Here is a 576,716-nt window from a genome sequence, read left to right on the forward strand (position 1 = left end):
TCGACAAGAAAAACATTCATTTGGACGCTTTATTTATTGACCACACCGCTACATATTCCTGTTTTACGAATACCAGAGGCGTACTCACATCTCTTACACTTGCTTTTTAGGCTAAATGATTAAATAAAAAATATTACACAATTTACAGTCTTAAAATTATATGCAATACTAACTAATTCCTGAGATTGTATTAGTAACTTTCTACAAAAATAAATAAAAACAAACTTCAAGAACAGCATTTATTTCCCATTTTACAACTGTTTGTTAAATTAATATATACAAAAGTCATATAAACAAAATAAGCTGCAAATCAATTACAAGAACCGTTGTTAAAGCCTGAAGGTCTTCAAAAAGTATTTCACAGCAATTAATTACATGACTAGCACCCAAAAATACCGACGAATTTACCGAAATAAATAAAAACTTTACAATGCATTCAATACATATATATAAATGTATAAAAAAAACCCTATGAAAAATACCTGAGAAATAAACCGTTCCTTTTATGTGTTTTTCGAATTTTTTTGTAGTTTTTTCTCAATTTATTAAAGTTCTTTTCCTCTGTTTGCAACCGGGAAAAGACAAGTTGCAATCATTTTTTTGGGCACAACGTCCGCCGATCATTTGCTGGTTTGTAACGGCGGACGTTGTATTTTTTTGTGGCATTTTTTGTTATTTGTTATGAGGGAAAAATTATCTGCAGCAAGACATAAGGTCTTAAGACATTTCAAAAACGTATCGAATGACTCAATTAAACAATAATTATAGTTTGTCGCCGCTTTCAATCGGGTTGTTGTTTCATGTAAACACTTCACAAATTATCGATTTTTTTTCGTGTTTTCTTTTATATAAACATCAATTGAGAAATATATAAAAAGTATCAAAAATGTAGACGCGTCCAACCGTCTTGAAAGCGTCGGCGCCAAACCTGGAAAGACGCAGTTCTGAAGGAATTAAAACTTGATGTACACACAAATTAAATCGTAATGAAATGCCTTTTGTCTGCTTAAAAACTCACGCGCTAATAAGTTGTTAACATAGTATGGTTATAGTAAGAGTGGTGGACTTGAGCGCGACAACGCTAAGCCGTGCTTTCGGTGGTCGTGTTTTGCACTGGCTGACTCTCCTGAAAAAGAAACAAAATAAATCATCATCAACACGACTGCATTCATCGACGAACAACACACAAAGCATCCCAGCTCCACCCTTCGACGCGAACACTTCAAATTGTGCTCGATTCTTTTAAGCCTGAGTCAAAATCAATTACAAGCACATTAAACAATACGGTTAATGCTCATCTAAATGTTACGATGCAGGCGACAACACTTAGTATGGAGTTAGTCTACGCTACCAGAAGTCCTACTTACTTCAGTCTTTACCGGTCCGGCTACTTCTGAAGGCTGCAAAGAGAGAGAAAGATTGTAGGAAAGAGTGCACAGGAATTAACTAAATACGAGCAGAAGATAACAGTCGTAACAGCTACACATCAACTAGCGCAATAAACTAAAGGGGCGACTAAGTTCAACTATTATATCAAGTTTCTTACAGTCAATTTTTATCTTTCGTGCCTAACGAGAATTCAAATTTCTTTATCGCAACTTTTACATGTTTATTAAATTTATTAGATCGTTTTAAAAAAGTCCCCATTTTCCTACATAAAAATAGTATGAAAATATTGAACATAGTTCACGACGTTATTTTCAACCCACAGTTCTGATTCGTAAATATGAGATTCAATTTAAAAGTTGTACGACTTATTAGGAATAGTTTATAAAAAAATTTCATGACATGGAGCAACCAGTATTCTTCTATTCTTAAATATCAAATTAGTTCAAAAAGTAAATTGAACCCACGTTTTTATTTAGTACAAAACATTGTCATTCCGCCCTAAGCATACTTTGTTTCGTCCGGTATGTCTGTACAACCCCATATCCGGAAAATTGATGAATTTATAACAATTTGGAAAAAAATCGTCATCCAAACTACACTGCACCAAAAAATTGTCGCAATTCATCGAATTTCGAAAATATTGTTTGTTTCATGATAAGAAAAGATATCTACACAAACGTAAACGCCCTATAGTCCAATTTTTACCCTTTTGAGGTGACGTCACGATTTCCTTCCTCGCTTTCTCTTTATTGAAACGACAGAAACAGAAAAAAAAACAAAAAAAAGGCACGTTTATTTATTGATGGTTACTTTGAGGTTATTTTATGCTCCTGTCAATTTGACAATTTTTAATTTCTTTCACTTATTACACTGATTACAAACATAACCTTTCGAAGCAATTGTCAACAAATTTGACACCTTTATAGTTATTTATGATCAATTCAAATTTGTTCCTGATCCTAGCTCAAACATACGTAGTTACTAGATAATGACGTCATCGTAAAAGGGTAAAAATTGGACTATAACATAATACTGACATAATATTAACACAAACGCTGTTCAAAAATCAAAAAACCATTGTGGTGCAAGTGACTTATCTGTCGCTGTGATATGTAATAGGAAATGTCATGAAAAATGTGCACCACAATGGTTTTTTGATTTTTGAACAGCGTTTAATAATATAATATAATCAGTTTTAATCACATTTTAAAATTGTTGAATTTTTGTAAAATTTTCCTTGGATGCTAAAATATTTGTCAAAAATGACATACTTTGCGACTTGATAACGATGCATAAATGTCACGTTTTTTTGACGGTTGTAGAAAAAAATGTTTTTCTATTCAGAATAACGTACAGTTGCGGTCGTTGAAAACTCAGACAGGAAAGATTCAAATACTCTGTATAAATTCCGAAATTTTGAGAAACGTCACTTTCAATCCCATTTACAAAGCCGAAAGTTTGGCGTTGTCAAAGTGTCTGAGTTTTCAACGGCCGCAACTGTACAAACCTCAACAAGCAATATTTAACTAAAATTAATTAACGAAAATTACGTTTTAAGCGACTTCTTGAGTATGATCTGGTGTATCGTTTCAGGAAAATGTCAAAAAAAAAAATTATGTAATTAAATTTAATAAATGTCAGGAAACAAGAGCGATGTTGATTTTTAAATTTAAATGTTTCGGTATTGCCAACACAAAAAAAGTCCCTAATGCCAATTATTAAAACAAGTGCTTTAACTATTATTTAACAAATATCTGCAGCTTTTATTTAACAAATATCTGCAGAAGTCGACACAAAAATTTTTGTGTATCACACATCCAGAAACGGTTTTGCGAGTACTCACATTTGCAAGCCTGCAAATTTTCTCGCACTCGCAAACGTGCCGTTTCTGGACTAGTGATACAATTGATATTTTTGTATTAAGGGCGTGAAGGAGGCGATTTTGGCCCGCAGCGGAATTATAAGCACGAGGCGCGAAGGGCCAAGGGATTATAAGACGCCAAAGGGCCAAAATCGCCGTTCACGCCCGAAATGCAAACATTATTTTTTGTAAAATCATAAATCATTTAAATCCACATTAAAGCTTTGAAAAAATAAATGACATGATTTTTTCTGAAAAATCAAGAGTAATGTTGTTGGTTGCCAATGTGATGCAACAAATAAAATATCTATTAAAATTAATTGTCGTTTTTTTAGGCCTTAGGGCGCAAATAGTATATTAAAGAACGAGTTTTATAAGGGTTGATTTGGCGCACGAGTCCCAAGTGTAGAAAACGACCCGTAGGGGAGTTTTGTATGGGACGAGTGCGCCAATGCCCTTATAAAACGAGTTTTTTATGTTATTTTTTAGAATTTGCACCCTTGTTTTAATTTTTAAATAAAAAAATTAAATTATCAAATTCTAGGGAATTTTGTATTAATTGGTAATTCCAGGTAACGGATGCAACTACATCTGCAACATATGTTAAAAAGTAGAGTTTTAACATTAATATTGGAAGTTTTTTTGTGTAAATGACAATAATACACTGAAATATTGATAAAAATTTTCTTAGAGATCTATTAAACTACGAGTGCTTTAAGAGATAGCCATAAACGACTCCAAATCGAATACAATAATAGACCTATTAGAGACGCAGATTCTAAAAAGGCATTATTTACACCCTCAAATTACTGTATAAATTACTTCATTTTGATACGATTTTACAAAAATAACTACTTCGTTAGTTAATAGCGTTGTGTGGTGTTTCGATGTTCGTGCAAAGTGCACTCGACTGTCAACAATCTATCAGTGGATATATACCACATGTCTCTATTATTATTGCCGATACCAGAATTAAGCCAAAATTTTATCTTTAGCACCCGAAAAAAAAAGAGAATCCTTGTTGGTAGCGTCGACTACCACACTTTTACTGAATAAACAACATATTGGTTCTTTTGGGTTGAAATCATGGCAGACATTAAAAGACCTACATTCAAGTTTTAGTTTTTTCTCAAAAATGGTACAATTTCCCGATTTAAAAAAAATCTCACTAAATTTATCAACTAGTCAGTCATGCTTATCACGCCTACACCCAACATACTTCAAAGTGCTCCACCAAGTAAACATGACCTCGGATAATCCAACATTTAACAAAACAAAATTTTTTTTGACATCTACAAATAAGTCTACCTTGCTGTAGTTGTTTCCGGACTCGGACTGGGAGTTTCCGCCACGCGGACGTGGTGGTCCGCGTCTACGATAGCGGGAACGTTGTTGTCCACGGGGTCCATCCTGACCAACCTGTTCTCCAGCCTGGCCCTGGCTGTCTTGAGAATGTGGTCGTCTTCCGCCGCCCCTTCCGCCACGGAAGTTCCTGCGGAAGAATCTCCTCGGTGGCCCGCGCCCTCTTGACGCATCTCCGTTTTGATCCTGATCGCCTGGCGGCGGTCCACGGTACGGTCCTCTGTAGTAGCTGCCGACGTAGCCGCCGCGCCCGCGCCTCGGCCTACTATTCTCCCAAAACTTGTCAGTCGAAACACGAACTGTCACAACGTCGACTCTGCTTACCTGTAACGGCGCGGTGGTCCGTTGCCGCCGCCGCCTCCTTCGCCTCCCGACGCGGTGCCGTCTTTACCACCTTCGCCCTCGCTCTGGCTCTCACGTGGGGGTCCACGTCGAGGCCCTCTGGGTCCGCCGCGTCCTCCGCGCGTGTAATACCACTGACGGTAGCCTCGACGACGGTCGGCCGCGTAGGGCGAACCGCGGACTGGTTCGCCGTTCGGACCGGTCACATTCGCCGCTTCGTTACCCTTCTCGCCGACGACGACGCTGAACTCCACGATTTCACCGTCGCCAACCGAACGGACGGCTTTCTTAGGGTTGTTCTTGATGATGGCCGACTGAAACAGAAGAAAGCATTAACCACGTGTACACAAAACAACAAGAAATATCTTATTCAAGAATTTTCAAAAATTATTTAAAAAAAAGTATTGTCTAAATCAACAAATTAATTGTGGTCAAAAATCTGTACAAAAATGTAATTTAAATTATGTATCTGTTTTAATTTATCTGTTAAGTACATAGTTGGAAAAACTTTACAATCAACAACGCCAAGGAAGCAATTATTTTATTATCTGGAGCCCACGCTGCCAACTTAAATAAACCGTCTTATCTTATATCAATTTTTCATTTAAGACGACAAAATGGATGTAAACCCTTCAATCGTTTTCTTCAAGATTCACACAACAAGAAATAACAGCAATAAAAAAAAGGCGGAAAAAGTTGCGACATAAGTTACGGTGTAATAAAGAGTCGTCAAATACTCGTAAAAGTTACTGAAATTATCTCGGAACTACCAAAAACATAAATTGAACTACGTAGAAAGATAATATTGAAGTTCAGATATTACAGTTGCGTCGGTTTTTGGGTATTAAAATATTTTTTCTACAGGATAAAAAAATGAGGTTGCGTGAATAAATAATGTGCGATCAGACATAATTGAAATCAAACTACATAATTAAAAATTCATTACTGACATAATTAATTCGATCTTGATAAATTTTATACAAGGAGAAATAACATTATACTTATTATTTCAAATACATTTTGAAATTTGCCCAAGGTCATTTTAGAAGATAATCAAAACGCTCCCACCATGAAAAAATACATGTGTACTATTGCGGGCAAAAAAAGTGTACATCAACGTCATTGTCTTGACTTTTAATGTGAAATAACCCTTACCTGATTCTAACCCTACTTTGAATTGATTGACGTTGTCATAGTTGATCTCGAAAAAAAATAAAAAATCATAATATACAAAATAAGGTTTGATGCAAGAAGTAACTCAATAAAATTTGGCACACGTAACCGGTTAATCATTAGGGCCATATTTTTTATTGTAATTTTTCCCTACTAATAAGCTATGAATATACATAATTGATCGGTCGTGAATAATAGGGCAATGGGTTTTGTCGGAACTAAAGGGGTCATTCACGAAACTCAGATAATTTGCAAATCGTTAACGAAACGGCAAATACAATGCTTCAACAATATCAGTTCTCATGGTTTTGAATTTGCAATGTCTTATCGGGTCTTAGCAAGTTTCGTGAATGACCCCCTAAGTAAGATACTTGGATACCTTACAATCAGCTAGCTCGGTTCACATTTATGAATAAGAAGTTTCAAGAAGGTAAATGATACCTTTTGTTATTTTGTTACAAATTGTAGTAGTTTATTTAACGAGTTTGTGTGTAAATTGGGCCTTTTTGGCATGAGTGGGTCAGTTTAAAACGCGAGTGAAACTAGCGTTTTAAAGACCCACGAGTGCCAAAACAGGCCCAATTTACACACGAACGAGTTGAATACAACGTTTTTTTGTTCGACGAGCCCCTGAAAGGCTCCGAATCACTTAAAATCTTTAAAATTAGCTTGCCGTTTCCTTTTCACAAGTTGTGACATCTATCAAAATTCGTTCACAATTTCAAATTTTTTAATGAAAATATGTATTTCGTTTTAATTCGATATCCGCTAGATTAATTTACATAATTTGTATCTGAAAGTCCTTTCCAAACATTTAGGAAAAATTTGGTGTCATTGAAATAATGAAACCGGTTTTTCAAATAAATAGAATTTGATATTAAACTGCAAACTTTAGCTATGATTTATTATTAAATTGGGCAGTCGCTTCCACAAAAGAGGTTGACATGAGTTATTTATGGTACCCTTTATCTTTATGGACTTACGAATTCTTAAAAGTTCTCAACAGATGTTTGTTGGCTGTTTACCAACAATGAGGTATTTATTTATGACACTATGGTCATTTTTCGCTGTTAATGTTAAAATTGGAATAATTCAAAAACTAATAATTTTTTTTTGATGCGAATTTCGTAAATGTTCTTTGAATTAATTGTGAATTATCAGCGTGTACGAAAAAACTTTTTTTTTTGCTCAAAATCAATTAGGTATGTATGTATTAACATTTCATGGTTCTGAATGAAGTAATACGGGAAAATTTATTGCACACATTTGAAACCTTATATCAATGGAATCTAATCCTGACGTTTTTACTAACTTTTTAATTGCGTTTATCGTGCGGGAGGTAAAACTCGACTCAACCTGTGCAGTCAAGCTAAATAACCCAGACTTGAATTTTGTTTCTGAGCGATTGTGGAGGAGCCACATCAAATTTTTTCATTCAAAAACAAATAAGAAATCACTTACGTCATACTTCTAATAATTATTGGCTATCTAAAACTACGGCAAAAATAAATTAATATCTTTTCAATCCTTGATTTAACGCCGTTTCTCACGTTTTTCTTGACAAAAACAAATTAATTTCACACAAATTAATTACAGCTGTCTTAGTTTCATTTCAGGATCATTTCAAATCGTAAATCGACTTTTTAATTCATCTAATCTAATCTCCGTTTTTTTTTTACAACGAATGTTGTCGTTTATTTTTCAACACATTTGCAACATAAAAACTTGAACTTGCTATAAACCGTTTTTATGACAAGATTAACTCCCATAATCTACACATTTCATGTTAAATGTAATTGCGGTCATAAACTTTGCATTCCTAATAAAATTTCTTTCTACGGCAATTAAAAACTGCATTTACAAATCAACATTTACGACGAAGAAATACATTGTAACAGCTCCACAAAAACCGAATTCGTCAACTGTTGTTTTTGTTTACAAGAGAAATTTTCAAACCGCATTATCTGTAGATAATTATTACAATAATTGAACCTCATAAATAACAAATAATTGTTTTCAATGAACAGAACAAGATCGTCTGATAGCTCTTATCACGTTAAGAAAACAGACGCCAGGAACGACGTGTTGATCGTGCTGTTCCCCAAAATTCAATTGGATCCGAACATTCGACGATTTGGAACACTTTATTGAAATTCGGAGGTACAGTTCTGTAGCACACCAATGACTCAATCATCTCTTTGGAAAACAGAGATGGATCTATGGAGCGTGCATTGTTCAACAATTAATAATTGTTGCGATTGAGCAACAATTACTCAAGCGACGTGCATACAAAATATTTGACCTTCTGATTTGAATAGAACGTAAAAAAATTTCGATGATAGCTTGTACACAAAATCGCAAAAATATTTGTTCGGCGATAAAAAAGGCGATTATCGATATTTGCAAAGCTGTTAAATTGCAGTTTTTGCTACCGATAAGACTGAAAATCAATCTACGACTTACTTGGTGCACGAACACATCCTCCTTGGTGTCATTTCGATTGATGAAGCCATAACCGCTCTTAACATTGAACCATTTCACAGTTCCAGTGACTTTACTGGCTGCAACAAGAAAAATGTCAGTTTCAATGTTTTTTCAGGTTTTTTGTTTCCGCAACGTCAACTTAACACGCGCTTTTTCTCAAAAAAAATTTAAACTTTTTTTCACAAAAGTGGATGCCGTGTTACCCACGCTGTAGACCTATTTAAAGGATTTTTCGTTTCGAAAGCAGGAAATCGTGAGAATCCGCTAAAAATAAAGCGTGACGTGGGGCGCGCGACAAAAACGCTACGAAGCCGGGTCGTTCCCACGTGATTGCTACATTTATAAATAAAATGATCGGAACGGTTGATATTCCGCGATCGCGGCCCCATCCTCGTTCTTTGCGTTCCACTCGGAGGATTTTACCGCGTCCTCTCACAATGGCGGCCCCGTCGCGCCAACCGCTTTTGCTCCAAAGGAGGCCCTGTCGCGAACAAAAGCCGACGCGACGGACTGCGTTCCCGTCAAAAACCCTCGAAATACGACATATTCGCCAGGAAATGCCCTTTGCCGGCGTACTTCTTCCCGAATCCTGCCATGTGCTCGGCCAAGGGAAGATGGACGCCGGCCCACACGCAAATCGCAAACACAATTACTCACCGATCACTTCCTTCTGTTTGTTGGCTTTCGGCGGTTCCGCTGCCTGTTGTTGTTGCTGTGGTTCAGCTTCAGCCATGATGGTAAAAGGGCCGGTTGGCTGATGTTAAACTCCTCTTTCCACGATGTTCTTCCTTCCTCCTTCCTGCCTTTCACAGTTGTTGAAGATCTTGCCGATGTTCAATTTTTTTCAACATTAAATAAACTCGGTGTTGCAATTTAAGACACGCCTCGAACGTCTCTCTCCGTCAGACACATTGAACCCATAAACAACGTACGTCTACACTCGACTAAAAACGCACCAATCGAGGCGCTTGCGCACAGCGGTTTTTATTGGTTAGTAATCAAACTATTGTTTTTTCATTATTAATAACACCACTAGAGGGCCGTAACTATGTACATCGTAAAAGCAGTGGCGTAACAACGAGAGGGGCCAAAAAAACACAACTAACACAAACAATTTATTACTTTAATATTAATTTTAATAATAACTTCAATATTAATAAAAATATTATTTAAGACTCTTAACTGCACTCTCCAGAAACTTCGACATTACAGGATACACTGGATCGTAATTGACTGAATTTTTTTGTCTCACTAGATTTTCATATTTTTGCAGTGCCCCAGCGATTAGATCCAACCTGTCCGATTCTGAAGGGTGCTCGTCCAACCACACCGACAACTTCGGAAGAGACCAAGCCGTGTTCTGATGAGGACTGGCCAAATCACTTCCAGCATATGAAAAAAGTAACAACAAAATTGTACTGTGGGGCACTGAGCTCTCCGATGCTTGACTGGCGACTATTTCTTCCGGTGTTAGAGTTACCAGAGATGCCATAGACCTCAACAGACGATACGGACGTCCCAGGTCGCTCAAGTGGGGACAAATTACTTTGAGGGAATGTTCTAGGTGGAGATAGTCGGAATGCAAGCGAATTCTGCCCCCTTGTGACAAAGGACGCAACAGCGAAGAATGTCGGACCAGGAGTTCGATGCACCGGACGGCAATCTCGCTACACCTACGGAAAAATATATCACAAGTGAATCTCCTACTTGTAACGACTCACTTAGCCAACAGAACTTCTTTATTATTGAAATTCGACAAGTAGGTGTGGTAGACTCGCGTGATGAATTGCGTCAATTCCCGCATGTAGGGGCTACAAGGAACCGTGTTTTTGTTTGGCGGGATTTGGAGCTTCGCCCAGTCCGTTTCAAGGTGAATGGTGACTATTATCGTCTCGACTGTGGAGTTTATCGACACTGAAAAATGCCACGTGGAGTTCAAATTCTGGCTAAACTGATTCGCTTACCAACGATGGGCTGAATTATTGCTCCCACCAGGTTGACAAGAACTTGGAGGCTGTCGTTAATAATGTTGGCGCCCGACTGTGGCAGACTGTCCTTCATGTTTGACAACATCCTCTGGATTTGTACTTGGAAGTAATACAAAGAATTCGCATATTGGACGTTTCTCTGTTGACCTGAGTTAGCATTTCCGCCTAAAAATGTAAAGGAGTATTATTGTATCTTCGCGTTTATTAATACAATACCAATGACTTGAGCCGCTTCAGGTCCGGTTTCTATTTGTTGTTCTGTTTTAAGCGCGTACATTTTCACAGATTTAGAGACGTTCTTGCATATTTTTTCGCTCAAGTTCTCTTCAACTAGAGCAACACTGAGTTCACTACAAATTAAAAAATATACGAATTAATCTTCAATAAAACCTTTTGTTCTTGTTTTTATCCTAAATATTACTTTAATTGACACCATCCAACTTACTGATTTTACATTTATTTTATTCCCAACAGATTACCTTGTAATTGTCCTAATTAGGGAATCGATTTGGTCGTGAGAAGGAATTTCGACTTCACCACTAAACATCGACTGAGCTGGATCGAGCAATCGCGTTAGCGAGCTGGACAAGTAAGAATTCTCGCATTTCTCGAGCACTTGCCGACTGCAACAACTTCCCAAGTAGTACAAAGCCGAAACCAAAACTGAGAAACTTACTCAAAAACAAACTGACCGCATTTTAATTTCTCAAACATTTCATAAAAACATTTTAACAATTTTGGATAATCTTCCTCTAGCATTTGTTGAACCGCTGAAGCACAGTTTTTGATCTCGCTCTGTATCAGCTGGCCCAACTTTGTCCAAAATTTAGACGCTATGTCGCTGTCGATGTTTTGGACGGTTAAGTTATTCACCGTGGTTTGCAAAAATTTCATCTAAAATTACAAATGAGAATATTTTCTTTCAAGTTTATGCATGTGAGGTACTTGTTTGCAGTTTTGATAAATTTCTTCAGCAAACGCTTTTTCGATTTCAATCCACATTTTATTTCTAAAACCTTGCGAAGACGTTAGCGTTATCCGGCCAGGTCCTTTGCTCACTTTGGCTCCACTTGACACGTTGCTCGAGTCAAAGGCGGTTTTCAGGCATTCACGACACTCACTCAGACTATTTTCAATTGTATTTTGTAATGTGGCATTTATGGTGCCCAGATTGATGAAAATCTGCGAAAATATCATCGTCACATTTTTTAATAGAAATAAATGAGACTTGTGTAAAAAAAATGAAGACAAATTAATGATATCTATTGCTAAAAATTGATGTAAATATAAAAAGTACAATTTTATCAGAAATGATTGAAGGAATAAAAAATATAGTTTCATCTTCTTTTTCCACAATAATTCTTCAGAGTTTAAATTAAATGAAAACTCATTATAAATAAAATATCTAACTGCTATACCTGCAATGCTGTAGTTGTTTGGGCAACATTTTCATTAACAATCCCTTGATTCAGTGACCCAGTGGCTAATTTCACCACTTTCTGTTGCTGGGCCCTTATATTCCTCAATTCTGAAGTCACTGCATCAATGTCTTTCAAATCAGAATCAGAAGCAAGTTGTTCTAAAAAAATTCCATCAAAAACTAATCTTCACAGTTAAATTATTTGATTACCCAATTCATGTAAAATGGTTGCTTTCTGAACAGGGTCATTAGTATTTGCTAGTCTTTTACTTAACTGCTGGATGCGATTAACTTGTCTTAAAATATGACTAGCTAGGTGTAAACGCCCCAAAACTTTGGTGTGAGTCTCCAATGCATTATAAGGGCCTGTTATCTGTCAAAAAAGTATTAATCAGTGTATAAGGTACAGTTTAGCATAAATACTTGGTTTCTGAGCCTTTCAGCATTAGCAAACAAGTTCTGGACATGTCCATTCATAATATTTAAAACATTCTCCAATTTAGTTGCATGGTTGCCTTGTCTTAACAGATCATCATGTTTCTCTAAAACTTGTTTCTGCAACTCACGACTGATCAATTCTATTCCTTCGCCGAGTTTTTTCACTTGCTCGGTAATCGTCAATGCTTGCGGCAAGGGGTTTCTCGAACCAGATTTCAAAAAACACTTGTAAAATTCTGCAGGAATTGAAATAACTTATGACATTCAAAATTAGGAAATATAATTACCGTCATTTTCAATCTGTTCGATTAAATCAGGTTCCAAATTATTACTGTCCATTATTTATTATATTGCAAAGGTGTAATAAACATTTAAAACGTCAAAGTGCCACCGAGCGATGTGTACGGATGAACTAAATTGAAATGAACCTACTTCCAACACCTGGTCCTGGTAGTTTGTGTGTCCCAAAATTGTAGTTCATCATATAAAAACACAAATTTTATCTTTGAAATGTTCATAATTTCGCTGTAAAGTGTTGTAATGGTAATTATTCATCGTCATATGATCCAATTATAAATGTATTTATTTACATTTAATTTTAGAATTAACCAATTTAATTGTTTAATTTGTTGACCAATAATTTTTTTGGTGTTACTTTGACCTGTTTTCAGGCTATGAAAATAGTCGTGGGCATATTTCGATTCCCTACATGGGGTAAATTTTATACGTCGCATAATTTACTGGAATCGTTTGAGCCCTTTTCGTCAAAGTCGAGATTATATGCAGCCCAAGTTAAAAAACCTGAGAACCAAGCTCCCGTGTATAAAGGGACTGACCACGAGTATAAAACGACAAAGAAGGCATCAGTACAAACACTCGAACACCTATTAAACATTAAAACTTTGAACGCAATTGCAATTGTATCAACAAATAAAGTCTTTCAAAAAACTTCCAGTGCCACCTTTAAAGCCAATTATGCATTGTATGTACAAAAGTCTATCAGTCACGACACAATAGTTAAATATCCTGAAATACTGACGGTAACAGATTCAGAAAAGAAATTACAAGAGCTGCAAAAGCTTCCTTATGATATCAACACTGTGGCAGTTCTGCTTATGATCCCTTTACATATTTTGATAAAATTTGTAACGAGTGAATTAGAAGGAGGTAAAGCGCGAAGCAAAATAAGTGTGATGTCTTCACTGTTGCAAGTAATGTTTTATTTTGTACCTTTTAATGTTATTAATGGGCGATTGTAGATAGATGATGAAAAGTCTTGTAAATGCATTGCTGAGAAAACCTTCCTGTGCTCATTTTCGGTTGATAAAATGGAAAAAAATATAAAAACACTGACCGAGTTTGGGGTAAACCCACAAGATATTTGCAACGACTTATGGGTTTTAAAATACAGCGAGGAAACGATAAAAAATCGTTTAAGCATAGCCCGGGAACACAATATTGATACTGTGAAGACGTGGATGGTAAGGGCGCAAGAGGAACACTTCCAAAAGTAAGTTTAAATTGAGCGTTACCACGGTGTATTCTTGAACACTTAATAAAAATTCTTCTAGTTACATCCAGCGGCGTTCTGACAACAAGTCCATTCTGGGCAACGGCTCGTTAGCGGAATATCTCGCGGAAAGACTGGAGTGTAGTGTCGAAATCGCAAATTACATAATTCTCAAGCAACCAGCATTACAAAACAAGAGTCTTAAGAAATTGAAATTGTTGATTGATTTTTTGTATGCTGAAGGCTTTAAATCTGTTCATATTTGGCGGGTTCCCAAGATTTTGGTCCACAGTGTAGAAACCACGAGGAAGCGACTTCAACAATTAGAACAGAAGGGTATAAAAATTGACAGTCTGTCCATACTGACAAAGAGTCAAAATCAGTTCACGCAATGCTATGAAGCCTTAATTAAAAGTAAGACTAAATTAAAAAGTAAAACCTAACCAACTAGTTTTATTGAGTCTCTTTAGCTTTTATTTTATTTGTTTGGGTATTAAAGTATGCAAACAGTATGACTGCAGATAAACGCGTTTGGAGTTCTTGCTGGTTTAAATCGTGAGCCCATTCAATTCGACCCCAGTGACCTGTTTGATATTCTTCTTCTAACCTTGACAATAAGACAGCTTCTTCAGGTGTGACAAAGCGTTCGATGCACGCTAAAGTTAGTATTACAGATTTAAGAGTGTCTACACCATACACAAAACCTAAAATACCAATTTCAAAAAAAAAAAACATGTCTACACTTATTATTTACCACTTATGGTTGCAAAATTGTAGGACAGTAGGTGTTTACCTAAAGTTGCCTTGTCTTGTTGGCTAACAGGAGGTAGATCCATTTGTCTAGATTTAACTAAGCTTACATTGAAGCGTTTATTGAACCAGGCTATAACAGGATCCCATTCTTTTTCTTGCAATGTCAGCAAGTCTTCTTGCTCCTATTTTCATAAATATTACAAAACTTAAACCAATTACTCAATGAATTACTTACATTAGCTTGGAAAAGAACAGTGTCAGTATCTAAGTAATTTATTATATAATTTACCATATCATATTTTGTTAAATTATTGGGATTATCGATTACTGTATTACATAAAGTAGTCTAGAAAGAATGAAATGATCACTTAAAGAACCAAGTGACTCTTAAACTACACCTACTAAGTGCATTTTACTCCGTGTGATGTTTCCTTTTTGCGAGTTCCATTCTGTAGCAACTGCTAGGGCCAAAGGTTCACTCTCTACAATGAACGGATTTCCTTTTGGAGTTTTTAATTTTCTTTGATCCAACGTGACTTCGAATTTTCCTTCACCACGTAAAATTCCCGTGTTCTTATAAAACCGCTTTCGACTAGCTGCAACCATAGGCAGGTTACATAAATGGTGTTGATTTTTTAAATAGGTTTGCTTACCGTAACATCGTACGAAGTTGCTCACATTTGTTAAAACTGCATGTTTATGTAATGAATGCATTGAATTTGTGAAAAAATAATTCAAAAATATTTTTGACATTGTAGGTTACCTTAAACGTAACCTCAAAATTTAATTTAGTAACATTAGAAGTGCTGCCAACCACAATTACAACTCTTCAGATTTCAAATATTTCCGTAAAATGCAAATTTTCTCCAGATTCAACGTTTATCAATTTGAGGTAATAAGAAATGATTCAATTTCTGTTATACAAAACATTTCTTTGAACTAGGAAAAAGACTCGAAAAAACAACATTGAAAGATTGAAATTTGGCGAAAAACACATTTTCCAGTTAAATAAAATAATATCGAGAAATGTTAAGTCTTCAACGTTGACTGTAATTATTTTGATTTTATAAACATTCAATTTATCATGGTGTGGAGATCATTTTGAATTTAAATAAACATTACCCGAAATAAAAGAAATCCCTTAATCTTTTTTTACAAGAAAGCCGATTCAAAAACGTTATTCTATTTATCAATTCACGCCAAAATGTCCAAACATTAACACGCTAATGAATTGCTTTGGTAAATATTTTTGGCTATTAATACAGTAGTTTAAAGTTTGATTTCAACAAAGCTTAATTTGTGCTAATAAAAAAATTTTTGAAATGACATGTTGATTATGATTTGATACAAACTTCTATCCTCTATTGACCAGAACACTTTGTTTTTTTTAAGGTTTCGACCTGTTTTTAAAGCATATTAAAAACCCTCTGTCTCATGAGGCTGTTCAGCACAACAGTTAAAATGTTAAGAATTCTGTTCTGTTTTTTAAGGTAGAAGGCATGCTATACAAACTCATGTAGATAACGATTTTAAAAGAAAATTACTAGTAAGGCCCCTTCAGAACACTTTGTTTTTTAAGCATTTTGACTTTGTTTTCAAAGGTATGTTTAAAAAAGCAAAACTATATTGTAGAGTGGGTAGTTTTAAGTAACGACGACCCTTCTTGTAAGGGCCTGTTAGAGGCGGACGCCAGTTGTAGGTTCGACTCGAATTCTTTTTCCTTTTTCTTTGTCAAGCCTCACACAGCAAAGCGCACGTCTCAGCCATCGCCATCGCTATTGCGATCAGGTTATTGATTTATCGAAGAGGATTTCTTCTCATTATCGGTTTCTTGGAGTGTGAGTGGAGTGTGATTTACTTTAATTGTATATAATCTCCATTTAGAAATTACGTAATTTGTTACAGGGGGTTGAGTGAAATGGCGACCGCCAATATACATTCAAAATATATTATAAAATGTCCCAGAAACGTGGACCCTGACCAAGTTAATACTGAAAATTTTAAGGAATTCATTCCGCCAAATATTCGAGCAACGCAAGTTAAAGGTCTGACTTTGAAAAGTTTCCTTGTCATTGGGAAATTACTTATCAATTTCTTGAAGGTTAGATCTTCAACATTTATTAATTTAAAACAAAAGGATCTAATATTCCATGTGTTTGTAGGTAATGAAGAGGATTACCAAGATAATAAAAAAAGACATGAACTTAGAAAGCAAATCGAAAAATATAAACCCCGCAATACCATCATTTTAACAGAAAAGGCTGCTTGTGAACAAGCTGAACACTTTTGGATATTTGAATACCAAATAATGTGTGATTGTATCCTCCAACCTCCAACCGGTTTTTTAGATCCGGAGACGTAACTCAACAGTCAACAAGGATATTTTTATAAATATGTTGAGTTCATATAAGATTGTATATGGTTAATTTTCTTTAAGATTGTATATGGTTAATTTTCTTTATTAAAATTTTGTTCAATATCTCAGTTCCATATCCCCACCCCGTTTATCAGCAAACCAACCGGCAAGGCTGTGGTTATGTTGTAAACGTGAAGCCTGTGTTCTGATTCTGAACAATACCGGCCTGATGTAATTCTCGAATCCAAGCTTGTCGTTCCGATCTTTGTTTTTGAATACGGGCTCTCTCATCCCTTTCTGAAGGTATTTTATGGTAACTTTTATCATGGTTTCGCATAGCGTTGTTGGCACAGCCAACAACTCCATAAAACGAAGGCACTACACATGAGAACAAATTTTTAGTTAACAAGTGCACAACTCCATATCTCTGGTGTACACACACTAATTACACTTTTTGACATTACAATTTTTTCGAATATACTTTTCATTCAGCGAAGCCCGATAGAAACTTCAAAACAAAGGTTTGCAACATAACCTTGCCGGTTTGTTTATCCTAATAGCTGAGAACTGTGGTGGGGACATGGAAGTCAGCTATGGGTTGATTTCTACAGAATCATTAAATTTGAACGGTTGTGCTGAACAGACCCATATAGCACAAACTAGGACAGAATCCTTGAAATATCTACTTTTTAAACCTACGTTTAATTTTGGTTTTTAAAAGGGGAATTTGTTTGGTCGAATTCGTATTCATATGTGGTGAAATGGCCCAATAGAAAAACAGGTCAAAAAGCAAATTTTAACTTTTACCAAAGTCACTGAAAAACGGGGCCTTACTAGTAGTATATTTGGCTTAATAAAATTAAATAACAGTTTTTATAATAGCATTATCGGTATAATTATACCGATTCCTCAAGTGTCACATTCTTAACGTGTATTATGGAAAAATACTTTGGTTTGGTAGAGGAAGTTAATGACAATATTCCTCGATTTTTTTTGGGTTTAGGTTTTTCAAGATAAATTTCTTAAAAATAATTTGAAAAACATCGCTACGTTTCCAGATCCGCAGTGTATTTATCCCAATTACGTAAATATTAAAAAGAATTTTTCGAAAAGTGGGGATTAACTGACGAATTTTCGTACGAAACATTATGTCCATTTTTATTCTTCACTTCATACCTAACACAAAAAATATAAGATTTAAACAAAAATATATATAAACAGACAAATTTTACAAGTTTTAATTAGATCAAAGCACAAAACGGATTGACTCCAGTAAAAATGCAAAATTTACATGTTAAAAACATATCGATTTATTTCTGTCATAGATATAATGAAGAATTAAGAATTTGTTGGTGCCACTCTAGCTCTGTTTCCCTGGACAAAGTTTTATCGAGTTCGACTGTTCAGTATCGGCACAATTAGCGAATCTGTAACCTTATATATATTTTCTTTAAATATGATGAAAATATTTACAATAATGTTCAAAAAACAAGTGAACTTGGAAAATAAATATGAGAAACAAATCAGATGAAATAAAAAAAAAACTAGAAAATAAGAAAAACAAATTATTTAATAATGCGTCTTGTAGCGCAGAGAGTTGAAAGGATCGCTTTATTTTAATAATTTAAAGTTATTTAAATTTTCATTATAGTTTTGCTTCGAAGGATAACCGTTATCCACTCACAATATTCCACCAGAACAAAACAAAACAAAGAGTAGTTCAAGCAACATAGGTGTAAACTTTCCTGTCTTCGGGCGTCCGCGCTAGATACTCCCGTTCGATCAATCCTTCTATTCGTTTCTTGATGATGACGGGCGACGGTAAAAATCGACTCTTCAACTGTTCAGTCACTTCCGTTACCAAAATGTTGTGAGGCATTCTCTTCCTCGACTTCATTATTCTAACGATAGCTGCTTCTATTTCGTGCTTCCTGTCCTCGTCTACTTTGTTTCTAGTTTCACGTCTCTCCGGTTCACTCTCACCCTTCGCCGCGACCGTTTGAATCTTAACTCGATGCAATTTCGAGGTGAAAGAGTCGTTGACGTAAAACTCGTGATTTGACTCGATTTCCTTTGTTCTCGGATTCTTTATCAGAATCCTCTGCGTCGCCTTACCCATCGCCAACGACTGCAGCGCCCTTATCAGGTCCCTCTCGGGTATGTCCGACTCGTTCAAAATCTCCTCGTATGTCAACTTCTCGTGGTTGTTGAACAACATCAGGACCACCATCTGGTAGGTCGACACTTGAATTATGTGCTTCCTGGGACCTGTCCTCGGCGAGATGGAGCTGGTGGACGAACATGCTCCCTCCTTGTCCGGGTCCTCCTTTTTCGGACCGAAAAATATGGCGTTGAGATCGGCGTTGCCCAACTGGGGTTGTAACGTCAATTGCCTTCCGCTGTGTTTGGCTAAATAAAACCTGACGGCAAAGTTTCATCAGCCCGATGAAAACTGATCGCGTCGAGCGATACTCACCTACTAAAACATTCGAAGGCAGCTAGTGGAATAGCGGGAATGTGGCACTTGGGAGTGGCGCTCTGCGTAGGCCAGAACCCGGTTGTCAAAACTCGCATGAACAGGTCCACCCCGCATAAGCTTGACTACAACACGATACCACAAAATGAGGGTTTTAACGTTGGAAATTGTAAACGGGTGTTCTCCCGTTCTTGGAATAAACTGACATTGAGAAAAACTCGCTAAGAAACTGTACAAATGTGTTTGTTATCGTCGAAACACTAGGCTCAAGATAAAATACAAACAAAAAGCGTTGTTACACTTATTATTCATTTAACTTAAATCTGCCGTCATTCGTTAATTGCTTCAAAGACATCATTCTTGTTGAATTTTTTTTCTAAAAAAATGTATTTCCATAATAGTGGAAATTTTAAACCGTAGCGAAAAAAAGTAATGCAGCTAATAGTAGGACGCACATTTTGTGGAACTATAGATAATTTTTAAATTCATTTTTAAGTTACTCAAGACTATTTTCACGTAATTGTATTTTGCCATTATAACAATCTATATAATTTTGTGCACAAAGACTACTTACTATAATTTGACGAGATTTATGCCGTTTTCTCTTTTATATGGTCACAGGCAAAAAGTTAGAATTAGTAATGTACGTTTTCTGATAATTTACTGCCTATTTTCAACTTTATGTGACAAACAATATTAACAAAGCGATACATGAAAAGAAATGATTTGTAATTTGCTTTTTATCCAGAAAAACTGATAAGCTATAATTTTGGACAAGTACAGTTTACCGATTATTGTTGCCTCGCACATTTACGGATTCACGAGCCGCCGCTGATCTTAAATATTCTTGAAGAAGCCGTTAAGCAAATATTCAGAAAAATAAACATTTCAAAGCAAGTTCTATAAATGAAAAACGTAAAACAAAGCTGGAACCGATTTGTCGAAAATTTTTCATTAATGACCAACTTTTCTAGATCCTGACTGACAAAGAGGAAAATGCACTATTTTATGAAATATCACTAAATTTGACAAAGTTTAAGGCTATTAACCCGTTAAAAAACTTGTACCGGTTAATGTAATAAAAATTATGAGCAAAAATCTTGACGATTTAGAAACAGGTTTAAAAATGTGGAGGTTTGAAATTGTCTTGTTCTAGAACCTTGACCATTTTGAAAATTGTTTGGTTTGAAACAATACAAACACCTACCTACAGTTTTTAGTTTTGAGTGATACAATTTTTATTGAAACAAACATCAAATTATGTATTAATTATAATTTATTGCTGTCCAACGGTGGAAATTAGAATGTAATGTTGGTAATTTGTGGATCGATTAATTCCGATTACTTGTGAATTTGTTGATCACGTTGCAAGTTTTCAAAAATACGTAATTGTCCCGTTTTAAATGCAACTTTTGGGCTTTCATATTTAAGCATTCATTTCGATAAAAAAATAAATTTAGAGACTTTAAAAATGTGGGTTACCAACTTTAACAATAAATCAAGACTGTACGTTTGGCAGGGTGACTTTCTAGCACTTTCTGCTTATATGGTTGGCAGCTTCGACCTTTGTCGCACGAATATTCAACTAAAATTTATGTTTGCGAGTTGCAGCAATTACATTTACATTTTTTAATTAGGTGTTGTTGCCTTTTATACACAATTTATTTCGATTTAATGTTCATGCGATTTCATTTGACGTTTGTGAAATTTGATACTTTCACAGATTTGTTACCAAAACACCACCAACACCGCTCAATTTTGTAAAATTGAAAATGAAAGTGGACGGATAAGAATCACCCTAGGTGTAGCGACAAAGGATAAAGTGATACGGGGAAATGTTTGGGTTTAAGTGAAATTGCGGGAAAATATTTTTCAGTTGCAACATAATGGTGATGTATTTGCTTCTTGTTATTTGCTACCGTATTCTTTGTGAAATATCCAAGCAAAGTTCAAACTCTAAATGATGGATGGCCTTAACAAAGTTCACAACTGTTGAAAATTTCTTAACGGCACAACGTCGTGTTGTTAATTCACCTTACCCAACTGCGTCACGAGATTAATTATAACATAATCTTTTACAGTTTTGCTAATCAAAAAGCAAATAAAAACATTTTTGAACTATGCTCTGTCAAATTGTTCAAACACATTTGTACACATCCCTTGTGAAGAAAAATTTCCCATCCAATTCATACACATTTCGAAAACTTTTGGAATTCATTCTGTACCCGAAGCTATCAAGACATTGGTCATTAAAAATTCAGAAGTTGACTAACTCGTCTTCTAAAATTAGTGCAATTGTCAATTAAATGTAAAATTACCTTAACGCATCACTTCCTCAACAAAATCGAAACAAACAAAAACTCAAACCTGCTCCAACATTATCAGCTTTAGAAAAATCGTTACCTCAGTTTTGGTGATATGATCCTTGAACTCATCCATGATCGTATTTGAAACTGTCATATCTTTGAACATGCCCTCGAGCTTTGAAGTGAACTGACAACCACATTCAGTCTAAAAAAAGAATTATTCACAAGTACGTTCCACAAGGACATAAAAGATATAGATACTCCACAGAAAGTTGCAAAATTCTCAAGAATGTAAAGTGATTTAGTTCCGTTGCAAAAAACACTCTCGAAGAGTATCTATACCTTTCACATTACGTATAAAAAAGCATCTGTACCGTGAACAATGAAACAGATTCGTGAGAATTTTGCAGATACAATACAAGACTGTAGAGTAACACAAGAACGCACAAATTTAGGACGAGTCGTCGTCGTGTTCGATTACTTTATTTTCCAAAATGTCCTCAAATTTAAATTTTCCATAAACCTGCGTTTAAAAATTATATTAGAAACAAGACTTAATTTAAAAACAACACACGCGACCGTTAAAAAAATTCGAAGAAACCAAATTGGGAAATAATTCGAAAAACCTTCTCATAATATTTATTATTATTGTTCTAATTTGTCTAAAAATTAAATTTACGTGTAGGTAATCATCTGCAACAGTAATTTTGATTTTTAAACGACTACTTGTAGATAACCATCTACAATTTGTAAGAGTAGTTATCAATAAGAGTAGCTTTGGTTTTTAGACAACTTAGACAAACATACACTAACGCAAACTTGGATTCGATTTCTCTACATGTTCTAGAGGAATACGCAAAAGTTAAATAAAAATTTTGAATAATGTTAAATAAATATGTATATTGAAACAGAAATGCTATTTTTTAATAATAATTAATGATAATGGCAGACCGCAGACATTCACGATTATCGACTTATTGTGAAAACCGATATTTATTATTAAGTTGATAAACGAGGTTTAGTGTGCTGCTGCATCATTGTATCGTCACTGCAAATACAACTGCCCTCTGACATCATTGTATTTATTAGTGTAACGATTTGTAACGCAATTTTATTGTACACCAGCCAAAACTACAAATCATTTTCGCTAAATAAATAAAACTGCCAATTTGCTCCAATTTTATGAACCATCAAATCTTTACGTATCTACGTTCAAAGTGTACGGGGAACAATGTTATATTTTAATTGAATCGATACTTTTCACCACAATACTCCAAAACGATCGATTCCGTTTCAGCGTCGATAATCGTGCCTGCCTGTTACTGTAGTTTAAAAGTTCTTTGAAAATTCGAAATAATTGCATTAGTTTAATTAGCCGAACGATTCCAAGGTTACTGATAAACGCTATCAGAAACAAAACCTTCACTTCGATTTCTGAGGAAGTTAAACGGCTTACAATGGAAACGTATAATTGAATCATTGTTTACTACAAATAATGCGTGACAAACAAACTTGCAAACGCTAAAACGTGTTAATGCAAGGATAATTTAGTTTTAGGAAAAAAAAAAACAGTTTCTCCGCAGACCTACCTTTAGCTTTGAAATCATATTTTTCTCCCAATCGTCACTGACTGATTTGTTCAGGAGCAGCCTCTTCGCCAAATGCTGCTTGTAATAACGTTCGAATACGTCTTTCTCTTGTAAGAATCTAAATAACACCATCGACTTGTCCAGGACCAGCTCGATCTCCTGTTCTGACATCTGGAACAGACCCGGATGTTGTAAACTGTGAAGAGGGACGACAAATCGAGACTCACCCCTTTGACGCCCTTTTTCAATTTATCGTCTATGAAGAGGGAGAGGTATTCGGGCGACTTGGGGTTGAGGTTGAGGAAATGTTCGAAATCTGAGGCGATCATCTGCTTGAAGATCTTGTCGTTGTTGAACGAATTCTTCAAGAAGTGATCGAAACGGTCCTTCAGATCTAGTAACGACTGGACGAACGTGATGGCGTTGGTGGATGGCTGATGTTCCTCTTCTTGCACCAGAGCCTTGCCTTGCTCCCTCAAATACTGGCTGACGCAGTCGGCCATCGTCTTGAGCCCGTCGGCCACCCGACCGAACAGCTTGTACATGCAGGCCAGGTCGTCGGTCTTCTGGTGCTTCAGCATGTGCACCACGCCCGAGTTCTCCATCTCCACTATCGTCTTCATGTGCTTCTTGATCAGCTCCTCTTCGACGACTTCGACGATTCGAGATTCGGTCGACTCGTCGAGGTAGTGTTTCGCCCTGTCCGATTCCTCGTTGATTCTGGCCTCTACTTTATTTATGTACACGGACGCGCTATTTTCGGCCAGAAACTTCTGACTTTCTACTTTGTAAAATTCGGCGGACTGCTGGAGGAAGGGCCTCTCGAAGTCCTCCTCGTAGACGGCGCGCGAATTTATGCCGAGGACCATCAACATCTGGCAGGCATTCTTTATCGAGATTCTGTCCACTTTTTCGCCTCTCCGTTCCCGCATCACCATGTCCAGGAGTGTCTCGCGGAGGTGGTCCCGGATGCACCCGTACCGCACAACCTTGCCGGACAAATCGTTTGAGACGTGACCTACCCGTTTACCGTATCTTACCTGATCTCTGAAAATAATCAAGCCCAAATTGTACACGTTGTCCACGTCGTTCTGCTGCACGTAGACACGGTCCATGTACATCAGGATGTCGCGAATCATCACCATCGACGTCTGATGGTCGTTCCAGGCTTGATTCAGTGTCATCAGGAAGCAGTTGTGTAGAGCCCGAAGGACATCTTCGCGGACCTGGACACACCAAAAGTGAACGATTAATTACGGAATCGTAGGTTTTGTGCAGGCCATTCGTCATTCTTTTCTAGCGTCCACACGCTCGTATTATTGCAGTTTTTTCCCGATCAAAATCACATTCAATTAATTTAATAGCGTGCACTTGTAAAATTGTATTCGGTTCATTTGGAGAATACAATTTACAAATAAAAAATTATCAGGGTCAGGAGCAAAACAATACGATCAAAAATTATCCCATTCCTTGGTATTTTTTTCTTTCAATTTTTGTAACGCTAATGTAATGAAAATGAAAAAATGTAAACATTCGAATAATCTTCACATAAGTCGGGTAAAATTTGATCTAAAAAGCAATATAATAAACAAATTATGCAACCCTATTTTATTGTTATACAGAGTGCCTCTCAAAAATCGCCGCAAACCACTTCGTTATTAATTTTACGATTTCAGTAGGTACAGTCGACGGTCAAATAAAACTGGGACAAAAATGACAATCACATAAGTCAAAATTTACAAATTTGCATCGCTTAATTACGGCTTTATCACAAATAGGTTAACTGTGGTATGACATATTATACAGACACTGACAAATATATTGACAATTCAATGGTCTGATTTACATAAACTCGGTACAGGTTGCAAAGACACATTTGTCATTTGCAACAGCACTTTTATGGCATTAGTCATTTGAAATTACTTTAAAACTGTACTTATTTGGAAAATATTCAACCCAAACTATGATTTTCTGGTCCCTTTGTGCCTTTATTTGGTTCAGAAATATGAAAAAAATGCTGTTGCAAATGACAAGTGTGTCTTTGCAACCTGTACCGAGTTTAGATTAAATTTTAAGTGTCCCAGTTTTATTTGTCCACCGACCGTACATTAAAAAAAATCTACAAATTTCTACTAGAGGCCTTAACTTCAAGGTCAAGCAAAAATAATTTTTTTAAGAGCTAAAGTCTTGTAGATATCAATTTCCTGAATCCAAAAAAGTCTAACAACCTGACTTTGCTGAAATATTCAATAGCAAAAATATTTATTGATATTTATCTAGGTAGGTACAGTTACGGAATTAAAATTTCGGGCAGTATTGTCAATGTCATGATATAAGCTCTATAACAACCTTTACGTTAATAACCTAATTTTTTACTCTTGTCATGTTTTTGTCTTTTTGGCATTCAAAAATTGTCATTTGTGAAATCTCAAAATTCAAAATTGATTGGGTGACTGACACAGAAAAGTTTAATTTTTGAATGTCAGGCATGATGACAGTAGAAGGTGCTTTACAAAGATTTTGTTGAAGTGACAGAAAAATAGTGCCCGAAATTTTAATTCCGCAACTGTACTTACATACACTGAATAAAAGTTAACTAGTTTTTTGTTTAATGAAATTTAATTATGTACAGTAAATAACGGAGTTATGGCTTACGGGGTTTATTGGGAGACAACCCGTACATCCGCTTTGTCAATGCTAGTGGCTCAGAATATTTCAACTTTGGAAGAAACCAACGAAGTCCACTTTGAGAAGGTCCTCGAACTTAAATCATCTTTGCGTGCCGATTGGAGAAATTTCCACCTAATACCAACATTCACTTTTCGGCATCACTGATAACAGAATCTAATCAAACAGTGGTCCTGTGATATGACAACAGAAAAATGTACACTTCCAACGGCTGTTCAAGGCCGAACTGTTACGCGTGGTCATTCTTGACTTTGATTCTACCAGTTGCAGTGATTTGTTGAAGTGTGGAATGAGCGTTTTAATGAATTAAAAATTAAATTTTCAATGAATTAATCAAAACTGAGAGAAATAATTCCAGAAGAACATACAGTTTTTGTGGTGAATCCAGTTTTATCCAAAACAAAATGTCTTTTCAGAAGGTTTCCTAATGGAAAAGAAAAATTCTCCTCGGCACGTTTTTACTCTTTATTTTTCTATTTGAATTATTTATAATGACCACATCACAAAATATTATTTTTTTGTCTTGAAATATTAACCTTTTGCAGTTTAAAACAGTGAAAAATATTTTATTAAATACACAAAAATCTCTGCAACTTTAGTGCACTGGAACCGATATTAATAAAAAAAATAATTCTCTGGCCTTGCGATTTTCTTATGACCTTCTTCACCCACTTTCGTTCGAGTAAAACTATTTTCCACATTTTCATTCAAACTTGAAGAGTTTACAGTACTCTCATAAACCAGCCACGAGTTGATTTCATAAACAATCTGTCAAATTTATGCGTCCACGTTGGAGACTCGCCTCGTTTTCCTTTTTGCAAAATTTCGTCAGCTCATCAAGTGTCAATATTTTCCTTATGTGCTTAAATTTCAACGCTCATTTTGTACATTCCACTAGCTTCGAGCAAAATTATTTTTGCCTTATTCTAATTTCTCGAATTAATCACCGGATCTGTCACGAAACGCAAGATAGTTCCCTCCACCGCTATGTACTTGCATCACGTGGGCCCACGATAAATGTTTTGACATACCACGTGTCAACTAAACACGCACCTCTAAATTGTTCACGATGATTTATCAATCCTTTTACATAAAAAATTCAAAATATTTTCCCGGCTAGGATGAGTTCGTCGAAACTGGAACGGGTGCCGACCTTTTCGGGTATTTCTGTCGATTGTACCTACATTACCGAGTCAATGTCAGAGTAATTGTTGCCTCAATAGCAAATTTTCGTTTATATTTAACCCGAGATTGACCCTTAAACAACTCTAAATATCTGGAATAATTCAACACTTCAACCGTTCTGACTTCACCGTTAAGTAATTAATCAAATATTTATGGTAGCAATTGACAAAGGTTGTTTTTGGAATACAGATGAAACAATTATTGATCCAAAAACACCACTTTACTTTATTCTTTACCCACAACAAATTCTCATTCAATAAAACACCAAACTCAGATGATGGAGATCTCAGAAAAATAGTCAAACAAAATAAATGGATCAAATTAAAATTATAAACTTTTGGGTTCCCTTTAATTTACAAATTAATTTTTAAAGTCATTGCTTTGGAGATTTTTGTGACTTAAGCGCCCAGCGTGACGTATAGGTAATGTTGTATAATCTTTAAAATATAGTAAAAACATTAGGACTTTGTTATGTAAGATAAGGATCAATCACATTTTTTTATTTTAAGAACATTAAAAAATCTAACAAACTCACTTGCTTTCAGATAATGAAAACCAAATTTATAAACAACTTTAAATATATATTGTGAAATCTTATTACTTAATTTCTGATGGAAAAAACAACATTAAGTCGGTAATCATCGACAACAAATAAATCAAAAACAAATTCATCGGCCCATCTCAAAATACTGTTGTGTTGTCAATTAATAAAATCAGCTAATGAAATAACATTTAAAACTTCAAAGGTCTAGCTTTCTGTTCAACGAACAGGCGCATAAATTGTTGTCAACATCGTTTTTTCTTCAACTTGTTTTAACGACATAAGCAGCACTCCTGAAATTACACTTAGCCGCCATTTTTACTTAGCCTTTAATTCGTTTACATCCGCTAAATAAATGAAACTATTAATCAGATCTTGTTTATGCGAATAAAAATAGAAAATGTTATTTTTTCCAACTGAAAGGTGCAAAAAACTACGTTCTGCAATATCTCCAAGATTGCGATTTATAACACCACAATAAAATATAATATGATAAGAGAGGAAAAATTCGACCGCGAAAAAATCCCACCTCATCCACTTTTAGAAAATTATAAATTCCGGCTTTCTATTTTCGGCGAACAAAACTGTTTGCATTATGTCCAAATTGCTTAATTCAGGTCGCGGATTATGACACAGATCAAAAGACAATTTAGAATTTCATTTGGAAACACTCTCAACAAGAACAAGAACAAATTCAAAACAAACAAATTGTGCGCGGCGAAGCTGCGAAACGGACAGCGCAAACAGTAAATGTATTTCGTGTAAATGTGGGGGCCCAGTTTACATCACTTTTGATGAACAGTAACATAAATATGTTGGCACAACAAATATTAATTATGGTGGCAGCAGCTTTGCAAAAACAAAACGAGATGTATTAAAAAAGCAAATTAAACGTGGTGTAAATATTTAACGATTAACTTGGCGAAATTACTGTTTAAAATCTGTCACATAGACCAAAATAGGGGACAGAGAAGTGGTGTCCTCGGTGACGTTAATACGCAGTCTGGGCAAGGTCAAGGCTATTTTTTTCAGCTTGCAATGGGACAATTTCCAATCAACCGAACATATTGCAAATTATGTCTACGGTAATTATATTTTATTTACAGTGGAATAAAGTGCAAATCACCTACACCTGCCGATAAAATGTCGGCGAGACCTGTAAACATACACATACAAGACAATTCTAGTAAAGATGATTAAAAATAAAATCCTCGATGGTTTGCTACCACTAGCTTGTAATACAAAATTGTTGGGTACCAACATAGAGGTAGATCTGCCCAACAAAGACAATACCGATCAACTTATTAAAAATACCACATCACGCATTGTTGAAGTTCCATTATCTGTTGTTTTGTAATTTATTTAATCAGCATTCTCATAACAAAATTTACTTGACTGTAACTCTAACCTGACAATGTGGCATCAGCGTTATTGCTGATAATCCAATCAGTGTGCATTATATTTGGTCTCGAGATAAATATCTGAATCAGTCAAGAACCTGTTGTTTGCCAAACATTTTAAAGAGCTCCGAGTCGAATTGGCAGAATGACTGGCTTCCCTCTTACCTTTGATTCTAAATGATGAGTAACAACCTCCTTGAGTCCGGTGTACAACTTCTCTCCATGTTTATGGAGAACCATGGTGTACGCGTTCCGATACAACTCCTCGAAACTCAAACCTGAATTGTTCTTTTTCTGTATTTCCTGTATGGCGTTTTTCAATAGGGCCCATATGCTCTCCACGTACTTCTCGTCCATAGTCATCTACAACGGAATTGAGTCGTTTCAGTTTCGACAACATGTAACCCCACAAATACAGTTTTGAATGTGATGTCCCCGGGAGGTTCATTTGGTCTACAAAACTGGCTGTTTTTCATTTCTGTTAATTGGAACACATAAATTTTGCCAAATTTCAAAATTGGTTATGAAAGAAAACGGAGAAGAAATGACAAGTATGACAATGTGATGTTTTTTTATTTGCGATTTTCGAATTGTGTTTGGGGCATGATGGAAGGGCGAACGCAAAGCGGTAACAATTTTTGAGGTAAGAGAAACGCGAGGGTCGTATTTATTGGTGGGGTTTGGTAAAGTGCGAATTTTATGTTTTCGCAATTGGATGACATAAATCGTAGACAAGGTGGCTTTGATTGGTGGTTAAAGAAATTTGAAATTAGATTTGTAAAATATCCGGATCGTATTAGAACGTTTGTTTTTATGCAAATTTGGTGGCGAACGTGCGTATTGTGATGATTTGTGTTATTTTTGTATCGTTTTCGATGGTCATTGATGATAATTATCGCGTGAAGCATATCGGTTTGACATTTGTAGAGGACAATGCACTTGGTTGGTGGGTAATCTTTCGGGACTTACTGGGAAGGCTCGAATCCTCATTTTGCCTTCCTTCTTGCTGAGTGAGGAATTCTTCATAGCTGACATTTTCGTAACTCTTGACCACAAAAAAACACCACGCACCAAATTCGGCAATCACACAAATCACTCCAAGCAGGGATCAAAAAAGGTCGTTTTTTTCGGCGTCGAGTCCTTCTTTTTGTAACAACAACCACTCATCTTTAACAATAACACTAAACAACATAAACTGTTCTTGTTTTTCGAACTTCGGGAACGATGTAATGTTAGAAAAACGATCACACTGGCGAAAGTCAATCACACGAGACGGATTTTAATTGGCGGAAAATCTCGCCGATTTGGAGTACGATTGTCTTTTCGCATTAAACGCGAATTTAACTGTTTTGATGCACAAACTTCACATCGCCATTGTCAACGTCGTGGAAAACGAAGAGAAAGTTTCATTTGCTTGCCAGTATTCAGCATTCAGCTGATTCGTTTTTTATTAATTTGGTGGCAGAGCTGCCAACTTGACACTCGACAAAAATGAATCTCCCTGAAATCTGAAATGGAAACGTCAAATGGAGCATGTGCCGATGGCACGTCAATCCTGTCAATTCCTCACTTTATTTGGTTAGTATTTAAATAATTACTCGAATTTAGACATCAGGACCGCAGAATCGCAAAGCGGTCCATCACTTGACGTTTAAAAATTACTAAAACTAATTTTATTCAGCTGAGATACGCCGCGAGGTGACCTAAAACCCAAAATAACCACTGATAATGCCGATATTTTACACCTCCCATTAAAGCCATTTTATGGGAAAATTATGTTGGAATTTTTTATCTGATCAAATTCATTTCTAAACCAAATACATAAAAAAAACTACTATTGTTGAAACCGCACTTAAAGGAAATAAATTAATTTTCCTGCCGACTCCACTGGTGGTGTGGGTAGACTAAATTTGAATTTTTTTTATACCAACAAATGATCTGCTATATAGGCAACACCTTATGTAAAGCTATTTTGTAAGATCAAACAATATCATTCTTGAGTATTCTTCAAACATGATTTCTAATGATTAATGTCAAAAACTGAATATACAATTTTTTAAAGCTGCATCTTATCAAAAACAGGCAACACCCTCCTCAACTGGTAGATCTTAAAACCAAATTTATTTCACACAATGGAAGTAGGCATTTATTTCAAAAATATTCAAGTTCTAAACCTGGGCAACTAGTTCACACATTCCAATGTACTATTTTATAAAAATAATGTCACTTTCTTCCACATAAACTTGTAAAAATCAACTTCTCTAATACATTTTCTTGGTTTTTTTTGGAGTAGTTATTTTGTTAACACACATTCAGTAAAACAAAAAAAACTTCAAATGAGGAATCTCAAGTACATTTAATGTTGCTACCTTCTTCTTTCCCCTTTTTGAGTCTTACGTTTCTCCTTTTTCTCCTCTCTCAGCTGCCGCTGCTTCTCTCTATCCTCTTTATCTTTTTCCTTCTTTTTCTGGCTGTCCAGTTTAGCTTGCTCACGCTTCACTTTTTCAGCATGCAATACAGACTGAACATTTGTGTTTTTCTCAATATTATTTTCTTTGTGGTCACCTGCTTGATTCCCAGTTTCTGCTTCATCTTCGTCATCAGTCATTTGAGAATATTGTGACAAAATTGCTTCACGAATTTTTTTCTCTTCTTCAGTGTAGTTTTTCTGTTTGGTGGTAGCAAGAGATTGGGACTCTAATAATTTCACAAGTTTTGTGTCTACATCCTCACTTGAGGATTTGCTTGGGGGAGGCTCTTTTAGTTTGTGAAATTGCCACTGCTCCAGGATTTCGTTACAAATTTTATTTATCTCTTCTTCCTAAAAAGGAGAAAAATGAAAATTCCATCCTCTGAAGGGAAGGGGGCACTCACATTTTGAATTATTTCTGAAAGTATCCCTTGTAAAGCTTCAAATTTTTCTTCGGGAGTCTCGTCACTGTCTAAAATACCTTGTATGTACGAACCGAAAACACTTTCGTCAGTATTTAATTCTTCCAGAGTTCGACTTAACCATGAAGAAAAATCCTCCATTGCGGTGGCCATTTTCATTTGAAAACTTAGGGAAGTTTTTCATTTCACTCATTTCACTCTACGTTGGCCAACCTGTTTGTATCTGGTTTGTTTGTTGCCAATGCGCCGCTGTCACTCTGTCCTCTGTCAGTTTCTGTTTAATGTCATTTTATTCCAATCGGTCAATTTATTACCTCATCTTCTGATGGTTTTTATCGTAAAATTGGTTATTATGTATTTATTTATGACTAATAATTGAACTATGTCAATCGGTTTCGTTGATACGCGTGAAAAATATAGTTCTGTGATATTCCGTAGTTAGTGATGCTTTTTTAACACTTCGGTTACGTTAAATTTTCCAGAAAAAAGTGTTAATTTGTTGTTTTAAAAATGTCGAACCTCCGCAGTGATTTGGACTCTTCGCTGGATCAATCTTACGTGCAAAAAATGCAGTTTATGTCACTAAATGGGACCGATGGAGACCCGCGGTATGGCCGGATAATGGGAAAAGCAGAGCCGGCTGTGCCCCCATATCACCAGAAGCAAAAATCGATTGGAGCGATTGAGAGTTTTACGAGTGAAGGCCCCGCTCAAACAAAGCAAAACGATTACACGTTGTATGAGAGGAACAATATCATTGCAAGTTCAAAGTATGCCACTCCAAAACAAGTAGAGACTTTGATCAGTCAAAAACCTGTTGAAGAGAGCGACATTTACGTCCAGTGCGCCAAACCTCAAGTGGCCCCAAATTCAAGTCCTACACATTCATTGAGTGGTTCGTCACAACATTCGAGCAGCCCTAGAGCTAGTATGGCGGCTAATGCTACACCGGTGTATGAAAATATTGACTATTATTCAGGAAGAAACTTCCAAACCCCTTATTATCACTCTGGAGATGGAAATTTCCGCAAGGCGCAACCTCAAGTGCCTGCAGGCAACAGAAACGCCAACAGGGATGGTGAGGCCTTGCCCGTTTACGAAAATCTCCAAACGTTGGGGCATAAGTCTAGCGGGGCCACCCCGGGGCCTCAAGTGCCTTCAAATCAAGCGCCCCCGCCTTATCCTACCCAAACCTATCAGCAGTCCTTCCCACAAATGCAGAAACTGGGAATAAGTAAAGCTCCGTATTATCACGCCAATTACAACAAGGGCTTCACTCAGCAACAATTAGATGAAATCAACAGCAGCGACTACGTGTGCATGACCGGGAACATTTCCCACACCCTCAGCACGAACGTTCCCTTTCAAACGTCCTCCGCCAAAAATTACAATCGAGAACCGGCGACCGGGATAGCGTCCACGCCATCGGTTCTGCCCAAGAGTCCAGTTGCTAAAGAGAAAATTGACGTGCGGCCGCCGCCGGTGCCGAGTCCGACGCCCAGCGCGTGCAGCACTTCGAGTGGCAGCAAGATGAAAATTAGTGGAAAGACTCTGTTACCGTATAATGTGACCCCACCGAGGCCGAGGGGGCCCACTGAAGCCGAGAGGAAGATCGAAGAGATGACCAGACAAATTGAGGAGGAAATGGAAAAACATGAAGAGGAAGGAGAATATTTCGGTAATTTTCTTTTTGTTTTATTTTATCTGTTGGAAAAGGTTGTTGCAAGAAATTTGAGTATGCATCAAGGATATTATTTTGTTCTATTTTATTATAAACTGAAGAAGAGATGACAAGAAGTTGATTTACTCCAGTCCAAAATGTCTATTTTTTCTTTTGGCTTTTTAGGAGTCATTTTTGCAATTGGGACGTGAAGTAAAATATTTGGAAACTACCGAGTCCTTGCAAAATCCTTTAACTGTAATTGTTTGTAAATTTTAATTATAAATCAGCATGTTCGAATACGACATTTTGATTCGGAACGTTTCAAGAGTGATTTTTTAAATTTGAAGATAAAATAAAATTTTTAGAGAGCACCTAACGCCTCAAAATTGCCGTTTCGATCATTATCAAGCTCAATGGCTTTTGATTATTTACAGTACATTGTGACACTTCAACTTTGATTCTTGGGAGTTTGTATAAAATTTAAAAAGTTTAAATTAATTAGGAAAACCGTTGCACCGATATGACCAAACGGTTGATTCAATTTGACTTACACTTGGCGCACTTAGACTGAGTAATTTACGTTAATCATTATGTTTGTGGGTCATGGAAAATAAGACTGATTGTAAAAAACGGAATTTAAACGACCGACTGATACGATACGGTTGGGTAGGCGTGGGAAATAGTTGAAAAGATTTAAATTGTAATTGTCAATGAATTTCATATCAGAATTAACTAACAAGCTTTAAAAAGGGTTACAAAAGAATCTCATGATTATGGTCCCAGGGTTAAGACTCTCTTGCATTGGACAGCACCAATGAAATCGTCAAACTCTGTTGTTTATTGTCGTCTATACTCCGTTAATAACAACTTATCACTGTTAAGAACCTTCTTAAAATATTTATTGCAGCCCTACTGCATTGCATTGCTTTCATCAAGTGTTTGACCTAGTGGAATTAGAATTAAAAAATAAGGTTGCAACTGTTCGCAATTTTTTTTTTTTAATCGGACAACTAGTGAAACCGCAGATTGTAGTTAAATATTTTAATTTACAGTTTTCTGGTTTTTTACGTTTCATATTCTTGAAAATGATTATATGTATGTAATATGAAAGAAACTGCTGCATTTTTTTACCCACTACCTTACTTATTTTTAAAAGATTATGTGGGAAGACCCGTACGTATTTTTGGGCGTCATAATAGTAATCACATGCTTTAAAAATAATTGTTTGTGGTTTACCCACGTCGTTAGTAAGATTATTAGCTTTGAAAGTGTTGATTTTGATTTTGCCTAGATAACTAATTAGAACTTTGAGACTAATGCGCGATATGTATTCGTAAATTTATGTTTTAAAGCACAAATTGGATTAATTAAGTTAATAAACGGCCAACGGATTTGTAATTAAACCCGTTTTTCTTCTTTCATTAGAGGTATAGCAGAATTGCGAACGTTCAACGGAAGTTTACGTTTTATGTACTTGAAAATTATAAAAGTAAAGGAGTTGGAATCTTTGAATGTTGTGTACGTACTACAAAACGAAAACCTCGTAATTACGTTACATTAAATTTTACTCGTACGTATTTTCTAATGTAAGGGTAAAATCATTGGAAATAAGTGAAATTTTGAATGATTATTTCCTTCATGTGTTTAGCAACCAATTGCGTGACAAATATTGACCAATCAAAACGAGAAAACAAAAAATAACGCGATAAAATTTCTCTAAAATGCACATGTGCAATAATCTGATAAAAAATATCGGTACCAGATTTTTTTTTTTATTATTTTGAATAAAAAGGATTGGAAGTAATGCGTTTGGTTTCATTCTATTCAGGAAATAATCAGCCGTATACCCCTCGTGCAAAATTTTAATATCGGCAATTTTTTTGCTAATGAACTCACATCCATAAATTATTCGGTCAGAAGACCAATTATTATCAAATAAAAGCCCTCGACTTCGTCTCGTGCTCTTATTTGCTAATAATCGGTCTTCTGACCTCATTTATGGATGTTTTCGTTCATTAGCAAAAAAATTTCCGATAAAAAATTTCATTTATGTGATGTAACACATACCTATCTTATTTTAATCGAAACTTTATAAAAAATTAACGAATTAATAACATTTGACAAAATGTAAAATTTTGTTATAGTCTTGGAAATGTTGTCTTTAGCTATCATTAGTTCTTTGCCGCCTGTACTTTGACCAAAAAATAAATAAAAGCTAATAACAAGTGCAAGTGCAAGGCATTTAACCGAAACAGAATAAAAAAAATAAAAAGGTCAAACGCGAAATGTTAAAAAGATGTTCAAAATGACGGCGATGTGGACAGTGAATTCACAAAGAAATACTCTTCTCAAAAATATTAAAATTGACTTCTCGTGCCATTTAAAAAAAATAAAGTTAGCCCTGCATTTTCAAAATAAATGATTTTAGAAAATTGAAAAAAATTTCAGATGATATAATTTAAACACTTCTAACTGTGTGTCAAATTTCAACAAACTCTGCTAAACCGTTCTGAAAATATTTAGCTGCATCCATACTTTTTAGCGATCCTGTATGTATAAAAAGAATTATTTATAATTACTGAAAACTACATAACGAATGTTCACATTAATTTGTTGTCAAACATTTTACATGATTGTTTCAACGATTTCTGAAATACGTACTAATGGTCGTCCAACGATTCCTGTTCCACTAAATATTTGACAACTAAGGAAGCTACGCCATACGTCATCGGAAACAAAAGCCAGCACCAGGCTTTTGACCACACACTTTTTTGAAAGCACGTTATTTTAATGGTGGAAGAATTTTTTGCAGAGACACAAAAATATGAAATTATTTCTTCTGTAATTATTTTATGTACTATCGGATAGCAAAAAAAAAAACTGGTACAGTATGTTTATGTTACTATAGACACTTCCAAAACTCATTCAGTTTGCAAGTGTCTACAGCAACATACTCTACCAGTTTTGATTTATAAGACTGGTGCCCAAAACAAACAATTTTTTCATTTTCCAAAATCGGCTGAACAAAGAAAAAAGTGGATAGAAGTATTAGTTACTTCTGGGATACCTCCTTCAAAATTACAAAATTATTTTACAAGTTCTCAAAAAAACTAGATTTCAGATCTGCCGTGCCATACCCATCAGTTGTTCGTTCCAAATTCACAGTGTCACAAAATAACAGTTTCTCCAGACAAGTCGAAGATTTAATGACTATGGAAACTACACAAGTTGTGATTCCTGATCCTGAAGTTGTCCCACAACATTCATTAAAAAATTCAGTCCCAGAGAAAAAAAAATCTATTACACAGATCATGATAAGCGAAAAACAATTTCAAAATTAAAAACTTGATAAAAAATCATAAAAACAATGGAATAAAGTGTTTGGATAATTGTTGGTTTCTTTGTTTTTTTTTTTTTTTTTTTTTTTACAAATAAAACCTTACGAACGTAGTCAATGTTAAAGGTTTCAATGAAATGTAGGTTTATGTGGGTACAGTGGATGGACAAATAAAACTGGGTCAAAAATGACAATCACATAAGTCAAAATTTACAAATTTGCATCGTTTAATTACGGCTTTATCACAAATAGGTTAACTTTATTATATATACAGGGTGTCCCAAAAATGGCGTACTAACGGTGCACTACGGTGTAGAAGAGACTACCGTAAACGTCAGAAAAATGTTTAAAAAATTATATTGGACTTAATTGCTGATTTAGCGGTCCTTGAAAGTGGCACTTAACAGGAAAATTATTTTGAAATAGATGTATTAAATTGTCATGACAGCTACCTCTAATCGTACATATTATCACAAAGTACAAAATTACTCACTACCAATATCTAATCCTGCACAATAGTGAATTTAGAAGCTTTGGAAATAGAAAAAAATATTTTAAATCCACTACGGTAACATTGCAAGGTAATGATGTACGAGTACATCTTTGTTTACATTGTATTACCGTTAATAATAAAAATAATAATAATTTATTTTTTTGTCTGAAAAATGTTTTCCATATTTTTTTCGTGTACATTTAAACATCCTAGATACGGTAGTAAGTAGTTAGTACGCCATTTTTGGGACACCTGTATATATAGACACTGACAAATATGTTGACAATTCAGTAGTCTGATTTACATAGATTAAATTGTAAGTGTCTCAGTTTTATTTATCCATCGACCGTACATACTTGTACAGCGTGATCAACAATGACTGAGTCTGTCGGCAATGGAACAGTTGAAAAATATTGGTGTTTTTCTGTTTCGTAATTGGCACTGACCGGATGTTTTAACTTGACACGACATTAAAAAAAATTAGGTTATGTCGGGTATGTTTATGCTAGAGGTAAACGCCGTAAAATGGAATGTCTAGGCAAATTTAAATTTTCGCTAAATAGATTGAAAAAATAAATTCTAAGGAAACCAATTTTTGTCAGTGCTTCAAAAGGCAAATTATGTCTCTAGTTCGACGATTAATAACTTTCTTATTGCCAATTTGCTGCATTTCTGTCGAAATCACGAACGTCTTTGAGAAATTTGACACTGACAATACAAATTTGTAACATTTCTCAGTCTTTTGTTTCCGCCATCAAATATGAAAATATCTCTATTACAAAAATAACCCTTTGATGGTAAACGTCACATTCGCCTGTCAACTCTGTCAAAGCTGACAACCGGAAATGCGTTTAAATTACAGTGGTACCAAAATCATTCAAATTTTCATTGTCACCAACAGTTTTAGTCATTCTTGATCACGTTGTATTAAAAGAGTATTTTGTAGAGCATGTACGTTCGTTTAGGTACATTGAAGTGGACTTTGGAACACAACGATTTTTTGTAATGAAACACAGTTGCAGTTTAAACAATGAAGAAATCATTAATTTTTTCGGGGTTGAATACATTTTGTCGTTTTAAAGCCATCACATATGATTGCAGACGTCCAGCGTATCTATTTTAGAAAAGTACCATCAGTGGACATTAAAAGCTGGAACATCCAAAAATTTTTCATTGTGTATCAAACTTTCGCTTTGTCACAATTTGTCAAATTAACTATTGTCACATTGACATCACTCTCTTGTAAAATTAAAATAATAAATATTCTTTTTTTTTTTGCTACCTACCTGTTTTGACCACCAAAAAACTGATTCTGTGAATAATTACTGTAATAACCCAGATATCGCCAGTCTTCCGCCAAAATTTAAATATTTGAAAATTCAAACTAAACCCGCGAAATTTAACAAAGTGGCCATGGCGTGATCGTCATCGAAGCGGTAAAACCCCTACGTTGTGTGTTTTGTACGTACAAAATGGCGGCAGACTAGCTCGGGATGCAAATGGCGGACTTGCAGGGTGGACAAGCTTCGAAATAAAAATGCATAAATCGATGGGAGGACGCCTGTATTTATTTTATGCACACATGAATAAATACATCCTCGTTTTCATCTACAGTGTTATTTAATCCGGGACAAGATCACTTAATAAATTGAACAATTTAGCGGTTCGACTTTACATGACACAACAAAAAATACATAGAAAACACAATACATTTGTCTACCGGCCTTTTGAGGAGGGTAGAAAGAAATAGTTCCCTTTCTTTTTGTTTTTTTTTCGGAGCGAAACTATACAACAAATAAAATAACAACGGTTGCTCAGAACCTAAACTCGTAATACAAGAACAAAGCGGCACCGTGAAACAAATGATAGTTATGTTATTACGAATAGACACTGTAAAGGGGATGAGTAAAACCCCCAAAAATCACCCACAAACGATGGCGGACCGTAATCTTTTCCATCTTTAAATTTAAACAACAGGTTACAGAACATTGCGCAACAAGACTCTAGATTGCAATGACAGACACTCTAATTCCGTAATTGAATATTACAGACCTCTGACTCTCAGCTCTTCAAGATAGCACGCGGTATCCGATCGCGAAGTTAACCTCGTTCTCGCCCCCAGTCTCCTAATTTCTACCCTAGTGACGTCGGGTCGTCCAAGTCGCTGCGACACCTAACTCGTTATGGGTGCAGTGCCCCAGCTTGTGTCCTCCGAATCGCCACTGTAGTGACCACAGCTGATGAAACAGAGGCCTTCCACCGAAGGCCGTCGAGAAACTCTGCGGCCAGGATCACACGTCATGAAGGGATCCCCGAGTGACTGCGTGGGTCCCCCCACGTACGGCTCCTTTGGCAGGCTCCCGTTTTTCATTGCAACGTGGATAAACTGCCCCCGCGTAGACAACTCTAACTTCCGCCAAACAAGTGCCCCGTTTTTCCTTGTGGCAAATGAATGGTCGTTCCCCAAATGGACCCCCGTTTTCCCTAATTAAATCGCTGACGCAATGTGATCGGTTAACTGTTCCTACCTTCCTAGCCCTACCCTGAAAATGGACTCGTCCAAAATGATTTTTTTAACTGTTCGCCCATAAATAACTCTGATTTTAAAGCCTGGACGCAAACAACGGATTCCCACGGTTCACCCCTTACTCCCTCTAACTTTGAAAATGGACTCGTCCCACGAATTTTAACTACCTAATTACTTTATTGCGACGTTCCCTCAAGAATTTACCCACTCTATTAATTCCTACTTCACCCGAGCTTATCGGAATAACAAAACGAAATAACATACCTGCTAACATTACTTGTTGTCGGTAAGATCATACTACCTGAATTACAACGCGCAAACTGTCGGCGACACACGAGGTGCGCACCTGTAATCGACCAACACGTGTCTCCTTCGCGATTGGTGAGTGTTTACGGAGCACGGCCCTGATTACATTGACAATACACAAAAAAAATGCACGACTCGAGATTCGTAACCGCAATAACTACATTTTCCACTAAAACAATAACAATGAAAACGTAGGTTCAACAAACACCACCCTTCCCTTCCGAGGGCTGAGAGTCTAGTACCTAGTACCGCGTCTTTCATGTACCATGTAATGTACCATGTAATGTACCAACCGTACGCAATCTAATGTACCAACAGTGCACAACAAAAGAACCAAATAATTCCTGTTGCGTTTGTTTCGGCGGCGGCAATTTGAATTCAAACTGGGGTATTACATTGCCAACTATTTAATTGGGAAAACAAACAATATCATTCAATATCAAACAAACTGAACTTTAACTTGATGGTTTTGATAAATAAACGTCATTCACCCCGTTGTAATTTTTGACTTTATACAATCGTCATCTTGTCCCAGCTTTTAATGTCCACCGATGGTACATATATTTACGGAAATAAATGAGAATTTAGAAAATAAGGTATTTAATACGATACATTGAATATGTTTGAAGCTTTCTCACAAATCGCGTTTTTACTCAATTCAGGGTTATCACCTTTCAACTCTTCGTAGTACCGAATCAGGGCCATTTTTTCACTCTCTGTGCACTACGAAGGCACCTTTTCAAATTTTGTGCGTTAATTTTTCAACGCAAACGCAAATGACATGCGCAATGACATCGCCGATGACCTTGCACGGCTCGACCTTGCCAACCTATATTGTGAAATGCACTTCCAATTGCTCATACCAACTTGACAACACTTTGACAGCTGATTTAAAAAAAAATGGACTATATGTTCTTATGGGTGACAGTAATAAATTTCAAATTTTAATTTGCAGACGTCAATCATAATGACAATAAAGGTCCCGCAATTTTTGTGAAATGACAGGAAAAGGGTGGACGAAATTTTTTGGCCGGAATAGTACAGGGTTATTCTAAATGATTGCAGTCGAAGTAGGCGTGAAAACTGAATGTAAAATTTATGGTTGCCGCTCCATATAAAAAAAACATCAAAATGATGTGAATAAGTGAGTATTATCCGTTCACGATTGTTTCAAATTCGGACTGTCTATGAAAATCTGACATTTTAGTTGGCAATATTGTGATTTGGCACAATAAATCTATTTTAGGTTATAATTGAATTACACTGAATCAATTAGGGAATTGACAACAAGACGAATATTTAATAACGAAACGTCATATGACAGGACCTGACGCCAATCTAACAAAAAAATATCGTGGCCTCCAGAGTGTTTAAAACCATCGTGAACGGTATACTATTGGGAATTCAAATTAGTTTTCCCGCCTGTCGATAATCTAGGTAACTGTCGATTCGTGACGTCAGCTTGGGGATAACTCACGATTGTTAGGTGCTTTTCTGAACATTTTTACGTGGTGTTATAATTGTGCATTCAAGACATTTTTTAAATTATTGTTTAAGTTTATGTTTGTAAGTGAATTTATTTAATCCCGTGGGATAAATGATACTTATCCCACTAATTTTGAGTGGGATAAGAACTTCATTACCTCACTCAGTGGGATAAATGAGTTTCATTACCGCACTCAGTGGGATAAATGAGTTTCATTACCTCTCAGTGGGATAAGTAAATTCTTATCCCACTGAGTGCGGTAATGACACTCATTTATTTCACTGGCGAAAATCAATAGATAAGATTTATTTTTTTTAATTTGTTGCGATCTTAGATAAAATTTTGTACATAACACGTGGGCTAAAGCATATTACAGGAAACTCGTGTGATTACAGATGAACTCGGGCTAACGCCCTCGTCATCTGCAATCTTCACACTCGACTCCTGTAATATTGCTTTTATTCCACTAATTATGTAAATAACTATTCCCATTTTTAATGTAATTTCCCACAACTTTCTTCGATCTTGCACTTGAAATTGTCCAAATCTATCTTTTGTGTTTATGTTTTGTCCCAAATTAGGAAAGGTATGATACATGAGATCAGGATTTTTCTTACGCATAGATTTACATGCATACACGCAACAATTTTGGTTGCTGTTACTAATCCGCTTCTTCCAGATAACATTACTTCAGGGTATATCGACGTCCATGACTAATAATTAATATATTCCTTAATATATTTAGCAATTATTCGGCAATAAGCCAATTTGCTCTTAAATGATGACTACCTACAGGCTCTCAAAGACCTCAATAAGTATAAAACACGTGTAAAGTCGAAAACGAACTTGATAAAACCCACTAAAAGCACACTGAGCCGGTGACGAGACTCCCACAGCTGACGTCACACGTAGTGGTTCGCGGCCAGGCCGCTAGAGAGCGAATTCTTAGCTAGAATTCCCAATTGCGGGCAAAAAAAGTTGGACATCAACGTCATTGTCTTGACTTTTAATGTGAAATAACCCTTATCTGAATCTAACCCTGCTTTGAATTGATTGACGTTGTCATTAAGTATTGTACTGTCGCGAGCAATAAATTTTGGTCGTCAATGTCATTTCAAAATTTGGTTAGTCACAGATTTAAAAAATTTCCCAGCCTAATTATGCCCATGTCAACAAAGTGCCAAAAAAAATGAGAAAAAAAATGACAATCAATGTCATACAACATAATGATAGGTTATGATATTTACGACTGTCTTACAATGGAGCATTTTAGATTGCGTCAAAGAATGACCTTGACGACCAAAATTTATTGCTCGCGACTGTAGGTTGTAGGGAATGATTGTAAGTAAGCACATAGTGAATATTTATTTAATGCAAAGTCCCAATCAAAATCTACCTTTATCAAAAGAAGAGGGTATTTGGAAAAGGAAAATAGGAGTATAAAATACATTTTTAAACTGTCAGCTAGAATAGTATCAAAAAAATTACAATAAAGCTTGAACTACATCGAATTTTTCAAAACTGACAGAAATGATAAATTACGATTCGAAATGCCGCTTTGTTTAAATACAGTGTTGTGGGAACTACATATTTAAATAATTAAGAGAAACGGAAGAGGGGATAGATGAAATCTTTCCTTCGACTCCTCCAATAACAAATTGAAAGTTAAAACAGTTCTTTTTGAAAATACATAAGTGATTGGTTGCAAAAAAAAACCGAGAACTGTCAGAATAAAGTGGACACATTTTTACAATGTTTCCATATTTTTAAAAATTATTTGACAGGTATTGTCAAGTAGACAATTAATTGACAAATGGACAAACCAAATTTACATTAGGAAAATGTTCGTTTCCCGTTTTTTTTTTGCAACCAACTACACCTTAGACAGTTTTACAATTCAAAGATTTGTGTAGTGTAATTGTGTATCAGATTACAATTTGATTTGACTTGACGGTTGATCTACAAAAAGTTAGGTTGTGTTTTTTGTACTTGTCACTGTCACTATATGTTCAATTAAATGATTCTGAGTTTTTGGAAACTGTCGGTAAACTTTCATTTGTATTTGGTTCCCTAAAACGAACATGGATTTGCGATTGTAAATTAAAACGTTTAATTCTCAAATTTATACCCATGAATAAACTAAAATAAATGTAAACAGATTTTTTTTTAATTTTTGACACTTGTTTCCTAAGCGATGGATTTCGCAAAAATATCGAATTACACATTGAAATTTACTTTGACCCATTTTATTTTGGTCAACGACTATAATATTGCGGACACGGAATCTTGGACGATTTGTCATTCGATTGACATCAAAATGTAAAACTGGCTTTAGGTGCAACTAACCTCACTTCCGATTTTTGCAATTTTTATCATGCCAAAAATAAACTTTCAAATGTCAGATAGTTTCAAACGTCAATCATAATGACAACATTTTTTGAATTGACATAAATTTGACGTATAAAATTCTGTGTCCGGAACTGTACGAAAATTTAATCGCAATTTTTAAATTTAAATGCAGCTGAGAGAAGTTCATTTTTATTTTCAGTGTATAATTATTTATTTACATTAGTCTTAATTTCGCACTTATCACAACTATACAGTTTAACAACGTCTGTTCACAGATGATTTTTCTTATGCTGTTTTAGGTAGCCTTTCCATTTCGTTTTAAATTAGCATTTATCGCAATTATACCACTGGATGGCATCTGCTGGGAGATGAATTGCCTTATGTTGTTTAAGGTGTCTGTTATGTTTCGTTTTGTATTTGCATTTATCATAACTATACCACTGGACAGCATCTGCTGAGAGATGAATTTTATTATGCTTTGTTAGGTAGCATTTCCATTTCGTTTTAAATTCGCATTTATCGCAATTATACCACTGGATGGCATCTGCTGGGAGATGAATTGCCTTATGTTGTTTAAGGTGGCTGTTATATTTCGTTTTGTATTTGCATTTATCACAGCTATACCACTGGACAGCATCTGCTGAGAGATGAATTTTCTTATGTAGTTTAAGGTTCCAGTTAGACTTCGTTTTGTGTTGGCATTTATCACAATTATACCACTGAATAGCATCTGCTGAGAGATGAAGTTTCTTATGCCGTTTTAGGTAGCCTTCCCGTTTCGCCTTAAATTCGCATTTATCACAATTATACCACTGAATGGCATCTGCTGAGAGATGAATTTTCTTATGCTGTTTTAGGAAGAAGTTCCTTTTTGTTTTAAATTCGCATTTATCGCAATTATACCACTGGATGGCATCTGCTGGGAGATGAATTGCCGTATGTTGTTTAAGGTATCTGTTATGTTTCGTTTTGTATTTGCATTTATCACAACTATCCCACTGGACAGCATCTGCTGAGAGATGAATTTTATTATGCTTTGTTAGGTAGCCTTTCCATTTCGTTTTAAATTCGCATTTATCACAGCTATACCACTGGACAACATCTGCTGAGAGATGAATTTTATTATGCTTTGTTAGGTTGCATTTCCATTTCGTTTTGAATTTGCATTTATCACAGCTATACCACTGGACAGCATCTGCTTGGAGATGAATTTTCTTATGCTGTTTTAGGGATTTCTTCCATTTCGTTTTAAATTCGCATTTATCGCAATTATACCACTGGATGGCATCTGTTGAGTGTTGAAGTTTCTTATGATTGCGGAGACTGAAATTCCGGTGAGATGGGTGCTTCGCACTGTCGTGTTTTTTCAGAACTCTTGCCTCTTTTGTCTTAAAGGAACAACACTCGGATCGGTGCCACTCTTCATCACTACAAGACACTGTATGTACGTTCTCACATTCTTCTTCTGTATCAAAACATAAACTTTCCAAGTGTTTGATCCACAGTAAAACAGAAGATGTTTCAAACGAGCACTTTTGACAAATGTAGCTTTTCACTATAATGTCCTTTTTTGGTTGGTCTTGCACACAATCAGTGTCCTTTCTGTGATATTCCCTGAAATGTTGCTTTAAAATTACAACAAGATCGGTTTCAAAATTGCAGTCCTTGCAGTGGTACTTTTCCAGATCGTTTCTTTCGCATCTGGATGATTCGAGTGGCAACCGGTGACGTTTCACGTGATTCACCATGTAGAAAGATGTTTTGGTCACGTAAGGACATCTCTTGCAATTATGACATCTCTTTCCGTGGCCACATTTCGGAATATTCTTGGTAAATTCCAAATTTTGCATTTTGATTTTATAATCTGAAAAATTCATTTCATGTCAATACAAAAAAACTAATCAAAATATTGCAAAAAATACAAGTCTTGTCTTATATACTTGTAAATTTTGATTTGCTCAATCCACTGTATGTACAGTTGGTTGCAAAAAATAAACGGGAAAAGAAAATTTTCCTAATGTAAATTTGGTTTTGTTCATTTGTCAATTAATTGTCTATTTGACAATACCTACCAAATAATGTTTAAAAGTGTCATTGAATTTTGACTTGTAAATTTTGATTTGCTCAATCTACTGTCCTGTTTCCAACGATAGATTCAACCATTTCAAATAACATGGAAACAAAAAAGTTTCCGAGACAACATCATAATAAGTACTATAGGGACTTTGAGGTAAGGCTTTAACATTGGCAATGTTCGCTCGCAGAGTCAACATTGTTCCGGGAGTGTTGGACACAATCCATACATTGCCATCATCGAATGAATCGAAATAATCGCTTTGTATAATCGAATGATCATTCGGATTGTGCGATTATGAATGGTTCGCATGTGCAGTTGCTTTGAATAACGAATGTACGAATGACATTCGGGTGGGCGATTATGAATGATACGCAAATTTCCATTTTCACATCAAGTTCTTTTTTAGAATGTTAAAGCAAAAATATAAAATAATCGTTTTGTTTGTATATTTAATCAATTACATATTTCATTATAAATTATACCTGCCAAACAAATCGAAATGAAAATTCTAACTATACATTAGTGAAGTAAATGAAACTAAAGTTAGTAAGTATATTAAATAGAGTTGGCTCCATCCTGGTTCCTAGGGGAGTTTTTCGATTGATAATTGGCTGCACTTGTATTGTCAAAATGAGCAATATTTGTGTTGAAATAAAATTGTTAATTATAAAAATGTTTCTACAGTGAAAAATAAATTATAAATATTATGTTAACTATTAAGATTGGCTTGCATTTACTTCACAAAGTCTGTGGCAACCAGGCTGCCAATGCAAATTTAACTTTCAAAAACTCCGCTAGGAACCAGGATCGAGCCTACTTTCTCTTATATACCACTCTAATCTATGCTAACCTTAGGACTACTGTGGAAAAAAATAAAATCACTAGATTAAAACGATGGGAACCGACTGACCGAACCACCGAAGGAATATCTCGTAAATCGAGTGGTCGGGTCAGTGGGTTATTTATTCAAATCGGATAAAAAATAAGTAAGATACACCATCAAAGCTTTTTCCTCACTCACCCGGTATAACCTTACTTAAAAGTTTTGTTTTTTCATTTCATTTGACAATAAATTATTATCGGTGCGGTTGAATCAAGGACATTTCCATGGCTAACTCAATGACAAATGTTCTTGATCTCACAATGCTACAGCGGCACAGACACGATTTTAGGTAATTATAACGTGCACTATTTTTGTTTTATTTTTCAAAATCTTGTGATATTTTATATCGGATTTTCATTTAAATTTATCCCCAAAGTTGGCGTTGAAGAATCGATTGTGAACGTACCACTGGTCAGTCTGCACAGTAAAAACAAACAACGCAAAAAGTGAGGTTAGATGGAAACAGCTGGTCCGTGATCTGTATCAATGATACAGGGTGATCCAAATTTTTTTTTAAATGCTCTAGCAACTTTATTTCTTGTCCGATTTCAATAAGCGATATATCAAATGAAAAGGCGTTTAAGGGACTATGAACTGCCATATAATATTTATTTTTTAAAGAAGCAGTTTAAGTGGGGTGATATTTAACTTTCTTATTTTAAATTGTGACATATGTTTTTCATTACTTATTTTTAAAGTCACTATTTTTCTAAACATTGCTGTATAAAAATATTATTTGTTTTTTGAAAAGTTTTGAAGAAATAAAAATGTTTAATAAATAATAATTGAGACATTTTAATGAAAAAGCGAATAAAATCAAGTTGCTTGTCAGCTAGAGCATTTGTTACGCAAAGAATTTGCCAAGACACGCTGTTTCCGTACCTCGAATGAAGTTTAGATCTGACATGTAGCATGTCGGTCATTTCTTCAAAGGTATTCATTTCTACTCACGATTAGCTCTAGCTGACAGGTCTCACAAAGCAACTTGATTTTATTCGCTTTTTCATTAAAATGTCTCAATTATTGTATATTAAAGATTTTTATTTCTTCAAAACTTTTCAAAAAACAAATAATATTTTTATACAGCAATGTTTAGAAAAATAGTGACTTTAAAAATAAGTAATGAAAACATATGTCACAATTTAAAATAAGAAATTTAAATATCACCCCACTTAAACTGCTTCTTTAAAAAATAAATATTATATGGCAGTTCATAGTCCCTTAAATGCCTTTTCATTTGATATATCGCTTATTGAAATAGGACAAGAAATAAAGTTGCTAGATCATTTAAAAAAAAATTGGATCACCTGTATAATAGTACTACTATACTACGTTCTAGATAGAGCGTTGGTGGGGTTTGCTGTACGCAAGATTGATATAGACATGTGAGAAAGAGGGAAAGAGCCGATGAATAGTAAGTTAGATAAAGAAGAGTAGCATAAAGACGACGTGACATAGGGCAGGTTTGCATTTAAAAGCATTGGAATGTATTGAATTTTATTAATTCATGACAGAAATAAACCATTTTTCATTATACCTGAATCATAATCTACGTTTTTGGCACTAAAATGAGTGCGAAAAAGGGCCTTAAAAAATTCTGTCTTTTGCTATACTAAGGACAACGTAACATTTTATCTGCCCCGCCCATTTCATTTTCTTAGTTACCAATCAAATAGGTTGTTAAAAGATGATCTGATTTACACAGTAAAAATTTCTAACATTCGAATTGTCTTAATGACATTTTATTTTTTAGAACCTAAAACAATAATTGTGGACTTGACAGCAAAATTCTAACCTTAACTTTTTTACGTGGCAAATGTGATGAAAAGTTGTACAGATTGAATCTGGCTTTGATTCTGATTGGTCAATTTTAGTGGGCGGAGCAGATAAAAAGTTATAACGGCAATACTATATATATAACAATAATCTAAAAACTAATTTAAAAAAAAAAAAAACATGAATAATTTATAGGTAGAAATTGGAAAACAATAACCACAAAAAACCACACAATAACATTGACTGACACACCAAAACGCGTTTCATTCCCCACAACAGCTGATTTACTATAGCTATCTCTTTTGCATGTTCATATCAGTATCTCCTTCTCTACATCCCATATAGTAGATAGGTATATATTATTAAATCATTGTCTGTAATCTGTGATGCGTTCACAGTCAACTTTTCAACGCCTACTTTGAGGATAAATTTAAAGGAACATCCGATACAACGCAAGTACGTACTTACCATTCATTCTATCACAACAGAAAATGCGTCTTTAACAGTCGCAGTGTATTCGGTATTCGTCGTATTCGTAACAAGAGTCAAAGACCAAAGAGTATAGGTTATAGGAATATAGGATAGAGGGCGAGAATGCATTTAGCGCACAGCCAAAGCACTGGCACAGCTGCGCCGGCGTGTGATCAGAAATTGCGGCGGCCCCAGATATCAGGTTCAAACGTGCAAAATAATAGTTCTTTTCGATATAAGAACGCTGTCACATCATTTGTCAGGTCAGGTGTAGTCGGCGTTTTGATTTTCAATATTTAAAATTCGCGCTTAAACAGTTAGGGGCGGAGCGTGCTTTGGCTATGCGCTAAATGCATTCTCGCGGATAGCCGGGGGCAGTGTTGCCAGATGATATTTTTAGGTATCCCTAGATTGAACCATTAAAAATCCCTAGATGACCTTGACTTAAAAAAATGTCTGCTGCTGACTCTGCTGTCATCTGTCAACTTTGTGTCATGTCACTCATGTCTTAAGTTGTACTTTTATTGCAAATTTGACTCTTAAAATGATTTATTATCGGTACATGTACGCTTGATTTTAAAAAAATAGCGTACAGCTAATATTTCCCCATGTAATGTTAGCTTGTTTCTATGGTTCAATTAAAGTGACAAAAGCCCGAATCATCACTAAACTTGATAGAAGGAAGTTAACGGATGAAATTCATGTTGCTAAACTCTGTCCACTCATAGATTGCTTGACATAAATGTAACTAAAAATGTTCACTCTACGCCACAACAAATAGATCCGGCGCGAAATTTTAAAAAATGGAAAGAGCAGGTTTACATGTGATGTTTTATTATTATTCTGCATGTTTGCACTTAGGAAAGACGAAAGAAAACTTCAGTACAGTAGGAGTAATATATTAGGTTTTATTAATACAGGGTATTTCACGAGTAATAATGGGCCCGACGGAATAAAAAATGCAACCCACAATACATTTTCGAATTTCCGAAAAAGCTGGCTACTGAAATTAAAATATCCAGCTTTTTTCGGAAATGGCTAAACACAAGCAAGAGATTATTTAATATGTACTATTGCGGGCAAAAAAAGTGGGACATCAACGTCATTGTCTTGACTTTTAATGTGAAATAACCCTTATCTGATTCTAACCCTACTTTGAATTGATTGACGTTGTCATTAAGTATTGTAGGTTGTAAGGGAATGATTGTAAGTAAGCACGTAGTGAATATTTATTTAATGCAAAGTTCCAATCAAAATCTACCTTTATCAAAAGAAGAGGGCATTTGGAAAAGTAAAATAGGAGTATAAAATAAATTTTTAAACTGTCAGCTGGAATAGTGTCAAAAAAAATGACAATAAAGCTTGAACTACATCGAATTTTTCAAAACTGACAGTAATTTGATGTCCCACTTTTTTTGCCCGCAATAGTACTCCTATTTAATGCATGAACAAAAATTACCTCTGTATCATTTTCGATGTTTGTACATAATTAGATTCTTGAGGCACGCACTCACTCACAAATTTAAAAAAATCAACAAAAAATCTCAACGGAACAGATCAAAACAGCAACACGATCAAAACTAATAACTTTTAAAACCAGAGAATCGCAAAACAAAGCTCTAAAGATGAAAAATCGCAAATCTAAATGCTTAAACCACTTTGACAGAACTGACAATTTCAAATTTGAAATGTCATATAATTTATTTTTCGCGTGGGTTTCATAACAACCAATGAGAATCAGTGGCGCGAATGCTTCAAGATATTACCAACACAATCTATGATACTTTCTTAATATTTTAATGTTATGGTTTGGGGATTTTGTTATCTAAGGATATTTAAAAAAATGCATTCTATCAGTGGACGTGGTCTAGAAACAGTTTAAAGCGGGCCATTTACATTAGGAAAATATTACAAAAATCGCTCTTAGCACTTGTACGCAATTTTTTTTGAAATCAAGTGTACGTAGACGAATAATAAATGTTTGCGTGCACCCTTCACTAATATATATTTTTGAAGTGGGGCTTTTTCCTTAATACTTACTTTATTGATACAAATAAAATTTCATTTCATAATGTGATTTGGTCTTTCCGTGAAACGTGATCTTCCAACTTTGCCCCATGGCGGCTTTTATTATCGGTAACTTTCATTTTCTTAAAAAACAATTTTCAAAGTGTTGTCATGTTGATATGAGCCACTAGTTATTTGATGATTATTAGGTTGGGATGTTGGCAACGTAAAATTGTATGTCAGCCATTTTGATGTGAATGAAGGCGTTTGCGCTACCGAAGCCGCAATTAAATTTAAATAAAAAGTAAAATGAGTTTCCGAAAGCAAAAACGATCTACGTTGAAATCTTCAAATAGTTATCAATAGGAGAAAAAACCTATTTATTGACTGCAAAATGATACACCATCTTAAAACTTAAAAAAAATTGAAATTCGATTTTTACAGTTCTAAATAGGAATTTACGCAGTAAGTACAAAAAGTGCGACTTTTTTGTTGACGAATGGAAAGTTTGACGGCGTGAGCGTGAGCTGTAGGCGAGTGCAGCAATCCCATGAGTGAACAACGACACTTTATCCATGGAGTCCCTACAATTTTTTTCTACGACTATCAGCAAACAATCAAGGTAATTGTTCACTTTAACTACTTCTGGAATTTTCGCGTTTTTTCTGGCTAGACAGCCTCAGGGCGTCCTCCTAGATCGTGTCCCACCATTCAAACCTTGTGCAAATGCCTTTTTTTCTCTTGTTGTGTTTCAAGGTCGCGTCAAGGTCGCGCCAAGTCTTAGTAGAACCATTGTTGGAACTAAAGGTTAAGGGAAATTTTCATTTGCACAAGGTTTGAGTGGTGGGAAACGATGTAGGAGGACGCCCTGAGGCTGTCTAGCCAAAAAAAAACGGGAAAATTCCAGAAGTAGTTAAAGTGAACAATGACCACAATCAACATCAAAACGCAAATCTAAAATGTGCCGTTTCTAAAGTCAATATCGCGAGACAACTTTAATTATTTCTAATGCATCCTTATGATTGAGCTATTTCGGTGCAGGTACATATTTTGCATAACGCCATAGTGAAATAATGACACGCTAGGGTAGTTTTTTTCACGCTTATTATCTTCTTTCACTATTACCATAAAGAAATGTTTTATGCATTAAAAATAGTTAAATACAGTACAGTTTTTTTGACATTCTTAGAAAAAATAGTTTTTCCAAACCTAGGACATTATTATTAAAGCCATAATAAATTAGTGCTATGCCAATAAAAAATGATTTAGTATTCGTAAACTCGTTATAGGCTTCAATATAGTTATTTTTGTACAGTGTGGAATAAAATGATTTACATCTAGTTACTTTTGCATTACCCTTGTAAAAATACGAAATGCCGCTCTACGAAAAAAAGAAAGCCTAACCTCAAAATATATATCCAAATTCCAAATGTGATTTATTGCGAAGGGATGATATGAATGCAAAGTTGAGATTGAAATTAAAACGGAGCTAACAAAAGCAAGTCGCAGCTAGTGTTGAAACTGGCCACCAACGTTTGTTAATTCAATTTAGTAAATTGTAACAATTGTCAATTCGATTGATGACATTTATTGACAGAACTAATAGTTCGGCACTTCGAAAAAAAAAGTAGAGCGGTACAGAAAAATTTACACGTGCAAAAATTCCAAAGGTAACTAGATGTAAATCATTTTATTCCACACTGATTAAGTGCGCAAAATGATTGTTTTTTGTTGGGGCATGAAAATGAATTTTTGGTCGAGACCGTCAGGTCGAGACTTCAAACTCATTCGAATGCGCCAACAAAACAATCATCTTTCGCACGAAATACAAACACTATTTTTTTACAACCGCATTTTAATATTTTTGAATTTTTAAATTTTTGTAAAATTTTCCTTGGATGCTAAAATATTTGTCAAAAATGACATACTTTGCGACTTGATAACGATGCATAAATGTCACGTTTTTTTGACGGTTGTAGAAAAAAGCTTTGGTTTTTTACTTGGGGTCCGAGAGATAGTGGTTTAAAGTCCACAGGTAGAAACCATTTCGCCAATACATTTTAGTACGCCTATGTACCTCTCGTTGAAACGCACTCTACCAAGATTCGTCCAGTAAATAGTCGACGTTTTAAAGTTTTGTATGATTGATGGAATAGGAAGAGATCACGATGAACCATTTCTACATAGTACCTACTATGGCGGACAATAAATTTAGGCCGGCAAATTTCTGACATTTCAAAAAAGTCAATGCAAGCGCCCATTTATTGTCATTATGACTGATGTGTCAGTTTGTCAAACTGAAGGTTTTCAAGCTGTTTGGCGTTTCCTTCGCCCTTTTCGTAACTTACAGATCATGACGCACTAGCATAACTGATTTGCAGAAGCACTTCTCTCTGGTGCACGCATCTTTTCCCAATTTTAATTTTGATTATCGCTGCCACGATGACAAGAATGACAAAAATCTAAAATGGGGTTAGTTGAACATAATGCCAGCTTCACATTTTGATGTCAAGGCAATGACAGGCCGGCCTAAATTTATTGTCCGCCATAGTACGTTGTTGGCCTCGTGGGAAGGCACTTTCAAACGAAATAAGACTATTTTTAGTCGGTACTAGGCACCTAGGTACTAAATTTAAGTTTAGGAGAAACAACTGTGAACGTTTCCAAATTGGAAGTAAATCAGAAACCACAAACAAAAAATAATATTTGTGAGGGTAGCAATTTAAAAATAATGTTTTGAATAGCTCCCAACCGTATTACATCGTACATTTGAAAAGTTTTTAAAAAATCAGACGTTGTTTTCTCAAACAGAATCTTATACAATATGATCAACGAAAAGAGAGATAAGAGGAGGCTTTAGGAAACAAAGTTTCAACGAACCGCACGTAACTTAATAAAATGTCACCTGTCATTGACATTTACTTGAAATTTATTTGAACAAGGATTTTCACTCGAGAACAGAAAATATTTATGATAGAAAGCTCTTTTTTGAAATGAGAACGAAGAAAATGGTGACTGAATTTACCATACACATCGTTATTTGTTGGAGTTTCGACAAAACCTCTTCGTCGTAGCTGTCGTTATAGTTGAAGCTACGCCGTACGTTTTCAAAAGTTTTATTTTCCATTATCATCACTTATCTGTTTTTTATTGATCATATTGTCTAAGCTAGATTTTAAATCCATTGCAAAAAAATGTTGATGGCTCTTTTAGAACTTTTAAATAGAAAATATAAAAAAAATAATTTTTTTTTGGTATATATGTATTTACTTCCCGTTTGTACTATGGCGGACAATAAATTTAGGCCGGCAAATTTCTGACATTTCAAAAAAGTCAATGCAAGCGACCATTTATTGTCATTATGACTGATGTGTCAGTTGGTCAAACTGAAGGTTTTCAAGCTGTTTGGCGTTTCCTTCGCCCTTTTCGTAACTTACAGATCATGACGCACTACCATAACTGATTTATAGTAGCACTTCTCCCTGGTGCACGCTTCTTTTCCTAATTTTAATTTTGATTATCGCTGTCACGATGACAAGAATGACAAAAATCGAAAATGGGGTTAGTTGCACATAATGCCGGCTTCACATTTTGATGTCAAGGCAATGACAGGCCGGCCTAAATTTATTGTCCGCCATAGTACTATTAGGGACAAAATACTTTGGTCATCAATTTTCTGTCACTTGAAAAAAAAAAATGTAAACCAAGCATTAACGTTAAGTCAACATCGATGACAATTTCGAATTATTGACTTTTCTCTTGTCAGAAATATGGCACCTTCCACCGTTCAAAAATTTATGTCACTCAAATGACTTTGACGACCAACGTAATTTGTCCCCAGTAGTACAACATAATTTTATGAGCGAGTTTACTCTATGCTATATCTACCGTGCGATCAACAATTATTTAGATCTAAGAAGGCGTTGAGATTTTCGGCTTGTGTCTGAAATGGATGGAAGTAAAGAGCGATCAAATTAATTTGTAATCGAGTTATCGATGAATCCGAAATCGTATGTCGTTACTTGAACTATGAACTTCACGCTTCAATAAACACAGGTTAGATCTCGACATTTCAATCGCGAAGACATACATACGGATTCAAATCCATGGATTACTCGATTACAAATTAATTTGATCGCTCGATATTTCGGGTTGCATATACCTGTTTCAATTTTAATTTTGAAATTTTTGCCGAAACTCAGCCAAACAGGCAACAGCGCTCTATTTGCGTTAAAATTTGATTCATACTCACAGTTGTTTCACGTTTATTACCTGAGTTAGCAAAGATACGAAAAATCTGACAGTCAAAGTCATAGCCGCCCTTTATCTAACTAATTGTTGATCGCACCGTATAAAATAAACAGTGTAAGTAAACATAGCTCGAAATTCAGCATCTCAAATATTGAACCTGACAATGTCAATAATATGACAAAGAAACAATGTTATCCATCACACAGCTACCGAAAAATTTATTTAGTCACATGTATGTTATTTACCTATATAATTATCTTTTGGTATGTATTGTTACATCGAGATTATTGAGATGAGAAATTAATGTAATCATTTTATAAAAATAACACTAGTTTACAAATAATTATTTTTTTTATATACCTTTTATCAAAACCTTGTTTTTATGTTTAGTTGCCTTCTATAAATGATAGTCAAAATTTTTTTATCACCTCACAGTTTTTTGCTAAAAAATATAATATTTCTGCTTCTCTGCACGGATACCTGCGAATTAAAGTCCATTGTTTTAAGACATCTGGTATCAGAAAGTGTCCTAAATTGTACAATATGTATAAATAGTAGATCGTGTAAATTAGCTTCTGATCGTTTTTGTTGCGTTTGTGGAAAATTTATATTTGCAAAAAAAAGAAGACCTATATTAGATGCACTGAAATCAGGATATCTGCATTAATTTGGTTTTGCAATAACAAATCAAGAGAAGAAATGGGTTTAACACGTTTTTGGTGAAAGCTGCAGGATAACTCTAACATCATGGGTATCTGGAGAAAAAAAAATTCTTCGATTTGGAGTTCCAGTATTTTGGCGAGAGCCCGTGAATCAGGAAAACGACTGTTATTTATGCATGACACGGACTTTAGGTATAAATTCCAAAAACAAACATAAAATTCTTTGTCCTGATGTTCTGTCTGTCACAAAGTCGATTCTACATTCAGAAATCCTACTCCATCCTGTTTGTCTTTGAGAGAAAAAAAACATAACTAATATCGGGAAATTGTCCCGCAATTATTGCAAAATTATCACTAGATGGGTGTAAATATGTCTCTTAAAATACATTTCCTTCACTCGCATTTGGACTTGTTTCCTAAAAACTTAGGTAGCACGAGTGTCGAGCAGGGCGAGCGGTTTCATCACGATGTGAAATTTTTTGGAAATCGGCACAAAGGCTTTTGGGATGAAAGTGTGTTAGGGGATTACTGTTGGTCTGTTATAAGGGAAACGGATGCGGAAAATTATAAGAAACAAAGAAAAATAGGTCATTTTTGATTTTGTTGATTTAGGAATTACTCTTGTATTATTATTGCTAATGATTAAATAGTTCTTTAACCTGACGTGATAGAATTTTTTGAATATTTTTTCTGAACTCAGTGCCCCAAAATCTACAAGAAATTACAATTTTCAGCTAAGGTATACAGGGTGATTTACGAGGAATAATGAGCCCGACGGAATAGAAAATGCAACCCGCAATTCATCAGGAGAAAAACCCGGACATTTACCGCTTCGATGTCCGGCTTTTTGTTGCAATGTATTGTGGGTTGCATTTTCTATTCCGTCGGGCTCATTATTCCTCGTAAATCACCCTGTATAAACCAGTGTAATCAATGTTTTAAGATGAAAATTCGTTTAGGTATTATTGTTATACTCTGACCGGCACAAAAAACGACTCACTTTGAATTTTAAGTAATTCATTGTCTTAGATTTTTTTTTTGGTATCATGTTGTATTGGTAGGTGCTATTTAAGTTAATCTTTGCCAAAGAATATCTGACAAACAAAACATTAAACACAGGAAATAAGATTTTAATGAAAAATGATAAAAGTTATTTTTTAGAAAAAAATTTTATGTTATAAAAAATTGTCAAAATTTGAACAGTATGTATGTTGAATTAGTATCTCGTATTGTCAAATTCAAAGTTTTAACACGTAAAACAACCGACAAAAACACAACATGGAAGTAGCGCAAAGTTTTCAATAATTTATTTAAACAAAACAATTCGGTTGCCATGGTGACCATAGCACTCCCGATCTTTGAAAATATCCCAATTTAACCATTATAAAAAAAATAAGCACAAATATAATTTCGAGATTATTTATTAAAGAAATCATAATGAGTCGCTTTTTGTGCCGGTGAGTGTAGTTTATTAACTGCGGATTAAAAGATATCGGTTGAAAATAGGGGCCTCCAAAATATTTTTTTTTGTTACAAAAACTTTCTCGAGCTTTCAACGCAGCCTGTGCAAACAGCACTTATCATCAGAGACGCCGTTATATTAATTTTTTGCATATCGTAATGAAAGTGGCACTTTTTTACACGCAAAATCGTAGTGAAAGTAGCACTTTTTTACACGAAAAATCGTAGTGAAAGTAGTACTTTTTTGCATCATTTTATTCCATCTCCTTGGAGATGATTATCAAAGCATACCTATTTTTTTTTTGTGTAATTTTTCATAAATCCTTTTAGACCAAATTTCTCAACTTTTTTCGATATGCAAAAAAAATTGTGTGTACAACACATTATGAAAGTCTCTTTTATTCACTTATTTGCTTGATTAATCAATTAATCAATCTGCAAATTCGTGAAAAAAAGTATGACTTTCATAACTAGTTGTACAAATAACTATTTATTAAAGACAAAATTTGTATCTGTGTGCATCTCTTGGACGTTTATAAATGAAAAACGACTGAACACATTTTGATAGGGTTTTCACTAATATTTAGAGTGTTTCTTTAATTGTGGTTTTAGCAAACAAACAATTGCACCCCTTTGCAAGGGAGCTGAGTAGTGACGAAACAGATGAAACAAGTCGAAGAATTTCTGTAGGTAGAGAATGTTATTCCATTAATCTAAAATTTCTTTTTGGATATTGTAATCAGAGAAAGTTTTTCTAAACATTTACAGTATATTTTAGGGATCGTTATCTCGCTGATAAAAGAACCGTAATGCGGAGGACAAGTTTTCAATATTTGGTATCTGATAATTCTAAATTCGACTCGTTTGACCCCACATCACCTGCCACATTCCACACTCCGATTTTAAATCTAATTTCATTACTTTTGTTTGTGTGAAACTGTCAAACGTAGTTTCTTGGTAGCTACATGTTTTTTTTTAATATACTATTCTTTGCTTGAAGTCTTTCCATTTAATTGTTTGTTGTACACAGTGCTCAGAAAATTTTAATTGTCTTGTAGTTTCATTATGTGATACGGTCGTAGTATGTCAGGTACAAATATTTACTTTTCTTTCAACGTCTAATTGCTTTTTCCATGCAATCTTCCACTGCATGAAATAAACACAAAGCAAGAATTGAAACAGTTCGTACACAACTTGTAATAAATCTCCCTTAAAAGACGTCGACATTAAATATTTTTATTATTTATTGCAGCTATTCAGATTTTGCAAAAATTCTGTCATAAGAACACGTCATGTTCAAAATGCTATTAACCTACAATTGTGTAATATAACTTACTTATCACACTTGTGTTATTACACAACTCGACCACGACTTCGTTGTGCAAACTTCACATCCTTGCGATAATATTGTGTATATCCCACTTGTTGCGTAAATAACTATTAATACATTTACCTATTTATATTTTAAACTATTAATCGCCGATTTTCATGACTCATTTCTTGCAACGAACCGCCTCACCACCTTCAACGCTCGTCTGAACTGTTTTTCTCTTTTTCAGGTATTTGCCACACTTGTGGCGAAAAAGTAACAGGCGCCGGACAAGCTTGCCAAGCGATGGGCAACTTGTACCACACGAACTGCTTCATATGTTGTTCGTGCGGTCGCGCCCTTCGCGGCAAAGCTTTTTATAACGTCCACGGAAGAGTATACTGCGAAGAAGATTACTTGGTAATGACTAAACAAGACAGCAATCAAACCGAAAATCCAATAATTAATGTTTTGCAGTATTCAGGATTTCAACAAACTGCGGAAAAGTGCGCCATCTGTGGCCATTTAATCATGGAAATGGTTAGTCACATTCACAGTGATAAACAACCTTCTTATGTTTGTCTTTATTGTTTCCAGATCTTGCAAGCCATGGGCAAGTCCTACCATCCGGGCTGTTTCCGTTGTTGCATTTGTAACGAGTGCTTAGACGGTGTGCCTTTTACGGTGGACGTCGACAATAAAATCTACTGTGTCAACGATTACCACAGGATGTTCGCACCCAAATGCGCAGCTTGTGGCAAAGGTAAGAAAAAAAAGAAATACCGTGCGATTAAAAAAAAGTCAAAGTGGGCAAAAGCGTACATCTTAACTTCTTTATTTGCCTAATATCATATAACAATGTTGATGAATTTATTTTTGTTCGGTCTTCCGCTGCCTGTTTATCTTTCAATGCTTCCGTTTTCTCTCAGTAATAAGTTTTGCTTACAACTTGGCAAACGTCGTCGTCATAAGTATGGTCGGCTGCTTGGGCCGGAGAAGAAATTCTTCAGGCAACTAAATTAAATTGGAGAACATATGCGAAATTTAGTCTACAGTCCAACTTGACTATTGTTTTTTGGGTCTCGTAAATAAAACTTCAGAAGTTGTCGATAACGTTAATGTATGTGTTTGTTAAATTTCACTTGTTTGTTGTAGGTATAACGCCAGTCGAAGGTACCGAAGAAACCGTCCGAGTCGTCTCCATGGACAAAGACTTCCACGTCGACTGTTACATTTGCGAGGAGTGCGGAATGCAGCTGACCGACGAACCCGACAAGCGCTGCTACCCTCTGGAAGGACGACTGATGTGTCGCAGTTGCCACATCGAGAGATTGCAACACACCCCAAGACAGATGCACCCTGTCGCGGCCACATATCAGTATACGGGCTAAGCGCAGGGTCTAGGGCAGCTTAAGTTAGGTCGTAGGCCGAGCCACGTCAGACAATTTTAATTACTTTGCTTTTACATCAAAATCGTAGTATTTTAATGTGCCAGAAATTCACAATGTGGGAGAGAGGCAAGAGTAGATCGTGAAGGTTCACGGAAGATTTGCTCATAATTTTCAATGCTTTTAGTGTGTAGTTTAATCTTGTTATTATTGATAGAATCATCGTTTAACAAGTTAGGAGGAGCGCTAAAAGTTGTTAGGGATGTAGGACATTGTTATGTAAGTTTAAACCGTAATTTTATGGCCTAAATGCTTATACATTGTGATTGTATTATTTGGCATTCTTTTGTCTTATTTGTTGACAGTTACAACGAAGTCTGTAGGTTTGACCGAGACACGTCAATTTAGCCCAACCCTTCGCTTAATTATTTCTGACCTAATTTTTCCGAAATGTGTAGATATAAACAAGTTTTGTAACAAGAATTCATTCAAGATTTTGTTAAAATGAAGACTCCTAGCTTTTGATACTTCCTGATGTTATTTTGTATTAATAGGTGAGATCTTATGTGATAATCATATTGTCGTGGATATATTTTATTAAATCACAGAGTAAAACCGTAGTGAAGATAGATAAATTGGATGTTGAGGGTAGATTGAATTCTACGTGTCTAGAACAAATGCAGTGGAATTAAATGTTTAGGTGTTAAATGTGTTTACAAACTTGTTCCTATTGTGCATTTTATTGACGATTCTACGTATAGATTAGCCCAAAACGACGTCAGCCCAAAATTTTCAGGCTATTAAATTTTTTTAATGTATTTGCTGTGATATGTTTCTAATGACAGGACAAGCTTAAGGATAATTTTCATTCCATGTTTTTATGCTTTTACATTAAAATAAACATATAAATATTATTTCACGTTTTTAATACAGTTTTTGCTACTTTCTACAATCCCAGTCTGCCTGCAGTCAATAAATTTGACCACGTGACTGATGGCATTGGTGCATTACGACTATAGATAGATGACTAACATTCAGAATAAATATTTTTGTATTCTGGGCGTGAAGGAGGCGATTTTGGCCCGCGGCGGAATTATAAGACGCCAAAGGGCCAAAATCACCGTTCACGCCCGAAATGCAAACATTATTTTTTGTAAAATCATTTAAATCCACCTTATAGCTTTGAAAAAATAAATGACATGATTCGTTCTCAAAAATCAAGAGTTATGTTGTTGGTTGCCAATGTGGTGCAACAAATAAAATAGCTCTTAAAATTAATTGTTGTTCTTTTAGGCCTTAGGGTGCAAAAAGCATTATTTACACCCGCAAATTACTGTATAAATGACTTCATTTTGATACGATTTTACAAAAACTACTTTTTAGGATTGACTTTTTTTATAGTTCAAAAACAAACTAATAAATCTTTGGTAAAAAGTCGTTTAAAAAATTGTTAAAAACTTACAAAGAGAATAACTTGGGCAGCAAGGGTAGAAAGAATAACTGACATAGATATTGAATATATAATTTCTATTTCTTTTTGCTTAATAAAAAACTTGTGGATTCGTTATAAAATATGTACAATTTATTTAAACAATCCCTTGTAGGGAACTACGAAGGCTGCCTTGCATGATAGGATACGTAAAACCTCAACATAAAATAAAGTCCATTCGTTTTAATAAACAATTGTCAAAATGTTGTCAAGGTGGTAGACTTGCCAAAATGTCAAACCTAGTTATTTCATAAATCAATATTGGCATCTCTGAGTGTCAGCCAAATTTCGTCCATTTGACATGCGCAAGACTTGTTTAATATAAAATTCAAAATTGGCGAAGAATTTAAAGTTGAAGAATGGCTTCACGTAAAAGAGGTACGGGTCAGTCGCTTCTTCAACGTGAAAAGATGGCAGTAGTTCGATACTGCAAAGAATTGGAGACGGAAAAACCATGAATGTCGATGAAAGAAATTTGCGAGAAAGCTGCTCATATTTTTGAAGTAACCTATTTCCTAGTTTTTTTCATTTTCCTAATATTAAACTAGTTTTTGTCTTTTATCTTTCAATCCACATTTTATTTTGCCGTTCACATTTCCCGATTTATTGAATTTCAAGTAAATATTCCGTACAAACCTTCATTTCTTCTTGCTAAGTTTGAAGACGCAACTCACTTTTCAGAATCATTAAACATCATAACATTGCTTTTGATGGGCAAGGTCTTAACAGATATCATTTTTCTGTAGGTACTTGCGTACGGGTCGCGGGATATGATTTGTGTAATTGCGATAGAAAAACGTGAAAGTGCAACATATACATAACCTCAATAAATATCTAGTGTAAAAACCATTATACATCTGGTCCATAAATACGATATTCTGGGGAATCTGGGGTGGTACAGTCCGGTCTTATAAGAATTTTTGACATTGACAATTGTTTATTAAAACGAATGGACTTTAAATGAAATGATTTAAAACAAGTGAGCTTCGCTCCCAAATAAAAGTACAAGCTTTTAGTATCTTATTCACTATGTATGTATAACATTAGATTAATTCTTATCTTTAGGTTTCTTTACTTTTTTATTTACTTCTACAACACTCTCCTTGCTTTTAATCTTCTCTCCTAACTCCTTGATTTGTTTAATACCTTTATCAAAGTCTTCTATTATATTTTCTTTCTTATCCTTCAGTTTCTCTGACTGCATTTTTAAACCTTCCCTGGTCTCACGGACAGTCTCCAACAAGTTGTCCTTCTGCTCAAGGTACATTTCCTTGAGCCTCTCTTTACTGGGAACCGGCTTGATGTAGCCCCACTTCCTCAAGTAGTTGATTGAAATTGTGGTTCCCCCCAAAGTGACTGTGTACCTTGCAGGAGTTGCTATTTTGTACAGAGCATAAGCAAGTGCAAGGTATCCCATACTGGAGTCCTTGAGAGGGTTTGTGATTCGTTCACTGATATTCCACGATTCCAAAAGCGCGACAATGTCGACACCACTAAAACAAAATGTTTTAAAATCATAACTGACACAAGTATCTGCAGTACCTTTTGGCCAAGTAGTAAAATCCGCCGAACCACGCCGCTGACGTGACCAAGTGTACTGGAACGAGCACGTACCAGTAGGACTTGTACATTTCCTTGAACCTCTGAAACAGTGATGCCTTCTTTTGGGGCTCATCTTTCTTCTCGTTGGAAAAGAATTGGACTTGGCTACTTCTACAGTAGTGAAGTGGTTTGACGTGATTCGTTTGGAATAAAGCGTTGTTGTTGCTGTTTAAGCTGATGACAAATATACTCGTACATCTGGCGTGTGTGGTAATGTGTGTTAAATCCTTTAATCTGATCAAATTCCGGCTCAAAAGCCTTCTAGCTAGGACGTTCGCCATGTGAATTTGTAAATATAACCTCAAAATTGATAGCGGAAAATTTTCAAGTGCAGTAGGGCTCCGCACGGTTCAATTCCTTAAATAAGGCCATAAAATGACTATTTTTATCGCGAACTGACTCCGTGGGGTCGCGTTTAAGCACTCACCTACTTATTTACACATTATTTTTATCAGAATGCCTGCCGCTTGTGACGTGACCATATTCACGGATCGCAATCGGTTTCCAAATGACATACTTTAGCGTTAACAAAAACAATTTAATTTTAGAATTAGCACAATGCTAATTTAACGCGGCGTATTACTCTATTCTACAAGGGGATATTATTTTGCGGTAATTATTTGATAGACAACGCGCCAAACTTTGAAATTGCTCATGTTGACAAACGGAGCGGCTCCAATGTCCCCAGATCAAGTGTCAAAAATGTTAGATGTTGACATTTACGTCGATACAGTTAGTTGTAGAAGTGTTTGTGTTTTTAATAGCTGTAAAACGTTCCAAATGGGTTTTTTGACAATTATGCTGTGAACATCTCGGAGGTGGCCGCCGAGAGATAGGGACATCGAGTTTGGCTTTTGACCCGAGCGTTCAGAAAAAGACCGAAGGTAAATTTCGAAATCATGTGATTGTGAAATTGGTTGGAAGTGTAATTTGTTTGTAGATAGACTCCGTGTGGGGTTGGGCGTCTCCGCCCTTGCGCCTCCAACTGGCCTCCCACATTCGGGGCACTTGCAGAATGGGGGAGATGGCAGTTGGAGATCGCCCTCCGTCTCCGGCGAGGCTCTCCCACACCTCCGACAAACACCCAAAGAGCACACTGACTGAATTAAACTTGCTGCGGCGTCACCGAGAGCTCTGCGACGTCGTCCTCAACGTCGGCACGAGGAAGATCTTCGCGCACCGAGTCATTTTAAGCGCGTGCAGCCCCTACTTCCGGGCCATGTTCACGGGAGAACTGGCTGAATCCAGGCAAACTGAAGTCACAATAAGGGACATCGACGAAATCGCCATGGACTTATTAATAGACTTTTGCTACACCTCCCACATCATTGTGGAAGAGTCAAACGTTCAAATGTTACTACCTGCAGCTTGTCTCTTGCAACTGACTGAAATCCAAGACATCTGCTGCGAATTTCTTAAACGTCAATTAGACCCTTCCAATTGTCTCGGAATCAGGGCATTCGCCGACACCCACTCATGCCGCGAACTGCTGAGAATCGCTGACAAATTCACGCAGCACAATTTTCAAGAGGTCATGGAAAGTGAGGAATTTTTGTTACTGCCAGTTGGACAATTAGTTGATATTATTTCGAGTGACGAGTTGAATGTTCGCACCGAAGAACAAGTCTTTAACGCTGTTATGTCGTGGGTGAAATACAACGTGACCGAACGGAGGCAGCATCTGCATCAGGTTTTGCAACACGTCAGACTACCTCTGTTGAGTCCCAAATTTCTAGTAGGGACGGTGGGTTCCGATCTTTTGGTCCGGTCCGACGAGTCCTGTCGAGACTTGGTTGATGAGGCCAAAAATTATCTGTTGTTGCCACAAGAGAGACCTCTGATGCAGGGACCCAGGACTAGACCGCGCAAACCCACCAGAAGAGGAGAGGTTTTATTTGCAGTCGGAGGGTGGTGTAGCGGGGACGCTATTGCCTCCGTGGAGAAGTTCGACCCGCAAACGATGGAGTGGAAGATGGTGGCTCCGATGAGCAAGCGAAGGTGTGGTGTTGGAGTTGCCGTGTTAAACGATTTGCTGTATGCAGTTGGAGGACATGACGGGCAAAGCTATCTTAACAGTATAGAGAGGTAATATATGTTTTTTTATTTCTGCTGAAACTTTTGCAATTTATTTAAACTGTGTAGGTACTTTGTTTAATTTTGAAATGTCCTGTACCCATTGTACATTCAGATCATAAACATGCAATATAATGATTATTATTATTAACACAACTGTCATGTGATCATTATTACATAAAAAAAAAAGTAATTACTATGTGGAGTGTCGGAGTGATAAGGAATACCGAATCACTCATTTTTATTTATAGATTTAATGTGGCCAGACACAAACAATTTACATTTAAAATGTCGTTTCAAAAGTACATACTGATTAGAAAAAAAAATAGACATAATATGGTGATAATATTTGCTTGTAATTTTAACCATAACAGTTAGCGTGTTCACGGGAGTCACGTGTCAACATTTTTTACAAAAAAAAAAAAACAGCAAAGATTATTATACAGGGTCATTATAAATGATTGTACCATCGTAGTAGGCGTTGGCGAGCGTTGGTGGCTAAATTGAATGTGCCGCAAGCTTGATAACATGAGTGAGACTAGCATCGCCGATAGGTGGCGCTACTGACGGTAGTGGAAATCTGTCTACTAGTTTGTCTAACGTTGCGAAGCAGGCGGCACATCCAAAATTTGTATGGGTTTTCAACGCCAACTGCGATGGAACAATCATTTATAATGACCCTGTATTATTAATTGAAAAATTCAGCAGAAACGAAATTTATGTCAGTTTTAAAAAAATCGATGTAGTTCAAGCTTTATTGTCATTTTTTTTACACTATTAGTGACAGTTTAAAAATGTATTTTATATACTCGAAATGTTTTGGATATGGATTGTCAAACTCAAGGTCGCTTAAAACTTACGATTGAACTGTACATTAGTGAGATCTGTCATAAATTCCAATAACCTTATTGGCGCGCCTAGTTACTTTTGCTGGTAGTGCCAACTTAACGACAAGTCCCCAATCCACATCCATAACGTTCCGACTGTACATACTTCTAGTTTCCTTTTCCAAATGCCCTCTTCTTTTGATAAAGGTAGATTTTGATTGGGACTTTGCATTAAATAAATATTCACTACGTGCTTACTTGCAATCATTCCCTAAAACCTACAATACTTAATGACAACGTCAATCAATTCAAAATAGGGATAGAATTAGATGAGGGTAATTTCACATTAAAAGTCAAGATAATGACGTTGATGTCCCACTTTTTTTGCCCGCAATAATACAGTGTCATTAGAAATGATTGTCCCATCGCAGTTGGCGTTGAAAACCCACACTCAGTCATTGTTGATCACGCTGTATTACAAATTGCAATGTTACAAATTGCAATGAATGAGATTTTTTCTACTCTTTGTACGGTTGGCTTTAAAAAAAAAAAAACGAGAACTGTCAGAAAAAGTTCTGTCAGATTTTATTAAATTTTTATAGTTGGAAACGGTCTTTTAGAATTTAGGTTAAAAAACTGCACTTATGTGTCAGAAATACAACTGTCAAACAGACACAAATTGACATAAATCGACAAATTAAATTTCCAATTCACATTAGGTCAAATTTCATTTCCCGTTTTTTTTTAAGCCAACTGTACAATATTTTATACAGCAAGCAGCAAAGAGTAATGGTAATACATATTTTATTTCGCTTAAACTTTTCGGAAAAAACTCGAACATTTTCTGATAATCCTCCCTTTTTTTCGCCCGTTCCCACTTGCCACCTTATTTTCACTTTTAAAAATCAATTTCTCAGAAACTACCAATGCGGAAGGTCTCACAAACTGTATCTGCAAATTTGGTTTTTGTCTGAAATTTGTACCCGTTGCTCCGGAAGGATCACTTGAATAGAAACCGTTGTCGTCGCAAATTTTCGAATTCGTCAAAGCCTTCAAATCACTCACTGCCTTTTTATTTTTACTGCCTTTGTTCCGAACCCGCTTTGTGCGTTCTCTTTGTAATAGACCCTCAAAACTTTAGACTAATTTTGAATGGTGAATATGTTTACTCATTGAATATTTTAACAAGTGCACTATACTTGAGCCAACCAACAGATATAGTAATAAAACCGCCCCCTAGTGCCCGCGTATTTTAAATAGCAGCTTCCAATTGGCTTATTCAAAACGTGCGCAGATTTTCGAAAGCCTGATGTACAACCGCGGCCATCCAAAAGTGAACGATAGCTTGCGAACATTTTCGAATTTTTCGTTAGATTAAATCAGGCTGTATTCATTAGCGTTCGTGCAGCAGGCGTTACTATTTTAATAATAAAAAGTTGTAATAAATATTTTTTAATAAAAATGAGGTTGAGAAGTAATTAATACATTATTAACGTGAAAGTAAACTTTAGTAAAGAAACCTTTCCAACACCTATTCGTATTGACCTTGCAAGCCTGTTTTTTTTCCAACACCTCTTTATATTGAAGATGCAAGTCTTATTGCAATGTAATTCTCTCGCCACAGAAGCCAACGACCAATTTTCTTCTAGCTTTGCAATAGCCCTAGCTATCTGAATCGGAATGAGATGTGGCATTTACAAAAAAAATAGTTTAAATAATTTTTTTAACGCTAGTGTCAAACTTTGACATTTTAGGACGCCTATGATTTAAAGTAAAAATCAAACTATTAAAAAAAACCGTTCACTTTTGGATGGCCGCGATAGTACATCCACAAAAATTACTTGACGGCATCCGGCATCTCATTCGTTTTAACCTCGCTTCGGGAGTTTGACCACGTGTTTATGTTTGTTTGTTTGTTTTCCTTGGCATTTTTCGATTTGTATTACAAAATAGTTTTTTTTCAAGACATAAGAATGACAAATGGCAAAGAACCTGCTTCATTGTGAAACAGGCTTTGGCGTATATCGTTCTACGCAACTAGGCCACATCCCCTTTTTTTATTACTATATCTGTTGGTTGGCCCAAGTATAGATGGAATTGAAAGAACAATAACTCACTTTGCTTTTGGAAATATAGTGATCCCAGAACTCTTAACGTTTTATGATAGGCAATATCGTTATGAAGTTAAAAGGCTTAACAAAGAAGCAGGTAATGGGCGTAAATAAACAGACATGTAAGGGTCGGTCTTTAGCCTGGGGCTCTGGATGTAGAGAGAGGGCAGACCGTACCACTAGGAGGTGTCAAATACTAATCCCCTCGTTACTAGTATTGCCTATCACAAAACGTTAGAGTTCTGGGATCACTAGACAATGTCTTTCAATTTTACCAATCTGTTATGAATTTAATACATATTTTATAATTCAGGCTCATATTTCTTGACATGTATTTAATGTAGACTGAACGTGCCGTTATTATTTTTAGATACGACCCCCAAACGGACCAGTGGTCGTGCGACGTCGCCCCGACAACTTCTTGCCGCACAAGCGTAGGCGTCGCCGTTCTGGACAACCTCCTCTATGCCGTGGGAGGACAAGACGGCGTCCAGTGTCTAAACCACGTAGAAAGATACGATCCCAAAGAGAATAAATGGACCAAAGTGGCCCCCATGACTACTAGACGTTTAGGAGTAGCTGTGGCCGTGTTAGGTGGATATCTGTACGCGATCGGGGGCTCCGACGGACAGTCCCCCTTAAATACAGTCGAACGATACGACCCGAGACACAACAAGTGGGCGCTGGTCAGCCCCATGTCTACCAGACGAAAACATTTAGGCTGTGCTGTCTTCAATAATTTAATCTACGCTGTTGGGGGCAGGGACGACTGCATGGAGCTGTCGAGTGCGGAGCGCTACAACCCTCACACCAACACGTGGAGTCCCATCGTGGCAATGACTTCCAGGCGAAGCGGGGTAAGAAAAAGTACCACCATTCAAGTGTAGGTGTTGACTTGACATCTGTCAATAGTTATTTGCCAAAATGGCGGTCAGGAAGTAACCTAAAATGTTTTTGTTTTATCTTTTGAAATGTAATTTGTGTCAATTTTGAATCGTTTTTTTTAATTATTGATTTTTGTAGGTTGGATTGGCTGTGGTGAATGGTCAGTTGTACGCCGTGGGAGGTTTCGACGGTACAGCTTATTTAAAAACAATCGAGTTTTACGACACCGAGCAGAATCAATGGAGATTGTGCGGCTCGATGAACTACAGGCGGTTGGGAGGCGGCGTCGGGGTGATGAGAGCCCCACAAACGGAAAATCGGATATGGTAGTTAATACTTAAAGAGAAGGCTTACTGTATGTCGTTGCCTTTTACTTATAATTTCGTATAGTTTATTTTCAAGATAAAAGATAACCTATTACAGTAAGGCGGTGTAAATATACAAGAGTGTAAGATCTAGAATTGTGATTTCTATTAATTTTTCAAGTCCTATTTGGAAAGTTATTATCCTATCGTTTGTAGGAATTTTTTTTATATTAATTTATCTAGATTGATTTTTTATGAATCTGTTATGTTTTCCCAGAGTGAAAAATTTGTAACCCACATTTATACTATCACGAGTTCGCTCTGAGAAAATACAATTTTTACCAAATATGTATAAACAAAAATAAAATCAAATGAGTCACGTTTTACTAATAAAGAAATATTTATACATATTATATGCAAAACACACATGTTACTAGACTTTAGAGGTACATTCTGTGAAAGTCTCCCAACGTTCCCTGTTGTACCAACAAAGAAATTTTATGGTGGCAACAAATAATTTTTTTCATTTTCTACGTGGAGATTTGTGCAGAATTTATCTAAATTTATTGCAGTGTTACGTGTATACATGGACTTGATCTAATATGCTACTCTGTTGTACATAGTGATATATTTTTATTAAATAATTTATTTTTATTTTTAAGTTAAAAGAAATACTCAATTTAACGGCAGATGTGTGGAAATTTTGTTGGACAAGTGGATTCGGGGTCGCGTTTTCACAGAGCTAAAGTGGGATGCACCTGTTAGAGAACTTTTCATGAGTAGAGGGCAATGCAATTGTTAATTAAAAACATCTTAGTTAATTATCAAATTCGTGTTAAATGTTGAATCTCAAGGTGATGTTGATTCTTAAGTTTTATTATTTGCAACAATTTTTCAACCCTTTGAAAAATTTATTGTGAAATATTGCCTACAAGACTAACTGTAACGATTATTTTGTTGACAGCTTCATTTATATTTTACAAACGAATAAACTGTTACGAAGTACAGCTAACTCATTATTTGTGGAATGACGAAATAATAGATTTTAATGTAATGGTAACTACTACCCCGTAAAAGTGAGGTTTGTTTGTACGTAGCACACTCGTGCATTTGCTTAAATTGTAGAATTTATTCAGATACGAAATATAGAAAAAAAATATTTTGTTAAAATATGCTTGAAATTTAATTGTTAATAAATACGTCATGGAATAAAACTAAAAAACTTTGATTAAAAAAGTCCCTAGAATCAAAAACGTAAAGTCCCTAAGTTCTTTCCGGCTGTCTATTTAGTGAGCGGCTGCACGTGAAATTTGTGTTAATTAAAAAAACCTCTCTTTGAATTACTTTTCCCGTAAGTAAAACGAAAAATTTACGTCTAAGTTTACGCAAAAACACGTGTTTTTTATAATCATCATTTTTCATAAAGATGCCAGTGCGGCACTCGCCCAATGACCTTACGGACGATATTCACTGAATTTCTTCGGCTGTTCCCATAGATTCATGTTTAGTCGAGCGTACAATTCGAAAGTTATTAAAAAACAGTGAAATCAACTAATCTGTTAAATTGTCAACACATCGTTCACTTCAGTTTTTCGCGGTAGGTTAACCAACATGCCATCCGACGCCAAAAAACGCGAACAACAACGTAAGAAAGGGGCTGCGAAGGCACGTCAAGCAGGCAAGAAAAATCCAAGCAAAGCCGACGAGCAGAATTCGTCCCAGAACGGGGACTCGACATCGCAGAATGGCTCAATCGAGTTGAGTGCTGAGGAAGCGCTCTGCGCCAAGCTAGAAGCCGATGCACGGTTGAACGCCGAAGCTAGAGCCTGCACCGGGTCTTTGGCCGTCCACCCCAAGTCGCGAGATATTAAAATTGCTAATTTCTCCATCACTTTCCACGGATGTGAGATGTTGCAAGATGCGATGCTCGAGTTGAACTGTGGGAGAAGGTATGGCTTGTTGGGGCTCAACGGGAGCGGTAAGTTGATTTTTTCACGTAAGAAAATTTAAATGCAGGTTGAGTGTTTGTTGACAGGAAAGTCGACTATTTTGGCAGTATTAGGCAACAGGGAGGTTCCGATACCTGAACATATTGATATTTTTCATTTGACTAGGGAGATGCCGGCGTCTGATAAAACGGCATTGCAGTGTGTTATGGAAGTTGATGAGGAGAGGGTGAGGTTAGAGAAATTAGCTGAGGGGTTGGTGGCATGTGAGGATGATGGTAAGTTGTATGTTGAAATATTTTTACAACATAAAAGAAAGCATAGCATCGAGACCGGATTTATGTATTTCTATCAAGTAATGATAATTCCTTTTTTATATTATCCTTTATTTTGCTATAACTTTAACACGACATACACGTCAGAACTATGAACTTTATAAGTTTACAAAGAAAACATAGGTATATTATTGTTACTAAAGAAAAATTATTTTAATACAAACTAACTTTGATGGGTTCTTATGTGTGTGCCGCAAGCCTCATAACATGAGTGAGACTCGTACTCGTATCGCCGATAGGTGGCGATACTGGCGGTAGTGGAAATCTGTCTACTAGTTTGTCTAACGTTGCGAGGTTGGCGGCACATCCAAAATTTGTGTGGGCTTTCAACGCTAACTACGACAATCTTTTATAATAACCCTGTATTATACGTATTTGTTACAATACATACTTTGGAATTTTTATTCGGAAAGCGAGTGAAATTTAAAAAAAAATCTTATTACTCATCTTCAATTTATTATAATATTCGGTATTTTTAAATTGTTTTCAAGATTTAAAACCAACCGAAATTGTATTAATGAATAATAGAGACGGTTAAAGAATTACATAAATGTTTTTTGTTCTACTTTTTATCGATATTTACCAGTTGACAGCATCTTAATGTACACTTTCACTTTCTTTAGGTAAATCTTGCCACAAGAGAAATTATCAGTTTCAATACCTACAGATGAGAAGAAATTTTATTCAAAAATGTATTACAGAAGAATTACAGAATTATAGTAAAATTAGAATAAATTCATATAAAGTCCCTTTTTTATTTTTAAATTTCAGAAGAAATTCACAATATAACGTTTTTTATCAGAATTCGAGCGATTTAGTAAAACACCTATTGTGTAATCCTCCAGTTTCCTTCTTTCAGTACTTAAAATTTTTATTGAGTTTTTCTGGCATATTTAGTATAGTTTGTCCAGTGAGAGATTGGTTGACATAAAAATTATCGCATCATCTCAGAAGGTTTTTACTCTATTCTGAGATAAAAATCTTTAATTTTTTTTGGGGGTGTGCTGGAACACAGTTGTGCGGAGTGTAGTAAACGCCAAACTAGTACGGCGCGGCACTGGACTCGGTAAAGTGGACCGCCGTAGAGGTTAAGTCAAAACGAAACATGACATCACGTGGTTTGCGCAGAAGACGAATGTAGGTAGATCAGTTGAATCCAGCTTACGTATATGACAGTGGCGGAGTCAAAAATTTTCTTTTGTTTACGCTATAGAGGGTGTTAGGGGAATGTTCTGAAGATGCAGATAGTTTTTATTATTCTATTAGAGGTTCTACAACAAAAGTAGATGACCTCGGTGTAGAATTTCTTTCATTAGATGAAGAAAATTGAATGTTGGTTAAGTTTTTGCCCCTAAACTGAGGACTGTATGATACGCCCCTGTCAGCGGTAAATTGGAGAGCGCGCATCCTAAGCTCCGCCCTGTCATGTTTCGTTTTGACTTTAGCTCTGCGGTGACACAGATTACTCATATAAGCAGATAGTGCACTTGACCAGCAATGCATTGATTGTAGCGGTTCAAGATTCTTGCCGCAGTAGCTTTCGTTTGGTTCGCGCGAATTTAAAATGTGACCCCATCGACGCGGAATTCTAAAATTGTAAATAAAGCAATTCTATTGATGTTATGTCCATAAAAATGATACAGAAAATAAAACCAGAATAAAATATTAACGTAATATATTTTTCAGAAAGAAAAAATAATAAAAAAGGAATACAATTCAAACAAATCAATTATTCTAAATAAAACAATCAAAATGGAAACAGGCTAACCCATACAGACTTAATTGTGGCATGAAATAAGTTTAAATTTTGTTGTAGTGAATTTAAACCACAGTTTTATTTATACCAATTAATTGTAAGTTATTATTAGGCTTGGGTTCTAAAGATATTATGTTGAATTTTTTTAATAAACAATTGTCAAAACGTCTTGTTGGTATGAGCCAAACTGTGATTTTCATGATAATACGATTGGTCACATTGAGTGTCAACATTTTTGTATGTAACTGAGCCTGCGCCCCAACGAGCGAGAGTTTATTTCAAATTCGAAAAGGTTTCTCCTGATTTCTCATTAAATTTGTTTTGAAAATGAATTCACGGAAGAAAGGTACGGGAAGTGAAGTGAACATAACCTTAACCATGATTTGGTGTCAAATTGTTATACAGCTGGTCCATATGTCCAAATTTTAGGGTGGTACAGTATGGTTTTTTACTTCATTTTGACACTGACAATTGTTTATTAAAAAAATTTCACTATAGTCAATTATAACTATTATATTAAGATTGAATATTTTTATTAAATAACATTTTTAATTTACAATGCGAAAATTTCCGATAATAATGCGGAACCTGGAATAGTTATTTACATAATTAGTGGGATAAAAGCAATATTACAGGACTCGAGTGTGAAGATTGCAGATGACGAGGGCCTTAGCCCGAGATCATCTGTAACACACGAGTTTCCTGTAATATGCTTTAGCCCACGTGTTATGTACAACATTTTATCTACGGCTGCGAATTATTAATTAAAAAAATCAATTTTTGGCAAAAACGTCAAATTTGACATTTACAAAAATATATTTTGATAATTGTTAAATGTCAGTTTCAATCGTTTTAATTCAAAATCAAAGCAACAAGATTGAAACAATTTGCTCAATACCAGGACAACCAGCTAATTCTGTTTGTAAACAACGCGTTGTTTTAAATTTTTCATAATTGAGAACCGGGTCGTTTACGCCTTATCGTGGCTCTTGGAAGTGAAGTGACTTCGAAAAATGTACATTGGGGTTACCCCGACGTCAAGTGAGAAAAGTACCAGAACCTGGAATGGAAACGTGTGTGATCCTGTTTGGAGGACGACCTGGAGTGCAAGAGACGAGCGTCTCTGGAGATGTCACTGCAGTTTGCGTCGTTTTTCCAGTATGACGTGTATTACAAAGTGGTCTCTTGTACGAGTAACCCAAAAGAGAGTAGTAGATGATATCATTAAAAGTGGAAGTAAGTCTTTTTGTACCAAGTCCAGAGATTGAAGACCGAAACGAAGTCGATACCGGCTACTGGGCCACTGGGCGAACAAAATGCAAGGACTGTGTTATGTATTTACAATAAGTACTTACATGACCTACCTAGCTTTTCTTTTGTATTGTTGTATTTCAATAAATTTTGTCTGTTTGCTTCTAAATAAAAATGCGTTACGTAGTGAAACCAGTGCTGTAATGAACTACATTACGCAACCCAAATGACTGTAAATGAGTGTGGTAATAACGACTTATCCAAGCAGCCGTAGCACAAAGTCACAAATGCGATACATTCAATAACTTTCTGTTTTTAAGTGTTGGGCAATTTATGTTGCAGTTGTAATATTTTAATGCATAATAAATTCTCATGTGGACATACAGTTTTAGAGAATAATCTAAGGGAAAATTCTTCTTTATCATATTTATTTACAAAACCAACTAAACAGGTTTTTAAATTCGTGCGAACCAAAACAGAGACTTGCGCACTGAAACTGGAAACAATTCGAGGTCCGAGTGCACTATCTGTTTATATGAGTAATCTGTGGCGCTGAATTACTTCGAAATCCCGCATTTTGTCCGCGCTCTGGTTATGATTTATGAGGCTTGCGGCACATTCAACTACGTCACCAACGCCTACTGAGATGGGAAAATAATTTATAATAACCCTGCACTTCTGTTTCCTCTCATTATAACAAAAAAAAATTGTCTAATATTGTATAATACTGTAATTATTAAAGTGTTTTTCATTAGATAACAGAGTTCATCACCCACTACCCTGATTATGCCTATGTCAACGAAGTATCAAAAAATTTTGAATTGTTAGAGGTAAAAAAAAGTGACAGTTAATCTCACACAACATAATGATAGGTTATTATATTTACGACCGTTTTACAATGGAGCATTTTCCATTGCGTCAAAGCATGATTTTGATGACCAGTTTTTCTGCTCGCGACAGTATTAATCAATTTCTCTTCATACAGTGTGCCCAGGAAAGTGGTGGCGGCAACTTTTACGCTGCGTACTAATAGGTGGCACTATTCAAATGAAATACGTGTTGCAACGTTGTTTACTATTTATTACTTTTTCATAGGATAGAAGCATATCGATTTTTTTTTTTTTAACTTTCCCAAACGTCATTATTTGTCATTATTTCTTTCCAAGCTGTTTACCCCCGGATTTAAGCCTGGAGCAAAGAATAGCTATTGTTACATAGCATGGTCATCATAATGGTGGACAATTTGAACATTTTAAATACAGGGTCATTATAAATGATTGTCCCATCGCAGTTGGCGTTCAGAGTCTCGCAATTTTGAAAATTGTCAAATAAAAAAATCAAATGCACGCATATGAAATGTCATACAAAAGACAACTCTACCCCACTCACACAGTTGCCACATAAATTTTCGTCCATAGTTGCCATACTTATCCACAATCATTTTGAATCACCCAATATATTGAGAAGAGTAGGGCAAACACTGATAAGTGACAGCTTTTTTTTATCCAAAATTTGGTTAATTTAATGTCAACAGTACAGAGTGTCTATAAAAGAACATATATCAAGAGTCCTGTGGAACTCGAATATATTTGATTTTTGCCGCTTTGTCGCATATTGTGGTACCAAATAGAAAAACAGAGATTATGTAACTTCATTAATGACAGGTTCTTTGATTTTTACAATAAAAGCAATTAAACTCCTTCGTGAGGCAGCAATCCATACTCCAACCTCTATAGGATGCAATCGGGTTTTTTTTCTAACAATTTTCTGACAAGTGGAGAGTGGTCTGAAGTGATAACTTCCTGAGGGATTTTTTTTTAGTTTTGTTCCATTCGTTGGCGTAAATCTTCAACAATTTCGTCATACACTGGCGGTCTTCCTACAGTTTTACCTTTTTCAATACCTCTAGTTGCCACAAATCTATCCACAATCCTTCTAACATTTGGAATTAAATTTGCTTCCACATGTTATAATTTGGAAATTTACCGAAAAATTCTTCCTTGCAAGCGTTTATCAGAATAAACCCACTCTCCATTCTGCAGGGTACCATTTCGGTAATATGACATTACAATGAAGGTGTTTTGCTCTAGCGATGAAACCATTGTGGTTCACTGAAAAGATTGCTTATTACTTACTGTAAACGTACGAAAATAAATGATGTCGTACCTTCCTAATTCGTAACTTGTTTTTGATATTCAGAGTTCACACTTATGCGGAAAAACGTTTTAGTTTTGATAAAGACTGTTGAAGAAAATCACAAGCAAGACGACCTAAACGCCGAACTCACAATTGACGCTAACATTTAATTAATAATTTGACATTTGTCATTTGACATCTAATTTGCCGGCTTCAACGGCTTGACATAGTTCGGTCAAAAAAAATATAGAGCCGTACAGTTCCACAGGACTCTTGATATATGTTCTTTTATAGACACTTTGTATATTAAAACAGGAGTTTTATAATAGTATATTAAAAAACAAGTTTCATAAGACCAGTCTTGAAGCACGAATTCAAGTTTAAAAAACGAGTGGCGTAGCCACGAGTTATTTTAAAGAATGAGTGCTTCGAGGTCTTATGAAACGAGTTTTTTTTATAATTTGTAATTTGCCATTTTCAAGCCGTTTTTAAACAAAAATGTTTACTTTAGTCGATTTAGGGATTTTTGTGGCGGTTGGTAATGTCTTAATTTTAATCTAATCTTAATTTTGATCTAGTCGCCGTTTGTTTTATCCAAATTCTCTCACAAAACACGAATATGGAAGATAATCAAGATAATCTTGCATGTACTATCGCGGCCAAAATACTTTGGTCGTCAATGTGACATAAATGACATTCAATTGTAAAGCAAACTTTAGGATGTTTAACCTTATTTTTTACTACTGAATAATTTGAAATTGTCATGTATATTGACATTAATACTTGATTTACATTTGAAGTGTCAAAAAGTGACGACCAAAGTATTTTGGCCGCGATAGTACGCCCCTTGAAATACGTGAAATTACTAATAATACGGTCAAATTTTTCCACTGGACACTTCCTGTTCTTGACACATTTTCTAATTTAAACTGATACGCATGACAAAATAATTCCGTATCAAGATTTGCCAACCTAAAAATTTTCCTAAAATGTTCCGTGAATTAATGGCTATAATGACATCGGAGATGATGACGTCGCGTTCGTTAATATGTCTATTAGACTTATTAGAGAATCAAAATGGAGGCAAATTACAAAAATAGCTTATTAACGCATTCAAAACGCGTTAACAGCTTTGTTAAAACAGCAAATTAGAAAAACTCAGTAACCTCACTTAATGTTTTAAGGGACACCTATTTGACAATTAATAGTTATTTATTGTATAAGTGTTTTAGATAGCATTTTATCCACGCAAGAATGTTTAAACGCGAGTGCGAACGCACGAGCGTTTAATATTCTATTACAGCTCATTCGGATAGATGTGCGATTTATGGTTGGGATGCGCATTCGTTTCGGTTAGATTTTGTGGTGGGGAACACAGAGCAGCGAGCAGCCCCAGCTCTTGCCGCGGTCACTTCGTGCCTACAGTACAATAGGAGACAAAAAAAAAAGAGTCATGTTCTAATTTTATAAAAAATAATGTTACACTTTTATTCAACCGGCTAATGTCAATAAAGTAAAAAAAACAGCATTTCGTGCGTTCAACAGAGCCAAAGCAAACTTGTGGCTTGGAGTGTACTTTCGCACAACTACCGAACCTATCGCTGTCTCACAGCTTCTGTTAGCGCTCTCCTTTTTGCCCACCTGCGCATCCCACATCGCAGTTCTATCCGAATGAGCTGTAATACTTTAACAGATTTATCCCCAAAACAACTTACTCCACTCAGTTTTGTAAAATTTGTTCTAGGGAGTGAACGGATAGTAATGTATCCTAGTATAGTTGTTTAATTTTTTTGTTCACAAACCGATTAAATAATAGTAATTTATTTAACGAGTTCGTGTGTAAATTGGGCTTTTTTTGGCTCACTCATGCCAAAAAAAAACCCAATTTACACAAGAACGAGTTGAATACAACGTTTTTTTGTTCGACGAGCCCCTTAAAGGCTCCAAATCGCTTAAAATCTTTTAAATTAGCTTGACGTTTCGTTTTGACAAGTGGTGGTTTATCAAAATCCGTTCACACAGGAGAAAATTCTCAAATTCTGACAGTCGAACAAAAAATATCTTTTTAACAGTTGGCGATAGATAATTTATATCGAGCGATCAAATTAATTTGTAATCGAGTCATCGATGGATTTGAATCCGTATGTCTTTTCCGATTGATATGTCGAGATCTAACCTGTATTTCAAGCTGTGTTTATTGGAACGTGGAGTTCAAGTAACGACATACGATTTCGGATTCATCGATAACTCGATTACAAATTAATTTGATCGCTCTTTATAACTTCTACGTCCATATTACGGTTGGCTTAAAAAAAAAACGGGAACTGTCAGAAAAAGTTCTATCAGATTTTATTAAATTTTTATAGTTTGAAACGGCCTATTAAAATTTAGGTTAAAAAACTGCACTTATTATCCGTTCACGATTGTTTCAAATTCGGACTGTCTATGAAAATCTGACATTTTAGTTGGTAATATTGTGATCTGGCATAATAAATCTATTTTAGGTTATAATTGAATTACACTGAATCAATTAGCGAATTAACAACAAGACGAATATTTAATAACGAAACGTCATATGACAGGACCTGACGCCAATCTAACAAAAAAATATCATGTCCTCCTGCGTGTTTAAAATAATCGTGAACGGCATATAACGGGTGTTTTTTTTAAATTTGGCGTCGAAGTAGGCGTTGAACGGTCGATTGTGAATGCACTATACAGGTTACGGATCACGGATCAGCTGTTTAAATGTTACGCTTTTACACGAGTGGTGCGATCTCCATCGACTCTCCAACGCCTACTTCGACGCCAAATTTAAAAATACACCCTTTACTATCCGTTTATTAAACTCCCGCACTGTCAGTGTCAAAATTTTGAATTTTCTTTGGAGTGTACCTATGGTGACATACCTTTTCAGTTGCCTGTACACAAAATCTAGTTATAAGAACGTCAACAACAAAAGTGTGGTTATATTAATGGAGTTAATTCTCCTCTTTCCAAACAATAATTAACAATATTCTGCTTCTCTCTGGCCGTTAACAGTATTCTTTTACATTCCATATCTTCTTCTTGTGCAGCCACTTCGTGTAAGTAATATTTTGAATGAAAGAAACAGAATTTATTAAACTTAACTTCAAATTTGAAATTTCTAATTTTTGCACCAACGTTAACGTAAAAATTACTAGTCTCTGAACGACCGTGCGGCAACTTGCAAACACTTTGACAGTGCGGGAGTTTAGTAAATGGACAATATGTGTCAAAAATACTACTGTCAAACAGACACAAATTTACATAAATTGACAAATTAAATTTCCAATTCACATTAGGTCAAATTTCATTCCCCGTTTTTTTAAGCCAACTGTATTACGAAATCTTAATTAAAATACAGGGTGAGCAACAATAACTGTTACAGTTGGCAAAACAAAATTTTACATTAAATTTTAAAGACTGAATTGTACCTATTTCGGTTTGTTTTATTGACAATATTGACACCTGGTATACATTTCAAATTTAAACGTCTTGGTTTTTGTAATCTTTTATTAATAAAATGGTTTTCTCGTTGGAACATGACATAAAAGTCACCAAAAATCACCAGAATTTATTGCCAACTCAATCAGTACTTGTTGCTCACACGGTAGTAGTTTATTTAACGAGTTTGTGTGTAAATTGGGCGTTTTAAAGACCCACGAGTGCCAAAAACGGCTCAATTTACACACGAACGAGTTGAATACAATGTTTTTTTGTTCGACGAGCCCCTTAAAGGCTCCAAATCTCTTAAGATCTTTAAAATTAGCTTGACGTTTCGTTTTGACAAGTGGTGACATTTATCAAAATCCGTTTCCACAGGAGAAAATTGTCAAATTCTGACAGTGTCGAACAAAATAGTATATTATGATACAAGTTTATAAGGAAGCCTTTAAAGCACGCGCGACGAGTTTAAGAGCACGACGCGTAGCGGAGTGCTTTTAACGTCGCAAGTGCTTTAAAGGTCCTTATAAACGTGTATCATACGCTATTTTTTATTATACCTGCACTACAATCTGAAAATTATAACAAAAAAAGTAAACTGAAATACCTTTTCAGAGGTAATCTGTGTCATTAATCGTTGATATAGAAATGATCAATTGTTGTTGTTTCGTTGCTATCATAAATCGTGTATCAATGTCTATTTAGCATTGTTCAAAATGTAGGTGCATTTGTTGTTATAGTTTTCCCATTTATAATTTGGTTTTACTACCAGCCCTGTTGTCAGGGAGTTAAATACCCCGACAATAGGCAACTACCGCCATAAATCCTAGGACTGTAAAAGAAGGTCTGTTGTCTGACCAGATTACAATATGTTCACTATTGCCAAAACCACAACCCCAGCCCCTAATAATTGCAATTGCACTGCCATAAAACCACATTATAAATGGGAAAACTATACCTAAGCAACCCTTAAAGCTTTAGTGTTTTAAGGCCCTTTTTCGCACGCATTTTAGTGTCAAAAACAGGGATTATGATTCAGGTATAATAAAAACTTATTTATACAGATATTGATGTTTTTTTTTTTGTTTTTTTTTTTTTTTTGTAAATGTAGGGTCTGAATAGAATAGTGTAAACTGTAAACTACCAATTTCCTTACACTTAATTTTATATTTTGCACTTGTAGAATCCCAAGAACAGCTCATGGACATCTACGAGCGCCTGGAAGAAATTTCAGCCGACACTGCCGAAGCCCGCGCAGCCAACATCCTTCACGGTCTCGGCTTCACCAGCGACATGCAAAACAAGAAGACCAAGGACTTCAGCGGTGGTTGGAGGATGAGGATAGCCCTAGCGCGCGCCCTCTACGTCAAACCACACTTGTTACTTCTCGACGAACCCACAAATCATCTAGATCTTGACGCATGCGTGTGGCTGGAAGACGAACTCAAACAGTAGGTTTTAAAATGTGATGAAATTCGTTTTCAATATTTTGACCCATCGCAGCTACAAGAGGATCCTGGTTTTGATTTCTCACTCTCAAGATTTCCTGAACGGTGTCTGCACGAACATCATTCACGTCAACAAGAAACGTCTCAAATATTACACAGGCAACTACGACGCTTTCGTTCGGACTCGCATGGAATTGTTAGAAAATCAAATGAAACAATACAATTGGGAACAGGATCAGATTAATCATATGAAGGTAAAACTGAGTAAAATTATTAATTGAGAAACAGTTGTAGCTTTGATGCGGAGTGCATTTCTAAACGCAAAATAGAAAAGATATTCAAGTAAATAATGACCTATAATATTGCGAATCATCCAGATATTTTTAAAGTGTAAAACAGAACATTTCTATTTGAAAATGACGTTAGTCCTTATTGATCAATTTAGAAGTATAATATCTATTAGGTAACTAGGGCTCATAAAACAATCGTATTTTATGATTTGTGTATTGGTTTAGCCGTTACTTCTTGTATTAATTTTTTTAATGTCTAAAAGATCTAGAGCTACAGACAGATGTAAATCAACTGAAATTTATATTGTATTGAAAAACTAATTCAACTTGCTGTAGAGCCTTTCTCGTGAAACTGAAATACATTCTCGATTTATAACTTTCTCTTTCTTTCAGAAATTCTTCGTGTTTTTATATGAAATCTCCGGGGACGCTACGATGGCAAATTTATAAATTGATATAAATTCAGAAAGGCCGAAACGACAAATTTCAATGAATTGTAAAAATCGTGGAAAAGAAATTGAATTTAAACGACCGGCACTGAATAAATTTCTGATAGCAAAGAAATAATACCATTTTTATTTAGTCAAATGAGAGATTGAATGTTATAAAATGGCGTTTCCTTTTCAGAACTACATTGCGAGATTTGGTCACGGTTCGGCTAAACTAGCCAGACAGGCTCAATCCAAAGAAAAAACTCTAGCCAAAATGGTCGCATCCGGTCTAACCGAAAAAGTAGTTAGCGATAAAATCGTCACGTTCTATTTCCCAAGTTGTGGAACCATCCCACCACCTGTCATTATGGTGCAGAACGTTAGTTTCCGGTATACCGACACCGGCCCGTGGATTTACAGAAATCTGGAATTCGGCATCGATCTCGACACGAGACTGGCCCTCGTGGGGCCTAACGGTGCCGGAAAAAGTACTCTATTAAAACTTCTCTATGGTGATGTAAGTACCGCATGCAGATGCGAAGGGTTTTGTGTCAGCAATGATTTTTGACATCTTCCAGTTGGTGCCCACCGAAGGCATGATCAGGAAGAACTCCCACTTGAGGATCGCCAGATACCATCAACACCTACACGAGCTTCTAGACCTGGACTTGTCGCCTCTCGAGTACATGATGAAGTCGTTCCCGGAAGTGAAAGAGAAAGAGGAAATGAGGAAGATCATCGGCAGGTACGGTTTGACCGGACGCCAACAAGTCTGTCCCATTCGACAGTTGTCAGATGGGCAGAGATGCCGAGTCGTGTTCGCCTGGTTGGCGTGGCAGGCTCCTCACTTGCTCCTCTTCGACGAACCCACGAATCATTTGGACATGGAAACCATCGACGCTCTAGCCGAAGCCATCAACGATTTCGAAGGTGGAATGGTCCTAGTTAGTCACGACTTTAGACTAATCAGTCAGGTTGGGTCGAGTCGAATTTTGTTTCGCAGACGTTTCAAAGATGTGTTTTAGGTCGCCAACGAGATTTGGGTGTGCGAAAAGGAGACCTGCACAAAGTGGAACGGTACTATCCTCGAGTATAAGGATCATTTGAAATCTAAGATCTTGAAGGATAGCGTGAAACAAAAATAATTGTCCAGTCATTTCTAGAAGTTTTTTAACGTAATAGTAAATTATTTTTATTATAGAAACACTGGAGTTCACATGATCTTGTACAGGTTTTAGATGAAATTAATTTATTGTTTAGATAATTACATCGAGAGTTGATTCTTTTTCGCAAGTCGCATTTACTAACATTTCCTTTATTAATGGAAGAATTAAAGTGATCATCAATGGGTACACTGTGTCACCACTTTTGGCGTATTTAAAAGGCAATTAAAACAGTTTGATCCTGATTTGTTGTTTTATTTGCCACTGAAGGTTTTCGATTAGGTTAGCGCACTGATACGACAAACAAACATGTCGATAAACTTTATTTTTTATGCTTGTAAAATACGTAAGTAACTCAATTATATTCTACTCTAGAATAACAGATAATACCAACAATGTATGTATACTTTTAGGGTTTGCGTAAAGTGTTTGCATTTTGTAGAGCGCCCTCTTTATAACATGTTTGTACAAATTAGTCTATGTCACTAGATCTTAACGAAAATTGAGGGATCAAAGTTACACTTTCATTTTTGGAACTAATCAGCTCAGTCATTATCCTTCAAGGACCGTGATCCCCAATTTTCATTTGCTTGTCCTAAAGGCTAGTATTGTAATTAGAGTTGAGCACACTTTGGATCTTGCTTGAAGCTTCCTGGGTCACAGCCGCGTCCCTCAAGACCTGCGGATCCAATGTTCCCATTAATCACCACAAGTGTCCATACATACCACCATGTGCCCATCCATTTCCGCCAGCGATTTATCAATCCACGTAAAAGACTTGTCCCTCTGGCCACATTCATACTTGGCAATCAGAGCAAGGTGGCTTACTGCCAAAGACAAAGCAGCAGCTCTTGCTTCTAGGAGTCTGGGGTCTAGTGGAGGGTACATGCTGCGAACCATGTCATCCACCCTACTGGAAATTCTCTTGGCACTCTAAAAGCATTTGGTTTAGATTAATAACCATCACTTTGTGTATCTGTTACCTCAACTATCAAACAGAGACCACTGCCGGAGGCTTGAGTTGTGCCCATAGCTAGGGCTGTCAAGCGCTCAGTCAGAAATCTGCAAGTTTTCAGGATTGACAAGCAATGTGGAATTAAGCCTGTTGCATCATCAATCCACTGTTCATCGGCTAAGATTTGTTCAAGGTTTGGGTTGAGTTGGACCTCGCCCAGTTCAAGTTCAGCCTTCTCTGGCTCTATCAACATTACTTCAGGGCTACAAAAAGGTGATAATTGAGGGAATATTTGTGTGGAGAGAATGTACCGAGACATCTCATTCTGGCTGTCCAAGTATGTGGACTTGTAGTAGAGTCTTTGTCTCCGACAAATTATGATGAGGACCACAAAGGCACTCACAAAAATCACAGACAACACCCCGAAGGCGATCACCGCGACCATTTCGGTGTATTCTGGTGCCATGCTGTTAAATCGTCAACATGAAAATATCTCGAGGCACTAATTGAAAGTGTAAATAAACGCTGAAATAAATAATTTGCTTACGTATTTAATTTCTTATGCGCTCTTTACATATTGCCGCAATTATTTCGCCACAAAATCAAAAGTTAATAACAATGTGTTGACCTGTTGCTTGTAACTTTAGAAGTTTGTTGTTCATCTGGTTGGAACATACTTTTGGCAAATTTACGAATGATTCCAATGTGAAATAAGTGGTTTATATCAAACTTTACTTCTAAAGTGGGAGGTTTTCCATAAGCGGTCAAGCGTTAAATCGCCGTGTAATTACATATCCGTTGTCTAATAAAACGAATTAAAAAGTCATTAGAAAGACTTATGCCTATTCAGACATGTGTGAATTGAATTGATAGTCAATAAAATTGTAATGAGGAGATGAAACTAGTTTGGGTCCTTTTTCAAAAATATTTTTAATCATTTCCGGTTCCGTTAAACTTGTCTCTCTCTCTCTCTCTGTCTCTCAACCACACTCTCAACTGTCAGTTGTCATATGTCAATTATGTAAAAAAACAAAGATTTGATTTAAAAGTGTTAACACGTGAAAATGTCTCGACAAAAGCAGGAATCTAGCGAGATTCCTTCGAGAAGGAAGGAAGGAACGGAAATAATGCCAGGTTACACTTCAATGGACCAATTCACAAAGGTTTACTGTCTCAATTTTTTGAGGTTATGATTACTGCATGTACTCATTTCAGGACGGCTTTAAAGTATTAATGGAAGCTATAAGGCATTCGAACGCTTTACCGTCAGGCCGCGACTGGAGCTTCTACAACGTATCTGAATCGTTCACAAAAATTATGACTGACGAAGGCAACACCGTCTTGCATCTGATGAATCAAGTAATGCGAGGCAATGATCTTGACAGTAACATTAGAAACAGAGTGTTAGATGAAAAAGTGGAATTGGTGATTGAAGCCAATGATATGATCCTTGAAAAAGTGGCAAATCACATAGATGAGATGAATGGGATTCGGAGATTTGCCACTGCTCCTGTTGAAATACAGACTGTCAGTGCACAGCTTCCAATTAATGGGTCCTGGAATAGAGCCACGACTGCCAGTGGAAGTGTTAACTCACCAGTTACTCAAGTAAGTTGATTGTGCACAAAATTTTCAGTTGCTAAATTTTGTACCTTGCAGGGGGCTGCAAGTAGGTGTGTTAGATTAATAGCAGCTAAGAACATTGTAAGACCGCAGAAGTTCTTCAAGGATAAGATTGACAACAGTACTAATTATCCTTGGTGCCCGAGGATTACAGACAAGCCAAATTCTCTCAAGCCTTTGGCTATATTTTTAGAGGAATATGAGGATAGGCAAGAGTAAGTTATTCAGTATAGGGGAATTATTTTATTTAAATTGTTTCTGGGGGACATTGGTTCTGTCTAAAAATACAACTAAAGGGTAAATATAGAAATCTAGCGTTTTATTGAACCAGAGATATTTTTTGGACTAGTAGTAATAAGAATGCTTGTAATAACACTGTGCCATCGAAAAAAAAAATTGAATAATCCATGACTGCCATAACTATCATGGTTGAGTTGGCAGCACCAGTTTAAATATTGCTGTATTTAAATCAGGGCTACCATCTGAATCATGATAATCGTGGCTTACACACTTTTACTTTTTTTTCATCACAGTATATATAATTAATAGAGAAAATCTATAAAATAACAAATTTAATTTACATCACTACAAGGTAAACCATTTTTTCTAGATATTCTCATCCCTATGAATTTGAGTTAGATCGTTTTGCCCCAACACCTGAACAGTTGCTCGAGGAAACGCCTGTAAAACCAAAAGAACTGTCAGAGACGCCCTTGATAGAGATAGATAAACCAGAACAACTGGACGAACTGGTAGAAACTTTGAGAGGTTGCAAAGTGTTTGGTGTCGATTTAGAACACCATTCTTACAGATCCTTTATGGGAATCACTTGTCTCATGCAAATATCAACAGAAGATAAAGATTATCTCATAGACGCGCTGGCATTGCGGGATAAACTCTGGATATTAAACGAGGTTTTTACCAAGAACACTATCGTGAAGGTATTTCACGGATCCGACAACGACATCGAGTGGTTGCAAAGAGATTTGTCGATTTACGTGGTGAACATGTTCGACACGCATCAAGCGGCAAGAATGTTGCAGTATTCGGGACTATCTCTCTCATTTCTGATGAGAAGATTCTGCAACATTCTTCCAAATAAAGAATTCCAATTGGCGGATTGGAGGATACGCCCTCTACCGGAAGAATTGAAGATGTACGCGAGGCAGGACACGCACTACCTCATCTACATATATCAGATGCTGAAGAAGGAGTTGTTGACGAAGGCGAACAAGTTGGACAATCTCGTGAGGGCAGTGATTGAGCGCAGCACTGAAATTTGCAAACAAGTAAACATTTCTAATGTGATTTAATACAGATTTAATTTGTTTGTTTAATGTGGCAGAGATACTTTAAACCGGTTTTGACCGAGCATAGCCATTTGGATGCTTTGAGGAAGTGCAGGAAGATGTTTGACAATCGCCAGTTGTACGCTCTGAAGAATATTTATAGTTGGCGGGACAACATAGCCAGACAAGAAGATGAGAGTTTGCCGTAAGTGTTCTGTTTTAACATTTGGACGGTTTGTTGTAACTTTTCTTGCAGTTACGTTTTACCCACTCATATGATGTTGCAAATTGCTGAAACTCTGCCGCGAGAAATGCAAGGAATCTTAGCCTGCTGCAACCCTATTCCACCCCTAGTCAGATCTAATCTGTTGGAACTGCACAAAATAGTGCTGAAAGCTCGCGAGCAACCTTTGGAGAGGGTAAATGAAATACGCGTGGAAGCATTCAGATCACGGATTTTGTTTGTTGTAGGTCCATCTGAAAACTACGTCGGATCGCGGTGTTTTGAAGGAAATCGTCAAAATCAACGTAAACAGTGTTCTGCATTGTCCACACGATCAGTCAAAAGCGAACGAGTTTCGCAACGATTTGCCAACGTTATTGAATAACTACGAGTTGAAGGCAGAAACTAAGAATATCGCAAATGTTAATTTGTCTATTGAAAAATCAACGTCGTATTCAGTATTTGACGATTCACTTGATTCTGATAGTTTTAACGAACGAGAAACCTTCAAGAAAGTACGCGGATTTAATTATTTTAGTCCGTACCAACGGTACAAGTTGGTGAATCCTTACGTCGTGGCCGAGGAGGAGGCAGCGGCGGAAGCGGTGAAGGAAGAGGCGAAAAGTACTGAAGAGGAGCAAGTTACAGTGCATGTACAGGAGCAGGTTACAGTGCAAGAACTGAAACAAGTTCAGGAGAGAACGGAAGAAGAACAGAGAACAGATGAACAACGAATAGCTTCAGTGCGGGACCATTTTATGCAGTTGTCCAAAAGGTTCAGTGAAGAGCTTCAGATTCAGAAAGAAAAGGAAGAAGAAGTGGAACGGCAACGATTGGAGCAAGAACGATTGTTGAGTGAGGGTTCTCGAAAGAGGAAAAGAGAAGAGAACGAGAACGGCAGTTTTGAGTTCGAGTTGCCGGCGGCAGATAATTTCCTGAATCCCATACCGGTTGTAGGTTACAGTTCAGATCGGTGGAGTCAGAAGTTTAAGAATAAAGCAAGGAAACGGAATTTTTCGGAAATTAACGGTGTTAATTATGATAATCGAGAGCAGCAATCAATAGGAACACCAAAGAGTAAAAAGAAAAAGAAGAATAATCAGAAGCAGCAACAGCAGCAAAATCAACAACAACAACAACAACCACAACAACAACGAAATCAGCAACAGCAAAGTACGAAAAATAAACGTAAATTCCATAATTTAAGGCAACCACAACACGACCAAAGTGGTGGTGGGTTGCGAGGATCGGAAAGTGTGCCTACCGGACCCGGACAGAATCAGCAGAAGAAGAGACACAGGCTTAACAAGTGGAACCAGAACAAGAATTTCGTTCCGTACGATTACGCTTCCGTCGATTTTAGGCAATTCCAAGGAGGCGCCGGAAGTGCTGGAGGGGCTGCCCCGATCAATAGTAATGCCAAGGCTAAGGTGAGTCGAGGTTTTTAATTTTTTTTTCTTCTGTTTGGTCTGTAGCTTCAAAAATGAGAATTATTGATTTGGTGTTGCCATCATGAAAATGAAATTTAAAGAAATCATTTTAAAGCAGTTTGAATTCTCTTTACAATATCATTATTTTATCACAAGCCATTTGCCGCTATGCGATCATAAAATCTACAATCTCGTGGTAATTACTCGTACATACATATTACTCGTACATAAATCAACCCATATACTCATAGGATAAAATGATTTTTAGGTCTAAAATCAATCAGTCGAAAATTTAAAATAAATGAATCATTGAATTTTATTTATTTATTAAAATTAGGTGTAATTAACGAATTACACCTGAAAGTATTATGTATTAAAAATTGAAATAAGATAAGTATGTTTAAAGTATCATTAAAATGTACACGATAAACTGGTACTTTGAAGGAAAATACCCCGCTTGAAAGTATGATAAAAGTTATAGGCTGTGGTTATAGGACAGAGTTATTTACGCCAAAGGATGATTCTTAAATAGTGTTGACTTCTGGGCTGAATATAATATCAGAAATGTTCTGTCACCCTTAGTTTTTGAGAAACAGCCACCTCAATTTGGGAATTGAAGTACCTATTACTATGAGAACCCTTTTAATCAAAACTATTTACAGACTTTTCTTATCTTCTTTTTTATTCCATCAATCTGTTGTTTTTATAACAACGGCTCGCTACAATAAATATCATAAATATAAATTTAATATTACAACAGAATAATGCAAAAAAACGTAAGAAAAAAATTAATATTCATTCTTATTGTTATTCATTGCTTCTAGATGATGGCGGGGTGATCAGGATATCTTGGCCATCTTATGAATAATTATCGCTTGTGTCACTACAAAAAAGTATAACTATTAGTATACAATAATATAAAATGCAAAATATAAGTCACCCCCAGAAAGAATCAATAACCTATTATCCACTCGCTAGCGCTTTGCTGAAACTTCTTATTTTTGTGCACATCTTCTATACTTGTATAAATAACTATCAAAAACAGACTAGAACGTTTTATTATTTTATTATGTCTCGTATAAGAGCCAAGACCAATTTTCAACATTACGCTTTTGAAGCGAAAATATCTGGTGGTTTTTTTATTAATTTATGTATTTTTTTAATGGCATCAGTCATTTCTTTCTTCTTATTATCCTTTTATTATTTATAAATTATAAATATTCAAACTCTGTTCGACCATAAGACTTCCTTGATTGTTATCGCTATTCAGGTATAGTTCTAGGCTGGCATCCATCGCCAGGCTTTTGCACTGTTCACACTTTTTACGTTATTACTTATTACGCTATTTTTTATTCTTCACGTCAGATTTTGAATTTACCTTCAGCTCTGGGCTGACTTTGCCAGACATTTACTGTAAGGTAGATAAATACATCGACTCTTGAAGGTTTTTATAAAAATAAATGGATACTGGATCCCGCTTGAAGCATACACAGCACTACTCAGTTCCTTTCGGAGACGACGCTTCGCTGAATATTGATTTCGTTAAAGCATATGAAGAAGAATATCATCATATTATACAACACGTTATGCAAGTCTCTTTTTTTTCACTCATTTGCTTGATTAACTCGGGCTACGCCCACGTTAATCAAACTGCGAAATCATAAAAAAAAAGTCTGACTTTCATAACACTAGTTATACAAATAACTATTGTCCTATATAGGATTTATTCTTTCGAATGAATGGATTGCGTTTGACCCGATTTCATCTGTTTTAATTACTGAGTATTCACCTCATAAAAATTAGGCCAATGAAAATACTCAATCAAATTACACGATAATTTTTCACGGCAACAAATTATCGATGATTTTTTCGATTTTATAGCATTTATTTGAAGAAAACACATATTAGTAACAGTATTAATTAAATATGAATTGATATCTTGATTGCAATGTTAATTTGGCCTAAATTTAAGTTAGTTGCAGCGATCATTCGGTAAATACTCATATCGAATTGCCCTTGTGATTGAGAAATTCCAGATAATTTTGTTAGTGACCCACTCGTGTCTGCTGTTAAATTTTTTACAACAGCAGACACTCTTGATCGCCAACACAAAATTATCGGGAATTTCTCAATCACTCAATTATACCTGATATGTATTTAAAATTTTCTGATGATTGATTAAGACCTAAGAATCATTTTGCCCTATACAGTGAGTTTTTTTTAAGACTGGCCATAGGGTTTTACATGCTAATTTTTCAACCCCCTGTTAACTTTTGTTCCGATAAAAATATTCAAACCATTTTTGGAACAAAGTTGGAAGACTTTTAAAACTATCGGATAGATTACAATTTAATATCCCAAACTGTCGAAAAAGTTATGAAAAAAATATTTTTTAGGGCGCCGAAATAATAGTACGTCGAGCGGCCGCCAGAGTAGCGCCATTGTCAGCTCCACCAGCACCTGACGATCTCCACTTTTGGACGCTTTCGGCGCGCTAAAAAATATTTTTTTCACAGTTTGGGATATTGAATTGTAATCTATCCGATAGTTTAAAAAAATTAGCATGTAAAACCCTATGGCCAGTCTTAAAAAAAACTCACTGTATGTATAGAATTATTTAAGTGGTGAGCTAAAACCCAAACATTTTGGTATGGTCGTAAAGAGAATTTAAAATGCTTTACAACCTGATCACTCTGGCCAGGCTGCTGAATTTGTCACTATTATTTTTAAGACTTATTTTTTTATTTTCCAGAGTTTTTGATGTAAACCAAAAAACACATTCATTTTGCGAATTGACTTTTTGTTTGTATATAAAGACATTTTTTTCACCGTTTAATTATCCTAAAAGACCTAAAGATCACATATTTTGTGTTACATTTTATTTAAAATTTCAGAATCGAAAGAGAAACTTAAAGAGAGGGGCCAAATCTGCAACGTTTAATAACAATGCTAATCGTGGAGGAAACCAAGGAAGAAATTATTAAAAATTTTAACTTTTTTATTTTCTTGTTTATGTAAATATATACTTTATTTTCTCAACAAGATTCTAACTAGTTATTGCTGAACAAATAAACCTTACAAAAAGGTTTTAACCGTTCTTAATATGTCATACTTGTCCCTTCCGCAACGTCCTTTGAAATCATCCAGAGACAAATCCACGACGGCAATGCTTCCCAAGGATTTGACCTTCGCGTAGCTCGCCCTGTACCCAGCATTATCTTTGTCTTCGTAACCGACCCAAAGTCCGCCGTTGTTATTCGACGATTCTGAAAGCGCAAGTTCCTTTACGTTTGGAGTGGTCGGCGATGCTCTTGACTTGGAAGGTCTTCGGGATTTTGGCGTTTTGCGGATCGTTGAGTATAAATTACAGATTTCGGGGTAGGTAGCTCAGAAGTCCGGCGATTTTGGTAGGTATTCGCACCTGGTGCGGCAGGACCATCGACGGTGACAGGAGTAGTGCCGTTGATGTCGGATTCGTCGGTCATAGCCCAGGCGCGACCGTAGGTTGACCATCCCAAGACAATTTTGTTGCTAGGGGCTCCATTAGACAACCTAACTACTAGTAAGGCGCCTTCAGAACACTTCGTTTTTTAAGCATTTTATCCTGTTTTAAGGTATATTTAAAAATTAACATTTTTCAAAGATTTTGCCCTAATTCTAAAGGTGCAGTGACCCTCGAAGCAAGTAGGCTAGAGTTAGGAAGTTGGTAGGGAATTCAATTGTTATTGTTGGGTTTTGTAAATAGTTAATTTTAGTTGTTTCATTTTTGTTTGGTTTTGTTCGGTTTAGTTTTAGAGCATAGTTTAAGTTAGTTTTACAAATTCAATTCAAAAATAGTTGCACCCTCTTTCATTGGTTATTGCACGTTAACCGATTCACAATGTCGTGCAAAATCGGGGTTGACGAAACCGACCCCACCGGTGAGGGACATTTTTGGATTGGAAGAAAGAGAGACTTCGAATTTGACCGTCTTAGTGAAAACACCTAGTTTCGCAACCATCGTCTCGTGTCGTGAAACCCACTTAATTGAAGTGGCACCGAGGTCCAAAATTATCGTTGAATTCCACCCATGCCAATCGGTCCATGGTCTCTTCGCGGTCCGCAAAAAACTTCTAAATTATGACTGAAAAAAAAAAGATTGGTAGGTATCTACAGTTTCAAAAATTTTGAGATATTTTTAATAAAATCGCATAAAATGAGAATTTAAGCGTTGTTGCCAGATTGTGTTCGTGTAAAGTAGGAAAAATTATATAATTGTTCACATCGAAATGGATAAAACTCTTCATGCGTTCACCAAACTTAGTAAGTACATATTATATTTTAGTAAGTTAATATTTTTTTACCCATTATAAATAATATTATCCGCAGGATTTTGCAGGATATGAAACTGACAACAGTGCAGAGGGAATCATTTGAGCATTGACAGCTTCATATACTGGTACGGTGCGATCAATTAAAAAATAAATCGAGTATGCTATAGCATAGGCTCCAAAGCAAACTCGATTTATTTTTTAAATGATCGCTCGGTATTATGTACTGTGATTTTGCTAAAAACAAGAATTCTTTGACATATTCACAGGTTTCTCTTTGTCTACAATTTATACTCTTCTGGGTGAAGTACACTCAACTGGACATGTCAGCCCAAGCCCAGCAAAAAAGGCGAAGCATGAAGAAAGAATAGAATAGAATGCACGGGTTGCATAAAATTGCGCCCGTTTCCTTGTCCCTCACCGCTTCAATTTACCGCGCCCATAAGCTAGCTTATGTCCCCTCCCTATTATTCTATACTCCTTGGTCCACTCATAGATTGCTTGACATAAATGTTACTAAAAATGTTCACTCTACGCTACAACAAATAGATCCGGCGCGAAATTTAAAAAATGGAAAGAGCAGGTTTAAGTACACGTGATGTTTTATTATTATTCTGCATGTTTGCACTTGGGAAAGACGAAAGACGAAAGAAAACTTCAGTACAGTGTAGTGACCCAGTTTAAAATTTAAATTTAAATTTCCGGTACCGCCACAACAGCGCGCCAAATGTGAAGGTACTAGCGGCTAGACTAGGAACTGCGAGCGGAAATATAGCGGGGGATGAAACGGGCTCGCGCGGGCGGTTGAAGGGGGTAGGTCACTTTTGTTTAGTTTTTCGAAACGAACACACCTTGCGAAGAGCGATCCAAGTTTCTCAAATTTGTAAGTTAAACCTGAACAATCACACTACCGTTCCGAGTAGATATTTTGTGTCCCCGTGAGGAATTTAACGTTTTTAATTCACCTGGGTAATTTATCCCACTTTCGTTGCCTGTTTTTTTGTGTTTTGTTTTTTTTTGGGACCAGGACCACGTGGTAAGGGTATGTTGTAGATTTCATTTTGTTGCATGCTGTTTCTTTAAGAGGCGTCCATTTGTTAATTTTAAGCGTTATCCCTAAATTGCTCCCGGGAGGTTCATTTTTGACAATCTGTTAATTTCGAAGATTAGTAGCCGTCGTCCGGACCGCGTGCGTCCATTTTGTTTTTCTTTCACTAACATTTTCTAACGGCACTCGACCCGCCATATTTTTGTTTAGTATTGCCAGCGAGTATTGTATTCCTTTTTAAAGCGCTTTTATTTTTATCGTTATTTAACTTCGCGTTTTGTTCTCTTTTATTTCCTCATTGTTTAATGTTGCGTTTTGTTTTGCTTATGTTATCCTTGTTTAATGTTGCGTTTTGTTTTGCTTATTTTATCATTGTTTCATGTTGCGCTTTGTTTTGCTGGATTTTCTCATCATTTAATGTTACGCTTTGTTCGATAGAATTAAACTCTGGTTATTCCTTCGTGCTGTTGCTAGATTTCGGAAAAGTTAAAGTAAAATGTTGTAAGTGCGCCCCTGTGGGAGCTAGGTGACAATCAGGAAGTCGTGGGGTTGTTTAGTAAATTTCTGTGGAAGCTACGGTTATTTAGAGCCGTTAGCGGGGACGGACCTTAGTCTTTGCGGGAGCGGCGTCGGGATGTTTTCGTGAAGCTTCCGTCGACGGTTATAGAGACTTTGGGGTTTTGTCCGGAAACGGTTGGTTGGGGACGGCGGACCTAGGTCTTTGCGGCTGCGGTCTAGGAATGCTACTCGTACGACCCCGAAACGCTCTGTCACTCTTGCTGCGTCGGTGAAATAGTCTGACGTTCACTAATACCCCGAATATCTATAAACGTCGCTTGATTTCAAGATGATTCAGATTATTCTTCTGAGTCCCCTCGCAGCCGAAAGTTTGTTACCTGCAGCTCTAAGCTCCCGAAGGCGTACCTTGACCGCGTAGTTCCGAGTTAAACATTGTTTTTGTCATTAATCGAATTGTAAAATATGAGTAATACCTGGGATACGGTTTTTGAAGAGGGTTTTTCATCCGTCCCTGTCTGTAATAACTGCCTTATAATTTGTTTACTTGTTTTGCAAGCTTTAAACTGTCATTTTGTCTGTCATGTGCCCGTTTTTCTGTTATTTTAAATATTGTTGCATTCATCTTGTCGTTTATCTTTGTGATGTACTCAACTAGTTAATTTCTTGTACTTCGTTAAACTTAATTTCTGTCCTTTGTATTCGTTTCAATTTCTTTTTCATCAAAGTTATTACAGACATTTTTAATAAAAGGTATTTTGCGTCCCTCACATGTGTGTTTTATTTGCGGCACTCTTCCAACTGGAACCCTCACCGTTTGCATTCCGAACCTTTTCCGCCAAAAGAAAATCACAACGTAGGGCTCCTCCGATTTGATGACGATCACGACCACATTTGTTACCGTTTTGCGCAGGTTCAAATTTGGCGGAAAAAGTAATGTATTCAAATCATTACAACAGTAGGAGTAATATATTAAGTTTTATTAATACAGGGTATTTCACGAGTAATAATGTGCCCGACGGAATAAAAAATGCAACCCACAATACATTTTCGAATTTCCGAAAAAGTTAGCTACTGAAATTAAAATATCCAGCTTTTTTCGGAAATGGCTAAACACAAGCAAGAGATTATTTAATATGTACTCCTATTTAATGCATGAACAAAAATTACCTCTGTATCATTTTCGATGTTTGTAATTAGATTCTTGAGGCACGCACTCACTTCACAAATTTAAAAAAATCAACAAAAAATCGCAACGGAACAGATCAAAACAGCAACACGATCAAAACTAATAACTTTTAAAACCAATAAGAGAATCGCAAAACAAAGCTCTAAAGATGAAAAATCGCAAATCTAAATGCTTAAACCACTTTGACAGAACTGACAATTTCAAATTTGAAATGTCATATAATTTATTTTTCGCGTTTTATAACAACCAATGAGAATCAGTGGCGCGAATGCTTCAAAATATTACCAACACAATCTATGATATGTTATGGTTTGGGGATTTTGTTATCTAAGGATATTTAAAAAAATGCATTCTATCAGTGGACGTAGTCTATAAATACATCTGTGTGTATACACGTCAAGTGTATATCGATACAGTTGGCCATGGTCGAACCATGGCATAATCGAGTGACAATAATCGAATGATTCGATTATTCTAGATCATTCGAGTACTCGATTATCACTCGTGTGGATGAGTGATGAATGATCACTCGTATAAATGAGTAATGCATAATCACTCGTTCAAATGAGTGATGAGCGATCACTCAGTCCTGGAAACAGTGTTGTGAATGTTGTGATCTCTGATTTGTACTGATCACTAGATATGAAAATTTTCCGGTAATTGTTCACTTTAACTACTTCTGGAATTTTCGCGTTTTTTCTGGCTAGACAGCCTCAGGGCGTCCTCCTAGACCGTTTCCCACCATTCAAACCTTGTGCAAATGCTTTTTTTTCTCTCTTATTGTGTTTCAAGGTCGCGCCAATGTCTAATGGTCTAATGTCTAATCACTGTCTAATTCTCAACTTGGCAGGCTTTTATAATCAACGCAGGCGACGGCGACGGGTCGAACTGAATAGTTACGAGCCACAAACACCAGAGCTCGTCACTTACACTTATATTTCTGCTATTCTGCTTCGCGTCTTTCGTCTATCCTATACCCACGAATACTCCTATACCTACTCTTTGTTACGAATATGATGAGATGAATACGAATTAGTAATCCGTGACATACAGAATACACTGCGACTGTTAAAGACGCATTTCCTGTTGTGATAGAATAAATGGTAAGTATTATACGTACTTGCCTTGTATCGGATGTTCATTTAAATTTATCCTCGAAGTAGGCGTTGAAGAGTTGATTGTGAAACATCACGGATCAGCTGTTTAAATCTAACCTCACTTGTTTTGCGTTGTTTGTGTTCTTACTGTGCAGACTGACGAGTGGTAGACACAGAACACAAACCTGTGGTAGAGCTAAAGTCAAAACGAAACATGACATCACGTGGTTTGCGCAGAAGACGAATGTAGATCATGGTAGATCAGTTGAATCCAGCTTACGTATATGACAGTGGCGGCGTCAAAAATTTTCTTTTGTTTACGCTATAGAGCAGGGATGAGCAACTTTTTTTTACAACGGACCAGCATCAAATTTAAAAATGTTGTGCGGGCCGCATTTAAGAAACATGATGAACTCAAATTATATCTTTATTAACAAAATAAATCTAGTATAAAAATTACCGAAATAAAATACTCAATGAGAAATTTGGCATTGCTTCTTGGTCATCAATTGGTCTATATTTGCAGATATAGACGACACAGCAACTCGCACCCAGCTTTCTAACCGTACATCATCGATTATCGCTTTTAATTATTTTCATTGCGGAAAACAATTGTTCGCAAACATAGGTATATGCCATTCACGATGTTTTGGCATAAGGGGAGGCCATGGAAAAAGTGCATTTAAGTTGGCAGTAAAGCTGTCTGTTGAATTAGGTTATGTTTTTCTAAGTTTGAGGTTATAAACTGCATCATTGTCTAGTGCATTGTTGTCAGTTTTACTAGTTTGCAATAGAACAATACTCACATATTTTTAATCCAATTTAACAAAACAGGAAACTAACTTGAACAAACTACAGAATAGTAAGGGCCGGGACCGAAAGACAAAGTGACTCCTGTCAATTTATGCACCACTTAGATAACCCATTTATACAGTATCTTAACCAACCAATTAGTAACTTCTCAATGAATTTTTCATGTTAACCAAAACGTTCCTAGAACTAGATTGTATAAAATCTTGTACCTACTTATTAAGCCTTACGTTATTCGAATCTTTCTGCAAAATATTTACACGCCCAACAAAACTATTCAACTATTCAATTATTCAACCGTAATTCATTAGAAAATTCTGAATCATCATTACCTGCATGAAAATCCCAATCAAATTCCGAGTCAGATTCTCCTAATGAAATTATTATTAAAGGAAGAACGTTTTCAAATGAAAGATTTCCCATTAATTTTGTCCAATCTTCCAAAATAAGTTCTTTACAATATCTACAAAAATGTTGGCAAATTTCAGGAGTACATTTCAAAATAGACTCAAGCCACTCATTCACAACTCTATGGCGAAGTTATAATAGGTCTTACAAAACCCCTGTGCCATTTCAATTGGGTCGTTGTTTCTTCCTTCACTATCCGTGCTACATATTTATCTCGTACTCACCTACGATTCAATTTATACATAAAAAGAACTTGACTTCACTGCAACTTACTGAAAACATGTTCTGCAGTCTAATATAAACACCATCAATACGTTTTAATGTCGCTTAATTATGATTACGGTAAATTCGGCAACATGTTACGTTCATTTTGATAGGTCCGCATGTCAGGCACTTTAGTGACAGCAGAGATGACAGAAATCAAACATGTATCCAACTTTAAAAAATGAAATCATAGCCTCCCCTTATGCCAAAACATCGTGAATGGCATATACTTCCAAAAAGTGTCATTATGATCAAACGTTACAAACAAAATACAGATCAAGAAAAAGAAATATATGTACGACTTAGTTCTCCCTAGTTCCGCTTTATAAGCTACATCACATTCTCCCTGCCGTCACAACTGTTCTTAACTATTTTTCTCCATTGTTCTCTATCCTGTGACGCTTTCTTCCAGTCCGTTGGGCCTATAAGGCCCATACACAATGGCGTTAACGTTACGTCGATGTTAAACCGTTAATGTTAACGTTAAATCTAGAAATTCAAAATTACATGTATTTCATTGTGGACCGTTCACAATGACGTTATGATGAAAATTAATGTTGCATGATATAGTTAGCGTTAACGTTAGTTCTAGAAATGTTCTGGATTCTTAACGTTACATTCTAACATTAGCCAACGGAAATAATTTATAAAAAGTACTGAAATACATGTAATTAGATCTAACGTTAACATTAACGTTTTAACATCGACGTAACGTTAACGCCATTGTGAAAGGGCTGTATTTGCTTTGCCTAATCGTGGGGATTTTCCTAAACTAATGTATTTTTGGTAGAAATTATGTGTCAACATTTTGAAATTTATTTCTTAAATCCGTGTCGTTTTGTAAATCTATTAATTCCATTTATAACTCATCCGGAACTGTTTCCACGTCTATATTAAATGGGGAAGAAAAAATGTTTAAACTACGAACGGTTTTTTCTGATCTAAATATTTTAAATCGCGATTCAAATTCCATTATTAATTTTTGTAAATGCTGGGCATATTTTCAGGTTTCTGAAGGGTTTTCTTTTTTTAGGTGTGCAAAATGTGACATGTTGTTTGACAACATATGTTTGTTCCAAATTTTAATTTGCTTTCAAAAGCATTAATTTTATCAAACATGTTATGAATGAACTGGTCTCTTCCTTGAAGTTCCATGTTTAAAGCCCGTATTCACCAACGCCAGTTAAAGTTAACTGTAGGTTAAAATATACGAAAACATTGTTATAACAATAGGTAACTAAAGTAACGAAGTATTTTAACCTATTATCTATTCATTTTGATTGTGACCACTCCCTAGTAACTTTTCAGTTGCTAGGTTATTTATAGGGAATTTTAGATAACACTAAATCCAGTCGCAGTTGGCAACTCTCGGAGGCGCCATTTTGACAGAAACGTCACGCTCACAGAAGACAGAATGGAGCACGACTTGCGCAAACGTTTTTCGACGTACACTGTGCGCATATCTATAAAATTGAGTTTTGGTACAAAATTTTAGAATTCAAAAAGAAAATGCCACGTCGTCTTCTCAAAGTTGGGACCAAACGGTTAATATTCACTTGTTTCGAGACATTTATTGAAGCCAACGGGAAAACAACTCACAAAGACGAACATCACCAATAAAGTTAACTCTATTTGTGCTTTTTTGTTGTACATTTTGGCTAGTAAGTGTTGTAGTTTGATACCTTCTGCCTTTTCATCCCCTGTAAATCATTTTTTTGAACTTTCTGTCTGATTAGTTTTTATCTGAAAATACTTATTTGTATTAATCAATGCTAATTGATTAGTAATCCCCAGGCATTTTTCGCGTTTGTCTTACTGCCAAATGACCATTTCGTTCGTTCTTCATTAATATCGAGAATTGCATGAGGTGATTTCGAAGTTTTTACGTTAAATAATCTGTACCTGGATATAACCTCACTTTTCAACAGACGTAATCACAGAATCAGACAGACGTTTTTAGTTTCTCCTACTTCAAAGATTGACTTCCGTTATTAATATTGATAAATACATTAAAATCATAGCTTTACTACCGTGGTCAAGTTTTGACAATTCTGACATTTTCACATCATGTTACACCACACAAATATTTAGTGTAAAACGTATGCAGCACACAGCTAAACAGCGCCTACTATGTTTTTCGTTGTGGTCACAATCAAAGTGAATAGATATTACAGTTAACGTTAACTGGCGTTGGTGAATACGGCCGTAAGTCATTCAAATGCTGAGTTATATCGACGAGAAAGGCAAAATCACACATCCATTCTTTATCTTTGAAATGGGGAAATCGATATTCTTTCATTTCCACAAACAATTGAATATCATTTTTTAAGTTATATACTCTTTTTAACATAGCACCTCTACTCAACCAACGCACTTCTGTGTTGTAAATTACATCACCATATTCACTTCCCAAATCTTTTAAAAACTCATTAAATTGGCGGTAATTTGCTCGAGATTTGAGAAAATTCATAAGTTTTATTACATTAGGCATATTTAAAATTTTTGCGCAAAGATTCTGTTGGTGAATTATGCAAATGTTAACAAAAGTTTCAAAAGTCAAAATGTAAAATCTTTAAAGGGCCTCATGAGAAAGTGTGGCGGGCCGCGGGTTGCTCATCCCTGCTATAGAGGGTGTTGGAGGAATGTTGTGAAGAGTGAAGATAGTTTTTATTATTATATTAGAGGTTTAACAACAAAAGTAGATGACCTCGGTGTAGAATTTCTTTCATCAGGTGAAGAAAATTGAGTTTTGGTTAAGTTTTGCCCCTAAACTGACGACTGTATGATACGCCCCTTCTCAGCGAGCGCGCATCCTAAGCTCCGCCCTGTCATGTTTCGTTTTGACTTTAGCTCTACGTTCACAATCGACTCTTATGCCGGGAACCCACTACTAAACGTCAAATATTAGATGGCCGCTGAGATTCGGATGCGCAATGGTAACGGTAGGAGTGGGGACGTCACTTGTTCGAGCGTTGCAGCAGTGGAAACACTGGTACACTCTAAACCAATGGTGGCATTCAGCAGAAAAAGCGCTACCGCTACGCTACAATGTAGCAGCTCAGTGCTCTGCTGTTTTGTATTTTTGTACTGTCAGTTGTCAGTTGATCTTAACCTAAATATTTTGACATTATTGAACGTGGTAAACGTGGTACTCAGTGGTGTTTTGAATTTCCCTGTTCTGGTAGTCCATTTCCCTCTCTTTTACCTCTTAATAGCTCAACGGCTCAACATGTTCACAAAGTAGCACAAAATTTTTACGCTACATAAAATGGCATCCGCTCCCAACATGTTGAGTGGTAGCGGTTGTTGGGGCATGCGTTCAACAGAAATTTACTCAACAGCTTTTTCTGCTGAATGCACACAATGCTTTTAAAAGCAAAGTACTATTACGATCATAAAATTTTGGACATCAAACTTCTGTCACATTAAAAAAATTACTCTAAATCATGCTTTATTGAAACTGTCACATGAAAGATGAAATTGTTGTCAATTTGACACCGGTTTAAAATATAATTTTTTTAATATGCGAGTACATTTGGTTATTTGTTTTATATTTTTTATGAATTAAAACCTCGTTCTATTCCATTTGTCTGATTTTTACAACTTTCGGAATATTTTCTCGGTAAATCTGATATTCACATTTTCAAAATTGACACAATTAAAATTGAGGTTATTAATACATAAGGGTCGTTTTAGAATGTATGACAGCACGATGACATTAGTGTCCAAAATTTTTTGATCGCAATAGTACGAAACAAATTTTTAACTGGCCAATTATTATTTAATAAAAATTGCAGATCACAAATGCGTTGAAGACCCGCAATACGTAAATACAGATTACAGGATTAAAATCTCGTCGACAACGCGGAGTTAGAACAAGTCGATTTCTGTATCTGAGTGTACTTTTCAGAATTTTACCCACTTTACCGCTTCACCTTGTCGCATCTCTGTTCCACATCTTGCATCGCACTCCCTCTTCTGCGCATCCTTAGCGGCCATCTAAGATTTGACGAGCAGTATATCTCTTGCTCCACGCCACACTACGCTATGCAACGTAGATTGACGTGGGTTCGCATTGCCGAATGAATAGGCACACTATGAACACGCCACGTTACGAGTACGTCTTGTGACGGATATCATTTTGTACTTTAATATCAAATTCCATTTATTTCAAAAACCGGTGATGTTTTCATGATTTCAATAACACCAAATTTTTCCTAAATATTTGAAAACACTCTTAGTGAAAAATTATGTAAATTAATGTAGTGGTTATTGAATTAAAACGAAATATTAACCCGTTTCATTAAAAAATTTGAAATTTTTACAGAATGTTCTACAGTGATACATAATAATTCCTGAATTTTTTGAGAATTTTAAATCGTTAGAAGTGGGTGCTTTCGATCGAGCGGTAAAACTTGACTTCCTGTATCAAAATCTCTACTGCGGGGCTGAAGAAGCAAGGAGGGGGGACAACACGCTTCAACACGCTTACTAAAAAGTCTGGACGGTTGGATCGAGCAAACGTCGTCCCACGTCGTGTGGCGTGTTGTCGGATAGCATGGAACAAATGAGTACCTACGCAGTGCATTCAAATCTTTGTTAAATTTCTGCACAGATTTCCGTCGCGTAGCGTAGTGTAGCTTAGTGTGGCGTGGCGTGGAGTGGCGTGGAGCAAGTGGGTTCTCGGCATTCTCTTCATCGCCAACTTTGAGGATAAATTTAAATGAACATCCGATATTTATGTATAAAATATCACAAGATTTTGAAAAATAAAACAAAAATAGTGCACGTTATAATTACCGAAAATCGTGTCTGTGCCGCTGTAGCATTGTGAGATCAAGAACATTTGTCATCGAGTTAGCCATGGAAATGTCCTTGATTCAACCGCACCGATAATAATTTATTGTCAAATGAAATGAAAAAACAAAACTTTTAAGTAAGGTTATACCGGGTGAGTGAGGAAAAAGCTTTGATGGTGTATCTTACTTATTTTTTATCCGATTTGAATAAATAACCCACTGACCCGACCACTCGATTTACGAGATATTCATTCGGTGGTTCGGTCAGTCGGTCATTCGGTTCTCATCGTATGGTTTTGATCTAATGATTTTATTTTTTTCCACATTACATAGTCCTAAGGTTTGCATAGATTAGAGTGGTATCTAAGAGAAAGTAGGCTTGATTCTGGTTCCTAGGCGAGTTTTTTTGTGTGAAATATTACATTGGCAGCCTGGTTGCCACAGACTTTGTGAAGTAGATGCAAGCCAATCTAAATAGTTAACATAATATTTATAATTTATTTTTCACTCTAGAAACATTTTGATAATTAACAATTTTATTTAAACACAAATAGTGCCATTTTTGACAATACAAGTGCAGCCAATTATCAATCGAAAAACGCCCCTAGGAACCAGGATGGAGCTAACTCTATTTAATATACTAACTTTAGTTTCATTTACTTCACTAATGTATAATTAGAATTTTCATTTCGATTTGTTCAGCAGGTATAATTTATAATGAAATATGTAATTGATTAAATACAGTTGGTTGCAAAAAAAAACGGCAAACATCAGAATAAAATTGTCACATTTTTACAATTTTTTCATAGTGTGAAACCTTCTTACGAGAGATAGGTTAGAATTATGGTCAAAATTCAATGACATTTTTTAAAATTATTTGACAGGTATTGTCAAGTAGAGAATTAATTGACAAATGGACAAAACCAAATTTACGTTAGGAAAAATTTCGTTTCCCGTTTTTTTTTTGCAATCAACTGTACATACAGTGGATTGAGCAAATCAAAATTTACAAGTAGATAAGACAAGACTTGTATTTTTTGCAATGTTTTGATAATTTTTTTGTATTGACATGAAATGAAATTTTCAGATTATAAAATCAAAATGCAAAATTTGGAATTTACCGAGAATATCCCGAAAGGTGGCCACGGAAAGAGATGTCATAATTGCAAGAGATGTTCTTACGTGACCAAAGCACCTTTCTACATGGCGAATCATGTGAAACGACACCGGTTGCCACTCGAATCATCCAGATGCGAAAGAAACGATCTGGAAAAGTACAACTGCAAGGACTGCAATTTTGAAACCGATCTTGTTGTAATTTTAAAGCAACATTTCAGGGAATATCACAGAAAGGACACTGATTGTGTGCAAGACCAACCAAAAAAGGACATTATAGTGAAAAGTTACATTTGTCAAAAGTGCTCGTTTGAAACATATTCTGTTTTACTGTGGATCAAACACTTGGAAAGTTCATGTTTTGATACAGAAGAAGAATGTGAGAACGTACATACAGTGTCTTGTAGTGATGAAGAGTGGCACCGATCCGAGTGTTGTTCCTTTAAGACAAAAGAGGCAAGAGTTTTGAAAAAACACCAGAGTGCGAGGTACCCGTCTCACCGGAATTTCAGTCTCCGCAATCATAAGATACTTCAACACTCTACAGATACCGTGCGGTGGTATAATTGCGATAAATGCGAATTTAAAACGAAATGGAACTTCTCCCTAAAACAGCATAAGAAAATTCATTTCTCAACAGATGCGGTCCAGTGGTATAGCTGTGATAAATGCAAATACAAAACGAAATGGAAAGGCTCCCTAACAAAGCATAATAAAATTCATCTCTCAGCGGATGCTGTCCGGTGGTACAGCTGTGATAAATGCAAATACAAAACTAAAGATAACAGCCACCGTAAACAGCATAAGGCAATTCATCTCCCAGCAGATGCCATCCAGTGGTATAATTGCGATAAATGCGAATTTAAAACGAAACGAAACAACACCTTAAAACAGCATAAGAAAATTCATCTCTCAGCAGATGCTGTCCAGTGGTATAGCTGTGACAAATGCAAATACAAAACGAAATGGAAGAACTCCCTAACAAAGCATAAGAAAATTCATCTCTCAGCAGATGCTGTCCAGTGGCATAGCTGTGATAAATGCAAATACAAAACGAAATATAACAGCCACCTTAAACAACATAAGGCAATTCATCTCCCAGCAGATGCCATCCAGTGGTATAATTGCGATAAATGCGAATTTAAAACGAAAGAGAAAGGATACATAAAACCGCATAAGAAAAATCATCTGTTCGCAGATGCTGTTCAGTGGTATAGCTGTAATAAATGCGAATTTAAAACGAAATGGAAGAACTCCCTAAACCAGCATAAGAAAATTCATCATCTCTCAGCGGATGCTGTCCAGTGGTATAGTTGTGATAAATGCGAATTTAAAACGAAATATAACAGAAACCTTAAGCAACATAAGGCAATTCATCACTCAGCAGATGCCATTCAGTGGTATAATTGCGATAAATGCGAATTTAAAACTAAATGGAACATCTCCCTAAAACAGCATAAGAAACTTCATCTCTCAGCAGATGCTGTTTACTGGTATAATTGTGATAAATGCGAACATAAAACGAAATCTAACCGGCACCTTAAACAACATAAGGCAATTCATCACTCAGCAGATGCCATCCAATGGTACAATTGTGATAAATGCGAATTTAAAACGAAATGGAACGACTCCTTAAGGCGACATAAGAAAAATCATGTTAAATGGTATAGCTGTGATAAGTGCGAAATTAAGACTAAACGGAACAAATGTGCGGTAGGTAATTTACATCAGTTGGAACCTAGTTGTGCTGTAAAATACACCTACCTACCGCAGTCTAATAATAATAAATAATTATGTATATACTGAAAATAAAAATGAACTTCTCTCAGGTGCATTTAAATTTAAAAATTGCGATTAAATTTTCGTACAGTTGCGGACACAGAATTTTAGACGTTAACTTCATGACCAACTTCATTAAACTATGTTTAATGAAGTTGGCGATGGTTAACTTTAAAGTCGCTAACTTCATGACCAACTTCATTAAACTATTATGTTATGGCCATCCCAAATGTCGAAAAAAAGTAAACCAAATGACAAGTCGATAATGGACATGGCCAACTTCATCTAGCTTCCGCTGCGCTCCATACGGCGGAAGCTAGATGAAGTTGGCCATGATGATGGAGATGAAGTGGCGATATCTAGTGAAATTTAGAATAACCACACATTTAAAAAGTGAAATATTAGGTTATGTTATATGCCATTGCGTTGTCAAAAACTGTCAGTTTATACTTTTAAGACACTATGGCAGGAACATGAAAAAATTACTTACCTTAAGAGTTTCAAGGTACCTAAGACAATGATCCATACGCTATAAATTGTGGTGAACTTTCAGATTAGCGCGTTTAATCTTTTAAGTGGTGTGTCATTTTGTCCATTTTTACTAATAAAACTGCATTGTAGAAAGAATGTATAACTGTCCTACGATGAAGGAGAAATGCGTCGTCTTGAAGCACTCACGTTGAGCCAGCAATAAAAATAAACTGCGTACCCTCATTACCGCAAGTGCCGTCATCCTCTTAACTTTTAAATAAAGATGGATTTATACCGAAAAGAAGCCCGGCCTGTTGGGCCCGGTGTACCTGGAAACCATCGAGAAAGAGCAAGAAAAACATCTGTCATTTAAACCATAAATTCATCTTCATTGTAAAGCTAAGTGGAGGTGGCACTTGCGGTAATGAGGGTGCGCAGTTTATTTTTATTGCTGGCTCAACCTGAGTTAGAAAGACTATAACGATGAAAATTTAAAATTGACAAGTGACGCACAGTTGATTGTTTTTCGCTCGCTCCGTTAAAAACTCGACTCCCTTGATTTTAGCTTGCCGTGTCGCTGATCTGCGGACGATTTTCGCTTGTGCTGCGAACGATTTTAGCTTGTGCTGCGAACGATTTTACCGTGTCGCATGAAACTAATTCACTGCCCGGGAATAAAATGTATGTGGCGCGCCTAAAGAAGTTTTCACTTCAAAAAATCTGTTTGCATTTATGTATTGTAGTTTATTCATGTGTATAAATTTGAGAATAAAACGTTTTCATTTACAATCGCAAATCCATGTTCGTTTTCCTACTTTAGAGAACCAGTTTACCGACAGTTTTCAAAAACTCACAATCATTTAATTGAACATACAGCCACTCCATGATAACGGACGAGACACTTTGCAAAATGTTTCTACATATTTACGTAATTTCAGAAGACTTTTAATTGATCTTATACCAATTTAGATCTTTATTTGAAGTCATTCGCAAAGTTACGTGTGCGCAAATCAGCAACATGCGAATGGTATTGTGAACGGTCGCTTAGCGATATGCGCACACGCAACTTTCCGAATGCCTTCAAATAAAGCCCCCCAGTAATTATGTTGGTAAATTATACGGCTCTATTAGTATATTAAAGAACGAGTTTTATAAGGGTTGATTTGGCGCACGCGTAGAGGAATATGGAGGGAGCACTGCCTATGCTGGCAATGTAAAGGAAGCGGCACGTCGCGAGACCTGTGCGGAGACCTTTTATGACGCCTTTTAAAATGACCGCTAGCAATTCGTGAAATTTCGTGACGAGGGTCGTTGGGCATCAGATGCTTCATAGGCGTCGGTGTTCCGTCATTTTACTGGATTTGGTTTTTTACACGTGAATCGGTTGGTAAATGGTCTGTAGTGACCCAGTTTAAAAATTTAATAATTCCCGGTACCGCCACGAGAGCGCGCCAAATGTGAAGGTACTAGCGGCTAGACTAGGAACTAAGTAATGGGGTTGGCAATCCTGGGGGGTTGGCAACTCTGAGAGTGGAAATATAGCGGGGGTGAAGCGGGCTCTCGCGCGTGTGGTTGAAGGGGGTAGGTCACTTTTGTTTGGTTTTTCGAAACGAACACACCGTGCGAAGAGCGATCCATATTTCCAAATTTGTAAGTTAAATCTGAATCAATTACGCTACCGTCCCGAGTATATATTTTGTGTGCCCGTGAGGAATCCGACGTTTTTTTAATCCACCCGGGTAATTTATCCCACGTTCGTTGTCTCTTTGTTTTTTTTTTTGGACCAAGGCCCTATTCCACCAACGACTTTGCAGCTTTATACTATGCACTTTACACTTTGCCAAACAACTTTGCGTTCCACCAACAACAATATATTTTGCAAAGGAAAAGTAAATTGGCTTTGCAAATACATAAAAATTTACACTTTTTTGCATAGTGGTTAAGAATATTGGTGGAACGTAAAAGGTTTGCACTTTTCAATATCGGCAAAGTGAAAAGTGCAAAGTGCAAAGTTTCAAAAAATGTTGGTGGAATGGGGCCCAGGACCACGTGGTAAGGGTATGTTGTAGAGTATAATTTTGTTGCATGCTGTTTCTTTCGAGAAGCGCCTATTTGTTAATTTTAAGCGTTATCCCTAAGTTTTTTTCCCGGGAGGTTCAATTTTCAAGCAATCCGTTAATTTCGAAAATTAGTAGCCGTCGTCCGAACCGCGTGCGTCCATTTTGTTTTTGTCTTTCGCTAACATGTCCTAACAGCACTTGATCCGCCATTTTTCGTTTAGCATTGCAAGCAATTATCGTATTCGTTATTTATGTTGCTGACTGATATTTGTGCCATTTGAAGCGGTTTTATTTTATCGTTGTTTCACTTTGCGCTTTGTTCTCTTTTATTTGATCATTGTTTAACTTCGCGCTTGGTCTTCTTGTATTTGATCATTGTTTCATGTTGCGCTTTGTCCCCTTTTATTTGATCATTGTTTAATGTTGCGCTTTGTTCTCTTTTATTTGATCATTGTTTAATGTCGCGTTTTGATTCGTTGAATTTATCATTGTCTAATGTTACGCTTTGTTCGATTGAATTAAACTCGGGTTTTTCTATTTGTTGTTGCTAAGCACCGTTTCCGATGAGTTAAAGTTAAAATGTTGTAAGTGCGATCCCATGGGGGCTAGGTGACATTCAGGAGGTCGGGGGGTTGTTTAGTCAAATTTCTGTGGGGGCGACGGTTATGTAGAGCGGTTAGCGGAGGCGGACCTAAGTCTTCGCTTATGCGGCTCCGGGATGTTGACGTGAAGCCCTCGTCGAGGTTATAGGGACTTCGGGGTCTTGTCGGGAAACGGTTGGATCTAAATCTTTGCTTATGCGGTTTAGTGATGCTAACTTGACACTACATTAGAAAAAAAATTAGGTTATGTCGGGTATGCTTATGCTATTACAAAAATGACCCTTCGATGGTAAACGTCAAATTCTCCTGTCAACTCTGTCAAAGCTGACAACCGGAAATGCATTTAGATTACAGTGGTACCAAAATCATTCAAATTTTCATTATTACCAACAGATTTAGTCATTCTGGATCACGTGTAAACTAGGTTAATTTTTCACCAATTTCACCGATCAAAAAGAGAAATATCTTTTAAAAAAATAGTAACTGTAATACCCCAGTTTGAATTCAAATTGCCGCCGCCGAAACAAACGCAAGAGGAACTGTTTGGTTGTTCTGTTGTTCACTGTTGGTAGATTTGGATTGCGTACGGTTGGTACACAAAAGACGCGGTACTCGATTTTCGGCTCTCGAAGTGAACGGTGTTGTTTGTTGAACGGTCGTTTTCATTGTTATTGTTTTAGTTGAAAATGTAGTTATTGCGGTTACGAATCTCGAGTCGGGTATTTTCTTGTGTATTGTCAAAGTAATCAGGGCCGTGTTCCCTAAACATTCGCCAATCGCGAAGTAGATTACAGGTGCGCACCTCGTGTGTCGTCGACAGTTTGCGCGTTGTAATTCAGGTAAGATGATCTTACAGACAACAAGTAGTGTTTAGCAGGTATGTTATTTCATTTTGTTATTCCGATAAGCTCGGGTGAAGTAGGAATTGATAGACTGGGTAAATTATTGAGGGGACGTCGCAATAAGGTTGTCAGGTAGTTAAAATCCGTGGGACGAGTCCAGGCTTTAAAATCAGAGTTATTTAGTGGCGAACAGTTAGAAATACTTTGGGCGAGTCCATTTTCCGGGTAGGGCTAGAAGGGTAGAAACGGTTAACCGATCACATTGCGTCAGCGATTTAAATAGAGAAAAAGGGAGTCCATTTTGGGAACGGCCTTCCATTTGCCACAAGGAAAAACGTGGTACGTGTTTGGCTGAAATTAGGAGTGTAGACGCGGGGTCAGTTCATCCACGTTGCAATGAAAAACGAGAGCACATCAAAAGGGCCGACGTGAGATTGCCCACGTGGGACCCACGAGGCTTTTTCATGACGTGTGACCTTGGCCATGTAGTTTCTCGACCGCCCCCGATGGAAGGCCTCTGTTTCATCCGGTGTGGGACCCACAGGGGCGAATCGGAGGACACAAGTTGAGGGCACTGCACCCATAACGAGTTAGGTGTCGCAGGGACTTAGACGACCCGACGTCAGTAGGGTAGAAATTAGGAGACTGGGGGGCGAGAACTAGGTTAACTCCGCGATCGGAGACCGCGGCTATCTTGAAGAGCTGAGAGTCAGAGGAGCGTAATATTCATTTAGGGAATTAAATTATCTGAGGTAACATATTGTGTAACTTTAGAGATTGAAAAGATTGTGGTGCGCCATCGTTCGTCATCCCATTTACAGTGTCTGTAGTATCATGTCATTTGTTTCACGGTGCCGCTTTGTTCTTGTATTACAAATTTAGGTTCTGAGCACCCGTTGTTATTTTATTTGTTGTATAGTTTGGTTCCGACAAAAAGAAAAAAAAGTAAACAAAAGGAAAGGTAACTCTTACTTTCTACACTCCTCAAGAGGTGGATAGACAAATTTATTGTGTTTTCTATGTATTTCTTGTTGTCATGTAAAGTCGCACCGCTGAATGTTTAATGTATCATGTGATCGGGTGTGATATCAATCAGCACTGTAGATGAAAACGAGAATGTATTTATTCATGTCTGCATAAAATAAATACAGGCGTCCTCCCACCGATTTATGCATTTTTATTTCGAAATTTGTCCACCCTGCAGGTCCGCCATTTGCATCCCGAGCTAGTCTGCCGCCATTTTGTTCAAAACACACAACGTAGGGGTCCTAATGCTTCGATGACGATCACGAAATGGCCGCTTTGTTAAATGTCGCGGGTTTAGTTTGAATGTTCAAATATTTAAATTTTGGCGGAAGACTGGCGATATCTGGGTTATTACATAACATATCCTGATTGTCATTGTGGTGTTTTTGGGTTCTTCATTGAAACATACACATTACTAAAGCTCGGAACTTTAGGCACTAAAAATTGTTAAAATAGGCAGGTTCTTAGGTTCTCAAAAAACACAAAATAGGTTTTTAATAGGTTTTAAAAAGTAAAACAATGTGAGCTCGTATGTTATAAAAACAATGTAGCCTTAATAGTAATTTATGGAGATATGTTTTATTTTGCACAAGATATTGCAGTAATAAAAAATAAATTGTAATATCCTATAAACAATTAGGTACAAAAACAAATCCTCGTAGAAATAAACACAAACATTGTGAGTTAAATGGGCATAATTGCTAGTGTAAAATGTAAATGGAAATTAAAGCAAAAAATTATAACTTAATCATCATATTTAATGTTGCAATAAACTAACATAATTTTTTCGGTAATTGTTCACTTTAACTACTTCTGGAATTTGCGCGTTTTTTCTGGCTAGACAGCCTCAGGGCGTCCTCCTAGATTGTTTCCCACCATTTAAACCTCTTGCAAATGCCTTTTTTTCTTTCTTGTTGTGTTTCAAGGTCGCGCCAATGTCGCACCATTGTCTTAGTATAACTAAAGGGTAAGGAAAATTCATTTGCACAAGGTTTGAGTGGTGGTTAACGATGTAGGAGGACGCTCTGAAGCTGTTTAGCCAGAAAAAATGCGAAAATTCCAGAAGTAGTTAAAGTGAACAATGACAATTTTTTCTAATTTTTCCGGTGTAAGGCTGTGTCGTCTGTCGGATTGTACCATTTTATATGCCGAAAAAGAACGTTCAACGTCTAATGACGTTAGAAAAAGGCACCTATAAATCAATTAGAAAGATACATTAATTTAGAACAGACACGTGCAGCACCTACAGTTACCGTTAACCGTTCCTAGTTTTTGAGGTTATATTAGTATTTGTGAAGGACTTGCGCAGAAACACAGACATGTTCCGAAATATCATAAAATATGCTAACAATTTTTTAAATTAAAATAGGTGCTAAAACAGCGCATTAGGCTCCATTAGGCGTCTTTTAGGCAATAAAAATTTTAAATAGCAAAATAGGCGTAATAGGATTTTAAAAATTAGTGTTAAACAATAGAGAATCTTATAAAACGGATTTATTTGAATGTCTTTTTAATCTGCCTAAGTGCCTACAAAGAAGAAAAAAGGTGATTACCTAAAGTTCCGAGCTTTACACATTACTTGGAGACTTTACTAACTTTTACATTTTACACATAACACAACGGAGTGGATCGTGCCAGAGTTCACCGGTGAATTTCTACTCCCTGTTTCTCCGCGAGAGGACGCAGGTCACCTTTTTATCCTACAGATAACTGCAGGCACCGATACCACAGTCATCAACAGACATTTTGGTTAATTTGTCTCTTCGCACGGACCCTGATATTGCCACGATTAAAATAACCTAAAAAGGAACTTGAAACTTACAATAAATAAATTCCAATAAATAGGTAAGCCAGTACAACATTATCCGACACGGTTTTCACATTCTTCTTGTTACACCAGTCTCAAAGTCACTGTAACATTTTTAATACTACCGTTTAGATTTCCAGGTATCAAATTAGCCACTGGACAATTTATAATGTTTTTTAACTCTGGATGAGTACACGGAACTGAAACATCATAATTTTCTTCCGATATTTCTACAATCTTTTTCAAAACGAATTGTTTTGTTTATGTCGTTTCTATAGCAACATGGCGACATGTATGCCAACTTTATTTTTATTGACAGTGAAGGAAATTTTACGTGTTCATTTTATAATTACAAATTTTCAGTTGCTCAGTTGTTCAGGCTGCGAAGTCCTTTGACGTCCTCGAGATCGTCTTGCCTCGGCCGCAAGCTACCTCGGCGACAATTTTTCTCTCGGTTCGTCAAAGTACGATTTCGCAGCCTTGATATACACTGACCGGCAAAAAAAAAAACCGGCCACCCTGAACTTTTTTTAAAGTGTGGTAAAATCGTAGAATCTGATGGGCCAATAAGGGGGTTAACCATATTATTTTTTGTTATCAATGTTTTAAGATGTTAAATATACTCTAACACCCTTTGTTTTTTATTTCAATCGCCAAGATTCTCCTTCAACATTAGAATGTTCTCACTGCAAATTTTTCAGCAATTTTTTACACTTCATTTGTTGACAATTGTTGAAACTAAAAATCAAATAGGCTTATGTCAAATGTTTTGGAAGTAAGTTTGACGTTGCGGACGTTGCGTTGATTGAAGATGGACGTAGTTAGCGTTATGTGTCAGGTAGCTGGGAATAGGTACCCGCACTACCATTCAAGATGTCTGGAGACGGTTTCTGGAAACCGGTACATATTTACACGAGACGAGCAGGATCTGGAAGAAAAAAAGCTACAACTCCAGTTGATGACCGGTTTATTGTGTTAAAACACTCTAAGAGACCGCACATCAACAGCAGTAAAAATGAAACACGACTTGCAAATGGTTCGTGGGGTTGAAGTAAGGGAGAGGACCATCAGGAGGCGACTTGTGGCAAATGGTTTGACATCGCGGAGACCAACCATAGGTCCACGATTGCTACCTAGACATCGAAGAGCGCGTCTTGAATTTGCTCAAACACATCAAAATTGGAATCTTGAACAATGGAGTAATGGTCTCTTTACCGATGAGTCGCGCTTTTGTCTAAGATCACCTAATGGTAGAGAGAGGGTGTGGAGAAGACGAAATGAACGATATGCAGACTGTACCATCTCGGAAAGAGTATCTTTTAATGGAGGGTCAGTTATGGTGTGGGCAGGCATTTCGACAAATGCTCATACCGCTTTAATATTTGTGGAAAATGGAGCTGTGAACGCACACAGATATGTACAGAACATTCTCCAAGAAGCTGTTGTCCCATTTTCTCATTTTATTGGTGATGGATTTGTGTTAATGCACGACAATGCCAGACCACATGTGGCAAATAATTATCTGGATGAGATTGGGATCAGAAGATTTAATTGGCCAGCATGCAGTCCCGATCTTAATCCCATTGAGCATCTTTGGGATCAACTTCAACAACGTCCTGTCCTACCAGAAAATCTTCAAGGTCTACGATTGACCCTTGAAGAAAAATTTGAACAAATCCCGCAGATTAATCTTTCAAATTTAAACAATTCAATGCCAAGACGGTTAAATAAGGTGATTAGGGCCAGAGGAGGACACACAAGATATTATCTATCATTAAAAAGTTCCATAAAAATGGGAATCTTGATTTTTCAAAGTTTAAAAAAAATCTGATTTTTATTCTTTTTGTTACTTTTTCAAATTAAATTTATTTTATTCACAATTACCTTATAATTGAAGTTTTATCCACACTTATGAACCGTATAAAGTAACACTTTATCTACTAGTGGAATAATGAAATCACTTTATTCCACTAGTGGAATAATAAAAAAATACAATCTTAAATCAATCGCATTCTATTTATTATTAATATTGACATTAACATTTACATTAATAGACATTTCGTTTTTTGTTTTATCATATTTCACTTCGTTTCCATTAATAAGAAGCTTGTAGTTGTTATCGGTTCCAGAACGAATAGTAGTTGTAGGAACAATGGACGTCTCTAGTAAGGAACGACTAGTACCAGGAGAACCTTGGATTTTCCTTGAGACATCAAGCTTATTAGATACAGAATCTTCGATATAAGTTTCTGCTATGGCGGAGCTCCTCCATCCACCATGTCGTTTAATTGTTGTAAGATTAGCACCTCCATTGGCCAGTAAAGTTGTTGAAGTGTGCCTCATACAATGGCCGGTATAAGCTTCTGCGTTCGCCCGATTCAAAAACGAAGCAATAACTGGCAATAACTTTTTCATAATGTTCCCTGGACTTCGCAGGCAATAACTGGCGAGTTGCTTCTTCAGCTTCCTCAAGAATTGTCTCAGGAGCAGGATCACTTTCTTCCATTTTCACCAACTTGCACAGCGTTTTGTACAAATAGAGTCGATAAACAATCAAAAATAAATAGCGACTATTCAACACCTCCCATGTTTTTTAGTTAATTTCAATGATTTTTGAGGTGACATCCGCTGTCAGAGTGTAATGTCAAATCATTTTTTGATGACATGAGATGAAATTTTGGCGATTCTGATTTTAAATCGCTGTAATTGTGGATAAAACGTTATATTGCATTTGTGTTTTAGTCGCATTTTATCCACTTAAGGGCCGGTTTTTCAATCGATGATTAATTTTTGATTAAGGTTTAATTTGTAATTAACACAATGTTACCGTTTTTCAACCTATGATTAACAAAAAAGTTCATGTTAATTCTTGATTAACTTAATCATACGATGTTCTGTGAATTAATCGGAATTTAATGATTAACATCAAAAGTGACATTGCCGATTTATTGAAAATTTATTATTAAAATAGTAAAACTATGAGCAAAGAATAATGATTGATGATGTTTATGACGTTAATGCTTATAGTAGTAATGAAGAGCCACGAAGGCTAAAAACTATACGCTTTAGGCCCAATCACTTCGAAGAATGGGACCAAAAAGATTTTTTTAGTCGCTTTCGTTTGTCTTCGTGAACAGTAGAAAGATTGTTAGAAGAAATAGGAGCTATTTCCTATCAAACTAACCGATGAATGTTGTGGAGTAGTCTGCATCAATTTCAGGGGTTAAAATACCAGCAAAATTTTTATTTCAGAAATGACTGTCTATCGCCTCAAAATCAGTTGCTTTTTAGTCTGCGATTTTATGCAATAGGAGCGTGGCTGGAGACTTGTGGTGTACACAAGTAGAGCTCTAGCGGCGTTGCGTCCAAATTATATTAAAATCCCCCCAAACCGAAATGAAATTAACGAATGTAAACAAAAGTTTTTTATAGTACTTCTAGAAATAAGTGAGAACAGAGTCAATTGCTTTATGGATGTAATTATCCTTGGTAAAATGGTTAGAGATTGATACCCAACTGTTAGGGCACAATAAAAGCAATTGACTCTGTTCTCACTTATTTCTCTTTAACATAGCAAGATTTCCTAATTGTATTATAGGGGCATAGACTGTAGAAATACAATTAGTAGGTGGAGAAAATGCGGACATTAGGATGAACCAAAATTACAAATTTGGGTCATTGTTTACTTTACCTATTATTTGTGGAATTTTCGCGTTTTTTTCTGGCTAGACAGCCGCAGGGCGTTCTCCTACATCGTTTTCCACCACTCAAACCTCGTGCAAATGAATTTTCCTTGCCCTTTAGACATTGATCAATGATCATTGATGCGACCTTGAAACACAACAAGAGAGAAAAACAAGGGCATTTGCACAAGGTTTGAGTGGTGGGAAATGATGTAGGAGGACGCCCTAAGGGTGTCCACAAGTAGCTAAAGTAAACAATTACCTAAATTTGAAATTGTTACAAATCATAACCCACCAAGTTGTCAAATTTGACAGAAAAGTTAATGCCAACGTAACAAACTTTCAGTTAATTTTTAATTAGCTAATCACAATTGAATTTTGGTTTGAAAAACGCTATCCATGATTAATTTGAAATTAATCAAGAAGTAATGATTAGCTAATCAAAATGTTAATCATCGATTGAAAAACCGGCCCTAAGAATATTAAACGCTCGTGCGTTCGCACTCGCGGTTAAAAATTCTTGCGTGGATAAAATGCTATCTAAAACACTTATACAATAAATAACTATTCTTGTGTTTAACTTATTTTTTATTGGGTAAGTTGAGCATCCTGAATCAATAATGAATGGTTTTTTAAATTAATACTAATTTCTAATTAAAGTAATGAGTATGTAAGCATTTATTAACGATTAAATAGAAAACCGTTCGGGTGGCCGGTTTTTTTGCCGGTCAGTGTAGATGAACCGAGTTGCAATGTGGTAGGTATATTTTCCAATCAATAATAGCTAAGGTACTGTAACTTTTCGGCTTCCTTGACTTTTCCTCGATGATTTTTTTCTCCCTCATTTGGTGTATTGTTGGTTGCCGCATTCCCTCGGATGTTATTTTGCGGAAAAAATACGAAACAAAAATAATGAGAAAAGAAGTATTTATGGATCCTACGTTGTGTTTTATTGTTCATTTTGTTTAATTAGGTTCTAACGAGAGGCCGTACCTTCGGAAGGTTTTTCCAAATTGAATTAAAACGATTTAGCACACTTCACTTAAATTTTATTTAACAAATAATCGAGTGTGGTGGTGTTTGGTCACAACAAATGATAGAAATAAATAAATGAATTTAATAACAGAAGTTGGTGGAAAATTGACCCAATGAAATTTGACTCTCGGCCCACGAATTGAGATCTGACTCAGGAATTAATTACTAAGCTGGGCAAATATATGAGTTTATGGCGCGAACAGCATTATACGAGTTTGAGATGCGAACTATGTGATCCGATTTAGATTACAATTATTTCCCCAATTAAATTTAACCCGACGCGATGCCCTGGAATCTCATAGATCACCCCGGTCTACTCCGGTGGTCGAAAATAAAAGGGAAAAAAGGTTCTAACAGGGCCAAAGGGTACCTCTCTTCACGTGTCAGCTGGCCTAGTTTGGTCGCTGGCCCCCTTGGGGGTGACGCGGCTAATTTTGTGCTCTTACGCCGGACCACAGCTTATTGAGTGCGACGGACACTGGCGGTAGCTTCCCGAACTCGAGAATCCAAAACATAAATAATGAATGGAAATGTTTTATAATAATTGCATACTGGTTCCCCTTGACAAGAGCACGTTTCCCCAATCGGTAAATGCAAGAAAATCACATACTTCGCGATAAAGAAATTAATATAAGATTCTAAAGAGTCACGTGGTCATCAAAAGCTCAAAGAAAATAATATAATCTTTACTTTAGAACGATAAAGAACTAAATGCTGTTTGACTAATTAAATCGCGACTACAAATAATGTACAAGAATTAGAGAAATAATTTACCTTATGAATGTAAAGCACGTGGTCACAAAATGGCTGCTGGAAGTACTGAACGTACCTCCGGCTACTTTGGAGATCAAACCCCGAGTGAATCAAAAAAGCCCTCTTTCCCGTCCCGCAATCGGTTTTATCATTTCTGGCGCACCCCACTTTCGCAACCCCTACTTGACCAAAGTGACCAATCAGCTCGGTTCTACTTTACGCCGACCGCGACACCCTTTCGATATCTCTAGAACTTTTAAAATTACAGTTTCCGTTTTCCACCATTAATTTAAATGTTTAAATTTAGACTTTTGTTAGGACCAGACCGTATGTACATAATTTGTTGTTGAATTAGAACTCTGAAAAAGAACACTAAATTACTGACTCTATACAATAATAAACCTCAACATCAAGAAACAAACACAATTAAAAATGGAACAAATAGAATTAAACAGGAACACTGAATTACCGACTATATACAGTAATAAAAATCAGCACCAAGAATTAAACAGAATTAAAATGAAACAAACAGAATTAAAATAGACCAAATTAACCTTATTTTGAAACTTAAATTGGGCTTGAAACGCTGTTACGTAAATGACATGTCATGCAACTAAATTCCGTTGACCTGCTACTTCTAAAAATTGTTCTACATTGGTTTGATTCCCCAAAACCGTTCTAATTAATAATTACTTCGTAAATTTCATTCTCTCTCTCTCACTCACACGTCTGATTTCTACGACTACCTGGCTTTACCGTTACCCGGTCCTCTGTGTTTTCTACCGATTCCCTTTCTACTTTGCTTTGTTACTTTTCTAACTAAAAGTGCAAACGATTCTAGTTATTTTCTACGATAAAGCGCTCTGGTTTTAATTTGCAATTCTCGCCCTTTAATTTCAAATATGCCACAAATTTGAGAATGCTAAAAAAGAGTAAATTAACCTAATGAACATTAATTTTGTTGTTCTCTCAATTTGAAACCTGCTAACATCAAATTCATTAATTCAATTATCCCCTGATTTTAACTGGACTCCCCAAATTGTCGAACGAGTAAATTTTGCAATGTTTCTTTTCCCATAAAAACTGTTATCTTTGTGTTGTGTTCGGACAGGACGTGTACCTGCATTTTCAAAGAAAGGTTGGCAGATTTCACTTGAGGAATGTGGTGCCGACACGGCTTCAATAAAATTTACAACTGACCAGCATTTCCGTCGCAAATGAACGGTATTTAAAATATTTCCTTGAAATTATTTTAAAATTAAAATTCTTAATTTATCGAACCTATTCGGACCGTTACAGTACTTACAACAAAAAATATATTTGTAGCCATCTACGAGTGCTAGCAAAAAAAATTGGAGCTCATATACACCCAATAAATTAAGAACACCAATGAGTAAAAAACTCAGACCTTTTGTTTCAAACCCAGTTGTTGCAGCAAAAGAGCAGTATTATAAGAGAAAAACTAAACTAGTCGAGGAAGAGTTACGGAAGAAAAAGAGGAAAGAAGAGTTTGAATTAGGGTACGTTTATGTTGGAGCTACGATGAGCGATAAAAGCGGCGACAAGAGCGAACTGCCATGGTTTTCAAATGGCAATTCGCTCTTCTCGCCGCTTTTATGGCTTATCGTAGCTCCAACATAAACGTACCCTTAGATGTTGCAAGGAAAGCAGAGTTGCACGCCAAACAGCTGCTCTTATTAGATTTGCAAATTGAAAAACTAAAAAATAATTCGTAATAATTGAAGTATAATCTGTTTCAAAATCAAAAATCCACCACCTGTTGAATTATGTTGGCAGAAAAAAAGAAATCCCTAGAATAAGTTTAATTTTTTGGGTTGGCCCAACCTCCCGCCAAAATTTGACATTGAACCGTTGAGTTTATTTACGAAACACAAAATAATTATTATGTACAAAAAGGTTTCAGCTACCATATCATACTTTTTGAGTGAAATAATAAAATGAGAATAAAAAACACGATGAACTACGACCAAAACGACTGTCCAACAGTTTTCTCTTATAACCCCACTTTTTTCTGACACTTGCAGACACACTAAAAACAAAAGTCGGCGACGTTGTCGGATGTATTTTCGACGTAGAATGCACTGTTGGTGGATTTGTGATTTTGAAACAGATTATACCTAATGTTTTTGTATTTTTTACAATAAATGTAAGCGGGCAAAATGGTTATTAATCAATAATTGTCTGGTCTGTCGTCCTAATAGGTGTTCACTATTCTGTTGTGGTGCAAATACCTCCTCTTCCTCATCAATATCTTCTTCCAACCATTCTTCATTTTCTTCAATGGCTAAATTGTGAATGACTGCCGTTGAAATTATCACAGCGAATACTGTATTCAACTTCAACCTCATACCCAACTATAAAATGGGAAAACGCCTTTTCCATACCCCACATTGTCGTTCAACTACATTTCTGGTTCTAATTAGTGATTCGTTATATAGATTCTCAGCTGGCGTACGTGTTTGCTGGAGCTTAATCATTAAATAGGGTTTGATTGTATATCCACTATCTCCCACCAAGATATAAAGTAGTCTAATATGTGTAATGTTCTAACTCAGATTATTATGCCTAGTTTTTTTGGTCATTTTCCTATGTTCTATGCATTTTTTTTCAACAAAAACCCGTATTTCTACCAAAACATCAAAAACAACGTTGAATTTGACTTTTTACCCTGATTTTTAACCCTAAGTTCTAACTCAGATTTTCCCAAATCATCATTTTTTTTAGGAAAATGAGTCGATATTCAAGTTTTAGTCGTTTAAGTTTGTTGAGTTTGAAAAACAGCCCATTGAGGTATGTTCAAAAACACAAAAAATAGGGAAAATGACACAGCAATTTTGTATGGCCTTTTTAAAAATGTGAGCCAGACTTTTTTGCCAAAAATAAGGAAAACTAATCCTTTTTTTATGATTTCTTAAAAAATGTGAGCGAGACGTAACAGCTGAATCTGTGGTTTTTGTTGAAAAAAAAGCATAGAACATAGGAAAATGACCAAAAAAACTAGGCATAATAATCTGAGTTAGAACGTTACACATATTAGACTACTAAAATTGAAAATCAATTAATTTTCCAGCTATATATAAAAACTACACCTGTTTATTGTTAATGTCTGTTTTTAAGATATATTTAAAAATTAACATTTTTCAAATAATTACATCTTATAAGTATGTATTATTATTACCTTATTTTATTTATTTTTAAATGCTCTATTATTCTGACGACTGGACTACATCAAACAAATAATCGTATTCTAACGCCAATGGATCATTGTATTTAACTATTTTATAATTAATTTTATAAACTTTCTAATAAATGTTTCTTTATTTGTCTGATATTCGCCGAGCCGACCGCTAAATTTTCAACACCTACGGTGATGAAAGTCATTATATCACTAACAAAAAATTTTGATAAATAAATGGATAATAATCAATCCAAGTCTTGTACAAAATGTAAAACTGAAAAGACTTTAGAAAATTATTATAGGAATAAGAATCATTCCGATGGGCATCATGCAACTTGTAAAGAATGTTGGAGTTATAAAAAAAAATCTGCACCAAGAGAAATACAAGATTCAAGTATTTGTAGTAAATGTAATATTGAAAAAAGTAATAATTATTTTCAAACTAGAAAATTTAAATGTGGTAAACAAACTATATGTAAAGAGTGTTATACCAAGGTTTGTACAAAAAAACTGAAAAGACTTTAGAAAATTATTTTTTTAATAATAAACTTAATGATGCACATCAATCGATATGTAAGAAGTGCTGGGCAGAATATTTTACAAATAATGAAAAAAGACCATGTCCTAAATGTAAAAGACCAATAAGACGCAGACATATGGACGCACATCTTAAATTGGAATGGCACTCACTGATTAACTAAAATTTTTTTAACAAAAAATTTGTTAATAAAATTACATATAAAAAAAAAACTATATAAATGGAAGCTCAACTTAGAAGTTTGAAACGCAGACATACTGGGTGGTCCCGATATAACCTGCCAGAAGAAATAGTACTAGGTGACGATGAGTAGAACTCATACACAAAAAATGTTTCTAATAAAAGTCTTTTCGTTTTCGAGATAAAAATAATTGAAAATTTGGTCAAAATTTGCTGTACGCTAATGAGTTAATCGGTTTTAAAAAGGTAATTCTGGTTACTTGGCTGCAATTTCTTTAGCAACGGTACCTGTAACACCTATGACATTTGTCAAGTTTAATTTTGAATTTGCGAATCCTTTAAAAAGTTATGAAATTCACAAAACAAGAATACGCCGATTTGCATTTACTCTATGGCGAAACACGTGGTAATTCAAGACCGGCAAGGCGACCATACGACGAGCGTTTTCCTGAAGGAGTCCTTCCGTCCCGTTGTATAATTGTCCGTTTACTCTAAGGTTATATTGGGGCCGTAGAATTATCCCATTGTGTAAAAGTTGATTTGTCTACAATAGAAAACATTTTGTGATTGTAAACAGCAGGTAAACCCGGCTGGTTGTTTCGTTCAGAGTGGGACTGAGGCAAATTTGTCGAAATATAAACTCCAATTTATAAATTTTCGTTTTTAGAAATTATGTTGAAAAATAAGCTATGAAGGTCTAGTCACAAGGGGGTGTTCTAATCCTATTTAGGAGACCCGTGAATTAACCAGAGTACCATATACTTCGGTTCAGAAAATAATAAAACTAAACATTCTCCCTTAAACCGGACCTTGTACATCCACCCAACAGCTTTAAAAATTTGATTTATTGCAGGGGCGTGTGGCTTCTGCAACCCACACAAAAGGGCAGCTTATTAGGAGGTAACTACTTTTACGGCCTCAATATAGCCTTAGAGTAAACGGACAATTATACAGTTGTGGAGCTACATGTGCATTTATGTGAGGTTGGTTCTGACTGATTCCAATACGATGGCGTCCCCGATCTTCCATTTAACCCCTCAGGATTTTAATTTTTGGGGCCACACGAAAGATTTGGTATACGAAGTTGAAATAAATACAAAAGGCCAATTCTAGAAACGCGTAACAGACGCCGCAAACCAGATTCGTAAAAACCCAAAAATGCTGAATTCTCTTTATGAAAATTGGTACCGACGTACTCAAATGTGCTTAAATGCCAACGGAAGGCACACAGAACATTTATTATAAAATAATTTTTCTAGTCTAGTTTACCTTTCATTAGTTAGTAGATATTCTCAGTTAGAGTTGAAAGTACGAATATGTAAAGCGTAAATAAATTTATTCAATACATCAATACATTATTTTGGACCTAATGAAAAGGGTTTTTTTTGGACTTGTTAGATCTTTGTTCCCATATATAAGTATTCATAATCTAAAATACGATTCAAAATTATTTCCAAGATGATTTTAAAATTGAGAAACATTTATGAAAAAAATAAAAAGAAGGATATAAATATAATTCCAAATACAAAAGAAAATTATATAACCTTCTCAGTCAAAGTAGTTGTTGATCTGTATAAACCCTGGAACGGTACCCATCAAAAAAACTCCATAAACGGTACCCTGGAGTACAAATGTACCCCAATCACAGATTACTTATACCAGATCGGACACTCGAGAGAGATGTTAAGAAATTTAAAAAAGATAGAATATTAACCAATTTAAAAGTCCCGTAGGCATGCGCAGCACTGCCGCTTGTCCCAAAATAATATACGAGTACATCGTGCATGTTCGGATCATGTGCTATGTGAAAATCCGTAGCGAGGAAAGCCGTCGGCGTCTGACGACAATTTCGATCTATCCTTGATTTATCGCAGTATTCGCACTTTTGTTTAGCATAATATCTGTAAGAAAATCTTCGACTAATGCAACACAATTCGTCGTCAAGTCGACGTGGATGTCCACGTGGAAGATGATGCGAAAACACCTCACCCCTTCCGGCCCAAGTGGTGGAAAACACGGTGGTGTGATAGTTGTTATGACCATAAATAATGGTCATCTCCCTGGCCTGGCAACATTTTTGTGTACGTGGCCACGGGGGTGAAATATTGGGAATGGGGGTAGTATATAAGTTTAAAATGTTAAGGAGGGAGGACTCTTTCTCTCGCTATTGTCTAAGCATATTTTGATTAAAAAATATTTTTAAACCTGTCTTTTAACACTCCGACGCGACGTTTCGAATAAACCTGCGGAATTAGACTTCAGGATTTTTTTTCCATTTTTTTATTTTAAATCTGCGACCATTGCAACACTGTATCGCTGACATATTGTTCAATATGGCAACAGCAGCAGTAACCCGTTTAAAGGGCCGCGCTAGTGAAGGTCATTGACGGCGAATGCAATTCATCAAAGGTTCCGACAAGAGTGTCCGATCTGGTATAAGTAATCTATGCCCCAATTATAAAAAAATTATATTTTCCAACTGAAATTAGATTTATTAAAATATTTAACAAGGGAGAGTGAAATATCATCCTTAATTAACACAACAAAAATTATATGTATATAATTTGAAAAAATCAGTAATTTGGGCACACCTTTTTGTGGTGTTGTATACAGTTAAACTGATTGCTGGTGGTGCACCGAGTCCCAGTTTTTCGGTTTTGGTCCTGGGACAAAGTGTGCACCAATCAGAAGATTGTTGAGCAGGAGTTGGGGCTTCCTCAGGTAAGTAGTTCAGTTTTAGAATTCGTCTGATAATTTCGCGAAGGTGAGGCGGCAAATTCGACGTATCAAGACTCGCAGTCATGTGAGTGTGATTAGATCTATCGACAATGTTTTAGGGAAGACCTTCTATGTATTTGGGAACTCTTCCTTTCCTGGTGTATTAGGATTAGAGAACAGCACCATATGGATCTAATTTCAACGGTGTCAAGCAAGTTATAAAAATTCGAAAAGTCTAGCGCTTTCTTTTTCTTACGCGATTATTATCGTTAGAAAAATTTGCCATGCTAAATAATACAAATTGGTTAGCTATACATTGAAATGTGCTACCATAAAAATGAAATTTAGCACAAATGTCCTAGTGTTCAACAATTTTATACCACTCTTATTTTGGTACCCTGGGGTACATATGTACCCCAGAATACCTGAGCAAAAAAAAGAGAGTGTGTCGTAAAGACGCACGATAGAAATGAAACTTTTGTATTACAGGGAAATCAGAATATTGTAAATTATCACTGATAGGTGCAAGAGGAGGTGGCTGAGCCGACTTGCTAGTTGCTGGTTCATTGTCTTTAGAGCACGTATTCTGCTCCTTTCTCTACTACCTATCTCGTTCAATTTCAGATCTATTTTTTCTTTTTTTCAAATTCTGAACTATCATTTCACTCGCACGTTTTCTTTTCACATTCTGAACTGTCACTTCACTCGTACGTTTTCTCTCACGCCACGCTCTTGTTCTTTCTGCGCCTGACTTAGGCATATTCGCAACAAAATTGTATATTTTACTAAACAATATCGAAATGCGTAACTCATTGTTCATTTTTAAGCCTCCAAATTAAAAGAGAGGACATTATCGATAAATGCCGTGAGTGTGACAAAGACAGAAGTATACACAATTTTAAGGGATATTTGTATCGTGTCAAACAGATTAACTTACATTGAAGTGAGATGGAAATATTAGCGCAACCGTTGTGCGAGACACTGCTCCCACTCGACCCGACAGTGTTTACCCCCACCACTTTTCGTCACACAAAAACGTTGCCGATCAGAAATTCAAAACCCTCCCATAAAAAGTTTCACTTCAAAAACAACACCTGCTAGGATGACAACTATGCGTTATAAATTTAAATTTGTTTATGTAGTGAAAATATGAGGAGTTTCAAATAGCTGCTGCCATTAATTAAAACGTAGCACAACTTTAAAAAAAATCGTGGGGTACTCCAGTACCCCGGGTACCGTTCCAGGGTAAACAAAGAAACAATTATTCAAAATGCATCAAATGTAAAACCGAATATAAAAATAAAGTAACGCTTAAGGTATAAAATTATATGGCCCTTTAAAAGTATTTGACCGGAGATAAACGTCCCTTTTGTCGCAATTGCAGTAGGCGGTCAGCCCAACCATAAATCATGCTTCAAGCAATTCTCTGTTGTGAATTCCAGAGCCGGCCTCAAAACAAATGCATACCGATGAAATTATATTTATTTATTAAATATTACAATACTATTACAAATCATCTTTACTGTTTTCAAGACACAAAGTACTAAAGGGAATTTCGTTACCATCGCAAAATCTACAATAAACATCAAAAACATGTTCTATCACAAATTTTTAATCCCTGCCCTGAACCAAGGAAAAGGGATGCAGCTGCACGAGCCGAGACAACCATCTCAACGCCAATATTGCAAGGGCGTAGCAATGATTTTTTGCTGGGGTGGGCCAGATTTTAAACCACAGACAAATGATAGATAGATATTGCAGATGTATCTTGTTTTTAATGTGTTTTACTTTTATTCTGGGGTGGGCCAGAAGGATTCTGGGGTGGGCCGGGCCCACCTGGCCCCCCCCTTTGCTACGCCCTTGCAATATTGGTTTCCATTATTCGGATAATTTTAGTGCTGCCATATAATCTTATACCTTAAGCGTTACTTTAAAATTGTAACAAAATGTGAAAAATATAATTCAAAAACAAACATCAAACGAAAGGGTGACATGAATAATGAACTGGAATTGAGATTTATAGATACGTACCTACATACATGCCGTTCACGATTATTTTAAATACGCAGGAGGCCGCGATATTTTTTTGTTAGATTGGCGTCAGGTCCTGTCATATGACGTTTCGTTTTTAAATATTCGCATTGTTGTCAATTCCGTCATTAATTTAGTTAATAAGAATTTACCCAGAACTGCCCTACAAATATGTATGTTTCATTTCAATTACTATCCCACCTCCACCCGGCGGCACGGCAATTTTGCCGGAGTACATACACTATTACGGATATTACTATCAAGTAATAGTGCAGTGCTTATCAACATAATTACCGGCGTCTTGCCTCCGCATTTTGACTTTGTTGTGTATTATGTTCTGTGTCAATGTTAAGGAACTTCCTCACGATGTGACATGAGTATAATAATATACCTTTTTGAATTTCAACTACCAATGTGTTATCTAAATCCAGAATTTTTAAATTTTTAAAAAGAGATTGCGGTACTATTCCCGTTGCTGAAATTACAAGTGGTAAAATCGAAATTTTTTCTAAACACCAAAGATTTCTCATAGCAACGGACAGCTCTAAATATTTATTAATTTTTGTGTTATATGTCTGTGTTATATTATGTGAATTTGGAACAGCTATATCTAAAAGATATGCTTGCTTTTGTTGTTTATTTAAAATTATAATGTCTGGTCTGTTATGCTTAATATGAATGTCAGTTAAAATTGTTCTATCAAAATATAACTTGTAACTGTCATTTTCCAAACAACTTTCTGGTGTATAACTATAATGTGGTTGTGTATTCTTTAATAAATTGAATTTAACAGCTAAATTCATGTGTATAATTTTAGCGAATATATCGTGTCGTTTTTTATATTCGCTTTGAGCCAAAACGGTGCAAGAAGAAATAATGTGTTCAATTGTTTCCCCTTCAGTTCCGCAAATCCTACATTTATCAATTATCGATTGTAAACCGCATATGTGTTTTTTATAATTTCTTGTATTTATAACACGATCTTGTATTGCAAATATAAAACCCTCCGTCTCAGGGTGAATATTTGATTTCTTAAGCCATGCATGAGATGCCTGAATATTAATTTCTGGTTGTTCCAGTTCTTTAAAGTATCTCCCATGTAAAGACTTCTGTTTTATATTTGCTATTGTGTCAGGTATATTTGGCTTAACAATGTCTGAAATTATATTATCACTTAAATTTAAAGGTGTGTAGCCTTTATCGGCTGAAACCAAAGCATTGAAAAAGGTGTTATCACGAGCTCTATTGAGGAAATAATTTTTTAGTGAAGCAATTTGATTTTTTAGCGGTATTTCTAGATTTGAAAAACCCCTACCACCGTTTTCGCGTGGTAAATTAAATCTTTCAATAGCAGATTTAGGATGGTGTTTACTAAATTTTGTAAAAAGAACTCTAATTTTAATGTTTATGTTCTGTAAATTAGTTTTGGACCATTTTATAACACCGAAAGAATAGGTCAGTAATGGAACAGCATATGTATTAACTGCTTTAATTAAATTATTACCGTTTAATTTTGATTTTAAAATAGATTTAATTCTTAAATAAAATTGTTTTTCTAAATTTTCTTTTATAATTATAATAATTACAATTTTACGATTATTGTTCCTAATGCGTTCAATTATTTAAAAAATGTAACAACTTGGGAGCAGTGTTCGGTTGAATTATAACCTAAAATATCTTTATTAAGACAAATCACAATCCTGCCAACTAAAATGTCAGATTTTCATAGATGGTCCGAATTTGAAATAATCGTGAATGGTTTATATAGGTTTATGGACTCAAATTTGGATACTCTGGTTAAAAATTTATTGGGAATCAAAAAAGAAATGTATTGTTCAAAATGTCAATCTAGAAAATTAATTTCAAATCATCAACTGCTTTCTATAGATGAAAAGGATAAAATAAAATTGATTTCAAAATGTAAAAATTGTCATAATCAATTATCTGATTACGTAGACTATTCAAAATTTGAAACTACACAAAAAAGATTTAATAAACAAGACTGGCATCTAGTTTTACCAAAAGGAGTATATCCATATGAATGGGTAGACTGGTACAAAAAAATGTTTGCAAGTTACTTACTTACCAGATTTCAAATATTGGTATTCAAATTTAAATGGAAAGGCAATAAGCATATCTGAATATCTGCTAAAAAGGTATATAAACATTTTAAATTTGAAAAGTTTATTGATTATCATAATCTATGTTTAAAAATTCATACAAGTTCTCTTACAAGACGTGTGGATCAACTTTAGAAGAATGTGTTTTAAAAATTATCGATTAGATCCAGTTTATTATATATCTGCCCCCCACTTGGCAGATTCGGCTTCTTTAAAAATTACTGGTCAAAAATTAGGATTAATAACAGAACAAAAATTATATGAAATATATGAATTTGGAATTGGAGGAGGACAATCGATGATTCCACATAGATATGCGTTAGCAAATAGGTAATTGTTACTTTTATGATGAAAAATTGGGTAAAACAGTTAAACTATCAAAAGAAGAAGCAGAACGTGAAGGAATATATAACTGTAAGAAACAGTTGAGTTATATAATGTACCTGAATTGTAATAATAAGTAATAATTTGTACGGAAAGGCCTTAAGCGAACCACTTCCTATTGGTGGTTTTAAATATAAAAATGAAAATAATTCCAACATTGAAAAAATTAAAAAATTGAAATATGATGGTAAACATGGATATACTTACATTTATACCTAGTTGATTTAGAAATTCCAAAATTGCATAAAAACTTGAAAGACTATCCCCTGTTACCTAAACACTATAAACCAAATCTAGAAGAGCTATCTTCTTATCAAAAAGAGTTAATTTCAATGAAAATTGGAAAGAACCCAACAGATACTAAACTCATATCTACGTTGAAACGCAAAGAAAATTATATAATTGATTAGGTATAGGATGTTGCAAGAATGTATAAAACAAAGAGTTATTTTGAAAAAAATTAAAAAGGTAATTTCATTTAAACAAAAAGCTTGGTTGAAACCGTATATTGATTTAAATACTAAATTGAGACAAGCAGCTACAAACGAATTTGAAAAAAAAATTTTCAAACTTATGAACAACTCTGTATATGGTAAACAAATGGAAAATGTAAGAAATAGATGTCAAGTATCATTATTTAATAAATATGAACAATTTGAAAGATGCAAAGAGTTTGAAAGTAGAGATGTAATAGATAAGGAAAACGTACTAGTATATAAAAATAAATCAAAAATAAAATTAAACAAACCAATATATGGTGGCTTTGTTGTATTGGAATTGTCAAAATTAATAATGATCAAGTTCTATTACAACTATTTGAAACCAAAGTATGGAAAGAATATTAAATTAATATTAAATTATTAATGACTGATACAGATTCGTTTCTTGTTTATATTAAAACTGAAGATATAAAAAATGATATTGAATTGTTTGATATATCTGATTATAAAATGGATTGGATGCCTCAAAAAAATAAAAAGGTACCAGGACTATTTAAAGATGAATTTCTAGGTATACCAATTAGAGAATATGCTGGTTTAAGATCTAAAATGTACGCATTTAGATATGATGAAATGGAAACTAATTATTGCAGAGAAATCAAATCGTTTAAAACTGAAATGAAAGAAAAGAAAGTTTGTAAAAGAATAAAAAAACAGAATATTGAAAAAATTAGATTTGAAATGTATAAAGATTGTTTATTCAACAATAAAGAGACGAGAGAATCAGTTTGTAACATAATTTCAAAAAAATTAAAATTATATTCAGTTGTGATAGATAAAGTAGCTCTATCTCCATATGATGACAAGAGATATTTAGTAAATCAAATAAAAACGTTACCTTATGGTTATTACAAGATAGATAAACCGTTCAAAAATTATTAAAGTTAATTTTTTAAGTTGTAGTGATTTGAATACATTACTTTTTCCGCCAAATATTTGAACCTGCGCAAAACGGTAACAAATGTGGTCGTGATCGTCATCGAATCGGAGGAGCCCTACGTTGTGATTTTCTTTTGGCGGAAAAAGGTTCGGAATGCAAACGGTGAGGGTTCCAGTTGGAAGAGTGCCGCAAATAAAACACACATGTGAGGGACGCAAAATACCTTTTATTAAAAATGCCTGTAATAACTTTGATCGAAAAAAAAAATTGAAACGAATACAAAGGACAGAAATTAAGTTTAACGAAGTACAAGAAATTAATCACAAAGATAAACGACAAGATGAATGCAACAATATTTACAATAACAGAAAACGGGTACATAACAGACAAAATGACAGATTAAAGCTTGCAAACAAGTGAACAAATTATGGTGCAGTTATTACAGACAGGCACGGATGAAAAACCCTCTTCAAAAACCGTATCCCAGGTATTACTCATAGTTTACAATTCAATTAATGACAAAACAATGTTTGATTTGGAACTACGCGGTCAAGGTACGTCGACGGAAGCTTAGGGCTGGAGGTAACAAACTTTCGGCCGCGAGGGGACTCAGAAGAATAATCTGAATCGGCTTCAGACCAGCGACGTTTCTAGATACTCAGGTTAGTAATGAACGTCGGGCTATTTCACCGACCAAGAAAGAGTGACAGAGCGCCTCGGGGTTGTACGATGAGCTTCCCAAGCCGCTTCGAGCAGAGCTTGCTCCGCCTTCCCCAACCAACCGTTTACCGACAAAAACCTAAGATCTCTAGAACCGCGACGGAGGTTTCACGTCAGCATCCCAGAGCCGCATCGAGCAGGACTTAGGTCCGCCTCCGCTAACGGCCGTAACTTAACCGTGGCCTCCCCAGAAATTTACTAGACAAACCCCACGACTTCCTGATTGAAACCTAACTCCCATGGTGGCGCACTTACAACATTTTACTTTAACTCTTCCGAAATCTAGCGGTGCTTAACAACAACATAAAGAAAACCCGAGTTTAATTCAATCGAACAACGCGTAACATTAAACGATGCGAAAATTCAACAAAACAAAGCGCAACATTAAACAATGATCAAATAAACAAAACAAAACGCAACATTAAACAAGAATAACATAAGCAAAAACAAACCGCAACATTAAACAATGACGAAATAAAAGAGAACAAAACGTGAAGTTAAATAACGATAAAATAGAACCACTTTAAATGGCACAAACATCAGTAAACAACATAAATCACGAATACAATAATCGCTGGTAATGTTAAACAAAAAGAAAATGGCGGGTCGAGTGCCGTTAGAAAATGTTAGTGAAGAAAAAAACAAAATGGACGCACGCGGTTCGGACGACGGCTCCGAATTTTCGAAATTACCAGATTGTTAAAAAGAATGAACCTCCCGGAAGAAAGATAACGCTTAAAATTAACGAATGGGCGCTTCTTAAAGCAACAGCATGCAACAAAATGCAATCTACAACATACCCTTACCACGTGGTCCTGGTCCCAAAAACAAAACACAAAAAAACCAACGAACGTGGAAGAAACTACCCAGGTGAATGAAAAACGTCGAATTCCTCACGGGGACACAAATATCTACTCGGGACGGTAGTGAAATTGAGTCAGATTTAACTTACAAATTTGAGAAACTGGATCGCTCTTCGCAAGGTGTGTTCGTTTCGAAAAACCAAACAAAAGTGACCTACCCCCTTCAACCACCCGCGCGAGAGAGCTTCAACCCCCGCTATATTTCCGCTTGCAGTTCCTAGTCTAGCCGCTAGTACCTTCACATATGGCGCGCTGTTGTGGCGGTACCGGAAATTTAAATTTAAATTTTAAACTGGGTCACTACAAAGTTACTAATAGGTATATTTTTCTAATTTTTCATGCCATATATTTTTGAAATGTCTTTTTTTATATTGTGTTGGTACATCCATAAAACATATATTGCAAGTAAATTTATCATTTTGTCTTTTTTTACAGTCATAACATATGTACCCAATTCCATATTTCTAATTTTTACTTTTAACAAAATTTGAATGACATTTTATTGTTTTACATTTTACATTTTCTTAATAACGACTCATTATTCGGAGATGTTTGTTCATGATCAATCTGACAATCTTTATTCTCCATTTATTGGAAAGATATTATTTCATAATAAATGACTCATAATACCAAAAGGGAACAATCAGCTAAACAAAAGATAAACATAATACTTAAAAAAGATTACACGTTAACAGAGTCTAGTATTCCATCAGTTAAGAATTTAAATAATATGCGATCAAGACAATTAGCATTAAATTTTTTAGCACAAAAAGGAGACCCTACTTCTAAAAACATTACCTTAAAAGAATTTGCTAAAAAGAATAAAATTGATGAAAACACAATTAGGAATCAAATAAAATTTCTCACTGGTGAAACAATAATTAAACATAACAAAAAATCAAACAACATAGAACAATATAACAAAAAACAGAAGCAAATTAAATTTAAACACAAAGCAAACACATCTCAATCAGATTACAAAGCCTCCCCTAGTGCTCAACATGCTGCTGGGAGTATAGTCCTACAGAAACTCTAGTGGAATTCGACTTTGTTTGTAAATTTACCAACAACAACCGAAGAATAAGATTTTATTATCAAGTAATAACCTTTGTCATAAATACAACTACCACTACCTGTAACATCTCTGCTTGAAGCGAACATTGCGAACCCCAAACTGACAACCCTCATTAGCATTTATTAGTGGGATTATTGCTGTAGCATAAAATTCTATTTTTCAAGTGACAAACATAAATTTACGACCAAAGTCGGGTTCCACTAGGGTTTCTGTAGGACTATACAAAAGATGAAGACTGGCAGGGCCAGCCCAGAGGCAAAGCCGAAGAAGAATTTGATAAAATTTTTGATAAGACTATGAATTCCTTGACTCTGTCAACTCGTGAACCGTAGGCGAATTCCCTATCTAATAAATAATGGCACTAATTGATGTTGCAGACAAAAATTATTCAAAATAGAATTAAAAAAAGACTGCATTGAGTTTAATAATTTAATAATATTACAAAAATTAATAAATATTTAGAACTAACTCTCCGTTGCTATGAGAAGTCTTTGGTGTTTAGAAAAAATTTCGATTTTGCCACTTATAATTTCAGCAGGAATAGTACCGCAATCTCTTTTTAAAAATTTAAAAATTTTGGACTTAGAGAACACATTGGTGGTTGAAATTCAAAAAGGTATATTATTATACTCAGGTCATATCGTGAGGAAATTCCTGAACATTGACACAGAACATAAAACACAAAAAAGTCAAAATGTGGAGGCGAGACGCCGGTAATTATGTTGATAAGCACTGCACTATTACTTGATAGTATTATCCGTAATAGTGTATGTACTCCGACAAAATTGCCGTGCCGCCGGGTGGTGGACGGTAAATTATTTTAATTAAAAAGAATCTTTTTTAATTCTCACAACTAGAACAAGATGGTGAGAATGTTGTCATCATCATTGCACATGGAAAACTTACTGCTGAAGAAAGACATAGCCAAATTGGAAATTATTGGAAGCCACCGCAGAGAACAAATTATTAAAAATACAAATCGTAAGTTAGTATGATATTGATTGTTGTTGGTAATTTAATGGAAATTTCCACCATCTTTTAGAACGAGCAAAACTGGGACCTACTTAAAGTACACCAGCAGCTACATGTAAGAACTTTCACGGTACTTTTTCGTAACCGACATTAAATTCCCAACCAGGGAAAAAGTTTGAGGAGAAATTGAAACTTTTTATATAGCAGAAAAGAGTCACTTAACGACTGGGGGTTTAACGAAGAACTTTTTCTCGAAAGTTTAACTAAATTTTACAGTAGCCTGAACGCAAATGCTCATCCGGAATTCAACTTTCAAGATTGCGTAGATATACTCGTACCAGTCAACATGTTTAGTAGAAAGGAATTTCAACTGATAGGCTTCCTATGGGAGAATTGGCCCCTATCCCTAAAGAAATTGAAAATTCGGTACGCTCAAACCGGACCGGTTAGCATCGAGACACGAAAAAAATTAATTTTAATTTTATGCGCACACAGGCTATTAATTTTTTGAGTTTTTGCTTTTTTTAGAAATATAAATATTTTTATTTTATTTATTATATTAGGATAATTGTTAATTTGTAGAGAATAGAAATTTTATTTTTAGTTTGCCATTTATTTCAGTTTCGAAACTTAAAGAACCCAATTCATTTAATAAAATTTTCAGTTGTTGCAAAAAACCTAAATTGTGACAATGAATATTGAATTGCCCACATATCGTCCTGAGTTAATTTATCAATATCACCTTTATAATAGGCGTACATAATTGAATTATTATTTGCAGAATGTTCAATACCTAATGTGTGTACGATCTCGTGTAATAATACTGTATAAAAATTAGTTTGACCATCAGGCGTATTGCTTGATTCACCAAAATATCAATTTTCTGATTTATCAAAATGAATTCCTAAACATTCATCATTATTTGGAAAGAAGCCATGTGCTAAAACATTACCTTTTCCATCAAAACTGCTAGAACATATTCCTTTTCAGTTCACATTAGGTCAAATTTCATTTCCCGTTTTTTTTTAAGCCAACTGTACATACAAATATTAATAAAATTATAAAATGAATAGCTCAGAAGAAATTATATTTATTGTGGAAGACTCCGACAACAGTTATGAGCAGGAAAATGACAGTAAGTAAATGTTTTTAATTTATAATGCATAAATGTATAAATGTTCCAAAAAAAGTTTTTTCTAATTTTGACATATAAAGTGACACTTTTCAAAATTAATTGACGTTTGGAAACGTCACACTTTTCGTAACTGGTTACGAAAAGTAAAATCTTTCCTAACTGGTTAGGAAAAATTTATTGTATCACCAGTTAAAAAAAAAAAATCAAGAAAATAGCTATTTATGTAACCAGTTAGGAAATGCGTTATTTTGTGTAACGAGTGGAATATTTGCGGGACGAGCGCAGCGAGATCCCGCAAAATCACACGAGTTACACAAAATTGCATTTCCTAACGTGTTACATACAAGATTTTTTCTAATTTTGACAAAAAAAAGTTTCTTCAAACGTTAAACGAAGTAATGAATTTCATTAATAATAAATTATTATTGTGTTAAAATATCAAGTAGGTAAGTAGGCACGGTTATTTTGCTTAAAAACAAAAAATATGACAGTGTCAAATTGATGATACAATAAATTTTTCCTAACCAGTTAGGAAAGATTTTACTTTTCGTAACCAGTTACGAAAAGTGTAACGTTTCCCAACGTCAATTAATTTTGAAAAGTGTCACTTTATATGTCAAAATTAGGAAAAATATAGTGTTTAATTAATTTTTGTAAATATTTATAACGCAATTCTTACAATTACTTATGTTAACTCCTGATGATGAAAGGGAAGTGGTAGTAGAATTCGCCGATATCTGAGAAACGCAATTTGATGTTTCCCCAAGGATATCGGTGGCAATCTTTTTCTTATTTTCTAATGAATCCTCCACGTAACCTTCTGCTACTGAGTTGGACTTCCAGCCCCCATGTCTTTTTATTTTCATTATATCAGCTCCAGAGTCCGCCAGCCAAGTGGCCGAAGTTCTTCTGAAGCAGTGGCCAGTAAATAAGACACAATCTGGTAATCCAATATGTTTGGCAATCATCTTTGGTAGATTACCAATAGTGTTAATTCCAACGGGTTGAATGCTACATTTTCCATTATTATATTTAACAAAAAATCGGTTGTGTTTAACATTCGGTGGACGTAAATTAATGTATTTCTTGATTATATCCAGAAAATTTACTCCGTCAATATTTCCCTTTGTAATTACAAACTCACGTATAACTTTTGTTTTTGTATTCGGAATATTAACTCGAAAATATGACTGATTGTCCACAATATCTTCGACATGGAGAAAGGTTAACTCAGATTTACGACATGCACCAGCTATTCCAACCTTAAAAGATAGGTAGTAATAATAAGTATGTAAACAGTTAATTGTGCGATTCGAGTTTACCTTTGCCATTAAAAATGTCTTATCATCAGCCTCAATTAAAAACTTGGCGATATTCTGTTTCGACAAGACGTTGGACTTTTTAGCGTGGTAACCGTCTGACTGCCGCTTTAAAAATGCCACTAAATTAGTATATTTCTTAATATCAATATTCCTCTTTAGAGATAGTTCGCTTCGCAGCATGGAATAAAGAGTCCACAGTGTGGAAGCTTTTAGAGTCTTCTTTCCCTCAAAATACGCCAGCAAAATTTTTTCGTTGATGTGCTTTATGTTTTTTCCTTCACACCATTTTTCCAATTTCTCGTAAGCTAAATCATATTTGGCTTTTGACTTATTCGGGATTACGGACGATATCGCACTTTGTGCGGCCTCTTCTACATCACTTGGTATATCATCTGAATCTGAAGACATTTTGGATGTTTCCAGTAAAACTCAGTACACGCTCAGTACAATTATACACAAAACAAATTTGACACTGTCATATTTTTTGTTTTTTAGCAAAATAACCGTGTCTACTTACCTACTTGATATTTTAACACAATAATAATTTATTATTAATGAAATTCATTACTTCGTTTAACGTTTGAAGAAACTTTTTTTTTGTCAAAATTAGAAAAAATCTTGTATGTAACACGTTAGGAAATGCAATTTTGTGTAACTCGTGTGATTTTGCGGGATCTCGCTGCGCTCGTCCCGCAAATATTCCACTCGTTACACAAAATAACGCATTTCCTAACTGGTTACATAAATAGCTAGTTTACCTATATATGATGAAAACTGAAAAAGATACTCCTTACCTACAATTTTATTGGATATAGGATATATGTTACACTTGCAATAGCCAATTTAAAAAATTGACAAATGTTATTCTCAGAAATTATTTTAGGTAGTGAGTTACATCATGTTGATGAAAATAATGTAAGGATGGAAACATCTGAACAAGAAAAGCAGCAGGACTTCTCCCAAAAAGCAACATTTCTGCTATTAGAATTATATTTAGAACGAGCAGACAATTTTAGAAATAAAGTTGTAAAGAAGAAAACACTAGAGAAATATCAAACGAAATGAAGTAAAATTGCTATACTTTCAGTGAAAATGATGTAGAAAGAAAATTTCGTAACCTGAAAAGACATTACTTAAATATAAAATATAATAACACAAAAACAGGGAGAGATCATATTAGTTGGCCGTTTTTCAATATAAATTTTTAGCCTTCATGTAAGTCAACATCATCAAAAATGGAGAGAAAAACTCAATTAGCAACCTGTTCAACTTTCTGTTAGTAAAAAAGAATCAACAGTTAGTTATATTATGTTTCATATTTTAAACAATATTAATTTGAATGTTATAGATTATGAATTTAAAAATAAAAGATTGATTATGACGATTTTTAAAATTTCCATGCCAGGTTGGTCTTCTATTTTTATGATTCAATGCTAGATATTTCTTCATTTGTTTGATGTAGACTTGGAAAACTAATTGATTTTTAATTTTAGTAGTCTAATATGTGTAATGTTCTAACTCAGATCATTAAAAACCACTGATTCAGCTGTTACGTCTGACTCACAATTTTTAAGAAATTATAAAAAAAGGGTTAGTTTTCCTTATTTTTGGCAAAAAAGTCTGGCTCACATTTTTAAAAAGGCCATAAAAAATAGGGTAGTTTCCATAAAAAAAAAATGCTGTTTCAATAGATAAAAAATAGGTCATTTTCCCTATTTTTTGTGTTTTTGAACATACCTCAATGGGCTGTTTTTCAAACTCAACAAACTTCAACGACTAAAACTTGAAAATCGACTCATTTTCCTAAAAAAATTGATGATTTGGGAAAATCTGAGTTAGAACTTAGGGTTAAAAATCAGGGTAAAAAGTTAAATTCAACGTTGTTTTGATGTTTTGGTAGAAATACGGGTTTTTGTTGAAAAAAAAAAATGCATAGAACATAGGAAAATGACCAAAAAAACTAGGCATAATAATCTGAGTTAGAACATTACACATATTAGACTACTATTGAAAATGGTTTGATCGTGAGCTGAGCCTGGACATTACGCCACAATAACAATAATTTTAAGATTACTATTCTATCAGAAACAGTTTGCACATTAACACCAAAAAATTGCTTTTTGATTCGAAAAATGTCTGCATCATCACCTCCAGGAGAGTTAATTTTTATCAGCGTGCAATCGATAGCCCCTATAACACGGGAAAAGCTAGCTGTACGATAAAACTCTTCTGCAGCCTGTGCCATTTCTTGATTATTTTGATATATCGTGGTCTCAGTGAGGCTATAGCGTATGACACCTTCTTGATGATTCTGCATGCGGAGGCCACTGAAACACCAGCAAAATCCCCTACTGCTTTTTGCATACATCCTAATGCATAAAAATGCAGAGTTAGTAACAACTGATTCAAAGGCTGAATACTCCCACCTCTGTAACAAATAAAAATTGTTAAGTTTTTCACAAAAGTTACGAGATGAGTACTTGCCTATTGGTGGGTAAAATTAGCAAGTGTTCGTTTGATGTAATAAAACCATCACAGTTGCTTTTGTAATCCGAAATCTGTCGAAGAAATCGAGATCATCATAATGTTCAAAATGATTTTTCCTCTGCAGATTTTCGTTCGTCTCACAAACAAAAATTCTTCATCTTCTAATGATGATGAACTTGACGAATTATTTATCACGTCCATACTTTTTATCACAGAACAACTCTTTTTATAAATATTAACCACAAATTTTACCTCACACTGCAGACTGCACATCCAAGATGGGTGTGCTTAAAGTTCCTTTAAATTATTTAAAGGCACTACAATGTCACTTTAAGTTAAAGGTACGTTAAAGCGCCATTAAAATAAAGTCTACGATTATGAAACTATTTCTCATACTTAAAGGGACTTTAAAAATTTAAAGACACTTTAATTTTATTATGAAATTGGCCCTTAGTCTTAATTTCGCACTTATAACAGCTATACCATTTAACATCTGTTCACAAATGATTTTTCTTATGTCGCCTTAAGTTGTCCTTCCATTTCGTTTTAAATTCGCATTTATCACAATTGTACCATTGGATGGCATCTGCTGAGTGATGAATTGCCTTATGTTGTTTAAGGTGCCTGTTAGATTTCGTTTTGTGTTCGCATTTATCACAATTATACCACTGAACAGTATCTGCTGAGACATGAATTGCCTTATGTTGGTTAAGGTGGCTGTTATATTTCGTTTTGTATTTGCATTTATCACAGCTATACCACTGGACAGCATCTGCTGAAAGATGAATTTTCTTATGCTGTTTCAGGGAGTTCTTCCATTTCGTTTTAAATTCGCATTTATTACAGCTATACCACTGAACAGCATCTGCGAACAGATGATTTCTCTTATGCTGTTTTAGGGAGATGTTCCATTTCGTTTTAAATTCGCATTTATCGCAATTATACCACTGGACAGCATCTGCTGACAGATGAATTGCCTTATGTTGTTTAAGGTGGCTGTTATATTTCGTTTTGTATTTGCATTTATCACAGCTATACCACTGGACAGCATCTGCTGAGAGATGAATTGCCTTATGTTGTTTAAGGTGGCTGTTATATTTCGTTATGTATTTGCATTTATCACAGCTATACCACAGGACAGCATCTGCTGAGAGATGAATTTTCTTATGCTGTTTTAGAGAGTTCTTCCATTTCGTTTTAAATTCGCATTTATTACAGCTATACCACTGAACAGCATCTGCGAACAGATGATTTTTCTTATGCGGTTTTAGGTATCCTTTCTGTTTCGTTTTAAATTCGCATTTATCGCAATTATACCACTGGATGGCATCTGCTGGGAGATGAATTGCCTTATGTTGTTTAAGGTGCCTGTTATATTTCGTTTTGTATTTGCATTTATCACAGCTATACCACCGGACAGCATCTGCTGAGACATGAATTTTCTTATGCTTTGTTAGGGAGTTCTTCCATTTCGTTTTAAATTCGCATTTATTACAGCTATACCACTGAACACCATCTGCAAACAGATTATTTTGCTTATACCACTGTATGGCATCTGCTGTATGATGAATCGCCTTATGTTGTTTAAGGTGCCTGTTATATTTCGTTTTGTATTTGCATTTATCACAGCTATACCACTGAAGAACATTTGCTGATAGATGTTTTTTCTCATGCTGTTTTAGGTAGCCTTTCCATTTCGTTTTAAATTCGCATTTATCGCAATTATACCACTGGATGGCATCTGCTGGGAGATGAATTGCCTTATGTTGTTTAAGGTGGCCGTTATATTTCGTTTTGTATTTGCATTTATCACAGCTATACCACTGGACAGCATCTGCTGAGAGATGAATTTTCTTATGCAGTTTTAAGGAGTCGTTTCGTTTCGTTTTAAATTCGCATTTATCGCAATTATACCACTGGATGGCATCTGCTGAGAGATGAACTTTATTATGCTTTGCTAGGTAGCCTTTCCATTTCGTTTTGTATTTGCATTTATCACAGCTATACCACTGTACAGCATCTGCTGAGAGATGAATTTTCTTATGCTGTTTTAGGGAGAAGTTCCATTTCGTTTTAAATTCGCATTTATCGCAATTATACCACTGTACGGCATCTGTTGAGCGTTGAAGTTTCTTATGATTGCGGAGATTGCAATTCCGGTGAGATGGGTGCTTCGCAGTCTGGTGTTTTTTCAAAACTCTTGCCTCTTTTGTCTTAAAGGAACAACACTCGGATCGGTGCCACTCTTCACTACAAGACACTGTGTGTACGTTCTCACATTCTTCTTCTGTATCAAAACATGAACTTTCCAAGTGTTTGATCCACAGTAAAACAGAATATGTTTCAAACGAGCACTTTTGACAAATGTAGCTTTTCACTATAATGTCCTTTTTTGGTTGGTCTTGCACACAATCAGTGTCCTTTCTGTGATATTCCCTGAAATGTTGCTTTAAAATTACAACAAGATCGGTTTCAAAATTGCAGTCCTTGCAGTAGTACTTTTCCAAATCGTTTCTTTCGCATCTGGACGATTCGAGTGGCAACCGGTGACGTTTCACGTGATTCACCATGTAGAAAGGTGCTTTGGTCACGTAAGGACATCTCTTGCAATTATGACATCTCTTTCCGTGGCCACATTTCGGGATATTCTCGGTAAATTCCAAATTTTGCATTTTGATTTTATAATCTGAAAATTTCATTTCATTTCAATACAAAAAACTAATCAAAATATTGCAAAAAATACTAGTCTTGTCTTATCTACTTGTAAATTTTGATTTGCTCAATCTACTGTACTGTTTCCAACGATAGATTCAACCATTTCAAACAACATCGAAACAAAAAAGTTTCCGAGACAACATCATAATAAGTAGGTACTATAGGGACTTTGAGGTAACGCTTTAACATTGGCAATGTTCGCTCGCAGAGTCGACATTGTTCCGGGAGTGTTGGGCATAATCGAATGAATCGAAGTAATGGACCGTATGATTTCCCTTTCATTAAAGTTAAAGAACGTCGTTAAACTGGTTTGTCTCTGTCTAACATAGTGCTTGGCATAATACTCTCACTTTTTTTAATCAATTATTTAGCTAATGGAAGACATGACATAACTAATGGTAAATCATACGGCCCAATCGCTTTGTATACTCAGTACGGTGATAGTTTGTAGGTTTTTAAATTCTAGTTCCAAAACATAAAGCAGTAAAAAATACTAAACTCTCCATCTCAATTGTTTCACGTTATGTAGAAAACCGTTGTATCCCTGCAGATTAATTCCCGCCACACTATTCTCTGGGTCTGTCTTCTGTCAAAAAACGTACAATCTATCAGAGTACGGAGTATACAGGTGTCTCAAAATTCGCGAATTCCAAATTCAGAGCGTTGTAGGGGATAACTTCAGTAGTCCAAATATGAAAATAAAAAAAATCGGGACTCCCCCCACAAAGATACATTGGTCTGAAGGTGCACTCTTTGAAGTGCGTTTTCTTCAAATACAGGCTGAAAAGTGCAGTGTTTATTGTTATTTATGGTGTAGATAATTGTGGAAAACAATAACGTAAAACAATTTTTTGAAGAATAGCTTTACTTTGGAGTTAAAAAATCTTAGATTTTTGTAATTTTTCTTAAAAATGGAACGGCAACGTAGCTAGAACAGTATTTTGTCACTGTGGATATGAAGGCTGCTATGTACTCGTATTGAACAAAATTAAAGTGCTTATATCTTCTTCAGGAAGAGCGATTTTTTTTTCTAAGTACATATTTTTCGAGCTCCACTGGATCCTTCCCTACGACGGTCTGAATTCGGAATTCGCGAATTTTGAGACACCTGTATAATCGAATGATCATTCGGATTATCCGATTATGAATGATTCGCATGCCATGCGCAGTTCCTTTGAATACCTAACGAAAATACGAATGACATTCGGATGGGCGATCATGAATGATACGCAAATTTCCATTTTCACATCAAGTTCTCTTTTAGAATGTTAAAGCAAAAATATAAAATAATCGTGTTGTTTGTGTACAGTTGGTTGCAAAAAAAAACGGGAAACGAAAATTTTCCTAATGTAAATTTGGTTTTGTCCATTTGTCAATTAATTGTCTACTTGACAATACCTGTCAAATAATTTTAAAAAATGTCATTGAATTTTGACCATAATTCTAACCTATCTCTCGTAAGAAGGTTTCACACTATGAAAAAATTGTAAAAATGTGACAATTTTATTCTGACAGTTCCCGTTTTTTTTTTGCAACCAACTGTATTTAATCAATTACATATTTCATTATAAATTATACCTGCCAAACAAATCGAAATGAAAATTCTAACTATACATTAGTTTAAAGCTCAAAGCATATAGAATATGGCGTGCGGATTAACAATTTATTAGCGTTCATACACCTATTATAGGTGTTACAGGTCGACCAGAACAGCTTGGCGAGTGACGCAGTGGACTGAAATCCCTCCCACTAGCGGAGCGCACTTGTCTGTTGGGTCTGGAATCATCAGGATCATGTACAAACGGGCTAAAATCAGCGCTTCAAGCTAAGAGTAAGGAATAGTTCCTTACTCTTTGCTTCAAGTGAACAGCATGTCCGGGCTGTTTTGAGCAGATTTGCTTCGTTGAGTGTACCGTACCTACAACCATAGCCATATCCTTGTCTTACAGAGACTCGCTCGTTTCCTCTTGTACGCATCTCACTCGCCAAGCTATTCTGGTCAAGCTGTATTTTTATTTAACCCGTGGTTTTTATTATACGAGTACAAATGTTAATAGGTTTCAACTGTATCAGTTTTCCGTCGTCTATTTTGAGGTTAATTCTATGTGATAGGTTTGCGTGGGAACTAAGATTAATCAACTTGTAAAGGTAAAATTGTAAACGCATGCGCGAACAGAATAAGTCTTAACGCTTAAGGATAAAGATAACCAACTTTACTAGCTATCCTTTACACCTTACTCCTTATTCTGTTTTCTCGAACGGATACATTCGTTAAGCGTTATTCTTAAGCGGTATTCCTTATTCTTCATCTAGGAACCAACCATTCCATAAATGAAACTAAAGCCAGTATATTAAATAGAGTTGGCTCCATCCTGGTTCTTAGGGGCGTTTTTAGATTGATAATTGGCTGCACTTGTATTTTCAAAATTGGCACTATTTGTGTTTAAATATAATTGTTAATTATCAAAATGTTTCTAGAGTGAAAAAAAAATTATAAACACCGGGTGATTTTAAATGATTGTGACTTTTTTTCTTAAGTTGTGAACATTTTTCATAAATTATTTTGGCAAACTTGATACCTTAATCAACACATTGGCGTAAGTACTGTAGTTTCAATTTGGTTGTAGGTCGTAAAATTTTATGGTACTTTAAGTTAAAGATCTTGCGGGGCTTATAAATCCTAGTTTACCACTAGCAGGTAATATTTTAAGCAGGGTTGTATTGTACATTTGGTATATTTGCATTGTACGGCAAACGGCACGCGCCGCTACCCAACCTTTTCAAACCCAACCATTGTGCCCGTTAATCGCTCATAATATCCAATAAAATTTTACGACCTACAACCAAATTGAAACTACAGTACGTACGTCATTTTGACATTTTATATATTAATAAATTGTGTAAAATGGGCGAGGACGCCTGTGGTTTTTGTCAACTATCACATTAAAAAGCAGAATAACCAACAATATATTACCAACCTATGAAAAAAAGTCACAATCATTTAAAATCACCCGGTATTATGTTAACTAAAGTCTATTTTTTCCTGGGAGGCGGATGCGCGCGCCATTTACGAAATCTTGCAACGAAATGCGACCTCCCTATTGGTTACTGGAACAAAATAACCAATAGGGAGGTCGCATTTTGTTGCAGGATTTCGTAAATGGCGCGCGCATCCGCCTACCAGGAAAAAATTCACTTTAGGTATTTAGATTGGCTTGCATCAGGCTATGCGCACTTCGGGTCGACGTACAGACTATGCTTATGGGTTTGCATTTACTTCACAAAGTCTGTGGCAACCAGGCTGCCAATGCAAATTTGCTCTCAAAAACTCCCCCAGGGAACCAGGATCGAGCCCACAGACAATTAAACTATAAATAATTTTTCATGGTTTATGTGTAAAAGCCATTTTCTGGAAATCAAAACAAAATTGTTGGATGCAGCAATCAATTTGATCATTTATTAAAAAAAAAAAAACTGCAGGACGTAAGAGAATTAAAAAAAAATCGTCAAAGACATGTTACTTACGAAGAAAATGGGAATTTTCAGAATATTTAATTTTAGTTTTGGTTCCAGTTTTTAATTTAATTCATTTATTGTTAATTTTTCTTATAATTAATAAAACGTTGTGCATTTTAAAGACATTTTACATTTGAAATTAATATTAAATGAGGACAAAATTATTAAGTTAAACAACTCCATCAAGCATGCTTATAAAATTAGTTCGGCCAAGTGCTCGAGCCGCGCTGGAATCGTGTTTCCAAAAATTTGGTAGCAATGCGACGTCTTACTATAGTTTAATTGTCTGTGATCGAACCATGGAGGTAGTATAGTTAATACTACCTCCATGGATCGAACCTATTTTCTCTTATACAGGGTGATCCAAATTTTTTTTAAAAGCTCTAGCAACTTTATTTCTTGTCCGATTTCAATAAGCGATACATCAAATGAAAAGGCGTTTAAGGGATTATGAACTGCCATATAAAATTTATTTTTTAAAGAAGCAGTTTAAGTGGGGTGATATTTAACTTTCTTATTTTAAATTGTGACATGTTTTTCATTACTTATTTTTAAAGTCACTATTTTTCTAAACATTGCTGTATAAAAATATTATTTGTTTTTTGAAAAGTTATGAAGAAATAAAAATGTTTCATAAATAATAATTGAGACATTTTTATCAAAAAGCGAATAAAATCAAGTTGCTTTCTACAGCATTTGTTACGCAAAGAATTTGACAAGTTGTTTAAATTGTATTTCCTCGTAATCGTGAATAAAAATGAATACCTTTGAAGAAATGACCGACATGCTACAAGCGTATTTTGAGTGTGAAAAAAGTGCACAGGCCGCTGAATTATCAAATTCTTTGTGTAACAAATGCTCTAGCTGACAGGTCTCACAAAGCAACTTGATTTTAATCGCTTTTTCATTAAAATGTCATTTTTATTTCTTAATTTTTTTTCAAAAAACAAATAATATTTTTGTACAGCAATGTTTAGAAAAATAGTGACTTTAAAAATAAGTAATGAAAAACATATGTCACTATTTAAAATAAGAAAGTTAAATATCACCCCACTTAACCTGCTTCTTTAAAAAATAAATATTATATGGCAGTTCATGATCCCTTAAACGCCTTTTCATTTGATATACCGCTTGTTAAAATCGGACAAGAAATAAAGTTGCTAGAGCATTTAAAAATAAAATTGGATCACCCTGTATACTATTGCGATCATTAAATTTTGGACATCATTTTTCTGTCACATAAAAAAAAAATTACTCTAAATCATGCTTTATTGAAATTGTCACACATAAATGATAAAATTGTTGTCAAATGTATCTACAATTTGTCAATATGAGCGATGACAATATTAAGTTTATAGTTTTTATTTATTTATTTTGTATTTTTTATTAATTAAAACCTCGTTCTATTCCATTTGTCTGATTTTTAAAACTTCTTGAATGTTTTGTCAGTAAATCTGACATTCACATTTTAATTGACACAGTCAAAATTAAGGTTATTAATACATAAAGCTCGTTTTAGAATGTATGACACCACGATAACATTAGTGTCCAAAATTTATTGATCGCAACTGTACCACTCTAATCTATGTTAACCTTAGGACTAATGTGGAAACAAAAATCATTAGATTAAAACGATGAGAACCGAATGACCAAACCACCGAATGAATATCTCGTAAATCGAATGGTCGGGTCAATGGGTCATTTATTCAAATCGGATAAAAAATAAGTAAAATACAGCATCAAAGCTTTTTCTAACCCGGTATAACCTTACTTAAAAGTTGTGTTTTTTCATTTCATTTGACAATAAATTGTCGGTGCGATTGAATCAAGGACATTTCCATGGCTAACTCGATGACAAATGTTCTTGATCTCACAATGCTACAGTGGCACAGACACAGACACAGACTTTTGGTAATTATAACGTGCTCTATTTTTGTTTTACCGGGTGATCAAGAAGGACTGTTTATGTTGCCAATACAATTAAGAAAATGTTTTTATTCGGTTATTTACAACACTGCAACCGGATATGTTTTGTGGGTTTATTTGACAGATACCTGACGTAGTATTAATAACGACAAAATGGTAGGTTATGAGAGTAAAAATTAACGGCAAAAAGAAATCAAAGTTGGAATTCGGAAATAATCCGCCGCACACTAGTTGCGTCCCGCGGTCAAACAGACCCCTAAAATCCTATACTAGTTGCATCCCGGTTGACCATTTTCCTACCTGCGGATTAAAATAAATGAATCCCACTCGTCCTATTCCCTACAGTATCGGTAAGATGTTTAGTGATAAGGAGTGATTGGTTGAAATTTTATGAGTTACATTATTTTTGCCATCTCAAGATAATTTTGATTAGATTTACCTTTAGAAGGTTCAAATCATTTGACTATCTCGTTGAATGGTACATAGCTGAAGATTCCCACTCTCCACCTGATATGTGGGCTGAAAACAGTTCAAGTTCCCAATGCATGTGAAAGATTTCACTCGAAAGTCAATGCATCTTTTTATTGTGGGCATCCAAATATATTTCAATTTATAGAAAGAAGTATTGAAGAATTTTCAAATAGACAGTTACATACAAATTAAGAAGTGCATCATTTCCAAAAAAAGTTTACCGAAAAGCTTCTATTGATAAAAAGAAATTTATAGAAAATCAAATTAATAAATTAAAGACAAATGAAATTAGCCCATTCCAATTTGTGAAAAGGGTTGAATATACTCGTAACTGTTTGCCACATGTAAATTTAAAATTTGTAATTATGTGTATGGTTTGGGAACGAGAAATTGGAACTTTAGCTTCTTCACTTGCAATGGGTTTAGGGTAGGTTGTAAAGATTATAATAATGAAGATTTACGATAGTTTTTGCCTGCCGACGTGCTAGTCTATATGTATAGTATACCTGCTAGTTATTAAAAAGGGATGCCGAATATCAGCAAAATGCAGATTGTTTGTACCTCCTGGAATGAAGTGCTTAATCGTAAATCTTCCTTATTGTAATCTTTACAACCTACCCTAAACCCATTGCAAGTAAAGAAGCTAAAGTTCCAATTTCTCGTTTCCAAACTATATCAATAAACTTTTATTAAGTGTATTAGGTGTATTTTGTTAATTTCATGTTGTTGGTTGTAATTAGTAAGCAGCCTTCCTGGAAGGTCTCCGGGACGCAACTAGTATACAAGCCGTTAAGCGACCCGGATTAAAATCTAACCGCGGGACGCAACTAGTATGCGACCATAATAATCTAAAAATTAACTAAAGGAATTTCTCGAAGTGCTCCCCATTTTGCTCTAAACATAAATTAACTCTTCTCTCGAACGATTCACCAGCATGTTTAATTTAATTTGAAATGTCAAATTTGACTTGTCACTGATGCAGCTGTCAGTGTGAACTGTGAAGCCGTCAACAACCGAAAGTTACTCCAGTTGTACCATTTAAAAATAAAATTCGGCACTACCAACTTAAACAGTAAACCAGTCATTGTGTCATTAATAAATGACAATTATTAAAAATCACTTTGAAGTTTTTCTTGTGACATCAAAAAAGCACTGAAATGGCATTATCGAGTCAAAAATTGGGTTATATTCAATAAAGGCCAGTTCACACATATTTGTCAGATAAATGTCAGTCGTGGCCAAGATTCCTTGTCCGGAATAGTATTGTATTCTCAATTTGGTTGTAGGTCGTAAAATTTTATTGCATATTATGAGCGATTAACGGGCACAATGGTTGGGTTTGAAAAGGTTGAGAAGCGGCGCGTGCCGTTTGCCGTACAATGCAAATATACAAAATGTACAATACAACCCTGCTTAAAATATTACCTGCTAGTGGTAAACTAGGATTTATAAGCCCCGCAAGATCTTTAACTTAAAGTACCATAAAATTTTACGACCTACAACCAAATTGAAACTAGTATACTATAAAATTCAGTATTACCAACTTAAATAGTCATCCTTGATCACCCCGTATTTTTCAAAATCTTGTGATATTTTATACATAAATATCGGATGTTCATTTAAATTTATCCTCAAAGTTGGCAATGAAGAGTAAGAGTCGATAGTGAACGTACCACTCGTCAGTCTGCACAGTAATATCCTGTGGTAATATCTATTCACTTTGATTGTGACCACAACGAAAAACATAGTAGGCGCTGTTTAGCTGTGTGCTGCATACGTTTTACACTAAATATTTGTGTGGTGTGAACATGATGTGAAAATATCAGAATTGTCAAAACTTGACCATGGTAGTAAAGCAATGATTTTAATGTATTTATCAGTATTAATAACGGAAATCAATATTTGAAGTTGGAGAAACTAAAAACGTCTGTCTAATTCTGTGATCACGTCTGTTGAAAAGTGGGGTTATATCCAGGTACAGATTATTTAACGTAAAAACTTTGAAATCACCTCATGCAATTCTCGATATTAATGAAGAACGAAGGAAATGGTCATTTGGCAGTAAGACAAACGCGAAAAATGCCTGGGGATTACCTACTAAAAGTAATCAGAACTTTCAATTAGCATTGATTAATACAAATATTTTCAGATAAAAACTAATCAGACATTTTAAGTCTAGTTTTCCCGCGCTGTCAAAAGCATGTTTTTGACGCTAAGTGTGATCCAAGTAGGGAATTAATTGTTCAATTATTTGTGACTGTTTAAAAATACTTTTATCTGAAGCTTTACCGCCATAGGACGGACTAGTATATGCTATAAAACCAGCAGGAGTAACAGCAGTCATGAACTTATAGTTGACTCAAGTTGCAAAAAACCATTTGTCATTTGCAACAGCATTTTTTCAATATTTTTAAACCAAATAAAGGCACAAAAAGCCCAGAAAATCATAGTTTGGATTGAACATTTTCCATATAAGTACAGTTTTAAAGTTATTTCAAATGACTAATGCCATAAAAGTGCTGTTGCAAATGCAAAATGGTTTTTTGCAACTTGAGTCAACTTTAAGTGTATGATTTTTTTTGTAGTGTGAATATAACTTTATTTTACAACAGAGTTCTTTGGTACTTGGACCTTAATTTCAGCGCAATCTAAAACAATTCGCACATTTTGGTACTTTTGAACACATAAAGGTATGTTCTTTAACACATCTTGTTTAGGTGGCAGATACACAAAATTGACCAAAATATCTGAAAGGTTGGCACACTAATACCTCCAAAGAAAACTCCCAATGCAGAGTAGGTCATATCTAATTTAAATTTTAAAAATACTAAAAGAATTCGATTTTTCACTGATACTCTTTGACATCTTGAATCTTTTTTACTTAAAGGAAATAACTTCATCAACAAAAACAATAAACTAAACGATGAAAGTCCTGTCAAAATATTTAAAGCCTTTTCTGTTTGGATAAAGTCGGAAATAGAGGACCAACTCGTATTAACTTGAACCTCAACATTTTTCAATTCCTTATGATTATCTGTTTGAGTACCAGCATCAACAAATATTTTTTCAAATTTTGGAGTTTCTTCTGATATGTCTACCTCAACTGCAAACTCTTGTCTGTAAATATTACCTAGCTCTAGTAGCACTTCTGCTCCATCAATGTCACTAAATGTATTATCACTTTTTTGTTGCACGTTAGAAGTACCAGGAAGTTGATTAACCTAAAATTTGATTTAATTTCAATTTTTTGGTAATGTTTTTCTGTGTAAAAAACTTGCATTTGATTGTCTTCTTTTTATTAGCCATTCTATTCTTTTATTTTTCTCTTCTTGTTTATAATTAATTGACTTAGTAATAATGCTCGATACTGGCAAATTTGTACTTGGAATCACATTCTTCTTTAAATATCTTTTCTTGTAACCCCCTTAAAATAATTATAATTAATATAATAACTAATAACTTTGTTAGTTATTTTTACACAATCAATGTAAACAAATGTATACCTAGGTACACACATACCTTGAATGGAACAAAACACTTACAGTCACTAGGAGTAATAAAATCTTGTTCTACAAAATGTCTGGAACATACTCGCATGTTTCTTGTAACCCTTTTTTCCATTTTTAGTTTTATTTCCCACATTTTCTTCCTGTAAACTGTTGACACTATTCCAAATTCATCAACATGTTCAATTTTTTGAGAATCACTGGGGAAATGATGAAATGTTAATTCAGGGTTATTCTTGTACATAGAGTTGCACCCAGCCACACAGCAATTAGCTCTACTAGTCATTTTAACTTGCAAATTAATTAATTACTGCCGAGTAGTTAACAAAAACACTGTAACCTCCTACACATACACAACTTCACCGGATCACCGGTTGTCCCACTTGTACATCACGTGACGTAAGTGCGGGTAGTGTTCACCAGAGGGCGTAGTGCTTAGCATTAAAAGTCAATAGATTATAGTTAGAAAAAAAAACACAAACAACGCAAAACAAATGAGGTTAGATTTAAACAGCTGATCCGTGATGCTTCACAATCAACTCTTAAACGCCTACTTTGGCGATAAATTCTATCTATCACAACAGGAAATGCGTCTTTAACAGTCGCACTTTATTCGGTATTCGTCACGGATTACTAATTCGAATTCGTATTCATCGTATTGCGTATTCGTAACAAAGAATAGGTATAGGGTGGTATAGGATAGACGCATGATAGACGAGACGGAACGCAGACGCGATGACGCGAAGCAGAACTAAAGTCCATTCAAAAATCAAAAAACCACCAACGTCGCATTTTCCTCGATAATTACTATCCGCAACGCTGTCTAGTGTAAAATTTGGTGAGACTTGTCATTTTGAGGTTAAATGTTTATTAAGTGTCTTGTTTTTCTGGGCATGTTTAAGTAAAAATAATAAGAATCAATAAATAAATGAAACGTGCTGCTAATAAAACAATATGAACGAAATTCAAAGCAATTGAATTTTATTTTGAATGTCATAATTTATAGTTACCAACATAGTATGAAAAAATATCTATCTAGTGTCTTTTAAATTTTACCAACCTAAAGCAACAGGTGGTGGTTTTTTGATTTTTGAATGGACTTTATGTAAACTCTGTCCACTCATAGATTGCTTGACATAAATGTTACTAAAAATGTTTACTCTACGCTACAACAAATAGATGCGGCGCGAAATTTTAAAAAATGGAAAGAGCAGGTTTACACGTGATGTTTTATTATTATTCTGCATGTTTGCACTTAGGAAAGACGAAAGACGAAAGAAAACTTCAGTACAGTAGGAGTAATATATTAGGTTTTATTAATACAAGGTATTTCACGAGAATTAATGTGCCCCACGGAATAAAATAAAATTTCCGAAAAAGCTGGCTACTGAAATTAAAATATCCAGCTTTTTTCGGAAATGGCTAAACACAAGTAAGAGATTATTTAATATGTACTCCTATTTAATGCATGAACAAAAATTACCTCTGTATCATTTTCGATGTTTGTAATCAGATTCTTGAGGCACGCACTCACTTCACAAATTTAAAAAAATCAACAAAAAATCGCAACGGAACAGATCAAAACAGCAACACAATCAAAACTAATAACTTTTAAAACCAGAGAATCACAAAACAAAGCTCTAAAGATGTAAAATCGCAAATCTAAATGCTTAAACCACTTTGACAGAACTGACAATTTCAAATTTGAAATGTCATATCATTTATTTTTCGCGTGGGTTTCATAACAACCAATGAGAATCAGTGGCGCGAATGCTTCAAGATATTACCAACACAATCTATGATACTTTCTTAATATTTTAATGTTATGGTTTGGGGATTTTGTTATCTAAGGATATTTAAAAAAATGCATTCTATCAGTGGACGTAGTCTATAAAGTATAAACTATAAGTGTAGTGTAAGCATGGAGTGTAAGTGACAATGACGACCTCTGGTGTTTGTGGCTCGTAACGATTCAGTTCGACCCACGGCTTCCTAGATTAATAAGAGTCACAGACTAAAGATATACTCAATTTCATATAAATGTAGTGTTGTGAGGTCCGGTAATTGACTTAGTCAATGACCCATTTGACCGGTCAATAATTGTCAATGACTTGACGTATTTGACCAGTCATTTTTAAAATTTAAATTTCCCGCTTATAATGTTGAAGATTATATGATATGACGACTGTTTGACTGATGAGATGAGGTTATGTTGGGTTGTCTAATTTCATTTACGTAGCTGCTGACAATGAAGAAATCGATTATGACAATAAATAAGTAAATTATGACAATGAAACATCTAAAACTTTAATAAACATTAAGCGATTTATCTATTAGGAAGAATTGGTTTTTGTTTTTCAATCGTTTTTGTGTCTTCTTAACATGGCATACAACATATTTTTACTCTCATAAAATACTTATTATACCTACTTTTTTAAATTCTAAACGAATGTTGAAGTAAGTATTTTAAAAGAAACTAGAAACACATACACAGTTGTGTTGAACGTTTTAAAGCGTTTTAAATTAACAAAAAGTTCAAATTCAAGCAAATACAGGGTGTTTCTGAAATACGTGTGTTTAACCAGTGAAATAACTCGCCAATTTATGAAACTTTTCTCTATAACATTTTGTAAAATTCGTAAAAGCATTCCAAGATTTTTTGCCCCACAATTTTTACCAAACGAGTCGTTTTATCCGATTAACTATTCTATTTTTTGTAACCATGAGAATCTAAATTTTGATTATTTATTTTTTGCTGTAACAATGGAAGTTTTTAACAAAGCTCTGTTTCTATCACAACAGAAAATTTTCGCTCTTACCCATAGGCGGGTATACACTTTGATGGTTAATTTATTCCAAATTTTAACAATTTGTAAAAATGTTATAGAGAAAAGTTCCATGATTTGGCGCGTTCTTCCCCTGGTTAAAATTAACACACGTATTTCAGAAACACCCTGCTGTATGTTAAAGAAAAAACAAATATAACTTCTATAACTTCAAACAATTCAAACTTAACCTCACTTACACAATTTTAGAACAATAATTTATCGATCAATAAATCTTATAAAAAATGGAATTAAGAACCATTATTTGGTATTAAAATAATCCTTGATATTGAAAGAATCATTTTGTGATGTTTAACTAGTTCCTACTTTTTGACCAATAATGACTGGTAATTGACCGATCAAGGACCGGTCAACTTTGACCAAAAATAAATGACCGGTCATTTATCCATCACTATATAAATGTGCATCTAAGCAAGCCATGAAAATCTGATTTTCTGTTGGTATTAAAGCCAGAGTTAGTGACTTTGACTTTCAAAGTTGCTTGCCCGATTCGACTAATTTTTCAGTTTTGTCCGTTTTAACATTGCTGATTTCAAAAGCGCGTTTTTACTGATTAAATTAAAGTAAATCTTATTTGTTACTGTCTTTGTATTTTTACCAAGTAAAGATTTATTGGACATGACCTTCATAAATGTGACTTTTGCAATGTAACTAAATTAAAGGTGCACATGCACAACTCACCTGTGACTTGATGAACATTTATATGAAATCGACTATATATATTGGGTATATAGACAGCCCACTCCTGCCAATAACAACATAAGTGGGTTTAGTTCTACCTTCCATCGCTTTTCGCGTGGTCGCTAGCGTCGCCAAGGTTCTGTAAAACCGCGCCAAATTTGATTTTTGTTTGAATGTTTGTTTTGTATGCAAATCTACAGTTTTACTCCGATTGTGATGAAATTTTGCACACTTGACCTTCAAAATAAGGGTAAAATTACTTTAAGCGGCGAGTAAAAGCTAGTATCAAAATAAAATAAAGAAAACAAAGAAATGTAGACAATAATTAGTATCGTTATAAAAACGTATTACAAATACAAGATACATATACAATTAGGTAATATGAAAATATCGGTCTCGTCGGTACACATTTTAAATCGGATTTACCTCTACTTCAATCCGTCAGTTAAACGGCAATGGACAGGTCGGGACTCGGATAATGGTCAGTTAGGACTATCTGGAGATTTGGATTGTTCATCGAAGTGTATATGACAAACCCGATAATATTTTTGCAGCCAGAATTTTAACCATCAGCTCTTCTCTGGCGATAGCAACTGCACTGCAAGGCACCATTTTCTATACATTTATAAAAAAGAAAATTTGCAGCTCTTATTACACATATTATTTTAGTTGTTTTATATCACAACTATGATTTTAACCTCACAATTTACCAAATGTGTAACTAACATCCTAGATAAAGAAGTGACCCAGTTTAAAATTTTAATTTAATTCCCGGTACAGCCACGAGAGCGCGCCAAATGTGAAGGCACTAGCGGCTAGATTAGGAACTAAGGGATGGGGTTTGCAATCCTGGGGAGTTGGCAACTCTGAGGGAGAGCGGAAATATAGCGGGCGTAAAACGGGCTCTCGCGCGGGTGGTTGAAGGGGGGTAGAGCACTTTTGTTTGGTTTTTCGAAACGAACACACCGTGCGAAGAGCGAGCGATATTCCAAAATTTGTAAGTTAAATCTGAATCAATTACGCTACCGTCCCGAGTAGATATTTTGGGTCCCCGTGAGGAATCCTACGTTTTAATTCACCCCGGGGAATCGGTCCCACGTGGGTTTTCTTTTTGTGTTTTTTTTTGGGACCAGGACCACGTGGTAAGGGTATGTTGTAAATATCATTTTGTTGCATGCTGTTTCTTTCGAGAAGCGCTCATTTGTTAATTTTAAGCGTTATCCCTAAGTTTCTCCCGGGAGGTTCATTTTTTGGGCAATCTGTTAATTTCGAAAATTAGTAGCCGTCGTTCGAACCGCGTGCGTCCATTTTGTTTTGCTTTCATTCACATTTCCTAACGGCACTCGACCCACCATTTTGTTTGTTTAGTACAGCCAGCGATTATTGTATTCGTTAGTTATGTTGCTTACCAATATTTGTGCCATTTAAAGCGTTTTTATTTTATGGTTATTTAACTTTGCGCTTTGTTCCCTTTTATTTGCTCTTTGTTTAATGTTGCGTTTTATTTTGCTTATTTATCATTGTTTAATGTTGCGCTTTGTTTTGCTGAATTTTCTCATCGTTTAATGTTACGCTTTGTTCGGTTGAATTAAACTCAGGTTTTTCTTTGTGTTGTTGCTAGATTTCGGAATAGTTAAAGTAAAATGTTGTAAGTGCGCCCCTATGGGAGCTAGGTGACAATCAGGAAGTCGTGGGGTTGTTTAGTAAATTTCTGTCGAAGCTACGGTTATTTAGAGCCGTTAGCGGGGGCGGACCTAAGTCTTCGCTAATGCGGCGGCGGGATGTTTTCGTGAAACTTCCGTCGAGGTTATAGAGACTTCGGGGTCTTGTCGGGAAACGGTTGGTTGGGGACGGTGGATCTAAATCTTTGCTTATGCGGTTTAGTGATGCTAATCGTACGACCCCGAGACGCTCTGTCACTCTTGCTTGGTCGACGAAATAGTCTGACGTTCATTAATACCCCGAATATCTATAAACGTCGCTTGATTTCAAGATGATTCAGATTATTCTTCTGAGTCCCCTCGCGGCCGAAAGTTTGTTACCTCCAGCTCTAAGCTCCTGTTGGCGTACCTTGACCGCGTAGTTCCAAATTAAACATTGTTTTTGTCATTAATCGAATTGTAACATATGAGTAATACCTGGGATACGGTTTTTGAAGAGGGTTTTCATCCGTCCCTGTCTGTAATAACTGCATTCTAATTTGTTTACTTGTTTTGCAAGCTTTAAGCTGTTAAGTTGTTTTAAATGTTGCTGCATTCATCTTGTCGTTTATCTTTGTAAAGTACTCAGCTAGTTAATTTCTTGTACTCCGTTAAACTTAATTTCTGTCCTTTTGCATTCGTTTCAATTTTTTTTTTATCAAAGTTATTACAGGCATTTTTAATAAAAGGTATTTTGCGTCCCTCACATGTGTGTTTTATTTGCGGCACTCTTCCAACTGGAACCCTCACCGTTTGCATGCCGAACCTTTTTCCGCCAAAAGAAAAACACAACGTAGGGCTCCTCCGATTCGATGACGATCACGACCACATTTCTTACCGTTTTGCGCAGGTTCAAATATTTGGCGGAAAAAGTAATGTATTTAGATTAGACTACATAGTCTAATTCCTTGGTCTAATTCTCTACTTGGCAGGCTTTTATAATCAACGCAGGCGACGGCGACGGGTCGAACTGAATAGTTACGAGCCACAAACACCAGAGCTAGTCACTTACACTTATATTAATTATATTATATTTCTGCTTCGCGTCTGCCGTCTATTCCATATTCTTTGTTACGAATACGACGAATCCGAATATTCCGAATTAGTAATCCGTGACGAATACCAAACACACTGCGACTGTTAAAGACGCATTTCCAGTTGTGATAGAATGAATGGTAAGTATTATACGTAAAACGGACGTTCATTTAAATGTATCATCAAAGTAGTCGTTTAAGAGTTGATTGTGAAGCATCACGGATCAGCTGTTTAAATCTAACCTCACTTGTTTTGCGTTGTTTGTGTTTTTATTGTGCAGACTGACGAGTGGTACTACAGCGTGATCAACAAGGACTGAAGCTGTTGGCAGCAAATGACAGCAAAATAATCCCAAAGTATGAAAAGTTTTTGTGCGTCAGTGTTGGCACCCGCTGCAAGTTGTGAATGTCAAAAAATTTTGGTTATGTTACGAGTTGGTAATTTTAAAACACGATACGTACTATGACGGACAATAAATTTGGGCCGGCCTGTCATTGACTTGACATCAAAATGTGAAGCTGGCATTATGTTCAACCTTTGATTTTATATTACTAGATTGGCCACCTAAATGGAAAACCGTATGCAAGAAATTTTACTTTTGGATGCCACTGATAGAGAGCGTAGCAAGCAACGAAACAAATTTTTACAGTCGACCGAATGAATTTATGAGCACTAATTAGAGTTGATGAATATTCAGGCGAGCGGTTCTTTCTTTGCCACTTTTCACAGAATCACAGACACAGCGTACGCTATCAAGGGCCGAGCCAAGCCAAGTAGTGAAGCAAAATCGGACCGAAATTATGACTTCTAGTGATTCCCAAGTATAACTAAATAAGACCGATACTATCTTGTAGAGGACATTTTGGGACATAAGGAATGGTCATCTACAACTTTTTTTTAATAAGATCGAACTACGTTTCTCGTAACATTTAACGCTGTGTTAATTCAACTATTGTAATATAAAATCAAAGGTTCAACTAACCCAATTTTCGATTTTTGTCATTCTTGTCATCTTGACAGCGATAATCAAAATTAAAATTGGGAAAAGAAGCGTGCACCATAGAGAAGTGCTACTACAAATCAGTTATGGTAGTGCGTCATGATCTGTAAGTTACGAAAAGGGCGAAGGAAACGCCAAACAGCTTGAAAAACTTAAGTGTGACAAACTGACACATCAGTCATAATGACAATAAATGGTCGTTTGCACCGACTTTTTTGAAATGTCAGAAATTTGCCGGCCTAAATTTATTGTCCGCCATAGTACAAAACGACCAAAAAGTAAGGTACTCCAAAAAGAGTACCTATAAAAAGTAATTAGTACTTAATTACATTCATAAAAGCGACAGTCCGTGCCCGTATGCCCCTCCTGAGAAACAGAAACATGTTTTATGCGTTATTATTTTCGAGCTGAAAGTCTGCGGGATGCAGGGATTGGATCCGGGAAAATTTGTAAGGGTGGAACTTTAATTTCTTTAAAATGGTTAGGCTACTTCCGTATGCCAAGCCTGTAAAGTAAGGAAAAGGAATGACGGGATTTTAAAAATTAACTATCCCACCTGCACCCGGCGGCACGGCAATTTTGCCGGATATAAGGATTATTAGCCCCTGCATTAAACGTGCCCAACAAAGAACTTTGGATGCGTGTGTTTTAGATAAGAATCACAGTAATCACACCTGTTTGGAGTGAAAGCTTTCGCACTGACTTTCGAGGGCTTTGTTCCATTCACGATTAAGGCTCGGTTTCTGGAAACATTTTATTTGGCCAGTTAGTTAACTCTCCGATAAATACAAAAATCATGTATTGTGATTGGTCACTTTCTAGCGTTTCTATAGCAACGCTTGATTTAACCGGCCGTTAAGTAATCGGACCGTTCCAGAAACCGGGCCTTAGTACATCTTCTGTAAGTGTAGATGTTCTACCAGTAGATTTTGCCTTTTTCACATCACCTGTTTGTAGGTAACGTTGCACCAATCTCGTGCAATGCTGCCTAAACTTAACTAAGGTGACAACAGGCTCAGGGAATACTTGTTGAAATTGGTGAAATGCATCGTCCGTGCTCCGTGGAATACTGCCAACCGTTAGCAGCATCAAAATTTCCAGTCCGAAAGTACGCCATACCAATAAAAATGTCTTGCTCTAGTGTAAAAACCATTTTAATTAATAAATTGATACAAAAATGACACTTGATTTTGAAGTTTGAATTTGCCCGTCAAAATTGACAACTGAAAATGTAATGCTACCAACTTCACTGAAATTTTCATCATATTGTCATTGTTGCCAACAGCTTCAGTCCTTGTTGATCACTATGTCTTACGATCATAAAATTTTGGACATCAAACTTCTTTCACATTAAAAAAATTACTCTAAATCATGCTTTATTGAAACTGTCACATGAAAGATGAAATTGTCAATTTGACACCGGTTTAAAATATAATTTTTTTAATATGCGAGTACATTTGGGTATTTGTTTTATATTTTTTATTAATTAAAACCTCGTTCTATTCCATTTGTCTGATTTTTACAACTTTTTGAATATTTTCTCGGTAAATCTGACATTCACATTTTCAAAATTGACACAATCAAAATTGAGGTTATTAATACATAAGGGTCGTTTTAGAATGTATGACAGCACGATGACATTAGTGTCCAAAATTTTTTGATCGCAATAGTACGTTCACAATCGACTTTTCATCGCCAACTTTGAGGATAAATTTAAATGAACATTCGATATTTATGTATAAAATATCACAAGATTTTGAAAAATAAAACAAAAATAAAGCACGTTATAATGACCGAAAGTCGTGCCTGTGCCGCTGTAGCATTGTGAGAGCAAGAACATTTGTCATCGAGTTACCCATGGAAATGTCTTGATTCAACGGCACCGATAATTTATTGACAAATGAAATGAAAAAACGGTAATTGTTCACTTTAACTACTTCTGGAATTTTCGCGTTTTTTCTGGCTAGACAGCCTCAGGGCGTCCTTCTAGATCGTTTCCCACCATTCAAACCTTGTGCAAATGCCTTTTTTTCTCTCTTGTTGTGTTTCAAGGTCGCGTCAATGTCTTAGTATAACTACATAAAGGGTAAGGAAAATTCATTTGCACAAGGTTTGAATGGTGGGAAACGATCTAGGAGGACGCCCTGAGGCTGTCTAGCCAGAAAAAACGCGAAAATTCCAGAAGTAGTTAAAGTGAACAAAAAAAAAACAAAACTTTTAAGTAAGGTTATACCGGGTGAGTGACGAAAAAGCTTTGATGCTGTATCTTACTTATTTTTTATCCCATTTGAATAAATGACCCATTGACAGAGAGTAGTGTGGCGGGAATTAATCTGCAGCGATATAGCAATTGAGATGGAAAGTTTAGTATTTTTCACTGCTTTATGTTTTGGAACTAGAATTTAAAAACGTACAATCTATCACCGTACGGAGTATACAAAGCGATTAGGTATTTCGATTCATTCGATTATGGCAATGTATCGATTATGCCCAACACTCCCGGAACAATGTCGACTCTGCGAGCGAACATTTCCAATGTTAAAGCGTTACCTCAAAGTCCCTATAGTACTTATTATGATGTTGTCTCGGAAACTTTTTTGTTTCCATGTTATTTGAAATGGTTGAATCTATTGTTGGAAACAGTAGGTACAGTAGATTGAGCAAATCAAAATTTACAAGTCAAAATTCAAGGACATTTTAAAAAAGTATTTGGTAGGTATTGTCAAATAGACAATTAATTGACAAATGAACAAAACCAATTTTACATTAGGAAAATTTTCGTAGATTGAGCAAATCAAAATTTACAAGTAGATAAGACAAGACTAGTATTTTTTGCAATGTTTTGATTAGTTTTTTGTATTGACATGAAATGAAATTTTCAGATTATAAAATCAAAATGCAAAATTTGGAGATTACCGAGAATATCCCGAAATGTGGCCACGGAAAGAGATGTCATATTTGCAAGAAATGTTCTTACATGACCAAAGCACCTTTCTACATGGCGAATCATGTGAAACGACACCGGTTACCACTCGAATCAACTAGATGCGAAAGAAACGATTTGGAAAAGTACTACTGCAAGGACTGCAATTTTGAAACCCATCTTGTTGTAATTTTAAAGCAACATTTCAGGGAATATCACAGAAAGGACACTGATTGTGTGCAAGACCAACCAAAAAAGGACACTGTAGTAAAAAGCTACATTTGTCAAAAGTGCTCGTTTGAAACATATTCTGTTTTACTGTGGATCAAACACTTGGAAAGTTTATGTTTTGATACAGAAGAAGAATGCGAGAACGTACATACAGTGTCTTGTAGTGAAGAGTGGCACCGATCCCAGTGTTGTTCCTTTAAGACAAAAGAGGCAATGGTTGTGAAAAAACACCAGAGTGCAAAGCACCGATCTCACCGGAATTGCAGTCTCCGCAATCATAAGAAACTTCAACACTCAACAGATGCCGTACAGTGGTATAATTGCGATAAATGCGAATTTAAAACGAAATGGAACTTTTCTCTAAAACAGCATAAGAAAATTCATCTCTCAGCAGATGCTGTCCAGTGGTATAGCTGTGATAAATGCAAATACAAAACGAAATATAACAGCCACCTTAAACAACATAAGGCAATTCATCTCCCAGCAGATGCCATCCAGTGGTATAATTGCGATAAATGCGAATTTAAAACGAAATGGAAAGGCTACCTAAAACAGCATAAGAAAAATCATCAGTCAGCAGATGTTCTTCAATGGTATAGCTGTGATAAATGCAAATACAAAACGAAATATAACAGGCACCTTAAACAACATAAGGCAATTCATCACTCAGCAGATGCCATCCAGTGGTATAATTGCGATAAATGCGAATTTAAAACGAAGTGGCAGAACTCCCTAAAACAGCATAAAAAAATTCATCTCTCAGCAGATGCTGTCCAGTTGTATAGCTGTGATAAATGCAAATACAAAACGAAATGGAAAGGCTACCTAACAAAGCATGAGAAAATTCATCTCTCAGCAGATGCTGTCCAGTGGTATAGCTGTGATAAATGCAAATACAAAACGAAATATAACAGCCACCTTAAACAACATACCGCAATTCATCTCCCAGCAGATGCCATCCAGTGGTATAATTGCGATAAATGCGAATTTAAAACGAAACGGAAAGGCTACCTAAAACCGCATAAGAAAAATCATCTGTTCGCAGATGCTGTTCAGTGGTATAGCTGTAATAAATGCGAATTTAAAACGAAATGGAAGAACTCCCTGAAACAGCATAAGAAAATGCATCTCTCAGCAGATGCTGTCCAGTGGTATAGCTGTGATAAATGCAAATACAAAACGAAATATAACAGCCACCTTAAACAACATAAGGCAATTCATCTCTCACCAGATGCTGTCCAGTGGTATAGCTGTGATAAATGCAAATACAAAACGAAATATAACACCGGTCTTAAGCAACATACGACAATTCATTACTCAGCAGATGCCATTCAGTGGTATAATTGCGATAAATGCGAATTTAAAACGAAATGGAACATCTCCCTAAAACAGCATAAGCAACTTCATCTCTCAGCAGATGCTGTTCACTAGTACAAATTGTGATAAATGCGAACACAAAAGGAAATCTAACAGGCACCTTAAACAAGATAAGGCAATTCATCACTCAGCAGATGCCATCCAATGGTACAATTGTGATAAATGCGAATTTAAAACGAAATGGAACGACACCTTAAGGCTACATAAGAAAAATCATTTGTGAACAAATGTTGTTAAATGGTATAGCTGTGATAAGTGCGAAATTAAGACTAAACGGAACAAATGTTGTGCGGTAGGTAATTTATATCGCTCCAAGTAATCAGTTGGAACCTAGTTGTCGCGCTGTAAAATACACCTACCGCCGTCTAATGCAAATTAGTTTTTTATGTATTAAGGGCATAATCAGGAGATGTTTAAATGTTTAAATTCCCGAGGGCCATAATCGACAATTATGCCTGTGGCACATACAAAGTTTTATTCTATTTTATAATTTCTAAAAGATTCAAACAAATATTTAGTATTCCTTAAAGAAAATCAACTAAAAGTTGTGTCCATGCAAATTTATAAGTTAAATTTTTTTAATAAACAATTTTCAATGTCAAAATTATGTAAAAAACCACTCTGTACCACCCCAAAATGTGCACATATGGACCAGCTGTATTACAATTTGACACCAAATCATAGTTAAGGTTATGTTCATTTCACTTCCCGGACCTGTTTTCCGCGAATTCATGTTCAACATAAATTTAATGAGAAATCAGCGGAAATATTTTTCGAATTTGAAATAAAGTCTCGCTCGTCAGGACGCAGGCTCAAATAGATTGAAAAAATGTTGACACTCAGTGTGACTAATCGTATTATCATGAAAATCACTATTTGGCTCATACCAACATGATAACGTTTTGACAATTGTTTATTAAAAAATTTCAATTATAGTTAGCTATTTTGATGTTGTTATGGTTACTGGTTATATAATGTATGATTTTCTTTAATAAAATAATGTTTGATACCATTGTTGGAATAATTAAACCAACCGTTGCTTGAGAGATTTTTGACAGATCTGTGCCATAAAGGCCAATTTATGCCCTCATTTGGGGGCATATATATATAAATCATCCAAGATTCCGTGTCCGCAGTAGTACGTACAGTCGTTGACCAAAATAAAATGGGACAAAGTACCTAAATTACGATTGTGTAATTCGATATTTTTGCGAAATCCATCCCTTAGGAAACAAAGTGTCAAAAATAAAAAAATAAAATCTGTTTCCATTTACTATTTTACACTGAACTCCAAAATTAACGCATCACTTTGATTTTTTTAATTAAAAAAGCAAGTTTTGAAATATTAAAAAAAATATGTTAACAACAATAACAGCTGAACCCTGGGAAATATTTTCAACACATTTTCTTACAAAAAAGAGCACATAAATGTAAAAAAAATACAAAAATTCGAAAAGGTAACATCACGAGTAAAAATGAGAAATCGAAAAAACCATCTAAATTTAAAGATTATTTTCCTGAAAGCTTGTATTGTCCCCTCTAGCGTTAATTGTAGCTCAATAACGTAGTGGCATGTTAAAAATGAGGTTTCTCTTATGATTTTAGCCTATATTTTGCCAAATATTCAGAAGTGCTCTTGTTAGCCGACTGAAGTGATTTGGACGTCCTTACATTGCCTGTAACAGTTTTTCCATATTATCCCATAAGTGATCCATTGAGTTGAGGTCAGGGTTACGTGCTAGCCACTTCATAACTGATATTTCAATAGTCTTAAATTAGTCGGAAATTACCCTTGCAATATGTGGCCGTCTATTATCGTGCATATAAATGAAGTCTTGCCCTACGAATGGGGCATAAGGTACAACAACAGGTTCCAAGATGTTCGTGCTATATCGATGTGCATTTAAATTGCCTCTATCTAAAACCACAAATTCTGTCACAACGTCTAAAGATATTCCTATCCATACCATTATTGACCCTCCCCCAAAACTCTTCTTTAGTAACGAAATTACACTGCGCATATCACTCACCAGGTCGTCTATACATTATTACCTGTCGGTCAGACTTGTATAGACAGAACCTGGATGCATCGAAGGCCAAAAGTCTGCGCCAATCTTGTCCGACCCAATTGACATGTTCTAATGCAAAGTTTAAACGGGTCCTCCGAAGAGCTGCAGTTAACTTGGATACAGTGGCCGGTCTTCTCGGATGTATCTGATGCTCCTTTAGTCATTTTCTAACAGTATTTTCACCCAGGCGGAGTGCATATTGTCTAACATGCGATCTTGAAGTCGGAGAGCAGTGAGAAATGCTTATGCTAATGCTTATTAACCTTAAGTATTGGTCCTGGTGAGGTGTTGTGATCCATTTTCGGTCTTGTCCCCGCCTCCTTGTGTGCCGTCCGGTCTCCCGATGTCTTCTTAGAACTTTAAATACGGTAGATTGGTTCATACCAAAGTGATATTCAATAGTCCTCCGACTCTCGTAATTCTGGGCTAACAAAAGCACTTGCACGGACTTTTTAGATGCGAAGTTGTTCCTAACATCGCCCATGTTAAAAGTAAATGAAGATTGATGTCAATACTGATTCAAGTTTTCAACCGTTACTAAAAATGTATTTTCGAGTAAATTTAAAAATTGAGCAAAAACGATATTTTTGCTCATTTTTGTACACAGTGGCTGGAAATTTTAATTACTCTTGTAGGATGATCTATGTTTTTCCTCTATTTTCAGTGTGTATAACAATTTTTTGCTTTAAAGTAAAACTTTTCAAAAAAACCATAAAAATACAAGTGATGCGTTAATTTTGGTGGTTAGTGTAGTTTATTCATGGGTATGAATTTGGGAATTAAACGTTTTAATTTACAATCGCAAATCCATGTTCGTTTTTCTACTTCAGAGAAGATTTTTTTTTCAAATACCGGAATTTTTAATAGTTTGTATAACCATTTACAAGTGACGAACAAATAAAATATTCATATATTATACAACTAGAGGATTGAAAATTCTCGATTATACGTGACGTGTTGCCCGGAAACACCACGAGATCGTAGATCGAGTGGTGTTTCCGGCAACACGTCGAGTAATCGAGAATTTTCCATCCTTAAGTCGTATACGGGTAGACTATATCATGAATAAAATAAATAAATAATTAAACAGGTTCCCGAAACCGACTGAGCGCATTCAGTAGCAGAGCGATTTAATGTGACGGTTAGCGCAAAAAATTTTGTAAGTTAAGGCGGCGAGCGAAAATACAAAGGTTAGTAGTTATATTCGAATATACAAAGGTTCGTATATTCGAAATCGCCCTGGTTACTACAATAACCGCTGTAATACATGGTAACTAAAGAAAATCAAAGATTCTTATTGGTTTATAAAGTAATGAATGATACAGTCAACAATACACGCATGGTAACGGGTTTTACTGGCTTCAGAAGGTGACTGGCTCGCCTTCGGCTCTCCAGTCATATCCTTCTGTCGCCAGTAAAAACCCTTTTTACCATGCTAGTAATGTTAAATACTATTGTATAATTGATTACAAGTGAGGAACAAATAAAATATTCAACAATACACGCATGGTAACGGGTTTTACTGGCTTCAGAAGGTGACTGGTTCGCCTTCGGCTCTCCAGTCATATCCTTCTGTCGTCAGTAAAAACCCTTTTTCCCATGCTAGTAATGTTAAATAATATTACAACAGCAGACACTTTTGATCACCAACACAAAATTATCGGGAATTTCTCAATCACTAGGGCAATTATACCTGATATATATTTTAAATTTTCTGATGATTGATTAAGACCTAAGAATAATTTTTCCCTATATGTATAGGATTATTTAAGTGGTGGGCTAAAACCCAAACATTTTGGTGTGGTCGTAAAGAGAATTTAAAATGCTTTAAAATCTTATCACTCTGGCCAGGCTACTGAATTTATCACTATTATTTTTAAGACTTATTTTTTGATTTACCAGATTTTTTGGAGTAAACCAAAAAACACAATAGGTATTTAACGTAATTCATTTTGCGAATTGACTTTTTGTTTGTATTGAAAGACATTTTTTTCACCGTTTAATTTTCCTAAAAGACCTAAAGATCACAACATATTTTGTGTTGCAACATTTTATTTAAAATTTCAGAATCGAAAGAGAAACTTCAAGAGAGGGGCCAAATCTGCAACGTTTAATAACAATGCTAATCGTGGAGGAAACAAGGAAGAAATTATTAAAAATTTGAACTTTTTTATTTTCTTGTTTATGTAAATATATACTTTATTTTCTCAACAAGATTCTAGCTAATTATTGCTGAACAAATAAACCTTACAAAAAGGTTTTAGCCGTTCTTAATATGTCATACTTGTCCCTTCCGCAACTTCCTTTGAAATCATCCAGAGACAAATCCACGACGGCAATACCTCCCAAGGATTTAGCCTTCGCGTAGCTCGCCTTGTACCCAGCGGTATCTTTGTCTTCGTAACCGACCCAAAGTCCGCCGTTGTTATTTTCATCGGCGATTCTGAAAGCGTAACTTCCTTTACGTTTGGAATGGTCGGCGATTCTCTTGATTTGGAAGGCCTTCGGGATTTTGGCGTTTTGCGGATCGTTGAGTAAATTACAGATTTCGGGGTAGCTCAGGAGTCCGGCGATTTTGGTATTCGCACCTGGTTCTGCAGGACCATCGACGGTGACAGGAGGAGTGCCGTTGATGTCGGATTCGTCGGTCATAGCCCAGGCGCGACCGTAGGTTGGCAATCCCAAGACAATTTTGTTGCTAGGGGCTCCATTAGACAACCTATCACGAGAGTTATTGTTGTACGAGATGAAGAAACAAAAGAGCGAGTTACTCTACCAGTATTTCACTTGAGCGTCCACATTTTCGTCAGGTTTCCTGTCGACGAGTTCGTAGAGGGGTGCAGGGTAGTCGGCCTCTTTGGGGTTCCTCTCAGGGGTGTAAAAATCGAACGCTTCAAGAGTGACGAACTCCAGATTGGGAGACAAAGCTCTGGGGTCGTAGTAGACTGAAAATTCGAATTCTGGTCAAAGTTCAGAGGAATTTGTACAAATCGTACCGGTGCTGTTCACGTTTGGTAGCACTGTCAGAGTCAGCAAGAGATTCTCAGCTTTGAAGGCGCCTCTAAGCTCGCGTACCAAACTGACGAATTGGTCTCTATGGTCGGCGGCATTTTCGTCAATTACTTTTGTTCCGCCCACTGTCTTTTTGACCGAGTGCCAGATGCTGCCAAGTTTTGATCGAATTTTCTTAGGTTTGTTTTCGGGGAACTCCCAAGCAAGGTCCAGACCGTCAAAGCCGTAAGCTTTGATTAGAGTGTAAGCGGAGTTGACGAAAGATAGTCGGCGGGTGGTGGTTTCCAACTGAAAAATACATCCATTTTGGAGTAAATATGACTGTGAAATTAAGACAAAAATACCAAGTCTCTGTATTTGAGGTTTTTCTCGCTGCCTTCGCCGCCTACATCTGCGTTGCCTCCGACCGACAGAAGAACTTTTAGTTTGGGGAATTTTTTCTTGAGGTCTGTTACTTTCCTGTAGTTGTCTTTGATGACGTCAAATTGTTCGTTAAGTGGGGTCAGTTTGTAAGTTTCTTCGTTGATAGCGGCGTAACCATAGATAAGGTGGGTGCAGGTGTCAAGAGCTGGTTCGATGTCCGTGATTTCGAATTTTGCCTGGGCTGGAAACAAAGTTGAAATTTATTTCTTCTTTCTATTATTTATTGATTAATTATTGATAATTAATGCTTTATCTTCAATGGTAAAACCCATTTTACCACTTATTCTGGGATAATCGTTGCTTACAATTACAGTAAACGTCTGTAAACTTTGCCAAAATCGAAAAGTTGTTTTCTAGGTTAACAACAACACATCGTTGACGTTTCTTTGACGTTTCAACAAAAATTCTGCTGAGTCCGAACTTTCCATTTCCTCCTTTTCGTACCTGTGTGAAATTGTAGCTGCGTTTGGTAAACAACCATAAATTTAAATTCGCTAATAGAATTAACGAACCAAGGCCGGCTAATTTTCCAATGAAACGCCACTCCAATTATGCCTTTAAACGAATAATTGACAATTTACAAAATTTCCAAATAAGTATTCCTGTTGTTGGTTACGTGAAAAATATCTTCTGAAAAATATGCCATGTGACGATAACCTTTTCACAGATAGCGGATCATAAATAAATTCTGTGAAGCTGCATTAAACAAAATAAATAAATCAAACATGGGTCACCTATTATCAATAATCACCACTTGTAGAAAATAAGTTTTTTTTTCCAAGAAATTAAACAATTGATATTTTAAATTGTGTGGTATAGAAACTAGTAAGTGGGCAGCATACATTATCGTGTGTTATTTAGATCGTTTAACATCCACCTCATGATGTAATTTGTGTGCCATTGCTTTTATGCAAAATAGTTATCACTGGATTTGTCATCTTGGCTTATAGTTTCAGTTCACGGTCAAAACGTAATATGACTAATACTCTTTTTGCAAGTCAAGGTGAACTGTAAAACAACTTTCGTGTTCGGCTTTTATTTTCTGAATTACTCACGAAATATCAACGTTCTCAGAAATCGGGTTATAAAAAATGTAAATACGTGTTGTCAACAATACTTTTGTTTACAAGTGGTTTATACATAATATCGTAAAATGAAGAGATTTGTAGATGAAAACTTACCCTGTCTGAAGTGAGACTTGCTGTCATAATAACAGACAATTTTGTTTTCGGCTTTGGTGTAAGCTGCGAAAGCTACTACACCGAGTAGTAAAAGTGGTTTGAAGGAGCCCATCGCTGTTCGCTGTTGGTGCACCACTGACTGAAGGCTCGGTATGAATTTGCAGCTAGATGTTAAGGAATGAAGTCACTTGGCACTGGTTTATTATTGATGATTACTAACACTGTATTGTGTGTTTATTGTTGTGATAATTATCATAATTTAAACATAACAAGACACTTTCTTTCCTCTCACTATTTGGAGTGTCGCCTTAGAATATTTTTTTAACAAAACAAAAATAATTTCGACTTTTTGGAATAGGCAGGATATATTTCACCCGCAAGTTTTCCAATGATAGGACCGGTTTTTTTAAACCAGTTTATTAGTTGTAGCTAATTCCTTTTGACCCACCACTGAACTTCGTCATAACGGCTTTGCTATCAAGTAATAACGCTTAAATAGAAAATCGAACGTCTGCAGTAAACATCCAATGGAAACTAACAGCAGTAGAACAACAACAAACATTTCTGTAAATTTTTTCCCATTGAAAAATTAATAAAGCGAAAATATTTTTCCTGTATACCATTGACCAACAGTTATTTACATTAGAGTACGGTACGGGTATTTTACAGTGCGAAAACTAGGTTTCAGGCACGAGGCGAAGCCGAACGCTGTAAAATACCTACCGTACGACTTTTCGACTGACCAAGGGTTTGCCAACCCGATAGGTTGTATTTTCCCTATTATGATTATGATATGATTATTTATTAGTCAATAAAAATGAAACAAAAAACATTTATCGATAAAATAATACATTTAATGTGTTTATCGTATTATTAACGGTTATGATCACTTTATGTTACACATTTATTGATAATTATGAAGTCCATAATATTCGAATAACTCAGCTTTCTTAGTTACTTATAATACGTTAGTTACTCACAAGTGATAATAATACATTACTTACGCGCTCATAATACGTTAGATACAATGATACGATAAGCTTGAAATATAACTCGAATATTATGCCTCGTCACCTGGCAACGTTCTCGCATATTATAAATCCCACCCGGCGGCACGGCAATTTTGCCGGAGTACATACACTATTACGGATATTACTATCAAGTAATAGTGCAGTGCTTATCAACATAATTACCGGCGTCTCGCCTCCGCATTTTGACTTTGTTGTGTATTATGTTCTGTGTCAATGTTAAGGAATTTCCTCACGATATGACATGAGTATAATAATATACCTTTTTGAATTTCAACTACCAATGTGTTCTCTAAGTCCAAATTTTTGAAATTTTTAAAAAGAGATTGCGGTACTATTCCCGTTGCTGAAATTATAAGTGGTAAAATAGAATTTTTTCAAAACTTCAAAGATTTCTCATAGAAACGGGGAGCTCTAAATATTTATTAATTTTTCTGTTATATGTCTGTGTTATATTATTGGAATTTGGAACAGCTATATCTAAAAGGTATGCTTGCTTTTGTTGTTTATTTAAAATAATAATGTCTGGTCTGTTATGCTGAATGTGAATGTCAGTTAAAACTGTGCGATAAAAAAAAACAACTTTCTGGTTTATAAATGTAATGTGGTTGTGTATCCTTTCATAAATTGAATTTAACAGCTAAATTCATGTGTATAATTTTAGCGAATATATCATGACGTTTCTTATATTCGCTTTGAGTCAAAACGGTGCAAGAAGAAACGATATGTTCAATGGTTTCCCCTTCAGTTCCGCAAATCCTACATTTATCGATGATCGATTATTGTAAACCTCATATGTGTTTTTTATAATTTCTTGTATTGATAACACGATCTTGTATTGCAAATATAAAATCCTCAGTCTCAGGGTGAATATTTGATTTCTTAAGCCATGCATGAGAAGCCTGAATATTAATTTCTGGTTCTTTAAAATATCTCCCATGTAAAGACTTCTGTTTTATATTTGCTATAGTGTCAGGTATATTTGGCTCAACAATATCTGAAATTATAGTATCACTTAAATTTAAAGGTGTGTAACCTTTATCCGCTGAAACCAAAGCATTAAAAAAAGTGTTATCACGAGCTCTATTGAGAAAATAATTTTTTTAGTGAAGCAATTTGATTGTGTTGTAGAATTTCTAGATGTGAAAAACCCCTACCACCATTTTCGCGTGGTAAATTAAATCTTTCAATAGCAGATTTGCGGTGATGTTTACAAAATTTTGTAAAGAGAACTCTAGCTTGAATGTTTATATTCTTTAAATTAGTTTTGGACCATTTTATAACACCAAAAGAATAGGTCAACAATGGAACAGCATATACAGGGTCTCCCAGAACTGGCGGACCAAAATAATACGGTGAATTCATCATCTTCTGGGAATAATAGGAAAAATGTTCAAAAAAATCTATCTTAAATAGTGATTAGGAAAGAAGCAATTTAAACTGACCAATGCTGTTGTTGATGTTAAGTTACCTATTAATTAGTTTTCCTGCTTTATTTGTAACTATGGATACATTTCAAATGATGCATATGCATTGTTAGTTATCCGCATTGTTTGTGCAATGACTGAAGTTTTTAGGTTATAGTATTTTTCAGGTTATAGTATTTCTGCTAGGATGTTCCCTATTGGGAAAACGAACTGCGTACTCCTGAGGAGCAACTGTGGCACTCTCATCACACTGTCCATATAAGACAAGCATATCAAAATATTCTGAAGCGGTAAACATTAACCGTTTTTAGTGACTTGTCAGAATTGTCAGAAATAATTTATTATGACATAATATTCAATTATAATGTCTTTGCAACAATCAAATTTGTTTCGATAGTTACCAATATAATTTTTTAAGGTAATTTTATATCTACACGCGATTGGTCAATTAAAAACGTTCTTATTTTAAAATCCAATGAGGATGAATTTTTTTAAATATTTTTCCTATTATTGCCAGAAGATAATGATTTCACCGTGTTATTTTGGTCCACCAGTTCTGGGAGACCCTGTATATTAACGGCTTTAATTAAATTATTACCGTTTAATTTTGATTTTAAAATAGATCTAATTCTTAAATAAAATTGTTTTTCTAAATTTTCTTTTATAATTGAATTTTGAATATGATTTGATTGATTAATACCTAAATATTTATAAAATTCTCCTTTATTTAAATTTTTAATGATTTCTCATTCTTTAGTTATACAGGGTGGTCCCGATATAACCTGCCAAAAAAATTCTGGGTCATTAGAAGGATCTAACAAGTCCAAAAAACCCCATTTTGTTAGGTCCAAAATAATGGGGATAAATTAACCCCTATCCACACCCATTCGACGCTGCTGGCCACAAAAATACGTACCTACTCAGGAATTAATTGTTGGTGTTTGTAAGTATGACAGTATCTAAGCAACATAGGTACCTGAATCGTTTATGACAAATCTCAAATCTGACAAACTAAATCAAATTAATGACATTTATTGAAAACGCTGTACCTACACTGTGTGCGTTAATTCACCAGCTTATTTAGGTACAAAAGCTGATTTTGTAGACTGAGATGAATGAGTAATAAATAAAGTGGTGTTCCTCAATGTGTAAATAAATGTAGAGGTAGTGTGTGCAAAATTGTGGAAGAACTGTGTAACAAGAGTATCGTCTTAATTGTGGTTAAATAGCCAAAATAATGTATTGAATAAATTTATTATACTTTACATATTCGTACTTTCAACTCTAACTGAGAATATCTACTAACTAATGAAAGGTAAACTAGACTAGAACAATTATTTTATAATAAATGTTCTGTGTGCCTCCCGTTGGCATTTAAGCACATTTGAGTACGCTGGTACCAATTTTAATAAACAGAATTCAGCATTTCTGGGTTTTTACGAATCTGGTTCGCGGCGTCTGTTACGCGTTTCTGGAGTTGGCCTCCTGTATTTATTTCAACTTCGTATACCAAATCTTTCTTGTGGTCCCAAAAATTAAAATCCAGAGGGGTTAAATGGAGGATCGGGGACGCCATCGTATTGGAATCAGTCAGAACCAACCTCACATAAATGCGGATGTAGCTCCACAAAAGTACAACGGGACGGAAGGACTCCTTCAGGAAAACGCTCGCCGTATGGTCGCCTTGCCGGTCTTGAATTACCACGTGTTTCGCCATAGAGTAAATGCAAATCGGCGTATTCTTGTTTTGTGAATTTCATAACCTTTTGAAGGATTCGAAAATTTAAAATTAAACTTGACAAATGTCATAGGTGTTGCAGGTACCGTTGCTAAAGAAATTGCAGCCAAGTAACCAGAATTACCTTTTTAAAACCGATTAACTCATTAGCGTACAGCAAATTTTGACCAAATTTTCAATTATTTTTATCTCGAAAACGAAAAGACTTTTATTAGAAACTTTTTTTGTGTATGAGTTCTACTCATCGTCACCTATTACTGGATTTCTTTTGGCAGGTTATATCGGGACCACCCTGTATATTCTAAATTTTCGTAATGACCGCGACATATTGATTGCGTTTTACACTTATCAATATCATAATATTCTCGTTATATTAGTAGCTATTTTAGAATGTGCGTCTCTAATAGGTTTGTTATTGTATTCAATTTGGAGTTGTTTATGGCTATCCATTAAAGCACTTGTGGTTTAATAGATCTCTAAGAAATTTTTTATCAATATTTCAGTGTATTATTGTCATTTACACCAACTCTTTCGTGTCTTTACGCTCGTTTCACTCGCGTTTTAAACTGGTCCACTCATGCCAAAAAAAAGCCCAATTTACACACGAACTCGTTAAATAAATTACTATTAAATCAATGTTATAAGTTATCACAAAAACTCGAGCATTGCAGGTTTCACATTTAAAATAAATACACCTCTTCAAGTGATTACTTGGTGTTGGTGTGCGATGTTCTTGTAGAATCTATCACGCGCATGTGAATTAGTTTCCATAAATTTTTGCTCGCTTTTCACTCATACTTTTGTTATTCTTGGGAAATAATTCCATCGTGCCGTCCATCCTTCTTTAATTTTCCGTGATTTTAATAGCAGACGAGAGACGTCCGGAGATAATCCTGCGTAATCTTCATCACCGTCCTCAAGCCAAAGTTAGTCGTCTGCGACTCGTGCTTAGATCCATAACCACAAAAGCATTCGCGAGCTTGGACTAATTTTCGGAAATAATTGATACATTAGAGACATTATAAACTAGGCAAAAATGAATAGGGAATTCCACAATTTTTCTTGGAAAGCAAAATAATTGCCCCAATCCTCCCACGTATCCTTAAACACTGGATAAATTTAAAATGTTACAAGTACTTGCAACATTACATTTAATGTGTAGATTAATATATTACAAATTTTAAACGGTGTTTATAAAAAATTCAAAAAAGGAAAAATTCCCTATTCATTTTTGCCTAGTTTAATTGATATGTAGGTAATTATGTGAAGCAATAACATCCCCCAAACTTCAGTCCAACTTGACTACTGGCCGTCCACCATGCTTCTACTCTTACTCAATTAGGTAATGTTTGTTATTATTAGGAGACCAGCAGATAATAGCTATTAATATTGTACGAACTCATTAAAATATGTAGGACAGAAATGCAATAAACCTTTTTGTTTTTGAATAATCATCATGTTTATTGATGACCGATACGAAGTAATTGCTTATTACACATAAAACTTATAGATATCAGTGCTTTGCACCAAAATCCTCTCGCTCTAAATAGTAGGTGGTCTTTGTGGAATTTGCTGCGTTGAATTCAAACCTAGAAGCGAAATAACTTTATCAAAAGCCATTTTTGCAGGGTTGCAAATTTTGTGAAAAATGCTATTTTCCGTTCCTAGTGGATAGTACTGTAATTATTAACGTGTTTTTCATTGGATAACAGAATTCATTAACACACGGCCCGTTGAATAATAATTTCAAAACTCACTGCAAATATCATAGCAACTAGTTTATAAAGTCCAATCGTAAATTTTAATACAATGGTGTCAATGGTATACTATCCATTTACTAAACTCCCGCACTGTCAAAGTGTTTGCAAGTTGTCGTTCTGAGACTAGTAATTTTTAATTTACCGTTGGCGCAAAAATTTGAAACTTCAAATTTGAAGTTAAGCTTAATAAATTCGCTTTCTTTCATTCAAAATGTTACTTACACGACATGGCTGAACAAGAAGAAAATACGAAATGTAAAAGAATACTGTTAACGGCCAGAGAGAACCAGGGTACTGTTAATTATTGTTTGGAAAGAAGAGAATTAATATAACCAAACTTTTCTTGTTGACGTTCTTATAACTAGATTTTGTGTACAGGCAATTGAAAAGGTATGTACCATAGGTACACTCTAAAAAAAATCAAAAATTTGCCACTGACAGTGCGGGAGTTTGATAAACGGATAGTAGTTTCTCCAGCGAGAGATTGGTTGACATAAAAATCACTAAATTCTACTTCCCACTATGCATCTCGCTTTGGCATGTGCGATTAGAGCAAGACGCGAGTTGTACTTTTATTCCATTACCGACGTCAAATTTTTAGGTTAGGTTTTAACTACATTTGTGATCATTTCGTTTAATGTTGCTTGAAATTTCTGCCATATGATGCCAAGGAAAAGCTACGCAACTCTTTCTTGAACAGCAGTCACTGGCAGAAGTGGATCATTATTATCTCATTCCCGTGTAAAATACATTAACAAATTTCTTATTAGCGTGTAAGGGCATTGACCTTAAAAAAAAGAAAGACAGTCCAAACCTGGTTGTTTAGTGTTGTCTTCAAGAACTTTTAATATATTTTACCTATTAGTTGATAAATAGTTGAACTGTTTTTTGAAAAACAAATTGAAAACGGAGGAATGAATTTGCAGAAAAATCATGAAAGCACGAAAGAACACAACTCAAAATCTCAAAAATTGAAATTTGTAATGATATTTGTCTCAAGATGCCAATATAAATTTTCAAATATTGGTAGCACCATGCACTGCTGTCAAATGTCGAAAGCAGACGCAGGTCATGTCGACTTCTTGATTCGGACTAAGCTCATCGGACTATAATAAAAAAAATGGACTATAGCCGTCATTATCCGCTCGTTCAATAATATTATACTCTTTTGAGAAAATTAAGCTGTGTTTATTTAAAAGATTTATTATTTATGCCTGTGAGAGTAGTACAAAATTTTACAACCAACACCTTTCAGATCCTTTGGTCGCCCATGCGGTGAATATGAAAGAGAAATATAACAACATGAACCTTTTGCATATGTCTTTAAAAATCCCATTTCTCTGTTGTCATTTGGATTTCTTTCCTAAGAACTTAGGAGCTGTCTTAGGTGGGCACGGGAAGAGTGTCACAACTAAAGTGCAGTGAAACTATGCTTGCAGATTTCTGTTGACCAATTTGTCATCACCAGAAAACTTTTTTTGTGCCCTCATCGCGCCATTTTGTCTTCAAAAATTATTTTCCTTTGGAAAACGAGGCGAAACCCGAAGAAACTCTCCCGTGGACCGTGAGCGATGTAGCAGTAATAGTGGCCGAAATAACAATCTCCCTTCGCTCCCCCTTTTGTTTTTTTTTTTCACTAGGAATGCTTTCTTTTGTGTCGAGGACTCAAGGAACAGCTTAAGTAGGTTCAATTATCTCACCAATAGACCAAGTAAAGTAGTTTTAACTTTGTAAGACATGAGCTGCAGAATAAATAATTTAATCATTTTATTTGCAAGTTTTAATAATTATTTTAAAATCGCAACATCGTTTTAGAACCTTAAAAAAATCGTACATCCCAAAGAATGTGCAATTATTGCTTTTACTTTTTTTCGGAAGTGTACTTTCACCATAAATCACGAATGTGGGCATCATTATAAAAACTTGAACAATATATTCGTATAAAATTTTATTGTCAGGATTTTAATATCACGGTTTGGTTAACGTCATACAATTAAGAATCGGACAAAGGAATTCGTTTGCAATTACAGGCGAAACTTAGCGGCACGTAGAATGGGAAATTTATCGCCAGTGCAGAGTCCTCTGAAGTCATCCAGTGTGATATCCACAATGGCAATACCACCCAGTCCTTTAGCTTTGGCATAAGACGCTTTATTTCCCGCGGTGTCGGGATCTTCGTATCCGACCCAGATGCCTCCTTCTTCGTTATCGTCGGGCACGCGGAAGGCAAAAGTACCTGACAAAAAACATTTATCACAATTTTTAAAATAACTTATTTCAACTTGTTAATTATGACTACATCGGAGATTCAAGCGGACAGTTTGAAAAAGCATTGTTAATTCTCAACATACCATATCTGTTAGTTACATCACTTCTCTGCCACTCCTCTGTAAAAAAAGTCCCGTCACCAACAATGGTACAGTGGGACAATCACACGTTTGCTCAAATCTTATTACCTTTCCTTTTCGACGGATCTCCCATCTTCCTCAGATGTTTTCCTGCAGAAGTTTGTAACTTCTGAGGGTTAGCAAGCTTCACGCACACTTCAGGATAACTCAAGAGTCCTTCTTCCTTGCTGTAGGGTCCTTCAGGAGCTGGACCGTCGATGGACAGCGGTGGGACGCCGCTAATCGACGAATCTCCGTCCATTTTCCAGGCGCGACCGTAGGCGGGGATTCCCAGAATCAGCTTGTTGTTGGGTGCGCCCTTTTGCAACCTACCAAGACAAATAAAACGTCTTAGACAACAGAATCTTCCTGGAAATAGAGTTTGTACCAGTATCTGACTTGGTAGTCCGCATTTTCGTCGAATTTCCTGTCGATTAATTCGTAGAGGGGTGCAGGGTAGTCAGCTTCTTTGGGGTTGCGTTTGGGGGTGTAGAAGTCGAAAGCTTGGAGGGTGATGAAATCTAGGTTAGGAGAGAGGGCCCGTGGGTCGTAATAAACTGGAAGAAAAGTTTGCCAAAATTTTTCCCAACAATTCGCACATTTAAATATTTTAGCAAATAATGTTTGGTGTTTATTTTGTTAGTAAAAAGAGATGATGTATTTACCAGAGCTGTTAACGTTGGGAAGGACGGACAATGTTAACAAAAGCCCATCATGGCGGAACGTGTTTCTTATTTCACGCACGAACGCCGTAAATTGTTCTTTGTGTTCTTCGGCCTTCTCATCAACCACAGACTCACCAACGATCTTGTGCTTCAAATTACTGAAGAAAGAACCTGAAATTTTTTTGTAGCACCAATTACGAACCAATCTTCTTTGACCTTACTTATTTTCCCGCGAATCTTCTTCGGTTTAGTTTCCGGGAATTCCCAGGCCAGATCCAAGCCATCGAAGCCGAAGTTTTTAACAAGAGAGTGTGCAGAATTCACGAACGCCAGACGATGTTCGACAGATTCGAGCTGCGAAAGAACTTTTTCTAAATCTCGTTCTAAAAAGCGTCAACAGAAACTCACGATGGTCCTGTACTTGATGTTGCCGTCGTCACCGTGGTCTTCGTTTCCACCGACTGACAGAAGCACTCTCAATCCTGGGAATCTCCTCTTGAGGGCGGTGATGTGACGGTAGTTGTCTCTGGTTACGTCGAAGAGTTCGTTGAGAGGTACAGCTTTGTAGGAGTCTGCACTGATCCCAGCGTAGCCGTAAATCAAGTGCGTGCAGAAGGATAAAGAGGGGTCGATGAAGTTGATGTCGAATTTTCCTTGTCCTAAAAATAATTAAGCCCTCAGGAAAATGACACATTGCAAAATATTGCTACAAAATTAAATACAATCCAGTTACTCCACGTTTTAAGGTTGGAGCTGACAGATCAAGCTTCACGCCGAACTTAGCTCAGACATCATTTCGGTTTCACACGTTTCCAGAAATAATTCTACGAAATGAAAAGTGTCAACTCGTATTGTAGAAGGAATAACACAACACGTCTGCGTTGCGCAACAGTGTTTGTCATGCGTGATTAAATTATTATGTTCAAGAACGTCATGTAAATTCAAGAGAACTGATTGATAAAATTGTGATGACCTCCGTGCAGGTTATGTACATTAATCTCTCGGAATAAAAATACCAAATAAGCAAGTACTTCATAATGAAATATACTAAATAACATCACATGCCAATTCTAGAAATTCTATTTGGAGTTTTGGAAATGTACTACAACAACAGAATATCACACGAAATTTGCAGCAATTAGTTTAGATATTAATTAAAATAATTGTTATCGTTGTTATTATTTCGAGGTCGCAACGCTCTGTTTATTAGATTTCCATGTTCAAGGTAATCTCGTTTTAAAAGATTGTCACTAGAATAGTTTTTATGGTCATTAATTATTAGAAATAGATGTTTTACTTGCACATAAATCAGATTATCTGTTGAGTAATTGAGTTGAGTAAAAATTATGCATTTTCTAGAATCTAGATATTTGTTCTTATTTTTTGAAGGCGACGTGCTGAAGAGGTCCATTAATGGATGTTGCGTAACAAAGTAATTCTTGCGGTATACTCATTTGAACCTTGAAGCTGACCGAATTAATAAGATCATTATACATACTCGTATAAGAAGAATGAAATTATCTTAATGTACCTACCTAAATAAAACGCAAAAACATTTTTTATATCATAATTATGCGTTTTAGTCTGGCATTCTGTTTTTTTATATTACCACAATTACACTTTAATGATTTCAATAAATTTGGTAACATTTTTATAATTACAGTAATTAGAATGCTGAATGAAACAACACCTACTTTCATTTGTTAGATCTTTTGAGAAAATTAAAAAATAAAATAAAAAGACCTATTTTGAAATTTATTTTATCTTACAGGTGGAGTTTTTGAGCTACCTTAGACCATTGTTTTCGGTGATAGAAGTCAAATTTGAATCACAAGTGAGATAAAGTACTCACTAGTGAGTAAATTTGACAGCTGCCATTTAACTTGACATAAAGTACTCACAAGTGACTAAATTTGACAGCTGTCATTTTACTTGAATGAAACTTCATTTCTTGGATTTTTTGCAATAGTTGCACCTGTAAGATAAAACGTCGTATATCACACGTGATCTAAATGCCATTATAAAACTCGTGAGAAGTGTCCCACTCGTGCGCAAGCGCACTCGTCGGTCAAAATTCTCACTCTTGTATAATGATGCATTTCTATCACTTATAATATAATATACTATAAGACTAGACTTGTAAAAATGTTGAAATTATTTTTATCGGTCAAAAATCGCACCTTTATGTATCTCTATAGAAACGGTTGAAGCGGCTTTTTTTTGTAACCGGACTAGAAACACTTCAAATCCTAGAAGTTGAAATGTCTACAGGCGACTCGACCGAGCCAAATGTAAGGTCATTTGAAGCATTTCTCACGATTTATCAATAATTACTGCAACAAAATAAAGTAAATGAGTTCACGTCCGTTTTTTTTTATCCGTTTAAAGATAAAGTAGTGTTTATCATTCAGAGTAGAAGGTCTTTTTGTGCTTCGCCCTCGAATTCGTCTCGGTCTTCAATCTCTGGGCTAGCACAAAAAGACTCACCTCTACTCTTAATGATATAATCTATTATTTTTAAGTAATCAAATTTCGAATAAAAACAAAAAATGTATTTAGAGTTTTAGTGTAATTTATTAAGATTTTCCATTTCTGAAATTTCAGTGGAAAGTTATTTAAGCAACAGACATTTTGCATTTTTTGGATCAAAACTTTTTCCCTATAAAAACTATTTTTTTGTTCTACACTGTCAGAATTTGAGAATTTTCTCCTATGTGAACGGATTTTGATAAATGTCACAACTTGTCAAAACGAAACGTCAAGCTAATTTTAAAGATTTTAAGCGATTTGGAGCCTTTAAGGGGCTCGTCGAACAAAAAAACGTTGTATTCAACTCGTTCGTGTGTAAATTGGGCCTTTTTTGGTACTCGTGGGCCTTTAAAACTCTCGTTTCAGTCGCGTTTTAAAATGGCCCACGCGTGCCAAAAAAGGCCAAATTTACACACAAACTCGTCAAATAAACTACTATTGGTGCAATGCCAGTCTTTCTATTCTGTTTTAACGATCAAAATAGGATATTTAAAATTTAGAAATCACTTGTGTTAGATTAAAACGAAGTGAAATTTAAATTACCATATTCTAAAATTTACCATCTCACTTCTTAACACATTTCAATACTAACAACGTGGGTGGGTAGACATGCATTTGCAAAATAAGATGATGTCATATTCACTTTTGTTTTTATTGAAAGTAGACGTTGGTTGTGACTTATTTTGAATTTATTAAACTTGAAGCCTGAAGGCGAACTACAGCACAATAAAATGTAATCTAAAACAATCAAATCACATTCAAATAATATTGAAGAGAGTATTAAAATGTTTGGGAAACATTATACGTATTTAGTACAAAAACATGTTCCTGATAAGTGCAAAATTTTCCAAAAAAATTACCTTGACTGCAGCAAAACATACTTACCTATAAAAACCAGATATAAAAGAACTCTTTTATTTTCTCACCACAATGGTTTTGATAAATTTTAACACACATTTGCAGGTTGAACAAATAAAAATTATCGATGACTAATATTTGATAAACATTTTTAAATGTCTTGCCTTTGATTGACAAAATTTGTTGCGAGTAAGAATTTTTGTGAAGAGGTCAAAACTTACCCTCTCTGAAGTGAGACTTGCTGTTGTAGTAGCACACGACTTTATCGCTTGCGGCCACGTACGCAGCCAGTGCCAAAAGGGTGCAAATCAAAATTTTCATGGTGCCCACGTTCGTCTCGCGTTAATTGTTCGACAGTTCACAAGACACTACTCGTATACTCTTGCTTTGCTCTTTTTTAGAATTTCACACCAGAAGCGTCATCGCTGTGTAGAGAGGGAAGGGACTTGGGTGCAAAGTTGTTGCATTGAACAAAACTGTTATCGTTTGTTTAGGACTAATGTTCTGAGAAGAAAACGATTTTAATTGTTCAAGTGAAACACCGTCGATAATTTTACCGTTTATTGTTGTTGTTGCAGTGCGGAATTGGATAATTCAATGATTTGCATAAGTAATTTGATGTTTCCTTTTTGGCTTGGTTCGGAGCAGAATTCATGAGCTTAAGTGAGCGCGTTTAGAAAATTAAGAAATTTTGTTTAATAGTAAAAGTATATCGAACACAAGCTTCAGAATGGATGGGAAGTACAAAGTAAAAATTATAATTCATGCAAATTCTCCATGGTTCTTGGTCAGGCGTTGAATGGCAATGATCTCATTGTATTGATAGTGAAATAGGTTGAAGGTTTTAAATTTTAATTCATGAGTCATAAGATAATAAAATAAATCACCAGGAGAGAACTGTTTAATGGAAAACAAGTAGCGAGAATGAATAGACTTGATTAGATTAATAAACATTTAAATAATGATCACAATATTCAGGTACGATACAAAAATATAAAATAGAAAATATCTTAAGTTGTGTTATAATTATTTTTGCGCGATTGTACTCTATTTGCTTGTTTACCACGTCTGTTTCCAAGACGGTAAGCTGTGTTTACTCGGTGCTAACGATAAACTCGACGGTAAGTAATTTTTGGTGTTCTAGAACGGCAAGTAAATTTATTCAAAATTAAACAATTATTGTAATAATTTTTATGTAGACAGAAGTTGAAGACAAGGTGTTGGGGCACTTTCTGGAAAGTTATACAGCTCTTGTAGTCGGCTTTCCTAACCGCTGCAATAAAATAACATTAACGGACTTGCCGCGACATTAGCATTGTCCAAATTTTCCTACCCTGAATTTTCCTTGTCATCTTGATTACACATTGAGGCAAGGCGGTCTCTATTTTAACACGCCGTGACACTGACTCCAGAAAGTGGTCTGTGGAATGCTAGGGTGGAATGGCCCACTAACATCTGGCAACGTTGCTTCGCCAACCTTTAAAAAAAAGTTACTAGTTTTGAAGGTTTGGGATCACTCACTGTCACTCATTGTCAGCTGTCAGTCAATTATCACTGAAAGATTTTTTTAGTGTTGTGAGGTCCGGTAATTGACTTAGTCAATGACCCATTTGACCGGTCAATAATTGTCAATGACTTGACGAATTTGACCAGTCATTTTTAAAATTTAAATTTCCCGCTTATAATGTTGAAGATTATAGGATATGATGACTGTTTGGCTGATGAGATGAGGTTATGTTGGGTTGTCTGATTTCATTTACGTAGCTGCTGACAATGAAGAAATGGATTATGACAATAAATAAGTAAATTATGACAATGAAACATCTAAAACTTTAATAAAGATTATTGTGGAAAACGATTATTAAGCTTTTTATCTATTAGGAAGAAGTGGTTTTTGTTTTTCAATCGTTTTTGTGTCTTCTTAACATGACATACAATATATTTTTATTTTCATAAAATACTTACTTACCTACTTTTTTAAATTCTAAACGAATGTTTAAGTATTTTAAAAGAAACTAAAAAACTGAAAATACACACACACAGTTGTGTTGAAAATTTTAAAGCGTTTTAAATTAACAAAAAGTTCAAATTCAAGCAAATATGTTAAAGAAAAAACAAAGTATAACTTCAAACAATTCAAACTTAACCTCACTTACACAATGTTAGAACAATAATTTATCGATCAATAAATCTTATAAAAAATGGAGTTAAGAACCATTATTTGGTATTAAAATAATCCTTGACATTGAAAGAATCATTTTGTGGTATTTAACTAGTTCCTACTTTTTGACCAATAATGACCGGTCATTTATCCATCACTAGATTTTTTTAATCCTCGTATTGCAATTTTACTTCAGTCAAAGTATATCAGGTGTCCCAGTCAAGGTAATTATATAAGGTTGACTCAAGTTGCAAAAAACCACTTGTCATTTGCAACAGCATTTTTTTCATATTTTTGAACCAGATAAGGGCGGAAAGGGACCAGAAAGTCATAGTTTGAGTTGAATATTTTCCATATAAGTACAGTTTTAAAGTAATTTCAAACGACTAATGCCATAAAATTGCTGTTGCAAATCCAAATTGGTTTTTTGCAACTTGAGTCAACTTTATATCTTGTTTTATAAGATAGCTATTGTTAGTAAAATTTCATAGAGTCCTGTATTCTGAACAAGTATCCTATCCAAAATGAAGATAGAAATCCTTTTAGATAACTGTGATTGCATTAGCTCCAGTGAAAATTCCAACGCATGCCACCTGTACACTGTACAGATCAGGACAAGATTTTTTTCCAAAGTCGTACACAGAGACCATTAAAGACTAATAAAGGTGCAGTATGAATTGTTAAAAATAAATAAGAACTGCAAAAGCTACCCACTCGGGTGTATGGACCATACCACCAATACAGGTTTACAATTTAAAATGGATTTTAGATCTAATGGAACGATCAACAACCGAAAGTGGTTTTGCAGTCACAATGAGACGCTTCCTCACGGTACCGGTCATATCCGTAAGTTTAAAATGATTTTCACAGACCACACTAGTCTTGTGAACGCGTCAGTTTTCTAGTTCCAAAATCCGCATCCATTCATGCATTCTAATCTTCTTCGATGGGAATTTGAAAACGCTAACGTAGGAAGACTTGCTTGAAGCATAATTTGACTTGCAATTGGGTACGCAACATTTGTGTGACATGTTTATTTTTTCAATTACTGAAATTAATTGCCCAATTAATTGTCTTGTTAAAATGATTTTTGAATGAACCGCCTTTCTATGGAAGTGCCAATATTTTTGAAACTCAGGATGCTATGGAATGGCCCACTAAGAAATTTGGCAATACAGCCAGTGTCCTGGCCTTGATTGATTGAGGTCGTTGGTTTCGAAAATTCTTTATTTATGTAGACAGAAGTTGAAGACAAGATGTTAGTACTTTCTGGAAATTCACATGGCTCTTGTAGTCGACCTTCCTTGCCGCTGCAATGAAATAAACATTAGCGGACTTGCCGCGACATAGCATTGTCAAAATTTTCATACCCCGAATTTTCCTTGTCTTCTTGATTACACATTGAGGTCGTCGGTTTCTAAAATTCTTTATTTGTGATGCCATCAGGATTTTTTCTTGTTTTCGACACAATCTTCAATGTAGTCTTTAGCTATACATGAAGACTTCCAGCCTCCACGTCTTTTCAGTCCAAGAAGGTCCTCACTTTTATTAGCTAACAATGTAGCTGAACTTCGAGGAAACGAGTGACTCCTAGTCCTAGCGTTCTCTAGATTTCCCAGAAATCAGGGCTGAACGCACCCCACATTCCAAGTTTCTTCTACAACATCTACTTCTTTTTCGGAAACACTAAGATCACTCATTTTACTGCTTCTTTTTCAACACGACTGGCAGTGGCGTAGCTACCGTGGAGCAGGTGGAACAGTCTACTCCAGGCGCACGTATCTTGAGGGCGCAAAATTAACAATGGAGAAATAAAAATTTGTATAATTTTTTTTCGATAAGCACGTGAATATTTTCGTTATTCATAATTTTAGTTTCAGAATATTTAGTAATTTATTTAACGAACAAGTTGAATACTACGTTTTTTTGTTCGACGACGAGCCCCTTAAAGGCTCCAAAATCGCTTAAAATCTTTAAAATTAGCTTGACGTTTCGTTTTGACAAGTTGTGACATTTATCAAAATCCGTTCACACAGAAGAAAATTCTCAAATTCTGACAGTGTCGAATAAAAATAAATAAATTTAACATCCTATACTTGTGAAAATGGAAAAAATAAAACGTAAGCTAATTAAATGGAATGCACGACAAATACCGGGTGATTTTAAATGATTGTGACTTTTTTCCTTAAGTTGAGAACATTCTTCATAAATTGTTTTGGCAAACTTGATTCATACCTTAATTAAATTGTGTCAAATAGGCGAGGACGCCTCTGTTTATGTCAACTATCACATCAAAAAGCAGAATAACCAACAATAATATTACCAACCTATGAAAAAAAGTCACAATCATTTAAAATCACCCGGTATATTCTCGATTCGCATTTTCAGTTCTACGATAATTAATCTGAAAATTTTCATTTCATGTCAATACAAAAAACTACTGAAAATAATTGCAAAAACAAGTTTTGTCTGATCTACTTGTAAATTTTGATTTGCTCAATCTGCTGTACAATCGCGGCCATCCAAAAGTGAACGATAGCTTGCGAAAATTTTCGTATTTTTCGTTAGATTAAATCAGGCAGTATTCATTGCATTGGATCGCAGATCAGCTGTCTAAATCTTAACCCTTTTACACTTGTGGGGCGTTCTCAATCGACTCTCCAAAGCCAACTTCGACGACAAATAGTATATTGTATATCAAGAGTTGAAAATGAAAGATTTCACACGAGTTTGCAGAATTGAGCCACAAGCCGTGGGCGCGTGGCTTAAGCAAACGAGTGTGAAATCGAATTTTCAACACGTGGTATTCACGATATTTTTCCGACGACCACAAAAAAAAAAAACGCTAATATTCGGCATCCCTTCAAACTTCAAATATTATTCGACAGAGCTGCGGACAAAATAATTATGCCGTTGCGCGGAGATAGACATCGTTAATCATCGGCCCGTGTACAATATAAAAACACACAGCTGTCGGCCAATCAGATTTCTCAAATTTTTCATTGTACACGGTTAGGCTGTTCGTTCGTGTTCGTGTTGAAATCGTTTGCAATTTTAAATTTTCACTAAGGAAAAACCGTGTGAAATGTGCCATATTTCACAGTGGTCGTCTGAAATAGTATATTGTATATCAAGAGTTGAAAATGAAAGATTTCAACACGTGGTATACACGATATTTTTCCGACGACCACAAAAAAAAACGCTAATATTCGGTATTCCTTCAAACTTCAAATATTATTCGACAGAGCTGCGGACAAAACATACATTGGTGGCCATGGTTACTACAACTGTGTGCAATGATTTCATTGCGCACAGGCTAGAAGGTATCTGATTGGCTAACCAGTTTCATTGCACACGGGTTCGCTATTTGCATGCAATAGCCAACTTTCAATAATAGTTATTTGTGCGAATTTACGCATTTTTCATAGTGGTCGTCGGAAAAAACCTTTTATATCATTACGCATCAACATACAGGGTTATTCGAAATGATTGTAGTCGAAGTAGGCCATGTCCATGTTATTACATTTTTGCCGCTTTCATGTGAACTGTCAGTTTTGTCGCTGTCACTGTCATTTTTTAGGTGAAAAGTGCGGTGATGTGGTTTTTATTTATTTTTGTTAAATTAACTATTGAATCCAGAAATATTAAGTTGTTTTGCAATCAATTTTAAAAATATTGAGTTGTTTTGCACCCAATTTAACTACCGTGTGTGAACGGTGTGTACTCACTTTATAACCAAAAAGTGGCCAGTGACTGCACCGGGCTCTCAGGGGGTTTTCGGGGCATAGGGTGTGGGTTCAAAAAATGAAAATGGGCGCCAGGCAACTTGCTTTTGAGCTTGGTTGAACTTGTCCAGCTGCCGGGACAAGTGCTCAGATTTTACCCGTCTAGGGAGTATGAACAAATACTCGTAGATGATAAAATTAAAGTTGGTTTATTCGGTTCATTGCAATAAATTCACACTAATTTGTTGTGCAGCTTTAGCACTGGTTCACACGAGTGTGATAACGTTTCGCATGTAACCAAATGAAGAAAAATGCGGAACCAGTACTTTTAGATGTCCTTAAAATTATGTGGTCTCAACCAGAAAAGCTTTTCTCTTACAATTGACCGAAACTTAACTTAACAAGATATTCTAAGACGAGTAATAAATGGATTTAAAATCCTTGAAAGGAAACCCTCCCGAACCTTCAACTTCCTCCTGGTCTGGTTTGAGCAATTAAATGAAAATGAAGTAAACCCAAGGTCAAGGCTTGGGTTTCACCTTGACTATAAATAAAAATTGATTCCTACAGGAAGGTGTGAAGTCGGTAAATTTCCGGAATGTTGAAATCTGATCTTTAAGTTTTCTAAATTGACATTTGAAAGTGAATGCGAAATTGTTGACAAAAAATTCTTACTGTTTACAAAGTACAAAAAATTCAAGAAAATGCAGAAATTGTTTAAGTGAGAAGCGGGAAATTCGAGGCGTTCAAAAACTTGAAATATCAATATCCGCAATAAATGTGAGTGTGGCGACTTATCTTATGCCGGTTGGTTGTCTGTCCTCGAAGAGCGTTCTTTTGGCTTGCGGTAAGGTTCCCTAAACAGTGGCGTCACGGCGTGACCTTGACGTTTTCAAAATGTTTCGGCCGGAAACGAAACGATGTTCCTTATGTAACGATAACTGGTCTGGCGATGACCCAAAAGAATGATGTGGCGAACGGCCACCCTAAAGAACGATGTGTGGTCTGGCGATGACCACCCTAAAGAACGATAACTGGTCTGGCTGACCCTAAGGAACGATGATTGGTCTGACGGCGACCCTAAAGAACGACCCCTTTCCGCTGAAAGGGGTTGCTCCACGATAAATTGAAGGAGGACTTTCCGGTACTCCTTCACGGTACGGTAACGGTAATTGGCTCGAACTACCCCTCTATCTCGCTAGACGACGAGGGGTTTCTCGACCACGGTAAACGGTAGCGGTACGGTAATTTTTCGGGCTCTTCGACGGCCCCGAAGGCTGGCAGCGCCGGACGATAAGCGCCATGGCGTTCGGCAATCCGCCCTCAGGGATGATTGCGGATCCCGAACGCCACGCACGTGATTCGCAGCTCGCGACTTGCAGCACAGCCGCCCGCTCGGCGGTCGCCGACCGAGTCCTCTAATTTCCGCTCGCGATGGGTTTTTTTGGTTACCCCCGATCTAGGATAGCAACACGAGAGATCTGGACCTTATTCCGTTGTGCGATAAGGCGTCCCGGTAATTGTATGAACCGCGCATCTTGATGACTACTTCCGGCGGTACTACACTGGCGCGCTAAATGACAGATGGTCGGTTTGTTTACGTTGGACATTTGATTCACCGACCGGGAAATTCAGATGTTGAAGCGGTAATGTGTCGGTGAGTCCGCGCGTAATTCACGATAGATGTTGACGGCTATTTCCCGCAGGATCTCGAAAGGGTTGTACACACAAGGATGAAGGAAGAAGGTTGGGGAAAAGAAGAGAAGAAGATAACTTTCCGGCAAGTCACGGGAACAAAAGGGAATCGGAACTAACTTTGCCGTACGGTTACCCGAGCTGAGAAGAAGAAAAAGGGGGATTGAAGGAAAAGGAGATGAGAAAGAAGAAAAAAGAGAACGATAAACAGATAGGCCGCAGCTAGACAGCCTAGAGGCGTGAGGCCACCTCAGCCTAAAATTTAGGGGCCAACATGTGTGGTTCCAGCCGCCCCAAAATTGGCTGGCACAAAGACTCTACAAAGCAAAACTCTCGAAATGAAACCGCGAAAGAAACAAACGAAAACCGAAAGTGAAACTGAAAGTGAACCGATAAATAAAAAATGAACCCTGAACCGATAAACTAAAAATGAATTGACTGACGACACAAACAAAACTGAATGATCTTAAAATGAGCGTCCCGAAAAAGGTTACGGCAGGGTGGGCGCGTCGCGACGTCATGTGCCGTGCGCTATCTTGCTAGTTCCTGATTTTCGAACAGCGATCTTATTGTCCCGCGAGCAAAAGTAGGACCTCTTGGCCTCCTACCCCGGCCAAACGAATAGTGGCACTTTGACCTGCTACAACTTATTCACATCATCTTGATGTTTTTTTTATGTGGAGCGGCAATCATAAATTTTACATTCAGTTTTCACGCCTACTTCGACTACAATCATTTAGAATAACCTTATAATTATACTCTATTCTTTACCCTGGTGAGTGGTTTCTGGGAAATTTTCAGCCGTCAAATTAAATTTAGGGATTTTTAAAAGTTCCCATGGAAAAGTGCGTTGGTAGTTGTTAAATAATATTCAAATATTACAATAATGTACTACTCCGGACACGAAATCTTGGCCAACATTTTTTAGACATTTCTAAAAAAATTTTATGTAAACCAGTCATTAGTGTCATTAACTCATTAATAAACGACAATTATTAAAAATCACTTTGAAGTTTTTCTTTTGACATCAAAAAATCAGGGAAATGCGTGGAGGGAGAAAAGACTGGAGATGGCATTTCCTATGCTTCCCATGTTAAAAATCCGAACCCTCTAAAAGCACGTGCAACAACCTTTTATGATCCAGTCCACAATGCGCTAGATAAAGAAGCACAATGCGCACAATGCGGAAGGCGAAGGAAGCCATTGGCCTAGCCTCTATATTCAGAAACCTTTTATGACGCCGTAGTTTTCGCGGGCCGGTACACTTATTTGAATTAGTGCCATCTCCAGTCTTTTCTCCCTCCACGATATTATTAGACTGTTTTTGGTAACTTTTAGCTTTTGTTATACTTCCCACGCGAAAGTCCCTAGTCTAACATAAAAACTTGAGCAGCTGAAATTTCAAGAAAGCAAAGTAGATAAAATAGTATATTACACTCGTTTAATAAGACGTATTATCACATTCGTTGCGTTAAAGCACTTCTCGCTACGCTCGTCGTGCTTTAAACACACTCGTGATAATACAACGTCTTGTTAAACTCGTACAATAATATAACGGGTGCTTTTTTAAATTTGGCGTCGAAGTAGGAGTTGAACTGTCGATTGTGAACGCACTATACAGGTTACAGATCACGGATCAGCTATTTAAATCTTACGCTTTTACACGAGTGGTGCGCTCTCAATCGACTCTCCAACGCCTACTTCGACGCCAAATTTAAAAAACACGCTTTACAATTCTATAATGGTTTTCCCACAAGTAGCTATAAAATTGTACCTGCGGTTGTAGGGGGATTATAAGCAATGGTTGGTGCGGAAAAGCGCCTGCCCTACATTTAAACCTATTATGAAGGAAAAAAAAAACAATACCACCTACAAAATCATCATACAAAATGTCTTTTGGTTGGTTAGTAGGCGCCTAAATGTAGGTCGGAGACATTATTTTTTAAAATAAGTACGAGTATAATAGGTAGGTAATTGATTCGTAATTAACAGTGTCCGGACGAAATAGTACCGCACAAGTCGACCAGTACAACTTTGCGTAATCCCTCACTCGCACATAAACACGATTTAGCTGGTTCCCTGTTATTGAAAACAAACCAGCTGAATCGTGTTTATATGTGAGTGGGGTATTACGCAAAGTTGTACTGGTCGACTTGTTCGGTACTATTTCGTCCGGACACTGGTAATTAAATAAACACGCGATTTTTTTTTGGATTTTCTTGCCGTGGGACGTTTTTTCGAGGTAAGTAAAGACTCATTGGATAGATACCCAATTACGAAATTCCGTGATATTACCTTTATTTGTTTACTGTCATAGTTTTATTGATATTTACAAAAAATAAATTATGCAGACGACGTGGCGTTCATAACAAAATCATAAAAGGAATTAGAAAAAGCTTTTGGCAAACTGGAAAAGGCTGCGAGGGGTTATGGACTGAGGATAAACGAATAAAAAACGAAGTACCTAGTAATAAAGCAAGAAATAACAACTAACGAACCGTGTACAGCAAGTTCAGAACAGAATCAAAAAGCTGCAACTTCGAAAGGGTCAAACACTTCGAATACCTAGAAGTGACAGTTTCCTATGATAACGATGAAGAGCCGGAAAGAATGAGCAAAGGAAGCAAGGGAATGGACTCACTACAGAGAATGCTAACATCGACAGAAATCTCCAGAGCAGCGAAGATCAGGATGATATACAGGACAGTGGTGAGACCGGCGATGGTAGGTATACAGGTGTGAAACCTGCGTGTTAACAAAGAAGAGTGAGATCAAACTGAAAGCATGGGAGAGGAAGATGCTGAGGAAAATATATTTAGGGGGACGAGAACCGAGGACGGAGGATAGCAAAGAAAAACAAATAGAGAAATAAAGGAACTTTACAGGCACAATAGTACGGGGTCATTATAAATGATTGTATCATCGTAGGTGGCTGTGCGTTATGCTTTAGGTGCGCCGCTACGCCCACTAGTTGTTACAAACATTTATAATGATCCGGTATAGTGCAGCATATCAAAGCAGAAGCACAAAGGATAAGGTGGCTGGGTCATGTCGGTAGAATGGCAGAGCAGAGACATGCGAAGAGAGCGCTGCTGGAGGGAGAAGGAGAAAAGAAGAGGAAGGGAAGACCGAAGAAGAAATGGTTGGAGGCAGTAACAGCAGACCTAAGAATGCTAGGCGTAACCTGCGTAACCGACTGGAGGAAAGCGTCACATGACTGACACCAATGGAGACAAATCGAAGGAGTTGTAACAAAGTGGACAGTGTGGGATATATGTACAGTGTGGAAACTTTAACTGGAATAAAATGCATAACTTGGACGTGGGCGACTTTCGTAAAAAATCGCGAAACAGGTCGATTTTTGTTTTTCCTTGTCTACATTTTGGTGCATATGGTTTTTGCACATCTCCTCCGGAAGTGCGCAACCACCCCTAACTTTTTTTTCAAATATAAGGGTATGTCAAGTGACACCTCGTTTGAAAGCCCACTTTGCAAGGAATACAACGCACTATTTGTTTCCTGAATATTTTCAAAGCCTACGTGCTAAAAAATAAAAACCAATTTTATAAGTTGAATTCTATTTAATGCAACAAATGTTCAAAATGGACACCCGTTATTATTGCGTTACCCTATTGTTAAAATTGCAATTGATGCAACATCACACAAAGTCAACTCATTGAAAAATTCTTGTTTTATTTTCTGATATGTAGCCACTGGCATATCCATCATTGACTCATCATCCAGTCCACTAAAACAGGCACCGTAATCAGAATCTGCACTGAATTTCTGAATTTTGCTTTTTTTATTAACTGCCTTTTGAGTTTTTCTACTTTTTAATGAATGGTTCGAAAATGTTTTGGTGTAAATACCAACATTATTACAACCTAAAGCTTTCTCCAGTTTTATACACAAATGCTTTTTTGTTATTAAAACTTATAGCTGTCGCAAAGCATAATAGATAGTTGATGCTTGCTGGATTGATAATTTTTCTATATGGCCTGAACTTGTTGTTGTTGTATGTATATTTAATACCTATACAGGTTTATAAATTATCCGATTTTCGACATTTCCCACTAACTCAATAAAATACAATAAAATATAATATAATAACTAAAACTAACTAACTAAATAATTCAAAACAATAACAAATTAGCAGCTTTCCAAATACAATTATCCCTCCCCACATATTGTCCCTCTTCTCCACTCAACCTTCTTCATCCATTCGATCCCTCTTCCGTCCTCATTCAACATTTCTTCTCTACTTTCCTCTCTCTCTCTCAATTCTACGCATTCATTCAACATATGTTCTATCGTCTCCTTTTTTTCTCCACACATCCTGCACACTCTAATCCTATCCTCATTCCAATATTTATTCTCTCTCTCCTCATTTCCACACCTAAATCTTGCTATTATCACTCTCTCCTTTCTACTTTCTCTTCCTAGGTACTTTGGTAGTTCTTCCGTTATTATTTTTTCATACTTCCCATTGTACCTAGATTCCCTAATTCTCGTTCTTCTTTCCTGCACTTGCACATCTCTGTCTCTCTGCACCAATTCATATGTCATTGCTCTGCCTCCCTCTCGCATTCTTTCTATCTCCGCTCCTGCATAACCATTTCTTTCGAAATATGCCTCCCTCTCTTTCCATACCCCTTTTCCTATTTCTTTCCTTTTTTCTTTCAGACACTCTTGCAAAATTCTACACTCTCCTCTCTCTATCAACCTCTCCTCAAATCTTATTGCTCTCTTTCCTGCTTCTATTCTTATTCCATCCCTTTTTGTTTCCTCCATCACTATATAGCCCGGTGTCTCTCTATCTACTCCTAGCACCCATTTCAAATATTTTCCTTGCACCCCTTCCAACCCTTCTTGCTCTCTCCATCCCCATATTTCCGCTCCATACATCATCACGCTTTTCACCAGACTATCAAACATCATTATTCTCCTTCTAAAGTCATGTCCAAATTTTCTCTCTCCTATCCCCCATACCGCTCCTATTATCTTATTCGCTTTTTTCACTAACTCTCTCACATGTGCTGCTGCTGTGTTTCTTTCATTCATCACATAACCTAAATACTTAAATTCTTTCACTTCTTCAATTTTATCCTTTTCCCATCTCCACTCATTTATTTTTCTCCTACCACCCCCCTTTCTAAACACCATCATCTTGGATTTCTCTACATTCACCGTCAACTTTTTCCTCCTCATATATTTCTCCATATTTCCCAACATTTCTTTCATACCTTTCTCCTCTCTCGCTAGCACCACCAAATCATCCGCGTATGCCAAAGACCACACTTTTTCTTTGCCCACCACGACCCCCCCTGCCTGCCCCTTCCTGAACATCTCCTCTATATCTCCTATAAACGCTGCAAACAGGCTGGGGCTTAGTGGACAACCTTGTCTTACTCCCTTATACGTCTTGAAACATTCACTCACTCTTCCATCCACTCTCACTCTACTTATCGTCTCTTCATATATCTCTTCTATTTTTGTTACCAGATGCTCATTTATCCCTTTCTTTCTCAAGTATTCCCACAGTAAGTCTCTTTCCACATTATCAAAAGCCGCCTTCAGGTCTACAAAAAATGCATATATCTTGCTACCCCTCTTTTTTATCTCATTTCCTATTATATGATTCAAGATATATACGTTGTCCATAGTCCCTCTACCTTTCCTAAATCCCGCCTGCCCGTCTGGTAACGCACCCCGCTCATTCATTTCCTTCATCAGTCTTTCTTCCACAATCATCGCGTATACCTTATATGCCGTATTAAGGAGCGTGATCCCCCTGTAATTGCTGGCTGTATCCTTTTCTCCTTTCTTATATATGGGGCATATTATCCCCTCCTTCCACTCCTGGGGGAAGCCCTCTCCCTTCCACACTCCATTCATTATCTCTAACAACCTATCAACTTCCCTTTCAGTTCCATACATCCACGATTCGTTCTGTATACCGTCCCTCCCCGGTGCCTTTTTCCTTTTCAGTTTTCTTAGTTGTTGCTCTAATTCTTCTCTTGTTATCTCTTCTATTTCTCCCACTCTGTGTTGTCTCTTTTCCTTTTCTTGTCTGTTTTCCTCACCCCCCAACAACTCACTGAAGTACTTTCTCCATTCCTCCATAGTAATTCTATCACTCACTATTTCTCCTTTTTTCTTTCTTTCCCTATTTATGTATCTCCACACCTCTTCTTCCGTCTTTATACCTTTCATCTTCATTTCTTCTTCCATCCGTTTCTTTTCCTTCTTCTCTTTGCATACTAATTTGTACCTCTTGCGTGCTCTCTTGTACTCTTCCTTCGTTGCTTTTTCTTTTTTCCAATTTCTGAGTTTCTTTCTTGCTGCTTGCTTCCCTTCCCTGCATTCTTTATCCCACCACTCGTTTTTCCACAGCCCCATCTTCTCTCTTATCTCTATCTCTTTTTTTTCTGTTGCATTTTTTACGTTCTCGCTCAGCTCCCTCACTTTTTCGTTTATTTCTCCTTCTTCGTATTTTGCCTCCCTAAGTCTTGCTCTATACTTTTCTTTTCCTTCTTCCGTCCAAATATTCTTCACAATTTTTCTTTTAACATCCTTCATACTTCTCTCTTTCTCTCTTCCTTTTGTCCTCACTTCCAATGGCATATGATCCGACTCCACTCTTTCTCCCACCTTAAATTCTTCTATTTTATCCCATGCTTCTTCATTCACCATAACATAATCAATAACTGTCTCCCCTCTCGATCCAATATACGTGTACTCCCCTTTCTCGTCTCCTATGCAGTTTCCATTAAGTACGTCCCATCCTCTTTCTTCTACTAAGCTAACCAGTTCTCTCCCTTCTGCGTTTTCTATTCCATCTTTTGTTGGTCTTCTTTCTATTGTTGCTTGTTGTTCTTCCATCCGCCTTCCTTTTCCCCCAATTCTTGCATTAAAATCCCCCCCAATCACCAGAGTTCCTTCTTCCTGCTCTTTTACTCGCTCTTCTATTATTCTCTTCGTTTCTTTCATACTTCTGCTGTATATTGTTACAATTCTCCATTTTCTCTGTTTTCTTTTTACCGTTCTTTCCATAAACCCTCTTTCTTCTTTTACTCCAGATCCGTTTTCTTCTTCCAGTCCCTTTTTCACACCCATTATTATCCCTGGCCTGAACTTGAATGCACCAAAAGATTTCTAACTTTGATTTTATGATTACCTACTGTTTCTTCATAACATTTTTGTAAGGCACGTATGATGTCCTTAGAAAATATTTTTATAGAAACTAGCTAATAAATGTTTAAAATACTGGAGCACCTAGAGGCACACTCTTTATGCTAAATTAGGACCGTCTTTATAATACTATACCTACCAATTTATTGATTCTGACAACTTGTACGTGATCTAACAATAATGCAATCTTTGGAAGAAAAAATAAACACATGCATATAAAATCTTTGTTGTTAATGGCTCACCATAAAAATCGTTTACTTCAAGGCTTCTGATTTATCATGTTTTGACCCAAATCTGTAATCTACATTTTTGAACCTGTTTTCGTATAAATTTAAATAAACTATTTGCTTTTCTCCAACTTATTGCCCAAGTGATCCAAGTGTTCTATTATTTGTTAAAACTCCGTTCGTCGTAATTGCATTAATCTCCTCCGATAACCTTTGTTCTAAATATTTACGATGTATTTTTTAATCCGTGTTTGTCTCAGATTTTCCAATCATCGAAACCGCGTTCTACAATCCTCGTACAATTTTTATAGAAGCCGATGATAATTTGAAACGTTACAAATGTGTCAAAATTATCAAATGTAAAATGTCTGATTGTTCAGAATTACCATTCTTCCCCAAACATGAAACCATCCATCTACAAAACCATCCTGAAATAAGAGTAACATTTTTCGAACCGAAATTTTCTCAAAGCCACTACAATTATCAAAATGTGTCGATTTCAAGCAACGCCTGCACTTTGATTGCCGTTCTGATGGCATCCTATTGCAGGCACGAAAGGATTATCGTGAGTAACAAACACCAACAGATTTCAGCATTTCATTTCCACTTCTAGATTAACAAACCAGACAATGTTATAAACGTCCGATTGATCTACTTACTTGCGTACAGCATCTTGGACGGCAACAAGATTCACGAGGAATTGAAAACCAAAGGAACTCTAGACAATTTTAATTTGACGGTTCCCGAAGCAATGAAATTCGCTGGATATCGAGCTGAGGGCTTGACAGAATGGGTAACGATAATAAAACATTCAAAAAGTGTGAATTTAACCGCCATTGTGACACATGAGTACTCTACACAAACATAACCTCACATTATTCATTTAGAATTGATTATAAAACAAACACACTGTAACATCATATTTCATTGCACATAAAAGCTTTAAATTGAATAGCTATAATACGTTTTAATAATTAAATAGTGTCTGTTGTCGCCGCGACATGGCGGCAAATTTAATTTGTTGTTTTTCAGAAAAGCATGATTTACATGGAATCTCTGTTTCAATCGCTTTATGCAAACATCAAAAGCAACTTATCCGAGTGGAACAAGAGCAACAAAAGCAAATACAATCCTGATCTGTACATTATTCTGATTGCTGACAACAGGAGCGTTCTTTTTATTTTGCAAAAAGAGACAGTAAGTGTGGGAGTTGAGAGTGTGTTTTCTTGACGTAAGAATTTTAGGTGACTCTGGTAGATTCTCATCAGCACTCGGACAACAAAGGGGCCTTTATAGCGGTGGCTTTAAGGGAAAGATTCAACATTTTGTGCTTGTGGTACGGTCATATCATAAATAAATGTTACAAATGTGACCCTAGTCTGTACGAATTATCGTTCTTGTATTTTCAAAGCAAAGATTATAGTCAGCAGCAGTAACTTGAATCCGCACATTATTTAATACAAAATCTGTAATTTATTGTAACCCGACATTTGAATTAACAAGAAGACAGTGTTGACACTAACGATTTATTTCTTTTAAACTGCAGGTTCGGGGAAATAACACTCAGTTGTAGATTTATTTAAAAACAATATAATTATTTATTATAGCTGATGAAAATTTACAATTTTAGTGCTCAAAATTTCTTTCTTTGCTATTTACAATTTTTCTCTATTTTTTTTTTTTAATAAATAAAACGAAGACAGACCGCATGACATTAAATTGGAACCGCCGCAACAGTTACTTGGATAAAATCAAAGGTTTCAAAATAGACGAAATGAATAATCAACGCACAATCTGCTACATTTGTATTAAATTTTATTGAACGATACTAAAAGCGCTTATCTACCCTCTTAAATCGTAGAAGCAACTTCATGCGACGGATTATCTTTTGCCAATTGACGACTCGTAAACGAAATTATAGTTGAAAACAGTTTAATGTCATCCAAGTCTGAGTTTCGGCACGTTGTTCGACAAATAAATAGTTTCGCTAATCGAGTTGGTTGGTACCGTGTTGTTGGTTTTCTCTTGTTCTTGTCGAGGCCCATTCAACAAAGTCGTCGATTAGGACAGGCCAAGCGCCTTCTTCGTCGTAATTACTCATATCATCTGCAATCTGTTGAGCAAAGTCTAGGAGGAGATTCCAGGTGTCTTTTGGGATCGACCTCTTGTGGTTTTCCTGGAATAAAGAGCTAATTGTGAATGTCGTCGGACAGGGTGTGACATCGCACCTGCAGAAATGTGCACCATAAGTCTAAAAATTTGAATTTGCCTTTGAGGACGATGTTCCAGTATGCGATGGCCATATCAAGATCCAGCCCCTTCTGGCCCGGATTTTTGGCATAGTTAAACGTAAAGTGATAAAAGTCCTTAAACTTGTAATTATCGCGAATTTCATTTTCTAACGTTGACAGTCTGGCTTTTAACTTATCGATATTATCACAACCTAGTTCTGTCATTCCGTTGTTGAATTCATCTCTGGTGAACTCGCATTGGGTGGCAGCTTTGAATTTCCACGCTATTATCAGTACTAGTTTTGATTCAGGCGGCAGGCCTAAATCATCTAAGAATTTCATAATACCATCGACAGTGATTTTGTCTGGCTCGTTGGGGTCTTTGTATCTGTTGTACAGAGCCTCGAGCTTCTTTTTGTCGACGTTTCTAGGCTCCTTATAGTATGCATCTGGGTTCTGAAAGTAATTATCGCTGGCTAAGTCTAATTTCCAATCGTTTTGAGTAAGGCAATAGATCGCTGTATTCTCGCCTGTCTGTGTAAATGATATAAATTTTTTCACCTTCTCTCTTTGGGACGACTTGAGTTTATGCTGAAACACGGACGGTTTTAAAAAAATTGCCTTTATTACATCAAAAGTAAGGTTAAGAACATCAAAATAGATTTGACAGCTGAGTCGAGATCTGGAAAAATTGGGATTTGGAGATTCGAGACTTCGACGGCCCACTCACCATTCTCCTCGCACAAATTTTCACTACGAATTTCCTGATAATTGATAACAATTTCGAAATTGCCAAGTTGTAGTGGCAAGTGTGAGGTTATGTCCATCAAAATAATTTTGACAGTCACATTAATGTTTATAAATGTGCTTTTCTATAGCAATTTCCCAAATTTCTGCTTACCATGATAGTCTAGGAGTTTTGCACTACAAATTTGCTAATACAACTTAATCATTTGACTACGATTTTCTTTAACGTATTTGGAGAATCATCGAAAATAACCTTAAAAGTCTGCGTGTGCAAGGTTGCCACTCTTACAAATAACGATGGAAATGGAAAACTGGGACGACCGAAAACGTGAGACGCGGAGAAAGTAAAAAGAAAGTGCAAGTTTAGTCATCCGAGGGGGAGTCATTCCGTTCATTTCCCTTGATTTTTACCAGCGATAACATGAATGAAATTTTCACTTAACCTCTAAAAAACTCTCGTCTAACCATGTTAACCTCCATCTGCCGGTATTTCATAATCGTGAAAACTCCAATATCCCCACGATTTTATTCCGGAATTAACCAGGAAGTAGTCAGAGTGCGTTTTGCCCCGAGTCCCACAGGTAATTCATCATTACCACATCAAACCCCATTTGTACATCTCCATTTAAGGTTTTCTCCATTTGGGAGGCTTGAGAACTGCCCTTTATAATTATTTGTTTGCGAAATCTCGTGGGGGCAAATTCGTTTTGCGCATAGAGGATACAGATCAAAGTCGTTTGGTTCAAGGAGCTGTGGAACAATTGCAGCGTGACTTGAGTTGGGCTGGAATAGAAATAAATGAAGGACCTGGAACAGAAGGGAATTTTGGTCCCTATATTCAGTCTCAAAGAACACACATTTACAAGTATTTGTTACCAAATCAAAAGGAATTTATTTTACAGTGAAAGATTGTAGGGAGCATGTCAAAACATTATTAGAGAACAAGTCAGCTTATTACTGTTTTTGCACTGAGAAACGTTTGGAATTACTGAGAAGAGAAGCTGTAAGGGTCAGAGAAGTCCCCAAGTATGACAACAGATGCAGAAGTTTACACCCTGCACAAGTTGCAGATAAATTGTCTCAAGGTGTCCCACACTGTATTAGGTTCAAAGTATAATTTATCATGTCCATGTGTGAATATTTGATTTATTTCATTAAATTCTAGTTGAATCCAGGACTTGAAAGTTTCAATGATTTGATATACGGTACCATCACTTATGACATTGCTGCAAATGAAGGTGATCCGGTCATAATGAAATCTGACGGTTTTCCCACTTATCACTTCGCCAACGTCGTCGACGACCATTTAATGGAAATTTCTCACGTTTTGAGAGGTGTTGAGTGGCAAATTTCCACCACTAAACACATTCTGATGTATCGGTAATTTTGTTTTTGTCAGGTTTAGGTTGGCAGCAGTGCACACACGCAACTGTATTTTTCAGAGCTTTTAATTGGAAACCCCCACAGTTTGCTCATTTACCTCTTTTAATGAACTCTGACGGCTCAAAACTCAGTAAAAGACAAGGAGACATTAAAATCAGCCACTACAGAGACAGCGGTATATTTCCATTAGCGGTAATTAACTTCATAATTAATTCAGGAGGTGGCTTTGAAAAAGATAGCGAGCGAAATGTCAAACCAAAATGTCTGACAATGGACGAGTTAGCGGAACAGGTAAATTTGATTATTGAAAAGCTATAACAATAAAGATTGTAGTTTAATATTTCCAGAATCAACTCTCATTCTGGAAAATTGATGTCTGAGAGGTTGCTGGAGTTCAGTAGATTGGAGCTGAAGAGGAAACTTCAGCACCCACAAGAGGAAAATGAATTGATTGAAGTAGTGCGTGAGATGGTAAAAAAGCATTTGCCTGAGCATGATTCACTGCAGTTAAGTTCAGAACATATTAAGAACATTCTTCATTGGTCAGTTAGTAGAATTAACAAACTGTCAGATTTGTTGAGCGATGATTTAAAGTTTATCTGGGTCTCACCTAGAACTTGTAAAATCAGTGATACTGAGTTACCACATATAGAAATCTTTATAGAAAATTTACAAGAGAAGCAGTTTTTAGATAAGGACAATTTGAATGGGTTTTTCAAAGAGTTTTGTGGGGAGCGTCAGCTCAAGTTTGGAAGTTTTATGAAAACTTTAAGGGCGATCCTTAGTGGATTGAAGGTAATTTTTGCTCTTTCTTTGTACGTTCGTTTTGTTGGATTTTGATTGTTTAATAGGAGGGGCCAAGTGTGGCAGAAATGATGACAATCTTAGGGAAGGAGAATACTGTGGAGCGTCTCCAGTGCAGCATAAAAAACAACAAGTGAGATAAATATATTTAATATCTTTCATAATAATACAATTACAATAAAAAAAGTTTAAAAAAAGTAATACAATGGTCAATTTGGTATGTTTCCAGTTTCCTAGGTCACAATTATTAAATGAAAAACTAATCTTATTACTTCACAAACCTAATTTGTATTAAACAATGGAGAGCTTTGAGGTTTAAGTATAATAAATAATATATAAAACGGAAATAATCGTATTGCTGGCCATTTTATTACAAGTGACTGCAACATTATATCACAGAAGTTCAACAGCAGTCTTAGGTAAAAAATACGCGGACAGATTTGGAGAGCGTTATTAAATATCAATTTTTGTCCCCCGTCCTAATAAGATTCTCGAAATCTGCACGAAATAATACGAACTCGGTGAACACAAAACAAGTAATCACAGGGTCGAATGCAGGGGCGTCCTCCAGTGGCGGCAGCCGCGTCGCTCAACATGAAACGGCGCTGCCGCCTCCAGTCGGAGACTGTTCGCTCGAAACACCAATGAAATTGTGTAAGAGGGGAGAAATTTGGTCCACTTGTAAGTAAATATTAATGTTCCTTGCCTCTTTGTCAATGATTGTACGAAGTGGAGTGAAAGTACACAAACAAGGAGAATAAAAGGAATGCATCGAATCGAATCATTAAATTGCCATAATTCCTTAAAAACTAACCATTACTTTGTACATACGGGAATGATCATAAGGCTACAACATATTTTGTGCTAAGTAATACATAACACGTTCACAGGAAGTTTGGTTGAAGTGCTGTTAATTATGGCAGTCGGTTAAAAACGCCACCAGATGGCGTCCGTCCAATGCGCGACGTTTGCCAAAATGTTTTGCTCCAATTTGGCCTCTACTCGCTACACTACTCTAAAATATCATGGTTTTTAGGTAAAGACGGGTCGTTTCGCAACACAAATGGAATGACCCATCTTTGATATGGTAGTTGTGCGAAAAAAATTACAGCTGTCTAGATATCAACAAGTCACCCCAGAGACGAGGGGCGTCAATTTAGAAACAAGTCGTCCTACTACGAAGCTATGGTTTGACACAATAATCACATCAGCTAACATGCAAAAGGCAATAAGTAATGATTATCTTAGTTGCTTCTATTAACTCTTCTGTATTGATTTCGAACGGAAAGTAATCAACTCAACACATTACACTAGCGTAGACTCTTAACTCTAAGGTACTAAACTAGTTCCTACTTTATTTATAAATACTCTTCAACATCCAAAAAAGCTTAAAAATATAGGTAGTACAAATAATGAAGACTACGTCTGTTTAAACTTCTTCTACTACACATATAAGGTACTGTACGTCACGTGAATGGATTTTGCATGAAAAGAATTCAAAAGAAACAGGTTCGAAATCGTCACTTTGATCGAGTGGCGCCGGAGCGTGACCGACCAAAGCGGCGAGTCCGCAAACGCGTGAATACAAACAATAGCATTCGTTTGTTTTTATTCGAAGATGAAGCACGAAGAAAAGCAATGCACTTATAAGTTAGAGATAGAAAGAGTAAGTTGTAGTTTTAGATATATTGCTAGGGAAAGATAATTGCTTTTAGTTTAGAATATTAGTTTGTCGTAATAATAAAATTTTGGTAGTTTTTTTTTTCCAAGAGAAAAATTTGACAATGACAACAATCAAATTGTTATTAACGAGTTTTATAAGCGTACGATTTTAGTAAAATTTTTCATAATTTTCGGTTTTTTATTGAAGAATAGATGAATTTCGATTTGATGAACGAACGTACACTATCATTTTCACACTTAACTATATTTCATAACTAGAATAATTTTATATATTTTTTTTGGAAATCACAGTAATTTCTCATATCAATAACTAATATCAATCAATAATCAGTACATCTACACGGGGTGGTACGTACCATTTTCTTAACGCCAAAAACAACGTGAAAGAGGAGATCTTAACTTATGCACCGACCAACACGAAAAAGATTTTTTTACGCGGATCCTGAACCGGTCAGGCTTACAAGGTGCGGATTTTAACATTAAATTTTAAAACATCGGTTGGTAAATTATTTTTGTTAATTTATAAACCTTGAGTCAAATCCTTGATGGCTTGCAGTATTCTTTTTACATGACCTACTTTAGTAACACCTAAGTCTTTCAAATCCCGCCTGGCCAGAGTGAGAAGCTCCCGCCCTCTTATGTCGTTCTTGACGAAGCTGTCGATGTACTCCGACAGCTGCAGAGTCTCGAGCCACGTCGCCACCTCTTGGGTGCCCCAGGAGGCCACCTCGCGTCCAGATTTCTTCCCCGTTTGCTGCTGGGCCGAGCCGGTTCCTTTGGCTCGGAACTTGAGCCAGAAGAGGCCTTTGCGCTTGTGCTCGGACTGAAAAATCACAAACGAGCGTGCATTTCACGTAAAACATATCGGCTCAGGAATACACCGTGGTACCCTAGCGGTCTGGTACTTACCTGGTCGCCTTGCACCGGTTGCAGATAAACCAGACTCCCTTGCGGCTTGTCGTACATCACACATTTCCTTAATTCTAGTTCCGTATTGGCTAAACTGGCACTTAGTTTATTCTCTAGGTCCTCTCGTAGTTTGAGTTTGTCTCCCCTGTCGTGCAACAGACAACAACTGTCTTCGTACAGTTGTTTAACAGCGGTAACCAATTTGGTAAATTCGACCCGTAAAGAAGGTCCCTCTAGTATTTTTCCGTTTGGATGTATATTTTCAAGGCAAGTATCGCATTTGGTCGCTAACGTATACAAATCTGATTCTAACGAGTAACTGATTGCTAATATTTTGATCCATTTCGTTAAAGTCGTGGTGCATTCGATGAAGTTCAGCAGGAGGTAGTGTTCCTCGTCGGTGAATAAAATGTCGGGCTCGACCGGAGCCGGCGGTTTCTCCACGAAGGTCACGGTTTGTTGCTTCTCGTGGTGCACGGGAACGGCACCGCTGAACGAGTGCTGGCGGATCTTCTCGAAGTTGACCCCCAGGAAGGACTTCTCGTGACCCGGCATGCTCTGTCGGGTGAAACTGTGTCTGCCCTTGTCGTGCGAGATGGAATGTCTGGGTTTGCCCTGCGCGGCTATGCTCTGTCTTTGTTTCTCCTCCCACGACTTGAGGGAGTTTTCCAGAGCGCGGTTGCGGCACAGCATCTGCATGCGGTTCTTGTGGAGGATTCTTATGATCCCCGGCGGTTGGATCCAGGCCTCACCGTCCACTTGGATGGGCACGCCCTCCTCGCCCAGGATGTTAATCTGGATGCTCTGGCATTGCGCTATGCGGTGGTGCTGTAAGTTGATCAGTCGAGAAGCCGCCATCTGGACCGACCCGAACACCGCCACCACTTCGAGGATTTTGTCGTCGAAGGAGGGCGGCAGGAAGATGTGGTCTTCCTTGGTGCCCCCCCAGAAGTTGATGCCCCCCATGAAACTACAATGCGAGATTGAGATCGAGGGAGGGAGGGGGGTGCGAGCGGGACTCACCTGGGTATATTGAGGATGACGATGCCCTGGAGGCTCGGCAAAGGAATCCTTTGGCCGTCGCACTCCAGCTGGACCCTTTGTTCTAGATTTTTGTAAGTCTTCTGCAGCCACTGCTTGCTGCCCAGCACCCCGTACCACATGTAGTTTTTAGCGCGTGATCTGCATTTTTCGGGGTGCTCTTCGCGCTTGTGGTGGAAATCCAGAGAAATTTTGGCGTCAATTCCGATGCCGAAATAGTTATTCATGACGCACCGTTCGTAGAAACCCTCGAGCAGGGTTTCGTCTGGGTCAATTAGGGGGCTTACGGCTGCGCAAAGGGTGTCTGCATTAGCTAGAAGACATTTGCTAATGAAACCACTTCCCGTGCTCACATCTAAAATGCGATACACACCGATAAGACATTCAGTAATACTTCTACTTGGCGTTGCTGGGGTATCAAAAAAAAATCGCAAAAATCAAGGAGGACAATGCTTTGTCAATGGCATCCTAAAAAAATAACCAAGACAAGGCTCAAGGGTCTTTCCATTCCCCATACATCTCAAAAAACTAAAAGGGTCGGGGAATTCATCGTTTGCGCTAGACTAAATGACTACTGACGAAACTTACTTGGCCACGTCGGCAAGCGAACTAAGGGGTTAATGATGGGCAGTTTACGGTTTTCCTTTTCCCTATCGTCCTTTTTCTCCCTCTCTTTCTTTTCGGCGTCGGTGTAGAAACTAGAGGTGGCGGCAGCGGCGGCCGCCAGAGCTGCCGCCTCTGCAGGATTCAACATGCTGCAACAGGAGATTCTGCGAGTCGCCGCGGGCGATCTCGTCAGGAACTGTTCGTTGTCGATGCCCAATAAATTGGAACTGGAACTGTTATTGCTGGTCGTGATGTCACTGGTCGACAATCGCTCAGCTTTGGAGCAAAGATTTCGTAGGTCCAGATCCGAACCCGACTCTATTTCGATCTCCACACCCAGCTTCACCATGCGTTCGCTTCGGATGTCTTCGGTTAACACCGGAGACGGGGGTTCAACTATGACGCTCACTTGGGGGAATACACACTAAACACAATTAGATTTAGTTAAAGATATTTCCACAAAGACACGCGTTTACCGTTTCCGTTGTCGGTTTTTCAGTTGTTTCTGTTTCTTCGGGGTTTTTAGGCGTCTCAACGGCCTCCTCTTTCTTCTCTTCTTCCGCTTCCGCTTCTAGAGCCTTCAGCGTAGAAGTCGACACATTTGACAGTTCCTTTTCTAGCTTGTTCAAGTTGCTGTGCGAGCCTATCGGGGTGACCTCGCTTTCTTCCATGAGTGTGCTTTGTCTGTTGACGTTCGCCTCCGTTTTCGATATTTTCGTTGTGGAACGAACCCTTTTGAACGACCTCCTCGCTATGTCATTACCTTCTACGAACTGAGCCAAACTGCAGTACCTCGTCGGTTCACTCTCTAGCTTATTATCTAAGTATACATGCTGCGACATGAAGGCACGGTTTTCAAATCCGAATTGTGTGTCGTCGTCCAGTTTGGTCCTGGAACTCTTGCGTTTCTTTTCGATCGAATCTCTCTTCATGCTCATCCTCCTTTCGAGCTTCAATTCTGTCCCGTCGCTGGTGAACAGCGTGGTGTCGTCGGTGTACGTGTTCTCTATGCTGTCCTGGTCGTAACCGTACAAAACTTCCCCCAGCATCGAGCTGATGTCGTCCATGAGGGACTCGCCGTGCAGAGCGTCCGAGTTCGGGTAGGTGTCGGTCTCTGGCGAGTCTATGTGGCAGATGTGGCCGTTCAAGTCTTCCCCGTCGCTGTTCTTGCGCGGGCAGAACGACTTCTGGTCCAGTATCTCCGACGTGATGCTGACTTCTTCGTTGGAGATCGCCGAAAGAATGCTGCTGCACTCTTTTTCCTCTTCTTCGTACTTTGTACTCTCGCGTCGTTGTCTGTCTTGACCCGCGTCCGCTTCCGGTTCGTTGGTCTTGAGATTGCCTATCGATACTAACGTTGAGCAAGTTTCGCGTAAGATCTTCTCGGTGGCGGCGTCCACCACGCTACTGCAAGACCACCGGTCAAAAGTGGACGGATCTACAAGGGAGAGAGCTTACCTCGGTTGGACCTGGCTGGACCGTCGACTGTCGGCGAAGTCCGGCGGCACCGGCAGAGTGGTGAGAAGGTCCGGATCGTCGACTGTCGAGTCTCTTCTGACGTCGGGCATCGGTGATATGTTTGCCAGTCTGGCCGTCAGAATCGAACTGGTGGGCGAGGGGCACGAGCTGACGTCCGTGCTGGAGCCGGACTCTATGGTCGGCAGTACTTTGAGCGAGTCCATTTTGGCCGCCTCTTCCTTGTCCAGGTCCGTACTCAGGGAGATCTTCACGGTGGGTATGTTAGACGACGCTTGTCTGTTTTGCTCGTCCACCACTTGTTCGGTGTGTTCGACCAAATTCCGGATGGCTCGTTTGAGACTATTGGCCCTCAGCAGCAGAGCGTCCTTCTCTCGCTCCATGAACCTGGAAGTCCTCCTGTGCTTTCGAAAGTTGAAGTTGCTCAAATCCTTCTCGCTCTTCTCGGATTTGGCTTTGTCGAAGGACACCTCGCTGTCGGTGTCGTCCTGTTTCATCTTGGATTCGTCTAGATTGGCCGCGTCTAATTGTTCGCTCGTTAAAGTCGCTAATAATAAATCTAACTTTTGTTGTAAAATATCACACTTTTTCCCTAACTGCTCGTCACCTCTCGTTATTGAACTTTCCGAGACTTGCGTCGCGAATTCCTTCACCGTCTCGCAGAGACGCTTTGCCGAATTCAAAATCACCGATGTTTCGTCCGACTGGAGGATGTTTTGTAAATGCGTTACCAAAGAATCTTCGTATTGAGTGATTTGATTGTGTAATTGACCATCGGGCTGACCTGGGGTTAAAGACAGCTTAGGCATCGCTATCGTTCGTTCGAAGGCCATTATCGACCAACGGTCCAACATCTTCGTTCCGGCTTTTTCGTACTTTTCCAACAGCTGCGGCAGGTGGGTGTCGTCGTCACAGGACGAACCCCAACCCAACACGCGAGCCAAATCATTTCCAGTTCCAAGCGGAAGCACCGCCACTTGACATTGTTTCTGGAAAAGAGGACACCGTTCACGTCAGTTATCGCACAAGCGCAGAGAAAGAAGAGAAACTGGAGCGCCAGGAAATTGTCAACATTGCTTAAAATGCAGGATTTTACTACTTTTAGGGTTTTGTCAACGTAGACAACAGTCTCCACAAGACAGTCAAAGAAAGTAATTAAAGAGGATGTGCAGCTGAGAGGAGTTTGAAATAATCTTCTGGGAAAGCTGCAAGTAATTGTTGAAAGACTTATTAAGGAACAGGTGGAAGAATAGGGTTCTGTGGGATCACGAGCGTTATAAAAGACTTGTAGAACTGCTAATCTCCTTAACTTTTTGAATTGCGCCGTAATCTGAGCTTTATTTCGGATTGTAAAATCAAATCGTTTGGAAGGGTCGCATCATTTTCTCGTCATCCAGGAATAAAGGAAAAAATTAGGGACGTAATTAATAGAAGAGGAGCTTTTTGCGAAACAAGCGCACCAACAGAAATGAGTCTGGGGGGAATTAGCGAATAATGGGGGGATGAATTTGTCGCAGGTCTGACGGATGAACGCGGTACACATTGAATAGAAAACAGCTTAAATAGCTCTCTGATAAATCTGTGAAGAGGTTTCGGATTTGTTAAAGCAGTAGCGGAGAAAGACCGGCACGGTAAGAATTGGCGAGGAGGCGTCTCGGCTTATAAGTGAATTTTCTCGGAGGATTAAGAATAAAGCAGCAGGCAGGAGTGGTTTTTAAAATGAAAGGATTCTAGTTCCGGAAGTCGCGACGACAAACCAACAGCGAAACCGGTCTCTCGAGAGTGAAGATGGATACGTGCAGAAACGGAGGAAAAGTCGAGATAGAGCAGAAATGACGGTGCTCCCAACAAAATGGGTGAGTTCTTTTGTGTTATCGGCGGCGTTGTTATCAGAGTTGGTCGTGTTACGAAAATAGTTGCATCTTGATGGTAAAAAAGCGTCGAGAATAGAGCAGACTCGGTGTGGTAAGGAATAAAGTAGTCTGATACCATCTGCAGCAACTGTTACAACTGCAGTAAGTTGTTTTGAATTTTATTTGGGAATCTACCTACGCGGGATGTTAAACTGGGTTAAGTACTGGTGCGCAAACTTCATTAAAATTTCATTATAAACAAAGGGAAGTAGATGTAATTTCTTAAAATAGCCGGCTAATTTCCGCCTGCACCCGTATCTCTTTCACTCCAGTAAACTTACATGCATGTCGAGCTTGTCGATTTCCGATAATACCCATCCAACGGATCCATCCCCGCTGCAAACTAGAATACGGAATGGATCGAAGTGTCGGAACAGTCTTAAACCTAATCTGGGCCCAGTTGAAATGAGATCGAAAACTTGTGCGGGGTTGAGTAATTGTTTGAATCTCCGGAGAAACTTAACACCTTGGTTGTCACCTGAACAGAGCTGGGTTATCGCATGATCCGGCTCGAAGGACCGCGACCGTACCTGATTTGGAATTCACGAATACCAGAAGGGGGGAAGAAGCTTGGGGTCGCACGGCCTCCCATGCCTCGTCCTGGATGGAATGGAGGGCCGTCGGGGGCACCACGCTCACTCTGGCGGGACCCAGGGGGCACGAGGGGGACAGGTCGGGTCTGCACTGAGTGTGCACGGTCGCTCGACACCATAAACATCTCCAGTCCTGCAGCCTGCAAGGAGGTTGTTTAAGTTGTGGTGTGGTTTTTTTGTGTCTGAAATACGAAGTTTGCAAAAGTGGGAGTACAAGTAAAATCGTCGTGAGATGCTGGAATGAGTTTCAATTGAAATGTTTCTAAAATGGTTGGAGATGCGAAAATTTGCCGTAATAAATGACGGTTTTCCCGGTCGATAACACAAGTTTGATTTTATTGAATTCTTTTGTGTTTAGATCTGAAAGGAAAGTTCTAGTGGGTCCGCTCAGGACCAACAATTGACAATTTAGTTGCAATTCTGAGGCGAAACCTGCAGAACTAAAACTCGGTCCTTTGGTGGTATTATTAAAAGATTTGTTCGATGAATATTGGACGGAAATAACTTTTTTGCAAGTTGTAAACGTGTTATCCAAAGTTTTATCATCTCCTCGGCGAAATCAACTTTTCATAAATTATTATCAAATTAGAAATTGTAAATGAGTTCTGGGGCGGCTGATTCAGTTCGCGGATATTAATCGTCGCATCGGTATCGATTTCGTTTCTTAGCTCACCTTTAAAACGTCCCTTTTTATTTATCGTCGATATTTCGCGTGACGCCGGAGTGAATGTCTAATGTTAATAAAATCGCATTACGTGAAATTAGTTTCTGTGTCGTAAAATGAGCGAGGAAATTGCTTACCTAAGTACCGAACCACAAGTTTTATCACAAACAGCACATTTCGCAGAAACTGGCAAATTTCCCTCCATCCACTGGTGCGGCATTGTAATATTCTGAAAGAAAACTTGGTCTCATTATGTACGCACAAACGACATAACCATAACAAAGGGAACATAATATTAACAGTAAACAGTGAGACGCTGTGATGTGTTTTATTAGTCTAGATGCCAACAGAAACTTAGAACCGTCAGAAATGCCAACGTGACTTGATGTATACGTGTTGTATATCATTGTGCGATCACGTCTTCCGAGGCTTCCAGCTAAACTTATCATATTGTCGAAAAGCAATATCGATATAACCGTCCATAAAACGAGGTGGGGGCAATGGGGATGGAACGTGGACGTCGTCTGTTGCATTGAGTTGTACAAGTTTTCGTTTTGGGTCGATGTCGTGACCTGATAATTAATGTATCATATATGTAATTGACATACCCCGTGTCAGAGGGAAAAGTACAAACATTTTATCTTACACTTTAGATATTTTATCGCACGAGTACGGTAAAGTGTCGTTTTACTACGCCAGTGTGGTAACGTATGACATTGGTTTGAATGTCGTAATTACACAAAGTTTGACATATACATATCTATAACTTTTTCGTTTTAATTTTCCCAGTGTTATCGCCCTAACCTAACCTAACACCTAACATAACTCCCCACGTTGGTTGAGGACAACACGACCCAGGGTTTTTCATCATGGAGGAGCCTCGTGAAGACGACGACGGCAACCCCAGACGGACTCTTTAGTGTGCCCGTCATATTTCCCTTCCCGACCTGCCCCCGCATCGACAACCTAATTACCCCTGGGTTGAGGACACCATGACTCAGGGTTTTCCGTCATGTATTTTAAAAATGTGTGATTGGCTGATTTAGTTCGAAGAAGAAGAATGTACTAAGGCAAGAAAATGAAGAGAATTTTCCGGATTTAACCTAAATTTCGTCGCAATAAGTAGATTTGAAATTTTAAAAGTTAATCTGTCTATCTAATAACAGACCGTAACGTACAGCTTTCAGAGAGCTTAAATCCTCTTTATTATGAGCGTATATTTTCGGAGGCGTGAGAGCAGCTTATATCAAATGCATGAACAGAAGACATCATGAAATTAATATTTTCGCCAAGCACATCATCGTTTTTATTTAATTAAGAAATTAGTAATCGTCGACAGTTTTATTTTGTGCTTAATACACGAGCGCCATCACTCTTGCGCACCGGTCCCGTCATACACTTTTCATTTCAGCAATAAATGTTAGCCTGGATCCTGTTCCGAGTTTGTTTCACATTCAGACAACCGTGACCTACCTGAAAATGTTGGTGATGTAACTTAAGCTGAATTATTTAATTCTCTTGCGCATCACTAGAGAAACAGGGTTACTTTTATTATGTTTTCAAGGCGAAACGAAATAGTTGGAAATGTTGTCTATTATTCAACATTATTTCCTGCCACGAGAAGTCAATATAAAAGGGTGCAGCTCCCGGACACTACCGTTAAATGGATATCGATAATACAGTGACCTATATTACTTTTCGAACCACCAAAAAGCGGCCATAGAGTGATAGCATCGTGAATTAAATGTAGTTAATGAAAAACAGGTGGGAAGGGTAGTTCCCCGAACGAGTGTTGTTAAAAATTCATTACCAATTAGTCATTTTTAGAGTTTGGTGTTTAATTAAAAATTAGAATTAAGGTCAGTTATCCACAAGCGTTTATAATTTTCACCAACATTATCGAAAAAAAATTCCAAGCTGTTGTGGCAACAAGCACGAGTCGCAGACGAACAAAAACATTAGTAAAAAGTTGGGAAAATTTATTTTACGAGAACTAATTCGCGTGCACGTGAGAGATCCTGCAAGAAAATAGCACGACAACACTAAATCAGCGCTTAAAGAAATGTCTTGGCCAATCTATTTTATAGAAAAATCCACTTTTTGATTTTTGTAAACGTTGAAAATTTATCAAAAATTTGTGTTGTTGCTAACACAGCCGTAAAAAATACACGTTGGGTCAAAACAAGAGTATAAACACCGTTCACGTTGTTTTGACATAATGGAAGGCCATTATTTATTTTTTTAACGTTGGACACACTGTTTGATTTCCGTGACTAAAGTGCCTGACATGCGGACCTATCAAAATGAACATAACATGCTGCTGAATTTTGCGGCGATGTCTGAGTATTCTTCTATTGCAAACTAGTAAAACTGACAACAATGCACTAAACATTGATGCTATTTATAACCTCAAACTTAGAAAAATATAACCTAATTCAACAGACAGATTTACTACCAAATTAAATGCAAAGTTTCCATGGCCTCCCATTATGCGAAAACAACGTGAATACATTTTACCAATGTAAACGCCAAAATGTTTATTACTTTAATAGGAGAAAAAAATTCAATATTTTTTTCACAACGTGTATTGCCCTCGTAGACACTTCAGTGGGATGAAACAATCAGACCTTGAGTTTATAGCAGTCTTTTTTCAATTTTCGTCTAATTCGTTTCAGAAAAAGCAATATGCTATATTGGGCCGGAGAATTTTCTTTCTTTGTGCGGTTTTCAATCCAGCGCCGTCGTTTGTGCGATCTCATTTTTGGTTGGATTCCACACGGCAATTCAAATTTAAATATTTTTTCCTTTCACGTTAGAAGTATTTAAATTTCCGACAATTTGTCTTGAGACGCGTATAAAACGATTTCTTTTGATGTAGTTTGAAAAAGCTCTTGCCCCTCTTGCTATTCTATTCCGGCAGACGGCGCATATAATGTAACATCATTTTTTAATAATACGGCCGGAGCGCGCTGCACTCCCCGGAGACAAATGGGAACGTATTAGGGCGGCCTGTATCCAGACACCAGGTGTTCGTTCCCATTTTATTAAGGAGAAAAAACGCGCGGCTTCTCCCTTCGCACGTGTTAAATCTCGAAGGCTTACCCCGTCGGTGTCCTCGACGATGTCCTTCCCGACCGACGCCAGCGTCGTCCACTTGCAGTTGTTGATCGCTTTGGCGGCGCACCTCTTGTGCACCTTGCACTTGCACACCTCGCATGAGAGGCCGTGGCTGGTGACGCCGCTGAGGGCCTCCCGGCAGACGTTGCAGTAGGTGGGGCGGGCATGGGAGGTGGCGTACCAGTGGTGGTATCCGGAAAGGCAGTCTGGCTGGTCGGGCTCGTGGAAGCGGCGCTGGGAGGCGGCAGTGAGGGCGCCGAGCCAGTCCTCCATCTCGCGGCGGGACTCGGCGCACAGCACCAGGGATCTGAACGGGGTGATCACCTGCGAAAGAAAAACATGCCAGTGTAGGCAACAACTATCATTTATACAGGGTGTCTTAAAATTATCGTATTCCGAATTCGGGGCTTAGTACGGGACATCCTGTTGACCAAGTAAAAATGTTAAAAAAAAATTGCTGTCACTGAAAAAAAAAACAAAGTTGCCAATATTTGTTCAAAAGCACCTGATTAAGTGATTAATATTCTAGCTATGTTGTACTTCCCTTTTGAACAAAAATTGGAAAAATAAAACTTTAATTTGTTCGAGATAAAGCTGTTTTTCAAGAAATGTCTTTTCATTTTTTTTTTTGAAGATTGAAGAATTTTATTAAATAACATTTTTAATTTACAATGCGAAAATTTCCGATAATAATGCGGAATCTGGAAAAGTGCCCCGAATGCTTGCAGCGTTTCCACGTTGAATGGCAAGGGAAATCCTCTCAAAAAGGAATTTCTTAGATTTTGAATCCCCTGATTCCGCGATAAGTCGGTCTCCGATGACATTAATGAAATCTATTGTTTCTTTGCACCAAGGGCCTAAGGTTTCAAAGGCTAAACCTTTAAATATATAGTTTGACAAAATAATTGAACTATATTTGTTATGTTTGCGTTTGCAAGCCATTTCAGCGGCAAAACCTGAGACTTCAGATGTTTTCAATACGTAACTGTCTGCAAGTGTATCTACGACAGTAAAGTCCCAAACCAAAGGTTGACCTTTATTCCACGGTACTAAAGTCATCCCATCAGGGCGTTTTCCGTCATCACGAGATAGTCCGTTTGGTTCTAAAGTTGAATTAACATGAATAGAAGTCAAAGACCGGTTGATAATAGAATTAATTTCAGTGTGTCTTGAAAATCTACCACTGCTTTTGGAACAACTTAGACCGTGAATACGTTTTTTTGTTCGATCGAAGAAAAAATATTGTATGCAACACGTGCAAAAAGTGTTATTGCACTTGACGTGTTGTCACACTCGCCTGCGGCTCGTGGGACAATTTTCACGTTGCGTGCAATAATCATTCACTTTTTGCACTTGTTGCATAAATAACTATTAGGCTGTCACAGACTGATGAGAGGTAATTGAAAAGCTTTCGTTTTTCCTTAGTGCGAGATGAATGGAAATTAAGATCAACATCTGTAGTGCCCACAATTACAACTGGACCTACCTCCCATATCAGTTAACAACTGGCATTAATGTGAATTTTGTTTGACGTGGTACAGTTTTTAAGTAAACGTTTAGTTGAAATAAAAAATCACTCGCGTTTTAAACTGGCCCACTCATGCCAAAAAGAGCCCAATTTCGTTAAACAAACTACTATTTCGGCCTCCTTAACTGGGAAACACCATTACCTTTCACTTTAGGTCAAGGGAGCTGCGATAACCCGAACGATGTCGGAAATTTCTGGTGGAGTGCGGGAGCAATGTTGCACACATCAGTAATTTATTCTTTTCACAGTTACGTTAAAATTAAAGCGTTCATACGTTACTTTAATTTAGTGTAAAAAACACATTTCCCTGTATCATTTTTCCGATAAATGTTCTTCTTTAATGTTTATTAACCAATAAAGAATCATTATCATAACAGGGAAAATACAACCTTCGGGTTGGCAGCTCTGTATGTCAAAAAGTTTCACAATTAATATTTCGTAAAATTTACAAAATTGCAAAATAAAACAAAACCACAGAAGTTGATCTATGGTCTTAATAACATTTTATGTAACTACTTTATCTAGTACTAGCTGTTGGTGCTAAGGTGCAACTGGAAAATATACTAAACATTCTAACCTCAACATCTTGTATTCACCTGCATAAGTATCATACAATGTATTAAAAAGTAACCCCTTTTAATTTTAAGCTTATACTTATAAATAAGACAAGCATACAAGAACAAACATTGTTGTTTATTAGAATTGGTAACTGTTACTTACTAATCCCACAACCATGACTTAAACAAAAATACTGTTTTCTTAGACAGATTCTGAAACTAGACAAAGTTAAACTGTTAGAATATGGAACAAAAAAGAAACACAGTTAATACATGACATTTTAAAAAATGATATTATGTGAAGAAAAACAGATAATACGTCTTCACGCATCTCGTGATCAGAAATATAAATGCCAGATCCCAAAATTTAATTGGCTTTTTTGAATATTTTGTGAAATAGTCCGTTCACATTGTTTAACAAAAGAGAAGGATGGTCAAACTCTACAACACTGCCGTTATCCAAAACCATCACTTTGTCATATTCCAAGACGTAATCTAATTTGTGCGTTATCAAAATGACTGTACAACACGCAAACTCGTCTAGTACTAATTTATGTATCATTCTTTCAGTTTCTTGGTCCACACTTGCTGTCACCTCATCCATAATCACAATTTTACTTTTGCGAATAATCGCTCTTGCCAAACAGAGAAGTTGTTTTTGACCCAGACTTAAGTTCGAATCAATGGTACTGATCCTGTGGTCCAAACTAGAAAATAACATTTCTAACTTGACCATCTTAAGTGCATTCCAGATTTCAGCGTCTGTATATTTTCCGGTTAGGTCAATGTTTTCTCGAACTGTTGCCGTGAACAAAGCAGGATCCTGAGAAATTATAGAAACGTTAGATCTGAGAGTCTCTAATGGAAGAGTTGCGATGTCCACTCCGTCTATAAATATTTTTCCCTCAAACTTGTGCAATCGCAGAATCGTGGAAATTATCGACGATTTTCCAGCAGCTGTTCTACCGACAATGGCAATTGTTTCTTGAGGTTTCACCATAAAATTAAGATTATGCAGGACGTAGTTGTCGGAGTTGTAGGAAAGGTAAACGTTGTTAAATTTTATTTCTCCTCGCTGAGGCCAACCTTCAACCAAAACACCGTCTCTGTGTTCCTGGTCCTGTTTGGTGTACTCTAGAATTCGTTGTACTGATGTTACCTCAGTTTCAATTTTGATACCTATGCGGAATAGGACTTCTAAAGATTTCTTGAAGATGGCAGCTTGTGAAATCACAAGACCAACATGTGCGGCGGATATATCTACAAGATGAGAGTATTTTGCAAATAAATTTCAATAGATTTAAAAATTTTGTACCGGTGTCAACGATCAAGAATTGTATTAGTATGGCAGATGTAAAGAATAAAAAACAACTGTGTACGATGAACATAAGAGTTCTGAACCAAGATATGTAGAGATAAGACGCAGAGGTGTACACATTCTGGTGTTTGTCAAAATCGTCGATAAGAATATTTTCTACTTTAGCAGATCTTATTGTTGGGAGACCTTCACTTGTGGCATTCACGTGTCCAATGAACGAACTGCGAGCTGAAATTTATAGATTCCTTATAATAAAAATTGTCGGCCATGATGACTTACTCGAAATTTCTAATTGTTTCAGAATTCTTCCGAGTTTTATGCATAATATTGTTGTTACGACAGGAAGTGTACAGAATACTAGACAAATTATGAGAAATGTTATGTTTACGGATCCCATCAGAATCATGATTCCAATTGTTTCTGCAAATGCCTAAATTCAATTTTTTTAAAACCGAGTTAATTAGGTAAATTCTCACTTCCAAGATCATGTACATCGAAAAGGGAACTCGTTCGTCAACGTATAATAAATCTTCGGAAAATCTGTTTAAAATGTTTCCAGTATAGTGTTTACTAAAGAATTCCGCGGAAGCGTGTACTATTTTTTCGAAAAGCAATCTGTGTAAACTTAGTGAAGCTTTTCTGGCAAGCAGATAAAATATGCCAGCTCTTAAGAATGACATTATTGCCAATGTTATTAAAATAATTGGCAAAATGTAAATCATCTGATGACGCTTTTGGATTGCATTTTTGTAACTGTCATTTGTATTATTGTAGTTTGTATAATTTAAAATTTTCTGTTCTGAATGAATCCTGGAATAGGTCTGTTGATATAATTTTTTTTAAATTTGGTTGACTCAACTTACCAATTATTTTCTAATTTTTTTAAAGAACTTTTGGTAATCAGAACCACGCCAAAAACAATGCAAATAACGGTAAAAATTACAGAACCACCACCATGTGCTATGAATTTCTTATAACTTCCCAAGTTTATTCTTCCCGATATTACTCTTTCCTCATATATATTTTTTTCTAGTTTTCTCTCTGAAAGCAAATTTGTGGTTTCATGAACATCTTCTTCAGTCACATCTTCTTTTTTTTTGCTGTTGTCCTCTTTCCATGCAATTCCAAGGTTTTGGATTTCTTGTTGTAACAAGTGTCTGGATGAAATGGATAAGAATTTCGCTGTTTGTTCGTTTAAAATTATAACATTATCAGCTCCGCTAATATGTCTAGGGTTTTGAGTCACCAGAATAACTAACTTGTCTTTCAAAAAATCTTGAATACATTTTTCAAAAATATAGTCTCCAACAAGAACGTCCAAATTGGACAAGCAATCATCTAACAAATAAATATCACTGTCTCGATAAACAGCACGTGCTAAGTTTATTCTACTTTGTTGGCCTTTGCTTAAATTCACTCCTCTGTCAGCAACGATAAAACCATCACCTCCAGGGAGGAATTGTAAATCGTGCAGAAGAGCACACACTCCAAGGACCTTTAGATATCGCTCTTCATTATACTTTGTTCCAAACAAAATATTTTGCCTAATCGTGGAGGCAAATAGCCAAGGTTGTTGAGAGGCATAAGAAATTCCACCATTGATGCTCAACCTTCCTGCAACTGCCTCATACTCCCCTAATATCACTTGCAAAAGTAAAGATTTTCCACTTGCAGTAGAACCAGTTATGACGACAGTCAATCCATTACAAATTTCAAAGTTAACATTTTCTAATATTTTACAGCCTCGAGAGTGCACATCTAAATTTGATAAAGTGATTTTCGCTGGAAGTTTTTCTTGATTTTTACGTTTAGATGGCGATTGTGCATCTACAGTTCTAAGAACTTTTCCAATTCTTCTAAGTACTGCTACTAACTTAATCATTTCGTGTATGCCTCTGGGAATTCCTCTTTTAAAAGCGAGATCTAATGACTGCATGCTGATGATCAAAAAGAAGATGGTCTCAACTTTGATTTGATTTCCTAACCATATGGAACTGATTATAAAAATGTATGTTGATGCGTGCAAAATAGTGTCCGAAATGGCGAATTTGGCGTAAAGCAGTAAATATATTTTGTAGATGAAGCAAACTTCTTTTCTAAAATTGTGAGAACATAAATGTTGGTTGTTATAAATTTCATTTGGAAGATCAATGTAATCGGTAATATACATAAAGGGTGTTTTTTTTTAAATTTGGCGTCGAAGTAGGCGTTGTAGAGTCGATTGAGATCGCACCACTCGTGTAAAAATGTAACCTGTATAGTGCGTTCACAATCGACACTTCAACGCCTACTTCGACGCCAAATTAAAAAAAAACACCTGTTATGTATGTAAGTATACAACGTAATATATAAAATTAAACCCTAAAAGTTCTAAATAATCCACCAGAACGGTCGTGGAAATAGTCTGTGTTTTTTTTTTTTATCAAAGAACCACCAACACCGCAATTTACACCCAAAATAGAGCTGGCAACATTGTACACTTTTGACATAGGGTGAAAAATGTTTTAATATAAAATTTGAGGTTATGTAGAGGTATTAGTAGCGCAGCATGATTAACAACTAATTTGAGAGTTTAATAAATGTCTTACTTTGCGAGGCATTTTTGCTAACACGTTCAAATTTTAAATGCGAGTTTGCGTACTTTCAAGGACATTAAAAATGATAGGCGTCGGCAGGTGTAGCCAATCTATATCATTCAATTCCCTAAATCTAGTAAAATGTTATTATTGCCAACCTAAATCAACACGTCGTGGTTCTTTGATTAAAAAACAGACTATACATAGCTGTTAAGATTTTTAAAAAATAGTTGGCCAAACGAAGAGTGGTGCTTGATTAAAAATGTCGGGTCCACTTACGTTCTAACTTTAGAAACCTTTTTCCGATAACTGTCGCCCCAAATATAGCACTTTATTGTTGTAATGGCATCTAACATTTCTTTGGTTGCCTGATACCTGAGGTCTGTTTCCTTTAAAGTTTTGATTTTCATTGAGGCCAATATTTTGGCCAAAAACACTAAAAAGGAAACTAAAATAATGTTTAAGATCATTTTCATTTACCTTGAATTAAGATGATGGTGCAAAATAAACCAACTATAATGGCGACTAAGTAGCCGATTTCAACATAGACTACATAGCAGGTGATTAAAAACCGAAGGGAATCGTACAAAAGGTAAGTTGTTTTGACGACATAAATATCAAATTCGTTGACATCTCTAGTGACTAAAGTGATTATTTTCCCAACGGATATGTTGTCAAGTTGAGATAAATTCATCTTTAACACTTTTCTGTAAATTAAGGAAGTTAATGCCGTTCGCATTTTAATACCAATAGCTTCAAGTCTGAGTGTAAAATTTGCATTATACAAAAATTGTATAAACTCAATAACAACAAAGGCACATCCCAAGAACGATGCTTCAGTTTTGTTAAAATTGTTGTGATTCTTGGTAAAATAGGATATAAAATTCCTTACAATTTTTGGTCGCAGAATTCTGAAAACGATGAAGATCATTAATTTGTAATAATATTTCTAGAATTACAACGTTATTGTTACTGGAATGACTTGAGTAATTACGAGCAGCATATATTGCTTTCCGAAACAACTCCATAAGATTTTAATTATTGATGGATCGTTTTGAAGTCCACGATTATTCCACTTTGTTTCTAGTTTATGTCCCAACATTTGCGACTTGAAAGACGGAAGCACTTCGTAAATGTCGGCTTCATTTTTGACCCCTCTTATAAATACATTTCTCATGTGGCTAGATTTTTAGAAATTTTTTGCCGTTAATATTTCAAAAAAAACAAAATCACTTACATGAAAATAAACTTTAAGAAGAAATTTGTTGTTTGTTCTGGGTTAGGCGCTTTCTGTTTTACTTTCAGATGGTCCATTATCTGTACTATATGCTATACCTATACTATAAGGAAGCTATGTTATAACAAACTGCTTGAAGTGATAAATGAAGTGGATCATCAAGTTACATGTTGGAGTGATCAAGTGCTCACCACAACTGCTTGAATACAGTGTTTAACAACTAATAAGATACGGTTACATTTAACGTATTTGATAATGATAATGTTACTTATTACAAGTTGCAATGTCGTATCAAGATGTTTCTTGAACTATCAAAATGATTTCTGAACACCACTGTGTTGTGTTGTGAGTTATACAGATACAGAGTTACTGAGTGTTTAGTTACAAAGTCAGAAAGAGTTCCTCCCTCTCCCGTCATCTCTCTATATAGAGGCCTTATTTGATAAGTTGCAGTGGGGAAGGGACACTCCTACTGGTTACTTCACAATCGCAACTAGTGAGGCCATGAAGTTGTTAAGCTTATCGTTTCAAGTTTAATTTGAACACATATTTTACTAAACTTACAAATGCATCGTCATACAAGGCCAGTTTATTCATTATAATTCATAAAACAACTTAAAGCACTCTACCAAAGACAATTCTTTAGATTTTAATTTAGTTAACTGTGGACATGCCCAGAATTTACTTTTTTAGAATCTGCGTCTCTAATAGGTCTATTATTGTATTCAATTTGGAGTCGTTTATGGCTATCTCTTAAAGCACTCGTAGTTTAATAGATCTCTAAGAAAATTTTTATCAATATTTCAGTGTATTATTGTCATTTACACAAAAAAACTTCCAATATTAATGTTAAAACTCTACTTTTTAACATATGTTGCAGATGTAGTTGCATCCGTTACCTGGAATTACCAATTAATACAAAATTCCCTAGAATTTGATAATTTAATTTTTTTATTTAAAAATTAAAACAAGGGTGCAAATTCTAAAAAATAACATAAAAAACTCGTTTTATAAGGGCATTGGCGCACTCGTCCCATACAAAACTCCCCTACGGGTCGTTTTCTACACTTGGGACTCGTGCGCCAAATCAACCCTTATAAAACTCGTTCTTTAATATACTATTATGTTATCTAGTTTACCTTTAATTCCGGAACATTTTATAATATCTTTATGAAACATTATATTTTGAGTATCATCTCCTTCTTTAATAGCATTATCGGGTATTTACCGGTTGTGGAGGAAGTACAAGAGGGGTACATTTCTTTGCATATACAACGTGTTTCAGCTAAGAGTACGAGGCTGACGAAGTCTAAACGCAACACAAAATAGATTTGACAAAGGGAACTAGATTCATTAAAAATATAAATTGTAGTTCTGGACATCCCTAACTAACACAATCGCACACAAGGGGAAATTTAAAAACTTCAGGGATGTCCAAAATACTGTTTGTCAAAATATGATTTATTACACGTAGTTATTCATGGAAATTGAATATTTAGTTGCATTTTTAGTTTGTCAGGCTCGTAACACGTTGTATGCAGGGTCATTATAAAGGTTTCTAGTATCGTAGTTGGCTGGCCAATTAATTTTAGGTGTACCGTTTTATATACATCCATTCCTACATGACAGTTGACAGATTTCAGGCAGTAAAAACTAGAACTACCGTCAGTATCGCCAACTATCTACGATACTAGTTTGTCTCATGTTACGAGGCTAGGGCACATCCAAAATTTTTGTGGTTTTCTACGCCAATTGCGATGTTAGGAATATTTATAATAACCCTGTACATATTCAATGGACAGCATTAACAAAAGGTTCTTCACAAATTCTTTTCTTCTAATCCACAAATTAGCCTCCAATGAATTGAACAGTGTGGTATTAAATGTATTGTAACATTTCTCGGATTGGTGCTTTTGTTTTGAAATTATTCTTCTTCTTTTCTCCTAAGATAATATTTTTGCAAAAAAATACTAAACAAAAAATTGGCGAGAGAAGGAACCTTCATTTATTGTACGTTGTGTTGTGTTACTTACTTACATTTAATTAAGGTTCCAAGGTTGTAAAGGATATTTAAATGAATCGATTGAACACACTTTACTTAATATGTGGTAGTTTATGTAAAGAGAACGAAATTTTGGATTTTCTTGGACGAATCTTAGTTTATGGCCGCGTGAGCTGATAATAACGCGAGTCCAAAAAGTCCGTTTTCATCAGTGTTGCATACAATATTTCATGCTCGATTGGCCTTCCTAAATATGCATAAATATTTTGTCCTTTTTGCAAAACTCAAACCTTTGATTTAGACTTTCGTCGTTACCGTGACTACCCGAAAGTATAAGGGACTTCTGTTTACTCAATTTCGTTGTGGGTCGTAAAATTTTGTTGCATATTATGAGCGATTAACGGGCACAATGTCAAAGGGATAAATGTCATTTCGTCATTCTTCGAACGAAGAATGAACATTTGTCATTGTTTTGCACGGCGCGCTTGATTTTTTTTCAAGTTCAATAATAAAAAATCGTAATGTAAGAAGGTTTTTATCCACGAAAATGAAGGTTGCAGCATAAGCTGAAGGCGCGTGCTGTAATCATTTGAGTGGATAAAAACCTTTACTTACGAGTATAATACCATACTTTATCTACGATCAAATGTGCAAAAAAATAATAACACAAATTCTTAGCTCAATATTTTTAATTTTTGAAATTTTGACGTTCCTTTTGTTACCATGGTTACGTTCTCTAATTTGGTTAGGTTTAGGGCAAGTTTAATAGTATTTTACAGTAGAAGTCCGTTAGGATAGCCTTTACTGCCGAGCCAGAAATTTTGTGAGACGAGCTCGCAGAGCGAGTCGAATAATACTGGCGAGGCTGTAAAGGCTATCCTAACGGACGTGTATTGTACAATAGTTTTTGTAATATCTCTACGATTCGTTCAAAATTATCTTTTTGAAACACATTTTTTTCAACGCCATCGAAAAAACCGAATGATTAATAAGTGTGCGGAGGACGTCGTCATGTCAACCGGTGTTTGTGAAAAAAAATTGTTTCAATGTTGTTTGTCAGATTTGTTCAACGCTTAACTTTCCGTTGAAAATAAGTGACTGAAATCAATAAAAAATCGCAATCAAGATATTCCCGATGTCCGGAAGTGAGGTCATCGTTATTGTCTGCAAAATCGCGCTTGTGTTAGTGAAGCATCATCTTCAATCTTGTCTCCATTTGCTGCTGTTTGTCAGATTTGTTCAACACTTAACTTTCCGTTGAAAATAAACGACTGAAATGAATAAAAAATCGCGATCAAGATATTCCCGATGTCCGGATGGCCGCAGAGCAAGTGAAATCATCGTTATTCCCTGCAAAATCGCGCTTGTGTTGGTGTTAAAATTCTGAAGCATCATCTTCGATCTCGTCTACATCTGCTAGTGGCATACGGATTTAGATTAATTCAAGGTGTGTCCCATAACATTAAACATTAATTATTGTACCAATTGTAAAAAAAAGTTGAAAAATAAAGTTTAGATTTACGTTGCTATAGTTATTTAGTCATTTATAACGGCCGCTCCCGCTCATAACGGACACCTATAACGGACTCCGGCCGTTATGAGGTTGTTTACATGGTGACAAACAGTCCGGAAAGTCACCTTTAACAACTAGATATTACAAAAAAGTTTTTAAAGACCCACGAGTGCCAAAAAAAGCCTAATTTACACACGAATGAGTTGAGTACTACGTTTTTTTGTTCGACGAGCGCCTTAAAGGCTCCAAATCGCTTAAAATCTTTACAATTGGCTGACGTTTCTTTTTGACAAGTTGTGACATTTATCAAAATCCATTCACACAGGGGAAAACTCTCAAATTCTGACAGTGTTGAACAAAAACATCTTTTTTAATATTTAAAATAAATGAGATTAAAGGTGCACCTACTAAGCCCCCATATCTTCAAATCTAAAATATACGCGATTTTTTAATTTTTTTTCATCATTTTTTAAAATGAATTGACATTGCACCACGAATTTTGGGGCACCCAGTGACCCAGTATATAATAACAATTGTGCGATAAGCAATCAAAGCGGAATGAACTGGAATAAATGTGCATTGTTTTAAAAGTCCAATTTGTGCTTGAAACGTTTTTACCCAAGTGATAAACGGTTAACCTTTGCAATGTCATGCACATTCAATTCTGTAGAAGTGCTAAATTTGAGAATTGTTTTACTTTTCTTTAAATTTGTCTAAATTCTAACATTCATTGATTCTCTCGCACTTAGCACTTGTTTCTACAATAAGTGGTTGTTAACTAGCTACGTTGAAATTACCTATCAAGAAATTAAAATTCCTAATTTCGCGAAGTGTTCGGACCATTTCAGTATGTTAGGAGTATTACGTTTGAAGACATATTTTGCATCTCTAATATGTAAAAAGTAAACATTAATCGTCTACATTTTCAAACAAATATTCTATAGCTTAGCTTAGCTTCATGACGCAAATAAATTTCCTTCTTTGTCAGCGATTAACATAAAAATCATACGGACATATGAAATTACTTCTCTAAAAATCTAGTATGAAAAATACTCTTGAAAAACTACTTGAAAATCATTGCTCTTTTGGTACGATTGCACCTTGGATATATGAAATTTTGTTGTTTCCTGTGTGACTGGGGTACAAACTAATTCACATAATTTTCAAATGCAACCAGTAATACCTTACTCATTCATAAGTTGATTCAAAAACGTAAAATGTTTAAACTTTTGTATGATTTGGATATCCCTCACTTGGATACCCAGTTGGATTTATTTCCTGAGAACCTGAATGTTGTCAGCAACGAACACGTTGGGAGATTTCATCACATCATTTCGAGCATGAAACAGCGGTATCAGGGCATGCGGAGTTCCAGCATGCTGGCTGACTCCTACTGAGCACTCAAGAAAGAAATTCCTCGAGCAAAATATACTAGAAAGTCATCTTACGTGTTACAAAAAAAAAACACTAATGTCACATTTGAATTCGAGATAAAAAATACTACGAAAAGCACATCTTAGATCTCATGTGATAAAAAAAATTGTAAACCAGTGTTATTCTTCCATTAACAGAGCTTCGGTAGGCCCAAAATCGTTAAAGGATAATGGGTCTAAAAGCTGATCCAAAAGATATTGAAAATGTTCTCGTTGTAGTCTGAGAATGTAATTCCTCTAAAAAAGCTTTCAGACTGTCATTAGTGAAATTCTAGTGTTTTTATTTGCAATAAAAGCTGTTTGCACGAAGCGAAGAGAAAATTAAAAAAATTGATAGTATGCAATTTAACTGGAAATAAAAAATTCAGTTTCTTTGTGCAACGCAAAAGGAACCATTATTATCAGAGGAAATCAATTGTTCCACAGTGATGTATTATTTACCTATAAACTACATTTTTTACCACTACATTTCGAACTTTTTCCATCACAGACTTTTACATTCAGTTGGGAAATGGAATATGATTATTAGAAATCGTGTGCGTCAGAATTTTTGAGGGGCTTCATAGACACGCGTCTGTCGGAAAATTTCCAATTTGCTTGCGTGCACCGTCGACACTGATTCTTTTATCCCGATGTAAAACGGAAAAAGTGTTTTAGAAAAAAAATCAATCGCTTCTGAATCTCTCTTAATTGGGTACGTCATCGTTCGTAAAATTTCAATCGGCGTCGTAATTAACTGCGAAATACTTTTAGATTTGTATCGGGAAAATTAGTTTTAGAATCTGCATAGGCAAAATTGAAATGTCACAACGAAAAATGTTTGTTTGTGGTTTGTTATGCGTTATGACACGTCCATACAAAATTCATAAAACGCTTGGGATATGTAAGTACTCACCTGAAAACTGTGATTGACGTTTTTGGTTGAACACTCGGCTAGGCACAGGTCGGTGAGTTCGATTTCATCGAAAATCACAGCCTGAAACAAGTATTGCGTTTAAATGAGGTGTACGAGTAAATTACGAGGGCAGACACAATAAAAGTCGCTTTAAAAAGCAAAAGGGAAGAGGAATTTAATTAAACGATGCATGAATTTTAATTTTGACGTGACCTTTCAGAAAATATTTTATTCTATCTTTTTGAACAAAAGTATTAAATGAAAGTATTTCAACTTTCATATAGGGTGGATTCCTCAGTTGTAAGTTATTAACTTAAAATAGGGCAATTGACGAAAAATATCTCCAGTCAATTGAAACACCAACTTATATTGAAGAAATTAATAGTCCCATAAAGCAATTAAAATGTTAAATGTAAGTTTTCATTTTTCGAAATATGTCATTGGAATATTTTTATTATACGACAGCATGTATAGTCATACTCATAGTTATCAGGAGTATATTTTAGTTTTTTTTTTAAGTTAACAATCAACAATTTTATGTGGATCAGAATGTGATTCAAATTGCACAATGAATAAAATTGTTACTATTTTCCATAATATGTGCTCCAATTGTCGTGGAGTATGCAAATTAAATTAAAAAATAATAGTATATATGTATATTATTTAATGGACGCGTAATGATGACTATTACTAACGAGTACAAAGTATGCAGCAGCATGAGTCGTATTTGTGATTATCGTATTATCGTAGTGCAATAGCTATTACGCGCGAGTAGAATACAACACTTTTTCTGCGACGTCGAGGGTTCATCATTTTCTCTGTCAGAATTTAATTACGTATTATTTTTTTCTAAAGATAAAGTGCATAAATTCGCGAATTACATTTGAAAATAATTTATAAAATAATTTAACAAATATTGTAGTCTATAGGCACTCAATTATTTTGCAAATGCAATTTTGCGAATGGTCACGATCCATGTGATAAAGATTCATTACTCGTGGTCGTGGGTAATGAATGTCATTACATAACAGTTAGTATCTACGTAACTGTTTTAGTCAACAGCAGTAGAAAAAAATGTATCTGCAATAATGGACTGTTTGAAGCAAATATAGGCAGTTTTTTGATTACTTACTCAGTTTAACATTTTGAGATGTAATTGCTTGTTTATAATTTTAACAATTAGTTTGAGATACGATTTTATAAAAAAACAATTTGTTTACTTAAATAACAATTCAGCAATTTTTCACCTTGCTGTCCTTATTTTTACATTTTTACATAATGTTGTTACTGATTCGGTTACAGTTTTCATTTATTTTAAACATTTTTTTTTATTTGAAAAATCTACGTTCTTTGAAGCAAATTGATTGCTTGAGATTTTTCCGTTAACTATAAAAAACTTGGTCTGTTCAGTCAGCTCAGGTCAGGTCAGATCACGTTAAGTCTGTGTCCAAGATACAGGCTGTTTTCTAAAAAACGCGGCAAACCGTAGCTCTGTTATTTATTGTCCGATTTTAATAAACTAAAGAAACAATACAATGGTTAAAAAAATACTACAAAACGGCTTTATTTTTTATATTTTTTTTCAACATTAACTGTTATGTCAAATAAGTGTCACTTTGTTTTTTTAAATCGAAACATATATTTATATATTTTTAATATGGTAGAGAATTTTTTTCTGATTTCAATGATGTTAACACGTTGACTTTTGTGCAATAAAAATTCTAGAAAATTAAAAAAAACATATTACGTTACGTTTTATTAATGAATTAAAAAAAAAATCAAGCGCACCGTGGAAAACAATGACAATGACAATACTTAAATGACATTATCCCTTTGACATTGTCACCCTTTTCCATGGCGCGCTTGATTTTTTTTTCAAATTCACTAATAAAACATCGTAACGTAATAAAACTTTTTATTTATTTTGTTGAATTTTTATTGCACAAATGTCAACGTGTTAGACATCATTGAAATAAGAAAAAAATTCTCTACCAGATTAGAAATAAATAAATATATGTTTCTATTTAAAAAAACAAAGTGACACTTATTTGATATAACAATTAATGTTGAAAAAAAAATCAAACCGTTTTGTAGTGTTTTTTTAACCATTGTATCGCTTCTTTTGTTTATTAAAATAGGACAATAAATAAGGGAGCTACGGCTTGCGGCGTTTTTTAGGAAACAGCCTGTATAATTATGTTATATGTATTTAATGTTTATTTTTAAAATCCAGCTTTCTGCTTTTTAGCGATTTTCTTTAATTATTTGTCTATAACACATTTAAATAATCTTGCCGTTGTGCGATGTGCTGAGGCACCAATTAGTGTACAAGAATAGGTTCATGTCCTTCATTATTTTAGGTTTATTTTTTGATAAAATCTCTCACGTGCATGTGTTTTAATTTCCGTAAATTTTTCTCATTTCTGACTCATGCTTTTGTTGTTGTAATAACCCACGCGTTTGGGACTAGTGCTTATTTCCACCACAATAAAAGCATTCGTGAAATAATTTATGCACTAGGGAAATTATAATCGAAAATTGAGGCTTGAACGCTAAACTAGACTTTTTTCATGAATATTCGACAAGAAAAACTTAAATCTACATAAGTTAATTTTTGATTTTTCTTTCAAGATTTGTGTCTCAGGATTCACATAATACGGACGGATAATTTCAAAACAAAATTTGCTGTTAGTAGTTGAACATTTAATACTACGGTAAGTCCTCGAGGCTAACATTTCTCTTCTAAAATTTCAAACTACAGTTCATCCTTTGTGTTACACTGTTATGAAACTCTTTACAGAAAAAATTCCTGGTATAATTTACGGAGAAAAATAGTTATGTAAGATATAAGTGTAAAAAGTTATCCTTTATTGCACGAACGGGTTTAAAATACGACCGAGGTACGAGGGAGTATTTTAAAAGATGTGAGTGCAACAAAGGAACTTTTTACACGTATGTCTTACAACATTTTATCTACGATCCTGAGATTATCACACCGGTTTCAACATAAATTTGTATAAAATAATTCATTGGTTCAATATTTCATGAATAACCAAAGTCGTTTGAGAAGCACGTCGTTTAGCAACCTACTTCTAAACAATGTTTCCAACAAATTCGATTGTTGTATTCTGACAGTTCTGTGCCATAAAAGCGAGAAATCGTGCTCTAAAACTTTTAGAGAACGATTCCGTCAGTTTCTCTAAACGTCAACTTTGACAACGATTTTTAGTGCAAAAAGTGCCTACTTTTTACGCGATCGTAGATAAACAAATTTAAATTCTTAGTAGAAAATCAAAAAAATGTATTTGAAATCGACATTTTAAAATCTAAACGTTATTTAAGTTGTACTGAAAAAATCAAAGTAAACGAATTTCCTAAAAAAGATGTTGAAAGAGTCTCAATGACTTGAAACAGATTAGTCTGTAAGACCTACCCCATAGCGCTATGGTGATATTTTTTATTTTTGTCAACTGATAGCAAAACAACCAAAATATCGAACAAGTTTATGAAATGTTAAAATTCGGCGTTCTGTGTTTTCAAATCGACTGGGAACAATTATTTCATGTTAACGCGACACCCTCACACCTCACCGATGACCGCAAAGTTGAATGAACTTAATTATGAAATTTCGTAGTACATTATTTTTTATTCTAGTTGTTGTGGATAATTTTTTCAAATAATCAATCTTGAAAATTACTCATTTTATTCTTGTCTGTGACTAATGAAATCAAAACTAGGAGAAGTTAACTTCAGCCCGTGACTTAAAACCTGTTGCCAACTTCAAACCGGGGCTAAAGACACTTTTACTCACGGTTTGTGAAGGCGCGATTATCAATTAGCGCCACCCATATTAATACGTTAAATGACATTTTAATTAGAAGAGTAGAAAAAATCTTTTTTGAAATCACTAACTTCAAAATAACATTTCGCAAACGCAACAGTTAACCGCGAACGTAGATTTCGCACACTATTGCTTCAAAATCATTCAAAAAGCATTGGCCTTTTTTAAAATAATTTGACTTGATAATAATAAAATCTGCTTTACAAAACGTCATTTCTTCAATTTGGATGTTGAAATTTTCGAAAGAATGAAAATAAATCGCTATTAATTCGATTGACACTTGGGCAAGCGCCATCTACTCACTAAATTGGAAACTATTGGAAATAATTTTAAAAGGCTAATTTTCCTTTTTGAAAAATATTGTACAAACCTCGATGCGCGAAGACGTATTCGACACATTCGCGCAAAGGAAGCACTCGCTCCTTCGTCGCTTGTGCCTCAAATAATGCGCTCATGTGCGAAAAATGTCTTCTCGCACTCGGTTCGTAAATAACTATTACATTAGTTTTTCATTAATAATAAGAAAAAATCAAAACCAAAAACATCACTTTTGTGTTGTGAAACATCTAAATACATCATTGCTTCATTTAAAATTATCAGTGGCAAATTTGCAACTTTTTAATTTACTTCTCCAGGAACTGGCACTGGAAATTCCTATTTTATTTTTATTTTGACAATTTACGTGTCAGTTTGAAAGTTTTATTGTAAACGAAAATTACTAGTATATTATAAATAGTAATACCGGGATATCAAAAATTATCTTGGTCAAAGGTGGTCATGAATTTTCAAATAATTGTCGAAGCTTTGTGTCAAATCATTTTTTGAATGTGCGATTAGAGCAAGACGCGAGTTGCACGTTTATTACAATAGCGACGTCAGATTTTATAGTGAGGCTAAAAAAAATATTCTCTGTATGAATTGATATAACATACTCGGGTGTTTTCTATTTCTAAAGGAACAATTTTTTCACATATTATATCCCAAGTGCAAAATTTTTTATCGGAAATTTTTTTACTAATGAACGAAAACATCCATAAATGAGGTCAGAAGACCAATTATTATTAGCAAATAAGAGCACGAGACAAAGTCGAGGGCTTTTATTTGATAATAATAATTGGTCTTCTGACCGAATAATATATGGATGTTTGAGTTCATTAGCAAAAAAATTTCCGATATTAAAATTTTGCACGAGGGGTATACGGCTGATTATTCCCCGAATAGAATGAAACTAAACGCATTATTTCCAATCCTTTTTATTCAAAATAATTTATTTAAAAAAAATCAGGTACCGACATTTGGGTGCTAAACACATGAAGGAAATAATCAAAGGTATTTTATTATTGTTTGGATTTCGATTTTATTTCACATATATTGCTCCAAATAAATGACAAATATCCTTCATTCTTTTCAGATATGTATTTACAAACATTTTCATTTATTTCCCACATTTGTGTACATTTGCATTCACAACCAATAGTTTAACATTGCACAATCGCATGCAAATACCGGTGTCGGTATTAATTCGATCGGGGCGTGTTTGCGCATCAAAAAATTTAATTAAAAATATAATTTAGGATTATAAAATTATCCCGCAAGGATCCATTCGACGCAGATCGTTACTCGAGTTTATATTCATTATAGTAATGGATATTTGAATCTTTCTGGGTCACCCTCTTCAATATCGTACGTATTAATATCATATCGCTCCCTCTACCTTACGTAACCAAAGACTCAATTTCCGAATTTTAGCCGTGCATCGGCTATAAAAACTTTCATTGCATCTCTATTGAATATCAATACCTGCTCACGTTTCATTTACGAGGTTTTCACAGAGTTTTATTGAAATGGTACTTTGATCCGTTGATATTTTCATTCGACGATAATATTTTTCCGACATTAAAACCGTAATCACCTGCCGCGAACGATATTATTCTATCGATTTTATGACTAACCTGCTGCGGTATGTCTGATGAAATTAACACACTCATAAAATATGTTATTAGGTTAAAATAGGTTTTGGTAATGAATAAATTGAATGTTTTCATTAATGCGTCAACACTTGCGGGTACTGATTTTTTTAACTCTCTTTAAAACAGTCATTAATTTTTCATCAGTTAAACCAGAAATCTTTATGGTTTCCTTTGTTCAGAATGCTCCTTCTTTCTAAATCTAACAACATTTCCTTTTTTTTCAGATTAAAAATAACAAAACGATTCTTCTTGTACCGCAAGATGATATTATAACGTTTACTTCGATTGTGGGTTCGTCAATTTAAAGAAACTTGTAGAAAACAATAACAACCTCAAATAACTAACTCTGTTATGTCCATTATCTGTCTGTTTATTTGGATGCCAACCCTGTCGCGAACATTCCAGGTAGGCCTCAGCGCTTCGAGGTGAATCATGAGTCATGACTCATCGCGCCTTCGGAACTGATGACATAACCTGCTGATCCAATCTCAAAGCTTGTTTTTTCGAAAAAAAAACAAATACTTTGCCCGTTCAGTCAGTAATATTTGGGGAAAAAAAGTAGAAACTTAATGTCTTATGGACCATTGAATCTGATTCGTATTTTCTCGATTTTTAGGATAAAATCCCTGCAAAACGAGCTCGTTGTGAGCTTTTAAGTAACAAATTCTGGAAGTTAGATGACGTGATTCCGAACAGGTAATAATTGGTCGATTTCTTTGTTGTTGTCACGTTGCAAATTCAGCTTCTTTGTATCTTTTGTGATGCGATCCTATTAAAACGGCACACGTAATAATGATTGATCACAAAAACGGAACAATCTAATTAAAAATCGTGTTTTAAAAATAATGTGACGTACAATCGTTATTTCTATTTTTATCGGGTTCGATCTAAGAGTGAGCCACATGAAACTTAATTAACGTTGATAAAGTGTAACGTCGTTAACGCGTTTCGAGCTTACGGAAAACTGAAACTTGATGAATGCTATAAGTAAATCTATTTTGACACAATTAGGGTGGCCTTAGCTGTGGAAGTAAAACTCGACAAAATTTGAGTAGAATGAATTTTCTTGATTAAGAAGCGATTCGCTAAATGGGCCTGTAAAAGAGGTATAAATTGTCTCTTATCGCCAATAAATCAGCTTGAAGCTGGATGAAGCTGGGAACTATCTAATCATGACGATTTTTCCACTTCGCTTCTTCTTCTTATCGATTCTATGGGAAAGTAAAACCTGTTGTCGAATACCAAATTGGATACGTCCATTTTCTTAACGCTTCTAAGAACGTTCGGAGACAATCTAAAATTTTACCAGGATGTCACTCCACTTGATTTTTTGTAATTGTACTTTTTATGCAGAGCTTTCAGTGATCTAATAAATGTTATACATTATTGTAGCTTTGTATGTCGATATTTATTAGTAGGTTCGTAAATAGAATAGTTCAATGTCAATATGAGTCTTCTGAAAGGTACAACTTTTTCAGCGATGGGAAATATTTTACTTAAAAGACAAAAGTTAATTTCCGACGAACCAAGTGTGACAAAGGAGGAAGGAAGGTTTGGAAAATATATACCTAAGAAATCGTGACTGAGGTGAAAGGAAAATTTCGTGTAATAAAGCTCTCTCTGGTTTTCCACAGATTCTTGAAACGCCAAAGGGGAAAATGCGCACTATTCGGCTTTGTTAGTTAAAAGTTACGTAAAACTGAAGTCACTGAAACAAGTGTTTGGAAGAGTTTGCCGAAATTAAACCGGTACTGATAATTTTCCGGCTAAATGTTTCCAATGAAAGCTGATTCAAACATTTGGTGGAAATGGCGTCGGTTTAAATCATTTTCATACAAATGCGGTGAATTTACCAGAACTGTAGTGAAATTTGGAGAATTTCAGCTTGGATTACTTTTCATGTTTTCGGGGAAAAAATGCTTTCAGATATGAATCACGCAGAAAACTTCCCCAACAGTTTATCGAAATATCATCGAAACATTCATTGTAACGAGCGATAAGAAAAATTGTGGTTATGTTATGTTTGTTCACACCATAGAGTTAACATTTGTTGCACAACTTTTTTAATGTCGTAGAAACAGTTTCTTTTTTCCAAATTGGTGAGTCCGAATCAGTGATTCCCACGAGCAGCGGAAAGAATTATCCGAAATAAAGAGGTTCCCTGCCGTACCGGTCTCCATCAAATGTTTTGTTAATGTGATTAAGGCGGATTCAGACGGCCTTAATAAAATCCGACGAACGTGTGTTCCGAAAGTAATTTATCACGAATAAAATACGAGGTTCACCCTTAAATACAATTATGAGTCGATGTAGCGAAAGTAACACGTAGCGAGTCGATGGCTTTGATTTTAGCATAGCTTCGAACCGGAACGGCCCTTTTAAGCTCGAACCGGAGAATACCTGCGCAATAAATTTTAATAAATCGCGAACGACAGAAGCAGGGGCGGAAAAGCAGAAAATTGACCATGAAAATTTCACCGGCATCGGTTTTGTATTTTAATTAACCTGGAAAAACAGGTGGAAAATTCCTGAGGCCTGTCGCGTCGGACGTCTCGTATTTTCAAATTTTTCACTCGTAAATTTCCCGGATAATGTTTTTAGAGCCTACTTTGTCGCGCTATATATCACTTATTATGACCGGGCGCTCGGTCACGTTACCACAACTAGCGCCGCCCTCCTCGGGGACGGTGTAATGATCGGGAATTCCCCCGAATGTTTGGAGATACATAAATTAAAGGTGGCATCTACGACCCGCAGATAACTTGTCTCTAATGCGGATAAGCATTCCCCAAAGACGCAACTATTCCCACCAAACTGATATTACGGCAGCAACTCGGGGAAATCTCTGGTGAGATAATATGTTCGTCGACGACATCTTCATACAAATTTCATTTTGTTTATTGGAAATGCAATCTGCTCGTGATGTACGGTTCTGTCATGCACGGAGTCCTCCTCCGGATTACTTTCAACTTTACGACCTTCGCCCAAAAATATAAATGGAGGGAAACGGTTCTGATTTGTTTATGATGGTCTATCCGGCTCAGGTCAGTGATTGATTGAAAAGTTTTTGAAGCACTGTATTTATCATTATCAATCATATGATTTTGTATTGTATCAGGAATAGGGTTTTAATAGAATTATTGTTTACGCAGTATTAATGTATCAATAAACTGCATAACAGTACGTTGGAGTTCATATTACAAAAAGAATAGTAAATAGCAACAAATATAAATGATAGCGAGAAGAGAGATTTTCTTTTCTTCTCTATGAAATCGTCAAGTTGGTATTTATTAAAAAAACTAATTGTGAGAGTGGAATAATAAATTGGTGTAACATGAGAATGGGAGAATTTGCAGAATAAAGGAAAGAATAGGGAAAAAAAATAAGAAGTTGGTGATAGGCAGAATATAGCCTAAGGGAGTCCGTTTCGGCTCAGGGACGCGAGGGTCGCGGGTTCGATTCCGACCCAGGGCGAAATTTAAAAAAAAAGGCTATATTCTGTCTCGTGATTCGGAAGTCACGTTAAGCCATTGGTCCCGGTCTATTGAGTTGGTCATCATGCCCCTCATAGATTTGTAAACCAGTCCTAGACTGTGTAACAAATTTTATCTTAGACGATGATAATGGGATACATTTAGGAAGTGAAAGAAGATGAAGGGAAAAAATAGAAATGAAATTAAATATTTAAAGATATAGAAAGATAACATGACCCTGTATGTTGGAATAATACAACAGAAAACTTTAACCAGCGTTGCGAATGAGTATCCTAAAAAAAAATATAAAGGAACAAGGAGAGATATTAAGAATTTTTAGAACTGAATATAAAAGTAAGAAAAAAAAGCTGAAAAGAAAAAAACATAGAACACAAGAAGTATAATGCAAATGCATTATAATTAATTATTATTAATGCTTCTCGTCTGGTTAACGTCTCAAATTCTATTAAATTAAACAAAAGGGAAATTAGAAATATGAAACGGAAATTATATAAACAAAGAAAGTCAGCATTAACATCGGAAATACTATCTCGTCCATTTAGTGTAGAAGAGATGCAAGAAGTAGGTAAAACACTGAAGAACAGAAAAGCTGCGGGTTTTGACGGCATCTATCCTGAATTCATAAAACACCTGGGACCAATAGGTTTAAACTGGCTTAGGTCTTTTTTTAATGACATAGTTTCAACAGGTAAAATACCAAATGAATTCAAGAAAGCAAAAGTTATTGCCATACTAAAACCCGGAAAACCCGCCAATGAAGCTTCGAGTTACAGACCAATCTCTCTACTCAGCGTATGTCATAAATTTTTGGAAAAGCTTATCTACAATAGAATTTCACCAATAATAGAAGAACATCTTCCAATAGAGCAAGCAGGTTTTAGACCAAACAGAAATTGCTGTGACCAGGTGCTGGCCCTAACATCTTATATCGAATCTGGCTTTCAAAAACGTCTAAAGACTGGAGTTGTTTTTGTTGATCTCACCGCAGCCTACGACACCGTCTGGAAAGATGGACTAATACATAAATTGTATAATGTAATACCTTGTGGAAAAATGGTCTCACTCTTAGAAGATATGTTGTCTAACCGTCAATTCAGGGTTTTCGTTGAAGACAAAAGCAGTAAATTTCGATTTCTCAACAATGGTTTACCTCAAGGCTCAGTATTGTCACCAATCTTATTTAATTTATATACAAGTGATTTACCCCCAACAAATTCCCGAAAATTCATCTATGCTGACGACCTAGCAATGGCTTACCAACATCAGAATTTTGAAAATGTAGAAAACCGGCTGTCAGAAGATTTAATACCTTTGAATAAATATTTCACAAAATGGCGACTTTGCCCAAATCCTCAAAAGACAGAAGTTTGCTGTTTCCATCTCGTAAACAACCAGAAAAATAGAAAACTGAAAGTAGTCTTTAACGAAACTACAATTAAGCATAATTATTCTCCGACATATCTAGGAGTAACTCTTGATTCATCTCTAACCTTCAAATTACACATCGAAAAGTTACGACAGAAACTGAAAACGAGAAACAACATTATACATAAACTCGCAGGCACAAGTTGGGGAGCGAATGCACACACTTTACGTATCACAGGACTAGCTCTAGTATATTCAACGGCAGAATATTGTTGCCCTGTCTGGAAGAACAGTGCACACGTGAACAAAATAGATGCTCAATTGAATACCACACTTCGAATAATAACGGGTACTTTAAAATCTACTCCAACACCATGGCTACATGTCCTAGCGCACATTATTCCGTACGATATTAGAAGAAAATACGTAACAAAACGAATTTGGGATAAATTTCAAAATTCACCGAACATGTACTCCATAACACAAGACATGGCAAATTTACCACCCTTTAGATTAAAATCGCGTAAACCACTTTGGAAAGAAGAATTTCTCATGGAACCATTTTCCAAATCTGACTATTGGAAAGCAGCCTGGCAAGACGTAGATATTTTCAATAAAAATCTAATTGAGGATCCTACAAAACAACTTCCGGGATTTGACCTACCTAGGAAAATCTGGTGTAAATTAAATCGTTTTAGAACCGGGCATGGCAAATGCAATAATATGTTGTTTCACTGGAACATTCGTGAAAACCCTTCTTGTGAATGCGGTGCAGAAAAAGAAACAATCCAACACATTGTGGAAGAATGTCCCCTTACTAAATTCCAGCAAGGTTTCTCCAAACTACATCTACTTACCGAAGACGCCCTAAATTGGCTACAACAAATTAAAAACATATAATTTACCATAATTATTTTATGAATTTCGAATTTTAATTGTAATTTTCTTCATACGAATATATATATATATATATCAGAAAACAATAAAGAAAAAATGCCTGGTCGAAAAGATATTAAAAATTACATGTTACTACAGTGAAGAAATATAGGCGTAGGAAGGGCAGCAACTACTTACGAAACGAAACTAGAACTAGAAACTAGGCAGACGAAAAAGAATTAATAAGAGCAAAAAAAAAATACATACATAAAAATAAAATAAAAGAAAAAAATTGTTAAATTTAATTTCTTAGTATTATGATGAGTATAGTATATTGTCCAACGAGCGTGTAATGATGGCTGTTACACGCGAGTAACATACGATGCATTTCCTACGCTGTAAAAGTGACGTCATTTTCACTATCAAAATTCATTTATTATTTATTTGTATTAGGGCCGGTTTCACCAACGTGAGTTAAATTTAACTATAGATTAAAATATACGAAAACATTGTTTTCTTTATACCATACTGTTATTAGGATTTATCAGTACTCAATGCTTGATTGATATGATACCTATAACAGACTAGGCCGTTATTCAAAATTATCAGACCGAGGCCGTTATTTTTGCTACCGTTGCTACGGTTACGGCATAGATGACAACTAAATTTAATTTTTGAAGTAAAGAGAAATGTCAGTCTTACAAATAAATCATCGTTAAATGTTAAGTATTATTGGTATAAAGAAAACTATAAAACAACATACGGCCGATATGGATATAACAGACTCGGTTGATTATAAAATCTCGGCTCCGCCTCGATTTTACAATACCTCAACCATGTCTGTTATATAACCCATATCGGCCTAATACCGTTATATACTATATAACAATAGGTAACTAAAGTAACGAAGCATTTTAACCTACAGTTAACGTTAACTGGCGTTGGTAAAGTCGGCCCTTGCTGTATTATAAAATAATTATGACATATGAACATTGAAAATGCAACCCACAATACATTTCCAAAGTTAACGTCGATCTTTATTTTTTGATTTAAAAAAACATAATAAAACAAGGTTAGGTGTGCAGCTTCGTAAATTTTGACATGAACGTCATTCGCTTGGTTAAATAAAATTGTGAAAAAACGAAGAGTTTTTGGGAAAATGTTTACTGTCTGCATAAACGCTCAAGGACAGAAGCATTTTTATTACATTCGCCATAGATCAGAATCATGTCTGTTTTCTTAACTTTTTCGTAAATGTCAGTTGTGACAAATAAAATTATTGGAATGAAAGCCATCAGGGATTCATAATTTCATTTTAAAACAATATGATATTTAAAATAGTCAAGTTAACTTTAGAAATGTATTGTGGGTTGCATTTTCGATTCCGCCAGGCTCATTATCACTCGTGAAATACCCTGTATTATGGCAACTTAATATTCTGTGCCATAATTTGTTAATGCAATTTTACGATTAGTCACCAACAATTTATATGGAAAAAAATTAAGAAACTGTTATGAAAGGTTGAAAGAGAAAGGCTTTATTTTATTCGTTAGATGTACTATTCTAGTATGTAATATTCTATGACATGTGAGAGATGCGATGACCGCAACTCCATCTCGTCGGAATATGGACCAAAAATACGTCTGACGCAGGTTACAACTTACGAAAACTCCGACTAAAAGGATCGAGCGCGAACCTAAACAGCTACTCCCCACGTTGCGTGCACCACCGGGAGTTGAATTACATCATCCTTTCTGTGTCATGTGACAAACGTTTTTCTTTGATGCTAATGGACGACAAGAAACTTTGAGATTCTATATTCACCTCTAAGTGCTTAATTAAGTCCTGTCATGAGCGACATTAATCACACAACAGGCACATAAAATTGTTCAGGTGGTGTTCAAGTTGTCTCTGGTAAATTATAAATGTTGTATAAATTTTAAAAACATCCCTAGAGTCAAAAAACGTCAATATTTATTTTGCACAAGTCACTGTGTTTTCTTTTACATTTTGAAATTTGGCGATAATTTTGATTACAGAGTTGCTTCAACTCACTTTAAATGGTTTAAATAATTTTTATCTACGCCCATGAGATAAGAACTTCATTACCGCACGCATTTGCATTACCACACGCATTTTCATATCCGCACGATTTTTTATAATAACAACCAATTAATCAAAATTTAAATTTAATAAACATTTAACTACAAGAAAAATTGATATAACAATTTTTATAAAATTTAATTAAACATGTATAAACTCCCAATGAAGACAGTTGTTGTCAATTTTTACCTACTATGTATATTAAATTCTTGGTAATTAGTACCTAGTGGTCGATTCTCACTTCAGGTGTGATAACGCATCATTATCAAACTTGTGCGGTTACACAACTCGGCTTCGCCTCGTTGTACAAATTTCACACGCATTTGTTAATAATGCTCTTATCTCACTTGTAGCGTATATGTATATCTATTTTATTATGTCAAGAATAGCGTATTCTCATGATTTCATGTTTTTCATTGAGTTACAAATTACTAATTTTAGATCTCAGAGATGTTCGAAAGTTGCACAATGCATTCTGATGTTTTCAAAATTTGTTTGACAGTCTAGGTTCAAAGACTGGGAGAGTTGTTTGGATTTAAAATATTTTCTTTTTTACTTTTGAGTTCATTTCTTTTCCTAAACACTATAAATTTTGCATTCTTTCAATTTCTTTTTTTTTTCATTCACGTAAAACCGACTCCCGCCAGCAACAGAATAAAAGAAGTTATTCTATTTAAAGACATCTCTCCTGCGTACAAATCTTGAACATGCTGAACGCTCGAGTAAGTCTAGTAATCACCCTCTTCAAGCCATCCGACATTAAGCGCTTTTCAGGGTTGCGGCACAGGTGTTGCAACGCACAGGATTAAATCCTTATCCTGCCGAACAGGCCTAGGGATCCAGTTTTAAACCCGATTTTACATGGGCGCAGTGAAACGAATAATCTTCATTGTTCCCGATAAAATTATCGTTTTACGTCTTGTAACTTAATCTTCGGTAGATTGGGTGCTTTTCCTCATAATTTTCTTCCATTCGAAAACATGCAATAAAAGAAACTTGCACCAACAGTAAACTGATTTGAATAATGGAAGTGCTGAACAAACATAAATAGAGGTCTGCGCACGGGTACTATTGAGTAAAGTGAATGGTGCATAACCTTATTGGATCACGAAATTGGATTCTATTGTCATTTTCACGCAACACCACTGAACTGATGGATATTTGCGGTTTATGGCTTTTGTGTGTATTTTTTCCGGCACACGTGGTTATTGCTGTCTGAACGACAATGTCATATTTGGAAATGTGTCAGGACATCGATAATGTCAGTTGTAAATTAAGCTGCCTCCACGGGTTCTGTGACACATTTATGGAAAGCAACTGCTTTTGGATTGGAAGACTTTAAAGTAACTTGAAAACAAAAATACGTTCTAAGGGAAGTGTGTCCTCTTCCACAGAGGGCCCTAGAAGTACATTCTGTTTCCAACGGGAATCCAGAACGCTTGCTTTTAATGTGATTGTAACGTAATGGAGGAAAGACAAAATGTCTATGGCTTTATTACCTAAGCTGTGGAGTAACACGTGATGGTCACGTGTATTTCAAATCCAGCTCTGCCATTGGACAACGCTTGGACTCACAATGCACCCACTATAGACTCGCATATTGTAAGAAATTCAAATATTGTGCACGTGATCACTTCACAGATTAAGTAATCAGACTATAATTACATTGCTGTAAATATCTACTAGGCTGCTACGAAAGGTTTTCCAATTCAGGTTTATCAGTACCAGACTAAACACCAGTAAAAGTTTTTTAAAGTTTTTCTTGTAAAAAATTTGTCATTATTACACTAGAACACAAATAATGGAATGGTCACTTACGCACCATGTGCATGAATGAATTTACTGATGCGAGCATTACACGAGTTTAATTTAAAATATTATTCAGATAAGATAATTTGCGTCGTTGAGTAGGCAGTAAATTGATCAGTACCCGCCTTGTGACACATTTTAATGACAATTTTAGCATGAAAGCAATTTCCTGAACGATATTTTCCAGTTATTGACTTTTTTATTACACACATTCAGGTCAAAATAATGAATTGCTTTTTCAATAATGACTCCCGAATGCATACAACCTACATTTACATAATCACATATCAAAAAACTTTCCTGGCACCTCGTTCTTCGCATCAAGATTGATGATGGGTCGATCGAATAATTTGATTTTTTGAACAGCACGTTCCCTTCGGTTTATTTTTCCTCCAAAAATTGGCGCTTTGTAATTTTTATTGCGCCTACGAAGCCGATCGCGACCATATTTCATTTTGATAATGTTCCAGCTTGGAATAATTTCAAACTTTGTGTGTTGGCAACGTCGACGAGAATAGACCGGAATTAATATTGTAAAAGCTCCGGTGATCGTGTCCATTCGGGCTCATTTATGAAAATGATTTAAAAGTTTTCGAAATCACAAAAGATTTATTGTTCCGCATGGAATAATCCATTTATTATATTGCCATTCATTAATACACTGAATTGAAATTTCAGTGAGCTGGTGAAATGTCAAAGTGTTGTCCTTTGAATGACAAAAAATCAGGATCTAAGTCGCCTTTGTCCTAATGAGCCTGAACTAACACCGGACCAGCAAACTAACTTTCACTCTATCTAAATTACATCCTCTGCTTAATTTAGATAGTTGAGAGCCAAGTTAATCCGTACTTAGGGTTCAATGGATCCAATATCATCATTTGCATAGATTTGTCCTCTTAAACTTTCTGATAAGCTGACCTATTGAAATCTGCATTGATGCAATCTGAAATATCAGCTGCAATTATTTCACAAGTAATAAATAAGGATTTTAGACAGGACCGAGATAGTATTGCAATAATAGTCAGTGGGCAGTTTTGGGCCATCAAATTAACTAGAGGGGGTTGTACGAATAGAAGCAGAGTAGAGTGGGGTAAGGTGATACATGGAGCAAGTCATTACGTAGCATGTAGCCAGAAGTGTTTGATGGAATTATACATTGTATGTTTTACTACACAAAACTACTTCCACAAATTGGAACTATCAGAATCGAGCTTTGTGAAGGTAGCTTTCGAGGTCCATCCGTAATAGGATTACAACTTTCTTAATTCGGAGCATGTAGTGAAGTTAATAGAAAGTAGTAAACAATAACGGGTGTTTTTTTAAATTTGGCGTCGAAGTAGGCGTTGAACTGTTGATTGTGAACGCACTATACAGGTTACGGATCACGGATCAGCTGTTTAAATCTTACGCTTTTACACGAGTGGTGCGCTCTCAATCGACTCTCCAACGCCTACTTCGACGCCAAATTTAAAAAAACACCCTTTACAGCAAAATGATAATACATAAAGAAAAGAGAGTGAGATCATTTTTGCCACTTTGCAGCTCTTCTGAGGATTGTTTTGATTTTTTGGATCGCTTTGTAACTATGGATAAAACGTTTCTGCGTCTTAAAAAATTAGTTATTTGTATGAGAAGGAGGGAACATTTATAATTTCGTTCCGTGACTGAACTCATATCCAAGGTAAATGGCACTTTATACATAATAGTAGTTTATTTAACGAGTTCGTGTGTAATTTGGGCTTTTTTTGGCATGAGTGGACCAGTTTAAAACTCGAGTGAAACGAGAGTTTTAAAGGTCCACGAGTGCCAAAAAAAGCCCAAATTACACAAGAACGAGTTGAATACAACGTTTTTTTGTTCGACGAGCCCCCCCAAAAGCTCCAAATCGCTGAAAATCTTTAAAATTAGCTTGACATTTCGTTTTGACAAGTTGTCAAATTCTGACAGTTTCGAACAAAAAAAAAAATTAAAATAAAATAAAATTAAATGTTTTAAAAATTAGAGCGCGAGAGTAAGCAGTAAGCACACTTGCCATTACCTTGTTGGTTATATTTTGTTTTAAAGAATTTTTGAGGAATAAATTCCTGTGTTAATACTGAGGAAATCATACAGAAGAAGGTAAAGTGGCATAGTTGGGTTTATTAAAAAAAAAAAAAACACACAATGGAAGTAGAATGTAATTTATTGAAAACAGACGAAAAGAAATGTTAAGAATATCGTTGGCGATTAAGGAATATATTTGGAATCAGTTTTAATAATAATGAAATGTTTTATCAAGCCTGTCTGTTACAATTTATTCAAAATTTCACTTTTTGATAAATTTTTCTTTGATAACATTTTTATTCTCATGGAGTGATAATATATGACATGATAAGAGATTAAAGTGCATCTTTTCATCATCTGATTTTTTTGGTTGACATATACAAGCACATGATTAATTGACTTACCCCCAATTTCATAATCAGCCTAAAGTTACTTTAACATTAAAGTTTACCATTTACCATAGAAACATATTGTTGAAACAATCCTTTAAAGTCACGTTAAGATAAAGTCGACTTTAAGTTTATTATGAAACTGGCCCTAAGATTTATTCAAAAATTGTGTAACAAAAATTTTAAATTTCGGTTTTTAAAAAAGCAAATGGACTAAAAGAAAAATAATTTAATTAGTGAATGTTATTGCAATTGAATGAATACTCTGTCTAATATAATTGGAACAGAAAAACTTTTTTTTCAAGAACATTTTTGGTTAAAATTTTCTAACTTTAATACGCTGTAACTTTTAATTAAAGCTGGGAATTTTTTTCAATTTTTTTATGTTCTTCTCACTGTATTCCGTACAACTGCTAGTAGTTGGTGCGTTCGTTTTGAATCACCCTGTATATGTAATTTTTTGGTTGAGATGTTCTAAAGTCTCCCAAGTATGTCTTTGCTACCTAGAGGTGTTCCGACTATCACCAAAAAGTTTTTTAAAGATTTTAGTCCCCACCATTCCACCCTGGAACCTCTAATACTGCACTTACTGCCTACCACCCTCAACAATTTATTTATGTTTCCAAGTTCAAAACCAGGCTGAAACTTTATTCATTTCCATTATACCGCACAGCGAAATTGGTTTCATTTTAACTGAACTAACTAATTTATGTTCCTCACAATTATCCAAATTTCAAACATTCGGTGCTAGCCCGGCGCATCCACCAGTCCTGTTACAGGACTGTAACGAGCTCTCCCCAATTAGAAATAAAATAAAGTTTACATCGTGTTGTTCAGTGATTGTTAACGGATTAATTGCCGGAAAGTTGACTTGATAAAAATTTATCGGGGGTCGAAAAAAGACGAGCTTTGTTCCGTCGTGCTTTAATGATCAGTTCTGTAAGTGAGTGCGCCATTGTTCGGTCCTAGTCGAGTAGTTTCTGTTACTGCCACGTCGTTAGTTCAATTCCGATCTATTTGCTAGACGTTGACGTAGCATAATTAATATCTCAGTTAAGAGCGAATTGTTCCCGGCCAATCCCTGCGAGCTTAGCGGGTTTAAACCTGCAGCTTTCAGGACTTTTGTTTAAAAGCTCTAAATACGACAGTGGACGTAAAAATGAATACCAGATGTGTGATTATAACAACTAACAGAGTTTAGCAGATTAAGAAATAAAAGCTTGTCAGTGATTTGATAAATGTGAATTAAAAAATATTTGCAGACTTTGCAGACATGATTTTAAGTGTTTCAAGCTCTTGAAGGATCTGAGAGAAGCAGAGTGTCAAAATAAAGTTTTAATGCCGGCTCATAAAAAATATATGATAGATGAGGGGTGTCAATATGGCGATCCGTTAAAAATAAAGTTTGAAAAACGTGCCGAACTTACATGAACCATTAAGTCATAATGTTGGCAATTTTCTCGTAACACAGCTCGTTCATTATTTTATATTTTGACTTGACCCAGATCATAAAACCATTAAGCTCGATTCAGGTTCTGGTTTAATATCCTCCACTGTTTAGATAATAAAAAGACACATTTGGAATATTTCCTGAACCTTGACCACTATCGTCAGATACGAAATTAAAGATTGTTATGTCAGTGTTCAAACGGTAGTAGTCAATAAAAAAATATTTATTCTCGTACTAGCTGCATTAATTTCGTCGTTTTATTTTTAGTCCGGAGATTGGTAATTTTGATGTAATTTCGATGAAGAATTTCTGATTAAAGTTATTTAAGTTTTAATCAATGTAATGTGATGAAATCGTATAGTAGACCAGTTAATGAGTTTAAATGAATTTAGAAATAAAATATCAGATGAAATTAGTTCAACTTCTTGTGTGTTTGATTTGATCGAAGAAAACTTTGCTATACCAACTGTTTGTTGTAAAGCATGTTCTCTTCTAGTGGACACTAAAGCAAACAAATTTTGCTCTTAGAAGACGTCGAATTAGATGGTATTTAACGTAGATTCGCGTGACATACATATTATGCGCCACTTTTAATACAGTCTGTATATAAGGATATATATCGGTGTTCATTTAAACTTCCGGTTAAAGTTGGCGTTAAAGAGTCGATTGTGAAGGTTTTTACACGATTGTGCCTTCACAATCGACTCTTCAACGCTAACTTTGACCGGAAATTTAAATGAACACCCGATATAAGCTATACCCATTCGATAAAACATCACTTTTCTAAACTTGTTTCGAAATATACAAAAAGAGACAAAATACTAAGTGTTCTTGTTCCTTAAATTAGAGGATTTGAATTTTTCTTTTAATTTTCTCAAACTAATTAATTTTTTGAATTTAATTCTATTAAGTAAACGTTTATTGTATTGCCGTCGTTAATACCGTTAGATTTTTGTGTGTTGATGTTGAAATGAAATTCTACGAAAAACTTTCTATTTGATTATTTATGCTGTTTACTTCTAGCGCACATAACAAACATTTTCTGTTTTGACGTTAAGTACACCAAGAAAAAAGTTTCCACTGTTTTGGTATAATAACAAAAAGTTCAGTAATGTTTGGTGTATTCAGTTTAATTTGCCCAATCATTGAAAAAGTAATAGTCTAGTCGTAAAAAGAAAATTTCACACATAACATGTTCATAGTTAATTTGTTTTAAATAATAACTCGAATGATATAACCATAAAGATACCGTGCCTTCAAATAAATTCGGAATTAGAGTAGGCTTTGATTTTATTATGAAGTTGGTAATATGGAATTTTTAAAGGCAGAGCAGTGACCTTGGACAGCACAATACACGTGTTTAAACGTCTATTGCCAACCGTTAATAGACAAAATATATAAATCATAGCCTCCTCTAATTCCGAATTTATTTGAAGGCACGGTATATCAGATTGCTTATCATGTTCTCTGAACAAAGTTGGCGATGAAATTACTATCCTTATCATCGTGAAATTGTCAATTTTTTCTTGCCCTTTTATTTTATTTGAATTTTATCATGATGCAGGTTAAGTTAATTAAGTAGATATGATTTTTTCTTAAATATTATACCTGAAACGGTAACTCCTCCTAAATCACGACAATTTATATTTTAAAGTGGAAAAACAAAATCTACTTCATAATTTTCCTTTGAAAAAATGTCTTTTTGTAATAAAAATAATAGTTCTTGTTGTGTAAAGTACTTCAATTTTTTTTTGTAGAATTTAATTTTATGTCAATTTCCATTTTTCTTTTATGTAGTAGTGTATAAACTGGTCGTTCTATATTACAATATTCTATCAATATTTGAAACGTAAAAAGGTTGTGCAATTGCATCGAAACATCGTGAAAGTTCATTATACAGCGAGAAAATTGAGCAACTTCCTGGCTTCCAAAATTTTCACCGTGAATTGATTTTAAGCGTGAAAGGATCGCCCGACCTGTTATCAAGGTTCTATCGTTGCATACTAATGAGTCCGGAATTCGAAGGACTTTTCGGGGATTAAGCGGGATTACCGCGGTGTTCACATCACAACCAACATTATTGGCACCTTCGTCGGATAATCGATAGTTGCCGCATATTTTATTAATTCCGACAGAGGAAAGCCATTATTTGGTGAGGAGAGAGTGCCTAGAATAAATTTATTTACCGACTTACGTACTTACTTATCGGGGTGTTTTATTGATGTTTTAACACATCAAAAACAGTTTTCGTACGATAGATGGTCTTAAGATTAATGACAGTGACAATGACAGTGTAGAACAGCGTTTTCATATAATTGGATATGATTAAATAATAATTTGTTGTCGACGTGGATTTTCTTCTTAACAGAGATATTGTCCATAAATTCTTAATAAATATGCTTGCAGCAAGTGGAAGATTAAACAGACTTCACTATGCAAAGCACCATCAATTATGCATTTGGTATCTTATTATCCTACATTTCCTACCTGTAGATTAGGAGATATTAATTATTACTGTACATATTTAAACCATGACACAAGGTTGTCTTTTTAAATTTCCTTTAGTATCAATTTTGTTGTCTACTCTTTAAGTGGAAGAGGTAATTTTCAAATGATTCTCAGCGAAACAATTAAAATATAAAACAATATAACTTGATGTAAAGAAATCCAAATATTCAGAATTTTTAAAATACTTTGTTATTTTAGATATTATATTTAAAATCCTTCATTCGTAAGAATTTAATTTCAGAAGAGTACAGTTTCCAACAACTTGAATAAAACAAAAACCGTTCTTCAGATTAAAAAAAATTCTGGAACTCGAATGCTGCAAATTTTAGTATTTTTTCGCAAGATTTGTTCTTGAACATTTTCACAGCAGCGGATGGAATTTCATTAAAATATATTAAAAGCGAAATGCTGAAATAACGAAAGAGTGACACGAACAGTGTCAAGTTGAAACGAGTCTAACGCATGATAACAATTCCTAAGATTTTTTTAACAAAAAGTAGAATATCAGATATGTTAAAAGAATTTGCAATTGCCTTAAAATAAATAAATACTATTAAAATATGTGATCCACTTTTATTTCATTTGCTTTTAAAGTCCATTCAAAAATCAAAAAAACCACCAACGTCGCATTTTCCTCGATAATTACTATCGGCAACACTGTTTAGTGTAAAATTTGGTGAGAATTGTAATTTTGAGGTTGTGTTTATTAAATATCTTGTTTTTCTGGCCATGTTTAAGTGAAAATAATACGAATCAATAAATAAATAAATAAATGAAACGTGCTGTTAATAAAACAATATGAACGGAATTCAAAGCGATTGAATTTTATTTTGAATCAAATAAATGTCATAATTTATAGTTGCCAACATAGTATGAAAAAATATCCACCTAGGGTTTTTTAAATTTTACCAACCTAAAGCAGCAGGTGGTGGTTTTTTGATTTTTGAATGGACTTTATGTTTCATAACGGCCGGATTGATTTGATTGACCATTTGCAAATATGCAAATAGAGATTACAGATTTCGATCTAGTTGGCGTAGCGGCGCACCTAAGTCAAGTGCACAGCCACCTACGATGTTAGAAACTTTTATAATAACCCTTCAGTCAGATTATTTTTAGCTAAATTCTTACAATTGTATAGGCTAAATTCTTACAATTATATAAATTATGTGAGATAATTTATATCCCACTTTCTTTATCTACTTCGAAATTTATTTACTACAAGGATGTCAGACATCAATTATTTTTAGATACATTACCCAGTGATTCATCATGGCGAAACAAAAACAAAAGTTTTGAAAAATTCGTGCTCTACTCGTAGTTGTATGTATTTCAATTATTTCAAATTGTCCTGAATTTTCAATATTCTTCATAGGCACAGAAAAAAAAATTATATCCACAAAATGCTTTTTCTTTTCTCTAAAATGAAAAAGGTAGCTCGAGGGAAATTTGCAACAAAAAGTTATTTTAGTTGCTACATTATTTAGCCCGCTCATTTAAGCGAATGGTAACTGCATTGCAGCAGCTTCAGGAATTTGCCACGCATATTACGAAACTGAGAAAAATATGAACAAAAGGGTTTAGGGAACATGTTTAAGATAAACGAAAGCCCCCAGATTCTAATTTATGATGCATAAAGTTATCAAGAGAAATTATTAACCGTAAGCACAAATTGCACAACTGCAAAATCAGCGGTCTTTCAGAGCTTCACGAATTTAGTCGAACGAATATCATGCTAAATCAAACTGAATACTGTAACACGACGTTAATTGGGAGTTACGCGCAGTACACCCTTCTTCGTGGTTACTTGGGTTTATCATTTAGATTTAGATGGAATAAATTCATTTCGGTTTCAATCAAACATCCACAGTACATGCTGATTTAATTTATTTTTATTACTTATACAGGGTGTATTAAAAATGGCGCATAATATTTATGTCACGGGAATCTACGTTAAATACCAAACAAAAAATTCTAATTTGGATTTGGTTTTAGACGAATATTTAATTATTTTAAATTATTATTATTATCAAAAATGACATTATTGACAATCCTTGTTACTTTCTGACTTTACTCAAGTTCAAAAAATCACTCATGTTACATAAGTTTATGAACAACATTTTTAAAAATGAAATTACAAATAAACAAAAAATCAAAATGATAAAATTAGTACTGGAATATTTATTTTACTTTTTGAGTTGTGTATTATTGATGCTATTTAAATATATTTCTCCATTACAATAGAAGCAACTTTCCAAGCGGAGGGTTAACAGTAAATTGATACTAGAGTTTTTTGCTTCTATTTCATTATATCGAGCGATCAAATTAATTTGTAATCGAGTTATCCATGAATCCGAAATCGTATGTTGTAACTTGAACTTCACGCTCCAATAAATTCGGCTCGAAACACAGGTTAGATCCGAACATATCAATCGCCAAAGACATACGGATTCAAATCCATGGATATCTCGATAGAATCATGTGATGTAAATATTATGCGCCATTTTTAATACAGCCTTTATATAGGGTATTTCACGATTGATAATGAGCCCGACGGAATTCAAATGCAACCCACAATACATCAATACATTTGCAACGCTAACATGGATATTTGTTTTTTCATTTTAAAAAACGTAAAACATAGTCAACTGTGCAGTTTCGTTAATTTTGACATAAATGTCATATTCGCTTGGTCAAATGAAACTGTGAAAAAACAACAAAGAGTTTTTGGGAAAAAATTTTATTGTTTGCATAAACGTGCAACGGCAGAGGCATTTTTATTACACTCGCTTTAAATTAGAATCATGTGTATTTTCTCATCGTTGGAATATACATATTTTAATCGTCGTATTTTAACTTTTTCGTACATGACAAATACAATTATTGGAAGCAAAGCTATCATAGATTCATAATATCATTTTAAAATATTATGATATTTAAAATACAGGGTTATTCACGAGTAATAATTTGGCCTTACAAACATTGAGACGCAACCAGTTATACATTTTCATCGCCTTCGTCGATCATTTATATTTATTAAAAAAAAACATAGTTGGTTTTAGTTTTTTTTTAACATTTGACATGAAGTTGACATCTAAATTGATGTAAATTTTTTACATTATTTTTATTAAAACACAAATACAGGATAGATGTCACGTAACGACAACTGAAAATTGCCTCAATAAAAGCAGTCTTGGATTCACTAAAAAATAAAAAGATCAATTGATATCTACTGGTTTGAGAAATATGTTTATTTGGTTCTGTATTCACGTTAGCGTTGCAAATGTATTGTGGGTTGCATTTTCAATTCTGCCGGGCTCATTATCACTCGTGAAATACGTATATGCCGCTCACGATTGTTTTAAACAAGCAGTAGGCCAAGATATGTTTTTGTTAGATTGGCATCAGGTCCTGTCAGATGACGTTTCGTTTTCAAATATTCGCCTTGTTGCCAATTCCGTCATTAATTTAATTAATAATAATTTACCCCTGGCATTTTATCGTTGAACTTTTGGTTCAGATATATTAGAAATATCCTTAAACGAGAACTGCGCTACAAATATGTGTTTCATTTCAATTAAAGATTTAGATTATTGTGTATTGCATTTATAATCTGTTTCAAAATAAAAAATCCACCACCTGTTGAATTGTGTTGGCAGAAAAAAGGAAATCCCTAGAAAAAGTTTAATTTTTTTGGGTTGGCTCAACCTCCCGCCAAAATTTGACATTGAACTGTTGAGTTTATTTACGAAACACAAAATAATTATTATGCACAAAAAGGTTTTAGCTACCATATCATACTTTTTGAGTGAAATAATAAAATGAGAATAAAAAAAACACGATGAACTACGACCAAAACGACTGTCCAACAGTTTTCTCTCATAACCCCACTTTTTTCTGACACTTACAGAACACTAAAGACAAAAGTCGGCGACGTTGTCGGATGTATTTTCGAGGTAGAATGCACTGTTGGTGGATTTTTGATTTTGAAACAGATTATAAAGTCCATTCACGTTGGATTTTCCCTGCCAAATTGTTGTCAGGTTGCAAGCCTGCGCCTCCTTTCCTAGTAATTTTTACATTATCGTGTTTTATTCGTGATAGAGCGATTTGACGTCTTTAATTTTGAATGTTAGTTTTTTAATAACATTCTATTCCTGGATGATTTTACCATGGCGAAAAGAAAAAAGGTTAATTTTAAAATTGCGTTAACCTTCCACAACTGAGGTAATGTGACGAAACCCGCAAGCTAATACGGACTCAAGAAAAAATAGCTTTATTTCGAAAATTAATTAGTTAGAATCCTTTAATATTTAATGTATTGTATGTATTAACATGATTATAATCTATTTACGACCTTTATTGAGCAGTTTTAACAATACAACGTTATTTTAAAGGTAATATGTACATCGAAAAAACTTAAATTAGAAAAAAAATCATTAAAAATCAAAATACACCTTTCTTTTGTGGTATGCAATTGTAACAATACATTCTTGAAACGTCACAACCACAATCAAAACGTATATGTGTCTCTGAATAACTAAAATTTTATTGCCAAATTTGTTCCATCATTTAGATGCAATCCTTACTTCCATCGCTTCCAATGAAAGAAACTTCACACAATTTCCTATTGCGTTCATTTTCTATACCTAACTTATTCTGGTTCCTCATCACTCATCATGTTAGTCGCAGAAGGTTAAGTAAATGTAGTCATTAAGGGTTTTTTCACTTAATCAACAACGCAAGCAGAAAAATACAACACCAACTGACACTATTTTTAGTGCAAGTGATAACAAAATGGATGTATTATTACCTATTGTTATCCTCTAGAAAGTTTAATAACAATATTTGAAAAATGACTGTTTCTTTGCTGACAGCGAATAATATAACCTCTACAGTCTACGAATGACTTGGTTACTTTATCAGCCCGTATTGGTGACATACACAGCTAAAGCATTTTTGAACTAAAAATCACACCGCTACAATATTGAATTATTTGACCTTGACTAGGAAAATCCAACGTGAATGGACTTTAGATAAAATAATTATTTTTAAAATGTAGCAAACCGGCAGCAGTGTTGGGTTCAATTATAACCTAAAATAGATTTATTATGACAAATCACAATACTGTCAACTAAAATATCAGGTTTTCATAGATAGTCCGAATTTGAAACAATCGTGAATGGTTTATAATACTATCGCGGCCAAAATACTTTGGTCGTCACTTTTTGACACTTCAAATGTAAATCAAGTATTAATGTCAATATACATGACAATTTCAAATTATTCTTGTCAAAAATATGGCACCTTCAGTTTTTGATAAATATAGAATCGTCTTACTTGCTTCTGAAGGTTGTCTAAACCGCGACCATGTTGATCTTTTGCTTTTGAACCCTGCCTCCGCAGCTGGGCTTTACCCCACCCGTATGACACTGATAGATTAAAATAATTTTGACAGTAGTAAAAAATAAGGTTAAACATCCTAAAGTTTGCTTTACAATTGAATGTCATTTATGTCACATTGACGACCAAAGTATTTTGGCCGCGATAGTACTATTGCGGGCAAAAAAAGTGGGACATCAATGTCATTGTCTTGACTTTTAATGTGAAATAATCCTTACCTGATTCTAACCCTACTTTGAATTGACTGACGTTGTCATTAAGTATTGTAGGTTGTAGGGAATGATTGTAAGTAAGCAGGTAGTGAATATTTATTTAATGCAAAGTTCCAATCAAAATCTACCTTTATCAAAAGAAGAGAGCATTTGGAAAAGGAAAATAGAAGTATAAAATAAATTTTTAAACTGTCAGCTGGAATAGTGTCAAAAAAAATGACAATAAAGCTTGAACTACATCGAATTTTTCAAAACTGACAGAAATTTGATGTCCCACTTTTTTTGCCCGCAATAGTACATACTAAAAATGTTGCCTACGAAATCTTAAAACGCATTTTGTAAAATTCCTTGAAACAAATAAACCGTAACTTACGCAGTCGGCGTTATCAATCATTTGTGAACTGATTTTAAGTGTGGAGCTTACCGCGGAGAACGTAAATTTCGGTGCCCCTCGAGAAGGTCACAGTTTAATTATTGTTGTTATTATTAATGTATTCGACCCCCTTTACACAGTTAAGTACAATATACACCGGCGACCATTTCGCTTCTCTGTGGTTTAATTATTTCCCGAATCCCTTGTGTCAATATGGAAATGTAGCCCATTAATTGTTGCAAACTTGGCGCCCGACATCTGCTATTAGCTAATAATTCACGATATGACGTATCATGAAATCGAAGTCCTTACGTCAAACGACGTCAGTCGCAAATTGAAATTATTTAAACGCTCGTCTCAACACAGCAACTCCAAATTGCTTCGTTCATCAAAACTTCTCCTTCCTCCACACGGGAACTCCCAATGAATTATTATCATTCCGACGAGGTGCTATTTATTCAACAACTTTGCAAACACCGCCTCGAATTTTTACCTATGAATATGTATTAAAGGGGCGAAGGATTCGATGCAATTACTATTCAAATCGGCGCAAAGCCGTGGCCGGTATCGGCTTAATTAATTTTTTTTTTTTGAAGTATTGACTCAGGGACTGAAAGGAAACAGTCAGGTGGAACTCAAGTGTCCTCGGAAATTGTATTTTTATGTTTGAGAGGTTATTGTTCCGCTTATGTGATAGCACTTAACTTTACCTTTTCAGCTCTTGTTATTTTTTCTCTTCGGCGAACAACTCTTTCAGAATAATAATTTTAAACGATTCCACTTCGGTTAGGTTTCCCTTTGTACTACAGCTTGACGCCGGTCAAACCCAGGTCTGACACGGGACTGCTCTTTCACTTCTTCAACCAGAATTACTCGTGCCTTAACTCGACGTAATTTGCAAACATAATAAACAATGACACATATGTTCTTATTAAATATTTAATAATAATAATAATGATAATGTTAATAAGACTACACCTATTTTGGGCAGTATTAATAAAAGGTAGCAAATGCTTTTGCTAGCTATTTTATAAGTAATTGCTTTAAGTGATATTAATAAAAATGTAGTAAATGCTAGTGAGACCTGACTAGCAAATACTTTTGCTCGTTTTAGAAAGCATTTGCTTGACGATATTAGGATTTGCTTCTTTTACTATTAATAAAGTTTAGCATTTGCTTGAAATAGTAAGCAATTGCTAGGATAAATGACATTCTCCTTCGTGTCGTACTAGTAGTTATAAATCGGCTGTTAAAACACCACAACAGTATGTTCCAAGTGCCAAGAAACCGTAAATTTTACAAAGAAAGGAAAGACAATACCATTACAAGAGAAGATGATGTAAAATTGTTTCATTTCCGAAATGAAAGTGTTCAGTGGATTGCTGATTTTCTTGGGAATGACGATGCAGAAACGCGTGGTGGTGCTTTATCTTCGGTGATGAAAATAAAAATATTGTTGCGTTATGTGGCTGATCCAAGTATAAAAAATTAAATTATTCAAAGAGTAATAAATAGTGTTAAACTATTTACAGGATTTCAGATTGGGGTAGCTGAACTCATGGAAGTAAGTCAACCAGTTCTATCGAATGTTGTAAAATTCGTCACGGGAAAAATTATAGACAAGGCACCACTTTGGATACATTTTCCTGGCGCCCTGCGTTGAACGGCAAGCAATTACTTGTCAAGTCACTAGCATATGCTTTCGTCAAGAGGATTTCTTTATTAATACCAAAACAAGCAATTGCTAGAAGCAAAAGCTTTTACTTTAAAGCAAATGCTAATGCGAAGTAGCAAATGCTTAGAAGCATTTGCTTATTTTTATTAATATCACCCATTGTCTCAAAATCTGCAAAAACAAAAACTTCTTTGCCGAAAGGTCAAAGGTTGTTGAATCACTAAAAGACTGAGATTAGGAGTTTCATTTCAAATGTTTACACTAGTTAATAAAGATCTGGTAAGTTTCCACTACAGTTTCAGATTCAATCCATTTAGAAAATTTACTAAACTTTAAATACTAATAGATTTTTGGTGGAGGCGCCGGGTCAGCTCGCCGCTGAGTCAACATTTGTAACTCGAGAATACACTTTGAAGATTCTTACATTTCAAGTTAAAAAAGCGTATTAGTTTTCGCTTGATTTAATGAGAAAAAGGAGAAGCGTTCTTGTTTGAAATGTACAAGACATATTTTTTTTTAACTTTGCATTATTTGAAACTTTTTACTAAAGAAGGATATTTGATTTGCAAAACTTTGTGATATGTAAATTTTATCCAAAAACTCCCAGATTTGAGAACCATCCCTCCTACAAACATTACCAAATAGACAAAAACCTCTTCAGTACAATGCCTTATATTTAATCCTTGCAAGTCTTTAGAAACCTATTTTTATTTACAGAGAGACGGATGGAATTTCATTAAAGTATTAAGTCTCAGTGTGACATAATAGAATGATCTATTATTCTCCTTTGAGGTGAATCCTACTTCCGCTTCGAAAATCCTGCACATCCTTTTTCCATTAAAATTCGATTACGACCCCAAACCGGCGAAATTAAAATTGTGCGCTTTTAAATATAAACAGAGTTTTTCGACAGGTGCTGCAACCACTCAACCCCTTTCTATCCGATCTAATTTTGGAAGTCGCATTTTAAAATAGTTTTCTCGAGTTTTAATTCAATTTGTCAATACTTGAACGTTTTATATCCTTCCAGGATAAAGCAGAAGCCAATTAATTTGAAACGACGTTGCAGTAAGCCGACGAAGCCTGAAAAGCGCACTTTATAGCTGCTTAGCGATCTTGCAACTTTAATCTAGTGATTAAATGCAAATTTCATTTGATAATAGATATATTCGAGGTAGTCGTGGGTGTCTAATAGACTCTGGTGGGTTAATTTATTGCATTACATATTACCATGTCAAAGTCAGGAACACGAGTGCTTTGGTATTGAAGTACAGAATTATGCTACATAGTTATCGATGAGCACAATACAGACGCCAAATGCAGATTTCGGTAAAGTTTCGTTGAATTGCAATCAATTGCGCATTATTCAAATTTGGATTAGAGCGCACAGAGTCGTCCTTAGTTTCACAAATAAAAACTGTTAGATAATAACTGTGATTTATACCGATTTTAGTTGATGAAATAGTTTGAATAATGCTGACCTGTCCATTGATTTAGATGAGGTAAATGTCAGAGTTAATTAATGGGTCTGTGTAACGATGCGTTTCGATATAAATAGTAAATTAACGTGCACATAATTATGTTAGTAAAATTGTGGTGGATTTAAACCATTTAATTTTCCAATAAAAAAATTAAAATTTAATAAAGAGTATTAGGTAACTGATTTTGTTGGAAATAAATAGCGTCCATGTGCAGTAACAATTTTTTTGGAAAATCAATTTTCCAAATTTTGATCTGGTTATCACTTATCAGATATCGTTTCTCATCCATTACCATTATTTATAAAAAAAAATACCAAAAATCTTTATTTAGACCTGGGTTCGAACATTTTGTTGTTATGCAAAGGATAATATACTTTTCCCATTAAGCTAATGTTGTTTCAGATCAGCATATTGTACTTTGCTAAATAAAGGAGAGGCACAAAATTTCCATGGCAATAACATAGCCTGACAGAATTATTAACGTTCTTTTTATATGTCCCTCCAGCGATAAACAGACATGCAGAATGTTTACTCACCGATTTCTTTATTTAAAATCAACCGAAGCAACAATTTTATTTGGATTTTTATTGTTCATTTGAAACTTCTGACATACTTTATTCTTTAATCTATGTAGGAACAAAATCTCGTGATTTCCACCTGCTCGCTCTGGACTACACTATACAATAAAGCATTCATTATCAGCCCCTTGAGAAGGTTCGCAATTAATGAAAGGAAGACAAAAATTTCAAAATCATTTAATGACCATGCATGTCATAATCGCCAAAATTTTATTAAATGCGAATATCAGAATACCCTATTCTTTTCGACCAGTCGCACTGAGAGGCGGAGTCAAGGAGTGCACGTGACTACTGCACTGCTTAAGTGAACGGAATATAGTAAGAATGGAATCGCGTAATATAATTAGGAATAGAGAAAAATTCTACCTTTTTCTTTCTCGTTTTCCTTGAAACTGTTATATGTTTCATATTTTACGCTAGTTTTAATATTGAATTATTGGAATATTGTTCACATGAACAATTCAAGTACGCTTAATAGTATGAAGTTATAGTTAGTTATTGGAAGTTCAGTTCAGTCAAATTAATTTTAGTTGAATATATTTGTGACATGACTGAATTTCAGTTTGCCAATTTCCAATAACTTAATTAATTTTCACCTGAACAATTAGGATAAAATACCACAAACTAGCAAATGTAGTGAAATACCTATTCTATAAATACGGAGAAAAACATGATTTGAGCTAAGAATAGAAATTTAATAACTTTGAGGAATTTGATAAATACCTTAACTACGTAAGATGAGAATGTAATAAGTTTGGAAACATGAAACTACCAATTACATCTTGATTTGATTAATTGCGGTGTAGTATCCAACATGCATTGCGGAACAAATACTCTAGTGATAAATATTGCTCCCTGGGGTTTGTTGGGTAACAATAATTAACACAGAACAATCCGGAACACTAGATAAATTAGATATGGACGTGCAGGTGAAGCTCATATTGTTGAGCAAAATAAGCGATAATAAGAAAAAATCACCGATCCCTTCCGAGTCACGTTAACCCAACCGGTTTCCCCATCGGTTTTATTGTCTCAAGTTTGTATTATCCCTGGTCCTGATAATGCTTCTTTTTGCGTCAGGTTCCTCGAAAGCGCATTAAGCCGGAGACAAGAGAGGAAACGAGCTAATTATAATCAATAGACAAGAAGAGGCTTAAATAGGAGCTTTCAGGTAAGGAAAACTCCAGGCAAGCCTCATGAAATTTTCAGAGTGACGTGACGTTACAGCGAAACAATTTCCTGCTTGGGCCGGTCTAAAAATGAATTTTATTGGTGTTTCCAGTGTTGGCTTAAGATAAAATTTAATGGTTGCGATGAACTCGACACGTTTTTCACCAAGTCAATCAGGCGAGGTCACTGCTCGATAACTCTCAATTCAGGGATTCTGACGAATGTTGACCGTCAACAAGAGAGACTGATAATAATGGGTTCGAAGGATCTTAGGGTTCTGGAGGCGTCGGGATTTATATTAGTCAATTACCTCCGATTCTCCAATGAATTGATTAAATAAACATGTTTTGTGTGTTTGATAGAGTTGGCTGACGGTTGATACCCACGGGATTTGCCTGGCTTGAGGTGGAGGCTCTCGAACCTATTCGTCTCCTTTGCAACACCATTTATCGTTTGATCTATACATTTTTTAACGAACAATCTCGTTTATTCGCCGTAATTTACAAAACGTGTAGCCTGGCGCAGACAGCCACATTACCACATTTTCTCTTTTACCGTGATAAATATGTTCCTTACATCGTAGTCGGTTGTGACTTATGATATACACAGCGATTTGTCGTCTCTTCTGGATTTACAAATTTGACATTCGACATCTCACACTTGTCACTTTGCAGTTTTCGTTGTTTATCATTTTTCACAATATTTATTAAGGTGTTCTGAGTTATCCCTGCAGGACATGACTGAATATTCCGACTTACTCAATTTTGTGTTGTCTTTGTGTTATGCTTTTTTTGTCATAGATGGAATTTGTCTGAGGTGATTTGATTTTAATTATTTGTGACCATTTTTAAAATTTTACATTACTGTTTACTCAATTTGGTTGTAAGTCGTAAAGTTTTATGGTACTTTAAGTTAAAGATCTTGCGTGGCTTATAAACCCTAGTTTACCATTAGCAGGTAATATTTTAAGCAGGGTTGTATTGTACATTTTGCATATTTGCCTTGTACGCCAAATGGCATGCGCCGCTTCCCAACCTTTTCAAATTCAACCATTGCGCCCGTTAATCGCTCATAATATGTAATAAAATTTTACGACCTACAACGAAACTGAGCAAACAGTACATTATCATAAAGCCCCTTGTTTTTAGACAACCAAGAAATCACATAAATCTACCTTTACTATAATATATCGGGTGTTCATTTAAATTTCTCCTCAAAGTTGGCATTGAAAAGTCGATTGTGAACGCACCACTCGTCAGTCTGCAAAGTAAAAACACACGGAACACAAAAAGTAAGGTTAGATTTGAACAGCAGATCAGAGTTTGTAATCCGTGGTGCGTTCACAATCGACTCTTCAACGCCAACTTTGAGGAGAAATTTAAATGAACGCCGATAGTTCTATGTATTGTAGGTGGTAAATTTCACAACCACCAACGATATGAGAAACATTTATAATAACCTTGTGTAAAGACCGTTATGCACCATTTTGGTCCTGAGGAGATATCAAATGTAATCGGTCTAATACTGTGGAACTGTGAAAAGGCAGATATAGACAAAATATAATTAATTAAATTAGTTGCGGTGTGGTGTTTGCTTTGCAAATGTTGATTGTGATTGTGTAGTAATTTTTAACTTCTGCAAATAAAGGATTCGAGTTTGTAGAACAGTTTTAATTAGGAAAAAGGGTAATTATTCCCGACTCCGCAGACCAGCGTAACACAGTTTTCCTTCACTAGGTCGGACGCGTTATTCCAATATTTATGACGCAAAATACTTATTACATTACATACATTTAGCTTTCCATCATTTGCATATTTCACGTAAAAAAAAACTACATAAACAAACAAAATGGTTTTTAGTCTTTTTGAACATTTTATTAACAATTAATTTCCTGGAATTTGAATTAAGGAGTTTGTCCAACATCTGCCACTTATAGAGTCATACTTGTTCTCATTTCAGATCAGTCACGTGTGCGTTATAAGTAATAACTCACGTGTGCGTTATAAGTAATAACTCACGTGTGAATTATAACTTTAACTCACTATTGAGTTTAAATGAAACACAATTTTTGGAAATATTTTATTAAAAAAGTGGATGACAGTTAGTTATAATGAAGAATGAGCCAGTATTTGTTGCTTGTGTGAAAAATAAGCAAGTAGGTAGCTAGCTTTCATCCATTCTTACGACATATTAAACTCCTTTTCATACGACTTTCTGGACTTTACTGGTAAAATACAAAAAGCCGCTTTCTTGAACTTTGTTTTTGATTTAACAATATCAACAAAGCAAGCAAAATGGTTTTATTAAAATAATGAATTAAGTAGTTTTGTCCTTTTCCAAATATTTCCATAAAATGAGTGAATATTGTGGTGAAAGTGATGATACAAAGCAATGTCAGACATTTCACCAGATATTCCTTTTGTACATTCTTTAGGTCTGAAGCAAATTAAGAAGAACTTGTAGTGTACAAAACATCAAGTTTTTTAAGGAAGGTGCAATTTTTTTTTTATTATCTAATAGAAAGAACATGAAAATAATGTATGATAACTATAGTTGGCGCGGCGACCCACTGGAGTAATAAACTGGCGTGATCTTCACATGATTTTCGGGGGATGGTTTCCTATTGGTTAACGCGTTAAAACGTATGGTGCAGCTCAATGCATGCAGCCGAAATTTCCATCCAATCTTAAAGTAGTAAGATTTAAATTTCCCGCACAAATCTAAAATTTGGCGAGGCACTGTAAATCAGGTTTTTCATGACGTCGCTACGAATTATCACGTGAACATCTCGTGATAACTCAAATCGTTCGCCGCGGCAAGTATAGAAAAGATGAATGAAATTTAAAATTAACAAAGTGGGTAGTAAAACAAAAGTGGAAAATCTTTTCACGAACAGAGTTCGTGCACATGCTCTACTCTCTTTGTATTTTTGCTGTCGCCCGGATATTATACAAGGCAACAAGATGGCGCATCGCCCCACGGCAACGAAACTGTTGGGATAAGCATTGAAATAACAGCTTTTGTTACATGATATAAAATGGAAAACGAAATTTCAATCAATTATTTTAAATTTGTTTGAGCAAAAGTTATAGTAAGTAAGTATTTGTTTTAAAATTGGCTAGTCTCCCTTATAAATTTTAGTAAATTATTTGTTTAATTGAGGATCGTTTACGTTGCATAAATTGTTTCTCATGGCTTAAATGTGCTAAACATTTCGCAATGTTTTGCTGCAACAACAGAACCCTTTCCTGTTAATACTATATTTTGATTAACTTAGCAGAACTCCGGTCTGAGGTACGCAGAGAAAGCCCTGTTATTCCTTTTCCCCACGTATCTGCGTAAGCTCGCCTGTTACGGATATTCTCTGGGGCGCTTTCAACATAATAAATATTTCTAAACATCCGATTTAGTTTACCATCAGTCTCAGCTCGAGCCAATTAACCCAAAACCATGACTAAAGTGGCAGAATAACCGAAACACTTCGAATTTGGTTTTGAAATTCGCCTAGAATTATCTGACACGACTTCACACTAAGTTCCAGTCGATTTACATTTTAATTGGACAATAATCAAGTCTAGATTGCAAGTCGGGTTCTACGTCATATTCACTTCGGAAGTAAAGTTGAAAGGGACGCCGTTTCCTGAGATGCACGCGATTTGCAATTAAGGTACTTAGAGAGAACAAGGAAAGGGCAAACTAATTACTGTTGATTACATGACTCGTCCTATAATTAGAAACGAGAATGTTCCTGAAAGGATCCTGCAACGGTGGGATGCCGAAAATTCAGTTATCTGTGACGTAAGCCGGGTGTTAAAATAATACATCTTTGTTTTGGGTCAGAGTGGCGATTTGTTTTAATTAAAGTTTACGTTAGACAGCAGTGTCGGAAATAAATAGCATCAAACAAAATTTACCAAATTACATTAGTAGTGATATTTTTAACTATTAGGAGGTAGAATAAGCAATTAAATAACAGATTATTATTTCTAGTTATTTTTAGACCAATTAATTCTCTTTTGTGCAATAATTGTTGAAGGTTACTGTTATTATGAGAAAAATTACACAAAGATAGAAAAGAAGCAAAACGAAAGCAAAAGAAAGAGATCTTGAAAATTATTTACAATATACCTACGATGTTTATGAAATAGTCTTTAGGGCCCATTAATTAATTTTTTTGTTCGACACTGTCAGAATTTGAGAATTTTCTCCTATGTGAACGGATTTTGATAAATGTCACAACTTGTCAAAACGAAACGTTCAGTGAACCAAATTACACAGGGTTATTATAAATGATTGTAGTCCAAGTAGGCGTAAAAGCTGAATGTAAAATTTATGGTTGCCGCTCCATATAAAAAACATCAAAATGATGTGAACAAGTGAGTACACACCGTTCACACACAGGAATTAAATTGGCTGCAAAACAAGTCAATATTTTTAGAATTGGTTGCAAAACAACTCAATATTTTTGGATTCAATCGTTAATTTAAAAAAACTAAATAAAATCCTCATACCGCACTTTTCACAGTGACAGTGACAGCGACAGTTCAGATGAAAGCGGCAAAAATTTCATAACATGGGCACGGCCTGCTTCGACTACAATCATTTATAATAACAATAACGCTGTGTATCATGTGTTCAATGAAAACTTGGGCTGAGTAGGCGTTGAAAAAAGTAAACCGTTTGGAACAGCGTAAAGTGTGAATTTCCCGCCGTTTAATCGGCTCATGATTGAACATGTTTGTTTCCAGCAAAGGGTGCCCTTAGATATTTTCGTCGAGAATAGGAATCGTTCATTATTCTATTTTTAATGTAATGAAAAGAAAGGAAAAAAAAGAAATACTTTTTGTTTATCAATTTTAGGTTAGCTGTCAAGAAGCTCTAATTATAACCGTCATTTACACTTTTAAAAGCAAAACAATTGACGGTTTCCAACGCCTTCTCAGCTCAGGTAATGTATTTCTTAATTGACTGTGAAGCTTTGTCTGTAGCTCATATTGGTAAAGTGTAAAATAATAAATTATCATTACCTTGTGAATTGCATTTTCACCCTTACACTTTAATTTATTGTATTTTAAAGATTCGTAGTTGAAATCTTATTTTTTTCGGAGAATATTGTTGCGGGAACAAAATGAAACAAAAATTTGTGAGAAAAGAAAAATCAATTGATCTGTATCGATTTTTTCTTCTGTTTTTTGATTTAGTAATTTAAGTTCTATGAAAGGCCTCTTCGTTGGAAGAGTTATTTAAATGAAACAATTGAACATCCTTAATATAAATTTTATTTGATGGAAAAACCTCTTTTGATTGAGTTTGGTCCAAACAAAACTTTTAGAAAAATTTAAGAATTTAATAAATGATTCTTGGTGGATTTTTAATTAAAGTTCTTTTAATTATTGGCCAATACATTGAAATTGATTAATAAATACATTAGTGAAATAAATAAATTTGTAAAACATGAAGACATGCTAACATTAAATTAACAAATATTGTTTTTCCCCATGAATATTATCTTTGTAATGGAATAACCACCACCTGTCAGTAGTTTTCCGAACTGCTAACATTTTTTGAGTGTTAAATTTTAAAAGATTATTCGTTTCGGTAAAATTATAGAAAAAATTAAAATTTTAATTTGACGAACCTATCCTGACCGGTACATTATGTAATTTCGTTTACAACAAATTTGGACATTGTATGATTAAGGAAACTAAGTGTGTTCCCAAGAAGAAAACTTCTCTTGAATATAAATAACTAAAGCACAGAAAAAAATTTAAGTAGCGTTTTCTACTGTCATAAATTATCCAATACTGATGTTTATTGTTCCTATAAAAATTGTCCCTGTTGTGAAGGGAAGTTTATAAAAATTTATGAGGGACAAGCAATACAAAACAGTAATAAATCCTTTCCTGGTTGAGTAACCTTCAAAACATGCAGAATAAATACAAATTTACAAGGAGCCATTGTTTTTCTTCAATACAGGGCAATATTGCATTTTTTTTTAAATTAAAATTTAAAAAGTATTTCGGTTTTCTCCTTTTTTCATCTGTTTTGTATTAGAATGATTTATTATAGAAAATATGTCCATACGTCAAACGAGAGTCTTAAACATGAATTTCAGAAAGTAAGGTTAGGATGTTCACGTTCACGTGAACATGTGAGCGGACACAGTTCAAGTTCCAAAGTTATGCATAATAGCAAGAAACTGACAATTCAACGTTAAAAAGTTTGTTGTAAAGGCGACAGTTTCTACGTCTAAAAAAATTAAGCATATCAAAATTCAGCTACTAAAATTAATTGTATGAAAGTCTTCAGATAACGTAACCTTAGATGCAATAATTTAGCGGTATCATCTCCAAGGCTGACTCGATTACAAATTTTCTTTTTGGAAAAAGCTTGTTTAAGTAAACTTTCATATAAACATATTTGCATAAAAAAATAAAAAGATCTGAAGTGAAATTTCAGGTACACTCGTCGTAACCCCGTTTGCGCGATCCTCATTCCTGCCACCTCTTTTAAGGTTTTATTACTTGCATTTACCTGTATTACTCAATTTGCTGTTGGCGCAGCATATTTTATTGTTCCTTCGTAGTATTTTGCAACGACACGAATAAAACAAAGCAGTTTTTCCGCTTCACCGTTCGGGACTAATTTAATGTAAAAAGATTCGCAGTAGGACGGAAGTTTGGTACACCGAACTCCGCATTTATCACTTCTTTTCGCCGCTGCCAAAGTGAAAGAAAGGCGGAGACTCGAAACTTTATGTTTATTATTGCGTGTGATGTGGGGTGTCTGACGACACGTCGAAAATGTTCCCACATTATCGCTTTTCCTCGTTCCATCGGCTTTTAAGCATCTCAACTTTAACAAGAAAGCTAAAAAACCGCCGTCAGGGGACATTTTCAATTTAATACAAACACTGTCTGGGGATTGCTCGCTAATTCCACTTGGGAGAATATTGACGCGCGAAACCCGCATCATCCCCCGAGGGTACTAATTTTGTTTATGCGAATAAATCTTAAATTTCGACTCGGCTGAGGCGTCACACCCGACTATAGGAAGAGGAATATAATGACCGGCGCGTCAAAGAAAAAGCAATCTCTTCCTTAAATCCGCCTTTCAAGTCGTCAATAATCGATCCCGTTCGTAATTCACGTCGTTTCTCTACTCTCACGTGCTCATTTTTTCCCGATTTGGTCTTCCTATGTGTCGGATTTATCCGAATTTATATCTGTTTTTGCGGTGGAATGCGGCCGCTTCCTTCGGCGCAAGATTAATCTTCTTTTAATTTTACCGGTGAGATTTCGACGTTCATCCAGAGAGCTGTAAATTGCTCTAATTGGTCGGGACAAATTGAATTTGGGCTGTTGATTGGACAACTGTTCGATGAATTGGGGGTAATTTCAGAAATTGGTTTGCTTTTATTTAAGGAAGGGTGTTTGCAAGGTGAAATGTGAGAAGTAATTAAAGTAGTTGATGGCTTGTTATTCGCTACCTATTCAATCAGCAATTTTGATTATTTTGGTGACCTATTTAATTATTAATTAGTCCTATCACTCTATTTTCGAATTCAGAATTCGGAGTTAATGTGCAGCCTGTTTGAACGGTTTCAATGGAGAACTTCTACTCAGAATTTTAATTAGCTTCGCAAGTCGACTTGCTGAAAAGTGACTCTTTATTTGTGGACTTTCAATATGTACTTAACAAAAACAAAAAAAAAGTAAAAACAATTTGATTAAAATTGATAATTTGTTGGAACAGTTAACACAATGATTCAGAATTAGTAACAGAACTTTAGTAAATAATCTCTCAGTTTTACAGACTGTCCTTGAACTGCCGGATTCTATTCGAATTCTAAAATAAAAATCAAGACTAAAATTAAAAGGAAAAATCCCAAAGGTCGTGCGATATTTAAGTGCTAAAAGATTTTAGTTGACCAATAACAAACTAATCTTGAAGGCAACTAACAATGCCTCCTCAGATAAACTCATTACATCATTTCATTTCTATAGAGCACTACTATCATGCGTTCAAATGAAAATCTGGAGGTTGAAAAAAGTAAATCATTTGGAACAGTGTAAAGTTTGAATTTCCCGCCGTTTGACACGAATGACATTTTTTTATGTTTAATCGGCACATAAGTGAACATGTTTGTTTTGAACAAAGGATACCCTTAGATATTTACTTCGAGAATAGGAATCGTTGGTTAAGTAAAACATTGCAAAGAAAAAAAAACAGAAATATTTTTGTTTATAAATTTTAGGTTAGCATGCTCTAATTGCAACTGTCAATTTACACTTTAAAAAAGCAAAGCAATTGACAGTTTCCAACAGCTCTCCAGCCCAGGATATCATTTGAACGCCCGATATAAATAGCTGTAGCTCAAAAAAAAACCTTTGAATAATTGCATTATTTCCTTGGTAGGTATTCCATTTTTACTCCGATTTCAGATCCGTAAACAGCCTACGCTGTTTGCATAATCATGTTGTTGTCATGGGCAACGTTGGAAAAAGTCCCATGGGACGTAAGTAAGACAAAAGACAACAGTTCATAATCAAACATTTTACGTAAACATACATTTTCATTTATTAACATCAAACGTTAAGGAATATCAGAACTATGAGCACACTCAATCGAACGTCAGAAATGATTCAAATTAATTTTTTTTTATTTTGGAGAGCGGGTATTAGAAAAAATTTTGTGTGGCCCTCGGGACGTAATGTTTTTACCTCGCCTGCGGCTCGGTATACAAACTGCTGTTCTCCGTAAAAAAATTACACTTACGTCCCTTGGTGCACAAATAACTATGTTTTAATTAAAAAAGGGTATACGTGGATTTTGGTTTTAATAAATAGTAATTTTGTTCCAAAAGAGATTTAAAGAGTACAATAAGTGGTCTTTTTAAATTTAATTTTGACAATTCAAAAATTCCTAGTGATATCTTGTTAATTTATTCAGCGCGTTTTTTGCAATTCTGTTTTTTTTTATAGTGAATGATACCAACGTAGTGAACTATTTTTGTGTTTGTTGGTGAAATTTCAAGGATTGTTTATTCTTCAAAAACAAATTTATAACAACAAAATATTTATTCAAAAACAAAAAAAATTATGATCAATTTAAAAATGATCTAAACATTGCTTTTCTGAATGTATTGTTGATGCAATTTAACTTTTATAGTGCCTATAATTTATTTGAACAGTAATATAAGTCACATTATTATGTTTTAATCCAAATACATATAAATATATTAAAAACCTTCAATTTAAATTTTATTACATGACGTATATTGACATTGATTTTGATAAATAAATTATCAAGAGAACTGAATTTCATTTACGATGCATAATAAATCTGTGACACCTGTATGCTAATAAAATATTTTAATATAGAATAAATTCACATTTAATGCTATTTATAAACACCGTTCACGTTGTTTTAACATAATGGAGGCCATGATTTATTTTTTAACGTTGGACGCACTGTGTGATTTCCGCCTGACATGCGGACCTATCAAAAAGAACATAACATGTTGCTGAATTTTCCGCGATGTCTGAATATTCTTCTATTGCAAACTAGTAAAACTGACAACAACAACTAGACATTGAAGCTATTTACAACCTCAAATGCAAAATTTCCATAGCCTCCCCTTATGCCAAAACAACGCGAATGCATATCTACAAATCTGTGTCGTTTGGTAAAACTTAAGAGTGTTGTAATGAATCAAATTTAAAAATAAAAAATATTCATTCATTGTATGTATTGCGATTTAAAATTGATTTAAACGTCAATAAAAAAGAAGTCACTTTCGATGTTTACTTTATTGTTACAATTTAAATAATAGAATTAAATCAGTATTTGTCAAACATATACAGGCATCTTTTTTAAAGAGCTTAAACATCTCATTTTATTCCATTGTTCCTATATTAAAAATGTCAGTTTTCCTACGTTATTATATTTCTGTTTATTTAGATGTCCGTAACAAAAATCAGAATTCCAGATGAAATCTCGAAACCGTACGTTAATCTTTTGGTAAATATTTTCTCTTCGACATATGGAAACATTTTCAATATACAAGCAATTTTGTTTCAATCTCCATTTTGTTAAAAAGAAAAACTGAAAACCGGTCGTAGAAATCGCTCCGACTTCGGAAGTTTACATTTATATACGTCGTACCTGGAAGACATCGAATTAATCGAATATACTAGAAATGATCAAGAACGCAAACTTATTAAAAAAAAATTAAAGTTGGTGTCGTGACCGACCAAAAATGATTTAAACTACATAGATGTATTTACTTTATTTCACAAATACATAAAAATTTAACCAGACAAATAGAAAAACAAGTTTTTTCACTACTAGTGTCATTATTGACTCTCGAACCGACCCCTGAAGTAGAATTTCTCTCTCTAGGTTAGGTAATAATAATTTGCTTTATTATCACTTTCATCACCATTTCAACAAAATGACAGCTCTTGACATTTAGCTGACTACCTAAGTTACACAACAACTAGAAAATTAATGTTACCTGATTCAAATTTTGAAGTTTCATTAATTATTATTTTGTTCATTTTAATATTATTTTATACAGGATAATATTGTAAAATATTATGTATGCCACTTGTGTATAATGCACTCGCTGCGGACCTGTGTGTAAACCTCCCACTTATAAAAAAAGTAGGTTGTTATACAGATCTTGCTTAAATAACCATAATTTTGTTTAGTAAATAGTGAATAATAAAAAAATATGGATATTAATAATATTTGTTGAGTTTTCTACATAACTGCGTCTTTATTAAAACTTATTTGATCCTTTGATCGTTAGTTTAATTTTTTTCTTTTCACCGTCCTCCAAAACTATTAAGTTTTAGAAGAATAAATTAATAGAATTAGAAAAAAATACAAACCAAGATTCATCAACCTCTGCCAGCTGAAGACTTTTTTCGGTTCATCCTTACGTACTTGGAGTTCATTGGAACCTCGTAAAGTTTTCAAAGCTACACAAATTTGTTCGCATTTGATGTTTAGTGAGATGCAATCGCCTGTTCTGAAGTTTTAATGTCGGCATGTCTGCTAATTTTAGTGTAAAACGGCCAAGTTGGTAAAGTTTCATTTTAGGACAAAACTTGTCAATTTTAATAAACCAAGAGGTAATTACGCGACAGCGTCGCCAACGGCAGCGTTATAATAAATACGACCCGGGACCAGGTACAATATTAGGATACCTTAAAAGTTGCCAAGTCTCCAAACAACTCCCCTTGGGGATGTTCGGAGATAGGCGAAGAACATAATTAATTGCAAATATTATAATTAGTTGCAAATATTTCGACGGGGGCGTAACTCAAATAGTCGCCCGAAAAAATCACGAGAAAAATATTTACCAACACTAAAATAATATCCTTTCGAATTCTTCGGAATGTGTCAGAATCATCCTATTTTTGAAATTTGGGTCGTTTCCTCTATTTTTACGTACCGGTGTAAAACATCCCGAAGTGTCAGAAATCAGGATGGTCGCACGAATTTTTTATGAAGACGTCGCTCGCAGATTTTTCCCGAATTCCTCTTTTGTAACAGATTTCATATGAAAACTTCCGGCCGCGCTGGAAATACTCCGTAGGAAATGAAAGCGGAGATTCCGAGAAACGCATTCCTGCCTAGGCGAAATTCGATTTATGGCCCCGGAACCGGGTGAAAAGTGATATTTTCCCCATTTTCGCCCTGCGAATATGATAGCTATGTTAATAAACACCGCGTGTGGAAGGTGGGCGATCGGAGCTTTCGACCGGATCCTCTATAAAAATTTCCCGAACACGGATCTGGATCATTCGGTGTTTTGTTTCCTTTTCGTTTTCCGATTTATGCGATTTTGCACTTGCCAAATGGGTGCGAATTTATTGGCAACTTAGGCTGAATAAAAATGTGCTTTCGCTCGAATGGTGATCAATCAGAGCGTCCCGGACAAACAGTTTTAGAGTTAATGCAAGAGGTTGTTGACACGGGTGTCAGATTCTGCGATGTATTTGGAACGGCAAATATTTCGGCGTCCGTTTAATTTTTGAGATGTTTCATACATTTCTCCGAGCTCAAATAAATTTGATTTATGAAATATCGATATTAAAAAAATATTTACATTTTAATAGACCCACAGCTGTGTAAAGATTATTTCAAATGTTATTTATTGCAGATTAGACGTCTCTGTTTCTAGATGGTCGCGAATGTATTTGTTGTTATTGCAACGTTCAATAAACTGGACTTTTAATAAAAATGTTCCAGTTCTAGATTTCACACTAGAAAGGATAATTACAAGTTTTATGTATTTTTTACGACATGGTGTGACCTCGTTTTTTCGAAAATGATACATTTTGTCCTGTCAGTCATTATAAATAGATCATTTTTATTTAATATGCTCGCCACATGATTTATATTGTAAATATTTAATCTTCCATTATCTACTCCTTTGTCGTTATCGCAGAAGTGAGAAATGACAATAGATACTCCTCTTTTCAACTTTTTCTGATAGATTATGGTTATGTATGGTGTAAGATGAAGGCATTAAATTATCTTCCGTGACGATGCTCCATCATTTATGTTCTTTGTTGGAAATTTTTATGAATTATGTTGAGACGAAATAACCGTAAATCTTGATAACAAATAGTCAGTTTCATCACTTATTATGAAAAAGATCAATTGACCAAGTTTGTACAAGAACTTTCTTTAATTTTAGCGAATCTGTGTTTAATTTAAGAATTTAGGAAAAACAAGCAACGCTGATTAAGACGTATTCACTAAGCATAAATAAGTCTCGGTAGATCAGCGCTTCTAATCACTGAAGTAAGCTCCATAAGAGCTTTAGGCAAAAAATACTGATTCGTATGACTAACAAAGCTATTGTCTCCAAGAAAACACTTTGTAAAGTTACTTCATAATGTTTATTTTGAACTTCCTGCAATATTTTTGTGAACCTAAATTTAGCTGTACAAATAAATGCAGATAATTATCGTGCTTATTTACTTGGGAAAATAAATTCGACAAGATGGTTTTAGAAAATGTATCACTTTTAAGTGCTTTTCATGAAGTTTACAACAGTAGTGTATCAGTATTTCAAAAATCCCGGAATAAGAAATAGTTATTCACATTAGAGTACGGTAGGGGTATTTTACAGCGCGAAAACTAGGTTTCAGGCACGAGGCGAAATCGAGTGCCTATTAGTGGGAGCGCTGAAAAATACCTATACTACGACATTTGAATTAGACTTTTCGGCTGACCAAATATTTTATTTTGCACATTTTAGACATGGCAAATTTACCACCCTTTAGATTAAAATCGCGTAAACCACTTTGGAAAGAAGAATTTCTCATGGAACCATTTTCCAAATCTGACTATTGGAAAGCAGCCTGGCAAGATGTAGATATTTTCAATAAAAATCTAATTGAGGATCCTACAAAACAAATTCCGGGATTTGACCTACCTAGGAAAATCTGGTGTAAATTAAATCGTTTTAGAACCGGCCACGGCAAATGCAATAATATGCTGTTTCACTGGAACATTCGTGAAAACCCTTCTTGTGAATGCGGTGCAGAAAAAGAAACCATCCAACACATTGTGGAAGAATGTCCCCTTACTAAATTCCAGCAAGGTTTCTCCAAACTCCATCTACTTACCGAAGACGCCCTAAATTGGCTACAACAAATTAAAAACATATAATTTACCATAATTATTTTATGAATTTCGAATTTTAATTGTAATTTTTCTTCATACGAATATATATATATATTTTGCACTTTGGGGATTTTTATTAGACAACAAATGTCAAACTTATTTTTTTTTTTTGTATTTTGTAATTGATTCCAACGTATTCTCTCATAAAAAATTAGCTACCGAAATGCATATTTAAAAGATAATAAAATCACCACCCACCTCAATGAAAAAATAGTACATACAGGCACCAATTTTTTTTTTAATTCTTAGATAATTGGTAGTAAATTCAGTAAGATTTGATGCTACAATCTGTGATCTTATCTATTAACAAAGTAGAGTTAATTGCAAATTCGTACAAGATCCTTTAGTCTACTGCGGACAAAATATTCGTTCCTTTTTCAGAGAGAAAGTTCAAAGCACCCTCGAGCAGCGAAACATTGACAAACTTTGCGTGTGACGCATTGTCCTTGGCACAAATAAAAATAATGCAACAAAAAAAAATTATTAAAGCCACCTGTTATCATGTAAACGGGTCAATATCCCGTGCCTAACCCTCACCTCGTTGCCTCGTTCCCTTTCATTCAACCCAAAAAGATTGATATTTTTGCCACATCTGCTACTTATTTACATAAACAACCGACCAAAATTGGAAAACGCTTAAAACGCAATTTCCTCCCGAAATCTCCATCGGTGATTAAAGCGATCGCTGGAGGAAGCTCCCAAAATCCAGACACTCAGCTCGTTTGAGCTGGAGTGTTTGTTGGTGTTAAAATTTTAATGTGTTGATGTTGCATTTGTTTCTCGATAAATAATCAAAGTGAGGCGGTGTTTAAAGTTGCCGGCGTTTCGGAGTTTTGATAGGATTTTAACGCGTCATTATGCGCGAAAATTGTCATGTTACTTGTGTTACTTTTGACAGGAATTAACACGAGATGTTTTCTTCAAGTTGAGCTTTGATCTTCCGTTTAGTATTCCGTCGGTGCGCTCGTGCATAATCATTTTAAACGAAATTGTGTCATTTTCAGTTTGCGATCCCAAACTTAATTGTTTCGCATTTTTTTAAATGAATGCAGTGAAAATAAACTGCGCCGAGCTAGTTCGTTGGAAGCGGACCGCAAAAAGTAGACGCTCGAACGGACGCTACGACGTGAAGCTTTCGACCGCTTACCCGAAATAACGCCCTGATTAGGTCCCTCCGCCAGGGTGAGCTTACAATGAAACGTTATTATTTTTTGGGAGAAATCGTATATTCGAGTTTACCCAATTTCACCCCGAATTAAACTCCCCAATTATTTTTGGCAAATTTCGTCGTGGATTTAATTTTTTTTACGGTAAAATATTAAAATTCATTTCGTGTGCCTCGGGAGACGGCCGCCTCTATGGTCTCCCATTTCGTACGTGAAGCTCTGTTGGTTTGCACAACGCACGTCACCAAATCTCTCCTTATAACGAAGTTTAAATGTGAGCTGACCGAAATTCCAACGGGTCCAAGTTCACGGCGTTGGAAGCGTGACAAGAAAAACACGGAGGACCAGCTGAAAATGCCGAAGTGGCTCGTTCAATCCCGCTGACGTATGAAATAATTAAATTTCGCTTAAACCGCAACGACAAGAAATCCCGATGGAAGTACCGACCAATTAATTTCTTCCTTTTAATTAAAACGACGATTGGGAAAGCTCTAATTAATTTTTTCGCTGTGTGCCGAGAATTAATTACACCTTTAATGTAAAAAAATCGATGCTGTGCGTCAAAAGTGTCGATTTGCCCCACTTCGGAGGCGGTTTGACTCCGAATTTTGTCAGCTCCATTGGAGTCACAAATACTTTAAGGGAAATGTTTCATTTGAAATTATTGCGTCACGAAAAGTTAATTACTCTCTGTTTGGGGTAAAAATAGACGAACAGGCCTGCAAAACACACTTTTACACTTTGGACCATTTACATATTTTGCACTTGCCTAAAACGAAACGAGAGCAAATGTGGGTCAATTTTACATTAATTATTTGACTGCGGCTTGAAAGTGGTTTTATTCATTCATGGGAGATCTTTAGGAGTTGTAGATGTTTTGTTTTAGAGATGCTTTCGGACGAATCTTGTGAGAGCTTGCATAAAGCACAGAAACTTATTGATTTACTGAATAGAAGATTGTGGAAAAAATATTCTTTTGAGAGTTTAATACTTTGTAACTTTAGAAAGCTTGGAGCTTTTAGGATAATAACGTAAGCATAATTATTGACTTTATAAACGCGGCTAGAGAGAAATATTAATAAAATTCTATTTAAGTGGGTCACCTAAATAGGACGTCATTACTACCGGTATAAATATGCAATTGAATACTTGAAAATTAAAATAAATTCTCTGTGTTAAACACCTCTTTTGTAGGTACTTTCATAGCAAGCTTTATTATATATAATAAAATAAATAATATTTGCACTTTCTGCTTTAAGGGCGAAAGAGTTGACAATATTGTCTCTTGCTTTCAATATTGAATAGAAAAAGAATAAAAACCTTTACAAAATGCAACAGTTGATCCCTATTACGATTTAAAACTTTTGAGTGGTACCCACTTTCGCCGCCACTGGGTGGGACAGTAGAAAAGTTTAATTTATGCAACAAGATAACTATCGCGCCTTCAAATGAATCCTGGGCTGGGAAGGCGTTGGAAACCGACAATTGTTGTGCTTTTTTTAAAGCGTAGATTAATTGGAGCATGTTGAGAGCTAACCTAAAATTTAGAGCCAAAAAAATCTTTCTTTTTTTTCTTCTTTTGCAATGTTTTACATTGAAAATAGAATAACTTAACGATTCCTTTCCTCGAAGCAAATATCTAAGGACACCCTTTGCTGATAACAAACATGTTCAATTATGTCAACATAAACAAATGTCATTCATGTCAAACGGCGGGAAATTCAAACTTTACACTGTTCTAAACGGTTTATTTTTTCCAACGCCTACTCAGCCCAGGATTTTATTTGAACGTGCGATATTAAGAAATACCGATATCAGCTTCAAAAGGCTTTGTTTCTCACTTTAGGGTCACAGTTTACAGTGACTAATTTAATTTAAGTTAGGTATGTTGAAGATAAATGAAAATTTAATGTATAGAATTAACAGGGTATTCAAAGTTATGCTAACACTAAATGAAAACAGCCACACACTTAGTTGCAGTTAGTTGCAACTGCGTCATTGCAGTCACAAGGTGCTGCAACACGTCTTGATAGCAATTTACCCTAAATTTCATTTGTCGCTTGAAACTAATAGTGTTATCATCCCTTTAATGTAGGAGGGTGTGTTTTAAATCCCAAACAGGTGAATAATGTTATGCTCCAACAAGCTAATGCGCGCCCACACACAACAAAGTTCATAAAGCGCTATTTCAAGCTATAGCGTATAGATAGTTCAATGACTTTCTCACTCATTTCCCAACATTTCCAACATATGAGGCATAAATGGTTCTCTGTCGGCGCAAATTAATCGTCGGTGATGTGAAATTTTTTAACTAAGAACAATTTATGATTTTGAAACCTTTTTTTTTCTTGATTTCAAATGGATAACCTTTTATCTTCAAAGCGCAGAATATTAGATACATAAAACAACATGGCCAAAAATACATCATTTAATTTTATTACTTTTTTTTACTTGAGAATTTATATATTTATGGATAACCTAATGTCCTTGCTTTGACAGTACCACCAATATTACTTCCTTGCTAAAAGCTCCACTTTTCCGCATGTTAATAAAGTGTCAAGCTTTCAGCAAGCCTTGTCTCATAAATTTTGTTCAGAGCGAATTTTATTTGTTCTATTTATATTCATCCAAAGGCTTCCCCATCAAGCTTTAACAAGCCATCTAGAGCACCTTTCGCACGAGATTCAAAACTTCTCCAAATAAAATCTACCGAATATCCCACACCAAATAAACTAAACTTCCAAAAACTTGGCACCAAATCCTATTTGAGTGCACCCAATCTCTTGGTTCCGGCCGGCTAATACTTTGCGAAGCTCAACAAGAATCAAGAAAAAGAAAACAACTACTAATCCAATTTCTGTTACAATAAATTTTCTGGTAAGCTGTGTTTTATTTTTCTTGTCAGGATTACCACAAATTTTCATGTTAACCCCCGTCAAGGCAATCTGTTTTATGCAAAGTCTCTTTTTCATGTACATTTCAAAATTTGTTTTTAAAGTAACGATATAAGTTGAATGTTATTTGTTTATTTCTGTTTTGTCTTCTTTTAAGTTAAAGGAGAATGAAAATGTGCCCATTAAATGTTAAACTAGGTGAAATAAACTAGCCAAAACTGAATAGGGAATTCCACAATTTTTCTTAGAAAACAAAATAATTGTCCCAATCCTCCCACGTATTCTTAAACACTAGATGAATTTAAAATGTTACAGGTACTTGGAACATTACATCTGATCTGTATCTTTATATATTTCTAACACATTTCATTATAAATTTTAAACTGTATTTATAAAAAATTCAAAAATTGAAAAATTCCCTATTCATTTTTGCTTCGTTTATTATTTCCCACTATTCATATTGCCAAAATTTATTCTAAAATGACTCAGTTTTGAGAGTTTAAAAAAATAAAAAGTACTTTGACTGATTTAAACGAACAGTTCAAAATTTCATTATACAAGGTGTATTAAAAATGGTGCATAATATTTATATCACATGATTTTGTGATGAAATACAAGCAAAAAACTTCAGTACCAATTTACTGTTAACCCCCCGCCCATGGAGTTTTTAACAGTCAAACTTGGACATTTGGTTTTCATAAATGATTCGTGTGACAAGAAGGCTGTGTCTCCATTTAAATACATGGAGTCACAGCACCCCTGATGAATTTATGAATATCCTGTACATTTAATTAGTATCAATAACACAGAGGTACGTAATTTAATTTAATTACATACGTAATTTAACAAGTATAATAAATATTCCAGCACTAAGCTGTCTAAGCAAATCAACGTTCAACTTTTTGTTCATTTTCATTGAATCATTACCTCCTTTACAATTATTTCACCCTGTTATAATTATCAATAATAAATGGAAATTAAATTTTATTTCAGGCAGCAATGAAAAAAATAAAATTGAATCGAATTTATATAAATATAAAATATGTCTGAAAATTATTATTAACTCACTTTAGATTAATTTCACAATGAATTTGGAGTTTAATAATATGTATTTATTGTGACGGGAGTTTGAGGTGTACATGTCGAAACAACGTAGCAAATAATTCTTTACCTTTTAGAATTACGCAATTTTAAAAATGAAAAAGCATTTTTATTTATAGATACCATAGCTGGAAGTGAAACACGTGTACGGTAAAAGTAATGACATAATTGCATATTATGTTACGCATCCTCAACTCTCCCCCTGTGAGTCTTTTGTGAAAAAATTCTCACAGAAATGGCTCATTTTATTCTCAGCCAACTTTCGCAACTTGTGGGATTATATTTTAACGAGACCCTATGGCAACAGATTATGTTACAAAACAAAGAGGTCTTCGTTTCGTCCATAATGAATAAATTTTATACTCTTGCGTTTCAGTTAATTAGGAAAAGGCAACACAAGAACGTCCTGTTCGTTATTCAATAACTCTACAGGACCTGAGCTGACCAGTATCAATCGTATATTGATGACGTCAGTTATCCTTATACAAAATTCAAAGCAACCGTGACCTTCTCGACATTTCGTAGAACCGACATTAATTCCATTTGTTAAGAATCCTTTTGCCACACGTATCCATTGTCGCTCAATGACCGTTAATTAATCGCACGTCCATTCCGTCTGAAAAGGGTTGAAACGTGGCAAGTTTGACAATTATAGCGAGACAATGGTCTGAATTTTGCGTAATGCCTATCGCATAATAGAATCTGAGATGATAATTTCAGCTAATGAGAGGTAGAGATGAGCGATATTTCACTACCGGTGATTTTATCACCGTGACTCGGAAATCACGAGTAACCCCCGTGATCAAATATTCGAAGTAACCGTGATTAGTGATTTCACTACATATTTTCTTAAATTCTTAAATCGCTGGTTATTATGCAGTTACTTGCTTGTCGTTACCCGACACACAACAAAATAGAAATTGTAACTTTAGCATTTTCCTATTTTTCCTTACAGAATTCTGTAATCTGAAATGTTATTACCATCTGCCACTATTACAAAACAAAAGCTATCTTACTGAAAGGTAGCAATTTCTGCCAAGCTAAATCTGTAGTGATAACGTACCTGTTCTGTTCATGATAAGCCGGAGTGTAATAATACATTAATAATTATCTTTTAAATTATAGTGGGATAGTAAAAGTTTATAAACAGCTTAAAATAACTGCAACTAAAGTAACTGCATCAAATATGTGTATTGAGTGATTTAGCGATAACGATTTCCTGTAAAAATTAGTCGTGATCAGTGATCACGGTAACTGTTTGAAATCACGGTGACTGAGAAATCACGGTCACCAGGAACGACGTTCTTGAAAAATCACCGGATCGCTCATCTCTAATGAGAGGGTACCTGCAGGTTCTCGAGTTTTATTTAGTTTGTGGACAGCCTTGAGGAACGCTCTTCTTAATGGTGGCTAATTTACATTCCCGCCGTCGCAGTTTTTATGGTTCATTATTATCTTTGTTACACTTTACGCCACCATCCAATTAAAATACAGTTTAAAAATCACGCCTTCAACAAATTTTGAAGTGTATAAATAAATTTGTCGCTTACTTTTGTTGTTCCATCTAATGAAATTTTACAGAGTCGACTCTACAAATTATGCTTTTCTCACTAAAAGCGTCGGTAAGTGCAAAGGATCCGGTTTGTTTTGCAAACACTTTGATCGCAGCGAAAACTTTCAAGTACTAATTTATTTCCGTTACGCTGATGTGAAACAACAAAATGAAAACACCAAAATTATACAAGTAAGTATATCACAAATATTATTTGTACCGTGCAATTTGGTGTTTGAAAATGTACAAAAAAGTTGTCGTTTCTTTGTTCTTAGTAAATCAGTACACAGACAGTGTTCGCGTTTTCTCGAAGGACCAGAGTTCTCGCGGTATCGTATCCGGCTCGAAGGACCAAAATGATGGCGTTTTGTTGAAGGACCAGATTTCTCGCGATATCGTTTGCGGCTCGAAATGATAAGACTTGTTTACTTGATGCCTTTTGGTTTATTTCTTTTAATGCTTACAGGTACTGCCTATAACTACGGGCGGGTGGTACCAGTGGTACGGCTAACAGCCTGAACAGATGAAATTCAGGAAAAGCAATAATTATGATTATTTGTGCTTTGATACTGTCGAACTAAGAAGAGACAAACCGCTACACAGAATCAATCTATACTTATAAGACAAAAATATTAATCAGAAAGGTTGTTTCCACATAAAGTTGCTCTTCTCGGTCAAGTTTCTGCATCAGGGTATTTTAGGAACGTAACAGCCATTAATAAAATGTAATTAATCAAATTCCCATTCGCGGTTGGTTGTGATGACGTTATAATTAATTAGATTAACTTTTAAGTTAAATTTAAATAAAATTTTGACAAGACTTTTAAAACGTATCTCTTTATCATAAAAAACGAAAGTTTTTGAAAGACAAAGTAAACTTTAAGAATGTTTAATATCAAATTGACCTAATTGCCAACAACAAATGCAAACTCGATACCATTTGATTTAATTTTGTCTTGCCTGGTGGAAGAGTTAGACGAGGGTGTCTATTTACGCCCGGACTGTATATTAATTTTGGAGATATTTTCTTTTGTATTTATAACGGAAGATTTGCTGCATCGTCTCGGTCTGTAACAAGTAGTCATTTCATCATCTATATTCTAGTCACTGCAGTTCTCAATTATCAATATTATTGCATGAGTATGTAATAATAATGAGGGCTATTACTCATGAATATGAAGTTTTAAGTACTAACCGTAGATGAGCGTTGTAATCATCCGAGTAATAACCATTACACGCGGGTTTAATACGATATTGTTTCTACGAGTTACAAAGTTTATTATATTCACTGTCAGATTTCAGTTATTTCTTTTTAATAAAAAAATATGCACAGATCCGCGAATTCTAACATTTTAGAATTATTATGACATATGGGTATATGCTATGGAATCCGAAGAATTGTATCCGAGATATTTTCTACACGTAAAAAACCAAGCCGTTACCTAAACACCCTAGGTCCTTTATTAAGTGGCTGTATTGCATAACTTGCCGATAACAAAAAAAGAATTTATTCACATACAGGGTGTTTTTGAAATGTGTGCAGAAATTTTAACCACGAGCTACTGGCTTCACGTAGAACTCGGAAAAAATATTTAAAAAATTCTATGTCAAAAAATAAAACGACATTTAATTTTTGAGGTACAATTTTTTTTAATTGCTTTTAGTCTTCTACGTTGTCAAACAAGCTCGTAGGTAAAATTTCGGCACATTTTAAAAATACACCCTTGTATATCATATTTTATAAAATGTACACCAATGCGGTTTCTTTGTTTTAAAGCATTGCATTGGCGTGCATTTTATAAAACATGATATACAGGGTGTATTTTTAAAATGTGCCGAAATTTTACCTACGAGGTTGTAGGACAACGTAGAAAAATAAATGTCATTTTATTTTTTGACAGAATTTTTTTAAATATTTTTTCCGAGCTCGTAATTAAAATTTCTGCACGCATTTCAAAAACACCCTGTATAACTATAGGTGTTCATTTAAATTTATCCTCAAAGTTGGCTTTGAAGAGTCGTTTGAAAACGCATCACTCATCAGTCTTCAGAGTAAAAACACAAACAATGCAAAATGTGAGGTTAGATTTAAACAGCTGATCCGTGATATGTAATCCGTGGTGCGATCACAATCAACTTTTTAACGCCAACTTTGAAAATAAATTTAAATGAATACCCGATACATTCATTCATTAGAGATTCAGTTTTTAATTCTGTTTCACAGTTAAAATACAAATAGTTATTATTGCTAAAGTATTAATGTAGAGGAAAATTAGAAAATGAACAAGCACTTTGTAGTTTAAATATCATGAAGAATGTGGTCACGAACATTTCAGTGCTAAGTAAATATGTAAAGGGAATGGCAGATGTAGTCCGTAATTATGGTTATGAAAGAGAATGAACTGTGATCACGAAGTTGTAAAAGCGAAGTAAAATCGATGTAATAATATGTATCTGCTAATAACCTACTCTTATGTACAATTTATGTAAACTGTTTAACATAAATCAATAATAATGCTGATTACAAGAAGTAGGAATTTACAGCTAACGCTGTTGATAATAATCAGAAAACGATTTGGATAACAAGAATCATTTGAAAAACATATTTTTCAAGGTGTTTTCATCTCTTTTTTTTTTAATTTGTACCATTTCAGTTTAAAACTTCTAAATTAAAATAACATAATTTAATGGGGAATCGTTTCCGTATTATACCTATTACATTGCACTGACAAATAAAAAAAAAATTCAAATTACAGAAATATTTTTCATTTAGAAGTACACAGCAGTGGCTAATTTAGAAAGTTGGGATCACAAAAGTGAACTTCTGTCAGTCCTCTTCTCGTTATTATTGAGAGCAAGTTGATGTGAAATATATCAGCATCAGCAACAAAGTAACTTTGAACCTAACAAGACCATTGGAATGAAGGAGAGTGGAATTTCAATTAGGAACAATGTGGTCCAGAATGTGGTGGCGGTGTTAAAGGGCTCGATCGAGTAGGTATCTGAAAAAGATGTCCACGGGCTTTGATAAAATTCTGCACGTTCCAGAAGAAAATATTAACTATTAAAAAATCAAAAAAGTGGAGCAAATGAATAAGTAAATTTGTTCGAAGAAAATTGTTCACTAGCTACGAGACAAGTTTCAAATTGTTACTGCATTATGAGGAAGTATTAATACGAGTAACTGTCTAGCCTAGTGTAAAAGGAAACTATAATACATTGTGTCTCCCAATTTTCGTCCTTGCTGCATGAAATCAGTGAAAATTATCTCATCTTCATCTCAGAAAACTGACACCAGGCAGACCTTTTGCACGCGGAACTTTTTCTGGCCAAGAACCAACATTATTCTACTCTTTTGACATTTCTTTGGTCTCTGGGTGATAATGATGAACCCAAGATTTATTCATTATAACATAACTATTGGGTCGAACTATTTTCTATTGGCGCCAATAGATTGATGGGTGTTTATCAACATTATATTCATTTCATTGATAATTATATCATATCCAATTCATTATCATTATGAATGATGATCCAAGTCTTTGATGTTCGCTTAGACCAGCTCGTCTGTGTTACAGAATCATATCATAAATAACATCAAAGTTTTCCGTTGTTGACACAGGAATTGGTCTTCCAGATCATTACTATTTTTTTTACTCCGCTTAAACACCACAACCCAGTTTCTGTGTCGAATAGAAAGAAAATAATCGGTTAATGTTGTCAAGATGTCATGAAAACTTCCCTTGACAGTTAACTCCTTCAAAAACAGAAACTTGATCACTGACCGGTACCTACCTACTAGATTTTGTCAAAATTAAAATTTCACACAAATACTTACCACCACTTACTTAAATTGCATGGTAATGGCATTCATTTTCGTTTATAAGAATTAACCAAGGCAATTTCCTTATCAATACCCCCTGGTATTATATTCAAGGTGACATCCCGATAACAATTTACTGTAAACTTCATTCATCGCTTGAAACTAATGATGTCATCATCCCTTTAATCCTAGAATCTATTGCAAATTCCAAAGAGCTGAATAATGCTATGCTTCAACAAGCTAATGCGCGCCCACACACAGCAAGGATCATAAAACGCTACTTCAAGCAAACGTATTGATAGCTCAATGGCCTTCTCACTCACTTATCGCCATCTCAAATATTTGAGACACAAATAGGACTCTCGCCGCAAGTCAGTCATTTGTGACTCTGAATTCGAGTAATTTTAGGGTAATTTGTTTCGAAATGTCTTTGACCGGACCAATTATTTTGAAAGAACTAAGTTCAAAACTCAAAATGTTCAGATATAAATATTTATTCCAACGTTTTGGTTAGATTAATATCCTATTACTTGAATTATAAATTATAAGTTATTGGATTTATTACACACAGTAAATCTATCATTACTTTTATTGCACATTTCACTTAATTAGTTGCGCTCCTTTTATCATTCTTCACTATGATCCTTCGGAGGATAAAATTTCGAATGTAGCCATAACCTGAACTGATACAACCCCCAACATAAAGTATGTAGCACCACAAAAAAAATCATACAAAAAAAATTAATTACCATCGTTTGTCCAGGTTTATTCCAGTTTAGAGAACCGTAGATAAAATCAGTATCTTGTCTACTGAGACCACCCGCCCAGTAGTAGATGATACTGAAGAAACCGTAAAATAAAACGAATAGTAAGGGATAGATAAAATGTAACAACCGGATTGGATGAGCCACTACGAACAAATCCAGCATCATTAAGAGAGAATTATTTATGTGGTTAAAATAATTCAAAGCAGAGAAACCCATGGTCTCTTTGTCATAAATGAGGGTATGGAACCAAAATGTTACTCCGAAAGCAACATCAGTGGCGATTACATTTGTTACCCAGTAGACCTTGTACCACTTGAAAGGTACATCTTCCCAGTTTGACTCTTGTCGGGTGTACAGCACCATGCACTTGGTCAACAAGACTGCGTTGAAGAGGGTCTGGAAGGCGTACAAGATGTTAGCCCAATGGGTGAAGTAGATCAACCACTTTATTTTTTGCGAAGACGGCATCTCTGGGTGTTCCACATCCGCAATTGACATGATCAGAGTAATGAACAAGATCAGTGCTATTATCCATCTGTACACGAGGTAAACAGTGCTGGGCTCTGACTTCTTCTGCCATTCTGAGCATATAAAGATCACTGGTTTTTCGTGATCTAGGAAGAACTGTGATAATCGGCACTCGGTTTTACATGTTTGCATTTAATCGGTGACGTTCACCACTTGACAAATATACGATTGTCAAAATTTTTTCATAAACAAAAAAAAATTCAAAGATACACTAGATTTTTCCTACGACCACACAAGAACATGATGTAACCAATTAAAAAGCTGTACCATATTTTATAATAATATTCACGTTGTTTTGGCATAATGGGAGGCCATGTAAATTTTGCATTTAATTTTGTATAGTATTGTCGTTATAACTTTTTATCTGCTCTGCCCACATAAATTGATCAATGAGAATCAAAGCCAGATTCAATCTGTATAATTTTTCATCACATTTGCCACGTAAAAAAGTTAAGGTTATAATTTGCTCTCAAATTCACAATTATTGTTTTAGATTTAAAAAAATAAAATGTCATTAAGACAATTCGAATGTCAGATTTTTTTTTCTGTGTAAATCAGATCGTCTTAATAACCTATTTGATTGGCAACTAAGAAAATGTAATTGTCCTTAGTATAGTAAAGGTGTCTGTTGAATTAGGTTATGTTTTTTTAAGTTTGAGGTTATAAATAGCGTCAATGTCTAGTGCATTGTTGTCAATGGAAGAATAGTCGGACATCGCGGGAAATTCAGCAACATGCTATGTTCATTTTGATAGATCCGCATGTCAGGCACTTTAGTGACGGAAATCAAACAGTGTGTCCAACGTTAAAAAAATAAATTATGGCCTCCCATTACTACAAAAATATTTTGACAGTTACTGCAACGAACTTGTTACTTGTAATAAATCCCAGTAATGTCAAGAAATAACTAAAATAAATTAGTAAGCACAGTTCACTGAAAAGTAATGTCTTTTGAGCACTCGTGTGATTGGCGCACTCGGCTAGCGTCGTAAAAATCAGAAAATCAAAGAATGAAGGTGGATCCGTGTTTTAAACGTTGTTAGGCCTCATCGTAATATTATAATTATGTCTTGAGGCAAGCAACGTTCGCGACTGCAGAGAAAAAAATAATTGATGACTTGGCTAATTCGCACAGGAATTCTGATCTAACGGAGATGCGAGAAACAAAGCCAAAATGTATTAAAAGGGAAAGCAATTTCTTGTTCTTTTTAATGAGAGTTTCGCGAGATAAAAACATGCAAAAATATGTCTTTCTCCTTTTTTAATCAAAACAACATTTCTGACGTCATCTCAATCTTTTGCCTTACGACTGTCGGAGACAGTTGTAAGCAAATTTGTTTTTTCCCTCTTTTAATCCCGAGTTGTAGCGTCTTTTTAAAAGCTTTTTGGAGACGATGAATTACTCAACGTACGACTTGTTATTTACGTTTCAATTTTCATGTCTATTTGGATATATTATTCTGTTTTTTCTGCTTTTCAGTCAACATAAAATTTAATTATGTTGCAGTAACTTAAATTACATTGTCTGGCTGGATGGTCAAAGAGGTCTGGAAATAAAATCAAATCCAGACTGAAACTAAAATGTCGTGATAAGTGTGTTGGTATATTTTTAGGTTTCTTTCGGGCGCCGAAGAAGTGAAACTAATTTCCGCTGAAGAAAAAAGAAGATAAACTTCTAAAAAATGAGATAACATTTTGCATAAAAGGAACATACAATTTTGTTCAAATTTGCTTTTTATTTGTTTAGTATAAACTGAAATGAAACCATTGAAGTTTCATATTAATTAATGTGTAAGTTTTAATTGAGTTTAATATGATTTAACCGCATACCCTGTTTATTGTGGTATGGAGTGTGTAGTGCAAAATTACAAAGACAAATAGTCTGGAATCGATCGGATTTGGTTTAATTATTATTGGCAAACATAATTAAAAGAAGGTTATAAAGTTCGTGATACTTTTTGCTTGTGGGATACTATAACGTAGATTTGCAATTCTAATTAGCGAATAGTCTTTATATTTATTTTGCAAATTCTTTGTGGTGAAATTTAACTAATTGCAGGCTCACTGATGGTATTAACTTTTAATAAATTCACCCTCTGCTACTCACCGAATTTACTTTAGGAAAAAATTAGTGACACGACGCCATCCTTTTTAAATTATACACGGGATGAATAGGAGAAAAAACGGATCCTTTGGAAAATAAACTGTTCAATATTTAAAGCTGCCAAAGAGCACATCGCCCTCGTCAACACAAAAAACTAATTAATGCAGTCCGCTGACTGAAGATAATTACTGTCAAATTAGGTGCTGCGTCGTTTTTTTTAGTTGAATTTTAATGTTTTGGAAAGAGGAAATAAAATTTATTATATTAAACAGTTATAAAAAATTCAAGACAACCCTTTTGTTCTTGAGATAATTGTGCTAAAAAAGAATAAGATAATTGACATCCTTCACATTCTTTCATTTCGGAGAACTACATAGAAACATTGCTTGAATGTACTATGCTTAAAAGATTAACAAAGTAAATACTGAAATATATTTTCTTCAGTGTTTAAGATATGGGTTCTAATAAATAAAAAAAAAAACTAAAATTATGAAATAGCTATTTATGTAATAAGTACATAATATAGGTCTTTGTGGACGAGCCCTATAGTTTATGACAGAGCGAGCTTGCGAGCGAGGCTAATAAATAGGGCAAGTTCACAAAGCCTAATTATGTACGAATTACATACAAAGCTTTATGTTCGATTGTGAAGTTAAGTTTCTTTTAGATGCAAAATTAATAGATTCTAAAAATTACAATAATTTCGAAGTGTTCTGTTTTTGTTTCTGTGGTTACGAAATTATTTATTACTATTTATTTGAAAACGAACAGTGTTTGTGTTTGAAATGCGAACTGGAATCGTCTTTATTTCTAGTTGTAATAATGACCAAAGTAAGTGGAATTGCGGCAAAAGCTAAAGAATCTTGACTGCAAAGTTTTCTATTAATTCTATTCATTCCTGATTTAAATAAAATTAGGAAAATTTTGACGTTTATTTTGAAGTAATACCCAAAATTGACAAGCGGCCGTTTTACTATCTTTATGGACTAGTCCATAAACAGATAGTTTGTGGACACTAAATGATATCATAAATCATGAATTATAATACAATCGAACATAAAGTAGTTTTTGAACTCACTAACTTCAAAATGACATTTCGCAAACGTAACAGTTAACCGCGAACGTAGATTTCGCGCACTAGTGCTTCAAAATCATCCAAAAAGCATTGGCTTTCTTGAGCATTCTGAAAATAATTTGACTTGATAATAATAAAATCTGCTTTACAAAACGTCATTTCTCCAATTTGGCATTCGAAAGAAGCACTCGTTCCTTCGTGGCTTGTGCCTCAAATAATGCGCTGCTCATGTGCGAAAAATGTCTTCTCGGACTCGGTTCGTAAATAACTATTTGCTAGCAGTTAATAATTCAAAAAAATCATGACAAAGCAATGAAGGTCATAGACGATTGATTTTGTAAGGGAATATTAGTCTTACTTAAGAGTTGAAGTAAAAATAAATTACTGTTCGGAGGAATAGTATACGTTAATAAGAGTACCTAATAAGATAGTAAGGTTGCAAATTTTTGGATTTTAGAGAATGTATTTTTCTTAAACTGTATCGACTAATCGTTTTATTTTTTGACACTGAAAATCTTCTAGGCTCAATTCCACTTTCATACTTACCAATAGCCTACACTGCCTACAGTGATTAATTAATGTATCGGGTGTTCATTTTAATTTCATTTCTCGTCAAAGTTGACGTTGAAGAGTCGATTGTGATCGCACCAGGGATTACAGATCACGGATCAGCTGTTTAAATCTAACCTCACTTTTTGCGTTGTTTATGTTTTTACTTTGCAGACTGATGAGTGGTGCGTTCACAATCGACTCTTCAACGCCAACTTTGACGGGGAAACACCTGATATAATAACGCAGCGGACCGCAATAACAGTTAATAAATCACGGAAATAAAACCAAAATACCTCTCCTGGCTAAGAGATATAAACGTCAATGAATGCGTTACTTATCTTGTTGTTTTTTGCTCTAATCGAAATTGACTTATTTTTGAGTTTTTTTGTTTTGTTATTTGTTGTTTTGACAGCTTCTAAAACTGACAACCATCTATGTGGATTCTAAGAAAATATAATATAGTGTTTATAAGTTTACCAAGAACTTGGTATCATATAGGATTTTTTACTCATGCAATCGTCGCAGCTTATAAATATCTAAAGACTAAGAATACAACTGACAAGAGTAAATACGTGACTTCCGGTATAATTCAAATTTATATATTTATAAATCAAATTTTATGTTCATTTGCAAATTTTCTGAACGATATCCGAAAAAATATATATTTGCATCAAAGTGGCTTATAAATTACAATATTTCGAAAATTGGTTCAAAATAGTTCTTAAAATAAAAATGATTGCGAGTTTAAAGCCCAGATTTGTTCTTTCATACATTATTTACTCGGTCAAAATAGATGAATTATTTTTTGATCGAGTTTTATTCTCAACAAATCCAGACATAAAATCTCATTAGAATCAACACAAACCACATTTTAGATTTTTCTTTATTGTTACATTTGACGTATACCGGAGATCACGTTATAACTTTTGTCGGTCATATACAGCGTGTCTCAAAATTTGCGAACTCCGAATTCAGAAAGTTGTAGGGAACGACCCAGTGGAGCTCGAAAATTACCTAGAAAAAAAATCGCTCTTCCTGAAGAAGATATAAGCACTTTAATTTGGTTCAATACATAGCAGCCTTCATATCCACAGTAACAAAATATTATTCTAGCTACGTTGCCGTTCCATTTTTAAGAAAAATTACAAAAATTTAAGATTTTTTTACTCCAAAGTAAAGCTATTTTTCAAAAAATCACACCACAATCATCTACACCATAAATAACAAGAAACACTGAACTTTTCAGCCTGTATTTGAAGAAAACGCACTTCAAAGAGTGCACCTTCAGACCAATGTATCTTTGTGGGGGGAGTCCCGATTTTTTTTTTAATTTCCATATTTAGACTACTGAAGTGATCCCCTACAATGCTCTGAATTTGGAAGTCGCGAATTTTGAGACACCCTGTATGTGCAGAGTGATCAACAAGAAAACAAATCAAGAGTGCTACCTCATCTTTTGTTTTATGTCCAAGTTATGAATTTTATCCAGTTAAAGTTTCCACACTGTATAAATGTTAAAAATGTAAGCGTTCTAGGTTTATAATTTAACTTTTAGATTTAAATTTAAAAACTATAATTATTTTCTTATTAACGAAAAAATTGCATAATTAATGCGTTATGAACTTAGTGGGTATAATAATTTTTATGACGTCCTCCACGTACATCATGTATAAATTTGATTGTTATCAATTCAAAAATAATCTAGAGTTGTAATTTTAGGTTTAAATTTAAATTAAAATCTAATTATTTGTGGCTAAAGAGAAATATGTACAGTTGCGGAATTAAAATTTCGGGCACTATTGTCAATGTCATGATAAAACAACCTTTACGTTAATAACCTTATTTTTTACTCTTGTCATGTTTTTGTCTTTTTGGCATTAAAAAATTGTCATTTGTGACATAATAACGGGTATGCAACATATCAAAGCGGTGATTTAATGTCAGTCATGATGACAGTAGAAGGTGCTTTACAGAGATTTTGTTGAAGTGACAGAAAAATAGTGCCCGAAATTTTAATTCCGCAACTGTACATATAAAAATCGTTTTACCAATGCTTTAGTCGAATATAAGGGACATAAGAAAGAAACTACAATAGTCAGATTTCACATACACCCTATGTTTTTCATAAATGAATTTTACTTTAATTAATAGAAAAATTTCTCAAGTAAGGTTTTAGTGACATTTGTTGGTCGTATCATGGTAATAAATTAAGCTCGGTTTTACCGACACCCTATATATTTAAAATAGACATTTTACTTTAATTTGACAGTTGGCAAATCAAGGAAAATTTCAAAGATTTTCGAACTAAAATATTTTTTTAAATTGCATTTTTGGTGGTATTTTTGGTTGTATAGATCGTAATAATGTTAAATAATAATTTTTCTTATTTATTAATAAACAACCCCTTGTCTAAAACGTAATATTTTGTACTTAAAAGTTTCACCACTTTCTCAACCCGCGATGAATGATGGTGATGACCCAACTTTGAATAAATTCATATTTATCCATGCCACACTCGAAAAATTTGGGTCATCCAAATAAATCAAAAACAAGGCGACATGTGCTTAAACTTATCCATTTATTCTTCATAACGGATGTGACAGTTTTAGGCAAGCGTGCCGCGTTTTCCGTCACAATTCCCCAATTCCTGTCTCTCCCAAAGTTCCTGTCGTTCCTACCGGTTATAATACAACATTCTAGGACCACCCCGAGGGCGAAACGTCTCCGCCACCCGTCAACAATCAACATGTCCTACCTGTTATCCTGGCGGAATCAGCTGTAGGTCCCGTGCGGGACAGGTTCACACGTGCATCTGTTCGAGGCGATGTTGCGTTCTTGTGAGACGTTTATCTCGCGTCCGTCCTTCGCGGCGACGTCGCTGGTACTGAAAACGGGACGGCGTCGGCAGCGTCGAGGCGCTTTCCCGTCGAGCTTACTACACGCGAAAGGGGGAGGAGCACGCGACGAGAAAGCTGTGTCGGTGACGTCATCAGTGAGTTTACGCTCTACTCCGACGCATTAAAACGCCGGACGGGTTAAACGACCTTGTGGACGTACGTGCAGTGTGGGGGGCAGGGCCGGATCGGTGGCAGCGAGGCCGGAGGAGGCGATGCAGGTGCGTAATGGGAGATTAGCGTATTGTGATCGGACGGGGTTCCAGGAAGCCTAAATTTAATTATCGTTCGAAGAATCGCGCACAGAAAATTATGAAGGAAGTTTCCCGAAGGATGTTCAGCGGGAAGCGTTTTTACGTAACGGGGGAGGGTTCAGACGGGCGAGAAAGTTTTCTCCCGTTCGGTTTTCGCGGAAAGTTGACAGAATTTTCGGAGAAACTTGAGCGTATAGCTGTCAAGTTCAAATTACAGGTAGAACAAAACCATCAATAATAATGAAAGATATGGAAAATGTACAACCTAGGAATAGTGATGGAATAAAATTTAAAAAGTGTACTTATAAATTGATATCAGATTAATTAATAGAATTCATTTCGCGGATCTCGAAATCTCGCGGTTTTCGTGAAATCTTACGGTTGATATCGCGGATGATCTAATTAATTCCCGCTAATTATTTCGTTGATTTAATTAATTTGACGGTTTTCGCCTTTGATCTCGCGGTTGGTCGTGATGTTTTGTGTTTTTAATTTAGTTGATCTCACTTCGCGGTTTTGATGATTTATAGTTATTTAATAAACAAGTTTGTTAATGAAGGCAATTAATAATCGAAACTGTTTAAAGCACGAACGAGTGTAGCGAGTGAGTGGCTTTAATAGTTGAGATTATTAATCGCCCATTAACAAAAGAGTTGATTACAAAATTTTTTCGTTGACCGCAAACTTTTTTTTTGGTAACAAATTTTGAAATTAAAGCCAAATCAAAACCAATTTCATCTTTTTCCATAAATTATAAATACCTTCATTCTTTTTCTGTCCTCAGGGTAGGCCATTTTAAAATTTTTCAACACTTTCTATTCACTTTTCCACAAAGAGTGTCAGAAGACGTCAATGTGAATGGATCACATTCAATTTCACGTAAAAATCACGGTTGCTACGGAAACCTAGTTACCTTTGAAATATATGACATGCGAATTATAACCAAAAATGTCGGTTTTTGAAAAAGTGAATTTGTAATTGTGCAGTTATGGAGCTATAAAATATAGAAAACCCTGCTGCACTACCTGCTGCAGTGTTGGTAAGTGCAAACAATGCATGTTCGAGGTTGTTTATACATCAAAATTTAATCAAAACGTCAAAATCGCAAAAATCGTTGATTAATGAAAAATAGTGTATTAATGAGGTCCATTAATACACTATAATTTAGACAAAAGAATTCATTAATATTGAAATTAACAAGCGGTCAACGGAAAATTAATTTAATTGATCCGGAGGTTCTCAACAAATCTCGTGTTTTGCTTTTACGGTTGATCGTGCCTAATTAAATGATTTAATCCGGCGGATTTAATTGACGTCACTAATTTAATTAATTAATCCGGAATAAATTTCAGCCGATATCCCATTTTCCTGGATGACTTAATTAATATTGAAATACATTTTTTAAGTGCAGTTTAAAAAATCATTAAAACGAAGGAAACATGAATAGCAGGAGATAGATGTATGTCTTTAGAGATTAGCTAAGACAGGGGAAACAAAGAATGAGGTAAGAAAGATAAAAGAAAAGAACAGTGACTTCTAAAAGGAAAATAAATACGTTGCAAGGAAATTTTATAAAAATTCCAAAAATAAATACATACTTTACAGTAGTTTTGAATTGAATTGAAAAACAATTCTAATAAATTTTTGAACCAGACAAAATCTAAAAAAAAATATAGCCACTATTACTCAAACTAATAGTTTCATAAAGATAATCATTAAATTGTTGAATACTGTCGTTGAGAGACAAGAGTAAAGCAAAACAAAAGAAAACAAAATTTAAAATCCACCATAAATATTTCATTTATTATTTTTTATTTTATTAAAAAAGTACTTTTGTTAGATGTTAGAATTGTGTATAAATAAAGAAAAATGCAAAAAAATTAAAATTTGTATAAACAAATAGTAATACGATTAAAAATGCTTAAGTGTACAATTAAGAATTAAGAATAAATAAGAGCATTTGTTATAAAATATTATTTATAAACTAGAAAAAAAAAAAACAAAATGTGCTGAAATGCAATCAAAACTGCAATATTTACCTTAAAAATGGATGAAAATAAAAATCTATGAAAATAAAAATGTACACAAGTGAAGTAGTAAATACAGAAATTAAATTCTGGTGATTATCATACATAAGTAAATAATCCAAATCATACAGGGCCGGTTTCACCAACTCCAGTTAAAGTTAACTGTAGGTTAAAATGCTTCGTTACTTTAGTTTTGAACTATCCCACCTCCACCCGGCGGCACGGCAATTTTGCCGGAGTACATACACTATTACGGATATTACTATCAAGTAATAGTGCAGTGCTTATCAACATAATTACCGGCGTCTCGCCTCCGCATTATGACTTATTGTTATAACAATGTCTTCGTATATTTTAATCTGTAGTTAAATTTAACTGACGTTGGTGAAACCGGCCCTAAATCGTTAATAATTCTACACTCACTAATTAAGGATGATTTTCCGAAAATTTCTGGTTAATATTTGTAATCACAAATTATTATACGGTGTGTATATTTTCATTATGTTTAAGAGTAGAAATTTGAGTTTTTGCATTATCCTAAAACTTTATAAGTTGCACAATCAATGTTAAGTAGGTACTTAAGTCAATTGTAAGTTGCAAACTCAGCCAACTTCGATTTCGCGAATTGGGCCAATTTTTAATATTTTTTTCGCGTTGAAGATGTCGAAAGAAGTTGGCAAAAAAAATTGTTCAGCTCGACAAATAAAACATTTTTTTCTAAAGACTTTAAAGTAGGTACTTATTACGATACATCAATTGTACTACTGTATTAGATAACAGTAGTTGAGAAAGAAAATTGTCAGAATTATTTTTCCTTCTTTTAGTTTTAGTCAGCGATATCCGAGCCTCGTACATATTTTCATATTTTAAAATTTTTATGGCAATGTCTTAATTACTTTAGGTAAAATATTTTCACCGTCGATTAATATAATTAAATTATTTACCCCAGTATCTGACAGTATGTTAATTTTGTTGGCAGTTATGATAAAGTTCTTTGATTCATTTGCCTGGAAGTCGAAAAATGTTCCCACACGATATTTAATCCTAAACGTGGGCGCTTTGCTGAAAGTTTAATACCAATAAAAAAAAAACTTGAGGTAAAAACAAAAGCTCGGTTGTAGAAGACCAGCACAGGATAGAAAAGAGTGATTTATTACACAGCATCCAAGTGCTTTCAGGATTAGCCAATACTGTTTCATGAAGAAAAAAATTAGATTACCTGAAGGGATCAGTTTACATTACATCTACCGCAGTGATTACTAGTTCTGGAAAAAGATTACTAGAGACGCAGTCTTTTTGTGACTGCCGATTTAACTATACAGATCTTTTCTTTAATTTTTAAGTGCTCCCCATAATGTTTTAAAATGTGAATCTAAAACAATTAATATAAATGTCCTGGTTGAAGAAAACTTGGAGTTTGGGAAAAACTTAACATGTCTTTATTATTATTAATATTTTGAAATAATAAGGTATTATAGAAATTGATAAGAAAATAATTTATAAAGAAATAAAATATTCTGTTAACCGATAGAAGTTGTAGATTTATCATGTAAACATCGAGACCGCAATGAATATAATCTGAAATCTTACAGGAAGATGAATTATTTATTTCTTTGGGGTAGTCACTTGGTTACAACAGCGGAGGTACAGAAATAGCTTTTCAAATCTAAAACCGGATCAATTGCTTCCGCATCTTTACAAAAATAAATCTATCTTGACCTCTTATTTGTAATAGTGAAATAAAGTTAAATTTAAATGGCCGAATTATTTATGGAAACATAAATAATACACGTAATAATTCAAACCTGTAACAAGGTTTTGGACAGTTTATAGCTGGCAAGTTGTTCAAAATTAGACATTCTATGAAGACCTTCAAATACGCAACTGTTTGAAATTATCGTATTAGATAAAGCGTTGCTAACAGTATGACCTTTCACTGAACGCTTATTAAAGCCCATGAGCTTACAAAGCTCACTTAATTGGGTTTTGCACAATTAAAAAAAAAGATTATTAACTATTGTTCTTTGGCAGCGAGAGTAACACTTTGTTGTAACCTATCTCGAGAGATTATTTTACCACCCTTGCTTTAATTGGAAAAACAGAGACGACCTGTAAACTTTAATTTTTATTTTTATTATGATGTAATCTCATAAATAAAAAGTGTTAAAAGATTGTTGTTGCTATCGTTATACTAATTTAAAAGATTAGGAGCCTGGAGCAAGTAGTTTTATCATTTTTATAAGCAAATAAAAAAATCGGTTTATATCGGTATGTACACATACAGTACCGGCCAAAAGTAAAGAAACATTTGAAAAACAAGTATTACTTCTTCTTCTGCGTTTTATTTAAAATCAAATTAGGAAAAACATTGTAGTAAAGGACCTGAAAAATGCAGCCAAAGAAATCGTTACGAAAAAAAAGTACTTTAAGAAATAATCAATTGATCTATTTTATATACGATCAAAAGTAAAGAAACAAATTAACAATTATTCTGTATAATCATTATTTATTAATAACGAGTAGAATAGCCATTATTTTATATCAGTTCAGCACATCTTCTAGGCATAGAAAAAATCAATTTGTCTATTATACTCTGACGTTATGTTATTCTAGAATGTTTGTGCTGCCTGCACCAACTTGCCACCGACTTGCCCGATCAAGGTGGTCTCAGAGGTTCTCTATAGGGTTTAGCTAGGGACTCTGGACCAGCCATTTCATTACGTCCACTTTTTCTACTACAAACCACTACTTTACGATGTTTTAGATCATTGTCCATCGAAGGGGCATATTGTCCTCTGCAAACGGAAGCATTTGATCTTGCAAAATGTGTATTAAGATGTAATGAGCGAGCCTACCCCATGAGCAGAAAAGCGTTCCCAGAATTTTACATTTCCACCTCCATGTTTAACGGTACCTCTTGTGTACTTTGGATTGAATCTTTCGTTCTTTGGACGTCTTACCCATTGTATTCCATCAGAACTGCACAAGTTAAATTTAGTTTCGTCAAAGCATAGGATGTTTTTCCATTGGCGCGGCGTCCAATTCAAATGCTCTTTTGCAAACTGTAACCGGGCTCTTCGATTTTGAGCAGAAATGAACGGTTTCTTTACTGGTTTTTTTCCATAAAGTCCAATTTCATTCAGTCGATGTCTAATAGGCCTCACTGACAAACTTACATTTGGAATTTCCTTTTTTATTTTTACTGCATCCCAAAATGGATTCTGCCTTGACACCATTCCTATTTTTCTGTCAATGGTTCCGTGGGTTTTTCAAGGTCTTCCTGATTTCGAAACATTAACTAAACTTCTTCTTTGATTGTATAAAGAAATTGTTTTTGAAATAACTGACCGATTCAGATTTAACTGCTTTGCAATATCACTTTGTCGCTCTCCAGATTGAAACTTATCAACAACTAGCTTTTACCCGTGGCTTCGCCCGCAAATTTCAGAATGTTTTAAAATTATTTTTCTACTTTCATGTATTGTGATAAACGCAGTAATTTCAATATGAAGTTTGTCTTTTTACGAAGAATAATTAAAACTTTACTGTAGACTACTTTTTTCTTCGACTATACAGGGTCTCCCAGAACTGGCGGACCAAAATAATACGGTGAATTCATCATCTTCTGGGAATAATAGGAAAAATGTTCAAAAAAATCTATCTTAAATAGTGATTAGGAAAGAAGCAATTTAAATTGACCAATGCTGTTGTTGATGTTAAGTTACCTATTAATTAGTTTTCCTGCTTTATTTGTAACTATGGATACATTTCAAATGATGCATATGCATTGTTGGGTATCCGCATTGTTTGTGCAATGACGGACGTTTTTAGGTTATAGTATTTTTCAGGTTATAGTATTTCTGCTAGGATGTTCCCTATTGGGGAAACGAACTGCGTACTCCTAAGGAGCAACTGTGGCACTCTCATCACACTGTCCATATAAGACAAGCATATCAAAATATTCTGAAGCGGTAAACATTACGCGTTTTTAATGACTTGTCAGAATTGTCAGAAATAATTTATTATGACATAATATTCAATTACATATAATGTCTTTGCAACAATCAAATTTGTTTCAATAGTTACCAATATAATTTTTTAAGGTAATTTTATATCTACACGCGATTGGTCAATTAAAAACGTTCTTATTTTAAATTCCAATGAGGATGGATTTTTAAAAATATTTTTCCTATTATTGCCAGAAGATAATGATTTCACCGTGTTATTTTGGTCCGCCAGTTCTGGGAGACCCTGTATAAACAAAAAGATCAATACGATAAGAAACCAACACTACGATCACTTACCAATTCATGAAAATACGCCAACATAACACTTTTATTTTCAGTTGTAACCTTATTTAGATCTTCGTTTGATTTCAGATACCTGCCTTTTGATTTTTCCTGTATTAAGCTATTTGAAACTGGTTCTGCTTCATTTAAGACATCTTCCGGTAAAACACAATCATTCAAACACATTTTGCGAAATTGCTAATTTTATAAACAACCAAATGTAACTATGACACCTGAACATATCATGCAAACGCGATTTCCAACTCGAAAAAACTTTTTTTGTGCTTAACAGGCTTAAAAATGATAATAGGGGTTGCTTTTTGTGGGTGTCAAGCGGCGAAGGTAACGATATACTCAGATGATGAAATAGGGGTGAAGCGGCGAAAAAACTGTCTTTTTTTCTTAACAAGGTTGAAAATGGTAGTAGGGGTTGGTTTTTGTAAAATTAAGGTAGACAGTAATTTTCTTCTTGTTTTGAAGATCAAGTGTACAAAATTTCATCAAGACCGAAGTAAAACTGCAGATTTGCATACAAAATATACAAACAACATTCAGTTTTATATATAGATTAATTCATTTTCGCATTACTACAGACAAACTTTTACCTTTAGGCATCTTTATTTAGCGTATGTACTACAAAGACACACAAATTTTAAAGCGCTTAGCTGTGGTAACTCGTTAAAAATGAATTAAACCAACTGTTTCTTTACTTTTGTCCCTACAAAAAGAAACAAAAGAGCCGTTTTTGTATAAAAACTTATCATATTCAATTTTTATATGACTATAATTTCTTTTGAGTCGGTAGCATCTCTATTCCCAAACACATTTTATTCATATCATATACATATTTTGCAGATACAATTTGAAGTTTTTAATTTGTTTCTTTACTTTTGGCAGATGGCGGATGTTTTTTTGTTCATTTCACCTCGTAATTGGCGTTGAAGAGTCGACTGTGAACGCACCACTCGTGTAACCTGTATAGTGCGTTCACAATCGACTCTTCAGCGCCTACTATGAGGAGAAATTTAAAAAAACACTCGATATTTAAATGAACATGCGATACATATACAGGGTTAGTCACGAGAGACTTTCGATGAAAATTTCGTTATATGCAACCGAAACCAAACCAATGGTTTCTAGCTTTCTAAATTTATAAAAAGGAATATTTAAATCAACGATTGCTGGCCCTTTTCTGTCATGTCAGTTTTCACATCTATATTAACTTTTGCTCATTACCTCAATAAAGAGAAAGTGTCATGATTAATCTTATTCGCCAAGTTACTTGGATTGCTAACTTATTTCGAGTTAAACAAAATATCAAGTTCTTGGGGTTTCTTGTATTTTGGGTTGCATATAACGAAAGTCTGTCGTGAATAAGCCTGTACGCTACGCCACCCAAAAAATTTTGGCCGTCATTGTCTGTCAATTCAAAAAAAAAAATTGTAATCCGTACTTTATTGTCATCATGATTATCGTCTTCATGAACGTTATTTTTTGGGTGGTAAATTTCAAAACTCAAAATTATTTTGTCATTCCTACTACACAGAACGTTTACCTCAGGTTATCTATGTACGATTGCTCTAATTTTGTTTATTCATGTCGGATTTTTGGAATATCTGAGCTTCAAACAGTTTAAATTGATTGTCAAAATGACAAGAATCGAAAGTAGGGTTACGATTCCTTAAGGTTTATTTACACTTTACTTGAATGTCAAGAAAGTGACGGCCAAAATTTTTTGGCCGCCATAGTACACACAAGCACATTCTTACAGATTTTTTTAATTTTCGCATTTAAGCGGCTATAACTACCAGTACATTGTAACCATTTTTTAATGTGTGATTTTTTTAGATATCACAATTTCCACTGCGCCAGCAACTCGGCCAGAAGTGAAATATTGATTTTAGTCCATATGAGAAGCTTTATTACGAGTTTCTATACAGGATGTCCTCGAAATGGTGAGCAATTTCTCAGATTTGGATAGACCTAGTGAAAATAGTGTTCTACATTCCCACATGAAAATTTCCTCTGTGGTAACCTTACAAAAATATTCTCTCTTGAAGTTGAAGGTTGAAAATTGATCTTTCGTAATATTGTTTTTTACTTTTCATTCAGTTTTGATATTTTTGGGGTCAACGTTACATCATTTAAAACTATTTACAAAATATCTGTTTTCAAATCTCAATTTCAAATATCCTAATAAATTTATTTCGGAGAAATCTTCTTATAAGCACCTGTGCCATTACATATTTTTATTAAAGTTATCACATCCGAGAGATTGCTCATAATTTCTAGGACCCTCTGTATATCACGTTAACCCCTTTTGGTGATTTTATTTTGAAAAAAATATCATTTTTTTGTGAGACTAATTTCTACTGCACTACGAGTGCATAAAAAATGTTGGAAAGTAATAATCTGCCGACAAGATTGAAAAACGTTGTTTATTAGAAGTTAGTTAATTTTGCATCTAATCAAGGCAGTGCTTCAGTAGCACAAAAAATGTATGTATATTTATCTTTCAAAGTGAATTGTTAATTATCAAAGCTTACAAACTTTGTCTAGATTAAATTCAAAGTTTGTATCATTAAGGATGAACTGGAGTAACAATCTCAGCAAAAAGTTGCGGAATTCTTATAATAACGTTTATTACGAGGAATCAACATTTGAAAAAAAAGTTTTTAATTTTTGGAAACGAATTGTAATCAGTTGCAAGTAAATTTTGTGTTTATTTTCTTGATATTTAGATAATTACTTACATGTGATTTTACAATCTTTTGACTAAGACTGTACGTTAAAGTAAACAGAAGCACACTGAATTCAATTTTCATTGCATTTCTGATAAAGTTCTTTTTGTAATATCTAGTTGTTAAAGGTGGCTTTCCGGACTGTTTGTCGCCATGTAAACAACCTCATAACGGCCGGAGTCCGTTAAGGGTGTCCGTTATGAGCGGGAGCGGCCGTTATGAATGACTAAATAACTATAGCAACGTAGATCTAAACTTTATTTTTCAATTTTTTTACAATTGGTACAATAATTAATGTTTAATGTTATGGGACACACCTTGAATTAATCGAAATCCGTATGGCACTAGCAGATGTAGACGAGATCGAAGATGATGCTTCAGAATTTTAACACCAACACAAGCGCGATTTTGCAGGCAATAACGATGACCTCACTTCCGGACATCGGGAATATCTTGTTAGCAATTTTTTATTGATTTCATTTATTTATTTTCAACGGAAAGTTAAGCGTTGAACAAATCTGACAAACAACATTGAAACAATTTTTTTTCACAAACAACGGTTGACATGACGACGTCCTCCGCACACTTATTAATAATTCGGTTTTTTCGAGGGCGTTGAAAAAAATGTATTTCAAAAAGATAATTGTGAACGAATCGTAGAGATATTACAAAAACTATTGTACAATACACATCCGTTAGGGCCTTTACTGCCTCGCCAGTATTATTCGACTCGCTCTGCGAGCTCGTCTCACAAAATCTCTGGCTCGGCAGTAAAGGCTATCCTAACATTCCTAACGGACTTCTACTGTAAAATACTATAACGTAACTGTAGTAAAACGTGCGATATGAGTGTAATATTGCATACCGACGTCAATTATATGCATTTTGTTCACTTTTTGTTGAAATTAAAACAGGTACATAATCTCAAAAACCGTCTTTTTCCACATATAATTAGCGATTACATGGAAAATTGTAAATTCATTAGAAAATTCTACGATATCGATACTTTATGTAAGAAAAATTTCAGAAAAATTGGCCATTTTGAAATATGTTTTTTATCAATTTATATACGAGCATTGATCGATTTCTCATAAGAACGCGTGTAAAATATCCCGAAACTTCAAAAGGTAATAACTTTAAAATTCCTCGATAGAAGGACTATTGTACCAATTTTGAGCAATTTTCGCCATTTTTCAATGTTACTCCAGTTCATCCTTAAGAGACTGAGATTTGAGTAAGATTTGTTTTATAATAAATTTCTTGAAGTGTAGGGATTTTTAACTTACTCTCATATTGGATCCGCACTAACAGTAGAAAAAATTAAGTAAAAAAATCAAAATCGTATGTCTACTGTTTTACTGTTTGTACAATGAGATATGAAGCAGTGTAGATATTATACATACACACAATTATGTGTGTAACTTTGCTGTTTACAAAGATAACAATGATGAATTTATTATGACGGAAAAATTCATTCAGCCGTGTTATCACAAAGCTGTAATAAAATTGCATTCTGTCCACTGAAATCGCACGTTTTATCTTCAAAATGAGCTCCGTACGTAACAAATCATTTAATCATTATCATTACAAAGTTTGAGGCAATGCGTTGCTGTCACCACATAATCTGAAGCCTATATGATCACGTGGTTTTCCCATAATATTTTGTTGTCGTCAGCTTCTTCTTTAGGTGAAAAATTACTAAGACAAAAAAGATTTTATCCAAAGTTCAAGAAAATTCTTATCAGCTTTGTTCAATATTATCGAACATCAGGGATATTTCTTCTGTAAGTTTTGTTAATAACAATTAGCAAAATAATAGGACTGAAAGACAAAATTATTGTTATCATTAGAGAAAATCAAAATCTTAATGATGCTTACAAATTTGTGACTTCTTTCTGGATAGAAGATCGACAAATTATGGACAAGAAGTGAAAAACCTAAGATTCTGAGACATATTTACGTTAAATTAGATTATTATTACTTAATGGTATTAAGGAAAAAAGGGGAAAAGGGGAAAAATCTAGACAAGATGTAGTTCATATTTCAAAAGTGATTGGATTTATCAATAATTATTATAAGAACATCAAAGAAGTCTTGTACCAAATGCATTAGTAACTTAGGTGGTTCAATGTCAGAGATAATAAATGAAGAACTACGTTCCGTGCTGTTGTCATGTTTTCTTTCCTTGTTAAAGTATAAGTTTAATTAATAGTTATTTAATAAACTAGTTTGTTAATGAAGGCGATTAATAATCGAAACTGTTTAAAGCACGAACGAGTGTAGCGAGTGAGTGCCTTTAATAGTTGAGATCATTAATCGCCCATTAACAAATGAGTTGATTACAAAAATTTTTTCTTTGTGACAAAATTTCAAATTAAAGCCAAATCAAAACCAATTTCATCTTTTTCGATAAAGATGAGACCTTATAACATACCTTCATCCTTTTTTTTTGTCCTCAGGGTAGGCCATTTTAAAATTTTTCAACACTTTCAATTCACTTTTCCACAACGAATGTCAGAAGACGTCAACTCCATTTACATTCAATTTCACGTAAAAATCACCGTTGCTAAGAAAACCTAGTTACCTTTGAAAAATATGACATGCGAATTACAACCAAAAAGGTCGGCTTTTGAAAAAGTGAATTCGTAATTGTGCAGTTATGGAGCTATAAAATATAGAAAACCCTGCTGCACTACCTCCTGCAGTGTTGGTAAGTGCAAACAATGCATGTTCGAGGTTGTTTATACATCAAAATATCATCAAAACGTCAAAATCGCAAGAATCGTTGATTAATGAAAAATAGTGTATTAATGAGGTCCATTAATACACTATATTTTAGACAAAATAATTCATTAATATTGAAATTAACAAGCGGTCAACGGAGAACAAAATTAATAAACCGTTAGGTTGTAGAAGAAATTTCTTAACTGGACAAATATACATTGCGTGATCATAATTTTTAAACGCATTAAGGAAGAGAAGAAGAGAAATATGCCAACAACTGCAGAAAATGTAAAAAGTTCGTTGAGAAAGTAAAAAAAAATCTGTAGTCAGTGTTATACTTAAAGCGTGATTTTCTTCTCAATCTTTAAAACATTAATTAAAACATGTACATGCGTTTGTAATTAGTTATTTATGTATTAAGTGCGTAATGAAGGCGTTTGTGGCCTGCGGCGTAACACGCTAAGGGCCACAAACGTTAGTTATGCCCGTGGTACATACAAAATTTTATGTCGGGTCAAAGTTTTGAATTTTATAATAATGTAGGTAGATTCAATTTTAAAATGACGACACAAAATACAAGAAGGTGGAATAAGCCAGTTATTGTTATTACGGTAGTAACGGCATAAACAAGGGTTAATTTAGTGCGTGTTTAGTTTTTGTAGCGAAATATTTAATGGAAAAACTCTAGAAAAATGGAAATAACAGAGGTATTTTCTGTTGACGACGAAGAAGTGGTCGTTTCAGAAGAAATAGTTCAAGCAGCCAAAATAGCTACCGAAAGTCTTCTTCCATCCAAATCGCGGGACAAGTATGAAAAAGAATACAGAAACTTTATGGACTGGTCTCAAACTAAGAAAATCACAGGCAAGTGTTCCGAAGATGTTCTCCTTGACTATTTTTTGGAAAAATCAGAAAAATATTCAGCAGGTTCTCAGTGGACAGTTTCTAGCGGGTGGTAAAAACTTTTACAGCTCTAGAGCTATAATATACTCAATTACGCCCTAAAAACTATTCCATAAGTACACAAAAATCGCCCGACCGCTTTTGTAATTATTTTATTTACATATTATGGGTTATGTAATAGTTTATTCCCTTATTGAAAATATGTATTACGGTTTACATTCACAAACTAATTCTATATTTATTCTAAACGATATAATATTTATATGATATGTAAACTAAATTTTAAACAAATAAAAAACTTCTTCAAGTCCTGAGCTTTTGGCCACAGTTCCCAAAACACTAGCAGCATTTCCTCTTTGGACAGCAATACTTATTCTTTGCTGGAAAAAGCTAGGGGACTCGGAAACACCAGATTTTTCAAGCAGCAACTTGCTTATATCTTTAAAAAGCTCTTTAGCATCTGGGCTCCATGGGCCAAAGGTTTCTAACGAAAAGGCGACAAAATAATGATTTTCTTTAATTGTACAGTATTTGCCGTGTTTTAATTTTTCGGCTGAAAGAGCAGCGGAACCTGATTTTCTTGAACAACCATCTAAATGTGTTGCAGCCAAGGTATCAACACATGTTACATCCCAAACAAGTGTGCTACCACGTTTCCAAGGAATTAAAGTAACCCCATCTGGTCTTTTACCATCTTCACGAAGCAATCCGTAAGGTTCAATAATACAAGGAATGTTGACTGAAGAGAAGGTACGCTTTAAAATATCATTCAAGGCACTGTGGCGTGGAATTCTACCAGCACTTTTTAAACATGAAAGACCATGATGACCCCATTTATCCACCTGAGAGCCACAAATGCAAATGTGCGGATGACAGATTTCAGATCCAATTCTAAGAGCAACAGCTATTTGAAGTGTTTGACGGTCCAATAAAGTACCAAGGTTAGAAGATGGTAGAGCTTTTAACCAGGCTCCAGATTCCAATTCAGAAACAGCTAGCAGTCTTGCTTTATTGCGATGATCAAAAGAATCCAAAATTTTATTAAACTTTTTGTTGAAAATTGGAGCATCCCAAAGTCTTAGCAAATTAGGTGAATCAGGTATCTCAATGCCGGGACAGAGGAGCTTCCAACAATCCAAAGCTTCTGACAAATATTTGATCTCAAATGTATTGTTTAAAGGAGAGAGTATACATCCGATGAGAGCAATTGAAGAATGTATTGAAGCAAGGAATGCTACTGAAGAAAAATCAGTCACTGAACGGATACCTAGTCCACCAAAATCCAATGGAAGTGATGCTTGATTCCATGAGTTTGAAGATAATTTAATGTTTAAAATTTTTTCCAAGGTTGATTGAATTTTTTCATCAAAAGCTTTACAATAATTTTTGAATTTCCAAAAAGGACAGCAACGAAGAAAATAGTTTAGTTTCGGAATCCAAAGACAATGACGTAGCAGAAATAAAGCCATATGAGGTTTTATGTTTGCGATATTTTTCAATTTTTCCAAAATTGTTGAGAAAAAATTAGGCATTACATCTTCAAATAACGGCGAACCAAGTAAAGATAAATCTTCTGCAGAGGTCTTTCTAATATCTGGAGAAAGAGATTCAAATTTCTTCAAAATTTCAATTTTGCGTTCTTCAGAACATGAGGAGATAGGAATAATTCACATTTAGAGTAATTCAATGATAATCCAATTTTTTCAAATTCAACTATAATGGTTTCCAGATCTTTTAAAACAGTTTCAGCTGAACCTCCTAAAGCGCCATCATCCAGGTACCAAACATTAAGGTGCGACGAAAGTCTTTCAATGGTCGGGTGAATTGATAAGCTGAATATGGCAGGACCAAGGGGGTCGCCTTGTTGACAACCAACTTGGGAACAAATTAAACTTCCATTGTAAATCAGATATGAAGGAGAAGAGTAACATTGCCATAAATAAGGATAAATCAGGGGAATCTTGTTGTTAACCATTAACAGCAGGGAGTCACGTTCAACAGAATTAAAAGCATTTTTAACGTCAATCTTCAAAAAAACTTCGGCTGAATAGTTTGTATAATAGTTATTTTCATATGAGTAGCGCTGTCACGTCACTTTTCTGGTATGAGGCCGAAATTTGAAGCACGAGGCGTCAGCCAAGTGCTGCAAAACAGGCCGAATACCTGAAAACGGACAGCGTTTGGGCAAAGTCTTAACAAACATTAATTTATTGGAAATTTTGAGGTTATCATTGACAGATGTCAAGTTAGATATATAACTGGGAAAGTTTATATACATATTTAGTTATACTCGTATGTATACCACTTTCCCGGTTATATATCTCAGGAAACGAACACGAAAAAAAAATATCACATTTTGCGGAACAAATCTTAATAACAGAACAATTTTTTATTGATTATGTTAACTATAATCTGTAGTTACATTTATTATCAGCACAATACCGGGACATTTTTTTATCTCTGAACATAGTCCATACATATTCCCTATGTTCAATTTTAAAAAACACAGATCAATGCATTGTGAGTTGCTATGGAACCAGCTATACCGAACACCAGAGATTTTGAAATAATGTTAAAAATTGTTCCGATTGATGGAATTGGTCTATCATGTGTTGCATTGGAAATGTCACGCACATTTCTAATGCTCTGATTGGCATAGAATAACTGCATTATGTGTATTTCTTCTTCAAACAACTTGACCATTTTGTTAAACTGTCAAGTACTTTTTTTCGTTACCTTGGTTACGTGATTACATACATGCATTGACCTGTGTTTTTTAAAACTGAACATAGGGAATAAGTATGGGCTATGTTCAATGTTAAAAAAATGTCCCGGTATAAATAAACAGCGTTATGTTGTGTATTCTGTAATAAAAAATAATCACATGATTAAAAAAGGCTTCCTACAAAAAATATTGATAAATAAAATTATCGCAACGATAAGTAGCATTAAATTATTAATTAATATAATAAAATGTTTAATAATTGTTTAGGCAACCTGTGTAAAAAGCACTACTTTTTTTTTAACAAGGGGGAAGTGTACTATTGGGAGCATGGAATTTCGGGCAGCAATTTTTATGTCATTTTAAAAAACCCAATGTAGTTTAAGCTTTATTGTCACAAATGTCATAATAATTAATTTTGACTGAACTTCAAAATTTACTGTCACAATTATGCACCATTTTAGTTATTGATTTCCAAAGTTTAATAAAAGACTGTTCAGTTTTCAGAAATTCACATCTAAGCACTTGCAACTTTTCAGGAATGATGAATGCAATTTGTCAAAATGATATGTGACAATAGTAGATATTAAAATGAGGTTATTAATACGTCTAGCACCTAAAGCCTATTTCACATCTTATATCAGTCAAATTTCAAGTCTGCCCGAAATTCCGTGCTCCCAATAGTACACGTAGCAGCGTAGAGTAAAAGAGGGGCTTTATATACTATACATAATTTTTTACAGCACCAATGTCTCGGTAAAATAAAATTCTGATGAAATAAATAATTCAAACAATTTAAAATAAAAATATAAATCAGAGTGCATTAATTTTCTACTACCATTGCGTAGCTTTGGTAAGCAGCTAAAAATCAACCACCTATTCAAGGGAAGAAGGCAATGAGTGGGAAAAAGATAGAAAAAATAAAATTCCCAATGTTAAAATAAGACCGACGATTGCGCAGGAGTCGGTATGGAAAGCGTTATTACCTCTTTTTGTATATCGCGCGCTGTCACTGCTTAGAAGTGGCTAAAGCTACAAAGTCATAACACTCATTCACAGCTGAATGTCGGTTATTGAGGTTAAAAGAAGAGAAAATGGTTGCGAATTGTTGTGTACCTGGTTGTAAAGAAAAATATAGAGGATCGACAAAGTCAAACTTGCTTGCTTCAAACCTTGAAACGTTAAATATTACTAAAAATTGCACCAAAAATGTTACTAACTTCTGGAAGTGGTTAAAGTCACATAGGCAACACTCCTGACAACTGCGCATGTATGGAATAGCTATTTATGCACCAAGGGCGTTACAACGATGATTACGCCCGGAGAACGATGAATCCAGCTCGAGGGCTTTAGCCCGAGAGATGGATATCGTTCGATGGGCGTAATCATTCGGTGACGCCGTGGTGCATACAGGATTTTATTTTTCACTATACGTGTTCTTAAAAAAAAAAAAATTGGCATCTCTGCAATTTTGAATTGATGAGGGCGTTATGAATTCATTACGCCCGCTTATTCTTATTACGCCCTGTATTATTCCCCGGTTGTTATGGACATGTTTACGTATTTCGTATCCTAGGAGTTATCATGCAATTATACTAAAGTGAAAAATAATAGTATATTGTTATACAGGGTGTCCCCAGAAAAAAAGACGAGTCCCTAGCTCCCTTATTTATCGGAGGATTTTAATTATTTATACACCAAATTAAATGGTTGTTAATAGGCTACAAAACGGCTTCATAAATTCACGCATGGTTCCAAGGGCTTCAATACTAAACTGTCAAAATATTTTTTTTCAAATGGGATTACATACTTTTTTTTAGTAATTCTGATTGAGATTTTAATTCTGAAAACAACAATGTATCACAAGTATAACTTCACATAAAAAAAAATAACACTAACTTTTGAAACAAATGACGAGCACCAAGCGAAAAGCTATCAAAATGCATTGTGTTACAATGTAATAACCAAATTAAGGTAGCTGGAAAAACAAATGACAAATAATAACATGTGGGATTGCGCAGATATACCGCCAATGTTTAGCGCAAAATGGAACATAGACGATAGTAGCGTTTTTACATTTTTTTTTGTGAATTTTTGGTATTACAGTGTATACTTGTGATACATTGTTGTTTTCAGAGTAAAAATCTCTATCAGAATTACTAAAAAAAAATATGTAATCCCATTTGAAAAAAAATATTTTGACAGTTTACCCTTGAAGCCCATGGGGCTATACTTGAATTTATTAGGCCATTTTGTAGCCCATTAACAACCATTTAATGTGGTGTACAAATAATTAAAATATTCCGATAAATAACGGAGTTATGGACTCGTCTTCTTTTTTGGGGACACCTTGTATAAGTGAGGAAAGGGATGCATTGCTAAACGAGAATGACAATTGGATCACGAGCGATAGCGAGTTGATCTAATCATTCAAGTTTAGCAATGGACCTTTCCTCACGTATATAACATACTATTTTTTCCAACGTCCAGAGCTTTCGGTTTATCTTGCATAGGATTATCAATTTATTATTTTATACAAATCAACATAGAAGTAAAATTAGAAAATCACGTTTCCATGCTCACAGTAAACAATAAAATTTAATTAATGAATGTCAAGTCGTGTTTTTACCAAAACTTGAAAATCAATCAGAATTTACTAAACAAATAGTGATGGAAGTAGAAGATAGTGTTGTAAATTTACCAAATACAGAAATTAAAGAAGCAGCGAACTAGGTATCTTTGGAATTATTACCTATAAAATCTCGAGCACGCTACGGAAAGGAATACAATGCGTTACTGAGATGGAGACAAGTAGCAAGAAGCGCTAGTTTGGCTTCAACGTCAAGCTCTGTACCGACACGTTATTTAGAAAAAAAAAACAGGAACATTTGGAGTTTTAATTCGTGTAAAAAATTGTACATTTAATTTCTATAATACTGATAAAAAAAGTTAAGTATCTTTGTAAGTGCTAATTGTTAATAAAGAATTCTTACAAATGTATATTTGAACGTTATTTTAAAGAAAGTATGTACATACCTAAATGGGGATCAAATTTTTGTTTTACTTTCCCCACTAGTGAGGGAAGTGATTTACTTTCCTCACATGTGATGCAAACGCCTACTTTCATCTCTAAATTGAGTGATGAAAATGTCATTTTCAGACTTGACGTTGGAAAAAAGCATTTTACGCACATTGAATATGTGGAATCCATAAAAGTAGCGAATATGGTAGTGAGAGTGCCAAATATTTTTCTTTCCTTCTGTAGGGAATTAAATACAAATGTACTAAGGTATGAAATAAAACTTCTTAAACTGAAATATAGTACTTATTTCACTTGTGAAAAAAGATCCACTTTAGACGCATAACATTGATTGAAAAACAACTTTCTTTATCGGTGGTACAAAAACAATATTTTTTTAATAAATAATAAGTAGCTCATATTGCAATAGTTTTAGTTCGATCAGAAATTATTTGTTGCAAATAAAATTTGAAATATTTTCTTTCCCGCTGAACTTTTCTAAAACAACTCGGACAGGTCAACTGTCTTTTTTTAAAAGAAACTTTTTCTATGACTTTCATCTCTTTCTGGTTTGGTACAATGACGTCATTACCATCCCGATTTTTGTGCAGATTAGGACAGATTATTTAATCCTTATACCTTTGAAGTGATGGGTCCTGAGATTTTGATTTTTAAATACGGTTATGATAATTACAATTTTACACAAAAATGTCCACATAAAAATAATGATTTATTAAATAAGAAAATGATACTTACATTGCTACATTTCGATATTTTGTAATCTTGATTTTAACAATCTGAAACAATTGCTTAAGAAAAACTCAAAGGAAAAGAAAATATCCATTATTCCAAATTTTGGCGGGCATTTTATTATCATTAATAAAGCATAAATAAATCATACAATGGCAAAGCTAGTATTAATCACAGAAATGAAAGATTTGACGTCTATTTGCACAAATTTAATTTTGATTTCTTGATCTCGAAATAACCGACCCCTTGTAATTTTTTATGGCAGAAAGGACAAACAGAAACCACTTCGGTGCTGGAATTTCGTGGAACGCCTACTTTAGTACTCCAGTATCTAAATTTTGAATCATTGTAAATAAATTGTACTTAACATTAATTACAATACTTGCATTGCAGCTTCTTTATTTATAACGTGCCCACAAGGTGTAAATGCACAATATGTTTCCGCCATATTAGTAAAAAATACAAGTTGGGTATCAAAAAATATTTTTTGCATTTTACATTTACATTGTGTATCATTTGGTGATATATTTTTTAGTTGAATACATCCACATTCTCGGCATGCATATATGTCCAACCCTTTATCTTCAGGTCCTCTTGGTAGATTGATGTAAGAATCATTATTAGATTTTGTGCTATCAAATAAGTTAATTGACAAGGAATCTTCCAACTCTGCCATTTGTGGAAGAGTATTCAAATTTTCTCTAAATTTCCATAGAAATGTAGAGGATCCAACATTAATTAACGACCCGTTTTGTAGATGATTGGTTTCTTCTTCTACAGGTATTCTTTCACCACCTTGTGTTTTTAAAAATATATTACCTTCACATGATACTTCATACCACAACCCTGACTTAGGGTTCTTTAGAAATACGCTGTAGGATGTAAGGTTATTGCCCTGACAACTATCTCTGAAAACCAGTTTTAGATTTTCATCGTATCCCCCAGCAAAAAGTTTAGCTGTATTTGCTATAACTTCTGAATGTACAATTCGAAAAGCGAAATGAGGGATCCTGCTGCCATATTTGGTGTTTCCAAAAATTTTAAAGTCGTTCATTTTGCTTCTTGCACGACCAAATTGGAACGTACACCACAAATGGCCATCATGAACATTTACTACAAAAAGATGCTTCAAATTAATTTGGTTAACCTTAAGTACTTACGGTTGGCTTCAAAAAAAACGGGAACTGTCAGAAAAAGGTCTGTCAGATTTTATTAAATTTTTATAGTTTGAAACGGCTTTTTAGAATTTAGGTTAAAAAACTACACTTATGTGTCAGAAATACTACTGTCAAACAGACACAAATTGACATAAATTGACAAATTCAATTTCCAATTCACATTAGGTCAAATTTCAGTTCCCGTTTTTTTTTTGGAGCCAACTGTACCCCACTGACTTACCCTGCCTTTTTTTTTTAAACAAATTTCCTTCGTTTAATTATTTTACCATTTTTGTGGATTACAGCATGTTGCCCTAATAAGTATAAAACACCAAAAATTTCAAACTCATCCATAATGATTAGTGTGATTAGTCTACAACACACAAACGAATGAAAAACAACAACCACTAAACATGAGTCATAACACGTGAGTCGTGACGCTATGGAGTTCCCCCAGAAGCGCAGGCTCCAAGCAAGTTTTTGGAAACACAGTCTGCCGCGCCCTCTAGTAGTCGCCTGGAAGTAACAACAAAAAAAACCCGAAATTTAAATGTATTATGTAGTAGTACTCTAGTGCTGTTAGGGTGCTGTTTGTCTGTCGTACAGTTGATACAATAACGCCGTTCGAAGAAATCACGTTCGTTTTCGTTCTCTTCGTTAACACACTACCGGGCATTGTGCTTTGTGCTTTGTCAAAATCGTTTAGAGTTTTTTCTAGCAAAAAGTATAAGAAAATCACTATCTACTTTAATTTTACAAAAACCAACCCCTACTACCATTTTCAACCCTGTTAAGAAAAAAAGACAGTTTTTTCGAGTTGGAAATACCCTCACCTTCGCCGCTTCACCACTATTTCATCCTCTGAGTATATCGTCACCTTCGCCGTTTGACACCCACAAAAAGCAACCCCTATTATCATTTTTTAAGCCTGTTAAGCAAAAAAAATTTTTTTCGAGTTGGAAATCGCGTTTGCATTATATGTTCAGATGTCATAGTTACATTTGGTTGTTTATAAACTCGTCAAATAAACTACTATTTTTCTAAAGACTCTAAAGTACTTATTACGATATTGTTACATCAATTGTACTACTGCATTAGTGATAACAGTAGTTGAGAAAGAAAATTGTCAGGTTTATTTTTCCTTCTTTTAGTTTTAGCACAGTATAGAGCTAAAGAATTCTTTAGCTCTATACTGTGGTTTTAGTCAGCGATAGACGAGCCTCGTATAGTTGGGAGCACGGAATTTCGCACACCAATTTGTATGTCATTAAAAAAAACTATCTAGTCTAAGCTTTATTGTCATTATAATCAATCATGACATATGTGATCATGACTGACGTTTCACCTAAACTGTCACGAAAATGCCGTCAGTATCTTATTTTAATAAAATTATTTCAGTGAAATGTCCAATGTGTGCGAAATTCCGTGCTCGCCACTGTACATATTTTCATATTTTTAAATTTATATTTTAATGTGTTAATGGCGTTAGGTAAAATAGTTTCACCATCGATTAATATAATTAAATTATTTACCCCAGTATCTGACAGTATGTTAATTTTGTTGGCAGTTATGATAAAGTTCTTTGATTCATTTGCCTGGAAGTCGAAAAATGTTCCCATACGATATTTAATTCTAAACGTGGGCGCTTTGCTGAAAGTTTAATACCAATAAAAAAAACTTCAGGTAAAAACAAAAGCTCGGTTGTAGAAGACCAGCACAGGATAGAAAAGAATGATTTATTACACAGCATCCAAGTGCTTTCAGGATTAGCCAATACTGTTTCATGAAGAAAAAAATTAAATTACCTGAAGGAATCAGTTTACATTACATCGACCGCAGTGATTACTAGTTCTGAAAAAAGATTACTAGAGACGCAGTCTTTTTGTAACTGCCGATTTAACCATACAGATCTTTTCTTTAATTTAAGTGCTCCCCACAATGTTTTAAAATGTGAATTTAAAAAAAGACTTGGAGTTTGGGAAAAACTTAACATGTCTTACTGTTGCATTTCCGTCCAACTGTACCCACGAAGGTCTGGACGGGTGCTTACACCCCCACCCACATTTTTCTAGAAGTAGGTAGTATTTAAGGTAAAATTTTGTAAATAGTAGGGAGAGAATAACTAGAAACCAGAGACGAATAAAGTACTCAGCAAAAGTGACAGTTATTTTTTCTCGAATAAAGACGTCCATCTCAAAGCGTCCAATTCGATCGCAACAACCCAGCAAAAACACAGCATACAAAAGGGTTACAGTCCTAAACACTTACCTTTATTAATATTTTGAAATAATAAGGTATTATAAAAATCGATAAGAAAATAATTTATAAAGAAATAAAATATTCTGTTAACCGATAGAAGTTGTAGATTTATCATGTAAACATCGAGACCGCAATGAATATAATCTGAAATCTTACAGGAAGATGAATTATTTATTTCTTTGGGGTAGTCACTTGGTTACAACAGCGGTGGTACAGAAATAGCTTGTCAAATCTAAAACCGGATCAATTGCTTCCGCATCTTTACAAAAATAAATTTATCTTGACCTCTTATTTGTAATAGTGAAATAAAGTTAAATTTAAATGGCCGAATTATTTATGGAAACATAAATAATACACGTAATAATTCAAACCTGTAACAAGGTTTTTGACAGTTTATAGCTGGCAAGTTGTTCCAAAATTAGACATTCTATGAAGACCTTCAAAAACGCAACTGTTTGAAATAATCGTATTAGATAAAGCGTTGCTAGCAGTATGACCTTTCACTGAACGCTTATTAAAGCCTATGAGCTTACAAAGCTCACTTAATTGGGTTTTGTACAATTCAAAAAAAAGATTATTGACTATTGTTCTTTGGCAGCGAGGGTAACACTTGTTGTAACTTATCTCGAGAGATTATTTTACCACCCTTGCTTTAATTGGAAAAACTGAGACGACCTATAAACTTTAATTTTTATTTTTATTAGGATGTAATCTCATAAATAAAAAGTGTTAAAAGATTGTTGTTGCTATCGTTATACTAATTTAAAAGATTATTTAAAATCAAACTAGGAAAAACATTGTAGTAAAGGACCTGAAAAATGCAGCCAAAGAAATCGTTGCCTACTGTATAATCATTATTTATTAATAACGACTAGAGTAGCCATTATTTTATATCAGTTCAGCACATCTTCTAGGCATAGAAAAAATCAATTTGTCGATTATACTCTGACGTTATGTTGTTCTAGGCTGTTTGTGCTGCCTGCACCAACTTGCCACCGACTTGCCCGATCAAGGTGGTCACAGAGGTTCTCTATAGGGTTTAGCTAGGGACTCTGGACCAGCCATTTCATTACGTCCACTTTTTCTACTACAAACCACTACTTTACGATGTTTTGGATCATTGTCCATCGAAGGGGCATATTGTCCTCTGCAAACGGAAGCATTTGATCTTGCAAAATGTGTATTAAGATGTAATGAGCCTACCCCATGAGCAGAAAAGCATTCCCAGAATTTTACATTTCCTCCATGTTTAACAGTACCTCTTGTGTACTTTGGATTGAATCTTTCGTTCTTTGGACGTCTTACCCATTGTATTCCATCAGAACTGCACAAGTTAAATTTAGTTTCGTCAAAGCATAGGATCTTTTTCCATTGGCGCGGCGTCCAATTTAAATGCTCTTTTGCAAACTGTAACCGGGTTCTTCGATTTTGAGCAGAAATGAACGGTCTCTTTACTGATTTTCTTCCATAAAGTCCAATTTCATTCAGTCGATGTCTAATAGACCTCACTGACAAACTTACATTTGGAATTTCCTTTTTTATTTTTACTGCATCCCAAAATGGATTCTGCCTTAACACCATTCCTATTTTTCTGTCAATGGTTCGGTCGGTTTTTCAAGGTCTTCCTGATTTCGAAATATTAACTAAACTTCTTCTTTGATTGTACAAAGAAATTGTTTTTGAAATAACTGACCGATTCAGATTTAACTGCTTTGCAATATCACTTTGTCGCTCTCCAGATTGAAACTTACCAACTACTACAAAGACACACAAATTTTAAGGCGCTTAGCTGTGGTGACTCGTTAAAAATGAATAAAACCAAATGTTTCTTTACTTTTGTCCCTACAAAAAGAAACAAAAGTCGTTTTTGTATAAAAACTTATCACATTCAATTTTTATATGAAGACTATAATTTCTTTTGACTCGGTAGTATCTCTATTCCCAAACACATTTTATTCATATCATATAATAATTTTGCAGATACAATTTGAAGTTTTTAATTTGTTTCTTTACTTTTGGCCGGTACCATATATCGGATGTTTTTTTTTTAATTTCACCTCGTAGTAGGCGTTGAAGAGTCGACTGTGAGCGCACCACTCGTGTAACCTGTATAGGTCGGTCACAATCGACTCTTCAGCCCCTACAATGAGGAGAAATTTAAAAAAACACTTGATATTTAAATGAACATTCGATACATATACAGGCTTAGTCACGAGAGACTTCCGATGAAAATTTCGTTATATGCAACCGAAACTACAATTGCCAATGGTTTTTAGCTTTCTAAATTTATAAAAAGTAATATTTAAAATTTTAAATCAACGATTACTGGCCCTTTTCTGTCATGTCAGTTTTCACATTTATATTAACTTTTGCTCATAACCTCAATAAAGAGAAAGTGTCATGATTAATCTTATTCGCCAAGTTACTTGGATTGCTAACTTATTTCGAGTTAAACAAAATATCAAGTTCTTGGGATTTCTTGTATTTTGGGTTGCATATAACGAAATCGGAAGTCTGTCGTGAATAACCCTGTACATACACACAAGCACATTCTTAAAGATTTTTTTAATTTTCGCATTTAAGCGGCTATAATTACCAGTACATTGTAACCATTTTTTTTATCTGTGATTTTCTTAGATATCACAAATTCCACTGCGCCAGAAACTCGGCCAGAAGTGAAATATTGATTTTAGTCCATATGAGAAGCTTTATTACGAGTTTCTATACAGGTGTCCTAGAAAATAGTGTTCTACATTCCCACATGAAAATTTCCTCTGTGGTAACCTTACAAAAATATTCTCTCTTGAAGTTGAAGGTTGAGAATTGATCTTTCGTAATATGTATTGTTTTTTTACTTTTCATTCATTTTGATATTTTTGGGGCAACGTTACATCATTTAAAACTATTTACAAAATATCTGTTTTCAAATCTCAACTTCAACAGTAAATATCCTAATAAATTTATTTCGGAGAAATCTTTTTATAAGCACCTGTGCCATTATTTTCACTAAAGTTATCACATCCGAGAGATTGCTCATAATTTCTATGACCCTCTGTATATCACGTTAACCCCTTTTTGTGATTTTATTTTGTAAAAAAAAATAAGTTTTTTGTGAGACTAATTTCTAACGCACCACGAGTGCATAAAAAATGTTGGAAAGTAATAATCTGCCGACAAGATTGAAAATAGTAATTTATTATACGAGTTTTATAAGACACCATTATGTCGCACACGTTTTTTAAGACACGAGGAGCGCAGCGACGAGTGCTATAAAGGAAACAAGTGCGACAAAGTGGCTTATAAAACGAGTATAATACAATATTTTTTCTATTTTGCCTCTTCAATTAAATAAAAAATTCAAAACATAATGCTAGGAAAATTATATTTGGCAAATATAAGGGTTGGTAACGCTGGTAACTAGACGAACAATTGTAAGTTTTGAATTTAAAGTGTTGTAAAGTGCAGTAATCACGTAGCAACAACTCACTATGAGTCACTGCCAACATTAAAAATTTAAGTAAATGTTCCTGAAACGCGTATCGAAAAGGAGGTCATAAGTGTTATAATGACTGTGTTATAGGTGCAAAATAGAAAAACGTTGTTTATTAGAAGTTAGTTAATTTTGCATCTAATCAAGGCAGTGCTTCAGTAGCACAAAAAATGTATGTATACTGGGTGCCCCAAAATTCACGGAACAACTCAATGAGGCAATGTCAATTCATATTAGAAAATAACGAGAAAAATAATTAAAAAATTCTATACCTCTTAGATTTGAAGATATGGGGGCCCAAAAGGTGCAGCTTTGATCTCATTTATTTTAAATAATAAAAAAGATTTTGACTATTTGTCTTTTACTAGCCAGTGGCCTAATAAATTTGAACGATTGTGATCAGGTTTGCAATTATTTTCTTCATTATTTCCAGCATTTCCAAATAGTGTACGGCAACACGGCTTTGATTTTACCTCTCATTTCCATGGATACAACAAAAATGAAATATTTGCGGACTATTGGGATGCACAGAATGTTTTTAAATGTTGTCACATTTAGTGTAACGAATAGGTCCATATCTTCTACAAAAAAGAAGATTGATTTTTTTAAACATTTTTACCTTATCTCTTAATGACTACTTAACAACGTACTACTACGTTGTTCCGCGAATTTTGGGGTACCCAGTATTTATCTTTCAAAGTGAATTGTTAATTATCAAAGCTTACAAACTTTGTCTAGATTAAATACAAAGTTTATATCATTAAGGATGAACTGGAGTAACAATCTCAGCAAAAAGTTGCGGAATTCTTATAATTTTATTTTATTTTATTTATTTTATTTTATTTTATTAATGACTGACTCAACAGGCAAGAGCCCATTAAAAAAGTCAGATGAAATGTAAAGTAAAAAGAGTAAGTAACAAACACGACACAATGAGAAGAAATGAGAAATGTAAAATAGAAGAGAAAAGAGAAAAAAAAATAGCAAAATAGAAATTTGAAAAAGCCAATTGAAGCGGAGACAGACGAAACTGACTAACATTCAGAGACCTCAACCGCACCGTAGGCCTTCCTAATGTCAGACGCTCGACAGACAAAAATGTCAGCTTCCTGCTCAATCTGTGAGAAGTTCGAAACAGCATGGAACAAAGGCGACCTTCTCAGCAGATTGGTTTTCGGTGTTGGAACCACGAACGTACTGGCACTCCTCAGGTTGGGCCTTGGAACACGCAGCGACAACTTACCCAGCAAGTCAGGACAGTCCACACGGCCACGGACAAGGTGGTACAAAAATAAGGCCGAATTTATTTTCCTTCTGAGCGAGAGTCAAAGCTCTGCAGCAGCTCACCGTGGGGGCACCCCCGACACGGATAAACCCCGTTGAAGACGTATGACAAATATTTGAGGAAACGTCTCTGAATTCCCTCCAAGCTGCTGACAGTAACAGTATAATGCTATGAAACGTTTATTACGAGGAATCAATATTTGAAAAAAAAGTTTTTAATTTTTGGAAACGAATTGTAATCAGTTGTAATCAAGACTGTACGTAAAAGTAAACACAAGCACACTGAATTCAATTTTCATTGCATTTCTGTTAAAGTTGTTTTTGTAATATCTAGTTGGCTTTCCGGACTGTTTGTCACCATGTAAACAACCTCATAACGGCCGAAGTCCGTTAAGGGTGTCTGTTATGAGCGGGAGCGACCGTTATAAATGACTAAATAACTATAGCAACGTAGATCAAAACTTTATTTTTCAACTTTTTTACAATTGGTACAATAATTAATGTTTAATGTTATGGGACACACCTTGAATTAATCGAAATCCGTATGGCACTAGCAGATGTAGACGAGATGGAAGATGATGCTTCACAATTTCAACACCAACACAAGCGCGATTTTGCAGGGAATAACGATGACCTCACTTCCGGACATCGGGAATACCTTGATTGCGATTTTTTATTGATTTCATTCATTAATTTTCAACGGAAAGTTAAGCGTTGAACAAATCTGACAAACAGCATTGAAATATTTTTTTTTCACAAACAACGGTTGACATGACGACGTCCTCCGCACACTTATTAATAATTCGGTTTTTTCGAGGGCGTTGAAAAAAATGTATTTCAAAAAGATAATTATGAACGAATGGTAGAGATATTACAAAAACTATTATACAATACACGTCCGTTAGGGCCTTTACTGCCTCGCCAGTATTATTCGACTCGCTCTGCGAGCTCGTCTCACAAAATCTCTGACTCGGCAGTAAAGGCTATCCCAACGGACTTCTACTGTAAAATACTACAACGTAACTGTAGTAAAACGTGCGATATGAATGTAATATTGCATACCGACGTCAATTATATGCATTTTGTTCACTTTTTATTGAAATGAAAACAGGTACATAACCTCAAAAACCGTGTTTTTCCACATATAATTAGCGATTACACGGAAAATCCTCGACCAATTTTTTTTGTAAATTCATTAGAAAATTCTACGATATCGATACTTTATGTGTGAAAAATTTAAGAAAAATTGGCCATTTTGAAATATGTTTTTTATCAATTTATATACGAGCATTGATAGATTTCTCATAAGAACGCGTTGAAAATATCCGGAAACTTTGAAAGGTAATAACTTTAAAATTCCTCGAACAATTTTTTTTAAATTTGGCACAGTAGGTACTTTAGCATGGATAGAAGGACTATTGTACCAATTTTGAGCAATTTTCGCCATTTTCAATGTTACTCCAGTTCATCCTTAAGAGACTGAGATTTGAGTAAGATTTGTTTTATAATAAATTTCTTGAAGTGTAGGGATTTTTAACTTACTCTCATATTGGATCCGCACTAACAGTAGAAAAAATTAAGTAAAAAAAAATCATAATCGTATGTCTACTGTTTTACTGTTTGTATAATGAGGTATGAAGCAGTGTAGATATTATACATACACACAATTATGTGTGTAACTTTGCTGTTTACAAAGATAACAATGATGAATTTATTATGACGGAAAAATTCATTCAGCCGTGTTATCACAAAGCTGTAATAAAATTGCACTCTGTCCATTGAAATCGCGCGTTTTATTTTCAAAATGAGCTTCGTACGTAACAAATCATTTAATCATTATCATTACACATTATCATTACAAGGTTTGCGGCAATGCGTTGCTGTCACCCCATAATCTGAAGCGTATATGATCACGTGGTTTTCCCATAATATTTGCTGTCGTCAACTTTTTCTTTAGGTGAAAAATTACTAAGACCAAAAAGATTTTATCCAAAGTTCAAGAAAATTCTTATCAGCTTCGTTCAATATTATCGAACATCAGGGATATTTTTTCTGTAAGTTTTGTTAATTAACAAAATAATAGGACTGGAAGACAAAATTATTGTTATCAATGGAGAAAAGCAAAATCTTAATGATGCTTAACAAATTTGTGAGTTCTTTCTGAATAGAAGATCGACAAATTATAGACAAGAAGTGAAAAACCTAAGATTCTGAGAGGTAAATCGCATTGACAAATTTACGTTAAATTAGATTATAATTACTTAATGCAATTAAGGAAAAAGGGGGAAAATCTAGACAGATGTAGTTCATATTTCAAAAGTGACTGGATTTATCAAGAATTATTATAAGAACATCAAAGAAGTCTTGTACCAAATGCATTAGTTATCATCTTAGGTGGTTCAATGTCAGATATAATAAATGATGAACTGTGCTGTTGTCATGTTTTCTTTCCTTGTTAAAGTAAAAGTTTAATTAAACTAAATGAATAGGTAAACCATTAGGTTGTAGAAGAAATTTCTTAACTGGACAAATATACATTGCGTGATCATAAATTTTAAAAGCATTGTGAAAAAGAAGAAGAGAAATATGCCAACAACTGCAGAAAATGTATAAAGTTCGTTGAGAAAGTAACAAAAAAAATCTGTAGTCAGTGTTGTACTAAAACCGTGATTTTCTTCTCACTCTTTAAAACATTAGTTAACACATGTACGTACGTCTGTAAAGGTAATTTTCATTTTTAATTTGATAATGCTTTTGTAGTTACCTAGTTTATTTTATTTTTGTAATATCTAGTTGTTAAAGGTGGATATCCGGACTGTTTGTCACCATGTAAACAACCTCATAACGGCCGGAGTCCGTTAAGGGTGTCCGTTATGAGCGGGAGCGGCCGTTATGAATGACTAAATAACTATAGCAACGTAGATCTAAACTTTATTTTTCAACTTTTTTACAATTGGTACAATAATTAATGTTTAATGTTATGGGACACACCTTGAATTAATCGAAATCCGTAAGTCACTAGCAGATGTAGACGAGATCGAAGATGATGCTTCAGAATTTTAACACCGACACAAGCGCGATTTTGCAGGTAATAACGATGACGTCACTTGCTCTGAGGCCATTCGGACATCGGGAATATCTTGATCGCGATTTTTTATTGATTTCAGTCGTTTATTTTCAACGGAAAGTTAAGTGTTGAATAAATCTGACAAACAGCAGCAAATGGAGACAAGATCGAAGATGATGCTTCACTAACACAAGCGCGATTTTGCAGGCAATAACGGTGACCTCACTTCAGGACATAGGGAATATCTTGACTGCGGTTTTTTATTGATTTCATTCAATTATTTTCAACGGAAAGTTAAGCGTTGAACAAATCTGACAAACAACATTGAATCAATTTTTTTTCACAAACAACGGTCGACATGACGACGTCCTCCGCACACTTATTAATCATTCGGTTTTTTCGATGGCGTTGAAAAAAATGTATTTCAAAAAGATAATTGTGAACGAATCGTAGAGATATTACAAAAACTATTGTACAATACACGTCCGTTAGGGCCTTTACAGCCTCGCCAGTATTATTCGACTCGCTCTGCGAGCTCGTCTCACAAAATTTCTGGCTCGGCAGTAAAGGCTATCCTAACGGACTTCTACTGTAAAATACTACAGAGTGATCAACAAGGACTGAAGCTGTTGGCAACAATGACAACATGATGAAAATTTCAGTGAAATTGGTAGCATTACATTTTCAGTTGTCAATTTTGACGGGCAAATTTAAACTTCAAAATCAAGTGTCATTTTTGTATCAATTTATTAATGAAAATGGTTTTTACACTAGAGCAAGACATTTTTATTGGTATGGCGTACTTTCGGACTGGAAATTTTGATGCTGCTAACGGTTGGCAGTATTCCACGGAGCACGGACGATACATTGCACCAATTTCAACAAATGTTCCCCGAGCCAGTTGGTACTTTGGGCAGCGCGGTAGCTTAGTCGCGTTTAGGCAGCATTGCACGAGATTGGTGCAATGTTACCTACAAACAGGTGATGTGAAAAAAGCAAAACCTACTGGCAGAAGATGTAGTTGAGAATGTTCGAGGTAGAATGGAACAAAACCCTCGAAAGTCAGTGCGAAAGCTTTCACTCCAAACAGGCGTGATTCTTATGTAAAACACACGCATCCCAAGTTCTTTGTTGGGCACGTTTAATGCAGGGCCTAATAATCCTTACCATTAAAAATCCCGTCATTCCTTTTCCTTACTTTACAGGCTTGTCATATGGAACTTGCCTAACCATTTTAAAGAAGAAATTAAAGTTCCAACCTTATAAATTTTCCCGGATCTAATCCCTGCATCCCGCAGACTTTCAGCTCGAAAATAATAACGCATAAAACATGTTTCTGTTTCTCAGGAGGGGCATGCGGGCACGGCCTGTCGCTTTTATGAATATCGAAACAGTGGGCCATTATTAAATACCGCTAATTACATTTTATACTGTTTTTGGTCGTTTTGTACGTATCGTGTTTTAAAACTACCAACTCGTAATATAACCTAAATTTTTTGACATTCACAACTTGCAGCGGGTGCCAACACTGACGCACAAAAAATTTTCATACTTTGGGAATATTTTGCTGTCATTTGCTGCCAACAGCTTCAGTCCTTGTTGATCACGCTGTATTACATATTATGGGTTATGTAAAAAATTTATAACATTTTGCGGAACAAATCTTAATAACAGAACAATTTTTTATTGATTTATGTTAATTATAATCTCTAGTTACATTTATTATCAGCACAATATAAATAAACAGCGTTGTGTATTCTGTAATAAAAAATAATCACATGATCAAAAAAGGCTTCCTACAAAAAATATTGATAAATAAAATTATCGCAACGATAAAAGTAACATTAAATTATTAATTAATATAATAAAATATTTAATAATTATTTAGGCAACCTGTGTAAAAAGCACTACTTTTTTTTAACAAGGGGGAAGTGTACACATAGCAGCGTAGAGTAAACGAGGGGCTTTATATACTAGACATTATTTTTTACAGCACCAATGTCTCGGTAAAATAAAATTCTGATGAAATAAATAATTCAAACAATTTAAAAATATAAATCAGAGTGCATTAATTTTCTACTACCATTGCGTAACTTTGGTAAGCAGTTAAAAGTCAAAACCAGTAACCATGTTGAAGTGTACAATTGTTTCCATAAATGTGCGAATATGGTAGTGAAAGTGGTGATGAAGCACTGCCAAATACTTTTCTTTCCTTCTTTACTTCTGTAGGGAATTAAATACAAGTGTACTAAGGTATGAAATAAAGCTTCTTAAACTGAAATAGAGTACTTATTTCACTTGTGAAAAAACATCTATTTTAGACGCATAACATTGATTGAAAAACAACAACTTTCTTTAATGATGGTACAAAAACAATATTTTTTTAATTAATAATAAGTAGCTCATATTGTAATAGTTTTAGTTCAATCAGAAATTATAGCACTTTTAAGTTATTTGTTGCAGTGAAATATTTTCTTTCCCGCTGAACTTTTCTAAAAGAACTCGGACAGGTCAATTGTCTTTTTTTAAAAGAAACATTTTCCATAATTTTCATTTCTTTCTGGTTTGGTACAATGACGTCATTACCATCCCGATTTTTGTGCAGATTAGGACAGATTATTTAATTCTAATTTATGTCCTTATACTTTTGGAGTGATGGGTCCTGAGATTTTGATTTTTAAATACGGTTATAATAATTACAATTTTACACAAAAATGTCCACATAAAAATAATCATTTATTAAATAAGAAAATGATACTTACATTGCTAAATTTCGATATTTTGTAATTTTGATTTTAACAATCTGAAACAATTAATTAAGAAAAACTCAAAGGAAAAGAAAATATTTCCATTATTCCAAATTTTGGCGGGCATTTTATTATCATTAATAAAGCATAAATAAACCATACAATGGCAAAGCTAGTGTGTTACCTTTTTAGTACCAAAAATTCCAAAATACAATTCTTTTCTATTTTCTCTTACTTTGCAGGTAACATTGCAAATACTTTTTTAATCTCGTATCCCACCTCCACCCGGCGGCAAGGCAATTTTGCCGGAGTACATACACTATTACGGATAATACTATCAAGTAATAGTGCAGTGCTTATCAACATAATTACCGGCGTCTCGCCTCCGCATTTTGACTTTTTTGTGTTTTATGTTCTGTGTGAATGTTAAGGAATTTCCTCACGATGTGACATGAGTATAATAATATACCTTTTTGAATTTCAACCACCAATGTGTTCTCTAAGTCCAAAATTTTTAAATTTTTAAAAAGAGATTGGGGTACTATTCCTGTTGCTGAAATTATAAATGGTAAAATCGAAATTTTTTCTAAACACCAAAGATTTCTCATAGCAACGGAGAGTTCTAAATATTTATTAATTTTTGTATTATATGTCTGTGTTATATTGTGTGAATTTGGAACAGCTATATCTAAAAGATATGCTTGCTTTTGTTGTTTATTTAAAATAATAATGTCTGGTCTGTTATGCTGAATGTGAATGTCAGTTAAAACTGTCCGATCAAAATATAATTTGTAATTGTCATTTTCTAAACAACTTTCTGGTTTATAAATGTAATGTGGTTGTGTATCCTTTAATAAATTGAATTTAACTGCTAAATTCATGTGTATAATTTTTGCGAGTATATCATGACGTTTTTTATATTCGCTTTGAGCCAAAACGGTGCAAGAAGAAATGATATGTTCAATGGTTTCCCCTTCAGTTCCGCAAATCCTACATTTATCAATCATCGATTGTAAACCGCATATGTGTTTTTTATAATTTCTTGTATTTATAACACGATCTTGTATTGCAAATATAAAACCCTCAGTCTCAGGATGAATATTTGATTTTTTAAGCCAGGCATGAGAAGCTTGAATATTAATTTCTGGCTGTTCTAGCTCTTTAAAATATCTCCCATGTAAAGACTTTTGTTTTATATTTGCTATAGTGTCAGGTATATTTGGCTCAACAATATCTGAAATTATATTATCACTTAAATTTAAAGGTGTGTAACCTTTATCCACTGAAACCAAAGCATTAAAAAAAGTGTTATCACGAGCTCTATTGAGAAAATAATTTTTTAGTGAAGCAATTTGATTATGTTGTAGAATTTCTAGATTTGAAAAACCCCTACCACCATTTTCGCGTGGTAAATTAAATCTTTCAATAGCAGATTTAGGGTGATGTTTACAAAATTTTGTAAAGAGAACTCTAGTTTGAATATTTATATTCTGTAAATTAGTTTTGGACCATTTTATAATACCAAAAGAATAGGTCAACAATGGAACAGCATATGTATTAACTGCTTTAATTAAATTATTACCGTTTAATTTTGATTTTAAAATAGATTTAATTCTTAAATAAAATTGTTTTTCTAAATTTTCTTTTATAATTGAATGTTGAATATGATTTGATTGATTAATACCTAAATATTTATAAAATTCTCCTTTATTTACATTTTTAATGATTTCTCCTTCTTTAGTTATATATTCTAAATTTTCGTAATGACCGCGACATATTGATTGCGTTTTACACTTATCAATACCAAAACTCATGCTAATATCATTTGAGAAATTTTCAGTTATTGTTAATAAAGATAAAATGTGATTCTTTTTAGATGCATAAAGTTTTATGTCATCCATATAAAGAAGGTGATTTAATTTTGATAGTGTGGTATTATTATGTCTAATATTAAAACCGTATCCAGTGTTATTTAATAGATTTGTCAAAGGATTAATGGCTAGACAAAACCATAAAGGACTTAAAGAATCTCCTTGATAAATTCCCCGTTTAATTTGAATAGGCTCGGATTTTAATTTAGTATTGTTTATTGATAAATTTAAAGTAGTTCTCCAAAATGTCATTACATGTGATAAAAAGTTAATCAAATCCAAATTAATTTTATAAATTTTAAGAATTTTAATTAACCATGAATGTGGTACTGAATCATAGGCTTTTTTGTAGTCTATGAATGCGGTATAAATATTTCTATTATTTTTTCTAGCTTGTTCCATTATTACCGTATCTATTATGAGTTATTCTTTGCAACCAAAACACTCCTTAACACAACCTTTTTGTTCTTCATTAATTATATTTAATTTTTGACAATGGTCGTAAATTATTACTTTAATGCAAGATGTCATAATTTTATAAATTGTAGGTAGACATGTGATTGGCCTATATTTTGATGGATTTTTAGTATCGGAATCTTTTGGTTTCAGATATGTTATACCATGGGCCAAAAACTCTGGAAATGTGTTAGGTTCCCTAATAAATCCGTTAAAGTGATCAAGTAAGCATTTATGAATACAAGTAAATTTTTTTAACCAAAAGTTATGAATTTGGTCACCTCCAGGGGATTTCCAGTTATGTGAACTATTAATATTTTTAACTAAAATTTCAAGGCTAATTTGAATATGATGTGGATTATTATTACTATCTATTAATATCATTATCCTTTTGCGCACAACATCTAACAACACATAAGAGTGTTATTATTTACAAACCTCTTATTCAGTGTTCATTCACTGTTCAGTTTTTCTCTTTGAGCAAAGGCCAAGAATAGAACTTCTCAATTCGAAGAGTAAACCCAAGACCTACCTAAATTCAATTATGAATGACTCAGGGAATAGCTCGAACTTACTATTTTTAGTGCGAACAAATTACAGTAAACAATACCACATGTGCAAACAAATAAAGTAAATATACCTACACCTTGCTCGGGGAAATTTCGTCGAAAAAGGATATTTAACGGTAAAACGTGGAAAATTTTTATCGCAGTTCGATCGAACAAATTCCCGAGTCTCTATAATCAATTGTAACGCTCAAACGACAACATTTCACCATTGTACAATTTTTTATGTCGAAAACAACAAAACTAGTAATTCAGGTGGTGCTACACATTGAACTATATTATATTTCGTCTAGCCGTAATAAGAGATTCCCTTGGCAGTTTATCAGGAACAGTAGGAGCCATAACGTGAAAAGCAGCAGTTTTTCATATGACCAACGATAATATTTGGCCTCGCTTCATTTAATTATTACACCAAAAATTCCAAGTCGAGAATTCAAGTTTTCATTACGAATTCGGTTAGTAGCCGAGAGGTATTATTCCTGATGTTTAATGAAACTTGTGTATTCCTGCGAGTGCTACTTTAAGTTCATTCCAAGGTGGCTTGGTTGATAATTTTAAGATAACAACCTTTAGATTACATTTTATGGTTGACACAAACACGTAAGCGGCGGATAAGGGCTCTAAAACCACCATGGACCAACGCTCGTAAATCAAATTGCTCATTTGTGGGAATAGTGTAAGTGTCTAGGTGCTATTTTCCCTGACCTCAGCATGACTTGTTCACATTCTACTAAAATGTGCTAACTGAACCAACTTGTTGTTGTTGTTGTTGTTTTAATTCTATCGCGATCTGTCTGGTTAAATTAAAAATTACAAATGTGTTACCCGGCGCATCCACCATTTTTGTAACACACCGTTTCTACGTTATAACGTCGTTTGTTATCACGGATTTGGATATACGGCAGGTCTTGCCCATTTCCGATGCCTTTTATATTGTCGGTATTCCTCAGGGAACAATACGGGGATGGATTACAGGAAGACTACGATCTTTTCTGGATAAAGTGAACAATACCCTCGCATTGGAAAAATAAAAATCAAGAAAAAATGATTGGCTCTTAAAATATGATTAAATAAGTGTGCTGAATATTTTTATACTGTTTTGGTTTACTTGAAGATTTGAAATGTGTGTACATAATTAACTATTGGTTTTTATTGTCGTGTTTTGAAATATAAGTCGGAAAATAAGAGGCGGTAATAATTCAGGCTGGAATTTGTGCAGTTGCAAAACTCTTCTTGTTTTTGTTGAGAAAGGATTAAAAATTAATCAAGAAGTTTACCACAGGGACATCCTAAAAGTCGTGATCCTTCCTTGGACCCAAGAGAAATTTGGCAACAAGTAAGAGACTTTTCAGCAAGATGCAGGAACTTTTTATCAGAACTAAGGGAGACTTTTTCAAAGTTGTTATAATATATTATTAAATCTCTAATTGTGAGTATAATAGCAGTGAAAATTAATTTAGTTTCTGTTGACGTCAGCCGAGTGCACCTTAATTTGATGATGGCGTTTGTGCTTTATGTCGGGATCCCCGTCCCCCAGTGCGAGGGGCAGTCCAAACAAATAATTAACGTTTTTTTTTTCTAAAATGTATCTTTAAAAGGGTCGTTTTGGCGACAACGATTTCCCACTGCTCAATGCAAAAAGATCACATATTTCGCAACAAAAAAAAATCTCCGAATTTTGGCCACTCCTTTTCGCACAAACGCAGGTGACATAATTTGACGTTTATCTTTTTAACCTTACAAACACTTGCAAAGTTAAAGACAACATTTGGACGTAATTTATTATACTGGATGCTTTAATTCTTCCATAAAGGACTAAACCACAATCAAGATATTTTAGCAAGGTAATTTAGTTCACGTACGATTCCTGTGTCTTCAAATCAACGACTTTCTGAATCTTAAATTTTGTAAAGCCTACATTTGGATAGTGTTCCACGAGAAAACGAACTGCGTCATTGAAGTTCTTACGACACTCTCCAGGGCAAAAATTGTTTCCTTTTTCAACAATATATTGAAATTTCAGCCATTGTAGTCTGTTTTTTAGAGTATTTTCAATAAATTCACACAATTTGACTTTTCTAATAAAGCGCGCCCACTTTTGACAGATTTTAAAGGGTGTACAAAATGTTGCTTGACAACTTTTCATCAATTGTTGCAAAAAGTAACTGCACAAATACCTTCAAAATTTAGATTAAATGTTTAACAACAAAATCTAATCATTTCGTTGAATCAGACGAGCGATTGAGTTAATTATCTGTGTAGACACCTATTTTTTAATGTTTAACAATCTAATAATAATTGCGATTAATTTTCAATAGAGGAAATATGTGTTATAATTATTTTTTAACTGAGGTAATTTTATTACTACTAATTGAACCTTCACCGTCTAAAATATCTGCATTTTAAATTTCATAAAAATCCGTTGGCAAATTACCAAGATATTAGGCTCGAAAGTCTTAGCTGAGACACCCTGTATAATTTTTTTGTAAAATCTCTCGTTATCTTACTAAAAATGCACATATACAATAATGATAATGTAATTAGGACAGTAGAATAGAAACACAATAAAGTAACATGATATTACATTTTTAGAACTCTTTAACTTTAGGCCCTTGGTGCAAAGAAGTCATCGATTTCATTAATGTTATCGGAAACCGACTTATTGCGGAATCAGGCGCTTCAAAATCAAAGAAATTCCTTTTCGAGAGGATTTCCTTTGCTATTCAACGTGGAAACGCTGCAAGCATTCGGGGCACTTTTCCAGATTCCTCATTATTATCGGAAATTTTTGCATTGTAAATCAAAAATGTTATGTAATTATGTTATCAATACAATTTTTACCTTTTTTTAACTCTATTTATTTTTAATCAAATAAACTGCTGTAATTCACATAATTGTAATCCATTATCAGACGTTTACCATTCCAGTGTAGCAGTAATGATTCAAAAACATGATTTGCGAAGTTAATTTAATAAATTGGTCTATGTAGATTCTGCTTTATAATAGGTTGAAGTAGTTGAAGCTAATGGAATTAGAAATTACTTGAACAGCTGTTGCCACAAAAAATAAAAATTTACAGCAACTGCAGCGATGTTTTCACGTGTTTGTAATTAATTTTCATAAAATTTCCTGCAAACAAATTACTTTTCTAAATGCACTATAATTACTCAGTGATATGAGACTGTTCAACAATATTATGGATTTTCCTCAATTTTAGTGTCTGAAGTTGGTGCAACGAGAAAACTTCTCAATAATAAATGATCGTAGGAATCCGTGGAAAGTTGTTATTTCGGATGGCAGTGTGTAAAACGTATGTAATGCCAACGTTTACGTATAACAGGAAAAGTTGGTATCCTGTCAGAAACTTTTTAGATAGTCAAAGTTTTAATCTTTCTTTAGTGACTGTAAGGATTATGAAAGTTTCGAGTAAGTCATTTTCTTTATCGGGTGTTAACCTTCGGCAAGTTGATTTGATACCGAAATTTTAGTAAACACACGATCTTTATCCAAAGTCAAAACTTTTAATACGACCTAGTCTCTCGTCAGTGAAAATGGCCAAAGGGTAGAATACGGTCGTATTGATTTAGGACCGCACCTAAATAAGACATTCTCCAGCAACCAGTCTGGAAGAATCCGGAGTGAATTGTGACCCGTCTTTCGCTATCCAGGAAAATTGGATTCTTAATAATGCACCGTCTGTTTGTATTGTGATAACCTTGTTTAAACGATAATTTTCCCTCAGAGGAACAGTTTTCCTCACCTGCAATAAAATTTATTACATCACACTTAGAACGCGCAGTAATTTCATTCCAAGAATTTAATAACTCCACTTTCTTGTTGCTAAACGTGATAAAGTGTGAAAACGTTCCCTTTTAAAATTTCCTTCGCGGGATTTTTGACTCCGATATCGCATTGTACAACCACTGCACGTTCCTTTTTCATTTTTTGTCGCAGTTTCCACGTGATGTCTGTTCTTGCTATTGTTCTCCGCCAACAACGCCATATTGATCAGCACTATCACATGTGCATAGTTTGCTAAATTCCTCCACAATGGCCACCCCAACCGTGAAATTCCGAATAAATGTTTTATCTCTATTACGCCCTTATCTGCCTGTAAACCCACCCTGACAAATTTCCAGCTGTAGTACAAAAGGCGGAATTGACTTCGGCACACATTTAGATATTTCAGCAGGGTTAGCAGCACCAAAAACTTGCGATAAAACGGTTCACCAAACGTATTGATCGTTGATAGAACGCTGCACATATTTTAAGAAATTTAATGAAAAAAAATTCTTATAGACTACGAAATTTCAAGAAAATAGCGATCCATGTAAATGTGACAACTTAAATTCTTTGTGACGTTACTGGAATAAAGTTTTCTGATTACTTTCTGAACTATTAGTTAGTCTAAACAGAAAAGTCCAGCTAGTCTGAATCGAGTAGTTGTGAACGGGGAAATTTAATCGTAAAGTTTGAATTTCCTGTGGTTTGACCCTTTAGATCGTGACTTATAATTTGCTTTACCAATTTACCTCCCAGAGAAGTTAAATGAAGTACCCACAAACAGTGCAGAGTCTAAGTGTAGTTTAGAAGTGCGGAGACAAATTCAACAAATTAAATAATACATCAATTACGATTATCCACAAAAGGAGACATTCCAGTTAAGTATACTTTGGAATAAAATTTCTACTCATCACTCTTCACATTATAGACAAATAGAATCAAAGTAAATTATTATTTTTGTTCGGAAATGTCAGAATTTGAGAATTTTCTCCTGTGTGAACGGATTTTGATAAATGTCGCGACTTGTCAAAACGAAACGTCAAGCTAATTTTAAAGATTTTAAACGATTTGGAACCTTTAAGGGGAACAAAAAAACGTTGTATTCAACTCGTTCTTGTGTAAATTGGCCTTTTTTGGCACTTTAAAACGCTCGTTTCACTCCTTAAATAAACTACTATTTTTTTAGGTACAATTGTTAATTTTAATGTTATTCGAAAGATTCCTAACACGATTAAATGACTGAACATTTCATGCAGGGTCAGGGTCCAGTTAATCTAGGCATGAAAAGGGCCAACCAAAATAATATTATACAGGATGTTCTTGAAAGTTGTACAGATATTTTAACCACGAGCTACTGGCTTCATGTAGAACTCGGAAAAAATATCTAAAAAACAAGGAAACCGCATTGGTGTACGTTTTATAAAATATGATATACAGGGTGTATTTTTAAAATGTGCCGAAATTTTACCTACGAGGTTGTTTGGCAACGTAGAAGACTAAAAGCAATTAAAAAAAATTGTAGCTCAAAAAATAAATGTCATTTTATTTTTTGACTGAATTTTTTTGATATTTTTTCCGAGTTCTACATAAAGCCAGTAACTCGTCGTTAAAATATCTGTACAACTTTCAATAACACCCTGTAGTTAGACTGAGCAATAAACTTTTGCTATCAGTAGAGAAAAATGTTAAGATGACGAATAATTCAACAAAATTTTATTTGGAAACACATTTTAATGAAAAAGTGATAAAACTTAATAATTTCGATTAAAAACGTGGCCCATCCAAAACTCTTCTTGCATTGTGATTGGATAGCCACTCTAAATGCGTTTTTAAAGAAATACAACAATAAAGTCATATGGAACATAATTTTTGTAATATTTGGTGATCAAAATAGGATACTGGAATAAATGCAGGATTCCAAAAAAAAAAAATTGTCCTGATTAAATATTTGCTTGATTTGCTTAATTTCAGTTGAATGTTGGTCAATTCTAACAAATAATGAAGAATTTTTGGTTAGATCATTTTTTTCAATAGAAATTATAAAATATCATCACTTTTTATTCAAAATACCTAATTTCCAAAGAATTTGTTTGATGAGTTATTAGTCATTCGTTATCTTAGAACAACACTTTATAAGGATACGAAATGTGGAGCAGTGATGATTTTTTGGTTACCTCAAATTATTTATTAGCTGGGCTAGTAGAAGATAATGTAGGACAAAATACCATCAAGGAAGCTTAGGGTGCAGCGCATATGGGGAAGACTTTTGACTACAATATTTTGACATTTCAGTTGAATAATGCCCACTTCTTCTCCAAAAAAGATTCCACAATAAATGACAATTATTTTTGTTACTTAAAAGAGAAACGAAGAGATAAACTTCAGACTTCTTAGGTTTCGCTTTTCACAGATCTCAAGATGCAAAGTGTGTTGTATGAGAGGCACAATTTGAAAAAATCATCACCTACCATCGTAACTTAACCTGACGTACCTTCTAGTGCCTTCTACCTCAAAGATTAAAAAAAGGGTTTCGAGGCCGAAGATTTTTAAATGAAAAGAAAGTCTACTGTTGTGATCACATAGAGATTTTTGTGTAAATTTAACCCAGATTCCCTGCTTATTTTAGAAATGCAATAAGATTTTAAAATTAAATTTTAAAGTACATAGTTGTCTAAAATTTCAACAAGTGTTAAGCAAGGAATATCTTATTCAGATATTCCGAAGAATAAAACTATATACATATGTATATAAATTCCGTTTCTGAGTTCGTTGCCGGTAAGTCGTAAACCTGGGTTGTCATAAATCAGTAATAATCACTGCTTAACAGCGGCACAAGCAACTTTCTTTTGTTGGGAAGATACTTGCGCTTGGTTCACGTTAACAAACTGCCCATCCTTGTTCTGAAAGCTGTGTGCGGGCGAAAGAGTGAGAAAACATGATTTTTGGAAGATATCAGGTAAAGGATAGTACTTTAGACCAGGAAATCCAAAAATATCAGCTAATCTGTATTGCGCTGTATAAGCGGCATTACGCCTTCCCGTCATGAAATGTTTTGGACGCACTGGAATTTGTCAGGGCTTCAGTCGTTTTATGGTTTAGCGGAAACGGGCTCAGAAACAGAGTTTAGCAGCGTTGCAGGCCATCAGAAGCCTTCTTCTTCCATTTTCATCTGTCCTTGGCAAGTTTATTCAAACTTTTCTTTCTGGTACGATCTTCGTTATTGTTCCCTGATACGTCCAAGCCACCGTAATTGCTAGTACTTGCGTAGTACTTTTTTGCATCATTTTATTCCATCTCCTTGGAGATGATTGTCAAAGCATATCTATTTTTTTTTTTTTTGTAATTTTTCATAAATCCTTTTAGACCAAATTTCTCAATTTTTTTCGATATGCAAAAAAATAGTGTGTATAATACATTCATTTTTGTTTTAGACCAGAGTAGGCTATTTTAATTTTTTTAAATGTTGGTATCGGGGCTATGTCAAAATAACAAAATCAAAATTGTTCGAACTGCCGGTGTCAAATTTGACATATTGAGTCCTCAAAACTATGTAGTTAATTGGAAAATGATAAATGCTTGGCTACATGGTCATGAATTTTGACAAGAAAGTGTAACCTCAAATATTATACATGATGTATATTGTCATTCGGCCACAGTCTTACCATACAACTCGCCAAATTTCCATAGCCTACTCTGGTCTAAAACAAAAGTGAATGCACTGTAGGTACAACACGTTATGAAAGTCTCTTTTTTTCACTTAAACTAAGCAAAAATGAATAGGAAATTTTTCCATTTTTGAATTTTTTATATTTACAGTTAAGTAAAAATTTGTAATGAAATGTGTTAGAAATATACAGAATGTCCCAGAATGAACCAGCATAATTTTAACCACGAGCTACTGGCTTCATGTAGAACTCGGAAAAAATATTTAAAAAATTCTGTCCAAAAATAAAATGACATTTAATTTTTGAGGTACAATTTTTTTTAATTACTTTTAGTCTTCTACGTTGTCCCACAACATCGTAGGTAAAATTTCGGCACATTTTAAAAATACACACTCCTGTATATTATATTTTATAAAATGTACGCCAATGTGAAGTAACCTCTAGGAAATATGCTTTAAAACAAGAAAACCGTATTCACCCCCAAATACTCAAAACTGTTCAGTCTTTTGAAACTATAGCGTTTTCATTCTTTAGATATTACCTTAGGGACTTTATCACCTCTGATCACTTCTGTTCATTTTTCATTTATTTCCATTGCAAACTCTTTAGCTTTCCTATTTAAAGTTTGAAACACTTCCTTTAGTTCCAGTGCTTTTCAGGTGGCATAGGCTACATATTGGTGTTTGTGTTGTTATAATGCATGTTGTTTTCTCTTACTACTTTTTCAAATAGGTACCAGAATAAAGCTGTCAGCGATCATTCTTAAATTAAAATCACAAAATAACGATTCTTGATTTACAAGATCAAATTTAACTTCCAAACACCATACGAAAAACAAAAGAGTCTTGACAGTTGTTGCAGTTGATCGTACTGTTTCTGGAGTAAATAAATTATTAAAAAAAAATAACTCACAAACCAACAGACAATTATGTAATCAAACAATCAAATTTAAATAGTTGGCCGTGTTCACTGCTTTGTTGTTTGTCATTTTTCTTCAAATCCTGAATATTCCCAGAATTGTGACAAAGTCTTCAGTAACTTTCGTGTGGAATCTGTATCTACTGAAATGAATATTATTATATTAAGATAAATTTTATCATAGATTCAGATTGCGCCCATGACTTTAATTAAAGACTATAGTGACGTACTTACTAATGCTATAAGTATTGTACTTAATGTGATTTTGAAGACTTGTTCTTTTCCGAAAAGTTGTAAAGTTTGCCGAGTCATACTTGTTTAAAAAAGAGATCGATCGGACATTTCAAATTATAAACCAATTGCTTTGGCGTCCAATTTCTCAAAGGTTTTCGAAAGGACCTGAGTGCTGAGTGGGCGTTTTAAATATTTGATTGTTGACAATCACCATGGCTTTATTGAAGGCCGCTCCACACTTTCTAATCTGGTTTACATTATTCGGTATGTCAGTAACTTTCTTTGTAATCACAGGCAAATACAGATAATATACACTGTTTCCTTCAAAGGTTTTGACAAGTTGAATGACTACATTTTATTTAAAAAGTTTCATCAATTGGCTTTACATTCAATGCTTTAATACATTATAGTATTATTTATTTTCACTTAGCTTTTAAATATCAGTTAGAAGAACATAAGGGTTTTGTAGCTAAAAGTTTGGTGTTTCTTAGAGATCGGTTGCTCTAGGTTCTAGGATCACCGTTGTCCATGATATTCATTAATCACTTTTCGTTTAAAATTTGGCTTTGCGCTAACGACGAAGATTCTCGCTAATGTAAAGAATATCTCTGTGTGGCAGAGTCTTCAAACGTGCCTTGAAATAAATCGCATCATGTTTTTGTTTTCATAAAATTTCATTCTCCAAATTCCTTTAATTCCCCTGTCAGGCAGCAAACTCTCAAGCGTTATTATTTTTCAGGATTTGAGACGCGACGTCACAAATTTCCACATTATAAACGCATACAATTAAAGAGATGTACGCTTCCGGTTTGTTATTAAAATTTCATACCACAATAGACGAGATTGTAAAAAATGAATAATGCATGTCATGCATTATCCATTTTGCTTGGCAGTTCCTAAACCCACACGTTTATAAAATATCGCGAAAGCTCACTCCTATAAATATAAAATATTAATTCTGGATTCTTGGGGTGTTACGCTTCACTACACGAATGCTGTACTAATGTATATTTTAATGTGCCCACCTCTATTTGTGATCAAATTTTTACGTGGATGCAAAAGCCAGAAACAAATTTTCTTGAAGTTTGTTTTCGTGGGAATGTGTGTTATTTGATATGCGTATGACAGGAATGTAATTTGCTTCTTTGCATAGTAGTAAGGATGATGTTATGCTACCTTCGATGTGGAATTTGCGATGCTGAGAGTGGATTAAATCAAAAAATATTTACTAGTGTAACTTAAAAAATTACATACCTTTGGTTTGGTTTTGTTATTGTTTAATAAAATGTATGTTAGATGATATTCATCTCTACAAATTACTGCGTGTTACTATTTCAATTCCAACTATCTGACATGAAACCACATGAGAAACATCAGAACTTCTGGTGTGTTGTGATAGTGTTACCTGAAGGGACGCTCTTTGCTCTGTTCTCCCTTAGGAAAACTCTAGCTTCAAAGCATCTAACACTTTCTACATGCCAAACAATTTGGATTCGATCCGTTGTCTGAAATTTCAACGAGTTTGCTAACTACTAATTTGAGGTGATCCCTTCTATTACTTTCCTGACATGCTAATGGAACCAGATTTAGGAAAATTGAAATAAATTTGAAAAAGTTAGGTAACAAAGTTAATAAAAAAATTCTCTAAAAAATGTAAATAAACTGGTATTTCAAAACTTTCCTCCTACTAAAATTAAATTCACAGGACAAATATCACATCGATCGAACAGTCTTTTGCTGCAAAGATTTACAACCTCAGAAAGAAAACTATGCATTTTTCATTTTTAAATATACGTATGTAGTTGTAAAGTTTTATAAATATTTGCAAGGTATAATTAATTATGGAACAAACGGCATCAGGCACTAAGAAGTATGAACATTCGATAAGATAGATATATTCATTCATTCATTTAAAGATTGGAACATCTAACAACAGGATCGATTGTTATTACATCAGTTGTCTCGCTTCCTATTATACAGGGTTATTATAAATATTTCTAACATCTTAGTTGGTGTAGAAAACCACACACATTTTGTAGATGTCCCGCTAGCCTCGTAACAAACAGACTATACTAAGGACAACGTAACATTTTATCTGCCCCGCCCATTACATTTTCTCAGTTACCAATCAAATAGGTGGTTAAGAAAGACGATCTGATTTACACAGAAACAAAATTTTGACATTCCAATTTGCTTAATAACATTTTAGTTTTTAAAACCTAAAACAATAATTGTGGACTTGACAGCAAAATTCTAACCTTAAGTTTTTTACGTGGCAAATATGATGAAAAATTATACAGATTGAATCTGGCTTTGATTCTCATTGGTCAATTTATGTGGACGGAGCAGATACAAAGTTATAACGCCAACACTATAGTATTGCAGATAGGTGGCAGTATTGGCGGTAATTTTTACCGCCGGAAATCTGTCAACTGTCATGTATGAATGTATGTATATAAAGCGGCACACCTAAAATTAATCTCCAGCCATCTACGACGTTAGAAACATTTACAATAACCCTGTATTTGTAGTTCCTCTTAATACATTTAATTTAATAACTCCTTCATTGTTTTTGTAGTCGTTTCTTTCTTACATGTGACATGTTTATGCTGTGGTGGTCGTTTAGTGAGCTCTACACTTAAGAGCCGCAAAAAACCCTTCACGGTTTCGGTTAGTAAACAACAATAATCATTGCCATTAACAGCGTACAACAAACAACTAACTCTAAAAGCCCTAATAGACTCACATGAGGTGGATAGGGCGGTTTATGCGGTTAATCTCCCAGTTTTGCAGCTATTACAAGACATCTCTGTTTATATTCCCGACAAATTTTCTGTTTGACTTGTTTCCACAATTCCCCTTTAACAAGCCCGCATTGTTGAAGCAAGTCCACATGTAAAATCATTATGGTACATACCTGTAAAATAAAACAATAAAATTAATTTCCACGTTGCGACATTAAAGTACGAGCATGAGAAAGAGAAGAAAAGTTTAGCAAATCTTTTTAACATCACGCACGGAAAATTTGCTTTGTATAGCTCTTTTTCAATGTTCACTTTTTCTCAGTCCCCTCGGCATGCTTATACAATTTTATCTTTGACGACGATCTTTTTTTCAGTGGATTAAATTCGACAACAGTTGTTGAGGAGAGGTGTGCTTAATGTTCAAATTGAAAAGGTCAAACACGTGTACGCGTCTAGAGCGTCATTATTGAATCCTTTAAGCAAAAAAGTAAATTTAAATAAAAAATGTCTTCTGAGTGATATCGATTGGGGAGTGCACGGATCAGAGTAGTATACGAGACATAAATAAAACGGAGTGCATTGCTGATGTTCTACAAATTGTGTATGTCATCCTTAAGGACAGCTTATGCTACAAATATGTAATATCGTTCGTTTATTTCAAACATTGCAAAATGATACTCTCTGCAGGGAGACAACCAGACAACACAAGAAATATTTGCAAATCGTTTCTTTGATTATGAAAAATACATGGGCGGCAGCGAAAGTTGTTTTATTTAATGTTGGTTCGTCAGTATACATTAGTTATAACTAAGTAAAGTCATATTGTAACAGTACAAGACTTAACGTGTCAACTTGGTTTAACAACTTTAGGACAGTTGGGAACTTATTTTTTACGTCTGTTCACTGTTGATCGGAATTACCCCAAAAAAAGTAATTTGCCTCTCCATGGTTGTCTAATAAAAAATAGTAAGATTAAGAAAATCATTAATTGGAAATGGAACTTTATGGAATACCTATAGATAATGCAGAAAGACAAAACAAATTTTTAGCGGCAGATTAAAATCGAACAATACAACAAAATCTGCATTTAGTAGAAATGGAAAATTAATCATAATAATATTTGAAAAAAGTGACGTATCGTTTGACCTTGAAGATAATGTTGCAAACATTTAAATTAGGATCTCTTTTTTACTTGTACCTACTTTTCGAATCCTTTATATTGGATTTTTATTTAGTGACGTCGGACAATAAATATCCAAGTTACGGCTTGCGGCGTTTTTTGGGAGACAGCCTGTATAAAGGGTGTTTTTTTAAATTTGGCGTCGAAGTAGGCGTTGGAGAGTCGATTGAGAGCGCACCACTAGTGTAAAAGCGTAAGATTTAAACAGCTGATCCGTGATCCGTAACCTGTATAGTGCGTTCACAATCGACAGTTCAACGCCTACTTCGACGCCAAATTTAAAAAAACACCCGTTATAATATCCTTACTTAATGACAAATTGTAGTAAAATACTAAAAAAAAAGTCAGAGAAAATAAAAACAATTATGAAAGTACTTCAAGAAGGATTTTTTTAATGCTACTAAACCATGTAAAAAAATGTTGCAAAGTATTACGATGTCATTTGCTTTTATTACAGCTTAGCACAACAACTTTAGGGGTGTCTGAATTAAAAGTTAAAGCAAACTTACTTTTGTAAGCTTTTGTCCGCTATTTGCATTTCAAACATGCAGGAAGCCTAGTTGGCTTGAGGCTGTAATGCCCAATAGTTTTCGTAAATTCCCCAGAAATTAACGCCTGGCCCAGGATTAATATACACTGACCGGCACAAAAAACGACTCATTATGATTTCTTTAATAAATCATCTTGAAATTATATTTGTGATTATTTTTCTTTATTATAGTTAAATTGGGATATTTTCAATGATCGGGAGTGCTATGGTCACCATGGCAACCGAATTGTTTTGTTTAAATAAATTATTAGAAAATTTGCGCTACTTCCATGTTGTGTATTTGTCGGTTGATTTACGTGTTAAAGGATTTAATTTGACAGTACGAGATACATAACAAATTTTTTTCTAAAAAATGACTTTTTTTTTTTATTAAAATTTTATTTGCTGTGTTTAATGTTTTGTTTGTCGGATATTCTTTGGCAAGGAATAACTTAAATAACACTTATCAATACAACATGATATCAAAAAAATTTCTAAGACAATGAATTACTTAAGTATATTAATAAAATTCAAAGTGAGTCGTTTTTTGTGCCGGTCAGTGTATTTAGTTTAGCTACAAAAGGGATAATGTGATGAAGGTGAGTATTTAATACCATTATTTACGTTTCAGTTCGCAAATATTAATTACTTCTTGCAGACGTCTAAGTTTTGTAGAAAAGTATTGAAATTTCAATTTAAAATATAATTCACAATCGATACTTGTAATCAGACACATTTTGACCGTCACACTAAATATTTATTGTGTTTCTGTGCCTGATCTGAAACATTATAATTTCACATTAGTTAGTAGTATTAACTCGCCATTAAATTCTTCACAAATAAAATAATTATGTTTTATAATGATGTGTAGAATAGCCTGAATCCTCGTGAAAACATAATATTTACGTTTCCATAATATGTTTATTTTGATTCTTAATTAATTTTGATTTAAAGTCGTGTAAAGTGGACATTCTGTGCGTAACATTTGTAGAAATAAATTTCCGATGAAACAGAAAATCTCGATAATGGTCTTTAACTTGCGTCGAAGTTTAAAGACGACTTTATCCCAAATTGGGATAATTTGTTGAGCGCAACGTTCAGAAGGTTTAAATTAAATTTCAGAATGAAGCAGTCCTCTAATTATATAACTCTATAATAAAAATCCGACTCATCAAAAATAAATTTAAGCGTAATCATACGAAAATTATACAATCTCATTTTCAACAAATAAATAAGTCACAAGAAAATTTCTTGTCGGTTTTTGTCCTGTCAGTTTATCAATAATGAGTTAGGTCGGTGTAAACCACACGTCCATTATGAAATTTTCAATACGTCCTTCTAGGAAATAACTCCGATGAAAACAACACCGTAAAAAACCTAACAATATAAGTATTGCGGTGGCCTTTCATGGAATTTTATGCGCTCCATCTCCGACATAACAGAAAGTCATAAAGGTACCTAACTTCAGGACGACATAAAACAGAAGCAGGTGCGTTCGTATAAATGTAGTGCGCGCAGAATCCGATTGATTGCCCGGACCAACTTTTCAGGAGAATACCCGGAACGTGTCCCCGGATCATAGCTCCGGGTCAAAATACCAAAGGAAAATTGAAAATAATGAAGCGGGAACGGATCCATTGTGGTCTGGATGGGATGGAAGTCTCTAGAATCGAGTTAGACTACGATAGAAAAGTCTTTATTAGTGAGTCCTGCCTGGTTGTATCGATTAATAGGCCCGCGAATTTAGCTTTTCCGATTTAGCAGAGGTTCGTTAATTTTGGCAATTATGCGAAAAAAGATTATCAAATTTATTATGGAAAGAGCAAAAGTACTAATTTAATTCGATTTTTCAACGGATTAAGCTTCAGTTTTAATGCCGCAAGGATTAAATATTTTCAAAATTACACGAAATATTTAATAATTAGATTACATACCCCTATTAAAAAAAGCCTCTAAAAAAGCGAAATAACGAAATGATTACCCAATATTTAACCGGTGCCACTGTGTGTAACACGAGTCGCCCAGGTGCAGACTGATGTCAAAATCAAAAATAGCAAGATGGCCGTTCAACGTAAACTTTAGACTTTAGTAGACTTTACATATTATTGAACCTTCAAGTACTAATAATATTGCAACAAGAAAACTAGGAGTTATTGGTGCCTTAAAATTTGAAAATTGTAAAGTTAAAAATTGTTATTTTACTGTAACTTCAGCAAAAGAAAATAAATTATTTCATGTCCGATTTTTTTTATGATCCGCTTTAAGATAAAATAGTACAGGGTCAATACAAATGATTGTCCCATCGCAGTAGGCGTTAGTAACGTAGTTGAATGAGCCGCAAGCCTCATAACATGAGAGAGACTAGTATCGTCGATAGGTGACACTACCAGCGGTAGTGGAAATCTGTCTACTAGTTTGTCTAACGTTGCGAGACTGGCGGCACATCCAAAATTGGTGTGGGTTGTCAACGTCAACTGCGCTGGGACAATAATTTATAATGACCCTGCATATATCATTCACAGTAGAAGGTCTTTTTGTGATTCGCCCAGTTGCCGACCTCCACTTCGTCTCGGTCTTCAGTCTCTGAGCTTAGCACAAGAAGACTCACTTCTACTCTTAATGATATATTCTACTATTTTCTGTGCTACGGATAAACCCTCAATATGGATCAGTCTTGTTATATTATTATCAAAAATCTTGGCAAAATAGTAATTCTCTGCTTACTCCTCTGAAATAAACCTATCCTTTTATTCAATTTTGAGAGTGTCTCAAGCTTGAAGTAAACGTAGCATTCATAATAGTAACAGACGCACAAACCCTCTCGAATAATTGACCCAATTATAAACTAAAAACGTTCCTGCCGCGAAGGTGTCTGAATCGTGCTGAGCTTTAAGTGCTTTATTGAAAGAGTGGATACTGGTGGAGTGTTAATAGAACCCGATGATGACGACAGCTTCATCCTAAAAGTGGATTGCGCACCAGGCGTACAAACACAAACGAAGAAAATTCCCAGATACACGAAAACCTCTTAACAAACCCTCTTCGTTATGAAACAAAGCTTCCTCCGCGCTTAATCCTCTAATTCAACTCGGAACGAAAATTGTTATTATTTTAGAACATCGATCTGGAGCGATAACATCTAGAAATAACTTCAAATTGTTTCAATCAGCCTTTATATAGATGTGGAAATTTAATTAGGTTCGTTCGTTTCGGGACGTTTTAAAAGCTCCGACAAGTTTTTATGCAATTAATCTGATGACGCGAAGCTGCCAAGTGCACCACGCCAACGCTCCATCACCAATTATCTCTTTCAATGAAAATCGTAACAGTATGTCCTGACGACCTTTCGGAACAAACTGTTTTGCCCACATCAGAGGTCAGAATGTCTTTGAAATTACACCAAATGACATATATTAAGAACAAATGTCACAAATACTTCATTCAACTGACTTTCAAAGGTTGCCGTTATTAAAATCCACAACCGTAAATGTTTCGTTGGTAAACAGAATCGTGAAATGAAGACTATTTACTATTGCATGTATCGGTCAGTTTTGCAAGTGTTGTCTGGCCTACAAAAATGTACTGTTTACCCACTAACAATTTACTCTTCACGGTTAAGTGAAATAATTCTATTTCAGAATATTTTAGGTAGAAAAACATATAACAAATTTTATGTGGAAGTTTCAAATTAAATATTGATGTTATTTCTAGCTCTAATAAAACTGCTGGAGTAGAACTACGCTCCACAAAAACATGATAATGTTTTGTTCATTACTGCATGCTCTCATGTTTTATGAATTTACTTCGGGCACATAATAATCGCAACCAGGAAAAAATAAAAAGGAGGAAGAAATAAATAAAAACCGTCAAAATGTAGACAAAAAAAATATGAAAGTTTTTTTTTACTGATTATTTCCTTCATGTGTCTAGCAACCAATTGCGTGACAAATATTGACCAATCAAGACGAGAAAACAAAAAATAACCCCATAAAATTTCTCTAAAATGCACACTGTGCAATAATCCGATAAAAAATGTCGGTGCCTGATTTTTTTTTATTATTTTGAATATAAAGCATTGGAAATAATGCGTTTGTTTTCATTCTATTCAGGAAATAATCAGCCGTATACCCCTCGAGCAAAATTTTAATATCGGCAATTTTTTTGCTAATGGACTCAAACATCCATAAATTATTCGGTCAGAAGACCAATTATTATCAAATAAAAGCCCTCGACTTCGTCTCGTGCTCTTATTAGATAATAATTGGTCTTCTGACCTCATTTATGTATGTTTTCGGTCATTAGCAAAAAAATTACCGATAAAAAATTTTGCACTTGGGATATAATAAACTAGGCAAAAATGAATAGGGAATTTTTGCATTTTTTATTTTTTTTTAAATGCAGTTTTAAATTTGTAATGAAATATGTTAGAAATATAAATATATACACATTAAATGTAATGTTTCAAGTACCTGTAACATTTAAAATTTATCCAGTGTTTAAGATTACGTAGGAGGATTGGGGCAATTATTTTGCTTTCCAAGAAAAATTGTGGAATTCCCTATTCATTTTGGCCTAATTTATGTGAAAAAAAAAACTTGTTCAACGATTTTTTTTTTTTTTTACTTTAATTGGTTCGTGTCACATCACATTGAGATCAAAAACGGGTAGCTTAAATACGCATTGTATGTTTTTAAAAATTGCATATCCAATGATGGTAAGCACAGTGCTGTAATATTTTATCAGAAATGTTTACTTTTCTTCTAAAAGTGCAATTTTCTCGGCTTACCAGGTTTTATCCCTCCACCGTCTATAGGTAAGAATAATTTTACACTTTAAGATAAATTCCCGTCTTATGCCTTGCACTTTATTACTTTCTCAATCAAATCGATATTCACATTTTATAGAGTTTCTGTTGGTTGGCGCCATCATAACTTCCAAATATAAGAGAAACTTCGGTGATTTTGTTTATTTACACTCTTTTGAAACATTTCTATTTCCTTTATCAATCCAAGCACGAACACTGCATGTTTATTTCAAAATCAAATAAAACGGAACAACTCAACTGGTACAATCTCTAAATCACATTGCGAATTCTTTTGTAGTGAATTCTTTAACACTTTTATTATGTTATTCACTATTAAATTGGAATAATTTGCGATACCAGCTACACATCAAACATACAAGTTGGCTCGTAGATTGATTCATACGCACTCTAATTTTTACGCGAATGTCATTAATTGCCGAATGGGATCATAAAACTATAATTTGTGGCATTCGATGTTTTCTTTACCTCTGAAACAACATAACACAAACAACTTAACAAGGTGCAGCTCGACAATTAACTTTCTAGTTGATGATAAATTCTCTGTAGGAATTAATCTAGGATCCGACTTTGGTTTTGCATGTGTAACAGAAATTTTCAACTGTGTAGCGTTATAAATTTTGTCATCAAACATTTAAGGCAAATATTAATTTCCATAATGTGCAAAATTTATGCAGTCTAGGTACTAAAACTAGATGATTCAGGTTTCGCTACATGAATTATAAAAAAGATAATAACAGTTAATTAAGACTCAGTAATAAAATAATGAAATTACAAAAAACACAGACTTTTCACAGCAGCATAATTGTCATTTATTTTTCCTTAAAATATTTCTCACAAGAGTTGTAATTAGGAACACAATAAAGAAAAAGAATATTGCTTTCATCATTTATATTCCAGGAAAATTTCAGTAAGAATTCAGGATTGGCAAGGACTGCATTCTAAATAAACTTGAAAAAGTGATGCTCAGAACGGTTTCATTGTAACGAGTTAAGACTATAAAAATATCCTCGACTTCGTCTCGTGCTCTTATTTGCTAATAATTGGTCTGTTGACCTCATTTATGGATGTTTTCGTTTATTAGCAAAAAAATTTCCGATAAAAAATTTTGCACTTGGGATATAATACATATGTGATAAATTACACACAACAAACCACCACGAGACCTTCAGATTAAACAGAATAGTGATTAATATCTTTAATAAGACATTTAAGCGCTGCAGGAACAAAACTTATGACCTTTTGATGGTTAAATTAGTGCGCACTTGGTTCTGAATCTGTTCATAATTTATTGAGCGTTCAGTGAGCCCGATTATTAGTAAATTTTTTCACGCCCCAGATGCCCCCAACACCAAAGAGCTTCAGTTTACTGTTAAACCATTCGTTATTACAATTCCTCTTTGTTTTGGGGAGTTAATTTTATGTTCGGATATAAAAAATTATCGATGGTTGAACGGCTACTCTCTGATGTTTCCGAGCACATTCTTGAAACAATTTTAATGTTGAAACCTTGTTAGTATTTATTGAGGCGAACATAAACCATCTAAAGTGCTTCCAATAGCATATTTGAGCTTTTAGGTCAATTTTTTATGAATGTTCCAGCTGGGCAAATAAGCACTCTAATGAAAAATCTTCCTGGCATTAATGTACATTTTTCATTACATTGCTCGCCGTGTTATTGAAAAGTTCGAGACGCTATTTTTAATGAACGGACGATTTATGTGTATCGGAAGGTGGAACAAAGTTAACGTCAAGTCAGCAGAAAAAATGTTGTCTAAGCGAGGTTGTATTAAATTTGTCCGTTACTGATAACAATATAAAGGCCTCACTAAATGAACATCCCTCTGACGTCAGTTTTTTAAGTGGTGACTCAGCTGAAAAGGTAGATTTGGCAATTTTTCTCAACGCCTTAAGACACAATCAAGACTATAAACCTTGTCGAATCAGCAGAAAACTAACAATCTATTGAATCGTAAACGTCGATATCAGAACCGCATTATCATAATTCAGACAGGTCCGAGTGTTCTGTTTGGACATAAAGTGTAGAAAGATTGAGACAAGAGACAATACATAAAATAAATGTGTTGTTACCATTTTGTTGACCTCAGTATTTAATTTGAGGCGATCTAGAGAACTCCAACCTGAAAGTGTTTTAGTCGAGACTAAAAAGCGCGCCATGTTTCATTATCTCACAAGGAGGTCAGGCTACTGGAGACTTTCCTGAGCGTTTTCAGCCTCAATGGAAGATATAGGTTTGCTGAAGAATGAGTTCAGAACTCGGTTCAGAAGGAATGGGAAGTACGTACTAATGGGTAGTAATTAATGTGACTATCAGATTTATGGTATGGGAGAGAAAACCCTTTGAAAAAAATCCACACCTGATTAGGATACCGTCGTGAGATTCGAACCCACGACCATATGAATGCAAAGTGAACGCGAAACCCGCTTGGCCACAGAGCTCTGTTTGATGTGGAATGGGACTGAATAGATATATAATAATAGTATATTATACACCAAAGTGAAGAAGTTCATGATTATAGCCAGAGCGCCAAGATTAGAGCCCGAGGCGTGCCGAGGATTCTAAGGCGCGAAGGCTATAAGAGACTTCTTCACCGTGGTTTATATAGGTACTATTTTTTTCACTACTAGATACGTTAAAACCCTTTCTCATAATAATTATTAATCAAATTATTTTGTCCGATGCGACGATCCGAGTTCTCATTTTTCAACGCTTGCTATGAAAATCGTCTACATTAACCAATGAAATCAACGAAAATCTTACGTTGCTAGGTGACGGCTGTTCATTATTCACCTAGGTTAATAATGAAAATTATTATTAACCTTGGGAGAGAAATTCTACTTCTGGGGTCAGTTCGAGAGTCCATAATGAAGCCTTCTGAGACTAGTAGTGAAAAAAAATATGTAATAAACAAGTGTTATATTAAATCATCAATACGTTTTGGGCGCCGAGACCTGTTCCAATCAGTGAACAGGTCACTCAATACCTACGTCTTCCAACTATTACCGCGTTGGCATGATAATATTCAAATTGCTTTCTCCATTCGTCACTTAGGTAGGTAGGTAGGTCTTTTACAAAATAAAATGTATCACAATTACATATTACTTCTTCCTGATTTTTATTTTTATTTTTCAAAAATTTGTTACCATATCACGTCTACCAAAAACCAAAAAACAAATTAAAGTGATGATATTTTACCTTTGGTGTCACCTGTGTGACTGATCGAGATGGAACTAATATCTTGCAAGATACATGGTTATTAGAAATGATTGTAGTCGAAGCAGGCCATGTCCATGTTATGAAATTTTTGCCGCTTTCATGTGAACTGACAATTATTGTCGATGTCACTGTAATTTTTTTTAGGTGAACAGTGCGGTGTTGATTATTTTATTTTTTTTTTAATTAACGATTGAATCCAAAAGTATCGAGTTGTTTTGTACCCAATTTAACTCCTGTGTGTATAAAATAAAAAATGTTGTACATATAATATTTGTTATCAATTTTTCCACGAGTTGATTCATAAACTTTTTTGTTTACATTTTACAAATTATAGAAACATTAAATCATAAACATGAGTTTTAATCTGCAACCACAAATACCGATCCCCCTAGATAATATGCAACCAAAAATACTAACAATTCCTGCATCCTGCTAAAAATCTTAGCTATGTGATTCTACCTTTCGGAGATGCGCACGCACGCGCCTACCAGGAAAAAATAGACTTTAGAAAGCCGCAAGGCATGATATTTGAAAAACTGCAAACCAAGCAGTGATTCTGTTGAAACCTTAACTGATATTTTCCAGTCGAAAGGAATTCATTATGATCGAAGGAATATTACTGCCAAAAGAAAGATGTGCCATGTAATGAAAAGGAAACATGCCAAGTCCCATATGCAAAAGAATGTTGTAGACCGCCTCAGTAGATACATCGCAAGTTACACTTTACATCAAAGTTTTAATATTTTACTTCATTAATTCATAATATAGACGATGAATAGCAATAATAAAAGAGAAGCTGCCAAGAAAATTTATTATTCAATGCTTGATCAATAAATTTATAGCGACAATTTTATGAGAAAGAGTTGGAATATTGCCAATAGACTATATACAAAAGGACTCCGCAGTGAATGGCAAATATTTTGTGGAGCTAATCATTCTGAATAAAACGAAAGAGAATTTGACGACACTCAGACAATGCGCTATTTCATTCAGCCCAAGTTGCAAACAGGTTTCAACGAAATAAACTATCCACTTTACAGACCAGACCTAGAATGAAGAGACTTGTTCGAATCAATCAAATAAGATCTTAAGTGTTTGACCGAAAATAAATATAGTCGACGAATACTTTGACGCTCTCGCATATTAATGAGGCGTATTATGAAATAGCAGAAAATGAAACAGTCCTGTTCATATTTACAACTAAGTAATAAATAGTTTCTAAAATCCAAATATGTAGTATATTATTCAACGAACGTGTGACGGTAGCTACACTCACGACTAGTTACGAAATAGTCATTACACGCGAGTAGAATCCAATTCTTTTTCTGCGAAATAGAAATTGCATTATTCTCATTTTCAAAATTCATTTATTACTCTGTTTTAATTAAAAACTAGTGAAATATGATATTTCAAAATAATTATGACATATTGCGTTGAATTATAGCTACTTGATAGTCTACACTATGATTTGCAAATGCAATTTTGGGATTGATCACAATCCGTAATAAGCAATAAGTCATTAGATTCACGGCCGTAACTAATGAATGTCATTGCTGGACAGTTAGCACATAGACGTACAGTGAATATATCGTGCGTTTTTAAAGCGTAGATTAATTGGAGTATGTTGACAGCTAACCTAAAATTGAAAGCCAAAAAAATCTTTCTTTTTTTCTCTCTTTGCAATGTTTTAAATTAAAAATAGAATAACTTAAGGATTCCTATTCTCGAAGCAAATATCTAAGGGCACTCTTTGCTGAAAACAAACATGTTCAATCATGTCCCGATTAAAGATAAACAAATGTCTTTCGTGTCAAACAGCGAGAAATTCAAACTTTACACTGTTCTGAACGGTTTAATTTTTCCAACGCCTACTCAGCCCAGGATTTCATTTGAACGCGCAATATAAGTACGGGGTCATTATAAATGTGCTGCAAGCTTTATAACATGAGTGAGACTAGCATCGCCGATAGGTAGCGCTGCTGGCGGTAGTATAAATTTGTCTAACGTTGCGAAGCTAGCGGCACATCCCAAATTTGTGTGGGTTTTCAACGCCAACTGCGATGGGACAATCATTTATAATGAACCTGTATAATGGGAGTAGAAAACATAGTATATTAAAACTTACCTTTGTATCTTTGGCGTAGTATAATTTGCGTCCTTTCAACTTGAAATACCTTCTCCTCCATCTCTGAAACGACCATGTTTGTTTCAGCAAATATCCTTCCTTGATGGATGCCTGAAAAAACATTTCTTTAATAAGTACACATTCAATATTTATTACTGTGTTTACGAAAAACAATTATGTTTTTTAAAATGCTATGCCACTAACATTATATGTACATATATCTAATATAATTAATTACAGTTTATGAATATAATCCATGTTCTACATGATGAAATATTTTCGGCTATAATGTAACTACTCTCGTGTCAAAAATAAATTACTCCCTAGAATTGGAAGGGAAATAACGTTTTTCATGTTGTGTGTAACTAGAATTTTCAAAAGTAATTTTGAATGCCTAAGGTTGGTTACTTTGAATTGAGAGATTAAATCCAAATAAACATGCCGCCAGTAACCAAAATTGATTGTGAAACGAAAAATCATCTATCACTTTGTAGTGACCCAGTTTAAAATTTAAACTTAAGTTTCCGGTACCGCCACAACAGCGCGCCAAATGTGGAGGTACTAGCGGCTAGACTGGGAACTACTAGCGGAAATATAGCGGGGAGAAAACGGGCTCGCGCGGGTGGTTGAAGGGGGTAGTTCACTTTTGTTTGGTTTTTCGAAACGAACAGACCTTGCGAAGAGCGATCCAATATTCCAAAAATCTGTAAGTTACATCTGAACCGATTACACTACCGTTCCGAGTAGATATTTTGTGTCCCCGTGAAGAATTCAACGTTTTTAATTCACCTGGGTAATTTCTCCCACTTTCGTTGTTTTTTTTTGTGTTTTGTTTTGGGGCCAGGACCACGTGGTAAGGGTATGTGGTAGATTTCATTTTGTTGAATGCTGTTGCTTTAAGAAGCGCCCATTCGTTAATTTTAAGCGTTATCTTTCTCCCGGGAGGTTCTTTTTTTTGTAATCTTGTAATTTCGGAAATTAGGAGCCGTCGTCCGAACCGCGAGCGTCCATTTTGTTTTCTTTTTTTTCTTCACTAACATTTTACTTTAACGGCACTCGACCCGCCATCCTTTTTGTTTAACATTACCAGCGATTATTGTATTCGTGATTTATGTTGTTTACTGATATTTGAGCCATTTAAAGTGGTTCTATTCTATTGTTATTTCACTTCACGTTTTGTTCTCTTTTATTTCCTCATTGTTTAATGTTGCGGTTTGTTTTGCTTATTTTATCATTGTTTAATGTTGCGCTCTGTGTTGCTAGATTTCGGAAAAGTTAAAGGTAAAATGTTGTAAGTACGATCACATGGGAGCTAGGTGACATTCAGGAGGTCGGGGGGGTTGTTTAGTCAAATTTCCGTGGGGGCGACGGTTATGTAGGACCGTATAACGGAGGTGGTACAAGTTCTGCTGTATGCGACTCTGAGAAGCTGATGTGAAGCCCCCGTCGCAGTTATAGGGATCTTGGGAGTTTGTCGGAAACGGTTGGTTGGGGAAGGTGGAACAAGTTCTGCTCTACGCGACTCTGAGAAGCTCATCGTACAACCCCGAACGCTAATATCACTCGGAATTGGTCGGTACACAGTAGTCCGACACGCGATACCCCGAGTACCTATAAATGTCGCTGCTTTCAAGACGACTCAGATTTTCTGAGTCCCCTCGCGGCCGAAAGTTTGTTACCTCCAGCTCTAAGTTCCCGTTGGCGTACTTTGACCGTGTAGTTCCGAGTTAAACATTGTTTTTGTCATTAATCGAATTGTAAAATATGAGTAATACCTGGGATACGGTTTTTGAAGAGGGTTTTTCATCCGTCCCTGTCTGTAATAACTGCCTTATAATTTGTTTACTTGGTTTGCAAGCTTTAAACTGTCATTTGTCTGTCATGTGCCCGTTTTTCTGTTATTTTAAATATGGTTGCATTCATCTTGTCGTTTATCTTTGTGATGTACTCAACTAGTTAATTTCTTGTACTTCGTTAACCTTAATTTCTGTCTTTTGTATTCGTTTCAATTTCTTTTTCATCAAAGTTATTACAGGCATTTTTAATAAAAGGTATTTTGCGTCCCTCACATGTGTGTTTTATTTGCGGCACTCTTCCAACTGGAACCCTCACCGTTTGCATTCCGAACCTTTCCGCCAAAAGAAAATCACAACGTAGGGCTCCTCCGATTCGATGACGATCACGACCACCTTTGTTACCGTTTTGCGCAGGTTCAAATATTTGGCGGAAAAAGTAATGTATTCAAATCATTACAACTTAGAGAGAAATTAGTCATTTGCAACTGTTACAATTAACTTGCTGCCTTACATTTTTGGGATATCTTTTGTTTCTCACCAGAAACCACATAGCCTCCAACCTGACCAAATTTATGGCAACCTAGTAACGAATATCCCTAAATCCTAGGGAGTAATTTATTTTTGACGCGAGAGTAGTGATATGATTATTATCGATGATATTATTTATGAGTGAAATTGAGCTGGAGATTTCACGAGTCCGAAGGACGAGTGAAATGTCCTGTTTCAATTTCACGAATTTAATATCATCGATGATTAATATATGTACTGTCGCGAGCAAAAAATTCTGGTCGTCAATGTCATTTCAAAATTTGGTTAGATTGTCACAAATTAAAATTTTTTCCCTGCCTGATTACGCCCATGTCAACAAAGTGTCAAAAAAATGAGACAAAAATGGCAATTAAAGTCATACAATATGATGATAGGTCATGATATTTACGACTGTTTTACAATGGAGCATTTTCTGTTGTATCAAAGCATGATTTTGACGACCAGTTTTTTTTGCTCGCGACAGTACATTTACAAAGTCTATCATTCTAAGTCTAAAATAAAATGTAAAAAATCTGAAGAATATTCCATTAAAAAAAAACGCTGGCCAAAGTTCCTTTAACCCATGAACGTTATCTTCAGTTAAACTAGTAAAAGTAGTAAAAGACTTCAATTGTGTCTTCGGTTTAATGTCTCAAGAACTAATTAAAGTAAGTACAATTTTATTTAAAAAAACAGAAGAAATGACTGCTATTTTTAATATTAGAGTAAGTTTAATCCGATCGAAAAGTGAAATTATGCAAACTGAATAAAACATTAGTTATTCTTTATTAAAAATCAAAAAGTTTTCGTAATGAAACTCCTTCTGAATCTCACAAAAAAAACTACCGGAGTTTGTTTCACAGAAGAATGCTTTACTGATAAAAAAAAATCGAGAACCAAAGTTTGGCTGAATTCTGTCTGCAATTTTTCGAATTCTTCTTGACTTTGTATAATTGGCGGGCGCCCCGATTGTTAAGACAAGAAATGGCGCTCTGTTTGAAGAGAACCGCGGTTTCATAATCCCAACTCTAACTTCACACCGGCTTAACCTTTGACATTTTCCTTTATGTACGAAGTTTCCCCAACAAAAACCTCTTCCATCTTTTCACTCCAATCCCTTCATAAAAAAACCGACTCTCTCTTTACTGTTATAATCTTTATAAACAACGCAGCCATCCTTCTTTAGGTGCGTTCATCCATCAAGCTAAAATTTAAGCGTTTGGTTTGGCACTTTTTATACAGTTTACCCCGTATCAATGCAACCGTGAACCGCGCCAACTCTACACCGGATTAATTTCATTTGAAGGAATTTCAGGGTTAAGGTCAAAGGTTACAGACGCGCACGGTTCACTCGAGATTTGTTAGGGAGTTTGTGCTGAAATGAATCATTTTTAACTTCGAAGCCGTCAAAATGCTTTAAACAAACAACAACAGCGGTGCATAGCGGAAAATTGAAGCCCGTTGGTGATTTCCGTGGGGGCCCTGGGGCCACATGTTTTTTTGTTAGTGCAGTCCAATTTGTAAGAAAAACTCGTTTTTGTTTACCTGTAATAAATTGATTAGGCACTGATTTGGGTCTGAACGCCGAAACCGATGGAAAATAATGAAAGTCCAGTTTTTCGAAAAGCTTTCCATCCTGAAGTAATTATTTTCAGGTCCCTGTTATTATTCTTACCTTTTTGTTTTATAATAAAATCACTTATTTACTACATTGTGTTGATGAGAATTAATTTTACAATTGCAAATGTGACGAAATGTCTATTTTGTTTAAAGCGAATTGACGTTTCCGTCTGTCTACGTCATTAAATATCAGCCTTACAATGCAATTTCCCCTAGTTTCTGCTACAAAGTAAAAAAACACCGCGTGTGGTAAATCGTTGTTCCCGCACTCCGAGGAAGGCTGTGAAAAACCGATTTTGAGGCAATGAATACAAAGTAATGGAGTAAAAATTCATTTACAATATATATATATATACAGGGTGGTCCCGATATAACCTGCCAGAAGAAATCCAGTAATAGGTGACGATGAGTAGAACTCATACACAAAAAAAGTTTCTAATAAAAGTCTTTTCGTTTTCGAGATAAAAATAATTGAAAATTTGGTCAAAATTTGCTGTACGCTAATGAGTTAATCGGTTTTAAAAAGGTAATTCTGGTTACTTGGCTGCGATTTCTTTAGCAACGGTACATACCTGCAACACCTATGACATTTGTCAAGTTTAATTTTAAATTTGCCAATCCTTCAAAAAGTTATGAAATTCACGAAACAAGAATACGCCGATTTGCATTTACTCTATGACGAAACACGTGGTAATTCAAGACCGGCAAGGCTACCATACGGCGAGCGTTTTCCTGAAGGAGTCCTTCCGTCTCGTTGTACTTTTGTGGAGCTACATCTGCATTTATGTGAGGTTGGTTCTGACTGATTCCAATACGATGGCATCCCCGATCCTCCATTTAACCCCTCTGGATTTTAATTTTTGGGGCCACACGAAAGATTTGGTATACGAAGTTGAAATAAATACAAAAAGCCAACTCCAGAAACGCGTAACAGACGCCGCGAACCAGATTCGTAAAAACCTAGAAATGCTGAATTCTGTTTATGAAAATTGGTACCAGCGTACTCAAATGTGCTTAAATGCCAACGGAAGGCACACAGAACATTTATTATAAAATAATGTTTCTGTTGGTTGTGGTGGATCCGGAACTAACGTGTGTGGCTCCAGGAAATAACTGCACAACGTGTAAAGCGTAACGAGATAAAGTTTATTAAATAAAATGTGTAGGTATTCAGTACAACGTATTGTGTTGGAGTCACGGTGTATGCGCGCCGGGGTGCGCAGAACGCAGAATCGTTGAATCGCTTGAATATTCCAACACCCCTCCTCAACGATTATGCTCCTTTAATTGATGTTCCGTTTTAAATCCATAAGTTGGCATGCTTCTCGATGTTTTTTCAGTTTCACAGCCCCTAGTGGCTTCGTCATCATATCGGCGGTCATCTCAGCTGTTGGACAGTATCGTATTTCGATAATTTTCTTCTTTTCTAGGTCCGTTACAAAATGATATTTCACGTCGATATGTTTCGTCTTATTTCTCGACTCTCCGGTTTTTATCAACTTGATGGCGCTCTGATTGTCTTCGTAGATCCGGATCGGCTTGGTTTGTTCTGTGTGAAAGTCCTCGAGTAGTCTGCGTATCCATAACAGCTCCCTGCTCGCTTCTGCTATGGCGATATATTCGGCTTCACAACTCGACCAAGCTGTGCAAGTTTGCTTTCTGCAAGCCCACGCGATTGCGCTCCCATTGTATAGAAATACGAATCCACTGTGTGATTTACTGTCTGTTCTATCTTCAGCCCAATCTGCATCTGTATAGGCTTCGAGGCCTTCCGTGTTGCTCGTCAGTTTCAATTTGAATTCTTTTGTACCTTTTAGGTATCTGACAATTCTCTTAGCCTCGTTCCAATCAGTTTCAGTCGGTTGTTTTATTTTTTGGCTCAAAATCGACACACTTGCTGCTATGTCAGGTCGCGTGTGAGTCGCTACATACAGCACAGCTCCGATGAGTTTCTGGAATTTTTCTCCGTTGTGCATAGGCTTTCCGTCACGAGCTATTTTCAAGTATCCAGTGTCCAAGGGTGTTGCGGAGATTCTTGCGTCTTTCAATCCAAATCTGTTAATGGTTTTCTGGATGTATTGCGCTTGATCCATGTAGAAGACTCCATTTGAATCCCTCTGGATATTGATGCCGAGATAACTCTTTAGTTCGCCAAGCCTGGTGAGGTCAAATTCTTTCTCGAGTCCGTCAGCGGTTTTCTCTATTTCATAATCGTTCTCATCAGCTATTAGGAGGTCATCGACATATACTGCTACGTACTGGAGGGCCTTTGATTTGTTTTTGGAGTACAGGCAAGGGTCCGATGTGCTCTGTTTGAAACCCAACTTGGTGAGAGCTCCATGCAGTTTTTCATTCCATACTTTCGCAGCTTGTTTTAGTCCATAAATGCTCTTGTTGAGCTTGCAAACTAATTCTTCCTTTGCGTCAACGAATCCCTCCGGTTGTTTCATATAAATCGTCTCCTTTAATTCTCCGTTGAGGAATGCAGTCTTCGCATCGAAATGGTGAATCTTGAGTTTTCGTTGTGTTGCTATCGCAAGCAACAGACGTAATGTTGTTGCTCTTACGACCGGTGCAAATACCTCGTCGTAATCTGTTCCGTATTTCTGGCTAAAGCCTTGCGCTACAAGTCGCGCTTTATATTTTATCAAACCAGTGTTGGCATTTTTCTTCCTTTTAAATACCCATTTACAACCTATTGTTTTTCTTCCCTCTGGTAACGTGGTGAGCACCCAAGTGGAGTTTTCTGTCAACGCCTTCATTTCTTCATTCATGGCTCGTATCCAGTCGTGTTTGTCCACTCCGCTGAGTGCTTCCGTTCGGTTTTTCGGCTCTTCGTGATCCCTTACGATGTTCGCTTGAGGTTTGAATCTGTCAGGAGGTTGTCCTTTCGTTGGTCTTTCTGAAACTCTGACTTCTTGATTATTAAGATCATCGAGATTACCTTGAAAAACGTATTCCTCGTCCCCAGCCGGTAGTGATTGCTCCAGCACCGAATCCATAGCTAGACTTTGTGTTTCTTCGAATTCGTTTAACGACTCTGATGATTCGTTTAACCCTTGATCCTGTTCGTTTTCGAGTTCGTTTTCAGAGATTATTTCTATATCTTCCGAATAATTTACTTCCTGTCCACTTTCTGGAGTATTCTCGTCTCTGTTTTCGACAATTTTTCTCCTTTCTGTACTTTTGTTCTCCTGACTGCTCCCCTTTTCGTTTTCCTCTTCTCTTTTCAAATCTCGCTCGATAATTTTTACGTCACGACTGATGGTAATTTTGTCGGTCGCGGTATCCAGCATTCTGTAAGCCTTCGATTCAGCTGAATATCCCACAAATGTGAGTGATATCGCTTTCTCGTCTAACTTGCGTCGTTTTTCCTTCGGTAGATGTGCATATCCCTTGCAACCGAAAATATGCAAATGTTTGACGTCGGGCTTTCTTCTGTTCCATAGCTCAAACGGTGTCTTGTCAACTGCTTTTGATGGTAGGATATTCTGTAGATAACACGCTGTGTTGACTGCCTCTGCCCAGTATTTTTTCTTCATTTCCGCGTCGATTAACATGCACCTTGCAGCTTCCATGAGGGTTCTGTTTTTGCGCTCCGCCACGCCATTTTGGAAAGCTGAGTAAGGTGCTGTATATTGCACTTTTATTCCCATCTCCGTAAGTGATCGCTGTAGTTCTTTCGTGATGTATTCTCGTCCATTGTCGGACCTGATGACCTTGACTTTCTTTTCAAACTTGTTTTCGGCGTATTTGATGTATTCATTGATGAATTTTGACACTTCTGACTTAAACTTTAGGAAGTACACCTGGGTAAATCTACTGTAATCATCAATCATTGTCATAAAGTATCTTTTTCCACTTGGTGTTGCGTTCTGCATGGGTCCACAGAGGTCTGTGTGAACTAACTCTAGTACGGATGTTGCTCTAGTTGTAGCTTTCTTCGGAATTGGACATCTTGACATTTTTCCTTTGATACAACATTCGCACACTTCCCTGATTCCACAATCTTGTATCTTTAAGCCCGTTGCCATCTTCTTTATCTCCAGCTTCTGAACGTCCTCAGGGTGCCTGTGTCCGAACCTTCGGTGCCAACTGTGTTGACAATTTGGTGTATGCTGGTTTTGTTTGACTGCCAATGATCTGTGAGGAACCGTCAATTCATACATATCAGGCGATAATTTTCCCTTCGCTATCACAATGTTGTTTTTAGAGATTTCGCATTGTTCACCTGTGAACCCTACCGAATGGCCTGTTTTTGCGAGCCTTTTAACCGACAGTAAATTTTCTGTCAGATCTGGTACATACAGCACGTTTTCGAGGCACACTTTGACCGCTTCATCCTTCCCATTGAGGCAATGCAGTTCACCTCTCCCGATTCCTAAGACTTTTGCGCTTTCACCGTTGGCAACAGTTACGTCTCGCATCTTCCTTTTCTCCAAGGTTTTGAAAAAACTCTCATCGTTGCTCATGTGGCTTGTTGCACCCGAATCGATGTACCAAACGTCCTTCTGATTTTTTCTGTCATGAACGCTGAAACAAACGGAACCTGATCGCTCATTCTTGTCTTTAACCTCATTGACCTTTTCCCTTTTTTCATTGTTTGCTTTCCATTTTTTGTATTTGAAACAATCTTGTTTGAAATGTCCCGACTTTTTACAAAAGAAACATGATCTATCGGACTCTCCGACTGAATTTTTCTTCTGCGATGCCCTCAACGCTGTACTTGAATCCTCTGAATCTGGAACGCCTTTTCTTCTTTTATATTCGTCGATTAATTTGCCTTTAACGAACCCTAGCGTTAGCTCTGTATCTGGTCTGCTCTCTAATGCGGTAATCAATGTACTGTAAGTTTCAGGCAGGCTACTCAGCAGCATGGCTACGAGGAGGTGATCCTTTATTTCCTCGCCAAGCGCCGTCAACTTATCTACCAAATCTTGCATGGTTGTAACATGTTGTTCCATGTTACCTGTTTCGCTCAACTTTAAATTGCAAATCTGCCTGAGAAGATATACCTTACTTGTTAGAGTCGATTTTTCGTGATAATTCTTTAATGATTCCCATGCCCCTTTCGCCGTCGTATCTTTACGTATATGGATGAGCTGCGAATCCTCGACGAGTAGCCCTATGGTTGCTCGTGCTCTGTCATCCCTTTTCTGCCATGACGCGGCTGCCGTTGTGTCCGCAGGTTTTTTCGTGCTAACCTGACTCCATAAATCTTCCTTCATGAGTAAGAGCTCCATTTTAAATTTCCAAACGGAGTAGTTGTCGTTGTTGAGCTTCGTTATGTTTGCACGAAATAAGTCTGCCATCCTTAACCTCAAAATTTCCACGTGCACCGAATTTTACTGTACTTTATATTCACTTAATTGCTTAAATCTCGCCTGGGCCCATAACCTGTTGGTTGTGGTGGATCCGGAACTAACGTGTGTGGCTCCAGGAAATAACTGCACAACGTGTAAAGCGTAACGAGATAAAGTTTATTAAATAAAATGTGTAGGTATTCAGTACAACGTATTGTGTTGGAGTCACGGTGTATGCGCGCCGGGGTGCGCAGAACGCAGAATCGTTGAATCGCTTGAATATTCCAACAGTTTCTAGTCTAGTTTACCTTTCATTAGTTAGTAGATATTCTCAGTTAGAGTTGAAAGTACGAATATGTAAAGTGTAAATAAATTTATTCAATACATTATTTTGGTTATTTAACCACAATTAAGACGATACTCTTATTACACAGTTCTTCCACAATTTTGCACACACACTACCTCTACATTTATTTACACATTGAGGAACACCACTTTATTTATTACTCATTCATCTCAGTCTACAAAATCAGCTTTTGTACTTAAATAAGCTGGTGAATTAACGCACGCAGTGTACAGCGTTTTCAATAAATGTCATTAATTTGATTTAGTTTGTCAGATTTGAGATTTGTCATAAACGATTCAGGTACCTATGTTGCTTAGATACTGTCATCCTTACAAACACCAACAATTAATTCCTGAATAGGTACGTATTTTTGTGGTCAGCAGCGTCGAATGGGTGTGGATAGGGGTTAATTTATCCCCATTATTTTGGACCTAACGACTTTTTTGGACTTGTTAGATCTTTCTAATGACCCAGAATTTTTTTGGCAGGTTATATCGGGACCACCCTGTATATGCCATACTAAAACCCGGAAAACCCGCCAATGAAGCTTCGAGTTACAGACCAATCTCTCTACTCAGCGTATGTCATAAATTTTTGGAAAAGCTTATCTACAATAGAATTTCACCAATAATAGAAGAACATCTTCCAATAGAGCAAGCAGGTTTTAGACCAAACAGAAATTGCTGTGACCAGGTGCTGGCCCTAACATCTTATATCGAATCTGGCTTTCAAAAACGTCTAAAGACTGGAGTTGTTTTTGTTGATCTCACCGCAGCCTACGACACCGTCTGGAAAGATGGACTAATACATAAATTGTATAATGTAATACCTTGTGGAAAAATGGTCTCACTCTTAGAAGATATGTTGTCTAACCGTCAATTCAGGGTTTTCGTTGAAGACAAAAGCAGTAAATTTCGATTTCTCAACAATGGTTTACCTCAAGGCTCAGTATTGTCACCAATCTTATTTAATTTATATACAAGTGATTTACCCCCAACAAATTCCCGAAAATTCATCTATGCTGACGACCTAGCAATGGCTTACCAACATCAGAATTTTGAAAATGTAGAGAACCGACTGTCAGAAGATTTAATACCTTTGAATAAATATTTCACAAAATGGCGACTTTGCCCAAATCCTCAAAAGACAGAAGTTTGCTGTTTCCATCTCGTAAACAACCAGAAAAATAGAAAACTGAAAGTAGTCTTTAACGAAACTACAATTAAGCATAATTATTCTCCGACATATCTAGGAGTAACTCTTGATTCATCTCTAACCTTCAAATTACACATCGAAACGTTACGACAGAAACTGAAAACGAGAAATAACATTATACATAAACTCGCAGGCACAAGTTGGGGAGCGAATGCACACACTTTACGTATCACAGGACTAGCTCTAGTATATTCAACGGCAGAATATTGTTGCCCTGTCTGGAAGAGCAGTGCACACGTGAACAAAATAGATGCTCAATTGAATACCACACTTCGAATAATAACGGGTACTTTAAAATCTACTCCAACACCATGGCTACATGTCTTAGCGCACATTATTCCGTACGATATTAGAAGAAAATACGTAACAAAACGAATTTGGGATAAATTTCAAAATTCACCGAACATGTACTCCATAACACAAGACATGGCAAATTTACCACCCTTTAGATTAAAATCGCGTAAACCACTTTGGAAAGAAGAATTTCTCATGGAACCATTTTCCAAATCTGACTATTGGAAAGTAGCCTGGCAAGACGTAGATATTTTCAATAAAAATCTAATTGAGGATCCTACAAAACAACTTCCGGGATTTGACCTACCTAGGAAAATCTGGTGTAAATTAAATCGTTTTAGAACCGGCCATGGCAAATGCAATAATATGTTGTTTCACTGGAACATTCGTGAAAACCCTTCTTGTGAATGCGGTGCAGAAAAAGAAACCATCCAACACATTGTGGAAGAATGTCCCCTTACTAAATTCCAGCAAGGTTTCTCCAAACTACATCTACTTACCGAAGACGCCCTAAATTGGCTACAACAAATTAAAAACATATAATTTACCATAATTATTTTATGAATTTCGAATTTTAATTGTAATTTTCTTCATACGAATATATATATATATATATTTACAATAAATTGTTATATTGTTATTAAAAAAAATATCCTCCTAGAAATGAGCCTGGATTAAGCTTTCATCAACTTAAAAGTAAATGTCGTAGCACTCGGATATGCAATGCAATTAATAGAGCCTGTACCAAACACTTGACACAATCGACCCAAATAAAATTATCCTCGTCCTTGTCCCAACTTGCCATCTTCATTTAAATTCCCACTTCATTATATTATTCATATTGGACGAAACGAGCCGCTATCGTCGTGAAAACGAGCTGAACAATAAGGACGATCCGCGATTATTTATCTTCAAATTAAACGTGAAGATTTTTCCTGCGCCGTTTTTCAGCAATCGTGGCCCAATGAAATTCAACACCACTTTACGTTTCCCTCGTAATTCTCATAAATCTGGAGAGAATCGGTTTTAAATAGATTGAAATTTCACTTTTAATTTTATCAAAACGGAAACACTCTATCCTTCACTCCAGCCGATAATCCTAAATTAAAAACGTTTCCCCGCACTCGACAGACTCGACATCTTTGAACTTAATCGATTTCGTCATGCTTTAACAGGCAGGACACGATATGTGAGCCGGCAAGATCTCTAATTGCACTCCGGATTTTAATTACCGGGGTCGTTGGATTAACCCGGAACAATGTCGCGTACACCAGAACGGTGCAATTTTCCGGTTTCGCACACCTGAATCTTCCCCTTTATCCTGTATCTATTTTGAATGGAGGGTATTTCGCAGAACCGTGATCACTCACAGGACCCCTCACAATGGAACATTCCACTAACTAAACCCTAATGTTTATCCATCATATTCTCAACTCGAGCCAAGAAAACAAACGTGTTATCTCGAATTAAAGTGATAAATACAAAAGGAAAGTTAAGAGGAAGTGGAAGGATTCTGCTCGTGCATTAATCACAACACTGGTTTGTTTCAATTCTATTGCGAAGATCTGTTAGAAAAAATTAGAATTTCGTACTTGGAGCATCAAGTAAATGTTGTGCTTAACGAGATGGTCTGTTTAAACTAAACTAGAAAAAGCGCGTTTAGTTAGTTAAAAGCATCAGAGGAAAAGTTTCGTAAAGTGAGGATATGAGGCTTTAAATTGATTGTAGAAGAACTTAACTTTATTAACTAAAGTTTTGTCCAGTTGTAAAAAACAAGCGTTTAGATAATTCTTGACGCTGTTTAATTTCACCTAATTTAAATACTGGGTGCCCCAACATTCGCGGGGCAATGTCAACTCATGTTAGAATATAAAAAGAAAAAAAAATTCTATAACTCTTAAATTTAAAGATATGGAGGCTCAAAAGGTGCAGCAAATGCAAATGAAATATTTGCAGACTATTGGGATACATAGAATGTTCTTAAATGTTGTCACATTTAGTGTAACAAATAGGTCCATATCTTCTACAAAAAAGAAGATTGATTTTTTTTAACATTTTTACCTGATATTTTAATGACTACTTAATAACGTACTGCTAAGTTGTTCCGCGAATTTTGGGGCACCCAGTATTATATCAATAATTGAAAATATGTATCCTTAAAGTTAAAATTTGAAGTAAATATGTACAAAGCCTAAATACGTAAATATTTAACCGACAAAACACTACAAAGAGAATGAATAACAAATCAACAAGGTGGATTAAATTAACAAGTCTATGCCATTAATAAACGAAAAGATGAATACTTTGAGTTGGTTTCCAGCGGTAGAAAACACATTAAATTCAGATGACTAAAGTAGCAACATGTTAATTATTAATTTCAATTACCTGTCATCCAGGTTTTACCTTTGAAATTGCAAAAAAGAGGCTTAAAAAAATTCAGCCTGTCAATAAGTAATGTGATAGTGAATTTTCATTGAATAAACATAAAAAATAACAAGTGCTTATTTGAAGGTTAGCTAGATGCCGATAAATTTCATACAAATAAAATAGAAAAAAATTCATCGTTTAAATTATATGGCATATAACAAATGATGCGACATTTATTCATGAGGAATTTGCACCGGTGAGTCAAGTTAATAAAAATGTTCAGCAATGTGCTGTCTGCAGTTTTCATAAAATAGCATATGTTCTTACTTAAAACTTTACTCTTGAATAATGACAGGAATTTATATTAACTTTCCAAAAATAAATACGATACAACAGCACCGCATACTGCTTTTAGTAATATTATGGAATTTCTCACATCTCTCATGCATGACCAATTTAAAAAACAGTAAATAATTTATACCTATTTGAAATAAGTAAAATTACTTATTAGACTAAAATTAAGCCAAATAAATACACAAAAAATAATCTTATCTGCATGGTTTTCAATAGATATCAATTTTGTGGAGAAAATTGAAAAATAAAATCAGAAAATTGCTCTGGCATTCATGGTTTCAACGGGAGTAGTATTTAACTATTTAGGCTAGCGCCACATCTGACAGATAATATAGTTGACAAATAACGTTCCGCCGCGTATAGTCTTTTTGGTGTTGCAAATAGACCGTTATGTAATGCATCATCAGTCAGCATGGTGGTCGGTTATATAAAACTGTTAGTGTCCATGTAATGCAACAAATAATAATGGAGGACGTATTATCGTCAGATGTGACGCTAGCTTTATGCAAGGTTTAAAAAAAAACGCAGTGTTATCGTGATTCTCGTTAAAAGTATTTATTTTTACAATGTTCTAAGGTGTGTGTCCTGCAAAAAGCCCTGGAATACTTTGCAATTATAGATTCCAAGGTGGCCACTCGGCCCAATATACAGGGTGAAATTGAAATGCATCATAATATGTAAACCATTGTATCTTCAATAAGTGAATAAACCAAAAATGTGGTTAAACATTTTAAATTCACAAAGTTCAATTTAACTTAATTCCATCCCGAAGGAGACGCTCCTGGAAGCTCTAATAAATCTATGTAAATCTTCTACGACCCCACTGATATAATGTAGACTTCAAACCCAGGCATTTGTACGACTAATACTAATGTCATTGGGTTTCGGACGTTGACTTTACTGCATGATTACAATACTCGATCTAAAAACTAAGACTCAAGAATCCTTCTATCAAATCCTGCTCCACTGTAAAGTCTTGAACGATAAACTTTATACAGGGTATAAGTGATAATATTAATAAGCCTGGCGGAATTGAAAATGCAACCTACAATACATTTCCAAAGTTAACATGGTTAGGTATTTTAAATATCGTATTGTTTTAATAATAATTTATTTGACGAGTTCGTGTGTAAATTTGGCTTTTTTGGGTACTCGTTGGTCTTTAAAACGCTCGTTTCCGAACGAGTTGAATACAACGTTTTTTTGTTCTACGAGCCCCTTGAAGGCTCCAAATCGCTTAAAATCTTTAAAATTAGCAAGACGTTTCGTTTTGACAAGTTGTGACATTTATCAAAATTCGTTCACACAGGAGAAAATTCCCAAATTCTGACAGTGTCGAATAAAAAAATGAAATTATGAATCCATGATGGATTTGCTTCCAATAATTTTATTTGTCACAATTGACATTTACGAGAAAGTTAAAATACGACGATTCAAATGTATTCGAACAATGAAAACAGACATGACCCTGATTTATGACGAATGTGATAAAACTGGCTTCTGGCGTTGCACGTTTATGCAGACAATAAACAAAAACTCATCGTGTTTTCAATCTCATTTAACCAAGCGAATGATGTTTATGTCAAAAATTACGAAACTGCACTGCTAACTATGTTTTATCTTTTTTAAATCAAAAACAAATATCTACGTTAACTTTGCAAATGTATTGTGGGTTGCATTTTTTATTCCGTCGGGCTCATTATCACTCGTAAAATACCCTGCATTTACTTTCATTTTTGCTTTCATATTTATTTCCCTGTTTCTAAACTGTGTAAAATTTGTTTATGTCCACTAACATAGCATTTATTTGTTTAATGAAAAAGGACCTTTCTTTTATCTTAAAAACGGTAATAAAAAACAGTTTGCTTACATATCTGGATCTAAAGACACTAGATTGCTACTACATTGCTACAGAAACTCTACAAAAGGTGCAACAGATTTTTTTCCCTACCGGTTAGAAATATAGGCTGTGGATACCTCATTTGAGGTGAGAAAATTCAACTTTCTCGCTAAGGTAAGAAAGTTAATCATGAAATGTTTATGGTAAAACTGTACCAAAATACAAATGTCAAAAGTGTCAAATGTGAAATAAGTTATTGATAAATGAAAGCCAATTCAATAAAGCAAGTTGGTAGATCAATCATATACATAATCTGGAAAATAAACAGATACGCTAGGTAGGTAGATTACTTTACCCTGTTTATATCAAATTTTCGAACAAACGTCAAATCTTCAAATGCGATGACAAGTTAATTAAACAAATAACCCAGCCTACTATTCAATTCTCAAAATTTTCCTTTTAATCAGGAATATAACCATCTTTTTTTGACTTTTTTCAACGAAGTTGTGCCGGTAGGGAAAAAAATAGTATTCAAACCTTGTTAAGAAAGTGCCCTTGTAGACCTTAGGCACTTACAAACCTCGCCTACGGCTCGGTTTATAACTTTGCCTGCGGTCTGCAAGAAAGCACTTTCTTACCTTGGTTTGAAATATACTATTTCTGAAAATCATATTTGCTTCATTTTATTTATACCAATTGATTCACGATGTGTGGTAAATATTTGAACCTCTGATAGGTCCCTATTTATAGACCCCTAAATAAATAAGAGAAAATTTCTGTTTTTTTATAACAAAAAATAACGCAATCTGAAAAATTTTCGATAGTTCAAAAAAAAAAGAATAAAAAGCTCGGGTTGTAAACTAGTACTTACGTAGCGTTTTGGATATAAAAAGTCAATGTCTCGAAAAAAAACAATCACATTCATAAAAATTGTTCATAGTGAGTATGAAATAAGAACTATTAAAATCTCCGCGCATTTGACGAATTATTTTTGCTACATTTTCGACAGGTGCATGAAGTTCGTCCATGGTAATTGCAGGACTTGAATAAACAAGTTGTTTCATGTGGCTCCATACAAACAAATCTCAGGGTTTCAAATCCGTTGAACGAGGAGGCAATAAAACAGGACCATTTCTGTCAATTTATTTTCAAGAAAGTGATGATTTAATCACTCTCTCACTCTGGCTGTATAATGAAAAAGGGGCATTAACTAGAGTCTAGAAGTTCGCCTAGCCCTAGAGTGTTGATCGAAAAATTCAGGAGTCTTCTCCAGTCAATGGTTGAAGTGAAACATAAAGGTCAACAAAGTTTTCATCGACGATTCCCACCCACGTGCTGATTAAAGCAGCCATTGTTTATTAATAATTACACCCTTAACCTTCACCACTAATAGAAGACTGACACAATTAATTACATCAAATAATGCAAGACTGGCACAACTGACCAACGCAACGAAAACCACTTTTTGCTCTGCGCTGCTAATAACAGCTAATTTCTTTTAATTTATTCGTACAATTGTTAAAGAAATTTTACGAGAATTTCAAACTAAAATTTATAAATTTAATTATTTTAAAATTTACCACACTTCGTGAATCACCCCTTATAGCTCTCTTTCTAACCTAACATACACATTATACAGGGTGGCTAAAAAGTATGGATATAGCTAAATATTTTCAGAACGGTTTAGCAGAGCTCGTTGAAATTTGGCATACAGTACATATTTAATAATACGAGTACAAGGCTAACTTGATTTTTTTTAAATGGCGGGGGATCAAATTTAGTATTTTTGAAAAGAGTATTTTTTGGGAATTCAGTGATGTAACACATGCCCACATCGCCGCCATTTTGAAAATCTTATTAGCATAAAAATGATGTATTTTGGGTTTACAATTTTATATTTTTTTATTAAAATATATTCTGTTTAAGTTAAATGTCTTATTTTTACACTTATTATTAACTTTTATTTATTTTTTGGTCAAAGTACAGGCGGCAAAGAACTAGCCACAGCTAAAGACAACATTTCCAAGGCTAACTAAATTTTAAATTTTTTTCAAATTTTATTACATAATTCGATAATTTTTTATAAAGTTTTGATTAAAATAAGATAGGCATGTGTTACATCACTGAATTCACAAAAAAATACTCTTTTCAAAAATATTAAATTTGACCCCCAGTGCTATTGAAAAAAAAATTAGTCTTGTATCTTCAAAATTAATTATGTTAGAAAATTGAAAAAAATCTCAGATAATATAATTTAAATACTTCTAACTGTATGCCAAATTTCAATGAGCTCTGCTAAACCGTTTTGAAAATATTTACCTGTATGCATACTTTTAGCGACCCTGTATGTTATTCCTTGATTAACACTAATTTCTTATGAGTTCTAAAGCATTGTTCTTATGACCAACATCATATTTTTAAGGTCGGGTAGTTGTTTGACAACTGCAGTACCGCAGCAGTACCGAAAGGAATTAAGATATTTTCTTAAAAAGACCATGATCCTAACTTAAATTAAAGACGATATAGATTCTACATAGATTCTACATTCGACAAAATACAAACATGAATTACTACCACCTTCCAGAATCAAAAGAAGTTATGTCAGTTAAAAATGCCACTTCTCGTCCACCAAGGAAAAATTTATAATGCCAGTTTTCTGGTACTGTCAGAAAATATTTGTAGAGGAAGACATCTCATGGTTCATGTGATTTTATATGTTGTTAATTGTCATGGTAGAACTTTATCAACTTCGGCATGAATATGGCATTTCTTAAATTGAATTAAATTAAATTTCCTGGTTAGAAAATATTTTTCTAAGAATGAGGAAATACAACGTTTTGCAAAAGCGTCATGTAAGTGAGAATAGTTGCACATCAGGAGCAAGAGAGATTATATTGGAAAATAAAAGCACTTTAGAGATGTTTTTGTTTGCTTCTGAATTTGGTGGCAAATTTTAAACTGCCCTCGAAGATGTATTTTAACCCACTGCGCCATATTTTATTATTATTTCCAAGAAATTGCCGACAGCAAAAAAAAAATACACAGGAAAGCAAGTCCATTTTCGGAAATCAAAAAATACACTTGGGCACTTCCCGAAGGGAATGCAAATAAATTCACTCGGGCATATTTATACAGATGGCGAAATCGATTTTCGCAATAAACGTCGCAAATCATTTGTTGTTGTAAACGTTCATTATTTATAAAACATGACTTGACGTTTTACAGAGCGGCTACGATGTATTCCAAAGATAGCCGTCCCTCAAATAAATTTATTGAAAACATCGGAAAAAGAAAACACATTTTAGTGAACCGGCACGACACAGATTGATATTCCCCCAAAATGGAACTGTCGACCTCCATTAATTTTGAGGTAGGTTCAGGCATCCTAATATGAATACTGATGCGCCGTCACCACTCGTTCTGTCGCAGGACGTGTTTCCTTTTTCGCCAAACTGCGAACAGATGATTCGCATTTCGATGTTTACATGGGAGAAAAATAAAATCCGGACTCAAATTGGAACCGCACCGGCAACTTGACACTTCTTAGGAAAACATGAAAGCTTGTGTCAACCCTGCCTTCTAAACCGTCGAGTTATCCTGGAAGGATACAGGTAAATATTGACGTGCGCCCATTTACCCCTTGTCCGAAAAGTTTGCACCTGAACATGAAGGAGAATCGCCGTGGGTGAACGAATCACCCCCACATTATTTAGTTTTTCTTTGTCGTTCCCAGCAGGCAGCAGGATGAGATTTGCAAATGTTCGAGAAAGCATCAAATACTTAGAGAGCTCCGTGAAAGCGCTTCGGATTTAGGGATAACAAAACGTCGCATCCTTTTTCCATCATTTTAACACAAATTAGTCACGAGCTGAATTTCCATGTTTTGGGGATGTTTCCAGACAAAAAGTGCCTATGCTGACGCTGAACGTCAGTAATGGTTTGTTTCTGTTATCGCACGCCGGAAAAATTGTGAAATCTAAAGGCGATTCTAAACTGACAATGAAAATAATTATTTTCAAAGCGAGCGTAAGGAAAAACTTTCCCAAAGTGAATGGATTTCGGGCATGATTATAAAACCATGGAAACATCAAAGAAATTGCTTTATCAATTTCTGGCTGCGGCATGCTTTATCTGCGTATTCGCATCAGAGGTCCCGCATAAGCAAATAAAAACAAGGAACAAGGAAAATGGCTGAGTAATTGAGGATTCGGGGTTGACAGTGTATAATGCAAGAACGGCTCGTCAAGTACTAAAATAAAAGGGTCGTCAGTTTAAACATTATTTATTTAAATTCAGTCAGAAAAGACGGAAAATTAAGTTACAAAAGTGGTTCCGCATTTATTATTCTTAGCTCAGAAACAAAAGTCTAGCAAAATTGAACACATTTTATTTCTCGACTTGTTACCAAAGGCACTAATAAATTAGGTAAAATGACGCTTTGATTTTGTTTGTCACTCATTCACCACCACAATTATTGCTTTATAGTCCGGAAAATAAATACCATCAAGGTTCTCCTTTAATTAAGGGATAAACAGTCATCACTGAGGACTAGATCTATCAAAAAGTGAGCTGTTACTATAATTATGACATTTATTTGGATGTCATAATTACATACTTTATCGCACTAGTGCGGTAAAGTGCTTCTTGAGCTCACTACTGTGGTAAAGTGTTACGCAAGGTGAAATTTTTGTACTTTTGTCGTAATTTCGCTGGTATCAACAGCCACATCTGCAGCGATCTCGATGTCTGAAGAAATAGCTCCTTGATCGATATCGCGTATATGGTCTCCATTTTGGCAGTGGGGAACAAGAGTTACAAAAATTTTAAAATGTCTCCAGCTTACTACCGTGGTATGTTTAATACATTTTTTCCTAATTTAATAATCATTTCTAACGACAATAATAATAGTAATGATTGATAATAGATAAAACGGTTGTTACGATATTCCTACAGTACTTATATCGGACGTTCAAATGGAATCCTGGGCTGGGAAAGCGTTGGAAACCGTCAGTTGTTTTGCTTTTTTAAAGTTTAAATTGACAGTTATAATTAATTAGATCATGTTTATAAAGAAAAACTTTTTCTATTTTTTTTTCTTTCTTTGCAATGTTTTACATTAAAAATAAAATAACCAACGATTCCCAATTTTGTAAAATTTTGTTATTCTGTAAGCGGAAAATTTTATTAGCAAAGTATTGATACTACAAAACAAAAATACATGACTACACAAATTAACATCCAAAATATTAAAAAATATATATTATAAAGCATTAATATGTTAAAAAATAAGTAAAATGACTAGTTTTCAGTAGATGCTTACAAATAAAACTAGCACCTCATAAATTGTTTCTTTTCATTATGTGGAACCACATAAGTCAACACCTAACGGTTAGACAACCAATTATACGCCACCGCAAAATCAGCGAATAAGTGGACACTATTATTAGACGAACTGTCAATTATTATTATTAATTTCCAATCAGTGCAAACTCAAAATAAAAAGTCAAAAACATTGTTTCTAAATAAATTACGTTTATTCTTAATTGGTTTATTAAAATTATTAAATGTCAACATCACAACATCAGTGTTTTCTTTATCCTTGTCTTTACAATACTTTGATACAAGAATGAGTAATTTATTTTAAATAACGATGAAATCTGGAGCAAATACGCTGTACGCCATCTATTACATTAGAGCACCACCTGTACGAGAGCGACATTAATTCTACATATAACTGTACTCGTACCTAAAGGTAAACAATAGTGAAAAGCAACAATTGGAAATTGTTGCCTCTCTTGTGCGTTCTGTGAAATGAATTTTGTCATTTATCTATTTCGTCAGGTTGGCAACAACTTGTCCTTGAAATAATAAATTCAGGTCAGGAGGTCAACGCCCTCGCTCCTCGGCCGCATCGTCTACCACACATTCTGGCATCAGGTAATCAGAAACATCTCGCACCGGCCCCCTTTATTAATTCAATGCCGTGCTTGTTATTGATCTTGCATCTGTCTTTATTCGACGCTCATGCTCTCCTATTATGGGCAGAACGCTATTAACAGGTGTCTAAATGTGTCACCGGCTGAATAGCCACCTGTTACGCTCGAACCAGCGGAAACGCCTTCGCCACGTCCAAGAACGAAGGACCGCGGAAAACTAGGATACAAAAATGCACACCCAACAGAAAGGTAATTAAGCGGCCATTTGGGCCCATTCCGGTTGGAAATCACCACAAAACGAGCAAACAATCAGGGGATCGGACACACAGCTCGGGCATTATTGTTATTCCGACAAAGGGGTGAAAGAATGGAGCTTCGGGGTGGCAAAGCGCGAAATGGGGGCGTGCGAGGCGTGAGCCCGGAAGCTGCGAGCTTTCACCCGGAGCACCACGCCTACCGCGACCGCTTCGTAAAACAAATAAAAACACTCATGCCATCCTTGTCTAATTTAGCGGTAACGAAAGCACAGCTTTTTTAATTTCTCATCCAACGAAAAGCACAAGCAAGGGGGACCTACCGAACATTTAATATCGCGGTTGGTCGACAGCCGCCGATGGAAGGATTTAGCCGGTTCGGTTTCGCCGTCGCTCTCGGATGAGTCTTCACCGCCTCCCGGAGACCGTCCACCCAGATTCTTCGCACTTTTACCACCCGACGCCATACTACAATGCCGACATTTTATTTCTTCTTTATTTATAAACACGACGCCCGGCGGTTGACTGGGCCGACGCTAGATGGCGCCCCGCGCTGTCAGGTCAATGACGCGCCGTGGTGTTTCACGCTTGGGTAAGTGCTCGCGGTCCATCTTAAGAAGCTAATGGACTTTATTTTAGCTCACGTTACGTTATTTTTTTACATTTTCAACAATCAATAAAATGACGTGTGGCTCCACTTCCACATTTCCAACATTTATAGCAAAGAAAAATTGGACTAATTTCGCTGCAGCTGCAGCTGTCACGTTTCAAAAAAATGTTTTCGCCGCTTGAGCTGTCCCCCATCAACTAATGAAGCGTAGAAGCGTTGTAAATTAAAAATGAGTAGTTGCATTAAATTTAAACAAAAAGTTTCTTTAAAAAAATCAACTTCCTCATTTAAGCTAGCAATCAGGCAAATTTTCTTACCTGTAGAGTGTAGACCTTTGTTTGTCAACCTTTTTCACAACTGGACCCTTTTTCGTTATGTACTTTTCGTGCGGTCTCCTTTAAATGTTCTGTAATGTGGAATTCGTTTCCATTTAAAATAAATTAGGCACCTGTTCACGGCCGTCTTGACTGCCAGGGCTGCAGCTTAGGGATGCCTAAGTGAGAGGGGACAATTACATAACTACACTTAACTAAATTTTAAAATTCTAAAATTTCTTTCTTTCTGTTTCTTCTTGAAAAATTCTCGCCTCCCTGGGATGTACACAGATTAAAAGAAAAATCAAATTATATCTTCATTTCAGTGTAAAAACAACAAAATAACGTGATGTGAAGACGTTGCTAAATATAATTTTTGTTATACATATTTCTATTCAACAAAATTAATAAAAAGATAAAATCGTGTTTGGTTCTTATTAACTTTTTATTTCCTGGAGTTATTTCAGGTTACTTTAAAACATGGAGGTACTACGAGTATTATTCAAATTCTACTACTACTTAGCTGCGCTTCGTGGAGGAACCGATGAACACATAATTCGCGTGAACGAAAGCTTTGCCTTCCCCTCTTGTAATGTAAATAACTATATCGTTCATCGCTGCTCAATTCTGTAGGCTAATGAAATAATGAAATACTAAATTTCATTCGATTTCCAGTTAAAGCAGTTCTGTTATTATTTTTTGAGAAATTACGTTGGGGAAGTAAATAAGTAAGTATTACAAAAGTTGGCGACAAACGGTTGCAAAACTTCACCCGATAACTTTTGTTACATTTGTGGAACCTTTCTGTTCAAAAAACAACAACGGAATATAGCCGATTTTGTAAAAAAAGCTTATTTGGCTTATTTTGGTTTGGGCATTGGGCATCAAGATAAGTCTTGGGCTCCACAGAAAGTATGTTCTACTTGCGTAGAAGAACTTCGAAGGTGGTTTAAAGGAAAGAAGCACAGTTTCAGTTTTGGTATGCCTATGCTCTGGATGGAACCTCGAAATCACTTCAACGAAATGCTACTTTTGTTGCTGTATCGTAACAGTATTTTACAGTATAGAAATCCGTTAGGATAGCCTTTTTGTGAGACGAGCTCGCAGAGCGAGTCGAATAATTCTGGCGAGATAGTAAAGGCCCTAACGAACGTGTATTGTATGATAGTTTTTGTAATATCTCTTCGATTTATTCACAATTATATTTTTGAAATACATGATTAATAAGTGTGCGGAGGACGTCGTCATGTCGACCGTTGTTTATGAAAAAAAATTGTTTCAACGTTGTTTGGCAGATTTGTTCAACGCTTAACTTTCCGTTGAAAATAAACGAATGAAATCAATAAAAAATCGCGATCAAGATATTCCCGATGCCGGATGGCTGCAGAGCAAGTGAGGTCATCTTTATTCATTGCAAAATCGCGCTTGTGTTGGTGTTAAAATTGTCAAGCATCATCTTCGATCTCGTCTACATCTATCTGCTAGTGAAAAATAAAAAACGGTATGTTTCTCTCAATTTGAAATCTGCTAACAGCAAAATCATTAATTCAATTATCCCCTGATTTTAGTTGGGCCATATATACTCAATTTCATATAAATGTGCATCTAAGCAAGCCATGAAAATCTGATTTTCTGTTGGTATTAAAGCTAAAGCTAGTAACTTTGACTTTCAAAGTTGCTGCTCTGCGCGAACCCGATTTGACTAACTAATTTTTCAGTTTTTGTCCATTTTAACATTGCTGATTTCAAAAGCAATGTTACGTCTTTTTACTGATTAAATCAAAGTAATTCTTATTTGTTTTTGTCTTTGTATTTTTACCAAGTAAAGATTTATTGGACATGACCTTCATAAATGTGACTTTTGAAACTAAACTAAATTAAAGGTGCTTTTACAAATCCACAGCTCACTTGATGAACATTTATATGAAATCCATTATACCATACCATACCATAAAAATCAGTATTGTCAACTCAAACAATCCTTTTTGATCACGCTGTACATGTTTTTTTACAAATAATAGTTATTTATTGTATAAGTGTTTGTTTTGTATCGCACGCTTGGTCGGTACGATTATGTGAATGTTGTTATTAAATAAAATAAACGGATTTAAACTTAACAAGGAATGAATTTATTTACGAATTGGTGACAACTACAAGGCGTCTTGAACGTTTAGCTGCTCAAGTAGAAGTGACGCTATTTCATACAGTGTTTTAGATAGCATTTTATTCACGCAAGAATGTTTAATTTTCTTAAATAACAATACAACGTTTTATCCACAATCACAATCATTTAGAATCAGAATCGCCGAAATTTTATCTGATGTCATCCAAAATTAATTTGACATTTCACTCTGACAGCGGCTGTCACCTCAAAAATCATTGAAATTTCATTTTGAGTGTTTTATGGCGTGTTTTATGACTTATAAAACACTAAAGTTTTATAGACCACATTAAAGGTTTCCAAGCAATTGAATTATGACCTTATAATATGTATAGTGACTGTGGATAAAATAATAAAATCAATTTTGGTAATTTAGGGAATTTTGTGACAGTTGGTGACTCGTTATTTCAAAGTTGATATTTAAGTAGAATTTTAACTTTGAATTAAGACTAAACATAATTGTCATTTTTCGTAAGTGAAATTGCAATTAAATGAATTATCCAGAAATACGAGAAATAGCAGAGAATACTACAGTAAATTTGCTGCCGGCAATGTATGTTACCAACTGAAAAAAGTCTCTATATTTGGGATGTGTTAATAGATAGTTTATTAACGCAATTAGAAAAAATGTATAACAACCTTATACATTTATATATATTTTTTTTTTGTTAGTTTACAATACCACGGCGGAATTTTTGTCTTCCTAGCGGAATTTTTAGCAACTTGTTGCGGACTACCAAAGAGTTGGCAACAGTGATTAATTTCTATAAACTAAACTATGGTCAGGTCGTCGAGTGTATCAACATAGCCGTACGAAAGATTCCTAGGTTTACGATATCTATAATACGTATTCGGTAGATTTTTTAAGAATTGTTTTAAATAAAAAACGATAGAAACTGTGCCAGAGATGTCTCAGAAAATTGATTGGGCGAAATTTGCCGACGAACAAGAAAAAGTTCTCCGTCAGAAAGTACCTACATTAGAGTCGTTCAACATGGTTTGTTTGAGTACATCTTAAGGTTTGGAACTTGTAGATATCCCAAATCAACATACAATCAAACGAAGCCAACGGGCAAGATTTTGAAGACGCTCCTGAACAGTTCAGTGTAGCTGAAGCCACTTTGTTGAGAAAGGTTTTGAGAAAAGGACTAATGGATAGCAAAAATGATATTAAAGTACAAAGGGAGAATCCCAATTCTCCACTATATTCAGTCAAAACCTTTGAAGCGCTAAATTTGTAAGTTCATTTCTCAAAAATAGAAAAAAAATTAAGTATGAATTGCAGATAGGGTTGCCAGGTGTTCTATATTTAATATGAGTTTCATATATTTGGATATGATTTCCTATTTCATATTAAGGTATCCAATATGAGATCAAATCTCATATATTTCAAATATTAGAAGATTTCTGGGAAAAATATATTTTATGGTATGTCTTAATGAGACGAGAACGGTTGACTAGACTAGACGACTCGTTTTCAGTTTCAGCTAAATGCTAATGCTAGTTGAAAATTCGCAGAACTTAAATAAAATCTACACAATAGCAGAGGGCAGAGCACAGTGCACGTGCACGCGAAACCACTGCGAAGAGTTTTCCTTCTTTTTCTGTTTATTCACTGGTCCATTTTAACGTAAACCTTGTGTAAGTGCAATATTCTGCAATGAGTGCCAAAGCAAAACAAATGCGGTACAGTTGTGTGTACAAAACCGAATGGGAAAGTAATTATCCATGGCTTCAAGCGGTTTAAAAGCAAGATGCAAATTTTGTAAGAAAGACTTTTCTGTTGCAAATCAAGGCGTACATCAGGTAGGTTAGAACGAGCATGTGTTAATAGCGTGCGTCGGTCCTTTAATTATGCTTTTCTATTTATTGGGTCAAACAACATGCGGGGACTGATTGTCATAAAATTAAAGCGACAACACATGCTAATAACACTTTAATTGAAGCATTCTGCAAAAAACCTAAATCATCTACAGAGGGTAATAAAGTGACAGCCCAAGAAGTCGCCATGGTTTACCACAACGTTAAACACAATTTATCGTATAATAGTTTAGACTGTAATGTTAAACTCCTCAAGTATATGCTGCCTGATGCGACAAAAACGATGAGTCTGGGTAGAACGAAAGCAGAAGCGTTGGTTAGAAATGTGTTGGGTGTTCAGGCTGTGCAAAAAGTCAAAGAACAATTAAAAAACGGAAATATTTTTTTTGGTATTCAAATTGATGCATCCAACGTAAAAAATCGAAAATTTTTTCCAATCACTGTGCAATATTTTGATACAGCAAAAGGGATACTGAATAAAATTATTAATTTTATTGAAAACCCAGATGAGACAGCGACTGGTATGTTTAAGTCTATTGAAAAAACTTTACTCAATTTAAATTTATCTTTTGAAAATGTCAGTTGTTTAAGCGCAGATAATTAAACTTAACTTCAAATTTGAAATTTCAAATTTTTGCGCCAACGTTAAAGTAAACATTACTAGTCTCAGAACGGCAGTGCGGCAACTTACAAACACTTTGACAGTGCGGGAGTTTAGTAAATGGATATATATATTCTAAATGATTGTAGTCGAAGTAGGCCATGTCCATGTTATTACATTTTTGCCGCTTTCATGTGAACTGTCAGTTTTGTCGCTGTCACTGTCATTTTTTAGGTGAAAAGTGCTGTGATGAGATTTTTATTTAGTTTTGTTAAATTAACGATTGAATCCAGAAATATTGAGTTGTTTTGCACCCAATTTAACTCCCGTGTGTACTCACTTATTCACATCATTTTGATGTTTTTTTATGGGGAGCGGCAACCACAAATTTTACATTGGGTTTTCACGCCTACTTCGACTACAATCATTTAGAATAACCCTGTAGTATTTTACAGTAGAAGTCCCTTAGAATAGCCTTTACTGCCGAACCAGAGATTTTGTGAGACGAGCTCGCAGAGCGAGTCGAATAATACGGGCGAGGCAGTAAAGGCTCTAACGGACGTGTATTGTACAATAGTTTTTGTAATATCTTTACGATTCGTTCACAATTATCTTTTTGAAATACTTTTTTTTTTCAACGCCCTCGAAAAAACCGAATGATTAATAAGTATGCGGAGGACGTCGTCATGTGAACCGTTGTTTGTGAAAAAAATTTTTTTCAATGGCGAGATATTCAATAATAATTTGCAGGTTACCGGTAACAAATCCGGAATGTTCAGGGGTATAACGAACAGGTCGTGGGCTTCGAGTCGGTTAACAATACGAACCACGAGTATCGTCGACTGAAGCTGAAAAAAATGGTGAGAACTGCCCGGAGTACGGGAAATGATACACAACAAATTCGTGGAGAATGGTTTTTTATTCACAGACTGTCACGTGAAATGTTTGGTACAAGACAAAATGATAATAATAAATGAAACCTAGGAGTTCACAATTGAAGCATTGGGTGAAAAAACAGCGTTATCCAGAAAACATCATTCCGAGATAAATCAATTTGAAATAATTTGAATGCTGCAAATGACAAAATTATATGAGTTATGGTGCTGTGGCTTGTGAGGATTATTATTTCACTGAGTCGCTATTGTTTTCCTTCGAGAAAAAAAGTAATACTATAAAACAGATTTTTCTACAGCCCATTTAAAAAAATAATGAGAACGCTGTTTTTCCACCAAATTTAAAATCATTCAAGAAAATGCGATAAAGTAGGTGATTTTACATAACCGAACCATCGATGTCAACAAAAAAAATATTTTTAGATTATTGTTCTACGAATTACATATTGGGAAAATACTTTAGAAAAATATATTCAGAACAATTTGACGACCACGTATACCATCACTATTAAACGACAATTTTCAGTGTTTTCAAGGAAAAACAGCGTTATACAGGTTGGGCCGTATTACGAGAACGTTTTTGAAGTTGTCTTTCATTAAAGTTGCGATTAAAGTTTAAAACGATATAACTTTATGCAATTATAACCAGTGGAAAAGAGATGCATTCATGAACATGTTCACCGCTGATACGGCCCATTGTTATTTTTTCAGTTACAACTTCTTAACCTTGCGTTAGATAAAATTGCGATTTTCACTACGGTATCCTAGATACCTTAACAATCGTTTCTACCAATAATACAAAAAACAGCGTTAATAGCTTAACGCTGTTTTTCCACCCAATGCTTCAATTGTTATCTAGTATAACTTAACAAAATGATACAAGTACTAAATGTAAAATTTGTGGTTGCTGCTCCATATAAAAAACAATAAAATGAAGAGAATGGACCTTTACATTTATAAGAGATGGAAAATATGCGCGTGAGATCTGCGCATTGTGAGAGAACAGTTGACCGCTACACTTATTTCCATTGGTTTAACCAAGGAGTATAGAAGTAATGGGGAGGGGACATACGGCCGGCCAAGTGAAGCCGCCTTAATGCGCATGTCTGCTATTGCTATTAGTAGTACGCCTCAAGAAATTAAATAAAATCACTTGCGTTGTGATATTTAGTGTGGTTTTCTATCTAGTTTCTCATACTCTGAATGCATTTGTGATGCAAAAAAAAAATAGTGTTTTATTTTCCTGCAGTTTTATTGTTAATTCCCAACATCTCAAGTAGGGTTAACTGGGGCGTACTTCACGGGTTGCATAAAATTGCGTCCGTTTCCTTGTCCCTCACCGCTTCAATTTACCGCGCCCATAAGCTTGCGTATGTCCCCTCCCTATTACTTCTATACTCCTTGAGTTTGGTGGGTTTAACTCGTCGAAGTTATTTTACCTAACGGTCAACATCTTTGTTGTCTCACAGGACGCAGAATTCCTTTGCGCAGAGACGTCACTGTGCGACAAAGAGCATCGGTAAAGGTCCTAAGTGAGTACACACCGCTCACACAGAGGAGTTAAATTGGGTGCAAAACACCAAATTCTTTTAGCATTGCTTGCAAAACAACTCAATATTTTTGGATTCAATTGTTAATTTAAAAAAATAAACAAACAAAATTCTCATCACCGCACTTTTCACCTAAAAAATGACAGTGATAGCGACAAAAATTGACAGTTCACATGAAAGCGGCAAACATCAAACATTTCATAACATGGGCATGACCTGCTTCGACTACAATCATTTATAACAACCCTGTACATAGTTACATTTACTTATTGTCTCATTATCATATCACCCTGAAGTCCTGAAGATGCGAATGAAACGGTCGATTCTCGAAGTCGCAACGCAAGGTGACGGTGACAGAAGTCTTCTAGGCACCTTCACCTTCTAGGTATTACAAAACTATGGGCAATTTGTAGCCCCTGTCCTGTAACCCGTCCCATGTTGCCATTTCATATTTTTAAAGAATAGGAAGCCAAATGTTTTGGTGGCGTCTTTTAACAATTTTTTTCTTTTGAAAACAGTGTAATATTGCCCACACAATATTACCATTATGAGTTTTTCAAGTGACGAAGTGAATTTTCTCGTCTATCGATATTTACAAGAGTCTGGTGAGTTGGCTGTGACCACAAACATAACCACAATTTGTCGGTCCATTTGTGAGTGTTTGTTTTGATTGTTCGAGCAGGTTTCCAACATTCTGCGTACACCTTCGGAATAGAGTCGCACATTTCGCGTTCAAATATTAATGGGGCTCTTGTACCGCCCGCGGCACTTCTCAGCATTTTGCAAAAAGGCTTGCAGTATACCGAAGCGGAAATCAGCATAGGAGAGGACGGCCTAGAGCAAAGGTTAGTGGAAAGTTTAAGTTTAATCGACGCTGTCATGCCAGACGTCGTCGCGAGCCGCCAAAACCAGCAGAATGCTCAGAAGCAACCGATCAAATCTGAGATCACTGACACAAATGGAGAGGAAGGTGAGTAATATCTACATGGCTGTAAGCCGAATGCTCTATTTTCCAGTTTTAGCTGTTGTATCGACGCAAAACGAGAATATGGAAGTGGACACGTCCATTGAAATTCCCACTTCAAAAGCCACAGTTTTGAGAGGACATGAATCAGAAGTTTTTATTTGTGCATGGAATCCTACCACTGATTTGTTGGCAAGTGGTTCAGGAGACAGCACAGCCAGAATTTGGGATATGTCAGATAATACAACAAGTCCTAACCAGTTAGTGTTAAGGCATTGTATTCAGAAGGGTGGGACAGAAGTACCCAGTAATAAGGACGTCACCTCTTTAGATTGGAACGTAAGAATTACAGTCTTGTTTTATTTAATAGTAGTAGCACAGAAATAACATTACCAAACTTGTTAAGATATTGTTGATAGCTCAAAGGTTGTATATAAAAAATATTTTGACAGATTGAAAGCTGATACTCTTAATATTTGCCGCAGTAGTTGTAAATTCATCCTTAAAAGTATGGAAAAAGCATGTTTTGCTAATGTAAGAAGAAAATACGTTGTAGCTGTAGCTGGTGTTCCTCAAGGGTCCACCCTTGCACAATTTGCATTAATAATTCTAATGAGATCATGAAATCTTAAAACAAAATTCCTAGTGTTTTTTATTTTCAGTGTGATGGTAGTTTGTTAGCAACTGGTAGCTATGATGGTTATGCTAGAATTTGGACAACAGACGGTCGATTGGCAAGTACTTTGGGACAACACAAAGGACCCATTTTCGCTCTCAAATGGAACAAACGTGGAAATTACATTTTATCAGCGGGTGTAAGTGTTCAATGAAATAGTTTTTAATTGATCACACACAGTAAATTTTTCATAAAAGGTGGACAAGACCACGATTATTTGGGACGCGGCAAGCGGACAATGCACTCAACAGTTCAGTTTTCATTCAGCTCCAGCTTTGGACGTGGACTGGCAGACAAATACATCGTTTGCTAGTTGTTCGACGGATCAGTGCATCCACGTGTGCAAACTGTCGTTGGATAAACCGATCAAATCTTTCCAAGGACACACGGTAATGTCAATTGTTATATTTACACTGTGCGAATGATAATGATGCTTACAAGGAAAGTGTAAAAATGTGTGAGCGACCAACCGTGAAGGATTCGGTACGGTGTGGGGCAAAATTAGGGAGTGAAAATTTTGAGATGAGTTCGGTAGGAAATGAGCACTGAGTGACTAAAAGTTCGTAACGTTTTTTTTCATATCTTGGTAATGCAAATATTGGTCATGCTGTGTTTGAAATAAATTTAATTTTAGAAATAAATAGAGGTAGGCGTACACGGTTAGAAGATGGCGTGACAATTGTCGAAGCATTTGTGTCAATCATTTTTTTGAATGTCAAAATCTGTCAAAGAGTTTTATTTTTTATTTTTTCCCACACTTTGCAGTAATGGCGAAGGATTTTTATGCATGCCTTACAAATTTTGTTGGTTGCTGTGTTTCGCGAAACTAGCTCTGTGACTGATAAAAAAAAAGGTGCTGGTAGGTCAACCGTTCGTATCGAAGAAATCGTCACACGAAATAAGTTGAGACGGACGTTTTTCATGACCACCTTTGACCAAGATAATGTTTGATATCCTGGTATCACACATGGTAAAAAGGTGATAAAATCATTAATGTTGGTTGATTGCAAGGGCAATTCATCAATTGAATTGTCTGCTTAATTCCCCAGTTGCGGGTTTTGTTTAAAGAAAACCTGCCTTCTAAATCTTCTTGGGTAGTTTTGCTATAAATACACGTTTTGCTTTTAACGAAACAACGGATAAGTTAGTATCGATCTTGAAATTTCGCAAACAAGCAGTAGATAAATAAACTAACCAAAGATCAAGACGTGACGGAAAGTAACGAACAAAAATGACTCACACTTTTATCAAACTGTCCGGAAGTGGTAAAACTGGAAGACAATATTGCAAAGGTTGCTGTCAAAAGGAGATTTGGAATGAGATAGCAAAAAGTAAAATTCCGAATGTGGAACATATTGTAATGATTGTCTTGGGCAGCCAAGGTACTGCATAGTGTTGAAACAATTTGAAATAAAATTATATTCGTCAGATCATTGTTTCATTGCCAAATTAGCCAACTCGTTTCAGAAGTTTAAAAAAAAGTTTTGATCGCTCGTTCGTAATGTAAGGTCAACCTAATTTTTGTAACGGATAAAAATATTCAAATATCTTAAAAACGTTCCGTCTTAATCTATATTTCTTTTTACGCAGGTGTACTAAAAAATATGTCATAATCCATCACTAAAATTATAGTGTCATTTACATTTTGAAAATGAGGGTGGCTGGGGGCGGAGTTATTAAATGACAACTATACTAACTATAAGTAAAGAGCGATCAAATTAATTTGTAATCGAGTTATCCATGAATCCGAAATCGTATGTCGTTACTTGAACTCCATGCTCCAATAAACACAGCTTGAAACACAGGGTAGATCTCGACATATCAATCGCAAAGAAATACGGATTCAAATCCATGGATGACTCGATTACAAATTAATTTGATCGCTCGATACGTTCTTATGTGCGCTGATTCGCCATTTAAAATTTGTAACGTTAAGGACATCCAAAATAAATCCATCTGAATTTTTCGCCCGAATACCCGGTATGCAAGATTACAGTTATTTATCAGAGTTCTACAAACGTTATACAGAATGTCTGTAGATTTGAACAAAAAGCGGTAACTAAATTTCTGTGTTGAGATTAAATGGAAAGTATTAAATGGAAGTACAGGCCTAATTAACAATCAAAAGTTAAATTTAGTTTGTGGAGTTTATGGAGATACTGATTTTTAAAATATCGAGTCTTACATTTGTATTAGATGATCAAGAGTCGATAAGAAGTAAAATTTTTAGCAGTTATATTTCAAAACAGAATGTTTTTTCTTGGCCAAAGCGTTTCCCCATTATTTAATTCTTCAAATGGGCTGAAATTTTCTTGATTCCCTAAAACCGTAATATCTTTTTCGTTGGCGGTAATGTTAATGAGATTTTTCTAGCTATGTACGGTTGGCTTCAAAAAAAACGGGAACTGTCAGAAAAGGTTCTGTCAAATTTTATTAAATTTTTATAGTTTGAAACGGTCTTTTAGAATTTAGGTTAAAAAACTACACTTGGTGTCAGAAATGTTAATTATGCAAATACAAATACTACTGTCAAACAAACACAAATTGACATAAATTGACAAATTAAATTTCCAATTCACATTAGGTCAAATTTCATTTCTCGTTTTTTTTGAAGCCAACTGTACCTCTTCCAAGTATGTAAGAAGGTCCAAGATTCAACTCTGATTTCTTGAAGAAAGTATTAATTTAACAACCTTTGATATTTTAAAAGCTTTATTACTTAGCAACAACACGAAACTAACTTGTTGCTTAAAATAAGAAAGCTTACCTGTATTAAAATAAAAATGTGACTAAAGAAAATTAGAAGGTCGCAGGATATTTGAATAGATTATTTCCTGAACCGAATTTGACAAAGAACTCAAAACACAAGGAAACTTTTTAAATTAATTAATGCAATTAGTTTTTGTGTTGCTGCTGAGTAACAAAACAGGAAGAGGGCATTTATCGCAGGAAGAGAGCATTGATCGGTGTAATAATGTGTTGATTGGTGTTTTTCAATAATCTTTCAATTCGTGGTTGGTTAAAAATACAGGGTCATCATAAATGATTGTACCATCGTAGTTGGCGTTAAAAACCCACACAAATTTTGGATGTGCCGCTAGCCTCGTAACGTTAGACAAACTAGTAGACAGATTTCCGCTACCGCCAACAGCGCTACCTATCGGGGATACTAGTCTCACTCATGTTATGAAGCTTGCGGCACATTCAACTAAGCCACCAACGCCTACTACGATGGTACAATCATTTAAATATAATGACCCTATACAAGTTTTCACCGGTGATAGAAATAATCAGTGTATTCTTCCTGTACTTCAACTTGTTTTCACTGTTTGCGTAAACTTTTTGAATCTCACAAGGTTGGTGCACAGTTGTTGTAATTACCTTTCCTCCTCGAATTACAATTTGCAATTTCACTTTATCCCTATAATAATCGCAAGGTGTCACGTGACAACATTTCCAATCAAGATTATTTCATTTCGTAACAGCAATACTCCTGATTTTCGTTTGTTCATTACCGATCAACAAGTCTTCCCTAAAAGTGACAACACTATCGACGTTGTGTAAAAATTCAGTAAATTTTATTAAAATGAACCTTCGATTCTTATTTTAATTTTATAGAGTTCAGTACCAAAAATGTTGTATTTGTGTATCGTGCTCTGCGTTTTATCGAATCCTTTTACTTTGGGAGCGTGGTTACCCTCACACCTTGCTAAATGTGTACACTGTTGGGAGTGTGTTAGGCACCAATTGAAATCTTGTCATTTTCTATCGTTCGCACAGTCGAAACATACTTTGCGACCACAAGAAACGAAAAGCTCTAACCAACCACTTTTACAGAATGAAGTAAACGCAATCAAATGGGACCCCCAAGGCAACTTCTTGGCATCTTGTTCTGACGATATGACTCTGAAAATATGGTCGATGAAACAAGACAGTTGCGTCCACGACTTGCAAGCCCACTCGAAAGAAATCTACACGATCAAGTGGTCCCCGACCGGGCCGGGGACGCAGAATCCCAACATGAATTTAATTCTAGCTTCTGCCAGTTTCGATTCGACGGTCAGATTGTGGGACGTGGAGAGAGGAAGCTGCATTCACACCTTAACGAAACACACGGAGCCGGTTTATTCGGTAGCTTTCAGTCCAGACGGTAAATTTTTAGCTAGCGGCAGTTTTGACAAGTGCGTACACATCTGGTCGACGCAGTCTGGACAACTTGTACACAGTTACAAGGGCACGGGGGGCATTTTCGAGGTTTGCTGGAATTCGAGAGGCGATAAAGTTGGGGCTAGTGCTTCAGACGGTAGTGTGTTCGTTTTAGATCTACGTAAATTATAAGTCGATTTATATTTTTTTTTATTTGCTTACAAAACGATTTCTATAGAATATTTTAATGAGAATATGAAATTTATTTTTGTTGTGGAAAGGTGCCACAAAAATAAAATTATTAGCAACTGTTTTCATTCTTTATTATGGAAACCTTTATGAATTTCCTGTATACCACTACAACATAATTATTACCTCGAATTTTCTCTACTAAAAAATACTGTCATAAAGGAATCTTAACTGAACTCTTTGAAATGATGATGTACATGAGAAGTTGAGGATTGAGATTTAATGTTCGTACAAAATTTTAGTCTGTTAAAATAATCAGCAATTAACGAGAATTAGAGTATTATAAAAAGTGAACAAAAAAAAACATAATTTCTATGTAAATAATAAAATGTTATGTACACCAGTCAGTGCACCAACTGCAGTTTTTCTTAAGTAAATATTTACAAATCACATTAACCGTCTTTTGTATGCATACAAATTATCATGGTCATAATATGCATGGATGAGATCATACATATGTTTAAAGAAGTACAGCAAGTCATCATATTGACCGTTGTAAGATTTTGCATCTTTTCTGTATAAAGATTCACATTCACTTAAGGCCATCTCTGTGAAACAATTATGAATTCCTTTGTATTTGGGGTCGAGGCCCCAGCAATGCAAGTGCAGTTCAATCAAAAACTGATGAATTGCCTCGATTGTTGCTAGGTACCACCTAGGGCTCCCTTTTTGGTGCCTCCAAAACTGGGACACACGATTTTGTATTACGACACATGGAATTTTCCTTATCTTTTCATCCTTGTAGATACCTTTGCTTTGATTCCATGTACTATCAATAAAAATTGCTCTTGTTACAGGTAGGTCGGTTAAGCTATTCACACTTATCGAATCACAGCTTTTTAGGGCAGTTGTCATTAAAGTACTACGATTAAAACCTCTCGGTAATTCTTCTAGAGGCACGTTATTACTCTTGGTAAAATGATCATGGTTTTCTTTTCTCACTAACTGACTAATACTCATGGCATTTTGACTTGGAAATATTAAAACTACATTTTCACCACTGTAGTCTGGAATATCTGGATATGTATAGATTGAAACATCACAAGGTGCCAAAACAGCTGCGTGTCCTGCCGTGCTTTTCCCGTCGATTTCGTGCTTATGTTTAATTATGTCAATTTTAATCGGCAACTGCAATTAAAAATGTCATAATTAATCATCCCAATAACCTAAACCTACCTTTACAACAGGCAACAACCCCTCCAATTCGGCAATTGGTACGTAACAAGTGTAACAGAAGTATTTTCTCGATTTACCACATTTTGGACAAGGATGTCGTCCTTCTAGCTTCCCCAAAACTGAGTTGTCACTAATGTTAAAACCCTGAAAGGGGTTCCTGTCGATGTAAGCCTGGCGAGCTTCATTGCTTTTCGGGTTTGCCATAAAACTGTCGACTCCTAATAAAAATTCTTAAAATTAACTTGTAAACATTGTACACTTTGTTTAAGGTTATGTTGGATTGACATTTGACAAGTGTCAACAAACCAAGCAGTGATGCCACAGCAACGCGTGTGAATGCACCATCTCCCAGGAAATCTTTTCAAAATGGTACAAATTGCAAAGATATCAAAATTAGAAATTTGGAACGTAACGTGAGTACATTGTGTCTTTCTACTGATACCTGAAGGATATCAATTTTTATGACAACGAGATTTTGTAATAGAAATGTCAGTGACAATGTCAAGAAAAATTTTGAAAGAGTATATGTATTTCAGAAAACCGGTACAATTGACGCTGTTTGGTTTATTCCCTCGGTATAGCAGAATTAATTTGAGAGAGAAATGGAGGTAAGTGGTTTTTGTGTTTTGTTAAAATAGTTTATGTAAGGGCTGGTTTACACTGTTAAGACTAGTATACATTTAGTCCGCCAGAGGCGCTGCTTGAGGGCTTTTGTACAATATGGCGCTTCTTCATTCGTTAAACAGTATCTAAGGGAAAGTTTAAAGAGATTTGACCTCTGGCCCCTAGTTCAAGGGGCCGCATGCCAATAAATTAAGCCGGCCGAGCGTTAATGTTTACATTTTGAAGAAATCATAAAGACCCATTGACCTCAAAACTCCCCTTCTGGTCGTGACCAGTTTAATGGTGTTTCGCTAATACATTTTCCATTGCAAAAATTGACGAAAATAAACAAAAGAACCGTGAACGAATAGAGAGAAAAAAAGTGTAATTTTTTTCTAGTCCGCCTGTCTTTGATTGAACCCAATCAAACGAAACGGTATGATTAAACAGTGTGTCAGGTGAGCAAAGCACGGTTCTAACTGTGGTAACTGACACGGTAGCTACATTAAGACATATTTAGCCATCATCAAGCAACCACAAGCAGCTAGTAACTTAGTAGAGCGTGCAATGAAAAGAGAAAGCAATCATTATTGTAAGTATACTCATATAGACATCTTGTAACGTCCACTGGACACGAACTTGGCCAATTTAAATCATCGTCTAATCGCACATACGCAAAAAACCGTCATTAGAGCTGAAATTTTAATGGCGTCGTAAACACGGCACTGCGTGTTCTCGGACGTCGGGGATTTATCGGATTGTTATCTGATTCGTCAAAGAGTGGCGTTCGTATGCAAACGTGCCGAGTGCACGGTATCATAAGCAAAAGATTTGCGCTCCACTTACTTGACACTTATTTTAGAATAATTAAATTAATCTGAATTAGAATTATTCCGGCGCTGATTAAAACATTAATTTCCTTTTTTATCAAACACTTTCTAATGGCTGTGTTGGTCGAAATCGCCGACAGATTGTACGCGGTAAATGCGCAGGAAGTGTCAAACGTGTCGCACCGGCAGATAATGAGGCAGACGACTTATTCCTGCGGCCCGCAGGAGATCTCGACGGTGGATCCGACGGCGAACCTGCGTGGTCGTCGTTGACACGCAACAAACATGTAATAGGTACAAGTGGAAGAAATTTACTGTAACTGTGTCAAAAGAAATGTTATTAGGAACAAACAAAAACCACTCTTAGAAAATGCAAGTTTAACCTACTTGCCAGCGTGTTATATTTGAACAAGCTTTATGGTGATAATTGCGCTCTCGGTAACTTAGAGCCTTTGTAATGGATTATAATGTGAATGTGTTTGTTAATGTGTACCTACCTTTTCCATCGTTTAACCCGAATGTGGTACATCATTCTTGAGCAGTACCCCTCTACAACAGCATCAAGATCGATAATCATCGATTTGTATCAGGAATAATAATTATCGATGTAGAGCCAGATGCAGGATATTAAACGTGAGAATTTAGTTCACATAACATCTGCGTTATCAAATGTTCACCGGTAAATACGTAATTGCCGATGTTTCGTTCTAGATTTTTACACCGTCAGGTCGACCATCAGATGTGTCCGTTCGATGCGAGTGCCAATAATTAATAAGTTGTCGGGAGTAGGTATTGTTGTTGTCGAGTTGAACGGAATTGTTTGTTGTTCCGGAAGTATGTCAACCGGACATTATGCTCGACCACTGCCAGCATTGCTAATTGTTGTAGTAGTATTTTAATGCCATATTTGATTTGTTGTTGGTGTCGTTGTTACAATTACTTCGCAAATTATACACAGCGGACCGATGAAATGTTTATACAAGCCGAACTAATTACAGACTTGGACGTTCCAGATGACTGAGATGTTTGCAAAGACTTTCAAAATACCAAAATGATCAAATGTTTCTAATTAGTGTTTTTTTCTTGAACAAATTAGCCTTATTTGTAACAATAGCAGTGCCATTATTCGATATAAAATATTAATTTTACGGGAATTTGATAAAAATAACAATTTTATTTAGAAAAGTTTTACTGCTCATTTTACGTTATTGACACATAATTTAAATAGATGTTTATGAGTATTAAGAATGAATCCAAAGCTGCTATGTAGAACAATTGTTTGAAATGGCTTTCAACATAAAAATATTAAATTTTTTATTCTTGTTGAAGAAATTTCATATTTAGAATTTTTTAACATTTTTCTAATACCTAAGTCTTAAATCTCCCAGAAATTATTTCATTTATGTAGGTATTCGGTACGAATATTTTATTAACAATATTTGTTATATAGCTTTAACAATTTATTTCATTTATTTAATTCAATTAATATTTAACGATTAATTAAATTTAACAATTAAAACATATTTTAAAGAATACATTAAGGGCCGGTTTCACCAACGCCAGTTAAAGTTAACTGTTGGTTAAAATATACGAAAACATTGTTGTAACAATAGGTAACTACGTTGAATAATAAACGAAAAACGGATAATATCAAAAGGTTGTTGAGAAGAAATGAAAAAATGAAGTTTAAATATAAAAAGTTAATTTTGTACATATTTTATAATTTAAATATGTACAGGGGGCAAGTCACATAAGGCTTATTTCTGAATTTATTTTGTACGCAACCAAAATTACTAATGACGCTGACTACTGGATATCGTTTATAATGTGATTTAATTTAGTAATCAACGTATAGTTGAATTTTTTTAATAAACAACATGATAATACGATTGGTCACATTGAGTGTCAACATTTTTTTATGTAACTGAGCCTGCGCCCTGACGAGCGAGAGTTTATTTCAAATTCGAAAAGGTTTCCTGATCAATTTTTGTTCAGTTCTCTAACTCTGGAATTTCACGAGTATAGTTTAGTTTAGTTTATTTAATAACTAAGTTTTAGAATTGTACAGAGGGTCCCAAAATTCGCAGCACAACTGAACTGTACTTTACTCAACTGCACGCTGTGAGATAAAAATAAAAGGATATTAGGAAGATCTGAAAAAAATGTCATTGCTTTTATTCTCCTTTTTATGAAACTAAACATGTTTATCTCAAAAATGGATAAGCGTTTGATTTTTTTTATATCTAGGTAATAACAAAGAACAATAAAGCAAAAGGATTATTTTAATGTCATTAGCAACGGTTAGTAATAATACACATTAGCCTATAAAGAACAAATCGTCAAAATCTTTTCCAATAATCAAATTAAATAAGGTTAAAAGTGTAACTTTCGAGCCTTTATACAGGGTGTTTGAAAATTGCTAGTACAAAAAAAAAACTGTGGCATCTGGAAGCCCTAAGAAATCCAAGAAACCAATTTTTAATTTTTTAAAACAAAAGGGATAAAGTAACCCTATTCCTGCATATTCTACGCCTCAGGCGGGGCAATATTTTTTAAACCTTGGTAACCAAGCGTGATGATCGTAGTGATAATGAAGGACTATACAACAATATGAAAAATTTATATTTTTTTGCAAGATCTTGGCAACCACAGATTGACAGTTTAAGAACATCAAATTTTTTATTTCGTTATTGCTTAACAACGTGAAGTGTCTTTTTAAAATACCTTAACTCAGTGGTGCACTAACAATTTTAACCCAATTTTTAGTAGTTTTTATCTCGAAAACTAGAGGATTTTTATTAGAATTTTCTTTTGCCGATGACTTCAACTCACCATCACCAATTACCAGGTTTTTTTTGTACTAGCAATTTTCAAACAGCCTGTATATAGTTTTGAGACTAAACACGATGGCCTTTTTTTAACAATTTTCTCCTGATAAAATATGTTTGAATTAAAAGATATAATTTCATCAATTCTAAGAACAGGATTCCGGTAAGACATCTTAAACCTTGTTATAGTTACTTATGTGACGCGCTTAGTAAATTAATCTTTACGGGCGCGCTGGCACTTGTGGGACGAGTGACGTAAGGAACGAGTCTCCATAAGCCAGTAATCCCAGTAAAGATTAATTGCTAAGCGAGTTGCATACAAACTTTTATTTCCACCTTCAGCCTTTAAATTTCGTTTTTTAGTTGTTATTTATGTATATAAAAATTTTGTAATACTGTAAATACTGTCAGAAGTTTTGTGAAAATTGTTGCAAAAAGAAAGAAAAGAAAGAATGGCTTTAATCCCCGATGAAGACTTTGAAGGCGATTTTCTTGAAGTGCAAAAAAATACCCACGGAAATTACCAACGCTGCAAGCTGCAAGTGCTGTTCTCTACTGATTCGATCCCAGGAGCGATACGAAAATGACTTTTGAAATGGATCAAAATGCATTATTAACGTATGTAATTGCAACAATTGACAGTTAAATTTGTTTGTGTTTATAATAAACTTTTTCAAACATCATTTAATTAGTTTTGATTAATTATTATTATTATTTGATGAGCCTTGTAAAGTCTTTACAGGTCTCTTCTACGTACCTGTTAAATATTACTGGGCTCTGTCTGTAACTACCCATTTACTTAGTTACCACAAATGCCTATAAAGTGTCATTTACTTGGGGGGTCATTCACGAAACTCGGTAAGGCTCGATAAGGCGTTGCAAATTCAAAACCATGACAACCGACATTGTTGAAGCATTGTATTTGCCGTTTCGTTAACGATTTGCAAATTTGCAAAGTTTCGTGAATCTCCCCATTAGAAGGTGGAAATAAAATAACTTAACACAATAATAATGAATAGCATTTTGGGCTTTTGACAATCACAAAAATTCTAATGATTTTTTTTAAAGATTAGATAGATTAGTACATATTTTACTTCGACCATTATTATTCTTATAGTCGTAACAGTATGTGATTCTGATTATTATCATTGATAATCTTATCAGGACGATGATTTTGAATCAGATCATTTAATATTTTAATGATAATAAATTTAAAAAAAACCCATAAATAATTGTTTATACTTTGTGTCAATGATCTAGCTGAAAAATAACAACAGGAAATAAATGTGCAAAAAATATGTTTCCATTAGGAGTTCGTCTATTAGAAAATTTCTCTTGATAACGCCTCACAAATGCTGCATTATTGTGCACACAATAAAGTAATTAAACAACAATGGTTGTAGGCGTGTAACTTAAGGCACTCCCGATGTGTTTAAAAATTCAATTGGAAATTGATTATTTTTCTGTTATTTTGTTGCTTATTTTTTACAGCACTTGGAATTGCTAAAGTAAAATCTACAAATGTACAAACATAAAAAATATACGTATGTATATTGATATGTACATATAGTACTACCCGTAGAAATAATTAACAAATTTCGCTCTGCTCTAATTACCTATGCAAAAATTTTCTTCAGTTACATAACTAATACAATCTGTAGATTGTATTATTTGTAATGTAATGTAATAATTTGTAATCATAAAAAAATTACATTTCTAAAGATATTATTTTAAAATTCTGTCTAATTCGCATTGATCAGTCAGTTAAACATTCAATTTTAAAGTTTAATTCGAAAAATTATAAATTTGAACAAAATTAATACGGAAAAGTATCAAATTGTGTAAATTGTCAATTAGCAAGAGTTGAGATAAAATCACAAAGAGAAAATTAACAACTCTTTATCTACTGTAATCATAAAAGCATAACATTATTTTTCTATGATTTAAAAAAAATGTTTACTTAATACTGGGTGTCCCATCTAAGAATTTCAGGTCTTATATCTCTTTTGTTTATGGACCGATTTTTGTGAAATTTGGAAGATAGGTATTTTAGTGAATGAAGAGTAAATTACTTGTACCTAATAAAATGCCCGATTAATAAAAAATGTAATTTTAAAACATTTTCCTTTATTTGAATCTACACAAAACTAGTGTTCATTAGAAAATATGTGTCTACACAAAAAATTTAATCAAATTAACAGTTTCTATTTCAAGAAAACATCAATTATTTTGTTAAAAATGTGCTACAATTTTTGAGATATTCAAGTCAATAAGTCGCTTTGAAACAATTGAACAATAAATTGACAACTGTATTACGACTACCTTAAGGGAACGAATTTTTGCGGAAGTCATTGTTTATTGTTGTTCTACAATTTAGGATAAATGTTAAATTATTTAATTGACAAATAAAGGGCGTTAAAATGGCGCATTTTTAAGACTGGAGGTACTTGAGTAACCCTTGAAATTATCTATCTGTTAAATTTCACAAAAATCGGTCCATAAATAATAAATCATAAGAGCTCTGAAAACAATTGAAGTTGTCTTCTTAATTTAAGAAACGTCAAATTTTAGATTTGTGTTTTGATGTTGATGGTTTTTCTAATTGCAGACAGAAAGAATATTGTATGCAACTTGTACATAAAAATTCTCTTTTACTCATACGATTGCAGCACTCGCCTACAACTCATGCGGTCAAACTTCCCGTTCTTGCAAAAATTACTACTGTATTTATGCACTTATCGTAAAAAGTACAATTCTATAGTTGATACAATAGATATACACATACAGACTGATTCTCTCAACGACCCTGACGAAATTTAAATGCAGCCAGTAATACGTTTTTCATTCATAATTTAATCCAAAAACACGAATTATTTTAAACTTTTGTATGGTTTGCACATTCCGCAGACAAGTCTCAATTATAAAAAAATTAAATGGCATTAATAGAAGAAACTGACTCATCAGATATCAATATGATCCTTTCGTCATTGGAGCATATTTTAATTAATAAAAAACATAATAAAATAATACAAAAATAATTGTCAAAGGGTTGTCAATAATGCCAGGAGTATCAGATTTCATTGTAAATAAAGTTATAAATCAAGTTATAACTGAATAACGTATTAATGACTGCATTTAAATTTCGTTAGAGTCGGAAAGTTATGTGAATCAGTACAGGTACAGATTATTGATATATTTATTCGATTTTGCAAAATGAAATAAAAATATTGGATATTTACAACAAGATTACATACCTATTTTATTTCGTAAGAGCCGTCGCATACAATTTTATCGTCTTGTATAATGAAATAACTATTATATGGTCTTAAAAGACAAATTTTGCAAATTTTTCAATTTATATTTTCACTTGGTAGCTAAATTATTCGTAGTACTTTATGAACATCACTTCTGCAATATCTAAATAGGTAACGTCTCGTAATGCATCGAAATGTGATTTTAATGATGTTCAATACTTTTGTCTGAAAACAAGTTAATGTAAGTGTAATTTATGGGCTACAAACTGATGTCATTACTGTCACATTTCTCATTTCATACTTTGGTTTAAGTAAATGCGTAAGAAGAATACGCTAGTCAAAATAATCACAGGTGTTTAAATTCTAAATGCGATTACTGCATAATTTAAACTGTTTCACTGATCTTTTAATAATTTAGCAAATAAAATAAACTATACATACAAATATGATGTACCCTGTATGCATTTTCTAATCCATTTTCTTTCAAAAATTTCAGGTTTGTAAAATGACTTTACTATGCCAAATAAGTAAGAACATATTTTGCCATATTTATATAACACAGTCGACGTTCTTTTCTATATATTTTTTAAGGAAACACGGTTTTCGTTCTTCTTTTCTTATATTTAAATTTTTTCAGTTTCATGGGTTTTCCTTAAAATTAAGAAAAATGCATTTCTGGCACACCCGCTACGCTTAGATAAAAGATGTCATTGGTAAACTGATGATAGGTATTAAAAATAGCCTATGTAAGACTGGCGATCAGATAAATCAGTTGGAGCTGTTGTCACGCCGGCTGTAAAAATTCCGCTTGAAACATTTTCCGGTGACGTCCTTGTTCCTTTTTTCCCACTCCATCAAAAATTTTTTTTGACGTGTCGGTTTCCTTATATGGTTTATTTGTCTATGATAAGTATATAAAAGATCGTTAGGTGCAGTACGAAGCGTGAACCGTGGGGCTGGAGGCGTTGGGAATCAGGCAGGAACTGGGCGAGTGGGTCACTAGGTCGGGGCGCCTCGCAGATGTTTACCGTGTAGTCAACCTTCCTTATGTTCCGACCATGTTTCTGTATGCGTGTGTAGGTACTCGGATAATACATGACTTACTAAGCTTATCCGACCATTAGCATATTAGCCAACGTGTAATAATGTAATTGCCGCCGAGAATCCAGAACCAGCGCTGGGTTCGTGTTCTCATCGGCTATTGTAGTCTCCAGCTCGAATTGTACATTCGGTAAACGTGGGAGGTTTACACGAACACCATGTGATGTCGACTGTCCGAAAAGCTGTCACACGTTTTTGGAACTATCTGTTGTACGTTTTTTAATTGATTTCTATCTCGAGCGGATTTGTGAAAAGAAAAGCAAAACCTAGCGCAGCTAATTACCATTACTAATTGTACGATCGTGATGATTTACATCAAATGGTATTAAATAGGTATTAGTATTAAATAGCAGATAACTCATAATAACATGTCAGCTTATGTCGAGTTTATAATTTGCCGTCCAGTAATTAATATAGCAATTCCGAGTAGAAAATGTTTTCCGTGTCTTTTATGAGAATAATACTAACATATGTCGTTTTCCATCACCCTTTTCTCTGTTACTGTAAGCGAGTGAATAAAAAATAAAAATTATTTTTAGTTATTAATTTATTTTCACGTGGAACCACAACCGGAAACAAAAAAATTAATTTCTAAAAGGTTCTTTTACTTGTACTTGAATGCTTAAGAATCTAAGTGTACTCATACTTATGACACTATACAAAGAAAGAAGAGAAAATAATAATTATAATCTTCAAAAATATTTTTTTCGAAAACTGATAAAAAATGTTGACATTTACATGACCTAAAGCGGTTGTCAAAGTGACTGTTTTTTGTTCACTGGATGTAAAACATTTTTTTCTACTCCCATGTTTAAAATGCCATTTATCGCATACCTATGTTTCCATGACGATAAGTGATCTTTTAAATACACCTTGACAAGCTGTGACTTTGTGCGCTTTAGTGACTAGGTGAAGTTAGCAACGGGCTTATTAATCACGGGCTAAAGTTAGCTGCAGCTATTTTAATCGCAAAAATCATATAACACTCAAAATCAAGTTAGTTGTCACTTGCCAACTGACGTTTATCAGTTTCGAATTTTATGTTTACATTAACATGTAATGAATGCTTAATTTGTTTTGTTTATTTGGTCGTAGAAAAAGTATAGTATGTAACTCGTTTATAAACTTCTCTAGACACTCGTTTATTAAACACTCGCTCCACTCGTGCCTTATAAAACTTGTGACTAAAGCGTCATTTATAAATCTTGTTGCGTAATATACCATTAGGTTCGTTGTTTAGCTTTCAATATACTGGAATATGAAACAATTGATTATTATTAGAATATCATGGAAAATTAGTTAGTTTTAATTTGTTTCCAGTTGACATAAATCAACCGGAAAAAAATTGTTTCTTATTTATTTTCGACATTCGATTTAAGCTTTTAGCTTTCCTCATTGAATAAATTTTCTGAAAAATTAACCTATATTTCTATTACAACTAAGAGTTTTGCAAGCACCCAATAATAAGAATTATGGCTTCCTATGATTAATAAAAATGTAAATTAAAATTAATGTCAGTCATTACTTGGAAAACAAGAGAAATTGTTATGGGTTTCAATGATAATAAAAGTGTTGCATTTACCGTATGTCAGGTAGGAGAAAAGTATCTTGTTTTGTTGTTATGCAGAACTAAAATAAAAATGCGGAAAACACGATTTTAATTTTTAATTGAGTGAAAATACGAGCACGTTAATTTTGAAGCATATTTAAGTTTGTTAGGTGCATAGGAAAATAAGAAAAATATAATATAATGTGCAGATGTCGCACTCTCTAGAACGTCTGTATTAATTAAATAGAGGAAGTTTTAATTAATTCAAGTTAATAATTTAGAAAAAGTTCTGTTTAGAAATTGCTACTTTAGAGGAAGTAGAGAAGGCACCCTCACACACACGCCGATTAAAGGTGAACATTCCCTGCAGATAACGATAACCATGTAGGTCTAACGATATGGCCAGCATACTGGTACTCACGTGAGACATCAATGTAGTCCAGAGCAACACTAATAAATGACGTTTAACATGAATTCCAACGAAGAAGAACGAAGATTGACCTGCGGCGCGTGCGGTCCCTTTTTCCATAAAGCTTCCGTCAGAATTCGGCACGTCGAGGGTTCTCATTGTGCCCCACAATAAATTATTTACATGTTTTGTTTGTGCTGTCAGCGTAAGAGTCAAATATTGACAGACATTCACAGCGTGGCACCAGTCGTGCTTTGTTGGCGAAGGGTCTTCCGGCCCTCGCCGGCAAAAGACACGTCGTAAAAATCGACGCTTTGATCATTCCCTAGCGATTTTAGTGCATCGATAGCAATCATTACGAGAAGTCGGTGCCCTAAATCGTGGCCTTGACATTAAAGAAACCGAGTTTGTTAACAAGTCGTACGAACAGATGTTGGAGAATTCTTACTAACCTAAATCTGCAACACACCGTTTGGTGCCGTCATTAGAAAGCGAAAATATTTAACAATAATTACCCTTCTTGGAAACGTGGAACTCAAGCTATGAGGATTTTCATTATGGGGACAGTGTTTAAGTATTTTTGAATGGTGCGAACGTGACCGTCGTAAATAATGTCCACTTACGCTATTATTATTATTATTAAATATCTCGGTTTATTATTCCATTTAAACTAATTAAATACCTACATGTCTTCACAGGTATTTTAGACAAACTACAAAATTAAATCAGATTTGTCTTTTTTTTCTGTTGCAATTATTTTAAATAAAATTTGAATTTGACTTATCTTAAAACAGACAATTTTTTATAAATATTAAAATGTATGTATTTTTTTTCTTGCAGGTCTAAACATTAATTTTTTTAATAATTATTTGTTCAGACTTTTTGATAGAAAGTTGCTTATTTCGTCTGATAATAAATGTGTAATAAGATATTTTGTTTGATTAAGACTGCCATCAATAAAAAAGAGACCCGCTAGTCCAATCTATCTCCAAAAATGCCACACCAAACGTTAACCACTAAATGGTATTTAGAAATTTTCTTTCACAACAACATGATTATCATTTTTATTATTATCAAACTGTTTTGACAAATGACTTACTTAGTAATTTCGAGCATTTAAAACAAACTTTCCTCTTGCTTACTTTGGTCACTTGATTTGTAAATTTTGTACCGGATCAGTCAAGTTTACCGCCCGAGCGAAAACATCCTCTTCTAATCGATTTAAAATTCTCAAAAAATTCAGGAATGATTGTGTATCGCTGTAAAAATTACAAATTTTTTAATAAAACAGGTAAATATTTCATTTTAATTCAATTACCGCTACATTAATTTACATAATTTTTCACTGAGAGTCCTTTCAAACATTTAGGAAAAATTTGCTGTCATTGAAATCATGAAAAGATCACTGGTTTTTGAAATAAATGGAATTTGATATTAAAGTGCAAAATTTAGCTATGATTTATTATTAAATTTAAATTGGGCGGTCACTTCCACAAAAGAAGTTGACGTAGGTTGTTTATGGTACCCTTTAGGGACTTAAGAATTACTAGAAAAGTTGTCAGCAGATGTTTACCAACAATGGGGTATCTATTTATGACACCGTAGTTGTAAATCTTGGTCATTTTTCGCTGCTAATGTTAAAATTGGAATAATTCAAAAACTAACAATTTTCTTTTGATGCGAATTTCATAAATGTGTTCTTTGAATTAATTGAGAATTATGAGCGTGTAGAGATATTTTCATATTTGATGGCGGAAACAAAAGTAAAGTTGGTAATTTTTACTAATTTTTTAATGGTGGGCGGTAAAACTTGACTCACCCGGTACATTAACTCTTTACTTTCTTGACTTTTGTTTAATGAATGGGTATAGTTCTTTGCATTTTTACGTTCAAAAAACCAATTTCTGCAATACTGAATGAAAAATTGTAAAATACCATTTGAAAAAACAAGTTGATGTTCATCCGTCAAAAAGTGGGCGCAAGAAATTTTGGTTGGTATTGAAGTGTTTTCAAAATTGTATTTGCGAAATATCTATATTAATTACATAATTACATAAACATTTTTTTTTTCAAAATTATTTCATCTGATGTGTCATTTGTTCAAATTGGATAAAAACTAAGCAAGATTAAAGGTTTTTCGTCAACCACTCGTTATATCCTTTTAGTTTTTTAATTTTTATCACTGTAAAAGTATTGTATTGGGTCAAAAAATTGGGTCATGAAATTATTATTGCCATTGTCGTTGTCGTCACAAATCGACGATTCCGCCTAATGCTGGAAACAACTGAATCGATTTAAATGAAACTTTACACATTTTACTGACAAACCGTGGACGAGCACGCTCTATTTTCCTTTTATATACAGGGGTTCCAAAAAAACGATTTGAATGACATTTTATACATTTCACCGACAAACCATTTACAAGAACAGTTTTCATATATTTACAGGCGATAGAAAAAACAGGTTTACAAGGTTAATTGACATCGATATTGTAAAATTGGGAAATATCAAACCCTTTTAGCCAAATGTAATACATTTTATTTTCGTCCAACATAGTACAAATCTCTATAGTCGTATAATTTTTGAACTCGATTACTTGATGAATATCTATTGAATTAATTAATACAAGTAACGAGCGTTCAAATAGTTGTTGTAAAGCAGGCAGTGGTTTTCTCTTTCTATTACAAACACAAGTTGTCTTTTCACTCTTTTCAGTTGACATGCTTTGACATTTCCTTCAGATACATAACCTTAATATTGGCGCACTAACATAACCAACAAAACTTTCGTAGGTTTGTTTTAGAAATATGTAATTGTTTTTAAAAAAGAAGTAATTCACATTACTTCTATTTTTTTTAAACAATTTAAAAATAATCTTCTCAGCTTTATTAACTGATTTTATTTAGGGAATATAAAAATAAATAGTTTATTATGATTAAATTTACTGTATAAAGGGTGTTTTTTTTTAAATTGACGCCGAAGCTGGAGTTGAAGAGTCGATTGTGAATGAACCACTCGTCTGAAAAACACTGATTTTTCAAATTGCAGGTTAAGAATATAAACAACGCAAAAAGTGAGGTTATATTTAAACAGTTGATCAGAGTTGTAAGTGAATGGTGCAATCGACTCTTCAACGTCAACTTCGCCGCCAAATTAAAAAAAAAACACCCGTTATATCACACATTTTAAACATTTTTTAATCTTCTGCATACTTAGCTTACAAAGTTTTGTATACAAAAGGATATATTTTTATTTCCACTTTAAAACTTGGTCAACATTGTTTACCGGATTCTGGTAATTTTATATCTTGTACGGTTTTCGATCGTCCTTTTTGATAGTTGTTTTTAGTACAATGTAATTTAATATGCAAATTTTTTATCTTTTTTGGAGCATAATTAGTTACAGTGGTTTCATTTATAAAATAAAAAAAACTCTAGGTAAGTACTTTCTCATTTAGTCCTTTAGAGAAATGTCTGGAAGCTGTATTATTTTAAATTAAGAATCATTGTTCAGAATCCTATTCACCGATATAAATAATAAAGAGATAAAAATGCAAAATCGTCGATTTCGTTCCTTCCCTATTTAGTCCTCTATTAGAAAGAACCCGTTGGGTATCTTAGTACATTATAATTTTTAATTATGCAAGTGAGCTGCTGTCAATACCGGGAATTATAATTAGGTGCAAATAACGCGTTGATCATTTAAAAGTTTACAACAGCGACAGATGGACAAACACGGAAAGAAAACTTCAAGCGACAGATGAAACACACTTTTAAACAGCGCTCTGTTAGATCTGTTCGACACTTCGTGGACGATTCTGCGTACACAATAATCCCATTAAAAAAATCAGTAATTCTAACTTGAAGCATTTAATCCTGTGGCGTTTCACTTGTTCAGTGAAACTCTAATCGTGAATTTGCATGCTCGGTTCTAATTGAGATGGCCGATACAGAATTTGAAATTGGCTAATAACAGGTGAGGAAACTTGATTCACATGAATACCTCCGAGCAAAAGCACAGATTTCCACAACGAAATTAATTAATCAAATGGCGGGTCGAGAGTTATTATTCAAATTGCCGCCTCGTAGCGCTCGTTAGAGCCGAGTTGCCACACCAGTTTTGCAGGAAATCGCTTTTCAGCAGGAGACTTCGACGGGCGGTGAGAAGACGAGCCGCGATTAAAATGTAAAATTTTTGACGTTTCGGGAATTTTCCTATGCACAACAATAAGACAATGCGACGGAAAAAATCATCTGAAAGCACAATAGCGTGTATGGACCATTTTTCAAGAACAATAACCCATTACACTTTTAATTGGAACGAGTGAAAATAAGCCCAAGAGTCTCCACTGTAGAGATGAGTATTGTCGGCTGACCCGTTTCGGGATGCGCTGTGGTGTGTGGCCTTTGGTGTTTGAAGCAGACCTTTGACTTTGATTTCGAACGAAACAAGAAATGAACCGTCGAACCGTGGCCATCCATCAAACTCCGCCTGTCTTTTAACTTTCGTTTTTGTTGGACCAGATCGGCGGCGATCGTTGGATTCGTTCGAACGAAAGCATCGATAATATTGAAAACTGTCACAGTTTAGTCTGATTCTTAAGTGGGTCAGCGATTAGAGGTCATCGGGACGGCGTCGGGGCTCGACGACGAGGGCCCGTCCGTCGTTCGATGTCGTAATGGAGGAAACGTGTTCTACGGCTGTTGCGAAGAGGGATCGGCTGAGTATTGTTGGTTGTATGGCAACCCAAATTCGCGTCCACGCTCCGAGTACCATGGTACGGTGCAAGTAGGTCTTGAGGCGGACTTGGCCCAAACTTGACGCCCAAACAACCGGGTGCCCCCTCTAACTGTAACACACATTCGGTTTTATCGAGAGCAAATTTGATTATCTTGACGAAAATGACGACGAACGGAGGAGACGTAACGGAGTTGCATAAGGAGGACTTTTTTGCGTTTGACGGAGCGCCAGTGAAACTGCAAGTGCAAGAGGGGCTCCGGTTTTAACCGAAAATTGAGAAAAATCAACACCGGCTTGGAATTTTTTTTAATTAATCGTTTCCAGGTTCGACAGATGTTGGGACATACTTAAGACTAGGAAATATATTTAAAGACCAAGGAACTAGTTGTTGATATTCAAGTAATTTTTACTTGAAGAACACCATTGCACATAACTCTTTATAATGGTCAATCATTTTCCAAGGATTTTTCACTCCTTCAAGCGATTTAGTTGAACTATCAATTATTTTCCCGAATATTTTTCATAATGTTTACTGAAGAGGCCAATGTTCTTTTGACATTTATTCTTTCTTCTTTGAAGCTATATTTAACAAATGTCCATGAATAGTATTGTCGCAATTGGCATAAACCTTTTTGTAACGATTGAAAATCTGTGGAAGACTCGTTCCAAATTTCAAACAGCTTCTGATCCCAAAAGAGCTCCAAATTAATAAAAGAACTAGAGTTAGAATGATAGACTGAAGGAGATTCGGGCATTCGAAAAAAATCAGTGTAATTCTCATAAAGGGTTTAAACAAAAGAAAAAATTTCTGGTTCTTTATTTAGTTCGTTAGAAGGAGGATCAAAGATTGAACAAAATGCGTCATTGTTATAATTGTGGCTGAAAACGGGGCAGAATGTTTTTAGCTCAACCTAGAAACAAAATGCTAAAGAGCTAGAGCTGAAATGGTCCAAACCCGAAATAAATGCGACGAAAGTAGAACAAAATGAAAATAATGCTGATTTTGTTATACGATAATGTCCACAAATAATTTGTACCATTGGGTCAAATGATTAATGTCATATTCTATGTTAACATCGTTCATTTGATGAAAAGAATTGTTCGTGTGTGGTCAGAATGTCAAGATCCAGAAGGAGTTGCGAGCTCAATGACAATTTTTTTGGAGGTTTTTGGTCAAATGGCAAGAAATAATGCTTTGTCGCCACTAGCCCTCCTCTTCGGCGTTTTTATATTTTCTAAAGGTGAAATGCTGCTGGAAGTTTGTTTTTTGTAGATTAATTCCCGCGTACATCAAATGTGCGTGATCAGTCAATCAGAGCGCTTGCTTTCATCCAATGAAAAATGTTTATCGCGATAAAAACGTCCTACTACTCTGTCATCTGTCAAAAGTGATTAAAATTGCGTGCTACCCTGTTAGATTCTCAGATTGTTTATAATAATTGTGTTTTTAATAACTGTTTTATAAATAAATAATTACCTAACGTTAAAGTGGGTATTCTGGAATTAATCTTGTCAAAAATAACACGACCTAATTTTTTATATCTGATAAATTTCTCTAGTTTCACTTAAACATTTTTGCTTTAGACATTTTACTCGTTGATATTTGGGCATTTTTGTTCAGAGGTCAAACCCTCGAGTTAAAGCTCTCTGGCCTAACCAGAATAAAAATGCCCAAATTCAACTCGTAAAATTGTCAAAGCAAAAAGTTTTCGTAACATTGAAAAATTTATCCGATAAAAAAATTAGGTCTGTTATTTTACCTTCGAATAAATTTTCGTCACCCTAAAGCGTTGGCATTTAGATTCAGAAGGAGATTATTTGCAATCACTCAGATCTTTTTAGGTTGTCAAGCCAATTGTGTTTAGAGCAAATTTAATTTTGTTTGGTGAGTGAAAACAATTTTTTGAATTTTGTAGTAGCTAGGTGTGTTTGTGTTTTGAGACAACTAAATTTATAATTATTACGTATTATCGTATTATCAAATTTTATCTTATTTTATTTTGTCTTAATGGTACAGAACTCATAAGCAAAGCAAAGACTAAAATCTTCCTTTTACCGGGTGATTTTATAATAATTTTAGAATAATGGTGACAAAGCAGGCTAGCGATGAAATTAAAAATAAATCACCTGATATATTTAAATTATTTCGCAACCACTGACATATCAAAATAGTATTCATTTTACGTCACATTTAAGTGATTAGTTAGTAATTAATTTACTTATTAATTACGTAGTAATTAGTCTGTTTTTTTAGTGAAGTTCATATGTAATTAGTAACTAATTAAATTAAAAAGTGTAATTGTTATAGACTTGTTAATTATCGCCATTTAAATGGTTACTGATATAAATTTAAATGCAGAAAAATTAAACTTATTTTGTTAATATTTACTTATAATGTACCAATTTTATGAGATGACAAAGTTAAATGCAATCAAACAAGATATCTTAATTGTAAGGAATGCCTGACAGACAATACGAATATCAAAGATTAAAAGAAATGTTTATATTCAAAAGGACTGTTAAACAATCATTTTAAACAAATAACTTAAAAACTTTCGATGGGCAAAAAATTATGAGTATCGTGGGTTGGAATAAAATCATTTCTCGACGACCGACGACTATTATTCATTCTTGCTAAATATTCAATGAAAGAATAATTCCACGTTTCATGTTAGAATATACTGAAATCCACGGCTGTCGGCCAATCACATCCTTCGTATTTTCATTCTACAACGGCAGATCGCCAATCGGATGCGTTTGTAAACAATAAGTTGCCCATCGCGTAGCAGCCGCAACTCGCCTACGGCTCGTGTTGCAATTTGCAATTTTTATCCTCTTGAATAATAGCCATCATTATACAGCCATTGAAGAATGTACTATTCTAATATCATCTAAGACGACGTATTTCAATGACCAGTGAGGACATGGGAAACAAATTTTTTATCCATGCTGTTGTCACGAATTTCCTTTTGTAGTTCTACAGGTTTAGCCATTGTGGATCTTTGTTACATAAAGCTTGATTGATTCCTAAAGACCTAAGTCTTTATATGTAAATTTTCATAACTGGCATAGCCGCTTAATAGGGACAAATTCTCATTAACTGACACTGGAAAAATTAATTATTTTGTACATTTTACAAAAAATTTAATTCTAAAAGATTAAAGATAAATAAAGAAGTAACAATTACTACAGCTCTTAGTTGGGAAGGGATAATGGAAAAGGATGTTAACAAAGAACAAAACAATTTTTACAGTCATGTGTAAATTTACATGATGTTTTTTTAATGCAATTTATTACTCGTTTAGATATTTCGTGTAAACGATGCGACTTTTTTCGGATGAGTTAATTTTGGAACCACTAACAATAGCTACTGTTGCTGGTTTTTAAATAACGGAGGTGTTTCCTTTTTGTAAACTCACCTTGACATCCTGAATTACATTAAAATTGGAATACATAACTTAACCAAGTAACCCAAAAATTGCACTTTTTTGTGATCCTCAAAACGTCACATTGTTTTATACATTTTTTAACATGTATTCTATCGACCAGGTCAAGTTACAGATTAAAAACAAAATATATTTTGGGGTTTGTCAGTTTATATCGGGTGTTCGGTTCGTCAATCGACTCTTCAACACCAACTTTGACGGGAAATTTAAGTGAACACCCGATGTAATTATTATTATTCATACATTTAAGTAGGAACGTTGCCAATATACTTAATAAAATAAATGTCAACTAGGTATTCTATTAAAGGCAATTTAATAACTCGCATCAGTTATACTGAATTTATTTGTCTTTATTGCTCATTATACAACCTCTAATTATATTCTCATGTAACTGTACTTAACTAGTTTTAGAGTCATCCAACCAAAACTGCACAATCGATTAGAGATGTCCAAAATCAGCAGTGGTACCAAATGGTATTCCGTTACAAAGTCATTATATTTGAGTAAGCGAGCATGTAAACGAAAACGATTATTTTTTATCAAAATAGAATTTTTAAAAAAGAACTACTGGTAAGTTTTTGAGTAAACTCATTTTGACACAGTAAAAAGTGTTCCTGTTTTACGTTTGAATATCCACAACCATGCAGTGTGTGCGTGTGCACTATACTGTTTTCAGTTGTAATATGTACATATTTTGAAAATTTTCAATAATTAATTTTTTACATTCTACCTTTTGGTAGATTTTATACCGTCACGTAGAATTTTTGGTCGTTCTATTAAAAAATTTAACTCTCCATGAGGAAATTAATGAGAAAGTCTGTACGTTGCCTTTAAAAAAGCTCAACATCATCATGATGTTCTATAATAACATCATTTTGAGAAGCTTGACTTTGTTTCAGTTTGAGCACACCGTACCGCCCCGATTTAGCACCCTGCAACTTTCACTTTAACCTTAAAAAATTCTTCATTGTCAACAAGCAAAAACGTGTTTGGCGTTCCATTTTAGACACCACGTTAGTTGTGCTAATGTTCATCGGCTTTACATCTTTTCAGTAAACTGTTAGCTCGAGTGTTCGCCAAGGATCTCATTTGGAACCACCGATTTTTCGTATTTTTTATCAATCGAGGTTCGTGAAAGTTTTTGAATAATAAGAAATATGTCAGTTCTCATTGTTGAATGTTTGTGGGCCACTTGGTACACTCGTGAATGCATCCAGCAAAACGATTCTGTATTAGTTATCAGGTGTTAATATTGCCACCATTCCTGAAGAATGTCATAACAGTAGTTTTTATTATCGGCAGCTTTATACTGAGCGAATAGGCAGGTACTGTTAAAAATAGCAATTAATCTGTCCAATTTGAATAACCTTGACAAGAGTCACACTTTTAACAATACACATTATTCAACCTAAATAACCATTTTTGGGAGTGAAGTACCGTTGGTTTTTAACACTGATCAGCCTCGTCTCGTTCTGCAGCTCGCGCTTCCGATATCGTCATTCTATTACGCAACGTTTCGAAATAACGAAGTACTTTGTTGCGCACTTGTGCCTCTTCCGAGTCATTCCGGTGAACAGTTAGGTACTACCGAGGCACCACTGTCGAATCGGCCAGAAAAAAATCTCTAACTGTACCCGGATTCGACACGATTCCACCGAATCTCGATTGCGGTACTCGATTTGGTAAAAACGTAAACAAAAGCGGCCTTGACACCACATGAATGGATCGTAGAATGCACTGATAAACTGTCAATGCCAATGGTACCATTCTTGACTTGAGTTGACGGCCTCGTCGCCGTCTGAAATTCCGCCAAAAATGAGGAATTCCTCCGGTCAATCAGGGCGGCTCTGATAATAGCGATCGTGTTTTATCGCCGGTAACGTCCGGCCCACTTGATTTCTTTATGGCTTTGTGATCATAAATCGGGCCCTAATAAACGCCACTTCAAGGACACTTGGATTTTGAGGTCGCGTGCTCCGCAATTGTTCTCGAATTGTGCTAAATGGGCCGGAAACAGTCATCCCTAATTGCTATTGGCCGAAGAGAGTGAATTTGAGTTTTTTTTTTCGTGACAAACATTCGACACTATTTGGAGCTTGAATTTCGAATAAAAAACGAAGCTGCCGGTCATGGAAACGGAAAATCAGTAAAAGTCGGCCTTAGCGTTTGTTACACGTGGGTTTGCTCAAATTGCACCTTGGATGCGCATTTGCTAATGTCAAAGGTAAACTCGTTCGAGTGCTAATGGCAGGAAAAAATGTTTGAATAAATGTAATATGCACTGACCCCTTTTCCTACTTCGCCGGCTCTATGGGTTCTTTATCGAAGCTTAAAATAAAATGATGTGTTCGATCTGTACGGCCAGTTTAAAACCGGTCGTTTATTTATTATGTCGATTATGGCCTCCATTGGTAATTCAATTTTCCCATTAAAATAATTGTTACGGCTTAACTCGTCGTTTAACAAAATTGTCCGCGACTGAATTGGATCGAATGAAAAATGATAATAATCGAATAGTTTTGTGTTTCATTTTCTGTTACATTGGTTATTCATGCTGAAAAAAATCAGAAGTCGTGCGTGCCACTGAAAGTGCTTCTGAACTAATAACACTTTCATATCTACAAAAAAAACATAGTATTTAACTTCAAAATAAATATGTATTCCTTTTTTTTGACTCTGCAAAACATCTTAAATTAATGTGATTATGATTTAGGAACTCGTTATAAATCTAGCTTAATTGTATGTTAGCATTTTTTTATTTTTACTCTGTCATAGAAAAGTCAAAAGGATGCAAATTAAATTTATTTTTAATGTAATGTTTGTATGAAAATATGTTTGTTAAAGCAAACTTGTTCAAGAAGTAAACAGCTCACTGATACATGTCACTATTGTTAATGCACTAAATTGTCCATCGAAGCTAAAAAAATAATATTTCGTATATGCAACTGAAAGCGCTGTTGGAACTGACAACACTTTCATGTCCACAAAAAAAGCTACATAGTATTTAACTTAAATAAGAATGTTCTGGTTTTTTATCCCCGGGCGTTGAAACGTCTTAAATTAATATAATTTGCAAGACAAATTATCAATTTTTATTTTTGATTTTACGATCTCCGTAATTTACATTTTCTTTTGTAACTCATAACAATGCTCACACTTACCGTTCTTGTATTCATTAGGATTTTATTACTTTACTCAAGTACTTAGATGTTTACAGGTATTATTAGAAAGTCAAATGCGTCTAAGCTACTATTTTACAGGGTGGAGATAGTAGCTTAAAAAAGTATCACTTTTAAAGACTGGCAAGTATCTCAATACAATAATTCTTTCTATTGGTTAGAGAAATACTTGATTTCTTAGGCGAACATGGAAAATTAATATATAGAGAGTATTTCCTAATATGTAGAAAGAAAATATATTTCAGTAATTATTCTAATGATGCGGCTTACTTTATGTAAGGGAGGAAATGTCAATGACTGCACAAGAAAGTACAACGTTTTGTTTGACACAATTATAATGTTTTGGATTGGCACCTTCACCATTTAGCCACTTTTTGAGGAAGTAATTAATATTTTCAATTATGTAGACAGAATCTGGTATATACAGGGTGATTCATATAGTTTCATAAATATTTTAACCAGTGGCAAATTCCGGTCTTAAAAGGCTCTTGACAATAAACTTTGAGTTATACATACATCAAAAATTGGCAAAAATTACCATATCGGTTTTTTCACTATCTATTAGTAAATGCCATTCTTCGCTAAATTTTTCCACTTTACGTCCAATGTATAACAAATGTCATGAATGTCATAATAGAAGCAAACAATTGTTGCTATAGAGAAAATATTGGTATTATAAAGTTCGCTTTAGTTTCATTTTGACAAGAATGCCTGACAGTTTGTTTCAACGTAAAATATTTTCATTTATATGCAGTTCTTTTAAAAGGTGGTAGTACACTCTTCAACATGCTGTATCTTCAACAATTTTAACCTTAGAACCTAGACATTTTTGTAAGAGTGTCTAGGGGTTGGAATCTACCACCGGTTAAAGATTGTATGATACTATATGAATCACCCTGTATGATCATATTCCAAAAATGTCCGCTCTAACAGAAGGGGTTAACATTTTTGCGATTTTTCTTCAACTGAAAATTTGTCCAATACAATGAACAGGAGTTAATTAATTAGGTTATAATATTTTTAAAACATTAAAATAAACATAAAACATTTAAATAAAAATAAATTTATTATAATTAAAGATGCAGACATCTTTCACAAATCGCTACTAATTAAATTAAATTCCTAGTACCTTTTTTTACAACGGGCCAGCTTCAAATTCAAAAATGTTGTGCGGGCCGCAGTTAAGAAACATGATAATGATGAACTCAAATTATATCTTTATACCGAAATAAAATTCTCAATGAGAAATGTGGCATTGCTTCTTGGTCATCAATTGGTCTATATTTGCAGATATAGACGACACAGCAACTCGCACGCAGCTTTCTAACCGTACATTATTTAATCTCGATCGATGATCGCTTTTAATTATTTTCATTGCGGAAAACAATTGTTCGCAAACATAGGTACTTCCAAAAAGTGTCATTATTTGCTTTGCCTAATCGTGGAGATTTTTCTAAACTTATGTATTTTTGGTAGAAATTATGTGTCAACATTTTGAAATTTATTTCTTAAATCCGTGTCGTTTTGTAAATCTATTAATTCCATTTGTAATTCATCCGGAACTGTTTCCACGTCTATATTAAATGGGGAAGAAAAAATGTTAAAACTACGAACGGTTTTTTCTGATCTAAATATTTTAAATCGCGATTCAAATTCCGTTAATTTTTGTAAATGCTGGGCATATTTTCAGGTTTCTGAAGGGTTTTCTTTTTTTAGGTGTGCAAAATGTGACATGTTGTTTGATAAGTGATAACAGATGTTTGTTCCAAATTTTAAGTTTGCTTTCAAAAGCATTAATTTTATCAAACATGTTATGAATGAACTGGTCTCTTCCTTGAAGTTCCATGTTTAAGTCATTCAAATGCTGAGTTATATCGACGAGAAAGGCAAAATCACACATCCATTCTTTATCTTCGAAATGGGGAAATCGATATTCTTTCATTTCCACAAACAATTGAATATCATTTTTTAAGTTATATACTCTTTTTAACATAGCACCTCTACTCAACCAACGCACTTCTGTGTTGTAAATTACATCACCATATTCACTTCCCAAATCTTTTAAAAACTCATTAAATTGGCAGTGATTTAACGCTCGAGATTTGAGAAAATTAATAAGTTTTATTACAGGCGTAGTGACATTAGGCATATTTAAAATTTTTGCGCAAAGATTATGTTGGTGAATTATGCAATGGTTAACAAAAGTTTCAAAAGTCAAAATGTAAAATCTTTAAAGGGCCGCGTGAGAAAGTGTGGCGGGCCGCGGGTTGCTCATCCCTGTCCTAGTACATGAATTATTTCACAAAATTCTTTTTAGCTCACGAATGTTGGTGCATTATTTCGGAAGAACAACAAAAGCATGAGTAAAAAACGAGGAAACATTTTTGGAAACTAATTCACTGGCACGATGGAGATAACACCAAGTAAACCTGCAGTGTTCGAGTGTTTAAAAAATATTTTATCCAATGTATACATGAAAAAGTTCCTATTTATTAATTTTTTGAAGTGGTCAAAATTTTTGCTGTTATTTGCTGAAATTTAAATTTGGCAGCAATCTGATTGGATATATTTTTTGAAGGAAATAGTCGTTTGAATTGTAAGTTTTTCATGACTCTTGCGATTTTTAATATATTGTGGAAAATATGACTTAAGACTTAAGCCCAATTGCAATAATTATATCTACTATTAATACATAATTATATCTACTACTTATACGTAATTAATAAAAAAAAGAATTCAACGTAAAATGAAAATATATTCCATAATCCTAATAATAAATTAACACAATTAACATAATCAAAACCTAATCTGTATTTTTTAGATTTTTTTTAGAATTTTTTTGTGCCCAGTGTACTCGATATGTTATTCAACTCGGTTTGCGGTCTCGTTGGACAATTTTCCCATTTCGGATTGTAATATGACACCTTACGATACTTATATCGTAAATAACTATTATTTGAACATGAACCCATTAAATAATATTGTTTTCTCATGTTAAATGTATTCCTTCAAACATAAGAAAGATTTTATTCTTTTCAATTCAAAACAGCAGAAATTTAATTTTTTATTCTGAAAATATGTATGTTGTCTTTTAAAAAAAAAATATTTGCAGTGACGTAATTAAAAAATATATTGCTCTGTGATATCTTAATAGAAAATACAAAAGTTGCCTGTACGAAAGCGAACTACACCAGACCCATGAGAAGCAATTTGTCAAAAGTTTAGAAACTGAGAAAATATCTGTTAAATATTAATTTAGTTGTTAAAACTTTGCCACATGAAATATTTAAGAAAGTATGAAATTTAATCCTTCTCAGTGGTGTCGTGTTTTTTCTGTCCACATTTCTGAATATTTAACTGAAAACGTTTAATTTATTGCCAAATTAATGGCGATAGCAACATAATTTTAACGCGGCTGCATTTCTCTCGTCGTGGATTATTGAACGATACAGTTGAACGATGTTGACAACATAATTTCAACTGGATAATTCGTGAGAAGCTTTTTTCACGATCCACTTAAACAAATAACGCAGTGATTTGGTTATTTTGACAAAGTAAAGAAAAAGCTTCGCCAGAATGTTATTTTCAAATACCTACTCTGGTAAATGGGGTTCATCTTCGCTCACGCAATTCAAATGGCGAATTCCATCCGAAGGTAGTTGTCGTTTCTTGGAATTCTGTAGGGTTGCAGTCGGTGTTGCAATCTCCGTAAACCCTAAAAGTTGGGTAAAATGCGAAATTGATATCGTAAAAAAATTGAAATATGGCCCTTTTCGACAAACATTTTTATGGTAAGACCGCAAATAACCGTGACGACTTTTACAAGTCGATACCTGTTACGTTTAGACTTTTTCGAGCAATAAATTCACCTCAATTCACGACAGGTGAGTTACAACGACCATACAGTGAAACCAAATTGTGGCCAAATTTTTAAAGGTATCCCAATAAAGCGAAGACTTCCAAGAAACTAAACGAACAAAAGCTTTGAAAAATGCTGTTGCCGTAAACGAATCGGTTGAGACAAGCAAATTCGTTTCATTATTCAGAATGAATAAATAAACAAGTAATGTATCGAATATTTTGCTACGCCAGTTGATTTTACTTTTACTTGTGCTCTGAATTGTTATAACAATTAAATAATTAACAGAAGCTCGGATTTCACTCGCTTATCTTTTCCTAGATTTAACAACAAGATAAGGTGCATGCGATCCCTCCACATTTATGCATAACACTTGTCAAACTGTTGAGTATAAAATCCGTTGTAAATCACTGTCGGGTTCAATTTTTTTTTTCTAAATTGCCCCCAGAATTCCGAATACCGTAATAACCATAAAGCTGACGCTGAAATCTGCCTTGGCCTACATAACCCTAAGTAAATGTGATGCCGCCTATTTAAACTGACCTATTACCTAACCCTTTATTAGAAAACGGAACCATTGTATGTACAGTAAATCTATACCGTTCAATTTCTTGCAGGTATAAAAAAACCGTTTTATTTTAATAGTTTTATTGTGTGGAAGAGATAGAGGACCCACCCTCCAATTGTCCGACAGCCGTCTTTGACATGTGTCCAATGGTAGAGGCAGCGATTTAATGATAAGGCGGATAAAAGGTATTATAGGGAATCATATCTGGGTCAGAACGTGGGTTATTTAGGTCTTCTTGAATTTTTTGTACTGGAACGGTTTTGTTAATAAAATTCTTAACACCATTTTAATTTTGTCAAAATTATTTTAAAAGGGTGATGCGGCATCGAGGCCGGATCAAGTAATGATAATCCCTTTGAAAACTCTACTTTTATATTATCAATAATTATTTTTGCTATGCGCTGACTTTTTACATGACATTCCCACAGATAAATAAAGAAACGAAATAAAGTAATGAAGCTGTGAAGTATTGAAGTTACAAAGGAATGTCGTTTCGCTTGGCGGCTACCCATGCAAACACTGACCGCACCCGATGCTGCTTAGCTTCACCGATGGAATGACCCCGTATAATTAATATAGAATTATTTTATTGTTTTATAGTTTTGTTCTTGTGAAAGAAATCATAGAAGTCGTTTCAAATAATTTCCACCAACAATACCAACATGTCTCCTAGCTCCTCCACTTACATTTTTTTTTTACATAGGTACTTCCCTGATAACTGACCGTCATAAAAAAATAAATTTACTGGAGTATTTTGAATGATTTAAGGATTTGAGTCGCTGGATTAATTAAGTTAATTGAATGTTTGTGCATCCATGAGCAGTGGGAATTTTGCTCTTTAATAATAATTATACACAAGGATTAATTGTTTTTAAAGTGGTGTGTGAAAAAGAATAAGATGGTGAAAATGTCAAGATTCTATTTTATCTTTGATCGTTAAACAACGCGGTTTGTTACGACCCTTTAATTTGGGGCCTATTCTTTTTTATTTCCGTTACTCCATAGATGAAACTATCTACAAATCAAAATTCTTGCTGTTTGTAATCTAAAAGTTATATCTGAATGTATATTCTGGCTAAAGTAGCACAGCAATTTAGACTCACTGTCACGTGAAGTTACGTGCTGCGCTACGTATGTGTAAATAATTCATTACACAACACGCAAGCAATTTACGTTGAGCTTCTTCGCTTGGTTGAAATGTGAATAGGGCTTTAGAACATGATAAGATATTTTTCAATTCAGATGTCAATTGATTGTGAAAGCGGTTTTAAGTCTTGTTAATTGAACATAACTCTGAACTACTTCATCATGGTCCATCATTATTATAGATATTTTATCTGACATAGCAAATGCTGGCTTACAAATGAAAAACTGTTTGTCAATGAACGGTGGAGGTTTAAGTGAAATTTGGTTGACTGGTTTAAGAGTAAATTCGTTGTTTGTGCAGAGGATTTGGTCCATTTTTAAAAATGGATAAACCCGAGATCCGAGTAACCAAACTGACGAAGAAAATAACTCTGCAAAATGAATGTATTGCCTTAAGAACTTCACCTCGAGGTCACGTTATTAAGCAGAACTCTAGAGATTTTTAACATGGGAGAAGATCTTTGAAAAAGTTTTTGCAACCCCTCTGAAGGAATAATTTATTTTGTAAAGGCATCACCGTGACTCGTAATGCTAAAAAACCCACTGCGTTTCATTTTCTTAAACATTATCTCGATTCTGTTATATTGCACTAACCATGCTTGTACCGTAATATACAATAATAGTTTATGAACTGTATCAAAATGATCTATTAGTAAAAAATATTATACTTATTCCTAATTATACAATTAGAGATGTTTTTATGAGTTTTGGATTCCTGGTCTGGCAGCGATAGTGAGCAGACGTGTTTAGAAAAAAGTGTAGAGATTACGTAAACAACGACGAGTGAGTCAGAGAATAAGAGAGGAGAACAAAGTACTAAGAAAGGAATTAGCGGCAGTGAGTGAGGAGAAGGAGGAGCTAAGAAAAGAATTAGCGGCAGTGAGAGAGGAGATGAGAGGAAGAGAAGAAAAATGGCAGGCGGAGGAGGCAGGTTGGATGAAAAGGATGAAAATGATAGAGGAAAAGATGGAACAAAGAGAAAAGAAGGAGAGGAAGAATAATCAATAAGAGGAAATATTGAGAGGGGGTGGAAGAATGGTTAAAAAGGGAAATAGGGGTGAAACTGAACGTAAAGGAAGCATTTAAAACTTACTCTTATTTTTATTTAAGTTGAAGGGGAGGAAAGATGAAAGGATGTATATACATAGATGACGAAGAAAGGAAAACACAAAAGAAGTTAAGAGAGGTGGCTAGAAAAGAGAGAGATAGAGGGAAAAGGGTGAAAATAGAATACAGGAAGAGACAGATATTGGATGAGATAGGAGAAACTGAAGAAACATTTTTAGAAGAAGGAGAGAAGAAGAGAAGACGAACCGGCGAGAAAAGATATAAAGAGAAGGTGAATAAAAAGGTAGATGGACAAAGAAAACGGAAACAGGAAAAGAAGCACAATGGGGAAAGTCGCTACTGAAAGAATACAAATGAGAAGGTCAAGGGACAAAAATAGAAAAGAGTTACCTTGGGAATAATAACAGAGGTGAAATTGGGGATTAAAGAAAAAGACAAGAAAAGCGAGAAGAAGAAGGATGCATGGAAACAAAAGTACATATAAGCAATAAATGGAGGAAAATATTGACAATATAGAGTAGAGTAAAGAGTTGAAAACAACAAGAAGAAGTGTCGAAGACACAATGAAAGAAAACAGGGAAGATCGTATACCCTTGGGAAGGGACTTCAATGGGAGAATAATAGGAGAAAGATAGGAGAAAGAAGAGTAAGAAATTGGGAAGAGGTCGGGGGGGATGGGAAAAGAAAATCCAAAGACAAGGTGGAAAATGCAGAGGGGAAGAGACTAATGGAATCGATCGAAGAAAATGGATGGGAGGTATTGAACGGAAACAAACAAGGGGAATGGACGTATTATACAGTGTGGAAACCACTTATGGAATAAATTCAGTAATTTCAAAACTAATGACATTTGTCAAAAACGCTGAAACAGGTCGATTTTTATTTCTCATGGTGCTTATTTTAAGTTGCTTCACTTATTCATGACATCATCCATTTTTGAGCTATGACGTCATCACCATTTTTTTTAAATGACAACACTGACTTTTTTCTTCTTTTTCTGATAGACCTTACTACCACCTAAAGGATTAATGGAAAAAATTGGTACCTTAGATAACAATTTTTTTGAGAAAATGACAAATTTTACTTATAAAATTTAATTTAATTTTTAATGTAAAAATTTTAATTGACCTTAAACAGAAACAAACAAACATCTAAGGTTAACAATAAAATGTAACGCAAATGTTGAAATTATCCCCCGCCAACTTTTGGCACTGTACACCGCGCTCAATAATGTCTGGGATGATTTGTTCTATTTCAGCGCGAATTCTCTGTCATAAATCTTCTAAATTGTTTGGTCTATTAAAGTAAACCCTCGATTTTAAATAACCACATAGAAAAAAAAATAATTACATTAAAAATTAAATTAAATTTTTGAAATAAAATTTGTTATTTTACCAAAAAAATTGTTATGTAAGGTACCAATTTTTTTCATTCATCGTTTAGGTAGTAGGAAGGTCTATCAGAAAGAGAAGAAAAAAGTGGGGGTTGTCATTTAAAAAAATTGGTGATGACGTCATAGCTCAAAAATGGATCACGTCATGAACAAGTGAAGTAACTTAAAATAAGCATTATTAAAAACAAAAATTGACCTGTTTCAGCGCTTTCGGCAAATGTCATTAGTTTTGAAATTACTGAATTTATTCCATAAGTAATTTCCACACTGTATAGGTAGCAGTGGGGAAACAGTGATAGAGTAGAAGAATTCAGAATAGGAGAGAGCAGAATCGGACCATCTCGAAATAGCTTCGAGGAAGCGTAGGGGAAGGAAAGAACAGAAAAAGAAAGGGGTGGGAGATAGGAATAAAACTGTTTATTTTTATTTTTTTGGAATTGCTGTTTTATGTTTAAAGAAAATGTAATCAGGATTTGGAAAGGCCGTAGGGGAAAATAAAGCATTCATGGGTTTTGGACGCACTGCATATTAGAAATTAGTGGCTAATGGAAAGTGGAAACCACAAAATCATTGCAAATCTTGAAATATGTACCTTTTGTTCTTTTTAAAGATATTACTATATAATATAATCTAATATCTCAATATCACTGGTAAGATCTCCCACTGTTGAATTCTTACACGAAGAGTTCAAGCTGAGGTTATTGCGTGACTTTTGCTAAACGAAATAAGATACAAAATCTGAATATCTGCATTGAGAGACGTTATCAGAAATTAAAAAAATGTCTATATGTACTTTTTTCGAAAAAATATCGCATTTTTGAGGTATGCTAAAACTAATAAGAACCAACATGGATTCACGCTGGATCTATTGCGAATTTATTAGGAAGTGGGACGATATTAAAGTTTTATACTTGATAGCGATATCCGGCCTGAATGCTGTGTCACCTGATGATTTGTGGACCAGAACAAGACAAAAATAAAATATTGAAAGGCTTTTCTTTACCATCACAGTAGACTTTATGTTACAAAAAAATTTGAATGAAGGGGATGTATCACAAAAAATGAGAACATATCTAGTTCAGGGCCAATAAATTGTAAACTCGCCACAATTCCGACGTGAATCGCTACAATAAATTTCTTGGCATTCGTCACCGTGGAAAACCCCCCGCGATGCACCTGCCGCACAACATTTCAATGCATTTTTTACGCTTCCACAATGGACAGGTAGCCCAATTCTCGGTGCCCCCTTGATTTTTGGCCACAAACGTACCGGGGGGTTGCAATTGATACACCTTGATGAAAAATGAGTCCACCTGGCCTCCTGCCGAGTCGGCGAACATTCTAAATGTTTTGTAAACATTGTGGAAACGGTCCAACCCTCCTTGAAGTAACAATAAAATTAACAAAACTCCAGTGTTACAGGTTAGTTTATTGCTTTATGGTTTGATAGTTCCGTGCATGAGTTGTTCTACTTAGAACGAATTTTACTTAACTTCTGATTTATATTTACAACTTTGCCGATTTATGTGGTAATGGAAAGGTTACTGAACTTGAACAAAAACACTTTTTTTTGTTGCTTTTGGTGCAGCGAAATACGTAATCGTTGGGCAACATGCGGACTGAGTGTTGGGTAAAGGGTAGTTGATGGTGTTGTCACAAGAAGTTACTTAATTGTTGCTGGACTAAGTCGAGCACGCTAAATTACACGTTACCTCGCAAAAATACGGACAAATTCTTGATTTATTATTATCTGGATCATTATCACTCTTGCGTAAGACCTGCTAGTCCGATTTCAACATCTGGAATTTTGACCGTCTTTGACTTTGAACAACTCAAAGATTTGCATTAAACTTAAAACAATTTTTTATAATAGCAAATATATGAAAATATTAAATCTGATTAAGCTTAAATTGGAATGATACATTTTTCTTGTGAATTGTTACAAGAATTAAATTTAAAATATCTGTGTCAATTAAATAAAAGATCAGAGAAAAAAGAGATGCTTACTACTTGTGTGCGTATTATGAAATATAAATTTGTCCAATTTTGAATACCTACTGTAAATTACCATTCAGTATGACATTTGACTTTTACGAAATGTCTATACATAACCCCAAGAAACGTTGTTATTCATTCAAAATGTTACATTTAGTAAATGTCAAATTTAGCAAGTGAAACTTTAATGGAACAATAATGGAAATTATTCTCAATGAAACATTGATAAGATTAAAATGCGCCTACATATAATAATTCTTTAAATGGATCGTTAAATTAAATTATTGTTATTCATTTCGGCATAAAATTATAAAATTTCATGCTTGTGGAGAAACTGTACTTGTGTTTCTGTATGTGTAATTATTTTGTCTTGTAAATAAACTGTTACAATTTAGTATATAGATCAGTTATCTAAGCGTTTTACAAAGTGTAAATGTACAAATTCAAATCATTTCTCTTTTCTTTTTTTTATATTATGGAGTACCGCAAGGATCCGTTTTTAGACCAAGTTTATCCTTACTATACATATATTAACGGTGTTAATTAATTATTTATTTAACACATCCTCAAATTTAAAAATAGTTTTTTACAGTCTCCGGTCTTACCTATTGATAATTAAATTTATGTAAAAGTAAACATCCATTTATATAGCACTGGACTAAAGTGTTTTCGATCTCTCGTGTAATTATTGTCTTCGCTGCGCGTGCAAAAAATTTACAACTCCGGAGGAAAATATGTACTTTAGTCCTTTGTTCTACAATACACTAGACGATTGGTATGCGTGAACCTCAACTTGCACAGTTCTATAATTTAATAAAAATTGCAAAATTCCAATTAGACTGGTTTTAACTTGGCAATAAACTCGCATTCTATAAGTTAGATAATGACGATAATGGCGCTTTAACGAGAAAAATTTAAATACTTCTATATTATTGGCATCGAGTTCATTACAGCAAACCGGGTAAATGGTAATGTTTTGATTGAAACGTAATGTAACGTGAATAAAATTATGTAATAAGATAATTTGACAGATAAATTAACCAAGGCAATTAACTTCACACAATGGAAGACGTGAGCAATAATAAATTATTATTACTGAACTTCTTCCTCTATTTTACATCAATTAATTGGCAAACAAATGTGTCGCAACGATTTTAATTTAAAATTAACACGAACTTAATGCATCAGAGTGTCTGAACCGTATTATTCTTGTAACGTGTGTGCTAAATAACACGTTAAAAATGTTAAAATAAATCCTATTACGGCTACTTTTAATAACCCCAATGAAGTTATTATTTGTTGTATATTTGAAATTATAATTAAATACTAGTAAAAGGTGTACTCCAGTAAGCAGAAATGGAAACATATTACATATTCGACCTTTCAATAAGCTTCTAGAACCACCAAAGTAATTGTTAGAAAATATAATACATATGTAAATAAACGTGAACAAATAGTGCACTGCTTATGCAATTTTTTAACTGCGTCCAGGAGATTAGGTAGATATACTTCTAATTAATAAAAAAGTAGTTTACTCATTTTTAAATTGTTTGCCAAAAATCAGCGTGGGCTTGGAAAAAATCACGACAAAGGAAAGATATAATTTTTTTAACACAAGAGGTCCACTTCGGGAGTATGATTTATATTCCAACAAGATGGCGCGCTTCATCTTATGCAACACCATGAAACAAATTTTAATTGGACTCTTTAGAAATCTGTTAGAACTTTTCGGAAAATGATTCAAAATATTTATGACAATATTCTTTACTTTACTTTTTATTTAATTTATGTTTTTCTTTATTTCTTGTTTTTACTACTACCTATAGGTATTACATATTCTCTTCATGCTTTTCGTTTTTAATATTTTTTTTATGTTAATTCAAATTCATATTAATAAAATTTTTGTTTATTGTAATAAGAACCGACCAAACAGAAAATTTCGACAGAACCTAGCATCAAAAAGTACACAACTATTTATTACTAGTTGCTTTTTGTTCACTCCTCATATTTTCGCTCTTGATGTATCGAAAAAAAAAAGTTTTCATAATTTTTTTTGAGATTCAGAACTGCGTTCATGTGAATGAAAACGTTCTTGGTTTTTGTTTAGGAACGTCAGTTCCAAATAGTGACAGCAACTTGTGGTCACTGTTCAAACAGAATTGTGTTGGTACCTATTTGTGTTTTTTGTTGTTGTTGTTTGGACGTATATTTATTTATTCCGCATATGAACGATTCATCTGTGTGCAATAACCGCCGCGGCTTGAGTAATAACAACGCTAATAATAAGACAGGCAGCAAAGCAAAGAGAATTTCGCAAGCAGGGAACCCGTCACCGATCCGTGATTTCGAGCAAAACGTGTGTTCGTTGGTTGCGCTTCGACGTCGTGCATGTGCTCGGTTGGTAGGACTGATATAGCGTGCCGGTAGTGTGCGAGTGAGTGTCAGTGTGTTGAAATCTAGGAAGTCCCGCGGCCTTGCAAGGACGTCGCTCCGTTCTTTCACCTCAACGGCTACGTCCTTATTATCATTATAAAATAATTACAAAGAAACGCAGAGTCCTGCCAACCAAAACACAATTTTTTACAGTTAGAACGTAATTTGGCAACGGACCCGCCTCTCCTTATGTAACGGACAGAAGTGTTGGACGTTAAAAATTAAGTTAATCGCAAATGAAATACGTATCTCACCATCTAGAAAAAGTACATAAAAGTAAACCATTTGTCTGAATTACAGATTTTGAAAATATTTTGACTTGTACAATTTTATCTAACATCTTGTCAAAAATAAGAAAAAAAGACTTTTTCACATCTAAATTTGCTTTCAAAAAATAGTCTACAATGGACGATGTTAAAACTCTACTTTGAGAAATACACTAAGCGCCAAAGATTGGAATAATAGAGATTTTTTTTCTATGCAATGACGTCATTACCAAATTTTTCTAACAGCAGCCACTAATATTTTTTTTAATTGAACTACCGTGTGAGCAACAATTACTGATTGAGTTGGCAATAAATTCTGGTGACTTTTGGTGACTTTTATGTCATGTTCCAACGAGAAAACCATTTTATTAATAACAGATTACACGAACTAAGACGTTTAAATTTGAAAAGTATGCCAGCTGTCAATAATGTCAATAAAACAAACCGAAATAGATACAATTGACAGTCTTGAAAATTTAATGTAAAATTTGTTATTGCCAACTGAAACAGTTATTGTTGCTCACCCTGTATTAGATTCTGATTTATGCCCATCTGTCATTAGTGACTGATGGTTCTCCAGAAATCGATTTTTAAAGGCCATAACATGGTGGCAGGGTGGCATTCTAATTGTACACCGAAATTTCCAAGACAATCTTTAATAAGCAGATAAAATTCACATGGCTGAAATTCGAAATTTCAAAATCAATAAATGAAAACAACAAATTAAAATAACGTTTAAAATGCACATTTTTGATAATTGTGGAAACAAGGAATGAAAACGAGTAATTACAAAATAAGTTTGTAAAGTTTTTTGCAAAAATGTGTACGTGTTATACCGGGTGTTCGTTTAAATTTCTCTTCAAAGTTGTCGTTGAAGAGTCGATTGTGAACGCATCACTCCTCCGTCTACAGAGTACAAGCCAAAAAGTGAGGTTAGAATTAAACAGCTGATCCGTGATCCGTAATCCGTGGTGCGTTCACAATCGACTCCTCAACGCCAGCTTTGAGGAGAAATAAATGAACACCCGATATGATGACTTTGGAAACTTTTTTGATCTTAACCTAGAATTTATATCATTAAAAATATATTTTTTCCAATACAAAGCTTAAAGTAATATCTTAGTTACTCCAATTTTGTACAAAATAATGTAAACAAAAGATAATTATTTTAAATGTTCAACACATTTTGTTTTATGAAAATCAAATTTAATTTTGTCAATAAATAATCGCCCATATTTTTAATGTATTATACGACTGCATCTTTGAATATTTTCTACTTCCAGATAATTAATCAAAATAGTTTCTAATTTGTTTCTGCGTTAGTATATAAAAATAAGAAGTGCCCGGGAAAAGAACATAACTCGCGCCGGAAGTTACAACCATTTCCTTGATTATTCTAGCGTGCTACGAATCGTTGTACTAAAAAAGCTAAACACACAACAGATTAAAATTTATTTAAATCCTTAGATATGATTTGTCCAAGAAAGACGGTGGCTTACTTTTATCTTCAATTTGCTTAAAAGAATAAAAATTAGTACGAAAAATTATAAAGTTAAAATTTTACTTCTTTAACAATGATTTTTTTTTTGTAAAACAATTAGGATGACGAAGATGAACTTAATATTTCTTAAATATCTGTATTAAATATAAAAAAATATATATAATTGGTAATAATGAGTAAAGGGGGCAAAGTGAATTTTGGTTTAGCAGGTACTAAAGAAATAAAATAAATATGTACCGGGTGTCCCATCACTTGTGTCCCGTAGGAAAATGACTTTAAAACTAAATTATATTTATATGAAGGTATTATAGATGCATAAATACCGTTCACCGCCACAAAAATTGGGTATTACTTTTTTGTTAAAATTAATTACCTAGGTACAGCAAGCAAAAAACTATCACTTTAAAAATTAAATTTTGTTCGATGCAGTTCAAATTTAGTATACGTTATGAAATAGTTATAGAGAAATAAAATCCGTAATTAGAATTTAATTAAAATGTTTTGATGTAAAGATATTTGGTTAATTTAATTTGGGTCCTTCTACTTTATAAAAATTTATGGAAGACAAAGTTAAGTTTGTGGGTATTATTCTTGTCCGCAATTTATGGTACGAAGACCATTCAAGAGGGTTCCAGCGGTACCTGCCTGTGTTACGGCGTCAAACACACTGCACCCCTCATAAAACTTCGTCTGCAATAAATTTTCATAAAGTAGAACGGCTCAAATTAATTTAACCAAATATCTTTACATCAAAACATTTTAATTAAATTCTAATCACGGATTTTATTGCTCTACCATTTTTTCAAAACGTATACTAAATTTGAACTGCATTGAACAAAATTTAATTTTTAAAGTGATAGTTTTTTGCCTGCTGTACCTAGGTAATTAATTTTAGCAAAAAAGTAATACCCAATTTTTGTGGCGGTGAACAGTATTTATGCATCTATAATACCTTCATATAAATATAATTTAGTTTTAAAGTCATTTTCCTACGGGACACAAGTCATGGGACATCCGGTATATTGGAAACTAACATTGAATACATGGGTCAAGTTGTAATATTTACCAATTAAAAAATTCTTTTGTATTTTATTCTATTACGAGCAGACCATTTCTGTGACAAAGCATTTTGTATTTTGTAGATCACATAAAGAATTAAGTGCGTACCCATTGATTGCTCTACCATAACGTTCTTAGAAAATTTTAAAAGAAAAAAAGTTGTATTTTTGTTATCACAATGAATTTTTTTCCATCGATTAAATTGTGGACACGATAACAGGATAATCTACTTTCAATTCTATACAAAAATTATAAACAGTTATATCAAGACATGTTTTATCATTCACTGTTACCACAAAGGTATAAATTAATTATAAAGATAAGATTTTGAAATCTTGGGAATTAAGAAGGTTGATAAAAATCTAAAATCGAGCATCCTAACTTTTCATTGTCTCAGATTTAGTACTTTCACTCCTTTATTTGTTCTGATTTTGAAAATTCGCGGGTCTCCGTCTCTATCTTATTTTTACTTTAAAAATACTGATTCTTATGAATTGTGGTCCATGAAGTATGATATTTACTAAATTATTTGTAGGTGGTATTATTATTACATTATACTAATATTTTCTCTATTGTAAACTAGAACAGCTCCAAATACTCCACATTCTTAGCTGTGAATGAAAAATTGTTATCGCTTTTTCATTAATGGAAATATTTCTTGTATACCTTTTCTTTGAAAAATATTTCTCAATATGTTTATCAATAATAATTTATTAGTTAAATTAAATATGGATTAAAACCCTTTCATCTAAATTAATAATTGAGCTAATAAAAATTTGGTGATGATTTCAGTTTTGAATTTTGCATGATTGAAATATGTACCAAACAAGATTCATTATTAATTAATTTTTAAATTTGTATTAACTTACCTTGGAAAAAAATAATCGTAGATAACTCAAATAAAACGACCGCTGAAAGTCTGAAATTAAATAAAAGCATGCAAATAAAGCAAATAAAAATATAAGCATGGAAGTTACTTTACGTGATGTCAAACTCTTGAACAACATTTAATGTCTTCTATCCCACCTCCACCCGGCGGCACGGCAATTTTGCCGGAGTACATACACTATTACGGATAATACTATCAAGTAATAGTGCATTGCTTATCATTATCAACATAATTACCGGCGTCTCGCCGCCACATTTTGATTTTTTTGTGTTTTATGTTCTGTGTCAATGTTAAGGAATTTCCTCACGATGTGACATGAGTATAATAATATACCTTTTCATTTAATTATTGATTAGAATTATTTATTGATTAGAAAAACATTGTTAATTAGATCACATTAATCTTAGGTGCAAAGCAAAAACAGTTGCTTGATGTTTTTAACACCAACTCAGCTGCTCTTTTGTTTTACCATTTGAAACTTGTAAACATGCAGCTGCTTCACTTGTCAAAAAACTCCATGCTATAAGAGCTTATCCACAAAAGCTGCTTCCAATTATACACACGCATTTCAGGTACTACCTCATTTTACGTCGATTCCGTTATATTAGAGATGTTCCATCTTTCAGACATCTGGTAAAATCTGAATGATCGTCGTATATTTTTTCGGCAATCTTTCCGAAATTCAGAAGGAAGTGTATTATACGTGACAGGTCCGAGTCGGCAAAAACTCGCAGTAGCAAAGCCGGGTACCCATAAATTACCCTTATTGCCTCAATAAACATTTATCGCCGCTAATAAAATCATCAAGTCGGCGATCAACCCTACATTTACCTGACCATTACGGTACCCAATTCCCAAAGCATTTGCATGAAATTTGAAGAGTGATTTTCTGGAGGACGGACAATTTGGTGGTCTGTTATCTTCAGTTATTGGCTAATTAACAACACATTATGCTCGAACACAATGAGCAATTGCTGGGAGATCGTACACGATAAAATTCCAAGCAGGTAGGTTGCCCCGAGCACTTTCCAAAAATATCGTTCCGCCAGCTACGTTGCTCTAAAAGCAATATTTATTAACATTGAGGACGCAAACAATGATTACAATAAAGACGTGAAATATACGCTCATTGTTTTAACAAGGATTGTGCTCGGATAAGAGATCGCAATTCGGTTTCGGCGAAGTTTACAAAATTTTGTCGGTAATTTGTCATTTTTTAATTTTCTTCTTACTCAAGAGAATATTGCTTTGACAATTAATTTATTATCTGTAAATTCAGTCATACTTGAATTCGTGGGAGGTAAAATACGGATATTCTAAGAAGAAAATTAAACATAGAATTTGAATTAGAATGATTATAAAAATTACTAAAATAATATACATACATATAATTCGATTGGTCGTTAATTTATGATACTAAAATATGTAGTTATTTAAGATATAAATGTAAAAAGTTATCCTTTATTGCACGAACGGGTTTAAAATACGACCGAGGTACGAGGGAGTATTTTAAAGGATGTGAGGAACTTTTTACACGTATGTCTTACAACATTTTATCTACGATCGTGAGATCATCGCATTGTATAAAATTATTATTATTATTGATTCAATACATATTTTATGAATAACCAGAGTTTTTAAATTTATTATCTTGGCAGTGATAAGTAAAATTATTTAATAATAAACCCTAAACTTTTGACCGGTTCACTTAACTTTTACAGAATGTTTAGTAATAATGAACGAATGTTGCTTTCGAAATGGCACAAAGAATGGTAGTATTCCTTAGTGTTATGCACAAAAGAACTTGGCCCAATATTTCCGAATTTTTGTATTTGTTAAAATAACATTACTAATATAACCTTAAAGAGTCAGATGTAAAACGTCGATGTCACTTTTAATGTAACTTTTTTAAAAATAATTTTATAGCTTTCTAGTAGATAAAACTATTCAATTGTATGGTATATGCGTGTATAATACCAATGATTCCATTCAATTCTAAAGATATATGCAGGTATGCAGGGTAACATTTTCAGGTCAAGCCAGATTTAGAAAAAATATTATTTTCAATAATTTAACGTATTAAAAGAGATCCCCAATTTTAATTTATTTATTAATGGTTACTTCTGATATTAATGACGTTTTGTTCGCACTTTTCAGTCCAGTTTTTGTTCCGTATACATATTTATGTTATCGCAGGTAAAATAACAAAACCAAATTTTTTGATCGGATAAATTTTTCAATTTCACGAAAACTTTTTGGTTCGGCAATTTTACGGGTTGAATTTGGGCATTTTTATTCTGGTTAGGGCCGAGAGCTTTAGCTCGAGGGATTATTATTTTTGGCAAGATTAATTCCAGAATACAAACTTTAACGTTAATTATTTATTTATAATACGTTATTAAAAACACAATTATAAAAAACAAAAAACAGGGGTTTTAATCACTTTTGACAGATGACAGAGAAGTAGCAAGCGCTCTGATTGTCTGAACACGCACGTTTGATGTACGTGGGAATTAATCATAGTTAATCACGGTTAATAAACACCAAAAATCTGTATTTTTCAATAGGTAAATATGTACGTGCGATTTTAGAGATAAATACACTGGCAAAATTTGTGAGGGTTAGGTCTTAATGTTTAATGTTTTATTTTAGCTTTATTTTCATTATCATTACGATGGTCTATTCTATTGCAGAGAACACGTTCATCGAGACAACATCCAGGATGATTCTTTGTTAACTCACATTGGGAAAATTATGAACAGATTTTGAACAACGGGAACAGTTAGCATCAGGACGGCCACCAGAATCTGAGAAATTGTTTGAGGATTGAGAGAAAGGATGGAAGAAACTCCACAAATATCCCTAGCTCATTTATCTCAACAATCTGGTGTACCACGAAGCACTTGTCACAAAATCATTAAACATAGGTTATAGGTACTTGCATCCTTATGAATATTGTAGTTGGTTTCCAAATCACATCAATTATGTCCATCTGCTAGATGTTTCGTTCTTTAGTGACGATGCTTTCAGGATACGTTACCTCTCAGAATTTCAGAATTTAGAGTGCTCATAATCCACACCAGAAGAGACTCTTGCATGTTTTTAAAATTGGTGTGGGGATAGCAGTTTTTCATAGTCACGAAAGACCGATTGGACTAATATTTTTTAATGAATATATTAATAAGAAAAGTAGAGAAGAAATTTTAAGAATTTAAGAACAACCTCCTTATTTTTCAGCAATAATTATTTAATGTTCACTGCGAAAACGAAAAAAGCGTCATTATACTTAGCACTTGCTTATTTTCTAGAGGATGGAACTATGATGGTGGAATTGATATCATTCTTTCATTGAATATCCAACGATGTAATGAAAAATACCTAAAATATAGAATTAACTGGTATAAAAAAAGTGTCTAATTGTTTTGAAATTTTACCCTCAATCCAGTATTGTTTTCCGAATATGTATTTAAACGATTTGCTAATCTTGGAGGACTAAGAACTTTACAGAACATTTAACTTGATAAATGTTGCAAATGTTACATCGAAAATACTAAACAAATTATTTATGGATACCTGAGGTACCCAAGTATGGAAGGTGTGAAAATACAAAGCAAACTAAGTAAGTTTAACTGAATTAGAGAGAAAAATATTTTTCAAATGACTAAAGAGAAAATTTCTTTGGACTAGTGCAAAAAGGGAAACTGTTTTCACAACATATTATTAAATATTTGTTTGAGAAACATTTATTGCTCGACGAATTAAATTTCTTGTGGGAGATTATTTGTAAGCTAAATAGGAAACTTCATCGAGACGGCTAACACGATCTAAATAAAAACTATCAAAGAATGCATAAGTGTGCCGTCAAGAAAGAATCATGAATACATTGAATTTAATAACGGGAACCACCGCCTCTAGTCTAGACAGCAAGTATCGAATCTTCTTGGAAGACTTCTATCAGTTCTTGACACAATTTGAATGCATCGTCTCAAATTCTTAAATCTGAAGTTGATTCGTTGGTCCAAAAACAATCACTTGTGCGGAACCACTCACACCAAATAGTTCCACATGTGTTCAATTCACACTAGGTCTGGACTACGAGATGGTTACATAATCTCTGGCCAGTGTAGGGATGAATTTCTTGTTACAACGTGGATTTGCCTCTAATCTAAGTATGTGGAAGAATTGTTTTAAATGTTCTGTATAACTTTTTGTAAATGGATATTATTTGCAAATAAACCATTCTTTTATGAATCACTCTTATATAAGATGTTTTACAGTGGTCTTGAGGCTGTTGGCAATATGTGAACAAAATGAACAAAAGATAAATTAAAGACTGGTGTGATCTGCAAAATTGATAGTACATAATGTTGTAAATCTTTACCAAGTGTATTAACACGCTCAAGTGATTTTATATATAGATCTACGAGTAGATTTAGATATTTTTGTTTTTAACAAATCATGTAGAAAGTTTAAGCAGCATATAACAATTTAAGCTTTTTAAGAGCTCCCACTTACTTTTTACTTAAGTATTAATGGTAGACGCACGAAAATAAGAGAATTAATTTTTTAACAAGCATGTAGAAAATTTAGCTCCATAAGAAATAAAATACGTGTACTTTGTTTCATTTTATTTCTGCAAATTTTAAATTAAAAATGAAATTTGTTAAGTTAACAACAGAGATTTTGCAACAAATTTTTCTTCTTCTTTGATTTTGAAAATTATTTTTTAGGTTTAAATGCGACATTTTTTTTACTAATAATAAAAATGATTTGCAAAAAATAAAAATTTGTCTTGAATTGTTTATACCGGGTGTTCATTTAAATTTATCCTGAAAGTAGGCGCTGAAGAGTCGATTGTGAACGCACGACTGATTAAGTGATTACAGATCACCGATCAGCTGTTTCAATCTAACCTCACTTTTGGCGTTGTTTGTGTTTTTACTCTGCCCACTGACGAGTGGTGCGTTCACAATCGATTCTTCAATGCCAACTTTGAGGATAAATTTAAATGAACACCCTATAATTGTACCTATTAGCCAACTATTATACATATTAGGTAGGTTAAGTCCGTTTTTTTTATAATAATCAATTGTCAGTGTCAAAATACAGAAAAAGACCAAACTGTATATTAAAAATCATTGACATTTGGTCCAGTTCTATCTCAGTTTCACCCTAGATATCCCCCAGATTATTATTGAGGTTATGTTGCATATGTTTGAGTTTGAGACACGTGTTTAATTTAAATTTAAATTGTCAAATGTCAATCGGTGACAATTTAAAAAATCAATGTTCCAAAAATTCACTATTTCGAATTTTCTGCTAACCTGACAACACTTTGACAATTAATTAAAAAGAAACGGACTTTACTTACAAAAAAGTACCAAAAGCAAAATTTTTTGATCATTTTTATCCACTACTTAGGTACTTATCATTATCTATTTATTTTAGTTATTTCTTCAGAAAGCATTGTAGGAAAAATTAATATTTAATTGTTGGACATTGAGAATGCAAAACATCGCTCTCTGAAGAGTTGTAAACTGAATGTTTTTCTACAACAAATCTTTGTCTTTATAGTCCTGCCGCGGGAAAAGTCACAATTAAATTCGCTGCAGCAGGATGCCAACCAATAAAATTCGTTACGATACCGTAAACCCATATTTAATTATCGCTAACATCTCAGCAGTTTTCCTGCGGTCGCCATAAAAATGTTCAATTAAAATCCGGTACCAGCGGGTTCTGACGTAAATCGCCATGGTCCTGTCTATTTTTCTCGGCGAAGTGTAGTAGGAACTCGTGTTTTGTTTCTATTGCAGCACCTTGTGTATGAAATCGCCTGTCATAACAAGACACCATGACGTGTTACGGAGTGGTACGACTCCAAAAGTATACTCGATGTGTTGTGCTCTAATTTTTTACGGTAACATGGAAAAAACCGCTACAACCGAATGCGAGTCCGTACTAAAAGACAACGAAAGTGAACGAGAAAAATTCCTCATTGCTAGAGTTGACAAAAATCGATCTTGGATTTTCTGCGGTTTGCCGGTAATGAATATTTAATGGCACCGTGCGAGTGCAACATGCCAAGGATTTATTGGCTTTTTTCGGTAAATGCAGGTTTTACGCAGATGGGCCAAAGCAATTTGGTTTTGTGGGTGAAACGACTGACTTAGAGGATGCCAATTATGAGTTTTGCCACGACGGAAATGTCAAAACCTAATGGTCTGTAATGGTTGTCGGGCAACGAGCGACAAATATGCCAACTCGGGAATTTAATTAGTATGCAACTAACATTATAATCCTATTAAAGTAATTATGAGTACGCTTATTCAATAAATGATCAATTATTCTCGGGAATTAATTATTGTAATTGGTGTTGGAGGAGATGATGGGCATATGTGGAGAAGGATCTGTGTGGACCGTATACTTGATGAGTCATGAGTACTCCTCCTCACAACAACTGTATTGCAATATCAATTTTTTTTAATTTTTAAACGAAATCAATGCTAGAGAATTCAAACAGTAACTTGTAGTTGTAGTAGTACCACCTAAATTCTTGCCCCAACCTTCAATAAATGGGAGCAGTATTACCACTGCAGCTGTCAATTATTATAAATAAGAATTATTTATATCTGTAATGTTGCAATTTGTTCTAAAATTAGAGATAAAAATATAAAACATGGGAGATACAGTTACAAAGAAGCAAAGCCAGTGGCGTCTGTGTATGGATTTGAATGTGCCTATTTTATTCATTCGTTATATTCTCTCATCAGATATACACTCGTGACATGATTAATAATCGACGATGCCGACTCGTGAAACCGGAGCAGCACAGTCAACTCGTATCATGGACTGTTTGAATCTGCAGCTCAATTTCACTGGTACATATGATGGGTGATAATCATATCAACTGTTATATTACAGTTGAAAGTATTTTCAAAACGATTTTAAAGTAGACAATCTCGTTCTGTATAAAATAATTATTAAGGAAAAAGTAGTACAGCACTAGATTAAATTATTGTTACGCAGGTGTTTTGTTAGATTTTCAAAACGTAATAATTGTACTACAATAATAATGATAATAATACTAATTCCAGGGTGATGTAAGAATTATTTTGTCTGGAGGGACAATTTTCTCATTACATCATTGAGCGGTACTACCTAAATTATTTCTGCAAACTTTTAATAAATGGAAGCAGCACTTCTAGTACTAAAGTAACAGTCCTTAACAAATAATTAATGATAAAGTATGTCTGCGATAATAATTAATCTTGCTCATTCAGTACATCAGATGAACCGGTAATCATGATTGTTTACTCGTACTATTTCTTTTAAATCTTAAATTGAGAATTTGAAGCTCCTTCTGACTTTTACTTTTGTTATTTAAGAAAAGAACATTTAAAATTTTGTAATTTTGAAAACCATAAATATACACGAAAAGACAAAGCTTCATCTCTAATTATTTGTGGCATTAAGATATTTTTATTTAATGTACTCGTACATTGGTCTAACCCTCCACCATCCGGCGACACGGCAATTTTGCTGGAGTACATACACTATTACGGATATTACTATCAAGTGATAGTGCAGTGCTAATCAACATAATTACCGGCGTCTCGCCTCCACATTTTTTCTTTGTTGTGTTTTATTATGTTCTGTGTCAATGTTAAGGAACTTCCTCACGATATGACATGAGTATAATAATTTACCTTTTTGAATTTCAACTACCAATGTGTTACCTAAATCAAGAATTTTTAAGTTTTTAAAAAGAGATTGCGGTACTATTCCCGTTGCTGAAATTATAAGTGGTAAAATCGAATTTTTTTCTGAACACCAAAGATTTCTCATAGCAACGGAGAGCTCTAAATATGTATTAATTTTTGTGTTAAATGTCTGTGTTATATTATGTGAAATTGGAACAGCTAAGTACATAAATCTAAAAGATATGCTTGGTTTTGTTGTTTATTTAAAATAATAATGTCTGGTCTGTTATGCTTAATATGAATGTCAGTTAAAACTGTTCGATCAAAATATAATTTGTAATTGTCATTTTACAAACAACTTTCTGGTGTATAACTATAATGTGGTTGTGTATTCTTTAATAAATTTAATTTAACAGCTAAATTCATGTGTATAATTTTAGTGAAAATATAATTCATGTATCACGTGATCATGAATGATCCAATGAAAACGCGTAAAAGTCCTTAGTTGCATGGCTATCACAGCAATTATAAAAAACAAAAAAATTATTTTCTTATTTACTTTCGTCGATACGATTTTTGATTGAAATAAATTTGTCAATTTGACAAATAAATGAATAATTTTGTATTTCATTCATTATATTGTCTCATCGAATATAAAACGTGGTATGATTAATCATCGATGATATTAAATTCGTGAAATTGAAGCAGGACATTTCACTCGTCCTTCGTACTCGTGAAATCTCCAGCTCAATTTCACTCATAATATCATCGATAATAATCATACCACTTGTTATATTATAGCTGAATATATCATGACGTTTCTTATATTCGCTTTGAGTCAAAACGGTGCAAGAAGAAATGTACATATTTATATTTCATTTTTATTCTTTAATTTTAAAATTAACGTAATTATAAATAAAAACTTTATTAGATTCATAATATGCAAACATATTGCAGATTGATTTAATAATATTAAATTGTCCAATTAATCAATTAATTAATTTTTAATAGATTATAAAATGATTTGAGTGATAATAATTTTTAACGCAAACTCCTGGATTTTTTCTGAAATACGCGTGTTAATTTTAACCGGTGGAATAACTCGCCAATTTATGAAACTTTTCTCTATAGGTACGGTCGGTGGACAAATAAAACTGGGACACTTAAAATTTAATCTATGTAAATCAAACCATTGAATTATCAATATAATCAATGTAATTAAACGATGCAAATTTGTAAATTTTGACTTATGTTATTGTCATTTTTGTCCCAGTTTTATTTGTCCATCGACTGTACATAATATTTTGTTAAATTTGCAAAAGTTTTCCAAGATTTTTTGCCCCCCCCCACTTTTTACGTTTTGAGTGATTAAGTATTCTTCATTTATTTGTAACCATTTTGATTGCTAATTTATTCCAAATTTTAAATCAATTTGTAACACTTTTTCGTAAAAAAATCAAATAGAAAAACATTTCATTTAACAAGCTGTGCTATGTGTTCAAATTAACATATTTCAGACACACTCTGTATATCGTTTATTTAAAAACAAAATTATTATCTAAAATAAGCAAATATTAGTGATGCCAGGAATAAGTCAGTTTCTGTTACGCATGCTCATAAAAATATTTGGGTGTTGTAACAATAACACAGTAAAAATAAAAAGTGATTTGTTTAATAGGACTACTAGGTCTGAAGTAAATAAAAAATATGTATTTTCTTAATTACATAATATGTACTTCTTTTTCAGGGGGTTTAGACGATAAATTGTGAGATCTTCTAGCCTTTGAATTTTTCACAACATTGTGAAGTTTGTCGTAGAATATCAATGACAAAAATTAGGTTAGGACTACCTTAAGAAGTGACATTTTTGACTAAATTTATTTAATGTAAGTGCCAGGTTATCAAAAAGTTTTATAATTAGAGCAGGACATGTCTCTGGTTACATGTTTGGTAACATTGAATAAAAAACCTCTTAATTTGACAAAAGTCACAGCCATGTGTAATATGTAAAATTTTAGGTTAGATGTGTTTTTTCTGGTTTTTCATCTTAAAAGCATTAAATGCACACCGAGACATTATTGCATACGTTGTCAACGAGCCAATTGCAAAGATGTAATCTTCTTGGATAATCTGCTAGCTTCAATTCCTGCACTGCTGTGACACAGTAGGAATAAAGATGTAAATTCTTGTGTAACCTTTTGTGCGTTGTTCCAAGAGAGATTAATTTGCTGACTCAATTGTCGTATAGATGTTCTTGGTGCATTGATTAAATTGAAATTAAGTTTGATTAATTCCCATGTAGATCAAACGTGCATGTTCAGCCAATCACAGCGCTTGCTTTCATCCAATCAAACGTTTTTATCGCGATAAAAACGTCCTACTACTCTGCTATCTGTCAAAACTGAATAAAATTGCATGCTACTCCTGTCAGATTCTAAAGTTGTTTTTAATAATTTTATTTTTTATAACTGTACTATAAATAATTAATTATTATACTCATGTCATATCGTGAGGAAATTCCTTAACATTGACACAGAACATAATACACAACAAAGTCAAAATGCGGAGGCGAGACGCCGGTAATTATGTTGATAGGCACTGCACTATTACTTGATAGTAATATCCGTAATAGTGTATGTACTCTGGAAAAATTGCCGTGCCGCCGAGTGGAGGTGGGATACGAAAAAATTACCTAACGTTAAAGTTTGTATTCTTGGATTAATCTTGCTAAAAATAATACGACCTAATTTTTAACATCTCATAAATTTCATAATTTTTACTTAAACATTTTTGATTTCGACAATTTTACTCGTTGATAGTTGGGCATTTTTATTCAAAGGTTAAAAATGCCCAAAATTCAATTCGTAAAATTGTCAAAGCAAAAAGTAAAATTGAAAAATTAAAATAATTTTTTAAAATGTCATCAATTATTATTTATTAATTATTTATTTCTAAAAGCCATTTTCAAACTATGACAAAAATGAAAAAAAAACGTGTCGTTTTTTTGACATTTCCCGTTTTTTTTTTTTAATTCAGCTGTATATTATTTAACGAGCATGTAATCATGGCCATTACACACTAGGATGACATATGTCATTTATAGAACCAAGAAAGATGACAATCACATGCGTTTCAAAAAAGAGGAATTTTAGTAGATATTTAAACAGCGATATTAAAGTTAATATGTAAATATTTATGTTTAAAACGATAGCACCAATGGAAAAATAAGAAAGAGTTTGGACACAAAATTGATGTTTTAATTGAATAATGGAGAATCTAAAAAAAACTTCCGAAAATTTACTCTTCAAAAAAATTTATTTGTGAAGAGTCTATTTTTTATGATTCAGCCAATGTGTCACATTTTTACAAATTTGTAGTTTAATTTTTAACTAACCCCCACAAATGAATAATGTTGTTCACAGTAACAATGAATGATTTTCGTTATAAAAACTGAAGGAAATGAAATTTCACCGTTCTACAAAGAATAAACGATACTGACTACGGGTTTTTGTTATTATGCGATAACAAGAACAAGGAAATTGCAATACATCTGTTGTTGTCTGCATAAAATTAATTTTATGCTGCAGGAGGTAATTCAAGAAAACCATTATACAATTTCGGTTTTAACCGTCTATTAATATTACCGTCGTTTAGTGGAAGATCATGCCCGATAACAATTATTTTCCTGAATGATAGATTACGCATGTACATCAAAATATCCGTTAGTGAAGTAATTTTTCATAGTTCAAAGATAATATATGCGGTAAGATAGAAACGCATCGCTCTAACGCCATAAATTGAACGGTATTTGTAAATTTCCTTATTCGAGCGATCGCACTAGGAAAATATTGAAATCGGAGGAGATTTCAATACGCGATCAGAACACGAACCTTAGGTGATTATCGCCACCGCGCATGACCACCAGAATTTCATAAAGCAACACACAGATACGGATAATTAAATGAATACGGCCAATTAAACGAAATGTGTTAACTTATTTCAATTAATTCATTGACGTCATCGAACCCAACTCCGACGACTTCCTGGAATGCAGAAGTCTTCGATTAAATCAGTGACACACTCCGTGTATTATTAAAAAATAAATAAAATAAAAACTTGACATAAAGGGGGCAATTATTTGCTCCGATTAGAGCGGTCGGTCCGGTTTCCGGAAGAGTCGCGCGAATCCTCCGAGTCCCCGTTAAGGACCGGTGCCCAACCCTTGCAGACCGATTGGGCAACACCGGGTGAATTCGATCCGAAGACATCAAAAATCTGTAGTCATCATCTAGACAAGCCTCCCCACCAGTCCTAAGTAGGTTACCTCAGTGTACTCAGTATGGATCTACAACAGGTACAGTTATATTCTTGTAGAGGGGACTTCTAGGGGCCAGTGGTATTGAGTAGGGCTTCCCACTGTCCAGTAGTGCGTCCTCTGTCGCCAAGAGCACGTCCGTGTTTACGAAAATTCGGCAAATTTCGGCGACCCCAAAAGACGGTTCACACGCCCGGAAAAGTCCGCCCGACCCTCCGGGTGCTGCCATGTGACCACGACACAGTGTCCGGACAGTCTCGATCGAACACGTAGACATCAGGGTGCGGATTTTGGATTTTCGGGTGCCGGAATGACAGTGCACTGATGGGTTGACCCGGAGCAACCGAAGAACTCACCTCGAGGACTCAAACCGATGACACCGTAACACACTTAAGTAATTATTTGTGCTGCTGGAGGAAACCGTATCGGCCGTCAAATCCGTTGTGATGTATTTTCGGAAGAAAACCAAAATCCTGAACAAGCCGAAACGGTGATACAGGACGGCCGACCACAATTCAAAACAAACACGAACCCAAATCGAGTGACACTTGTTCGGACGCAAAAACAATAGACCTCGAACGGATGTGCATAGTGTGTTCTCACTTGTTGCGGATATACATCAGTGACCTATTTTTGTTTTAATTATATCGGAATTTACGAGTTGCTGTAAGTATCTTATCAATGTCTTTTTTGCGGAGATTTTTTTCTGTGCGATAACAAACCTTGGCCGTGAACGCGGTCCCACTCGAGACTCGCAGATTTGACGACAGCGCCGTCGGCGGTCTTTAACCCAATTAATTAGACAGATGGAGGTGCAAAACTTCCCTGGTACATTTCGATCCAAAAACGTGCTGCTGGTGCTTGCTGTTCAAACGCGTGGAAAATTTACTGTTTTCAAATACAACTGGCAACAATAGCGTCGACCCATATTATTTTTGTCATATTATTCATGTGATGTTAATGTTCGCGGCGGTGCTATTTGCATGGAAAAGCCATAGGAAAATGTGGCAGAATTGGTACAGGCGATGCCGGAATAAACGACACTGCGTCAGTGGGTTCAGTTAGGAATTCTGCAATGGTCAGTGTTGTGAGTCAGTTTTTACAAATCGGATAAAAATTTATAACTGTATCTACTTGACGAAATTGCTGTCGAATTTATTTACAGTATGGTCATTGAAGAAAATTGGACGTAATGACGCAATTTGGGGTAATTTCACTCGGACTGAGATCGTGCGTGATTAGTTAAATAGTTTATTCCAAAATTGTTGCTTTTCAAAAAAGTGCCCTCGAGGTGACGTCGCGTCGTTTGCTGGAACTGGCTGGCGCCTGAGTTTTCGGTTTTGCAAATCGTCTGGGCTAAGGGATTATAAATGAGAGGGGATTAAAGTGGTTTTCTAAAAAAATTCCACGAAGAAGGATCATGGGTTAGAAGTTAGAATCTTGTTGAACAGAACATTTAACACACAATAAGTAATGACGATTTTAGGCAGTGATGGATCTCAAGACATGTCAGAGCTTAATTTATTTAATGTTAAAATAACATGACACCTTTAGTCACGGTTAGTTAAGTCCTTAAAAGGATTTTAAAAGTTCTGAAAAGGGACATTTTTCCACAAAAATATTTTTAGACGTTAATTTAGAGATAAAAAAGATTGAATAATAAACATTGTATCAGAAGAAAACTACGGTTGTAGAGAACATTTTTGAAATCATCTGCACTGTTTTGCGAAACTTTTTAACGTGGGAAAAACAGAACTAAATGTCCAATCTTTAAAATCGATCTTACGTTTTTCATCCATTCACAGTGAATTTTTAATGGTCCACCTGAGTTATTTTCAAGAAAAAATGTTTTTGTTTTTTGTGAAATTTGTAATTTTAAAATAACTGTTGACATTGGCTCAAATAGAAAAAATTACAGTGGGCGCTAAAAGAACACTGTTTTAGTTTTTGTATTTTTTCTATAATACATTATTTTATTTGAACTTTCTTTGCAGTTCTCTTCTGCGAAAGTATTTTAAAAAATATAAATATGTACCTAATAAAATGCATAATCTGGGTTTACTACTTTGGAACGATGCCATTAACTAAAAATGACCTCGTTTTAAAAACCAAAACTACACAAACTTTTGACTGTGTAAAATTAAGTCTTTTTTGAGAAAAAATTTGTTAAACATGTTTTAATGGTATCTTCATTAACAAACAAATAAAGTGGTTACATACACTCAAAATCTCAACGTGTTCCCATTTGAGTGAACCAGTTACTCGTTATTTTTAACTATGGAACAACAAATATTACGCAAATACCATTTTTGTGTGTTGCTCAAAAGTAACAATTTTATTTTTATTAGCCGACACGTTCCATATTTCTATTTCAAATTTTCACAAAAAAATCCTCATTCATTCGGTACATTTTTGTGGTTAATAATGATAATAGTCGTAGAAAAGAACCAAAGTGGCTATAAAGATGCAAAAATGAAACTGTTCTCTGTAACAATTCCCAATACCAATAATGTTGAGAAATATGAAATTTAAATTAAGAGGTGTATTGACCTAGCACTTTGTAAACTGTAAAGGTCAAATATGTTATTTGTCTTTATATCTTTCGTGTTATAAAAATCTTGATATTAGTATTATAATTTGTTCTAAAACAGTTTTTATTGTTGGTTTATGCTAACTCGCCTTCTAGAAGTTCACAAGTGGAAACAGTTATTTCAGTATTTATTTTGAGAGGAGGAAGATGCTTCGAATTCTAAAAATTGCCAAAAAATTCTTAGTCCTTGTGAAGTAACAACTCCACAAACAGAATAAGTGATTTATTAATTTTCTAATTTTTTAAATATTAATTCCACACTAATTCAATTTCCTAATTAAAAAAAAATACCAATCTGCTATTGCTAATAAATGTTTAGGTATATTGTCACGAGGACTGGTGCCTTATATTCTATTTATTAGACATTACTCCGGAAACTGTTTCTGTGTGAAAGGTGTGCCAATTAAATCATTTATGTTGCAATCTTTTATATTCTTTATCAAAAGTGTAGAATATAAATAGAACCACAATAATTTGTATTACATTTGAATTCTTAAAAAACTTCAAGAATTCTTTGCTCGGTGTCACGAATTGTCAACAGAGATGCTCAAAGTGTTCAATATCTTGTGACACAGTTTGGGAACACTTTGACAGAGAAAAACGCGAAAAATTTTAAACGTTTTAAATCAAAGCATAACTTTTCAAAGCGAACTGGTGACAGGTGTAACCACTCTTGTCACTGGTTTTTATTACATTTTGGCGAAAAAACTTCTGTTCGGAATAGTAGGTTAGTAACTTGGCTAAGCAGGACATGCTCCATATTGGTTTTATTAGAATCATTTAAAATGTTTGTAGCACTTAAAAACTGGAACTGGAGTTTGCGAAAATTCATTTTATTCCAACCATCAAAACAGTAATTCATAGCGATCTTGTAAATATAAACAGTGAGACTGCTGTTATTTTTAACAGTAAATCGTTACACTTAGGCCATTACGTCATCGAGTAGGCGCAAATTTTTTTTTCGGTCGATCAGCATTCTGATCACAGTCGATCATTTGAGATGTTCGGAGCGAAAAGCGTGCTGGAATTCGTCGTCGTCCAGACGAGAACAATTATTCCTCCGTTTATTGTGAGAATTTGCATTTTTAAGGCCCCACTTTGGGCCCGGACTGGGCCATAAATATTCATGGGACTTGAGGTAAACAGTAAATTACGAGCTCGAGTAAACGGCATTGGCCATCGAGGATCGCAGCAAGGAATCAAAATTGATTTCTGTTCGTGGCGAGTACGTTGACATAAATTTATATAATATTCATGTAAAAGTTACTGTAGGTTATGAATGGATTGCGGCGTTGCCTCGCCGGTTTGTTTTCTATCGGAAATGAGAATTTCCAGTGAATAATTACCGACGGAGCCAGAGACGGCCGAGGCAAAAGTAAAAGTTTTCACCGGAAAAATTCGTCAGTTCCGGAATCGAGATCGGTCGATGGGACCGACGGTGATCGGAGTCCGGTTTTCCGTCCTCTGCCTCTTCGGAGATTAATTCGTGTCGTGAATAAGATACGAATCGAGGCCGAGGAATCTCTTCTTTGTACAAAGACAAGATACAAGTCAAGTATTCAAGTAAAGTATGCGTCGTTGCCAAAGTAGGTCATTGGACTACTTACCGGCCCCGCTCGCGCCCCCCACCTTTATCTATCTACATCACATCAGTGACTCCGGGTGCCCCCGCCGCCCCGGAATACCCCGGACCCACACGGACTGACTCTTCCGGTTAACACGCCAACAAAGACTTGCCCAAGAATAAAACGCTCTCAGCGATGGAATACCACGCTCTTTGGCGGGATTTTTCACGATAGCAACGAGGCTGATCGAGGGGAATACTCTCACTAGGATCCGGCATTTTTCCAAATGAAATTGAAACGGGAAGAATTTTTTAGTATCCGGCAGTGACCAAGCTGCGTTAGGTTGGTCAGTTTGCAAATAAAGGTTTTTCAAGACAGAGTAATTTGCGAATTGGTTTTAAAATTGGAGGCTGATTTAAATTTGATTGGATTTGACGGTTCAAATACATACCTACAAAGTCAGTGAAGAATAATAAAAAATATTTGCTATATGTGAACAAAAGCATATTCTTTTATTTATAGGAGTTTTTATTTGCAAATGTTTTTCTTAAAGTTTAAATCAAAAAAAATTGTTTCAGAAAATGTAATTATATTTTATTATAGTTTTCAAATATAAAAGCAGTCAATAATAATTAATCAATAATTAATTTAAACTAGGCAAAAATGAATAGGGAATTTTTCCTTTTTTGAATTTTTCATAACTACAGTTTAAATTTTGTAATGAAATGTGTTAGAAAAATATACATATACACATTAAATGTAATGTTTCAAGTACCTGTAATGTTTTTAATTTATCTAGTGTTTAAGAATACGGGGGAGGATTGGGGCAATTATTTTGCTTTCTAAAAAAAAAAGTGGAATTCCCTATTCATTTTTGCCTAGTTTATTAAGAATTCCATAATATTATCCATATCCATATTATCCATAATGTTATCTCAGTTTTTTTAATGTTTTAATGATTTAAAAATGATTGAAATACAGCTTTTTCCTGGACCAGGTGGTTTCCAACTGTTCTTTTCCAAAAAAGTATGAAACATAAACATTTTGTAAAATTATTATAAACATAAATAAATAATAAATTAATACATGAAGGTTGTGTGAAGAACTGATAAATTAAATTACAATAGAGAATTGTTATTATTATTTATGCTGCTAATCAACTATACAACATTTTATTTATTTACTTACAGTTTACAACCATTTTTTAAATACATAGTATTTCATTTTGATAACAAAGGAAATCTAGTTTTTAAAAAAGAGTATATACATAACTACATATTTTTGAAAGAATTGTCTTTTTTTTTGGTAAAATTAGGGATCTAATTGTCTCTTTTATTACAATGTTTTTCTTTTGGTTTTCCTCTTTTGTCAATTGTATTTCACAATTTCTTAAAACTATTTCCTGTTTCTACTAAATGTCAAAGTGACGTAAATATGTAATAGTGTTGAGAAATTGTGAAATACAATTGACAAAAGAGGAAAACTTAAATATTTAATAACATAAAAAAGGAAATATTTACGTTGGAAAAAAGCCATTCAGAGGAAGATGATATTGAAAATTAAAAATAACAGTTATTCCTAACTAAACAAAGACTTTCAAAGTCTTCTCAATATGTACGACCAAAGTTTCTCGGTTAGTGATCTTATTTTTTTATTAATTATTAAAATAAATATAAGGTTATAAAATGCATTCACGTTGTTTTTGCAATTTTGCATTTAATTTAGTATCTAGTAACGCTGTCTATTGAATTAGGTTTCCTAAGTTTGAGGTTATAAATAGCGTCAATGTCTAGTGCATTGTTGTCAGTTTTACTAGTTTGCAATAGGAGAATACTCAGACATCGCAGGAAATTCAGCAACATGTTATGTTCATTTTGATAGGTCCGCATGTCAGGTACTTTAGTGGCGGAAATCAGAGAGTGTGCTCAACGTGAAAAAAAAAATCATGGCCTCTCATTATGGCAAAACAACGTGATGTTTAGTAAAATATAAAGTTCTAAATTGTTAAAATATGTATTTGTGTTAAAATTCTAATGTTTTTTAATCAAAAAAAATCTAAAATACTGGTCTATTTTTAAAGGCCGCAATATAACAAAATGACTTTTTTACATCTTGGTTTACGCTAAATTTTTAATTTCAAATGAATATAATATATTTTTACTGAAACTTTAGATTATTCAATTATTAGCAAAAATATAATTTTAAAAGAAACAACAAAATTTATGAGTTAGTTTAAAAAATATTAAAATACTAATATTTAAATGATCCCAAAAATTTAAAAATATCTCAAACTAGTTCGAAAATTACACTAGCTGAAAAAAATTAATTTGATACTTGTTTAATGTACAGGGTTTATCTAAAATGCGTGTGCTAATTTTAATACCTCTTTGAGTTTTTTTACGAAAAAACGTTACAAATTGATTTAGGAATAAATTAGCCATCAAAATATATACCCGCCTATGGGTAAGGGCGAAAATTTTCTGTGATGTCAAAAAAAAAAAAATCAAAATTCTCATGGTTACAAAAATATAGACTAGTTAATCACACAAAACGAGTCGTTTGGTAAAAATTGTGGGGCAAAAATCTTGGAAAACTTTTGCGAATTTTGCAAAATGTTATAGAGAAAAGTTTTATAAATTGCCGAGTTCCTTCCACTGGTTAAAATTAACACACGCATTTCAGATACAACCTGTATATGTATTTAGAAAACAACAACTTTTGAAAAGCACATTTAGTCTTGGTTTTAATTTTGTTTTTGATAAAATTAAAATAAATTTAAAATAATCTTTTATTAATCGAAAATATAATTATAAATCATGTACGAGTACATAGTTTAAATTTTTTCATTGTTCATGGTTAACTTCAGAAAAATGTTATCAATAAAATAATGTATCCAATACAATTTAAACATTTAACTTTTGTAGTAAATACTTATGTAAGAAACTTTGAAACAAAGATTTTTATTTTGAAAATAATCTTGTAATAACCGAAATATAATTCTTAATGAAATAGGTACAGTTGATTTCAAAATTATAGAGTACACATAATTTTCTACAGTGTAAAATGCACTTACATTTCATGTATTTTGACAAACAAAATGCCTAATCTAAAGGCTGTATGACACGATGCTAAATTTTGTAGAAAATTTGTTAGAAAATGAGAAAGGACCAATGAACGATCAGGATCTGACAAAGACAGACTATGATCCTGATCGTTCATTGGTCCTGATCGAGGGTCTCTCTCATTTTCTAACAAATTTTCTACAAAATTTAGCATCGTGTCAAACAAGCTTAACCGAAAACGTGAAAGTGCACATTCTTTCCAAATTAGAAGAAGGGTGATCGATCCGGAGGGTAGCCAAGTATTACATATAAGATCGCGAAGAGCACCGTGCATGGGATAAAACATGGATAAAACAGACAATATTATGGTGCTCTAAAATATCAGCGACATTTTATGTTGTCAAACTTACCTAACCTATAGGTATGAAAAATATGACGGTCAAATTTCAAAAAGGCATCTTTACATGGGGAAAAAACTGTAATAAATCGACTTCTTGATTTTTGAGGTGTAGCTACTCTCTAATTTTGAAATTAACTGTACAATTTAAATTTTTTCTTGTTAAGAATGTAAAATTAGAAAATAATTCTTCAAAGCTTATATCTAATTATTACAAGTTCGAATTATTATATTTAAATGCTTTTTACATCATATGTCTATAACAACAAAGTAAAAAGTGTCATCTCTCTTGTCCTTCATCAGTTAAATTTGATTATAAGAAATGTATAATGATATTATGACAACCAAAAATAAAATTATGAGCTTTGCTTTGGGAAAAGGGAAAATAAATATAAGAAATTAGTGTTTTGTATCTTTTTGAGTTGACTTGACTACAATTTCAAAAGTTACTGATTAATGTTATTAATAAATTCCGTTAACCAGAAATCTGAGTTAACTGAAAACCACTGCAGAAACATTTTGCTTCAAATTTATAAACAATAATTCTGATTTTCTTTATTCTTTAAAAAAAAAGTTAACGCAGAATCGAAGAGAAAAGATCAGTACTCCATTGTTTTCGCTTCTTAATGCCACGAAAGCAAGAAACATTATTGCATTGATATTTATTACAAGCTTTATTTATTGTCGCTCAAGTTCTTCCGTTTTATTAGCTCCTTTCATGTAGCGAAAACGATCGAACTTCTAGTCAACTTGTACACTTTTCCAAAAAGCGCATTTTATACGGAACTAAATATTTGTATGCTGCCACTTACCTTGACCTAGATAAATAAACATCTAGTTCGAAATTATAATTCGATGTAATAAAGAAAGTATAAGTTGAATAAGTTTTCGGAACCCACTTAGTCAAAAATTTCAGAGAAAATGTTGGTGCAAATGAATACTAATAGTCGTTTATTAAGTAGTTACAAGAAATGGTGGTACCAGAGGTACTGAAATAGAATAAAAACCGGATGCCATGATGCAACATCATACGATGACTTTACTTTCGGTTATTCCTCGATTACCACACGCTGGCCCTTCTTTTTTACGATATATTCGGAAAATCCGACTGGAGATGGTTCCTGTTGGACCAATTCGTCGACATTCTGTGAAACGCTAAGAAGTCAATGGCTCGGTGATTAATAAGTTCTCGAAAACTCCTGACCACTTTCTCCAACTTATGCTCGCTTCAATGGTGTCCATTAGGAAATTCACTCCGAATAACACTTGGCAAGCGAAATATCATTAATTATTATCATAATGATAAAAGTAAACAAAATCGACATTTTTATCAAGCAACAATAGGATGAAAGTTATCCTCGCGATAATGACGTGCAGTACTGACAAATGAGGCTAACGAGGCTGGCGCGTTCGTCAGAAGTGAAGAGCTTCTTCTTGCTTTTTGGCGTTGAGATTTCAATCGTCTTGACCAGCAGGTGTTAGATTCTCAGGCCTATTTCACGCCACGTCCTGATTTGGTGGGTGCATCAGGACGTGATTATCTGAATCTGGACTCGGAGGAATACGAAATGCGCGTCACGCTAATCTGCTCTAAATCTAGCTAAATCTAGAATAAAATTAAGCGAATAAAGGTCCTGCGAATGCGCACAAAATTCAACAGGTGGTGATCAGGAATGCGAGTCGATTTTCCGGTTTTTTCCAATTCGATTGACCAACCGATTTCCCACCGAAGAAAACTTGCACCCTCGAATTGCACAACCGTTAATTACACTCGTCTGTCCCAAATTTACGTTGCACACATTGTTTATAATTAATTTTATGGCTGTTTAATTAACCATAGAGAATAATAATTATTGCTTTGAAAAATTTTAAATCGTATTTATATTTTACATAATTATCGGCTTTCTTCTCTGTATTCTTCTTTCAGGCTACGTGACTGTCGTTTTTGATGCAGGCGTATGATTAAATGGTAGTAATTTCAGGTCACATGACGAATATTAGTTCATTTGTAACGGTACCCGTGATGCACTTCGTGACTTAGCAGCTGCATCCTGGAAATGTAAATTTTATCACTGCATTATTAAAAATCTGTTGTTGGTGACAAGGTGCGGCCTAGAATTGACAAAATTTTCATTTTGTAATCTTTTGCATCGGTCGAGGACATTCAGGGTCAGTGGTGGGACCGCCATATGTGACGTAACTTGTGGCCAAAACAGCTGACCGTGGCCATTAGTTCCCTTTAATTTTATCTCGACTGATCTAAATGCGATGAAAATTTTAATTCCGGCTTTAAATTATTCGATCATTTTTTTCTGCACCAGATTCAAATTGCTCTCTCGAAGACGTTTTTGTTGTTTGCGTTTTCATAAATTTATTACAACTAAATCGATTCGTTGCTCTTTGTGCCACTTACCGTAAGAAGAAACAAACTGAGTGCATTCAAACGCTTTGCTTTAAATATATCCTGCACAACCTCTTCCTGAGAAGAATAAAGTAGTTGCTATTAATCCAGCTGTATTATTACGTGGTATAATTGCTGTGAAAGACCCAGTTATTTATCTTAACCAACGTCTCTGAAACAGTAAAGGAATATTATTTGTTACTCACACATGAATTCATAGCGGACAAAATAGAGGCTGCTGAAAACGGAATTAAAAGATAAAAAGGGTAACAAGAAATTTGTTAAAATGTCGGGACTATACGCAAAGATTTTTGGGACAGGTCGTCTTATTTTTTTTTTTTAATGAACAGTGTGGCATATCAGTTGATATTCTAATGAGTGTTTGTTTAAAGAATAAACACTAAATGGTAATTAACATAATGGAAAATAATTATTCTGTGAGATGTTACCCACAAATTTAATGAATTTGTGTCATTTACATTCACTGAACACACTTTTACAATACCATCTGGAGTTAAATTAAAAACAAGGGATTAAAATCAGCAACTTTCACACTACTTAAATTTAATCAAAATTCATGCGGTCCGTGAAAATTCTTAAATCTGATTTAAATGTCAAAGGAAAGTTGAGGTACGCCAGAATTATAAGAACAAAAGAGTTCTATTGCATTTATTTATTTGTAATGAACAAATTTTAAAAGTACCATTTGGTGGTAGTACCGAAGAGAGAAATCAAGAGATTCGCTTTGGTATAGCAACTGCTAGAGTAAATATTTTGAAAGACATATTTAAATAGATTTTCAATAGATTTATAAATTTACAAAATTTTATGACTAAAAAAAATAAACGTTTCACATGTTGAGGTATTTTAAAATTTAAAATGATCGACTAATGTTTCCAAATTAAGGTCGTCCAAATTTCTAATTTTTTTTATTCATAAGGGTATAATTAGGCATTAATAAAACTATTTCATGCCAGGTGTATAAAATTTAAAGGTGTAATCAAGAAGAGTAAAGTCTGCAAGGAAAAAATACATTACTTAGTTAAAGTGATGAGATGAATCAGGTGCAAATTCACTGCTATCAATAGATTTAAAATAAGTTATAGTAAAAAAAATCAAGGTAGATTAAGAAAAAATCAACTAGGTACTCAAAAAAAGTGGTCGATAAATTAAAATTAGCATGTGGTTTATGTTAATTAATTTTCGTCTTCTCTCTCTTATTCATTTTTTCTTATCAAAATATGAAAAAAATTAAACGCCACACTCAAATTTTCCCTTTTTCCAATTTTTCTCAGTTTGCCCAAATAGATTTTCCAAAATTAAAGACCAAAACTGTATTAATTGTCACTATCAGACCCAATTTAGTCAAACACAAATAATAGTACATTCTTCAATGAGCGTATAATGATGGCTATTATTCACGAGGATGAAAATTGCAACACGAGCCGCAGGCGAGTGGTGGAATCATCAAAGTGAATAATAGCCATTATATGCGAGTTGAAGACTATACTTTCTCCACGACTCAACCAAGAAAAAACAATCTGATTTTTAATATTTGACAATTAAAATTGTGCCTCGTTTAGCGGTTGCTAAGTGATGCGCGACTTATTGTTCACAAAGGCATCCGATTGGCGATCTGCCGTAGTAGAATAAAAATACGAGTGCTATCATTGGCCGACAGGTGTGGATTTCAGTATATTCTAACAGGGGACGTGGAATTGATATCATTCTTTCATTGAAAATGAGAAAACATCGTATCTGTCTTATACACCTTATAAAAATTAAATTTAGAAAAATAGGAATAGTTTTTGTTGCTGGTGATTTTAATTTTAAAAGATTTTTTCTGAAATTACGAATTTGTAGTGTTGTAATACATATTTAGATCTAATAGCTATCATAATTTTTTAATTACTTAGTGAACTCGGTAATGTATGCATACAATTCCTCGTCAAGTAAAACTATATCATGCGTTCAAATGAAAACCTCTGGGTTGAGTAGGCGTTGAAAAGAGTAAACCATTTGGAACAGTGTAAAATTTGAATTTCCCGCCGTTTGACACGAATGACATTTGTTTATGTTTAATCGGCACATAATTGAACATGTTTGTTTTCAGCAAAGGGTGCCCTTAGATATTTGATTCGAGAACAGGAATTGTTAGTTATTCTTTTTTAATGTAAAACATTGCAAATGAAGAAAAAACAGAAACATTTTTCGTTTATAAATTTTAGATTTGCTGTCAACATGCTCTAATTACAACTGTCAATTTACACTTTAAAAAAGCAAAACAAATGACGGTTTCCAACGCCTTCCCAGTCCAGGATTTGATTTGAACGCCCGATATCACTAAAATGCATTCACGTTGTTTTGGCATTATGGGATGCCACGGAAATTTTGCATTAATTTGGTAGTAAAGCTGTCTGTTGAATTAGGTTATGTTTTTTTAAGTTTGAGGTTATAAATAGCGTCAATGTCTAGTACATTGTTGCCAGTTTTACTAGTTTCCAATAGAAGAATACAACATGTTATGTTCATTTTGATAGGTCCCCATGTCAGTCACTTTAATGATGGAAATCAAACAGTGTGTCCAACGTTAAAAAAATAAATCATGGCTTCCCATTATGCCAAAACAACGTGAAAGGTGTTTATGTAAGCTTATTCGGAGAGGAATAGTATACATCTAGAATAACTGTAGAAATTCTCAGCATTTTAGCTTAAGTTTTTACTTGCTAGTTGAAGCTTTATTTTGAGCTAGATTACAACACTTTTTTTTTTTGTTGCTTTTCTATTGTTGTTGTTGAAACATATTCTAGTGTACGATAGTTCAAATACGTAAATAGTACTTTCAGACCACTAGTAGAGTACCATTTTAAATACTTAAGCATATTGAATATTTGAGGTTGAATTACGTTCCACTGAAGCTTGTCTAAGCCAAAGAAGTCAAAAATATTTGCACGTAATCTCCTCCAACAGGTACTCGACCACCTTCCCCTCATGGTTACTTTCCACGTAATCGCCTCAAATGACTGTCTGGCGTCAAATTTCCGTAATTCCCGCAAAACCGTCTACCTCTTTTACGATCGCCAGTAAAATATTTCTTGGCTGTCAGAACGTTAACGAGAAATGATGAGTTCGAGTCCCCCCAGGTGCCGATGGTACTCCGATAGGTAAGCCCAACAGGGCGACCATTGAAATCTCATTAGAGTAAAATTGTGCATGCAATTCGTTTCTGTCCGATCCAGTCCGACGAAATGAATAAAACAGTTAACGTCAACGTTAAGATCAGAGAGATACCACACAATCGATCCAAACTCATTTACAAACAATGCCCACGAAAACGATTATTAGGACAATATTATTTATGAACGGGTTCTGTATAGTACCTTGCCGAATATTTTAATCGGTGGTTCCGTTAGCTAGGGCATTGTCTAATCGAATCTTGAACCACATAAGGGCGCGATTCTTGTGCCATTTTCGACCATGGGACATGTTTTATTAACGCATTTTACGGTATTGTGTGCCCGCATTTATTATTTATTGTTACAACACAGTAATTTTTTAGGCTAACAATGCGTTACCTATATAGTACGATGCATTAAAAATCTATTTTTAAATACCGTAAATTTGAGCCACACGAAATGTGCCGTTACTCAAATATTACCGAATTACGGTGGTCACAGCTGGACCGTCCTTCGCTCTTCGGTACCACATTGGAAACGGACATTGTCCAGTCTTCTGATGACAACAATTTTCATCTAGCAATGACTCTTTTTCTGAACCAGTCGCATTTCAATATCAAATTGTTGTGTGCAGATTATTTTGTAATTGCGGTGTGATTTAATTGCGATTTGTGGCATTTTTGTGCCTGTTATGGTACCAAGTGTAAAAATGAGCCAGCGTGTGGTTTGACCCCTTTATCAAGTTTAAATATTGTAAATTGTTTCAGGAATTTAAGTTCATTTTAGATGTTTCTGTACCCATAGTATACAGGGTCTTCAGAAATAATTTACAACGCCCAATGGCCATTAAATTACCTGCACACTTAAAATTTATGACTCTAAATTACGGAACATGTGTTGATCGTGATTGTTCTTTGTAAAACGTGTGTTGAGAGGATAGAAAGAGTCATATATCATGTCGAGTTTGTATAAATAATGTAAATAATGACGAAATTAACAATAAACTAGTGAATTATGACAGTATTGTGTTCACAAAATATTACCAACTGGTCGTAAATAAATGTACAGGTGTTTGATTGACTACTGAAACATTAATATGTAGCATAAAGCGGGATTTACAGTTTTGCCACTATATACTGGGTGCCCCAAAATTCGTGCAACAAGTCAATGGGGCAATGTCAACTCAGCTTAGAAAATTATTATAAGAAAATAATAAGTAAATTCTATATGTAGGTATATAGGGTGTTTTTTTAAATTTCACCTCGTAGAAGGGATTGAAGAGTCAATTGTGAACGCACCACTCGTGTAAAACGTAACATTTAAACAGCTGATCCGTGATCCGTAACCCGTATAGTGCGTTCATAATCTACTCTTCAACGCCTACTAGGAATGAGGTGAAATTTTAAAAAACACCCAATATTTTAGATTTGAAAATATGTGGGCTTAAAAGGTGCAGCTTTGATCTCATTTATTTTAAACATTAAAATAGACTTTGACTATTTGTTTTTTCACTACCCAATTATTTACTTCCCAGAATTTCCACGATTTTATGTCAGTTTTACCTCCAATAACATTATGGCAATATGGCCTTGATTGTTCTTTCTTATTTAGTTATTTTCATGGATACAAAAAGAATGAAATATTTGCAGATTACTTAAATGTTGCCACATAGCAAAAACGAAGATAGATTTTTTTAAACATTTTTACCTGATTTTTAATTACATATATTCAAATATAATGGCTTGCAAACATAGCAAATATAGTTGAACTATTTCGTCAAATTACATATTTAAAGGTTTGGCCTTTCAAACCTTAGGCCCTTCGTCCAAACAAACCATCGATTTCATTAATGTCATCGGAGAGCTACTTATTGCGGAATCAGGCGATTCAAAATCAAAGAAACTCCTTTTCGAGAGGATTTCCTTTGCTATTCAACGTGGAAACGCTGCAAGCATTCGGGGTACTTTTCCAGATTCCGCATTATTATCGGAAATTTTTGTATTTTAAAACAAAATTGTTATGTACAGTGGCCGGCAAAAAAAGCTAGTCATAATTTGAATGTCAGTGTCATTAAAGCATTAATTACACATTTGGATTTTGACGTAACAGAAAAGTGATGGCTATTGTACTTAAGTTGATTAATTATATTTTATTTAGATTGTTTTTATCTGATATTTTATGACTACTTAACAACGTACTGCTGAAATGTTCCACGAATTTTGGGACACTCTGTATATATTTTTTCCTAAATCTCTGATTAAAAAGTAACATATTTAAATAAGAATATAATTCATGTGTCACATGTTCACTTTTCATTATTTTAATTGGATAAAACAGGGTGGTAAGAGGTTATCACAACGACGATAAAGTACTAAAGATATTGGGCCGTATCTCAACACCGTTATTAAAGTTGCCGTTAACTAGAGTCGTGATTAAAGTAAACATAAAACGATATAGATTTATGCAATTATAACCTGCCAGAAAGAGATGAATTCGTCACCAAGATAATTAGAGTCATGATAAAGTTTAATAAGGGTGTCGTGATACGGCCCAATATCATTTTATTGTTGCCCATTTCTAAAGATAACTACATTTATCAAATTTAAGAGTTAAAATGTTAATTCAATTTGCTCGATTATAAGCTGAAAAAAGTGTACTAATCGTTGAGGAGATGTCGCTGATACAGAAGAATATACGGATATACAGGATCATTATAAAATATTGTACCATCGTAGTTGGCGTTGAATACTCATACAAATTTTGGATGTGCCGCCAGCTTCGCAACGTTAGACAAACTAGTAGACAGATTTCCACTACCGCCAGGAGCGCCACCTATCGGTGTTATCATGAAGTTTGCGGCACATTCAACTAAAGGCTGTATGTATGACACGATGCTAAATTTTGTAGAAAATTTAGCATCGTGTCAAACAAGCTTAAGCCACTAACGCCTACTACGATGGTAAAATACAATATTTTATAATGACTCTGTATATCTAGAAGCAAACAGTAATCAAAAAGCAAAGGAAGTGGCGCCTGTTTATGGATTTAAATGTTAATTATCTATTCGTTATATTCTCTCATCAAATATGAACTCTTGATATTGTTAATAATCAACAATACGACTAGCAAAACCGGAGCAGCACATTGAACTCGCCCTATGGAATCGTTGAATCTGCAGCTCGGTTTCACTCGTAAATGTCACCGATGATAAGATTTCCACTTGTTATCTTATAGTTGATAGTAAGCATGTAAGAATGAAAAATATATCTTGCTATACTCTTTGTAGTGGAGTGTAGTACTACTAGAAAGTCGTATAAATAATGCATGTAAAAACTTACCTGTTATGATAGTTTTAAGAAATTCTGTCTTTTTTATGGTACACTGTTTTTCTTTTGGTTTTCCTCTTTTATCAATTGTATTTCACTATTTCTCAAAACTATTTCAAATTTATGTCACTTTCACATTTAATAGAGATAGGAAATGGTTTTGAGAAATAGTGAAATACAATTGACGAAAGAGGAAAACCAAAAGAAAAACATTGTAATGTATTGCACTCGATCCCATAACAAATTGAAAAAACTGCCTTGCGAAATTTTTGGAAGCTTTAATGCAACTTAAATCAATTCTCAATAGTGTCTAATTAAGAGTATAGATACTACACTCTTATCAAATCAATAATTGCAAAATATCTAATATACAGAGTGTTTAATTTATTATTTTTTATTTATTTACATATTTAATTACAAATATCTATTACACTCTGGTGTTTGATTTATCTAATATTGTTGTAATAATATGTATAATAAATACAGTAATTTTTATAATTGGGGGATTAGAATAAAGAAGTCAAAGTTCAGATATTATCTTCTGTAAAATTATAATACGATACGATATAAGTGCAATGTAGACATTATTACCGCACGTATCGTGAAGAATTGCCCCACGAGGCCGTAATAATGTAATATCTCACGAATATCGTACAAAGTTTTATCTATCACCGCTAAAATTGTCTTAAAATAACCTCACTTTGCTATAATAATAAATTAATCAAGGTGACGATAGTATCCAATTATTTTCAAGATGATAGCAACTCGTAGTGGTCTACACTCGCATCTTAGTTACAGAATAACAACAAAAAACAACAAACAGAAATTTGAAATTTTTCGGAGGTCAAAATTTTGTTTTGTGGTGTCATTTGCTTGTTGTTGTCTTGGATTTGTGAATTGTTAAATTCATTACCGCACTAGTGTGGTAATAATTTCATTCCGCACTCATTGGGATAAGGAGACTATTATTCTTCTAAAATGAGTGCGATATGATATGACTTAACCCACGGTTATAGATAAAATTTATCAAAAACAACTTTGACACGAACGTTTTCTTATTTAAGTGATCATAATTACAAACCAATTTGATTAATCTTCTGCATTTTTTTGGTACCATTATTATTATCATTTGCAAGATTTGCAATAGAATTAATTTTTTTATCAGCTGAACTCGATTGCATCCTTGATATGACATAAATAAAATATTAAATCAAATATGTTATCTAAAATGTTTCTTTAAAATTTTTTCCATTAAAATTTATGATTACTGAAAAAACGATTTTTTTGCAGGATCAGTTTTCTAAAATTTACATCTTCTAGTTTTTTAAATTACAGAACAAGAATTTATTCATGATCACAAAATTTTTCCATTAATTTTTTTCAAACCATTTTTGACAATGTTTGAAAATATGTAATTAGAATTCCACTACAGACCTTAGGAATGTGGCGCTCATTAATCCACAATTAATATTATTCTCAAGGTTTATAAGTCACTAGTACAAGATAAAGGATATATATACATACCAGATAAGTGAAAAATGGAAAAAAGTATCAAGGGCAACAGAACCCATTATTGTAACTTAGCCCATTCATTCATTTGTTCTCAATTGTAATGGAAAATAATGGTTAGATGTAGTAAATAATTCCAATTCTTTGTAAAAATTTCTTTCTGAAGACAGATAATGATAAACTTTTACTGTTTACAACTTGATGCTTTGTTTGTGGCGTATTATTGGCAAAGAAATAAAATACATAATCACTTCGTGCCAAAGAATAGAAAGAAGGTTAAAAAAATAATAAAACTATGAAGTAGACAATTTATTGAGGTAAGTTATTGCCAACGAGTTCTTGTTTGTATTTGATTTTTTTATTAATTTTTTGTTCTTTCAAAATTTTTGAAAATTCAGAATTTAGGTCAAATTGGCAGGGAAATAGTTATTTACAAACCGAATGCGAAAAGACATTTTTCGTACATGAGCGCATTATTTGAGGCACGAGCGACGAAGGAGCGAGTGCTTCATTTGCACAAATGTGCCGAATACGTCTTCGCTCATCTAAGTGTGTATTTTTTGAAACGAACCTTATGTCTCATTTGTTGTGTATCCTTTGTAAATAGATAGATAGCGCTTGTCCATGCGCTTGCCAAAGTGTCAATGGAATTAATAGCGATTTATTTTTACTCGAAATTTTCAACATCCAAATTGGAGAAATGGCGTTTTTTAAACCAGATTTTATTATTATTAAATCAAATTATTTTTACAACGCTCAAAAAGGTGAATGCTTTTAAGATGATTTTGAAGCACTAGTGCGCGAAATGTACGTTCGCCGTTCACTGTTGTGGTCGCGGAATGTCATTTTGAAGGTAGTGAGTTCAAAAAATGTATTTGATTTATTTAACTTGGTATTCATTGTTCTCTGTAAGTTCTGGTTTACAATACAGGATTGTAGATTAAATAGATTAAATTACTCAACTGCCAAGTTTATTTTCCAAAAATCAGTGAAAATTTTGTCAAATGTTTTCTTGGTTAAGTAAAATTAAAAAAATGTTTTTTTAGAGCTTGGTAATAATTGAGCGTCTAAGTCTAAGCGATATGACTTAAATTGTAAGAATTTTGTAAGTACAGTCGTTGACCAAAATAAAATAGGACAAATTGTTACCTTAGACAGTTTCACAATTCAAAGATTTGTGTAGTGTAATTGAGACGTATGTGCCTCAGATTACAACTTGATTTGACTTGACAATTGATTTACAAAAAGTTAGGTTGTATTTTTTCACTTGTCATCTCGTCACTGTCACTATGTTCAATTGAATGATTGTGAGTTTTTGAAATATTGTCGAATGATGACACTTATCATAATTGTTTTTTTATTTTTGACACTTTTGTTTCCTAAGAGATGGATTTCGCAGAAATATCGAATTACACAATCGAAATTTACTTTGTCCTATTTTATTTTGGTCAACGACTGTACATACTTATTTAAACTCAAGATTTACTAAATTGCAATTTCAAGGAGCAATTTCGGAATTCTTGAATCTATGAAACATAAGTTTTGACAAGTACCGTGCGATCAACAATTATTTAGATCAAAGAAGGCGTTAAAATCTTGGCCGTATGTCGACAGGGATGGAAGTATTTCTGGTTGCAACAGGCAACAGCGCTGTATGACCATTCTTCGTTATTGAAAACACCATTACGAAAGTAAGATTAATCTTTTATGTTCTGAAGTAAAAACCATTTTTGCGTTAAAATTTGATTTATAGTGACAGTTTGACGTTTATTAGCTGAGTTAGCAAAGATACGAAAAATCTAACACTGCCAAAGTCATAGCCGCCCCTTATCAAAGTAATAATTGTTGATCGCTCCGTACTTTGCAAACACATTTGTAAAAGCGACAAGTGCTGAATTTTTTTCTTGACTTTGACACGCCTTCACAAATATTATTCTTTGCATTGTTGAAGGAAAAACGCGCGGCATTTCCGTCGCAGAAAAATCAGTCTCCGTCTACGGCCTCCAATGACCTTTCCTTCTCAATAACAAAGTAATGGTTCTTTTACAGCGCCATCCCGTTCGAACGATTGTTGTTCGAACAGGCCTCCTAGCTCCGGTTCCCAATAAAATCCCAAATTACGTCCGGTAAATGACTTTAGTCGACGGCAATAAACCAAAAATTCCTGTTGATCCGCCGCTGATTGTCGTCAACGTGCCCGATCATGATGGGAGCAGTGGAAGTGAAGTAGTACCGTTACCCGTTAGTCGTTTGTTTTGATCGCTGGTGGGAGAAGTACTGGTAACACACTTTCCGTCAGACACACAGACGGACCTAACTCCCACCATGTGGTGTTGCCGTACCAACCAGGTGGTACCGCGGCGCGCGGTACTCATATAGTTCTCTTTTGCGGCATCTATAGCGGTACAGAGTGCGTCATAATTCTGACAGAGCGAATGCCGACTGCTGCTGCTCTTGCGGACAAACCGTTAATTGAATCGAAAGTGAAGTTGGCTGAGCTGATTCCGTGCCCCACTTCGCATGCTTTGTTTTTAAAAATATTCGAAAACCGTTGCGACGACGATCAGGAAAAAATCGCGGAGGTACCACTTACCGCGGTACTGTAAATCGGTACGTTTTGCGATAAGGCTAAGACAAAGTGGGAGAGCATTAGCGTTATACGCTGATTTACATTGACAGGACGTTATTTATGGGAATTTGACTGAGCACCGAACAGCGACAGAGAACCCGTTTGTTCTTCCTTCATGAGAACATTGTCTACAGGGATCTTTCAGCTTTTCTAGTACATGTCAAGGATCTGAATCCTGAATCAGATAATGGCAAAGTATCTCTAACAACCAACAAATGAGACATTTAAAAAAACTTATTCCACAGTTGTATTAAGATATTTAGATTTAAATTTTTCTATATTTTTATAATTTCCAATACTTAGGAATTTTAAATTTGCCTATAGTCTACACATTTGGTCATGGTTCATTCCAAGTCCAAGTATCTTTTACAAAATCATTTGGATTAAAAAATTTAAATCACGTACTTTGTATGGTTCGTAAAAATGTGTTAAAAGAATGTCTAACTCATTATAAATTCAATATTGTGCTTTGAAATGTATTATTTTTTGATTGGTTTGTTGAAGACAGAAACTTCATTAGATCACATCAAAACAAAGCATATTTATGTAATTACGTTATGACATACGGTTTTAAAATGACTTATTATTTGCAAAATTAATAAAATAATAAATAATTAATAAAAATTGTGGTCAATAACCAGTCTGAAAATAGGCTATTTGGTTGTCCCTTAATTATTAAAGAAGGAAAATTAAAATGTTTCTTGTCAATAAAAAAAAAAATCAAAAATTGATTTCTATATTTGACAATTATTGTCTGCAACTAACCTCACATGTTCTGCCTCTATCGTCACCAGTACTACAACGTGATCAAGAATAACTGAATCTGTTGGGGACAATGAAAATTTGAATGATTTTGGTACCACTGTAATCTAAACGCATTTCCGGTTGTCAACTTTGACAGAGTTGACAGGCGAATTTGACGTTTACCATCAAAGGGTCATTTTTGTAATAGCATAAACATACCCGACATAACCTAATTTTTTTTAAATGTCGTGTCAAGTTAAAACATCCGGTCGGTGCCAATTACGAAACAGAAAAACGCCAATATTTTTCAATTGTTTCATTGCCAACAGACTCAGTCATTGTTGATCACGCTGTATGTGTGGTACTTTTTTTAAATTTTGTAGGTTATTTTGTTTAACATACAGTGTGATTCAAAACGAACGCACCAACTATTAGCAGTTGTACAGAATACAGGGAGAAGAATATAAAAAAATTGGAAACATTTTTTTTCCCAGCTTCAATTAAAAGTTACAGCGTGTTAAATTTAGAAAATTTGAATAAAAAATGTTGAAAAAAATTTTTTTGTGTTTCAATTAGGTACATTAGACGGAGTATTCGTCCAATTGCAATAACATTCGCTAATTAAATTAGTTTTCTTTTAGTCCGTTTGCCTTTTTAAAAACCGAAATTTAAAATTTTTGTTACACAATTTTTGAATAAATCTTAGTCAATTAATCATGTGCTTGTATATGTCAACAAAAAAAATCAAAATTTCGAAAAATAAGAAAAAACAAAAAAGCATCAGGAGAACATTTGTATTATTTTTTTTGACGTTCCTCTCACTACTTTATACGATTACAAGTAGTTGGTGCGGTCATTTTGATACACCCTGTAGACATAAACATTTAACTGACAATTTGATTAAGAATCTAAGAACTCCATGATTATAGATAAAACAAAATTTTTACTCGGTAAATGAATTTAGGTTCATTTCTTCGAAAACTAAAGTTGCCAAAGTTTAAACACCAGCATCACAAAAATAAAGAATCTCTTCAAATTTCCACGAAAAGTATTAATTTAACAAAAAAATTGAAGGAGGTCTATATGATGTTCCAAAAAGCATTTTCAAATTTTCAAAGGAGTTTTTCTAGTAGAAAACTGGCACTAATAATAATAAGTACATTTTTAAAATTGAACTATTTATGTAGTGCCTAAAATAAACTGCAATTATTATTTTTTATATTTCAGACATGGATTTGGTAGTCACCACTACTGAAAAGAATAGTACCTACTCGATGTAAATACTTGCAAAATAAATTAAAACAGAAATAATGATCAATTATTTGTCCGCCAGGATACTTATTTTTTTTTTTAAATTCCTGTATTTTTTTGTATTTACGTTGATGTAAAAAGACGTTTATCTTCAAGTAAAAATAATATAATATCCTGAGGGTGAGTTGAATGTATTACTTTTATTTATTTTTGTAGATATGATGGTATCTAGTTCATATTAATTGATTTAGTTAATTTTGATAAACATTAATTTCTTACCTAAATTTAATTTTTTTTACAGAGGAAAATATATATCTAACTATAAATATTGTTGAAGAATATTACATTCTTCAACGAGCGTAAAATGATGGCTATTATTCAAGAGGATGAAAATTGATTGTAACACGAGCCGTAGGCGAGTAGTAAAATTATTCGAGTGAGTAATAGCCATTATACGCGAGTCGAAGACTCTACTTTCTCCACGACTACACCAAGAAAAAACAATCTTTTAAAATTGAAATTAATTTGATTTTTAATATTTAACAATTAAAATTGTGCCACGTTTAGCGGTTGCTACGCGATGCGCGGGTTATTGTTTATAAACGCATCCGATTGGCGATCTGCCGTTGTAGAATGAAAATACGAGGGATGTGATTGGCCAATAGCCAGAGAGTTTTAGTATATTCTATTACTGGGTATCCTTCTTTCATTGAATTTCCAACAAGAATGCGTTCATTCTTCAATAGTCGTGTAGAAATATTAATTCCAATATAATTCTGTACTGTAAAAGACTTTTTATTAGGTAATTCATTTGATTTTAGTAGTTTTTTACACAATTATGTGCTACGAGAGCTAATGTAATTATACTAATCTAAATTTAATAACCTCTAATAATTTTTTTAACAAGCAAGTGACACAACAGTCTAGAAAAATTTGTTATGTGTATACCGTTACGGAATTAATAAATACCAATACAGTTATTAAAATCCGATTGAGCCGTTTTGCACACAATGTCTGCTGCATCGCGTCATCTCTCACCAGTTTTTCTTTATTTGGGCGATTCACTGAAACTTATTTACAAACAATGGTTACATAATCACTATACGCGAGATTCTTTGCAATATTTTAGCCGACCTTTACCGTTACTGGGAACCTTTTAAGATGACCGATTTTTATAGTCCACAAGTTACCTATTGAAAAGTTACAGTGCTAATCAAAATTTCAAATTCTTCCAGGATAAATTTAATCATTTTTGGATTTATCATTTTGACTGATGTCTTAAGTGAAAAGAAATTTTGCTTTAGGTAGGCTTTGAAAAAAGAAAAATGGACATTTATAAAATAATTGTAATAAATCGGCAGCCGGATTACAATGAAAGCACTATCAGCACTCGATCAGTGAAGTTAAGCAACCTAAGGCTTGGTCAGTATTTGGATGGGTTGCCGCCAGGGAAACCGTTTTCCGTTGTAACTTCAATACTTCATAGCTTCATTATTTGATTTTAGTGTAGTCTGTAATCCGCAGTGTCGTTTGAATAAACTCCGACGTAGATGTCGTGCAAGATGTGAGCGAATAGCAACATAAATGATAATATTAAGAAAATGGTTCAAAGGAATTATCTATGATTCAAGGGCGTGTTTTTTTAATAATAATTTTCATTTTCTAACAGACATATGTATTACCCAATTGTAAAAAACATAGTAGATTATATCATTAAGAGTAAAATTGAGTCTTTTTTGCTGAGCCCAGAAATTGAAGACCGAGACGAAGTCGAGGTCGGCAACTCGGCGAAGCACAAAAAGTCCTTCTACACTGAATGATATATACTGTTTTATCTTCAAGTGAATCCAAAACAAAATCAAATATGAACTCATCTATTGTCTTTTGCTGCAATGACAGTAAAATAACAATTTTGAAACTTCCAATTTTCAAATTTTAAGGTGCCAGTAATTCCTAGTTCTCTTCTTGCAATATTGTTAGTATATACTTACTTGAAAGTTCAATAATATTAGTAAAGTGTACTGAAGTCTAAAGTTTACTTTTTAACGTTGAACGGCCATCTTACTTACGCTTTTTGTCAAGAATATTATCACAGATTGGTTGCACATCAATTCCGCTAGAAAACATGCTTAAACATGATTTTGAGGACCAGAAAATCTACTTCTTCGATTGATCTTGATCAAATGATGTTGTTCCAGGTACGGCCTCAGCGATGCGGACGCCCCTATTTCCACGCCGCGTCAACTAAATGAGCGCGGTCGACCCACCCCTTGGCCACCACCGTCTAATGGCAACAATGAAATATCCCAACGTACCCGGTGGACCCAACATGGCAGTCAGCGGCAATGGTTCACACGTTGACGAAGTCGATTCCCTCTTCACCTCATCTTGTTGGCAAAACTCCAACATCAACCTCCAGAACGATTTCATAGACACCCACTCGTTGGCTTTGGACAGTTCGATGAGCAACCTCGGTGCCGACAAGTTACTTTTAGACTCTCCAATTAGTCAAGACGATAACGAAATCGAAACGGACGCTCTAGACAAGCTTTTCTTAAGTTCTCAACCCACCAATGCCAGTTTAGCCGAACTGAAGCCCCTTCCACCCTTCACGGGGTACACGGCCAACTTGAGTATCAACGGTATCCAGGGCCATCATTACCACACGATATCCCAGAGGATCCCGGAAGAGAACAACAACAGCTACAACAGCTACAATGAACAGAACATTGTCTCTAGTTCGACATGCAATGTTAGTGCGGACTCCGCGGGTGACTGTGGTAAAACGATGTACTCGGTGGACGAAGTGGTCAAGTTAGGTTACGCGGACTGTGCCAACCCCGACTCAGTGTCTAGTGCGAAAATGTACGAGGAGTGCAGCCACCCCGCCGCCGCCGACTCCGTCACGCACATCAAGACGGAGATCGCCGAGTACGACATCTCGATAGACTTCGCCAACATCATCGGTTCGGCCATGGCGGACACGACGGTCCCGAGCAGTAACCAGGAAGGGGAGGACCCGACGGGCTCGCGGGACAGCTGGATGGACATCGACGCCTTCATCGGGGAGACCTGCGGCGAACAGCAGAAGAACCTCATCATCACCCAGGACGGCCTCTCGGAGTTCGTCATCCCATGCACGAACTCCGAGTACACCAAGCCCCAGCAGATGCCGCCCCAACAGGGCGGCTCCACCCTGCAGACGCTTCTCACGCACGGCTACATGCCGCTGCTGCAGAACCGCCTCCAGAACGGGCCCCCCATCAAGCAGGAAGCGCCGAGCTCGACGAACTTCGGCAGCGACCTGATCACCACCTCCAGTCCCCCCGCCAACGTCGTCTCCACCACCGACAACCTCCTCCTGACGGTCAACGGTCGCTTTATGCCCCAGTACGGCGTCCACGGCCTCGACCAGGACCACAGGATCAGGAGTCCAGATCTCTTGGGGCAGAACTATCCGCACACCACCACGACCAACACTCCCAACGCGCCGAAGAAGACGCGGAGCAGGGCCCAGAAGAAGCAGCAAGCCCAGCAGCAGGCCAGCTCGACGGTCTTCCAAGCCGAGCAGAATCTGGGCCTGCTGGGCAAAGAGAAGCCGGTTCATAGATGTCATATTTGTAATCGCGGATTCCTCAACAAGTCCAACATCAAGGTGCATCTGAGGACTCACACGGGGGAGAAACCTTTCAGATGCGACACTTGCGCTAAGGCCTTCAGGCAGAAAGCACACTTGCTAAAGCATCAACAGATACATAAGAGGATCGGCCGCGACTGATCGTGTATTTCTTGATGGCGAGTTTCGCGAAGGTAAGGAGTTTTGTTCTTTTTGTTGGTTGTCGGGTGACATCACTCGGACCCTTCGGGGGCGACCGAGCTGATGTCATCGGATTGTTCGGTACGAGCCCCCGCACTCGGGACAATAGAAACAACACTTCTTATTCGAGAGAGCTCGCGAAGCCAACGTCAGGCCAATGAGCAAAATCAGGTCGCGTCCCAGCATATCCACGTTTTCCACGGAAGGCGCTCAGGTTTTCGTTTCTTGCCAATTTAGATTCGGTTTTTCGACTCACACGACGCCTCCAACCAGAGCCGCTTCAAATTCAGAATCGAAGAGTTAACAAAAACAATACGTGCTGCGTGACACCGTTCTACTTTACCATGCCCTCTGTCGGTACACGATTTAACCTTCAAGCTGTTCTACTATACTGATTCCCCTAGTTCACAAACACGCTTTTCGAACTACTCCTACAAAAAATTCAGATTTTTCCTGGTTCCACCATTTTTTTAAATATAAATGACTAAACTGTCCAGTCTTATTCTAATATGGATTATTCATTTTTTACAAAACACAAATTTAATGACAGTATGGCGTAACTTGGGCTCTAGGTAATGAGGTTATGAATAATAATGCTAGCTTAGACCCCACTTGACATTTTCTCGTTAGCTTCGTTCATAAATTTTTTTGACAAGAAAAAATTACTCAGACACAGATCTGCATAAGACTGCAATACTGCTAGCAATTTTTATTTTCGTTTACATTCCGAATTAGTTGCTTATGTTTTAAAAAAATGGACTGTACCTTTCGTAGCGTTCAAATTTCGTGTTAGGCAGCAAGAATTTTTCTATCTCAAAATATTTATTCACACCCGATAAAATCGTAAAGCATCGTTTTGTTTTTGCTGATTGGCCCGTCAATTCCAAACGTGCTATAAAAAAGGTACCTCATATTTAACAAAATGTATATTCCTATTAATGGACAATGTGCAATTTCATCTAGTGAGCCGGTGCAAACAACAACGAACCTAAACCTACTCTCCCTCCACATTATTATATTATTGTATTATAATATAAACAAATCACGTTCTATAGGAATATCGCAGTTAACTTTTGGTGGTTTTCTTTTGTCCTATTTTATTAATTATTTGTATTATATGTTTTTGCGCATTGTTGTGGTATATGTTTTTTATTTATTTAAAACTTGTATTATAATGACCCCTCTTCTGACTTAACCTCTCCCATCTCTCTCTCACTATTTATTTATGATAATTTTATTTTTGTTGTCCCCTTGTTCGATTTATTGTATTCGGTTAGTTGGTTGGTGTGAAAAATTGTTCAAGACTTCTCAGGTTCTCCTTTTTAATGCACTTCTTGTGATAAAAAAATAAAATACTTAATATTTAAGTAAGAAATTAAGTATTTGTATTTTTACAAAATATTTAATTGTATCGTGTAAAATCTTTTATTGATTGTACCTAGGAAACTATCTTTAAGGCAGAAATTCACAACGAATCCTATTGTAAATTGTGTAATTATACGTAGAAGTTCCCCTCCTCCTATTTATTGTTGCTCGTTGCTTGTTCTGCCTCTTGTACGATTGAAGGAATCTTCCTGGACCAACGTTGTAATAGATCTCAATTTTCTAACACGAAAAAGTTGCTTTGCACCTAGCAATTGTGATTTCAGGTTTGTCACATCGCGTCTCCGTAACCTCCCCTCGAGCCGCCATCTTGGCGATTTTCATTTGTCCCGATGCGATGTTGTCGGTGCGCAGGCACCTCTGAAAGGTTTATTTTTTTAAATAGTTTGATTATGTGATAATCAGAGTAAATATTTGTAATTTATAAATAACAGTTAGCGATCAGCTTGACGACAAATAAATTTTTGTATGTATCTAGATGTAAGTGCAGTAAACAAATAATTTTAAGTAGCCTACTTAGACACTTAAATTAATTATTGTTATTATTTTATTGTTGATTATATTAATAAGCATGTTGTATTATGAACACCATTATTTTTAATATGAAAAAGTATTGAAAAACTGATTGGAGTTTTTGTGTGAGTACCCTCGAAGGGGATGGATGTGTGTCGCTTGTGGTGGGGTTAACGTCGTGGCGAAATGTTTTCTGTGCTGAGAAGAGTAGTCTCCTACGAGGATGATGTCCTCGTTTGCGCACCACGTCCGTCAATGTAGGAAGCATGTCCGCATAGTTGTTGCCCCCCTGTGCCCCCTCGTCCTGACCGAAGTGTGTCGCGTTCCACTTACGGGGCGAGTGCATTTGAATAGCAGCGGCGTGCGACCTGATGGTACTCAAAGGAACGACTTATCATAAATTCAGATTTATTAAAGAAGTAACCGGCACGGCATCAGGTTTCATACTTGAATGGGCAGATAGTTTGTCGATGGGAAGCGGTTTTGTTTCAATTAATTAACTGTACAATTCTGGCTTTTTTAATGGGAAATGACAATGGAATTTCTAGTTATGTCGCTAGCTTGTGTTGTTTAGAGTGTTGTTTCGTGTCGGAGACAATCAACCAAAGAGAGTTTCTTTGTATTTATTTGCGACACGTTTTTGAAAAAACTAAATAAAAAAAAATCGGCCTCAGTAATACTTAAAAATAAAAAAAAATATTTGAAGTCATCTAAATTGTAGCCCAATTTGTTCCAATTTAAAAAAATGTTATTGCAAAAATTACATTGACTGAATACTATTTTCCATCATGTAAGAAAACATCATGTTTTCATAATTATAACTGTATGTCAGTTTATTGATGTAGATAAGGAATAACAAAAGGATAATGACGATTTGCGATTCACTTGGCATAAAGCATATTTGAAAAGACAAATATAGTTGCTTTCATAATTTTATTGTCATTAAAATGCTGTACATATTCTGCAAGCGAAAAAATAGAGCAGAACATGCAGTCCACACAGTCTGTGCTACATACTAATTTTTGATAATAAAATGACAAAGCTAAGGTGAAGGTAATCTGTATATCTACAGGGTGTCCCAAAATTGGCGTACTAACTACTCACTACCTTATCGAGGATGTTTAAATGTACATGAAAAAAAATTTTCAAACAAAAAAATAAATTGTTGTTACATATTATTATTATTAACGATAATACAGTGTAAACAAAGATATACTCTTATAATCTATTCCATCTTTAAAAAAACGATAGGTTGCCATGCTTTAACTTTGTTAAATTGGCAGTACTGAGGAAAGCAGTAGTTATATTTCATTTCATTTTGGTTGTAAATCTTTTGTAACTAAATTACCTTGCAATGTTACCGTAGTGGATTTAAAAAAAAAAATCGATTCCTAAAGTTTCTAAATTCTCTATTATGCAGGATTAGACATTGGTAGTGAGTGATCTTGTAATGTACGATTAAAGGTAGCTGTCATGACAATTTAATACATTTATTTCGAAATAATTGACCTCTTAAGTGCCACTGTCAAAGGCCTCCAAAACACCAAATAAGTCCAATAGAATTTTTTTAACATTTTTCTGACGTTTACGGTAATCTCTTCTACACCGTAGTGCACCGTTAGTACGCAATTTTTGGGACACTCTGTATACATATAAATAAAATTGGTCTGTCTGTCTGTTCTTCGATATTTAAACAAATTTAGAATTTTTCAGTCTGTCTATCTGGTTCTCGATTCGAATCTATTTAATTCAAAAATTAATGGAGCGATTTTCTTCTCATAAAGTTTGTTAGAAACGTACAATTATTCCTTATTGAATTCTGCCGCTTTGTTTTACTATGATATAATAATAATACAAATTTGTGCCGGTATAAGCGGTGTAATGAGCTCGCCTCGATCATTTTATACATGCAGCCTATGTTCATGTTACCTCACGTTTTATCTTTTTCTGGTTTTAATTTCATTTTCTATTTCGTCATTAGTTTAATTTCTTAATTTGTTCGGTTAGATTTTTGTAAACGGATTTAAATGTGTTTAAATTTACCATGAGTACTTATTTTCAATTCAGTTTCATATCCCGCAATACACGCTACCAAGCTTGCTACAAATGACAGAACTAAGAACTAAGGAATTTAACAATTTAAATCAAATTACATAATTTTATCTATTTCATTCATGACCAAATTAATAAAGAGTTGTTGCACTGCAAAAAAAAACATACGCACACCTCTAACCAAATGTCAACTAAATTGAGAACTTCAAGTTGCCAAAAAGAGAATTATTTTGTGTTGGTCTAGTTTTCGATTTTAAATTTGCGTTAATAGTCATTTTCATTATATTTTGTATTGTGTCCTTTAATAGTTTGTCGTTTTTGTTACGAATTTGAGGTTTTAGTTTATAAACTAAACTTAAGATGCAGTTTTTTCAACTGCACTATCGTTGAACAAGATGAATATGTGAAGATGTGTAAATTTCTTGCAAAAGTAAAGAGGAAAGACTGTACGTTTGAGTTTTTGCGATTCCAAATGTTGCAGTGAATCTCTGTCATAGCTGTCAAGCTGTTTGACACGTAAAATTTCAAGTTACAAAAATCCCTAAAAATAGTGACATATGCCAATACTTCTATCTTTGTCACACTCACAGCATTTATCGAAAATGTCCTCTCTTTTAATTTGGAGTTTCAAAAACGAGCAATAAGTTGTCGTTACCTTATTCATGATCGAGAACCTTAGTTAAGATAACTGAGTGGTGCCAATACTGCCAATACCGAAACGATAAACTACTAAAATTGACAGGTTTTAATGTAAGTAGTGTTTGATTTACTTTGTCATATTTGGAGTTAAAGCAGGTACAAGTATGTTAAAGGGATTTTTCTCGCACACAAGTAACTCATTATTTTTTAAAAGTTACAGTACTGTAATCTGTATAAACAAGTGTTTAATATTAATGCAATAACCTGTACCTAACACTAAGAAGACAAGCAACGAGTGCTGTGTCAAATTGATAGAATTCCAGTCCATTTTCTTTAGCTTTCGTACGCATTTACACTTTTTGGTATATTATTTGCAGTATCAAATGTTGTCTTATGGCATCTGATGTCAGTTTTGTACGAGCAAGTTCAACAGCTGAAGATTTACTGGTCAAACAAGAAATTTTCTAAATCACCGACCTAATTTGTTTCACATATACGAGTATGATTAATCATTTATTGTTCCTGCCGTAGCAGGCGTTTATTTAAGAAAATAAAACCAGATTCGATTGATAAAAATATTACCTATTACTACCTATTTTGGAGATTTTAATTTCTGCATAAAATCTACTAAGGACCAAATAGTGATTTCAATTCTACTGATATTTGTTGAAATCGGTTACTTTAATCCAGTATCGAAACACCGAAATATGTAGTGGAGACTTAAAAGTTTGCGATTTCCTTGAAAAATTTTGTACAATAACTTCAAAAAGAAAAGATATGAAAATAGTGTTTTGGAAAATAATGCACTTTGACTATTTGACGAGAGTGTATTCTGTTAAATTATTTTCCAAAGTACGCAGTGCTATCAACGAAGAAGTAAAATTAAAACATGTAGAGATCATGTAGAGATTTTTTTTAAAAACATTGAAGCATGCGTTTTATATCAGACATCTAATATGTTCATAAATAAAATTAGGTATTCGAATTTTTCTTATTTTTAGTTTCTATGTTACACAAAAAACTAAATTTATTTACTTCAACTTATCAGTAATAATGCAAATTGTACGATTAACGTAAACATTTATCCTAAACAATAAGTAAATACATATGTTGTAAGCGTGATAATAAATTATTTCTAAAAGTTCATCTTAAAATGTTTAGCGAATTCAACTTAAATCTCAAAACGAAACAAAACATGGAAGCTCTGATTTGTATCAAATATTAAAATGGCGTTAAGAGCAACGATCGCGAAATTTCGCGGCCTGTTTTAGGTACGCGAAGTGCTCGTTTTGCGTACGGTTGCACAAAAATTACTTTAAAATACAGTGATTTTTCTGAATTCTGCAATCTCTATTAATCAAAGAATCAGAATTATTTCTAAATTTAATCTAAAGTTGGTTCGGCGTACTTACACCTTAGGTTTAACTATTTCCTACTTCTTTTACTTAGAACAATCTTGTCACTTACAAATCATATTTTACTATTTTTTGTCAACTACGTACATCGTACATCGAGGTAGAAACATAGTTTTTTTTTAATTTATCAACACTAATTGGAATCGATGTTCTTCCGTTGATTAAAAACAAATAAAAACATAAGTATGAAACATTGTCGACGGTCCACACTCCCCACACATTACGAACCAACAATAAATCAAATGACATAGTTTGTCAACGTGTCTATAGTTGAATTTTTGGCTGTAGGGGTATTATACAGGGTGTGGCAGCTAGCAGCACGTTGCGTTGAAATCTCCCGTGTAATAAATCACTAATAATGCCCAACAGGTTACGCATGATTAATGATTTTGTTTGTTTTAAACCAATAAATTACCGATTTTATCGATAGGAATAATTATTTGAGAGACGTTGACGGAAAAAAACACTAGAACGGTTAAGACCGTACGTGTATAGGTAAAACCTACACAGTCTTTAGGTATTCATGCAGGCAGTTGTATTTCTTATGATTCATTGCTGTATTAATTCTGGCAATAAATTAACAATACCCAAGAGTGTTGAAACTGAGATTATTTTCTCTAGGGAACTTGTAGTGGTACATATCTCACAAACACCAAGTACACACTATTTTGTATTTGAATAAAGGTGCGTGAAAATGTTGACACTTTTATCTCTATCTATACCCTATTGCCGTTCATAATACTTATATGCAAATTTTGTCAATGCTTTGATGCAGTGACTCAATATGACGAAATCGTCAGTTTGAATCATTATGTAACCTTCCATGCAGATATTGATAAAAATTGGAGGGAGCAAGACTGGTCTGCGAATTTAAACTTGGAACCAAATTAAGTACATAATAATAAGTAGTAAAAGGATACGTAATAAGAAAATATTCGTCCCTTCACCCACCTTTTAGCATGGCGTAAGGAAGTGTCAAATAACATCAAAGTCGATGTAATTTTTTATTTTTTATTCATTATAAAAAAGTTTCTTTCTTTCCTTTCATGTGTCATCTGTCATTTTATTTTTTATTTCGATAGGGTCGCCTAGTTTTGCACAGAAAAAGAAAAGGTTCTCAGAAAAACAATCAAAAAAATGTAAGAAAATTTCTATATTGCGATCCGTGTTTTCTAATGTCCTATGTACTTATCAATATACAGTGTGGAAACTACTTATGGAATAAATTCAGTAATTTCAAAACTAATGACATTTGTCAAAAACGCTGAAACAGATCAATTTTTATTTCTCACAGTGCTTATTTGAATTTGCTTTACTTGTTCGTAACGTCATTCATTTTTGAGCTATGACGTCATCACGAATTTTTTAAACGACAACGGTCATTTTTTTCTTGTCTTTCTGAAAGAACTTTGTACTACCTAACCTAAACGATGAATGAAAAAGTGTGTACCTTTCATAACAATTTTTTTGAAAAAATGACAAATTTTAGTTGAAAGACATAATTTAATTTTTAATGTAAAAATTCTTTTGTATGGATTTATTTAAAATAGAAGATTTATTTTAAATTTAGAGAACTTACGGCAGAGAATTCGCACTGAAACGGAACAAATAAGCCCTGACATAATTGAGCGCAGTGTACAAAGTTTCGATGAGTGCCAAATCGTTGGTGGGGGACAATTTCAACATTTGCATTAAATTTTATTGTTAACCTTAGTTGTCTGTCGTTTTTGTTTGAGCTCAATTAAAACTTTTAAATTAAAAATTAAATTAATTTTTTGAAGTAAAATTTGCAATTTTCTCAAAAAAATTATTATGTTAGGTACCAATTTTTTTCATTCTTCGTTTAGGTAGTAGCAAGGTTTATCAGAAAGAGAAGAAAAAACTGGGGGTCGTTATTTAAAAAAACTGTTGATGACGTCATAGGTCAAAACTGGATGATGTCATGAACAAGTGAAGTAACTTAAAATAAGCATCATGAGATGAGAAATAAAAATTGACCTGTTTCAGCGTTTTCAACAAATGTCATTAGTTTTAAAAATACTGAATTTATTCCATAATTAGTTTCCACACTGTATTTATCTTATTCACTAAATCACCAAAGAGTTTCCATCAAGGAAAACATTTGTTTTCTGGGGTTATTTTCAGTGCTTTCCGTTTAGATTCAAAGAATGATTAGCTGATTACTGTTTATGATAAATTGGAAGACTCTTCTACTTTTGTCATTCAAGAGAAAATAATAATTAATACAGTTCCCACAAATGTCAAAAATATAAATAAATAAAATTCGCCTTAATTTCTTTTCCGTTTTGTGCTGCTTTTAAATCTACTTATGAAGTGTTTTTAACTACAAGGACATAATCGCTGCAGTTCTGGAAGTGGGAGCGAAAGAAAGAATAAGAACCGAGAATTTTCCAAATAAAAGGTTTATTTTTTATTTTGCCTTTTCAATGAAAATAAGTTTAATTTTTTACTCCCCTTTTATACTTTATGATTTTCTTCATCACATACTATTTATGTGTTAACGAATAAGAATAACTTCTAAACGGTAAACATTTTTTACTGAAATAATAAAATATTTGTAAATTGTAAAGTATAACATGTCGCTGGAGCTATTTTTTCATGATGAGCATACACATTTTTTTATTTTACAATTTTACAATTTTGGGTGATTTGGTGAAAAGAAAACAAATAAATACACCACAGGATGTAGTCAAATCAAAATGCATACATTGTTTAGAATTTTATTTAGCCAACCTTTGCTAACTGATTTCAGGGTGAGCCCGCGAAACTTAAGGTCTCTTCAGCCGTGGAGCTGTTAAAAGTTTAGACATCTACAATGTAATGTTTAATTATGATTTACGATATATATGAGGAGAGTCCCATAAAGAATTAGCCTGACAGGGATGCCTGTAAAATAAAACAAAATCAAAAAAAGCAACTACCATTTTTCAATATAATCTCCCTCGACTGAAATACACTTTTCACAACGTTTAATTAACAATCGCAAACCCTTAAGAAAATACTCTGGAGGTTTGCTCCAAAACAGCGGACTGCAATTCATCATTGGTCTTTAATTTACTCCCACGAAGATCTTTTTTCAAAGCTGGAAATAAAACATAGTCATATAGGGTCATATCGGGATGGTCAACTTCTGTGAAACCGCAGTCTCGCACAGCACCCTTTATGGACAGGAGCATTGTCTTGCAACAGCAGTACACCAAGGGCAAATTTCCCGCGTCGTTACGCTTTAATTTCTTATCAGCAGCAGCAGAAGCGTAGTATGTCCCATTGACAGTAGTATTACGCTCTTTAAAATCAATAAGGAGAATACAATCCCAAAAGATTGTAGTCATTATTTTTTGGGTCGATTTTGACAACTTTGCCTTTCTTGAGAGTGCCTCACCGCTTTAGCGCCACTCCATGGATTCCTGTTTGCTTTCAGGACCATAACAAAGATAGATAATAATAAAGAAACTGTTTCGTCTCCCATAACAATGGAATCGATTATTATTTTCGTTTCTTTGCCGCTGCAATGTGCGTTAGCACATCACACACGTTCCTGCTTCTGAACGGCGGAAAGAAATGTTAGGACCCCTCTTGCACAATTTTTTTGTTTATATGAAGATGATCGTAGAGAGTACGATGCACGGTACTTTTGAAAAAGTCTAACCTTTCAGTAATTTCTGTTATCTTCAATCGTCGGTCACTCAACATCCCTGTTTAATTCAACTTCAACAGAACGACTGCACATCTGCAACCGATTCTCTGCCAAGCCGAAATTCTTTTACCCAGTTTTTTACTGTGGCATATGAAGGGGCAGAATCGCCGTACACACTGTGGAGAGATTTGTTTGATTTCGGGCGGGGATTGACCCTCTTTGGACAAAAACTCTATTACGGTGCTGTGCTCAATTTTTAGTATTTTGAAAAAGTTGAGAACAACGTGTTCTTTCAACATTTCTAACTTGACTACTAAAGCAAGTCAAACTTTAGGCATAAACAAATGAAAGTTTAAGACATAATGCCCCATGCATTTTTTTTATTTCCACCTTCTAAGTAAGTGACATTTTACAGGCATTTGTCATTTGGGATAACTAAGTAAATGAGTAGTTACGGGCAGAGCCCTGTAATATTTTACAGGCACGTAGAAGAGACCTTTAAAATTTTACGATGTTCATAAAATAGTAGTTTATTTGACTAGTTTGTGTGTAAATTGGGCCTTTTTTGGCACGCGTGGGCCATTTTAAAACACGAGTGAAACGAGCGTTTTAAAGGCCTACGAGTGCCAAAAAAGACCCAATTTACACATGAACGAGTTGAATACAACGTTTTTTTGTTCGACGAGCCCCTTAAAGGCTCCAAATCGCTTAAAACCTTTAAAATTAGCTTGACGTTTCGTTTTGACAAGTTGTGACATTTATCAAAATCCGTTCACATAGGAGAAAATTCTCAAATTCTGACAATGTCGAACAAAAAAAATAATTAAACAAAACAAATTAAATCATTTTTGAAAAAGTTATTATAAACACAAACAAATTTAACTATCAATATTTGATCTGTTTTCGAAAGTCATTTTCATACCGCTCTTTGGATCGAATCAGTACTTGCAGTGTTGGCAATTCCTTGGATATTTCCTTTCACTTCAAGAAAATCGCCTTCAAAGTCTTGATCGGGCATTAAAGCCATTGTTTCTTTTTGCAATCATTTTCACAAAACTTCTGACAGTATTTTTGTTGTTTATCACAACACCATGATAACTTGTCTTACCGCTTTTCATTATAAAATATCATCTTTTTATAAACATAAGTAGCAATTTCAAAACGATGTTTAAAGGCTGAAGGTGGAAATAAAAGTTCGTATGCAACTCGCTTAGCAATTAATCTTTACTGGGCTCACTGGATTATGGAGACTCCTTCGTTGCTCATCTAACAAATTCCCTTTCGCCCGTAAAGATTAATTTACTAAGCGCGTCACATAAATAACTATAACTGAACTGAGTTTCTTAATAGGTCAGGCTAATTCATTACGGGACCGCCCTCGTACTTGGTAAAACTAAACTAATATTCCTTCTCATTTTTCTTTCTTGCTCTTCTAGAGTGATGGTATGTACCTGAAAGTGAAATAGGAATGTCTTGGGTGCTGGGTTCAAGGGTCGGAGATCTGAGTGTTTTACGTCAGATAATACGGAACGGACCAGGAGATACTGCTAGCTAGTTACTGGTAGCACAGGAACAGCGGTGTGGTGTCCTTTTACAGTTTGGAACACTGTCTTCGTAGATCATGCCTAAACGACCGCAGGAAGATGTTTTAGTTTTCTTTCTTTTATTTTTTTGAGATTTAGAGGGAACCGTTACGATGCAGATAGGAAGCGTAGAGGTGTCAAAAGTCAAGATTTGATAAGGGTGGTTCGCGAGTTGTGGTGAAGAAGGTTTCTGGGGTATCTATGTCGATAGATTTTGTGGGTTTTTCTTATTTTGAAAATAACTGTTTGGAGGTAGGCGTCAATTCAGTAAAAGGAAGCTTGATATTCAATTGTTAGACAGTTGAGGGTTTTGTATGTGCAGTAAAAGTTTTTTAGGAGTATTCTTTGATGCATCTACAGACGAGGCAGAAAAGGTTTCTTCCTAAAGCTTCTTGTGCATTTCCTTGACGTCCAGGTTTAAGAACAATTTAAATTTGGATTGGGTTGGTTGACATGAAGGAGGGATTTCTGATTGAAGTACAAACTAGGAGATTTGTACTTTTGGTTTTCTATATTGCAGATGCGGATTGCTAGAACATTCTAGATGCATCTATGTGGCAATTTTTTATTAGCAAATCTTGGTTATTTTAAATCTCATAAATCATATACCTACATAATATGTTTTTTACAGATAAGAAGAATATTCATATGTTTGAAACAGAAGTTTATTTTTGTGACAAGTTGCAAATCTTGCAACATTTTATGCCTGGATTTATTTTGGAAATTTTTGAGAGAAACTTCATGCCAAGATCGAAAGGGTAGATCTTAATATAATAGTAAAAATAACCTTCACTATCTCTGCAGATCACAAACCGTTTGCACAAATAGTGATTCTTTAAAATATTTTTCTAACTTTTCTTTTTCTTAATTTAATTCTCCTCTTGTTCTCTTCTTGTTCAACTGCTTTAATTTTTTAATATAATGCAGAAAATCATTTTATTTTTCATTTTCCAAATATTTAGGACATGTATCTTTGAAGTCCACCAATATACCTATTTTAAAACCTTTTTTGTATTAGTTCTTCTGTTCTTACATTTCTTAAACATTATCTATTCATTTTGATTCATTTCGTTGCTACTTGTTATTGCCTTCATTAAGACATTTGCATTGCAATAATCAAAACAAATAGTTTTAGAATGTTTTTCTTCTACAAGTATTGAATTTGGAATTTCAATTATTCCTAAAAAATAAGAAATTTATTTTACAGAAAATGAATGCGAGAGCTTTTCAGATGTTAATACCTTATTAAATACAAAAATCTATTTTATTCTATTTTACTTAGGTTGTAATTTAGGTAATTGTTCAACTTATATAAATATTTCATATTATTTTAAATGTCTAATAATTTTGTTAATGTTGTTTTAGATATTTATACATTTTTCACATTGTTAATTTATTAAAGTTTTCTTTTGAAATATGTATGTAATTTTTAAAGTTTTGATGTTTCAAAAATTACTTTAGGTCGTGTCATGTTTGTCTAAATTTTTTTACTGAAAAATTGTATGTCCAGAAGATACGATTTATCGAATTGAGCTGAGACTCCAGATATCTTAGAATATGGTTCTGGTAGTTCCAGTTTCAAAGTCGCATCCCATTAGAGACTCTTTTCAGCATTCCTGATGTTTTTTTCCGATACGCATCAACAAGAACTCGTATTTTTTCGTGGAGAAAATGGGGGCCAACTGCAACTAGGTTAAAAATGAGTAAAAGTGCACGTTAGAAGAAACCAAAACTAATCACATTTTTACTGTCGATAATCTGTCGCCATTCAGCAGAAATCGTCGCATCGCTGAGTTCACCAAAAACCTTCTGACCAAGAATCAGTCCGTAAAGTTCCAACAGACAGAACAAAACCGCGTGATTAATTTAATCCGCCGAAAATCTAACCAACTTTCATCTAGTCTGACCCACATCGGTGAAAAAATGGCCGACGAAAAATCGCCAACACAACATTGTTCTTGAAGAAGACTTAAGTGCATGCCGAACGATAACAACACAGCCTAATGGAGAACTGCTGCATTAACTTATAAAACAGCTTGTTGGAAGTGTGTGTGTGTGTGTGTGTATGTGTGTGTGTAGCAAGGAGAAATTATTGGCCTTGTTTCTTGACCTAGAAATACGAAGACATACATAACGACAAGGCCGTTAGCATTTAACACAAACGAAAAAAGAGAGCACGTTTGCGCATGCGTGGCTTATCCGGTCGCGGTGTGCTATGGAAAATGCATGAGAAAGATGAAATTCTACCAGTCACCCTCGACGAATATTCAACGCAAACTTTCCCTTTTTCTTCGGCGGTCGTCACCAATCCCACCTTAAAAAAATACTTCAGTTTTCGAAATTTTGAGGACCGCTGGTTCAGCTGTCACGATTAAATTATCCGAGATGGCTTTATTTAGAAATGGTGTCTTCCATTATCTGTGAAGTGTGGAATGCTGGATGAAATTTTATACCAACTTGTTTACGCTTTGCTACGTCTAAAACAGGAGACGTAGAAAGTTGATTAGATTTCAACATTTGTGTAAACAATGAAGATTTAAGTAAATTCGTTTTTGCACTTGTGACTAGGTGCGATGGATTTTGATGCTCATGTTTTTAGGAGAATTTTTGGAATTCTTCGATGATGGCGAGATTCAGCGACAAGCATTAAGAGAAACATTGAATGTTAAAATATACATTAAAAACAGAGGCGACAAGCCGGTTGCACTTGCTAAAAACGTGTATTTACGAGGTTAATGGTCGAATTTAGAGAATTTTAATTTTATAGTAATTTTGCTAGAATCTTGGAAAATATTTAGGTTTAATTTCTAACAAAATAGTTATCGAGTTAAAAAAATTTAAATACTTTGCATTTTAAAGTTTCACTTTTTATAGCACAACTTTGAGGACGCCTTAAAATAAATTTCAAAATATGAAATTTATGGACCTTACTGCAGAACTGATTCTAGAAAAATTTTTTGAAGTCATACCAACATAAATCAAAATTTTTCCATTAATAAAAGCAACCGTTGCATACATCGCACAATTATTGTTATACATTCATAACTACGATATTTTAATTAGCAGAAAAAAATTTTACCGGTTTGCGGTTGCTTTCCTGCAGCAGTTCTAAGCATCAATTGCCGCAAATTAATTTGAAATATATTTTGGTCAGGTTTTAATATTTATTCACACTCTATCAATCGTCCACTCTACTTTAGAAAGTGTTTGAATAATTTATTTTGTCTTGTGGTTGCACACACTACATCTTAGAGAGACTCCTTTTATCTGGATGGTTCTCAAAGAAAATCTGAATTTGAAGTACTTGTCATAATTATTTAGTACAAATCAATTTTCTCTTTGGTTGTTTTGGAGAAACTAACGTACTTGTACGTTTTCTGTGCGGTAGTTTCCCAAATGACTTACTGGGTAATTCCTAAATCTTCTTAAACTTTTTCTGTCACTGTGATAAAAAAAATCGGTGACTAACGAAAACCTTTTCTGTGTCACCTATTGCAATAAGAATGATTTTTTTTCTTTATCATTACTTACAACATAGACAAAAATTATCTTAATCAAGAAAATATACATAATAAGTATGCACATTGATAGCGAATGTGATTAACACAATATTTTTCAAAAAATGAATGCAATCTATCGGGCCTTCAAATAAATATATATTTAGAGTAGGCGTAGGCGACATTCTAATTCTGTTAACAGTGTAAAGTAATTTTTGTAGGTAACCAATTAATCCCCGGAGTTACACAGGTTACACAGTAAGCTTTTTCCCAATTTCATACTGTCATATTTCACGGAGGGGGAATAGGGAGAATGCACTACAAAAAAAAATTCTAACCTACTTTTATTTCGTTAAAATGTCAGACGTTTCTTGTGTCATTTTCTACGCTGGAAAAATATTGCAAACAATTGAATTTCCATAGGTTGCTCTAAATATAAATTTATTTGAAGGCCCGTTATTATTAACATTTTTTATGGAAAGTAGTAAACTTTGTCATAGAACTTTATTGATTTTTTACTACTGTTAAAAAACTATATTTTACTATTTTTAGTGCGTAAAACATTTGTGTATATAGTAATAGTAAAAATGAGTCATTATTTCACTCAGGCGTTATGCAAATACCTATAAGAGTACATTAAAAATAATTCAATTTGTTTCGCGATCTTGGTTTAAGAAACCTCAAACACGATTCTAAAGTCGTATATTGATGTTGGTTGTTATCCTAACTCCAGACAGTCGTAGAAATTCTAAGAATTCTATAGTACTTGTGTATAAAGTGTCTTTTTTTCACTCATGAGTCTGTTCATGACATTACCGCACTCCCATTTACTAAAAAAGTACTGCTCATCCAACACGTTTATAAACTATTCCTTATTATAGTATTTAGGAATCACCGATTATTCTAGATTTCAGTTTCTTAAGAATTCTCGAATTGTTTATAGTGGTTTTTAGGGAATTATAGACGAAAATTTCGAAGCGTCAACTTATTGTAGTCAGTTGTAATCTTACAGAATTGTTTAGACTGGACAGATTGAGTATACCATGCCTCCTTGCAAATGAATAGAACATAAAACATTTTATTGCAAGTACTCAATAAAGTGAAAATGACCATAAAGCAGTGTTTTGTCTTTAACTCATGAAATAACTCTTCGTCTTCGATTAATTAATTGAATTTATTGAGAAGCATCTTTTTGAATAATTAAAATTTTGAACAAACAATGAAATCCTTGTTTAAGATTACAAAAAGTCCATATATGTTCCTTCTGAAGAGTCTTCTCTTTTTTACTTCATCATAAAAGAACGACCAAAAGAACTTTTGCTACATGGAGAATACAGCTGGAGCTTCTACTAAAAATATCCGACTGAAACAACAAAATGTGTTCTTTTAAAGGATTATGCCCATCGTTCTTTACCAACGTTTTGGCATAGATAGAGAATGTGCCTATTGGTTCTTCAGATGTTTTCTGCATTAGACTATTAGTTTCTTTGCCAAGACTAAGAGAAATTTGATATTGAATCCGTAGTCACCAAAAAATAAAATTGTGATTTTTCACAATTACTATTCAAGAAAAATGATTATTTTGATCAATTTCACAAAACGTGCACTGTTGCTCTTCCTTGACATATTAGTTGAGGAAACTTACTAAGGAAAAACAACGTGGTCAGATTTCCTTGGAACGTCGTCCAGTTGTTAAAAGAAATTGAACTTGTTAGCCCTGACTCGGAAAAAAAAGAAAAAATCAAGGAAGCTGAATATCATTTTGGAAACTCTGAAGGAAATACCAGTCTAATTACTTTTTTGAACTCAGCCTTAAAATCGGTTGTCCTTGGAGTGCGGAAACAACGATTTCCCGCACGCCCCGCCGTGTTTTTTACTTTGCAAGCAGAAACCAGGGGAAATTGCATTGTAAGGTTGGTACTTAATAACGTAGACAGACGGAAACGTCAATTTATTTTGAACGAAATATTCGGTTCATCACATTTGCAATTGTAAAATTAATTCTCATCAGCACAAAATATAAACAATTCAAAAAATTTGAGTAATAACAGGGGAAGAATTTGTTCAACGTGTTGTGTGATCGTGGTAGACGGCACCGACGCTTTAAATTTTAATAATCTAGTAATCAGCGCGGAAGGTGCTACCAACCCAATAGTAAAAAATTACCAATGTTAAATGATTTACATTTTTAATTTTATTTTTAAATATTTTTGAATTTTTGTTATAAAAAATATTGTACCTAACTTTTGCGGGAAGAAATTTCCCGCGTTCGCACTGATGCAGCACTCCCTGCCGTCGTGCCGCAAACAAAGTTCACACTCGGGAAATTTCACTTACCGCATACGTTAGGTAAATAACTATTACAAATATAGAAATGGTAATTATACTGAGATACAGAAAGATAATACATATCAGAAAATAACAAACTTTTGTTGAAACCTTCCAGTAAATTAGAATTACGTTGGAAACTTTTACACCTTCCTGCATACATCAGAAATAACAAAACGACACTGTGCTGAGGACTGTGTACCTACGCATTCCTACTTTAACAATTTTCTTTTTAATTATTTTTCTAAAGAGCGATACTGAATTACATTAATAACAAATTCAATTAATTAACATCACTAATTTTTTCATAATGAAATGCGTAGATTTGTATCACGCACAACTTTCTTTTAAAAAAACAAGAACAACCAACTTGATACTAATATTTTTTTCATAACTAATTTGCGATAATGTTTCATATTTATGAGTAAACAACTGAGATTTTAAAGATAGTGTACAGATTCTGTAATTTTCTCTCAATATTTTTTATTTTGTGTTTCTTAATTATTTTTTATTTTTCGGTTTATCCCAACGACATCAACTAAGAAATTAAAGTAAATACAGTGAAAATGGTAAACCGCTAGGCCACCTGCTGCGAAAACTTAAATAGAAACAAGTGGATACAGGATGTTCCAAAACTATGGTCAAAAATATTACACAGTAATTTCCCATATCAATATCAACGCGAAATCGTAATCAAACGGTTTTTTATGCGTCTGTATGATTTTACAGATGTTTATATTTTTGTCTTGTAACTTGATTAAATTTTGACATTGCAAATTGTAAGGTAAGTCGATGTTGCCAAATGGAAATTTAAGAAACTAATAAATAAAACGAGCGTTTCGAAAGCCTTGTAAAAGAAGGAAAACAGTTTATTTTTTAATGGAACATGTCAAAGCCCATTTAAAATACCTACTGTGAATACATACATAGAGTGCTAAGAAGTAGTAATCTATTAGATTGATTTAATATTACTCATTTACAATTCTGATCTGAATCTAATTCTTTTCGATTTTCCTTTACCTCCATTTAAGTTAAATTTATTCGAATTTCACTTTATACATCGTTATTCATAAGCTGATTCTATAATATACATACCCGTACATATAAATATCTAACATCAATAAACATAGATTTCCGATTTAATATTGTTTATATTATATATTTACAATTAAACAGTCCCTGCTGAACACTCAGTGATTCTGTTGTCACAATTTCTCATCATGATCAATTTCGACATTAATGTGCATGTTACAATTATGCTAAAATCGATTTAGCAAAACAATCACTGCCTTCAGGTCACTCATTGTGCGTTTTTGCATATTTTCACCTGGAAAATAAATATTACCGCGGTGGTTTATTAATTTTGGAAACAAACATTAATCACTGTTAATTTTCATTCGCCCAAATCGTGTGAAAACAGTGAAAACCATTCTTAGGCAAGAAAACTGAAACAGGATTTTTTTAATGAAAGATTTTAGGTTGGTGGCACTGCATGTCAATGAAATGTGGAATTTTTGTAAAGTTTTACCGCCCGAGCGAAAACACACACTTCTATAATAAGGACAACGTAACATTTTATCTGCCCCGCCCATTACATTTTCTTAGTTACCAATCAAATAGGTTGTTAAGACGATCTGATTTACACAGTAAAAATTTCTGACATTCGAATTGTCTTAATGACATTTTATTTTTTAGAACCTACAACAATAATTGTGGACCTGACAGCAAAATTCTAACCTTAACTTTTTTACGTGGCAAATGTGATGAAAAGTTGTACAGATTGCATCTGGCTTTGATTCTGATTGGTCAACTTTAGTGGGCGGAGCAGATAAAAAGTTATAACGGCAATACTATAATCGATTTAAAATTCTCAAAAACTTCCAGGAATGTAACGCTGTAGAGCAATCTGTAAAAGTTTCAAATTTTTTAATGAAACGAGTAAATATTTTGTTTTAATTCAATAACCGCTAGATTATTTTACATCATTTTTCACTTCCACAATAGAAGTTGACATGGGTTATTTATGGTACCTTAAAGGGACTAAAGAATTATTGGAAAAGTTCTCAACAGATGTTTCCCAACAATGAAGTATTTATTTATGACACTGCAGTTGTAAATCTTGATCATTTTTCGGTGTAAATATTAAAATTGGAATAATTCAAAAACTAATCATTTTCTTTTGATGCGAATTTCATAAATATGTTCTTTGAATTAATTGTGAATTACAGGCGTGCACGGATTTTTTTTTTATTTTGGTCAAAATCAATGTTTTAAATTTTATGGCTCTGAATGAAGCGATACGGAAAAAAAGGGATAAAGTAACACTATCCCTGCATATTCTGTGCCTCAGGCGGGGCAATATTTTTTAAACCTTGGTAACCAAGCGTGATAATGAAGGACTATACAACAATATGAAAAATTAATATTTTTTTGCAAAATCTTGGCAACCACAGATTGACAGTTTAAGAACATCAAATTTTTTATTTCATCAACAATTTTAACCCAATTTTTAGTAATTTTTATCTCGAAAACTAGAGGATTTTTATTAGAATTTTTTTTGCCGATGACTTCAACTCACCATCACCAATTACCAGGTTTTTTTTTTGTACTAGCAATTTTCAAACAGCCTGTATGAACCCTAAAGTTTCGTAATTTTGGCTAATTTTTTAATAGGGTTAATCGTGAGAGCGATAAAACTTCAATCACCCTGTACAATTTTCAAGTGTTGATGTTGCGCAAATTTGTATCCTTTATCGCAAGCTGTACATTGTGTATAGCAGAAGTCGAATCCGTAGAGACCGAGGGGGTTATCAGGCTTACGGGCGGGCGGCCTCTGCTTACGACAGCGGATGGGGTAACGGCGAATAGCTCGACTGGAGTCTTCGTAAGGAGTTCGCCGCCATGTCAACAACCCTCATGGACAACTGGCGATGGGTTAGGAATAACGGCGAGAACAACGACGGTTTTGAATATTTGAAGAATTGATTAACTTTTATGGTGTCACAGTCGCTTTTTGGATCCTTTATGTTGCCAATGGAAGAAAATTAAATTCCCTATCCGGTAATGTTTTAACAAAAATTATATTACCCTTTGCTTCAAAAAAATTGTTGGCCGAAATTTTTTTTGTGTATTATACACGGATATAAATTGTTTTGCAAGTACTTGGCACTTGTGGAGCCTCGGCCCACAACTGCGATGTAAAATGACAGTTTCTGGTCTTGTGATACAATAACTATAGCACACTCCCTCCACGCAAAATTGCAAATATTTTTCCTGTTGAGATGGTCGCAAGAAATTTTTGAGCTCTTATCAGCATTTCATTTTGACAATGATTCTAATAATGAAGCCAAGTGTTTTATTGTACCATCAATATTATTCTGCTCTGGTGTTAAGATTTAATACATACATACATGAAGCTCCTTAATAAATTCAAAATTTTTTTTTCTAGCAGCTTGTAGACAATCTCTCAGCTATAAATTTCACTGCAAAAATGTTTTCTTGTGTAATAATGGTTTTGGGATGTTGGCACCTGGCGCATGATCACAAAATCCTCTACTGAGTATTAATTACTTACATAATTTGAAGCTCTAGAATTGCTCCCTACTTGCGGTGGCAAGTTCTTTGTCATTGCATCTTATCCCTTTTTAAAGAAAGACAAACTTCACTAGAAAAACAGTTAGAGTTTAAATTTATCAGTCAAAGATAACATAATGAACCACTCTGAAGAGATATCATAAATGACCGATTGGAATAAATAAGAGTTTGTCAGTCGTAAAAATTTATTAGGATCGCTTATACATACGTTGGACATTAAAAAATCGAAATCAGTTTTTGTCAGTAGATATATTAAAACATGATTTAGTTCTAAAATAACATTAATCACCAGTCCCCTAGTACCTCTGCAGCATAAATTACTTAAAAACTACAACAAAATATAAAATTTACAACATAACAATTTCAAAAAGTTTACAACGAACTAATATACCGTCTCAGTTCTTCTTGTGTGTCGAAAATCATAACAGGGAAGGGCGAACCCGGTACCAGTTCTCCCGCCCACTTAACCTCCACACGATAGTCGCCGGGTTCAGTTGGGTCGTACTGCAACAAAACCCAATCAGAAAAGCACACCCAAAATATAGAGTACCATACTTTGCACAAAATCGTCCTATCCTTTTGACTCTCCCTCTGCATCTCCACCCTAAACGCCCCCTTCGGGCCCCTAACCCTCACGGTAAGTTGCCCCGCACCGGCCCCCCTCGTGTCGCAGATAAATCTCGACTGGAAAGTGGCCAAAACACCGTGCTCGATTCCAGGACCGTACACTCGTACTTTACTGGCGTCAGGCGCTCCCGCTACCCTTAGAGTGAAGGGAGATCCAGGGACGTGCTGGCCTGCATACTTGATAGTCAAGGCGTGCTTGCCTGGCTCTTGAGGCTTCACATTGAGCGTGAAAGTGGCATCTCCGTGGTCGTAAAGCTCACAATATGCGACTTTTCGGGGGCCGGTGCAATGTGCCGTCAGTTCTCCCGGACCGGCTCTTCTGGTGTCGATCCAAGAGCGGATCTCACGACCTACCACTCCTTGGCGGAGACCTTCACCCGAACACAAGACTTTGGAAGCGTCGGCGCCACCCTTGGCCTCTACCATCAAAGGACATCCTTTCACGGGACGACCCGCCCACAAAACAGACAGTAGATAGTTTCCAGGGGTGTTTATGGTGTAGGTGGCCCTCCAGGTCTTTTCTCCAGCTAAACTGATCATCACTGGAATGGGAATGTTGGTATCTGCTGCGTGTAGAGTCACTTCGGGGTTTCCTATACGTAAACATTTCATTACATTAAAATCGTACCGTCAGTACTGCCGTTTTACCCGTGCTAGCTTTGGACCCATCGATGGAAAACATTGCCGGTTCCCCGCACTGCGCATTCGCAAGTCCTCGACCGGTGAGTACCACTTGGTCGCCCGAAGAGATTACAGTTTTGGGGGCATTGGGCAATGGAATGTTGGCCAGTCGGATGTCCAGATCGTGCTCCCCGGAATTGAGACCCTCCCCAGATATGTCAAATCTGACTCTGCTTCCTGTTTTCTCCGGGTTGATCTTCCGACCGGATATTTTACAGTCGAGAGTTCCTGGTCCGGCGTTTGTCAAGTCGAAGGCCAATTTGCAAGGTAGTTTGAGTCTTCCGTTGTCGTCCAAGTACTGGTTCCAGCCGCCGATCAAACGAGCAGCGCTTGGGTCGACAATCAAAGGGCGGAATGGAGACCCAGGTAACTGCAACAGGTTTTTCCACGTTTTAGTCTCAATGTACCAAAAACAAGTGTGTTAAAAATAATCTCATTATCTGGTTTTTCCGTAGAATCAATCAACTGATAAAACTATTAAACTCAATGGATCAAAACACTTGACTAGATAAAAGATGAGTATAAATTCGCCATAGAGCTACTCCAAGCAAAAAATCACAAAATGAATAGTTTAGTGTTTTGCTTTGTACTCTTGTCGGTTTTTGCTGGTTCCAGATCATCTGCTTATCCAACAGCTGGAACATCTGGAACTTGTGAACAATCTCTAGATGGTCAAGATCCCACTTTTGGAAACTATGGAGATCTTCTGTGCCAACCAAACTCGGCCATAGAACAAGGGGATTTGATTTCAAGAGATACCATCATCACCGATCTGTTTCAAAATTATACCAACACAATCTACCTGGTAAATTATAGTGTCAGAAGAGCAAATTTGTTGAATTTTGGACATTACCACGCATTTGCAACGTTAATTGCCATAGAAAACAACGACGACAATAGTGCTTCCGTAAAAGTTGAAATCACAAATCAGGCTGAAAGTGCTACGAGAATGTTTTTGGAAATCTATGGTGTTTCTTTGAATCAAGACACAAAGATAATACGAAATGTAAAAACTTCACCACAAATGGTACCAGAGCAGGTCTAGTTCACCAACTTGTACTGTTCCAAAAAATTTTAAACCAAAGACATGTAATTTTGCTCCTTATAATAAACTAAATTTTAAAATATAGTATATGAATGAGTTTAATATTCCTACAAACCACTTCAATCAGTGAGTTTTCTGAGATTTCAACAGTACCACTTCAAAAATAGCTATTTATGTAACAAGTCCATAATGTAATGCTTTATTGGACGAGTCGAGTTTATGGACGAGCGAGCGCAGCGAGCGAGACCATAAATAGAAGAGTCCAATAAAGCATCATTATGGACGAGTTGCATTCAACATACAATATTTTATGTTCGACTGCATTATTTGTTCAAATTACAAAAAAAAAATAACACTGACATCTATGAGGTAAATGTAGAATGACAGCAGGTTTGCGACTTTGTTTATTATAGTAGTATTTATTATTTGGAATAATAAATATCGGACTAGTCCGATAAAGTGGTAGTTTATGGCCTCAAAATAACGTCATAAACAATCTATATTTGTCACAGTCGAACATAAAAAACTTTATACTCTTTACAAATACTTACGTCGGTGGGACCAATGCTGACGATGACGTCGTACGTCCCCACCCACTTGGGCGTGTATGACACTAGATACTCCCCAGGTTTGGGACTCTGAATGTGGGCGTCAATGTTCCCTTCCACCGCTTCAATTTGTACTTTGGGCTGAATCACGCTACTGACAGTAAACGAAGTTCTTTCGCCAACCTGTCCACTCTCCAGGCCCTTTCCGACCGCCCTTGGAGGCGGCGTCGGACCAATAGGCCCAACTCCCAAAGCCAAAGGCGAACCCTTGACGGGCACACCTCCGTACGTGATAGTAACTTGATACAATCCAGCAATAGTGGGCAAGAACGAGACTTGTTTCAAATCATCTTCAAGGGTGTGTTCTTGTGTGGCCATCGTCTGACCAATCGGGTTCGTCACTTGAACTTCTAAATCCGCATCTCCCGAATTTTTATTCGACACTGAAAGGTACTAAATTATGACTGATACGCGAGTGGTGCGCCAGGAAATTACCACTAAAGCTGACTCTTTCGCCAACGTTGCCTTGGACGTGTGGAATGTCCAAAACTCGGACGTTGTCGGGGTCGAAAGCTTGGCACGTGAAGGGACTGCCGTTGACGGGTTTGGATTGATGCAAAACTTCTACCTTATGGCTTCCGGTCTCTCTGGCAGTAAACTCGGCTTGTAATTTTCCAGTCTTGGTTTGGTAACACCTCACGGGAACTGCAGAACCACCAGGTCCGCTAATGACAACATCGAACTCTCGGGCGCTTCGCCCAAGAGTGTCAATATTGAACGAGGTCACCTTTCCAACTCGCGCTTGGTACAGACCAAGACCACCGGCCCAAGGCTCGTTACCTGGACCCTTGACCGGCACTTCGAGTACCCCAAACTTCGGTACGTTGTTGTAAAGAAGCGTAATACGATGAGAAGCGGCGTGAATCGGATGGAAAACAATTTCCCACATGTTTGGGTTGTTGGGACTTTGCCTAACACTATGAGCCACATCTTTGTTGCCTACTTTCACAGACGCTGTCAATCTTCCGGGCCCGACTTTGTTCATGTTAATACCAACCACCGCGGGTCGATGGCAGAGAGCTTCAGGAGCGTTGACCACATCGATCTTCGACGTGTCAAAGACGTGGATGGTGCGTGTTGCTACGATTTCATGGCCGCGATAGATTTGTACTCGGTAAGTCCCGGTTTGGCTCAAGCTAAACTCGGCTTTAGAATTGTTGACGACGTATTTGACGTGGTGGTTGTTCGCGTCAGTTATTTCCAGCTTGTGTTGGTCACTTGGTAGGTCTATGTAAGAAATGGTACCGATTTGGACGTACTGAGTCGCTTCGACTACAGAACAGTGGAATGGACTCCCCACGACTGACATATCGTTGAAGGTGATGTTGACGAAGTGATCTTCAGCTGTTTGGGGGACGAAAGTCACATCGTACAAGCCACGGGCACAAGCCACAACTTCCGCCTTGATGGTGGTGTGTTGCGTCGACACTACTAGTTCCAGAGTACCTTCTCCAGCTTGAGCCGCGTCCACACTGAAAGTGACAGGTTTGCCGACCTCAGCAGAGGCAAGGTCGTTGCTTAGACTCAAATCGTTCAAAATTCTCTTAATATTGTCATGATTCTTCCGACCTGGAAGTCCCGAAACTATCACTTTGTTGACGTCGTAGACGTTGCAACTGAACGGTGAGCCGATCACGTGTTGATCGTTGATCAAGATGGCGACGGAATGGCGCCCCACCATCTCAGGTGTAAACCGCGCGACATAACCGTCACCACTCGAGCTCACTTTCGTCGGGATTATCTTCCCAGTGGGTGCAGTGGCGACAACTTGAGGTTCCCCAGTTGTCACACCTTCGATCTTGATTTCTGCGGGGTGTCCCACTGCTGCCAGTTCTATCCCAGAACCGGAGACCGGAACTCTGGGTTGGGTGTTCCCGGGACTTACTTTGCAACTGAATGGAGATCCCGGGACTGCTTGGCCATTAAATCTAGACAACTCAGGAGTTAGTTTCCAGTTGGTTCAAGAGTGCGATCAGTACCTTACGCTGAGAGTATGTGTGGCTGCTTCGGTCGGTTTGAAGTTGACTTTGAACCTTGCGTTACCCTCGCTTTGTACAAAATTGGGGACGTTCCTGCCCGCAACAGCCACGATTATTTCTAAGTTGCCGGCGCCGGCTTGCGAAGCGTTGATGCTGAAAGACACCGGTTTGCCGACTATGCCGTCGGTAATGTCGGTAACTGTGACTCGGTTGGCATCGTAGGCTTTGATCAAGAAGGGACTTCCTTCGATGTGGCCAGCCGGAAGTCTCACTTCGACGCTGTGGTCGCCTACGTCGATCGGCGTGAACGAAATGTCAAACTTTCCAGTTGAACCAGCTTGCGGAGTTATCTGAAAGTTCAAAAGTAACGTGAGATCCAAAAAAAAAATTAGAGTTGGCTGTGACCAAAAATTTCAGTTGGTAATTCGTTAAAAAATTTTCATAAAGATGTGCATTATGTGTGACCTGTCAGTTGTAAAAGAATCATGAGGAGCTCCAATCGTATTTACAAATTAGAGTAAATATTCCAAATGTCTGCCTTCAGCTTCCAAACATAATGCTACTCTCTTCGCTTCATGTTTTCAAATAACCTTCGCAAAGTCGGGACGTCAATTAAATTGCAGTTATTAGTAAATACTTGCATTAACACGTTGTTTTTCAGGTATGGAAAAACAAAATAATCAAGGCAAGTTGTTGGTAAGTCCCTTGAAAGTCCGAAATGACAGTTACTATTGTAATTAATGACATCTGATGACATTTGAATTAAATTTTTACGTGCTGCCAACTGAAGGGTATGAATCATGGCCACCTCGATTTTTTAAATTTTTGATCGCACGGTAAAACTTTTGAATCATTGCGACACTATGGATGGATGTTTCTAGTCTTGAGAATTACATAATGGGTCAAGTTGAACCATGACATATTGAACCAACCTGCGTGGGGAGAGACCTTCTGGCCGGCCCCAAGATTTCGACAGTGGGCGGGTTGGGACTCTCCACCACCAGCGTGCAAAGCCGCCCCACGGAGACCTTATCCAGCGCCTCCGGGCCGATGATCTTGGCCGCCGGCGCCACATTGCACTTGAAGGGACTCCCCGGAACGTCCTGTCCGTTGAATCTGAGATCCACCGAGTGCACCGTAGCCTCCCGGGGAGTAAACGAGATGGCGTAGGTGTGAGGGCCTTGCGCTTGGGCCGACGTAGGCACCCTGCCCCCGTTGACCGTCACCTCTAGATTCCCAGGACCGGCTTGACTCGTTTCCACTGAAAGCGACTCACTTTACGGTTGCCCAACGCAACTTGCGGTGACCTACCTAGGAAAGTGACAGGTTTCCCGACCACGCCGCTAGATGACTCCTTCACCTTGATAGCTTGCACGTCGTAGACTTTGGCGGCGTAGGGACTGCCGGCGGTGGGAATCCCGCTGACGGTGACGTTGATCCGGTGCTCGCCGACAACTCTCGGGACAAACTCGGCTCGGAATTGCGAATTTCCCAGCGGTTGCACCTGAGTTGGTACCGCTTGACCTCCCGGGCCTAGCCGCCCCAGATTATTAATCGAGCAGGAGTGGAGTGGGGATTCGGCGGGAGTTTCGAATTTCAATTTTAACCGTTAATTTTGTCAATGATTAGAATCATGGCGATCATGGAATGTTTTAGCAATTTAGACAGATCAAAATGTACTCATGTGGATGTATGAAATAACAAAGAGTGAAGCTAATAGGTGAAAACGAACCAAAGCCGTGCAAAACCTTGAAGAGGAGACAAGTAGAAACAGAAGAGAAAGTGGAGAAGCTTGTTAGTGAGTAAAGTGTGAAATATCTACAAAGCACGATCGATCCTATTGTTGAAATTAAAATTTAATTGACTAGTCGAGAGTTTAATTTGCTGCAGCACTGAACATCTGTTAACTTCATTAAGTTTGATCGGAATTTTATTTTAGTAGGTCAGTGGGATGAACACGCAAGCATTATTCGTCAAATTTCACGTTTATTTATTTATGGTTATTTACTGTTTTCATTTACTTCAAACTGTTTGTCAAAATAAAAGATTTACGTAATCGTGAATCAACAAGTCATTATCGATCTAAATATAATTATGATTTTCAGACAGATCTTGTATTTTAGAAATTATCCATTCAAATTTGGAGCGTTTCTGACAGATGTTATGCAGACATTGTGGGATTTAATGGTCGACACATTTGTAATAATTATTTGGTGACACATGTAGTTTATAACTCATTATGCTAATGATGATCTAATTTCTTCTAAAATGACTTGAAAGTTTGTCAAATAAGCTAAAATAAATTTTCGAACGTTCTCTTTTAAAAAATATAAAAATCGTTTCAGTGCGGCGATTTGTCTTTTTATAAAAATAAATTATTTATTATAAATTACATTTATGCCAATTGTGGTTCTGGAAATTATGTAATAAGTTCCAGAAAACTGAAATTTTTGTTTTACCAACATCAAAATAACAATTTTCGTTTTTTGCAAATTCAAGCTATTACATTTTAAATGAAATCATTCCTGTACATAATATACGCAGTCATTGTTTTATAAATCCTTAAAGAATTTTCGAAAAATGAAGAAACTTAACTAAAGTGTAGAAAACAATACGATTTATGTTTTGGACACAAAAATTTTAAATAATGTCACATTTTCTACAAAAAACAATTAAAGAGAAATTATTTTTTTAAATGTTTTTTATTTTCGTTTTGTGGTCTTCATATGAATACTGTTATCTGAACAAATTTCCTAGAAAAGGCTTTATTTAAATTAAATTTATATAATATTTTAACATTTTGTTTTTCCTTAAAATTTTCAGCATGTTCTTAAGATGCTTTGCCTCTAAATAGCATAAAGGCAAGTTTTAGAGGGTCCAAGTCCTCATTATGATATACCTAATACAAAATAATCATAAAATTGAAAAAACTAAAACTGTCATTGGTTTGTATTTATTTCACATTAAATGTAAAAAAATATATATATTGGGGACAAAATACTTTGGACATCATTTTTTGTCACTTCAAAAAAAGATCATGTAAACCAAGCATTAACGTCAAGTCAGCATTTATGACAATTTCAAATTATTGACTTTTCTCTTTGACAAGAGAGTACAAATATTTTAATTAAAATGTGTTGTCTGCGAGTTATTTTTATTTTTCCAGTAATACATATTTAGGTGTCCCCAAAAAAAGACGAGTCTATAGCTCCCTTATTTATCGGAGGATTTTAATTATCTATACATCAAATCAAATGGCCTAATAAAATCACGTGTAGCCTCAAGGACTTCAAGGCTAAACTGTCAAAATATTTTGAGTTTGTGTTAGATCATATAGTCTGTTTTAAACTAAAAAGAGTGTTTTAAATTTGTCGCGCTAAAACTGCGGCCTATGATTGGTTCAAATTCAGCCGGTTTTAGGCAGCTCTAAAATATCCAAATCTGAATCCAGAGCACATTGCCGATCGCAGCATTTATATTTTTTACTTTCTTAAATAAAATTCTTTACCTTTATAATAATTAATGAACTGAGAACATTTATTATAATTAATAAATGCAATTTTTGTTAACAATAAATTGACCGCCAGAAATTATCTAGTGATTTTTCTAGTAACTTTCTATAGTGTAAATGGGACTTTTTCATTTACTCCTCTTAGTTTAAAAACCGACTATAGTGTGTTCTTTTTACTTTTTTTTGTGTGTTCTTTACGTAAATTTCTTGACATAATTTATTATAACATCAATTTGTTCTGCTTGATGATTCTTTTCTTGTTACACAACTCTGACTTATTAAAAAATAATGAAAACTTAAATTAGACTCACAAAAGCTTTATTTTGTTTATATTAAACGTAAAATATTGTTGTTAATTGTTAACCATAAACATTACAATTTCAAATTGCAATAAAGTAATCAAACAGCATGAAAATGAGCGGGTCTGTTGACTTGATAATTAAAATCTGTGGATTTTACGATCGTGTGTAACAATAATGAATGAATTAATTAATCAATTAATATTTAATTTTAAGGTTCAAATATTTACTTGTGAATGTTAATTTATGGTAGCGAAATAATCGAATTGTCTATTCTGAAATGTGTCTATCCTTGGGACGTCCGGAATTGTAATTGCGTTACAAATTTCACCAGATCGAAAGTTCTAATCTGTTCCAAATCCAATCAGTTCTTAATTTATGGCCAATTTACCAATTTCCAAATTGTTCGCTATTAGCTTAATTGAATTTGTTACTTTCATGCTTTTATCCACGACCACTTTCAAGGTACCTATCGAGTGTTAAATCGTGCACCACAAGATCTTACTAATGTTCAGATTAGTTTTACACCGAATTAAAATGCTGAAAGCGTAAGTTTTCACGAAAACTACTAGTGAGACAATAATTTCACGCCTATTTTGTGCTGATTATGTCTTTCAATAGTGAAGTGACGATCACAATCGTAATCTAATCAATGCGGCAACAACTTAATAATATTTGTAAGATGTTTCGTAAATGTGAGATAAGCTTCAGTAGTTCACAAACGTCTGAAACCGTACAAATGTAAGTTCTTCAGAATGTGTGAAGATTAGACCTCCGCCAAAGTAATAAAACATTCCATGAAGAAATTTAAATTAACAAACAACGTAAAAGGAAGAATTTTATTAAAACATTTTAGAAGGTGAGGAAGAAGGATTTTTATTAGGGAATAGAATAAGTTAGTAAGAGTTTGTCTAAAACAATAGTCGGCGGTGACCTGAAAAATGAGAAAGAGTGCAAGACAGTGATCATGACAGTGAAATAAATAACAAAACGAAGAGTGTAAAAGAGAGCATGCTATATTTCATACATACAATGAGTACATTTTTGTATTTTGTACAAAATCAACAATTAAAACAACTTAACTACGTAACTATGTACACACAGGTGAAGCGAACCCCATCGAGATTGAATAAATACGAGAACTGGAACAGAGCGCTGTGGGACCAGAGTCAAAATGATTGGAGGGAGACAACATTTTTAGATTTATTTTCTGAAAGAACAGAACTTTGACATGATCTAGTAATCAATAAAGGGTGTTTTTTAAAATTTGGCATCGAAGTTGGCGTTGAAGAGTTGATTGTGAAGGAACCACTCGTCTTAAAATCACTGATTTTTCAAGTTGCAGATTAAAAACACAAACTACGCAAAAAAGTGAGGTTGGATTTAAGCAGCTGATCAACCACTCGTCTTAAAAAAGACTAATTTTTCAAATTGCTTATTAAAAACACACAAAAAATGAGGTTGGTGCGTTCTCAATCGACTCTTCAACGTCAACTTCGACGCCAAATTTAAAAAAACACCCTTTACAGAAAACATGTTGTGAAGCGTCTATTTTATATACATTGACAACTCCTTTTTGTTTTTCGTGGATGTTTTTATTGGGACAAGTTTTTTTTTAATCTCAAAAAATAGTTAAAAAGGCAGGAATTGAAGTTTTTGTTACATAATACATACATCTACATCACTACTTTGTAAAAAAGTTTATATTCCAATCCACACTGTATATTACTGCATTTTATTAATGCATTACTGTACTATTTTAAATTAAGGTATGTTTGGAGGAAGTGTTCTTCTATATTTTCGAACACTTAAAAACATTAATTTTGACATAAAAAAATTACAAGTTTTGTTTGGTTGGTCTCGCATTTTGGCTAATTTTGTAGGTGTGCCACAGGACGCAGTTCAGGGTCCATTGTTATTCAATCTCGTCTTGCGAAGCTACAAGGACACCAAAACCCGTTTAAGAAACAAATCCTCACCCTCAACATTAACCTCAATATCTTCGAGTCTTCCGGGATGGTTAATGAGCAAAGTGCTAGGTCTATGTACAGGGCCGGGTCCGGGGAGTGTGACACTCGGCCCGTTTCCTCCTCCTCCGACACCAACAATCAAAGGACACCCCACGACTGGTCTCTTATTGAAAGCCACATTCACCACGTGGTCACAGGCCTCGGCTGGCACAAAACTCACAGCGAACCTGGCATTGCCTTGGGGGTGCACCTGCGTGGGTATATTCAACCCCCTCGCGCTTATCGTTATCTCGAGATTGCCCTCGCCGGCTTCGCTCGCGTCTACTGAGAATGTGACGGGGCGGCCCACGGTGCCCCTCGCTACAGTCCCCACAGTCACTTTGTTGGAGTCGAAGGCTTTAGCTATGAAGGGGGTGCCTTGCACGGGTCTCCCGTTGTAGTCGACGCTGATCTGATGGGCCCCTACTTGCGTGGGGGTGAATTCTGCGGTGAAGCCGGAATGGATGTCTCCGGTCACCTTGACGGGGAGCTCGCCGATGGGGCCTCTCACGGCTACCGCCAGTTCGGCGGCTCCGCCTCCCGCAACCCCCATGTGGAACGAGCTGGGGTGGTTGACGGGGACGAGCTCCAAGTGGGAGAGGCTGAGGGTTACTCGGCTCGTGTCAGCGACCGAGCAGACAAAGGGGCATCCTCGGACGGTCTCTCCGTTGAATTTTATGTCGATCAAGTGGGGTTTCGCTTGGTCGGGGGTGAAGGAAACTAAGCAGCGGCCGCCCCCGACGACCTGCACGTGGTTGGGGACTTCTCCCTCGTTGATTGAGATTTCTAGTTGACCTTCGCCGGCTTGGCTGGCGTCCACTAAAAAGAATATTCGTCAGAAAGGCTTACACCAAGGGATTTTCCAAATTGGTTGTAATATCCTCCAAAAAGGGGTAGAATGTTAAGGAAAAGAAAGGAGATGAGGAAAAGAAAAAATAGCCTTAAAGAGGGATTTTGAAGGCGTTCTAGTACTTTTAGGCAGATTTCAAAGAAGAATTATAAATATTTAGGAAGATTTTGTGAAATATTTGTTGTAACTTTTGAGTTTTAGAGATACTGTAGAATTCCTTCAATGGCCTTAGGTCTTAGGTACAATTAGCAAATTAACTAAAAACTCATTTAAAAGATCGAAGTGGAATTAGTTTTTTTTAAGCACAAGGTACTATATTTTTTCAATTGAATGGACGAAATAACCAGCATTTAAGAACTTGATTTTGTCAAGAAAGTCGTCTTAAAATCATTTACTCCTTGATACGGTACTAAGAAGCGGATGAAAAAGCGGTGTAATCTAGCAAGCAGGTGCTGCAAGAAAAATGAAGTCTTGATGAACCAGTCAAGGATATCTTGAAATGGAAGAAAGGAAATTGCAGGTTTATAACGTGGTGGGCTGATGATCTTTTACTGAACTTTATTTTCGTGCGAGTCGGATGTAGCAAAGAATGATGAGGATATTACAAACCAAATGGAAGATCCGGTTTCCTTGATTTCGTTTAATTTGATTAGGACTTTGCGAAAGTACTGAGATTGAGTGTTAAATGCTCCAAGAAAAAAAAACATATGTTACAGTGACTTATCACGAACAATGCATTACTTTCTATAATTATTATTGCACCTGAACAGTTTCAAGGTGAGTACAAATTCTGCATTGCCGCTTGAGTACCACTTCCAAGAAAACAAATTGCACTCGCACTTACCGAAGAAGAAGAGTACCCTCTTCCTGGCGAGTTATGTTCGTAACTAAACAATTTCAGTTGGATTTGTCACGGTTGGTTGATCGCATACATATTAATGGTACTACCATCAATAACAACAAATCAAATCTCAAGACTTTCACAAGTACCACAATATCTCAACGAACTTACCTCTAAATTGAACGGGTTGTCCAACAACCCCTCCACTGACATCCGCCACTTGTATCAATCCGGCATCGTACACTTTAGCAATCAGAGGCCCCGAGGGCAACTTCTCTCCATTCACGGTGACTTCAATGATGTGAGTACCGACTTCGGTCGGCACGAACTCGACACTTTGCACCCCTGTTCTGCTTCCGGGCAGTACCCTCGCCTGCACCGACCTCTTACTAGGCGCAATGACGTGCACCATAAGATCGTCCGGTGCCACATTGGTACTAGTTATGATTTCGAAAACCGCTGAAGCGTTGGCCGGCACCAGCCGCGTGGTGTCCCCCAAAACTGACAGATTTGAGTTCGACATGATGTTCACATGCCAGGGACTTCCTTGAAAAAGCACAAAGTACTCGTTAACCCACCATGATGCACTTGGCCACGGTACGACACATCATCGCACGCACTTCTCGCCGCGGTACGGGTTTTACGCAGAAAAAGAAATTCTCGCGCGATTAAAAGTCGTACCTCCGCAATGGTAACGCGATGACTGGTACTACTCTGGCATAGGAGCTGTGGGCAACACAATCAAGTAGGCGGGGTGAGAGGCGAGCGACATTCCTACGCTAACTACAGGTAAACTCGCGAAACAGTGGCGTGCTGCAGGGGAAGTATCGCTCGTTCAGAAGTGTCAAATTAAATCAGTGGCGTGCGGTGAATTTGATCCAGGAGAAGTTTGTTATGTCAAACAAACAACAACAAACTAATTTCCAAAATATTTATTACCTTCAGAGGCAGAAAGAGATATTAATGGGTTATCTTCTCTCCATGTCTTTATACTTTTTTGTTCTTTCTATCAAAGTACTAGTACTGTAGCAGTACTATGGTGTAGATAGAATAAATATATTTACATTACATCAATTAGGTACTCAAAGATATTGATTATATTTTATCGGCTCTAGCAAAAAACATAACACGGAAAGAACAAGTACCCCTAAGGCATTACCAAATAAATAAAAACTTTTTTTTTCACAGAGTCGTAATCAGAGCGCTAACCAGATCCATAAACAAAATGTCGCCATTCAAAATGGCGCTTAATATGTCGCTATTTCGCCTCGCACGCCCACACGCCACTGTACCACTAGATAAAAACAAAATAAATTGGCAATTTATTTAAATTGGGTGCATTTAGTATCGACGAGCGGTCGCGTTAATGGCGACAGACACTGGCGCCTCTCGTCAAATAAACTGTCCACGCCACTGGTTGCAACATAGTGTTGTGTCGTTCCGGCTGTCGGTCGTCATGGTGCCGCTTCACCGATCGAGGAACCATTTCGAATAAATTATTACATCCACAATCAAATTTCCTGGACATAAACAAACGCGGCGATATTTCAGAAACGAGCAAGACCAAGTGGGCCATTGAACTTCGGCCAAGAAGTAGTACCTGCGCAGGTACAGATGAAAGCGGAAAGGAGAAATAACTGAATGTGGTGACATTTAATTTTAGTCACGTTGTCGGCGACTGGAAAAATGCTAATTACCCCTCGGGAATTTTCGAAACCGTCGCGAATTTCCCAGATTGAGGGGATCGATTCGCTTTTTCGGGAACTAATCGGAAATTGCGTTTTTCTTCTGAACAACTTTAATTCAGTCCCGAATGGCGGGTTTTGATGTTTACTTCCCAGGGCCGGCTCGGGAAACGATTCAGGTAAAGAGGTGAGATTCTGGGGTCATCGGTGAAATTCTCTACATTGGTGGCGAGAAGAATATATGTAACCGGTTAAGTTACTGGGTCATAGAAATGTGCAGATGCTTATGTAACATTCTCCATATATAAAAACAGAAATTATGCAAAACTGTAATGAATTATATGTTAATAACAAGTAACAGTAACAGTCTCGGTGGTAGATCTTGTCGCCGCGTTATTTATGCATTAATTGAGTCAGAATGCAAATGTGCATCGAGTGAAGTCCGAACGACTGTAAAAGTGCGAGCAGATAACGCAAACTACATAAACTGACTGATTTGTGATCTTGACGAATTCGTTTTTTTTGGTGTCTTTTCGTTTCACTTTCTTTGCATCTTGCGTAGGCACCATTCGTAAAAAAATTAATAGAATAAGTAAGAGTGCCCATGTTAATCAGCAGTATCAAATATCCAAATAAAGCGTCTGCTAGTTGTTAGTTTTTGAACCATCTCCTGCAGGAACCTTCTTATTAATTGAACCATTTTATTATACTTCCATTATAAACTTTCTCTTTTATCGCAAGTGATGATAAACTGAATTATCAAATGTTAACGCTTGAGGAAACTCCACTCTATTATCACGCTTTGATTCATCAAACACAATGAAGTGGTAGTACTGGAGCGTTTGTAAAAATACAATTACCAATGGTTTGATGGAGTCGTATAAAACTTCACATTTTGAAATTTTATGTCATTTCTACCATCGAGCCAGAGAAATCTGGTCCATTAGCTGGTAGGTTTCGAATGGAAAGACGTCTTATGGAAGCAAGAGATGAGTAATCAGACTTTTACAAGACGATTTCTTGGTAATAAAAATTCTTATTGGGCTTGGCTTACACATAAATATCCAAAAAATGTTTAACACGATTTACTACAAAATGTGGGCATGGTTTCTTAATTTATGACAAAAAAACAGTAAAGCAAAAATGTTCCAAATCTGACAAAATGTCGTTATTATATTGACAAAATTATTACATAATTAATTGATATGTACATAATTAAAAATTATAGAAGTAGAAGTTCGTCAAAAACTTCATTGCATTATTATGCAAAGCTAAATTGGTATTTAGTTTTCATCTACCATTTTTTTTAACAGCACCAAGGTGAAGATGAAGATTTTCTTAGGTATCTTAAGTTAAGTTAAAAGAAAATATTTTTGGTTAAAAATGTGTGAAGTAGAAACTTTTGAACGGGATCACTAATATTGATGATTTATGTTTCTTATAAAATGTGATCAAAATTTTTTTAGGAAGCAACAATAAAAACTTGAACTATGGAGTCATAGTTAACATCATTCTAGAAAAAATTAACGACAAAAGCAAAGTTTTGGGTTGCACCAATTTGAATGTTTTCAAAAAAATCTTAGTTTTTCTCAAAGATCAAGATTTCAAAGAAGAATACACAAAATCTTGGTACAAAGTTAGTGACCAGCAAGGTTTTCGCAGGCCGTAAAAGCGGCCTTAGACAAACAAGAAAGAGATATCAGAACAGCGGAATAAAAACATGACGATATTTTGTTGTGACTGCACTGCAGAAGAGTAACCGTCAATTGGACAGGCTTGTATTGTATTTCTTTCACCATGCCAAGACTAAAGACATCAAATAAACTAAATAAAATAAGTCTTGTTTTTCCTTGAATCTTTCTTACTTAACACTGCTATGTTGAAGCAAATTATCTTAAGAAAAAAATTGCACTCGTGGTAATTTTCTAACACGCAAGGAGTATTACACTGAGATAATTTCTCTGCCACTAACTGCCAATTACGATTTACCTCACTAACAGTCTGGTTATGATATTATTGAATTTCCTCACTAACATGTTATTATTATCTGGATATATTTTATTCATCAGAAAACAATATTGCAATGAACCTAGTTTTCTAATTACATGTAATCTTTTCTAAGAAAAAATAAGTAAGCAACAAGCGATTTAAATTGAACAACAATTAGAGTATTACACGCATGATGACATTCTGATTTTTTTTTATTTGTTTCCTTAGTTATGTCCTAACTCAGATATAATAAGTGTGTGGAACTCTTAGTATTTTTTAGATCCATTTTGATTGACATTGCAGAATAATAAAAGTAGTAGTTTCGGTTAGAATTTAACAAAATTGTCAACAAGTGTTATTTCTACTGATGTTGTAAAATAAAGTGCGAAGAATGTTGCTGTAAACATGTAAATCCAATTAAACCTGAATTGCGGTATAAAGGTGATTCTCGATGCATACAACACGCTAACCCACATTAGAAGTACATATATTTATTATAAACACTTGTGGAGGATTAGCAATGCAACAGTGCAATTTCTTCGAATGGTTTTCTATGTTTTCTATGTTTTATAAAATTCTACGTCCTACAAATCGGTTTTGTACACGTTTCACTTCGAGAAGATATTTTTGAGCTAACATTTTATTTACGGTATTAATCATTTGCGTAGGTTCATTTGATTTCATAAAATAATATGTATATAAATTAGAAATTTGAAAAATCGTTTATTTACTGTCTCATATAAAAATTGTTGTGCAACTTTAATTGCAGGTCTTAAGAAATACGTGACTTCGAAGGTCGAAGACACAATAGTGTATGTTAATATAATAATGTACTAAATAACAAAAAACAATGTTTATTGTTGATATTTTGCAGACTATCATACAATTGTATTAGAAAGTAGTAAAGATGCTCTTAAATGGAATAAAAAATGGAAAAAAATTGGTGGTTCCAGTAATCAACGGACCAACATCTAAGTGGCTACTTATTTTATAAAAAAGTTCTCAAAATATATTCAAATAAAAAAAAAAAAAACATTGAAAGAAAGAAAATGTGGGCAAGGAAAAACAAAAATCGATCTGTTTCGGAATTTTTTACAAAAATCGCCTGTGTCCAAGTTATAAATTTTATTCCAGTTAAAGTTTCCACACTGTATTTAGTTTGCGTTATGATTTTCTAAGCAACATTTTAAAGCAACAGGTTACATAATCTGAGGAGATTTTAGTGCACTAAAAAAAACATCATACATCATTAAAGATGAAGCACTAAGATTACCAAAATGATAAAAAAATCGTTTGATTTTTTTTGAAATGAGTAAAAGCTGAAGTTTTTCCCTAGCCGCCGTTCTCTCACAAAAGCGATAAATTAAAAACTGGAATTCCGAATATTTAATTTAAAATTTAATTAAACGTCACTAAAATGTTATAAATTAAAAGTGATCTAATATTTTTTTTATTATTTAAAATGTTTTTTCTTGTTCCAAATTGGAAAATAATTTTTCTTCAAGAGCAGGTTTTCGAGCCGGATAACATATGAATTTTATTTAAGTGGGAAATTTTTTTTTAGCATTTTTCTAATTTATGGATTAATTAGTGTATTGTTTAGCTTTTTCGTAAATTAGTCTAATTAAAGGCAAACTCAGACAAAAATAACTAACGGTCAAAACTAATTTTAATAATCAGACTAGTTTTGGTTTAGTCAGGATTCTAAGAAGCATAGCAGTGATTATTTCTTAAAAGTTCTAAACAAATTCTAACAGAACGACACGTTTAAACAAACCAATTTATGTTTTAATTTCACTGCAACTATCAAAATAGTTCAAAAGAAAGATGTGTATTTAGTTTAAGACTAAAAATTACTGTAAATTGGAACAAATTTCTTCTACGCATTTATGAAATTCCATTGATTCCTTATTGTCTCACTTCCTTAGTTTGAAAAGTTGCATCGATAACAATACAAAACATGCAACATTTTTTACTACTGTAAATGTCATTTGAAAGCAAGGTTAGCAACCCGTAGCAGGCGAACCCAACAATGATGGACATCAGAAATGCAAATACATAAACCGTAATAAAAATTTATCAATTTGTCATGTTTCAAGAATTTACAAACGAGGTTGGTTTTTTACTGGAGCATTCACTTTTTCCACTGTTGCTCGGTATTGTACAAAGAACGTGATCAATGGAGGAAGCAAACAATGTTTAATCAATGTAACGCTTGTTTCGACATTTTTTCTACAAGTGAAGGCTTGTGCATGTAAAAACTACATACTTTGGCTAATGGGTTAGAAGAATTGCTACATTTTGTTCTGTTTCTTTGTTAGATAAAGTACCAACGCCATCGATTTCAACAAAAGACATTGGTTGCAAATGCATAATTTTATAATTGGCCTGCCGAAAGTACCCGATGTCTAAGTATTGGTACATGAAACAAATTGATAGTGGTAGTGGTAGTGGTACTGTTGTATGCTGACTTCTAAATAAGTAGTTCTACAAATTGACATAAGTTGACAGATCTAGTAAGATTTACCTTAATCTTGATATGTAAATTTGTATTTAGAAAAAAAGTGTACTGGACTGTTTCAAGAACCACCGGCTGTACTGAAATTCAGTACCTTATCATGGTACATTAACATTAGTATACATCACATACATTGCAAAAAATTTCTTCATATACTATTACTAGATATAATACATACATTTAACTTACCTTCTTATTCAAATACCATGATAAATAATACTTACTCTCTATCAAAGTGATTATTATGTTATTGATATAAAAAAAAAAAAAATGTAGCAATAAAATCATTGCTTACATACTTTGGATGTCATTTATAATATGTTTTAAAGTCTCTCCATTTTCATAACTTAACAGTATTTTTTTCAATATTTACAAAATATTATCAATGGTAATTTTAATACCAAGATTTCAAATATTTTGACTTAAGAGATCTATCATCAAATTCTCTTGGTTCCAAGCTTTAATGATTCCATCTAAATTATCTATTTTTTTTTTTTTTTAAATTTATTATAATTTTTTTTTTGTAGGAAAGGACGGAGCGTGGGAAGATCTATCTTAAACATTTGATAAACCCAATCTGCAGGGCATTTGCTTCCTATTTTAAGCATAAGCTAAAAACAGGTTGTTTTCGAGACAACTTTATCAAAACATCATCATTTTGCAGATCATTCACATTCGTAATAAACTTTTTTAATTCCGACTAGACGGAAACTAATAGCACTTTCAAATTCCAAAAGTGGAGTCATAAATAACAGGAGAAAAAATTAATGAACATAATTAATGCGATAAGAAGTGAGACTGACGTAATACGAGCAGTAAAAACGTAACAATTTAAATTGTTATGTTTTGTGGGTACCGTCACAGTGGGCGCACCATGTCACGGAAAAATGGTTCCATCAACATCAATTAAGCCCACACGATAAAAATGTCACCATCACGCGAAAATCAGGTCATCCGTGGCGTACCACACGCTGAAAATCATTCATCTGCACATTTTCAAATGGTCTGTAGCTTCGCAATTTTCACACAACGCCGGCCCTGGCTTGACAACAATCTCTGGCGCTTAATATGGAATTTGAGGGAAATTGCTGTTTTGCATTACCAAACAAACCCACGCTGGTACCGCGTAACGATACCACAATTAGAACGGCGCGTGTGGGAACCCTCGCCAACGTCGCATATTTGCAGAATCTCCGTTACAAATTGTGTTGTTTTATTCATGGAAGCAGAACCGCGGAAACAAATCTGAGGCACTTACCTGGTACCGTCTCCCCGTTAAACTTGATGTCGACTCTGTGGGGTAACGCTTGGTGCGGTGTGAAGGCGGCTTTAAATCTTTGACCACCCAGACTTCTGACGCTAGAGGTGACGCGACCTCCCTCGACCAAGATTTCGAGATCTCCGGACCCGGCGCCACTCCCATCAACTAAAAAATAGATTTTTATTGGAAATTCTGCTACATGATCAATCAAGTCGTACTTTCGAACTCCACTGGTTGCCCCAAGACTCCATCTGGTACCGGTTGTACCTTCACGGACGCCGCTCCACCACTTCTTACCCCAGTCCTGTACCCCGAGGGGGACTGTCTCCCGTATTTGTCCCTCTCCCCATAGATATCCACATTGTTGGAGTACTTCTGCGACGCGGTGTAACTGTGTTCTTGTGAGAACACTCTATTGTGTTCTTCGACTTTCTTCCGACGCATGTCTGCATCCAATTGCGACTCTGTTAGATTTGCAACCGACTCCAAACTCCTCTCCGAGAGCATGTTTCTAGTCTTTGCTATGGCATCCCATGAATCTCTTCTAGCTGAGGAATTGTCAGTCAAAGCCGAAACTTTGACGATCGGACTAGTGTCAATACCGTCGTTCTGGTCGTACGAACTGTTGTAAGAGCGACTTTCAGTGACTCGCTTGTCGTACCGCGAGTTGTAACCGACGTCCGGACTAGATCTTTCTAAAAAATTTGGACTTCTGGAGTCCGAAATCCGCATCGAAGACATCTTCGATGTGTAATTAGAGTCGTACTCGGCCTTTTTGGCAAAGTTGGGACTAGCTGTGTCGTACCGCTTTTCGTTGAGTCTTCTGCTGCTGATGTAATCTGGACTGTCTGATCTATTGTAACTGGGGCTTTGAGTTCGTTGCATGTAACTGGGACTGTTCGTGCGATTTAAGTAGCTGGGACTGCTGGTGCGGTCGTTGAAACTGGGTGAGTTGCGCTTGTCGGCTAGAGACATCTTGTGGTACTCTTGGGCGTACTTGTGTGTTTCGTTCAAGACGGGACTGGCACTTTGACGGTAGTTGTTGTAGGTCGAGTTCTTGACGTGGTTGATTGGACTAGGACTAGAACTTGAGTAACGACTAGTTGGGCTTTGTCTGTACGTCGAGTTTGGACTGGGACTGCTTGATGATTTGGACCGTTTTTGCGTACCCACGCGCATCATGAACGGCGAACCTTTCACGTCGTATCCATTGAAGTACACGTAGACCTACGAGAAGCAAATTAGAAGAGTTTTGGGAGACAAAAACTGACTGCCGTACTCTGTGCTTTCCGACGTCTTTCGGTGTGAAATGAATTCTGTAGAGTAAGCCGGAGGAGTTTACTTTTTCCACTCGACAGTGTACTGAGCGTTTGTCGTGGACTATGTCGGCGTAGACTTCTCCAGGGACACCAACTCCTCTGCAGTCCAAATCTACACTGTGAGGTACCAAGGGGAGGGCTCCCTCCAAGCCGGAGACTTGGACTCCATTGGGATCGAAGACCGAGCATGTGAAAGGACCACCCTAAAAAATAATAAGATTAAAATGCTAATTCAGTGAAGACATAAAGGGAGAATATTGATGATAAACAAAATATGTAGACAAGATGCTTTCAGAATTAGAATGTTAAAAAAATAGGAGTCGTTTTTTTGTATAGAAATGTACAATAATTTTCTGGAAAGTAACTTTTCAATTGAAACAAAAATACAAAAAGGGTCATCTGAGATTTTTGTATGAAGAGGAAAACAGATATTGGCGTAAAAATTAAGTTTTCAACATTTAAAAATTTAAAATTGTTGACTGACAGTTATGCCTTTGTTATGCTTATGGTTTTTTTGTGCAATGGTTTTGTGTTCATTTTCGTTCCAGCACTGACAATTTATTATTGTTATTTAATGTGACTTTGACGTCCAATTCACTAATTAGTATTTCAGTCAGCAATCAGCATATACGATGACGTGGATAAAGAGGAAATTACAAAATGGATGGGCTGAATTCAACCCACAAGCCTTTTTTGTATATCATGCAAACAATATTTACCTTCCAAAAATGGGATAAAATCTAATAGCTGTTACAACGTCAAAGTGTGGCGAAAATGATAGTTTTTTTGAATTTAAATATCCTCAAGACTCAAGATTTCGTTTACGAACTACCCACTGGAAAATTAGTGATAAAGATTTAACCGACGCAGGTCCTTCGAACGTTAATATAAATCTTGACGAAAAATTCGGAAATGTCAAGAAATGTCAAAATACAATTTATGAAGATAAATTAGTTTTTCAATGTGAAGAGTGCAACAGGAACTTTAAAAATGAAAAGGGTCTTAAAATTCATAGAACAAGAATCCATGGACTAATGGGACAATCTTTTTTGTGTGAATCATTTTCCTCAAAAATTGATAAAACAAGAAGGAAAAATGAAACAATCCATCAATCTCTACCTACTTCCATGGACTATGAGAAACAATCCGGATCACAAGATAGTCAACCTGATGGATCTCAACGATTACGTTGTACTCTATGTCCTGGAAAATCATTTAAGGATAACAACAGATTGAAAATTCACGTAGATAAGTATCATGTCGATAATAATCTATCAACTTTTTCTACTTCTTCTTCAACCGATTCAATAACAAAATTGCTAATTAATTTGAAACTTCAGTTACCAACTATTAGAAGAATTCCAAAAGCTTGCAGACATTTAGCTGCAGATAAATTAAGTTCCATTATTAATAATTGTCTTTCGACCAAATCATTATCATCCTTTGAGAATCTTTTGCTTTTTTCGTATAGAGCTTTCAATGTAGCAGAGAAATCTGATAAGTCGTTGAATAAGCATATAAAAGAAAATCTTTCTAATTTTGAAGTACCTCAAATACGAACTGGTTCTAAGAAACGTACAAATTTATCATTAGCTAAGAAAGTAGAAGCAAAAGTAGCCGATTTTGATATCAGAGGAGCTGTTAAATTATTGTCCTCGGATGACTCATTAGCTTCATTCAACGAAGATGTTGCTGAAGAACTTAAAAAAAAACATCCTTCACCATCTCGCGAACTTTTTTTCCCAGACCCTTTCAAACCAGGAGACATTAGTTTAATAGTCAATGAGCAAAACGTTCGAGAAGCTATCAATTCATTTCCTGCCGGTTCTTCACCAGGTTTAGATGGCATGAGACCACAATACTTGAAAGATATCATATCTTTGTCAGCGGGTGAAGCATAACAAAAAAGATGGAGGAATTAGACCGATCGCTATCGGAAACTGTTTGCGAAGATTGACCTCAAAGCTAGCCTGTTTTCAAAGTCGAAATATTGTAAATTCGTATTTATCTCCACACCAACTTGGAGTTGCAACTAAACTAGGATGCGAAGCAGCAATTCATACCACACGAACCTTTGTTAATAACGATCAAAACCGTGGCAAAGTTCTTCTTAAATTAGATTTCAAAAATGCCTTTAACTCAGTCGAACGGGATTGTATTCTGAAAGAAGTCCAATGTCATACCCCACTTCTGTACCCTTATCTTTATCAATGCTATAGAAATCCTTCAACTTTATTTTTCGGTAATCATTTAATTTCTTCTTCTGTTGGAGCTCAGCAAGGAGATCCCTGCGGTCCCATGATTTTTAGTCTTGCCATTCAACCAATTATTTTATCTTTGGATTCTCAAATGAATATATGGTATTTAGATGATGGAACCTTAGCGGATTACCCAGAAGTAGTTTTATCCGACTTTAAGAAAGTTATAAATTTATCTCAGGAAATTGGCCTTGAATTAAACTTTAACAAATGCGAGATCTTTTGCTGTTCTGGAGACACAGATTTAAAAGTCATAAAGGAATTTCAAAATTTAGCACCAGGCATTAAAATCTGTGACCGAGAAAGTTTATCTCTTTTAGGCTCACCAATCTTTGACCAAGGTTTCAAAAACACCGTCGAAAAAACTATAATTACAGTTGAAAATCTTTTAAACAAAGCTGAACTCCTTAACAGACACGTGGCTTATACTTTAATCAAAAACTGTCTTTTCATACCAAAATTTAATTTTTTATTAAGAACAACTCCATTTTGGAAATTTTCTAATTATGTTAATTCAATTGATTCTTCTTTAAAGTCTTGTTTAGAAAGAATACTTAATTTACGTTTAACTGATTTACAATGGCGTCAGTCCACTTTACCGATTAGATTTGGTGGTCTGGGAATTCGTCGCATTTCCGATATTTGCCTCCCTGCTTTCCTATCTTCAATTAATGGGGTTAAAAAGCTTGTTTCTTTATTACTAAACTCAAAGGATAATGAGCTTAATATTCACCATTATGATGAAGCTTTAGCAGCCTGGGGTGTAGCAAATGAGAACGAAATACCAACAATTCCACAATTTCAGAAGAATTGGGATAATATTAATATCAAAGGAATAATTGCCAATGACTTAATCTTTAATTCACCTAGAGACTTGGCTCGTTTTAAAGCTTTGCAATGCAGAGAATCAGGATCTTGGTTACATGCAATACCTTCTCCTAATATTGGTACTCTTTTAGATAACACTTCCTTCCAAGTTTGTATTGGTTTAAGATTGGGTTGTAATCTTTGTACACCTCATATTTGCAAATGCAATGCGAAAGTTGACGAAATTGGCACCCACGGTCTAAGTTGTTTCAAAAGCAGTGGTAGATTTTCAAGACACACTGAAATTAATTCCATTATCAATCGGTCTTTAACTTCAATTCATGTGAATTCAACTTTAGAACCAAACGGACTGTCTCGGGATGACGGAAAACGCCCAGATGGGATGACTTTAGTACCGTGGATTAAAGGTCAACCTTTGGTTTGGGACGTTACTGTTGTAGATACACTTGCAGACAGTTACGTATTGAAATCATCTGAAGTCTCAGGTTTTGCCGCTGAAATGGCTTGCAAACGCAAACATAGCAAATATAGTTCAATCATTTCGTCAAACTACGTGTTTAAAGGTTTAGCATTTGAAACCTTAGGCCCTTGGTGCAAAGAAGCCATCGATTTCATTAATGTCATCGGAAACCGACTTATCGCGGAATCAGGCGATTCAAAATCAAAGAAATTCCTTTTCGAGAGGATTTCCCTTGCCATTCAACGTGGAAACGCTGCAAGCATTCGGGGCACTTTTCCAGATTCCGCAATATTATCGGAAATTTTTGTATTATAAAACAAAAATGTTTATGTAATTATGTTATAATATAAAATCTCCTATCCCACCTCCACCCGGCGGCACGGCAATTTTGCCGGAGTACATACACTATTACGGATAATACTATCAAGTAATAGTGCAGTGCTTATCAACATAATTACCGGCGTCTCGCCTCCGCATTTTGACTTTTTTGTGTTTTATGTTCTGTGTCAATGTTAAGGAATTTCCTCACGATGTGACATGAGTATAATAATATACCTTTTTGAATTTCAACCACCAATGTGTTCTCTAAGTCCAAAATTTTTAAATTTTTAAAAAGAGATTGGGGTACTATTCCTGTTGCTGAAATTATAAATGGTAAAATCGAAATTTTTTCTAAACACCAAAGATTTCTCATAGCAACGGAGAGTTCTAAATATTTATTAATTTTTGTATTATATGTCTGTGTTATATTGTGTGAATTTGGAACAGCTATATCTAAAAGATATGCTTGCTTTTGTTGTTTATTTAAAATAATAATGTCTGGTCTGTTATGCTGAATGTGAATGTCAGTTAAAACTGTCCGATCAAAATATAATTTGTAATTGTCATTTTCTAAACAACTTTCTGGTTTATAAATGTAATGTGGTTGTGTATCCTTTAATAAATTGAATTTAACTGCTAAATTCATGTGTATAATTTTTGCGAATATATCATGACGTTTTTTATATTCGCTTTGAGCCAAAACGGTGCAAGAAGAAATGATATGTTCAATGGTTTCCCCTTCAGTTCCGCAAATCCTACATTTATCAATGATCGATTGTAAACCGCATATGTGTTTTTTATAATTTCTTGTATTTATAACACGATCTTGTATTGCAAATATAAAACCCTCAGTCTCAGGATGAATATTTGATTTTTTAAGCCATGCATGAGAAGCTTGAATATTAATTTCTGGCTGTTCTAGCTCTTTAAAATATCTCCCATGTAAAGACTTTTGTTTTATATTTGCTATAGTGTCAGGTATATTTGGCTCAACAATATCTGAAATTATATTATCACTTAAATTTAAAGGTGTGTAGCCTTTATCCGCTGAAACCAAAGCATTAAAAAAAGTGTTATCACGAGCTCTATTAAGAAAATAATTTTTTAGTGAAGCAATTTGATTATGTTGTAGAATTTCTAGATTTGAAAAACCCCTGCCACCATTTTCGCGTGGTAAATTAAATCTTTCAATAGCAGATTTGGGGTGATGTTTACAAAATTTTGTAAAGAGAACTCTAGTTTGAATATTTATATTCTGTAAATTAGTTTTGGACCATTTTATAATACCAAAAGAATAGGTCAACAATGGAACAGCATATGTACGAGTATTAACTGCTTTAATTAAATTATTACCGTTTAATTTTGATTTTAAAATAGATTTAATTCTTAAATAAAATTGTTTTTCTAAATTTTCTTTTATAATTGAATGTTGAATATGATTTGATTGATTAATACCTAAATATTTATAAAATTCTCCTTTATTTAAATTTTTAATGATTTCTCCTTCTTTAGTTATATATTCTAAATTTTCGTAATGACCGCGACATATTGATTGCGTTTTACACTTATCAATACCAAAACTCATGCTAATATCATTTGAGAAATTTTCAGTTATTGTTAATAAAGATAAAATGTGATTCTTTTTAGATGCATAAAGTTTTATGTCATCCATATAAAGAAGGTGATTTAATTTTGATAGTGTGGTATTATTATGTCTAATATTAAAACCGTATCCAGTGCTATTTAATAGATTTGTCAAAGGATTAATGGCTAGACAAAACCATAAAGGACTTAAAGAATCTCCTTGATAAATTCCCCGTTTAATTTGAATAGGCTCGGATTTTAATTTAGTATTGTTTATTGATAAATTTAAAGTAGTTCTCCAAAATGTCATTACATGTGATAAAAAGTTAATCAAATCCAAATTAATTTTATAAATTTTAAGAATTTTAATTAACCATGAATGTGGTACTGAATCATAGGCTTTTTTGTAGTCTATGAATGCGGTATAAATATTTCTATTATTTTTTCTAGCTTGTTCCATTATTACCGTAATATTATTAAAAACTGAAAACCCAAACATAATAAATTGAAAGCAGATAAATATAATTGAATTAAGTTTCACACGAATAAAAATGAACTCTAGTTTAGGATGTTTTATAAACACCGTTCACGTTGTTTTGGCATAATGGGAGGCTACGATTTATTTTTTTAACGTTGGACACACTGTTTGATTTCCGTCACTAAAGTGCCTGACATGCGAACCTATCAAAATGAACATAGGTAACATGTTGTTGAATTTCCGGTGATGTCTGAGTATTCTTCTATTGCAAGCTAGTAAAACTGACAACAATGCATTAAATATTGACGCTATTTATAACCTGAAACAACGTGAATGCATTTTACTTAATTCATTATAAATGTATATTTTAGGCGGCTATGGACAGCTGATTTTAGTTTGGCAACCCTGGTTAAAGACCCACATTTAGTGTTTTGTTTTGCTATGGTTGCCGACCATGTTGTCCAGTCTGAAAATATGCTATAACAATTAATTTGTATTTTCCGTGGAATTTATCAACAATAAACAATTTTTGAGCAAAAGCGTATCATTTTAAGGTTAAACGCTCGAGCTTGGGTTATTACTGTCATCTGTCAACGAGTAGAACTTTTCGGGTGAGAAAGCTAAAAGTGAATTCATACACCCATTGCCTCCTAGATGCACATTTATAATGTATAGAGTATAGCTAAGCATCCGCTCCTAATAGTTGCTAGAGAACATTTTGACTTGCTTCATCTTTTTCGCTATTACCAGTCCTCTTACAAGATGGTGCAAGTGAAGTTAAAGAACCATTTTAATCATTATTGAAAACTGCATCAAAATATGTTCTGTGGTTTTGTAATTATAAGCGAACAAGAGATGCATATGTGGAAATCAATTTTGCCAAATTTTTGTATTTAATAATATTTGGCATATTGATTATATTTAAAATAGCATAATGACAATTCTGAGGCAGTTATTATAGAGAATATCAAAGCAAATTAGTTGAACTTAACGTTCAATGATTTTTTACATCTACTAATAGTCTAAGATATAAAATACAGTTTTATGGTACCTACCTATTTATTAATATTGTATAATTTGAAAATATATTTCTGATAGTTCACAAATTTACTAGACACAACTGTTGTTAATTTTAATTGATACTACGATAACACTGAAAAGGTAAATATAATTTTAAAGCTCAAATCAATTTTGTACTCGTAATATTTTCGAAACAATATATTTCAAGATTAATGTGATTCCATTAGTGTCTTACCTTGTATGTAGTTGTATAATTAATTTTAATTATGTAATTATAGCTTCACTAAGTCAAATTAATGGTAAATAATGACCATCCTTCAGTTTACTTGCCATCTATTATTAATAATTGGATAATTTGTATTGTCAATTTTTAAACAAGTTGCAAATTAAGAAATAATAAAGACAAACAAATTTTGCAAATCTATCTACTTCAAACGGCAAAAAACTACAATTCCTATACAAAAAGCACACATTTTGTATTAAGGTGTCGTTATTTCAAGGTTCAAACTCTGTGATACCCAATGTTTGTCAACGCAGACTTAATAGTATATTATGTCATTAAAAGTACAAGTGAGTCTTTTTGTGTCAAGCCCAGAAATCGGCAACTGGGCGAAGCACAAAAAGACCTTCTACTCTGAATGATGTATACTATTTTATCTTCAAGCGAATCACAGAAAAAAAAATTGGACTTGCTCATTCATTTTCTTTTGCTTCAGTTACAGTAAAATGACAATTTTCAAACTGAAAATTTTCAAATTTATGATTAGTATTTGAAGGTTCAATAATATTAGTAAAGTCTACTAAAGTTTAAAGTTTACTTTTTAACATTGAACGGCCATCTTGCTATTTTTGATTTTGACAGCTGTCAGCACATGGGCGACTCGTGTCACACCACAGTGGCCCCGTTTAAATATTGGGTAATAATTTCGTTATTTAGCTTTTTTAGAAGCTTTTTTTTTAATACGGATAATTTAATCATTAAATATTTCGTGTACCTTACACTTGACTCGATCGAGCCGGCTGTGAACATTTCAACAAGGGTATCCGGTGTACCCTTGACCACGGATGAAGATTAAATAAAAAATTTAATGTGGATAATTGTGAAGTGTGAAATAGCAGAAATCGAATTGTGCACGGTTTGTGAGTAAGTATTCACACAAAATAAGATAAAACCGATTATTATCGGAACGGATTTAATGGACTACATCTCAGTGTGCGATTTGGTGAGGACGCGTAACAAAAATGATCCATGATGAAGAGAATCGTAACTGGTGACGAAGCGACGAGCAGAAAACATCTTGGAAAAAGTAGAATAAGTTAAAATAATTGTTAAGTATTTCAAAAGAAGCCCAGTACTTTAGAAAGATCTTGTTGAGTATTTATGTCATAGAATTAAAAAGGGATCATACTCGTACATAATGAACTACTTCCACATAACTGAATGATTGATTCAAAAAGTACTGTTCTCTGTTGGACCAACCTGAGGTGGTACTCGATGGAAACGGTTCAGAATTAGTAAAGAGGAGAGGCGCTATGTTTTATCAAGGCAATTATTTAATTATTGATTGAACACCTTCTATTTGTTTATATCGGTTTAAAATTTACCTAGGTAAAGAAAATTAAACTTCTGAGAGACTGTAAAAGTTATTGACAGGTTCTTCGAAAAGAAACCAAAAAAGTTCTTTCAGAAAAGAAATCTCAAGATGTTTCAAAGATGGCAAGAAGTGATTGAAAAAATTGAAAATTGACCAGCAGTTCTTCTTGATTAGAAGATTTTCCTAAAAATCCCTAAGAGCTTGTCGAACAATATTAATCTGCAATTACCCTATTACCTGATGCGTCATTTTAGAAATTATTTTCCAAGCACAACTAGACATAAACAGACTATTTAGGTATTTCCTTACCTGACAGAGTTGGAAATCAATATGTACTTATAAAATGAAAAGTTTATTAGTTCCAAAAATGTTTGTATTATTTTGTATCGATTTAAAAACAATCCATCATAATTTTTAATTTAAAAAATAATTTTTGCATCTGTGGAATTATGAACCTAGGTGTATTCCACTAGGTGGTCGCGGTAAACAGTCAATAGCATGTGCATAATTAAGTCTGGTTTCTTTTGCTTATCCGTTTGATATTAGTCATTATAATCTAATTATAGGCATCAGCGAGTTGTTTGGATGAAATATTTATAAGATGGAAATGTTTCAGAATAGAGGGTGCTGACGACAACCTTGACAACCTTGTTATAAAGATATGGAATATACCTATGCATTTTTTATTTTATCTTTTTGCTATCGTATCTACCTGAAAGTATGTATCCTTAAATAGAAAGCAAGAAAAAAACTACTACAAAATCCTTAACAAATACTTTGCACGCTGACCAATTATATCTTTATGTACCCCTTAGTCATAATTGAAGAAAATAACTGATCATCTAAATAACAAAATGAAAAAAGTACTATCTACTAACAGGTGACTATTATTTCACTTGGAGTTGGCTTTGAACGAGTTTTTATTTTTTCGGTTACCACACGCAAGAACGAACGACAAATGTCAGTCAGTACAATTGAAACATAACCTATAAATTTTGCGCGGCATCAGCATAACATGAAACATATTTAATGTATTTCAATAATTCTTTTGAAATGTCAGTGTCTAAGGTGCAACGGAAAACAAACAATGATCCATAGCCAACCCTAAGTGAAAATTTTAATAGTCACCCCTTATAAGTAAATACCCACGCTATAACTTAGCTATTGATGAACCAAATAAAAAAATTATACTGGAAACGAAATGGCTCTAAAAACACTACAAACCTGAGTGTGCATATAATTTTTATACCATCTACCCATAGCAATGGACAACTTTTATTTCTCAAATGGTAACCTACATTTTTTTTATTGATTCTGTTAGAGTTTTTTTTTCTGATTGTAATGGCATAAAAAAACTATACCCTTTGATAACAAAATTTCCGAGAAAAAAAGGAAAATATGTTACATCAAAATTAGGTTTATCCTTATTTCATAAACTAAAATTTTGTTGGTAGTGTGCTAGAGTTCACTTAAATGTCAATTTTACGCACGTTTCATGTTTCAAATTTTATGTATTTAATTATTATTAAAAAAATCATTGAATAATGGAGGTCGGTTAACTTGATTTTTTCATTAATATGATAATAAGACAATAAATCTAATTTTGATGCAACATATTTTCCTTTTCTTCCCGGAAATTTTGTTATCAAAGGGTGTAGTTTTTTAATGCCATTACAATCAGAAAAAAAACTCTAACAAAATCAATAATAGTATATTATGTTATGAGGAGCAAAAATGAAGTTTTATGTGCTGCGGCTGGTAGATTGGCTGCCGAACGCAGTGAGGCAGACAAACCAGCTAAAGCACATAAAACCATTTTTACTCCGAATAACATATACTATTTTTTCTTCAAAGCTTCATAACAAATTATTTAAGACATGTTAAGAAATCAGGTAGGAATGTCAAATGATTTAGCTAGTTTACTTTACAGCCGCTCATCAGCGGAGATAATAACTTCACGGACGCTGGTCAGCTCGTTAGATGCCATGACAATGAAGTGACACTTTAGCATTATAAATGCAGCAGTGCAATGTCATATTTTACGGACGTTTGAAGAAAAAAAAAAAATTATAGGTTACCATTTGAAAAATAAAAGTTGCCCATTGCCTATAAATGGGTAGATGGGATAAAAATTATATGCTTACTCAGGTTTGTAATGTTTTTAGAGCCATTTGGTTTGCTGTATAACTTTTTTCATTTGGGTCATCAATAGCAAAGTTATAACGTGGGTCGTTTTTTGTAAGACAGTATAATAAACTGTTCAGACACTTTTTGGCAGTGGGTTACCAAAGAATTTTTTTTTAATATTCTGCTAGAGACTCATCGTGAAAAAATACTACTTAATACACTTGTTGCATAAATTACTGTCTTCTAAAATACATTTTTCAATGACTTCTCGCTTCTTTGACTTTTTCCGTTTATTAACAGCAAGTAGTCAACAGTGACCTAGTTCCACCCTCTATTAGTTACGTCGTTAAATTAATTACCAATGCACCATATTTTTTAGTAATCAAAAACCAAACTTGATAGTGAAAGTTGCAAACAGCGTCGTCTCATAATCAACACGTTATTCTTGCAGGAAGCTGGTTTCTTTGTGCGATCGAGTCAACTCATTGTTACCGGAAAGGTCAAAACTGATTTTGCTAATCCCAATCAAAATCAACTCGTTTTGTATATCTCAAACTGACAATTAGATTCAACGCTGACTGACAGTTGACAACCGGTCGAAGAGAAAAAAATTACCTGAATCTGCTTTCCCTGATAAGTGATCTCGATCCTCCACTCGCCCGCCTCATCCGGCTTGAAGGTAGCACTGTTGGTACCGTCGATCGTCTTGAGGGGGCAGTTGAGAGGCCTCCCGGTGGGGCTGTACGCCGTCACCAAGATGTCCTCTCGTCTGGGAGCACCTGCACTTACACGTTTTAAAACTGGAAGCAACACACGAAACCTCCCAACCTGTGGCATTGACGAGAACTTGAACGAGGGATCCCAACGCGCACGGCGCCATCCCCGGCGGGGCGACTTCCACCAGCTGGGGCAACACCCGGAAATAATGTCCGCTGACGACTTCCTGTCCTTCGTACTTGACGACGATCTCGTGCATGCCAACCTTCTGCGGCACGAAGACGCCTCTGCCTTGCTTGAGGTTCTTCACCGAGTAGTATTTGTTGTCTGGGCCGCGAACCTCCACCGAGACGTACGAGTGGGAGAGCGACGAGTCCAAAAGGTTGACTTGGAAGTGCGTCTGGAAGCAATATGTTAGACGTCAGTGCAGAACTGGCTCACTTGCACTGCAACTTTCTTGATTATTATAAAACAGAAAAGTGTGTCAAGACAATTTTAGCATTGCGTAATGCAATCGACTGCGATTTTCGGTACTCACGGGCTCTCCTACCCTCCCGGAGGTGGAGTTGAGGGTGACGTTGATTAGGTCGTGCAGCGGCGGCCGTTCGGGGACCCACTGGAAGTGGGCCGCGTACGCCATCACTCCCAAGTGCTCGACGTGGACGTCTGCCATGTCCTTGGCTGACAGTATTGGTTGCACACCTGACTCATAACAATTAAATTAATTATTTCGTGTACGCTTCAACGATAATCGAAGTGAGAAACGCACTCGGACAACGACTGCAAGGATAACGCTGCGGTTTAACAACTGTGGACGGCTTTTGTTTACGTTTTTACGACAGCCGGCGAAAGGAACATGAACTTTATTAATGGCACAGTTCTCACCTAATCTCTTGCCGGCTTCGATGGCTTGGTAAAGGTTAGATTCCCAGTACTGGGACTCAGTTCGCAGTTTTTCTGGAACGGGGGCGGAACCTCCCAAGGAACGGATCACCTCGCTGACCACCCTCCCGTCGTTCCAGTCGCTCTAAAAAAATCACCAGAATTAACTACCCCAATTAAAAGTAATATCTAATGTTCAAGATTTATGCAAATTTTCGAATTCTTTAGATTGCTTGGGCTATGCAGAAGGTTTAGCAGTTTTTAGAATTTTTGTTTCCATCTAAACTCAGAAACTAATGGATCGATTTTCTTAAAACAAAATTTATTAGAAAGATAAGATTCCTGATCACGTTCTGCAATGTGCCTCATCACAATAGGACATGGTAGTATAATGAGTTCGCCTCGCTTATTTCTGTTTCGTCGATTTTAATTTAAGAGGCGTGTGGCTGTGCTACGTTATCTCCTGTCTTAGATTTTTTTACATGGCAATTCTAAACGTCACAAGTTAAATTTTAATTTAATTAATATAAATATCAATATAAATTTATATCAGAATATTTTTCTATTTAATTTTGATATTAAAACCACTGCCTAACAGTAATATTTTGTAAAACATAACAGCATTCGGTACACTAGCTTAGCAATGGGTCTAAGAGAGAGCCCTGGGATAAAATAGGTAATGGTGAGTTGGTGTTTTTAAAGATCGAAACATGGTGAGTAATTAGAAAATAATATGCTGAAGTGTGGTTGTGTTGTCGTGGAATCTACAACAAGTGAAAGGTTTTTTCTTTAGGGGTTATTTGAAGAAGTTGCGTAAGAATCTGTAACTGTTTAATTTTTTATATTATAAGACATATTAAGACAAAATGTTAAATATCGTAATGAAAAATTAAGTTCTTTAGGACCGAAGGCACCTGTCAGGATATTGCGTATGAAGAAGTACGTGTTATGCATTAAGAACAACATGAATTTGCATTGAATTAAGACTGAAACAATGTGATGAAGCGAACTTTACTATTATTTGTCATTAAGGCAGTTGTCGCGTGAAACCACTTATTTAGGAATTGTTAAAGAATGACTTGTGGTAGTTGTGGTGTAATTACTACTTGAAATGTTAACACGAGCTTCTTTACTTACATAAAAGGAAGTTGTCGGGTTTTTAAAAACTGTCAAGCAAAATTCAAATATTTGATTTTTAAATATCTGTATGGAACAATTGTTTTGTTAAATTCTCAGGTAAAATCTTCTTGTTCGTACAATGTATTACTAAATATTTTTTTCAGAAACCTCTTCCCAAGGCAGTTTACCTTATTTTATTTTTGACATTTCTGAACGACAAGTTTAGTAAAGTGAAAGTACACGAGTGGGCTTTATGTGAATGCTCGTTTTTATAGAATCTTCTGCCTCTTGAAAATATTCTCGATATTTACCATAACCTAAGTGCACGCTCGTTAAGAAAGTTAAGTGTTCTTTCAGTCATAATTCAATTGAAAAAAATGAGTCGAAACTTCGTCGCCTACTTACGATTTTCTCTTTAAACAATTGTTTGACAAGAAGAATGTCTCCTATAGAAAAATTAATTTCCAATTTATGTTAAACCGTTTGTAACATATTATCTTGCCAAGGATTGTGCGTGTTAAAGAACACAAGGTTGTCCTCAGTTGGTTGTTTTATCTCATTTAAAATATTAAAGTGTACAACCGCTTATTTAATTAATAATTTTTGTTAGACATCTGAACAAGCATTTATTATATCTTGTCCCCAAAGCTTCATAAGAGAAATTGTGTCTCAATCTTGCCATTAACCTGTGCAGTTGTTCTGATAAATAACTCTAATAAAAACGAACATTTCAAATATCGATTTAACTTCTAAGTTGTTGTTAGCAGCTCATCTATCGTTCCATAACTACGTAAAAAAAAGTGAAAAAAAATAATAAACTACAGGGTATTTCACGAGACAGAATAAAAAATGCAACCCACAATACATTTTCAAAGGTTAAACCCTCGAGCTAAAGCTCTCGGGCCTAACCAGAATAAAAATGCCCAAATTCAGCTCGTAAAATTGTTAAACCAAAAAGTTTTCGTAAAATTGAGAAATTTATCCGATAAAAAAATTAGGGGCCAGTTTATACAAGCGAAATTAAGTGAATCGTAATCCAGATTAACTGAACACGTGACCAAATTGAACTAATCGAAGTTTCGGATTCATTCGAATTAAATATTTAATTCTCTTTCTATAAACTGGCCCTATAATCTGTTTCAAAATCAAAAATACACCACCTGTTGAATTATGTTGGCAGAAAAAAAGAAATCCCTAGAATAAGTTTCATTTTTTTGGGTTGGTCCGTTGGTCCAACCCTCCGTCAAAATTTGACCTTCAGTTTGTCATAAATATCAAATTATAAAAATGCCTCGAATGACAAGGAATCTTTTAACCGCTAAATTAAAGCGAGCGCTCATTAAGTGCTTCGAAGAATTTAAAAAAACACGATGAACTACGACCAAAACGACTGTCAACAGTTTTATTTCATAACCCCACGTTTTTCTGACACTTCCAAACACACTAAAAACAAAAGTTGGCGACGTTGTCCGTTGTATTTTCGAGGTAGAATGCAGTGTTGGTGGATTTTTGATTTTGAAACAAATTATAGGTCTTATTATTTTACCTTGGATTAAATTTCGATAAAACTCCTGGAGTTACACCAATCGCATTTTTGACAGTTACCTTCGGAAAACTATAGTTAAAAAATTACAAACTCTTTTCATCTCTCTACAACAAGTTATCGTAAATTAATGAATACATTAGAAGCGTTTATAATATCGCGCGTTCAAATGAAATCCTGGGCTGGGAAGGCGTTGGAAACCGTCAATTGTTGTGCTTTTTTAAAGCGTAGATTAATTGTAGCATGTTGACAGCTAACCTAAAATTTAGTGCCAAAATGTTTTTCTTTTTTTTCTTTCTTTGCAATATTTTACATCAAAAATAGAATAACGTAACGATTCCTATTCTCGAAGCAAATATCTAAGGGCACCCTTTGCTGAAAACAAACATGTTTAATTATGTTCCATAAACATAAACAAATGTCATTCGTGTCAAACGGCGGGAAATTCAAACTTTACACTGTTCTAAACGGTTTAATTTTTCCAACGCCTACTCAGCCCAGGATTTCATTTGAACGCCCGATACATATTACCACAGAAAAATTGTCTACTGACAAAACCGTGATTAACAATTTTTCTAGGCAAATTTCTAGATAAGGAGCTTTCATTAAAAACAAAATATGGGAAAAAAGCTCTTGTGTAATAATTGCAGTTGAAAATAGAACTTTTTATTTCCTTATTTATTAATAATTGTAGAGTTAAGAAAATCTTTTGTTTCTAAAATCATCTTTTTATTCGACACTGTCAGAATTTAAGAATTTTCTCCTGTGTGAACGGATTTTGATAAATGTTTTGTCAAAACGACATATCAAGCTAATTTTAAAGATTTTAAGCGATTTGAAGCTTTTAAGGCGCTCGTAGAACAAAAAAACCTTGTATTCAACAAGTGGGCCAAAAAGGGCCAATTTACACACGAACTCATTAAATAAACTACTATTAGAAACCAAAAATCAATGATTTCTGAAATGCGTGCTGTTTCCAAAATTATTTTTAAAAATTAAAAAAAAACTCTTTGCTCCATTAGAATGAACTATAAGTCAAGTTATCGTCAGGGATCTTGTAGAGAAAATTCTCAGGAATCTCGAAAAAATAAAATAAAAAATATAGGGGGGGTCTTTATAAAGACATATGGGTCTGAAGGTTCAAACTTTTCATCATGTTTTCTTCAAATAAGAAATATAAACATTCATTTTGAAATATGGTGAGGATGATTATGTAAAATATTAAAATATATATAAAAAGACATTTCTTGAAACAATAGCTTTGTCTACAAAAAATTAAAAGTTTTATTTTTCCAATTTTTGTTTAATTTGGAAGGACAACATAGCTGAAATATTAATCAGGTACTTTTCAACAAATATTGGCAACTTTGATATTTTTTTCAAAGTGACATCAATTTTTTTTTTTAAATATTTTTACATGGTCAAAAGGATGTCCCTTACTTAACCCCGAACTTGGAATACGATAATTTTAAGACAGCCTGTAGATAGGAAGGAAGTACTTTGCCCAAATCTTCCACTTCCAATTTGTAAACGCCCGAATCTTCCAACTTCCAAAAAGTTTCCTGTTTTGTAGTCTTGAGAGTAAACTTCATAATATTCCCTGCCAAGACTACTTTTTCATTAATTTAATGTGCCCGACTACAATTAGACGATATACGATAATAGCTTTGACAATAATACTGGTCGGTTTTTATTAAGTTTTAAAAAACTATTGACTAAACTACAATAACATTCTTTGTGTTAATGATAAGTACAGTTCTCTTTATGTGAAAAATAACGATTCATAAAAATAAACTCGTGCAATAGAAACTGTTAAAAACAAAACAGCATTTACACACTTGCATTTATCAGATCTGCATGTGATTGCAAAGTGCAAAATGTCAAGTGTTATCATGATCTCTGCAGAATATGTATTAAAGGAACAAAAGGAGCAACACCTATTTTCTACCAGTTGAAATGATTGTAGAAAGTCGAGACTTGTTTTATTAATAGATATTTATGCATTAAGGGAGATATGAACATGATTTTTCCCTGAGGTTAGCGTGGTTATACCTAAACCGAGGGGAAAAACATGAATATCTCCCGTGGTGCATACAATAATTTCATTAACAAATGATACTGTTTATTACAAATTTATAATAAATCTAATTGACAAGAGGCCACCACTACTAAACAGAAAATGAAACAGTGTAAAAGACACAAAGTAACATTATCTACAACAACTTAAAGGAAAAGATGAGTAGAATTAATGACAAATGAAAAGGAGGAAGGAAGGAAATAATTATTAAAGACGAAGAATAAAAGATGCAAAAATAGAAAATAGAAAGTAGAGATATTTAATTAAAAAGGAGCATCTTTAATGTACTGAAAGTTGCAAAAAAAAAATTGAAAGAAATTATTTAAAGAATCTCTCTTTGTTTTTATTTTATGAACGTTTTATTCAAATGCTTTAATATAAGGTATTTGCATTATTGCAAAGAGAATCTTCTAGGTTCCACTAATATCAAATATAGGACTCTTTCATAAGACGGGAAAGAGAATTGATCTAGGTATACTTAACGTAGTATCTTTAATGTAAATTAAGCTCGTAGTACCTATATTATTCAATGAGCGGATAATGATGCGTATTACTCGTGAGGATGAGTTTGTGTCACGAGTCGAAGGCGACTGGCGTAACTCATCCGAGCTAGTAATAGCCATCACTCGCAAGTAGAATATTATACCTACTTTTTCTACGACTATGAAGGAAAATTGATAAAAAAGTTTCATTATTAGAGAAACTGAAACTGACGTTTGAATCTGACGTTTTACAATAATTACTTTGGAGTAGAAAAAAATAAATATTTGTTGAGAACCTCAATTACAAAGTAACATTACATTTGTGTCGCCTTATAATTATATTTCGAAGGATATGGAGCATAAAATAATACTTATTTTTCTATTCAATAATTAAAATTTAGAGTTATTGCCAAAATAGCGAGGCTAATGCTAAATTTTCCCTATTGAGGGAAGTTGATTTTTTTTAATGACAGTTTCTAATTTCTTGTCGTTTTGCTGATAATTTAATGATTCAATCGGCCACGATGTTATAAAAAATAAATAAAACCCCCTTTCATTTTTTTTTCTAATTTAACTGTTCATAAAGGTCAACCCCTTAATAGCTTTTTTCTTTTGTCGTGGACTGCTAACAACCAAGGTCTTGGATACATCAGTCTTACTGTAAAATTGTTGACCGGCCTCTCTAGTCGTGAGTTGACCCATCTCAAAGTGGCGTGAAAACCAGGAGAGCCAGGCTTCATGAAGTACGATAAGTACGTCATGCCGGATAGCTCGTCTAACCACGGAGAGGCTAGATATTCCGGTTCAAGGACAGCAGGGATCCCTAGTTCGCGCTGGGCGATGTCCATGGCACGGCGACAGTTCTCTATATGATTGCTCTTATCTGAAAGTGATGGTACTTTTTATCAAGACGGACATCGAGGAGTACTGCTTCCATACCTAACTTTCTCCAGTGGGAGAATAGGCCAGGACGGCAATAATCTACCAGCGCCGACAATAAAACTCCGGAATTCCAGTCTGTAGTGAGGTTGCTTACTCTGCATTCTGGTAGAACCGCTTGCAGCCAAGCTAACATCAGTTTTCGCGGAGGGAACTTGGAACGTCCTATTTGGTAGCGGACGATCAAGGACCAGATTAGACCCAAGATCAGCTTTAAATTGCCATTGACGATGTCGACGTTGCCTGAAATCAAACATACAATTAGCAACAGTCGTAATAATGAGGAGATAAACACGTTATAAAACGAATAAAATACATTTTAGCTACGACAACTTTAAGGACAAAGCAACTTTTATCACGGCGGTACTTTTGCTTATCAGTAACGGCGTCATTACTTCCTTTGACATATTTTACGGTTTGTTTATTGTTAATGAAAGGTGTTTTAGAATAATTTCGAGGCAATAACAAAGACTTGTCCTTACAGATTTACATAATAGATAAATAAATATGCTTGATAAAATAACAATAAATCATTATTTAGATATGTTTTAATAAATATAAGAAATCAAAATTAAAACTCCAATAATAATCTTCGCGAAAAAATCATTGATATTTAAAAATACAGTGTTCTTGAATTAATAGAGTGCTTATTTAACGCAACATACTCGTAATTTGTGAAATGATCATACAGTCGCGGACAAAAAAAAGTAGGACAATGTTTTTTCGCAAATATAAATTTGCTTGCCCTTTCTATGGTTACTATGAAAATATTTATTTATTATAGTGACCCCGGTTTACTCAACTCAATTTTGGCTAAATTTCTTAATAAGACTTGTCCTACTTTTTTTTATCTGCGACTGTACCTTTATGAAATAAAAACAAACTGGAAATTTTATGGGAATTTAAATGTATTTTTTTTCTTACATCATTGTCACGACAATTTAGATACCTTTTACATAAAACATGTAAACATGAATATGTACTTAAAATGCTCACAACGTAATATGTATTAATTAATATGTAACTATGTAACTTATCCTTTTACAAAACTAACGTTTTTTAGAAAAAAATACATAGCAAATGCACCTATTACAATTTTGATATCAGCGAAATCACAAAATTTTACTTTGCACTTTACCGCACTATACGTCATTTTATAAATATGCGAGTATTTAAATTGTAACAACACGAACATATAAACGGTTTTTTTAATACAAGTGAAACATTACGACCCCTACAGTGTGTAAATTCGTGTTCGTTGCGGTAATGTAAAGCTTGATATTGTGTAGTGCTCATAAGAGTAAAGAAATGTAATTGTTTTGAACATTGTAATTTTACTTTACGTTTTCTGCTGTGAAGAAAACATTTCTAATAACAAATCTACAGGGGACGGTTTTTATTTTCGTTAATAATGTTTGTAATAATTTTTATGTAGGGTATTTCATGTCTGGAAAGACAAATTTTATCCGAAAGAATAAATCACTAAAGAAATAATTTTTTTGAGGGTATCTCTTGTGTGAACCATTTCGAAGAAAATTTGAATTTGTTGAAATTACTGTTGAAACAAAAATCGAAGTTTTAAATGGTATTTTTTATACAGTTTGGTAAAAACAAGTTAATTCTGCGCACATACAGAGAAATGAGATGTATTCGAAATGTTAATTTAAATTTTGAAGCAATAAAGAGATGTACGTGTGATACATAGATATATTGTAAAATTGGTTGTTAGGGTTCCAAGTTTTCCGAGAAGACGAATCTATGGAGAAAGATGTTTTACAGACTCCACGAATTTGTCTTCCTATTGGTTCGATAAAATATGAACTTTTGTTAAAAAAATATTGGCAAGAAAATGATTTAATGAAATCATTTATTCAAGATTGAATAAAATATGATTTTCATCTCTCTTATCCTCTCGTAATAATTAAAAGTTATTCTGATCATTTGACATGGCTTTGTGCTGTTCCATGAATACAAAAATAGAGAACCAGTATGTTGTTGAAGTAACGTATAGGGTTATTTATAAATCTTTGTAATATCGTTGGATGACATCTACGTATGTACTATTGCGGGCAAAAAAAGTGGGACATCAACGTCATTGTCTTGACTTTTAATGTGAAATAACCCTTACCTGATTCTAACCCTACTTTGAATTGATTGACGTTGTCATTAAGTATTGTAGGTTGTAGGGAATGATTGTAAGTAAGCACGTAGTGAATATTTATTTAATGCAAAGTTCCAATCAAACTCTACCTTTATCAAAAGAAGAAGGCATTTCGAAAAGGAAAATAGGAGTATAAAATAAATTTTTAAACTGTCAGCTGGAATAGTGTCAAAAAAATGACAATAAAGCTTGAACTACATCGAATTTTTCAAAACTGACAGAAATTTGATGTCCCACTTTTTTTGCCCGCAATAGTACGTACTATCCATTTACTAAACTCCCGCACTGTCAAAGTATTTGCAAGTTGCCGCACTGCCGTTCTGAGGCTAGTAATTTTCACTTTAACGTTGGCGCAAAAATTTGAAACTTCAAATTTGAAGTTAAGTTTAATAAATTCGTATTCTTTCATTCAAAGAATTACTTACACGAAATGACTGAACAAGAAAAAGATATGAAACATAAAAGAATACTGTTAGCGACCAGAGAGGAGCACGGTATTGTTAATTATTGTTTGGAAAGAAGAGAATTAACTCCATTAACATAACCAAACTTTTCTTGTTGACGTTTTTATAACTAGATTTTGTGTACAGGCAACTGAAACTGTATGTCAGCATAGGTACACTCCAAAAAAAAGTCAAAAATTTGACACTGACAGTGCGGGAGTTTAATAAACGGATAATACATAACATATGTATATACAGCGTTCACGATTGTTTCAAATTCGGACTGTCTATGAAAATCTGACATTTTAGTTGGCAATATTGTGATTTGGCATAATAAACCTATTTTAGGTTATAATTGAACTGCACTAAATAAATTACGGAATTGACAATTAGACGAATTTTTAGCAACGAAACGTCATACGACAGGACCTGACGCCAACCTAACAAAAAATATCTTAGCCTACTGCGTGTTTAAAATAATCGTGAATGGCTAATATGTAAAGCTTTGTCGTTTCTTCTGAATTAAAAAAATTGACATTTGACAGTTTGCACTTGTCATTTTGCCCGTTTCATTGTGTATCGTTTTTTAAAATATAAATTCGGTGTCGTTGACTTAGCTAATGTAATTAAAAATTTTTTATTAAGAATAGATACTTCGTATAGTACATTGATAATTATTTGTGACAATATTTTTACAGGAAATTATATTACTTATAAGCACCTTGTTTTAGGCAACCAATTAATCATATCTTTTCTTGGTACTTATACAGGGTTATCCACGAGTAATAATGGACCTTACAAACATTGAAATGCAACCAGTTATACATTTTCATCGCCTTCATGGATGTTTATTTAAAAAAAATTAAAACATAATTGGTTTTAGTTTTATTTAAATTTAACATGAAGTTGACATCTAAATTAATCAAAATTATTTAGGTTATTTTTATTTCAACACAAAAATACATTTTAGGTTTGATAGATGTCACGTAACGACAACTGAAAAATGTCGTAATAAAAGCACTCGTGAATTCATTAAAAAATAAAAAGATTTATTGGTATCTACTCGTCTGAGAAATACGTTTAATTGGTTGCGTCGGGACGTTGTTAGGCCCATTATTACTCATGAATATCCCTGTAGGTGCACTATACTGGGTGTCCCAAAATTCGCGGAACAACTCAATGGGGCAATGTCAATTCATGTTAGAAAATAATGAGAAAAGTAATTTAAAAATTCTATACCTAATAGAGTTGAAGATATGGGGGCTCAAAAGGTGCAGCTTTGATCTCGTTTATTATTAAATATACAGGGTTATTCACGTAAGATGACGAGCCTGACCAGGTAAAAATGCAACCCAAAATACACTTTACAAAGCATTCATTGTGTTTTGGTATTTAAAAATTAAATCAGGAATCCAAGTAGGTATTTTATTAATTTGAAAGATATATCTGTCATTGCATTTTTCGTTCATATTTAGTATTTGAAAAGGTTTTCGAACGATGACAGAACCGATATGATCCTACTTACCCATTACTTTTGTGATTTTAATTGCTTATTATTGTTATTAAATCATACTTTGTTGAGAGAGGTATTTTTCTGTCAGAACTTGACATTCATTAGGCTGACGTTAAAAGCTGTCTATGTTTTATGTGCATTATGATAATGCCGGATAATGTAATATGGATCGAGATTGCTTTGTAAATTGTCTGTTGGGTTGCATTTTTACCTGGTCAGGCTCGTCATCTTACGTGAATAACCCTGTATATTAAACACTAAAAAAGATTTTGACTATTTGTCTTTTACTAGCCAGTGGCATAATAATTCTGAATGATTCTGATCAGGTTTGCAATTATTTTCTTCATTACTTCTAGCATTTCCGAGAAGTGAATTTACCACGTCGGTTTTACCTCAAATAACGTATAACAACATGGCTTTGATTTTTCTTTCTTATTTCCATGGATACAACAAAAATGAAATATTTCAAGACTATAGGATACCTAGAATATTTTTAAATGTTGTCACATTTAGTGTGACAAATAGGTCCATATCTTCTACAAAAAAGAAAATTGATTTTTTTAAACATTTTTACCTGATATTTTTATGACTAGTTAACAACGTACTGCTAAGTTGTTCCGCGAATTTTGGAGCACCCAGTATAAGTACTCTACGTGGAAAATTTCCACAGCATACACACTGTGTTAGAAAGATTTATAACAATCCTGTATGAAGCTCTACAAGAAAAATGTAAACTAGAGCTAAATGCCAGATAAACAAATTGCAAGTAAACATTAAAAATAATAGTACATATTGTATACATGTAATAATTTATATAATATTTTTTCACTTAAAAAATATAATACATACAGTATGAGTCAATTGTGGGGTATTTCTGAAATTTTCTTAGAAGCAACCAAAAATACTAATTCCACTTACCGCTTGATTTTGTGTTTGATATAAATAATAAATTGAATCAAAATTGCGAAAAGAAAACTAACGTAAAAATTGTTCAACATGCATTCCATTTTGGAGTAAACACGCGTCAACCCTGTTTAAAGAGGACCTTTAAACGTTGTTTAATGTCTCTGGCGTTATGGCCATGCACCCATCACGAATTCTTTGAGTTCATCAATCGTAAGTACAGGTCTTTGGTAGACTCTTTCCCGCAAGAAAAAAATCTAAAGGCGCTGCTAGAACCCCTTTACATTGTTGTCTTGTTCATTTATTCACATCCAACTGTTCCAACAATAAGGGCTCTCATTTTGTAAAAAATTTAAATAAACAAAAATGTGGCTGAAATTTGGATACTTCTGTAAATACAGATCTGCAGCGACCATGGCATTTTTACGACATAGGTACCCCGTACATCGTACTATGGCGGCCAAAAAATTTTGGCCGTCACTTTCTTGACATTCAAGTAAAGTGTAAATAAACCTTTAGGAATCGTAACCCCACTTTCGATTCTTGTCATTTTGACAATCAATTTAAACTGTTTGAAGCTCAGATATTCCAAAAATCCGACATGAATAAACAAAATTAGGGCAATCGTACATAGATAACCTGAGGTAAACGTTCTGTGTATAGTCCATTTTTTTATTATAGTCCGATGAGCTTAATCCGAATCAAGAAGTCGACATGACCTGCGTCTGCTTTCGACATTTGACAGCAGTGCGTGGTTCTACCAATATTTGAAAATTTATGAGACAGATATCATAACAAATTTCAATTTTTAAGATTTTGAGTTGTGTTCTTTCGTGCTTTGTTGGTTTTTCTGCAAATTCATTCCTCCGTTTTAATTTTGTCTGTCAAAAAACCGCTCCCTTCAGAACTCTTTTGTCTTTTGATAACTATTTACATACTTATCAACTAATAGGTCAGATATATTAAAAATTGTTGAAAACAGCACTAAATAACCACGTTTAGACTGTCTTTCTTTCTTCCTAGATTTTGTTTCGGCAACGCCATGAATTAGTTTACCCCCTTACCTGTTAACTTCCAGTCTTGCAAGTTTCCGCGCAATTCCAATATTATTTTTGCAATTTACAAATTCTGTAAATGAATCTGTCCACATGCTTTTCATTGGCATCATACGGAGGACATTTCAAGCAAAATTAAACAAAACTATCACAAATAATGTGGTTAAAACGTAACCTAAAAATTTGACGTCGCTAATGTAATAAAAGTACAACTCGTGTCTTGCTCGAATCACACATGCTAAAGCGAGATGCATAGTGGGACACGCTTAATACAATACGTACAAGAATTCAATAGTTTGTTTACATTATGTTGAAAAGAGATAGCAATATGACAGTTGTTCTGCTTTTTAATTGATACATCGGACTATAATTAAAAAATGGACTATAGTAGAAATGACAAAATAATTTTGAGTTTTGAAATTTACCACCCAAAAAATAACGTTCATAATCAAGGCGGTAATCATGATGACAATAAAGTACGGATTACAATTTTTTTTTTTTGAATTGACAGACAATGACGGCCAAAATTTTTTGGCCGGTCTAGTACATGAGAAACAATGTCCACTTTCTCATTGTTTGAGTCATAACAGTTCATAACCAAATTTTAGCAAAACTGTCAAGACAAAGTTGACAATTCTCGAAGCAATGCAATCATGGATTAATGTTTTAATTTTTTTTAAATTACAGATCTAGTGAATGCTGGAATTAGTATTTTTGGTTGCATCAAAGACCAGTTCAGAAATACCCCACAATTGACTCATACTGTATATGGATTTTCTTGTAACTTATGGACTTAGTTATGTTACTTTTAACAAAAAATCTCAATCTTCAATGACGATAGCGATTACCTACTACAGTCGATATTAATTTATGTTTAGTGTTTTTGTTACCAATATTTAAAAACTTGCTGATAAAACTTGAACATTTATTTTATTTTAATTTATTTAATTATTAACGTACAAATAAAAAATATGTTAAAACAAAGATTACGCTCTTTTTGACGCTTTTAATTAGTAATTTATTCGAATATTTCTTTTACAAATATTTTTAATTTATCGCAGATAAGCCATCAAACGAACTATTTTAACCTTCCACAGTAAGTAAAATTTTATGTTTCTACGATAACGATTCATGATAACTTTCAAGTTTAACTGACTCTCATAAGCAAAAACTGAAACAGACGCAACTGCACAATTTTAAGATGATTTATTCGACCAAACTAGTAATTTTGGTGTGCTCTTTAACCGCTTCAACTCCCAATAAGTATACAGCTATAAGAGGATAATTAATACATTTCCCATTTATATTTTGTCTCAGTAATTTCTATTTATTTATATCAATCTGTGAATATTTAAACCATATACATTAAACTAAGCACAAAATTATGCAAATTTGAAGCATGAAAGCCAGTAATTTGGGTTAAGCAATTACAACATTGCTATGCATATTAAAGTTGTAAAATTCGGTGTACATATTTAAATACAGCATTCATTTAAGTGCATTTCTAGGACCTTGCAACAATTAAAAATATAATACTGACCTTTGTGATATGAGTAATTATGAACGTGACTAACAGTTTCACTCATTTCTGCTAAAACTATATACCATGCGATCCAAAAGTCTTTCTATCAAGTGAGCCATGACATTATTATTATTACACCATAAAATTAAAAAATATCAAATTAAAAAAATCAAAGGATACGGACAGCCTAATAAAACATATTTTTTCTACAACCGTCAAAAAAACGCGACATTTATGCATCGTTATCTATGTCATTTTTTGATAGATCAAAAATAGTTGTCAAAAAGTTTCCTTGGATGCTTTAATTTTTTTTTTTTTCATCGTAAAAACAGTGAAAATAGTAGGTACATATATTATGATACAAGTTTATAAGGAAGCCTTATAAACTTATAATAAGGCCCTTATAAACGTGTATCATACGCTATTTTTTATTATACCTGCACTACAGTCTGAAAATTATAACAACAAAAGAAGTGAATTGAAATACCTTTTCCGAAGTAATTTGTGTCATTAATCGTTGATATAGAAATGGTCAATTGTTGTTGTTTCGTTGCTATCATAAATTGTGTATAAATGTCTATTTACCATTGTTCAAAATGTAGGTGAATTTGTTGTTACCTAAGCAACCCTTAAAGCTTTAGTGTTTTAAAGGCCCTTTTTCGCACGCATTTTAGTGTCAAAAACAGGATTATGATTCAGGTATAATAAAAAAAAAAATTAAAACACATAAGGAAAATTTTACAAAAATTCGTAACCAAGTAACCAGAGCAAGCGGGCAACTTGGATGTCTGATCGTTTTGTAGTAAGTATGAATTTTATTAGCAAAGGTTTAAAAAGCGGTTGTAGATAAAATAGTGTTTGTATTTCGTGTGCAAGATGATTGTTTCGTTGGCGCCAACAAAAAACAATCATTTTGCGCACTTAATACGAAAATAACTATTTAATTTTCATTTAAATACGCGCCAAATATGCTGCAGTCCCACGACATTCGTTTCCACTGTCATGGCACACTTGATAGAAAAACTTTTGGATCGCTCGGTACTTTCCTTTTTTAAATTAATGTAGTAAGAACAGTAGGTGGATGTCATAATATTTCCTCGGGGAATAAGAAAGTATCATAAATTTGTAAAATCTTATGGTTGACTTTGATAAATTTCCATTCAAAATTTCTGTTGTCACAACCATCAAACAACTTTTCCCTTAGCTTGTAATGTCTCATGTTGTGACAATAATTTTTAATTTCTATCCTGGCTTTTCTGCTCGTTTGCTCCAGCTTTTTTTGAAAAACTTTGAATTTCATTAATCGAATAATATCCTATTTAATTGCAAAATTACACTTTTGCTGTTAAAAATACATATGTTAATTAGAGCAAAATTGATTTAAGCAAAATATGTAGACTGCTCCAATTAAAGAAGAAAAGCTGATACATACGAGTAGAGCTGGGCCGATACCGGAATTTCAGATACCGATACCGATACTCCGATACTAGCTTTCAGATACCGATACTTCAGATAAATGCATCTGAAATTTTATTTCACCTTGTTTTTACATCACAATGTAAATATCATGTAAAAACCATTATCCTTGAACTAGATTGAGTGGTAAATGAAACAGAAAAATGGATTATGGATAAATAAATTAATATATTTAATTTTATTTTATTAGACAAATGAAGAATGAAGATTAAAACAAAAACACATTTCTAAATTATGGGTGTAGGAATATTAAAGGTAGGCACAATAATGAAAAATAAAATAAAATAGTTAAATTTAAATCAGCATAACGCAAAGGATAATTCTCCTTCAATATTTTGCGAAAAATTTAAAATCCTTTGCCTATTTTTCCAAGATCATCCAATTCTTTTTAAGGAAAATCAATTGTTTCACATGTTCTGCAGTCAAACTCGTCCTCTTACTCGTTACAATACAGCCGGTTTCCGAAAATATTTGTTCTGAAAATACGGAACCAGCTGGAATAGCTAGGTAATATGCTGCTAGTTTCTTTAAATGAGGGAACCTTATTTCCTTTTTCCAGAATTCCACTGGATCTGACTCCAATGGTTCTGTCCTCTCATGTAAATATACGGAGATTTCATTTTCAATATCGCGATCAATATTTTTATTTTTGCTAGTTGTACCGGTTGAATGTTCGTCTGATTTGTTTTTAGAAAGAAGTAATTTTTTGGTAACAGAAAATAATGTAATTGTGCCCGCTTCCTCGGTTTTATCAAGAGTATCAAACTCTTGATACTGTTGTGGTGATCTTTCATGATCATTAGCATAACGCAAAGGGTAATTCTCCTTCAACAAATCTTTAAGCTCGTCTTTTGTTTCATCTGAAAATAGTTGCGCTTTGTAGCGTGGGTCTAAAGCAGTGGCTAGAATATATGTTTCGTTGTTTTTTATTTCGCCAAACCTCTTAGAGATTTGGGATGAAATTTCCTTCGTTGCCGCTGTAACATCTGAATCAGCATCATCTTCAGTCAAATAATCTTTCATTATGGTTTTTAGTGATTCTATTAAAGCCCATACATCAGACAGACCCGAACTATGTTTGCTAAAACTTTTAGTTGCCTCATAAAAATGCTTTAGAATTTTTAGTACATTTTCTGCTAGTGACCACTCAGCCCTACTCATATTTTTGAAATTAGCAGATGATGAAACCATAGAAATAGCGCTTTTCTGATCCCATAATCTCTCCAACATTATATAAGTGGAGTCCCATCTTGTTGGTTCATCTTGTAGCAAAGTCTTCTGCTTCATTCCTAACGTTTTTTGTGCAGAATGAAGGGATTTCATTGAAGAAACAGAATGTTTAAAGTGTGTTACTATTGCTCTTGCTGAATGCAGCATAATTTTAATAGACCCAAAATTATTAAGGCATCCAGAATTCACAATCAGTTGCAAGGTGTGTACGGTACAACCTATATTTTCTAAGTGTAACTGTCTCATCGCGGCTTTCATGTTAGCGGCGTTATCGGAAAGTACAATTTTCACCCGTTGTTCTATACCCCATTCTCTGAAAGCTTCTCTTAGATTCTCGGCTATTGAAACCGCATTGTGTGTTGCTCCTTCAAAGCCAATTACATCCAACACGACATGATTTTTTTTAAAAGTATTGTCAATGAAATGTGCGGTTACGCTAATATAGTCGTGATTGCCTTTAGCTGTCCAAATGTCTGTGGTGACGGCAAAACCAAATGCGGTTACAGTATTCAGATGTTCCCGAAGTTTTTCTTTAGCTCGTCGATACAATTTGGGTACAACCTTATCGGAAAAATATTTGCGATTTGGTATTTGGTACTTAGGACATAATTTGTTAATTAAATGTTTAAAGCCATCGGATTCGACAAAGTTGAAGGGAAGTGATTCTGTACAAATCATCCTAGTAATGGCATTATGGATAGCTTGTGCCTTTGGATTATTAATGTCAAATTTTTTTGTTCTGTTTAGGAATGTTTGCAAAGTAGGTTGCATGACAGTTGTATCCCTGCTCTCAGTAGTGAGAGTAACAGAACTTGTACTAGCAACAGACGGCAACGATAATAAAGACATATTATCATCATGATCTGATTCTGAATCAAAACAAAAGGCAAAATAAAAAAATATAACATCTCACTATCAATAAAAATTGTTACCTTCAGGCACAAACAAATTGGTAGTTGGGCCATCTTCCATTTGGGCGTCGTCAGCATCGTGTGGGTTTACTTCTTCTAGTTCTGCATTGTGAGCATCAAATTTAGAATGTAAAGTTTGAGATTGAGAAGTTTGGGCACTATTTAAGGTTTTTTTGATAGCTAAAATAAATAATAACTAATAATAACTGCCAGGTCAGGTAAAATCAACTTAATCATTCAAATTAATAATGTTTAATAGGCTATCCTACCTGCTGATGTTTCTGTGTTATATTTGGAGCATCGCTTTAAATGTTTCGTCAAATTGGAAGTATTAAAATTACGACTGTTATTACCTCCTCTCGAATACTGATTTCCACAATAGTTGCACTTTACTGTGTTACTCTTGTTCTTGTCGATTGTTTTTGTAAAGTGCTTCCACACGTGCGACATTTTCAAACTTGTAATACTAATAAGTAATAAGTAATAAAGTATAAAGACTAATTAGCACCTAGACCCAAGTCACAACTTACAAAATTAAGATCAACCAGCATGCATCCAGATTCCAAACACCACTGAAAACGCCACTGTAAGTGTAACACGTCAACAAGTTATTGTCTAGCCAGTTTTCTTGGAAAACCAGCGTGGGCGCTTTCCGGCTTGCCGCTTGCTCAATTAAATTCAGATATTTTTCAGATAAAAGTATCTGAAAGTTTTTTGGTATCGGCACGTATCTGAAGGCCTGCAGTATCGGCCGATAACCGATACTGAGTATCGGTATCGGCCCAGCTCTACATACGAGTACATTATATCGAAGTGTTTAATTTCGTCAGATAAAAATTTTATTTTTATTTTGCATGACTTACAGTTTCGTCGTTCTAAACCTCATTTACAAATCCTAAATGCACACAGTGTATAGACATTATAATGAAATTTTTAGTGTCAATTAGAAGTAATTTTCAATCATTTTTAATTTTCAATACTGCAAAAATTACATTTCAACGTCTTTTTTTTTACTAGACTTTAAATAATAAAAATTGTAAATTTATAATAAACCCAAAAGGCAAGAAAATTAAGGCAGAAAAAGTCCAGTGAATATTTTTTGCAAATTGTTCACAAATTAATCACAGTGACATGAACATCAGAAATAGTTTTTAACTAAAGTAAACAAGTTCTAGTAGTCGAGTAGTCTGTTGCGCATCATGGAGCAATTCTCTAATTAAATTAAAACACCTTCACAGACAGTGCAACTAACGATTTAACGAACATTTGCAGCAAATATTTACTAGTCGAAGCAGAATTGCAAATTAACACTTAAGTTAACACGATTCGTAATTAGCAAGCGACATATTTAAACACGATTGCTTAAACAGCAGCAGAAGAATGCTGAAAAGTCCCGATTCGCAACAGTTGCGTAAATTCAAAGCGGAAACCATCGACATTCTTAATAAATTATCTACACCTATTTAGTTTGTTAATTTTAGCAAATACGAAATTATAACGTATACATGCAACAATTCCTTTTAATTACAACACAGAAACAGAGTATTAACAAAATGATTTCACAGAATTAAGTAGTGTCAAATAACCTGTTTCCTGTGGCGTATTTTCACCATTGTTTTTTTCAGTGGTTATTTAATTATAGTTTAATATTTTGTTCTTAGAGTGTCTTGACCGCACAGGAAGAGGAACATAAAAATATAATTTTTGACCACATTCCACAGAAATATGATTATTATCAATTTGATGAAAACGAGCAAAAAAGTCAAATCTTTTACTGTTGCCCATTAAATTTAACGTTTTGCTGTGACAATGCCGAAATCATAATAAATCATTGAATATTTATGGGCACTAACACTATCTAGAAAAGTTGGTGCTAATTAATGTAAATGTTAATAGGCAAACACTTAAATTTTTTTACTTGTAGTTTGGTACAGCAATGACCCCTTGCGTAGAAAAGAACTGAGAAATCTTTGGCCCCGAACAAATTTTACACTTGTTAGATCATCAAGTCGCATCATGATCTAATGTATGAACCATTCAGATCGTCCGTTAGAACATCTTCCTGAAATATGTTACTTAATAATTTGATAATTTGTTCAGTTGGTATTCTGGTAACATGTTGCAATAGTTTTGACTTCTCTAATTGTAAATGGATTTACAGACGAATTGGCGAATGACAACTAACATTAAACACATTATGAAGACAACAACTCATTTTATAATAGATTCAACATTTGGAATATTGATTAAGATTAACATAAAAGAGAGGAAGGGCTCTAAAAGGTTTAGACATTTAGCGAGGAGTTTGACTCACTAGGTGACAAAATTTCGATAATTAGAACAAATTTTAATAATTATTTAATTTTTTGCAAAATATTTTCGTAAAAAATTTGGACAATTGTATTTATTATTGTTCTATTCCATCCTTTGCAAGCTTTCTATTAAAAAAAATATGCCCAGAGGTGTATTACGCGATCTAAAAAACCCGTGGTTTGAGGTTACAGTAAAAAAAGGAACAAAAGCAGAGTTTTAAAACTAACTGGTGTAGCAAATATTGATAAGTATTTTTATTGTATTGTAAAATACCCAATCAAGTCGAAGGAAAAAATTCTTTCTCCACGACTATTGAAGAATGAATGCATTCTTGTTGGATATTTAACGAAAGAATGGTATCAATTCCACACCCAGTGATATGGCGCGTTCAAATGAAATCCTGGGCTAAGTAGGCGTTGGAAAAATTAAGCCGTTTAGAACAGTGTAAAGTTCGAATTTCCCGACGTTTGACACGAATGACATGTGTTTATATCGGGACATAATTGAACATGTTTGTTTTCAGCAAAGGGTGCCCTTAGATATTTGCTTCGAGAATAGGAATCGTCAAGTTATTCTATTTTTAATGTAAAACATTGCAAAGAAAAAAAAAAGAAAGATTTTTTGGCTCTAAATTTTAGGTTAGCTGTCAACATGCTCCAATTAATCTACGCTTTAAAAAAGCACAACAATTGACGGTTTCCAACGCCTCCCCAGCCCAGGATTTCATTTGAACGCGCGATACTAAAACCCACGGCTGTCGGCCAATCCATCCCTCGTATTTACATTCTATCATCGGGTCGCGTATCGCGTAGCAACCGCTAAATAAGGCACAATTTTAATTGTCAAATATTAAAAGTCAAATTAAATTCAATTTTTAAAGATTTTTTTTCTTGGTATAGTCGTGGAGAAAGTATAGTCTTCAACTAGCGTATAATGGCTATTATTCAATCGGACGATTCCACCACTCGTCTACGACTCGTAGCCAACATTATACGCTCGTTGAAGAATGTACTATTCATTTCAAAATAAATTAAATGCTTTTTGATATTCTTCACAACACAATATTCTTTGTACAGGTGGTCTTATGAATCATTTGAAGGAACGGGGGTCGGGTGATATATTATTTTAAATTGTCTTAAATTGTCTTTTGCAATGATACCAAAATTTTCAGATTTTACCTGATAATAAGTATACATATTATACAAAGTGTTTATAAAAGAACGTTTGTTTTGCCGTTCTGTAGCATATTACAAGTAATTAGAATATAGAAAAACTGAAGAAAATCACAAGACGTCGAACTCACAACTGACGCTAAGATTTAATAATTTGACATTTTACTGTAGACATCTGATTTGACGACTTTAACGGCTCGACCTAGTTCGATACAATAAAACTACAAAGCGGCACAATTCCACAGGTCTCTTGATACATCGTTTTAAAGCAATTTAAATTCTTTTTACAATAATACCATCATTGTATTACTGTTTACGTAGCATTAGTTTGTTAAATGTAAATATACACCATCTGCCACCATATAATAAGAAAGTCTTTGCTCAAATGCATTTTGCAGTACTTTGGAAGTTATGAGTGGTATGAAGTGTTTAATAAAAGGCATACTCATACCTTGTACTCTTCTAAGAAGAATTTACTCTAAAATTGTTGTTTGCTCCTTTCAAAATCCAGCCATTTGTTTCTTTTTTACTGAAATACATACACATTTTGTAAAATCTTAATAAAAATAAAAATGACTTGTTTCCAATTAATATCTAATTAATTTTATCCACAATCACTATATTCAATTGCTTGGCAACCTTTAATGTGGTCCATAAAACTTTAGTGTTTTATAAGTCATAAAACACGCCATAAAATATTTCAATGATTTTTGAGGTGACAGCCGCTGTCAGAGTGAAATGTCAAATTAATTTTGAATGACATCAGATAAAATTTCGGCGATTCTGATTCTAAATGAGTGTGATTGTGGATAAAACGTTGTATTGCATGCGTATTTTAGATGCATTTTATTCACTTAAGAAAATTAAACGCTCGAGCAAGCTCTCGCGTTTAAACATTCTTGCGTGAATAAAATGCTAGGTATCTAAAACACTTATACAATAAATAACTATTATTTCCAAAATAAAACTATTGTCAACTACAGCACAATCCTCCATTATTTCCTTTCACTCCAATCTGGATTTTTTTTTGGATTCTCTTTTAATAATCTTAATAATCCTCAATACATTATTTTCTTTATCATCGAAACATTATAAAGTATCTCCCTTTTACAGTCTTATCTCACTGATGTTTATCAAAATTATTTTATCGATTTTAATATTAGGTTTTTCTCAATTTTGTTGCTGAAAAATTAGATCATTATTTTCGAGTAACTACTCAATTTTGCGATCTTCAAATCACTTTTTTTAATTGTAACTTCAGTAATACTTTACAATTTCTTAACACCTTCGAGGATTACTTTTAGGTTCCTTCGTTTTTCTCTTATTTGTCAACCACTTTCTATCTATGAACACTAGTGAAATTTTATTATATGCTGATGACGCTAAGATTTCCCAAACTGTTAACACTAATGATGATGCTGCGAACGCGACAAAACAACCTTGATAACTTGGTTACTTGCTGTCTACATTATAATTTGAAACCGACATATGTTTTTCACACCTAGGAAATCTACTTTAGAGTATGACTACACTACTCAAGATAATTTGTTGCTCTGTTCTCATAGGTACCATTAAAGACGTAGATGCATGTTTCGATAAAGATTTTGATTAACTTCCGTGTTAATAACGTCACCTGTTCAGCATCCAAAACTCTAGGTTTAATTAAGCAAAATTACAAATGTCTTACAAATGTCAAATATTTAAAAATTCTATTTGCTTCATTTATTACCTTAAAACCTGAATTTACGTCATTTATGTAATCTCCAATTTATCAGGACTACTGTAAAAAACATTAATTGAAGATATCTGAAATACATGTTTTTAAAAATCAATAAATTTTATGCTCTACGAGTTTATCTCAATCCGCATGACTGTATGAAATAAATCATACACGTTTTTACACGTTTCAAGAAATTGTTTGAGAAAAGTGAATATCTAGTAATTTTTTTCCTTCTAGATATCAGACAAAAGAATTTTAATAAAATAGTTGACATAATTACTTTGCTTTTCTCGCTTCACGATTTTCATCTAGAGTTAAAAAAACGTAGATCATCGTGTCTAAGAAATGTTTTCTAAAATTTTAAGTAAACTGTTCGTCCTTTCAAACTTGTTGATATTTTTAACGCATAAAATTCATGTTTGTCCTTGAGCTGCTAAATTGTTTCAAATTTCATTCAAATAAATTCAGTCCTTTGCGACCCAGCCGGGGTCGTCGAAACAATAAAAAATATTACGATAATTCATTATTCTAAATGGTTTTGTTTTTCTACAGCCTATAGTACATTTTGCCCACGTTTCAGATAATAACTAGAGCATCATCAAAAATTGGGAGGCCCAATATACAAATAAGATTTAATCTCCGTTCCATCCATTAAACACAGTTATTAAGCATGATCCTTTAATTGAATCCAATTTATTTGGTTTGAAACCATTCAAAGACGTAAATTACACAGATAACTTTCCACTTTTTCCAATGAAACTGAAATAATAACTCCTATTGAAAACGTCGTACTCGTGAAATCTTCCCACAATTTCGCACCGTGCTTGTGAACAGCGCTTTTATTGACAATGTATTAGCTATTCTGACTTTAGCACAGATGTCGAAACGGTACTTCTCATTTGCCATCAATGCCTCCAGTTACATCCACTGAACAAGCCTTCTGTTATTTAGAACAAACAGTACCAACCAGTCGAATCTAACCCACCACCAAAGGGGTCAATTTTTTGCAGTGGTACCATGGAGTAGGCCAAACTGTGCGATGTGCAGTAAATTTCATGCCAACCACCGTAAAGTACTACAATTATGTAATTTCACAGAAAGATTCATCTGTACAAAACCATGAACCCGATATGAAACTGTTTACATTGGAACAACAAACAGTATGGATACTGACAATTATGGTAATAATGCAATTAGGTTTGACAGTTTATGGACTTAGCCTACTTGTCAAGACGCGACGATGTCACTGTTTGTTTCGTCTAAATATAAAGTTGATGTCAGTGCAGCGGCAGCTTTGCAGTCTTTTGGAATCCAGCGTCTTCTGCATCACCTTGAGTCTGACAAACGAAGGACGCCACCACAGTTGGTCTCCTAGAGGCGTTGACAGCTCTGTTTTCTTCGCAATTATTCAATTACTTTCATTGTATTCATGAGAAAGCGACTGTTTTGCAATTTGTACCGATCCGGACTGGTTAATACCGGCAGAACTATTTTAATAAGTAGCCAAACGCCGCACTCGTGTCTGATTGTTAATTCCCCCATTATGGTCATTAAGTGCAATTAGTTATGATTTATGATCGGCATTGTTCCTTCGGAAAACTGGACGATCATGACCAAAGCGCGGAAGCAATCACTGGGGTACTGTTAGTTCGTTAAAAAATTGAACGAGTGGGATCCGAAACGGTTTTTGACTGGGGACTCCCACGCTTGGTGCTTGTCTTGTTTATTGTTTTGGACAGACCATTGAAGCAAGGCTGATGGTACTGCTAATTGAAAATCTCAACAGTACCGAGCGACCTTTGCGCAGACCTTCGTTCGAGAACGATTTTTTACGGCGGCGTCAAGGAGATGTTCCCGTTTCGCGGCGCAAGTCCTATTTATAGTCTTGTTCTTCGGCTTCAGGCATGTTGATCTATCATTTTGGGCGCAGACGAAGAGGCGCAACTGCTAAATATAGATTGGTGCGAATTCGAGGAACAGTTCTCAGAAAAGCGGTTCGCTCCTCACATTCTTGAGAATTTAGCGCTGTGGGAGTAGCTCTAATCCATTTACAATCGCTTGCAAGTGAATGAAATGACCCAATTAAAAATTAATAAAGAAGATAAGGAACAATAAGAGCGTTGCCTCATCAAGCATGAGGAGCTTTCTGAAAAAGTTTCCATTTCTTGCTCTTGAGGCAAAAGAAAAAACAAACAAATATATATTACTAAATACCAGTAAACTTTACTGTTTCATTCTCCATTTCAAGCAAATTGTGAAGCCTGCTGGAAGTATTTTTATTTGTTACACTAACTTCTAAAAATATTAAATCAATTACGAAATACATAATAACATTATTATCCACTGTATGTAAATTTTAATTAAAATTTTTAGCTACAATAAGTCAATTTAATAGTTTAATTACCTACTTATGTAGTACCTTTAATTTTATTGTAGGAATTCTTGTATATTTCCATATTTGCTGCCTCATTCATACTAATGAAATTAATAATCTCATCCTGTTTAATTAATTAATTAATCCTAAATAAGTAAATTGATCAATTCATTTATCTTTACTTATTTGGTGTGCACAAAATATATTCGTTAAATTAAATACCTTGGATGGTAACGGGAAGGCGAAAGCAGTTCAGGTGGTCTATTTTTCACAAAATTGATTCACTTTTCAAATCATTAACAACACCCAAATATTGTTGTTTGTTTTGTAATTAGCAAAAAGCCTGGAATAACAAAACGGTGTGCTGAGAAACTTTTTAATTATTAGTTGCTTTTATTTTATAAAAGGTGGTACTGCGTCCAGGCCGGATCTATTTATCATTACGGAAATTTTTATCTAGTAATGATGTTTCCTATGAAACCAATATTCATATCATCATTTATTTTTCTATACACTTTTTACGCGACATGCAACGACAGGTTTGAAGAAAATTATTTTTCTTCCTACACTATGGTAAAGTTGAATTTTACCGTCTCCATAGGAACGAGAAAGTAGGTGTTTCTACGGCTAGCCTTGCAAAAAAAAAACACAAATGGCTAGGCAGTAAAAATTTTTTTTACTTTTTTCAATAGAGGCCGCTGCAATAATATTTACAAAAAAAAAAGATTTTTACGATTTTAGGTAACTTTTTTGGTTCAAACAAAAGCCGTATTCTTTTTATAAAATAACCTGCTTAATAAAATCTAATATAAGTAAATTTTTATTTTAAAATTACCAACAGATATAGATTTCTGCAGAAAGTTATATCTAACTGTGTGTAGGTGCCGCTGCGTTTCGGACTGTTTGTTTTGTTATTAAATCAAATGGTTATTGTTGACAGTTTGTTGACAGACAAAAATTATTGCAGTCATGTTGGTGTAGGAAGAAAAATAATGTGTAATCCTTGGCGGCAAAGTGATTTTTCCAGGCTTCAAGAAGTGTCCAGGCTCGCTAAAGCTCGCCTGTACATTTCTTCTTTCAGCCTGGAAAAATGTCACTTTACCGCCTAGGTCTACAATATACTATTTATTCCAAATATTTTACAGCTTAGTATACAAAGATTTATTACGACATAAAAAGATTATTGAAAAATATTTTAAAAAATGAGATCGCTCAAAAAATATTTTTTAAAACAAGTGAATAAGTTGTAGATGTACTAACAGTAATTTTGTTCACTATGTAGTTCTTTGTTTAAAATATGGGTTAAGGTCAAGTCTGCCGTCGCTGAAAAAGAATATGTTTGTATGTACTGCATTATAAAAAATAGTAGCAGAAATAGCTATCAATTTCTATTAGGGAATTTTATTTGTTCTGTAGTTCCTACAAACATAGCCACCCCTTATGCACATTCATCGTAAATAGACTATAAAAACACAAACAATGCAAAAAGTGAGTTTACATTTAAACAGCGCATTAGCGACCTATAATCCGTGGTGCGTTCACAATTGACTCTTCAACGCCTACTTTGAGGATGAACATTACGCTCAAGTTTTACACACAAAAATATAGTCAAAATTATTTTTGGAATTTTATGAATCAATCTTTAAAACAAAACCAACACTAAAATGTCATTTTACTTTTATTTTGTTAATAATTGTTTTACAAAATAGACACAATAAACCTTTTATTGTAAAATTACAGAATCAATGCCTTTATTTTTACAAATATAGCTCTACAAAAAAATAAACAACTTGTGTGAACATTTTTGAAATTTAGCAAATGTAAGAACATAATTCATGTTTTATTTAAAAAATTAAGATGTATTAAAAAAATTGAAATTTATGAAAAGAGACAGTTTGTTCCGATTTTAAGAATGTTTGGAAATCATTGGAATTTCATAAAGAAGATTTAAACACAATAACAAAAATATAAGGTTCTGGAATCTTTAAGTTCTCCTCAAATAACAAACAGAATAGATAATTTATAGTGTTACAATTATTGAAAAGGTATAAAAAAATAAAATTAGACGATTATAAACGAAGCTCTTCTTTTGAATTGGTAAATAGCGATAACGAACGTCCAAGTCCATGGAAACATTTTTACCAATTAACCTTCTGTTTTTACGCTCGCTGTATAGTAATTTTTGGAATTTTGGAAATGAAACTTCACGCAGAAAGTCAAAACGTGGGTTTGTATGACTTGTTTTTTTCGTGGTAATGATCAAGGACGTTCAAATTAAAAACCATACAGTCAATTCATGTGTTTGTATTTGCTATTACCATTATTAAAAGAATTGAAACGATTTTTGCGAACTTTTTAGAATTACATAAACAAAACAAACAAAGTTGTTAACTGGTACAATGATCAAGAACTGTCAAGTTTTGCAAGAAAATATATCATATTTATTAATTGTTAAGCACATACAGGCTGTGCCGAAAATGGCGCACTACCGGTGCATTACGGTACACTTGAACTTGGAACAGTCCATTATTGTCGGCTACCAATTTTCATATTCATACAATTTTGGGAAATCGGAAAGTTTCTAACGAACGGACTACGTGAATCAGCCTGTATATTACTTATAATCAATTACGAGGGTCATAGAAGTTTTCACTTCTGTCGTGCAGTCTTAAGCACACACTCTTTTTTTTTAATTTCAGTCTCAAAAGTTCCTTTTCGTTTATTTTTGTCACATAATGTTGATGTAAAATATTATCTCTTTTGAATCTAAAATAAAATTTATTAGAAATTTTAGTTCTTTATTATAGAAACAAAATTGAACAAGTTTGTTTATATTTTTAAAACAAAAATATAATTTAAAAAAAATTATTTTAGTTCACTATCTTTTGTTAAGTGTATTTCTTTACATAAGCTGTATTAGAGAAAAATTGGATTAACATCAAGTTTTTCAATCAGTTTTAAAACAGAAGATTTCTTCACATAAGCAATAATTATCTTCGTGTATTACCACATAATTATGGTTTTATTATTTTTATTTTCTACAAGAACTCGTTTGTGTTCTATTGAAAAGCCATTATAAACGCTGATCATGCAGCAAAAGATCGATAAGCAAACGTGAGATTTTTGCTTTTATTTATTTATTCATTTATTTATTTTATTCAATTATTTATTTATTTTATTCAATAGTGACAGACTTCTTTTGGACATTGTATCATCTGTGGGACGTACTCAATATTCTTTTCTGACCACATTGCATATACCACGGTCTCTAAAACTCGGATCTACCATCAGTGGTCAAGACTCTTTTATATGGTCTACTTGTGTCTTTAGACGCTACGGATGATAATCTCCCCTTCATGTTTGTCCATTCAAGAATACCAAAACTTCACGCTCCGTGAGTGGGACGTTCCGACTTTAATTATAGCCATACAGGAAGAGTATGACTCGTACCTATATCATTATGTTTATGTAATGTTAATTAGTGACGTCACACTAGACCACAAGGTCAGGGATGAACCGCAGCCGTTTCTTCTCCGAATCCTTACCGATATTGACGAGCTTGACTCCGTCCTGCTCGACGGCGCTGAGCGCCGTGGCGACGTTCTCCAGGTAGTGATGCTGGTTGGCGGGCCTCCTGTTCCACGCCGGCTTGAGCGGATGCCCCCTGAGGGCCTCCACCAGCGCGCACAGCCGCACCCCGGTGCACAAATCCTGCGACAAGTCCGCCACCCTCAGGTTCTGCGGCAGGTGTTCGTTCACCCAGTTCCTGAAGGTGTTGGCTTGGATCTCGACCCACACGTCCTCGTTGCCCTTGATCTGCATGCCGCGGGCCGCGTGTCCCTCGGGACTCCTGGCCAGGAGGCCGCTGTGACTTATCTTTCCTTCCATCTGGGCACTCGACACGAACACACACGCACGTGACGCGCTCCTTTAAATTTTCGCACTCATTTCGGTACTATCCGCTTGAGAGGTACGCGAGTTGTGGTTGAGGCGGGGTAGCGTAAGTGAGTACCTGTATGGCGATTGTGTGCGCGGAAAATAGTTTTGATGGTCGGTTTCGTAGAAGTGGAGGGGAGGTACCACTGTTGGGTTTTTGCTGCAACGAGATAAACAAGCGAGGCGCGCTTTGCAGGACGGGCGAGGAGATTCCGACGGGGGGATAAGCGCCTAGTCTGAATACGAAATGAAGAAACGACATGAGGAGATTCTAAATATGGGACAAGCGGTCGAGGTTTACAACAAAATAAAGTTGAAGCACGATTCGGAAGAAATGAACCGATGGTTCCTGAGACGGAACGGTCAGCTAAAACGTAAGAAGTGGGCGGGAAATTCGGAGTACTTTTTCAACGTACTGCCCTAAATAGGAAATAGTACTACAGTTCCGCTAGGTGTGACTCTTTATGATCTCACAAGAATACTAAGAATTAATGATTGAAAATTTTACGAAAACAAGACTGAAAACTTTCATCCCACAAGCAATTGTTCACGTCTTTCCTTATACGACTGAAAATTCTGACACCTCTAAAAACCAACTCTTGTTTACTCAACGTAATCCTCTGTCAACTTCACACACTTTGTATATCTTTTAAAAAAGTTGACCGTCTCGGTCTGCGGAACCCTCTTCCACAACATTTCACGTGAAGAAAATTTCTTTCCTTAACTGCTTTTTGAGTTTTGGAAATAGGTGACAATCTGAAGATGCCAAGTTCGGCAAATATTGTGTCGATTCGTTCAAAACATACATAATTAATTTTTTGTAATGTAACGAAAGACTTGTAAGCAAGCGCGTTGTCTTGTCAGAAACACCTTTGCAATCTACCAGTACCGCGACGTTTCTCGAATATTTTTTCACGACGCTTAGTTTGTAATGAAGAATAGTAGATGTATTAGATTCTCTCATGGGCTGTGACCTTGGAAATATCGACAAACCAGTGAAAAATCTCTAAATGAAAACTGAAAACGTCGACTACTCGCATCCTACTTTACATGCAAATAGACAAGAGAGAGACGAAACTAACGTAACGAATGACGATGTTTTCCGGTCGGTGTGTAGCCGATATTCGTCGTTTGGGCAGATATGACTCATAGCCCATGAGAAAATCCAACACCTCTACCATATGTTCAAAAAATGTATGGTCAAGAGTGGCAGTGAAAAATCTAGAGATTTAAAAACCTGAAGTATTAGCAGGATTAAAAAAATAATTTTGGATTGAGAACGGGTCCTATACGAATGAGTCACCGTTACTAACAGTAAATCGTGTCTTAGCCGATGAAGTACCTTCCAATAGTACTCCAAATTCAAAATTAGATTACGTAAAACCTGGTCTGCGGTTATGTGTACCTAATAATGTAAATCTGCGTCACATGTTTTTGATATATGCATTTGTTTTATAGCCGCTCTTGACCATAAAATTTTTAAACATGCGGTACCTATAATAGTGTCATACTTTTACCCAGTCGGAATTATTATTCCTGCAACTGTCATTTTATTTATGAATCGGAATGAGTGAAAACATTATAAATCCACATAAAAATTCAACTTCAATTGCTTCTTGATAACAATAGAAAACCAAGCTTTCTCAATACATCTTTTCAACTGGTTTTTATTGCATTTTTGTATTTTATGTATTTTTTTATTAAGACAGTCTTGTATTAAACCAGCATTTTGAGGGTAACATTAAGAATGATATTCACTAATAGGATTGAATAAACATTTTCTCTTCTTCTAATATGCACTCGTAATGAGAACCAAAATTTTTATTTTTTTGGTGCTTTTCTTTTTAGTGACAATGCTAACTTCATTTTTTTTCTTATACCTACTCAACAATATTAAATATGTTATCATTGGTAAAAGATTTGTATTTTTCATCATCCTCCCCATTATGCAAACAATTTTCTAATTTTCTTCAAAATTCTTCAACGCGTGTAAATGTAAAGTTGATTGGATATGTGGAAGTGGGTCAAAACTGGATTACAAGATTTGACCTTAACTAACTAACCAATGAAGTTAAATAAGAGTTTGTAACAACAAGTTATGAAATTACAAAAATTCATCAAACAATTCCCAAAAACTAGAAGATATTTTTCCTTTTGCCTTGAATTGGTAAACAACAGCCCTTCGTGTGTTGACATAAATCAAAACTGAGTTCCTTTCGAGACACAATTATTGTCTCCGCACTCGTTCTTCTTACGTCACAGGTGCCCAAATATGGCACTTCCCTCAGATGCGCGTGAAAGTGATTTGATTTCGTAAAAGTTAATTTGCTGGCGGCGGAAATTGTCATTTCCGTGTACGAAAACGAATTTGTCATACGCATCTATCACTTTTTCCTCAATGGACATTTATGTTCGAGAAATGTTTCCGTTTGTTGGTGAAGTTGGGAGTTTGATCAACAGATGTTGTTCGTAAAGACTGCCGTTCAAGGATTTTACTATTTTCATTGACCTGTATTGATTTGTTTGGAAAATTAATGAGTGACATGACGACTCGAGAATGTCGGTGGAAATGTTGTTTGTGCCATGATTTATAACAACAACAAAAAATCATTTATGTTATGTTATGTTTATGTATCTAATTGTGCACTACGCGTTAACGTAGAATTGTTCTTTTTTAATAAACTAACAACAGAAAAGCTTAAATAAGCACAGAATCTAGTCCTTCAATCTATTTACACCTTTTTGACTGTTTTTTATTTTGTCTTATGGATATTTATTTTCTTCTAAAATGTGTTAAAAATTTCTTCAATATATTTATCTACATCAACATTTGCTTTTCATATTCGAACGATCGATTTTAAAAGGCTGCAAAACCTACAGAATTTGAAGAAAACATGCGTCAACATTTGCAATACAAATTCCTTGATTAATTTAAAGTCAACACTAAATAATTGTTAAAATGTTTCTTTTCTTTTTTTGTACGAATATTGTCATGGCAAACTGACTCATGTTCATAATAATTTTGTAACTTGTACTTAGAAGTCAGTGATCTCTTGCTTCAAAGTTAACAGTTTATAAAATTATTTTTAAGCACCCTTAATGAAAACGGTAATTTTACGTACGAAAAGCAACTTTTTCGGATGCTAACCGTGGCAACCTGGCAACATCTGTTGGTATGTTTAGTAAGTAACGAAACCAACAAAAAAGATAATTGTCCTGTCATCATAAATTATGTGAATAAGTAATTGTATTGCAAATATGTAGTAAATGTCTAGTTTTTTGGGCAAGTTGATAACAAATAGATACCTACTATAAAAAAATTGTTAATATGTATTATAGTATATAACGGTATTAGGCCGACATGGGTTATAGGTATAACAGATGCGGTTGAGATATTGTAAAATCGAGGCGGAGCCGAGATTTTATAATCAACCGAGTCTGTTATATCCATATCGGCCGTATGTTGTTTTATAGTTTTCTTTATACCAATAATACTTAACATTTAACGATGATTTATTTGTAAGACTGACATTTCTCTTTACTTCAAAAATTAAATTTAGTTGTCATTTGTGCCGTAACCGTAGCAACGGCAGCAAAAATAACGGCCTAGTCTGTTATAGGTGTCATATCAATCAAGCATTGAGTACTGATAAATCCTAATAACAGTATGGTATAAAGAAAATGAATTTATCTATTTGAAAAAGGTAGATACAAAATAAATTTGTAATTTTTCCAATGATGTCTTTTGCTTTGTAGTTCGGGCGGTTGCCTAAAAAATTTCCCTTACAAAAAGAAATGGACTAGTTCACCCGAGTCCGACCTAATTTCGTCTCCTACGCATATCACGTGACAGGTTCTTCTCTATTCAAATTACCTACCTCTGCCAAAAAGTGCCTTTTGTTCCCGTCTGTTTAAGCCTCGGCTGCGCCTCAGCCAGAAAACTCAGACTCTGACGAAAATGATGCACTTTTTGGCCTTGATTCACAAATAAATATTCATAAATTATAGAATAAAATAATATTAATTAATGAAAGTCTTTTTGGTAATCTAAGTATAATCTTTTTTCAAAAAAATAATTTATGGATTGTATTTCTTTGATGATAGCCAAAGTACTTTGTTCGGAGTTTCTAATATTGCTTGTTTAAAATTTAGAGGGGGGGATTATTTACTTCTAGCTTTATACAAACGTGTATTTTATTTAGGTTGCACATTGCTACTCGGTTGTATTATTGGTTGCATATCCAAATTTAATTAATATTCATTCTTTCTTGACTTTAAATCTTATTAAATATTACTTAGTTTTCATCATTTCCAAGAGAAATCATGTCATTCCTCTGTTCTACCTAGTTGAATTATATGTTTTTTAACTCTTGTTAAATGTTTGTCTTGTCTCGTCACTGTCCCACTTGACTTGAATGAATAAATAAATTAAGCAACACTGTAACGAAAAAAAAAATTACAAATTATTATGAACTACGAAAAAATGCATTTCTCCGATTAACAAAGTAATCGTTTATAAATATTTAACTTCTACATAAATCGATATGAATTAGAAATTAGACCCCGTGAACGTCATACTCACGACTTCGTATTAAACAAGTTGTGCATATTTATAAAGTAGAAATGTTACACGTTACGAAAAAACCTAGTTTCACCATCTACAAACCACTGTACAAATTATCACAATTTTTTTCAGTGTTTCCAAACAACTCAAAATGTTATTCCTACATCACTGTCTTATTTTATCTCTTAATTCTCATAATGAAAGTAAACTTGCAGCCTGGAGTAAGAGACTCTGTGCAAATGTTGGATCTCTTTATAAACATTCTTGCCTCGTTCTGTACACTCTTGTCTGTTGCAAACCTAAATTTTGTCAAAAAAGACAAGATCAGAGATTTGTTTGTTATTTTAACAACTATCGATCTGGACTTGAGTCACACTTACAAGTGCGAAAGAAAATTATCTTACAAGGGCAGATTAACATTCTTCGTCAGCCAAGCTGTTATTATTTTACTGACCCTCATGGCAGCTAGAAACAGCTATGTTTACCTGGATTTCAAATTCACCCTCCAGTATATTCCTGTTTACATTTATTTGTATGTAGTAGTTCTTGTGATTTTGCAATATAATTTCCTGGTGGCAGTTATTGGAATCAGATGTAAATTACTGAATGACAAGCTGTCGGAGCTGGGTGCTACTATGTCGGTTTACAAGAAGTCGAAGACTTCAGTCCGTTCCATTCTTGTTCAAAACATCAACCCCAAATTTTTCACAAAGAACTATGAACGTATCAATGACGCGACGATTCTTGTCAACAACATATTTGGTCTTCAGATTCTTTTTATTTTTGCTTTGATATTGTTGTTCGTGGTCAGAGCCCTCAACATTGTATTTGCGTCATTTGTACAGTATTTAGAAAGTAACAGAATTAGAAGAACTCCTGTCGTAATTGGCAACCTGTCGGGTAGTTTTATATTTCTGGTAAGTGAAGTTTTGGTTTTTCTTCTTTAAAAGAACGTTTCAGGCATTTGGTTTTACGGTATCTTCGACGTGTACACAGACAGTCAGGAAAATGAAACAAGCTTCTTTTATGGGATGGGAGCTGCTACTCTGTTTACCCTTAGATGTTACTTATGGGAAGAAAAATCTTGAAAAAGACTTGATTTACTTCGAGACGATAGTCACAAATCGATTTACAGCGTTTTCAGCCGCTGGACTCTTCGATGTGGACCTCAAAGTGGTGTTTTCAATTTTAAGTTCTGTTTCCTCAATTTTGATACTAGTGATGCAATTGTTTCCTTCGTAATTTAAATTATCACTTGACTACTTCTGATAACTGCTCTTGTAGCAAGACAACAACTGTGGCATAATTATAATAATAAATTTTCTGCTAGTTCCACCCCCGATTATGGGAAACTGTAGTGGAAAGTGACGACAGTTGTCTCCCTCACCAGATATACTAGTGAATATGTTGAGAAATAAAATTGTTTGAAATTTTTTCTTTAAAGAAAAGACAAAAATCGTTAAAACACTGTGTAATGTAAACCACGTAGGTATAGCTAGTTCTGCGCAATTTCAAATAGTTCAAAAATCAAATAAAACCCGCGAAAATTCACAAATGGCCAAATCGTGATCGTCATAGGAACGGTAAAAACCCTAGGAAACCCCTACGTTGTGTTTTATACAAAATGGCGGAAGACTAGCTCGAGATGCAAATGGCGGACCTGTAGGGTGAACAAACTTCGAAATAAAAGTACATAAATCGATAGAAGGACGCCTGTATTTAATTTGCAAATATACGAATAAATACGTTCTCGTTTTCATTTACAGCGGTGTTTGATGTAAAACAGACAAACAAATACATAATACCACAATTTATGAACACTAGCCGTGAGATTGAACAAAACACATCAAATACAACAAGTAAGTGAACAACACGTGGCACTTCCCCCGAATGTGACTTTATTCTAGTTGTCGCCCCTCGATCTCTTACTTCTAAACTCCCGCCCCATTCACCCAAATTCCCTACGTCACCCAGCCTAGCTCCCCAAATTGGTTGAGAACGACACTTCCGGGTATTACGTCATGGTGAAGCCCCGAGATAACAGCGACAGCAACCCCAGACGGTACCGTCGACTCGTCTCACTTATTTCCCTCCCCCAATAATCGATAACCGTTCACGCGACGATCCCCAAATATCACCCGTGGTTGAGAACGACACTCTCCCGGGAATTCCGGCATGGCGAAGCCCCGAGATAACAGCGACGGCAACTCCAGTTGGGTCCCTTCGGCTCGCGTCGCTCATTTCCCATCCCCAATCGCGACCTATCCCCGCATCGACAATCTAACTTCCCACGTTTTTGAGGACGACACTCTCCCGGGAATTCCAGCATGGCAAAGCCCCGAGAATATAGCGACGGCAACTCCAGTTGGGTCCCTTTGGCTCGCCTCGCTCATTTCCCCAAGTATTGTTATTTGCAACGCGTCGACAACATAACTTCGGCCAAAGACGTGCACACGTTTTTCCTTGAGGCAAATGGATGGCCGTTCGGAAGTCACTCTATAAACAAACGCACCAACTGGTCAGAAGAGAACAACCATTCACTTCGAGAGCTAGTAGTAGAGAGCGAGCAACCCCTTTTCAAAAAGACACCCTTAAAAAGTCACCCCCACCCCCCCGAGGTCACATCTTCTCAGTCGTCTTCGGACGTCCCTCTACGGCGGCGGCAATTTAAATTCAAACTGGGCGGCAATTCAAATTCAAACTAGGATATTACAACTGGGTTTTGATTTGGCCGTCTGTGGTGCCCAAAGAACCCAAAGTTTTCAGACTTTTCGAACTATTTATTTAGGTGCAGCAAACGGTAAAAGGACCTTTTATTAATACGGTTGTCACATGATACAACCTAGACCTGGTTTCCAGGGGAATCCTTTCTTTCAGTACCACAAGATGTTAGAAAAAAAGTAAGACTGAAATTAGACAGTAATTTTAATTCTCTCCAACTTTCATTTTAATTATTTTGCCGTAAAATTATTAGGGGAGCCAATAATTGAAACTCTTTATTTTTACATGTAAAATCCTATGTCTCGTAAACCAATTCTACACCCGGTATATTGCTGAAAATGCATAAATGTTATATTATAGTGGAACCAGAAATATAGTGATTTTATGAGGGATGGAGTACATTAACTTGAGAGGGTCAGTTATGGCAGGGCAATAAACTTCTGGCACTCGTCGCGCGACTGGGCTCTATCTACCTTTGTCTTCGATGGTCCATTTTCAGACGGCTCAAAAACATCTGTCATAGAAGATTTATAACTCTCTTCAAGTTAGTAATAAAAGTGACCCCAAAATTGTAAATATATTAACACAAACTGGAGCCGGACTAGTTGCAACGTTGGTAAACTTACAACAGCATGGCCTGTAAAGTAAAGGTGGCACTGGCCAGCAAGACGGAAGTTTCTTATTTGCGACAGTGGTCAACGACTGAAGCTTCTGGTGTCACGGTTTCTTCAGCAGATGTCGCCACAAAACCTTGTGATACAAACTTGAGTTATTTTAATCAGACCATTTCAGTTAAGTATTAAAATGTGTGTGTGTGTTTAACGTAATTATAGAATTGTAGAATTAGAGCGAGGTACTGTAATATCCCAATTTGAATTCAAATTGCCGCCGCCGAAACGAACAAAAAAGGAACTATTGGGTTCTTTTATTGCATACTGTTTGTTGATCCGGTTACAGGAAACGCACTAACTCCACTGACTCGACTTTCAGCGCTCGAAGTGACCGGTCGCTTTCATTGTTTTAGTTGAAAAGGTAGTTTTGGCTGTCACGAATCTCCAGTCGGGGGTTTTAGTCATCCCATTTACAGTGTCGGTAATTGTTTACTTTAACTACTTCTGGAATTTTCGCGTTTTTTCTGGCTAGACAGCTTCAGGACGTCCTCCTACATCGTTTCCCACTAGTCAAACCTTGTGCAAATGAAAATTTTCCTTACCCTTTAGTTATACTAAGACTTGGCATGACCTTGACGCGACCTTCAAACACAACAAGAGAGAAAAAAAAGGCATTTGCACAAGGTTTGAATGGTGGAACACGATCTAGGAGGACGTCCTGAGGCTATCTAGCCCGAAAAAACGCGAAAATTCCAGAAGTAGTTAAAGTGAACAATTACCACAGTGTCTAGTCTATTCCTAACATCATATCATTTGTTTCACGGTGCCGCTTTGTTCTGTTATCTCAGGTTTAGGTTCGGGGCAGCCGTTGTTGTTATTTTATTTGTTGTATATTTACGTTCCAACCCAACTAGAAGGGGAACTGTTTTTTTCTACCCTCCTCAATAGGTCCGTAGACAAATTTATTGTGTTGTTATGTATTTCTTGTTGTGTCATATGAAGTAGCACCGCTGAACTGTTTACTTTATCATGTACCTAATCTTCTCCCAGGTCAAATAACACTGTAAATGAAAACGAGAATGTATTTATTAACGTATTCATAAAAACAATACAGGCGTCCTCCCACCGACTTATGCATTTTTATTTCGAAGATTGTCCACTCCGCAGGTCCACCGTTTGCATCCTGAGCTAGTCTGCCGCCATTTTGTATAAGAACACACAACGTAGGGGTTTTACCGCTTCGATGACGATCACACCATGGCCAATTTGTTCAATTTCGCGGGTTTCTTTGGATAATTCAAATGTTTGAATTTTTGCGGAAGACTGGCGATATCTGGGTTATTTTATTAGTACCTAATTTATGATAAACCTTCGCTTGGAACACCCAAGAAAATTTTATTTGCAACAAATACGCACATCCATGTTGTGTAACTGTTCAATGAATGATTTGAAACCTAAATTTTTAACATAATAAAAATAATGATTGTTCATAAACAAATTATTTATAAGGCAAGTACAACAGGTGACTAAATGATATGAAAAATGATCACTCCTTACACGTCTGTTGCTTTTCATTGTTTCCAAATTAATAAAGATACATACAGGGTGATTTACGAGGAATAATGAGCCCGACGGAATAGAAAATGCAACCCACAATACATTGCACCAAAAAGCCGGACATCGAAGCGGTAAATGTCCGGGTTTTTCTCCTGATGAATTGCGGGTTGCATTTTCTATTCCGTCGGGCTCATTATTCCTCGTAAATCACCTTGTATATTGATTTTGCTTATATTGATAAAAAAACTGTTTAAATTTTCACAAGATAATTTTTTTCGTAAGACGAAGGTTATTATAGAGGATTGATCATCTGAAAATTTCAGGACAAAATATCTCTCCCTATCTCCCTGAATCTCCCATTTGTGGGAAAAAAATCTGCCATGCCCAATCCCTCGCTCATTATCATGAAAATATCAGAATCTCTTGATATTATTAAACAAAAAACTTAACAAAATAATTTCGAGTTCACAAAAACTCTGACTCTAAACAGTAATGTAAAAATAATACTAGGTGTTTATAAACAAAAATATATTGGCAACCAGTAATACACCGCTCCAATACAGGTATTTCACTAGTGAGAAGGAGCCCGACGGAATTGAAAATGCAACCCACAATACATTTTAGAAAAAAGCTGGATGTTTTAATTAGCCATATTTTTCGGGCTCATTATCACTCGTGAAATATCCTGTATAATGTCTCCTTTAAATAAGTGAATTTTCCATCCAAAGTCATCTTTGTGTCACACAAAAATTTTGTCCATATGTAAACTTATTAAGTTAATGCTGTTTTCAAACATAATGAAGAAAATGTCGTTTTCATTATTATTTACAACTGTTTCTTGAATACCCCACTGATAAAGGTCTGTCAGTTTAGAACTAAACAATAAATCACACTCTGTTGGGACATCATCCTTTGCCTTTGTCTAAATCGTTTCTCAGTAAGGTGGTTTCGGAGACTGCGGAAAAGAAGATAATCTGTTCGTGCAATGTTTGGAGAATGTAGAGGATGTGTCATAACTTCCGATTTAAGTTGCCTCTGTTTTTGCAACGTTTCTAGTGCTATTTCAGGTCTGGCCTTGTTGTGATGTAATCTGACACCTTTTCTGTTGGCCATTGTGGGGGCCCTTTTTCTTCGTTACACTGCTTTAGCTAGCTGATTCAGTGACAGTGATAATACTGATAATTGATAAATGATAATGCAGCACTGCCATTTGTATTTTCTCTATCTTTGTAGCAATTAAATCAAAACTTAGCTAAGTGCAAATATAATAAGAAAAAAACGTCCCGACGTAACCAAATAAACATATTTTTTGTTCGACACTGTCAGAATTTGAGAATTTTCGGAACGGACTTTGATAAATGTCACAACTTGTCAAAACGAAACGTCAAGTTAATTTTAAAGATTTTAAGCGATTTGGAGCCTTTAAGGGGCTCTTCGAACAAAAAAAAGTTGTATTCAACTCGTTCTTGTGTAAATTGGACTTTTTTTGGCACTCGTGGGTCAATTTAAAACGCGAGTGAAACGAGAGTCCAATTTATAATTGATTTCATATAAATGTTCATCAAGTGAGCTGTGCATGTGTAAAAGCACCTTTAATTTAGTTACATTACAAAAGTCACATTTTTGAAGGTCATGTCCAATAAATCGTTACTTGGTAAAAATACAAGGACAAAAACAAATAAGAATTCTTTAATTTAATCAGTAAAAAGGCGTAACATTGCTTTTGAAAGCAGCAATGTTAAAATGCACAACAAAACTGAAAAATTAGTCAAATCGAGTTCGCGCAGAGCAAGCAACTTTGAAAGTCAAAATCACCAGCTTTAGCTTTAATACCAACAGAAAATCAGATTTTCATGGCTTGCTTAGATGCACATTTATATGAAATTGAGTATACACACGAACTCGTTAAATAAATAACTATTCTCAAACGACTAGATATCAATTATTGATCTTTTTATTTTTCAATGAATCCAAGACTGCTTTTATTAAGACAATTTCAAGTTGTCGTTACGTGACGTCTATCAAACCTAAAATGTATTTGTATGTAAATAAAAATAAACTAAAAAAATTGATGTCAACTTCATTCCAACTAAAAAAAAAAAACAACTATGTTTTATTTTAAATAAATAATCCACGAAGGCGATGAAAATGTATAACTGGCTGCGTTTCAATGTTTGTAAACGAGCGTCTAGCTGCAGGGATAAACCCTCCAATAGAAACGTGGGATGGTTGGAGCATTTAAAATTTGCCGCCAATTGACTGTGATAGGGTGCGTTTGCAGTAGTGTGGTACTGTGGTACAGATACAGAGTACATGAAGATTGAAGAGTGGTGTAGGGTGCAGGCTGCATGCATTTCGGTAGCTGGTGGTAGGCCGCTTTCCCTCTCTCGTTTATGGTTGCCGCTCCATACGCATAAGAAAACATCAAAATGATGTAAATATTTAAATGAGTACACACCGTTCACACTGAGGAGTTAAATTAGGTGAAAAACAACTCAATATTTTTGGATTCAATCGGTAATTAAAAAAAAAATAATAATAAAATACTCATCACCGTACTTTTCACCTAAAAATGACACTGACAGCGACAAAAATTGACAATTCAGATGAAAGCGGCAAAAATTTCATAACATGGGCATGGCCTGCTTCGACTACAATCATGTATAATATGTAATTACTCACCCTGTAGAAACGTTGCTAAAACTTTGTTCATATCATTGAAGTTATCGCGTAAAATTTGTACTCGCGCATGCGCATTTTGTTTTAGATTTTCATTGGAGGGTTTATCCCTGCAGCTTGACGCTCGTTGTTTGTAAGGCCCATTATTACTCGTGAATAACCCTCGCTACGCTCGTATTTCAATCTGGCCTCTCGGGCAATTAGAAAAGCCCAATTTGCACAGAAACGAGTTGCATACAAAATTTTATTGTTTGAAACGACGTCCCTAAAGCTTCCAAATCTTTTAAAAATGATTCCGCATTTGCTTTTGACAGTTTTGACAAATTTTTCAAGAAATGTCACTTTGAATGTGCTGTCTAGGGCAACGGTTGGTTATCTGCTATTTTTTGCTTTAGAGCAATTAGGAGGCAGTTTACAAAGGAGAAAAATGAGAATTCATGACAGTTGAAAACAATAAATAGTTTTTAATAAAGTTTGTGGCAGTTGTTCATGGAATCCCAAGGTAAATATAATTCAATATTTTTATTTTCCATTAAACAAATTGTCTTCTGTTTCAGTATTTTAATTAATTTAATTTAACTAAGTATGAAGAGTAATCCGGCAGTGTCCACGACAAAGTTTCACACGACTATTTACGCATTTTTTTCCAGATTTATTGACAAAATAGAATCGCATCATATTTCAGTTATCACAAACCAATTGTTTCCATGTTAGAATGTGATGATTAGATTAAATTTTTTTTGTTTAAATATACAGATTAATAAAAATGTAAACAAATGCTTAATCAACAACTGCTTGTACGTCTTATATATATTTTTTTATCTGTTTTAGTTATAAATTAGATAACAAGAAATGTTCAATTTGAAATGTTCATCAAGTTAGCTTTGACAACATTTTAAAAGACAACATCGTAAATTAAGTTGGTAAGACAAAGATAGCGACAAAGATCAAACCCAATTTGATGAACTTTTCAATTGAACACGCGTTATAAATAAATAATAAATATGTATATTTGTACTTGTTATCATTATGATAAATAAATAATTATATAATTTTTTAATGTTTTGTTTCATTTGGGGGAGAGAAGTGAAAGAAAGAGAGAGAGAGAGTGATTCTCCCATTATACATACTTTCATATAAAAAAGCGTAAGAAGCTTCGCTTCTGTCGTGCATCCAGTCGACGACACACACCCATTTTTTTAAAATATAATTTTTAATGAAAAATTAAATCAACTCTTAATAACAAACAGAACATCGTTTTTTCCTAAACCTATTCATTTGTGGCGCCACTGGTTTTGCCACGCCACTGGAATATTTTGTCCGCGCAGATTTCCCCCACCAAATGACATATCTCAGGCCGGCTTAACTCTAACTAGTAATCAGTAATATTGTTTCTACTAAATACAATCGGTTCAGCATTAAATCATAATTCATAACCTACGATTGACAGGACTAAGTATATCTTTTAAAACAGTTAGTATCAAGCAAGGAGATAAAAAATAATACAGGGTGATTCTTAAATAAGTTTGGAAAAAAAATGTGGAGTATCCTTGACACAAAATAATTCTGCATAAATGACTTTTGGGGGTGAAATCAAAAGGATGGAAATTACCCTATATCCTTGTATTTTCAACGCCTATGAATAGGGAAAATTTGTCCGAATTTGTTCATTTCATTAGCAACCATTGTTAGATCAACTCCACAATAAAGTCGTAGGAGCAAGCATACTGCTTTGTAAATGTTTCTATGGAAATGATCGAGAGGAGTAAGGTTACGTTTGTGACTGACGGGCACCTTTGATTATTATTGTTCCTAAACTACTGAGATAATCAGGTTATCACCTTTAACTCAGCAGCGTACTAGCAATTTTTAGCAAATTTTCAATCATTTGTACCTCGAAAACGAAAACACTTTTATAAGAAAAGACTTCTTCCCATCATCACCAATTACCGGGTTTTTTTTCCAAACTTATTTCAGAATCACCCTGTATATCAAAGTCGACTATACTTAGCAAGTCTTTCCTTAAATTTAATTTTGTTGTCTGTTATGAAGGATCTGAGAAACGTTTTCCCACCGAAGCAGCCGATAATTTTTATGACGTTTACTAAGTTGTAAGGAAATCTGTTTAAATTATTCAGATAAAATAGAAGTGTTGAAAAAAAAAACAGTGGAGTAGGTAGAAAATGCCAGGGAAACTATAGAACCGGCTCCATCCACATCCATTAATTTTTTTTTTTTTTTTTAGTCAAATTAAGAAATAAGTTACGACACCAGCCTACATTGACAAATTTTCTTGTTGCATTGTATAACTTGGACGTAAACATAAACAATAATTCATTACTTTGCAAGTCATCATCGATATTACATAAATAAATAAGTACAAGAATAAATTGTATTTCTTCGATTTTGTTGACTTTCCCCAAACTATCACACTAGACCGGGGAATTATCGACCGAATTCAAGGAAAATAAAAAATTCACCTTATTCTCTATGAAATGTACTCTTATTAACAGGTAATCCTTTCGCGTTCTCCATTATTAACAGAATTACAGGCCTATTCTGTAAGACACTTGGTTAAAAGTTAAACGTTAAAACAACGGTTAAAATATTTTAATTGCGCTATTCTCTAAGCCAAAATTTTGATCAAAAGTTGTTAAAATTTAACTCAAATTGCTAATTTTTAGCGGGTGGTCATACCCAGCCGTTAAAAATTAACTTACGTCAAAACGGTCCCAAATTATAATGGCATTCGCAATGAATATTCTTTTGGTGCATGAACTGGAATGAAGGCGACAAATGTACTCGTAAGTAAATTTTTCGACAAATCAAATCTGTCAATTCCATAAATTTTTCTCAATTCTTAAGGGTAATTTTGCCACCGGCGGTAAAAGCTGAATCACCCTGTACAGCTTTCTCATTGTAGCTTGAGCTGTAAGAACCGGATGCCCAGTGGTCTTACTAATTTTGTCGATTCCTTTTCCGCTTCCAGCACCTCTTTATCTGACCTTTTTATTCAACTTTACGCATCTCTCACAGCTCAAGCTACAATAGGCAAGCTGTAACATATTTGAGTTGATACCTAAAGTGCATCTATCGATATTTAAAACGACCTTTTGATTCCTTGAGTGGTTTATTGCCGCTTAACGAGGGTTGTCGTAAAAGTGGTACCAATTCCCAATTACTTTCATTTATACAGGAGGGGCAAAACTAATGCAACAATTCGATAAATCATAAACTGTTGAGTTTTGAAAAAAGAACAAAAACCGGTCGATTTTTTGATAAAATCAGAGTCAGCGTCGAAAGAGTTAACAGTTTATTTTGAACAACAAAGGTAGAGTTACGAGTATAATCGGTACATGTTACCACTTTGATGGTCGAAACGGCAAGAGAGAATCTTGTCTTACATTAGTTACATTTTAAGAGGAAAGTGAAAGCGGCGCTTTCTCCTTGTGCGCACTTAGAAGTTAAAAGTCCCTAACTCCAGTGTTTACAAGTTCAAATTGTGGCGCCAACGTCCACTTCTTAACACCCCCCCTCAATTTGAATTTCCCTAGGATGTTTACATGTTAAGGTTGTCAAATTCCTAACCTAACAATTTTTACTATTTACAGATTTACAAATTATTCAGACCTAACACCTATTTCAGCACGAAGTTTATCAAATTGGTTCATTCCCAAAGGTTTAGTGAGGATGTCGGCTTTCTGATCTTCAGATTGTATGTAGCGTACATCAATCTTCTTTTCTTGATACAAATCCCTCAGGAAGTTGTACTTAACGTCCACGTGTTTCAGCCGTTGGTGTTCCCACTTTCGTAGTGTATGGATGCAGGACTGATTGTCTTCATAAATCACAGCTGGCTCTTGTATATCGATGCTCAAATCCTTTGCAAGATTTATTAGCCACAAAAGTTCTGTGGTGGCCGTTGCAAGTGCCACATACTCCGCCTCGGTAGAGGACAAGGCGACGGTAGTCTGTTTTTTTTTTTTGCCCAACAGACTGTAGCCCCAAAAACTTCAATGAGAAAGCCCGAGGTGGATCTTCGATCAGCCCCTCCAGCCCAGTCTGAGTCAGCATAACAGGTCAGCGCTGGACACTCACCTCTTGGATAGAAAAGACCATGACTTGCTGTACCTTGAAGGTATCTTAGAATTCTCTTCAATCCAATCCAGTGACTGTGCTTCGGTTCGCTCTGAAAACGACTGTAATAATTTACTGCTGTGCTAATGTCAGGTCTTGTGTTCAGCATCAGGAACATGAGGCTTCCAACTAATTCGCGGTAGGGCTTTTCTGGAATATCTTCGTCCTTTTCTTCACTTTCATTTGCAGGTTTCAGCACCATGGGAGTTTTAACTGGTTTGCATTCTTCCATCCCAAATTTCTTCAACATTTGTCGAATGTACACCTGCTGGCTGAGAAACATTCCATTTTCCGAACAATCTATTTTTATGCCCAGGAATAAACGTAATTTTCCGAGATCTGTCATATTAAATTCCTGTTTCAGTTTTTCCTTAATAATGTTTAAGGAGTCAGGGTTTTTTCCTGCCAGGATTATGTCGTCAACATACAAGACCAAGTAAATTTCGTTTCCATTCGTCTTTTGGACATAAAGACACTTATCATTTTTCGATCTTTCGAACATTAATTTCTCCATGAAAGTATCAAAACGTGAATTCCATGCTCGAGGCGCTTGCTTCAATCCATAGAGTGACTTCTTCAGTTTACATACCAGGTTTGAGGCAGCATTTAACCCTGGAGGGGGTTTCATATAGATTTCTTCGCCTATGTGTCCATGTAGAAATGCATTCTTCACGTCTAGCTGCTCGGCAACTAGACCTTTATGGTTTATGACCGACAGCAACGTTTTGACGGTGGTTAGACGAGCAACTGGCGCGTATGTCTCGCCGTAGTCAATGCCTGGTCGTTGGGAGCAGCCTTTTACGACCAGCCTTGCCTTGTATTTATCAAGATTTCCAGTCTCATCTCTCTTGATTTTGAACACCCATTTGCAGTCGATGGCTTTCTTGCCCTTCGGTAATTCTTCAAGTGTCCACGTTTCATTTTCTCTTAGCGCCGTCATTTCTTCATTCATTGCTCGCTGCCAATCCTCTTCATCAGGTCTTCCCTCTAACTCTTGATACGTCACCGGTACATTTTCGACACATGCACCTAGAGCAATCATAGAGATGTCGTAGTCTTCTAACTGCTTAGGAGGCCTTCTCTCACGATTGCTGCGTCGACACTCGTTGGCTTTTTCTTCGGTTTCAGTGTTGCTTTCAACCCTGTCCTTTTCATCTGTCTCTTCTTCTGCTTGCTCTTCTTCGACTTGCTCACTTCTATAGAACGAAGGTTCCTTGATTGCAAATTTGGTTTCATCAAAAACGATGTCTCTTCCACAGATAATCCTTTTTTCCTGTGGACACCAGAGCCGGTAGCCATTTGGACAGTACCCAACCATGTAACAGGTCTTCGTTCTTGAATCTAACTTGCTTTTCAAAATTTCATTTGGCAGTCGAAGATAAGCCACACAGCCAAAAATCTTCAGTTTGTTTAGATTTGGTTTCTCACCATACCATAGTTCTGCAGGAACTTGGTCTTTTAGGGATGAAGTGGGTGAGCGATTCACTAAATATGCAGCTGTCAGAATAGCTTCGGTCCACAAACACTTCTCCAATTTCGAACCGAGTAGCATACATCTCGCTCTTTCCATCAACGTGCGGTTCATTCTCTCTGCAACCCCATTCTGTTGTGGGGTGTACCTGATGGTCAGTTCGTGCTGTATTCCCCTACTTTTTAGGTATTTTGTCATGTCATTTGAAAGATATTCTCGCCCATTATCACATCTGAGCCTACTTATTCTCCTCTCAAAGTGGCTGTTTACCATTGCTTCATATTGTTTAAAGTACTTGAAGACTTCTGACTTAGTTTCAAGTAAGTAAACTACAACAAAATGAGTGTAATCGTCAATGAAGGTTAGAATATACTGTTTCTCATTATATGCTTCATTCTGAATGGGCCCCATTAAATCGCTATGGACAAGTTGTAGTGGTCTCTGAGCTCTGGTTCTTAATTGGACATGTGGTAACTTCGTTTGTTTCCCTTCTACACACACCGGACAAATGCATGAATTTTTCGGTAGGTTTACTTCCATTCCATCAACCAGATCTTTCACCTTTTCGAGGCCAGTTCTCCCAATGTGTCCTAATCTTTTGTGCCACAGTTCTGCTGTGTCTGTTGTGCTCGATGCCACAGCAGCACACTCAACATCGGGCAGCTTGAAGGCTAGCTCATACAGTTTCTCTTTACGATGGGCTACTGCAACCAGTTCATCATTCTTGAAAATGTTTCCGTTCCCATTTTCAAATATAATCTTCAGCCCGTTCATCTCAAGTCTCCGCACTGAGAGTAAATTAAACTCCAGGTTTGGAACTACAAGCACATTTTTGATTGTGATACGCTTTGTTTGCTCACCTATAACAGTTTTGACGGGAATGTCTCCCATTTCTTTGGCAGTCAGAAATGTGCCTGATTTCGCGCTTCTGATTTGGATGGGTTTCTCGAGTGGCCTTACGTTCTTCAGGGAATTGCTGCTCTTCGCCAGATGCTCCGTACAGCCAGAGTCTAGGTACCACGAACTGTCTGCTTCTCCTTGTGCGAACCCGGCGAAGCACAGTTCTGTGTTGACTTCACAGATCTTTGCCTCTGTCTTTGATTTTGGCTTTCTGCACTCTGATTTTTTGTGTCCAATGATCCCACAGTTAAAGCATTTTAATTTGGACCTTCCATCAAACTTCTTGTTTCGGGTAGGTGCCACAAATGCTGATGAAGTAGAGGCTTCCTTCCCCTTTTCTTGGCGTGACCCTAACCTTTTCGACTCTTCGTCCAGTAGTCTATTCTTGACAAAGCTGATTGTCAGTTCTTCTGAGGCCAACGTCTCTATTGCAGTCACTACTGTATCATATTCCGGTGGCATTGTCAGTAGCAAGTGACACACAACGTCGCTCTGTTCAAGGTTTGCCCCAGCCGATTTAAGTTCGCGAATTGTTCCGTCAAACTTGAGAAAGTGTGTGTTCATTGAGTCTGTTCCTACGTTGAACTTCATTGTCAGCAGCTTCTTCCGCAGAAGCACCTGCGAAGCCATGCTCTTCCTCTCAAATGTGGTTTGTAGTGTGGACCACATTTCATACGCCGTCTCCGCATCTTTCACATATTCCAGATGACTGTCTGCAATTCTCTGTATTATCTGGGACTTGCACTTTTTGTCGTTTTTCCGAAGCTCTACCAAACGATCTCTCTTTTCCTTTTTCACTTGTTCCGTATCTCCTTCTTGAATTACAACCTTGGCGGAATACAGCTCCGTCACTAGTTCAAGAAGATCTTTTTCGTCCAGCAGCGCTTCCATCCGAAACTTCCAGTTGCTGAAGTTTGTTCCGTCGAACAAAGGGACCCGGTTTTTGTCGTCTGCCATTTTGTCCTCGTTACAAGGGCCAAAACCAAAACGTAGAATTTTTCGTTCTTCAGCGGAGGAAGGCTTCTTCAAATAAATTGTTTCTTTTTGTTACGCTGGGCCCATAACCTGATAAAATCAGAGTCAGCGTCGAAAGAGTTAACAGTTTATTTTGAACAACAACAAAGGTAGAGTTACGAGTATAATCGGTACATGTTACCACTTTGATGGTCGAAACGGCAAGAGAGAATCTTGTCTTACATTAGTTACATTTTAAGAGGAAAGTGAAAGCGGCGCTTTCTCCTTGTGCGCACTTAGAAGTTAAAAGTCCCTAACTCCAGTGTTTACAAGTTCAAATTGTGGCGCCAACGTCCACTTCTTAACATTTTTAATTTCAATTTCACGTTTTTGAGTAGTCTGTGCCCATACCAATGTAGTCTACAACTATTAGTTGAGGTTAGGTATAATTTTGCAAATAATTATGACTGTTGTTCCTCCAGCTGACAGTGATTTGCGACGTTGCCATATGTATTTGTACGCTTCCGTGCCTGACTTCATTCTTCAAAATAACCTAGTCGCTAAAATAATGCTTTTTAACCTACCCGTTAATAGTTTGTCTTACAGAATAGAATTTTGGTTATTTGTAGATAACCGATTGTTAAAAATTAATTTATTAGCGGATGGTTAAAATTAACAGACGAGTTACAGAATAGGCCCGTTAATCAGTATTAAAATGAGACGCGATTAACGTCATACAGTGTGATTGGAAAAGAATGAGGACAAGTTGAATTTGGTGCCTAGTGAATAATTTGTCATGTTGGTAACAAGTATTGACAGCAAAAATAATTTCTGATATGATCATGAGCGTTTCTCGTTGGGAATTGGAAATTGGCGACAATTGACAAACCAAATCAAAACAATGGATAAATCTTGACAGCGATGTTCTTCTGAAGCAAAACTGCCACACACAAAACATGAAACGCACTATAATTTATGGCGCCAAATTCAACTTGTCCTCATCCTTTTTCAATTTCACTGTACTTCTTGGTGTTAAGCAAGTTGTGTAGGTAAATTTACAAAACTCAAATGTCACACGATACGAAAAAGTACAGTTTCATCTTCTATTCCTCTGGTATAGAATGTTACATTCCAGATATTGGATCTGTCGATAAACTTTCTCGCATCATTTCATTCACTCCAGTTTACCTTAATTTTCTCAGAAAAGAGGAGATAAGAGATATGTTCGGCATTTCAACAATTATCAGAACGATCAGCTTAGTTAGGGTCTTTCAATCTCTCATGGGTTGTGAGTCATATATGCGCAAACGACGAACTTCGGTTTCAAGTACGCGCTACAAACCGACCGGAAAACAACGTCATTCGTAGAACCTTTATTATATCTGAAGTGGCACATCTGCAGCATTTTCATTTTTCGTCGACGTTTTCAATTTTCATTTACCAATTCTTCACTGGTTTATCGCTCCGCCTTCGCGCAGATATTTCCATGGTCAAAACCCATGAGAGATTGAAAGTCCTCTACCATGGGTTTTACTTTTTCTCTCATTATACATATAGGTAACTGTTTATATTAATTTATGCATACGTAGCAGTTGTTCTGATTTTACAATACAACTTCCAGATTGCAACTCTCGATGTACAAGAAATCTAAGACTTCAATGCGTTTCGTTCTAGTCCAAAACATTTACTTACCCTAAATAACAAACTGTGTATGCGCATTTATGATGCTACGACTCTGCTCAACAACATATTTGGTCTTCAGACCCTTTTTATTTTTGCTCTTATATGTAGAGTTATTCCTGGTCAAAGTTCTTAATGTTGTAGTTAAGTCGTTGGTAAGGTCAGGACAGGTCAGGTCAGGTCAGGTACTTGAGAAATAACCTGATTAGAATTTCCGGTGTATTTCGCATATGTATGGTAGCTTTATATTAATGGTAAGTAGGAAATCCATTTTTCTGTACTCGGCTATCGCCTCGATCAAAAATCCCATGCCTAATACCGAAAAAATTACATTTCCAAACTTATTGCACAAATAACCATTATCGCACTGTATCACTTTGATGTAAACACAAACAATAATTCATTACTTTGCAAGTCATCATCGATATTAGATAAATAAATAAACATTTACTAAAAGGTGAATTGCCTGAGTCTTGTCGACCAAAAACAGTGACGAAAGAAATTTAATGAATTTAGTAAATAATTTATGAAATGTACTCCGATTACCCCTTTCGAATTCTACAATACCCGAATCGTTCTGAATTATAAAGCAGACTTCATAAACATCACACTTCTTGGTGTCAAGCAAGTTGTGTGAATTTATAAAACATAAATGTCACCCGACACGAAAAAGTACAGTTTCACCTTCTACAGACCACTGTACAAAATATCACAATTTTTTTCCTTGCTTCCAAACAGCTCAAAATGTTATTCTTATCTCGTTCTCTTGTTTTTTCTTTCAGTAATCATTTGGAGCCTGATCTTGAAAGTATTCTTCGGGCCTAGAATATTAAACTCCATCCGAATATTGGATCTCTGGATAAATCTTCTCGCATCATTTTGTACACTCCTATCTATCATAAATCAAAATTTTATCAAAATAGACAAGATAAGAGATTTGTTCGTCATATTAACACGCATCGATCTAGAATTGCAACACACCTACAAGTGCGAAAGGAAACTGTCTTCCAAGGGAAGACTAACATTTTTCATCGGCCAGATTGTCATCCTTGTATTGATCTTCATGGAAGTTAGCATCAGCCTGTTTATAATGGATTTTAACTTCTTCGTCCATTACGTACCCGTGTACATTAATTTGTACGTGGTAGTTGCTGTGATTTTGCAATATAACTTCCTGGTAGCGGTTATTGGAATCAGATGTAAAATACTGAACGACAAGTTGTCAGAGCTGGTTGCAAATCTCTTGGTTTACAAGAAGTCGATGACGTTGCGTTCCATTCTTGTCCAAAACATCAACCCCAAATTTTTCACAAGAAATTATATACGCATCTACGAGGCCACGACTCTAGTCAACAACATATTTGGCCTCCAGATTCTTTTTATTTTTGCTCTTATAGAGTTGTTCGTGGTCAAAGCTCTCAATATTGTGGTTCTGTCACTTTTACACTATGTCCAAAATAGCATGTTTAAAATGCCGATTTTAATTTCGAATCTGTGGGGTAGCTTCATATTCCTGGTAAGTAAAATTTCAGTTTTTCTTATTTTCCAAAACAATGTTTTAGTCTTTTGGGGTTTTGATATCGTCGACGTGTACAAAGACGGTTAGGAGAATGAAGCAAGCTTCGTTTTTGGGATGGGAGCTGTTACTTTGTCTACCTTTAGATTTTACTTATGGGAAGAAAAGTCTTGAAAAAGACTTGATTGATTTCGAGACGATAGTTACAAATCGACTGACAGTGTTTTCAGCTGCTGGACTCTTTGATGTAGACTTCAACGTGGTATTTACAACGTTAAGTTCTGTTTCTTCAATTTTGATACTAGTGATGCAAATATTTCCCTCCTAATTCCTAAGAATAGGGGAAAGAGGAGCAAGAAATTGGGAAGAAGAGAAAGGGGATGGAAAAAGAAAAACAAAAGACAAGATGGAAAATGCAGAGGGGAAGAGGCTGATGGAGTGGATAGAAGAAAATGGATGGGAAGTGCTGGAACGGAACAAACAAGGGGACGAAGAAAAGGAAATGACAGCATGGGGGAGAGTGGAGGGATTCAAAGTGGGAGAAAGAGCAGACTCCCATCATCTCCCTCTAGAAATTACTATAGAAGGAACTAACCATGAAGAAAAGGGAAAGGGAGAAGCAAGGGAGGAGCAGAAGAAGGTGACAATAAAAGTGTGGGATAAACAAGGAGTGAAAGAGTACAGGAGGAGACTAGAAGAAGCAACATTTGAGGAGCAGGAAGTGGAGAAGATGGCGGCAGAGCTGAAGGAAGTGATTGAGAAAGCGACGACGAAAAAGGAGGTGACAGTAAGGGGGTCAAAAGGGGTAGGAAGGAAAAATGGGTGGTGGGACAGAGAATGTGAGCAATCGAAGAAGGAAGTGGTAAAGGCGTTGAGAGAATGGAGGAGGAACAAGATCGACAGAAGCAAATTCCTAGAAGTGAAAAGAAGATACAGAGAGAGATGTAGAGAGAAGAAGAAGCAGAAGAGGGAAAGGGAGAAGAAAGAGATAAAAAAAATGAGAACAGAGAGGGAGGTGTGGAAATACATAAACCGAGAGAGAAAGAAAAAGGAATCAGTGAGCGAGGAAATGAAAATGCAAGAATGGGAAGAGTACTTCATGAAACTGCTGGAAGGGAGGAAGGCAGAAGGAGAGGCGGGAACACAAATGAAGGAGAAGCAGACGGCGCCGGAGCAAACAGAAATCACAGCGGAAGAGGTGGAAAAACAGATAAGGAAGTTGAAAAAGAGAAAGGCACTGGGGCGGGACTGGGTGCAAAATGAAGCGTGGATGTATGGGACCGAAAGAATGCTAGGGAGAATGGTTGAACTGATGAATGGGGTATGGAGAGGAAAGGGATTCCCGGTGGACTGGAGAGAAGGCGTAATCTGCCCAATTTTTAAAAAAGGCGAGAAAAACACAGCGGAAAACTACCGAGGAATAACTCTCCAGAACACGGGGTATAAGTTGTATGCGTCTGCTTTGAGCGAAAGGATGAAGAGAGAGATCGAGGAAAAGGGAGTGTTGCCGGATAGTCAGGCAGGGTTCAGAAAGGGAAGGGGTACTATGGACAATGAGTACATCTTGGACCATTTAACAAAGAACGAATTGTGTAAGAAAGGGTACGCATTGTTCATAGACTTCAGGGCGGCGTTCGACAAGGTTGCCAGAGTGAAAATGTTTGAATGTATGACAGAGAGAGGAATAAGTGAACGGCTGGTGCGGAACATCGAGAAGATATATGCGAGAACAAGAAACAAGGTGAAGGTGGGAGAGAAAGAGGGCGAATAGTTTGAGAAGACAAATAGAGTGAGACAGGGATGCCCGCTCAGCCCCCTGCTGTTCACGATATACCTAGCGGACGTAGACGAAATGTTGAGGAAAGCGCAAGCAAGGGGGGTCGTGGTGGGCAGGGAGAAAGTTTGGAGTCTCGCGTTTGCGGACGATATGGTGATTGTGGCAAAGAGTGAGAGAGAGATGAAAGAAATGATGAGGAACCTGGGAAAGTATGTGAGGAAGAAAAAGCTGGAAGTGAATGTTGAGAAGACGAAAATTATGGTGTTCAACAAGAGAAAGAGGAAGAATGAGGAGAGTGAGTGGAAGTGGGAAGAAAGCAAGATAGAAAGAGTGAGCGAGTTCAAGTACCTGGGCTATACCTTCAACGACAGACCCACGGACAAGGCGCAAGTGAGAGAGGTAGTGAGGAAGGCGAACAAGGTAGTTGGATGCGTTTGGGGAATAGGAGAGAGAAAGTGAGGAGGTGAGTTCGGAAAGAGAATGATGATGTTCAAGAGCATGGTAGAGAGCGTGCTGATATACGGAGCAGAGATCTGGGGAAGGAAGGAACAGGAGGAGGTGGAGAGAGTGCAAGAGAAAAATTTGAGATGGGTGTTAGGAGTGGACAGAGAAACACCAGGGTACATAGTGAGGGAAGAGTGCAACAGGAGCAAGCTGAGAGTGAAAGCGGGAAAGAGAGCGGCAAAGTTCGAGGACAGAATTAGCGGAAGGGAAGAGTGCAGGATACTGACTGAGTGCTATAGAGAAAATAAAAAGAACGCGGATGAGAAGGAGAAAGAGAGAAGTACTGCAGGAGGAATGGGTATGCCAGTGAGGAAGTGGAAAGATTGAGAGCGGAAGGAAGATGGATGTGTGTTGAGCTGAGCGAGAGGGACAGAGATACGGACAAGCAAGAGAGAAGGGAGAGAATTAGAGAATCGGGGTAACAACAGGGAGTATGAGAGATGCATGACAGAGGATGTTCCGGTGTACCTGGGAAGAGAGAGCGCGAAAGAGAGGAAAATGATGGCAAGATTCAGATGCAGGAATGAGGAGAGAGAGAACAGGTATTGGACGGAAGAAGAGGTGCAGGATGTGCCGCGAGGAGAGTGAGACGATAGAGCACATGTGGAGCGGATGCGACGAAATGAGATAGAGGGAGGTAAAGGAGCGGCGAGAAATACTGAGCGAAGACGGAAGGGAGATAGAATGGATGAAAGAGGTGTGGAAGAGGAGAGAAAGGATAGTGAAAGAGAGGGGTGGTAATAGGAATTGAAAATGTTATGTTGGGAAATTTTTGGAATTGCCATTTTTTGTTCAGTATGTTTATGTAAGTAAATATACAGTGCATTTTTTTTAACTGTTATTTCCCCTGTTAACTTTTGTTCTGATGATGATTTTTAAACTATCGAATAGATTACAATTCAATATGCTAAACTGTCGAAAAATTTGTGAAAAAAATATTTTCTAGCGCACCAGAATAGTACGTGGAGCGGCCGCCGGAATAGCGTCACTGTCGGCTCAACCAGCACCTGACTATCTCCAATTTCGACTTTTTTCACTTTCATTTAAAAAATAAATAGCCAGACCTCCTTGAGGCTATGATTAAAATAAATAATACATTAAAATATAAAACCTAATTTTTGTTCCCATATCGCATCCTACTACGTTTTTTGTCAAATTATTATTTACGTTCATTAATTTCAACTTTGAAGAGTAAAATTAGTAAAATAGAACTGCTTGTCGTTGTTCAAACAGTATGCATTACGTAGTCTTATTAATGAATTGTTACAAAAATAAAAATTAGCACCAAATCTGCAGTGGATCATAAGTTTTTTTTATTGGTAAGCTATTTTGCTCATTTAAAACACGCCTGAGCGTGTATAAATCGAACTTTTAAAAACGCGCGTTTTTTAAAGTTTCCATGGCATCAGCAACAATCCGAGAGGACCGGAGAAACGTGAAGTCTAAATATTAACTTATTAATGATTGATCTGACAGGAGTAGGTATCTTGTAACGTCAAATAAAATACTACTAACAAACGTTTCAAAAGCTTTAATAAAATATTCAACAATCTTAATCTTTTAAATGAATGTGAATAATATAGTTGAGATTAAGTGACAGATTGGAAATTAATTTTGGTTTTTTCATTTTCCATGACAACGAAAGGTATATTCATGTCACATCACTAACGTATTCACGTTCTTATTTCCATTTTTTGTAATATTTATGATTTCAAAGTGTACCAATAAAAAAAATTGCGTATAATGTATTCGTGGATAACTGGTCTTTAAAACACTTGCTCTATTTCGAACACTCCGGCTGCGCCGTCGTGCCCGAAAAATCGCGCGTGTTTTAAAGACCTTTTTATCCACGTTTTTAAATTCTAGTTCCAAAACATAAAGCAATGGAAAATACTAATCTCTCCATCTCAATTGTTT

The 576,716-nt window shown here is 34.9% G+C and overlaps 30 protein-coding genes and 7 long non-coding RNA genes across 62 annotated transcripts; 17 read left to right on the forward strand and 20 right to left on the reverse strand.

Moving 5' to 3' along the window:
* Nucleotides 1-225: 225 nt before the first annotated feature.
* yps (ypsilon schachtel) lies at nucleotides 226-9,455 on the reverse strand. Of its 2 annotated transcripts, XM_069046994.1 has the most exons (6): nucleotides 9,269-9,454; nucleotides 8,591-8,688; nucleotides 4,937-5,268; nucleotides 4,559-4,877; nucleotides 1,368-1,400; nucleotides 226-1,126 (listed from the first exon to the last, which is right to left on the reverse strand). In XM_069046994.1, exons 1-6 carry the CDS (start codon nucleotides 9,342-9,344, stop codon nucleotides 1,082-1,084), a joined length of 903 nt encoding a protein of 300 aa, XP_068903095.1. In that variant the 5' UTR covers nucleotides 9,345-9,454; the 3' UTR covers nucleotides 226-1,081. The 2 variants fall into 2 exon arrangements, with proteins under 2 accessions (XP_068903095.1, XP_068903096.1); XM_069046995.1 differs by lacking the exon at nucleotides 1,368-1,400 and having other exon boundaries at nucleotides 9,269-9,455.
* Nucleotides 9,456-9,713: 258 nt separating this feature from the next.
* fws (four way stop) lies at nucleotides 9,714-12,880 on the reverse strand. Its single transcript, XM_069046981.1, has 11 exons — nucleotides 12,745-12,880; nucleotides 12,443-12,693; nucleotides 12,230-12,392; nucleotides 12,018-12,178; nucleotides 11,545-11,781; nucleotides 11,276-11,493; nucleotides 11,079-11,222; nucleotides 10,816-10,949; nucleotides 10,576-10,764; nucleotides 10,333-10,525; nucleotides 9,714-10,284 (listed from the first exon to the last, which is right to left on the reverse strand). The coding sequence occupies exons 1-11, from the start codon at nucleotides 12,794-12,796 to the stop codon at nucleotides 9,777-9,779; spliced, it is 2,250 nt and encodes a 749-aa protein (XP_068903082.1). The 5' UTR covers nucleotides 12,797-12,880; the 3' UTR covers nucleotides 9,714-9,776.
* Nucleotides 12,864-14,506, forward strand: mTTF (mitochondrial transcription termination factor). 3 transcript variants are annotated; one of them, XM_069046990.1, is made up of 4 exons: nucleotides 12,864-13,000; nucleotides 13,129-13,668; nucleotides 13,717-13,967; nucleotides 14,029-14,506. In XM_069046990.1, exons 1-4 carry the CDS (start codon nucleotides 12,998-13,000, stop codon nucleotides 14,408-14,410), a joined length of 1,176 nt encoding a protein of 391 aa, XP_068903091.1. In that variant the 5' UTR covers nucleotides 12,864-12,997; the 3' UTR covers nucleotides 14,411-14,506. The 3 variants fall into 3 exon arrangements, with proteins under 3 accessions (XP_068903091.1, XP_068903092.1, XP_068903093.1); XM_069046991.1 differs by having other exon boundaries at nucleotides 12,904-13,000; nucleotides 13,060-13,668; XM_069046992.1 differs by lacking the exon at nucleotides 12,864-13,000 and having other exon boundaries at nucleotides 13,530-13,668; nucleotides 13,721-13,967.
* Nucleotides 14,393-15,572, reverse strand: l(2)k14505 (ATP synthase mitochondrial F1 complex assembly factor 2 homolog l(2)k14505). Its single transcript, XM_069046996.1, has 5 exons — nucleotides 15,374-15,572; nucleotides 15,123-15,316; nucleotides 14,956-15,066; nucleotides 14,722-14,902; nucleotides 14,393-14,671 (listed from the first exon to the last, which is right to left on the reverse strand). Exons 1-5 carry the CDS (start codon nucleotides 15,471-15,473, stop codon nucleotides 14,421-14,423), a joined length of 837 nt encoding a protein of 278 aa, XP_068903097.1. The 5' UTR covers nucleotides 15,474-15,572; the 3' UTR covers nucleotides 14,393-14,420.
* A 534-nt stretch (nucleotides 15,573-16,106) lies between these two features.
* Nucleotides 16,107-17,199, forward strand: LOC138130498 (uncharacterized). 2 transcript variants are annotated; one of them, XR_011159598.1, is made up of 3 exons: nucleotides 16,107-16,558; nucleotides 16,626-16,821; nucleotides 16,883-17,199. It is a non-coding gene; the product is annotated as an uncharacterized lncRNA (long non-coding RNA). The 2 variants fall into 2 exon arrangements; XR_011159597.1 differs by having other exon boundaries at nucleotides 16,107-16,821.
* A 1,429-nt stretch (nucleotides 17,200-18,628) lies between these two features.
* On the reverse strand, nucleotides 18,629-30,698 carry Cul3 (cullin 3). Of its 3 annotated transcripts, none has more exons than XM_069046978.1 (8): nucleotides 30,231-30,698; nucleotides 29,427-29,624; nucleotides 24,488-24,673; nucleotides 23,675-24,436; nucleotides 23,448-23,618; nucleotides 21,956-22,063; nucleotides 19,553-19,677; nucleotides 18,629-19,496 (listed from the first exon to the last, which is right to left on the reverse strand). In XM_069046978.1, exons 1-8 carry the CDS (start codon nucleotides 30,294-30,296, stop codon nucleotides 18,797-18,799), a joined length of 2,316 nt encoding a protein of 771 aa, XP_068903079.1. In that variant the 5' UTR covers nucleotides 30,297-30,698; the 3' UTR covers nucleotides 18,629-18,796. The 3 variants fall into 3 exon arrangements, with proteins under 3 accessions (XP_068903079.1, XP_068903080.1, XP_068903081.1); XM_069046979.1 differs by lacking the exon at nucleotides 30,231-30,698 and adding an exon at nucleotides 29,678-29,840; XM_069046980.1 differs by lacking the exons at nucleotides 29,427-29,624; nucleotides 30,231-30,698 and adding an exon at nucleotides 26,103-26,259.
* A 77-nt stretch (nucleotides 30,699-30,775) lies between these two features.
* LOC138130500 (uncharacterized) lies at nucleotides 30,776-31,544 on the forward strand. Its single transcript, XR_011159600.1, has 2 exons — nucleotides 30,776-30,839; nucleotides 31,324-31,544. It is a non-coding gene; the product is annotated as an uncharacterized lncRNA (long non-coding RNA).
* Nucleotides 31,364-32,348, reverse strand: LOC138130495 (coiled-coil domain-containing protein 43-like). The gene is made up of 2 exons (XM_069047001.1): nucleotides 32,136-32,348; nucleotides 31,364-32,082 (listed from the first exon to the last, which is right to left on the reverse strand). Exons 1-2 carry the CDS (start codon nucleotides 32,310-32,312, stop codon nucleotides 31,627-31,629), a joined length of 633 nt encoding a protein of 210 aa, XP_068903102.1. The 5' UTR covers nucleotides 32,313-32,348; the 3' UTR covers nucleotides 31,364-31,626.
* A 59-nt stretch (nucleotides 32,349-32,407) lies between these two features.
* Nucleotides 32,408-61,513, forward strand: jub (LIM domain-containing protein jub). Of its 2 annotated transcripts, XM_069046984.1 has the most exons (5): nucleotides 32,409-33,831; nucleotides 59,462-59,631; nucleotides 59,689-59,751; nucleotides 59,809-59,974; nucleotides 60,367-61,513. In XM_069046984.1, the coding sequence occupies exons 1-5, from the start codon at nucleotides 32,664-32,666 to the stop codon at nucleotides 60,600-60,602; spliced, it is 1,803 nt and encodes a 600-aa protein (XP_068903085.1). In that variant the 5' UTR covers nucleotides 32,409-32,663; the 3' UTR covers nucleotides 60,603-61,513. The 2 variants fall into 2 exon arrangements, with proteins under 2 accessions (XP_068903084.1, XP_068903085.1); XM_069046983.1 differs by having other exon boundaries at nucleotides 32,408-33,831; nucleotides 59,462-59,751.
* Nucleotides 44,389-49,655, reverse strand: LOC138130489 (zinc finger protein 718-like). Its single transcript, XM_069046989.1, has 2 exons — nucleotides 49,519-49,655; nucleotides 44,389-46,178 (listed from the first exon to the last, which is right to left on the reverse strand). The coding sequence occupies exons 1-2, from the start codon at nucleotides 49,523-49,525 to the stop codon at nucleotides 44,638-44,640; spliced, it is 1,548 nt and encodes a 515-aa protein (XP_068903090.1). The 5' UTR covers nucleotides 49,526-49,655; the 3' UTR covers nucleotides 44,389-44,637.
* A 1,581-nt stretch (nucleotides 61,514-63,094) lies between the features above and the next one.
* Nucleotides 63,095-64,259, reverse strand: LOC138130493 (uncharacterized protein C18orf19 homolog A-like). The gene is made up of 3 exons (XM_069046997.1): nucleotides 64,118-64,259; nucleotides 63,631-64,047; nucleotides 63,095-63,581 (listed from the first exon to the last, which is right to left on the reverse strand). Exons 2-3 carry the CDS (start codon nucleotides 63,969-63,971, stop codon nucleotides 63,137-63,139), a joined length of 786 nt encoding a protein of 261 aa, XP_068903098.1. The 5' UTR covers nucleotides 63,972-64,047; nucleotides 64,118-64,259; the 3' UTR covers nucleotides 63,095-63,136.
* Nucleotides 64,260-64,412: 153 nt separating this feature from the next.
* Nucleotides 64,413-70,896, forward strand: dbo (Kelch-like protein diablo). Its single transcript, XM_069046988.1, has 4 exons — nucleotides 64,413-64,574; nucleotides 64,631-65,775; nucleotides 69,072-69,558; nucleotides 69,725-70,896. Exons 2-4 carry the CDS (start codon nucleotides 64,706-64,708, stop codon nucleotides 69,914-69,916), a joined length of 1,749 nt encoding a protein of 582 aa, XP_068903089.1. The 5' UTR covers nucleotides 64,413-64,574; nucleotides 64,631-64,705; the 3' UTR covers nucleotides 69,917-70,896.
* Nucleotides 70,897-71,112: 216 nt separating this feature from the next.
* On the forward strand, nucleotides 71,113-84,360 carry LOC138130484 (ATP-binding cassette sub-family F member 2). Its single transcript, XM_069046982.1, has 8 exons — nucleotides 71,113-71,242; nucleotides 71,493-71,869; nucleotides 71,927-72,115; nucleotides 81,967-82,234; nucleotides 82,287-82,485; nucleotides 83,149-83,469; nucleotides 83,531-83,926; nucleotides 83,978-84,360. Exons 2-8 carry the CDS (start codon nucleotides 71,503-71,505, stop codon nucleotides 84,095-84,097), a joined length of 1,860 nt encoding a protein of 619 aa, XP_068903083.1. The 5' UTR covers nucleotides 71,113-71,242; nucleotides 71,493-71,502; the 3' UTR covers nucleotides 84,098-84,360.
* A 61-nt stretch (nucleotides 84,361-84,421) lies between these two features.
* Nucleotides 84,422-85,845, reverse strand: LOC138130494 (transmembrane protein 98-like). 3 transcript variants are annotated; one of them, XM_069047000.1, is made up of 5 exons: nucleotides 85,618-85,845; nucleotides 85,382-85,572; nucleotides 85,099-85,333; nucleotides 84,842-85,048; nucleotides 84,422-84,794 (listed from the first exon to the last, which is right to left on the reverse strand). In XM_069047000.1, exons 2-5 carry the CDS (start codon nucleotides 85,534-85,536, stop codon nucleotides 84,711-84,713), a joined length of 681 nt encoding a protein of 226 aa, XP_068903101.1. In that variant the 5' UTR covers nucleotides 85,537-85,572; nucleotides 85,618-85,845; the 3' UTR covers nucleotides 84,422-84,710. The 3 variants fall into 3 exon arrangements, with proteins under 3 accessions (XP_068903101.1, XP_068903100.1, XP_068903099.1); XM_069046999.1 differs by having other exon boundaries at nucleotides 85,382-85,595; nucleotides 85,645-85,844; XM_069046998.1 differs by having other exon boundaries at nucleotides 85,382-85,537; nucleotides 85,618-85,841.
* A 200-nt stretch (nucleotides 85,846-86,045) lies between these two features.
* Rrp6 (exosome component Rrp6) lies at nucleotides 86,046-92,732 on the forward strand. Its single transcript, XM_069046977.1, has 8 exons — nucleotides 86,046-86,233; nucleotides 86,286-86,678; nucleotides 86,730-86,908; nucleotides 87,304-87,982; nucleotides 88,039-88,187; nucleotides 88,239-88,401; nucleotides 88,454-89,635; nucleotides 92,530-92,732. The coding sequence occupies exons 1-8, from the start codon at nucleotides 86,135-86,137 to the stop codon at nucleotides 92,617-92,619; spliced, it is 2,934 nt and encodes a 977-aa protein (XP_068903078.1). The 5' UTR covers nucleotides 86,046-86,134; the 3' UTR covers nucleotides 92,620-92,732.
* Nucleotides 89,942-98,099, reverse strand: LOC138130497 (uncharacterized). Its single transcript, XR_011159596.1, has 3 exons — nucleotides 97,819-98,099; nucleotides 90,576-93,758; nucleotides 89,942-90,518 (listed from the first exon to the last, which is right to left on the reverse strand). It is a non-coding gene; the product is annotated as an uncharacterized lncRNA (long non-coding RNA).
* On the forward strand, nucleotides 97,096-112,112 carry LOC138130486 (zinc finger protein 718-like). Of its 3 annotated transcripts, none has more exons than XM_069046986.1 (3): nucleotides 97,096-97,801; nucleotides 103,605-104,228; nucleotides 105,164-112,112. In XM_069046986.1, the coding sequence occupies exon 3, from the start codon at nucleotides 105,178-105,180 to the stop codon at nucleotides 106,981-106,983; it is 1,806 nt and encodes a 601-aa protein (XP_068903087.1). In that variant the 5' UTR covers nucleotides 97,096-97,801; nucleotides 103,605-104,228; nucleotides 105,164-105,177; the 3' UTR covers nucleotides 106,984-112,112. The 3 variants fall into 3 exon arrangements, with proteins under 3 accessions (XP_068903087.1, XP_068903088.1, XP_068903086.1); XM_069046987.1 differs by having other exon boundaries at nucleotides 104,104-104,228; XM_069046985.1 differs by lacking the exon at nucleotides 103,605-104,228.
* Nucleotides 112,113-113,205: 1,093 nt separating this feature from the next.
* Nucleotides 113,206-114,414, forward strand: LOC138130499 (uncharacterized). The gene is made up of 2 exons (XR_011159599.1): nucleotides 113,206-113,817; nucleotides 113,920-114,414. It is a non-coding gene; the product is annotated as an uncharacterized lncRNA (long non-coding RNA).
* Nucleotides 114,415-132,006: 17,592 nt separating this feature from the next.
* Nucleotides 132,007-153,151, reverse strand: LOC138130241 (uncharacterized). Of its 4 annotated transcripts, XR_011159533.1 has the most exons (7): nucleotides 152,545-153,151; nucleotides 152,281-152,426; nucleotides 152,133-152,223; nucleotides 140,372-143,060; nucleotides 137,888-140,315; nucleotides 134,631-137,827; nucleotides 132,007-134,516 (listed from the first exon to the last, which is right to left on the reverse strand). XR_011159533.1 is itself a non-coding variant. In XM_069046671.1 (3 exons), the coding sequence occupies exons 2-3, from the start codon at nucleotides 138,293-138,295 to the stop codon at nucleotides 137,210-137,212; spliced, it is 1,026 nt and encodes a 341-aa protein (XP_068902772.1). In that variant the 5' UTR covers nucleotides 138,296-140,315; nucleotides 140,372-140,870; the 3' UTR covers nucleotides 132,007-137,209. The 4 variants fall into 4 exon arrangements, 1 of the variants encoding a protein (XP_068902772.1); XR_011159532.1 differs by having other exon boundaries at nucleotides 132,007-137,827; XR_011159534.1 differs by having other exon boundaries at nucleotides 132,007-137,827; nucleotides 152,133-152,426; nucleotides 152,522-153,151.
* Nucleotides 153,152-153,488: 337 nt separating this feature from the next.
* On the forward strand, nucleotides 153,489-160,958 carry LOC138130243 (uncharacterized). The gene is made up of 2 exons (XR_011159535.1): nucleotides 153,489-160,671; nucleotides 160,728-160,958. It is a non-coding gene; the product is annotated as an uncharacterized lncRNA (long non-coding RNA).
* A 7,561-nt stretch (nucleotides 160,959-168,519) lies between these two features.
* On the reverse strand, nucleotides 168,520-183,767 carry LOC138130398 (probable chitinase 10). The gene is made up of 13 exons (XM_069046842.1): nucleotides 183,600-183,767; nucleotides 180,400-180,650; nucleotides 180,213-180,345; nucleotides 179,992-180,162; nucleotides 179,715-179,883; nucleotides 179,396-179,655; nucleotides 179,291-179,326; nucleotides 178,968-179,175; nucleotides 170,987-171,171; nucleotides 169,727-169,986; nucleotides 169,367-169,670; nucleotides 169,147-169,315; nucleotides 168,520-169,089 (listed from the first exon to the last, which is right to left on the reverse strand). Exons 1-13 carry the CDS (start codon nucleotides 183,697-183,699, stop codon nucleotides 168,618-168,620), a joined length of 2,718 nt encoding a protein of 905 aa, XP_068902943.1. The 5' UTR covers nucleotides 183,700-183,767; the 3' UTR covers nucleotides 168,520-168,617.
* Nucleotides 183,768-198,604: 14,837 nt separating this feature from the next.
* On the forward strand, nucleotides 198,605-199,819 carry LOC138130064 (uncharacterized). The gene is made up of 4 exons (XM_069046420.1): nucleotides 198,605-198,942; nucleotides 198,991-199,170; nucleotides 199,410-199,574; nucleotides 199,622-199,819. Exons 1-4 carry the CDS (start codon nucleotides 198,742-198,744, stop codon nucleotides 199,811-199,813), a joined length of 738 nt encoding a protein of 245 aa, XP_068902521.1. The 5' UTR covers nucleotides 198,605-198,741; the 3' UTR covers nucleotides 199,814-199,819.
* Nucleotides 199,820-199,944: 125 nt separating this feature from the next.
* SCCRO (defective in cullin neddylation 1 domain containing SCCRO) lies at nucleotides 199,945-201,651 on the reverse strand. Of its 2 annotated transcripts, none has more exons than XM_069046418.1 (3): nucleotides 201,510-201,651; nucleotides 200,606-201,199; nucleotides 199,945-200,553 (listed from the first exon to the last, which is right to left on the reverse strand). In XM_069046418.1, exons 1-3 carry the CDS (start codon nucleotides 201,510-201,512, stop codon nucleotides 200,365-200,367), a joined length of 786 nt encoding a protein of 261 aa, XP_068902519.1. In that variant the 5' UTR covers nucleotides 201,513-201,651; the 3' UTR covers nucleotides 199,945-200,364. The 2 variants fall into 2 exon arrangements, with proteins under 2 accessions (XP_068902519.1, XP_068902520.1); XM_069046419.1 differs by lacking the exon at nucleotides 201,510-201,651 and adding an exon at nucleotides 201,339-201,479.
* Nucleotides 201,652-201,803: 152 nt separating this feature from the next.
* GluRS-m (putative glutamate--tRNA ligase, mitochondrial) lies at nucleotides 201,804-204,719 on the forward strand. Its single transcript, XM_069046417.1, has 8 exons — nucleotides 201,804-201,936; nucleotides 201,986-202,220; nucleotides 202,271-202,466; nucleotides 202,521-202,735; nucleotides 202,798-203,029; nucleotides 203,072-203,533; nucleotides 203,590-203,675; nucleotides 204,579-204,719. The coding sequence occupies exons 1-8, from the start codon at nucleotides 201,822-201,824 to the stop codon at nucleotides 204,580-204,582; spliced, it is 1,545 nt and encodes a 514-aa protein (XP_068902518.1). The 5' UTR covers nucleotides 201,804-201,821; the 3' UTR covers nucleotides 204,583-204,719.
* Nucleotides 203,677-375,434, reverse strand: LOC138130061 (diacylglycerol kinase eta). 7 transcript variants are annotated; one of them, XM_069046414.1, is made up of 14 exons: nucleotides 375,250-375,434; nucleotides 353,074-353,184; nucleotides 228,604-228,684; nucleotides 215,530-215,868; nucleotides 212,565-212,656; nucleotides 211,701-211,945; nucleotides 211,452-211,648; nucleotides 209,865-210,246; nucleotides 209,240-209,804; nucleotides 208,258-209,188; nucleotides 207,764-208,205; nucleotides 207,158-207,530; nucleotides 206,135-207,104; nucleotides 203,677-206,048 (listed from the first exon to the last, which is right to left on the reverse strand). In XM_069046414.1, exons 1-14 carry the CDS (start codon nucleotides 375,391-375,393, stop codon nucleotides 205,746-205,748), a joined length of 5,175 nt encoding a protein of 1,724 aa, XP_068902515.1. In that variant the 5' UTR covers nucleotides 375,394-375,434; the 3' UTR covers nucleotides 203,677-205,745. The 7 variants fall into 7 exon arrangements, with proteins under 7 accessions (XP_068902515.1, XP_068902514.1, XP_068902516.1 ...); XM_069046413.1 differs by having other exon boundaries at nucleotides 209,240-209,816; XM_069046415.1 differs by adding an exon at nucleotides 341,182-341,294 and having other exon boundaries at nucleotides 209,240-210,246; nucleotides 375,250-375,275.
* Nucleotides 217,376-223,230, reverse strand: LOC138131551 (ATP-binding cassette sub-family C member 4-like). Of its 2 annotated transcripts, none has more exons than XM_069048615.1 (9): nucleotides 222,761-223,230; nucleotides 222,486-222,704; nucleotides 222,004-222,434; nucleotides 221,803-221,959; nucleotides 219,811-221,043; nucleotides 219,424-219,757; nucleotides 219,227-219,367; nucleotides 218,945-219,175; nucleotides 217,376-218,889 (listed from the first exon to the last, which is right to left on the reverse strand). In XM_069048615.1, exons 7-9 carry the CDS (start codon nucleotides 219,351-219,353, stop codon nucleotides 217,997-217,999), a joined length of 1,251 nt encoding a protein of 416 aa, XP_068904716.1. In that variant the 5' UTR covers nucleotides 219,354-219,367; nucleotides 219,424-219,757; nucleotides 219,811-221,043; nucleotides 221,803-221,959; nucleotides 222,004-222,434; nucleotides 222,486-222,704; nucleotides 222,761-223,230; the 3' UTR covers nucleotides 217,376-217,996. The 2 variants fall into 2 exon arrangements, with proteins under 2 accessions (XP_068904716.1, XP_068904715.1); XM_069048614.1 differs by having other exon boundaries at nucleotides 217,377-218,889; nucleotides 219,227-219,377.
* Nucleotides 286,068-287,864, reverse strand: LOC138132101 (protein rolling stone-like). Its single transcript, XM_069049477.1, has one exon. It carries the CDS (start codon nucleotides 287,014-287,016, stop codon nucleotides 286,216-286,218), a length of 801 nt encoding a protein of 266 aa, XP_068905578.1. The 5' UTR covers nucleotides 287,017-287,864; the 3' UTR covers nucleotides 286,068-286,215.
* Nucleotides 299,360-299,821, reverse strand: LOC138131512 (uncharacterized). The gene is made up of 2 exons (XR_011159836.1): nucleotides 299,490-299,821; nucleotides 299,360-299,415 (listed from the first exon to the last, which is right to left on the reverse strand). It is a non-coding gene; the product is annotated as an uncharacterized lncRNA (long non-coding RNA).
* LOC138131244 (uncharacterized) lies at nucleotides 313,032-315,209 on the reverse strand. Its single transcript, XR_011159739.1, has 3 exons — nucleotides 314,337-315,209; nucleotides 313,325-314,051; nucleotides 313,032-313,269 (listed from the first exon to the last, which is right to left on the reverse strand). It is a non-coding gene; the product is annotated as an uncharacterized lncRNA (long non-coding RNA).
* A 7,848-nt stretch (nucleotides 375,435-383,282) lies between the features above and the next one.
* ebi (transducin beta like ebi) lies at nucleotides 383,283-388,975 on the forward strand. 2 transcript variants are annotated; one of them, XM_069048998.1, is made up of 6 exons: nucleotides 383,283-383,481; nucleotides 383,559-383,846; nucleotides 383,893-384,179; nucleotides 384,503-384,655; nucleotides 384,714-384,905; nucleotides 388,354-388,975. In XM_069048998.1, exons 1-6 carry the CDS (start codon nucleotides 383,424-383,426, stop codon nucleotides 388,852-388,854), a joined length of 1,479 nt encoding a protein of 492 aa, XP_068905099.1. In that variant the 5' UTR covers nucleotides 383,283-383,423; the 3' UTR covers nucleotides 388,855-388,975. The 2 variants fall into 2 exon arrangements, with proteins under 2 accessions (XP_068905099.1, XP_068905100.1); XM_069048999.1 differs by having other exon boundaries at nucleotides 383,286-383,481; nucleotides 383,899-384,179.
* Nucleotides 388,969-390,430, reverse strand: LOC138131791 (tRNA-uridine aminocarboxypropyltransferase 1). The gene is made up of 2 exons (XM_069049000.1): nucleotides 390,088-390,430; nucleotides 388,969-390,039 (listed from the first exon to the last, which is right to left on the reverse strand). The coding sequence occupies exons 1-2, from the start codon at nucleotides 390,289-390,291 to the stop codon at nucleotides 389,299-389,301; spliced, it is 945 nt and encodes a 314-aa protein (XP_068905101.1). The 5' UTR covers nucleotides 390,292-390,430; the 3' UTR covers nucleotides 388,969-389,298.
* A 49,842-nt stretch (nucleotides 390,431-440,272) lies between these two features.
* ich (zinc finger protein ichor) lies at nucleotides 440,273-468,693 on the forward strand. Its single transcript, XM_069048405.1, has 2 exons — nucleotides 440,273-440,884; nucleotides 465,067-468,693. Exon 2 carries the CDS (start codon nucleotides 465,117-465,119, stop codon nucleotides 466,644-466,646), a length of 1,530 nt encoding a protein of 509 aa, XP_068904506.1. The 5' UTR covers nucleotides 440,273-440,884; nucleotides 465,067-465,116; the 3' UTR covers nucleotides 466,647-468,693.
* Nucleotides 468,694-487,577: 18,884 nt separating this feature from the next.
* On the reverse strand, nucleotides 487,578-549,809 carry jbug (filamin-type immunoglobulin domains fbug). 3 transcript variants are annotated; one of them, XM_069048995.1, is made up of 21 exons: nucleotides 549,338-549,797; nucleotides 527,000-527,242; nucleotides 526,720-526,943; nucleotides 520,843-520,984; nucleotides 520,496-520,659; nucleotides 520,069-520,357; nucleotides 519,856-520,019; nucleotides 508,530-508,772; nucleotides 507,469-508,477; nucleotides 507,248-507,415; nucleotides 499,969-500,343; nucleotides 498,077-498,925; nucleotides 493,599-493,820; nucleotides 493,220-493,548; nucleotides 492,288-492,637; nucleotides 490,744-492,236; nucleotides 490,252-490,691; nucleotides 488,623-489,025; nucleotides 487,903-488,567; nucleotides 487,739-487,851; nucleotides 487,578-487,675 (listed from the first exon to the last, which is right to left on the reverse strand). In XM_069048995.1, exons 1-21 carry the CDS (start codon nucleotides 549,678-549,680, stop codon nucleotides 487,669-487,671), a joined length of 8,235 nt encoding a protein of 2,744 aa, XP_068905096.1. In that variant the 5' UTR covers nucleotides 549,681-549,797; the 3' UTR covers nucleotides 487,578-487,668. The 3 variants fall into 3 exon arrangements, with proteins under 3 accessions (XP_068905096.1, XP_068905094.1, XP_068905097.1); XM_069048993.1 differs by having other exon boundaries at nucleotides 487,578-487,851; nucleotides 549,338-549,796; XM_069048996.1 differs by lacking the exons at nucleotides 487,578-487,675; nucleotides 487,739-487,851; nucleotides 487,903-488,567; ... (3 more) ...; nucleotides 492,288-492,637; nucleotides 493,220-493,548 and having other exon boundaries at nucleotides 493,755-497,031; nucleotides 549,338-549,809.
* LOC138131788 (zinc finger BED domain-containing protein 4-like) lies at nucleotides 536,221-539,003 on the reverse strand. The gene is made up of 4 exons (XM_069048997.1): nucleotides 538,744-539,003; nucleotides 538,483-538,679; nucleotides 538,235-538,393; nucleotides 536,221-538,171 (listed from the first exon to the last, which is right to left on the reverse strand). The coding sequence occupies exons 2-4, from the start codon at nucleotides 538,661-538,663 to the stop codon at nucleotides 536,433-536,435; spliced, it is 2,079 nt and encodes a 692-aa protein (XP_068905098.1). The 5' UTR covers nucleotides 538,664-538,679; nucleotides 538,744-539,003; the 3' UTR covers nucleotides 536,221-536,432.
* A 4,680-nt stretch (nucleotides 549,810-554,489) lies between the features above and the next one.
* On the forward strand, nucleotides 554,490-555,534 carry LOC138130399 (uncharacterized). The gene is made up of 2 exons (XM_069046843.1): nucleotides 554,490-555,209; nucleotides 555,253-555,534. The coding sequence occupies exons 1-2, from the start codon at nucleotides 554,490-554,492 to the stop codon at nucleotides 555,532-555,534; spliced, it is 1,002 nt and encodes a 333-aa protein (XP_068902944.1).
* A 16,558-nt stretch (nucleotides 555,535-572,092) lies between these two features.
* Nucleotides 572,093-572,846, forward strand: LOC138130400 (uncharacterized). Its single transcript, XM_069046845.1, has 2 exons — nucleotides 572,093-572,518; nucleotides 572,565-572,846. Exons 1-2 carry the CDS (start codon nucleotides 572,093-572,095, stop codon nucleotides 572,844-572,846), a joined length of 708 nt encoding a protein of 235 aa, XP_068902946.1.
* Nucleotides 572,847-572,924: 78 nt separating this feature from the next.
* LOC138130401 (uncharacterized) lies at nucleotides 572,925-574,289 on the forward strand. The gene has a single exon (XM_069046846.1). It carries the CDS (start codon nucleotides 572,925-572,927, stop codon nucleotides 574,287-574,289), a length of 1,365 nt encoding a protein of 454 aa, XP_068902947.1.
* The last annotated feature ends 2,427 nt before the right edge of the window (nucleotides 574,290-576,716 follow it).

The sequence above is a fragment of the Tenebrio molitor genome, chromosome 5 (genome assembly GCF_963966145.1).
Source record: "Tenebrio molitor chromosome 5, icTenMoli1.1, whole genome shotgun sequence".
In the NCBI taxonomy this organism is placed as follows: domain Eukaryota; kingdom Metazoa; phylum Arthropoda; class Insecta; order Coleoptera; family Tenebrionidae; genus Tenebrio; species Tenebrio molitor.

Excerpts from the sequence above, each read along its gene's own strand:
- fws (XM_069046981.1), bottom strand. The coding sequence starts at position 12,796 with ATGGACAGTAATAATTTGGAACCTGATTTAATCGAACAGATTGAAAAT. Across the intron at positions 12,179-12,229 it reads AACCATTTTACATGAATTGG|AACAACTTGCTTCTGATTCT; the intron begins GTAATCAAATAA and ends GAATTTTTTTAG. Across the intron at positions 11,223-11,275 it reads TGCGGTCAGTTTGTTTTTGA|TCGGCAAGTGCTCGAGAAAT; the intron begins GTAAGTTTCTCA and ends AAGTTGTTGCAG.
- LOC138130400 (XM_069046845.1), top strand. The coding sequence starts at position 572,093 with ATGGATTTTAACTTCTTCGTCCATTACGTACCCGTGTACATTAATTTG. Across the intron at positions 572,519-572,564 it reads GGGGTAGCTTCATATTCCTG|TCTTTTGGGGTTTTGATATC; the intron begins GTAAGTAAAATT and ends ACAATGTTTTAG.
- jub (XM_069046983.1), top strand. The coding sequence starts at position 32,664 with ATGTCGAACCTCCGCAGTGATTTGGACTCTTCGCTGGATCAATCTTAC. Across the intron at positions 33,832-59,461 it reads AGAGGAAGGAGAATATTTCG|GTATTTGCCACACTTGTGGC; the intron begins GTAATTTTCTTT and ends TCTCTTTTTCAG. Across the intron at positions 59,752-59,808 it reads GCCATTTAATCATGGAAATG|ATCTTGCAAGCCATGGGCAA; the intron begins GTTAGTCACATT and ends TATTGTTTCCAG.
- SCCRO (XM_069046418.1), bottom strand. Across the intron at positions 200,554-200,605 it reads TATGGTGCACATTTCTGCAG|GAAAACCACAAGAGGTCGAT; the intron begins GTGCGATGTCAC and ends TCTTTATTCCAG.
- LOC138130493 (XM_069046997.1), bottom strand. The coding sequence starts at position 63,971 with ATGGCGAACGTCCTAGCTAGAAGGCTTTTGAGCCGGAATTTGATCAGA. Across the intron at positions 63,582-63,630 it reads TTTTACTACTTGGCCAAAAG|TGGTGTCGACATTGTCGCGC; the intron begins GTACTGCAGATA and ends ATTTTGTTTTAG.
- LOC138130486 (XM_069046986.1), top strand. The coding sequence starts at position 105,178 with ATGCAAAATTTGGAATTTACCGAGAATATCCCGAAAGGTGGCCACGGA.
- LOC138130399 (XM_069046843.1), top strand. The coding sequence starts at position 554,490 with ATGAAAGTAAACTTGCAGCCTGGAGTAAGAGACTCTGTGCAAATGTTG. Across the intron at positions 555,210-555,252 it reads CGGGTAGTTTTATATTTCTG|GCATTTGGTTTTACGGTATC; the intron begins GTAAGTGAAGTT and ends AGAACGTTTCAG.
- LOC138130494 (XM_069047000.1), bottom strand. The coding sequence starts at position 85,536 with ATGGCACCAGAATACACCGAAATGGTCGCGGTGATCGCCTTCGGGGTG. Across the intron at positions 85,049-85,098 it reads GTCTCTGTTTGATAGTTGAG|AGTGCCAAGAGAATTTCCAG; the intron begins GTAACAGATACA and ends AAATGCTTTTAG. Across the intron at positions 84,795-84,841 it reads AAATGGATGGGCACATGGTG|GTCTTGAGGGACGCGGCTGT; the intron begins GTATGTATGGAC and ends TTGGATCCGCAG.
- Cul3 (XM_069046978.1), bottom strand. The coding sequence starts at position 30,296 with ATGTCAGCTATGAAGAATTCCTCACTCAGCAAGAAGGAAGGCAAAATG. Across the intron at positions 29,625-30,230 it reads TGAGGATTCGAGCCTTCCCA|ATGACTATGGACGAGAAGTA; the intron begins GTAAGTCCCGAA and ends ATTCCGTTGTAG. Across the intron at positions 22,064-23,447 it reads ATATGATTTCAAAGCTAAAG|ACTGAATGTGGTTGTCAGTT; the intron begins GTAGGTCTGCGG and ends TTCTTTTTTTAG.
- Rrp6 (XM_069046977.1), top strand. The coding sequence starts at position 86,135 with ATGTCTCGACAAAAGCAGGAATCTAGCGAGATTCCTTCGAGAAGGAAG. Across the intron at positions 86,234-86,285 it reads CAATGGACCAATTCACAAAG|GACGGCTTTAAAGTATTAAT; the intron begins GTTTACTGTCTC and ends TACTCATTTCAG. Across the intron at positions 88,402-88,453 it reads GCGAGCAACCTTTGGAGAGG|GTCCATCTGAAAACTACGTC; the intron begins GTAAATGAAATA and ends TGTTTGTTGTAG.
- ebi (XM_069048998.1), top strand. The coding sequence starts at position 383,424 with ATGAGTTTTTCAAGTGACGAAGTGAATTTTCTCGTCTATCGATATTTA. Across the intron at positions 383,847-383,892 it reads TGACACAAATGGAGAGGAAG|TTTTAGCTGTTGTATCGACG; the intron begins GTGAGTAATATC and ends TCTATTTTCCAG. Across the intron at positions 384,656-384,713 it reads ATTACATTTTATCAGCGGGT|GTGGACAAGACCACGATTAT; the intron begins GTAAGTGTTCAA and ends TTTTCATAAAAG.
- mTTF (XM_069046990.1), top strand. Across the intron at positions 13,669-13,716 it reads TGATGTCTTCACTGTTGCAA|ATAGATGATGAAAAGTCTTG; the intron begins GTAATGTTTTAT and ends GGGCGATTGTAG. Across the intron at positions 13,968-14,028 it reads CAAGAGGAACACTTCCAAAA|TTACATCCAGCGGCGTTCTG; the intron begins GTAAGTTTAAAT and ends AAATTCTTCTAG.
- LOC138131788 (XM_069048997.1), bottom strand. The coding sequence starts at position 538,663 with ATGTCGCACGTGTGGAAGCACTTTACAAAAACAATCGACAAGAACAAG. Across the intron at positions 538,394-538,482 it reads TAACACAGAAACATCAGCAG|CTATCAAAAAAACCTTAAAT; the intron begins GTAGGATAGCCT and ends TATTTATTTTAG. Across the intron at positions 538,172-538,234 it reads CAATTTGTTTGTGCCTGAAG|AATCAGATCATGATGATAAT; the intron begins GTAACAATTTTT and ends GTTTTGATTCAG.
- LOC138130398 (XM_069046842.1), bottom strand. The coding sequence starts at position 183,699 with ATGAAAATTTTGATTTGCACCCTTTTGGCACTGGCTGCGTACGTGGCC. Across the intron at positions 179,656-179,714 it reads GACTACCAAGTCAGATACTG|GTTGCAAAAGGGCGCACCCA; the intron begins GTACAAACTCTA and ends TTGTCTTGGTAG. Across the intron at positions 169,671-169,726 it reads ACCTCAAATACAGAGACTTG|TTGGAAACCACCACCCGCCG; the intron begins GTATTTTTGTCT and ends TGTATTTTTCAG.
- LOC138130484 (XM_069046982.1), top strand. The coding sequence starts at position 71,503 with ATGCCATCCGACGCCAAAAAACGCGAACAACAACGTAAGAAAGGGGCT. Across the intron at positions 83,470-83,530 it reads TAAAACTTCTCTATGGTGAT|TTGGTGCCCACCGAAGGCAT; the intron begins GTAAGTACCGCA and ends GACATCTTCCAG. Across the intron at positions 83,927-83,977 it reads ACTTTAGACTAATCAGTCAG|GTCGCCAACGAGATTTGGGT; the intron begins GTTGGGTCGAGT and ends GATGTGTTTTAG.
- LOC138131791 (XM_069049000.1), bottom strand. The coding sequence starts at position 390,291 with ATGGCAAACCCGAAAAGCAATGAAGCTCGCCAGGCTTACATCGACAGG. Across the intron at positions 390,040-390,087 it reads GGTTGTTGCCTGTTGTAAAG|TTGCCGATTAAAATTGACAT; the intron begins GTAGGTTTAGGT and ends TTTTAATTGCAG.
- yps (XM_069046994.1), bottom strand. The coding sequence starts at position 9,344 with ATGGCTGAAGCTGAACCACAGCAACAACAACAGGCAGCGGAACCGCCG. Across the intron at positions 8,689-9,268 it reads CAAACAGAAGGAAGTGATCG|CCAGTAAAGTCACTGGAACT; the intron begins GTGAGTAATTGT and ends TTCTTGTTGCAG. Across the intron at positions 4,878-4,936 it reads GGACCACCGCGCCGTTACAG|TAGGCCGAGGCGCGGGCGCG; the intron begins GTAAGCAGAGTC and ends TTGGGAGAATAG.
- GluRS-m (XM_069046417.1), top strand. The coding sequence starts at position 201,822 with ATGTTAACCTCCATCTGCCGGTATTTCATAATCGTGAAAACTCCAATA. Across the intron at positions 201,937-201,985 it reads TTTTGCCCCGAGTCCCACAG|GTTTTCTCCATTTGGGAGGC; the intron begins GTAATTCATCAT and ends TCTCCATTTAAG. Across the intron at positions 202,221-202,270 it reads CAAAGAACACACATTTACAA|GGAGCATGTCAAAACATTAT; the intron begins GTATTTGTTACC and ends GAAAGATTGTAG.
- LOC138130495 (XM_069047001.1), bottom strand. The coding sequence starts at position 32,312 with ATGAAAATGGCCACCGCAATGGAGGATTTTTCTTCATGGTTAAGTCGA. Across the intron at positions 32,083-32,135 it reads TTTCAGAAATAATTCAAAAT|GAAGAAGAGATAAATAAAAT; the intron begins GTGAGTGCCCCC and ends TCTCCTTTTTAG.
- LOC138130064 (XM_069046420.1), top strand. The coding sequence starts at position 198,742 with ATGTCTGATTGTTCAGAATTACCATTCTTCCCCAAACATGAAACCATC. Across the intron at positions 198,943-198,990 it reads GCAGGCACGAAAGGATTATC|ATTAACAAACCAGACAATGT; the intron begins GTGAGTAACAAA and ends TTCCACTTCTAG. Across the intron at positions 199,171-199,409 it reads CTGAGGGCTTGACAGAATGG|AAAAGCATGATTTACATGGA; the intron begins GTAACGATAATA and ends GTTGTTTTTCAG.
- LOC138132101 (XM_069049477.1), bottom strand. The coding sequence starts at position 287,016 with ATGCAAACATGTAAAACCGAGTGCCGATTATCACAGTTCTTCCTAGAT.
- ich (XM_069048405.1), top strand. The coding sequence starts at position 465,117 with ATGAGCGCGGTCGACCCACCCCTTGGCCACCACCGTCTAATGGCAACA.
- LOC138130061 (XM_069046410.1), bottom strand. The coding sequence starts at position 375,393 with ATGGCGTCGGGTGGTAAAAGTGCGAAGAATCTGGGTGGACGGTCTCCG. Across the intron at positions 212,657-215,529 it reads TCGTCGAGGACACCGACGGG|AATATTACAATGCCGCACCA; the intron begins GTAAGCCTTCGA and ends GTTTTCTTTCAG. Across the intron at positions 211,946-212,564 it reads ACTTGTGGTTCGGTACTTAG|ACACAAAAAAACCACACCAC; the intron begins GTAAGCAATTTC and ends TTCGTATTTCAG.
- jbug (XM_069048993.1), bottom strand. The coding sequence starts at position 549,680 with ATGGAAGGAAAGATAAGTCACAGCGGCCTCCTGGCCAGGAGTCCCGAG. Across the intron at positions 500,344-507,247 it reads TAACGGGGAGACGGTACCAG|GAAGTCCCTGGCATGTGAAC; the intron begins GTAAGTGCCTCA and ends TGCTTTTTCAAG. Across the intron at positions 493,821-498,076 it reads TATTGAGGTTAATGTTGAGG|GCCCGGGAGGTCAAGCGGTA; the intron begins GTGAGGATTTGT and ends TGGGGCGGCTAG.
- dbo (XM_069046988.1), top strand. The coding sequence starts at position 64,706 with ATGGGGGAGATGGCAGTTGGAGATCGCCCTCCGTCTCCGGCGAGGCTC. Across the intron at positions 65,776-69,071 it reads TATCTTAACAGTATAGAGAG|ATACGACCCCCAAACGGACC; the intron begins GTAATATATGTT and ends TATTATTTTTAG. Across the intron at positions 69,559-69,724 it reads TGACTTCCAGGCGAAGCGGG|GTTGGATTGGCTGTGGTGAA; the intron begins GTAAGAAAAAGT and ends TGATTTTTGTAG.
- LOC138131551 (XM_069048614.1), bottom strand. The coding sequence starts at position 222,837 with ATGGACCATCTGAAAGTAAAACAGAAAGCGCCTAACCCAGAACAAACA. Across the intron at positions 222,705-222,760 it reads TTCTTAAAGTTTATTTTCAT|CCACATGAGAAATGTATTTA; the intron begins GTAAGTGATTTT and ends CTAAAAATCTAG. Across the intron at positions 218,890-218,944 it reads ATTCTTGATCGTTGACACCG|ATATATCCGCCGCACATGTT; the intron begins GTACAAAATTTT and ends CTCATCTTGTAG.
- LOC138130401 (XM_069046846.1), top strand. The coding sequence starts at position 572,925 with ATGGAAAATGCAGAGGGGAAGAGGCTGATGGAGTGGATAGAAGAAAAT.
- LOC138130241 (XM_069046671.1), bottom strand. The coding sequence starts at position 138,295 with ATGTCTTCAGATTCAGATGATATACCAAGTGATGTAGAAGAGGCCGCA. Across the intron at positions 137,828-137,887 it reads AGACATTTTTAATGGCAAAG|GTTGGAATAGCTGGTGCATG; the intron begins GTAAACTCGAAT and ends CTATCTTTTAAG.